This window comes from Schistocerca serialis, chromosome 12, assembly GCF_023864345.2.
Source record: "Schistocerca serialis cubense isolate TAMUIC-IGC-003099 chromosome 12, iqSchSeri2.2, whole genome shotgun sequence".
NCBI classification, from domain to species: domain Eukaryota; kingdom Metazoa; phylum Arthropoda; class Insecta; order Orthoptera; family Acrididae; genus Schistocerca; species Schistocerca serialis.
The window spans coordinates 83,398,833-83,975,548 of NC_064649.1; the positions used below are offsets into that span (position 1 = coordinate 83,398,833).

Consider the following 576,716-nt stretch of genomic DNA (forward strand, 5'->3'; position numbering starts at 1 on the left):
TCATCAAACTCATTTATCAAAATAATTAAGTAATCAAATGACATGCAGGGTTTGTTCCAAAAATTTCAAGAATAAAATTCTCCACCAAACAAAAGGGGCTAGAGTAGTGCAGTTTTTGGCAGGAACTGCGATGACGGATCTCGGCTAATGAACATGACTTGGCTCAGTTGCCTCCACACGGTGTCAGAGTGAGGATACTATTCTGTGCATAGTTCATTTTGGTGACACGCCAAGATTTGAGATGCAGTGATTAATTTAGCTGTGAAAATGACAATGAGTGCTTTGAGCATTTGTCTATGTCTCAAATGCATGAAAATGTGAAGAAAGTGCAAAATATTTTGAATGGGGATTGCCACTTGAGCCTAAGAGTGATCAAATGCTTATCAGATTTTGAGAAAAGGTGCAAGCAAAGGTGGTCCCAAAAATGGTGACTGATGAACAAAAGGAAATCCCGTGCCCAAGTGTCACCAGCTCTTGGGATGCCTTGAAAGTGACCCATATTTTTTCGACATGGTAGTGACAGGCAATAAGATATGGATTTTTGGGAACAATCTTGAATCAAAAAGACAAAGCAGTGAGTAGTAGACTAAAAACTCAACTCGCCCAAAGAAGGCTCGCACGAGCAAATTTGAGGTTAAGGCAACCTTCTGAATCCAAAGGTGTTCTTCATAGTGAATTTGTGCCTCAAAGATAAACAGTTAGTGGTCAGTTTTACACTCAAATCCTTGTACAGTTATGGGATAATGTGAAATGTGTCCGGAAAGACGCAGCGACCAACCGGATTTTGCAACACAGCACCGTCCCGGGCCACAGCGCCATCAGTGTGCAAGAGTTTCTTGCCGGGAATGATGCGGCAACACTGCCGTACAACCCTTACTTGGCATCAAATGCCTACTGTTTCTTTCTGACAATAAAGAGAAGCTCAAAGGGACACAATCTTGGGTTATCAAAGGGAGTAAAAAGAAGATTCAACATGCTACCTTAAGGAGGTTCCCAATGACGGATTCCAGGAAGCCAATGCGGACTGGGTGGAGTGATGGCAGTGATGCAGAAGGAATGTACTTTGAAATTTTTTATGGTTTTGTATGTTAAAAAGCAATAAATCACTTTAACAAAATTATTCTTGAAACTTTTGAGACAGATCCTGTATTACACATAACACACAGAAAAGCTTTCTATTTATTCTGGTACACATGGAGGATATATAATTTCCAATACAGTGAAATATATTTACACACTGTAGCATTTAAGGCACAATTAATAACTGGTTTGCTTCCTACTTAACTGATAAATAAAACTCTCAGCAACAAGAATATTGGTTTGAACACCACACTGCTTTACTAGGCATATTCCTATTGGATGTGACATGCTGTCGCCTTCCTCTGACCTGAGTTATCTCACCAGTTGTAGGAGGACCTATAGTCTTATCTGTGGTGCAACATGATATTTTTTATGTAAAAAATCATTGCAGGAGGTGAAAGAAGTGGTATGTGACAGATAAAAATTCTGGGACCAACGGGTAATCAAACTGTGGACATTTAGATTTGTAGTTTATCCACTGAACCAGCAAGCACAGATTTAATTAACAGGAGGAGGAAAGTCCTGTTAACAAGCTACATTAGAAATCATCTTGCTACAGGAGAAAAAGCTTTAACACCAGAACAAAGTGTATGTGGACATTTAGATTTGTAGTTTATCCACTGAACCAGCAAGCACAGATTTAATTAACAGGAGGAGGAAAGTCCTGTTAACAAGCTACATTAGAAATCATCTTGCTACAGGAGAAAAAACTTTAACACCAGAACAAAGTGTCCGATACCGAGTCCACTACTGTTTTTGTTGTATGTGAGTGATATCCCGCCTTTTTGTGATAAGTGAGAATTCTCTTTTCTTGTGATGCACACACACCATAATATATTCCACTAAAGATGGACCAACTAAACAAAATGTACAGGTCTTCTCAGTAAACTTATCCACTATTTTTTTTTATAAATGGACTACCATTTAATTAGAAAAAATACATGTCTCACTCAATTTTGGGGAGGTGGTAAACACACCTTTAATACAGCTATTTACTACACAGATTTCAACTACAACGCAAGCAGTATAAAACAGGCAATGAAAATATGCTGTACAGTTGGGTGTAAATTACAATAAAAATTGACTTGAAAACTGCATATTTTAGCTTTCCTCATTAAGTTCAGCAGTCTGCTGTGAAGAAGAGGTAAGCATTATTTCTACCTTGAATCACTCACAGACAGCATTACACTGTTCTGCTTCCAGCATCTCCAACACACTGGTCACAAACCCACAGTTGTGGAGTCTGAGCAGTTACCCATCCATCCTTGATTTGTTAAGCAAAGTGTTATAGCAAATCACATCATTGTATTCATTCACTCACTGTGCTCTGTAGATCCTATTGAGATGGAAAGACTTCAGTGATACAGAAAAAAAATTGGAAAACATGTTTGAAAATACGATATAGTTGTATAGATAAAAAAAAAATCTACTCATCAAGTGACTGCAGGAGAAAACACTTATAAAAAATGTGGGAAGTCTTTCCTTCTTGCCCGGTCCAGTAAATCTCTCCAGACACAGTGTTCTGGGTGACTTTTCCATAGCCCCTTCCCATTTGCTAAATCTCGCTACTAATTTTCCTTCATCCTTCTTCCTTTCCTTTCAACCCTTCAGCCAGAAGAAGGTGCCACTGGCTCTGAAAGCTAGCATATTTCCAAATCTTTTACATGTGTCTTCACCTGACACCAGTTGGTGAGCAGACTTTTGTATCTACCAATTCCATTAAATCTAGGTGTACATTAAAAAATGAAAAGCAAACCACTCAAAAAATAACACTACATTGGTTAATGCTGTTTGTGTTTATGCCAGTTCAATTTTGGCTGAATCAGAGGTGAAAAAAATCTACATCGTGTTTTACAAATAGTGGAAACATTGTCTGGTGTTACATGGAGATAGATCTGCTGTGCAAACAAATGCCTTCCTTGGGCACATGAGCAATTGTTCAAGCACCTGTGTTTCTCCACATTCATACTGATCATCTTCAGAGTAGCCCCACTTAGCAATGTTTACTTGTCATTTTGCGAATCCTATTCTTATTCTATTCAGTGCTCTCCACTTACTATGCTGCAAATGGCATGTTTGTATTTTTCAGAGTCCAACCATAAAAATACACGGTGTGTCTTGGGATGGCTTACTAGTGGTACTGTCTGTTGTATAAAGCTATTCCTTGACTTAAGATGAGTTGGAATTGTTTGGTGATTATACATTAAATGCCATGGATCGATCTACTGTATTTTCCTCTCTACTTCATTGGCTACTTAGCACATGATATTTGGTGGCGCTAAGGGTGCATGTGGGTAAATTTTGTGGACAAGTGTATGTCTCACGCATTCGGTGACAATTTCATTTAAAGCAAGATCTCCTTGTGTGAACTGGGAAGACTCCCCCCATACTGGTGCCACATATTCCCAGCTGCAAAACAAAGCCCTACTTCTGGTGATTGAAGAACTTCAGGCTGTGCTCCCCATGTTCATCCAGTGATTTTATGGACAATACTGTTTCTTTTACATATTTTTTCTTTTAGCTCTGTGTAATGGTTTTAAATGACAGTATACAATCTTGGCTGAATCCCAGATATTTTGGTTTGATGCAGTAGTGAAGTCTAAACACTCTCCATTCTATCTCCAGCTGATGTGTAGCTTCTCTATTATGCTGGTGGAATGTACGTACTTCATTTTTTTTTCTGGAGTAGTCTCCAGAGGTATCCAACTTTTCTGTCAGTTTTCTTTCAGCTTCTCCATATGTTCTGCCTTGAGCAGTAATAGCATTGTCATCTGTATACAGGGTGCGTCAAAAAATGTATACAGACTTTGAAGTGTCATAGAAAATTTATTTCCCTTTCTACAATGTTAAATTTCTGGAAATGGAAAGCTTGAAGTCCAATTGGAAAAATAAATGTACTTTGCAAATGTGATTAATGTTCAAACTGGTGGCCTTCAGCATCAATACATTTCTGAGTACGAGTCACCACTGATTCCATACATCGTACCAAAATGTCCAATGAGATTTCTGCGCACACCACCTGAATCTCATTCCAAAGTGTGTCCAGATTATGTGGTTTATGTTTGTACACCTCCTCTTTTACTGTGCCCCATAAGAAGAAATCCAGCGGCGTGAGGTCTGGAGAGAGTAACAGTACCTTCAAAGTGGAAAGGCCCAATGAGTTCCCTTGCAGACAAACCACACCACACATTTACACCAGGCAAATTCACAGCCTTTTCAACTGTAATGTGAGGATTATCTTCAGCCCAGTACACACAATTGTGCCAATAGACAGTTCTATTGGGTTTGAATTGGGCTTCATCTGACCAAATTATGCTACCCATAAATCCCAGTTTACGTCTCACCATCTCCTGAACCCATTCACAAAATTCTAACCTTCGATCTGGATTGTCGTCACTTACCTGTTGCACCAGCCTTGGAATGTACACACGAAACTTGCCTTTCTTCAGAATGCCTAGCACACTACTAGCACTTACATTACTCTCACGTGCCGCTTGAAGTGAATGCTGAAACAGTTCCAAGACTGCAGTTGTGGAATCATCACCTGTAGCTGTACGAGGTTGCCCTGTTCGACCTTTATGCACATCACACACTGTTCCATGAATTTCGAATTTGTCTCGTAGACATGTAATTGTTAACCTTGAAGGTGGTTCTGCACCATACTCACTCCTCCACTGTCTTCAAACCGCAGCTACATTCTCAAACTTCCAGTACCATTTAATTATATGCTTCCCTGCTTCAAAACTCCAACGCACGTCTTCCATGTTGCAGTTACTTCCTTGCCACTGCTGCCACCTGTTGAAGAAACACAACATTACTTTCTCACAGATATTTAACCTTGTAGAATGGGAAATAAATTGTGGAAAGTGTGTATAGATTTTTTTGACGCACCCTGTATATAAATCATTTATTTTTGGCTGGTAATTTGTGTACACATCATGCAGAAAAGGGGAAAGATCACTCCCTAGTGGTAATCCATTCTTTTGGCTTCTTCATCTGCTTTTCTTCCCTTGAAGGGTTTGACAGAAACTTCATTTCTGCAGCATGCCTATTAACATATTCTTTGTTATTTCATAGATTTTCACGAGTCTGTGGTGGTTTACTGTATCATAGGCAGCAGAAATATCAAGAAAGACAACAACAGTTGTTAATTTCCTTTTGAAACCATCTTAAATGCTTCCTGAGTTCGAGTCTCAGTCTGTCACACAGTTTTAATCTGCCAGGAAGTTTCATATCAGCGCACACTCCGCTGCAGAGTGAAAATCTCATTCTGGAAACATCCCCCAGGTTGTGGCTAAGCCCAGTCTCCACAATATCCTTTCTTTCAGGAGTGCTAGTTCTGCAAGGTTTGCAGAAGAGCTTCTGTAAAGTTTGGAAGGTAGGAGACGAGGTAATGGCAGAAGTAGAGCTGTGACGACGGGACGTGAGTCATGCTTGGGTATCTCAGATGGTAGAGCACTTGCCCGCGAAAGGCAAAGGCCCCCAGTTCGAGTCTCGGTCCAGCACACAGTTTTAATCTTCCAGGAAGTTTCATATCAGCGCACACTCCACTGCAGAGTGAAAAATCTCATTTTGGAAACATCCCCCAGGCTGTGGCTAAGCCTAGCCTCCACAATATCCTTTCTTTCAGGAGTGCTAGTTCTGCAAGGTTCGCAGGAGAGCTTCTGCAAAGTTTGGTAGGTAGGAGACGAGGTACTGGCAGAAGTGAAGCTGTGAGGACGGGGCGTGAGTCGTGCTTGGGTAGCTCAGATGGTAGAGCACTTGCCCGCGAAAGGCAATAGGTCCCAAGTTCGAGTCTCGGTCCAGCACACAGTTTTAATCCGCCAGAAAGTTTCATCTTAAATGTGTTTCGTCAGATTTAGTATTTGACTACAACATGCTTTACCATGTCTGAAGTCAGCTTGTCCAGGAGAAAGTTACGCATCAATTTTGTTTGCTATCTGTGACACAATCAGTCTTTCAATATCTTATACAGGTGACAGGTTAAGGAAATAAAATGGCTCTTTGTCAGGCTTTAGTGATGTCACTACTTGTTTTTTCCTCCACAGTATGGCAATGTGAAATGTTTCCAAATGTCTGTTCATCATCCTCACAAGCCATTCATTAGTTTTTGGACAGAACTGCATTATTTCTTCAGATCACATGTTATCAGAGTCTGCTGCTTTATTTTCTTTCAGTTCTTGCACTGCTCTCCCCAGTTCTTCAGGTGAGAATGGAGTTTCTAGAGATTCACCCTCTCCTCCTATGTTTCACTTAAGATTCAATCTAGTCACCTTCTGTCTTGTCTTTCCACTCAGTAGAAGTTGGTGAGCACTTTGGTTCAGAGTGTCGTTTGTACTCAACAGTGGACCAGTAAGAGCAATGCTAATTTTTTTTTTTCAGCTTCCACATTCTTTGACTGTTCTGTTTCATGTCTACATCAAACAGTAATTCATCTCATCTTCCCCTTCTTTCTTCAGCTGTGTTTGAAAGTAGCTCTTCTTCCAGTTCAGCTGCATCACCTGAGAAGGAACCCGCATTTTACTTGCTACGATAGTCGTTCAAGAGGTCTTGTGAGTGTGAGTCAAGACCAGATATAAATTGGATCCCACATCCCTGTGGAATGTGCCTCATTGATGTTTTCTGTACAAGATAGACAAATTCTTTGTAGTATTCTGAGTCTGCCTCTACCATTTCAAGATCCATATCTTCTCTGTAATCTTTCTATTTCACTTTCTTGAAGCTAAACCGGCATATGAAGGACACAATTTCTACTCGGAAAACTCTAGAAACTACACAAAATACAGGACAATGCAGCATCTTGGGGATACATTCCTCTACAGTTTTCGTAATACGATGAGCAATGTTCTCAGTAATAATGATATTGTCTGGATTATCCCCTCTGCTATCTGCTGCTATTAAATGATGGTCTTAGTTTAGGATTGAAAATAAGCTTCCTCTTTCTAGTTCTTCCCCATTTTCATCAGTTGTGTTCTATCCCCGTTTGACACTTTAAAAGTCAAGTCTCCTAATACAATCTCGATGTTTCGGTAGTGAAAATTATGTGATTCGTGGAATGTAGAATCAGTATTAGGTGGTTTGTACCTTAACATAATAGTACATGACTGTAGCTCAAATCATTAAAAATTTCAGGTGTCCATGATACTTGTTGACTTCATCTCCATACCTAGTCTTACAAAGATACCACGGTTTATCGTATTGTGTCATTGCTGCTCGCGTTGGTCGAGATCCAATGACTGTTGGCAGAATATGGAATCGGTGGGTTCAGGAGGGTAATACAGAACGCTGTGCTGGATCCCAACGGCCTCGTATCACTAGCAGTCGAGATGACAGGCATGTCATCCGCATGGCTGTAACGAATTGTGCAGCCTCGTCTCGATCCCTGAGTCAACAGATGGGGACGTTTGCAAGATAACAACCATCTGCACAAACAGTTCGACGACATTTGCAGCAGCATGGACTATCAGCTCGGAGACCATTGCTGCGGTCACCCTTGGCTCTGCATCATAGACAGGAGCGCCTGTGATGGTGTACTCAATGACGAACCTGGGTGCACAAATGGCAAAACATTTTTTCGGATGAATCCAGGTTCTGTTTACAGCATCATGATGGTCGCATCTGTGTTTGGCGACACTGCAGTGAACATGTATTCGTCATCACCATACTGGCGTATCACCCAGTGTGATGGTATGGGGTGCCATTGGTTACACGTCTCGGTCACCTCTTGTTTGCATTGACGGCACTTTGAACAGTGGACATTACATTTCAGATGTGTTACGACCCGTGGCTTTACCCTTCATTCGATCCCTGCGAAACCCTACATTTCAGCAGGATAATGCACAACCGCATGTTGCAGGTCCTGTACGGGCCTTTCTGGACACGGAAAATGTTTGACTTGCTGCCCTGGCCACCACATTCTCCAGATCTTTCACCAACTGAAAACATCTGGTGAATGGTGGCCGAGCAACTGGCTCGTCACAATACACCAGACACTACTCTTGATGAACTATGGTATCGTGTTGAAGCTGCATGGGTAGCTGTACCTGTACACGCCATCCAAGCTCTGTTTGACTCAATGTCCGGGCATATCAAGGCCGTTATTACAGCCAGAGATGGTTGTTCTGGGTACTGATTTCTCAGGATCTATGCACCCAAATTGCGTGAAAATGTAATCACATGTCAGTTCTAGTATAATATATTTGTCCAATGAATACCCGTTTATCATCTGCATTTCTTCTTGGTGTAGAAATTTTAATGGCCAGTAGTGTATGTGAATAACAGAACAATATCATCAACAAAACATAGGTTCTTCACACATGATTCATTAGAAGATATTTTCCTTTTTCGCAGTTTAGGGATTTGAAAAATTCCTGATGAAGTGTAATGACGCATGTAGCACTGTTGAATACATTCTTCATATACTGATACGAATTGAATTTATGCCTTGTTTCTCAAGGGTTTTAGTAAATATTTTGCTGAAACTGAGGCAAAAGAAGTTTCAGTCTATCTGAAAAGCATTAAGTCATAATAAGTAACAATATGAGGTGTCAATGGAAATCTCTCTCTCTCACACACACACACACACACACACACACACACAAACACTTATACTGCTTCTCCATAAAATATTGCCATTACTGACTCAAAATTCCTTTATTTACAGAAAATATACATGATGCAAGAATGTTTGACCAGTCTTTATCTTTGATTAACCAGTCTTCATCTTTGAGATTACAACAAAACCAGACTGTTTCCTGCCACAAAGCAGCATAACCACAGCAGATATACACATCTTAAAAGCAGAAATTATTTTTTGTTATGACTGTAAACCATATGTATATTTGTCTTACAGTTTCACTAAGGTACACCTTCGTTTTCAAAAAGGGAATTTCTCATAAGGAGAAACCAGTAATGCAAATTGTTCTCTGATAGGTCAACTGTTTCTGTGACAGCTACAAAACAAATGATGGAGTTGAAAAACTGGCAGTCTCTAACGAATGTTTTGCTTTAGCAGCACTTACAGCAGGCAATCTCACCACAGCTATGACATCATCTCATATCATGCTCGAAGTGTGTAAACAACTCCATTAATTATCTAACAATTTCAGACAATATTTCATCTCAACTACACTTGCAGTATTAATCACCTTGAAATCGCTTGCATAAAAACAGAGTTAAATGACTTGAGCTCCAGATGTGCGCAAGTGGTGTTTCTTGTCAGTCACAGTATATTGGACACACAGGAAGACAAGCTGCCGAAAGCCGAGACGAGGAGTCGGATAACACGAGCTACCAACTACAGATGCACAGTAGAACTTAATTTGAAATTATTTTTATGGTTATCCAATCTGTAGCTTTTATGTTACGAGATATTCTGATTTTTGAGATGGTGTCCATGTCTGATAGTGGAAGCTTGCTCTACTGAAATGTGTCATTTAATATGATTAGTTTTTGACCATGTGGTTTAGATAAGAAGTATGTGCAGTGGAACGAGACTCTCAGAGCCCTTGCCACAAGAAGTTCTACCGCTGATCAATGACTGATCTAAAAAAATTAGTAAAACAGGTAATAGATATGTTTATTTTTGTATTTATAACAAAAAAACGATCAGTTATAGACCTCTCCAATCCTTGTCCTTCACCCTTCTTCCTTCCCCTTCAACCCTTCTGCTTCAAGAAGGAGCCACTGGCTCCGAAAGCTTGCCAATTACAACAGTCTTTTACGTGCGTGTTCTGCCGCCGCTTGGTGAGTAGATATTTTATCTATCAGATTACATATTTTTGTATTTATATATATCAGTGAGATTCAATTGTATTTGTGTGTGTTTTGAAAGACTTGTTAATATAAATCCTCTGTGAGTGGGTCTAATTCTTGGAGGCGCATCATACCGGGTGGCAAGTTTTCTACCCAACCTGTTTCTGCTTGTTAGAACAGCACACTACAGGGACTGTACATCACAGACTTCAAGGACTCGGTGTACTCTGTCTTATTCTGTGTGGAAGTCACGATTATATCACAGTGTATCAGCGAGGGAACAATCCCAAAAGATTTTGTGTAAAGATTATTTGCAAACAGATCTTCAAAATGATAACAATTATCGCAGTAAAAGTAAAGAGAAATCCAATGTAAGAAGGCTGACATAAATTGTTTGAACTAATACACCTGTTATTATTCAGAGTGTACAATGTACTCTTTCAAAGTACATAAATTTATTGGAGTTAAATAAACTGAAACAACATTATTCGGAGTTAATGTCCAAAAAAGGTGGCATAGTCGAATTTAACTGACCAAGCTGAAAGTTTCTCTTAAACTGCTGAATTGCAACTGTGACCTCTCTTCCATCTAGCTACTGGTAAAATCAGTTGACAGGGCAATATTTATGACAGTCAGGTTTGAATATTCCACATATCGGTTAGTACATATATTCTGCAAAAGCTAAACTGCGACACCTTACGGTCCCAGTACATCGGCGATAGTGGCACCGGTAGCAGATTTGCAGTACATTCATTACAGCAAACACTTCGAGATGACAACAGTGATCTGGAACTGTCCGAGGACGACTAGGAGGAGGAGCCGGGAACCCCGCCCCGGGCGGTCCGCCACACAGCGTGATGGCGACCTAGGTGGGGTTCTGCAGCTGTGTGGGGATCGTGATAACCTGCTGCAGCACTGGTACTGACGCCAGTGCCGGAATTTGCCCTGCCAGCTGTGCCACCGCCTGCTGTTGCGGCTGCGGCTGCTGCAGCTGCAGCTGCAGCTGCTGCTGCTGTGTGTGTTGCGTCTGCTGTGTGTGCTGCATGGGGCGCTGCACCACCTGCACCAGCTGCTGCAGTTTCTGTTGTTGTTGTTGTTGCTGCTGCTGCTGCTGCTGTTGTTGCTGCTGCTGCTGTAGTAATAGTAGTTGTTGTTGTTGTTGCTGCTGCTTCTGCTGGCTCTGTTGCAACAGCGCTGCAATATTTGGTGCACCTAAAAAATATTAAATTGGAGAGAAATTGATGTAATAAATGTATACTCTTAATAGCTTTATACACATGGGCCACTGGCTTAGAGCTACTGCGATAGTCAAGGAGCCTTCAAAGAAAGTGTGAAAAATGGAAATAAATTCTTGAACCAAACAAAGCATTTAAAACAAAGAAAAAAGTTTCGTATTTAATATAAATACACACAACTGTGACTAGTCACTTTGGAAATACTTGTTTATTTCTGTAAATTACTTTTTGAGCCATTTCAGCTTCATTTTCAGATATGCAGAAGATACAAGATAAGTAATGTGTCATACACTGAAGCGCCAAAGAAACTGGTATAGGCATGTATATTCAAATACAGAGATATGTAAACAGGCAGAATACGGTGGTGTGGCCGGTAATGCCTATATAAGACAACAAGTGCCTGGCACAGTTGTTAGATTGGTTACTGCTGCTACAATGGCTCAAGATGTAAGGCAGATTGAAAGTGGTGTTATAGTCAGCATACGAGCGATGGGACACAGCGTCTCCGAAGTAGTGATGAAGTGAGAATTTTCTCAAATGATCATTTCATGAGTGTACCATGAATATGAGGAATATGGGAAAACATCAAATCTCTGACATCGCTGTGGCTGGAAAAAGATCCTGCAAGAACAAGACCAATGACGACTGAAGAGAACCGATCAATGTGACTGATGTGCAACCGTTCTGCAAACTGCTGCAGATTTCAATGTTGGGCCATCAACAAGTGTCAGCCTATGAATCATTAAACAAAACATCATCGATATGGGCTTTAAGAGCCAAAGGCCCACTCGTGTACCCTTGATGACTGCATGACACACTGCTTTACGCCTCGCCTGGGTCCGTCAACACCGACATTGGACCGTTGATAACTGTAAACATGTTGCCTGGTTGGATGAGTCTCACTTCAAATTGTATAAAGAAGATGGACATGTATGGGTACGGAGACAACCTCACGAATCCATGAAAGCTGCAAGTCAGCAGGGGACTGTTCAAACTGGTAGAGGCTATGTAATAGTGTGGGGTGTGTGCAGTTGGAGTGATATGGGACCCCTGGTATGTGTAGAAACTAGTCTGACAGGTGACACATATGTAAGCATCCCGTCTCATCACTTGCATTCATTCATGTCTATTGTGCATTCCAACGGACTTGGGCACAGTTCCAGCAGGACAATGCGACACCCCACGCATCCAGAATTGTTAGAGTGGCTCCAGAAATGCTCTTCTAAGTTTAAACACTTCCACTGGTCACCAAACTCCCCACACTTGAACATTATTGAGCATACCTGGGATGGTTTGCAGCATGCTGTTCAAAAGAGATCTCCACCCTCTCATACTCTTACGGATTTATGGACAGCCCTGCAGGGTTCATGGTGTCAATTCCCTCCAGCAATACTTCAGACATTAGTCGAGTCCATGACATGTCGTGTTGTGGCACTTCTGTGTGCTCGCGGGGCCCTACACGATATTATGCATGTGTACCAGATTCTTTGGCTCTTCAGTGTATTTTTTTGTGACACAACTATATATCACAGAGCAACTGGACCAGTAGGGAGGGTGGGAGGAAACCTTAACTTTCCAGCAGTAGATTGCTCAATTGCCTCTGTGCTCCTGGAGGGTTAAGACACCTCCTTCTGTGAACCTCTATGTAGTGGTTATGATGGAATAAACTTTAGAGCAGGGCTTGTCAACCATTTTTTCTACTGTCCACTTCTGTGTCACTGTTAGTAGTGAAACTTTTCAAACCACCCACAAATTCCACAGTAATAGTGATGTGTAAAGTCAGGAAGTAATTGTTCTTCATAAAATTTATAAGTCAGAGTTACAGGAAGTTAATGCATATAATAATAAGTACTTACCACATAACTTATGACAAAATTTTATGAAAACCTAATGAAAAAATTTTAAAACCCCTGCTCCCTACAGCCCACCACGAAAGCTGGAACGTCCAGTGGTGGCAAGTTGACTCTCACTGCTTCAGAGCAATTTTATGTGAAACAGTTTTAAGCGAAGCTCAACAAAATGAGTCTCACTTCAAATTGTATCAAGCAGATGGACATGTATGGGTATGGGAAGCCTTTGGGGACGATTGTCTTTCCAGATCACAGTTGAACAAATGGCAAGAGACGTTTAGAGAAGGTCGAGAGGAAGTCATTGACGAGGTCTGCACGGGAGGCATTTCAACATTGTGAATGGATGCTTGTGTGACTCATGTGCACCAGTTACTGAATTCAGACCGTCAAATTAGTGTTTGCTTGAAGTCAGAATAACTGGAATTGCCAAAAACAGTTGTTTGTGAGATTGTATAGGAAGACTTGGCTATTTGGAAGATTTTTGCTAAACTTGTGCTTAGAGTTTTGACCGACACGCAAAAGCAACACCGAATGTGTGAAGAACTCAAGCAACTCTGAGAAGATGATTCCAATTTCCTACACAATGTGATCACTGGGGAAGAGTCACAAGTCTTTTGGTATGATCTGGAGTCAAACAGGCAGGATGCGGAATGGCAAACAACGTTATCACCGCACCTTCAGATGAGCATGTCCCGGTTGAAGTCCACACTCATTGTTTATTTGATGCAAAGGGGGTAGGGCATGCTCAATTTTACAAGGAAGTGCTCCACAGACTGAATCATAGGGTTGTTTCATGTCTCTGAAAGGAGTTCCACACTTCTTCACATGCCAACTCACACCACCTTTGTTGTCAGGGCCTACCTGACCAGGATCAGTATGACAACAGTCCAAACCTGGCCCTGGCAGACTTCTACTGTTCCCTTGGCTGAAAAGTGAACTCAAAGGAAAGCATCTCAATTCAGTTGACAATGTGCAAGTTACTTTGATGTCTTCTCTGAAGAGCATCCCGACAGGAGTTCCAGAAAGCTTGCGACACTTGGAAATCACATTGGCAAAAAATGTATTGATGAAAAAGGGACATACTTCAAAGAATTTTAATTGAAGTTCTTGAACCTATCTGGGGAAGGAGGGTGTGGTGGTGGTGGAATAAACACATTACTTTCCAGATTAACCTTGTATGTATTTATTTTCATTGTGTGATGCTGGGTACTGGCTGTGAGAGGTGATTTACAAAATACTTTAATGTATTGCCACGAGTGAGTGTCATATAGCAAATTATGTTGGCTTCCATTTTCATTGCCTACTGGCCACAGAATTAAGCATGATCCACTGCAAACACTCGTTAACAGTGAAACTTCCTGGCAGATTAAAACTGTGTGCTGGACAGAGACTCAAACTCGGGACCTATGCCTTTCGTGGGCAAGTGCTCTACCATCTGAGCTACCCAAGCATGACTCGTGCCCCGTCCTCACAGCTTTACTTCTGCCAGTACCTCGTCTCCTACCTCGCAAACTTTACAGAAGCTCTCCTGGTTCGGGGCGCGAGTCGTGCTTGGGTAGCTCAGATGGTAGAGCACTTGCCCGCAAAAGGCAAAGGTCCCGAGTTTGATTCTCGGTCCAGCACACAGTTTTAATCTGCCAGGAAGTTTCATATCAGCGCACACTCCGCAGCAGAGTGAAAATCTCATTCTGGACTCATTAACAGTGTTCTACAAGGTCAATAAAGGACAAACTATTGTTACTGCAGCTGTCTTTCAGTCCAAAGATTGGTCTGAAGCAGCTCTTTGTGCTAGTCTATCCCTTGCAACCCTCTCCAATTCTACATAACCACTGACACCTACATCTACCTGAACTACCTTATTGTAGTCAAAGCATTTTACACTTTTTTAACATGATGCAAACCCATTGCAAACATGTTACAATCCTCAAAAGTCCAGTAGTAGCTGCAAACTAGGTTGCGAATATTGTTGCAAAAGGTATTCCAAACTCAGTGTAAATGTGGCTTCAGAATTTAATTATTTAACAAATTTCACCACCAAATAAAACTCCTACAGAGAGAACTCACCTGTTGTCGGTGCTGGCACAGTCCTCTCGCCTGCCAGCTGCTGCTGTCCCTGAGCCTGCTGCTGGTTCTGGGTGGCGGTGCGCACCGTACGGCCGAGCAGCGAGTTTCGCGCCTCGCGCAACCGCCGCCTCCAAGCCAGCCAGCGCGCCAGCTCCGGCTCGGGCTCCTTGCGGTCCGGTCCCGTCGCGGCAGCTGCCGCCTCTGCCCGCGACTCCAGCTGGCTGTAGTAGGCCTCACGCAGGATGCGGAACGCCTGCACGTTCCCGAACGGCAGTTGTGTCACGGGATCGAAGTAGCGTGCCGGTTGCCTGCAGAAGCCACAGCCTCGGTCATGAGACACTTCTACAGAGGAATGACAGTGTAAACTTAGCTGCAGAGAAAGCAGGTGGCAATTTGATATCCAATGGATGAATTCAAAAGAATTGTAATTTATCCACATGAAAGGTGGCTTATGTAACACTCATTCAATCAATTCTTCAGTACTACTTGTCAAATGAAGGCAGTATTGTTTCAGTTAGGCTGTATTTGCTTTACACATCCCCCCACCCCTTCCTTATGTACGTATACTATTCACCACCAAGAATGTTACAATATTTAAGTCAAAACAAACGGAAAAACATCATGCGCAGGAACTACCATTTTCATATGCACAGCAGCTGCTCCAGTCAAATAACTGATAACAGTGTGGAAAGCTAAAACAAGCTGGGGAACAAACAAGTAGTCTACATAAATGCACCAGTAATACAATAAGTTCTGTAAAATTCTGAAGGTACCAGTGATAAAAATACAGGGAGAAAAAGGTTATCTACAACAGGTACAGATACAACACTGCAACTGTAAGAATTAAAGGATGTGTAAATGAACAGCAGTTGAGGAGGATGTGAGATGGTGTTGTAGCTTATCCTGAATGTTATTCAGTCTGTACATTCATCTAACTGTGAAGGAAAGCAAGGAGTATCTTTGTAAGGGAGGTTCGTTGGAGGGGGGGGGGGGGGGGGGGGGAAGAAGAAGAAGAAGAAGAAGATGAGGTTTAGTGATGACATTCTGATCCTCTCAGAGATGAGAAACTGAAAGGAAGAACAGCTGAAGGGAATATATAGAGTTTTGATATGAAATGAAAGATGCATATGGCTTATCTGAGCAGAAGGGGAGTTCGCCCGCCTGAGTGCAAGTCTTTTTATTTGATGCCACTTTGGCGACTTGCATGTCGATGATGATGATGATGACGATGATGACAATAGACGCAAGCACTTCCAAGTGGAGAAAATTCCCCACCCAGCCAGAGACTGAACCCAGGACCCTATGAACAACAGTGTTTTGAAAAGAAACTGTAAGATGAACATCAACAAAACTAAAAGAAGGATAATGGAATGTAGTCAAATTAAATTGGTTGATACTGTGGGAATTTGATTAGGAAACTAGACACTTAAAGTAGTACATGACTTTTGCTATTTGGGCAGCAAAATAACTAATGATGGCCAAAGTAGATATAATATAAAATGTGGAGTGGCAATGGCAAGAAAAGCACTTCTGAAGATGAGAAACTTGTTAACATCAAATATAGATTTAAGTGTCAGGAAGTCTTTTTTTGTAAGTATTTGCATGGAGTGTAGCCATGTATGGAAGAGAACAGAAGCTTTTGAAATGGTTCACTGTTGGCAGCTGTCAGTCGACTGTGACTGAAAGTGGAGAAACCAAGTTTCGTGCTGTTATTAAACATTTTCATTTGAAGGATTCAACTGCTGCACAAATCAAAACAGAAATGGATGACGTTCACATGGATTCTTTGCCATCACTGAAGGCCGTTTACTTTTGTATTAATGAATTTAAAACTTCATGGGGCAAGCGCCGAAGACGAAGCACACTCTGGTCCTCCAACTATGGTCACCATAAAGGAAGGCATTGAAAAAAACCATTATATGGTGAAAGTCTGTCAAATAAAAATCTGTGAGATTACAAAGACTGTAGGCATCTCAACTGAATGAGTGCACAATATCATGCATTGAGAATGTGTGCAAGATGGGTTCTGCGATTGCTCACACTTGACCCAAAACGTATTAGGCACAACATTTCAACACAATGTTCGGCGATGTTTAATCACAATCAGCACAACTTTTTTGCACCGATTTGTGACTGTTGATGAAACCTGTATCCATCATTACATACCAGAATCAAAGCAACAATCAAATCAATGGACAAGGGCTGGTGAAAAAGGTAATGCCACAGTCCCCGTCTCCCAAGGAATAATCATCACAGATAGCTTGGAAAAGGGCAGAACCATAACCGGACCTTATCGTGCTTCATGTCTGGACTGCCTGAGATGTGCGTTGTCTGACAGATGGTCCAGATTAGCACACAGAAAAGTGCTCTTTCACCAGGATAATGCACCACCCCACACATCAGCAATTACAATGGCAAAAGTGCATGAATTAGGCTTTGAATTGGTGCCTCGTCCACCCTGTTCAACAAATTTCTCCCCAACTGACTTCTTCCTGTTCCCTAACTTGAAACTCTTGTCTTGCTGGGAAGAAATTATCAACAAATGTCAAACTGATAGTTGCAATATGCAGAACATATTCTGCTGATGGGATGAAAAAGCTAGACCAAGTGTACATCCCTCAAAGGAGACTATGTCGAAAAGCTGGGCGAGTTTTTTTGCAAAATTAACATTTTTTATTAAAAGACTTATCAAAGCATCCTTGTGAATGTCAGGAAGTCTTTTTTGGGGATATCTGCCCAAAGTGCAGCATTGTATGGAAATGAAATGTGGACAATAAATAGTTCAAACAAGAAAAAACAGGTTATGAAATATGATGATATAGAAGAATACTGAAGATTAGATGGTAGATCAGATTAAAACTAATTAGTAGGTACTGAATTAAATTAAGGAGGAAAGGAACTTATGGCACAACTGGACCAAATGAGGCATTTAGTTAACAGGAATTGTGCTCATCAGAGATCAAGGAACTGACAGTTTAGAAATGGAGGGGACTGCAGAGAATGGGAAGTGAAATTCCAGAGGAAGATTTGGGTTGAATCCAGCAATCAGTTTGAAATGCATGTATATTGATATAGTTATGTGGAGATGAAGGCATTTGCAGAATTTAGACTGAAGACGACGACGACGACGTCAACTATGTTCTCCAAATCTGTCTTTCTCTGCATTTCCTTTATTACAATTATCTTATATCTACATATGTCTCACTTGCTTTCCTTGTATTCTCCCATCCTTCCTTTTTCTCCTTAAAATGAAGATTCCACAACAAAACATTCTTTAATCAAATACCTTGAATTTGATGGAGCAAACCAAATTAAGTACTGACATTTCATTTTCTTTACAACCATCTTTCCAACTGACATTGCCTTTATTTGTTCATTTGTAATTTCTGCAATCACAACACCCCACAACTTCCCCTAAAACATTCAGGGAGCAATATATTATGCCACCACACTTACAGAGAGCCATATGTTTCCTAGACACATCAGCAACTGGGTGACATAAATTGATGGCTCTGGTTACAATGGATGTTGTGCCATAGTCTATGGTATGTTTCTGTGTCAAAATTCTCACCTCCTACTGTAGGACATTGTAAAGATATAATTAATTTTCAAATGTAAGCTTCTTTTATCTTGCCAGCAGAAAAATGCATTAGACCACAGCCTAACACCCGTAAATCCAATCTCAGCAAAGATATAAATATAGATATGGCCAAGAAAGCTTGCCTTGTGGGATGTAAATTGCTCATCTCTAGCCTGGAGGAATTTTAGTTCACTGTCAGCAGCATCTACTTCTATTCTGCACCCATTTCCTGCTGAAGCATACTTGTCAAGTTTCAAGAACCAGTATTTCTTAAGTGAAGAATCTATGACTTCACTATTGTCGGCTAACTACTGCTGCCACAGACACAGCAAAGACAAGATGAGGGTAATAACAGCACATACAGAGATCTTTTAAGCAGTAATTCTTCCTGGGCCCTACCTCTGAATGGAATGGGAAGAAATCCCAATTTGTGGGAAGAACCCTACACCACACACTTCACAGTGGCTTGCAGAGAATGGATATAGATGTACATCCTACTCTTCATTTGAATTGTTTATTCACTGTTAAACTGAAATGTTAGATTACTACTAAATATAACATTTTTAAATTTTAATATTAAATTGCATGAAAATGTGGGTATCCATAATAAATTAAAATTTGGTACAAAAAAGTAAAGCATTAAAACAGAAAATAAAATTCTTTTTTTATTTCTAGAGATTGCAAATAAATACATACTTACAGTTGAGGATCCACATTGCAAACAGCCCCATCAATGTGGTCCCGCAGATTCTCAATCGGGTTTAAATATGGGGAGTCTGTCGGCAAGGGGAGAACGATAAACTCATTCCGATTAGTGATGGGGAGCTCGAGAATGAGTCGTTCAAATGAACACTTCAATCCAGTGAAGTGTGAACTAACCACTCAATTTCAATGAACTGGTACTTCAAACTCTTCACAGATAGCACACTCCACACTTTTTTCTAGTTCACTCACTCTCTTCCCCTCTCCCTCTCCCATTACATCGGCGCTACATCACTCATTCTCCCTTGACTTCAAGTTCCCCCCTCTACTGCCTGTCGACGAATCGCGAGGCGTTTGTGAGAAATGATAGGTTTGCAAGGGGTTAGGGAGGTGAGGGGCGAGGGAAAGGCAGCGTCAGCTGCTTCCTGCAGTGCTGACATCATTACCCGTGACTATTTGTGCAGTTATACTTCGCGTCTACCGGTAGCCTACCATTGGCAACGCTTGCGGACAAATGAATATTACAGATACAAACGAAGAGGTTGGCTGTGTGAGCACGCACAGCCAACATGAAAATAAAAGGTTTGTTAATAACACTGAAAGAGGGATTTTACCAGAAAGCGTACCAATGACTACAGGTGACAGTTTACCTTTTGAATCTGGAGGGTTATTATTCTCAACAAAAATAAAATCTACAGGAAAACTTCTGAATAATTACTTAATGTAGAATATAGACTTTGTGACAGTGGTAAACATACTCATTCTATTTTGGATTAAATTTTAAAAGGAACATAAAATTGGACTGCATTTTGTTGGTAGCCCTAGTTTTCAGTCCATGAATGCAACAAATAATAAGACTTTTTTGGGCACTTCATGAGAAAATGTCGAGCAAGATTAAATGTAATACCTTCTTTATATGTGACAGGCTTCTCTATTTATCTTTCCTTTGTCGCCTTCGACCATGCTCTATTTAAGTTAACTCAGACGCTGTAAAACGTTGCGTGCACGTTACTGCATAGTTCAGCCATCTGTTGGTAAAATTATGAAGTATTACGAAGCTTTATTGTACGAGCGAGGCGAAGCGAGTGTAGCCGCAGCTGAGCGGCGAACTGGGCAACTTCGCCAGGCTTCTCTACTTCATGAATGAACTACTTCATTTGAACGCTTCACGGCAAAGAGTGAAATGAATGAAGTAGTTCACGGGAATGAACGAGTTCGACCCATCTCTAATTCCGATAGTCTTCCAGCCACACAGGTACACTGCAAGCTATGACACATTGCATTGTCCTGCTGGTAGACACCATAGTGCTGAGGAAAAACAAACTGCATGTAGGAATGGACATAGCCCTCAAACACAGAATCATACTTGTGTTGATTCCCTGTGCCTTCCAGAATGGCAAGGTCATTCAGGGAATGCTATGAAAAGATTCCCTAGACCATAACACAAGAAGCATAGTTGCTTTCAGATGCTCCACGCCATACATGCCAACAGCCATTTGTCTGATGGAGCATAAAACACGATTTGCCTGAAAACACACCCTACCGCCACTCAGACAGTGTCCAATTGCAGTAATGGCATGCAAATTCCAGCCTTCATCACCAATGAACAGCAGTTAGCATGGGTGCACAAACCAGGCACTTGTTGTGGAGGCCCATACACAGCAACATTCACCGAATGCAGAGTACTCTACTGCATTGGCTCCTTACTTAGCTTGCATTTATCGCGAATCTCTTGCCCAACGTTAAGTCCCGAGTGACTGGAAAAAAGCGCAGATGACGCCTGTATATAAGAAGGGTAGAAGGACGGATCCTCAAAATTACAGACCAATATCCTTAACATCGGTTTGTTGCAGGATTCTCGAACATATTCTCAGTTCGAATATAATGAATTTCCTTGAGACAGAGAAGTTGCTGTCCATGCATCAGCACGGCTTTAGAAAGCATCACTCCTGCGAAATGCAACTCACATTTCACATGATATCTTGTGAACCTTGGATGAAGGGTATCAGACGGATGCCATATTCCTTGACTTCCGGAAAGCGTTTGACTCGGTGCCCCACTGCAGACTCCTAACTAAGGTACGAGCATATGGGATTGGTTCCCAAATATGTGAGTGGCTCGAAGACTTTTAAGTAATAGAACCCAGTACATTGTCCTCGATGGTGAGTGTTCGTCGGAGGTGAGGGTATCATCTGGAGTGCCCCAGGGAAGTGTCGTAGGTCCGTTGTTGTTTTCTACCTACATAAATGATCTATATCTGAAAACAAAGATGATGTGACTTACCAAACGGAAGCACTGGCAGGTCGATAGACACACAAACAAACACAAACATACACACAAAATACTAGCTTTCGCAACCAACGGTTGCTTCATCAGGAAAGAGGGAAGGAGAGGGAAAGACGAAAGGATGTGGGTTTTAAGGGAGAGGGTAAGGAGTCATTCCAATCCCGGGAGCGGAAAGACTTACCTTAGGGGGAAAAAAGGACAGGTATACACTCGCGCACACACACACACACATATCCATCCGCACATACACAGAATACACAGACACAAGCAGACATTTGTAAAGGCCTGTACAAATGTCTATTTGTGTCTGTGTATGTGCGGATGGATATGTGTGTGTATGCGAGTGTATACCTGTCCTTTTTTCCCCCTAAGGTAAGTCTTTCGCTCCCGGGATTGGAATGACTCCTTACTCTCTCCCTTAAAACCCACATCCCTTCGTCTTTCCCTCTCCTTCCCTCTTTCCTGATGAAGCAACCGTTGGTTGCGAAAGCTAGCATTTTGTGTGTTTGTTTGTGTGTCTATCGACCTGCCAGTGCTTTCGTTTGATAAGTCACATCATCTTTGTTTTTAGATATATTTTTCCCACGTGGAATGTTTCCCTCTATTATATACATAAATGATCTTTTAGATATGATGGATAGCAATGTGCGGCTGTTTGCTGATGATGTTGTGGTGTACGGGAAGGTGTCGTCGTTGAGTGACTGTAGGAGGATACAAGATGGCTTGGACAGGATTTGTGATTGGTGTAAAGAATGGCAGCTAACTCTAAATATAGATAAATGAAAATTAATGTAGATGAATAGGACAAAGAACCTCGTAATGTTTGAATACTCCATTAGTAATGTAGTGCTGGACACAGTCACGTCGATTAAATATTTGGGCGTAACATCGCAGAGCGATATGAAGTGGGGCAAGCATGTAATAGCAGTTGTGGGGAAGGCGGATAGTCGTCTTCGGTTCATTGGTAGAATTTTGGGAAGATGTGGTTCATCTGTAAAGGAGACCGCTTATAAAACACTAATACGACCTATTCTTAAGTACTGCTCGTGCATTTGGGCCCCTATCAGCTCGGATTGAGGGAGGACATAGAAGCAATTCAGAGGTGGGCTGCTAGATTTGTTACTGGTAGGTTTGATCGTCACGCGAGTGTTACGGAAATGCTTCAGGAACTCGGGTGGGAGTCTCTGGAGGAAAGGAGGCATTATTTTCATGAATCGCTACTGAGGAAATTTAGAGAACCAGCATTTGAGGCTGACTGCAGTACAATTTTACTGCAGTCAACTTACATTTCGCGGAAAGACCATAAAGATAAGATAAGAGAGATTAGGGCTCATACAGGGGCATATAGGCAGTCATTTTTACCTCATTCTGTTTCAGAATGGAATGGGGAGAGAAGATGCTAGTTGTGGTACGAGGTACCCTCCGCCACACACCGTATGGTGGATTGCGGAGTATGCATGCAGATGTAGATGTAGAATGGTCATTGAGAAGGTACTGTGGTAGCCCTTGGTTCATCTTGGTGGTAAATTGATCAACAGTCGCTCTTCTATTTGCTTGTACACATCTCTGCAGCCATCATTCACAGCTATTATCTGCGGCCTATGGTGCATCACAGTTGCCTTGGTGTCAGTTTTGTATAGCACCATTTTGCCAAGCACGGTATACTTTAACTAGGGCGGCATGCAAACAGTTTGCAAACTTAGCAATTTTGGAAATGCTCCCAGCCTTCGCTTGAAAGCCAATGGTCATGCCTGTTTGGACGTCAGATAAATTGCTCATTTCCACATTATGACAATGACTGCATTGTTTTCTGCATCCCCTGACATCATCATCATCATCATCATTTAACACTGATTATGCCTTTCAGCGTTCAGTCTGGAGCATAGTCCCCCTTATAAAATTCCTCCGTGATCCCCTATTCAGTGATAACATTGGTGCCTCTTCTGATGTTAAGCCTATTACTTCAAAATCACTCTTAACCAAATCCAAGTACCTTCTCCTTGGTCCACTCCGACTCCTCCAACCCTCTACTGCTGAACCCATGTGTGTAACATGACCCCACCATCTAAGCCTGTTCGCCCTGACTGCTACATCTATAGAGTTCATTCCCAGTTTTTCTTTGATTTCGTCATTGTGGACACCCTCCTGCCATTGTTCCCATCTACTAATACCTGCAATCATCCTAGTTACTTTCATATCCGTAACCTCAATCATATTGATAAGGTAACCTGAATCCACCCAGCTTTCGCTCCCATACAACAAAGTTGGTCAAAAGATTGAACGGTGCACAGATAACTTGGTCTTGGTACTGACTTCCTTCTTGCAAAAGAGAGTAGATCGTAGCTGAGCGCTCACTGCATTAGATTTGCTATACCTCGCTTCCAGTTCCTTCACTATGTTGCCATCCTGTGAGAATATGCATCCTAAGTACTTGAAACCGTCCACCTGCTCTAACTTTGTTCCTCCTATTTGGCACTCAATCCGTTTATATCTCTTTCCCACTGACATTACTTTCGTTTTGGAGATGCTAATCTTCAAACCATATTCCTTACATTTCTGATCTAGCTCTGAAATATTACTTTGCAAACTTTCAATCGAATCTGCCATCACAACTAAGTCATCCGCATATGCGAGACTGCTTATTTTGTGTTCACATATCTTAATCTCACCCAGCCAGTCTACTGTTTTCAACATATGATCCATAAATAATACGAACAACAGTGGAGACAGGTTGCAGCCTTGTCTTACCCCCGAAACTACTCTGAACCAGGAACGCAATTTACTGTCAACTCTAACTGTTGTCTGACTATCTATGTAAAGACATAGACATGCTTTATAAATACTGTTGACTCTTAGTGCTGCCACCTGCAGCCTGTAATGGTTATTGCTCGTTGGCATCAAATACAGGCAATGGTCACATTAACGTGACTGGACCATGTAGAATTCAAATAGGCCTACAGCAGTGAAAACTGAACCAGTAACCTTGCAATTATGACTAGAACACTATGCGCAAAGCTCCAAGTGGTTGTATCGGAAGGTTTGTAATTTTTTTCATTTAACAACACTCATAAACCATCAATCTTCAAACGTGGTTCCTTCAAGTGCTTTTCGATGAATGCATTGCACTGTTCTAGTAAACTGATGTCCGGGCAGTGACTACAAATTGTATTAATATAAAGAAAGTCGATGACGGCCATTCTGTAACATTCATTTGTATGATATAGTTTTTATATAACCATACTTCTGTAACATTTCTTATAAATACTCAAGAATATAAGAACAGATAAAAACATATTTACAAATGGTGAACTAATTTACTGAAAGAAACTGGACACACAGTAGTTACCTGGTTATGGGACAGAGGTTCTTGTGATGAGCACGTGGCTTGTTACTGGTGAACACGCTTTGGAAGACAGGCTCGTCTGAAAAAGTGATAAACGTCCTCTCATACTTCCCCTCGACTTGGGTGAGTCTTTCTGGCACAGATTTTTTTTCTTTTCCAGACTCGTCTGCTGAGCTGTCATCTGGAGTTTCGACTATGATGTCCATTTCGTTGTCTTCTTTCTTGTCATCTTTCTTGTCTTCTTTCTTGTCATCTTTCGCTTGACTGTCGGCCTTGTCTGGATCGATCTCCTCTTTGACCTTCGTGAGAGGGATGGCCAAAGGAGATGTAGGAGGATCTTGTTTTGGTGTAGCTGGATCTTCTTTTGTTTTGACATTTTCACTGGAACTGGATGAAAAACAAATCCAAATAAATCCTTTCGGTGTGCATCTCTAACGGTCTGTGTCACTATAGATGTTAAAGACAGACAGAAAAGGTGAACACAGTCAAAATAAGTGTAATCAAAACAATGTGAAAAGAATTCAATGAATTCAAAACTATCTTCCCCCCCCCCCCCTCCCCCCAGAGTTGACAACAAACCCTGACATAAAGTCAATAAATGGACCTTGTTAATCTATCCAGTCATCCAGTGACTGTACTTCTACCCAACTGAAGAGGTAAGGCCAAGATACCGAGTTCACTCTTCCAACATTGTTTCATTCTGGAAGGATGTAAAATAAATTTTGGCTTCAATCACTGATAAAATGCAGATACTGAGATAAAAGATTGTAGAACAGAAAATCAAGTAAAATTGCTCAACAGTGGAAAGGCATCTGGACCCAACAATATATCTGGATGAGTCTATGGGTACTGTGCTGAAGAATTTGATATTGTTCTTGCAGTACGTTATTGGAAGTCACTGAAGTAACAAAGTGTTCCAAACTGATTGGAACAATACACAAATATTTCTCATTTTTAATGTGGTTGCTGGACAGATGCATATAAGTAGAAGCTTATACAAGGATGTAAATGAGTGAAGTGATTTAACAGATTTTATATAGCTATATTATTTGACAAATTGTCACAGAGCTTTGCATACACACAGAAATACCCAAAAAGTTTTTTTTTACGTAAGTGCTCCATCATATGTGGGTCCCCCCCCCCCCACCGATTCTGCAGACATTAAGTCGATAATCAAGTTATCCCCACATTCAGTGCACCATGTCCTTATCAATCTGTTCAAAAGCACAGACGATGCGAGCTCACACTTCTCACAGGATTATTGGCAGGGGAGGCATGAACATACAATCTTCACATAAACTCACAGAAAAAAATGTATGAAGCCTCACCACAACCTAGCCACTGGTTTCTGACTGTCAGTGGGAGTCAAGGCTTGTAACAAATGCACACAGTAAGGCTTCAGCTTCAGCCATTTCCTTAAGATCAAATTGCGCATACCATCGCTGAATGGAGTTGGCACTTAACGGATCTTCGTTAAACTTCGTTCTGAAGTGTTGCTGCACTGTTATAGCAGACTGATGTGAAAGTGTTTCCAACACAACAATACACTTTCTTGGCACCTGTTGCCATCTTGCCTAACTGTTCAATGCTGTGCTCTTGTTGCAGAAATCTGAAGTGTGGGTGCAACAATACAAAACTTTTCGAGTTTTTCTATATGAGTGTTGAGATTTGTGACAATATTTCCATAAATGTTGCTGCAGCTGATTTATGAAATTGCTTCAGTCATTTATAATAACTTTGTACTGGAAAGGACAATTTGTTGAACACGTATTACATTTGTGTGACGTTACAACCATTTTCATTACTGAAAATTTCCTTTGTATAAATCAAAATTAAATCCAAAATGCCGACTTGTGTAGCTCAGCTCGCCCTGTCCACCTGTGAGAGGTAGCATGCCCTAGATAATAGCATCCACAATAAGTAAAACATTCCTCAATTTTCAGAAAGTGTTTGATACTGTTCCACACGTCACCTAGAGAAAAAGGTTTAGGCTTGTGCATAACTTGGCAGTATTTTTGTTTTGCATGCTGGTATTCTGGTTGTTATGGCTTTATTTATCGATTGTTACTTTTTATTTGTAGTTCACTGTTGCTAGTTGTGTTTACATGTTGTCATTTTGTCACCTGGAAATAGTGAGTGGAGCTGTGGACACTAGCAAATGGAATGCAAAGTGGAAAAATCAGAACATTTCTGACATATTTTTTTGTTTGGGTTCAATAGAGGGGTGAAGCAGCAGAGGCAGCCAGAAACATTTGTCATGGAGAAAAATGCCATTCAACAGAGCATGGTAAGAAAGAAAATGGTTTTCTCATTTCTAGGAGGATCATTATGACATTAGTGAGTCTCCACATTCAGGAAGATTTTCAGCTTTAATGAAGCTTTCCGGAACGAAATGTTTGCTCTGCAGCGAAGTGTGCACTGATATGAAACTTCCTGGAAGATTAAAACTATGTGCCGGACTGAGAATTGAAACTCGGGACCTAGGCCTTTTGCAGGCAAGTGCTCCACTGACTGAGTGACCCAAGGATGACTCACAACCAGTCCTCACAATTTCATTTCTGCCAGTAGTAGGTGAAGGTTGTTTAAATGCACTAATCCACAACAATCCACGTCAGTGTACTCAAGAACTGGCAAACATGATGAACTGTGATCGTTACGTCATTGTAGTTGTATGCACTGGGGAAGATTCAAAAATTGGGTGTATGGGTACTGCATGTGCTAAGCCAAAATCACAAAAATCAGCAAGTGGCCATATGTGCACCTCTGCTTACTTGTTATCAATTGGCTAATGAACAACACCGACCATTCCTATCCGGTATCGTTACTGGTGACAAGAAATCGTGTCTTTATGCTAACATAAGGAAAAGAAAGGAATGGCTGAGCAGCAACTCCCCGAAGAAAGGCATGCGTGCATCCACAAAAGATAATGTTATACATCTGTAAGAGCAGCGACAGAGTGGTGTATTACAAATTGCTTCCCTGAGGTGTAACAATCACTGCTGACATTTACTGTCAACAACCGAAACATCTTGTAGACGCAATCCAACAAAAATGACCAGGAAGTCTGCGTGAAGTGATGTTATTCCACGAGCAATGCCCGCCCACGTTCTGCTAGACAGACAAAAAAACACTATACAGGAGTTGGGTTGGGAAGTCATTCCAAACCCACCTTATTCACCTGATCTTGTTCCCTCCCTCAGATTTTCACCTTTTTCACTTTCTCCTTTCTCTCCGAACATGGCTCGACAAGTTCTTTGTGTCAAAACAATGTGATTTCTAGAGTCGTGAAATTGAAAAGTTACCCCAGCATTGGGAGAGACTGTTGTTAACAGCGAAGGAGAATATGTAATGGATGTCTGAAGTCTCTCTTATGTGTATGTGTTGTGTTTATTAAACTTATGGAAAAATGCTACCCAATAGCTACAGCGAATTTATGAAATCGCTTCAATCATTTGTAATAAACTTGTACTGCAAATGTCTATTTGTTAGAGATTTACTGCACTGGTATTATGCTTGTGTGTTTGTTATGACCATTTTTGCGACAGAAAATCTCCTTTATATAAATCAAAATTGAATCTAAAAAGCAAAATATTGCGAAGTTCAGCTTGCCTTCTCCATGCCTCGATAATGGCACCCAGTGGCTCTAGACGAAGTGACAGAAATCCATAAAATTGTTAAACACCATAAATCCGTACAAGTCCAAGTGTCTCTACAAGCATTTATTTGAGGCTTCAGTCAGTTGAGCTAAGTTACGGTGCTGTAGTACCACAGGACACACGGAGTCACTTTTGTGTAATACAAGGGGTATTTGAAATCTGTTCATTTGATGTCAACAAACTGAACTATAGGGTAAAACTGTGAAGCTCAATACCGTAAAAAATTGTCTTCTATCTATCCTTTTGATGTTAATGAATCACCTTCACGTGTTATGTTGATAATACTTGTCAGCATAATGATGATTTAAAACTGAAACTAGTAAAACATAATAAAAATAATTAATATAATATTAATATAACAGCTTTGGCAGTTTTAAGATATGTTTTCTGAATCAATTAAAAACTATGGAGAACTCCCTGTTTTAAATAAACATTGGTTGGGTTTGGATCTCACCTATCAACTGTAAATACAGTTGAAGCTTTGGTGAATAATGTATAGTAGGGGTATGAAAAAAGGCCATTGACGTCTGGAACACTTACTGATTTAAGCAAAGAACTTGGCTCAGTATCACGACATAATGATCAAAAAATTAGAATACTATGACACTGCGATAATTCACTCTGTTTATTCAAATCTTATCCATGCAATAGGTCACAGTTTGTTTATGCAAATATGCAGAGTTCAACAATACTCACAATAAAAAGAAAAATATCCCAAGACTCTGTCCAATTGTCTACATTAATTACTGTTTGAATTTTCCACTGTACAAGAATGTACTAAACGCGGATGCTATGGCTCAAATAACTGCAGTAGAAAATTCACAAAGTTTAAAACGTAACAACAAATAAATGGTGCAAATGACTAATAACAGGTGTCAGGAAATAATTAGTCACAGGTGTCAGGCCAATCAGCTGTGCATTAACCAGACAAAAGCAGGAGAAATAATCTTTGGTCTCACAGTAATTAAAAACGAAAATAAGACAGTGAAATTACTTGGATTGGTCATAGATCAAAAACTGTCTTGACAAGGGCACAAAAATTATCTGTGCAGCAAATTAAGTTGTGTACATTTTTAATTGTATTTGGAATAACCCCCCCCCCCCAGGAGTTCAATGTATTTTCAGATGGCATAAAAATGCAACTAGATGTATTAGGTTTAGAAACCAGAAAGTATTGCAGAAACTACTTCAAATGTCGCAGAATTATGACAATGCCTTGCCTGTATGTGTATAACGGTTTGAAATATGTTAGAGAAAATCTGGAAAAACTCAATATCATATGTGATGAGCATAAACATAATACTAGAAACTTGTTGGATTTGCCTTCCTCAGAACTTGGTATAGTTCATAATCACTGTAAGTTCGTAACACAAAATTCTTCAATAAGTTACCATACTCCGCTTGTACAGTACCACTAAATAAATATAAGAGCATATTGCAAACTAGACTAAAATACAATGAATTCTATTCAGTTGAAGAATTGCTAGAAAATAATCATTCTAATATGAGGGTTGATTCGAAAGTAAGGTTTCCAAACAGGTAGATCCACAAGGAAAGAAATTGGTCAAAATTTGGCAACACTGTCGTGTACGGCAGATCCCCCATTCTCAGTCACGACCTTCTCCGTTTCTCTCCACTGCTCAGTGTTTGCCAAGCAGCTAACTCCATTGAAAACTGGGTAGTGTGAAATCCATGCAGTTATCTGGTTTTCACATGTGGAAGGGGTCCCACCATGCAAAATTGTGCAAAGTCTATTGCAAAAAGTTTATGACTGTTCAGTGCATCCACAAATGATGTAGGGAGTTCACTGTTGGCCACGTGGACATTCATGATGAAGACCAGAGCAGAAGACCCTCCATTTCAGACGAGACTGACACAAATATTCAGAGACTACTGCTTGAAGATCAAATGATCACCATCTGTGAACTGGCTCTTCAGGTTCCTGAGACTTCTGCTAGCTCAGCTCAGAGAATTTTGTCTGAAAAATTGTCGTATCACGTGGTGTGCATGTGGTCGGTCCCATGAATACTTAAAGAAGAAAACAGGAGGCAACATGTCAACTGTGCCCATTAATTTATTCAACACGTGGAAAAAAGAGGGCGGAATTGTTGATCTCAATCATTACGGGTGTTGAAAAGTGGATGTTTCATGTCATATCTGAAACAAAACATCAGTCATGCAAATGGTGCCACTTATTTTCACCCAAGCCAAAAAAATTTAAATAAATGCAGTCTGCTGGCAAAGAGACAGTGACTATGTTTTGAGATCATATAGAGATATTGCTGACCGACATTATGTCACATGGAATGACGATAAATTCTGACAGGTATTGCAACACATGAAGGAAACACAGACAAATGATCCAGAACCACTGCAGAGGAAAACTGAGCAATGGAATGATGCTGTTTCACAAAAATCCCATGTCTTTCATCAAACCCAAGATTTACTGAAAGGATTTGGCTCGACTGTCATTTCCCATCCCCTCCCCATACAGTCCAGATCTAGCCCCTATGATAATTAGTTATTCCTAAAATTAAAGGAACACTTGGATGGACCACACTTGCGGGCCAACAATGAAGTCAAACAAGAGACTACTGGGTTGGCGGTGGAGTACTGCGACATGGGGATACAATGATTGGAGTATGGTCTCCAAAAATGCTTGGATAGTAATGATGATTATGTAGAAAAACAGATGAATGTTTTAACAAGGCGGTGGACAAGAAAAAAAATATTTCCAGGTCAGATGAACGTAGATTTTTTTTCTCTTTAAGTGACAATATACTTTCCCTCAGTAATGTAAAACTTATCAATCCTTTGAATGGTACAACTTCCTGGCACTTGGGAAACAACACACAGCAAAAAACAATGTGTTTTGGAAAGATCTTTGATGGGCAGCAACATGAACATTGCATATTTTTGTGTTACGAAAGTATAAATATGGAGTCCACCAAATTCAGCACCGTAGCTTCTGAAACACTAAAATCGAGATGGTTCTGGACAATGTGCTTTTGTCAGCCAATCATCTCTCATGTTATGTGATCTCACCAGCCAATGACAGCAGATATTCATAACATAGGGTACATGATGTGGTCAGCCAATAGCAACATCACCGTTAAGTAGCATGAATGCACATGGTTTGAATTAATATACATACAGTACAGCTACATGAAAAGCTAAGCTTTCACTTAGCACTTTCTTTTGAAGGATAATTATACTTCTTACTATTGTTATTGCATAACTTGTAATCTATGAAAGGACTAAAAAAATATGAAAAACTAACTTGAAACTTTGTCTTTTTTAGCGTGTGTTACAGTTTAAAAATTTGTCAGTGTACTTTTAAATAACAGTATAAATCGCTTGTCTTTTGGGCCTTTTTTTTTAAGTTGCTGGTCCTCAAAGTGTTAGTTTTGAATGAGAGTCGAATGCCTCATGGTTTAAGTAATTCATCACATATTCTCACACATAAAATAATTCACCTTGCATAAAAGAAATTCACAATATTCTTCTGCAATTAAGAAATGTACACAGTTCTGATGTCATGCTCATCAAAAGCACTTTGTTGTTACGAAGTATTGCATAGTCTTGGTCCTAAAGCCTTTCATACATTTTGCTGTTGGCAGATGCACATGTATGCGCTGTGTTTCATTGCTGTAAATGGCTCATTTTCTTTGCAATTAAAGTTTTATTTCCATGTCATTTTCTAGTTTATGTTTCATTGCTGCAATATTATTCTGCAGAGCAGCGGACTAACATAAAATTCTTTGTTAGAGTATCAGTTCTTACCAGCCAAAATTATAAAATTTAACTGAAACTAAAACAATGAAAAATTCCCAGGTTTATCCCATATTTCCCAGCTGTACCAGGTCATATACATCCTGCTTAAGGTTTAAAATAATGCACATGCCCATGAAAATAAAGAATGCTTCCTATTTCTGAAAGAATAAAGGGGCTTATTTTTGAATCAATCACATCAACCACATACATTTTTTTGTCCATGATAAAGAAAATCTTTTAGTTCTTAAATAAGCGAATTATTTTCTGTTTATGTAATTGATTATTTTATATAAAACTTGACTGCACTGTAAACTCTTGTGAAGCCAACAGTATGAAAAATACTGACAGACACATAAAGATTCTGATTTTATAAAGCAATCTAGGATTAATTCTAGTGAACACATTTAACAGTAGTTGTAATTTGTTGTTAGTATTCTTTAAGGAGATACATTGCAAGGCAGTTTCTGACTGTTAATGTATAACTTGAATTTAAGAGACAGAGTTTCTGGCTTTCAGTACTGCTCATACACACATATAAAACTACACACACCTTCGTATCTTTTGGAACTAATAGTTCCTTCCTCAAGAAGGAGAGTTTGGGGAATGTTTGCAATGAAGGATAGCTCACTCACACCTACTCTCTCTGATCTCCTCATTCATCTTTGGATTCCCTCATCCCATGGTCTGAGTGAACTACCCTTCCTTTTCAATTTTTCCAAACCTAACCCTCTCTCCTTCCCAAGAAAGGAACCATTACTCCCAAAAGCTAGGGCAGAGTTGTCACTTTTGCATGTGTCTAATGGCAGTATTGAAATTTCACTTACTAAAGACAAGTATTATCTAACAATTTAGTCTCATAATTTGACAGTTACCACAACTGAATTTTCTTTTTGACATAATCTATAACTTGATTGTTTCCATGTTCCTGAAGGCTCTCCACGATGCTATTTACACTTGAGGATTTACACTATGTGTGAATTAACAAATGAATGATTCTATATGTTACGCTTCTTTTTATTTTGTTTTAAAATATTACCAGTTTTGAATTCTCCACAAATTTATGATGTCCAAATCTGAGCAAACAAGACTGTTTTCCTATGGAACTTTTTATTACAGTGTATTAATAAACAATGACATGAAAGAGCAGCACTACTTAAGAAGCGAGTGAGACAGGATTGTAGCTTATTCCCAACATTATTCAGCCCGTACACTGAGAAGACAAACTTCAACTAAAGCAAAACAAAGCTAATTGAATGTAGTCAAATTAAATAAGGTGATGCTGAGGGAATAAGATTATGAAATGAGACACTTAAAGTGGTAGACAAATACAGTGAAACCCCTAATTTACGTTTTCGTGCAGTCCAGACTTAAGATACGCAAAACTGAGGAAAATGTTACGCCCCCCCCCCCCAAAAAAAAATATATATTAGTGAAAACACATGTAAAATCGCAATCCTCTCTAATATTTTGTACAAAATCTGTCTAAGTGAAGAAAATTAAATCAATAATACAATGCTTATACAATAATTTGTGGTAAAGAATTTCACCGGTTTTATCACAATGTGTGACAGCACGTAAAAACTCATTAAAAAACTGAAATTGGTATTTGGGTACAAGGTAATCAAGCTGCTTTCCAACATGTTACAGTTACATACTATACATTCAAAACACATGTTTTTGAGAGATCATCCTTTGTGCTCACTCAGAAAAAAAGCAGAAATTGATGAATATGTTGAATTAAACCAAGAACATCACAGCAGCTAAGTGGTTAACCCATAAGCATAAATGCATCCATCTGTTTAATGGCATACTTTGTCAACATTGCTGGTGTTGTTTAATTCTTTTCTTACAAGCCACACTTCATATGTTCACAACTAATAAAGTGTTATTTTAAGCTTAATGAGAGAAACAGAGATGTGAAAAAATGTGTTTACTTCCCCAACTGACATTAAAAGATAACTAGAAGTTGGTTCAGTGAATTTCTGTACACTGTGTAAAATGTAAATTTGAAAGAAAGCTCAGGTGCTACAGTTTCGCATCATGCCATCTATCACTGCTGCCAATCTTTAATATCTACAGTGTGTGGGGTGTGTTGTGCAAAGTACATACACGAATAGTGTATGTAGTTGTTGCAACTGTATCATGTCAGATTTGAACACAAACATCTTTAAAATGTGCTTTCACAAAACCGTTGTTCTATTTCCATGTGACTCCTCTGTCATAGCACATCATCTGCATGAAAAGTATATCTTCAGCACTTCACAAAATGCTTTTACTCTTACCTGCACTCCTGTCCCTAAAGGGCCACTCCTACTGTCCACACATCCAGTAGATGAGATAATTTTACATGTGTTAGTGTGGTGTGATTGCTGTGCTAGCTACTGGGTGACTTAAAAAGTCACCAGCCAATAAGAGTTCAATAGCCAGGAAAGGGCGATGTTTTCTTGATTATGACCGAGAATATTCTTTCAGACTCAGTGTTTGAATTTAAAAGGTTGATGACTGATATTGTTGCTGAACACAGTACATTGGAAATACATGCAAAAAGACGAGACTGAGTTATAAGTGGCACAATAAAAGATGGTGGTTAGGCCCCCTTGTCAAGTATCGGCTCAGTTCAGAACACTTCATGTCGACGGTCTTGTTTTTCCATTACCGCTGCAACCTAGCAGTAGTTGTATCATAATTGCATGGTGAAGCTAAATGTTGCAAGTTGTGTTGGCAACACTTATCATTGATTATATCAGCATTCCTGTCTCTCATCTCCCCTCTTCACAACGGCCGAAAATATTCCCTTAATTCTGCCGCCTCCTGTGATGCGAACCACCCGTCTTTCGAGCCACTTGTTCGGTCACATCAAACGTCAACAGTATGAAAACAGGATGAAGTCAAGTGAAATGTCGAGTAATAACTTAAAATCGAAGTAAACCTTACTAGGAAGAAATGTAAAATTGGGGAATTTTTATCATTGATGTTATGGATTTTTCACAGAGGCTACAAATTTACGGTGCAGAACTTCGAAAAATGTAAAATTGGAGAATGTAAAATCAAAGTTCCGCTATTTGGGCAGCAAAATAACTGATGATGGGTGAAGTAGAGAAATTTGTTAGCATCGAATATTGATTGAAGTGTATCTTTTCTGAAAGTATTTGTCTGGTGTGAAACATAGATGATAAACAGTTTACACAAGAAGAAAAGAGAAGCTTGTGAAATGTGGTGCTATACAATAATGCTGAATATTACACAGGTACATCATGTAACTAATGAGGAGGTACTAAACAGAAGCAGAGAGAAGGAATTTGTGGCACAACCAGATTAGAAGAAGGGATCGACTGATGGGACCCATTCTAAGATATCATGGTATCACCAATCTAGTATTGGAGGGAAGTGTGGGGGGTAAAAATTGAAGAGGGAGACCAAGAGATGAATACAGGAAGCAGATTCAGAAGGTTGCAGGTTGCAGTAGTTATTCAAAGATGAAGAGGCTTGCACAGGGTAGGGTAGAATGGAGAGCTGGATCAAATCAGTTTTTGGACTGAAATAAAAGCTTTGTGGTTTGCCAGTGACACTGTAATTCTGTCAGAGGCAGCAAAGGACTTGGAAGAGCAGTTGAATGATGTCTTGAAAAGAGGTTATACAATGAACATCAACTTGTGGAATGTAGTCGAATTAAGTCAGGTGATGCTGAGGATATTAGATTAGTAGTAGATGAGTTTTGCTATTTGGGCAACAAAATAACTGGTAATGGCCAAGGTAGAGACAATGTAAAATGCAGGCTACCAGAAGAACAAAAAGCATTTCTCAAAATGAAGAATTTGTCAACATCCAATATCAATTTAAGACCACATCTGTAGCTGAGTGGTCAGGACCTCGGTTCAATTCCCAGTACTGCCACAGATTTTTCCTTGGTGGGAGGACTGGAATGGGGTGCACTCAGCCTCACGGTGCCAATTGAGGAGCTACTTGACTGAATAGTAGCAGCTTCACTCACTGGAAAATCTGAAAATTGGCTAGGAGAGCAGTGTCCTAAACACATACTCCTCCACAGCACTTCCACACAAAGTCACAAGACGGAGGACGGCTCGATGACGGGTAGACCACCCTTGGTCCTTCAAGTCAATTTAAGTGTCAAGATATCTTTTCTGAAGATATATTTCTGGAGTGAGGGCTTGTAAAGAAGTGAAGTGTGGAAATACGCAGTTCAGACAAGAAGAGAAACTTTTGAAATGTAGTGCTGTAGGAAAATACTAAATACGAGATGGCACAACTTGACTAAAAGAAGGGATCAGTTGATATGCACACAACACTAGGCATCAAGGGATAGTCAGTTTGGTTCAGCATCATCACCAGAGCACATAGGAATGGTGGCAGATGAACTGGCATGGGTAGCACAGCAAAATAATGCAGATACCTGCCATGGAATGCACACGTGATGAGTAGTATGGGCAGACCTGCTGACACTGGTGTTTACCTGTGGCAGTATCTGTGCAGGCCAGTGCTTATGCTGAATTCAACTACCGCAGTCACTGTCTTGCACACTGTGTCAAGTGTTGTCGCCGAGTCCTCAGTTGGCCTGTGCCTGCCGTGTGCTGAGTTATTGCCGTACACATCTCTACGAGGTTCTGGACCTTCTGCTTCCTATCGACTGACTCACACAGCGAGTTGAATTTCTTGATGGGGTTCTGTTCCCCGGCTAGTACTGAGCCACTATAGGGCTGTGAAATACCCACACTGACCCTGTACTGTAGCAGAATTGTTATGTCTTGTGCAGGTACTAAAGGAAGTAACTGTGCAGAGTAAAAATTGTATGGGGAGAACACGGCTTGAAAACAGTAATCAGGTTCAAATAGATGTAGCTTGCAGTAGTTATGCAGAGATGGAGAGGCTTGCACAGGACAGAGTAGTGTGGAGAGCTGCATCAAACCAGCTTTCTGACTGAAGACAATACTATTAATGCACAACTGTTTTTCTACCTCCAACTAGCTCCTTAAGGTGTTAGAAATTCCAACTTGTTTGATCATCTCAGTGGCAGAAGATAAGCAATTTACTACAAACAAGTTCTTGTGTTTTGCTATGTGGGAACAATGGTCTAACTTCCGTGTAGCCTCTCTGAAAAGTCACACGGAGGGAAAGAGTGCAGAAGTGTGTCACCAGGAACGGGACCCATTTCACAGGTGACCAGACCTGACTGAATATATTTAAATTTAGAGCACTAGTTTCTTTTCTTTTGTGTCTGACATATTTTAGCAGACTGTAACAACACCTCAACTGACTTAATCGATTTTGATTACATTTGTTCCAGCATAAGAACACAGTCAAAGGTTGGTAAAAGTAAACCAGTCATGCAGTGATACACCACCCAGCCTTGTGTATGAAATCCTGTTCACTACGGGCTGTACACAACACTTACTTATGATTTCTTATTTTTAGTGGTGTCTCACTTTTCTTTCTCCCCAATATTTCTTCATTTTTTCACTCTGCTGTTTCATCTGCAAAGATTCTTCTGCATTTGCTGTTTTCTTTCTCTTGAAAACCTTCAAAGTTCTTAATTTTGGATTAGCAGTTTTTTCTGTTTCTAACTCCTTCTTCAGAAACACACATTTCTTTCACCACTTTTTGTGTTCCACTAATGGTTGACGTACTGGAGTATTTGTTCCATTTAGTCCACTTTCCTGTATTCTTTTCATAGGTCCAAAGAAAATGGCACTTTTTTTCCAGATTGTGTCTGCAAGTTTTTGGATTTTCCTACAGAATTCTTTGTTGCTCCTTAATTCTAAGTATGCGACAAGAATAACATACAAAAAAGGAAAAGAAAACTGAGAAGCTGTTAGATGATTATGAGTTTACCTTTAAGAAAGGGACGCACCAGAGGCAGTTGTGACACTGCAATGATAATGCAAGCAAGACTTAAGAAAAATCAAGACATGTTCGTAGAATTTGTTGACCAAGAGCAAGCAATCATCAATGTAAAATGGTGCAAGATGTACAAAATTCCTGGCAAAAATAAAGGTGTAAGCTATAGGGAATGACAGGCAATATACAATATGTACATTAACCCGGAGTGAAAAATAAGAACTGAAGACAGAAGCGCTCAGATTAAAAATGGTGTAAGACACAGATGTTGTCTTTTGCCCCCACCATTTAATCTCCATATCAAAGAAACAATGAGAGAAATAAAAGAAAGGTTCACGGGTGGGATTAAAACATACAGTGTCAGGATATCAATGATAAGATTTGTTGATGAAATTGCCATCCTTAGTGAGAGTGGAATAGAACTACAGGACCTGTTGAACTGAATGGATCCAGAATGAACCAAATAAAAATAAAAATAATGATGAATAGCAGAAATGAGATTAGTGATGACTTAGCATGAAAACTGGAGACCATGAAGTAGATGATGAGAGGAATTGTGCTATCTTGCAAGCAAAATCCCACATCACAGATGAAGCAAGGGAGATATAAACTGACTCGCAGAGGAAAAAGAGGGTGTCCTGGTAAAAAAAAAAAAAAAAAAAAAAAAAAAAAAAAAAAAAAAAAAAAAAAAAAAATTATTAGTATCAAACATAAGCTTTAATTTGAGAAAGGAACTTCTGATGTCTTATCCCCCTTTAACTTTGTATCTGCATTCCACTGAAAATGCAAATCGTGTGTCTGTGTGCCATGTCTGGAAACAGGCTCATTCAATTCAATCATGGTTTTTGCTGTTGACAACAGTAATGCCCACCTTAACCTTCACCCTCAGGCTGGGATTCAGAACTCCTTGGTTTTTCTTCTACAGTAGTGTTAGTGGTACATTAACAGTGATACACAGCAGCAAGGATATGTTTAGTGATGAAGAGTTGGCCGATATGCATCTCACATACAGGTTCAGTGAGTGCAATTGGAAACAACACGATGACACTACGCTGAGCTATTCCTGCAGTGAGTAGCCACATTGTAGATGTTCTGATTGTTGTGTTACTCTGTGTTTTGTGTTGTCCATGTTGGAGATTTCATCTAACTTGTTTTTACACTGTTGTGAATGTAGTTTCACATAAACAAAGGTATTGTACGTGGTGGAATGGGCCCTGTCTGAAACTGAATAAAATAATATAAACAGAGGTAAGTGGGATATAAACCTGTAACAAGCCACTGGGGACAATAGATCACTTATCTGCAAATTACTCTGAACATATTCCTCAACTTCCTCCAAAATTTTGTTGGTGGAACTAGGTTACCTTGTACAACACAAAAGGAGGTGAGTTAATCTAAGATGAACAGTCTGCTAAAGAGCAAACTAAAGCAGACTGCAACTGCTACTCACAGCAATAACAACAATGTAAACAGTAATGTTAAATATTTCTTGTTTGTTAACATGGCATCTATTCCCCTTACCTATTCTGTTCATTAACAGTTTCAGGATTCTCTTGCTTCAGTTGTATCACCCTTATCAGCGGCATTGTTACAGAGTGGTAGCGAATCATCGGTCCGACAAATGCCTTCTTAACGGCACGGGCCTTCTTCTTCTCGAGTTCCAATTTCTGGTGCTTCTCTGCAAAAGATTTATCACAGAAATAAAACATCAAAAAACTCTTCAACTATTTCCACATTCTTCTCAAAATATTTATTCAGCTGACAGAAAACACATAGTTATTACACTGTATTACCGATTATACAAAATGGCCAAGATAAAAAAGGCCTCAAGTTATATTGAACGTCATATTTGAAGCTATCTGAGTGTTGTTATTTCTTAATGCTAGGGCAGCACTTGAGTGCAGTCACGTGATATCGAGCCGCAGTTTAGTGATCAGTGTTGCATCATCAAAAGTCAGTTTGAAGTTTGTTGTGAATATAGTGCTGCAGAATGGCTTTTTCAATCAAACAACGAGTGTTTCTTGTTGAAACTTCTCTTGAATGTGAATCATTTAAAATGTTGGATGAAAGATTCGTGATGAAATATACGGAGACAGCTGCTCTTCCACGAACTGTTGTGCAGAAATTGATCATTAAATTTAGAGCAACAGATCCAGTCACAAACATCAAACATAACTTCGTAACGAAAGTTTGTTATTGAACGTGTTCACGAGACAATGGTAAGAAGTCTAAGGAAATCAATTAAATGTCTATCCTCCTAACTAAACATCAAACGCACGTCATGCCAGAACATACTGAAGCTGTTATATATACAAGCAAACAAAGTAAGAGTGATGCAAGCATTAAAATCTGAGGATTACACAGAATGACAGCACTATTGCGAATTGTTACTCGCGCATGTCGCTCACGGTTATCTGGATCCAAATCAGTGCTTCAACTCTGACGAAGTGTGCTTTCACTTTAGCTGGTATGTGAACTGTCAAAACACACACCATTGGTGAAGAGACAATACCAGGGTGCCTCTGCATGATTCGAAAGTAGGAATTTCATGTGTAGTTTCACGCCATTGTATTGTAGACCTCATTTTCTTCAACAACACCGTGAACTGTCAAGCGTATGTAATGAGATTGTTGCAACCATTCACAGCACAGTTAGCTGAGGAAGAACGAGAGTATGCATTTTTACAGCAAGATGGCATTACGGTGCAGATTTCACAGTTTTCAAAATCATATGTCTATCAAGCTTTCAGAGAAGGATGTTCAGTTTCCAAAGGTTTATAGCTTCCCAGATTGCTTACTCTGTCTACCTATGATTTTTATTTGTGGGGTATCTTAAGGGGTAAATTCTATAGTAACAACCCCCCAAACAATTGAAGAGTCAAAAACAAACATTCACAATGTGATTGTGGAAATCACACCAAATGAATTGGTAAAAGTTTCCAGAAACATGTTGAGACGTGGTGAGTTGGTATTGAAGTTTATGGTGAACATTTTCAGCATCTCCTGTGAGCTATTGACCTACTGACTGTACAGTGTGTTGGTTTTCATAATAATAATAATAATAATAATAATAATAACAATAATAATAATAATTTACTACTCTGTATCTGTACATACAATAAACGAGTGAACTGTCTGTATTTTGTTTGTAAGAATGGGACCTTTGGCCACCCTGTAGTAGTACAGCCACCATCGTCATGTCATTTTACTGCCTTGACAGCATTGTATTAATAAATTATTGCATACTGTTAAAAATCACAGATGTATTACATGGTGCTGCCAATTCCAGCTGCTGTTACGGCAGATAAATGATCTGAAACTGGTTGCTATGTCAACCAAAACCAGTAATACAGTTAAATAGCTGGAGTGCCTATATTGTTGGTGACACCCCAAATCGATTTCGGCTTCCAAACCAGTATTCAGTTTTTACTGCGGAGCGTAAGCTGTTCTCCAGGCTGTCCAATACATCCGTCACCATCAACGGATACAGTATGTTATCTGCTCAGATTCGCTCAGCTCTCTTCTCAGTCTCCAAGCTCTCTAACCTGTCCACCCCTGGTCCACCGGATTCAGGACTGCCTCCACTTGGGGGGCGTCTCTGTGGTGTTCCTCTGGATCCCAGGACATGTTGGTATCTGTGGAAATGAGGCAGCTGATATAGCGGCCAAGGCTGCAGTCTCCCTTCTTCAGCCTGCTATTCGCATGATTCCCTTCGCCGATCTATGGAGTGTTTTATGTCGTCATGTTGCTCTTCTATGGCACGTACATTGGTCGACACTTCCCAATAATAAATTGCGGGACGTGAAAGCTCTTCCCTTTGCTTGGACCTCTTCCTCCCGAACTCATCGTCGGGAGGAGTCAATTTTAGCTAGACTCCGGGTAGGGCACTGTCTTTTTAGCCATTGACATGTTTTAAGTGGCGATCCTCCCCCACTCTGTCTCCACTGCTCTCAACTGTGGACGATGAGACACCTTTTACTCGAGTGCCTCTATTTTACTCCGTTACGCGCCCGTCTACAGCTGTCACCTGATATATCTTCCATTTTAGCAGATGACATGCGCTTAGACGATCGCATTCTCGAGTTTATTAGTGCCAGTGAGATGACGTCAGTCATTTGAAGCTCTTTTTGGGGTCAAACAACCCCCCTTCCATAGTGGTTTTTTAAGCTTTCCCTCTGATTTTAGTTTTCCACTTTTTTGAGTTTCGCTCCCATTACTGCTGGTTTCCAGTTTCGTTTTTTTACCTTTCCCTAAGTCATAGACCAGGCGCTAGTGACTGTAGCAGTTTTGCGCCCTAAAAAAAAAAAAGTATTTTGAGGTTGAATAAACTTTCAGGGAGGGTTGAAGACTGGGGTTCAAAATTCATGTAGATGATGAGGTGATTGAGAGAGTGAGCTTGAGGTCAGATTGGTGAAGGGAATCAGATGAGACCTTTTCAATGGAACCAATATTCAACTTCACACCCAGCATGTGGGTGACGGCTGTGCGGGGTAGCCGTGTGGTCTCAGGCGGTTTGCACGGTTCGCGCGGCTCCCCCGTCAGAGGTTTGAATCCTCCCTTGGGCGTGTGTGTGTGTGTGTGTGTGTGTGTGTGTGTGTGTGTGTGTGTTTTTGTCCTTAGGGTAAGTTAGTTTAAGTTAGATTAAATAGTGTGTAAGCCCAGGGACCGATGACCTCAGCAGTTTGGTGCCACAGGAACTTGCTACAAAAATGTGGCTGACATAATACACTCCTGGAAATGGAAAAAAGAACACATTGACACCGGTGTGTCAGACCAACCATACTTGCTCCGGACACTGCGAGAAGGCTGTACAAGCAATGATCACATGCACGGCACAGCAGACACACCAGGAACCGCGGTGTTGGCCGTCGAATGGCGCTAGCTGCGCAGCATTTGTGCACCGCCGCCGTCAGTGTCAGCCAGTTTGCCGTGGCATACGGAGCTCCATCGCAGTCTTTAACACTGGTAGCATGCCGCGACAGTGTGGACGTGAACCGTATGTGCAGTTGACGGACTTTGAGCGAGGGCATATAGTGGGCATGCGGGAGGCCGGGTGGACGTACCGCCGAATTGCTCAACACGTGGGGCGTGAGGTCTCCACAGTACATCGATGTTGTCGCCAGTGGTTGGCGGAAGGTGCACGTGCCCGTCGACCTGGGACCGGACCGCAGCGACGCACGGATGCACGCCAAGACCGTAGGATCCTACGCAGTGCCGTAGGGGACCGCACCGCCGCTTCCCAGCAAATTAGGGACACTGTTGCTCCTGGGGTATCGGCAAGGACCATTCGCAACCGTCTCCATGAAGCTGGGCTACGGTCCCGCACACCGTTAGGCCGTCTTCCGCTCACGCCCCAACATCGTGCAGCCCGCCTCCAGTGGTGTCGTGAAAGGCGTGAATGGAGGGACGAATGGAGACGTGTCGTCTTCAGCGATGAGAGTCGCTTCTGCCTTGGTGCCAATGATGGTCGTATGCGTGTTTGGCGCCGTGCAGGTGAGCGCCACAATCAGGACTGCATACGACCGAGGCACACAGGGCCAACACCCGGCATTATGGTGTGGGGAGCGATCTCCTACACTGGCCGTACACCACTTGTGATCGTCAAGGGGACACTGAATAATGCACGGTACATCCAAACCGTCATCGAACCCATCGTTCTACCATTCCTAGACCGGCAAGGGAACTTGCTGTTCCAACAGGACAATGCACGTCCGCATGTATCCCGTGCCACCCAACGTGCTCTAGAAGGTGTAAGTCAACTACCCTGGCCAGCAAGATCTCCGGATCTGTCCCCCATTGAGCATGTTTGGGACTGGATGAAGCGTCGTCTCACGCGGTCTGCACGTCCAGCACGAACGCTGGTCCAACTGAGGCGCCAGGTGGAAATGACATGGCAAGCCGTTCCACAGGACTACATCCAGCATCTCTACGATCGTCTCCATGGGAGAATAGCAGCCTGCATTGCTGCGAAAGGTGGAGATACGCTGTACTAGTGCCGACATTGTGCATGCTCTGTTGCCTGTGTCTATGTGCCTGTGGTTCTGTCAGTGTGATCATGTGATGTATCTGACCCCAGGAATGTGTCAATAAAGTTTCCCCTTCCTGGGACAATGAATTCACGGTGTTCTTATTTCAATTTCCAGGAGTTTATTATGGAACTTGTGGGAAATGAGAATGTGCAGTGGACATAATATTACATCATGCCGATTACGCTTATTTTCCAGTATCAAATGTATATTTAATAATACTATAAACTCTGTCAGATCTACAGGCTTTGTAGTTTCTGCTGTGACTGCCAGATGATAGTAATGGTAAAAATTGGTTATTTCTGAAACATATGTTATGTCTCTTGTTTTTTAGGTAATGGTTGACATTCAAGTTCTCTCTTTGTCATGTGTTTTGCATGTTTATGAGTCGATTTTCTGTTGAAAATGTGAAGTGAAAAGAAAACATTTGAAGAAAATAATTTCCAAAGTCCTTGATGAGTCTACAGATGATGAAAATGAAATATTTGGTGACAATTAAGACTACATATCATCTGAAAATAGTAGTAATTTCAGGCTATTCAGAAGATCAGTTGCTGCATATGTTTATCACATTATTTTCACAGATTGTGTTGTTACAAAGGAGTCCCCTGCAGGTAAATCCGGACACGAATCTGAGCATATGACTCCAATGAGTGTAATGTTAGACTATGTATCTCTACATCTTTCAATTTGTATCACACTGCATGCCACTATGAACACTGAATTTCACTTTGATCTTATGTTTTATGTGTTTCTTTCGATTTAAATTGGTTGTGAAAGAAATTTAAACAGAAAGTTCATGTTTCCTTATGTATATGAATAATAGAATTCCTTTTTCAATTTATTTCTGCAATAATTAGCACTGAATTGAAGTTCATCTGTGTAATCAGATTTTACACTAGCAAAACCAAAACATATAGCATTCAAATATAGCTTTGAATAAAAAATTCTTGGGTTTCCAGTCATATCAAGTGGTTAAAATCACACGAGCTTTTGGCCAAGCACTCCTTAGTCATTGTCAATGTAATTTTAATCACTCATCATTACCAGAAACCCAAGAACTTTTTATTCAATGTTACCACTGCAAGACACTGCATTCTTACAAATATAGCTTTTCCTGTTTACAATCTTAACATTTCTTGAAAAAAAAAAAGGTATTTGGTAAAGTTGTAGAAACAAAGAGGATACACAAAGATGAGCTGTACGCAGTACACCTAGCAATTAAAGGTGCCAATCTGCAGTTCTCACCCAGTGACAGGAGGTTCTCCTCCTCTGTGATCTTGGCTTCTTCCAGAAGCTCCTCCTGCGTCGGCTGGTAGAACTCCCAACTTCGAGGACCTTTACGCTTCCGCCTTCGACCCTCTTCATCGCGATCCTTCATCCTCTGTAACGTCGCTGCCGATTTTGCTAAAGTTGAACGCCGGATAGACTTCCTTTCTGAAATTGCGTATTTCAGTAATATTAGAAATCTCCTTGTGAATTGTTATAAAGAGGAAAAATATATATAAGAAATTACTCAGACACTTTCAATTTTTATGCTACAACAGTAGTACAAAACAAGTAATTTCTCAGGCATCAAGGACACAATTATAGCACAGAGCATTGTCGCCTACAGAGAGCATAGTGACATAGCTACCAGAGCGCCATCTGTGTCCACCCTTTAACATGAAATGCTCACAACCAGAAGCCTCAGTGTACTGCAAATGTGTAAAGCAAGTGAGCAACAATGAAAGGAGATGTATTCGTGTTTCCTACAGCCAACTGAGCAAGTTTGAAAGGGGTCAAACTGTGACTTCCAAGTGGTGAGATGGCCCTACTGGAGAACTGCCACACAAGTTGGATGTGATGTGCTGCATCAGTTGTGCAATTATGCTGCTATCAGTAGTCACGTGACCATTCTCACACCCACAGATAAGTTCTGAACAACCACGCAGTACAGACACATGCCAGGATTGTTGTATTGTAAGGGCAGCAGTGACACATTGTATAGCTTCTGCAGCAAAGATAAGAGAGCTTGTGAGCTCAGATGTGTCAACACGAACTGTTGCAAACTGATTATTAGCAGTGCGACTATGGGCACATACAACTCTAGCCCGTCTTTCACTCATGTCACAGCATTATGTGCATGGCTTGACTAGTGCCATCAGAGGATCACCTGGAAGATAGACTGGCTTTCAACGATGAAAAGAGATTCTGCCTATATGTAAATGATGATCACTTGTGCATACGGCACAGACCTCATGAGCGCTGTCTCGTAGAGTGCATTTATCTGACATGCAATGGTCCCACTCCAGGCCTTATGGTCTGGGGTTTGATAAGCTACAACTCTCGTTCAACTTTGATGTTTCTAGATGGGATGGCAACTAGCACTTGGTACATGCAGAATGTTGTTAGGCTTGTTCTTTTGCTGTTCTTGCAACAGGTAGGTGATGTGTTGTTCCAACACATAATACTCGCCCACACACTGCTCATGAAACTCAATGTGCTCTGAAAAACGTGCAGCAACTTCCCTTGCCAGCACAATCTCCAAACTTGTCTGCAACTGAGCATGTGTGGAACATGGTGGGACAGAAGTAACTTGTGCAACTCTTCAACCAACAACCCTGACAGAACAGGTAGAGCAGGCATGGCATAGCATTCGCCATCTGTACGATCAACTGGGTGCCACAGTTAGCGCTTCCATTGTTGACTGTGGATGATACACCATGCAGTAAAAGTACGTTTCAACATGGATCGATAATTGGTACCTCGTAGCCCCTAGTGCTGTTGATCTGTAAATGTTATAATGTACTCCATATGTGCTGTTGCAACAACGAATCTTGGGTGAACTGGAATCTTTAAAAGGCTGTACTAATCTTTATGGCAATATATAGAGAGAAAAATAGTTTACATTACTTATATTTTCAAAATGTTTCAATAAATAACTAAAGAAAAATTGCAATGAAGACCACTTCTAAAATATTTGCACAGAGATGTGTCACCACTATGTAGATTTGAAAATTATCTCAATATATCACAAAACTCATGTTTAAATTCTACTTATTGCTTCACTTGTTTAGAGAGGAAAAAAATTGAGTCACATAAATCAATCAGCCCTTTATAACACAGTGTTTACAACACAGTATAGAACAATTTCGGTGCATATTAAGATAGAAACAGAGCCATGTCTGCATCAAATAATGTTGAGATAATTCTGGGGCATAGGAAAGAATATTAGGATTTAATTTCATGACGTCATCAGTACTGAGGCATTCACACAGTTCAATACTGACTGTATTAACATAAATACAAGCATCAGGAGTATCATAAAACATTTGTGATTAGACTGAGGATGCCTGATAGGAAGGATGCAGCAAGTCATCTTGGATATCACTGACAGGTGTAGAAATCACCTCCGGTGTGCTCCAGGAAAGTGTATTGGGACCCTGTTCATGCTGTCTATTAATCACACGGTGGACAAAATTACTAGTAAATTCAGAATTTTGTGAACAATATTTTGCAAATGATGCAGTAATCTTAACGAAGAGCTACTTGAGAAAAGCTGCACTATTATCCACTCAAATTTGGATAGTATTTCAAAGTCGTGCATAGGCTGACAACTTGCTTTAAACATGCAAAAATATAAATTTGTGCACTTCACTTCGCGACGTACAGAAAAGTTGTATTCTGAGAATAAAACATTGATGATCAAAGTTGGAATTGATTATCTCATGCAAATACCTAGACGTAACAATTTGTAGGAATATGAAAAGAAACTATCACATGGGTCCAGTCGTAGGTAAAGCAAATAGACTTCAGTTCACTGGCAGGGTATTGGGGAAATGCCGTCAGTCTATGAAGTGATGCTTAAAAAACATTAAAGCAATGCATCATACAACATTGCTCAAATATGTGGTGTCATACCTAATAGGACTAACCGGGGATTATGAATGTACAAGTATACAAAGAAGTGTGGCAAAACGGTCAAAGGTTCACTGGAACCATGAGAAAGCATCATGGAAAAATCTCAACTGTCATAAACTTGAAGACAGACACCAAATATTCCATGAAAGCCTACTTGCAAGGTTTTGAGAACCAGCATTAAGAGAAGAATTTAGCATATACTGCTCCTGAAGGGTTTACAAAAATAAGGTTACAATGTACACAGAGGCATTAAATGGTAATTATTCTTGTGTTCCATACACATACTGAATGGTAAGAAACCCTTGTCTTCGTACAATGTGTAATGCCACCAACCTATCTGTGAGACTAACTACTTTCAACAGTCAACAAAATGCATGAATGAACAAGCATTTTACATCTTTTATTGTGTTGAAATATATGTTCACTATGTATCTGCACAAACTGTGTTTTCTGTTTACATGTAACAGTTGGTCACTGGGAGAATGCATGATGCCTCTGAAGACCAAACCAAACTGTAGAGTGCCTGTTTGCCAACTGCAATGTGTCGAAGGCGATCTCTCCTTAGATGAGTGCTCATGTATTATCTCGGTAATGTCTCATCACTGTTGCACCACCAGAATAACGTTTACGATTATGACTGTGTATAATTTCTTGTTCTGTTTGATGAGTTAAAAAAGCTAGTTCATGCTGGCCTGCTACCTTTGATGTGTTAAATATAAACATGAAACTTAGTAATAAAAAGTTTCATTCTGAGTCGATGCTGAAGATATGTTATGTGGAATCAAATGCTATTATCCAAGAGAACTGAAATAATTTATGCAGAGCATGAAGATTATTTTTCATGATACATTTCATTTTCACAAAGCAAAGAAGTCAAGAAGTTGTATATATAGGATAGTTTAGACAGAAAGTAATGTTTACTGATGAGTCTGAATATACTTTCAAGTGAGTGCAGAATGTTTGTTACTGTTCTTTTTTCTTTCTTTTCTTACCAGCACCATCTAATTGCCACTCAGCTTGAATAACTGAATTAACTGACATAAATTTAAACTGAAGCAACTAATTACTGTCATCATCCCTGCTGTTCTTTTAAATCTTTTCTCTCTCTATGGTGGTGATGAGAGAGCCTACAACATTATTTTTGAAATTATTCCTTTGATTAGGTGGTTTATTTATTGAGGAAAATGAGTTTGGTTGGAAAAACAGGTTATTCACAACTGACTTATTAGACTACTTTGCCAACTGAGATAAATTTATCTGGGTTATGGAAACACATGGTCACTCTAAGAACCGAATTTACAACTATATGGAAAGGATAGACTGCTAAGGGGGCACTGAGTCATGACTCAGTACCTCCTCTGTGTGGTGAGTAGCAGTCTATCCTTTCCATATTGTTACTCCATACTTGAATGTACGTTGGTTAAAATCTGAAAACAGACACGCACACACACATGTACGCACAGTGCGCACTCATTCACTCTCTCTCTCTCTCTCTCTCTCTCTCTCTCTCACACACACACACACACACACACACACACACACACACACACACATTCTATTCAATTTTTGTTTTTGATACTTCTATATGGTCTTTTGTTTCTGTTTATTTTTGGGCCAAGGTTCCGTCAATATATTATAAACACAATTTTCATGTGAACAGAATTGGCATTCTGTGAGGGTCACCATATTCTATTTTGCTGCACCATATATTGCTTAAAATTGCCTTTCAGTGTCATCTGAAATAGTATAAATAATAATTTTATTGAGAAGAAATTGTGTAATTCTGATACACAGATTGACTGATGCTGACACAATGATGTCATCAGAAGCAACTGTAATAAAAGAAGCCATGTCAGCTGACGGTAGGCAGTTTGGGAGAGTGTTGAGCGAGTTGGGCCAATTACTTGCAGAGTGACGGGAGAGGCTTGTGGTTGCTTGGTCTGACAAGTTCAAATGGCAGTGGGGTTTTTTCATGAGTAATTGTATGGTGATAATGATAGCGGCAATACTGAAGTGCAAATGATCCACGTTTTTATTTGAACTGGAAGGTAATGAAAATAAACAAACATAATGTAAATATTTTGTTTGCATGCACACCTAACGCACACATGACCATCGACTGCAGCAGCTCAGGCCAGAATACATTCTGCCGGAGTTGGTGGTAATGATTGTATGAGGTGTGCTTGCTTGTGCGTATGAACTGTGTGTATTTATCTGTTTCTCTTTTGCTGATGAAGGCTGTGGTCAACAGCTTTGTTCAAGTGTCTTTCAATTGTGCCTGTCTGCAATTTAAAATGTCTTCTTTACAGTAAGTAGCAATCTACCTTTTCCTACATTGTTGATTTTACTATATGGAGTTTTTATTGTTTGAAAGTGAATAAAGGGATATTCTACTGGCCTACGTATGTCAACCGTGCTCACTTCTGTGTACACTCATTTCACTGAGACATCTTTCTGGCTGCTACTGTGTAAAGTTATTTCCCAACCATTATGCACAAAGCAACTACTACCATACAAGCTACTAATGTTTGGCATTTCCTGACACTGAGTCATGTCTTGGACACGTGCAAGTGAACAGCACAAAAGGCACTGTACCGTAGTTCTCTAGGTTTTCTTTAAACTGCCTCCGCCGCCTCCTTGGCTTTTTTTCCTCTTTTTTCTCTTCTGTAGGTGGCTTGTCATCTTGAGGCTGCTTGTCTACTTTTCGCAAGACCACACGTGGTTCCTGGAAAATAAACATAAAGCAAAGTAAACACAATGTCTCAACAAAGTAGTTTGTATATTCCATAGTTGATTATTTCGTACATAAAGGACAGAATTATAAGGGCTGTGACTGTTGATAAATGAAAACGTGACTGTTGATAAATGAAAACAAAACAATCACTTTTTTATGTATTTTGCCACTACATGTTTCGATGATTCGCATTAGCATCTTCAGGTGGAGAATATTTTATTAAATAGCTGGTGTTGGTGAAGAGTACAAATGTCCTATCACAGTAGCAGCCAAGGGCAGTGTAGCTTATGTTGCGTCTTTTGCTAATGATAAACATTATTTATTTAGAAAAGGAATTTCTGAGGTCAAAGAACATGAATTTCTGTGTCCTCGGAGTCTTTCTGATTGTGAATTCAGTGAGGGAGATGGATGGAGTGAAGTGATATATTATGTGAATTAGTTAAGTCCAGTGGCAAGAAGAACAGGATTTTGGGTCAGGTTATAAAAGGATTATCAACACAAAATCAAATACAGGTAATCTCAGCAGTGAGTCTAATAATGAATAAGAAAGTAGAAGTATGGGTAAGCTACCATGAATAGCAAGGTGAATGCATTATTATAGTCAAGATAGAATTAAACCAACATCCACTACACTGGTACAAGTCTGTATGTTGACTAGTCCCACAGCTGACAAATAGAATGAAAGAATGTACCATGAAATAAAAGATTATTCAGGTAGTTATGGGAGATGATAACTTAACTGTGTTGGGAGACTGGAATTCAAAAGTAGGTAAATGAATAGAAGGAAAAATCATAGGAGAACATGGACTTAGGCATGAAAAGGATCTATCGGATAGAATTTTTTGTCAAGTATAATTTAATCATTGCTGATTCCTGGTTTAGGAATCATGAAAGAGACCTGGAGAAGAGGCAGCTGTTTCAGATAGAGTACATAATGGCAAAACAAAACAATCTGAACTTTCCATACACCATAAAGACAAAAAGGTTCTGAAGCCACATTTCAGACTGCAAACCATCTCCAGGAACAGATATGGATTCTGACCATACTTTATTGGTTACAAACTGAAGAGACTGCAAAAGAAGTAGGAAACAGAGGAGATGGAACTTTGATAAATTGGAAAAATCAAGGTTGTTGAGAGTTTCAAAAACAGCATTAGGCAACAATTAACTTGACATAGAAGACAGGAACAAAACTGAAGATTAATGGGTAGTTTTGAGAGATGAAGTAGTGAAGGCATCAAAGGATGACATAGGCAAAACGGCAACTCCTAGTAGAAATTCATGAATAATACAAGACATATTGTATTTAATTGAAAAAAAAAAAAAAAAAAAAAAAAACGTGCATAAAATGAAGCAGACAAAAGCGAACACGGATGTATAAAAAATGACTCTGACAGGAAGTGCAAAATAGTGAAGCAGGAATGGCTTAACAAGAAATGCAGGGCTGCAGAATCATGCTTGGCTAGGAGAAACATGAGATGCCATCTACACGAAAATTAAAGAGGCCTTTGAATAATATAGAAGCACATGTATGAATACATGAAAACAAATGGAATACTAATAATAAGCAAAGAAGGGAAATTTGAAAGGAATATATACAAAGGAAACAAAATTGAAGACAATACTGGGGAAAGACAAAAATAAGTATATGAAGATGAGATGGACCTGATAGTATGGGAAAAATTTTACACAGCATTGAAAGACCTAAGTCGAAACAAGGCTCCTGGATTAGACGACGTTTCCTCAGACTTATCGAAATCCTTGGGAAAGCCTGTCATGACAAAGACATTTTACCTGGTGTGCAAGATACATGAGACAGGCGAAACACCCTCAAACTTCAAGAAGAATGTAATATTTCTATTCCAAAGAAGACAGGAGCTGACATTGGAGAATATTACTGAACCAGGTGTGCCTGCAAAATACTGATTCAAATTATTTACAGAAGAATGGGAAAACTGGTAGAAGCTGACCTCAGGGGAGATCAATTTGCGTTTTAGAGAACTTTGGGAATACACGAGGCAATACTGACCCTACAATTTATCCTAAAAGATAGACTGAAGAACAATAAACCCACATTTATAGCATTGACACTGCTGACTGGCATACACTCTTTGAAATTCTGAAAGTAGCAAGGATCAAACAGAGAGCAAAATGCTATCTACAACTTGTACAGAAACTACACAGTAAGAGTGCTACCACAGAGATTACGCCAAAAATTCTATGTTGCCTGATGATGGTTTCAACAACATGGAAGTGAATGAAGGTTTATTTTATCAGTAGCTCTTGGTAATAACTAAAAATTACATTCTAAATAATTATAATACAAGTTTTTGACAGAATACAGGCCAGTTATTCACTTAGAGATTTTACAACTGTATATAAATAAAAGATAAAATTGTGAACAACTGTTTTGGGAAACAGTTGCTGAAATGGTACAGAACGACTCCAGACTGAGGAAGACTGGAAGTAAGAGAAATAAGATGCAAAGTATGTCTCTTATATCCGTAAGAAATATAGCAATGAAACAATGGCAAACTGAACCAAGAATAATTGGACAGCAGCATCCAAAGATAGAAAAGCCTAAGCCAAATGAGATGGGACATTTTTCTCATGTTTCAGTATTGTATGGCAGTCATTTCATTGTATGTCTGTAACAGCAAGAAAATCCATATTGCCTAGTTATAAATACAACTGCTGTTGAGGATTTTGACACCATTCCTGTAAGAAGGCCCTCAGAGCCTACAAAGAGGCACTGTTGTACACTGTACAAGGTGCAGGTTAGTGAGAGAGATCTGCTAACATCTTGCATAATCACAACATTCTATGCACAAACCTTATAAGCCTTTGTCACCAGCCTCCTCTTCTTCTTAGGCTGGTCATCTTCATTTTCAGATATAGGCTCATCATTTTCCTCAATACTGAAATCTGAGTCAACTTCATCCTCTGCTTCTTCTTCAGATCTGAAAAATCCATTACAGTTTTGATTAAAAAAATAAATTTCTCAAGCTACTTTGCATTCAAGAAGACAATGTACAGACAGTATCTTCAGGGAGATTGTATATAATTACCGGTAGAAAAATGTTTCAGTCACAGCACAAAAAGGTGAATATCATCCTCTTTAAGGACTTACACAAAAGTGGGGTACCAGCTGCCTTGATGCTCATTCCATGTCCGTCACCAAAAACTTTGGCATCCAAACATTTTTGCACTCTTTTTGCTCAGAAAATTATAAATTCTTTTACCCAGTCTCTCTTTGTAGTTAAGCCTTCATACTCAGCATCTACATCTCACTGCCATTGTCTATATACGTCTGTATCCCACTGCCTTCTTTTCTCCCATTGATTTACAGTAAATCCCACTGTCCTGTCTCCTCTCTCATTTACAATGTCTCATTTTTTTACTTCCATTCCCCTGCTGCTGTCTCCGCCATATTTCAGCAGCACAAAAATTCTGGGGGTCCAACTTACTTTTACCCTATACCCACATCTTTAAAATTTTGGTCCAAAATGCACCCTCCACTACATCTACATGTTGAAGTTCACCAGCCTGGGATAGTCCACATAGCCCTATGTATGGTTTCCATTCATCTATATATTTAATTTCCAGTGACTCCTCTCTCTTTCGCTCCCACTCCTACCTCCATCCACCCCTCTCTCTCTTTTACTGCCACTGCCTCTCAATGATCATCAATATCTCCTCTCTCTTTGGCTCCCACTTCTACTGTCTTCATCCACCTCTCTTTCTCTTTCACTGCCACTTTCTGTCTCCCACCATCATTGTCTCCTCTTTCTTTTCTCTCACTGGCACTGTCTCCTCTCTCTCCACTGGTCATTGTCTTTCTGCTATACTCTTTCAGCACAAGAAAACACAAATATGTTTCCATACCAAAATTTTTGGTGACGAAGGCGGAATGAGGGTCGAGACAGCTGGTTCTTTACCTTTCTGGCAAAGTCTTTTAAAAAGGATAATATTCGCCTTTTTTCTGCTCCAACAGATGCATTTTTCTGCTGCTTTCCTTCCTTTCCCTACTACAGCAGGGTGTGCTGCTTATATGAGATTAATTCTATGGGTCAGTAAAGTTTTATATTCTTCCTCACATTTATATACCTTGACACACGTAAACAACGAATAGCTATGGATAACAAACAATTGTTTGCTTTACATTTTTTCTGAATACTCTACTAACCGATCACAATTCATCAAAAACGCCTGCCTTATGATTTGTATCTTAACCCTTTAACATAAAACTCTGAGTTACATAATTGACAGAAACTTAAAATCCCAAGTATGCCTGGGCAACTTAAGAAGAGATTTCAAAAAAAAATTAAATCCCACTTATATCCACTGCAGCACTGATAGTTAAGTGTTTGGCTGCTAGAGAGCATCTGGTACTACATTTGTAGCCTGGTTGTCATATTTTGGTTCATGTAGTTGCCACTAGATTTGTTTTTACTGGGAATGGCTTTGAGTACACGACGACAAAATGCACGCTTTCAGACTCTCTCCTACATTGTTTAGACAATGGATTCTAAAAAAGGATTACTACAGTGATACTGACTCTGACATTGAATTTAGTAGTTCAGACAGTGAAGAAGAATGTGACATTACTTCATTTGAGACTGAAAGTGATGATTTTGTCATTTGAGTGACAAGTGCTCATCCATGGTACAAGATAAATACTTCAACTGTGCTTCAGCCAGCTGCTACATGATTTATGTTCATAGGAAACCATTGTGAAATACATGGTTAGACATCATAGCTATACAAAAACTAAAACATGATGTCTAGTTTCTGGATACTTTAGTCAACGTCCAGTGCATGAGAAACTCAGGATTTTATTAGCAATGGCTTTCAACAATTTTGGGGGGGGGGGGGGGGGGATCTGTTAAGTTAAGGGGTTAAAAAAAGTAAAAACGCCACTAAAAATATTTTATTAAGTTTACAGTATTTCCGATTCTACATGTCTTCTGGCAATTTTAAGTTCTTTTCAGTCATGTTAAGACTCATTTTACCCCACTGTAATATCACCTTGGGCATATCTGTATGAAAAAAAGCTGACTAAAAATATAGTTTGGTGATGTTAGAACAATTGTGATGACCCTAGAACTTTTGTCATGTGTTTACTATGACCGTTAAAACCACATTTACACCTCATACCAGACATTACATGCAGACGTACAGTAATTTTGAGCCTCTGGACCTTGGCAACAGATAATGATATTGAAAAAAGTTCTGATGCTCCTCAAGAATATCATCTTAAGAATATATGGTGAAAATTTTGACGAACTGCGATGAATAGAAATTACAGAAGTGGCCATTCCCCCAACTGGTAATTTTCACAACAAAAACTCATAGTTTTTTTGGGGTTTTCTCAGTGCCTGCCCATGAACAAGTGGTGCTTTTATACGCCGCCTAAGCTCCACCCTAGACCACACCTAATGCAAAAGAACCAGCTGATTTGCTCAATTTGTCTGGGCTGGAGGAAGGGTATAATGTTAAATTTTGGTCTTTTACTGTAGGACAGCTACAGAATACTTATTCTTGTAACTGGTATACAAAAGATCGCTAGGTTAAGGGCCATTCAGAACATTTGACCAGTGGTGGCTGGTTATCATGTGCTAATGTGCTACAGCACACTGTAAGCATTTCTCTAAAATCATGTAATTTCACGCTGAAGGCAAACTGTAAATTGCACTAAAATTATGCCATTTCTCTTCAAATGTGAGCCAGAAATTGCACTAAAATTAAGCAAAATGTATGCTGTTATGAATGGACAAAAACATGTTTGTAATGCTCTCTCCACAATAACTAGAAACCAGTTTAAGTGTCACTATGGTCTGCAGCACTATGGCCAACTCAGAGAAGTGATGCAGCTGTATGTTTTCTATTGTGCATGCTCTGTTGTGATGTCATCCCTTCTGGCACTATGACCGCTATGTTGCTCACAGCACCAAGTCACTCTTTTTCTTTGAAACTGTGAATAGCATAGTGTGCAAGGATAGAGTAGGAGGACTTTTTAAAGGGCTGCTGTCGTGACGCTACTGCGGACGTGTGGTGTAAAGCAAAGACTGGTAATTCGCAGACCCGGGTTCAATTCCCCCTGGCACCAACACTTCGTTCCATTTTATTTTATTCCTAGCACTGTTAAACTATAAATTATAAAATTTAAAAATAATAATTCAGTGTATATACATAAAACAAATATATTTGATTTAGTTACGATTACTACCCTTGTTCCTAAAAAGGCTATAGGCTAGATGGCGGTAAGACAATCAAATATATGAGGAAATTTAATATGAAAATGTTTTCTGTAGATGATCTGCTAAAGGGGCTCTTATCCAGTAGACCTTTGGAGGAAAAAGTGAGATTTACAGCGTTAGGTGGACGTACTTCAAAGGTAAATCTGACAACAGAGGGGCGTGATACCCGGAAGGTGTAACACTTCGAAATACTTGTGAAATATTTTGATCAGCATGTTAACTGTCCAGAACAAATCTATAAGCTCGAATACTCACTCACTCATGAAAATCTAGAAAAAGATTTATCCCCAACTATCAAAGAAATTGAAAAAGTTATTAAAACATTATAAAGCTAGTAGAGTAGACTCTACAATAACAGAACTTATGAAATGACCTCAAAAAAACTTTGGAAAACAGAAAAATTTCCAGAAGAGAGGAAGGTGGAACTACAAAGGAATTTCTTTGCAACCAATTGCATATAACAAATTTTCCAAGATTATCCTAATCAGAGTAGAAACAAAACTGGAGATTAATTTAGGTAAATCTCAAGATGGTTTCAGGAAGGGAAGATCATGTTCTGAACAATAATTAATCTGAATTCAAAAGTCAGAATTTTTCTTTGAAACTGCATGTAGCATATTGAGCAAGCATAGAGTATGGTGGATTTTTAAAGCATTGTTTTCGTAACTCCACTGTGGGCGAGTGATCTAAAGCATAGGCTAGCAATCTGCGGACTCAAGGTTCGATTCCCATAGATACCAACATCGCTTTTTTTTCATTTTATTTTATTCCTTGCAATGTTACACCATGAATTAGAAAATTTAAATAGGTCAATTTATATATGTCAAATTAACATAATCAATTTAGTTACAATTACTACCATTGTAAGTCAAAAGGTGCTAGGCCACTACATTTTGGCACAGTGATATAATTTTGCACGAGCCACCACTGCACTTGGCATCTTATCTCTGGGACCAATAGAACCTGAGATATGACCCCCTGAAAAATCACATGTTCGCACATGGCTTTTTGGAACATATTGGTACCTTGCACTGTCATGCTGGGGCCAATACAGTTACCTGCTAGATACATAAGTCATGCCGCATGAGGTGAGTGTAGGTAACTGAAGGGCAGTCTACATTATTTGAAGGACTCCCATTATTCCTGGTGGATCTGAGGAAGACATAACTGTAATTTTCTGTTGTTTGACTTAATCAATGCTTCAGACTGCACTGGCTCCCCTTTCAAATAACACGAATTTAAAGTTTATCTAATTAGAATCACACAAAAATATTTTTGTGCAACATTATATGAAAACAATGAACCAAAACAAAATTAAAGCATGCTCTAAGTATATGGAGAATCAATATGACTTACTGATAATCATCATCATTTTCATTTTCACTGAATCCACCATATGTGGTCTTGTAGAACTCATCTTCCTCTTCCTCATTCAGCAACTTTGCCATGCGGTTGCCAGCATTGTTACGCCGTTCTCTTGTAGTTGCGAGGGCCATCGTTGCTGAAAATATAAATTTCAAATCTATTCTTAGACATCTAAAAAAAACATTGTAGTTGTTTGTTTCTGGTCCTTTGTTAGCAGTTATGTGCTCAGAAATATGGTAGCAATGTCTATGATATAAACAGTTACAGAATGTAGGAAATCCATTGTGGTAAACATAGAAACTGGTGTTTATGTATTGAGGAAAAATGCAAGCAAGGGATTGAAGCATAAGTTATGGTAGTCTATGTACTTGATTTTGGATAGTTCAACACATCATTACAGATCACCACTGGGAAGAATCTCACAGTTTCTAATTTATTCACTTGAAACATGTGAGGAAGACAAACATTTCCTTTGATCTTCACCCTCACATTTACTTTCTTCAATAAGAAAATGGTGTATATGAGTTTAATTGGTGACAAACTAAATAGCAAAATTATATCGTCCATTAAGTTTCTCAGTTCAGTTTACTCCAATTAACCCTAATTCGTTCAGTTCAAAGAGACTTTTCACAGTGGAGAAACCAAGAAATTTCTGGAGCAATGATCATATTTCTTCCTACCATAATCTTTCACACAGAATTGCCTTAAAAGAATCGAGATCCCTTGTTTCCCACGTCGCTACACATGTGCATGTGTTCTCCATACATCAGACAAAAAGTAATAAGCTCCATTATGTGCCCAAGTGGACAGTGCCCAAGCAGCAAAGTGGAAAAACTATGTGAGGGGCTGAGAACACTGTACAAACTGGCACTACGCATAGCCCTGGCGACAGTTCCAAATATAGGATGGAATGTTTAGCTATATACATTTCAAATCTCTCAGTCTTTCCATTGTCAAGATGCAACATTGTGGGCATGTGTATTTTCTTGGTGGTGCTGCTTCTAAAATGGCCCACGAAAATTGTGTCATATATAGAGTTTTTATAATGAATTGGTACAGTTTTAAAAATCAGTAACAAATTGATTTATTACTTTGTATCATCCTGGCAGATTAAAACTGTGAGCTAGACCAAGACTCGAACTTGGGACCTTTGCCTTTCGCGAGCAAGTGCTCTACCATCTGAGCTACCCAAGCACGACTCATGCCACGTCCTCACAGCTTTACTTCCGCCAGTACCCCGTCTCCTACTTTCCAAACTTCACAGAAGCTCTCCTGCGAACCTTGCAAAGGTAACGAGTTCGAGTCCAGGTCTGGCCCGCAGTTTTAATCTGCCCGGAAGTTTCATATCTGCGCACACTCCGCTGCAGAGTGAAAATCTCATTCTGGAAACATCCCCCAGACTGTGGCTAAGCCATGTCTCTGCAATATCGTTTCTTCCAGGAGTGCTAGTTCTGCAAGGTTCACAGGAGAGCTTCTGTGAAGTTTGGAAAGTAGGAGACGAGGTACTGGCGGAAGTAAAGCTGTGAGGATGGGGCGCGAGTCGTGCTTGGGTAGCTCAGATGGTAGAGCACTTGTCCGCGAAAGGAAAAGGTCCCGAGTTCGAGTCTCGGTCCGGCACACAGTTTTAATCTGCCAGGAAGTTTCATATCAGCGCACACTCTGCTGCAGAGTGAAAACCTCATTCTGGATTTATTACTTTATTTGGGCATGCCTTAGAGCATAAGCAGCAGCAACTGTTCAAGTTTTTGATGCATTACCTGCTGTTTGTTTGCATACACTCTCCACAGGTGCAGAGTCTGTTTCCTAGACGGCATCACAACAGGAGAAGGCCTTCTGTGCGCTCCATTTTGAAGTTTCCAGATCTGTGGTTACAGTGCAGCTTGAGTTTTGTGCATAGTTTAGGAAAGATCCACCACACAAGAATAACAAAGGGAGGTGGTTCCGACAGTTTGTAGGAACCGGATGCCGTAGTACGAGGAAGAGTCTTGTTCAACCTTATGTGTCTGATACAAATGGAGTACACGAGGCACTTCACCAATAGCGTTGCAAGTTACTTAGTAAAGCAAGCAGTGAATCGTTTGCACCAAAGATTACGGTGCGGAAGGTGTTGTGTAAGCAGCTATGTGTTAATCTGTACAGAGCGATATTAGTGGGGGCTCTTACGCCAACAAAGTGAGAAGGCTTGACATTTGTGAAGAGCTGCAGTTAAAAATGGAAGACGTTGGTTTAGTAGAAAGACTCTTCTTCTGTGATGAAGCCACTTCCCAAATAAGTTGTGAAATGCACACGCACAGTGTCTGTAACTGAACATCAGCAGGTCTATACAAAAGTGAATGTTTCCTGTGAGATGTTGTGCAAGAAAGTCCACTGCCTATTTTTCTTCAAACAACAAATGCAGGCAGGTAAGTCATTTTGAGACATGTCTGAAACCTCATTGTTACCACAGCTGAATACCAGTTATGATGACTACCCTTGCAACATGTTTGTGCTCTGCACCATTTTCACATTAATGTATGAGAGCTTCTTGATCATGTTCTTTACCAATGCTGGATTGGACATGCTGCAACAGCAGACAACAACTTACAACCCCATGCACCATATTTAACACTTTGCAATTTCTTTCTGTGAGGGTTTGTGAAAGACTGAGTTTGTGTACAGCCAATGCCGGTAGTCCTTGAGAAAGTGTCTTATCAGATAAAGCATGTACTGCAGACCATCATGGAGGGCATGCTACACTAAGTATGGGATGAATTTGATTTCCGTGTATATGTGAGTCGTTTGACCAAGGGTGCAGATATTAAGGATTGTTATTGGACAATTGCTGCTGCTTACGCTGTAAAGCTTGCCCACATAAAGTTATAAATTCATTTGTTATTAATTATTAAAACTGCACCATACATTTATAAACACACTGTGTGTACCAGATATATTTTATTCATTTGAAAGTCACCAATAAAAAAAAATCTCCTCTTACACATCAGAACACACAGATCGTAACACTGACTCAGTGAATACAACACGAAAAACTGTTTGCACTTGGATAACATTTCCTTAATCACTATAGATGGATTTGCACTATTTAACAAGTTTAATTTTTTATAGATTTCCAGCAGAAATGAAACAAATGTGTGATAAACCTCATGTCTTCCTATCTCAGCCAAAAGTTTTCCTCGTGGCACACTCCTCCTATTCTATACAGGAGGTTCCTGCTGTGGTTGAGAATATATACAGAGGAAAGTTTGGTATTAGTTGCCTGCTTCGACTAGTGACACAGGAAACGTGACAAACATTGTAAACAACATGGCAACTACAACGTGATATCAGTGGCAATTTTTTCAGATGGGCTAAGCTACAGATCAGTCTGTCATCACAACCATGTTTTTTGCTTTCACAACAAAACTGTCACTTTCCAACTTTATCTTTACCTCGAGCAAAGCTACAGATCAGTGAGTTACCACTCCCTAGTTTTTTGCTTTCACATTTGTTGGCTTCACCACCAAGTAACTACTAAACTGTGAAAATCTGCACCAAAACATTACATCACAGCATCGGTTGACATTACATCTATGGTCAAAGCTGACCTATTGAAAATTTTTCATTGTAATGTATGATTCATTCATACATGCTCTTACTCTTTTCGTGTTATATTAACCATTCTGTTTATAAATTTTCTAATAAACATTCTGTAAACTGTGCATTGACTCATTCTATTACCAAATACCTTTAGTTCAAAAGGTCCCACAGAAAAATCAGGATATTTTTAAGTATACTGGTGCCTACATCTGCTGTACAGGTCTGTGGAACTTGGTTACTGAAGTTTTTCACAATGAATTGGTTTTTTGCTTACAAAGTCGGTCTCTAGATTAATCGTAATAAGTTTTATTTCGCATCTCGGCTACAATAACGTAACTTTATCGTACATTTGACTGCTCCTTTTTCTGGCAGTTGACATTTCCTTCCTTCAGAGATGTAACTGAAAAGGAATATGTTTGTTTGTTTTCAAAAGTCTACGGAAATCTAAAACAACAGTTAAAAAGTTGTTGTAAATGTTAAAATCAACGAAATGTGATTTGATACAGCTGACTTTTCTACCGAGTTGTGATAAACAGTGTGCTCCTTTCTACAAACATCAATTCAAAATGTAAACAAAAAGTACGCAACACAATAAACAATTATCTTTCGCAACTACAGTAGACATTCTGCAATAAAGATATCCTAATCGTCGTCAGGAGATATCATTTGTTACCAGTATAGATCAGAATGAGGCTAAATTAACATATATTTAAAGATTAAACATTAAATCGACTCAGTTCTCTGTGGCACAATTGTGTGCATACATAGTAATTACGAGAATCCATGACAGCGTGATATTTATCTGAGCGAGATTTAACATACCTTTGTTATATAAATCCGTGAATGAACGATAACAACACAACAACTTTATTTTTGAATTCTTCTCGTGCTTGCACCACACAAAAAAAACATACAAACATAAACACCTTGTCTGATGTTTGATGCAAAACTATTCCACAGATACACCACTTAAAACCAAAGACTATGTTTCGAAGTCCATATATTTTTTTACTTGCTTCTGTTTATGATGAATATATAAATTACGATGCAGACAAGGCTAACCTACATTAAATTAAATAGTGAATACAGATCAGAAACCGGGTTAGCAAAGTTTAAGGCAAATGACAATTACAAAGAAGCAATAATTATAAAACGATACCGACCGATCCAAATTTAATTTACTGCCTGTTTTGCTAATGCTTGTGACGTTAGTTCCTCTATTGCAACTGAGTCAGATAATAAATGTGAACTGGTCCTAAGGGGTGCTATCCATTTCATACATTTTGATCACATTTCTTCTACATGTGAATGGAAAAAGGTTCAGCTATTTCATATCATAAAATCAACTGCAAAATTAATAGTTTATCTAATTTTGTACTTAAAAAATGGGGACATAATAGTACACCTACTCTGTTTACTTGCAAATTGGATAATTACTAGTGGTTATTTCCCAGCATGTTTAAAAACTACACTGGTCACATCACTCAACAAAAAAGGAGATAACTCATGTCCAAGAAACTGTAGACCAATTTCTCTAATACACAGTAGCAAAGCACTGTATGTAACTCCAAAACCATAAGCATCTATCTGCCAACAACATTCTTAGTGATTCACAGTATGGATTCAGACCCGGATTATCAACTATGAAAGAGGTGGAAAATATTATTTCTTTCACTCTGTCTGTATTGGAATCCAAACTTTCTGTAAATGCTATACTTGTAGACTAAGTAAAGCTTTTGACTCTACCAGCCACAGAGTTCTATTAAAATGGTTTTAAAGCTAAACCTCTGTCTCTGATTACATCATACCCGAGTGAGAGAAGACAAATTGTACATTTTAATAAAAACAACTTAAACACACTATTGCAACACAAGGTGTCCCACAAGGTTCTTCGCTTACACCATTGCTTTTCATAATTTATACAAATGAGTTGATTGACTGATTTTCTTGTAGACTAAGTAAAGCTTTTGACTCTATCAGCCACAGAGTTCTATTAAAATGGTTTTGAAGATAAACCTCTGTCTCTGATTACATCATATCTGAGTGAGAGAAGACAAATTGTATATTTTAATAAAAACAACTCAAACACACTATTGCAAAACAAGATGTCCCACAAGGTTCTTCGCTTACACCATTGCTTTTCATAATTTATACAAATGAGTTGATTGACTGATTGATTGATTTATTCATCTGTAGAACAACATACACTGTATGGATGTCATCAAATGTTTGTACAATATTCCGTATTAAAATAAACATCTCTCTTAAGTATTTATGGTCCTATACTTAGTTCTACTTTTTTAAACAGGTTATAAATTGTTACATAGTACAATGTTCCTGAACGTGAAGTTACTATCTACAGTCATATTAAATATTCACTTACAGTGTAGTAGCTACTATCTAGTAAATATTTTTTAGATTTTGGCTAAAAGCATGTGGATCATTTGTATCTTTTACTGTACAATTTTATTCCATGGTACAATATATGATTTTGAGTTTTTGACTTGTTTATTCTATTTAGAAGTAAACACTCTCTAGATTTGGTTCCATGGTCATGTATCGTGATGTCTGAGGTGTACAGATTAATATTTTTTATTATATACATTATGTTGTGTTAGATGTATTCACACAGAACTGATAGAATTTCTAGCTTTTTGAACAATTCTTTATAGTGTGCTCTGTTAATAATATTTGTCACCATTTATACTACTCTTTTCTGTATCTTGAAAATAGTCTGTATATTCCCAGCACTTATTCCCCAAAACATTATACTGTACGCATATATCCAAAGTAGCCTACTTTGAGGCATGAAATATTGCACACTGATAAAAAGATTCACAGGGCATAACCTGCTGAGGTTAGCCTCATTGCCAAAATTCTCATGTGTTCTGCTCATTTCAATTGACAGTCTACATTCAGCCCCAAGAATTTGGCATCAGTTACACAGTCTATGAGTAGTACATTATTGTTTACTTTCAATGTAGTATCACTGTTTTTTATTTACTCAGAATTTTATACAATTTGTCTTTTTGACATTCAGAGTTACTCTATTCTGTAGTGACCTGTTGTGGACTTCTATAAAAGCATCATTGGAGTTTTCTGTTAACTGAGATGAATTTTTATCTTCAATCACTAACATGCTGTCATTAGCAAATAATATCTTTTCCCCATACCTGAAACTCTGTGAGAAATCATTTATATGTATAACGAAGAGGATTGGGTCCAATACACTTCCCTGGTGGGACCCCTGATAAGCACGCATCAGCACGTCTCCACCACATCACGAGTGGTGGGGCTGAGCTACCGGAAAATGTATTGGAAGAGCCAACAATAAAGAAGAAGACTGCTAAAAACAGCCACCTTCTTCTACCCAGCCTCGCCTTACAACCCTGACCACATCACCCCCTCTGGTCATCCTATTACACAAGCTACATATCAGTCTTATTGCCTTCTTTTGTAGTTTGAAGACATTAGGTGCCTTGGTTTGATGTCCCCACAGTATTGTGCCATAGGAAATGTGACTGTGTATTAAAGCAAAATAAACCACTTTAAGTACTGGCGCATTTCGAAAAAGACGAAGCTTTCTTAGAGCACATATTCCTTTGCTAATGTTGCTTGCCACTTTTTCTATATGGCTACCACAGGATACTTTTGAATCAATTGAGATTCCAACGAAAGTAGCAGCATTTGAACTCTTCTCAAATTCAGTGTTATTATTCCATGATACATAGAGGTCTTGTATTATTTTTTTTCGGTTGACACAAAGGTTGCTCAGGTTTTAACATGGCATTAACTTAAGTCATATTAACAGGTAGTAATACTATAGTGTAGATTATGGGATTAGTACTGTTACAAGAGTTACTGACAAATGGCTTGTAAATAACACCTGCAGACACGCCATTCTTCCAAGATTTTAGAATCTTATTGTTTTGTTGATCTAGGTATCCTGAATACTGCTACAGAAAATAAAACATACATCATTCTCCTTGTAGGCCAGAAGCTGTGAAGTTGTTGCCACTCCACTGACTAGTGTTCTGTAATTTTTCAATAATAAAATGAAAACACATTGATATGGAATGGAATATAGCAGAAATTACTCCATGATAACTGCAACAGAATGCTCATGTTTTGAAATACAATCACAAGGGAGACGACGTGTGACTAGGGCCTCCTGTCGGGTAGACCGTTCGCCGGGTGCAAATCTTTCGATTTGACGCCACTTTGGCGACTTGCACATCGATGGGGATGAAATGATGACAATTAGGATAACACAACACCCAGTCCCTGAGTCGAGAAAATCTCTGACCCAGCCGGGAATTGAATCCAGGCCCTTAGGATTGACATTCTGTCGCGCTGACCACTCAGCTACCGGGGGCGGGCAAGGGAGAAGTGAAGGAAGGAAAGTGACATAACAGAGTACAACCAAACTGGACTTTTTGTGACATGATAAAAATTGCATATCTTAAGATGTGCCACTGAAAACCAGCAGTTCACACATGCAACTGCAATGTGCCATCAGCCATGGTGACACTTTTGTTGCATGTGTGAACCCGGCTTTGCAGAGTAATTTTGCACTTATCAAAGAATTTCATAATTAGTTTTTGAACTAGGATATTATTCTGATGAAGGAGAATTGGTACAGTAGTTGGCAGTGGTCCATGACATTGAGTTACTTGTTGTATGATATCAATTTGCTGGTTTGTATACAGATCTTATTGAAAAGAAATGTGGTTGATATCCCCTACTATTATTCCATCACATTTTCAGTAAGGGCTATAGTTGTTCATAGTGTAGTCCACAGAACAGAAGCTCATAGAATACCATGCAGTAGCTATTTATTTTCTTGATTACTACAGCAAATTGACAACTGATAAACAGAGAAAAACTCAAGAACTAACTCACAAAGAATGAATGAGTAAACACAACCCTGCTGGTCTGCCAAAGAATGATTAAGTCTCTTCACTTGCTGTCCGTAACTAGTGCTTCCCACACCGACTACCTAGACAACCCCCTCCCACCCCAACTCCACCCACCTCCCTGCAGTAGAGCAAAGCTTTAAAGTAAGCACATATGCTGGTTTCTCCCACTCCCCTGACACTGTCAGAGACCACTTCTTATATACTATTTGGACTGTATGTACATTGCATTTAAATACACAAAAAGGTCTTGAATATGGTGGCTTTAATTGTGCACATACAGCATCTGTCTGTAACGTTACATGGGTGCATGTTGCAATGTCATTATGTATAAATATTTTCTGAATGCTGTGTTGTGATGCTCGGGATGAGTGTAACCTGGTTCCACAAGCATCTGCTGCATTGAAAGAAAAAAAACCAAGCAGTAGATACAGTTCTTTTCCCCATAAACTATCACAGCAGTTGGAGTCCCAGTGTCTGGCTTAACTACTGTAAGAAGTCCCAGCAAGACTGGTGGTAGAGCAGCTGACCAGCAACTATTGTGGCACATAAGCACAGCCTGTAGTGTTCTATGCCATCTTTCCAAGATTCCATTGCCTGAGGAATGGTAGCTTGTTGTATGGTGCCGCTGGATACCACATAACTTAGATAGCTCAAGAGGCAATACTGACTCAAATAGTCACCCTTGATCAGTGATGATGTGAATGGGACAACCAAAGCTTGAAATCTCTGTATTCATAAAGACCCTTGCCATCATTGCTCTTGGTACACTACTGGCCATTAAAATTGCTACGCCACAAAGATGACGTGCTACAGATGCGACATTAAACTGACAGGAAGAACATGGTGTATATGCAAATGATTAGCTTTTCAGAGCATTCACACAAGGTTGGTGCCGGTGGCAACACCTACAATGTGCTGACATGAGGAAAATTATTTCCAACCGATTTCTCATACACAAACAGCAGTTGACCGGCTTTGCCTGGTGAAACATTGTTGTGATGCCTCGTGTAAGGAGGAGAAATGTGTACCATCATGTTTCTGACTTTGATAAAGGTTGAATTGTAGCCTATCATGATTGCGGTTTATCATATCGCCACATTGCTGCCCACGTTGGTTGAGATCCAATGACTGTTAGGAGGAATCGGTGGGTTCAGGAGGGTAATACGGAATGCCATGCTGGATCCCAATGGCCTCGTATCTCTAACAGTCAAGATGACAGGCATCTTATCCGCATGGCTGTAACAGATTGTGCAGCCACGTCTTGATCCCTGAGTCAACAGATTGGGGACGTTTGCAAGACAAGAACCATCTGCACGAACAGTTTGATGACATTTGCAGCAGCATGGACTATCAGCTCGGAGATCACGGCTGCAGTTACCCTTGACACTGCATCACAGACAGGAACGCCTGCGATGGTGTACGCAACGATGAACCTGGGTGCACAAATGGGAAAATGTCATTTTTTAGGATGAATCCAGGTTCTGTTTACAGCCTCATGATGGTCACATCTGTGTTTTGGCGACATCATGATGAACACACATTGGAAGCGTGTATTCGTCATCGCCATACTGGCGTATCATCTGGTGTGATGGTATGGGATGCCATTGGTTACACATCTTAGTCACCTCTTGTTTGCACTGACCACACTTTAAACAGTGGACGTTACATTTCAGATGTGTTACGACCCATGGCTCTACCCTTCATTCGATCCCTGCAAAACCATACATTTCAGCAGGACAATGCACAACCGCATGTTGCAGGTCCTGTACTGGCCTTGCTGGATACAGAAAATGTTCAACTGCTGCCCTGGCCAGCACATTCTCCAGATCTCTCAGCAACTGAAAACATCTGGTCAATGGTGGCCGAGCAACTGGCTCATCACAATACGCCAGTCACTACTCTTGAACTGTGGTATCGTGTTGAAGCTGAATGGGCAGCTGTACCTGTACACACCATCCAAGCTCTGTTTGACTCAATGCCCAGGCATAGCAAGGCTGTTATTACGGCCAGAAGTGGTTGTTCTGAGTATTGATTTCTCAGGATCTATGCACCCAATTTGCGTGAAAATGTAAACACATGTCAGTTCTAGTATAATATATTTGTCCAATGAATACCCATTTATCATCTGCATTTCTTCTTGGCATAGCAATTTTAATGGCCAGTAGTGTATATCCCATGTAGGAGTTGCTTCTGCACAACATTTATATCTGTCCACTGCTACAAACAAATAGCAATATTCTTCTGACTGTGGGTGTGGGCCCATGAGATCTATACACATGTAAGAGAACTGACGTGTTGTCTATGGAAAACTTCCCACTGGCTGGTGCACATATTTATCAATTTTGTATCTCTGACAGGCCAAACCCAACCTCACTCACATACAGTGATCTTTCTTCATACATGGCCATTCAGATTTCTCCGTTGTCAACTTGACAGTGATGTTTGTACTGGGATGTGTAAGGTTATGGATGCAATAAAAAATTGACCACAAATGGCCTCAGCTAGGTCGTGAATACATAGCACCAAATTATGACTTTCCTGCCTAGCAGTCTTATTTCCTCAAGCTTAAGGAGTGTTGAGTTGCTTTGCTACTGAGGGAATATGGTATAGTTGTAGGTAAACAACTAGAATTATCTCATATACAGATTTATTCACACTTAGCATCTACACAGATACAAGTCCGGAGGCTAACTCCCGTTAGTGTCCGACATGCTCTCCAAAGCCCTCTCCTCAAAGATAGCACACTTATGCACAGAACAAATATCAATTTTTATGGCGCTCTACGCCACATAGCCCCCCCCCCCCCTGCGCAGTATGGAGTACGTCCCTGTGAATGGGGGGGGGGGGGGGGTGAGAAGTTAGGAAGGTAACGCACAGTTTTTCTGCATCAGGCAGAAGCGGTCGATTGGTAGGAGACCGGGGGGTGAAGCCCGGTACGTCGACGGTGAAGTCAGCAAGCGACGCCGGCGGCTGAAGACGACGTCCCGTCCTGGAGTGAAGCCGGCAGGCGGAGAATCACCTTGCCAGAAGGCCTAACAAAGGCACGCAAATTGCCACATGCAGCACTTCTGCTCAATTTAAAGTGGGGCACCACATGAGATTCTGCACTTCCTCCCTCAATATTGTCACACGCGAGTACCACACACACTGTATCGCCATCTACGACAACAGATAATGTATGTATGTCATCAGGGTGCACATGTGTTGTGAATTCTTGGATGGCACCTGTACAAGCAATGGTAGGGATGCAGGGAGGTGTGGGAAAGCCTTGGCAGGGGGAAGCATCTGCTAAGAGGGAGGTGGCAGGTGCACTAGACTGTGCAGGAGACAACCTCGGGCGATCAGCTGACAGACGAGGGAGCGTGACCAAAGGCAATGAGGAGCCAGCGTGGGTTGAACGGCGTGACAAAGAGCTGTCACACGAAGATGGTAACACAATGGTAGAATCCGAGTGGTTGGCAGTTCGACTGCGAGGGCTGTGAGGAGTGAAGCCCCGAAAAGATTGGCCACTCGAATTAGATGAACGCGGAGAAGGAGCAGTGCTCGGCAGAGAAACACGCTGCGGAAAATCAATACCCAAATGCATGGTGCAGGAAGATGGATGGCCGCTCGAAGCAGGAGTGGGAGAAATAGGGGCAGAATCAGGGAGGTTCACCTGAGGCTCAATGGAAGCTGGTTTCACTCGGTTGAGTGAGACCGTGGTTACAGAGTCTTTTATGAGGAGATCCATGTTATTCTCAGAGCATTTGACGTCCTTGTAAGGACCTGTGTAGGGCGACTGAAGCAGGGCTTTGACTGAGTTGTCTCTGAGAAACACATACTCACAAGAGTCTAGCGTGCGCGGTACGTACACGCGCGGAGGTGTATGAGCAGCCGGAGGTGGCGGCTGAATTTTGCTGCAGTGCAAGCGCGCCCGCTTGAGAAGTGAAGGGAGTTCAGAGGGCCATGGAAGTGGGGTCGGAGTGACTAATTCTCCAGGCAAAACCAGAGGTTGGCCATATACAAACTCGGCTACGGACCCCTTGAGGTCTTCCTTGAAAGTCGCACGAAGGCCAAGAAGCACGAAGGGCAGTGCCTCTGTCCATAGTGAATCATGGCAACGCCGGGCAGACTTCAGGGTGCGATGCCATCGCTCGACATGCCCATTGCTTTGGGGGTGGTATGCAAAAGTATGAATTTTGAGAATACCACACATTTTACATAAGTCAGAGATAACTGAAGACTCGAATTGTCGCCCCTGGTCAGTGGTGAGGTAAACAGGTGAGCCAAATCTAGAGATCCACGAATCTAAGAATGCTCGACTTACTGTCTCAGAGGTAATGTTCGGAATAGGCACAGCCTCAGCCCACAGAGTCATCCTGTCAATAGCTGTAAACAAGTAACGGAAACCCTTGGAGGGGGGCAAAGAGCTTACGAGGTCGACATGAACATGGCGAAACCGGCCTGGAGGTTGGGCAAAACAGCCAAGGGGTGGAGAAGTGTGCCTGGAAACTTTGTTCTGTTGACACACCATGCATGCTCTTGCCCAATACTGACAGTCACGGCGCATGTTTCTCCAGACAAACCATTCAGCTACCAGACGGGTGGAGGCTTTGACACCGGGGTGTGCTAATGTGTGTAGTTTGTCAAAGACCTGGCATTGAAGGGGCTTAGGAATGAATGACTGCAACGTACCAGTCGATTCATCACACCACACTGATATGCCAGGGAAAGTAGAGTGTACCGGTTGGAGAGAGGAGCTGTGGTCTGAAATTAACTGCACGGTATCGGGGTCTGCCGATTGCAACCGAGATAGGTCCGTTAAGTCAATTAAGGTTGTGACAGCACCAACACGTGAGAGAAAATCAGCGACCACATTGTCCGCTCCTCGGATGTGGCGAATGTCTTTTGTAAATTGCAAGATGTAATCGATGTGACGAAAGCGTCGTGGGGGCGGATCAGCCGCAGGATTTTTTATGGCAGGAACCAACGGCTTGTGATCAGTGAGCACATAGAAATCTCGTCCCTCAACACCAGTTCTGAAGTGTCTTATGGCCTCGTAAACTGCAAGTAGTTCTCTGTCGAATGCTAAGTATTTCTTCTGCGCGTTGTTTAGCTTTTTTGAGAAAAACTGCAGGGGGGTCGTAACATCGTTGTATGTCTGACTCAGTACTGTGCCGATAGCATTGTCACTAGCGTCAGTAGTGATAAACATTGTGGCATCCGCCCGTGGGTGAGCAATAGTGACAGCGGAGGCCAACAGCTGTTTGAGTTCATTAAATGCCTTGTCCATGTCTGGTGTCCATGGTACCTGGCGGGTGCCAGAAGTTTGTGGGCCAGCGAGAGCATCTGTGAGAGGAGCCTGCACCGCAGAAGCGGCTGGCAAATGTTTCCGGTAATAATTAACTGTTCCGATGAACCTGCATAATTCCCTGTAGGTCTGGGGGCATGGCATCTCGAGAACAGGCTTGATCTTGTCCTGCGGTGGTGTCAGACCGTCCGATGACACAACATAACTTAGGAATGTGACGGATGACTGGTGCAATTGAGTCTTTTTATTGTTCAGTTCAATACCAGCGGCTGCTAAAATATCTGTCACGACTTGAACATGCTCCTCACTCTGTTCTAAAGTAGAAGCAAAAACCAATATGTCGTCCATATATATGAAACAAAAGTCTAGGTGGGATAAAGTTTGATTGATGAAATGCTGCCACGTTTGGGGCGCATTTTTCAACCCAAACGGCATAAATTTGTATTTGAACAGCCTGAAGGGAGTGGTTATGGTAGTCTTTTCAATGTCCTCCGGAGCCATAGGAATCTGATGAAATGCATGCTTACAGTCCAAAACAGAGAAGTACTTTGCACCTGCGAGCGCATGATTGAAGTCTGCGATGTGTGGGACCGGATATTTATCAATGATGGTGCGGGCATTTAAACGCCTATAGTCTCCGACCATACGCCAAGTACCGTCTTTCTTTTGGTCAAACAGGATAGGACGAGCCCAGCAACCGGAAGAAGGTTCAATTATTCCCTTTTGTAACAGACCGTCCAATTGTTCTTTTGCAATTTTCATAAATTCCGGCTTGAGGCGGCGTGGACGTTGCGATATGGGCGGCCCATCGGTTAGACGTAACTGATGAACTGTGCCGTTAGTGACTACTGCAAGACGTGGCACGGCACGATAGTCAGATGTCCGTGAAGCGGAGCAGGGAGTGGTGGATGGGCCAAGCTGTGGCGCTGAGGGCACAGAAGTACAGGTGTGCCACCCGCTCGTAGGTTGCGTAAAGGCCGCACACGTGTTAACATGGGCAAGGTTGGTACACTGGTTCTTGGTAGCGGGCCGTGCCGCTATGAGCGCTGTAGGCACGAGTGGGCGTGCCCAGACAGCAGATGGCCGTAGTTCATTGCCACAAGCTTGGCAAGTTAATTTTCCATTCAGAACGCAAGGAGCATGAGCACTCGGGCATACCCTATCATTACAAAAGGGGGTGCTGACACAGTTTACAGAGTTCACAACATTGTCATTAATGTGCACGGGCACGGGAACACCAGATTGGCATGGACTGACCTTGTCTGTAGCCGACGAGTCGTCTGCTTGTAGTGCCGCAAGGCGTTATTGTGTGGAGGCCAACTCGTGGTGTATGTCGCGGAGATGCAGCAGCATTTCCATACGTTCCATCCGCAACTTCGAAGACTTGGCGCACTCCACTAGCCACTTGTCTGTCCAAGATTGCAGCTTCAAAGATAGGTTTAAACACTTCTTAGCACAGCACACATGTTTGGTGTTAGCCGAACTGTCACTCGGCGAAGCGAAAGGAATATGTTTGTTAAGGGAGGGGTAAAACACAGTATTGTGCACAAAATCTAGACAACTGATAGTGCTTAAGGAAATCAATTCCGAGAACTGGTTCTTCAATTGTTGACACTAGAAACATCCACTCCAGCTTGCACTCGGGCGAAAGTTTCACTGTATACAAAGTGGAACCCGAACACTGTAGGGTAGACAAGTTCACTGCATGAAGTACTGTTTTGTGTGGTTGCACTTTATTGGTTGCTAAGCGAACCGGCAGCAAAGAGACGTCTGTGCCAGTGTCTACCAGAAAACATACACCTGATCGTAAATCGTGAACATAGACTCGACCACACTTACTGTTATTGTCCGAAACGGAGTGCAACGTGGGATGGTGCCCGTTATTTATATCACAGGAGGTGGCACCGTAGCCTAACTGCGGTTGGAGTTTGCTCCCCGAATCTCGCGTGGAAGAAACAGTAAGGTTGGGCGGGCCTGTGCCCTTGTGGGTAGTTGCTAGGTGACGGAGTATGTGCCCCAGAGTCTTCCACAGAGGCCGATGCACTGTCGTTGCGAGGAGTTGAAGGTGCAGGCAGGGCAGCTAGTTTAAAAAACTTGTTATCAGCAGCACCATACAAGGGCGTGGCGTCAGAAAGCGTCTTAGTGTGGTCACGTCCAGAATGCAGTGCACGGAGCTCACGTTGCCTGGCGGAGTATGCTCTGTCGGCAGCACGTAAACATTCATTTACTGCCCTATCTTCATATGCAGAGATTGCAGTCTGGACAGGCAAAGGCAGCTTTTCAGTCCAGATTTCTGCGAGCGTGTCATCAGGCATAACTTGCTCATCGACGAGAAGACGGATGCACCGCCACAGTTGGGACGGAGACCTGAGACGCTCTTCGTAGATGAGCTGTCGCACATTTTCTCTCCTGGTTCTAGAGACGTGCTCCAGTATCGTTTGTTTCACCACAGCATACATCCCTACTAGGGGGGTGCTTTGACAAGATCATAAATTAAATCGACGCGGTCGTGAAGATGGTTCATGAGGCAGGTGAAGCGTGTGTCGTCGTCCAAAGCACAGATATTGAATGTTTGCTCAACCAGGTTAAACCAGAACTCCGGGTGAGCAGGTTTGAAGTCTGGTAATTTCGGCAGATTCGGCACTGCAGTCACTGCGGAGGTGCGCCTATTACTTCGGATGGAAGTAGAGCATGCAGAAGATTGCGAGTCCGGATTATTGGCGTCCCGTAATGCGGGAATCGCGAAATTCACTTGACCCTGGGGGGGGGGGGGGGGGGGGGGCGGGCGGCTGAGAAGCGACGGACGCTCGAACGGTGTGAGGATCGTAGTCAAAATGTGCATTCTCATTGACGTGGTAGCTCGGAGAGAAGCCACAAGTGCTTAAGTACGCTGGTGAATGTCCGTTATGCACTCAGTATTCACTCGACCGTGAGTGGTGGGGCTGGTTGTAGATGTCAGAGTAATTACTATCCAGCACAGAATTGTTGACCTGATTAGAAGCAACACAAGGATCCCACACACGTCCACTAAGATGCACACTCGGTGTGATATTTGCTGTTTGGCGAGCATTGAACACCTGTTGACTAGCCGGTGCAGAAGGATACACACGTGGCGTGAAGTGATTCGAGTTTGAATTTACTACTGGATTTTCCAAAGTAGCAAAACCTCGCTCGACACCACGAACTGTATTGAATTGTGTGTTCGACACAGGAGTAGAAATGTTCCGACCAACACTCTGTGGAGAACACGTGGGAAGGTCCAGGCTAACAAAGCCAGAGTCCACGACCGTTGGCGGTTGGAAGAAACTGGCGGCACTTGATGAATTCCACTGCATGTTCTGGCTGAAGGATTCCGAAGATTCTTGTGGCATGTCCACTACGACGGCAGGAGTGGTGGAGAGATGTTGCTGGAATCCGGGTGGCGGTGAATGCTGAAAGGCCATTGTCTGGAGCTGAACAAAGGCCCTCGCGATCGCGGAGAAACCCGACGGGGTAGGCGCGTAAATAACCTTCAGGCGGTAACTTGGACGTGTATTACACAAAAACGGGGTCACCAGTGAGGGAATATGGTACAGTTGTAGGTAAACAACTAGAATTCTCTCATATACAGATTTATTCACACTTAGCGTCTACACAGATACAAGTCTGGAGGCTAACTCCCGTTAGCGTCCAACATGCTCTCCAAAGCCCTCTCCTCAAAGATAGCACACTTACGCACAGAACAAATATCGATTTTTATGGCGCTCTATGCCACACTACAATTGTTGTAGACGTTTGTCTGTGGTTTGTTCAGCTGTCTGTTAGTCATAGTTTATCATGGCAAAAATTGCAACAATCCCCGAGAAGAAAAATCAGTCACTATGTTCTCTGTCATTTTGATGTGCTGATATCTGTTGCAAACTGCCCAATGAACTCCAGTTGGCCCAAGTGCTAAGGAGAACACTCCTCTTTCATTCCTTGGAAAGAAAGCGTGATTTACTTATGATTGGTATAGATTGTAAATGGTTGAGCATCCACATCTCATCAGAATTCCCATATGGCTTCATAAATGGCCAGTAACTCCCAGTCATATGCATTCCACTTAGCCTCTTCTTGCGATAGCTTTTGGGGGAAAAAAAGCCCTAAAGGCCTCCAACTGACTTCCGCATTTTAATGGGTCATCTATGACAGTAGCCAATACAGATTATGAACTGAAAGAGACAATAGTACTGCTCCTTCTAAACTAGCCCTTACCTTTTTGAAAGCCTGCTGCATGCCCAGTGTCCACTGTACAGGTTGCTTGCCGAGTGTATTGGTACCCGCTATTTCCTCTGTCAGTGATGTCTCCATCTCTGCTGTCCCCTGTAAATGGTGACTATAGAAGTTGATGATCACAAGAAATCTTCATAAATGCTGATAAACTGTCAGCCTGGGAATGTTCTGTAAAACCTCCACTTTCTCCTTGAGTGGACAGATACCAGCTGCTGATACTATGTGATGATGAACAACACTTTGCACAGGCAGAGAACATACTTTGCTTCATTCACCACAAACCCAGATTTCTTTATGCTGTAAAGTACTGCTTCAGTGCTCATTATGTAACTCATCTTTCTGTGAAAATATCAAAATATTATCCAGACATATTAAGCAGAAATCCAGGCCCCTCAACACTCCATCTACACATCTTTGCCAGTTCTGGCTGCATTTTTCAATCTGAATGGCATGTGAAGGTGTTCATAGCCCAAAAAGCATAATCACAGCCATCTTTGGAACATCCTCTTCAGCTACCAGAATCTGATTGCATGCCTTCTTACAGTTTATCACACTGAAGATTGTAGTCCCAGCTAAAATGTTCATAAAATCAGCCAATTTAGGTACAGGATAGCAGTTAGATACTGTTTGCGCATTCAGAGCCCAATAAACCCTTTGAGCCTCCATTTGATGTCTCAGGTGCAGTGGCAATGTTCACGGGCTATCCGATCTTCGTACAGTGTCAATCTGCTATGTCTTGTCAAATTCTGCTTTTGCCTCTGTGAACTGGGTGGGTCCTAGTGTTCCCAGATGTCAGCAGACCAATTGGCCTGCATTAGTCTCGAACAAGCATACTGTGGAATGCAGTACGTTCTGCCCTGTTTCAAGTTTAAGTAAATCACCAGGTAAACCAACTATTTTGCTTGTACTTCTCCTTCCTATTGGGCCCACTACCACCTCATTTCCTCCAACTATCTTGTTTTGTGCTCAGCTGTAACCACAGTCCATGGTGGTGGATGGAATTTGTACCTACAATTGGCTCGTGCACATCAGCCAGTCTGAAACTCCATTTAAAAACCTTGCTGAAAGTCCAATGTCACTTCCTGTTCACCATAAGTTAGTGGAAGTTAGGTGGAGTTCTGCATCTACCATCTTTTTCCAATTTAATGGCAATGCACTAACATCTGAGCATGAGTCGACCAGGTAACATTGATTTGCCTTTCTGTCTGTTGCTTACAAATGGCATGACATTGCAAACAGGCAGGCTTGTGAGAATGTCTGCATATGCATGGAAGGATTGTCTTGATTAACTGGGCTGATCTTGAGGTTGCTTCCTGGCCATTTTCCATCACACCCCAATTCCTGTCTGCAGACAAAATGTCCATCCCTTCATATCCATTCTGGAACTTTTGAGAAGATATGCAGCCTACTGCGCTTACTGCAGGCTGCAGGGGCTGTTTGGGAATATGCAGGCACTCAAACTGAAGCTTTTGTGTTACCTACATACTCTACCATCTCACCGCTCTGGCCTTTGCTTTGTCTCATTGGTTTGATTCCAGAGCCAATAATTGTTTTTGCATTGCAGCCAACTGGAGCTTTACACTGGAAGGTTGCTCATCAACAGACTTCCTCAGTTCCCATTGTATAACTGTGTTTCTGCTGTGCTGCAGCTGTCAGTTGCTTGTGTTATTGCTGAGACACTCGCTTGCCTCACTGCTGTGTGTATTTTGTGAGCAACTTACAGAACAGAGCAAATGTTGTCCTCAAGGTGCGTTTACACTGCGATTTGTATCGGCACATGTATGAGATACATGTATATACGACTTTGCGACATGTATCGCGACTTGTATGAGTTGACGAGTATCAACCTCATACATGTATGAGCGTGCGTTTACACTGGTTGATATGTATCACTGTGCGATAGCTTCCGACGACGATTTGGAATTTTTCACATTTTTATGTGCTGATACACTTGCTCTTTTGGAAAATGGTAGGAAGAAAAGGCGGAGGAAGCGTAGATGGTGGCACAGAGAGTTTCTCGCGAATTAACGCCATATTTTAGAAATTATGTTAGGATGAGTATGGAGGATTTCCGCGGTTTGTTATCACTTGTGGCTCTTCTTGTGTCCAAAACCAACACAAACTTTCGGGAAGCGATTCCACCAGAGGATCAGTTGGCAGTAACACTCCGTTTTTTAGCCACTGGGGATTCCTCGTAAAACGAAGATTTCATGACAAAACATTTGCATTGTCGCGCGATTGCTAATGCCGACGTCTCACACACGATTGTCGGCATCCGTTGTCAACATTATCACGCGAGGCCGCCGGAATAACAGCAAAACATTGATATACGTGCCAGATGCATGAAAAAATTATTTAATGTATGACATACTCTGATATATATAAAACTTTTACCTTCACTTCTTGGGATAAAACTTGCACAATGGCCTCGCAAACACGAACAATAATGTTGCATATGGCACTTTTTGATATTTTATGCAGATACATTAACGTCGAAACGACAGTTGGCACCTTCAAAACTCAAACAGCCGCCAAAGAGCCTGGTACTACGCATACGCTAATCGTCGAAATAAGCGGCAGTCGACAAGACGACAGGAAATGATAGTACTGCGCATGCGCGAGTTCTTCAAATGTCGCTCATACATGTCGCGTATATGGCCAAAAAGCGATATACAAAATGTATACGCGACATGTATGAGCTCGAGGGTCCGCATACAAGTTCCGTGAATTTTTGTATGAGGTGATGTATCGCGACATGTCAAATTGACATGTCGCTCATACATGTCGCGATACATGTATCCCAGTGTAAACGTACCTTCACTGACAGTGGCAGCCGTATCAGGCACACATGCTCAAGCATCTCATCTGACATTGATCGTCACCCATAGTGCTCTAGAGATGTGTCCAGGATTCAGAAGGCCTCCCGTCATACTTTTGCTACTTAGGAACTGTTCCATCTGTTATACTAAAGATTTGCCCATGCTGCGGATCATCATATCTCTGAAATGTTGACATCGATCATGTGTAGGAGGCTTCAAAATGATGTCTAATACTGTTTCTCAAGAGTCTAGGCTGTTAACTGCCACTGCAAACTTTGTATACTGGTAATCATTTGTGATGTTGTTGTGTGTAAATGCGAGCTCTTACATAGCAAATCAAAGTACAGGCACTCCCAGTAGGAAACTACAGCTCTTGTGTTTGCATTGTTTGTGTTCTTCCACCTCGTCCTGACCATCATCATAATGAAAAATCAAAGACTCACTCTGTACCATGCTTGAACTTGCTATTTTCTTTTGTGCTTTCAGCGTCACAGTTATATAGGTATCGCTCACAGTGTAGTCTAAAAACCAGATGCTCACAGGATACTGTGCAATAACTATTTATTTCACTGATTACAACAGCAAATTACCACCTGACAACCAATAAACAGAGAACTAACTTAAGAACAAACTCATAAAAAATAAATGCTTTAACACCAACCTACTGGTTAGTCAAAGAATAATTAGGTCTCTTCACTCACTGTCCATAACTGGTGCTCCACATTAGGTCATATTGAACATCTATTCAGTGAAAATGGCTAGGGAATGATCCATGATTAAATCTCTTGTGAATTGTGGAACTTTTCACATTTTATTCAACTTAATTGTATGGACCCAGAGCTTCGAGGGAATTTCTGGCTGTATTTGACCATAATATTTCCTTTTGATTTGTATTGATGTTTGAGTTCTTGCCACTGATGTCTTACTTATCTATATGATGTAGTCTTGCTGCATGGGATTAGCCGAGCGGCTTAAGGCACTGCAGTCATGGACTGTGCGGCTACTCCCTGTAGAGATTCGAGTCCTCCCATGGGCATGGGTGTGTGTGTTTGTCCTTAGGATAATTTAGGTTAAGTAGTGTGAAAGCTTAGGGACTGATGACCTTAGCTGTTCAGTCCAATAAGATTTCACACACATTTGAACATTTTTGATGTAGTCTTCAGGTCTGATGAGAAGTAAGATGTTTTTAAAAGCATCATTTTCAGCAGGGTTTTCAGTACATCATTGACCACTTCATTGTATTTAATGTCAGTATGTCTATGATATACATGAATTTTATTGTCTTTCTGAGATATGCATTTTCCTTGGAAGCTTTCCTCTCCTGATGCGGCTAAACTGGAGCTCTTTTTGTTTTTGTTTTTCATACTCTTGTAAGTGATTGCAACACCTTGAGATGAAGGTGGATCTTCTCTACGTGCTATGCACAATGTCCTGCCCATGATAGAAGTGAGTCTATTGTAATTCCTAGGCATTTAGTTTGACTCTTCACTGGGAAAAACTGATTAGTTAATCTTATGTGTGTTAGTCCCAGTGGAATCCTTCACCTGCCAAAGTTAACCATAGTCATCTTAAGGAGTGAGAGCTGAAGCCTTTAGATGCCAACAAGGATTTCAGCTGGGATGTTGCTGTACCCCTCCATTCGTTGGTTCAAGGCCAGCATTAGTATCAGAGGTAGATATACATATATCATCAGCATATTGTAATACTTTGGTTCAAATGGCTTTGAGCACTATGGGACTTAACTTCTGAGGTCATCAGTCCCCTAGAACTTAGAACTACTTAAACCTAACTAACCTAAGGACATCACACACATCCATGCCCGAGGCAGGATTCGAACTTGCAACCGTAGCGGTCACGCGGTTCCAGACTGTAGCGCCTGGAACTGCTCGGCCACTCTGGCTGGCTGTAATACTTTAAATATCTGCTTGTGACTGAACCTGCTGATTCCGCGTGTGACCGATTTGTAGTACTAAATAATTCTCGTACGAAATTGAGCAGAATCGTACTGTCTTTATGAAATGTAGTTGAAAAAAAAAAAAAAAATGTTAACTACATACATCTTTCCTTACGTCTTTCTTTCTACTAATTTTGTTTAAATAAATACGTTTTCAGTGCACATAATAACGTTAATCACTTGCTGCTGAGTGAAAGTTCTGCACCAGCCGTCTGGACGAAAGCGAACACCCTTTGGAAGTGGGTAGCAGCCATCCCTCCTCTGATGCCAAGCAGACACTGGCACAAAAAATCTTAATGATGTCCCCATGGCCGCATTCCTCTGCTTTTCTCAAGCCACAATACAGCCGTTCACTCACCCTTGCTAACGTAAAATTTGCACTGAAAAATATTACTGCAAATATTGTTAATTAACTTTCTATGTTCAACAAAACCTATGACGGGCATAACCTAATGGACTTTACACTGCAAGGTGATCATTTAACGTCAGCTTCTACCCAAAGCACAATGCGCATGAAGGGACTCGATGCACAAATTCGGTGGGGCACACAGGATTGTACAATGTCTGACCTACCTGCTATAAGATCCAGCCACACCGCAGTAGCACACCACAGCCCACTGAAAGAAAAACTATTCCTAAAATTTTATTTTTGGTCACCAGCTCTGAAGGAGGAATCTTGAAATCTTTAAATGTTTTTCTGTTTATTACTTTTAGTGGTGACAGTGCCTTTTAATGGCTGTAATATATATCCGTTGATACTTTTGAAAACTTGTTACATAAATTATGAATTAGCAAGCAAAGCAAATTTAAATTTGTAGCAACATTAATGTTATTCAGTGGTCTCTAGTTTATTTCTTTGAACAAAGTGACCACATTTAAAGATGGTGTTATAAACCAAAGCAATTTCTTAGACTGAATGTCTCCCTCTCTCCACTATGAAGCAGTTTGTAATAATAGTGACTTTACTTATTGTACCTTTTGCTCAATTATTAAACAAACAAGCAATTTAACTTTCAAACCATCATTACACAACAAACATGACCAGGAAACAAGACTGGGGCAGAAATTTTTGGAGAATAAGTTTGCGCATCTTCTATTTTTTTGTTTCAAAGTAAGTTGACTGTAACCCTTTACATGTTATGAGATCAAACAAACATATCTATAAAATTAGTGCTTGCCTTGAGCTGTGTGCTGGAAGGCTCATAGTACTGTTGGTACAACAGTTTGGCTCTTCATGTCCCCAGTGATGGACTTCCTTGTTGATAGCCACGTCACAAGCAGCAGCCATCTTTACTCATCGGAGCATCGGCCAATTTCCATTGTAAAATTATTTGGATAATTTTGCTTTCCAAATTGATAAATACTGGAGACGACTTTGGGGCATAAAAGCCGCTGCCGTCCGAATAATTGGTTGCACCTTTTTCACAACTTTAGCACCATATAAGCCTCACTATAGTGGACCTATCACAACCCGATACACATGCTGTGAAGGCTCCCATGCAATTGCCTTTCTTTCTAACGTCTTTTCCCTTGGTGATCCTCTCGCCAGAGTCACCTCCACAACTGGTCACATAAAACCCTTTGTACTTCCCCTCATCTTATTCTGTACATTTGCTTAACATTTTAACCATGAAAATTTGCCCTGAGGTGGTTACAGTCATTACAATTTTTTCATTGAATGGAAATAACATTTTCCTTATTGTTAATTAACAATTTGGTATGAAGTAATTCTTTTATGTCAAAGAGCTTTGCATACAAACATAACACTTTTACGCATTCATTTGCTGACTCCTTTTACATCTCTCTGTAACACCTAATATTGATCTTTCAACATACCAATACCCTAAAGCAAAGTTAAAAAAAATTTAAAAAATTATTTAATTTTTAACATTGGCATCACATGCTATGTAAACATTAAACAGAATATGGCTAAATTTCAATCCCAATGGAAGCCCATAGAGGCATTTCTTGAGCCCACAGTTTTATTTTTTTTATGCATAAGAAGATAGTCCTTCCAACTAAAAATTTGTTTGTACCATAAATAAAATTGTAATACAGTCCTATCTCTGTCATTCTTTGCTGCAATAAGGGAATGATAACATTACTGTATGCCCCTTCAGTACTCACAAACATGAATATAACATACTGTCTTTTCTCAAATGCACTTCATATGTCCAAAGTGAATTGTGTCAAATCATCTAACATAGAGAAGTGTTACCAATTTGATAATGTGGTAGTACATTAATTCGAGGGTGAGTCAAACGAAAACCTTAAATATTATGTATTGTGCACAAACATGAATATAACATACTGTCTTTTCTCAAATGCACTTCATATGTCCAAAGTGAATTGTGTCAAATCATCTAACATAGAGAAATGTTACCAATTTGATAATGTGGTAGTACATTAATTCGAGGGTGAGTCAAACGAAAACCTTAAATATTATGTATTGTGCAGAAGTGGTACAAAGCTGTATCACTTTTCAAAATAATCTCCCCCATGGTCAATGCAAGATCTCCAGTGCTTACAAAGTACATAAATTCCTTTAGAAAAAAACTCATGCACCGTGTGGCGTACCTCTTCATCAGAACGGAACTTATTTCCTCGCATTGCATCTTTGAGTGGTCCAAACATATGGAAATCACTTGGGGCAAGGTCTGGTATGATGGATGAGGAAGACACTCAAAATGCAGGTCTGTGATTGTTGCAACTGTTGTACAGGCAGTGTGGGGCTTTGCACTGTCATGTTGCAAAAGGACACCTGCTAACAACAATCCATGTAGCTTTGATTTGATTGCAGGTCGCAGATGATTTTTTAGGAGATCTGTGTATGATGCACTGGTGATAGTGGCCCCTTTAGGCAAGTAATGCTCCAAAATGATGCCTTTTTCATCCCAAAAGAGAGTCAGCATAACCTTCCCTGCTGATGGTTCTGTTCGAAACTTCTCTGGTTTTGGTGATGATGAATGGCGTCATTCCCTGCTTGCTCTCTTCATTTTTGGTTGATGGAAGTGAACCCAGGTTTCATCCCCAGTAACTATTCTTGCAAGGAAGCCATCACCTTCTTGTTCACAGCACCGAAGAAGTTCTTCACAAGCATCAACGCGTTGTTCTCTCCTTTCAGGAGTCAGCTGCCGTGGCACCCATCTTGCAGACACTTTGTGAAACTAGATCACATCATGCACAATGTGGTGTGCCGGCCCATGACTAATCTGTAAACATGCTGCAATGTCATTCAGTGTCACTAGGCAGTTTTCCTTCACTATGGCTTCAACTGCTGCAATGTTCTGTGGAGTTACAACTCGTTGTGCCTGACCTGGATGAGGAGCATCTTCCACTGAAGTCACCCCATTTGCGAACTTCCTACTCCATTCGTAGACTTGCTGCTGTGACAAACATGGATCACCGTACTGAACCTTCATTCGTCGATGAATTTCAATAGCTTTCACACCTTCACTACTCAAAAACCGAATAACAGAACGCTGTTCTTCGTTGGTGTAAGTCGCATTATACTGATACTTTATACTGATACTGCAATTGTATGTGAGCATCTGCACTATGCTGTAACCTACAGGCCATTCTGCGTGCTGTTTGTAGCACGCTGACCAACTTACAGGATAACGGCACAAAATTTCGATTTGTTATCACAGATTTAAGGTTTTCATTTGACTCACTCTCATAGTTTTGAGCCACTATTCGAGATGATTTTTAATTATTTGTTACACAATAATAGTGCTATAGTCTGTAGGAGTCAGCAGATGGTCTATCCTTTTTTCGTTTCAGCATTGACACAATGATCTGTATAATTCAGTCTTCAGGAAATGATTTGTATAACCATACTCAGTTGTAGATATCCAACAGCCTACTTTTGGTGGGTTCTGATAAATTCCCCAGTGTTACTTAATACATGTTGTCCACTCCTGCTGCTGTGTTCGCTTAGTGGATTAAGGTGATCAACAGTTCTTCCTTTGTAAATGGTGAGCATAGGAAATGATTTGATATTTCTCCTGCTGCACTCTAAAAGGTTCTACCACTACTGAGAGACCCACTATTCTGTCTGTAAATATGTCTGCAACCGATTAATCCATTCTTTTGAATTTGATATTTCATTGGTTCCTGTGCTGAAGACCATTACACATCTCCATATATTTTTGACATTAGTATTTTTATGTAATTTGTTGCAAAATGCTGTCTAGCTCTCTGTCTCCAGTTTCTTTAAAATGTGCTTCACTTGGGAATCTATTTTCTTATATTGTAAGTTACTTGCCAAGTTACTAGTTTGCATGATATTTTCTCAATGCATTTTTTCTTGCTGGAATTGCTGTTGAATGTTCTGCATCCCCCAAATGGTTGGAGTTTTCATTGGTATCTTGGTATTTACTTCATTGAAATTGTTTCGGAAGATGCTTTGATAAATGGTTTATAATCATCCTCTATGTTATGGCATATTCTTAGTTCTGAAATTAGGTGCTGACTCCATGTCTTGTATTCTTCTCATTGCACTTCTTTTATTCTCTATTGTCAGCTTATCTCTACTTTTATGATAATGATGCACACCTAAGGAATGAATTATAATTTGTATCAATGCTGGGATTCGAATCTGGGTTTCCTACTTACTAGGTAGATGGCACTGCAGTTACCACAGCTGCACACAGAACTCTAGCACATATCCCTCCCCAACACAAATTCCTACTCACATCTCAGACCATTGCTATTCCCTTTCTAAATTCAGAGCAGTATTACAGAGGCTCTCTGGCATTGGAACAGTATCTTAGCAATGAGTGAAACTGCATTAATTCTGCCTGTACCTCAGGCACAGATGATATGTTAATGATATACAGTTAATGTTCCTGCTTCATACTGAGTCTCACTTTTATCTCTGATAGTGGTGTAGGCTGAAACAATGAATTGAAATTTGTGCCAGCATCACAATTCAAACCCAGATCTCCTGCTTACTAGGCAGATGCGCTAACTGCTGTGTCACACTGGCACTGCAGGCCTGTATGGATAAGCTAGTATGTATCCTTAATCAAACAATGGAAAATCCAGGATGGAATGTAACAATACCATAGAAGGAAAGTTGCTACTCACCATATAGTGGAGATGCTGAGTCGCGATAGGCACAATAAAAAGATTCACACAATTAAAGCTTTCGGCCACTAAGGCCTTTGTCAGCAGTGGACACACATACACACACGCACACACACAAACTCACATAAATGCAACTTACACACACGTCTGCAGTCTCAGAGAGCAGAGACCACACTGTGAACAGCAGCACCAATGTACGATGGGAGTGGCGACTGGATGGGGGTAAGGAGGAGGCTGGGGCAGGGAGGGATAGTATGGTGGGAGTGGTGGACAGTCAAGTGTTGCAGTTTAGATGGAGGGCAGGAGAGAAGGTGTGGAGGAGGGAGGGGGTAAATAGCGGAAAGGAGAGAAATAAAAGAAATTAAAAGAATGGGTGTGGCGGTGAAATGACAGCTGTGTAGTGCTGGAATGGGAACAGGGAGGGGGCTGGATGGGTGAGAACAGTGACTAACAAAGGTTGAGGCCAGGAGGGTTATGGGAAAGTTCCCACCTGCTCGATTCAGAAAAGCTGGTTTTGGTGGGAAGGATCTATATGGCACAGGCTGTGAAGCAGTTATTACGATAAGGGATATCATGATTGGCAGCGTGTTCAGCAACATGGTGGTCCACTTGTTTCTTGGCCATAGTTTGTCGGTGGCCATTCATCTGGTTGTTTTTCATGCCTACATAGAATGCAGCACAGAGGTTGCAGCTTAGCTTGTAAATCACATGACTGGTTTCACAGGTAGCCCTGCCTTTGATGGGATAGGTGATGTTAGTGGCCAGTCTGGAGTAGGTGGTGGCAGGAGGATGTATGGGACAAGTCTTGCATCTAGGTCTATTACAGGGGTATGAGCCATGAGGTAAGGGATTGGGAGCAGCAGTTGTGTAAGGGTGGACTAGTATATTGTGTAGGTTTGGTGGATGGCAGAATACCACTTTAGGAGGGGTGGGAAGGATAGTGGGCAGGACATTTCTCATTTCAGGGCACGATGAGAGGTAATCCAAACCCTGGTGGAGAATGTAATTCAGTTGCTCCAGTCCTGGATGGTACTGAGTTATGAGGGGAATGCTCCTCTGTGGCCGGACTGTGGAACTTTAGGAGGTAGTGGGGCACCAGAAAGATATGGCACGGGAGATTTGTTTTTTACAAGGATGGGAGGATAATTACGGTCAGTGAAGGCTTCAGGGAGACCCTTGGTATATTTAGAGAGGGACTGCTCGTCACTGCAGGCTGCAGGGAAGGGACTTCTTGGTATGGAATGGGTGGCAGCTGTCGAAGCGGAGATATTGCTGGTGGTTAGTAGGTTTGATATGGACAGAGGTACTGATGTAGCCATCTCTGAGGTGAAGGTCAACATCTAGGAAGGTGGCTTGTTGGGTTGAGTAGGACCAGGTGAAGTGAATGGGGGAGAAGTTGTTGAGGTTCTAGAGGAATGTGAATAAGGTGTCCTCACCTTCAATCCACATAGCAAAGATGTCATCAGTGAATCTGAACTAGGTGAGGGGTTTAGGATTCTGGGGTTTTAGGAAGGATTCCTCTAAATGGCCCAAGAATAGGTTAGCATAGGATGGTGCCATGCAGGTGCCCATAGCTGTACCGTGGATTTGTTTGTAGGTAATGTCTTCAAAGGAGATGTAATTGTGGGTGAGGATATAGTTGGTCATGGAGACTAGGAAGGAAGTTGTTGGTTTGGAATCCATAGGGCATCTGGAAAGGTAATGTTCGACAGCAGTAAGGCCATGTGCATTAGGAATGTTAGTGTACTGGGAGGTGGCATCAATAGTGACGAGCAGGGCACTGTGTGGTAAAGGGACAGGAACTGTGGAGAGTTGGTTGAGGAAATGGTTGATATCTTTTATATAGGAGGATAGGTTCCAGATAATAGGTTGAAGGTGTTAGCCTATGAGAGCAGAGATTCTCTCAGTGGGGGCGCAGTAACCGGCCACAATTGGGTGTCCTAGGTGGTTGGGTTTATGGACTTAAGGAAGCATGTAGAAGGTGGAAGTGCGAGGAGTTGTAGGGGTAAGTAGAGAGATGGACTCTGGGGAGAGGTTCTGGGATGGGCCTAGGATTTGAGTAATGACTGGAGATCCTGTTGGATTACTGGATCACTGTGGTACGGTTTGAGGTGGAAGTACCTGACAGCTGATGGAGTCCTTCTGCCACGTAACCCTTGTGGTTCAAAACAATGGTGGTGGAAACTCTGTCAGCAGGTAGGATTATAAGGTCAGGATCAGTTTTTAGATGGTGGACTGTGGTTGTTTCTGCGGATGTAAGGTTAGTTTGCATGTTGAGGGATTTGGGGAATGATGTTGAGGCAAGGTTCGAGGTTAAGAAATGTATGTATCTTTCATTTATTTAAAGTCCCATTCACACCTCAGCCTATTGCTATTCCCCTTCTTAACTCACGTCAGTATTAATTAATTGCTTCAGCCTACATCATTATCGTGGTTAAAGGGGTGACTCAATACATCTCAGAAACATCAACAGTGTATGATTACTGTATCACCTAGGCTTGTGGTACAGGCAGAATAAATCACATTTTGCACATTGCTAAGGTGCTATTCCACTGTCAGAGAGCCTCGCAATACTGATGCAAGTTTAGAAGGGCAATAGCAATGGGCTGAAGTGTGAATAGGAATATGTATTGGAGAGGAAGATGTACTAGGGTGATGCAGCGGTTAGCACAGTTCCCTAGAAAGTGTTGTGTGTCAGGAACATGTTTAGTATGATTGAGGAAGCAACATCCTCAAATTCTCCAGGTCTCATTTAGCTGGTATTGTTCCCAACTGAGCTGTTTATTCAGAGTTAAAGCACGCAAGCAGAAATCAAACAAATGTTTAATATGTGTAGATCTGGACTTACCCAATGTCTGATGTATGAGTTGCTTGTGTAGATAAGAGGACCAATAAAATACAATAGGATCTTATACACACAGACAGGCAGAAAATATTTTATTGCTTTACAAAACCACTGCATGAAGAAGTCATGCACACAAAATACTTTTTGTAATAGTTATATATTTTGTGTAACACAGGTAATAACTTTTTAAGACAAAGTACAAATATTTTATATATTTAAACGTGATAGGTCTTATTATTTACGGATTTAAAATGGTTAATATTAGCTTATTGAAAATTTGAATCTGCTTTATGTAAGCAGTAAAGGAAAAATGTTTCAAATTCTAAAGAATGCACCAAACACCCCATCATACTGATAGAATGATAAATAGAAAGAATGTTCTGTCATCTCACAGACATGTTACATCACTTTTTCTTCATTAATTATGTACACAGCACTGACGTGGTGCATGACTTGTGAGACACTTTTAATGCTTCTGATGACAGAATGTTGCTAGCTTTGTACACCATTTTTGAAAAGATTGCAGTATTCAGATCATCATATTGGTAGTAAACTGTGCTGAGTCAGTATTCGTCTTTGTCCTCATCTGTTTCTGATGCAGCATCCTCCTGCACTTCCTGGTAATCTAGCTCCAGTGCTGCCAGGTCTTCACGGGCTTCAGAGAATTCACCTGTAAGTTGAGATAGAAGAGTAATTTATTCTGTTGCAGCAAAAGGGCTTCATCCAGTTATTGTGTTCTACAGATCCTGTTATGAAGCAGAATGTTCAGGTATGTTTAATAAATTAAATTAACAATTGAGGAGTTGACATGGGACACCATGTAATTTTAAGAACTAGGTTTTAGAGGAGAGAAAAAAAGAACCACATTTGTGGACTTGGGAAGAAAGAGTTTCTGTTGTATGAATTGGTTATGAAAATGTATGCAAGTCATGTGAAACATTCTCATTTGCAACATACACATGAATTTTGTCCAGTATCAGCAATATTCAACTTGATGATTTTAGTTGCATAACTGACTACTATAAATAGTTATAGTTATGCGGTTTAAAAAGGAGTTTGTAAGAAGTGTAACACTGAAATAACAATGCTAAAAGAACGAATTGCAAGCTTACAATTCATAGTCAGTGGTTTAAGAAGCGATATTGATTCACTCAAGAAAGAAATTCGGGATCTACAATTGAAGCCAACACCAAGTGAAGTGATGCAAGTCAAAAGTAATAAATTGTCTGAGTGGATAAAAGTGTCATATAAAGATAGCGTTCCAACTGCAAAAAGAACAACAAACTCTGCTAAAACTGTCACATTTTCTGATAAAAACAAATCTCATGTTTTGCAAGCAAGTGACTGTGATAACAACTCTCCAAATGATCGCGAACTTGTAAAAATCAGTGAACTGAAAATGAATAGTGTTTTTGCAAGAAATGTAAACAACAAACACAGATCATCACAGAAAAAGTGTAATGTACTGTTACTAACAAACAGTCATGGCAGAAACCTATCCACTATGCTCCATGAGAAAAATTTCGACATAGAAGTGACTAATGGAGTGAAACTGTAAAAATGTTGTAGACACTAACTCTCAGATGAAATTAATGCAGGAAAATGACTTTATTGTCTGTATAATGGGTTCAAATGACGTGGCAAAAAATGAAGCAGAGGTTTGCTGAAAATGCTGCAGAATTTTCTACAAGCTAACAAATGCAGAAACACAGTATTTGTCACACTGCCTCATAGGCATGATCTAATTTATACTTCATGTGTAAACAAAGAAATTCAGAAAACAAACATTAAAATAAGGAAACTGTGTTCTCAATACGCTAAGTGCGATACAGTGGATATAAGCAAGCTGCATCGAAATCTGCATGTGAAGCATGAAATGTATTTGAACTATGAAGGGAAAACATTTATTTGTGATTGTGTTAGTGAAATAATTAAAGAAAGACTTCTAAGGAATAGAACAATCTATCAGCTTCCCGTACATTCTTCCAACAACAGTGAGGGGACACAACCTGTTAGAGCAAGACAACCACCACCAAGAAGTGAGGATTTTTATTGACCACAGATGAAGACAGCACCTCCATAGTTCATCCCAGAAGTGTTTTTCAGATTAAAACGAAAGGAAGGCAGAGACAAATAAAGATAAGTGATGAATCAGATTTGCCAAGCAGAAACCCCAAGTTTATAATTGTCCATCAAAATGTGCAGTCATTGCAAAACAAAATTAATGAGTTAGAGGTTTTACTGTCAGATCAATTAAAAGAAGTATCTGTAGTGTGTTTTAGTGAACATTGGCTAACTAATGAGATGTTAGCAGTCACAAGTATACGGGGTTATGTTATGACATCTTGTTTCTGTAGAAAAATATCTACACATGGAGGAACACGTATATTTGTGAAAGACAGTATCAGCTATTACTGCCTAAAATTTCTCGAAAATTTAGGAAAAGAAGGCGATTTTGAAATATCTGCTGTAGAACTAACCTCAATAAAAACGATCATTTGATTGTACAGAAGTCCAAACTCAAACATAAAAATATTCTTTAATCAACCTGAAGGTACTCTTGACAGTATCAGGGACCTAAACAAAAGAGTTATAATATGTGGAGACTTTAACATTGACTTTAAAAAAGTTTCAAAAGATAGAGATGATCTTATGGCTATTTGTGCAACATACAACCTGCTCCCAATTATAAATTCCCCTACCAGAGTTACAAGTGTATCCAGAACTACTGTTGATATGATATTGATAAACAAGGATAGTCATGAATATGCAGCTAGAAACTTCAACGCAGGCTTCAGTGACCACTATGCACAGCTTCTTGAAATATCTTCAATGCCGAACTTAATCAGACAAACAGAAACAATAAAAATAGGAAGAACCTTCAGCCATCAATACATTGAATACTTTAGGAATTTACTAAAGAAGGAAACATGGACTGAAATGTACAGACACAAAAACACAGATGAGAAGTTCAATATATTTATTGATATATTTGCACATTATTTTAATATGTAATTTCCAGCTAAAAATCAGAAAATCAAGTGTAGTAGGCTTAAAAGAAAAAATTGCTGTTTACAACATGTATAAAAATGTCATGTGCTGAAAAACAAAGATTATATGAAATCTCCAGGTCTTCCATAGTATCCAATGAATTCCTTGCATATTTGAAGAATTATAAAATGATACTTAAAAAAGTGATCAAAGAAGCTAAAGTAATGGCAAATGACTGCTATATAAATAATGCCAATAACAAAATGAAAGCTGTGTGGAGTATAGTGAAACAGCAAACTGACAATGTTTCTCCTCAAAATTCCAATATTAAATTGAATTCTAATGGCAAAGAAATTAATGATCCTGAAGAAATAGCAAATGTGTTCAATACTTATTTTGGCAATATAAGTGAGTAATTAATTGCTGAAATCAAACCTTGCAACATAAACTGCCCAGTATCATCTGTAAATACCAACATAAATCATACTTCACTGTTTCTCTTTCCAACAACCCAGAAAGAAGTCCTGCCAGTTATCAGAAATTTAAAAGTCAATCATTCCACTGGAATAGATGGCGTCCCAGACAACCTTATCAAAAAATGTGGAGATATCATTATTGAACCATTAGCGCACCTTTATAACAGTTCCTTTCAAACCGGAATTTTCCCATCGTGCCTAAAAACAGCTAAGCTCAAACCACTATTCAAAAAAGGTAAAAAGGATGAAGTGGCTAACTACGGGCCCATTGTTCTACTATCTGTATTCTCAAAAATTATAGAAAAATTTTTTCAAAGAAGAGTAGCAGATTTTCTGGAAGAGCACAAAGTACTATCCACAGCACAACATAGTTTCAGGAAAGGCTGATCAACTGCTACAGCAATTTTTGAACTATTAAGTAAAGTCAGAGACTAGATAATTGCAAAAATGTCATTGGAATATGTCTAGATCTCTCTAAGGCTTTTGATATCACAAATCACACAAAACCATTGCCTAAGCTGGACAACATGGGGATTAGAGGAACATCTAACAACTGGATAAAGTCATACCTAAGTGGTTGAAAACAAGTGGTTGAAGTGCAACATCAAAATTTCATCAAACTCACTCAACACTTTTCGAACTATGAAGCCATTAATTATGGAGTGCTACAAGGTTCAGTTCTGGGAAATCTTCTATTTTTGTTATTGTGAATGACCTTAGTAAGCCCACAAATGTATGTGGACTTGGGCTCTCCTCCCCTCACACAGGTTTCACGATTACTGGAGGAGAATATCTAATTGCACATGGATGCACCATAAAATTGTGGTAATACATGGACCACATGCAATGTGGTGTCCAGGCATAGTGAAATGGTTCCAAAAACACAGTCACATGCGATGCTAATCAGAAAGGAAGGCCACCAACATTGACCACAGACGACAATGTTGAGGCAATCTTTTCAGGCAGCTGAAAGAACATCTGAGGGGGAAAGAGATTTTCCGATAATGAGAACACTCATACAGCTATTCTCAAATTGCTCTGTGATCAAGAAGTGAATTTGTATCATCGAGGAATTGAGTGATTGGTAGGATGTTCTTACTGTTGTTTATGGAGACTTGGCAACTCTGTTATAAAATAGAAAAATACTGTTACTCATCTGGGTCACTTTGATTTCTAGTCCAGCATTCAATAAAATTTACTTGACGTGCTGTAATAATGTGTAACTTGTTTTTCAAGTCCCCCATACTTTATTTCCCTGTTTCATTGCTCCAGAAGATAACACTGTAAGACAACAAAGGGAGGAAGTATGTAAAATAAGTCTGCACCCTGGCCATCAAGTTAATGCATTGTCATTCTCAATGGAGAGAAGTCTTCCGAAGTAAGAGTGATTTCAGGTGTGCCACAGGGGAGTGTCTTAAGACTGTTGCTATTTACAATATACATAAATGACCTTGTGGATAATACTGGAAGTTCTCTGAAGCTTTTTACAGATGATGCTGTGGTATATCGAGAGGGTGTAACATTGGAAAATTGTACTGAAATGCAGGAGGATCTGCGACGAATTGACGCATAGTGCAGGGAATGCCAATTGAATCTCAATGTAGACAAGTGTAATGTGCTGCGAGTGCACAGAAAGAAAGAGCCTTTATAATTTAGCTACAATATAGAAAGTCAGCAACTGGAAGCAGTCAATTCCATAAATTACCTGGGCGTAGGCATGAGGAGTGATTTAAAATGGAATGATCATATAAAGTTGATTGTCAGTAAAGCAGATGCCAGACTGAGATTCATTGGAAGAATCCTAAGGAAATGCAATCTGAAAACAAAGAAAGTAGGTTACAGTACACTTGTTCGCCCACTGCTTGAATATTGCTCACCAGTGTGGCATCCGTACCAGATAGTGTTGATAGAAGAGAGAGAGAAGATCCAGTGGAGAGCAGTGCGCTTCATTACAGGATCATTTAGTAATTGTGAAAGCATTATGGAGATGATAGATAAACTCCAGTGGAAGACTTTGCAGGAGAGATGCTCAGTAGCTCAGTACGGGCTTTCGTTGAAGTTTTGAGAACATACCTCCACCGAGGGGTCAAGTAGTATATTGCTCCCTCCTATGTATATCTCATGAAGAGACCATGAGGATAAAATCAGAGAGATTAGAGCCCACACAGAGGCATACCGACAATCTTTCTTTCCACGAACAATGCGAGACTGGAATAGAAGGGAGAACCGATAGAGGTACTCAAAGTACCCTCTGCCACACACCGTCAGGTGGCTACATATGGATGTAGATGTAGATGTAGATACAGTGACAGATTCTTGTATGTACCAAACATAGCAAACTGAGCTTCTTGATTAGTTTATAATTTTGTTGATTGTATATTAGTATATTATGCAACAGGAGAGCAAGGAGCTTCACACACAGTGTTTCATTTAGTGTAGTACCATTAATATCTATTTCTGGTATGATCAAGTCATTTTTTGTAAGAATGAAACTGTTTGTTGTGAATTAATAAGAAATATTCGAAAAAATGTTGTAGGCTGCTTCTCGTATGGTTGAATTTGGATGTGATTTGTAGTAGTGGCATCAATAATCATCATAGTTTCTGAATGGGCTGTCTCAGTTCATCTAGCAAAGTGACAAGAGGAAATTTATTTATTTATTTATTTATTTATTTTTTGGGTAACAGCCTTAATCATAATGACCCATGAAACACCCAAATAAAGGATACCTCCACAAACTAAAATCTGTGAGATTTTATTTCTTTTAGAGAACATGCTTGGAATACGTTCCCTTATAAGACATGTAATGTAGCAAAATGGTGTGAATTGAAAAATAAAAAAGAAAAAAACTACTTTGATTCTGACCATATCGAAGTACCCGATACTATCTCACAACATTTATGTGAAGTAGTACAAACAGATAAGCAAGCACTGTAATACTATAAATTCAATTTACTGATGTGCTTGGAATACCTAGAACATAGTTATCATCAAATATAATTAAAAATGTCATGAAATATAGCTACTATGCAAAATCAGTACAAAAAATATAAACAAATGTTATAAGTCACCATATAGTGGAGATGCTGAGTTGTAGATAGCCACAACAAACAGACTGTCAGCAAGTAAATTTTTGGCCAAAAAGGGCCTTCATCAGAAATAGACAACATACACTCCTGGAAATGGAAAAAAGAACACATTGACACCGGTGTGTCAGACCCACCATACTTGCTCCGGACACTGCGAGAGGGCTGTACAAGCAACGATCACACGCACGGCACAGCGGACACACCAGGAACCGCGGTGTTGGCCGTCAAATGGCGCTAGCTGCGCAGCATTTGTGCACTGCCGCCGTCAGTGTCAGCCAGTTTGCCGTGGCATACGGAGCTCCATCGCAGTCTTTAACACTGGTAGCATGCCGCGACAGCGTCGACGTGAACCGTATGTGCAGTTGACGGACTTTGAGCGAGGGCGTATAGTGGGCATGCGGGAGGCCGGGTGGACGTACCGCCGAATTGCTCAACACGTGGGGCGTGAGGTCTCCACAGTACATCGATGTTGTCGCCAGTGGTCGGCGGAAGGTGCACGTGCCTGTCGACCTGGGACCGGACCGCAGCGACGCACGGATGCACGCCAAGACCGTAGGATCCTACGCAGTGCCGTAGGGGACCGCACCCCTACTTCCCAGCAAATTAGGGACACTGTTGCTCCTGGGGTATCGGCGAGGACCATTCGCAACCGTCTCCATGAAGCTGGGCTACGGTCCCGCACACCGTTAGGCCGTCTTCCGCTCACGCCCCAACATTGTGCAGCCCGCCTCCAGTGGTGTCGCGACAGGCGTGAATGGAGGGACGAATGGAGACGTGTCGTCTTCAGTGATGAGAGTCGCTTCTGCCTTGGTGCCAATGATGGTCATATGCGTGTTTGGCGCCGTGCAGGTGAACGCCACAATCAGGACTGCATACGACCGAGGCACACAGGGCCAACACCCGGCATCATGGTGTGGGGAGCGATCTCCTACACTGGCCGTACACCACTGGTGATCATCGAGGGGACACTGAATAGTGCACGGTACATCCAAACCGTCATCGAACCCATCGTTCTACCATTCCTAGACCGGCAAGGGAACTTGCTGTTCCAACAGGACAATGCACGTCCGCATGTATCCCGTGCCACCCAACGTGCTCTAGAAGGTGTAAGTCAACTACCCTGGCCAGCAAGATCTCGGGATCTGTCCTCCATTGAGCATGTTTGGGACTGGATGAAGCATCGTCTCACGCGGTCTGCACGTCCAGCACGAACGCTGGTCCAACTGAGGCGCCAGGTGGAAATGGCATGGCAAGCCGTTCCACAGGACTACATCCAGCATCTCTTCGATCATCTCCATGGGAGAATAGCAGCCTGCATTGCTGCGAAAGGTGGATATACACTGTACTAGTGCCGACATTGTGCATGCTCTGTTGCCTGTGTCTATGTGCCTGTGGTTCTGTCAGTGTGATCATGTGATGTATCTGACCCCAGGAATGTGTCAATAAAGTTTCCCCTTCCTGGGACAATGAATTCACGGTGTTCTTATTCCAATTTCCAGGAGTGTATGTATAACACTCACGCAAACGCAACTCACACATACATGACTGCAGTCTCTGGCTGCCGAGACCAGACTGCAAGCAGTAGCATATGATGGGAGAAGCAACTGGGTGGTGGGAGTAGGGAGGAGGCTGAGGTGGAGAGGGGGAGGGATGGCAGGGAGGTGGCTGAGGTGGGGGGGTGGGGAGGAGAGGGACAGCACAGTAGAGGTAGAAGGGGGGGAGGTAAAATGCTGCTATACCCGGGCCGCTGAAACATGTCACTTCAAGGTCACTCCTCAAGCGCCGCAGAGTTGGTAGTATAACCAACAAACAAGTGAGGAACGGGAGGTGCCGGGGGTGAACCAATAACAGCACTGAACAAAAGCCGGTTCCTGTGGCAATGCTACCACATTGCCAGCTTCCGTGTAAACATTATATGTTAGTGAGCGAACGCCTGCTGGTTGTTTGTTAAACAATGTCTCCAAAACGATGTCGTTCACCAAGTGACAATCCATTGCATCACAGAGTGCCATTAAATAGTCAGGCTTTGGAATTACTACAGAGGATGCATGAGTTTTACGAGCAAGAAAAAGAATTTGTTTCTGTTCAAGGGCATGCGTTGATTTCTGCCGAGAAAGTTTTAGAGTGTACCTCGAAAACTCTAGGATACAGTGAAAGAACAGTTATAAGGAAAGGGGTGCTACTTCAAAATTTACAAGACAGTGAAATAAACAGTGTGGAAGAAAGCCCCTTTGGAAGAAACAGTGGGTTTTTAAGTACTCTGGGCAAGAAAAAGAAGCAGCCTCATCCTATTACAGATGTTAGATTCACCTGGTCCTACTCCAAATCCCATGCCACTTTCCTTGATGTTGACCTCCACCTGTCCAATGGCCAGCTTCACACGTCCGTCCACATCAAACCCACCAACAAGCAACAGTACCTCCATTATGACAGTTGCCACCCATTCCACATCAAACGGTCCCTTCCCTACAGCCTAGGTCTTCGTGGCAAACGAATCTGCTCCAGTCCGGAATCCCTGAACCATTACACCAACAACCTGAAAACAGCTTTTGCATCTCGCAACTACCCTCCTGAGCTGGTACAGAAGCAAATAACCAGAGCCACTTCCTCATCTCCTCAAACCCAGAACCTCCCACAGAAGAACCCCAAAAGTGCCCCACTTGAGACAGGATACTTTCCGGGACTGGATCAGACTTTGAATGTGGCTCTCCAGCAGGGATACGACTTCCTCAAATCCTGCGCTGAAATGAGATCCATCCTTCATGAAATCCTCCCCACTCCACCAAGAGTGTCTTTCCGCCGTCCACCTAACCTTCGTAACCTCTTAGTTCATCCCTATGAAATCCCCAAACCACCTTCCCTACCCTCTGGCTCCTACCCTTGTAACCGCCCCAGGTGTAAAACCTGTCCCATGCACCCTCCCACCACCACCTACTCCAGTCCTGTAACCCGGAAGGTGTACACAGTCAAAGGCAGAGCCACGTGTGAAGGCACCCACGTGATTTACCAACTGACCTGCCTACACTGTGAAGCTTTCTATGTGGGAATGACCAGCAACAAACTGTCCATTTGCATGAATGGACACAGGCAGACAGTGTTTGTTGGTAATGAGGATCACCCCGTGGCTAAACATGCCTTGGTGCACGGCCAGCACATCTTGGCACAGTGTTACACCATCCGGGTTATCTGGATACTTCCCACCAACACCAACCTGTCAGAACTCCGGAGATGGGAACTTGCCCTTCAGTATATCCTCTCTTCTTGTTATCTTTGCCTCTGTACTTCTGCCTCGACTGACATCTCTGCCCAAACTCTTTGCCTTTAAATATGTCTGCTTGTGTCTGTGTATGTGCAGATGGATATGTGTGTGTGTGCGTGAGTGTATACCTGTCCTTTTTTCCCCCTAAGGTAAGTCTTTCCGCTCCCGGGATTGGAATGACTCCTTACCCTCTCCCTTAAAACCCACATCCTCTCGTCTTTCCCTCTCCTTCCTCTTTCCTGATGAAGCAACCGTTTGTTGCGAAAGCTTGAATTTTGTGTGTATGTTTGTGTTTGTTTGTGTGTCTATCGACCTGCCAGCACTTTCGTTTGGTAAGTCACATCATCTTTGTTTTTAGGTTAAAAATAGATTTCAAATAAGTCCACAGCAATAAGACCGTGTAGTGCATAAGAAAAACTACGAATATTCAAGGAAGGACATGGCCAACTTTTTACAAAATCTGGTATTTGCACATTTCAAGGATGCTCAATACAATTTATAGAATATACATGATAGTGCCCTACTACATTATACACATTAAATTGCACATTTTTCCCTGACTGTAAGACATATTATTGCACTGTCTGTAGCTACACTTTAAAGGATGGCCAATTTCACAATTAGCTCCATGACAGACTGTTTCACATTCGGTTGCATGCCATCACATTCCATCAGTTCTATCACCTTGTTATGCCAATATGATTCTAAATGCATTCTTTAAATGTGAATACCTAGCTGAATGTCCTGTTTGATTTATAACTCCCAAGGAGCTGGCATTCAATCTTGATGGTGTGAAACTTTGTGATCCCTGTGGTGCATCATTTTTCATTTAGTGTTCACACTGCAAGTTAGTGATTTATTTTAAACATTTCTTGAATGTTGATGATGTTCATTTTGCGAAGTGTAATATATACATTGCACAGAAATTTGATCTCTGCACCTCCTAGACACTCATTTTCTGTTGCCTTCCTGATGCACATGGTGAGTCATTAGCAACTAATATTTTGTCATCATAGCTATTAACATAACACTTTAAATTGAGTCTTACTAATGATTGACATTGCGATCTTGCACTCAAGGGGTTCCTTGTGAGACCTGAGTCTGGCCTTATTGACCAGAGACAGTGGTCACATGCATGTGAGTATGTGTATTACAAGCTTTTTGAACTATTTTGAAGCAAAATATAAAAATAAAATTTGATCATCAATTTGTCACACTGTTTTGTAGCAGATTGTTACAGTGTACTGTCCCCAAACCAGAAGGAGTCGCAGCAGCTTGTAGGCATGTCATCTCCTGGTGACACACCAACTTCAGCTTCTAATATTGGCTCATTTGCCACACTAATTGTGAGACAGCTGACGTATGTTGCAAGGACTTCTCTACTTTTTCTGTGTAAGTGCACAGGGCACTTTCATCTCCCAGTGTCCCTCAGTTTTCTGACTCATGACATCTCATTTTTGATCACAGTACAAACTACGCGTGTACTGCCCGCCTCTGTAGTGCAGCAGTAGCATTACTGCCTACCACGCAAGGGGGTCCAGGTTCGATTCCCGGCAGGGGACTGCGTGTTATCACTTTCATCATCATTGACACTCAAGTCACTGAATTGGCATCAACTAAAAAGACTTGCAATATGGCGGCCAGACCCCGAAGGGGATATCCTGCCCAATAAATGTCATACAATCATTTTTTTTATGTATGTACTTCATCTTTGTATGTAGGCTCCCTACATATGAATTGACAGAAATCAGATGACTTCATATTTGTAGTGCCTTGTCACTGGTCACTGCTGACCTTAAGTATCAAACTGTGTCATAGGCAGTGTTTTTATATTAGCCACTGTTGGCTGCTGTGTTTCATTTTGACAATAAGTAATTCACAGCCATAAATATTTTTATGGGATCATCACTATTGTATGTGTCACTGTAAAAGCCAGTTCAAGTTTCGTTTTGGTAGGTGAGACATTTAAGCATCAATTAGCAGTGTGTGTCACTTCTGCTACAAATCATACAGTTGTGGCCTGTGCTGTGTGATGCAGATGCGTCTTGTGATGTAATTACCCAAACTAAAACTCCAAGAGTTAATGGATAAGCGTTAGCATAATAAAAATCATGTTTGTGATGATGTCTCTGGACAAGACTGTGTGAGACAAGGTAATACCATTTCACCATTGCTGTTCAATTCGGTCCTGCAGAAAGTAATTCAGGAAATGAAAAGAGAAGGCAAAGGGGTGAAGCTAAAAGATAGAAGACAGCTATTTGGGTATGCTGGGATATGCAGATGACATTTCAGCCATAGTGGAGTCAGAGGAAGAGGTAACAGAAACCATGGAGGACTTATTAAGGGATTCCATTAATACTGGACTGAGGATAAATATGGAGAAGACTGAAATGATAGAAGTATAAAGAGAAGTGTCCAACAATGCCCCATTACAGATTGCAATATAGAACACAGCTAGACTGGTAAATTTAAAATAGTTTGACATCTGGTCAACAAGAATGATAATCTAATACAAGAAATTAATTGACATATTGTTAATGGTACAAAAGCTAACTTCACTCTGAAGCAGATAATGTCATCAGAAACCCGTCAGCTAGAACCAAACTTAAGGCCTACAAAGCAGTGATAGTAACAGTGTTATGGTACTGGACAGAAACTTTCAGCACAAAAAAGTTGAAGAGAACCTGTTGATCTTTGAATGGAAAATCATGAGAAAGATCTTTGGACCAACCTGCAAAGGCAACACCTGGAAATGTAGAAAGCACCAGGAGCTGTACAATGTGATGAATTAAACAAACATCATGCAGAAAATAAAAGTACGTGGAATAAGCCTGACAGTGTACATTATCAGAATGTCAGAAATGTGCCAGGCTAAAGCTGTGCTGGAAGACGAAGGTATCAATGGGAGGATGAACTCCAGAAGAACCTTCAGAAGCTGGCAGCCCACAAAAACTGGATCATAATAGCACAAGCTCACCATCTATGGAGGAACATCGTAAGGTCAGCACAGGACCTTCAGCATCAATGATATGTATGTGTCTGGAAGGGAGCAGCTCTGTGAGGTTTACTACAGATTTACTTTGAATGGAAATTCATAAATTATGTACACAATGAAAAAAAAACATGATTAGTTTTGATGTTTCTAAATCAACTGCATACCTCTGATATACACTACTGGCCATTAAAATTGCTACACCATGAAGATGACGTGTTACAAACACGAAATTTAACTGACAGGAAGAAGATGCTGTGATATGCAAATGTTTAGCTTTTCAGAGCATTCACACAAGATTGGTGCCGGTGCCAACACCTACAATGTGCTGACATGAGGAAAGTTTCCAACCGATTTCTCATACACAAGAAGCAGTTGACCGGCATTGCCTGGTGAAACGTTGTGTGATGCTCGTGTGAGGAGGAGAAATGGTACCATCACATTTCCGACTTCGATAAAGGTCAGATTGTAGCCTATCACGATTGCAGTTTATCGTATCGCGACATTGCTGCTCACGTTGGTTGAGATCCAATGACTGTTAGTAGAACATGGAATCAGTGGGTTCAGGAGGGTAATATGGAACACTATGCTGGATCCCAATGGCCTCATATCACTAGCAGTTGAGATGACAGGCATCTTATTCGCATAGCCGTAAAGGATCGTGCAGCCACGTCTCGATCCCTGAGTCAACAGTTGGGGACGTTTGCAAGACAACAACCATCTGCATGAACACTTCAACGATGTTTGCAGCAGCATGGACTATCAGCTTGGAGACCATGGCAGGAGTTATCTTTGACACTGCATCGCAGACAGGAGCACCTGCGATGGTGTACTCAGCAACAAACCTGGGTCCACGAATGGCAAAACGCCATTTTTTTGGATGAATCCAGGTTCTGTTTACAGCATCATGGCTGCATCCGTGTTTGACAACATCGTGGTGAACGCACACTGGAAGCATGTATTCGTCATCGCCATACTGGCGTTATCACCCGGCATGATGGTATGGGGTACCACTGGTTACACTTCTCGGCCACCTCTTGTTCGCATTGACGGCACTTTGAACAGTGGACATTACATTTCAGATGTGTTACGACCCATGGCTCAACCCTTCATTCGATCCCTGCGAAACCCTAAATTTCAGCAAGATAATGCATGACCGCGTGTTGCATGTCCTGTATGGGCCTTTCTGGATACAGAAAATGTTCGACTGCTGCCCTGGCCAGCTTATTCTCCAGATCTCTCACCAATTGAAAACGTCTGGTCAATGGCGGCCGAGCAACTGGCTCGTCACAATACGTCAGTCACTACTCCTGATAAACTGTGGTAGCATGTTGGAGCTACACGGGCAGCTGTACCTATAAATGCCATCCAAGCTCTGTTAGACTCAATGCCCGAGTGTTGTTCTGGGTACTGATTTCTCAGGATCTATGGACCCAAATTGCATGAAAATGTAATCACACGTCAGTTCTAGTATAATATATTTGTCCAATGAATACCTGTTTATCATCTGCATTTCTTCTTGGTATAGCAATTTTAATGGCCAGTAGTGTATCTATAGAATTAATATTCAAATTGTGATGCTTTATATAAAATTTGTAAATTACATAGACATGTGAAACTTCCAAGCAGATTATAGCACACAGTTTTAATCTTTCAGGAAATTTCAAATCAGCACACACTCTGCCACAGAGTGAAAATTTCATTCTGGAAACATCCCACAGGTTGTGGTGAAGCCATGTCTCTGCAGTATCCTCTCTTCCAAAAGTGCTAGCCTCACAAGGTGTGTGAGAGAACTTTAGCGAAGTTTGGAAGATAGGGGATGAGATGTGGTAGAACTAGAGCTGTGAGGGTGGGCCATGAGTTGTGCTTGGACAGCTCAGTTAGTAGAGCACTTGGCCACGGAAAGAAAAAAAGGTCCCAGGTTTGAGACCCAGTCCAGCATACTGATTTAATCTCCCAGAAAGTTTCAAAATGGTACACACTCCATTGTAGAGCAAAAATTAATTATGGATATGTAGAGACATGTTTCTGGGTTCTCGAATGATCAAAATAATTGTATGTGAAAATAAACAGAACCACTATAAAATCTTTAATTCCAAAATTAAAAGTAATAAAAGTGCTCTTGTAAAACAGAACATAGAAGAATAGTGAAGTACTGTAAATTTTGAAAATCAGTAGGTCTATTGTAATAACATATTCAGTTAGACTGGTTTTAATTTTGAAAAGAGGATTAGAGTTTAAAGTCCCATCCCCTCATTAGAGATAGAGTACAAACTTGGAGTGTTTCAAGGCCGGGGAAGAAAACTGGTCATGTCTTTTCAAACAAACCATCCTGGCCTTCACCCGAGCAATTTAGGGAAACTGCAGAAAGCCTAAATCTGGATGGCTGGATGCAGATTTGAACAATCATCCTCCCATATATGAGTCCAGTGTGCTCCTGATTGTGCCACCTTGCTCAGTAGTTTTCATTTGGTGCCAACACCATTTTGTTGTGTAGTCAGGAAGTAGTAGTGATAGTTGGAGGTCAGACAAGTGCAACAAGATGTGCCATGTGGTCACTTATTACTCAATGATGAAGTCATTGCAGAAAATAAGAGGTATGTTACTGAAAATTTCTGAAGGAAAGCTTTTTTATTGAAAAAATTATCACCAAAGTTTTTGCTATGTGGACTAAGGACAAAGGAAATGAAGGAGAAGCAAGAAGGAATAATAAAATTTTTCAACATGTAATTAATATAACTACTAAGTGGTTGAAGCTGTGCTTCTCATTTGCATATATTTCTTATATCACATGCATAAAACTCAATGAAGTTTGAAATAATGCACTGTTTTACAATTCACAGTATTGACTATTTAGAGGATGCAGAAGTTACTGTCTGGCTGCCCGTGTACCTTCTCTCCTCATAACAGATGGCATTTACTTCCTCCATTCCCCACAGCAAAGCAGAGTTACTAAACACAGCCTTCCAAAATGCTTTCATGAAAGAAGACGAACTAAATATTCTCAAATTCGAATCAAAAACAGCTGCCAACATGAGTAACGTAGAAGTAAATATCCTCAGAGTTGTGGAGCAACTTAAATCACTTAATAAAAGCAAGTGTTCTGGTCCAGATTGTATACCAACTAGGTTCCTTTCGGAGTATGCTGATGCATTAACTCCATATTTAACAATCATATACAACCGTTCGCTCGATGAAAGATCTGTAGCAAAAGACTGGAAAGTTGCACAGGTCACTCCATTATTCAAGAATGGTAGTAGGAGTAATCCACTAAATTACAATCCCATATTGTTAATGTCGACATGCAGCAGGATTTTAGAACATATACTGTGTTCGGATATTATGAATTACCTTGAAGAAAAAGGTCTATTGACACACAGTCAACATGGGTTTAGAAAACAATGTCCCTGTGAAACACAACTAGCTCTTTATTCACATGAAGTGTTGAGTGCTGTTGACAAGGGATTTCAGATCAATTCCATATTTCTGGATTTCTGGAAGGCTTTTGACACTGTACCACACAAGCAGTTCACAGTGAAATTGCGTGCTTATGGAATATCATCTCAGTTATGTGACTGGATTTGTGATTTCCTGTCAGAGAGGTCACAGTTTGTAGTAATTGATGGAAAATCATTGAGTAAAACAGAAGTGATTTCTGGCATTCCCCAAGGTAGTGTTATACGCCCTTTGCTGTTCCTTATCTATATAAACGATTTTGGAGACAATCTGAGCTGCCGTCTTAGGTTGTTAGCAGATTATGCTGTCGTTAATCCTTTAATAAAGTCACCAGAAGATCAAAACAAATTGCAAAACGATTTAGAAAAGATATCTGAATGGTGTAAAAAATGGAAGTTGACCATAAATAATGAAATGTGTGAGGCCATCCACATGAGTGCTAAAAGAAACTTGTCAAACTTTGGTTACATGATAAATCAGTCTAATCTAAAAGCTGTAACTTCAACTAAATACCTAGGTATTACAATTACAAACAACTTAAATTGGAAGGAACACATAGAAATTGTTGTGGGGAAGGCTAACAAAAGACTGCATTTTATTGGCAGGACACTTAGAAAATGTAACAGACCTACTAAGGAGACTCTGCGCTTGTCTGTCCTCTTTTAGAATACTGCTACGTGGTCTGGGATCCTTACCAGATAGGACTGATGGAGTACATTGAAAAAGTTCAAAGAAAGGCAGCATGTTTTGTATTATCGCGAAACATGGGAGAGAGTGTCACAGAAATGATACAGGATTTGGGCTGGATATCAGTAAAAGAAAGGCATTTTTCGTTGCAATGAAATCTTCTCACGAAATTCCAATCATCAACTTTCTCCTCCAAATGCGAAAATATTTTGTTGCCACCGACCTACATATGAGGAACGATCACCACAATAAAATAAGGGAAATCATAGCTTGTATGGAAAGATATACGTGTTCATTCTTTCCTCGTGCTATATGAGATTGGAATAATAGAGAATTGTAAAGGTGGTTTGATGAACCCTCTGCCAGGCACTTGAATGTGATATGCAGAGTATCCATGTAGATGTAGTGAAAGTTCATTATTAATACAGTGCACAGCCTACTTTTCTACAATGTCTTTCTCTCATGTTAATGTATACCTTGACTCATTTCATATTCTTGAAATTTCTTCTCCTTGGTGGGATCTAAAGTACATGATGAAATAATGAATGAATGAATTAAACAAATATAGGTGCTCACCTTCTTCCATTCCTTCACCAACAAACCAGTGCATGAACGCTCTTTTTGCAAACATGAGGTCAAATTTCTGGTCAAGCCTCATCCATGCCTCTACAATAGCTGTTGTATTGCACAAACAGCACACAGCTCTCTCCACCTTAGCCAGGTCACCGCCAGGAACCACTGTTGGGGGCTGGTAGTTGATACCGACCTGTGGGCAGAGGAGAATACACAGTAGCTACCAAAAGTACACAGTACAAAACAGGGCACTGCAAATCCACATGCGTCACCTGCCTTGAACCTAGTGTGTGAGAAGAAGGAAACAGTCAGCAATTGTTAAAAAAACCAGGGATTATAGAGCACAAAACAGTATCTTCAGCATGGGGAACAACATCAGTACAGGTGTTCCTCAGGGATTGATATTGGCTCCTCTCTTGTTATATGTAAATGATCTGCCAATGCACCAATTTACACAAGATGTAGAACTTGTTCTTTTTGCTGATGATATGATTGTTATGATCAAGCCTACTGGAGTAACTTCAACACTTTAAGACATAAATAAAATTTTCTTGGAAATTAGTAACTTATTTTCTGAAAGTGGATTGTCAAAGAACCTAGAACAACACAGTTTGTCCAATACTGTATTGCACAATGCCTGGCTGCATAATTAGAAGCAAAATGTGAAGGTTAATCAATAAATGAAAGAAAATATTCTAAAATCTTTGGTGTGTACGTTACTGTGAACCTGAACTGATAGGGGAAGTGTGTGGCCTCTCAACACTGTTCCTGTTGGCAGTCTACTCCCTGCACTCTCCACTAGACAGCACTCTTCTCACCCCCATCCCCAACCACACCTTGCTATCCCTTCTTCCTCCTCACTTCCATGCTAAGTGACAGCTGTATTCCGGTCATAGCTGCTGGAGATAGTAGGTGAGGTGTGCTTGCTCATGTGAATGAATGTTTGTGTGTTTCCTTTTTTTGGTGAAGGCTTTGGCCAAAACTTAATGTGTAAGTATTTTGTTGTTGTGACTGTCTGCAACTCATTGTGTCATCTTTACTGTTAATAGCAATCTATCTCTTCCTTATATTGTTGATAATCCAACCTGGGGTTTCCATTGTTTCACTTGGTTTATAGCTAACATACAATTTTCTTATGTTTCTACATTCTTGGAACAATTTCTCATAGTAACATATTTATAGCCCTGGTTGTAACATAAATGTTTCGTTAACACTTGCCAAACACGCTGCAACACAGAGTAAATGAGACATAGTTCATAAAAGTTACCGATGCAATGAATTTTCTCCTGGAGTACAAAAGAAAACAACCAGAACAGATGAAGTTTGAACTAGTGTGGCAGGAACTACTTATAGGAAATGCAGAATCCAGTCACTTACCATAATGGTATTACAGTCTACCAAAGTAGAACTTTAACAATACCAGAGAAGGAAAGTTGCTACTCACCATATAGCAGAGATGCTGAGTCACGATAGGCACAATAAAAAGTTTCACACAATTAAAGCTTTCGGCCATTAAGGCCTTTGTCAGCAGTAGACACACATACACATAGGCACACATGCGCACACATGCACACACACACACACACACACACACACACACACACACACACACACACAAACACACACACACAAACGCAACTTGCACACACGTCTGCAGTCTCAGAGAGGTGAGACCACACTGCGAACAGCAGCACCAGTGCATGATGGGAGTGGCGACTGGGTGGGGGTAAGGAGGAGACTGTGGTGGGGAGGGGGAGGGATAGTATGGTGGGAGTGATGGACAGTCAAGTGTTGCAGTTTAGACGGAGGGCAGGAGAGAAGATGCGGAGGGGGGAGGGGGTAAGTAGCAGAAATGAGAGAAAATAAAAGACTGGGTGTGGTGGTGAAATGACGGCTGTGTAGTGCTGGAATGGGAATAGGGAGGGGATTGGATGGGTGAGGACAATGACTAATGAAGGTTGAGGCCAGAAGGGTTACGGGAACGTCTAAACTGCAACACTTGACTGTCCGCCACTCCCACCATACTATCCCTCCCCCTCCCCGCCCCAGCCTCCTCCTTACCCCCACCCAGTCACCACTCCCATCATGCACTGGTGCTGCTGTTCGCTGTGTGGTCTCAGCTCTCTGAGACTGCAGATGTGTGTGCAAGTTGCATTCAGGTGTGTGTGTGTGTGTGTGTGTGTGTGTGTGTGTGTGTGTGTGTGTGTGTGTGTCTATTGCTGACAAAGGCCTTAATGGCTGAAAGCTTTAATTGTGTGCATCTTTTTATTGTGCCTATCGCAACTCAGCATCTCTGCTAAATGGTGAGTAGCAACTTTCCTTCTCTGGTATTGTTACATTCCATCCTGGATTTTCCATTGTTTGAAAGTAGAACTTTATAGTTTTAGGCAAAATGTCACTGCGCACACATACTGAGGAGGCCCAGTCGTAAAAGGAACAGTCCAAAGAATAACCAGTGTCATGCAGAATAATCAGGACTTGTTGACCATGGAGAAGAACATGTCAGCTATGGGACTGGGCCTGAAGTCAATGTGCCCTAAATTGGCCTGCTGATGGGATCAAATTACCTGCTGGCTGGAGATTCTGTGTCACTCCCCACTTGCAGTAACCCAGCCAGACATAGGTGTAGTGATGCATACTGGTAGTATGACATTGTCCATTGATATATCTGGTGGGATTATAAGAAATAGAAATCACTACACACAGTTCACTCAGTGTTTCAACACTAACCAAAGTTCAGACCACACCCACTTGCACATGATTTTAGGTCTATGATCACTCCTCTGTTACATCTTCATATTTTACTGCTGCTTGTCTGAAACACTGGTTCTCCAGCCAGCCATGATTAGTGATACATCAGCATTATGCACTTCAGTTTTGGATGTCCATCTTTCCTGCAAAAAGCATTATGTTGTTACTAAGAGGTGAGGCTGGGACTGGTGAAGTCTTCTCAGTCAGATGTGGCACTTTTGGTGTCTGTAGAAAAATCAGTGTGGCTGTGGCCATCATTTGTGTAAGAGCTATATGATTTGCATGAAACTTGGAAAAAGTGCTACTGAAACCTATATATGATTAAAAGAAGTATATGGTGAAGGCTGTTTATCATGTACACAAATTTTTTTAATGGTTCACAATTGGGCACATATGAGACATCTTTGGACACCAACTAAAGTGTCATCCACAAAAAGCATTACGCATCCCTGTATAGACCCATAAAGTGCAACAGACATGGAACTCCATCCCACAAACTGACATCTGGTACCTGTATAACACATTGCATTCAATGTATGCATACTTGTGCTCAACATTGTGGTGATTACATCAGTTATTAATGTACTGGCATTTCTCTTTTGCAACTGTTTATCTTGTGTTTACATTAACTTGTGATCTTGCAATGTTAGCTACTTATACATATTACCTAGACAACTGCTTCCAGAAATTTCATTATTCTACATTAATTATATTTTGGTGTTGTTACTTTTATCTGTCAGTATATATCCCTCCTTCTTCCAATGTATTCCACTTGTTCCACTCCTCACTGATTTGTTGATTCTGTGGGAAAAGCTCATTTCTTATCTGAGCTCTTAATTTGCAACATTAATAAATAGACAGACAATAGCTTACCTTAAATCCAGTTGGACACCATTCTACAAACTGTATGGTCTTCTCTTTCTTAATTGCAGAGATGGCTGAATTGACATCCTTTGGCACAATGTCTCCACGGTAGAGCATACAGACAGCCATGTATTTGCCTCTCCGTGGGTCACAGTTCACCTAGTTAGAGATCATTATCAGACAACGTTTAGGAAATGTATAATAGGGCCACCCTCTATGCATGTACAAAAATGAATTTTATTTTTTCTCATATTTATTGGGAAAATTTGTGTTGGACAACTCCAGATTCGAGATTTGTGTTCAGCATACCAGAAAACGTGAAATAAACTACTAGAAACAAATACACCAGAAGTTTCCAGTGTAAATCACCATTTTGCTGGAATGCATGGATTTTGAAAACATCAGTCATGTTAAACCTAACTTCCACTTTCCTCACATGATATACTGAAAGATTTGAATCAAAGTAGCCACTTAGGTGCAGTATTTCTTGAATTCCAAAACGCATTTCACTCAGTACCACACCTACACTTATTGTCAAAAAAAATGACCAAATGGGGTATTGAGTGAAATTTGTGACTGGATTGAGGACTTTTTGGTAGGCAGGACCCAGCAAATTACCTTGGATGGAGATTCATTGTCAGATGTAGAAATAACTTTGGGTGTGCCCCAAGGAAGTGTGCTGGCCCGAGAAGTTTGGGGATTGGTAGTACGTCATGACAAGATGTGGACACGAGGTCCGAGCCACACAAGGAGATCTTGTGCAGAGCAAAAATACCAGAGTACTTCACCAGGGTCAGCTATGACTACAAGCAGCGGGCGGACATCCCATGGTTGGTTGGCAACACTCGTGTCGACCGCTCATGGCCTGACTGCCCTGTTCTACCTGACTTATGTTGACACCACTCAGTAACTTCTGTGGCACACCGTGGATCTATGGAACTGCCTACTGATAATGAGGAGTAACATTCTGTAATCCTCATTGTGATTTGTTTCATTGTCTACCTGCCCTCCTCATTATTTTCTGGTTTGTACCCAGACCCTCAGAGTTTTACTCAGTCGGCTCTTTGGTCATAAATATAGGCAGTAGTATTGAACTAAGACACTAATCGTCATTTTAAAATTTGTCCCACTATTATATTGGTTTTCTTTTCTGGTTTGTACCTGATCATTAACAGTTGTACTAAGGCTCAGGTTGCCGTTAAACAAAAGAGGGACCTTGTGGTTAGATTTAGCTGTTGACTGGTTCAATTCTTTGATTGTAATTGCATTTCTCAGTCACTAGTTATAATCTGAACAACCTGTTGTACTAAGCTGTTAATTTCTGTGTTTGAAAGGCTGAGTCATTATTGATGTATTTTAGCTAGATCTTGTGGTTCTGCCGAGTGAGTTCTCTTGTAATAAGTGTTCACAAGTAATGTTTTAAGACGTTCCTTCAGAGGGTCTTAATAACTGACAATCAGTTTAACTTTGAAAATATTAACAGCCAACTGTCACCAGAGCTTTAGTCAAAATAAAATTGTCACAAGGACGAATTGGGATCCAGTCGCACCTTGGTTGCCGATTGAAATTAAGAGGTTGGTTGCTTTGAAGTAAGTCTTATCACCATCATATTGTTTGCTGTTTTGCAATTCAGCACTTCAGATTTATTTTGCAAAGATTAAAAGCTTATTAAACTTATGGTTTAAGGTCAAAATAATTTTGCAGATTTGTTCATTTTGTTAAAGAAAATTTTATGGTTAAGTGTTTCAATTATCTGTAAAACACAGTTCATATATATATATATATATATATATATATATATATATATATATATATATATATATATATATAAAAACAAAGATGAGGTGACTTACCGAACAAAAGCGCTGGCAGGTCGATAGACACACAAACAAACACAAACATACACACAAAATTCAAGCTTTCGCAACAAACTGTTGCCTCATCAGGAAAGAGGGAAGGAGAGGGGAAGACGAAAGGAAGTGGGTTTTAAGGGAGAGGGTAAGGAGTCATTCCAATCCCGGGAGCGGAAAGACTTACCTTAGGGGGAAAAAAGGACAGGTATACACTCGTACACACGCACATATCCATCCACACACACAGACACAAGCAGACATATTTAAATATGTCTGCTTGTGTCTGTGTGTGTGGATGGATATGTGCGTGTGTATGAGTGTATACCTGTCCTTTTTTCCCCCTAAGGTAAGTCTTTCCGCTCCCGGGATTGGAATGACTCCTTACCCTCTCCCTTAAAACCCACTTCCTTTCGTCTTCCCCTCTCCTTCCCTCTTTCCTGATGAGGCAACAGTTTGTTGCGAAAGCTTGAATTTTGTGTGTATGTTTGTGTTTGTTTGTGTGTCTATCGACCTGCCAGCGCTTTTGTTCGGTAAGTCACCTCATCTTTGTTTTTATATATAAATTTTTCCCACGTGGAATGTTTCCTTCCATTATATATATATATATATATATATATATATATATATATATATATATATATATATATATATGAACTGTGTTTTACAGATAATCTGTAAAACACAGTTTTTTTATATATATATATATATATATATATATATGAACTGTGTTTTACAGATAATTGTTAAATAAACAGATTGTGTGAAAAAAAGTTGTTTGGTAGATCCTCCCTTCCATGTTTTCCTTAATTCTAGTAAGTATTAAGTATCAATTACTCTAGGAATATACAACAACCTCCTACATATCCCTCACATAGGAATCATCATAATGAGATTATAATGATTACTGTATGCACAGAGGAATTCAAACAACCATTCTTCCCACGCTCCAAACGTGAATGGAACTGAATGAAATCATAATAACTGGTAGAATGGTATATACCCTCTGCCACTCACCACATGGTGGTTTGCAGAGCACAGATGTAGGTGTAGATGTAGAAGTTGATGTAGGCAGTCAGAAACATTTGTGTCATATATGGGGATAATGTCATCGGATAGAGCATGGCAAAAAAATGGTTTTTCTCTTTCTAAAGGTGATTATTTTGACATTAGTGACTCACCACATTTAGGAAGACCTTTGGGGTTTGATGATAACCATTTCAACACATTAATCCACAATGACCTATATCCGTGTACTCAAGAACTGACGAACATGATGAAATGTGATCACTGCACTATTGTGTGACGTTTGCATGCATTGGGGAAGGTTAAAAAATCAGATGTATGGGTACTGCAAGACCTAAGTCAAAATCACAAGGCATAGTGGGCATCCATGTGCGCACCTCTACTTGCTGACCACCTGATTAGAAAGTGTGGCTTCAGATAATGGAACCAACACATGTAATGACTGTTTTTGGTGATCATGTTTCGGTGCAGTTCCTAAATGCATGTCAGACATATTAGTTCTATTTCTGCTTGACATTTTGTAAATATGTTCTCATTTATATGCTGTGACACCTGTGTTATTTAACTGAGTTTAATATCTTTTGACAGTGACTTCACTTACAGAAGTCTGATAATGTTTAACATAGCGGTACTTGAAAATGGCCAAGGGCCAAAATCATTATGATATGTAGAATAAACAAGCTCTACAGGCCAATGTCAGAACTTCCATTTAAACAGAGTTATATGACTGTGGCTCCAAGCTATGGAAAGAATATCTGTAGAAGCAATTTCGTTTGCAGATTGCACTGGGCATGCTGGATACTGTGAACAGTAATCCCTATATCTACATCTACATCTACATCTACATGGATACTCTGTAAACTACACTTAAATGCCTGCAGAGGGTTCATCGAACCAACTTCACAATAATAATCTGTTATTCTAATCTCGAACAGCATGTGGAAAAAACGAACACCTATATCCTTTCGTGCAAGCTCCGATTTCCCTTATTTTATTATGACAATCATTTCTCCCTACGTAGGTCAGCATCAGCAAAATATTTTTGCACTTGCTGAAGAAAGTTGGTGATTGAAATTTCATTAGGAGCTTCTGCCACAGTGAAAAATGCCTTTGTTTTAATGGTGTCCACCCAAATCCTGTATCATGTCAGTGGCATTCTCTCCATTATTTCACGACAGTACAAAATGTGCTGCTCTTCTTTGAACTTTCTTTATGTACTCCTTTAATTCTTTCTGGTAAGGATCGCCCACCATGCAGTAGTACTCCAAAGGAGAATAGACAAGTCTAGGGTAGGCAGTCTCTTTAGTAGATCTGTTGCATCTTCTAAGTGTACTGCCAATAAGTTACAGTCTGTGGTTCACCTTCCCCACAATATTTTCTATGTTATTACCAATTTAAGTTGTTTGTAACTGTAATTCCTAGATATTTAGTTGAATTTATGGCCTTTAGATTTGACTGATTTATTGAGTAACCAAAATTTAAGAGATTGCTTTTAGCACTCATGTGGATGACCTCACACTTTTTATTATTTAGGGTCAACTGCCAATTTTCACACCATACAGTTATCTTTTCTAAATCGTTTTGCAATTTATTTTGATCTTCTGTTGACTTTACTAGATGATAAATGGCAGTATCGTCTGCAAGCAAACTAAGATGTCTGCTCAAATTGTCTCTTAAAACATTTATATAGAGAAGGAATAGCAGGGGTCCTATAACAATACTTAAACAGACTTCTGTTTTAATCGATGACTTTTCTTTAATCACTACAAACTGTGACCTCTATGAACGGAAATCATGAATCCAGAGGCATAACTGAGGTGATAAGCATCTATTTTCTTTACACAGTAATCACTGATGATGAGTCCTTGGTTTATGGGTATGATCTAGAAACAAATTTCCAGTCATCACAATGAAAGCATCCATAATCCCTGACACCCATAAGGTAAGGCAGGTTCGCAACAAACTGAAAGTCATGCTGACCATGTTGTGTATCAATGCATGCAAAACTCTAAATTTGGGAGTGATGAATTGATATTGTGGTGAATGGCATATACTGACTGTGAGAATAGAATGTTCTGTGCTACAAACACATCTCTGTGTCTTACCAAACCAAAGATTTTATTTTAGGGACTCTTTGTGAAGAAAATGGAGAGATCGGACATATGAGAGGAGGAGAGAGATTGTATTGTTGTGATGCACCATTACAGTATACTGTAAATGTTCAAATAGTTTTCTGCACAAAATAAAATCCAATAATTAACATCAGGTATTCAAGGTGTGTATATCTCCATACCGAAATTAGTTAATTATCACGATATTATGAGATGTAGACTGCTCAGAGATGAAGTTTGGAATGATAGTGCAAACCTATATTTTACACAGGCATAATTCTTTGAGAGATTATCTCCAAATTAATAAACTTTAACTTGCTAAATTGTTGGACCTATCATCCAGATTCATGAAACAACATAGCAAATAGTTGTGCCGAACAATCTGCATAGCAATGAAAGGTTTTAGAGATTTCAGGTGGAGCAGATAATGACGAGGAATTTCTGCAAAATTGCTGCTGTGGAATACATCTCTTGCTCTCCTGTGGTATTTAAAACCAAATATTTATATTTTCCAGGTTTTCAGGAGAATAAAGATAAAAAGAAATAAGGAACTAAGCTAAATCAACTAAAACTAATAATTAAAATAAAAGCACACATAAAGACAAATTATTTATAATGATAAATAAGTAAAGCGCTGGCAGGTCGATAGACACACAAACAAACACAAACATACACACAAAATTCAAGCTTTCGCAACAAACTGTTGCCTCATCAGGAAAGAGGGAAGGAGAGGGGAAGACGAAAGGAAGTGGGTTTTAAGGGAGAGGTTAAGGAGTCATTCCAATCCCGGGAGCGGAAAGACTTACCTTAGGGGGAAAAAAGGACAGGTATACACTCGCACACACGCACATATCCATCCACATCTGCATGTGTGGATGGATATGCGCGCGTGCGCGAGCGCACACCTGTCCCTCCTTCCCCCCAAGGCAAGTCCCCCCGCCCCCGGGACTGGAACGACTCCCCCCCCTCTCCCCCAAAACCCACCTCCCCCCCCCCCCCCCCCCCCCCCCGACGAGGCAACAGTTCGCCGCGAAAGCCCAAATCCGGCACGTATGCCTGTGCTTGTCCGTGTGTCCATCGACCCGCCCGCGCCCCCGTTCGGTAAGTCACCTCATCCCTGTCCCCACATACAATTCTTCCCACGTGGAATGTTTCCCTCCACTATATATATATATATATATATATATATATGTGACTTACCGAACAAAAGCGCTGGCAGGTCGATAGACACACAAACAAACACAAACATACACACAAAACCCAAGCTTTCGCAACAAACTGCCGCCCCACCAGGAAAGAGGGAAGGAGAGGGGAAGACGAAAGGAAGTGGGCTCCAAGGGAGAGGGCAAGGAGCCACCCCAATCCCGGGAGCGGAAAGGCCCACCTTAGGGGGAAAAAAGGACAGGCACACACTCGCACACACGCACATATCCATCCACACATACAGACACAAGCAGACATATTTAAAGACAAAGAGTTTGGGCAGAGATGTCAGTCAAGGCAGAAGTGTAGAGGCAAAGAAGTTGTTGAAAGACAGGTGAGGTATGAGTGGCGGCAACTTGAAATTAGCGGAGATTGAGGCCTGGCGGATGACGAGAAGAGAGGATATACTGAAGGGCAAGTTCCCATCTCCGGAGTTCGGTCGACCTGCCAGCACTTTCATTTGGTAAGTCACATCATCTTTGTTTTTAGACATATATAATAGAAGGAAACATTCCACATGGGAAAAATTATATATAAAAACAAAGATGAGGTGACTTACCGAACAAAAGCGCTGGCAGGTCGATAGACACACAAACAAACACAAACATACACACAAAATTCAAGCTTTTGCAACAAACTGTTGCCTCATCAGGAAAGAGGGAAGGAGAGGGGAAGACGAAAGGAAGTGGGTTTTAAGGGAGAGGGTAAGGAGTCATTCCAATCCCGGGAGTGGAAAGACTTACCTTAGGGGGAAAAAAGGACAGGTATACACTCGCACACACGCACATATCCATCCACACATACAGACACAAGCAGACATACTTAAAGACCAAATATGTACACTCCTGGAAATGGAAAAAAGAACACATTGACACCGGTGTGTCAGACCCACCATACTTGCTCCGGACACTGCGAGACGGCTGTACAAGCAATGATCACACGCACGGCACAGTGGACACACCAGGAACCGCGGTGTTGGCCGTCGAATGGCGCTAGCTGCGCAGCATTTGTGCACCGCCACCGTCAGTGTCAGCCAGTTTGCCGTGGCATATGGAGCTCCATCGTAGTCTTTAACACTGGTAGCATGCCGCGACAGCGTGGATGTGAACCGTATGTGCAGTTGACGGACTTTGAGCGAGGGCGTATAGTGGGCATGCGGGAGGCCGGGTGGACGTACCGCCGAATTGCTCAACACGTGGGGCGTGAGGTCTCCACAGTATATCGATGTTGTCGCCAGTGGTCGGCGGAAGGTGCACGTGCCCGTCGACCTGGGACCGGACCACAGCGACGCACGGATGCACGCCAAGACCGTAGGATCCTACGCAGTGCCGTAGGGGACCGCACCGCCACTTCCCAGCAAATTAGGGACACTGTTGCTCCTGGGGTATCGGCGAGGACCATTCGCAACCATGTAGCTGGGCTACGGTCTCGCACACCGTTAGGCTGTCTTCCGCTGACGCCCCAACATCGTGCAGCCCGCCTCCAGTGGTGTCGCGACAGGCGTGAATGGAGGGACGAATGGAGACGTGTCGTCTTCAGCGATGAGAGTCGCTTCTGCTTGGTGCCAATGATGGTCGTATGCGTGTTTGGCGCCGTGCAGGTGAGCGCCACAATCAGGACTGCATACGACCGAGGCACACAGGGCCAACACCCGGCATCATGGTGTGGGGAGCGATCTCCTACACTGGCCGTACACCACTGGTGATCGTCGAGGGGACACTGAATAGTGCACGGTACATCCAAACCGTCGTCGAACCCATCGTTCTACCATTCCTAGACCGGCAAGGGAACTTGCTGTTCCAACAGGACAATGCACGTCCGCATGTATGCCGTGCCACCCAACGTGCTCTAGAAGGTGTACGTCAACTACCCTGGCCAGCAAGATCTCCGGATCTGTCCCCCATTGAGCATGTTTGGGACTGGATGAAGCGTCGTCTCACGCGGTCTGCACGTCCAGCACGAACACTGGTCCAACTGAGGCGCCAGGTGGAAATGGCATGGCAAGCCGTTCCACAGGACTACATCCAGCATCTCTACGATCGTCTCCATGGGAGAATAGCAGCCTGCATTGCTGCGAAAGGTGGATATACACTGTACTAGTGCCGACATTGTGCATGCTCTGTTGCCTGTGTCTATGTGCCTGTGGTTCTGTCAGTGTGATCATGTGGTGTATCTGACCCCAGGAATGTGTCAATAAAGTTTCCCCTTCCTGGGACAATGAATTCACGGTGTTCTTATTTCAATTTCCAGGAGTGTATTTAAATATGTCTGCTTGTGTCTGTATGTGTGGATGGATATGTGCGTGTGTGCGAGTGTATACCTGTCCTTTTTTCCCCCTAAGGTAAGTCTTTCCGCTCCCGGGATTGGAATGACTCCTTACCCTCTCCCTTAAAACCCACTTCCTTTCGTCTTCCCCTCTCCTTCCCTCTTTCCTGATGAGGCAACAGTTTGTTGCGAAAGCTTGAATTTTGTGTGTATGTTTGTGTTTGTTTGTTTGTGTGTCTATCGACCTGCCAGCGCTTTTGTTCGGTAAGTCACCTCATCTTTGTTTTTTTATATATATTTTTTTTTTTAAGCTGTAATTTTGTGTCTCATCAGAGAATAATTTGTACGTTCTCAGTGATAACAATACATTTATTTCTTGTAGAAAGATCTCATTTAAGGAAATATTCAAAATTTAAGATGTAGGGAAACAACATGTATTTAAAAATTCCACCCCACTTATGAATATTCGTTCTATGATTGATATATTCCACTTGAAGGTCCTGGTTCTGTTCTAAGTAAAGAATACCTTGCTTTTTTTCTATATTTTGTAATTAAGGAAATATTACTGTTCAAAAATGTTGCACAGTCATTCAAATTTTAGGATGCACACGTTTCAGAAATGTAGTGTTTCTGAATTGCAGCCCAATTTTTTGTATTGAAGAATGTATATTTTTACTGGGGAAAGATTTTAGGTAGTGAAATGTCTCTAAAATATAAAATTTTGGTATCTAGAAAATTCTTGGCAGTATTTTTTTAAGAAAATGAGAAGAAACCTGGGCAATTAAAAAAATGCTCTAGAAAACAACGAATTTTAAGAAAATATACTCAGTAGTTAAATGAAATAACATCATTGCCAGATTTGTAAAAGTAATGCTTACAATTCTTGCCTTTTATGTTGTAACTGAGTACACAACTGTTTTGTACTTTAAAAGTCTGTGAAAACCTTCCTATTTGAATCCTTACACAGGCATTGTGGACAGTGCCAAAGTCAGTCACTACTAAGCCACTAGCCACTGAACAAAAAAGGGTAAGTTGATCAAGGAAACTAAAGTCAGTAATCTTACAGTGTATATGTGGGAGGTATCCCTATCAAAGATTGCTCATGGTGGGTATATAGCAGTTTGCTTCTCTGCAGGAACAAGATAGTGTCTTAAATGTAGATTTTTATATTCAATTTGCACTTGACAAACCTACCTTAAATTAGTCTTGTGCAATATTCAGAACAAGAATATCATCCTGACTTCAGTCACACTTCTGTGCAGTGGGAGCACAAAAACAGATTAGAACAGAGTCTGTATCATCACTGCTGGAAACTGAGTATTTTTCGTGTTTTGCTGCTAGTGTCAATAAATGTCATTGAACTTAATATTGTACAATTTAATCTGAGGTTGCTCTACAAACTGTATGCATAAAATTACAGTTTAGTCATCATTTCGTTTATAGTGAGAGCCATAATCACTTTTTCTACTGACAAGTGATGTTGCATGCAAGACACAATTAGCACTCTTTGTTCAGGTTCACTATAACAAAATCTAAATATTACAAACACAAGAAGAAGGTGATGTGACAACTTTTAGGAGAGACAATTGGTACATATATTTTTATAGATGTACATAATGGAAATTTTGTGGAGTGCAAAGTACTGAATGCCAGTCCTTACTCCATTTACAATGACTTGTAGGTCTTAATAATAAATGTTTGTAATCTTATGTGTGTGTATAGATGTCTACAGTACTAGCTTAAGTAACATGAAACAAAAGTCTGAACATTCTTACAACTTTAAGACTTATTTCCAAACAGATTCATCATTGATGTTACCATTTGATGTTGGGGTTCGAAGCAGGACTTTGTAATTTCTGCTACACTCATCTTCTCATGTCCTGCTTTTTCCGCAGAAAGAACTGGAGCATATGTTGCCTGTGTTAAATTTCAAATGGTTTGTAATTACACATGAAATACAGTAAATTTTAAATTGTGATGACCATAATAATTACTATACCAAATGCTGGAAAGGTAAAACACATTTCAACGTACAGAAAATGAGTCAAAAAATTTTGTAACATAGTGTTATATTATGAATTATTTTACTATCTGATATTTCATCAGTATCAATAGCAACAAAATACACATAACTTTATTTGGGTCAGTACTTATGGACATAGAAAGTGGCTACTATATTAAGCTGCGGGGACATAGAACCAATGGCTCTACCATCCAATACAACCGCTGCCTTACCACAGCAAGAACAACTGTATCTTTGCCAGATCAGTTCTTTGTAGTACACACTCTACTTTTATTCTCGCAGTTTATACACAATGCATTTAGCATAGAGCTCTTATTACAGAGACCTGATCTGGAAAAGATACAATTGTTCTCACTGTGGCAGGGGAGCAATATCATTGAGGGGTACAGCCAGGTCTTTTATGTCCCCACAAAGTTATCAATGTAGGTCAACTTTTGGATATATCCAGAGAACAAGATCATGTGTGTTGCTTAATCAAGCAACAGACATGCCCCCAATGGGGCTACAGATGTGTACAGCAGAGAGTGTATTAGACTGTACAATAAGCAATTAAGAACATAACTGTGTTCAGAAGCACAGTTCTCAAATACCTCATGATAAACGGCTTCTACACTGTAAGTGATTATGCATGTCAAATATGAGGGCTATCCATGCAGCTGCATTAGCCACAGTGCCAGGGTAGTGCAGTGTTTAACACATCTGTCTAGTAAGCAGGTCTACCTTTCCACACAATTTTTTCTAAAACAAACACTGACTTATGCAGTTTATGTTTATTGTACTGGATCATCATTGATGATGAAGGTAAACTGGAAAAGTTATTAGAATTTTGTCAAATTAATCCTTTTAAATTTTGAAAACAATATTTTGTATTTCATATGCAGTTAGACTGCAGAGCAGTGATACAGCTAATGCCAGCCACCTCTCTTCATGTGATAGGGCTGTGGAAGAAATTACATCATCAATAAAAAGGATAAAAGAAAAGATAAATCTGATTTCTCTTAAGTGTCTATATCTACAAATTAATGAAATGACTATTGTAAGCTCAAATGAGGAGAAATAATACTGTACCAGAGGGAAATGAATCCTTGGGTAAGGAACAAGGTTGGTTTGGAACTCTGTCAGGTCCACATTAAGAGCACCATCAAACCTTAATGATGCAGTTATGCTGAAAGAAAACAAGAGACAAGAGCCTTGTATTATATCTGAATATTGCTGAGATGCCAGCATACATAATGTGTCAGTGGATCATGGTACTTATCAAATCTATGAACCATAATATTCAACCAAATGTTTCTAGAAATCAACATAACAACTAAAACTGCATGGAATCCTCATTTCTCATACTTTATATGTTTTACAGCAGAACTACAACATGCAGATTTATAGATTAAAACTGTGTGCTGTTTTGAGATCCTAACCCAGAACCTATGACTGTTCTACTGCCTGAGCTATCCAGGGACAGCTCATGATCTGCCAGTTATGTAGCAGAACTTCTGTGGTCTTAGAAAGTAGGAGAAGAGCTACTGGCAGAAGTACATCTATGATGTGAGGGCAGATCGCAAGCTGTGTGTGGATAGCTCACTCAGTAAGAGCATTGCTCATGAAAGGCCAGGTTCTGAGTTCGAGTCCTGGTCTGGCACATGGTTTCAATCTGCTAGGAAATTCCAAATCAGTGCACACACTGCTGCAGAGTAAAAGATTAATTCTGCAGATTTATAGTTTTTCATGTTTACATCTCAGTCTTTCTCCTCAAGGACATGCACGAACAGCAGTTTTGAATGGGTAATGTGTCAACCACTGTCTTCTGTTCCCCTCAATCTGTAGGGCTGGATCTAGAGAAACTTTTAAAATTTCACTGCTGAAAACTGTTATTTTATCTTTAATTAATACACTGAGGTGCCAAACAAACTGGTATAGGCATGCTTATTCAAATACCGAGATATGTAAACAGGCAGAATACGGTGCTGTGGTCAGCAATGCCTATGTAAGACAACAAGAGTCGGTCGCAGTTGTTAGATCAGTTACTGCTGCCACAATGGCAGGTTATCAAGATTTAAGTGAGTTTGAATGTGGTGTTATAGTTTGTGCATGAGTGATGGACATAGCCTCTCTGAGGTAGTAATGAAGTGGGGATTTTCCTGTATGACCATTTCATGAGTGTATCGTGAATATCAGAAATCTGGTAAAACATCAAATCACTGACACTGCTGCAGCAGGAAAAAGATCCCGCAAGAATGGGACCAATGAAAACTGAAGAGAATCGTTCAACATGACAGAAGTGCAACCCTTCCACAAACTGCTGCAGATTTCCATGCTGGACCTTCAACAAGTGTCAGCGTGCGGACCATTCAATGAAACATCATTGATATGGGCTTCTGAAGCCAAAGACCTTCTCGTGTAGGTTTGATGACTGCATGACACAAAGTTGTATGCCTTGCCTGGCCTGTCAACACAGACATTGGACTGTTGATGACTGCAAACATGTTGCCTAGTCGGATGAGTCTTGATCCAACTTGTATCGAGCAGATGAACATATACAGCCATGGAGACAACCTCGTGAATCCATGGACCCTACATGTCAGTCGGAGACTGTTCTAGCTGGAGGAGGCTCTGTAATGGTGTGGGCCGTGTGCAGAGTGAAATGGGACCCTTGATATGTCTAGATATGACTAGACAGGTGACACATACATAAGCATTGTGTCTGATCACCTGCATCCATTCATGACTATTGTGCATTCCAACAGGCTTGGACAATTCCAGCAGGACAATGTGACACCTCACACATCCAGAATTGCTACAGAGTGGTTCCAGGAATACCCTTCTGAGTTTAAACACTTCCAATGGCCAGTGAACTTCCCAGACATGAACATTATTGAGCTTATCTGGGATGCCTTGCAAAGTGCTGTTCAGAAGAGATCTCCACCCCCTCATACTCTTACGGATTTATGGACAGCCCTTCAGGATTCATGGTGTCATTTCCCTCCAGCATTACTTCAGACATTAGTTAAGTCAAGTCCATACCACATCATGTTACGGCACTTCTGCATGCTCTCGGGGCCCTATGCAATATTAGCCACTTGTACCAGTTTCCTTGGCTCTTCGGTGTAATATGGAAGTTAGTATGAAGTTTTGACTACCATCCTGAAGAAGTGAAGTAACACAGTTAATTGTTTTTGGCTGTGTAGTGTCCTGCAATCAGCAGGAAAGAACTAACAGTCAACTTGAACACACTTTATTACAATTAAAGAAATAAATGTCTTCTTGGCATACAATAAGTTTTAAATGCCGGGGGAGGAACAACTCTGTGGTAGTAAAACAGATAAGGAAACAAGACAACAAGTCAATGGAAGAGAATACTGACCAAAACTACTCTACAAAATACAACGTGCTACTAAAAGACTACGGTGAGTGAATACAAGGCTAGGGATGGCGTAAGTACTGGCCGGAGCTGTTCCTATCAATTAGTAAACACTGTCACATGTTGTCTGGTGAAGTAGTTCTGTGTTTATTTGGGAAGTCTGTTACTGTTTCTGTCTGATGATGATGTTTCTGTCTGCACTGGTTCTATGGGCCCTCTAACAATAAGGGGCCACTACAACATGTCTTCCTCTGGGAAAAAAATGCACAGTACCACGAAGGTCCATAGGCGTAGGTGCATCCTGGTTGACATCCATGAGTTCATGACCAGCAGGGGCGGGAGGCGGCAAAGCAGCATAGGCATCTGATGATGGAGATAGCGGCTGAGGCAGAGGCGGAAGCAGAGGTTCCACCACAGGGCGGTCGGCAATAGACACTGGCAGCTCCCCTGGGGCATCGTGGTCCACCAGATGGGGGTGGAGTCGGTTCAGGTGCCAGCGGGTGGTGGAACTGTCGGCCCACCAGAGAGATGCTATTTCCCAGCCACAGAGCTCGATGATGATGGCACGTGCCGAGTGCACCCATGAATGAGAGAAGGTCTGCACCTAGACGTCCAGCTGAACACAAAAGGAGTGTGTCGGTGTGCAGACGGGACGGTGAGAATCCTCAGGAACCAGGACAGGTAAGAGGGAGCAGAATAGTCGACCATGAAGTATTCTCCACTTGACTATTACCGGCATGGGGGGTGGCGCGGTATGTAGCCAAGAAAAGAAGCAAGGGCTCCTGCAGCGGGTGATAGCTCAGCAGCTTATTGAGCTGGGTCTTTAATGTCCGCACGAAACAATCTGCCCGGCAATTTGATGCAGGGTGAAATGGAGTGGTATGGAGGAAGGAAATTCCATTTGCAGTACAGAATTGCTTAAACTTGGTTGAAGTAAACTGTGAACCATTATCCATACAGAATTTTGATAGTCTCAGCAGAAGTGGTGATCATCATGCAGGGGACATAAGGTATCCCGACCCAGAGTTGATCAGTATGAGCCACTGGGAACCGTGAAATGGCCCTGTGAAATTCCACGGAGCAGCAGCATCCGGCCACGTAAAACACTGGCTCAGGGGTGTTGCCTGATGTGTTTGGCACATGGTGCAGGCTAACATGAGGGAGGCACTGTTTTTATCTATACCTCACCAACAAAGGTGTTGGTGGGCCAGCTGTTTGGTGAGGACGATGCCCCAATGTCCAGTGTGGAGAAGGTCGAGGACACAGTGGCAGAACCAATGTGGTATGACCACCTGGTGAACGTCAGAATCACTATGCGAGAGGATAACACCACTGTGGATAAAGAGACTGTGGCGATGATCGCAGAGTGCTGTACCTCGGCATTGTGGACGCTATGACAGCTGGTCGGCCAACCTGCAGCGATTTGGTGGCAGAGAGTGTGCACTGTCTGATCGTGAGCGGTGGCCCACCAGACATCATCAGCATCCAGTAGAAGCACGTCCAGAGCTACGTCCTAATCTGGGTCCACATGGCAACAAACCAAGGGGAAAGCGTAAAACTCACAATTCACCCCAGCAGGCAGCTGTGACACAAAATCGGCATTTGCGTCATTTTCAGAGGTGTGGTAGACAATATCAAAGTTGAATGTTGCCAGGAAGAGTGCCCAACACTGGAGGCAGTGTATCATCTGGGTGAACACTGCAGCACCCAGATGAAACAATGAAGTCAAAGGTTTGTGATTGGTCTGCAGCATCAAATGACGACCATACACGAAATTGTAGAACTTTGTCAGGGCAAAAACCAGTACCAAAGCTTACTTTTCAATTTGACTATATTTGGTTTGAGTGTCGGTCAATTTTCTGGATGCAAAATCCACCAGCCTTTCAATGCCGTCAATCACTTGTCAGAGGACCACACCCAGGCCATAGTCCAAGGTGTCGGCGGCGATGATGAGGGGTAGGGAAGGATCATAAACGGCCAGGCAAGGAGGGTGGGAGACCACTGACTTGAGACATGTGAAAGCCAGCTCACATGCTATGTCCCAAACCCAGTGCGCACCCTTGAGCAATAACTTGGTCAGGGGTGGCGAAATCTCACCAGCGTGGGGTATAAAACGCTGATTATAGTTGACTTGACCGAGTATGTATTGCAGTGGCTTCATGTTGGTGGAAGGAGGCAAGTTCTGAATCACCTCGACATTCCTTAGAGACATGTAGACTGCGGGCATCAATTGTGAACCCAAGATAGCTGACTTCTCGTGCAAAAATGTCACACTTTTCTTTCCGGCAATGGAGGTTAGCCTTGGAAGAAACCTGAAACTGCCGGTCCAGTTTGACCATGAGGTCCAGTGCAGACCAGCCACTGATGATGACATTGTCCAGATAATTGGCTGCCCCGGGCACCTGCCTTGTGAGGCGTTCCAGATAATGTTGGAAAATGGTGGGGGTGCTGGCAATGCCAAGCGGGAGGTGGTGGTACTGGGAAAGGCCACACAGGATATTGATGACTAGGATCTGCTGCGATTCGTTGTCCAATGGCAGCTGCAAATAAGCATCATACAAATCAATTTTGGCGAAAAGGGTTGAGCCTGCAAGATGTGTGAGTATGTCATCCATCAAAGGAACAGCATAGGCATCAATGACGGACTGAGAATTGACCATGGCCTTAAAATTGCTACAGATGGGTAGAGCAATGTTTGGCTTCTCGACTATCACAATAGGCATTGACTGTGCGCGATGGGAGAAAGGATGCCTTTATCCTGTAAGTGGCAGAGTTCCACTTGGAGCCTGTCTCGGAGAGCAAAGGGGACTGGGCAGGCCTTAAGAAAACGAGAAACAGCAGAGGGAAGAAGGTGAACAAATTTTTCCACACCTAGAAGATTAGTATCTCCAGGGGATCCAACCAAAAACTGAGCGATGAAGGAATGACCATTGTAAGAGATTTGTGTGAGAAAAACGCCGTCCATGGATATGGAGTGATTACTGAATGTGCGCAAGGCACGAGTGTACGGAGATAAAGCCAGAGAGCCCAAATGTTGGTATGTGGCACCGTCCACAATAGAGATGGATGATGGCATGTCAGTTTGGAAGACCAACGGAATATGCACGACCTCCAAGGTAATGAGAAAATGGACACCCAACTGGGGAATGACGGAGAAGACTTGGCCGTCAATGGAAGGTGAGGCTTCCAGGTCCTGAGGTGATGATTCATGACGAGCCTGTGTGAGTGTGTGCAGGAAGTGTGGCATTGATGCAATGTTTTTGTGAAGCCTGACACACCACGGTGATATGTCCCGCTCGGCTGCAAGCTGTGCATTTTGCTTGCTGATGGGGACACTCTGACCGTTGGTGTGTCTGGAAACAGTCTGGACAGGATGGATGCTGGGTGGAAGGCTTCCTGTCACAGAGTGTGCGAACAGATTGACGAGGCTCCTGCTCAGCACTAGGCAACTGGCGAGTCATGAAAACAGCTGGATTAAGATGCGGTGGTTGTAGCTGGTGAGATTGTTCAAACGCACGAATGATCAGCAGACAGGTGTCGAGTGACGGGTCTTGTAATTTCAAAATATCAGCCCGAAGACCCTTGTCTGGTGTGTGACACACCACCATATCATGAATTAATGAAGAGGCATAAGATACTTGCAGGTGACATTGGCACACCGGAATTTACAATCGTGGGAGAGACCCTGGAGCATCGTAATCCATTCCTGATAAGTCTGACCGGGAGACTTTTGACATGAAAAAGTCTGATGGGGGGAGTTGATGTGTATTTGTGCCTCAAAGTACTCAAAAAGGCAGCCCTTAATTGAGTAAATGAGAGATCTCGAGGAACTGCTCAGTGTTCAATTTTTGAATTAAACGATACACCTGTGGACCGACTGTCGCTTAAAAAAAAGAAAAAAAGCCCGACATTTTCATCATGGATCCCATGTCCCAGTAAATGTTGTTCCAACCATTCAACATAATTTGACCATGGTTTGACAGACCTATTGAAAGCCGGAAATGGTGGCGGAACCACGTGCATTGCGTTCAATTTACCTGCAATGCTGGCGAGTGAGAGTGAATTTCTGAATGCACGAGCCTTGCCTGAATCTGCTGCAGAGTTTCCACAAAGGACTTTGTGTTATATCCTAGCCAGTAATGCCACCCGAGCCCGCTGCCAAAAGGTTGGCAGCATCAAAGTCCGGACGCCGTCCGCATAAGCAGCGCCAGCGAGACAGGAAATCGTCGCAAGTCTGCGCGCGCCACCACTGGCTTCTGGCTTCTTAAGCGCTGGAGTCGCGAGCGCTAGGACAGTTCTGTATTCGCCGCTCAGTTGTATACTCGCCACCGAATTGTGTACTTGCTAGTCAGTTGTGTGTTCATTGCAACAGAGTTGTTGTTTGTCGTCAGCCGACGCTGACCTAGCCGCTCCGACTCGAACTAGACAGATTTCTGTAGACACGGAGTTCACTACTGTGTTTCTGTATCTTCGTTAATAAAGATAAGTACCGACTTTTATTTAATCAGAGTGTTTGGGTTTTCATCTTTCTGTTCACTGTTCCAGCGGACCGGTCGGCCCGCTATTAAAAGTGTGGCGGTGACTTCGTAAGCCGATTCTACAGCGAATTGTTTGACGCTACGAACGCCGCCACAAACTGGCGACGAGGATGGGATTTTGTGACACCGAACACAATAGCCAATGCTTCCTTGTCCAATTGGCGATAATTACACTGAGCTTTGTTTAGCAATTTAGATGCGAACGCAATAGGACGTTCGGTGTTACCGACTCGGTGAGACAACACAGCACCGAGGCCGAAAGAAGAGGCATCACAAGCTAACACCAGAGGCTTGTTAGGGTCGTAATGGACCAGACAACGATCATTCAATAAAGCCTCTTTAAGCTGCTGAAAGGCTGATTGGCAATCAGCTGACCACACAAACGGAACATTCTTACGGCGGAGACGATGCAACGGTGCAGCAATCTGTGATGCATTAGGTATGAACCTAATATAATATGTCAATTTGCCAAGAACTGCTTGCAATTCATGCAAATTGCGAGGGGCGGGCAAATCACGAATAGCTGCTAAATGTGACTGGGAGGGATGAATGCCTTGAGCATTAATAACATGTCCCAGATACTCCATCTCCGTAAGGAAAAATGAACATTTATCGATGTTGCAACGTAGGCCTGCCTGAGACAACACTGTAAACAAACACTCCAAATTACGGAAATGTTCAGCAGGCGTCTGACCGGACACAACAGTATCGTCTAAATAGTTGCAACACGATGGCACATTAGCCAGAAGTTGTGACAAAAAACGCTGAAAAACAGCTGGAGCTGACGCACAACCAAAAGGCAAACGCAGAAAACGGAACAACCCCAACGACGTGTTTATGACAAAATACTGTTGTGATTGCTCGTCGAGGGGGCAATTGCAAATATGCTTCACGGAGATCAATTTTGGAAAAGAAACGAGCTTCCCCTAACTTATCCATCAGCTCGTCTGGTCTAGGCAAAGGAAATGAATCAATGACAGTCTGAGGATTAACTGTCGACTTAAAATCAGCACACAAACGTAACTTGCCAGACAGTTTCTTTATAATAACTAAGGGAGAAGCCCACTGGCTCGCTGAAACGGGTTGAATAACACCGTTGTTTTGCCAACGACGAAGTTCATCTTCTACAGGTGCCCGGAGGGCGTGAGGCACTGGACGAGCACGACAAAATCGAGGCTGAGCATTATCTTTTAACGTAATATGAGCGGCAAAGTTCGCAGCACAACCTAGTTCGTCTTTAAATATGTCACTGTATCGTTTACACAAATCGGTTATGCTGTCTTGAGGAACAACAACAGAATTAATTTGCAACACATTATCTTGGATAGACAGGCCAAACAAGTCAAAACAGTCTAATCCGAAAATGTTTACACTGTCTGTAGTGCGGAGCACGGTGAATGAAACTGTTTTTGTATTGCCACGGAATGTGGCTGGCACGCTACATACACCTAACACAGGAATTTGTTCTCCACTATAAGTAGCCAAAGAATGTTTTGCCGCTGAAAGTTTAGGGCGGCCAATAGCCGCATACGTAGCACTATTTATGAGAGTCACAGACGCACCAGTGTCTAATTGAAAATTGAAGGTCTTATCCTGGATGCGTAGCTTCACAAATAGTTTATTACACTGTCTCTGGATCGGTGCAGTGGAGGCGGTGTCACAAAATTCCATCACTACCTCTATGGTAGACCATTCTATTTAGTAACAGATCACAAGCCTCTGACGTCACTGTTTCATCCGTCTAAACCAGTTCCTCAGCGGACAGCTCAGAGACTACAACGTTGGGCTCTTTTGTTATCACAATACCAGTATGAGATACTGTATCGCCCTACAGCTCAGCATGCAAACGCTGACGCGCTTTCTAGATTGCCGATTGCTGCGGATGATGTATTCGATTCCTCTGACGACTCTTGCCATCAGATTGACGCCGATGAGCATCAATCCCTCCGGGATTTTCCGATTGATTATCGTCAGGTGGCACGTGAGACAGCTACGGATCCTCATCTGAGTTTACTATTACGTTTTGTTCAACGTGGTTGGCCGTCCAAGGCAAAGGACATATCGGATCCTGTGGTTCGTCGCTATTATCAGCAACGTCATCTGTTGTCTGTTTCGCACGGAGTTTTGCTGTTACGCACCGAGAATGACCAGCTTCATGTAGTGGTTCCCCAAGTGCTCCAATCCAAGGTCCTCGACTTGTTGCATCAAGGTCATTGGGGAGTGGTCCGCACTAAGCAGCTTGGCCGCCGTCATTGTACATGGATCGGCATTGATAAGCAGATTACGCAGATGTCTACAGATTGTTCGACGTGTGCCGAACACCAAGCTGCTCCGCCTCAATGCTATTTTGAGTGGGCACGCCCTGCCAGTCCCTGGCAGCGAGTACATATTGATTTCGCTGGTCCATATTGGAATTCTCGTTGGCTCATCGTGATAGATGCATTTAGTAATTTTCCGTTTGTTGTGCCCATGCAGTCTACAACGTCTGCACAAACTATACAGGCGTTGACTTCGATTTTTTGTATTGAGGGTCTTCCAGAAGTTTTAGTGTCTGACAATGGTCCACAATTTACCTCTGTTGAATTTGAAAGTTTTTGTTCTGCCAATGGCATTCGCCATGTTCTTACTCCGCCGTTCCACCCTCAATCGAATGGTGCAGCAGAACATTTTGTACGTACATTCAAGGATCATATGGACCGCCTTCGTGCTACGCACTCTCGTCAGCAGGCCCTCATCACTTTCCTGTCGTCGTACCGGACCACGCCACGCGACGGCCCTTCGCCTGCGGCGCTTCTCCACGGCCGTCGTCATCGCACCCTACTACGGTTGTTGCACCCTCTGGATCGACCCGCCGCTTCTGAGCATCGCACGCGTTTTCAGCGCAACAACGCCGACAGCCCGTCCCGTTGATGCCTCCCACGCAGCTTCATCCGGGAGCGCCCCAGGTGGTCGCTCCGGCGCCTGCGGTCCCTCTTCAGTCACCACCGCCTTCGGAGCTGATGGACGTCGACCCCTCAGCCGGGCCGCCTTCCCAAGCGGTGGCTGTGCAGCCTGTCCTGCAGCCGCTTTCCTTGGGCACCCCCAAGGAGTCTGACACCGCAGCGCCTTGTCCGGCGCCCACTCAGCAGCCGTCGACGCAGCGTCAGGAGACGCTGCCTCTCTTCGTGGGTCCAGACGCCCCGTCGCGTCCAGTACCAGGAGCTGCGCCCGTGGTCACAGGGGTGCACCCTGACCTTGGTTTTCAGTCGGTGTTTCCCAAGGCCCCGCGCGGCCAATGCTGGGGTGCGGACCGGGGACTGCCACCGGCCACAGTATCCGCCCCGGTCTCTTCTGCTACGCCTGCGGCCAGACCCCTCCCCCACCGTCGACGCTCGCCACGTCATTATTCAACGATGGTGCGGCGATTTGGGGGGGAGGAGTGTTATATCCTAGCCAGTAATGCCACCCGAGCCCGCTGCCAAAAGGTTGGCAGCATCAAAGTCCAGATGCCGTCCGCATAAGCAGCACCAGCGAGACAGGAAATCGCCGCAAGTCTGCGCGCGCCACCGCTGGCTTCTGGCTTCTTAAGCGCTGGAGTCGCGAGCGCTAGGACAGTTCTGTATTCGCCGCTCAGTTGTATACTCGCCACCGAATTGTGTACTTGCTAGTCAGTTGTGTGTTCATCGCAGCAGTGTTGTTGTTTGTCGTCAGCCGACGCTGACCTAGCCGCTCCGACTCGAACTAGACAGATTTCTGTAGACACGGAGTTCACTACTGTGTTTCTGTATCTTCGTTAATAAAGATAAGTACCGACTTTTATTTAATCAGAGTGTTTGGGTTTTCATCTTTCTGTTCACTGTTCCAGCGGACCAGTCGGCCTGCTATTAAAAGTGTGGCGGTGACTTCATAAGCCGATTCTACAGCGAATTGTTTGACGCTACAAACGCCACCACAAAACTTTGGAAGCTCCTCAGAGAGGGACATTCCATTGGAAAATGAAAGTTGCATCTTCGTCGTCCATAACTGTAGTGTCCTGTGGCCGGCAGGAAAGAACTAACAGTCAATTTTAACACACTTTATTACAATTAAAGAAAAAAAAACACTTTCTTGGCATACAATAAGTTTTAAACTCAGAACAAACAAAAACAAAACCACAACTCTGTGGTAACCAAACGGATAAGGAAACAAAAAAATGGAAGAGAATATTGAACAAAACTATTCTACAAAATAAAATGTGCTTCTACAAGACTATGGTGAGTGAATACAAGGCTAGGGCTGGCGTAAGAACTGGCCAGAGCTGTTCCTGGCGATTGGTAAACACTGCCAGTCTGACGGTCTAGGCGTGCTTATGAAGCCAGGTTGGCCGAGTGCTACAGCGGTCATGTGAGTTCCGATTGGTGGAACACTGTCATGTGTTGTCTGCTAAAGTAGTTCCATGTTTATTTGGAAAGTCTGTTATGGTTTCTGTCTGCTGGCGATGTTTCTCTCCGCACTGCTGACATCTTGCGTGTCGGTTCTGCGGGCGCTCTAACAATAAGGGGCCGCTACGACAGTCTGCAGGTTATAACATGGCAGAACCGGATGACACTCCAACTCTAGATAAAACCAACTCTAGATTACGATACCACTATTGCATGCTCATTGTGAACAATGATTATCTTTATTTATATATCAGTTACTGTATCTACACTAATTTAATTTGCATCTCATATCTAAGTATTTTTTAATCATACAATCTGCACAATTACATAATTAGTTGATTATTAAATATTCTCACGATTGTCAACATGTCTACATTTCCAGTATTGAAGTGTAACAGATTTCTATAGCAAAAGTAACTGTCTCTCTAGAACACAAAGTATGTAATTTCTCGTGGTAGTGGTATGCAATCCTTCAGAATTTGCTAAAGGTTGTCAGAGATGCTGAAGGAGGGAAGAGCTACTCTACATCTACATCTACATCTACATGGATACTCTGCAAATCACATTTAAATGCATGGCAGAGGGTTCATTGAACCACCTTCACAATTCTTGGTTATTCCAATCTTGTATAGCGTGCAGAAAGAATGAACACCTATATCTTTCCGTACGAGCTCTGATTTCCCTTATTTTGTTGCGGTGATCGTTCCGCCCTATGTAGGTCGGTGTCAACAAAATATTTTCGCATTCGGAGGAGAAAGTTGGAGATTGAAATTTCGTGAGAAGATTCAGTCACAAACAAAAACAACTTTCTTTTAATGATTTTCATCCCAAATCCTGTAGCTTTTTTGTGACACTCTCTCCCATATTTCGCGATAATACAAAACGTGCTGCCTTTCTTTGAACTTTTTCGGTGTACTCCGTCAGTCCTATCTGGTAAGGATCCCACACCGCGCAGCAGTATTCTAAAAGAGGACGGACAAGCATAGTGTAGGCAGTCTCCTTAGTAGGTCTATTACATTTTCTAAGTGTCCTGCCAATAAAACGCAGTCTTTGGTTAGTCTTCCCCACAACATTTTCTGTGTGTTTTTTCCAATTTAAGTTGTTCGTAATTGTAATACCTAGGTATTTAGTTGAATTTGCGCCCTTAAAGATTAGATTGATTTATCGTGTAACCGAAGTTTAACGAGTTACTTTTAGCACTCATGTGGATGACCGCACACTTTTCGTTATTTAGCGTCAACTGCCACTTTTTGCAACATTCAGATATTTTTTCTATATCGTTTTGCAGTCTGTTTTGAACTTCTGATGACTTCATTAGTCAATACACGACAGCATCATCTACAAACAACTGAAGACAGCTGCTCAGATTGTCTCCCAAATCGTTTATATAGATAAGGAACAGCAAAGGGCCTATAACACTACCTTATGGAACGCCTGAAATCACTTCTGTTTTACTCGATGCATTTCAGTCAATTACTATGAACTGTGACCTCTCTGACAGGAAATCGCAAATCCAGTCACGTAACTGCGACGATATTCCATAAGCACGCAATTTTACTATGAGTCGCTTGTGTGCTACAGTGTGAAAAGCCTTCTGGAAATCCAGGAATTCAGAATCGATCTGAAATCCCCTGTCAATAACACTCAGCGCTTCATGTGAATAAAGAGCTAGTTGTGTTTCGCAGGAATGATGTTTTCTAAACCCATGTTGACTGTGTGTCAATAGACCGTTTCCTTTGAGGTAATTCATAATGTTCGAACATAATATATGTTCTAAAAGCCTGCTGCATATTGACGTTAATGATATGGACCTGTAATTTAGTGGATTACTCCTACTATCTTTCTTTAATATTGGTGTGATCTGTGCAACTTTCCAGTCTTTGGGTACGGATCTTTCGTCTAGCAAACGGTTGTATATGATTGTTGAGTATGAAGCTAATGCATCAGCATACTCTGAAAGGAACCTAATTGGTATACAATCTGGACCAGAAGACTTGCTTTTATTAAGTGATTTGAGTTGCTTCACTACTCCGAGGATATTTACTTCTATGTTACTCATGTTGGCAGCTGTTCTTGATTCGAATTCTGGAATATTTACTTCCTCTTCTTTGTGAAGGCATTTCAGAAGGCTGTGTTTAGTGACTCTGCTTTGGCAGCACTGTCTTTGATAGTATCTCCATTGTTATCACACAGAGAAGACATTGATTGTTTCTTGCTGCTAGCATACTTCACGTATGACCAGAATCTCTTTGGATTTTCTGCCAGGTTTGGAGACAAAGTTTCGTTGTGGAAACTGTTATAGGTGTCTCGCATTGAACTCCGCGTTAAATTTCGAGCTTCTGTAAAGCATCACCAATCGAGGGGATTTTGCGTCTGTTTAAATTTTGGCACAAGAGAGACTATACCTCTTAATCTGCTTAATTTGGAAGAAGGAAAGGATCACAGAAGAATGGAAGGAGTCTGTCACATGCCCTATACTAAAGAAAGGAGACCCAATGAGATGTAGCAACTATAGAGGAAACACACTACTATGTACAGCTTATAAGATCTTGAGCATGTCGTCACTAAAGTGACTAACACCACATGTTGAGAAAGTACTGGGATTCCAACAAGCAGGTTTCTAAAAAGGGAAAGTCAACTGTATACTATTTACATACAATACGGCAAGTGGGCATTCTGCAAAAATATTCACTGCCTTTTTATGGACTTCCAAAAAGCATATGATAGTGTGAATAGACAAGCAATATGGCAAGAACTCAAAAGGGTTCAAGTTCCCAGAAAACTCATAAAACTGACACAGATATGCACCCAGGAGACAACATGCATGGTGAAAGTAAATGGAAACACATCAAAGAAGTTCAAGGTGAGGACTGGAGTGTGACAAGGAGACTGCCTCTCCCATCTTGTGTTTAACCCGGTACTGGAGAGAGCCCTGAGAAAGGCCAGATCATCGGGCAGGTAGTGGGGGAAGATATTAGGGGCAAAAGACCATGGGGAAATCCCCAACTCCAATGAATTGATCAGGTCAGAGAGGATATGAGTACACTGGGGCTGTCTGAAGAAGAATACATGGACCGAGGAGGCTAATTGGTGAGACCAAAGACCGACTGTGGTTTGTGTGGCCAACACAGTAAGTGAATAAGTAAGTATTATATTTGTCGCTAACTGAAGAAATTATTTAGTTCACAACTGAAATTTCAGCTGTGGGCCATTATGAAGTGGTAATGTAAAATAATGTAAAAGATTCTGGTTTAACACATGTCGGACTTCAAAATTCTCTACGTGTCATCACCAGAACAGAGCCTCTTCACTGTATGAATACAGTAACATCAAACAAATGTGAAGCTCTGTACATCATGAAATGATGTAAACTATGTGAAGTTACAGTGATAATATTTTTAGCACAAATTGTTGTAAATCCATGTGGAAAGTGCATTAATGTATAGATTTTCAGCAATTTGTACTAAGGATGTTGTCATTGGTAACAATTCACATAATTTAGAGCATTTTATAGTGTACAGAGCTTCACAATTGTTTGATGTTCCTATATTCCTATAGTGAAAAGACTCAATTCCGACGATGATTTTAAAGTCTGACATATGCTGAATCAAAGTTTTTTTGCAGTACCACTTGATAATGGAGGTTGTGCAATAAATTAAGTATGTAATGATCTCATAACCATGTTAGCATTAATCAACTTGTTGCTTTTTGATAGTAACTTAAATGTTAGTGAAAATGTTAGTAGTTTGATGCAGTATTCTTAGTGAATTTTATAAGGATATTATCATAATAAGTATTTTACAACATTGCCATTACATATGTTGTACTCAGTTTCTGGAAATCTTTAAATTTGTAATTGTGATTCTGGCAGAAATATGTTAGCAATAATCCTATGTTATGTAAGCTATTTTATGATGCTATTTAAATGATGTGGAAGTGACCATGCATGCTTAGTCTTGTACCAGTTTAAACTGTCAATTTTGTGGATACATTGAAAACTTTGAACAGGAACTGCATCAGCTAAGTCATTTCATGGTTAGAACACCATTATAATCCAAAATTAAAGAAAGATGAATCACAAGTAGAGGTAATTAAAAATACAGTTGGTTTGAAAGCACATATACACTCATCATTAAAAGACCATTGCAATGGAAAACTATGAACACTGCAAGGAGACATTTTACAAGGCACACATCCACAGTCATGGTATATAATGAAATCCTTACACAACAACACAGCAAGATGCTACCAAGGACCAGAGTCTCCAGAATGAAGTATTGTGGTACATTGATAAAGAGGAAGTGGGTTCTGTCATATTGGTTTTACATCCATAGTAGCATCCTACAATACTTTGGCATAGGGACTTCAATGTGTACCATGACTGTGCATGTGTACTTGCAAACAATAAAAAAAATTAGCTGCATAATTTTATGTTATTGAGAGAATAATTAAAACTTTCTGACTACCCATCAGATTGCAATTAATTTTATTTGTTTAAACATTGAAGCCAAACATAAGCTTTAAATCAACATATGATAACACAAGAACCAGAGAGTTTGTTTTTTGGGTTTTCAGAAATACTTTGGGAAGAAAGTTTATTTATGTTGCAGATAACGTGGAAGACGTTGCCCAACAATCACCATGAAAGTTCGACGTAGCGGTAAGTGGGCAAGGAATAAAACGAATGCTGCAAACTGCTGCGAGCCATGGAAGAGCCTGGGCTGTGAGGGTATCGAGCTTCCTAGGTTGTTGTTGGACAACATCAAAGGAAGAGATATTCTGCTTTCTCTTTGTAAACAGATCGATCGAGTCTTGGAAGGTTGATGTAAAACGTATAGGCGGGTGAGACATTAGGTTGGACCCAATGCCTGTAATACTTCAACAGTTATTAAAAAGTCGTTAAACAGCAAAACCATCATTTATATAGATAAAAAGTAAAGATATAGGAAAGGAAGAGTTGCGGGGACAGAACAAAAAGTGATACATCACTCAGAAACGATGAAGGATGTAAACAGCGGCCGTTACATGTTGAAAACAAATCAACTGATAAAATAGTAAGTCTGTAATTAAGCATAAAGCCATGTAACACTGCACACACCTAGGGAAACTGATGTCCAGGGAAAACTTCTACTTCACAAATCCCCTCCTTCCTCTCTCTCAGCTAACATCTCTCCTACTTTATTTAATCATTGTCACTGCTTCAACCATTATTAACCATTATTTGCACTCAAAAAAAGGTGCACAGTGAAGGTATTATCCAAATGGGGCAGAAATCAGTAGATACGATGTACATGTACAGACAAACAAACAAATTATTACAATACAGAAAAATTAGTTGGTTTATTCAGGAGGAAGACCTTTATAAACTGAGCACTTGTTGATATATCTATGGCCTTTATGCGAGCAGCTTTTGGCGCTTGGTATTGATTGGTAGAGTTGTTGGATGGCCTACTAAAAGATGTTGTTGTTGTTGTTGTTGTTGTTGTTGTTGTGGCCTTCACTCCAGAGACTGGTTTGATGCAGCTCTCCATGATACTCTATCCTATGCAAGCTTCTTCATCTCCCATTACCTACTGCAACCTAAATCCTTCTGAATCTGCTTAGTGTATTCATCTCTTGGTCTCCCTCTACGATTTTTACCCTCCACACTGCCCTCCAAAACTAAATTGGTGATCCCTTGATGCCTCAGAACACGTCCTACCAACCGATCCCTTCTTCTAGTCAAGTTGTGCCACAAATTTTTCTTCTCCCCAATTCTATTCAATACCTCCTCATTAGTTATGCGATCTACCAATCTAATCTTCATCATTCTTCTGCAGCACCACATTTTGAAAGCTTCTATTCTCTTCTTGTCCAAACCGTTTATCATCCACGTTACACTTCCATACATAGCTACACTCCAAACAAATACTTTCAGAAACGACTTCCTGACACTTAAATCTATACTTGATGTTAACAAATTTCTCTTCTTCAGAAACGCTTTCCTTGCCATTGGCAGTCTACATTTTATATCCTCTTTACTTCGACCATCATCAGTTATTTTGCTCACCAAATAGCAAAACTCATTTACTACTTTAAGCATCTCATTTCCTAATCTAATACCCTCAGCATCACCTGATTTAATTCGACTACATTCCATTATCCTCGTTTTGCTTTTGTTGATGTTTATCTTATATCCTCCTTTCGAGACACTGTCCATTCCGTTCAGCTGCTCTTCCAGGTCCTTTGCTGTCTCTGACAGAATTACAACGTCATTGGCGGACCTCAAAGTTTTTATTTCTTCTCCATGGATTTTAATTCCTACACCAAATTTTTCTTTTGTTTCTTTTACTGCTTGCTCAATATACAGATTGAATAACATTGGGGATAGGCTACAACCATGTCTCACTCCCTTCCCAACCACTGCTTCCCTTTCATGCCCCTCGACTCTTATAACTGCCATCTAGTTTCTGTACAAATTGTAAATAGCCTTTTGCTCCCTGTATTTTACCCCTGCCACCTTCAGAATTTGAAAGAGAGTATTCCAGTCAACATTGTCAATAGCTTTCTCTAAGTCTACAAATGCTAGAAATGTAGGTTTGCCTTTCCTTAACCTATTTTCTAAGATAAGTCATAGGGTGAGTATTGCCTCACGTGTTCCAACATTTCTACGGAATCCAGACTGATCTTCCCTGAGGTTGGCTTCTATCAGTTTTTCCATTTGTCTGTAAAGAATTCACGTTAGTATTTTGCAGGTGTGACTTATTAAACTGATAGTTCAGTAATTTTCACATCTGCCAACACCTGCTTTCTTTGGGATTGGAATTATTATATTCTTCTTGAAGTCTGAGGGTATTTTGCCTGTCTCACTTGTCTTGCTCACCAGATGGTAGAGTTTTGTCAGGGTTGGCTCTCCCAAGGCTATCAATAGTTCTAATGGAATGTTGTCCACTCCAGGGGCCTTGTTTCGGCTTAGGTCTTCCAGTGCTCTTTCGAACTCTTCACGCAATATCAGTATCCTAAAAGATATCATGCCAAATTCTGTCAAATCACCCTGTTAGATTGTCAAAAACCAGAGTTTGTTGGAGGACTCTGCCCATAGTGCCCCAAATGTTCTTAATTGGGTGGAAATACAGTGATCTTGCTGGCCAAGATAGAGACTGACAATCACAAAGACAAGCAAGGGAAACAAAACAAGGCATAGAATGTCATGGACATACCACTTTGCTCTAAGGATGCAGCAGATGATCATCAGGGATCAGGTCAAAGTGGGACTCATTGCTGAAGACAGTTCTACTCCAGTCAATGAGATTCCAGGCCAAATATGTGCCTGGAGACACCTCAAGCAGCAAGGAGATACCAACGTGACTGTCAACCTCCATACAGTCCAAGAAATGGGAGTGATGGTCAGGGTGCCAAAACATTTCATAGAATGGCCCCTTTGGTTGTAATCCACACCATATTGACAATATTCTACACCCTGTTTTGTTGTGCTTCATGGCATGGGTTTACATTTCAGCAAGGTAATGCCCCTTGCACACAGCAATAGTTTCTACTGCTTGTCTTCACACTTGCCAAACCATACCTTGGCCAGCAAGGTTGCCAGCTCTTCCCTCAACTGAGAATATTTGGAGCATTGTGGGCATGGCTCTCCAATCAGCTCGGGAATTTGAAGTTCTAATGTGCCAATTGGACAGAATTTGTCTTGATATCCCTCAGGTGGACATCCAACAACTCTGTCAATCAATATCGAGCCTAATAACTGCTTGCAAAAGGGCTACAGATGGATCAATGCATTAAAGACTTGCTCAGTGTGGGAAGCTCATTCTCTTGTATAAATCATCCAGTTATTCTGAAACTGTAATCATATGTTTGCGTGTACATATACAAGGGGTGTTTGAAAAGTCTGTGCAAAGAGATGGTACCACTGGCACGTATCAAGGTCATGTTTAGTTAGTAGCATCATTGGAAAGAGTGCACACCAAGCTTCAGCCATATTGGTCTATTTCTTTGTGTTTGTCATTTGTGTAAATCAAGGAAGTTGAGTGATTGTCAAAAAATGGATGTAAAAGAATTTCGTATGGTGATTGAACATTGCTTTATGAAAGGCAAAACACCTCAAGAGACTAAGGAGAAGCTTGATAAACATTACGGTGACTCTGCACCTTTGATTGGAACAGTTTATAAGTGGTTTCAAAATTTTTGGAGTGGCCATATGGGCATAAGTGATGTTGAACGTTCTGGACGCCCTGTGGAGGTTATGACTCCAGAAATCCTTGATAAAATCCATGATATGGTGACGGATGACAGAAGAGTTAAGGTACATGAGATTTCTAGTGCTGTGAGCATCTCAAATGAATGGGTACATAATATTTTGCATAAACATTTGGACATGAGAAAGCTATCCACAAGATGGGTCCAGCGATTGCTCACACATGACCAAAAGCAGAATATTGTGAAGTGTTGCAGGGATTATTTGCAGCTGTTCAGGAAGAATCCGCAAAAGTTTAAGCATTGTTTGGTCGGTGTGGATGAAACATGGATATGTTACTATACTCATGAGCCAAACAACAATCTAAACAGTGGGTTACCAAGGGAGAATCTGCACCAAAAAAGGCGAAAACCATTCCTTCAGCCAGAAAGGTTATGGCGACTGCCTTTTGGGATTCACAAGGGATAATCCTCATCGACTATCTGGAAAAGGGTAAAACTGTTACAGGTGAATATTATTCATTGTTACTGGACTGTTTGAAAACCGAGCTGCAAGGAAAATGCTGGTGACTGGACCGCAAAAATGTCCTTTTCCATCATGGCAATGCGCCAGCACACACCTCAGCAGTTGTGGTCACAAAAATAATGGAAATAGGATTCCAACCCATTTCACATCCCACCTATTCTCCAGATTTGGCTCCCTTGGACTACTATTTGTTTCTCAATTTGAGGAAATGGCTGGCGGAACAAAGATTTTATTCAAAGGAGGAGGTAATTGCAGCAACTAATTGCTATTTTGCAGACTTGGACAATTCCTATTATTTGGAAGGAATCGACAAATTAGAACAGCACTGGATGAAGTGAGTAAGTCTAAAAGGAGACTATGTCAAAAAATAAAGGTTTACCCCAAACATGCAATTAGTTTTTATTTTTACACGGACTTTTCAAAGGCCCCTCGTACATCGCATCTCCCATTTTGTGGTCCATTCATACAATTCCGACTGTGATGCATTTTTTTGTCTTAGAGTGTATTTGTTATTGGGGTCAACTCAACTCTACAACAAAGTAAAAGGTACATACTTCAACAGTTCTCACTTCTTGATAGAATTAAAGACACAGAACAAAAAACAGTCCAAAGGTGCAACAATAATACCATTCCTCTGTCATTATTTCTTTGCTAATGAAAATTAGCGACAAACACAAAATTGCTCTTTCCACTTTCATTGTGGTGGTCCATTTGGGCCAAACGAGTGGCTCCAAATAGTAACTGAAACCAACAAAGAAGCTTCTTCACACCAGGGTGTGGTGTGTCTTGTGATAACCATTAATCAGCATGGTCCAGGCCTGAGGTGCTCCAGATTTCCTTTCATAAATATCCTTTCTCTTCCTACCATAGTGTTCTCCAATCTTTCCCTTCTTCATCTATTCTGTATTGTACATAATACATACCCACCCAATCCATCTCGAACCCCCACAGTTTTCCATAAATCTTCCTCTTTTCTATCGTCCTTTCTCATTGATTTTAAGGTGTCACAAAACTACATCTCTACAGCTACATCTACATCTACATCCATACTCTGCAAGCCACTTGACGGTGTGTGGTGGCAGGTACTTTGAGTACCTAAATCGGTTCTCCCATCTATTCCAGTCTCGTATTGTTTGTGGAAAGAAAGATTGACAGTATGCCTCTGTGTGGGCTCTAATCTCTCTGATTTTACCCTCATGGCCTCCTTACGAGATATACCTGGGAGGGAGCAATATACTGCTTGACTCCTCGGTGAAGGTATGTTCTCGAAACTTCAACAAAAGCCCGTACCGAGCTACTGAGCGTCTCTCCTGCAATGTCTTCCACTGGAGTTTATCTATCATCTCCGTAACACTTTTGTGATTACTAAATGATCCTGTAATGAAGCGTGCTGCTCTCCATTGGATCTTCTCTATCTCTTATATCAACCCTATCTGGTATGGATCCTACACTGCTGAGCAATATTCAAGCAGTGGGTGAACAAGTGTACTGTAACCTACTTCCCCTGTTTTCGGATTGCACTTCCTTAGGATTCTTCCAATGAATCTCAGTCTGGCATCTGCTTTACCAACAATCAACTTTATATGATCATTCCATTTAAAATCACTCCTAATGCCTACTCCCAGATAATTTATGGAATTGACTGCTTCCAGTTGCTGACCAGCTATATTGTAGCTAAATGATAAAGGATCTTTCTTTGTATGTATTCGCAGCACATTACACTTGTCTACATTGAGATTCAATTGCCATTCACTGCACCATGTGTCAATTTGTTGCAGATCCTCCTGCATTTCAGTACAATTTTCCATTGTTACAACCTCTTGATATACTACACCATCATCCGCAAAAAGCCTCAGTGAACGTCCAGTGTTATCCACAAGGTCATTTATACATATTGTGAATAGCAATGGTCCTACGACACTCCCCTGTGGCACACCTGAAATCACTCTTACTTCGGAAGACTTCCCTCCACTGAGAATTCCATGCTGTGTTCTGTCATCTAGGAACTCTTCAATCCAATCACACAATTGGTCTGATGGTCCATATGCTCTTACTTTGTTCATTAAATGACTGTGGGGAACTGTATCGAACGCCTTGCGGAAGTCAAGAAACACGGCATCTACCTGGGAACCCGTGTCTATAGCCCTCTGAGTCTCATGGACGAATAGCGGGAACTGGGTTTCATACGATCATCTTTTTCGGAAACCATGCTGATTCCTACAGAGTAGATTTGTAGTCTCCAGAAAAGTCATTAAACTCTAACATAATATGTGTTCCAAAATTCTACAACTGATAGACGTTAGAGATATAGGTCTATAGTTCTGCACAACTTTGGAACACTACGCTCTTCTAGGGACCTACGGTACACCGCTGCAAGACGGGGGGCAAGTGCCTTCGCGTACTCTGTGTAAAATTGAACTGGTATCTGATCAGGTCCAGTGGCCTTTCCTCTTTCAAGCAATTTCAATTGTTTCTCTATCCCTCTGTCATCTATTTTGATATCTACCATTTTGTCACCTGTGTGACAATCTAGAGAGGGAACTACAGTGCAGTCTTCCTCTGTGAAACAGCTTTGGAAAAAGACATTTAGTATTTCGGCCCCTAGTCTGTCATCCTCTGTTTCAGTACCATTTTGGTCTCACAGTGTCTGGACATTTTGTTTTGATCCACCTACCACTTTGACACAAGACCAAAATTCATAGAACCTTATTTCCAAAATCATTGAATGCCTCTCGCATTGCCCTCCTCACACTACATTATGCTTCGCATAATTTTTGTTTGCCTGCAAGGCTTTGGCTATGTTTATGTTTGCTGTGAAGTTCCCTTTGCTTCCGCAGCAATTTTCTAGCTCGGTTGTTGCACCACAGTAGCTCTTCTCCATCTCTTATGATCTTGCTTGGCACATACTCATCTAATGCATACTGTACGATGGTTTTGGACTTTGTCCACTGATCCTCAGCACTAGCTGTACTTGACACAAAACTTTTGTGTTGAGCCCTCAAGTACTCTGAAATCTGCTTTTGTCACTTTTGCTAAACAGAAAAATCTTCCTACCTTATTTAATACTTCTATTTATGGCTGAAATCATTGATGCAGTAACCGCTTTATGATCACTGATTCCCTGTTCTGCATTAACTGTTTCAAATAGTTTGGGTCTGTGTGTCACCAGAAGGTCTAATATGTTATCGTCATGAGTCGGTTCTCTGTTTAACTGCTCAAGGTAGTTTTCAGATAATGCACTTAAAAGAATTTCACTGGATTCTTTGTCCCTGCCACCCATTATAAACGTTTGAGTCTTCCAGTCTATATCTGGCAAATTAAAATCTCCAACCAGAACTATAATGTGGTCGGGAAATCTACTCAAAATATTTTCCAAATTTTCCTTCAGGTGCTCTGCCACAACAGCTGCTGAGCCAGGGGCTCCATGGTAATGGCACTTGGGGTACACTTCCTGGCTGCTGTACCCATGTTACTCCACAGCAGAACAGCACTGTGTGGGAAGAACTCACTCTGTGCAGAAACTGGGTAAGCCAATGTGTTGTCCACCAATATTCTAACATTTCTAGTGCTGGAACTAAAAAATATTACAGCAGAAAACTATTTATTAGTAACTGTGCTGAAAAATCACCTACTGAACAACAATTAACTTTTTATTATTTTTACTTTCTTAAAAAGTGTTACTCATTAAAATTACAATAATAAAATAGCACTAGTTGGTATTTTTGGCAGACCATCTAAGGCATTTGACTCTGTGAACCACAGTATTCTTTTATATAAATTGAAATTTTATGGGATTGATGATACAGCCAACCAATGGATAATCCTATATCCAACCAAAAGAAAGCAGAAAACTGTATTTAATAATTCAACCAATCTAGTCTGGGGAAATTATTCTGACTGACTCAGTCTTAGATCCACTGTTTTCATCAAATAAGTAAATGATCTTCCATCTAAAATACAACAAGCAGAATTAGTTTTTTTTAACAGATGACACTAGTGTTGTAATCAATCCAAGCACACATACAGAAACAGAATAAATGGTAAACAATGTTCTTAAAAGTATCTTTGACTGTTTTTCTGCAAATGGTCTCATGCTCAGTTTTAAAAAACAACAACATATTCAGTTATGAATAACTAGGCATACTACACCAATGATAAGCATGACACAGAGGGATGAAGTAATAAATATGGTCGAAACTTCAAAATTTTAGGTGACTCTATTGAAGAGGAGTTAAATTGGAAAAGCACATTTTGGAACTCCTAAACCAACTTAGTTCAGCCACATTTGCACTTAGAAATCTTAAGGAGAGGCAAGTTAGCAAGTTGACATATTTAACGTATTTTCATCCAAAAATGCCATAGGGAATAATGTTTTGGGGTAACTCATCTTTAAGAAAGTAAGTCTTTGCTGCTTAAAAACTTGCTATAAGAATAATATGTGGTGTTCACTCTTGACCATCTTGTACATATGTAAAGGAATTGTGCATTCTGACTACTGTTACATGGTATATTTGCTCCCACATAAAGTCTGTTTTAAATAATCCACTGCAGTTCAAAAGAAACTATGATGTACATAACTACAGCACTAGAAGGAAAAATGACATTCATTACTCCATATTAAGGTTGTCCTTAGCACAAAAAGGGGTGCACAATGCTGCAACAATTTTTTTTGATAACTTACCTAGTGACATAAAATGCAAAAGTAAAATTTGAAAACAAACTGAAAAAGTTTCTCCTTCATAACTTCTTTTATTCTGTAGAAGAATTTCTATTATTGTAATGTGTAAATGGTAGTGGCTAGGAATTACTAACTCACATCTGTACATTTCTTTCTCTCTCTCTCTCTCTCTCTCTTTTTTTTTTTTTTTTTTTTTTTTTTTTTTTTTTTTTTTTTAAGGAAAAATCTTATAAACATTCAGTGCATAGCCATATTTATGAATTAATTTGTAATGTGAATTTAAAATAGCTCATTACACATTATTGTCTTTATTGTGCAAAAGATTCACATAACACTAAACTAGCTAACGCCACCATCAATAATTGCAACGAAATTTTACTTACTGTGCAGAAACAGAATAGTAGGAAGAATATGTGATTAAACTTGTAGCTGATTAAGGGGTATAAAAGGTACAAAATGTAGTACACAGATGTGCCACTTCTGGTAGCGATAAACGCTCTAACCCAACTGAGCACAGACGCAAATTGAATTTGGATGACAGATGCTTTTGTGTCATTTAATGCTGCTTTGACTCCATGCTAGAGTTCATAAACTGAGATGGCTTGCATTTTGATGATGTGTGAGTTTCACAGAACCCGTGACCAAATGTGCTTTATGGGTGACGGTTCTGGAGAATCCTGGCAAATTAAAACCATATGCCAGGCTATGACTCAAATGTGGAACCTTTCCCTTTTGTGGAGAGATGCTCTCCAACAGATGACATTAACAAAGGACGAATTTAGCAGCAGGTTAAGGAAGAGGTGCAGGGCAGAGCAAAGTGCGGGGCACAGGTTGATACCTGTGGTAAGGCACATAGCAGCTTCTGTCGAGAAAGTACAGAGACTGATTTTATTACCGGTGTATAAGCACTAACTGCCCAGTAACTATGGTGGCAGTTTTTACCAATGACTGTACGCAGCAGATGTGTATTCAACCAGTCTGTTGTGAGCAGGCAGTGTTAAGTAGTGGATGTGCGGCTGTAGTGTGTCAGCACTGTTGTACCACAAATCGCAATGAAGCATTGAGCAGTGATTCAATTTCATATTTTACATTTGAGTCCATGAAAAACGCCTATGGTGATAACTTTTTAAATTGTGTATGAGTGTTTGAGTAGTTTCAACATTTTAAAGAAGGGCAAGTGTCACTCAAGGACAATGAGAGGTCAGAGCATCCCACCTAACGTTTATCCAACAGAGACATTGATAAAATTCATTATCTTTGGAAAACGCACCATTATCTCTCATGCAGAGCTATCCCTGAAGAACTGAACATCTCTAAGTCAAGTGTTTAAGACAATCGCCAAAATGTCTGAAGAAGAGAGAAGTATCTGCAAAGTTTGTCCCATGCACCTTGACTCCCAAATAAAAACAACTATGGATACTGGCTGCAACTTGATAGAAATGGAAAACACAGACTGTTGTTTCTGGGGAAAAAATCATTATGAGTGATGAGAGTTGGTGTTATCAATACTAACCCACAAAAAAGTGATAAAGTGGACAATGTCTCTGATAGTTCATCAAAATAAAAAAAAGAGGTGAATTATAAAAGTGAAAGTGAAGACAATACTCATTGCTATTTTTGATGGTCACAGCTTTATCCACAGGGAATTTATTACTGTTGGTATTACTGTGAATTCCCAGTATTATTTGGGTGTCATGGACCAGTTATGCAAGAGGATTTAGAGGGTTCTTCCACAACAGTGAATGGGGAGAGGTTTCTTCTTACTGCATGATGGTGTGCTCACTCACTTGGCTGTAGCTGTAGTGCAGTTTCTCATGAAAAAGCAAGTAGCAGTCTGTCATAATCCATATTCACCCAATTTGGCACTGAGTGTTTTTTTTAATTAATTAAAAATTCATATTAAGGGTCAATGCTTTGATGACATAACTGGCTTTCAAGGCAGTGAGATGCATGAGTTGAAGAACATCCCAAAGTATGATTATGCAGATAGTTTCACTTGGGTGTATGAACCTTCTGTGAGTTGTACTCAAATGAGGGAGTCTATGTACATTGTCTGAAGTCTTAAAACCACCATCTTAAGTTTTCTCTATTTTTTATTAATCCAGTCTCAAAACCTTTTTGGACTGACAGTGTACATCAGTTAAAGTGTACTTACAGTGTCCATTCTCCTTCTATTGCATGCTGCTTTATTGTCAGCCATACATAGTATATGGCATCCAATGATAATTGCTCAATCTTATGATCTGATTTATCGTATATCACAAACAATTAGCTGTCTTTTTCTGAATATGTCACAATTTTTGAAGTTGTGGTTAGAATGGGACCTACCAGCACATATTAAGTTCCTCCAAGCGAAACATGTAGAATTAAGGTTATAATCTTGCCAGTCACAAATATTTGACTGCTTTCTGGAATTTTACAGGATTTTTGAGGTGTTTGTTTTGTTATGTTTTGGGGCACAAAAACAACTAGGGTCACATGAGCCCACGTCAGAACTGTAGAATGTGAAGACAAAGAGAGGAGTTAAAAATGACTACATGTTATACCAATCAATGGATGAAAAACAGCTAGGAACAGGAATGTGGAGAAACATCTATAAAATACACCATAGAGAAAAGGAGGTCATGAACTAAAAATTAAATGGCCGTCACCCTATTGCTACGATGGATAAAAAGTAAAACACGGTTGACAGCCTGCGCATCATTTGCTAATAACTGCTGATCACTCAGATGGCAAAAACAAACGAGAATCAAGAATGTAAGTGGTCAAAAAAGGGCACTCCATCAGGAAATGGCAGACTATCAAAGTTTGAGCACAATAAGTGCAAAGTGACAGGAAAGCACCTCTTAACAAATGGCAATGGCTAAATAGACAGTGCCTGATATGCAGCCTAGCTAAAATGATCTCCCCACAGCGAGAGGACTGAGAGGAGGTTGTCCAGCCACTTGTAGAGGCTTAATAACACAGAGCTTGTTCCTGTGAAGGGAGCATGAGTTGTGATGCCAAAGGGCTACCACCTGCTGACTGACAGCAACACAGAAATCATTGGAGGGAATGTAAGAACTAGTGGACTGAGGTATGAGGACTGGAGCCTTGGCAGCAGCATCAGCAACCTCCTTTCCTATCAGACCGATGTGACCAGGAACCCACATAAACATCACAGTGGCTTCATCAAGAGTGAGCAAGTGATGGCTTTCCTGGACCCGTTATGCTAAGGGATGGATAGAGTACAGCACACAGAGGCTTTGAAGAGCATTGAGAGAGTCAGAGAAAATGATGCATTTGAAAAGCCTGTGTTGCCGGATGTACTGCATGGCCTGATACAGGGTGAAGAGCTCTGCTGTAAATACTGAGCAGCGTTCCAGAAGCCAATACCAAAAAATGTTGGTGCCAATGAAAGAGGCGCACCCGACACCACCATCAGTTTGAGAGCCATCAATTTACACAAAGGTGCTATCGCAAAGTTCTGTGTGAAGGTGGTGAAAATGAAGGTGATAGAGGTGGTGGTTAGGGTGGGATCTTAAATTACTGTGTGTGAAATAAAATATTAGCTAACTGCATTTATGAATCTTAAAAAATCATGGACAAACAATGAACTTGGCTATTCAAATCTGATTCATTGAGTTCACTTCCCATCATTCATCATGTGAACTGTGTCCACCCCCAAGTAGCTGAGTGGTCAGCTCAACAGATTGTCAATCCTAAGGGCCCAGGTTCGATTCCCGGCTTGGTTGGAGATTTTCTCTGCTCAGGGACTGGGTGTTATGTTGTCCTAATCATCATCATTTCATCTCCATCGAAGTGGTGTCAAATTGAAAGAGTTGCACCCGGCAAATGGTCTACCCGACGGGAGGCCCTAGTCACACGACATTTATTTACATGTGAGCTGTTACCAACAACAGCATGCAACAGAAAAGGTATGGACACCATAAGTACACTTTTACCCATATGTCAAAGAAGAGAAAGCAACTCCTGTTATTCATGGGAGAAATTGGATGCTGTCTCATAGTACATCACCAGCTTCCCAGTGACTTGTAGTCACACAGTCAGCTGAATGCTGATTGTCAATAAATTTCCCTAGATGGAAATTTCGCTAATGAACATAATTTTCAATGCACTAAAATCCACTCTAAAGTTGTGTAGCTGTTACCTTGAGACAATCTGACCTATCAGCCTGTTGATGTTGGTGTAGGTTGGCCGGTCAATGCTGAGGTTCCTCCTGCAGATCTCGTAGATGGCCTCGTTGTCCACAATGAAGGCCACTTCGCAGTGCTCCAGCGTGGGGTGTGTGTACAAGATAGCATTATACGGCTCGACGACAGCTGTTGAAACCTGTTATACTTGTAATTTAGTCAGCGTTGTTACATATATATATATAGCACAGAGCACACTCTGCTTTACTATAAAGATGTTTCAAGATTACTGAAACTTGATTGTGAGTCAAATGATAACTGTAAATTTGTAACAAAAGATAAAAAATAAATCTGTGATATCATTTAAGTTTGTAAGTGTGTTTCTAACAGTGTCTTGAATGTTCACCAAGTGACAACACTGCTCAGATGCAGATAAAGCTCTGTGCAGTGAAAGTATGCAGCTGGCAGCCTCCATTTTGTGCCTGCTTGTGTACTGACTGCTGTAGTTTAACCAAATGTATTAAGGTATGAGCTGAAATACCCCATGTATTGCCAAGGTAGTTGGATCTCTTACATTCACAGCAATCAAATTATCTATTGACATATTTTGCAGTTCCTGACCGATGTCAGTTACTTAACATTCTCATAACAGCATTCAACAGGTATCTTGATTTCTCAGAAACAGCAACAGAAACAGGTCGCTTCCATTAGGTAAGAAAAAATAGCTTTAAAAAACTTAAGTAGAAAGATTTTCTCCTATAAGGTTTCTTATTTTAATGGTATTGTAAACTGTCATTTATTACCAAGACAGAATCACGGTGCATTATGTACTAATATCATATAATTTTTGTCAAGGAATTGTTACTGAAGCAAAGTACTGTCTAAAACATAAACACCTTGTGGATAACGAGCATGCTATGAACAATATCCTCTGCACAGATGTATCAGCAAGCATGAAGCATTTACAATATCCTTATCTGATAGCTAACAGCCTACATTCCATTTCCTAAATAGAGTGTGACTAATATATAAATCATGTACAGATTACTGTCTTTAGCTCCTGAACTCTCTACAAAAGTATTCATTGTTTGGTGCACAGATTGTATATAGCATTTTTGTTTGCAATCATTTGTTCTGCTACAGAAACTGCAATGTTACATGACTTCTGGCTACATACAGGATGTCCCCAACACCTCTCTCTCCTCACAAAGTACACACAGCATGGATGACAAATGTTGTTGTGATCCACTTTGCCAACATGTGATCCCTGCTCTATCAGAGGGTGGTGCTTTGGATTCACTTTTTTTGATGCATGATGGAGCTCCACCTCATGTTGCTCATGAGGTCACTCAATTACTCTGAAATACATTCGGAGAAAACCAAATCATTGGCCAATTACCCCAAATTGCATAACCATCGGAATCATCAGATTTGATTTCTCTTAAGTGGAAATTAAAATATGTTTCTTTCAAGCTGTACACATGTAACAGAATGTGGTAGCTAATATGTTACAAAACACTGAGCATAAAAACAAGATTCTTCCAGGACTGATACCTCAGGTTCTATAACTGATGGAAAAATAGGATCAAGTGTTTAGGATAGCCCTTGGGAAAGGGACCATTTGTGTACCCAACAGAAGGATCATCATAGTGTCACTATCCTACAGTACAGCATCAAAGTACAAATGTTGCACACTTCCTCCTAGTTAGGCAAATGGAACAGATTGGTTGGTTCCTTTAGCATTTAATGTGATCTATAGTGAGCTTTAAGTGGCTTATATAGGCACCATTAGCCCATAGGTAGTTCCTTGCAAAATCTCTTAAAAATGTTTTTCCATTTTTCGTACCAAAACTGAGCCATAGATTCCAAGATGGCTAAGCACAGCAAAAGGTTGAATTTTTTACAAAATATTTCTAAGGTCTCAATCTCAAATAACCGGTTTGAGGAAGGCCGGCGTGTACCAGATTCCGTGTCAATGTGGCAAGTCGTATATTGGTCAGACGATGCGTACCGTCGAGGATCGATGCCGTGAACACCAGAGGCACACTCGTCTGATGTATCCGAGCAAGTCGGCGGTCGCTGAACATTGTTTGTCGGAAAATCACGCCATGGAATATGACCGCACGAGGATTCTGGTACAGACGTCGAGATATTGGGACAGCGTTGTTAGAGAGGCCATCGAAATTCGCACCAATGACGACCTCATAAACCGTGACTGTGGCTATAATCTTAGCAAGGCTTGGGAACCAGCGATCGGGTTAATCAAGAGTAAATCGAGCAAACGTATAGTTGTGACGACCACGGCGGACAGAGCCATCACTCCGACGTCATCTCAGACGCCGTCGCAATCTGTTCCACCGCGCGACCGTTGCGCGGGGCGTGGACGGCGGAGGGAGCGCGCCGCGGGCGAAGGGTATTTAAATCAGCCGTCGCCGCGACCGAACCCAGTTCCCTCTGAGCAGCCATAGCGTACGGATCTCCGTGCCGGCACGTTCACAGGAGCTCAGTCCGTCAATTCACCTGATGATGGCGACATGTATGATCGCCGAAATATTGTGCCCGTTGGACACTGTAGACCGGCAGCACACCCGTGGATATTTTGACTACAAAAGTGTTGTTAACAATTTTATCACAGTTAAATATTTATGACAAGCAAGACTATAAATATTACTGCTGCTCATTTCACTCACAGCACTCTCTGCTCTCTTCCTAGGTTCCTGCCTATCCAGCCTCAGAAATTTCAATATATTCAGTATAAACAGGAAAGTATTTGTAACAAGCTAGTATACAAACATCTTTGCTGGTCATTTCACTTTCAGGAGTTTCATCTCTCTCTCTCTTTTCTTTTCTTTTCTTTTCTTCTTTTTTTTTTAAAAAAAAAAAATTATGAGTTAAGTCATAAAATCAAAGAAATCTGTTCCAGAGAGCATGCTCTTGTATATAAATAATATCAAATTGAATATTGTGTAACACACTTCTGTTACATGAATACAAAAAAGAAAAAAAAAAGGCAGGTAGTGGGTCACTAACCTACTTCCTGCAATCCTGAAACACCATAATCATGTGTCTGTAACCACCAGACAATGCTGTTCATTCACATGCAACTCTCTGCATTAGTACCAGTTAGCTTAGGATCTCCTAGAGCCTTTTTACTGCTGTGGTGTTGTAAACTGACATTTAATTGTAACACATCATACCAAGACTGGTCTTTGTCATTGTTGTTGTTGTGGTCTTCAGTCCTGAGACTGGTTTGATGCAGCTCTCCATGCTACTCTATCCTGTGCAAGCTTTTTCATCTCCCAGTACCTACTGCAACCTACATCCTTCTGAATCTGCTTAGTGTATTCATCTCTTGGTCTCCCTCTACGATTTTTACCCTCCACGCTGCACTCCAATACTAAATTGGTGATCCCTTGATGCCTCAGAACATGTCCTACCAACCGATCCCTTCTTCTGGTCAAATTGTGCCACAAACTTCTCTTCTCCCCAATCCTATTCAATACTTCCTCATTAGTTATGTGATCTACCCATCTAATCTTCAGCATTCTTCTGTAGCACCACATTTCGAAAGCTTCTATTCTCTTCTTGTCCAAACTATTTATCATCCATGTTTCACTTCCATACATGGCTACACTCCATACAAATACTTTCAGAAACGACTTCCTGACACTTAAATCAATACTGGATGTTAACAAATTTCTCTTCTTCAGAAACGCTTTCCTTGCCATTGCCAGTCTACATTTTACATCCTGTCTACTTCAACCATCATCAGTTATTTTGCTCCCCAAATAGCAAACCTCCTTTACTACTTTAAGTGTCTCATTTCCTAATCTAATTCCCTCAGCATCACCCAACTTAATTCGACTACATTCCATTATCCTCGTTTTGCTTTTGTTGATGTTCGTCTTATGTCCTCCTTTCAAGACACCGTCCGTTCCGTTCAACTGCTCTTTCAAGTCCTTTGGTGTCTCTGACAGAATTATAATGTCATTAGCGAACCTCAAAGTTTTTATTTCTTATCCATAGATTTTAATACCTACTCCAAATTTTTCTTTTGTTTCCTTTACTGCTTGTTCAATATACAGATTGAATAACATTGGGGAGAGGCTACAACCCTGTCTCTCTCCCTTCCCAACCACTGCTTCCCTTTTATATCCATCGACTCTTATAACTGCCATCTGGCTTTTGTACAAATTGTAAATAGCCTTTCACTCCCTGTATGTTACCCCTGTCTTTGTCATAAACCTTCAAATATATGACATATTTTCATAACATGCAAGTTATAATACAGAAACAACAAAAATGATGAAATCCAGTATGGTGTCTACAAAAAAGCAAGCAAGGACAGTCGCGTAACCTAACCTGAATGCTGTGAAATGTATTGGTTATTTTTGTTTTGGGCTGAGCTGTCCCTAGTGGTGACACATTGCACAACTTTTACACAAGATTTGGTGCATAGTACGTCTGTATCTAAGAGACATAATAACCAATTTAGAGAGATTCACTTAAGTTGTACTAATATTTATCTAATCCATGATCAGTTTTGAGATTTTAAAATCCTATCGTCAGGTGTATGAAATTATAGTATTTGGTAATACATAACATATGGTCAGACCAGTCATTGCAAGAGTTCCAGTCATTGCTTGTTGGCAGAAACTATTTGCCACTGACTGTAGTGGATAGCATTTCTACTATGTGGCTCCCCAGTGGCAGACAGTTTCTGCCAAGATGCAATGATTGGAACTCTTGCAGTGACTGGCCTGACCATATGTTATGTGTTATCAAATACTATAATTTCATACACCTGAATATGGGGATTTTAAAAACTCAAAACTGGTTATGGTTTAAATAAATATTAGTACAAGCAATGTGGATCTCTCTAAATTAATTAGCGTTACTTTTACATCTGTCTGAGGGACATGGCATTAAATTAATTAGCGCTACTTTTACATCTGTCTGAGGGACGTGGCATTACTCTGTATTTTGTGTTGTACATTTTGGTGATTGCATATTACAGGCTGTTTCACTTTTCTGAAGTGATGATTATATTACTACTCAGCAATGAACAAAGGTCCCATATATTGAAATACTTGAATATTTTTATGCTAATGACCATAGTATGTATCATTATTTCTTGCATTTACAAATTTTGGACCCTGCCATGTAAGTAGCAGTTCCTTACCTGAATCACATGACGTTATAACTGTGACATGTGAATGATGTCTGTACTATCAAGGGAATGATGGAATAATTTCCTGAAAAGTACAAGAGTTTATAATATTTAGGAGTATAGTAGAAAGTGCTCCCACTTTCTCTCCACTACAGTACTGTTTGTCACATTTAACAAATATTTTAACCATTCTTTCACAGTTCCTGCACATATTTTAAATTAGCCATCAATCGCTGTACAATATCTTAGTGCTCCCCATTACCCTGATTCTCACAACTGCCTCATATAGGTGACGGACTTCATTTCCATTTGATCCTTTCCTTCTTTCTAATCTATTTCATCAGATAAACATTTCATCTTAAGGCTTTCTTTGACTACTCCTGTCTTTTGCACAAGTTTTTGCATTTACAGTGTCTTAGTTATTTTACTTTCACACTTCTAACTTTCTGTATTTCTGATACCTACTTTCCTCAGTTATTTTTTTCCTGTTTCTGACAATTTGATCTTATATCTTATTTTTGATATCTCACATTTTTAATTACTATCTCTCTTTTATTCTGCTGTCAGTTTTTACCTGGTCCAGCCCTGATGAATCTTCCAAGACTGAAGCCATCAGTATATTTCATCTCTATTCCATAACAGTCTAGACATCTTTTTCTTTCTTTCCCTGTTTATAATAACTTCATGACATTCTCAGCAGATTCACTGTAGTCAACATTTTATGTGTACACACCTTTAATGTTAGTTAAAGGAAAAGCTGATAAAAGTTCAGTAATATAAGCATCAATCATTGAAATAAATCTCAGTATCAGTGCATGCAGGCTTTGATATTCCTTTTCTAACTGACTACAACATCACAAATCAGTGTCACATACTTCTAAAGACAACATGGTTTATTAGTTTACATGCACAGTGGTAAAACTGTAATTTTATGATCTGTTTGAAAGTAGCATAACTATACTTATTAAGGATGGAATAACAACAACATTATGAAAAGGATAAATAGCACACCTTTTGTTGTGCCATACAGTTGCAGACTCAAAGTCTCCTCCATATGGCCAGAAGTGATCTATCCTTTTTGCGATAATGTTGTTACAATTATTCAAGTAATCTGATTAACTTATTTTTAATTTTTAAAAATTACAGCAGAAGCAGTTACATGTAATTTAGTTCTTTGTATTACCTTCTGTATTTTATGTGACAATACTTAGTCCTGTGCTGGTTACATATGAGGCTTTCTACTGGACATAAGCAGGAAGCTTCACCTTGTCAATCTGCCATGGCAAGCCCACAGATAAGGAAAATACATATACAACATACTTGATTTCTACAGATACAACCATCATAGTGTGAGTTCGACAGCTACTGTGAGACCTGTACATGCTGAAACTACATATGTCTTAAAGTGTATTAAATGCAATGAATTTCAAATGAGCTATGAAACTGGCATGAATAGGCAATTCATGCTTCATGAGGCAATATTAATGCTCTAAAATAGTGGGGTGTAAAAACTGATTTAAGTAATTAGTTATAGATTGCTACTTAATAGCTTTTGCTTTTAAAATTTTAATTTTATTTGTATAAGCTTTCTTTAAAAATAGCACAGTCATATTTATAAGAATAAGTTTTGATGCGTACATATATCACAGCAAGACATAGTGCTGCTGAAGACTAAGTAGAAGCAATAGAAATATAAGTATATTTCAGAAGTTATTGCTTTTGTATTAATGGTGACCACAAAATGTGCTGATTGTCTCAATTATTTCTGATTTTGCTGGTATTTTCCTACTGAACTTTGTGCTACAGTAAGATCATGTGAAAGATGTCTTTGACTGCATGATTTTCATTCAGTAAATTACTTTCCAAAATAAGCAGCTTTTGTAAATCAATTAAACTTGGCCATGTTTTAACCTCCTTTGAGCAAAATAACAGAAATATATTTGTTATATTGAATTATTGTTTTCAGTGAATGATTAACACAAGGGTCATTCTATAATTAGTGCCCAAATTTTTTTCAGCCATTAATGCATAGAGGAAAACATACTTTTAGGTGCTTCAACTTCATTTCTTCTACACATGTGTGAAGTTTTGGATAGTTCCAACAGATGGCAGAGACATAGTGAAAAATTAAAATGGTGTCTATGGAAGGCACCCATTACAAGCATTATGCAGTATTTGAATTCTAGTGATCATACACAAATGTTTCTGTGCAGTGTGTGGGAATGACATAGGCGATAACAGTACTGTTGGACAATGGTTTAATTGGGTTAGAGCATCAAGAAGCACAGCAATTGACTTCCACGGTTAGCCACATTTGGGACGTCCTGTCACACACACCGCATCTGACATGACGAATTGCGTGGATCCCATTATTTGTGTAGATCATTTGGCCCTCCAGTTATTACTGTGAATTGAAAGTATGTATGACAGACTCTTGCATATTCAAAGAAATGCTCAAGATGCATTCCATGAGTGGTCAGAACAGATAAGAAGATTCGAAAAAATTAAACTTTGCTGAACTGTTGTAGCAGCTTAAGGCTAATGGAAAGACTTTTCACTCACTAATTATTGTTAGTGATGAAACATGGGTGCATCTTTTTGAGTAGTAGTTATTGGAGTGGCACCACCCACAATTGCCAAAAAAAGAACAAATTCAAGACTGCAACCTCTGTTGGCAAAGTCTTGATGGCAATGTTTTGCGACAATGATGGTGTCATTCCCATGAATACTTCGCCAAAAGTCTTGATCATTAATTCTGAGGCATATGAGAGAATTGTGGACAAACTGAAGAACAGTTTCCTACATGTTCCATCTGACAGCGACCATAAGAAATTTTGCTCCAACACGATGATGCATGCATACACAAAAGTCTCAAAACTGAGAATCCATCACCAAATTTGGTAGGTAATCACTAAGTCACAGACCCTATATCCTAGACTGGTGCCCTTGGAATTCCATCTTTTTGGGTCACTTAAGGATTCTCTACAGGGGACACAGTTTGAAGATGATGAGAGTATAATTCCTGCAGTGAAAACATAGCTACTAATACAGAACAATACCTTTTCCCAACAGAGAATATGTGCTCTTACACACTGCTGGCAAAAGGCCCTAGAATGTGATGGAGAGTTGGAGACTATGTACAAAGAAATGTTGACATATTGTCACTGAATACTAACTCTTAAGAATGAGTATGTTCTGAAAATAAAATTGTGAAACATTATGTATTGAATAACCCTCATACTAACTAGACTGTGATTTTCTTGCTGTGACAGATAGTGTAGTTTTAAGTGAGCTGCCAATTTTGATGAATTCAGGTTTATGCATCTTATCTTGGACCTATTACACACATGGGCAACATGACATGGGCTTCTCATTTGTGTTAACAGAAAGCATAGGTGTGCTTGGTAATGTTGAAGACAACATCAAGTATACGGGGTGATGTGCATGAGGGCTAAAAGCCAGTATGATAAGTTAACAGTTGAAGATATACAGTATAAACTCCCACGAGTGGGCCTCTGCTACTGTATCAAGCCTTTTGACTGTTGACTTGTGTCCACAAAAGACATTCACTTAAACATATGTATACATTTGAAATAGCTTTTATAAGCCCCTTGTGATACATTAGAAGTTAGCACATTGATATTGTTTAGTTTCATTTACTATCTACTCAATAAACAGTAGGCTAAAGAAGAAATACGTTTCATTATAATAGTGTAAGTCTACTTTCCTGCTACAAATAATGATGGGGCATGGCACCAGAGTCCCACCTGGTGATGTTTACACTCCAATAGCTGATTTTTACCACCATGCCTTTCAGCTTTTTCGCATTTCTTGGAAGCTTCTGCAAAAGTTTCAGTGCCAACATTAACACGTGTTATAGCACTGTACTTATCTTTTCAAGAGTTTTTGAATGTTGCAAAAGAAGTAGATTGTGCCATTTAAAAAATCATATTTACTTCAATATCTCTGTTGTTAAAGGACTTTCAAACATTACCCATGCAACAAAATTATATGTCCTGTCTACTATAATTTGCTGGAAATCTTATATCAACATCTTGAACTGTTCACAAACAGAAAGTGGTCTTACATCTTACAAGGTTCACATTACATGCCAATGGAGCATAGCATATGTGGTACAGAATGTTATAATAATTCATGAAAGCAGTGATGAAGATTACTTACATTGTCAACTGAGGTAGACAAGTAAATCATATATCACTGACCATTGCCTCAAGTAGAATTGTGAAATGAAACATTTGACAGTTAGTAAAGTTGTGAAGGCTCTCAATTCCTGGCACCATATAATGAAAGGTGTAACAAGATAATGTTAAAAAGATCAATAAAAAGACATGGAAGATCTCTTTTTAGGAAGGCTTAGGATCTGGTCATCTTTCTATGAAGACTTCACCAGAGGGAGTAGCAAAAAAGCTGAAGCCATAAGAGCTGTTTGAATGTATTTGTGATAGAGTAACAATTTGCATCTGTGTGCCCATTTACTAGGGCAACATTTTGACATTCAACAATTGACTCTTGATATGATAGGATGTACAATATTTTTGGTTGCTGGTTAGCTTTAGATGGATCAAGAACTCTCAATAAGACAGAGCTTTAGCGTTTTTGGGTGGCTGTGAATGATTATTGTAGGTGATCCACAAATAGGTGTATCATAGATACGGACAACACCTGTGCAAGTGGAATGTTGGGCTGTGGAGGATGAAACAGAAAGATAAGAAAATGTTTCCTTCACTCTTTCCACATCTCTGAAGGTTCTCCTTCATGATGGATCCTACAGAACAAGAGGAATGAATGAATGAATGAATGAATGAATGAATGAAGTTATGGAGGAATGAGTGCAGTCTATCTTGGACTTGCATCCAGAACATGTTGATGTTATCAATAAATCCAAACCAGAACACACTTTTAGGATGTTTGAATGACTGGGAGTGATAAGTCTGGGTGATTCATAGCTTGGGATATGTGAATGACATGAAAAATAAATGTCAGCATCTGGGAAAGTGGATCATTGAGAGGAAGAGGACTGAGAGAAAAACTCTGGAGAGAAAGTTTTGATGTTTTGGAGGAATGAAGAGACACTATATTCATCTTGGGACCAGACTATAAAGATGTCATCAACAAATCTGAAGTATTGAAGATGAGGGTTTGCTGTAAATGATCCATGGACAAACAACATAAACGGGAGCAACAAAAGATGGAGATCATCACACGTGAAAAGACTGAAGAGAATGTTTTAAATAAATGAGGGCAGCATAACTTTGCCCTGCGTCTAGGATCGAAAGACATACACTCCTGGAAATGGAAAAAAGATCACATTGACACCGGTGTGTCAGACCCACCATACTTGCTCCGGACACTGCGAGAGGGCTGTACAAGCAATGATCACACGCACGGCACAGCGGACACACCAGGAACCGCGGTGTTGGCCGTCGAATGGCGCTAGCTGCGCAGCATTTGTGCACCGCCGCCGTCAGTGTCAGCCAGTTTGCCGTGGCATACGGAACTCCATCGCAGTCTTTAACACTGGTAGCATGCCGCGACAGCGTGGACGTGAACCGTATGTGCAGTTGACGCACTTTGAGCGAGGGCGTATAGTGGGCATGCGGGAGGCCGGGTGGACGTACTGCCGAATTGCTCAACATGTGGGGTGTGAGGTCTCCACAGTACATCGATGTTGTCGCCAGTGGTCGGCAGAAGGTGCACGTGCCCGTCGACCTGGGACCGGACCGCAGCGACGCACGGATGCACGCCAAGACCGTAGGATCCTACGCAGTGCCGTAGGGGACTGCACCGCCACTTCCCAGCAAATTAGGGACACTGTGTTTCTGGGGTATCGGCGAGGACCATTCGCAACCGTCTCCATGAAGCTGGGCTACGGTCCCGCACACCGTTAGGCCGTCTTCCGCTCACGCCCCAACATCATGCAGCCCGCCTCCAGTGGTGTCGCGACAGGCGTGAATGGAGGGACGAATGGAGACGTGTCGTCTTCAGCAATGAGAGTCGCTTCTGCCTTGGTGCCAATTATGGTCGTATGCGTGTTTGGCGTCGTGCAGGTGAGCGCCACAATCAGGACTGCATACGACCGAGGCACACAAGGCCAACACTCGGCATCATGGTGTGGGGAGCGATCTCCTACACTGGCTGTACGCCACTGGTGATCGTCGAGGGGACACTGAATAGTGCACGGTACATCCAAACCGTCATCGAACCCATCGTTCTACCATTCCTAGACGGGCAAGGGAACTTGCTGTTCCAACAGGACAATGCACGTCCGCATGTATCCCGTGCCACCCAACGTGCTCTAGAAGGTGTACGTCAACTACCCTGGCCAGCAAGATCTCCGGATCTGTCCCCCATTGAGCATGTTTGGGACTGGATGAAGCGTCGTCTCACGTGGTCTGCACGTCCAGCACGAACGCTGGTCCAACTGAGGCGCCAGGTGGAAATGGCATGGCAAGCCGCTCCACAGGACTACATCCAGCATCTCTACGATCGTCTCCATGGGAGAATAGCAGCCTGCATTGCTGCGAAAGGTGGATATACACTGTACTAGTGCCGACATTGTGCATGCTCTGTTGCCTGTGTCTATGTGCCTGTGGTTCTGTCAGTGTGATCATGTGATGTATCTGACCCCAGGAATGTGTCAATAAAGTTTCCCCTTCCTGGGACAATGAATTCACGGTGTTCTTATTTCAATTTCCAGGAGTGTATAATCATTATATCTGACTAGATGAGGATTTTAAAATATTTAGATAGCTAGGAATGATTACTCCTGATGATCCATGGACAAATTGGAATATTGAATGCTTTGCAAGTGGTTATGACTGTGATGGGAAAACGTACTTGGCCATATGCACAATGTGTGAGGTAATGGATTAGAAGTCAACAGGATGTTTGCTTAGGTCCTACAGGCTCACAGCTGTGAGTATTACCCCTGAATAAACTGTTCTACTGATGGAGGTGTGACGCCAGGCAAGCATGATATCTGAGAAACATTTGTACCTAAGATGTACTGAAGGACTTAAAGATGTCACGAGTTACATATACAAAATAAGAACCTAAAATATTTCTGGGAAAGATCAGCTAGTACAAACACTTCCCTGTAGCTTTTATTTCAAAACCAAATCTGAATATAAGAGTAAAAAGTTGAATTTAAGACATAAGGCTCCTGAACTCTGGCTCTGTTATTATTATCTGTACTTGCAACACTACATATACATCACTCCATTTTATTATCTACATCATTGCCTGGGGTATATCTCAGTAATACTCTTTAACTGTTGAGCTCAAATGATCTACTATACCACAACAATAATAATAATAATAATAATAATAATAAAAGGAAGTCACGCTTGATCAAGGTCCGCGTCACTTTCCACTTTTAACCAGACATAACGTTTGAGAAAGGAATACAATAATAACAATAAATTTAATAATAATAAATATAATAATAATAATAATAATAACATACAGTAGCTGAATGATGGTTCTATCTGTACATGGCTGGAAGCTCTAGGTGGTACACTTGTGAGAAAGCAAAATTACTTCTGCAAAACATATACAACAGCTAATTCACATGTGAGGCAGGAATTAAGCAGACTTTGTGCTAATTAGTCATGTGAAAGGTTGAAGCAAATGCTGTAAAAATATCAGGGGTCTAAACCAGGTTTGACCAAAAAATACATGGAACCGTTTAATTTTGTTGATGGTAAATGTTCTTTTGGTATTATTGTTCCTGATATATTTTGACATTTGTGGCTATGATGGATACCAAAAAGTTAGATGTGTTTTGCTATGTTCCAGAATTTTTGACTTTTGGAAAACACAGATAGTTTTTCTTTAAGAGCAGAATAAAGTGCAGCAACTCATTGATGATGCTGACAGCTGCTTTTGACTAATCTTTCAAGAATAAAACTAATGTTTTCATGTGATTCAACTGTTTCCAAGAGGAACTAGAAGATGAATGCACTGATTATCCCCAGCACATCAACAACTGATGAGAATGCTCAAACAGTAAGATGGTTATTTGCAATCCTTGACACATGGCAGGGCTCTCCTCATTGGTTTCACATATGAAGCATTGCATGAATAACTGCTTAAGCACCTCTGCACACATTGTAATTGGTCTGGTCTTGTCTTGTCTTTGAGGTACATAAGAGAGTCATATAGTTTTTCAATCTCTGTAAGTAGGCTTTTTCCAGTTACTTGGCATCTGTCCATAGTACAACGTATTCATGACTGCATGAAAGTTATGAGACATGCACAGAAATAACACAACAGCATCTCTCCAGTTCTGATACATAATACATACCATTGTATATTAGCAGATCATATTATTAAGGGTCAGAATGTGTAGACAGGTCATCCAATCTGTATTTGGTTCTAGACTGCAGATAGGTAAACCCACTGAACAGTTTTTTGAGGCAAGCTGCTGTCTTAACAACTTCCATGAATTACTCACTCATACTCTTCTGCTCATACTGACATTTACCACACCACAAATAGTGCCCAAGCGGTGAGCATGTAATGCGAGTTAAAACATGGGGAGAAGCTCTATCCACTGATATGCGACTATTTTCTGTATGTTTTGTTTCCATGTGGTCATCTTCCAAAACCCCGGATGTGCTTATGGATAACCCTGTCAGCATATGAGGCCTCTTTTATTTTAAACAGTGCCTAGGTCACCAGACAGAAACACTTTATCTGTGAATTCCAAACTAAGCCACTCCTGCCTCCAATATACCTGGTGGTTATAGTTATATTGCAGCTTCTCACATAGGTCCAGTGTGGCCTATAATTATTATATTGCAGCAAAATTTGGTAGATATTCTAATGTGTCACTGTAATGAGGAACCAGATTACACTTTAAAAAAAAATATTATTTCCAATTTTGCCACCAGATGCAAATCTAGCACTGTGAATGCAAGAAATATGTACAGGAATGTTTCCATATGTAATGGATTAAGAGTGGGTTGTGCACAGAAAAGGTCAACATTGATTTTATTACTAACTGCCACTTACACAATTTTTTAAATATGAGCACTAGAGACATTGACAAAATGCTGTACAGTGACAGAGTTGCACCTGCTGGCCAAAACTTGGAACTAATTTTTTTTCCACATAAGGACCCAAATTAGCGCCTTAGTATACACTACATGATAAAAAGTATCCAGACACACCCAAAAACATAAGTTTTTCATATTAGGTGCATTGTCCTGCCACCTACTGCAAGGTACTCCATATCAGTAGTCATTAGACATCATGAGAGAGCAGGATGGGGTGCTCCGTGGAACTCATGGACTTTGAACATGGTCAGGTGAGTGTGTGTCACTTGTGTTATACATCTGTATGTGAGATTTCCACACCTCTAAACATCCCTAGGTCGACAGTTTCCGATGTGACAGTGAGGTGGAAACATGAAGGGACACATACAGCACAAAAGCATACAGGCTGACCTTGTCTGTTGACTGACAGGAACTGTGTACAGGTGAAGAGGGTCATGTATGTATGTATTGAACTGGGGACTGAGAAATGATGGAGAGGCTTTGTCCCCGCCATAGCCCTCAATGGTACACAATCCCACAACAGGCTACAGCAGTCCATTCATCCCACCATCAACCCACACCAAACCTAGGGATATTGTGAGGTTTGGCCCCCAGCAGAATGTCTCATTCCAGATGACCATAACCCCAATGTTTGGGTGATAGAGTAATTGAGTAATTATGGAGTATGTACACATAGTGTTTGTGCAGCAATCGCTGATACAGTGTGACTGAGATGGAATAAGGGGAACCAGCCTGCATTCACCAAGGCAGATGGAAAACCGCCTTAAAAATTGTCCACATGCTTGCCGGCACACTGGACCTTGACACTAATCCACCAGATGGATTCACGCCGGGAACCATCATGCCTTCCCACTCGGGAAGCAGTGCGTTAGACCGCATGGCTAGCCATACAGGCTGAAGAGAGTCATAATGTGTAATAGGCAGACATCTATCCAGACCATCGCACAGGAATTCCAAACTGCATCAGGATCCACTGCAAGTACTATGACAGTTAGGCCGGAGGTGAGGAAACTTGGATTTCATGGTCGAGAGGCTGTTCATAAGCCACACACCACACTGGTAAACACCAAACAAAGCCTCACTTGGTGCAAGGCGCGTAAATATTGGACGACTGAACACTGGAAAAACGTTGTGTGGAGTGTCGAATAACAGTACACAATGTGGCGATCCGATGGCAGGGTGTGGGTATGGCGAATGCCCGATGAACATCATCTGCTTGCGTGTGTAGTGCCAACAGTAAAATTCGGATGCGGTGGTGTTATGGCGTGGTCGTGTTTTCCATGGAGGGGGCTTGCACCCCTTGTTGTTTTGCGTGGCACTATCACAGCACAGGTCCACATTGATGTTTTAACCACCTTCTTGCTTCCCATTGTTGAAGAGCAATTCGGGCATGGCGATCACATCTTTCTAGACAATCAAGCAGCTGTTCATAATGCATGGCCTGTGGTGGAGTGGTTGTTGTTGTTGTTGTTGTTGTTGTTGTTGTTGTTGTGGTCTTCAGTCCTGAGACTGGTTTGATGCAGCTCTCCATGCTACTCTATCCTGTGCGAGCTGCTTCTCTCCCAGTATGTACTGCACCCTACATCCTTCTGAATCTGCTTAGTGTATTCAACTCTTAGTCTCCCTCTACGATTTTACCCTACACACTGCCCTCCAATACCAAATTGGTGATCCCTTCATGCCTCAGAACATGCCCTACGAACTGGTCCCTTCTTCTTGTCAAGTTGTGCCACAAATTTCTCTTCTCCCCAATTCTATTCAATACCTCCTCATTAGTTATGTGATCTACCCATCTAATCTACAGCATTCTTGTGTAGCACCACATTTCAAAAGCTTCTATTCTCTTCTTGTCCAAAATATTTATCGTCCATGTTTCACTTCCATACATGGCTACACTCCAAACAAATGCTTTCAGAAACGACTTCCTGGCACTTAAATCTATACTCGATGTTAACAAATTTCTCTTCTTCAGAAACACTTTCCTTACCATTGCCAGTCTACATTTTATATCCTCTCTACTTCAACCATCATGTTATTTTGCTCCCCAAATAGCAAAACTCCTTTACTACTTTAAGTGTCTCATTTCCTAATCCAATTCCCTCAGCATCACCTGATATAACTTGACTACATTCCATTGTCCTCCTTTTGCTTTTGTTTATGCTTGCTCAATATACAGATTGAATAACATCAAGGAGAGGCTACAATTCTGTCTCACTCCCTTCCCAACCACTGCTTCCCTTTCATGCCCCTCGACTCTTATAACTGCCATCTGGTTTCTGTACAAATTGTAAATAGCCTTTCGCTCCCTGTATTTTCCCGTGCCACCTTCAGAATTTGAAAGAGTGTATTCCAGTCAACATTGTCAAAAGCTTTCTTTTGTCCTCTAGCCATCCCTGCTTAGCCATTTTGCACTTCCTGTCGATCCCACTTTTGAGACGTTTGTATTCCTTTTGGCCTGCTTCATTTACTGTGATTATACGACAATAACATCCCTGTAATGCACTGGCTTGCACAGAGTCCTGACCTGAATCCTATGGAACACCTTTGGTACCTTTCGGAATGCGGACTTGGTGCCAGGCCTCACGGACCGATATCGATAACCTCTCCTCAGTGCAGCACTCCGTGAAGAATGGTCTGCCATTCCTAAAGAAACCTTCCAGCACCTGATTGAACGAATGTCTGCAAGAGTAGAAGATGCCATCAAGTCTAAGGGTGGGCCAACACCATATTGAATTCCAGCATTACTGATGGAGGGCGCCATGAACTTGTGGTCATTTTCAGCCAGGTGTCCGGATAGTTTTGATCACATAGTGTATCTACCATGTTCAACTGCCATATGGTAATTACAGTCCACAATGGACCTCCATGAATAGCTGCACTTAAATTATAGCCACCTGATACATCTTGCGTGATGTCTGAGAAGGTAAAAATCAGAGAATTCTGCGTTCATACTGAGGGGGGTATCAGTAGACATTCTTCTGAAGCTGAAAACTGCAAATGGAATAGGAAAGGGTGAGCAAGTAAGGTCAGTTGCAGGGAAGGCGAATTGTAAACTTCGGTTTATTTGGAGAATTATTGGAAAATGTAGTTCATCGGTGAAGAAGGTCGCAAACAGAACACTTGTAAGACGTATTCTTGAGCATTGCTCAAGTGTTTGCGATCTCCATCGTACCACGTAAAAGGAAGACATCGAAGCAGTTCAGAGGCATGCTGCTTGATTTGCCGCTGACTGCAAAATAGTCCTGCTGTCACCAACATGCATCTCTCACGAGGTTTGCGAAGACAAGAGAATTCAGGGCTCCTACACATGCATAGGGACAGTCGTTTTTCCTCATTTCTATTACGAGTGGTACAAGAAGGGAATGTCTGACTATGGTACAAGGTACCCTCTGCCATACGCAGAATGGTGGGTTGTGGAGTACACCTACATCTACATCCATACTCCGCAAGCCACCTGACGTTGTGTGGCGGAGGGTACCTTGAGTACCTCTATCGGTTCTCTCTTCTACTCCAGTCTCGTATTGTTCGTGGAAAGAAGGATTGTCGGTATGCCTCTGTGTGGGCTCTAATCTCTCTGATTTTATCCTCATGGTCTCTTCGCGAGATATACGTAGGAGGGAGCAATATACTGCTTGACTCCTCGGTGAAGGTATGTTCTCGAAACTTCAACAAAAGCCCGTACCGAGCTACTGAGCGTCTCTCCTGCAGACTCTTCCACTGGAGTTTATCTATTATCTCCGTAACGCTTTCGCGATTACTAAATGATCCTGTAATGAAGTGCGCTACTCCCCGTTGGATCTTCTCTATCTCTTCTATCAATCCTATCTGGTACGGATCCCACACTGCTGAGCAGTATTCAAGCAGTGGGCAAACAAGCGTACTGTAACCTACTTCCTCTGTTTTCAGATTGCATTTCCTTAGGATTCTTCCAAAGAATCTCAGTCTGGCATCTGCTTTACCGATGATCAACTCTATATGATCATTCCATATTAAATCACTCCTAATGCGTACTCCCAGATAATTTATGGAATTAACTTCTTCCAGTTGCTGACCTGCTATATTGTAGCAAAATGATAAAGGATCTTTGTTTGTATGTATTCGCAGCACATTACACTTGTCTACATTGAGATTCAATTGCCATTCCCTGCACCAAGCGTCAATTCGCTGCAGATCCTCCTGAATTTTCCATTGTTACAACCTCTTGATATACCACAGCATCATCCGCAAAAAGCCTCAGTGAACTTCTGATGTCATCCACAAGGTCATTTATGTATATTGTGAATAGCAACGGTCCTACGACACTCCCCTGTGGCACACCTGAAATCACTCTTACTTCGGAAGACTTCTCTCCATTGAGAATGACATGCTGCGTTCTGTTATCTAGGAACTCTTCAATCCGATCACACAATTGGTCTAATACATACATACATACATACATACCGCGCGAACCACTATACGGTGCTTGGTGGAAGTTGCCCTGTACCACTACTACTCATTTCCTTTCCTGTGCCATTCAGCCCATATGCCTCCTTACGAGCCCTAATATCCCGTATCTTATCTTCATGTTCCTTACGTGAAATGTATATTTGCAGTAGTAGCATCGTTGTGCAGTCAGGTTCAAATGCTTCAAATTTTCTCTATAGTGGTCCTCGAAAAGAACGTCACCTTCCGTCCACGTATTCCCGTTTGAGTTCCCGAAACATAAACTTGTGAGTTGCATAATACTTGCGTGTTGTAGACTTACCGGTAACAAATCTAGCAGCCCGCCACTGAATTGCTTGGACGTCTTCTTTTAATCAGACCTGGTGCGCATCCCAAATACTCGGGTAGTGCTCAAGAATAGGTCGCACTAATTTCCTATATGTGGTCTCCTCTACAGGTGAACCACGCCTTACTTAAATTTTCCCAATACACCGAACTCGATCATTCCCCTTTCCTACCACAATCCTCACATGCCCGTTCTATATCATATCGGTTTGCAAAATTATGACCTGATATTTAAACAACGTGATTGGGTCTAGTAGAACACTACCAATGCTGTATCCGAACATTACAGACTTTTTTTTTCCTAGTCATCTGCATTAAGCTACATTTTCCAACATTTAGAGCAATCTGTAGCTCATCAAACCAACTAGAAATTTTGCCTATGTCATCTTGTATCCTCCTACGGTGACTCAACGTCGACTCCTTCCTGTACACCAGAGTGTCATCAGCAAACAGGTGCCAATTGCTGCTCACCTTGTCTGTGATTTATGTATACAGAGTGTTACAAAAAGGTACGGCCAAACTTTCAGGAAACATTCCTCACACACAAATAAAGAAAAGATGTTATGTGGACATGTGTCCAGAAACGCTTAATTTCCATGTTATAGCTCAGTTTAGATTCGTCAGTATGTACTGTACTTCCTCGATTCACCGCCAGTTGGCCCAATTGAAGGAAGGTAATGTTGACTTCGGTGCTTGTGTTGACATCGACTCATTGCTCTACAGTACTAGCATGAAGCACATCAGTAAGTAGCATCAACAGGTTAGTGTTCATCACGAACGTGGTTTTGCAGTCAGTGCAATGTTTACAAATGCGGAGTTGGCAGATGCCCATTTGATGTATGGAATAGCACGGGGCAATAGCCGTTGTGCGGTACGTTTCTATCGAGACAGATTTCCAGAACGAAGGTGTCCCGACATGAAGACGTTCGAAGCAATTGATCGGCGTCTGAGGGAGCACGAAACATTCCAGCCTGTGACACGCGACTGGGGAAGACCTAGAACGACGAGGACACCTGCAATGGACGAGGCAATTCTTCGTGCAGGTGACGATAACCCTAATGTCAGCGTCAGAGAAGTTGCTACTGTACAAGGTAACGTTGTCCACGTCACTGTATGGAGAGTGCTACGGGAGAACCAGTTGTTTCCGTACCGTGTACAGCGTGTGCAGGCACTATCAGCAGCTGATTGGCCTCCACGGGTACACTTCTGCGAATGGTTCATCCAACAATGTGTCAGTTCTCATTTCAGTGCAAATATTCTCTTTACGGATGAGGCTTCATTCCAACGTGATCAAATTGTAAATTTTCACAATCAAGATGTGTGGGCTGACGAGAATCCTCACGCAATTGTGCAATCACGTCTTCAACACAGATTTTCTGTGAACGTTTGGGCAGCATTGTTGGTGATGTCTCGATTGGGCCCCATGTTCTTCCACCTACACTCAATGGAGCACGTTATCATTATTTCATACGGGATACTGTACCTGTGCTGCTAGAACACGTGCCTTTACAAGTACGACACGACATGTGGTTCACGCATGATGGAGCCCCTGCACATTTCAGTCGAAGTGTTCGTACGCTTCTCAACAACAGATTCGGTGACCGATGGATTGGTAGAGGCGGACCAAATCCGTGCCCTTCACTCTCTCCTGACCTCAATCCTCTTGACTTTAATTTATGGGGGTATTTGAAAGCTCTTGTCTACGCAACCCCGGTACCAAATGAAGAGACTCTTCGTGCTCGTATTGTGGACGGCTGTGATACAATACGCCATTCTCCAGGGCTGTATCAGCGCATCAGGGATTCCATGCGATGGAGGGTGGATGCATGTATCCTCACTAACGGAGGACATTTTGAACATTTCCTGTAACAAAGTGTTTGAAGTCACGCTGGTACGTCCTGTTGCTGTGTGTTTCCATTCCATGGTTAATGTGATTTGAAGAGAAGTAATAAAATGAGCTCTAACATGGAAAGTAAGCGTTTCAGGACACATGTCCACATAACGTATTTTCTTTCTTTGTGTGTGAGGAATGTTTCCTGAAAGTTTGGCCATACCTTTTTGTAACACCCTGTATAAAAATATTAGCGCTCCTATCAGACTTTCCTGAGGCATTCCTGACGATACCCTTGTCCCTGATGAACACTCGCCATCGAGGGCAACGTACTGGATCTTATCACTTAAGAAGTCTTTGTGCCACTCACATTATCTGGGAACCTAATCCGTATGCTCGTACCTTTGTAAATAGTCTGAAGTGGGGCACTGTGGCAAATGCTTTTCGGAAATCTAGAAATATGGAATCTGCCTATTGCCCTCCATCCATAGTTCACAGCATATCATGCCTAGCACAATATTCATGTGGTTTTCTGGGTAGGCCACAGGAGACTTTTGATCTGATACAGTATCTTGCAGATGTGTAGTACTGGCTTAACGTCTATACACAGAGAGGTTTTCACATCTCGTGGTGTCACCCCAGATCACGTAAGAAACGGATTGACCGTCATTACGGCGGAACAGGCAACCGTAAAAATAGTTTTCCCGTCGATCAACAGATGTCGCAGGCGACGCTACAATGCTTAAGTGCGCCTCATTTATGACGGGGGCCGAGTTTAGGTTCGTTCTACGCATCTGACGTCACAAAACACAGTTAGCCAATGAACAGAGAAGGTGTTATATCCTAGCCAGTAATGCCACCCGAGCCCGCTGCCAAAAGGTTGGCAGCATCAAAGTCCGGACGCCGTCCGCCTAAGCAGCGCCAGCGATACAGGAAATCGCCGCAAGTCTACGCGCGCCACCGCTGGCTTCTGGCTTCTTAAGCGCTGGAGTCGCGAGCGCAAGGACAGTTCTGGATTCGCCGCTCAGTTGTATACTCGCCACCGATTTGTGTACTTGCTAGTCAGTTGTGTGTTCATCGCAGCAGAGTTGTTGTTTGTCGTCAGCCGACGCTGACCTAGCCGCTCCGAACTAGACAGATTTCTGTAGACACGGAGTTCACTATTGTGTTGCTGTATCTTCGTTAATAAAGATAAGTACCGACTTTTATTTAATCAGAGTGTTTGGGTTTTCATCTTTCTGTTCACTGTTCCAGCGGACCTGTCGGCCCGCTATTAACAGTGTGGCGGTGACTTCGTAGGCCGTTTCTACAGCGAATTGTTTGTCGCTACGAACACCGCCACAAAAGAAGGACGTTGCCAGAGTTTGACTGCAGTGCAGAGCACGGACGAGTGTCTTCAGTTTTAGAAACGTTCAGTCATAAGTAATTGAACAAAAGCAATGTCTTGATAGCAGACTTTCTTTTATAGAAAGTTTGGAAAAAGTATTCTTTATACCAATTGCTTCATATTCTATTAATTAATTAAAACAAACAAGCAATAAGCCTCCTAATTCAAGCGATAGCAAGGAAAGGTGTTTGTATCATTCTCACTAACCGCTTTTTTTTTCGCAATAAAAAACAGCAGTAATTGTTATATCCTATTGTACTTCGACGAAACGTAATTCATAATCATACCAACAGTGTTTGCCGGTTTTTGCATATTATTTTAAAGCTCTCCGGTAGATACATTAAACGACGAGCTGCGTTAGCATAATGGTTAGAGTGTCTGGCTGTTAAATGAAAGGTTTTGAGTTCAAACCTTGTTCAGAGCTTGATATCTTATAGTGGCAACTAAATTCGACCATATGGAAAGTATACGCTATCGACTTTTACCTCTGCAAACTCTTCAAAATTTCGTGCAATGGTTTACTACATCTAATGGTGCACAATAACTGCATTGAACATCGAAACAAAATTAAGTCATTTATGGGGGAAAGTATCAGTCAAGAAGATGTGTAAAAATCAATTTTTTTGGCCAAAAAGTATTTATGAAATCGAATGATAAAGTGTGTCAAAGCAGTCGAAACACCACGTGTCTGCACAGGCGAGCAATGCAATGATGACAAAATCGCGCACATCGCGGAATGCGGGGAGCACGTCTCTGTAGCAGCGAAAGGGTTCATGCGACCGTGGTGACTTTACTTCATAGACTGGGCGCTCCCCCCTAAACGTAAGTTTGCGAACTATACTATGGCGCTGCTTCTCTTGGCGTGTACAACTGGCAACGCAGCAATGTCCCGCGTCTGGGCAGGCATGCGCGAACCGCCAAGATAAAAGAATTGAACTATAATTGACCTGTCCATGTCGCGGCATTGGCAACACTGTATCTTCGGTGACGTGAATGACTCTGATTTGTGTTCGGCTAGAGTGCTGCGCGCGAAATGCATTCGTCACACAGCTGACTATAGCTCATGATCGGCTGTGGTTTTTCCCAAGTTTTCAATCGAAGAATGTAGATTAGCTCCTGTAATTCTACAAACCAAGTTTATTTCTACTGTAGGGATATCTCTCACAATTATATGCGAAATGAAATAAATGAAAAGTGACACACAAACATTTCTTGCGAGTTACTGTTTAAATGCAGACTGTATTGCAGTCGCATAGGTTATACACTCGCCTTCCATGCCGTCTATTTCCTCTTTATTATACAGCTCTTCTGATATGGATAATGGTGGTAAAAAAGATCTCCACGTGCAGGTTAACACTAGAAAGTTTTCAAAATCTTCTCAACGTCTTTGAAATATAATCAGTTAATTTACTGACAAATGTTGCACTGATCAGTGGGTTTCGCGTCCTGACATTACCGACATAATTATTTATTTTGGTTCAAATGGTTCAAACGACTCTGAGCACTATGGGACTCAACTTCTGAGGTCATCAGTCCCCTATAACATGGAACTAGTTAAACCTAACTAACCTAAGGACATCACACACATCCATGCCCGAGGCAGGATTCGAACCTGTGACCGTAGCGGTCTCGCGGTTCCAGACTGCAGGGCCTAGAACCGCACGGCCACTTCGGCCAGCTTATTTATTTTGCATAGAGTATCTATAGGGATTAGGTGAGTTATAACGATAATATATTTTTCACATTGAAACTGTAAATAAGTTTGAGAAACATATTTTGCATCCTTTCTAAGTATTTCTGTAAGCATTCTTAAGTATAGTTGCATTTTGCATATGATTAGTTGTAAACGAATATAATTTCATGTACGCACTTAACAACGATATCTTCGAAAAAAAATAAACATTGTGAAACTTTAAATATCGTGAGTAAAAAAAATTCTGTGATGGTAAACATATTAAGTTTGCGATCAGCACATCTACTATTGTCACAAGCAGTACTGTTTTGCTCAGATTTAAGACATTACTTCTTTCTAGTTAAATACGGTAGAGTGATCAAGGAAAGGCAACAAAACTTATTTGTGCAGCCTAACGGAGAATCTTTATTTGATACTTAAATACAATATGAATAAACTACTTATTTTTTTAAATTTTCAGTTTTGAGACAGTTCTACTACATTTTTAGCTCAGGATTTGTCCGTCTACTCCTCCCACAGTTGATATACTAGCAGGCCCTCGGCATGACGACTCGATCCAAAACCACCGGTATGTCAGAAACAGCTGTACTTAACAGACGCCAAATGGTGGAGAGCTGCACGCGTTCGGACGATGTTGCCACATATTTCACAGAACGGAGTGCCATCTAGTGGTTGGTGCCACAAGTAAGGGTGTGATGCTGTTGCCACCTGGTGGCCGTTCCCAGACAAGGGTTGCCTGCTAGACCAAGCGATCGGGCAATCTGTTTCTTCCGTGATCTGGGTGTCACTTAAACCCAGTCAGTACGGGCCTGACCATCTAGGATCAATGAGGAGTATTTGATTCATGGTGTATCTTGCACGTGTTGTCCAAGGTCGACTTTTGAGGGACAGGAGGTTTTTTTGGCTCCTGGTTTATATTGCACATAAACTGGGAACTTTATAATGGGTAACTTAAGGACATATAGTATGGGCCTGACCATGTACTGACACTGGGGAGTTTCTGTCTCTAGGTGTATCTTGCAGGTGCACAGTCTGGCCTCAACAGCTGAGGGACAGTGGTGCTGTTTCATCTAGAGGTGTATTCTGCAGGTGTGTAGTCTGGGTGTGATGCTTTAGAAGCACTGTGGACTTGATGTCTCACAGTGTCTCTTACACACATATAATCTGGGCCTACCGTCTAAGGACACTGGGGACTTTTTTTGACAGAATATTTGTTGCAAGTGAGTGGTGTGGACTCGACCGTACACAAGTGTGCCACCAGAGTGCAGGCAGAGTCGTACCTGCGGGGCCGGGTAGATAGAGAAGGCGAGCTTGCTGCGCTTTGGGTAGTCCACAGAGAGCCTCTCCATCAGCAGAGATCCGAACCCGGAGCCGGTGCCGCCCCCGAATGAGTGGAACACCAGGAAGCCCTGCAGCGCCGCACACTGGTCCGCCATCTTGCGGATCCGATCCAGTGTGACGTCGATGCACTCCTTACCTGCAAATGGCCGCCAATAAGTGATACAGTGATACACAATACATTCTAGTACTACTACGTGGCGAAACTACAGTGTGCAGTAGTCACAGTGCAGAGCTAGTACTAATGAATAACTTTATGTATGAGAAATAAATGTGGTTCCTAGCATGGTTTGACGCCACTTTAGCAGTTTAGGTGTCAGTTCGCTGTTTATATGATTCGAGTGGGTTCACATTTGGCCTCATCAGACTGAATGATAGCCTTTCAGACTATGGATGGTAGTTATTGCTGAAAAAATCGATTTGCGGTTATATCGATTTTTTGCTACGCCAGTTTCATCTGACTGTTAAAAATCGCTCAAAATAAATGGCTTCTGTACTGTCTGCCATCGGGTTCCCTTAAATGGCAGACAGCACCGCATAACAGCCACGCTATGAGGGAAACAAACCAACAGCCAAACAGGCGAAGACATCAGGTAAACACGCCGAAGATTCCAGTCGATTAATAGGAACCTTTCCTTGCAGAGGTCGCCGCGACATATCCGGCCACGGATTCCTATGCCGGGTTTCTATTGGCTCCAGCTCACTACATAGGCCCTGCTGGTCGAAGGCAGACCAGTCTTCGTCCGATGCTAATGGCAACCGCCATAACAGAGTCTCCGAGAAGATATCACCGAAGCCACTGTACTGCACCGCCGATCGAAGTACCAGCTGACCGAGAGGAACCACATCTCCGGCTAGATTGACGGACGTCTACATCTATTGTACAGCCAGCTATTGTATTGTAGAAGAAGTTACGTTCAATAAACTGTTGGAGAATACAACAGTTTCTGAAATAACTGATTTTCGGTTTTTTATTTCTTATAACATACGCAGAAATCGAGCAGATTGAAAAATTTTGACTCGCTCAGGTTCAAGATACATAGAATCAAAGTATTAAATAAAAATAGGCAAATAAAAGAAAACTTACTCTGTGCACCATATGCTGCTTTTCTCTAAAAGAGATAAGTACTGAATACTACAAAAATTCACCAGTAGTCTCCCACTGATACAAAGTTTTTTGAAATTCTGCTGAAAAATCATGTTGTAATGGGGAATATTTTCAAGTGCTACAAGCAGATGCGGATACAGCAAGCAGATCAGCTGCTTTCTGTTTTTATTGTATACCATGAATGAATTGTTGTTAAGTTTGTTACTGTTGACATAATTTCCTTCCTCTTTTATTGCTTCATAGAAAGGCAGACAGATCTTTAGTCTTTTAAAGCAAATGAAGCATTGTACTTCGTTACTTCATCACTTCTTACGAATATATCCAGATTAGGTTTGGTGCCATTCTGCAATATAACGGACGTCCGGTGACGATAGCAAGAAACCACTGTACAGACCAGGTGGGGGCAAGCCTTGCACACTTAGGGTGACCAGATGCAACTGTTTAAAAAGGAGGACGAACAGCTTCAAAAAGGAGGACAAAGGAAGAAAAAAAAGGACAAGTCAAACGGGTCAACTGCAAATTAGGATACCACCCATCAGCTTTGGACAAGTCACGTGACTGTCTGGAATTACCGGTAAAACCAGTAGTTAATTGTTACTGGTGGTCAGGTGGTGATTCCCAGAGCAATATTTTGTTATTTTAAATTAAAAACATTGATTGTGGTGACAGTGTGGCATCAATTCAAAAATGTTCAAATGTGTGTGAAATCTTATGGGACTTAACTGCTAAGGTTATCAGTCCCTAAGCTTACACACTACTTAACCTAAATTATCCTAAGGACAAACACACACACCCATGCCCGAGGGAGGCCTCGAACCTCCGCTTGGACCAGTCGCACAGTCCATGACTGCAGCGCCTCAGACCGCTCGGCTAATCCCGTGTGGTGTGGCATCAGTTGCTTTTATATTTATGCGTAGTTTTAAGATTTAACAAAGACGGCTGCCTAAACGCCACTCCTGATTGGCTGACGGATGGCATCCTCATCTGCAATATTCCCCATCAAACATACGTTCAATTTTAATAAATGAGTTTATTATTTATAGACGTAATACACATACATTCCTTAACAATTATTGATACTTCTCGGAGGAAACAATTTTTTGCAGAAGTTTAGGGTTACTTAACAGGTAATGGTAATATGACACACATGAAAATTCTTTTAAATTAAATTGGACCATCAACATACCTTTCAATGATTCAAGGTTTAATCTATTCTTCTCATCAGTCCACTGTTTGGTAATCAGAGAAAATATTCTCGATCCTGGTGCCACCTACTAACATCAACTTCATGCGTATTTATCACGAAGGCTGTGCCAATAGTTAAAGTATCTAAGAAAAGAGCAATAGAACGGGACGAATTGTAAATTTAACTGTATTACGCTCAACTTTGCGAAAAAGCCGGACACTGTAAAAATCCGCCCGGATCCCGGACAAAGAACTAAAAAGGAGGACATGCCTGGATTAATCCGGACGTCTGGTCACCCTATGCACACTGCAGGTACACAGACGTACCTTAGGTCACGACACACAGCAAAAGGCACATTACTGTCTCAACAATGCAGTTATAATTCTTACGCCACGTGTTTGTGTGGTGTGCGTACTGTAAGACCTTCGGTACACACACCATCAGATTATTTGACTTGTCGCTCTAACGAAGTAGGCGAGTGTCAGCAATATGTCTCGTGGTCTTATCGTGGCGTGTTTATCTTCTGCCGTTAGGTCAGATGATAGAAATGCCACTTGCACACTTAGAGTAGCAGATTGACGGTGACCAACTTTAAACAGAACTTGATTAATTTTCAGACACATTTATTAAAATAGTAACAAGCATAAACCTTACGTAACTTGATTCTGGATGCTATTTACAATTGACAATCTGAAGTTCCTTTGGTACGTTAATCTTATTCTCACATATCTTTGATACTTGACAAAGTTTCTATACATTTATCTTAATGGCTGTGTACAGGAATATGGTAATCTTATTAGGTGCAGACTGAAACTTGACTATAGACTGGTACAGACTAATGTAGACTGGTACAGACAGGTGCAGATAAATGCAGACTGACTATCCAGAGGTCTGTACACTCACTATAATACCTCGCGCGTTCATGTATCACTGCGCGAGTGTGATCTGTGAGGCAAAATGGTTCTATGTTAGCAGCAATCTCATTGGCTGCGTTACATATTAATACGCGGATCGGCGGAAGCAGAATTTGGTCCGTCTCTAAGGCAGCGCCATCTCGTAGTGCGGAGACGGACGAGTGCTGTGCCTGCACTGTTGTGCTTAGCGGGGAGCGTTCTAGTGGGAAAGTTGCGTACGCGCTGACTACGCGGAACTATGTACACAACAGTTTGTTCCGCATTGCTATCAGCATTGTTAGAAATGTAACACTGACCGCTTTTCCCCGTTTTCTATTAAAAAAACGCGATATGTCAAACCAATGCAAACGTTAAGAATAAAGATTACTCGTTTTTTGCAGAGAAAAGGTTTATTTAATAACGAAAAGTTTTAGCACTGCTGCTAAGGCTATTTTGATATTTCGGTATTTTATTCGGTTATTAGTAACAAACAAAAACACTTGTTATAATCGAGACTAAACAAAAATACCGGTTATTCAAAACCAAAATACTGGTATCCGTTTTTGCCAGGTGGGGTTTTTCCATCCCTTTTCCAGACCCTCTCGCCTCACAACTAGGGTTGCCATTTCTAGCTGTCACTGTTCTGGGGTAACCACAACCGCTGGAACGTAGGTGAAGAACGCAAGAGAAGAGAAGACGGTGAAACTACGTAGGCTAACGGTGCACTGACCAGGACCATGCCGGCCGATGTGGCCGAGCGGTTCTAGTCGCTACATTTCGGAACCGCGCGACCGCTACGGTCGCAGGTTCGAATCCTGCATCGGGCATGGCTGTGTGTGATGTCTTTAGGTTAGTTAGCTTTAAGTAGTTCTAAGTTCTAGGGGACTGATGACCACAGATTTTAAGTCCCATAGTGCTCAGAACCATTGATCAGGACCGCACCACGAGGGGAGCGGCCTCTACAACAGCTCCCGCCAGACCCCGCCGCTTAGTATCGGCTCAGTATTGGCAGAGGTATTACGACAGTATATGGACAGGCTAGCAGAGAACGCTACGATAGCAGTTATTAGTGATCCACAAACTGTATGTCAAACTTGCATGAACATTGTATACAAGGTGTTACAAAAAGGTACGGCCAAGCTTTCATGAAACATTCCTCACACACAAATAAAGAAAAGATGTTATGTGGACATGTGTCCGGAAACGCTTAATTTCCATGTTAGAGCTCATTTTAGTTTCGTCAGTATGTACTGTACTTCCTCGATTCACCGCCAGTTGGCCCAATTGAAGGAAGGTAATGTTGACTTCGGTGCTTGTGTTGACATGCGACTCATTGCTCTACAGTACTAGCATCAAGCACATCAGTACGTAGCATCAACAGGTTAGTGTTCATCACGAACGTGGTTTTGCAGTCAGTGCAATGTTTACAAATGCGGAGTTGGTAGATGCCCATTTGATGTATGGTTAGCACGGGGCAATAGCCGTGGCGCGGTACGTTTGTATCGAGACAGATTTCTGGAACAAAGGTGTCCCGACAGGAAGATATTCGAAGCAATTGATCGGCGTCTTACGGAGCACGGAGCATTCCAGCCTATGACTCGCAACTGGGGAAGACCTAGAATGACGAGGACACCTGAAATGGACGAGGCAATTCTTCGTGCAGTTGACGATAACCCTAATGTCAGCGTCAGAGAAGTTGCTGCTGTACAAGGTAACGTCGACCACGTCCATGGCCTCCACGCTCTGCTGACCTCAACCCTCTTGACTTTCATTTATGGGGGCATTTGAAAGCTCTTTTCTACACAACCCCGGTACCAAATGTAGAGACTCTTCGTGCTCGTATTGAGGACCCCTGTGATACAATACGCCATTCTCCAGGGCTGCATCACCGCATCAGGGATTCCATGCGATGGAGGGTGGATGCATGTATCCTCGCTAACGGAGGACATCTTTAACAGTTTCTTGTCGTTTTTCTACATCTACATCCATACTCCGTAACCCACCTGACGGTGTGTAGCGGAGGGTACCTTGAGTACCTGTACTGGTTCTCCCTTCTATTCCAGTCTTGTATTGTTCATGGAAAGAAGGATTGTCGGTATGCCTCTGTGTGGGCTCTAATCTCTCTAATTTTATCCTCATGGTCTCTTCGCGAGATATACGTAGCACTCCGTCTTGAGGCCCAAGTGGCCCATCGGGATCATCCGACCGCCGTGTCATCCTCAGTTGAGGATGTGGATAGGAGGGGCATGTGGTCAGCACACCGCTCTCCCGGTCGTTATGATGGTTTTCTTTGACCGGAGCCGCTTCTATTCGGTCGAGTAGCTCCTCATTTGGCATTACGAGGCTGAGTGCACCCCGAAAAATGGCAACAGGGCATGGCGGCTGGATGGTCACCCATCCAAGTGCCGGCCACGCCCAACAGCGCTTAACCGGTGATCTCACGGGAACCGGTGTATCCACTGCAGCAAGGCCATTGCCTGAGATATACGTAGGTATGTTCTCGAAACCTCAACAAAAGCCCGTACCGAGCATCTCTCCTGCAGAGTCTTCCACTGGAATTTATCATCTCGGTAACGCTTTCGCGATTACCAAATGATCCTGTAACGAAGTGCGCTGTTCTCCGTTGGATCTTCTATATCTCCTCTATCAATCCGATCTGGCACGGATCCAAAACTGCTGAGCAGTATTCAAGCAGTGGGCGAACAAGCGTATTGTAACCTACTTCCTTTGTTTTCGGATTGCATTTCCTTAGGATTCTTCCAATGAATCTCAGTCTGGCATCTGCTTTACCGACGATCAACTTTATATGATCATTCCATTTTAAATCACTCCTAATGGGTATTCCCAAATAATTTATGGAATTAGCTGCTTCCAGTTGCTGACCTGCTTTATTGTAGCTAAATGATAAGGGATCTTTCTTTTTATGCATTCGCAGCACATTACACTTGTCTACATTGAGATTCAATTGCCATTCCCTGCACCATGCGTCAATTCGCTGCAGATCCTTCTGCATTTCAGTACAATTTTCCATTGTTACAACCTCTAAATATACCACACCATCATCCGCAAAAAGCGTCAGTGAACTTTCGATGTCATCCACAAGGTCATTTATGTATATTGTGAATAGCTACGGTCCTAAGACACTCCCCTGCGGCACACCTGAAATCACCCTTACTTCGGAAGACTTCTCTCCATTGAGAATAACATGCTGCGTTCTGTTATCTAGGAACTCTTCAATCCAATCACACAATTGGTCTGATAGTCCACACGCTCTTACTTTGTTCATTAAATGACTGTTTTCAGGCGGGCGTTGCAGAAAATTACTTTGATTTTATCATTATTTAGATTTCTTGCCTTGTCTGTTTGTTACATTTGTGTCTTCAAAAATGTCCACCCCACCTGTCCCCGCCACAGCTAATGCAGATGTTTCAGTTCCAGAAACAACAAATCTCTACTTTCCTCACCACGGTGCAGCAGCTACTTGCCAACACTGTGCGCCCAGCGGAACAAGCGCAAGAATGGCTCGAGTGGTTGTCACACTCTGAAGCCCGCGACATCGCCCACAATGTATAGGTACTGTGAAACTTCCCTATCTACTGAAGTGCAGTGTTGAGGCTCCTACAAAAACTGTTCCTTAACGCCACTCCCAAACAGAACGAGGGAAAAATGACTGCCTATATGCCTCTGTACGAGCCCTATTCTCTCTTATCTTATCATTGTGGTCTTTCCGCGAAATGTAAGTTGGCGGCAGTAAAATTGTACTGCAGTCAGCCTCAAATGCTGATTCTCTAAATTTCCTCAGAAGCGATTCACGAAAAGAACGCCTCCTTTCCTCTAGAGGCTCCCACCCGTGTTCGTGAAGCATTTCCGTAACTCTCGCGTGATGATCAAACCTACCAGTAACAAATCTAGCAGCCCGCCTCTGAATTGCTTCTATGTCCTCCCTCAATCCGACCTGATAGGGATCCCAAACGCTCGAGCAGTACTCAAGAATAGGTCGTATTAGTGTTTTATAAGCGGTCTCCTTTACAGATGAACCACATCTTCCCAAAATTCTACCAAGGAACCGAAGACGACTATCCGCCTTCCCCACAACTGCCATTACATGCTTGTCCCACTTCATATCGCTCTGCAATCTTACGTCCAAATATTTAATCGATGTGATTGTGTCAAGCGCTACACTACTAATGGAGTATTCAAACATTACGGGATTCTTTTTCCTATTCATCTGCATTAATTTACATTTATCTATATTTAGAGTTAGCTGCCATTCTTTACACCAATGACAAATCCTGTCCAAGTCATCTTGTATCCTCCTACAGTCACTCAACGATGACACCTTCCCGTACACCACAGTATCATCAGCATACAGCCGCACAATGCTATCCACCCTATCCAAAAGATCATTTACGTGGATAGAAAACAACAGCGGACCTACCACACTTCCCTGGGGCACTCCAGATGATACCCTCACCTCCGACGAACACTCACCATCGAGGACAACATACTGGGTTCTATTACTTAAGAAGTCTTCGATCCACCTGCGCTTTTTTCCAGTCGCTCGGGACTTTACGTTGGGCAAGAGATTCGCGATAAAGTAAGGAGCCGATGCTGTAGAGTACTCTCTGTAAAACCGAATTGGAATCCCATCAGGACCTGGCGATTTATTTATTTTCATCCCATTCAGCTGCTTCACAACCCCAGGGATCTACATCTACACCTACATGATTACTCTGAAATTCACATTTAAGTGCTTGGCAGAGGGTTCATCGAACCAAAATCATACTGTCTCTCTATCATTCCACTCCCGAACAGCGCGCGGGAAAAACGAACACCTAAACCTTTCTGTTCGGGCTCTGATTTCTCCTATTTTATTTTGATGATCATTTCTACCTATGTAGGTTGGGCTCAACAAAATATTTTCGCATTCGGAAGAGAAAGTTGGTGACTGAAGTTTCGTAAATAGATCACGCCGCGACGAAAAACGTCTTTGCTTTAATACCTTCCATCCCAACTCGCGTATCATATCTGCCACATTCTCTCCCCTATTACGTGATAATACAAAACCAGCTGCCCTTTTTTGCACCCTTTCGATGTCCTCCGTCAATCCCACCTGGTAAGGATCCCATACCGCGCAGCAATATTCTAACAGAGGACGAACGAGTGTAGTGTAAGCTGTCTCTTTAGTGGACTTGTCGCATCTTCTAAGTGTCCTGCCAATGAAACGCAACCTTTGGCTCGCCTTCCCCACAATATTATCTATGTGGTCTTTCCAACTGAAGTTGTTCGTAATTTTAACATCCAGGTGCTTAGTTGAATTGACAGCCTTGAGAATTGTACTATTTATCGAGTAATCGAATTCCAACGGATTTCTTTTGGAACTCATGTGGATCACCTCACACTTTTCGTTTTTTAGCGTCAACTGCCACCTGCCACACCATACAGGAATCTTTTCTAAATCGCTTTGCAACTGATACTGGTCGTCGGATGACCTTACTAGACGTAAATTACAGCATAATCTGCGAACAACCTAAGAGAACTGCTCAGATTGTCACCCAGGTCATTTATATAGATCAGGAACAGCAGAGGTCCCAGGACGCTTCCCTGGGGAACATCTGATATCACTTCAGTTTTACTCGATGATTTGCCGTCTATTACTACGAACTGCGACCTTCCTGACAAGAAATCACGAATCCAGTCGCACAACTGAGACGGTACCCCATAGGCCCGCAGCTTGATTAGAAATTGCTTGTGAGGAACAGTGTCAAAAGCTTTCCAGAAATCTAGAAATACGGAATCAACTTGAGATCCCCTGTCGATAGCAGCCATTACTTCGTGCGAATAAAGAAGTAGCTGCGTTGCACAAGAACGATGTTTTCTGAAACCATGCTGATTATGTATCAATAGATCGTTCCCTTCGAGGTGATTCATTATGTTTGAATACAGTATATGCTCCAAAACCCTACTGCAAACCGACGTCAATGGTATAGATCTGTAGTTTGATGGACTACTCCTACTACCCTTCTTAAACACTGGTGCAACCTGCGCAATTTTCCAATCTGTAGGTACAAATCTACCGGTGAGCGAGCAGTTGTATGCGATTGCTAAGTAGGGAGCTATTGTATCAGCGTAATCTGAAAGGAACCTAATCGGTATACAATCTGGACCTGAAGACCTGCCCGTATCAAGCGATTTGCGTTGCTTCGCCACACCTAAGGTATCTACGAGGTGCATTCAAGTTCTAAGGCCTCCGATTTTTTTTCTCCGGACTGGAAAGAGATAGAAACATACGCATTGTTTTAAAATGGGGCCGCGTTCATTATCAATACGTCCCAGAGATGGCAGCACCGCACGGCAGATGGAATTTCACCGCCAGCGACGAGAGTGAGAACTGTTTTAAATACTTAAAATGGAGACGTTTTCCTTACTTGAACAGCGTGCAGTCATTCGTTTTCTGAATTTGCGTCGTGTGAAACCAGTTGAAATTCATCGACAGTTGAAGGAGACATGTGGTGATGGAGTTATGGATGTGTCAAAAGTGCGTTCGTGGGTGCGACAGTTTAATGAAGGCAAAACATCGTGTGACAACAAACCGAAACAACCTCGGGCTCGCACAAGCCGGTCTGACGACAGGATCGAGAAAGTGGAGAGAATTGTTTTGGGGGATCGCCGAATGACTGTTGAACAGATCGCCTCCAGAGTTGGCATTTCTGTGGGTTCTGTGCACACAATCCTGCATGACGACCTGAAAATGCGAAAAGTGTCATCCAGGTGGGTGCCACGAATGCTGATGGATGACCACATAGCTGCCCGTGTGGCATGTTGCCAAGCAATGCTGATGCGCAACGACAGCATGAATGGGACTTTCTTTTCGTCGGTTGTGACAATGGATGAGACGTGGATGCCATTTTTCAATCCAGAAACAAAGCGCCAGTCAGCTCAATGGAAGCACACAGATTCACTGCCACCAAAAATATTTCGGGTAACCGCCAGTGCTGAAAAAACGATGGTGTCCATGTTCTGGGACAGCGAGGGCGTAATCCTTACCCATTGCGTTCCAAAGGGCACTACGGTAACAGGTGCATCCTACGAAAATGTTTTGAAGAAGAAATTCCTTCCTGCATTGCAACGAAAACGTCCGGGAAGGGCTGCGCGTGTTATGTTTCACCGAGACAACGCACCCGCACATCGAGCTAACGTTACGCAACAGTTTCTTCGTGATAACAACTTTGAAGCGATTCTTCATGCTCCTCCCTACTCACCTGACCTGGCTCCTAGTGACTTTTGGCTTTTTCCAACAATGAAAGACACTCTCCGTGGCCACACATTCACCAGCCATGCTGCTATTGCCTCAGCGATTTTCCAGTGGTGAAAACAGACTCCTAAAGAAGCCTTCGCCGCTGCCATGGAATCAAGGCGTCAGCGTTGTGAAAAATGTGTACGTCTGCAGGGCGATTACGTCGAGAAGTAACGCCAGTTTCATCGATTTCGGGTGAGTAGTTAATTAGAAAAAAAATCGGAGGCCTTAGAACTTTAATGCACCTCGTACTTCTAAGAAACTCATGCTAGCAGCTGTTCGTGTTTCAAATGTCTATCACTATGTCCTCCATACGGGAATCTGTACGAGACTCAAACGGCGGTATGTTTGTACGATCCTCCTTCGTGAAGGTTTTCTCAAACGCTGAATTTAAAATTTCAGCTTTCATTGCAGATAGCTTGCAGCGCCGCCATCAAAATCAACTTAGCCTCTGTCAGGTACATCATGATATTTCAGTCTCTCTTGCCCCAAATTCACGGATTCAGAGGAGAGCGCGGCTACAGCAGCCGCCAGAGAGTGTCCTCACGACACTGCTGGAGACGGAGCCTTCGCTTCCTCCGCCTCCTCTCGTCCTACCGATGGAGCTGGACCCGCTCACACTGCAGCAGTCACCGCCTTCTTCATTTGGTTCATGGCAGGAGGTGGACGCGTGCCTTTCTGGTCGTTTTTCGGGGGACGTTTCCGCCAGAGTGTAGGCCGGATGGCTGGGTACGACCGGAAGTTTGACGTCCCCTGCAGCCACAGCTTTTGGCCCGGCGATCCGCCCACACTCCTGCCTCCCCCCGTCGTCGCACTTCCTACACGACGACGGTCCGTCGCTTTGAGGCGGATGAATGTTTTGGCGTAACCACAAGCGCCGGAACAAAGATGAAGAACGCGATACAAGAGAAGGCGGTGAAACGACGTCGCCCAGTGGTGCGCTGATTTGGACCACACCATGACAGGATCGGCCTCTACAAGAGGAGAATATAGGCGCCGCTTCTGCTAGCCTCGAGCGCTCATTATCGGCTCAGTATTCGGACAGTATATGGAGAAAAGCAAAACGAGGATAATGGCATGTAGTCGAATTAAGTCGGGTGATGCTGAGGGAATTAGATTAGGAAATGAGACACTTAAAAGTAGTAAAAGAGTTTTCCTATTTAGGGAGTAAAATAACTGATGATGGTCGAAGTAAAGAGGATATAAAATATAGACTGGCAATGGCAAGGAAAGCTTTTCTGAAGAAATTTGTTAACATCGAGTATATATTTAAGTGTCAGGAAGTCGTTTCTGAAAGTATTTGTATGGAGTGTAGCCATGAATGTAAGTGAAACGTGGACGATAAATAGTTTAGACAATAAGAGCTGTTCGAAATGTGGTGATACACATGCTGAAGATTAGATGGGTAGATCACGTAACTAATGAGGAGGTACTGAATAGAATTGGAGAGAAGAGGAGTTTGTGGCACAACTTGACTAGGAGAAGAGACCGGTTGGTAGGACATGTTTCGAGGCATCAAGGAATCACAAATTTAGCATTGGAGGGCAGCGTGGAGGGTAAAAATCATAGAGGGAGGCCAAGAGATGAATACACTAAGCAGATTCAGAAGGATGTAGGTTGCAGTTAGTACTGGGAGATGAAGAAGCTTGCACAGGATAGAGAAGCATGGATAGCTGCATCAAACCAATCTCAGGACTGAAGACCACAGCAACAACCTATGGACAGGCCTAGCAGAGAACGCTACGATAGCAGTTATTAGTGATCCACAAACTGTGAGTCAAACTTGCATGAAAATTGTAGGCTGGCCGGAGTGGCCGAGCGGTTCTAGGCGCTACAGTCTGGAACCGCGCGACCGCTACGGTCGCAGGTTCGAATCCTGCCTCGGGCATGGATGTGTGTGATGTCCTTAGGTTGGTTGGGTTTAAGTAGTTCTAAGTTCTAGGGGACTGATGACCTGAGATGTTAAGTCCCATAGTGCTCAGAGCCATTTGAACCATTTTTTTGAAAATTGTATGTAACAAAGGATTCGGATTTATGTTGTATACCGCCCATCGCTTGCGACACGATTGTATATTCCAAGTTAACAATTGTCAGTTTTCTTATTTGTAGTAAAAACTTGTTGTGTCGCATTACGAGAACGCAGCATCCTTTAGGCAATCCTATACGAGACGAGTGGGCAAGACCCCACAGACATCTCGTTGGAACATACAGAGATGGGTGTATAGAAGTGAAGTAAAAAATTTGTTTACTACAAGTAACTTTTAATTTAGAACACAATTACATGAAGCTTGTCGTGGCAGAAGTAGTTGGTACAGTATATTTTGCAGAGGATTTTGCCTTTTTCGGTAAGTCTTTTTCCCTTTTACGTATTTTCACTGAAAAGTCAAAGAAATTGGTACACCTGTGTAATATTGTGTTGCGAGCACGGAGAAGTGCCGTTGCACGACGTGGCAGGGACCGACTAATGCCTGAAGAAGTGCTGGAGGGAATTGACACCATGAATCCTGCAGGGCTGTCCATAAATCCGGAAGAGTTCGAGGGGGTGGAGATATCTTCAAAACAGCATGTTGCAAGGCATCCCAGATATGATCAATAATGTTCATATCCGCCGAGTTTGGTGGCCAGCGGAGCTGTTTAATCTCTGAAGAGTGTTTTTGGAGGCACTTTGTAGCAATTCTGGACAAGTTGGGTGTCGCATTAGCCTTGTGGAATTACCCAAGTCCGTCGGAATGCACAGTCACGGAGTAAAGTCAAACAATGGTACGCCAGTCGGGGAACGAGAGGGCAGAGATGGCTGTGACAAGATGCCATCCAATTGCACGCTGACCGACCTCTCTCCAGGATGACAACGCGTCAGCAGCGGCCTCTATGAGAAGAGGACACAAGTGCAACGCCCGACTGGCCGCAGCCCAATTCTACAGCAGCATCAAGCTTAGGAACTTGTATAGCAGCGACTTACAAATCGTTTATACTGAAGAAGCATTATTATTTTATCTCTCGCACTTTGCTTGCGACACGTGATTGTAATATTCAAAGGTAGGTACTGTGTTGTGTACATAGTTTTGCATAGTCAACGCGTACACAACTGTCCCACTAGAGCATGCCCCGCTAAGCACAACAACGCAGGCGCAGCACTCGTCCGTGTCCGCACTACAAGATGGCGCTGCCATAGAGACGGACCAAATTCTGCTTCCTCCGATCCGCGTATTAATATGTGACGCAGCCGATGTGATTGCTGCTAACGTAGAACCTTTTTCTCCTCGCAGATCACAATCGCGCAGTGATACCTGAACACGCGAGGTATTATAACGAGTGTACAGACCTCCGATTAGTCAGTCTGCATTTGTCTGCACCAGTCAGAACAAGTCTGCATTTGTCTGCACCAGTCTGTACCAGTCTACATTTGTCTGTACCAGTCTGTACCAGTCTACATTTGTCTGTGCCAGTCTACCGTCAAGATCCAGTCTGCTCCTAATAAGATTACCATATTCCTGTACAATGCCATGAAGATAAATGTATGGACACTTTTGTCAAGTATCAGAAATATATGTGAGAATAAGATTAACGTACCCATACCAAAGGAACTTCAGATTGTCAATTGTAAATAGCATCCAGAACCAAGTCAAGTAATTTGTATGCTTGTTATTATTTTAATAAATGTGTGTGAAAATTAATCAAGTTCTGTTTAAAGTTGGTCACCGTCAATCTGCTACTCTAAGCGTGCAAGTGGCATTTCTATCGTCTGACCTAACGGCAGAAGATAAACACGCCACGATAAGACCACGAGACATATTGGTGACACTCGCCTACTTCTTAGAGCGAAAAGTCAAATAATCTGATGTTGTGTGTACTGAAGGTCTTACAGTACGCACACCACATATTGTCAATTACTTTTCGTAATAAATAAATTCATTCTTACGATTTGTTTGAATGTTGTCCAGCGATCCGAGAAAGCAGGTTTTCTAGACACTCCAAATCCGACAGCTAGACTGGATTCGACATGCACAAGGGACATTAATGGATGTAGGGATTCAGACAGGATGCTTACGTAAGTGTCGCCTGTCACAGTTGTATCAGGGGTCCTGATATCACTCCCACTGCACTCGCCCCACACCGTTACAGAGTCTCCACCAGGTTAAACAGTCCCCTGCTGACATGCAGGATCCATGGATTCATGGTGTTGTCTCCATACCTGTTCATGTCCATCCGCTCGATACAATCTGAAACGAGACTTGCCCGACCAGGCAACATGTTTCCAGTCATCAATAGCCCAATGTCGGCGTTGACGGGCCCAGGAGAGGCATAAAGCTTTGTGTCGTGCAGTCATCAAGGGTACACGAGTGGGCCCTCGGCTACGAAAGCCCATATGTTTCGTTCAATGGTTTGCACGCTGACTCTTGTTGATCCCCCAGCATTGAAATCTGCAGCAACTTTCGGAAGGGTTGCACTTCCGTCACGCTGAACGATTCTTTTCAGTCGTCATAGGTGCCGTTCTTGTGGGATCTTTTTCTGGGCGCAGCGGTGTCGGAGATTTGATGTTTTACCGGATTCGTGGTAGTCACGGTACACTCGTGAAATGGTTCTACTGGAAAATCCCGACTTCATTGCTACCTCGGAGATGCTGTGTCCCATCGCTCGTGCGCTGACTGTAACACCAAACTCTCTTAAATCTTGATAACCTGCTGTTGTTGTAGCAGCCGTAACTGCCTGTTGACATATCTTTGTACTTGAATATGCAGGCCTATACCAGTATGTTTGACGCTTCAGTATATGAAACTCCATGCAAGTCAGCTTGTAATTAAACTGGGACAGTCCCTGTCAGCAGTCGATTTCTTTCGTTCTTCCACTAGGCCGACATCAGCGAAAATACTCTTTCCACACTGGCGTTATTTATGGGAATACAAAACAAATACTCGCATAATTTTAGCACTTGGCATTTGCTTTCAGGATTTTCTGTTTCTGTAAGGAAGCAAATCCACATTTCTTCCGTGGAATGTTTAGACTTCCATTCTTCCGAGTCATGCTTAGTTTCTAAAAATCTCTACAGATGCATATATTCCTAAAACAATTGTCGTCTGTAATATTCACATCACTTTTAGTCAGGTATATAGTAGTGTTTTCAATCATCACCCAATCTGGGGTTTGAGATAGCGTCATCCAATCAAATACTTGACATTTATTAAAAGAAATAGCCCGTACTACGGCATAGATTAGAGAAGAACGCTGAAGATAAGGTGGGTAGATCACGTAACTAATGAGGAGGTATTGAATAGGATTGGGGAGAAGAGAAGTTTGTGGCACAACTTGACTAGAAGAAGGGATCGGTTGGTAGGACATGTTTTGAGGCATCAAGGGATCACAAATTTAGCATTGGAAGGCAGCGTGGAGGGTAAAAATCGTAGAGGGAGACCAAGAGATGAATACACTAAGCAGATTCAGAAGGATGTAGGTTGCAGTAGGTACTGGGAGATGAAGAAGCTTGCACAGGATAGAGTAGCATGGAGAGCTGCATCAAACCAGTCTCAGGACTGAAGACCACAACAACAACAAACGGCATAGATAGACATTGATCAATACTTGAGCCGAGCTCGTAGCAGTTTTTTGTAACATCGGGACAGAATTATGATAGATCTTATTGGCACGTCGGAACGAGAAGGTCCATAAAATAAGACAAGCCTTCCAGTTAGGAACTGTGTACTTATCATGAGGAAGCGTAACTGACAGCGCGCAAATACCTGGATTTTATTCATCCATTATTTGAGAATAAGAGCATTTAGCGACTTCCAACAAACTTCACATGTAATTTCAAATCTTTAAGAAACTACTACTAGCTGCTCGATTTCTTCCCCTCCCTCCATACACAAACTGATGAAAAGAAATCGTTTATCGCTTACTGCATTTATGCCGTTCATCAGTAAAACATCAGCATCGGATATGACGTTTTTATTCATTAATTATTTACTATCAGCTCTATTCCAACGCCGTTTGTAGGTAGCATCCACATACGTTGTACCTGCAAAATTACGTCATTGAGAGGCTAGGGAATACTTGTTTTTGGTTAAAATCGATCCCAGATTGCTCAGACTAAAGTTAAGCGTCAAAGAAACATATGGGGATGCATATTCAAATATAGAGATATGTAAACAGACAGGACACGGCACTGCAGTCAGTGACGCCTATACAGGGTGAAAAGTATTTAAACCGACAAACTCTGGGAGGTTGTAGGGGACATCAAAACAAATATTTTTCCCTAATGTCATTTTTTCCTACGAGGATTATTTAAACCGGTGGAGGCCGTATTACGCTCTTCAGTTGTTAGAGGGCGTATTACGATCTTCAGTTGTTAGAGGCCGTATTACGCTCTTCAGTTGTAGGCAACTGCTGTCCACCAGTGTAGTAGTGCATTGTCTCTGTTTACTAATGGAGCGATACACCTGGAGTGAGTACACTGATACGGTTGGTGCGTACTACGTAGCGCACCACAACGGACTAGCTGCACAGCGGGTTTATCAACAACAATATCCTAATCGCCGTATCCCGCATCATACGACCTTTGCTGCTGTGTACCAACGTCTGCATGAGACCGGGTCACTTAGAAGATTACCTGGACAGGGACGCCGTCGCACGGTAAGAACGCTGCAATTTGAGGAAGCTGTCTTGCAGCATGTGGAGCAGGATTCTTCAATCAGCACTCGTGCAATTGCACGTTAACATGGGGACGAATCAGACGAATGTAACAACAGTCCTTCGAGAGCAATTGTTACGTCCATTTCACTTACAGCGTGTCCACAACCTGGAACCAGTTGATTATCCACCCAGAGCACAGTTTTCGCAGTGGTACCTGGAACAGTGTCAGCTGCATCCTACATACACATCGTCTGTGTTGTTTACCGATGAAGCAACGTTCGGGCGTGATGGAGTCTTCAACAAGCACAATTCGCATGTTTGGAGTGAGGATAACCCAATTGCCACAGTTACTAGCGCTCATCAAGTGCGGTTCTTCGTTAATATATAGGTCGGTGTTGTTGGGGACTGTTTAATTGGGCCGTATCTGCTACCTAGGCCATTAAATGGCAGGCACTATTACAATTTTCTCGCCAGACCATTGCCAGAATTGCTGGAAGACGTCCCGCTCCCTACAAGACAACGCATGTGGTTCCAACATGACGGGGCACCGGCACATTTCAGTCGTCGTGTCCGTCGATTCCTGGACCGACGGTTCCCAGAAACGTGGATTGGCAGAGGTGGTCCTGTACCATGACCTGTTCGATCCCCAGATATGTCCCCTCTGGACTTTTTTTGTGTGGGGAGAGATGTGCAACCTTGTTTACGCAACTCCTGTTGCATCAGAAGAGGATCTGGTTGCCCGGATAGTAACAGCAGCAGGAACAATTCAGGATACTCCTGGGATTTTTGCCCGTGTCAGACAGAACATGATGCGTCGGTGTAACCTTTGTTCACGTGTCAATGGAGGCATTTTTGAAAATCTACTGTAATTGAAATTGGGTTGTGTTAATGTGTTGTCTCTTGGTCATAAAAAATGGAAAAGTGTTTGTTGGTTTAATTAATTTACCACCAGAGAAACCTTCCTCTACCGGTTTAAATACACCTCATAGGAAAAAAATGACATTAGGGAAAAATATTTGTTTTGATGTCCCCTAAAACCTCCCAGAGTATGTCGGATTAAATACTTTTCACCCTGTATAAAATAAGTGTCTGGCGCAGTTGTTAGATCGGTTACTGCTGTTACAATGGCAGGTTATCAAGATTTAAGTGAGTTTGAACGTGGTGTTATAGTCGGCGCACGACCGATGGGACACAGCATCTACGAGGCATCGATGAAGTGGGGATTTTCCCGTTTGACCATTTTACGAGTGAACCGTGAATATCAGGAATCCGGCAAAACATCAAATCTCCAACATCGCTGCAGCCAGAAAAAGATCCAGCAAGAACGGGACCAATGACGAGCGTAGGGAATCGTTGAACATGACAGAAGTGCAACCCTTCCGCATATTACTATATATTTCAATGCTGAGGGATCAACAAGTGTCAGCGTGCGAATCATTGAACGAAACATCATCGATATGGGCTTTCGGAGCCGAAGGCCCGCTCGTGTAGCCTTGATGACCACACGACACAAGGCTTTATGCCTATCCTAGGCCCATCAGCACCGACATTGGGCTGTTGATGACTCGAAACATGTTGCCTGGTCTCGTTTCAAATTGTATCGAGTGGATGTACAGGTATGGAGACAACCTCATGAATCCATGGACCCTGCATGTCAGGAGGGAACTGTTCAAGCTGGTGAGGCTCTGTAATGGTGTGGGGCTTGTGCAGTTGGAGTGATGTGGGACCCCTGATGCGTCTAGATACGACTCCGACAGGTGACACATGCGTAAGCATCCTGTCTGATCGCTATCCTTTCAAGATGCGACACCCCACACATCCAGAATTGCTACAGAGTGGCTCCAGGAATACTGAGTTAAACACTTCCATTGCCACACCCGAGACATGAAAATTATTGAGCATATCTGGGATGCCTTGCAACGAGTATTTCAGAAGAGACCTCCACCCCCTCGTGCTCTTATGGATATATGCACTGCTCTGCAGGGTTCATGGTGTCAATTTCCTCTGGCACTACTGCAGACATTAGTTGAGTCCATGCCACATCGTGTTCCAGCGCTTCTGCGTGCTCACTGAGGCCCTGCAGGATATTAGGCAGGTGTGCCAGTTTCTTCGGCTCTTCAGTGTATATTCATCCAGTGTTTGATACTGAGAGCACTTAGGGACTTACAACAAACTTTAAGCGTAATTTCAAACCTTCTCCAAGCCTTTTCTCGCTTACATGCTTGTACAGAGTTTTTCTAGCTTTCGTGCCTAACGTCAAATACACTCCTGGAAATGGAAAAAAGAACACATTGACACCGGTGTGTCAGACCCACCATACTTGCTCCGGACACTGCGAGAGGGCTGTACAAGCAATGATCACACGCACGGCACAGAGAACACACCAGGAACCGCGGTGTTGGTCGTCGAATGGCGCTAGCTGCGCAGCATTTGTGCACCGCCGCCGTCAGTGTCAGCCAGTTTGCCGTGGCATACGGAGCTCCATCGCAGTCTTTAACACTGGTACCATGCCGCGACAGCGTGGACCTGAAGCGTATGTGCAGTTGACGGACTTTGAGCGAGGGTGTATAGTGGGCATGCGGGAGGCCGGGTGGACGTACCGCCGAATTGCTCAACACGTGGGGCGTGAGGTCTCCACAGTACATCGATGTTGTCGCCAGTGGTCGGCGGAAGGTGCACGTGCCCGTCGACCTGGGACCGGACCGCAGTGACGCACGGATGTACGACAAGACCGTAGGATCCTACGCAGTGCCGTAGGGGACCGCACCGCCACTTCCCAGCAAATTAGGGACACTGTTGCTCCTGGGGTATCGGCGAGGACCATTCGCAACCGTCTCCATGAAGCTGGGCTATGGTCCCGCACACCGTTAGGCCGTCTTCCGCTCACGCCCCAACATCGTGCAGCCCGCCTCCAGTGGTGTCACGACAGGCGTGAATGGAGGGACGAATGGAGACGTGTCATCTTCAGCGATGAGAGTCGCTTCTGCCTTGGTGCCAATGATGGTCGTATGCGTGTTTGGCGCCGTGCAGGTGAGCGCCACAGTCAGGACTGCATACGACCGAGGCACACAGGGCCAACACCCGGCATCATGGTGTGGGGAGCGATCTCCTACACTGGCCGTACACCACTGGTGATCGTCGAGGGGACACTGAATAGTGCACGGTACATCCAAACCGTCATCGAACCTATCGTTCTACCATTCCTAGACCGGCAAGGGAACTTGCTGTTCCAACAGGACAATGCACGTCCGCATGTATCCCGTGCCACCCAACGTGCTCTAGAAGGTGTAAGTCAACCACCCTGGCCAGCAAGATGTCCGGATCTGTCCCCCATTGAGCATGTTTGGGACTGGATGAAGCGTCGTCTCACGCGGTCTGCACGTCCAGCACGAACGCTGGTCCAACTGAGGCGCCAGGTGGAATTGGCATGGCAAGCCGTTCCACAGGACTACATCCAGCATCTCTACGATCGTCTCCATGGGAGAATAGCAGCCTGCATTGCTGCGAAAGGTGGATATACACTGTACTAGTGCCGACATTGTGCATGCTCTGTTGCCTGTGTCTATGTGCCTGTGGTTCTGTCAGTGTGATCATGTGATGTATCTGATACCAGGAATGTGTCAATAAAGTTTCCCCTTCCTGGGACAATGAATTCACGGTGTTCTGATTTCAATTGCCAGGAGTGTATAATTCCACATTAACTGTTTTTTTTAAAGAAAAAACCCAAATAAATCGCCCTTGTAAGATTGGTTGTTAAGTACAAACATTTATAAATTACTTAGGCAGTAGAGTGCATAGCGTAAAAGTGGTTCGAATTTCGCTAATAGCATTTTTTTCCACTTTTATTTAAGTTCCATTTAGACAGACTGTCCCACGTGAAAGGGGCTCAACAAACACATATTTGCTTAAATTACACTTGAAGGCTTTGCGCAAAAATCAGGAAATGAGATATACGTGTCATACCTCATTCTTGGGGAAATAGAGGTGAATCTGAATCACAAAAGTTTCTGGAAGTGTCCGCCTTCGATTTGTAAACACAGTTGAATATGACACTGCAGCTTCTCGAGTGTTCCTCTGCCTGAATCACTGGTGTCGCTGTCTGGATTTCATGGCTGATGTTCTCTAGTAAATCTTCCAAGTTGTATGATTTGTTCCTATAGACCTTGCCTTTCAGGCCAACCCAGAGGAAAAAGTGAGGTGGTGTTAAATCAGGTGACCCTAGGTGCCACAGTCCTTTTGTAATCACTCTGCTGCGAATAAATGATTCGACCTCAGCCATGGTTACTCGAGACGTGCGGCATGTTGTGCCAACCTGCAGGTACCAGCAGAAGATTAAGTTCTTCATCATCTAGGTAGTTCACAAATTCCTGAAACATCTCGAAGTGAACAATACTTGTCACAGTAGCCTCCAAATGTTCTCCATCTTGTTCATTAGCTTTTGTATGCAGCGTTTAGAAGGTATATTTGGTCACCAAACCGTTCAACAAACGCACTCTGACATGTCATAACGGAATCAGTAATCCAACATTGTTTCACAACAAACTAGCGATACATTGTCATTCTACACTGAACTCCATCTGCAGCGGTGCACGAAAGCACACTGTAGCGTCAAACGATGTTGGAGGTACAGTGTTGCTACATCCAATGTCACAAATTACACAGTGCAATTTCTTTGGAGTTTCTGCACGTTTGTAGAGCCTCTTTAGAGTGGGACACCCTTTATTAAAAAATGGAAATGATGAGCCAATAAGGTTATAAATTGGGCAAATAATTTCGATACGTACATTTATGGACGAGCTATGGTTCATTCGTTTTGAGAGCTCTGTATTTTCTGGAGTATTACATGTACAAATATGACCGATACATGAACAGATTTGAAAAATCACCGAGTTTGAATCGTAAAAAAAGAGGTGGAATAACATTGCCTTGGGCGGAGCTTGTGTAGTACGCATTTCTGCCGCTAGGTGCATATAGCACAACTCATTGTCTGTTCAGTGTCGCCTGTGTTGTCGATGTGGCTTGTTCTGTTCATCATGAGTGTTGACTTTATGAGTGCAGAGCCTTGACAAAATGGCGACATGGCAAGACAACCGTTTTTCTTTTGCATCCAAACTGATATCTAGCGACAAAGCAACCTTCCATATTATCTGGGAAGGTTAATGGCCACAAAGTGAGAGTGTAGGCCACTGAACATTCTCATCAAATTGTGATGCATGTACGAGATTTCGAGATTTGCTGAAGGTTAATTTTTTTTCTGTCCAGTGTCACAGACGAAGCTATGGGGACCATTTTTCTTCTGTGAGAAGACTGTCACATGCCTCTAACATTGATACCAGACTCTAGAGGGTAAAAAAAAGAGACGGAATAACGTTGCTTTGGGCGGAGCTCGTCTAGTACGCATTTCTGCCGCTAGGTGCGTGTAGCACAACTCATTTTTCAGTGCCACCTATTTTGTCAATGTGGCTTGTTCTGTTCATCAGGAGTGATCCTTTTTGTTACCACTGTTTCGCTATTGTTTCGTTTTTTATGCTTGCAAGTTTAAGTCAACAACGTGGAGCTGTGAAATTTTGTTTTCTACTTGGTAAAAATGCTGCTGAAACTGTTTTAATGTTGAAAAAAGCTTACCGAGATGACGCTATGGGGAAAGCTCAAGTGTGGTTTGCTCGAGTTAAAAATGGCGACACGTCGATTGATGACAAACTTCGTTCTGAATGTCCATCAGCTGCGGAACCGACGAAAATATTGAAGAGATTCGAGAGCTTGTGCCTGCAGACCGTCGACAGACAATTGACCAACTGGCAGAGATTAGTGGGTTATGTTGGAGTTCGGTTCAGCGAATTTTAACGGCAGATTTGGCCATACAGGAGACTGGTTCTTCCACTATGACAATGAACCTGCACACACAGCCATCTCAGACAGATTCTGGCTAAAAATGGCCTGGTTCTGCTGCACCTTACTCGCCCGACCTTGCTTCATGCGACTCTCTTATTTCCACACATGAAAAGGGGCATGAAAGTACACCGATTTGACAACACTGAAGAAGTCAAGAAAAAAACGAGGGAGGACCTGTCAGTCATCTCTAAAGATGACTACAAAAATGTTTTGAACGGTGGAAGAGTTGGTGGGACAAATGTAGCATTTCTAATGGAGAGTATTTTGAAGGGGATAAGGTTGTTTTGTAAACAATTTGAGAATGTAAAGCTTTTAAAAATTATTCCGGTGTTTTTGGGTACCCCTCATATGTGGCAGTTGCAGCTGTTTCCACAACTAACTGCCGATATCAAGAATTTTATCTTGCAACAAGATGGAGGCACCCCATCATTGAAGGGTCGACGTTCAGCATTACCTAAACGACGTACTTCTGCATCGCTGGATTGGTGGTAAGATGATATTGCTCTGTTCCTTTGACCCCGTACCCCTCCCTCCCTCTAGCAGGTCGTCTGACCTCACACCTTGCGACTTCTTCCTATGGAGGTGCATTAAGAACGGAGTTTACATACCCTCACTGCAAGAACACTGGAACAGCTCAGAAAATGCATCAATACTGCTGCAATGCCCTTTCACAATACATTGTTACGAGTGGTGTCTTGTAAGTATACATCCTGGGCGTTCCCAAATTTTTATCTTCAGCTAAATATGACAGAGGCAACGGCCTTGCCGCAGTGGATATACTGGTTCCCGTGATATCACCGAAGTTAAGCATTGTCGGGCGTGGCCAGCGCTTGGATGGGTGACCATCCAGCCGCCATGCGCTGTTGCCATTTTTCGGGGTGCACTCAGCCTCGTGATGCCAATTGAGGAGATACTCGACCGAATAGTAGCGGCTCCGGTCAAAGAAAACCATCATAACGACCAGGAGAGCAGTGTGCTGACCACATGCCCCTCCTATCCGCATCCTCACCTGAGGATGACACGGCGGTCGGATGGTCCCGATGGGCCACTTGCGGCCTGAAGACGGAGTGCTTTTAAATATGACAGCGTGAAATTAATAGCATCTGCTGTATAATAGTTAGGCTTATCAACAAATTTATACAACTTCAGCCACTGTCAATAATAATAATAATAATAATAATAAACCCCGTGGAGGCCCAGGAAAAGAATAGGCCTCTGGTATGTTCTGCCAGTCGTAAAAGGCGACGAAAAGAACAAACCACTAATAGAACTAACCCCCTTTTAGTGTGATTAGTTGGTTCAGGACAGAACTAATGAAGCCTTGGACAAGCGCTGTCATGGTCGGGGATGACGCTTGAGCCTTATGCCGGTCCACAATGGTAATGACACTGCTAGCCACACAGCAAATGATTTAAATCCAAATAGAGGTGTTTTGCAGGATATGCTTCCTGCAACCACTCTAGAAGGAAAACAAAGACAGAGGATGAGATGGTCAGATGAAGTTAACCAACACCTCATGTTCTCTTATTACAATGCAACAAACTTAGGAACCAACACAACTGGATACAGATCACAAGTATACACAACATTTATTACCAGATACCCAGAATTAAAATTTTTAACAGAACAACGACTAGTTGATCAGATCCGTGTAATAATAAAAAATAACAGGATACCCCCGTCAGAATTAGAAAACATCAAACAACAAGTACAACAAATGCTGGAACAAAATAATGTGCAATCAGAAGAAGAAGAAAATACAGTAATGGACTCAAACAGCCCAGAGCAAACAAACAAAGAACAACACGCATCAATTAAACAATCAGAGGAAAACGAAATCTTAAGACATCCACCAGAACAAGCACAAATAGAACACGAAGTGACACACATGTTAGATATAGAAAAACAATTTCAGCTGACATATATAGAATACAACGACACAAATACAGACATTAGACCATTCTTGCATAGACCCCCAAATAACCCACAAGTCGAAACAACAATAACAACTATCAACACAATCATAGACAACAAAATAAATGAAAATACAACTATGAAAGAGTTACAACTACTGGTTTATGTAGGAGCACTCACTACACTAAATTTACACACTAGGCAATCAGAACCAACCAACAGACAGAAGAAACCCACAAAATCAGCATGGCAACACAGGCTACAGATCAGAATAGAAAAACTGAGAAAAGACATCTGACAGCTAACACAATTTATGAGAAATGAAATATCACACAAAAAACTAAAAAGGTTAGGTAAAATCTCACAACAAGAAGCAATAGAGCAATTAGATGAAAAGAAGCAGAAATTACAACCATTGGCCAAACGACTTAGAAGATACAAAAAAAGGTGAAAATAGAAGGAAACAAAACCAAAAATTCAACACAAACCAAAAGAAATTTTACCGGACAATAGATAACACACACATTAAAATAGACAATCCACCAAACATAACAGACATGGAACACTTTTGGAGCAACATATGGTCAAACCCGGTACAACATAACAGACATGCACGGTGGATACAAGCAGAAACAGACTCATACAAGATGATACCACAAATGCCTGAAGTGATAATTTTGCAACATGAAGTCACCTGAGCAATTAATTCTATGCACAATTGGAAAGCCCCTGGAAGAGATAAAATAGCAAATTTCTGGCTAAAGAAGTTCACCTCAACACATTTACATCTAACTAAATTATTTAACAATTACATTGCAGACCCATACACAGTCCCTGATACACTTACACAAGGAATAACTTATCTGAAACCTAAAGATCAAGCAGACACAGCAAACCCAGCAAAATATCGCCCCATAACATGCCTACCAACAATTTACAAAATATTAACTTCAGTCATTACACAGAAATTAATAACACATACAACACAGAACAAAATTATAAATGAAGAACAAAAAGACTGCTGCAAAGGAGGACGAGGATGTAAAGAGCAACTGATAATAGATACAGAAGTGGCATATCAAGCTAAAACTAAACAAAGGTCGCTGCACTACGCATACATTGATTACCAAAAAGCTTTTGATAGTGTACCCCACTCATGGTTACTACAGATATTGGAAATATACAAAGTAGATTCTAAATTAATACAGTTCCTAAACATAGTAATGAAAATTTGGAAAACCACACTTAATATCCAAACAAATTCAGACATCACATCACAGCCAATACAGATTAAGCGTGGAATATACAAAGGAGACTCATTAAGTCCTTTCTGGTTCTGTCTTGTTCTGAACCCACTATCCAACATGCTAAATAATACAAATTATGGATATAATATTACTGGAACATACCCACACAAAATCACACATTTGCTATGCATGGATGATCTAAAACTACTGGAAGCAACAAATCAACAACTCAACCAATTACTAAAGATAACAGAAGTATTCAGCTATGATATAAATATGACTTCTGGAACAGACAAATGTAAGAAAGATAGCATAATCAAGGGCAAACACACTAAACAAGAAGATTACATATTGGATAACCACAGCGACTGCATAGAAGCGATGGAAAAAACAGATGCCTATAAATATCTAGGATACAGACAAAAAATAGGAATAGATAATACAAATATTAAAGAAGAACTAAAAGAAAAATAATGACTAAGACTAACAAAAATACTGAAAACAGAATTGACAGCAATAAAGAAGACAAAAGCTATAAATACTTATGCTATACCAATATTGACCTACTCATTTCGAGTAGTGAAATGGAGTAACACAGACCTTGAAGCACTCAATACACTTACACGATCACAATGCCACAAACATAGAATACATCACATACATTCAGCAACCGAAATATTCACATTAAGGAGAAAGGAAGGAGGAAGGGGATTTATCGACATAAAAAACCTACACTATGGAAAGGTAGACAATTTAAAAAAATTCTTTATAGAACGAGCAAAAACTAGAAAAATACGCAAAGCAATCACTCATATAAATACATCGGCTACACCATTGCAATTTCATAAACACTTCTACAACCCTTTAGATCACATAACATCAACAGATACGATGAAAGTAAATTGGAAAAAGAAAACGCTACATGGTAAGCACCCGTATCATGTAACACAGCCACACATCGATCAAGACGCATCCAACACATGGCTAAGAAAAGGCAATATATACAGTGAGACGGAAATTCATGATTGCAATACAGGATCAAACAATAAACACCAGATATTACAGCAAGCATATTATTAAAGATCCCAATACCACAACAGATAAATGCAGACTTTGCAAACAACAAATAGAAACAGCAGACCACATCACAAGCGGGTGTACAATACTAGCAAATACAGAATACCCCAGAAGACATGACAATGTAGCAAAAATAATAAATCAACAGCTTGCCATACAATATAAACTAATAAAACAACACGTTCCCACATACAAGTATGCACCACAAAATGTACTGTAGAATGATGAATACAAATTATACTGGAGCAGAATCGTTATAACAGATAAAACAACACCACATAACAAGCCTGACATCATATTCACTAATAAAAGGAAGAAATTAACACAACTAATAGAAATATCCATACCCAATACAACAAATATACAAAAGAAAACAGGAAAAAAATTGAAAAATACATCCAACTGGCTGAGGAAGTCAAGGACATATGGCATCAGGATAAAGTTGACATTATATCAATTATACTATCAACTATAGGAGTCATACCACACAGTATCCACCAGTTCATCAACGCAATACAGCTACATCCAAACGTATATATACAACTACAGAAATATGTAATTATTGATACATGTTCAATTACCCAAAAATTCCTAAATGCAATGTAACATATACCGTACAGTTAAAAGGAAGTCATGCTTGATCAAGGTCCACGTCACTTTCCAATTTTAACCAGACATAACGTCTGAGAAAGGAAAGAAATAATAATAATAATATTCATAACTTGTCTGAAAAAAAAAGAATTGTTTTTGTGTAATTTTATTGTTTTGTTCTTAATCAAGTACAGTTTTTGGCGATAACGAATTATGTTTAAGCTTTCAGTACTCTCCATTTCGCATTTTTATGTAAGTGGGAGTTTCTGTGCTTTTTTACTTACTATCCACCAACAAGGGCACTTGACAAGAACAGCCATAAGGGCCAAAAGGACACCGTTTGCAATCGCACATTTAAGTGAATATGAAACAAACCAGTGAGACAGCTTTTCTCGAACGTTCATATACACGTACAGTGTGGGCCTACAGTACACACGAACCTGACCCACCACAAGATCAACAGAAGCATGAATAAATGCTACAGTTCCACAATCGACTGTGGTGTGCTTTGTGGTTCTCAGCGCCTCAAATGGATTACTGTAGAATAAAATCGAAAACCTGATATACTGTAGCTCATTCAGAACCCAACGAAATAGGTTTCTCTATCAGTATAACTATAACATACAGGGTGTAAATTTTAAGTTGACAATCCAAAATAACTCAAAAAATAAGCTTCACACGAAAAAATGTGTAGAATCCAAAGCTGATTATTTTCGAGGGGTACATCTGCTGGTGCTAAAATTAGCCTTCCACCCCAGCCCCCTGGGGGTGATGCCGGAGGTAACTTTAAGATTGCAAATGGGAACTCCCATTTGTTATTGCAGAAGCATATTCTACACAAAAAACTACGTACATTTTGTCTTAAACATTTGTTTTGATTCTTGGTAGTTGGCGCTGTAATTCAAGAAAATCCACATTCTCATTTTTGCGTGGAAAATGGTTTGGGATGAATAAAAAATACTTATTTACTTCGTAAACTTTGATTCGCTAAAACTAAAACTCCCTCTCTCCCCACAGGGCGGGGTCTGAGATAGAGGAATTAGAGTTTTTCAAATGTTGACCCAAATATTAATTTTTTTCCGCAGATTCGGATAAGTTTGGTCAACATTTGTGGCCTGGGCCCGCCAACTCCGACATTGGACTATGGATGACTGGGAACACGTTGCCTTGATCGGAGGAGTCTCGTTTCACATAGTATCGGGCGGACTGTTCAAGCTGGTGGAGGACCTGTAATAGTATGGGGCGTGTGCATTTGGAGTGATATGGGACCCCTGTTGCGTCTAGACATGACTCTGACAGGTGACACATACTTACGCACCCTGTCTGATGCTCTGAATCCATTCATGTCTCTTGTGCATTCCCACGGACTTGGACAACCCTGCACGACAATGCGACGCCACACACGTCCAGAATTGCTACATAGTGCTACTCTTATGAGTTTAAAAACTTACGCTGGCGACCAAACTCCCCAAACATGAAAATTATTGAGCATGTCCGGGGTGCCTTACAACGTGCAGAAGAGATTTCCAGCCCCTCGTACTTTTACGGATTTATGGACAGCACTGCAGGATTCATGGTGTCAGTTTCCTCCAATACTACTTCAGACGTTAACCGAGTCCACGCCACGTCGTGTTGCGGGACTTCTGCATGCTCGTGCAGACCTAACACGATTTGGGCAGGTGTGCCAATTTCTTTGCCTCTTCAGTACATAAGCATGCCTCAGGGGCCAGTTTTTGTTTTCTGCGCCATGAATTTTGGAATATTTTGTTGATGACTGTGTGTACGAAGCATCGGTTAAGGAGTTTCATTTCTGGAAGCAGTTCCCATACTTAAAAACAGGAACGCATCCACAAAGCCCAGTGTCTCTCTCTCTAGCTAACTTTTTTCTTGTGGAATGTCTTATATTTACATCTACATCCATACTCCGCAAGCCACCAGACGGTGTGTGGCGGAGGGTTCCTTGAGTACCACTATTGGTTCTCCCTTCTATTCCAGTCTCGTATTGCTCGTGAAAAGACGGACTGTCGGTATACATCTGTGTGGGCTCTAATCTCTCTGATTTTATCCTCATGGTCTCTTCGCGAGACATACGTACGAGGGAGTAATATACTGATTGACTCCTCGGTGAAGATATGTTCTCGAAACTTCAAACAAAAGCCCGTACCGAGCTACTGAGCGTATGTATCATCTCCTAACGCTTTCGCGATTACTAAATGATCCTGTAACGAAGCGCGCTGCTCTCCGTTGGATCTTCTCTATCTCTTCTATCAACTCTATCTGGTACGGATCCCACACTGCTGAGCAGTATTCAAGCAGTGGGCAAACAAGCGTACTGTAACCTACTTCCTCTGTTTTCAGATTGCATTTCCTTAGGATTCTTCCAATGAACCTCAGTCTGGCATCTGCTTTACCGACGATTAATTTTATATGGTCATTCCATTTTAAATCACTCCTAATGCCTACTCCCAGATAATTTATGGAATTAATTGCTTCCAGTTGCTGACCTGCTATATTGTAGCTAAATGATAAAGGATCTTTCTTTCTATGTATTCGCAGCACATTACACTTGTCTACATTGAGATTCAATTGCCATTCCCTGCACCATGCCTCAATTCGCTGCACAGATTCTCCAGCATTTCAGTACAATTTTCCATTGTTAAAACCTCTCGATATACCACAGCATCATCCGCAAAAAGCCTCAGTGAACTTCTGATGTCGTCCACAAGGTCATTTATGTATACTGTGAATAGCAACGGTCCTACGACACTCCCCAGCGGCACACCTGAAATCACTCTTACTTCGGAAGACTTCTCTCCATAATGACATGCTGCGTTCTGTTATCTAGGATCCCTGCGATCCAATCACACAATTCGTCTGACAGTCCATATGCTCTTACTTTGTTCATTAAACGACTGTGGGGAACTGTATCAAACGCCTAGCGGAAGTCAAGAAACACGGCATCTACCTGGGAACCCGTGTCTATTGCCATCTAAGTCTCGTGGAACCCGTGCTGATTCCTACAGAGGAGATTTCTAGTCTTCAGAAAAGTCATTGCACTCTAACATAATACGTGTTCCAAAATTCTAGAACTGATCGACGTTAGAGATATAGGTCTATAGTTCTGCACGTCTGTTCGACGTCCCTTCTTGAAAACAGGGATGACCTGTGCCCTTTTCCAATCTTTTGGAAAGCTACGCTCTTCTAGAGACCTACGGTACACCGCTGTAAGAAGGGGGGCAAGTTTCTTCGCGTAGAAGCAAGATACCCTTAGTCTTCTCGAGTAGCTCAGATTCGTCAGTTTCGCGGCCACATTGTGGTCCGTGTGAACAATTCTAGCCCGAAAATGTATTGCTACAAACAATTCCGAGCAACAGTGGCCGTTAAGGTTGCTGACATGCGGATGAAATTTGTATGGCTGGCATGTTACTGGCAACATTTCTCTGCTCTACTGTCGGCAATAGGCAATTTCTATTGCCTCTGCAAACGTACCTCGAGAACAATGCGAGCAGACTGTAGTAGTTAATCAGCTGTTGTAAGAAAAAGCTGAAAATAGAAAGAGAAACGAAGATCAATTAGAATCGTTGTGTACACCTCGCTGCGTGCCAATCTCTCCGCGTTTCTCAGCTGCTTTATAACTTTAGACTCAAAGGGAGTCGCGTTTCCAGAAGACTGCAGGCGGTGCGTCGTGCGACAGGAAAAGAGGGCCGCGAGGAAAACTTGTCTGTTGGCTCAGCACTTGACTTCCTCGTGGCCGAGGAGAATACTTTTAGCACTTTAGTTACGCTTCTGGGATCGAAAAATAGAAATCCATCTAGTGACCGTTATCATCACTCACGGGAGTCGTTCGATACGCAATGCCATACAACTTCCTTCTCAGAGCATGTTTATTTGATGGCAGTGTCAATCAACATTTATTTGACATTTACTATTTTCCTACTTACCCGCTAGTCCTCATAACATTCCCAGGCCTTACGCCACTGTTGCGCAAGAGCATGTACTCCCTTCAAACAACTTACGTGAATGCAGCTGGGTGACGTCTTTTACAACGACCGATATTAAATTTGTACATTCAGAATGAGTGTTGTGCACCTGTCGAAATATCGGCGGTTGTTGATAGCTCCACGCGGCTGCATTCCCACAATTTGTTTCAACATCTTATCCAATGGGAGAAACTCAAGCTTCACATGTGATCCCTGTCGGTAACAGGTCTCGCTCTGCGCTCGCAGCCGTATTTTCACTACATGAATTAGGCTCTCATCATCTTTAGAGTGTGTCACGGGAAGAGAATCCTTAAGTGGCCATAACAGTTGGAACTCCGAGGCCAGGTCAGAGCTGCAGGATGGATGAGGCACTCCTGTCCAACACAATTTGGCGGCGTGTTTCCAGATTCTGAGACTTCTGTGTGGGCGTGGATTGTTGTACTGGATCAAAATTTATTTCGGATTCTTCTCAGACCGAAAACATCGGAAACTGTTCTTGTATTTATTAAGAGTCGTCCCTTTTTTTTGGGCTGGCACTGAGCACTATGGGACTTAACATCTATGGTCATCAGTCCCCTAGAACTTAGAACTACTTAAACCTAACTAACCTAAGGACAGCACACAACACCCAGCCATCACGAGGCAGAGAAAATCCCTGATCCCGCCGGGAATCGAACCCGGGAACCCGGGCGTGGGAAGCGGGAACGCTACCGCACGACCACGAGATGCGGGCTTTTTTTTTTTTTTTTCATCTCAGAGTAGCACTTGCAACCTACGCGCTCAATTATTTGCTTGACGTATTCCAATCTCTGTCTTCCTCGACAGTTTTTGCCCTCTATAACTCCAGTAGTACCATGGAAGTAATTCCCTAGTCTTAAGGGGAGCCGGAGGTGGTCAAATCCAAAAAATTACGATTTTTTTTTGCTACCGAAAATTAATTGGAACATTCCTCTTTAATGTAAACTTTAAATTATTGTTCTACTCGCCATAGAAGTGGAGTTATTACCATTTTCCCCCACACCTGCAGAGGAAATGGGCGGCCGCTGAATGCATCTAACACCCTCTCGTGACTTCCTGGCGAACTGCTTGGAATTTTCTCGGCCTGTTACGCATACAGCGCCTTATGTTACGCATACAGCGAGTGTGCAAGGGTTGGTTACATTGTTTTCTGTGACAAATACTACCCGTATTTCCTTACAGCTTACTCCTATTTTCCTCAGAATTTCGAACATCTTGCTCCATTTAATATTGTCGTACACTTTTGTTCTGGTTACGATGCCACGTTTTAGTAACCGTGTATATAAGAAGAGGAAGAACGTAGGGAAAAGAAAATTAACACGAATACCAAGTTGCGATACCACAATGAATAAGAGCGCGGAACATCGTCTCTTTCCTGTTTACCGTTCGAATTAGTTCAGTGCTGCGCCTGTTGTTGATAGTATTATACTTCTTGTGTAAAGCGGGTAATATGCAGTATGTACAAGAATCAGGAGGGAACAATAAAACCAATTTTTCATGACTTAGCACAGCCAGAATTGTTACACAAATGTCTACACGGAAAGACGCAGAATGCTAATGAGAGCGTAAACAACTGGATTTGGAAAGTGATTCCTAAAAGGGTGTTTGTAAGCATAAAAACACTGCACTTTGGCATTTATGATGCAATAGCAACCTACAACCAAGGGAACAGTGTGAAGTGTGAAGTTCTGAAGGCATTAGGATTTACAGCTGGGGTGAACACTGTACGAGCACTAAGAAATATTGACAGAGAAAGGATAAGAGGAACAGAAAGAAGAGAAAGGCATATGAAGTATGATGGAACAACAGGCCCGAAAAGAAGACAGAAAAGGAAGCTTTTGGAGGATGAAGAAGAAGACCCTGATAATCCATCCTGTAGTGGAGGAATGTATTGAGAAACTTTGATAGCCATTTCCCGTAAATTAGAATTTTTCGAATATAAGAAACATTTTCTCAAAATCCACTCAAGCTAGAGAGATAAAATTTTTATACAGCACTCCTAGTGGTCAAACTTACATTGTAACACAGCCATTTGGCAATATGTTCAGTAGTTTCATTACAGTTTAATAATAAAGCAATTACTTGTAAAAAAATTTGGGTCATTAATAAAAAAATAATTAGAAGGAAACTAGAAAAGATATTCCAAGATCCCTCTGTTATAACTGCAATACTAAACCACTCCATATCTAAAAAAAAAAAATTCAAATTTTTCTGTTTGGCAGTTTATTCATAAATGTTCCTCAAACGTAGTGATTTTAGCATGGGAAGCATAGGCACCTCTTGCTCCCCTTAACATATGTCCTATCATCCTGTCCCTTCTCCTTGTCAGTGTTTTCCACATATTACTTTCCTCTCCGATTCTGCATAGAGCCTCTCATCCCTTACTTTGTCAATCCATTTAATTTTCAACATTCGTCTGTAGTAACACCAGGTGTCAAATGCTTCGATTCTCTTCTGATCCGAGTTTCCCCATAGTCCCTGTTTCACTACCATACAATGCTGTGCTCCAGACGCACATTCTCAGAACTTACTTCCACAAATGAAGGCCTATATTTGATACTAGTAGACTTCTCTTGGCCAGGAATGCCCTTTTTGCCAGTGCTAGTCTGCTCCGTCCGTCACTGGTTATTTTACTGCCTAGGTAGCAGAATTCCTTTACTTCATCTACTTCGTGACCATCAACCCTGATGTTAAGTTTCTCACTGTTCTCATTTCTGCTACTTCTCACTACCTTCGTCTTTCTTTGATTTACTCTCAGTCCGTACTGTGTACCCATTAGACTGTTCATTCCGTTCAGCAGATCATGTAATTCTTCTTCACTTTCACTCAGGATAGCAATGTCATCAGCGAATCGTATCATTGATATTCTTTTACCTTGGATTTTAATCCCACTCCTGAATTTCTTTTTATTTGCATCATTGCTCCTTCAATGTACAGCTTGAACAGTAGGGGGGAAAGCCTACCTCCCTGTCTTACAAACTGTTTACTCCGAGCGCATCGTTCTTGGTCGTCCACCCTTATTATTCTCTTGCTCTTGCACATATTGTATATTACCTGTCTCTCCCTACAGATTATCCCTATTTTTCTCAGAATTTAGGACATCTTGCACCATTTTACATTGAAGAACGCTTTTTCCAATTCGACAGATCATATGAACGTATCTTGATTTTTCTTAAGCCTTGCTTCCATTATCAGCCGCAACGTCGGAATTGCCTCTCTGGTGCTTTTACCTTTTCTAAAGCCAAACTTATCGTCATCTAGGACAAGCTGAATTTTCTTTTATATTCTTCTGTAAATTATTCTAGTCACCAACTTGGATGTATGAGCCGTTAGGCTGACTGTGCGATAATTCTCACATTTCTCAGCTTTTGCAGTCTTCGGAATTGTGTGGATAATATTTTTCCGAATGTCAGATGATATGTCGACAGACTCATACTTTGTACGCACCAACGTGAATAGTCGTCTCAATAGTCGTCCTGTTGCCACTCCCCCAATGATTTTAGAAATTCTGATGGAATGTTATCTATCCCTTCTGCTTTGTTTGGTCCTAAGTCCTCCAAAGTTCTCTTAAATTCTGATTGTAACTAATACTTGATCTAAATCGACTCCTGCGTCTTTTTCTATCACATCAGAGAAATCTTCCCCCTCATAGAGGCCTCCAATGTACTCTTTTTCACCTTCCGCAGTCTCCTCTGCATTTAACAGTGAAATTCCAGTTACACTCATAATGTTACCATCCTTACCTTTAATATAACCGAAGGTTGTTTTACTTTCCCGTAAGCTGAGTCAGTCCTTCAGAAAATCATTTCTTTTTCGATTTCTTTACATTTTTCATGCAGAAATTTTGTCTTATCTTCCCCGCACTTCCTATTTATTTCATTCCTCAGCGACTTGTATTTCTGTATTCCTGAATTTCCCTGAAAATTTTTGCGCGTCCTCCTTTCATCGATAAACTGAAGTATTTCTTCTGTTACCCATATACCTCTGAATTAATGCTCGATACTTTTGGCAATACATCGACGAGAACGACAACGTCTCTATCACAGAACACTGTCGTCATTTATTTGCGACCAGAGTGAGCCGCCTGCAATTGTTTTTTGGTGATTTCGGGTTGTGCCGCTACTCCAGTGACTGTTTCTGGCTCAACGTGTGCAGCCACGTCACGTGACCTGTAACGATCCGTGACACAAAGGCCTCGTCATTGTCGTCAAACTGCTGCAACTGTTCAGATGAAGTGTCTTTTCTTTCACTCTCGTGGTCTCTTGTGAGCATTCGTGGAACCCGTCTAGAACAAAATTTTTAATATCCAAGACTCTCAATCTCTGCACGCGCACTTCGAACGCTCATCGATAGCTGTAGACAAAGTTGTCGAGTTAATGCGCTGGTGCGCACGAATAATGCTGTAGAGTTTTCACCACGTCGGGAACTGTTGCCATGATTGAGCGTTCCGAACATGACCTATATCTCTAACGTCGATCACTTGTAGAATTCTGGAACACGTATTATGTTCGAGTATAATGACTTTTCTGGAGACTAGAAATCTACTGTGTAGGAATCACCATGGGTTTCGAAAAGATCGTGTGAAACCCAGCTCCGCTATTCGTCCACGAGACTCAGAGCGCCATGGACACGGGTTCCCAGGTAGATGCCGTGTTTCTTGACTTCCGCAAGGCGTTCTATACAGTTCCCCACAGTCGTTTAATGAACAAAGTAAGAGCTTATGGACTATCAGACCAATTGTGTGATTGGAATGAAGAGTTGCTAGATAACAGAACGCAGCATGTCATTCTCAATGGAGAGAAGTCTTCCGAAGTAAGAGTGATTTCAGGTGTGCCGCAGGGGAGTGTCGCAGTATATATAAATGACCTTGTGGATAACAACGGAAGTCTACTGAGGCTTTATGCGGATGATGCTGTAGTATATCGAGAGGTTGTAACAGTGGAAAATTGTACAGAAATGCAGGAGGATCTGCAACGAATTGACGCATGGTGCAGGGAATGGCAATTGAATCCCAATGTAGACAAGTGTAATGTGCTGCGAATACATAGAAAGAAAGATCCTTTATCATTTAGCTAGAATATAGCAGGTCAGCAACTGGAAGCAGTTAATCCCATAAATTATCTGGGAGTAGGCATTAGGAGTGATTGAAAATGGAATGACCATATAAAATTACTCGTCGGTAAAGCAGATGCCAGACAGATTCATTGGAAGAATCCTAAGGAGATAGAGTCCGAAAACAAAGGAAGTAGGTTACAGTACACTTGTTCGCCCAGTGCTTGAATATTGCTCACCGGTGTGGGATCCGTACCATATAGGGTTGATAGAAGAGATAGAGAAGCTCCAACAGAGAGCAGCGCGCTTCATTTTTGATCATTTAGTAATCGCGAAAGCGTAAAGCAGATGATAGATAAACTCCAGAGGAAGACTCTGCAAGAGAGATGCTCAGCAGATCGTTACGGGCTTTTGTTGAAATTTCAAGACAGGCAAAACTGTTAAAACCTCAAAGAAACTCAGTTGATTTGCAAATATCACATATCCCATTTGGAAAGACATTCTTTTTCAAGGTGCAAGATGGTGTGCGACCGATGAAGTACGATTTAACTGTACACATGGCATGCAGTTAGTATTAAAAGTATATAGAATTTTATTTCTAATAAATTCTGTAAATGAAGAACTAATAATTTGTTCCAAATAGTTTTAATGTATTATACAACACTTTATAGTACTCGAAATATTTTCAAATTCTGCAGAAAATGCAACCTCATGTGCCGCAACAATGAAAACTGTAGAAAACGACAGAGAGTGGTTATGGTGGCCTATAGTGCACATTCCTTCGCGTGATTCTACTATCAGTCACTAGACTGAAGTAGCGACCGGAAAACATCCTGTCTTCCTAGGTATACCGTACCAGGTCCAACACTTTCCTACGCCATGATAGAGTGACGTTATTTTCTGAAGAAGGTACGTACTAAACTATGAACGGTGATCCCCAATGCTACTTTATCACTTAACAGGAAAATGACGAAGCTACTGAAGAATTATGACCGACCAGATAATGTGATAAAGGATCTCCGAAAACATTCTTTTCTGGAGACGGTTGATTACCAAAAGCCAAAAGTCGAATGAAGCGTTCGGAGGAATCGATACTTGAGTTCGGTCTTTAAGTATATATATATATATATATATATATATATATATATATATATATATATATATATATATATAAAAAAGCAAACACCCCTGGTTGAGATTTACATTCTTTCACAATACCGTTTCTTTAAAAGCTGGCTGTCAACAAACTGCTTCGCCAATTTCTCAAGTGCCATTGTTCTAAGAGTAACAGATGACAAATTACAACATAACTGTATTGTCAGATCTTTCTTGTTACCGGCCCCACACATGAGCGACTGATCGCATGGAAATTCAAGGCAGCGATTCGTGCTTGCAGTATGGCTGCCCTAGTCGTTAGAGCGATGAGTCCAGTATGGCTGTGACTCGTTTTTCTAGTAACCTCGTTATTAAGCGTGGATATGCAGTTTGTTTCGTTTCGCTTTGCCCATGCTGAGTAAGAACATTTCGTTAGAATTTACACTTACCCAGGGACCACGAACCACTCTGAGAAGTAACATGGACGACGGAGTTGCATTTTATATTAAGTGATACAAAATACACCTTCAGGTTTTGCAGTGATAGCATTTTGAAGTCATCAAAGACAGTGCTGCCAAAGCAGAGTTACTAAATACAGCATTATGAAATACCTTCACAAAAGAAGACGAAGTAAATAATACAGAATTCGAATCAAGAACAGCTGCCAACATGAATAACGTAGAAGTAAATATCCTCGGAGTAATGAAGCAACTTAAATCAATAAAAGCAAGTTTTCTGGTCCAGACTGTATACCAATTAGGTTCCTTTAGGAGTATGCTTATGCATTAGCTCCATACTTAACAATCATACACAACCGTTCGCTCGACGAAAGATCCGTACCCAAAGACTGGAAAGTTGCACAGGTCACACCAATATTCAAGAAAGGTACTAAGAGGAATCCACTAAATTCCAGGTCCATATCGTTAACTTGATATAGCAGGATTTTAGAACATTATGAATTACCTCGAAGAAATCGGTCTATTGACACACAGTCAACATGGGTTTAGAAAACTTCTTTCCTGTGAAATACAACTAGCTCTTTCTTCACATGAAGTGTTGAGTGCTATTGACAAGGGATTTCAGATCAATTTCGTATTTTTGGATTTCCGGAAGGCTTTTGACACTGTACCACATAAACGGCTTGAAGTGAAATTGCGTGCTTATCGAATATCGTCTCGGTTATATGACTGGATTTGTGATTTCCTGTCAGAGAGGTTATAGTTCGTAGTAATTGATGGAAAGTCATCGAGTAAAACAGAAGTGATTTCTGGCGTTCCCCAAGGTAGTGTTACAGGCCCTTTGCTTTCGTTATCTATATACACGATTTAGGAGACAATCTGGGCAGCCCTCTTAGATTGCTTACAGATGACGCTGTCGTTTATCGACTAATAACGTTATCAGGACATCAAAACAAACTGCAAAACGATTTAGAAAAGATATCTGAATGATGCGAAAAGTGGTAGTTGACCCTAAATAACGAAAAGTGTGAGGTCATCCACATGAGTGCGAAATGGAACTGTTTGAATTCGGTTACACGATAAATCAATCTAATTTAAAAGCCTCAAATTCAACTAAATACCTAGGTGTTACAATTACGAACAACTTAAATTGGAAGGAACACCTAGAAAATGTTGTGGGGAAGGCTAACCAAAGACTGCGTTTTATTGGGAGGACACTTAGAAAATGTAACAGATCTACTAAGGAGACTGCCTACATTACGACTGTCCATCCTCTTTTAGAATACTGCTGCGCGGTATGGGATTCTTACCAGATAGGGCTGACGGAGTACATCGAAAAAGTTCAAAGAAAGGCAGCACATTTTGTTTCATAGCGAAATATGGGAGTGAGTGTTGCAGAAATGATACAGGATTTGGGCTGGAAATGATTAAAAGAAAGGCGTTTCTCGTTGCGACGGAATCTTCTCACGAAATTCCAATCACCAACTTTCTCCTCCGAATGCGAAAATATTTTGTTGACACCGACCTACGTAGGCAGGAACTATCACCACGATAAAATAAGGGAAATCAGAGCTCGTACGGTAAGATATACGTCTTCGTTCTTTCCTCGCGCTCTGCGAGATTGGAATAATAGAGAATTGTGAAGGTGCTTCGATGAACCCTCTGCTAGGCACTTAAATGTGATTTGCAGAGAATCCATGGAGATATAGTTGTAGATGAAGATATCCTATAGAACCAGAATTGATGTGAAGTGCATAATAACAGACGCGATACGACAGGTTCTACCACGTAATTCTGAGTTATTTACGAAATTGTCACGCACATTATTAAAGTTTTCAAATTCTAAACAGAATGCGATACGTACGCTTATGTTAAGTGGGCATTTTAATTGGAAAGTCCAAAGAAAATCTATTATACAGCTATGCTCAAGTCTCTTGTCATTTTGTATAGTCTCACTATTCCTCATACAATTTATAGCCGAGCGGTTCAAATGGCTGTAAGCACTATGTGACTTAACTTCTGCGGTCATCAGTCCCCTAGAACTTTGAACTACTATAACCTAACTAACCTAAGGACATCACACACATCCATGCCCGAGGCAGGATTCGAATCTGCGACCGTAGCAGCAGCGCGGTTCCGGACTGAAGCGCCTGGAACCGCTCGGTCACAGAGGCCGGCTATTTATCGCCGAAGTTACGTTAATCAGTAGTGTTGATATTGACGGCTTCTCTATAGACATATTGAGATTGCAAAAAAAAAAAAAAAGTGGAAATACTTGCAGTTAAACTACAAGGTTAATGAATAAAAGAAACAAATTGGGGCTAATGAACGAGAAACGAATTGTACTAGCACACTGGAAAGATGTCCACAACCACTTGGTGTCAGTGAAAAGTGTAATGTATTTTGTAAAGTAATGTACATTTCCCAAAAAAAGAGTTTCAAAATTAGTTTAATGAATTATAATTTTCCTTTGTTTTAAATTTATTTTCTGCACCTACTCGTGGGTCTACGGAAGTCAACTGCAGCTGCTGCTAAACATAGCAGTTCATTTTCCATAGCAGAACTTCTCCACACCCCGACGTACGTACAGTGATTGAAATTGCGTGTCAGATGACTCCTCTGTGGGACTTCGAGGCTAACGAGTGACTCCAAGCGATAACGCATGGGATGGATCGCTTCGATCAGTCGCTTGTGTATGTGTTGCCTTTTAGAAAAAGCTTACAGACAGAGTTTAGAAGGTAAAGCTTGGAAGTGAGTCTCATAACCAGATTCAGAAATGAACAAATGAGTCAAAACTTATTTTTTAAAACGAAGTATCTTGGCCGTGCAATCTTATACACTACTGGCCATTAAAATTACTACACGAAGAAGAGATGCAGATGATAAACGGGTATTCATGAACAAATATATTATACTAGAACTGGTTCAAAAATGGCTCTGAGCACTATGGGACTTAACTTCTGAGGTCATCAGTCCCCTAGAACTTAGAACTAATTAAACCTAACTAACCTAAGGACATCACACACATCCATGCCCGAGGCAGCCGGCCGAAGTGGCCGTGCGGTTAAAGGCGCTGCAGTCTGGAACCGCAAGACCGCTACGGTCGCAGGTTCGAATCCTGCCTCGGGCATGGATGTTTGTGATGTCCTTAGGTTAGTTAGGTTTAACTAGTTCTAAGTTCTAGGGGACTAATGACCTCAGCAGTTGAGTCCCATAGTGCTCAGAGCCATTTGAACCATGCCCGAGGCAGGATTCGAACCTGCGACCGTAGCTATAGCGCGGCTCAGTCTGTAGCGCCTAGAACCGCTCGGCCACTCCGGCCGGCACTAGAATTGGTGTTTGGATGGCGTGTACAGGTACAGCTGCCCGTGCAGCTTCAACACGATACCACAGTTCATCAAGAGTAGTGACTGGCGTATTGTGATGACCCAGTTGCTCGGCCACCATTGACCACACGTTTTCAATTGGTGAGAGAGATGGAGAATGTGCTGGCCAGGGCAGCCGTCGAACATTTTCTGTATCAAGAAAGGTCCGTACAGGACCTGCAACATGCGGTCGTACATTATCCTGCTGAAACGTAGGGTTTCGCAGGGATCGAATGAAGGATAGAGCCATGGGTCGTAACACATCTGAAATGTAACGTCCACTGTTCAAAGTTGTAACATCCCCACAAAATTTATAATTAAAATAAATTTATTATGGATAGCGATTCTAATTTTTGTGTGACCTCAGAACAAAATTGGTTCCCATTTATAATCTCCGTGCACAAATGCATTCACATTTAATGTACCCACAAAATTCTTTTCTCATTTAATGTAAGCTCGAAACAGAAAAATTCCTAAACCTCATAATAAAAAATAAATTCAGTAACCTGGTAAAATTTGGACGACAGCAGTGCTGCGTCGTGGCCCTGTAAGTTCATTCTGAATAAAAAGCAAAAATTCTTACCTCAATAAAAAAAAAACGGCGAATATATCTGCTCTTAGCTAAAAACTTTTTCGGCACAGCTCCGTGCAATGCTGGCTTATACATTTGTGATTTGTGAAAGGAAGCAACTGATTTTTTTGAAATGAATGCTTTTTTTTAAAAAAAATTGCTTTATATTACCAAAATTATTATTAGGACATTTTTAAAACATTTGGATGACAGTTCAGATACATTACTAGATATGCGCGAGGCTGCTTCTTTACCTTATACAATAATGCTCCATCTCCAGATTCCCGATCAGAGCACACTGCAGACAAGCGCAGACAACCTCAGACAAGCGACTAGCAACAACTAACTGCTACAGTTACACAGTTCGTACTGCAGTCAACACTGCTCTCTGGTCAGCGATTCTATATCGCAGGCAGCGCATACCTCTTACAAAGTGCGGTCAATGCGAACAAGAGGTGACCGAGACGTGTAACCAATGGCACCCCATACCATCACGCCGGATGATACGCCAGTATGGCGATGACGAACACACGCTCCCAATGTGCGTTCACCGCGATGTCGCCAAACACGGATGCGACCATCATGATGTTGTAAACAGAACCTGGATTTATCCGAAAAAATGACGTTTTGCCATTCGTCCACCCAGGTTCGTCGCGCGAGTACACCATCGCAGGAGCTCCTGTCTGTGATGCACCGTCAAGGGTGACGGCAGCCGTGGTCTCCGAGCTCATAGTCCGTGCTGCTGCAAACGTCGTCGAATTGTTCGTGCAGATGGTGGTTGTCCTGCAAACGTCCCCGTCTGTTGACTCAGGGTTCGAGACGTGGCTGCACGATCCGTTACAGCCATGCGAATAAGATGCCTGTCATTTCGACTGCTAGTGATACGAGGCCGTTGGGATCGAGCACGGCGTTCCGTATTACCCTCCTGAACCCACCGATTCCATATTCTGCTTACAGTCATTGGATCTCGACCAACGCGAGCAGCAATGTCGCGATACGATAAACCGAAATCGCGATAGTCTACAATCCGACCTTTACCAAAGTCGGAAACGTGATGGTACGCATTTCTCCTCCTTACACGCCGGTCAACTGCTGTTTGTGTACGAGAAATCGGTAGGAAACTTTCCTTATATCAGCACGTTGTAGGTGTCACCACTGGCGCCAACCTTGTGTGAATGCTCTGAAAAGCTAATCATTTGCATATCACAGCATCTTCTTCCTGTCGGTTAAATTTCGCGTCTGTGGCACGTTTTTTTCTCTCGTGCAGCAATTTTTATGGCCAGTAGTGTATTTATCATCAACAAAAACACTTTCGGTTGAAATTGTGAGCCGAGCATGTGACTCATCGAATTTAAATTTGCGGAATGAACTAGAAATCAGGTGAAAATTTTCTTAGTTGGCCTGTCTGACAGGACACACGCTGCACCGGCAAGACGGTCTGTTTACTTCAGTTGTTCTGCGAGTATTCTTGACGAGAGAAAGGAGGAGCTGTTTACGCGGAAGACAATGTCTCATTTAAATGCATTAAAATACGCGAGTCCCGCCTCAAAGAACGTCTGCGTTTCTAAGTTCTAGAATGAACGCGAACTAAGCTCTTAATTACATTTGTAGTGTAGATTCCCCAGCGCGAAATTTACGGACTTTTGACGAAACGCCGGCCGAAGTGGCCGTGCGGTTAAAGGCACTGCAGTCTGGAACCGCAAGACCGCTACGGTCGCAGGTTCGAATCCTGCCTCGGGCATGGATGTTTGTGATGTCCTTAGGTTAGTTAGTTTTAAGTAGTACTAAGTTCTAGGGGACTAATGACCTCAGCAGTTGAGTCCCATAGTGCTCAGAACCATTTTTTTTTTGACGAAACGCTGTAGAAAGAGAAGCTGAATTTATGCAAGGGGGTTCAATGTAATATAGTTTTGTGAGTGAGGGTCCTAGTTTCTGAGTGCTTCTGGAGGGGAAGCGCTACCTATTATCTCGAACCACCTCTCAACTCGAGAGCAACAAAAGAAAACTGCAACTGGAACGTCACCAGCACGGCAGACACTTCTCCTTCTCGTCAGAGTAGCTATTTAATGTTTTTTCGGTACTTACGTGCACATCTGATAAGCTGGAAGGAGCGGTTTAGTACGAATTTTGAAATTTTTCTGTTGTTGTTGTGGTCTTCAGTCCTGAGACTGGTTTGATGCTACTCTATCCTGTACAAGCTGCTTCATCTCCCGGTACGTACTGCAGCCTACATCCTTCTGAATCTGCTTAGTGTATTCATCTCTTGGTCTCCCTCTACGATTTTTATCCTCCACGCTGTCCTCCAGTACCAGATTGGTGATCCCTTGAGGCCTCAAAACATGTCCTACCAACCGATCCCTTCTTCTAGTCAAGGTGTGCCACAAATATCTCTTCTCCCTAATTCTGTTCAATACATCCTCATTAGTTATGTGATCTAGCCATCCAATCTTCAGCATTCTTCTGTAGCACCACATTTCGAAAGCTTCAATTCTCTTCTTCTCCTAACTATTTATCGTCCATGTTCCACTTCCATACATGGCTACACTCCATACAAATACTCTCAGAAACGACTTCCTGTCACTTAAATCTATACTCGATGTTAACAAATTTCTCTTCTTCAGAAACGCTTTCCTTGCCATTGCCAGTCTACATTTTATATCCTCTCTACTTTGACCATCATCAGTTATTTTGCTCCCCAAATAGCAAAACTCCTTTACTAGTTTAAGCGTCTCATTGAGTTATCTAATTCCCTCAGCATCACCCGAGTTAACTCGACTACATTCCATTATTCCCGTTTTGCTTTTGTTGTTGTTCATCTTATAGCCTCCTTTCAAGACACTGTCCATTCCGTTCAATCGCTCTTCCAAGTCCTTTGCTGCCTCTGACAGAATTACAATGTCATCGACGAACCTCAAACTTTTTATTTCTTCTCCATGGATTTTAATACCTACTCCGAATTTTTCTTTTGTTTCCTTTACTGCTTTCTCAATACACAGATTGAATAACATCGGGGAGAGGCTACAACGCTGACTCACTCCTTTCCCAACCACTGCTTCCCTTTCATGTCCCTTGAGTCTTATAACTGCCATCTGCTTTCAGTAGAAATAGAAATTTTTCTAGTAAACTGGCTTTCTAGAAAACTTTCGCGCTTGCTGTCGGTTGTCGTTAACTGCACTCAACAGCATGAGCTCTGTTCAAAAAATTCTGTAACTTTATCTACAAAATTTTTCTACGCTTACGTTTTACATATTGTGCATGGTCTCCTTCGAAATGCTGTCCTCCAAAATTGACACACCCCTCCCAACGGCGTTTCCACTTCCGGAAGCAGTCTTGCTGGATTGTGCGAAGTAGCGTCTGCGAATTTTCCTTTTATCTCGTCTATCGCTGTAAATCTTCGTCTGTTGACCAGGGTTTTCAACTTTGGAAATAATAATAAAAAAAAAATCCCGCAAGGGTCTCTTCTGGAGAGTGCTTACGATGAGGCAGCACAATGATTTCATTTGTCTGTCCAATAGTCACGCACCAACACGAATGAATGTACGGGTGTGTTATCGTGATGCAAGAGCCATGAATTGTCTCGCCACTTTCCAGACCGTTTCCTCTTCACATTTTCTCGCATTCCTCGCATAACGTCCCGATAGTACCATCGGTTAACAGTTTGTGCGATAATAATTGCAGAAGCTGGAAACTGCGAAATACAAGGACTATCCACAAAGTACATTACGTTTTGGAATTAAAAATAAAGTATTGGAATTTTTTTTATTATATACAGATGAAAGCCACACTTAAATACTACTTTTCTACATAGTTGCCATTTAAATTAAGGCACTTATCGTAGCGACGGGCGAGCTTGGAAATTCCTTCGTCGTAAAATTCGGCCGCCTGCGCCTTCAACCAAGTGGTTACCTCTTCCTGAAGCAGTGCGTCGTCATCAAAACGCTGCATAGCCAACCACTTCTTCATTGCTGGGAATAAGTGGAAGTCGCTCGGTGCCAGGTCGGGACTGTACGGCGGATGAGGAAACAACTCCCACCTAAAAGATTCGAGAACTTCACGAGTGGCATTTGCCGTGTGGGCCCGGGCGTTGTCGTGAATCAGCAAGATCTTTGAGCCCAACTTTCCCCTGCGCTTGTTTTGTATTGCTCTTCTGAGGTTGTGCAGAGTTTGGCAATACCTTTGAGAGTTTATTGTAGTGCCTCTTTCTAGGAAATCCACAAAAATCACACCTTTCCTGTCCCAAAAGACAGTCGCCACGTGGTTGAAGGCGCAGGCGGCCGAATTTTACGACGAAGGATTTTCCAAGCTCGTCCATCGCTACGATAAGTGCCTTAATTTAAATGGAAACTATGTTGAAAAGTAGTATTTAAGTGTGGCTTTCATCTGTATATAATAAAAAAAATTCCAATACTTTATTTTATTTAATTCCAAAACGTAATGTACTTTGTGGATAGCCCTCGTACCTTGCTAGCGTTGTTTTTACACAAGTGAGAGGGTGTGCACCGTCTAAGAGCGCTGGAACGAATCCTGTACTCTAACCAAGTAAGTCTTCTACCGTCGAACATTTTATCTCCAACGCATGTTCAGTGAAGCTTGATAATTTTCCAACTATTGTTAAAGAATATTACAGAGATTTCAGTGGTTTCTCAACACCTCTAACACTAATCCACGTCACTCGTAGCGGTTTGACATGTCAGCAGTACCCTTGAGTATTTCCCAGTAAAGGTGTTACTTCGCAGTCGGGTCCATTTGGGACCTCACTAGACGTAGTGTTTCTGCTACGCTCCTCTTGGGAAGTCTAATCTAACTTTGCGATAAACGTTGCGCATGTTGTCCAAAATTTTCCTGTTCTCGACCAACTCTCACAGCACACTATGATGTTGGGCGAGGGAGATTGGGAGAGGGGGGGGGGGGGGGGGGGAAGAGGGAAGAGGTGACAGCAGTGAGTTATGCGACACCTCTGCGAATACTCGGCCAGCTAACAACCAATACTGTTTCTTGAGACTCTCACTCTTCGCATTTCTTATCTGCTGTGCTCCAGTAATTATTTTATCCGGTGCTGGTTTATCTTCTTGAGGTTTTGGAATTGTCTCCAACCTAAAAGGAACAACCATGTACATTCCATATTCAGGTTGTTTGTTTTAACGTAAGACACCTAAATATCTCGAAAACTACGCATCGCACGAAAAAAATGGTCTAGGTGGTAAGTTAATATTAGTAAAGGGGAAATCTGTCCGTGCTGCAACTGGCCACCTCCCGGCCTACCTCGTGCGTGGGCGGAGTCAACTTTGTATTTTCAAATGGGACCCCCCAACCCCCACCCCCCGGTTTTATTGCATATTCGGCTTCTACGCCAAAAATTAGGATACGGTTTATGCAGACCACTGTTTTCAATTCGGCAAATATCAAGTGTGACTGTTTTGGCATTAGCCGAGCGGTCTGAGGCGCTGCAGTCGTGGACTGTGCGGCTGGTCCCGGCGGATGTTCGAGTCCTTCCTCGGGCATGGATGTGTGTGTTTGTCCTTAGGATAATTTAGGTTAAGTAGTGTGTAAGCTTATGGACTGATGACCTAAGCAGTTAAGTCCCATAAGATTTCACACACATTTGAACATTTATGACTGTTTTGGCAATTAAGAAGGGACACATTTCAATCTACATTTCGGTTACGATATAAATGTAAACCTTTGTCTTCAAATGGTTCAAATGGCTCTAAGCACTATGGGACTTAACATCTGAGGCCATCAGACCCCTAGACTTAGAACTGTTTAAACCTAACTAACCTAAGGACATCACACACATCCATGCCCGAGGCAGGATTCTAACCTGTGACCGTAAAAGCAGCGCGGTTCCTGACTGAAGCGCCTACAACCGCTCGGCCACAGCAGCCGGCAAACCTTTGTGTTCTAAGGTTGATATTTACGTTCGAAATTTAGTTTAGTGTGGCGAATTTGATTATACAGTAGAATAATGTTAGGTATTTTAATGTCTGGTTAGAAACTACGTTTAGCGTGATACGGTAGCAACGACGTGGATGTAATAGTTATGTGTTTCCACCAGTATGCTTGATGTCGGTGAGTCTCTTGCCTCTGACCATAATTGTAATTCACAATGCTTCTTTAAACCGTATATACATGCATTTTACTCACGAACGAATAAATGTATCGAAATGGAAGACCGTCAGCTTGAGCATTTGCTGTTAATTACAGTTATGATGAGAAGCAAGGGGACTCACCAATATCAAACATCCCAATACGAACAGAAAACTATTACATCCACGTGGTTGTTCCCGGACCACGCTAAACGTAGTTTCTAACCAAACCTTGAAACGGCTAACTATATTGTACTGCACAATCAAATTTGCAACACTAAGGATTACACTTACATGAAATGTAAATGAAATGTAGAACCAATTGCACCTGTTATTTAAGGTAAAAACAGGCACACTTGATATTTGTCGATCACAGGGCCATCTATTACGAATGGAAAATACTCGTTTGAATAAACCGTAATAAATTTTTGCTTAGAATCCCGATATGCAATAAAAATGGGTGATATTCTTTTGAAAATAGAAAGTTGACTTCACCCGTGCAGGTGGGGTGGTCAGGAGGTCGGCAGTTGTAGCACAGACAAATGTCCTCTTTAATAATATTATTACAAAGAAATTTCTTTTTCATGCGATTCGTCGTTTTTGAGATATTTAGTTGTCCCAAGTTAAAGGTTCAAAAATGGTTCAAATGGCTCTGAGCACTATGGGACTCAACTGCTGTGGTCATAAGTCCCCTAGAACTTAGAACTACTTAAACCTAACTAACCTAAGGACAGCACACAACACCCAGCCATCACGAGGCAGAGAAAATCCCTAACCCCGCCGGGAATCGAACCCGGGAACCCGGGCGTGGGAAGCGAGAACGCTACCGCACCCAAGTTAAAGGAACACCTACCGGTGTGACATGTATCAGACAGAAACTGCCTGTTGGTATTCGTCTCGGGATCATCGGAAGGCGTCTGTTTAACGATTTATGTGACAATTCGCCAGCGTGAGAGTCTGGCTTTGTCAAAGATTCACTCTCCATTGCTGACGGCAATGGGGAGAGGAGACGGGTGAATATTTGACAATGCCAGCCACTCGTGCTCGCGAAACGTCACACAAATAGTTAAACAGCGCTTGCCGAAGATCCTGAGACGAACAGCAACAGGCAACAAGTCACCAAGTGGCCCCGAAAGCCTCGACAATTTTGTATGAGACAGGAAATCTGAAATTTCCAGGCATTCACAAAATAAAATAAAAGACGGAATCATTAGACACTACTCCTATAATTAATCAGGATTTTTGAACTCATAGATGTACTCCGCTGAGCATTAGATTCGCAACACTACGAAGACAGTGTAGAATCTAGGGGCTTCCAGTTATCAAGCTATTTCAGATGGTTTTCAGTTCCCTTCTCTGGTATTTCTTTGTCTCCCGCATTCGCATTATTGCGTATGTAACCTCCCAACAGTTTATTTCCGTAACTTCGGAATAAAAATCTGACGAACCTCCCAATGAAAATGTGACTCACATACATAACCTTTCAATAATTAACTGACTGTGAATCTAAACTGGAAAATCTAGACGTCATGGCCCTGAAAAGTCATTCTGAATAAATTGAAGATTCTTACCTCAATTATGTCACCGGATAACGCGTATATATCTGCTCCTATAAGAAATTTTTATGGCACAGCCCAGATGCAATGCTGGCCACTAGATTTTGTTATGTATAAAAAAAACTGATTTTTCTTTATGATAATTGGCATGACTATGGATGGGAGAAATCAGTAAAAACTTTAAATTCAGATGAATGACTGTCAAAATTTATCTTTATAAGAAAGATTATTATTGAAAAATATTTACACGTGACTTTGATATAACAATGGTACAAAATGAGTTGTTACAAATTACATAAGCGCGCGGCAATAAATAATAATAATTTTTGTTTTTACCTTATACTACACATCGCTCAGGCACCACCATCGTTCTACAGGACCGGCCTTCCTAATTCCATACAGGACACAAGTGCTCTCTGTGAGCTACACAACTAGGCAACTGCTCTCTACGAGCGACCTGACCCAACCTGAACTTTGAGGTTCGCCGATGACATTGTAATTCTGTCAGAGACAGCAAAGGACTTGGAAGAGCAGCTGACTGGAATGAACAGTGTCTTGAAAGGAGGATATAAGATGAACATCAACACAAGCAAAACAAGGATAATGGATTGTAGTCGAATTAAATCGGGTGATGCTGCGGGGATTAGATTAGGAAATGGGACGCTTAAAGTAGCAAATGAGTTTTGCTATTTGGGGAGCAAAATAAATGATGACGGCTGAAGTAGAGAGGATATAAAATGTAGACTGGCAATGGCAAGGAAAGCGTTTCTGAAGAAGAGAAATTTTTAAACATCGAATATAGATTTAAGTGTCAGAAAATCGTTTCTGAAAGTATTTGTATGGAGTGTAACCATGTATGGAAGTGAAACGTGGACGATAAAAATTTAGACAAGAAGAGAATAGAAGCTTTCGGAATGTGATGCGACAAACAAATGCTGAAGATTAGATTGGTAGATCGCATAAGTAATGAGGAGGTATTGAATAGAATTGGGGAGAAGAGGTATTTGTGGCACAACTTGACCAGAAGAAGGGATCGGTTGGTAGGACATGTTCTGAGGCATCAAGGGATCACCAATTTAGTATTGGAGGGTAAAAATCGTAGAGGGAGACCAAGGAATGAATACACTAAGCAGATTCAGAGGGATGTAGGTTGCAGTAGGTACTGGGAGATGAAGAAGCTTGCACAGGATAGAGTAGCATGGAGAGCTGCATCAAACCAGTCTCTGGACTGAAGACCACAACAACAACAACATGCTGATAATGAGACGTCACTTTTACTTTAATAACCTCGTGTAAATGAATGGCAGTAGATACCTATAGTGTAGTAGCCTCTAGCGTAGTTATTGGCGGCGTCTTCTTTCCCCGTGATCAGCTGCTCAGGGTGGAAGAGGTTCCTGTACGTTCCAGTCCGCACCTCGTCTGCAACACAAAGCACACAGTTCGTGTAATTCCGTGCTGATCCTGAAAATGGACAAATTTGATAGTAAGTTCACTACTGGTTCTCAAGTGTCTCGTAATGCATTATGTACAATCAATAGCCGGCCGGGGTGGCCGAGCGGTTCTAGGCGCTACAGTCTGGAACCGGCGACCGCTACGGTCACAGGTTCGAATCCTGCCTCGCGCATGGATGTGTGTGGTGTCCTTAGGTTAGTTAGGTTTACGTAGTTCTAAGTTCTAGGGGACTGATGACCTTAGAAGTTAAGTCCCATAGAGCCATTTGAAACATTTTTTTATTACAATCAATAAGCAACTGCATGTATGTGTAATAGGTACTTGCTTCTGTAAGTAGGCTGTTTAGGTTTTTTTAATTGGTAACGCCACCTCTGTATGAAAATCACTGGCTGTGCTGTGTGAAGTCTGTGGCTGCTTTGCATTGTTGTAATACTCGCCATTGTAGTGTTAGGCAGCTGGATGTGAACAGCGCGTAGCGTTGCGCAGTTGGAGGTGAGCCGCCAGCAGTGGTGGATGTGGGGAGAGAGATGGCGGAGTTTTGAAATTTGTCATGAACTGCTATATTTATATATGATGATATCAAGGTAAATACATTGTTTGTTCTCTATTAATATCTTTCATTTGCTAACTATCCCTATCAGTAGTTAGTGCAGTTTGAATCTTTTATTTAGCTGGCAGTAGTGGCGCTCGCTGTATTGCAGTAGCTTGAGCAGCGAAGATTTTTGTGAGGTAAGTGATTTGTGAAAGGTATAGTTTAATGTTACTCAGGGCCATTCTTTTGTAGGGAATTTTGAAAGTCAGATTGCGTTGCGCTAAAAACATTGTGTGTCAGTTTAAGCACAGTCTTGTATAAATTGTTCAAAGGGGAAGTTTGATGCAGCTCTCCATATGTGCTTAAACTGACACACAATGTTTTTAGCGCAACGCAATCTGACTTTCAAAATTCCCTACAAAAGAATGGCCCTGACTAACATTAAACTATACCTTTCACAAATCACTTACCTCACAAAAATCTTCGCTGCTCAAGCTACTGCAATACAGCGAGCGCCACTACTGCCAGCTAAATAAAAGATTCAAACTATGGAAGGCACTAACTACTGATAGGGATAGTTAGCAAATGAAAGATATTAATAGAGAACAAACAATGTATTTACCTTGATATCATCATATATAAATATAGCAGTTCATGACAAATTACAAAACTCCGCCATCTCTCTCCCCACATCCACCACTGCTGGCGGCTCACCTCCAACTGCGCAACGCTACGCGCTGTTCACATCCAGCTGCCTAACACTACAATGGCGAGTATTACAACAATGCAAAGCAGCCACAGACTTCACACAGCACAGCCAGTGATTTTCATACAGAGGTGGCGTTACCAATAAAAAAACCTAAACAGCCTACTTACACTTCAAGTAAGTCTAGGTTGTATATTAGGCTCACTGCTCCAGATTCTGGAAGTATGAACGACACCTGATCCTCCTCCTGATAAACACTCGACTGGACCAGTAACGCACTTCAGCTGCGATTTGTTTTCTTCCACTTTGTGTTGTTGCTTGCCAGGGTTACGCTTTACTAGCTTATGAGACTGTGACTTCTTCAGATACATGGAGTAACAGGTAACTATACTACTATGTATTATACACTGATGCTCATTAATTAAGGATAATGCTGATACACCATGCGATGCATCTGACCTGCGGCCGTCACACGGTGGCGCTGGCAGCAGTACACATACGCGGAGGTGTGTTGGTGCATGTCAGAGTACGGTGCAGCGAGTAAGTGTGCAGACGTTTTCAGACGTGCTAATGGTGACTGTGTGTTGAAAATGGCTCAAAGAACACACATTGATGACGTTATGAGGACTAGAATACTAGGGCGATTGGAGGCTGGTCAAACACAGCAGGCCGTAGCACGGGCCCTCCGTGTGCCACAAAGTGTGATCTCAAGATTATGGCAACGATTCCAGCAGACAGGAAACGTGTACACGCACTACAGTATGTCACGGCCAAGTGTACAGCAGCACAATAAGACCAATATCTCACCATCAGTGCCCGCAGACGGTCACGGAGTATTGCAGGTGGCCTCACTCGGGACCTTACTGCAGCCACTGCAACTGTTGTCTCCAGACACAGTCTACAGACGACTGAACAGACATGGTTTATTCGCCCGGAGACCTGCAAGGTGCATTCCACTAACCCCTCGTCACAGGAGAGCCCGTAAAGCTTGAGGTCAAGAACACAGTACATGATCATTGGAACAGTGGTCCCATGTTATGTTCACGGACGAGTCTGGCGTGAACCAGGAACCAGATACCAACCCCTTAATGTCCAAGAATGGGACCTGTATGGAGGTCATGATTTGATGCTGTGGGGTGGGATTATGATCGGTGCACATACACCCCTGTATGTCTTTGACAGAGGAACTGTAACAGGTCAGGGGTATCGGGACGTCATTTTGCACCAGTATGTCCGCCTATTCAAGGGTGCAGTGGGTCCCACCTTCCTCCTGATGGATGATAACGCACGGCCCCACCGAGCTGCCATCATGGAGGAGTACTTTGAAACAGAAGATATCAGGAGTGGCCTGCCTGTTCTCCAGACCTGAACCCCATCGAGCACGTCTGCGGTACTCTCGGTTGACGTATCGCTGCACGTCTTCAGACTTCTAGGACACTTCAGGAGCTCCGACAAGCACTGGTGCAAGAATGGGAGGCTATACCCCAGCAGCTGCTCGACCACCTGATTCAGAGTATGCCAACCCGTTGTGCGGCCTGTGTACTTGTGCATGGTGATCATATCCCATACTGATGCCGGGGTATATGCGCAGGAAACAGTGGCGTTCTGTAGCACATGTGTTTCGGGACGATTTTCTCAACATATCACCGTGGACTTACAGATCTGTTTCGTGTGTGTTCCCTATGTGCCTATGCTATTAGCGCCAGTTTTGTGTTGTGCCACGTTGTGTGGCACCACATTCTGCAATTATCCTTAATTTATGAGCATGAGTGTGTATGTATGGAAATTTTGTTTACTCGTCTTTAAAACTGTATAATGACATTACATGACTTTTTCAGATATCTGGACTAACTGGTAACTACTCTGTATTATATATGCCTGGAAACTTAAAACTGTTTAATTACATTACATGACTTTTTTAGATATCTCAAATAACTGGGACTTGAACTATCGTGTATTCTATGTCTCTGGAAATTCTGTTTGTTCGTCTCTAAAACTGTATAATTACATTTGAAGAATTTTTAGTGGTTTGTAGGTAGCCAATAGCTGAACAAATAGAAGTAGGAGGTTTGCAATAATACCCATGTGGGCCATGTTTAATATATTTATTGCTAGAATAAGAGCGACTCGTTTTCTGTACCCAGAATCACGCCGCACTGTTCCTCTGCTATAATGAAGTCTGGTTTACGTAGAAGTCTGCACCTGTGAATACCCTTCTGACGGAGAAAAAGGAATCGATGAAAGCGCTATTCGTTAAAAGCAAAGGGACGCGCCAATGGCAAAACAAAACTTCCGAACGTAAAGAAACAAACTGCTTGGAAGACCAACCAAGTGCCCCCAGTAAAAGAAAATATCCTTAGGAACGGTGGCACTGGAAAATCCGTCTTGATGTATAGGGAATATGTTCAAGAAGAATATGTAGGCTCATGATCTGAGGATGCCGGAATCTTTTATGATCTATAGCGTAACATTTGAAAATTACACCACCAATTTAACTGGAATTTTCATACTTCATTTTAAATTTGTCTGGCTTTCTAACATTGTTCTATTTGTAAATGTCAACAGAAATTTTTTAATTTATTTTATGGTCTACATTCGAGCACGTTGGTCAATATTATGAACTAGGTTCTTCTGTTTTTTGTTGACCCAATACTTTTTCATTCTTTCTGATCGTGCCCTTCTCTCCTCATCCAAAATCACCCTTCCCATTCTCTGTTTGTAGGTTTTTATAGGTAGTGTGATATGTTTGTCCTGGAGTATCTTGAGTGCGTCTGTCTTGTCTTCGAAATCCTCCATCGTAATCTGTAATTTGATCATGTCCTGCTTTATCTCTGCGATACGTCTAATGGCACTCTTACTATTGCATAACTTCTTAATTATTCTCCTGCTACTTCTGTGTTCTGTTGTCCTCTTCAAATGTCGTAGGAAAGAGATCTGTTTCTTTTTCATTGTACATGTCACTGGCTCTAATTCTTTGTAAATTGTTTCATTTGAAGCTATTCTCAAAACTCCGTCTCCGTGGTATTTTTTATTTATACATGTTCTGAGTATCCTTCTTTCTATTTTGAGCAATCTGTCTATTGTTAGAGTGTTGGTTGTTTTTGATATAGTTTCGCTAGCATATTTTATTTGCGGCTGTGTGACTATTTTATAGTGTTTCAGCTTTGTGGCTATTGAGAGAGATATTTTTTTGTTATATGTGTTCTTCGTAACATGATGTGTTTTAATCAATTTGTTTATTTTACTCTACCATGATTTCTCATTCAGGTTGTATGTTTTATTTCTCCCAAGTATGTAAACATTTCAACAATTTTTGTGTCGTATTCTCGAATTCTAATTTTGTTTGCAGTAGTGGTTCCGTTAGCATTATTTCTCTTTTTCCAAAAAGGTCAATACTGTGGGCTATTTCCTGTAGTAATGGTATTTGTTGTTTGGCTTCTTGAATGTTGATAGTTTTTAGTCATAAATACTACGACTTTTTTTAGTAAAATGTCATCTGCAGTTGGAGCACTTTGTTACAACAATATAACAACATTTAATCTGATGACACCTTTTGTTTTCTACTTCTATAATAATTTTGTACAATGGGCCTTTTAAGTACACCCACAGGGCTTTATTTAGGACAGATGGTTTTAATAAGGTATTTACTATCAAAAACAGTCTTGATCACAAATTATTTATTACAGTGACCGGTTTCGACCACAAGTGTGGTCATCTTCAGACCAATGAGTAAGAACCTCCTTCTGGTGGTAAGTCACTACTGTGAGAAACAGTATATTGGCCAAACCACCCGTAACTTTCTAACGCGTTTTAAGGAACATACTGCTGGTACTGCACATACCAAATCAATATTTTGTCAACATCTAGATGGATACGATAATTCTGAGGGTTGAATTTCTAAAAATTTGAAAATATTACATACTGTGCCAAAAGGACTACTGCTAAATACTTTAGAAGAAATTGAAATTTGTTCACTTTACAAAAGTAAACTGTTATCTGTTTTAAATGAGCAACTTGTATTCAAAGACAAACATTTCTTTGAGCTTTTTGACGAACCGCTTTAGAATGTTCACTCTTCTGCCCCTCGTTTTTTAAAATTGTTAAGACCCTTATGAAATATTTTATTTTTTATTTGTAATTTTATTTTGCCAAATATTTTATGGTTCAAATGGCTCTGAGCACTATGGGACTTAACATCTGAGGTCATGAGTCCCCTAGAACTTAGAACTACTCGAACCTAATCAACCTAAGGACATCACACACATCCGTACCCGAGGCAGGATTCGAATCTGCGACCGTAGCGGTCCCGTGGTTCCAGACTGAAGCGCCTAGAACCGCTCGGCACTGAGGCCGGTTATTATTTTATGACTGACTATCTGTTTCAAAATTTTTTTTTGTTTTGTTTTTGCAGCAGGCTTCTTTCTAACAAAGTTGTTGTGAGTTGTGATTTACCACCAGAAGGAGGTTCTTAATCATTGGTTTGAAGATGACCACAGTTGTGGTCGAAAGTGGTCAACAAATGAATAATTTGTGATCAAGATTGTTTTTGATAGTAAATATTTGTAACAACATCGATCACTGTTCACTGCCATAATATATTCAAAAGTTTTAATAAGGCCCACTTGATGCCTAACGTTTGATTATACTGTAAGGAAAACCAAAATTTGAAGAGAAAGAGCTTCTCAAGTCTGGCACTTACGCAAGCAATTAGTCAGCTTCGGACTGACTGATAGAGTTGTTGGAGGTCCTCTTTAGGGATACGTAAGTCCAGGATGGTTCGCCATGAAGGGCAACTGAGCGTAGAATATCGTCGACATACCACTGTGCTATCAGGGTGCTGCGGATGACGAGCAAAGGGGATGTGTTATGAAATGAAATGACACCCCAGCATTACGAAGACAGCGTAGAATCTGCAGGCAGCTGGCCTTGCGGCTATCGAGCTATTTGAGATTCGTTTCAGTTCCCTGCTCTGTTATTTAAATGTCTCCCACACTCACATTCTTACGTAATATTGCATATAGCACTCCTGGTTGTCGGGCCATATGGTATACCACCGCTGTCAGGGTCATCTCCAGACGCGTCTTCCGCCTGGAATCTCACTGACTGGAGTAGAACTGTCTTCAGTGACGAGTCGGGCTTCGAACTGAGCCCCAGTGACCAGCGATGATGTGTCTGGAGACGACCTGGAGGGCTGTGGTATACCAACCTGGCCATCGGCCGCCATATGGTCAGACAACCAGAATGAGGCGTGGGTGGCTCGTGCTCCCACCATCATGTCCTTTATGTTGTGGCGTAACAAGCTTGCTACGCCACACTGGGAAGGGAGCCGAAAGAAAGGCACGCGTACACACACGCCGACTGGCGTCAATTCTGGAACAGGATACGTTATGATTGCTATAAAGAAAATACGTAGCTTTGGAATATACTTAACTTTTAATCACTCCTTGTGATACATCTCTCTTGACTATACAAATAAGACTCGTAAGGTACATGCACTGTTACAATTGGCGCCTTGCTAGGTCGTAGCCATGGACTTAGCAGAAGGCTATTCTAACTGTCTCTCGGCAAATGAGAGGAAAGGCTTCGTCCGTATTGTCGCTAGCAATGTCGTTCGTACAACTGGGCGAGTGCTATATCGTATCTCGAGACCTGCCTTGTGGTGGCGCTCGGTCTGCGATCACACAGTGGCGACACGCGGGTCCGACATGTACTAAAAGGACCGCGGCCGATTTAAGCTACCACCTAGCAAGTGTGGTGTCTGGCGGTGACACCACAGTTTACACCCCGTTTTTGACGTACTTCCACCTCACTACGTTAACTTAAATCACTACTGACACTGAGTTGCTGCTTTGCCTGACCGTGAGTGGCGCTAGCAGCGCGTATCGATATATCCCCCTCGTACCATCTTTGCTCGACTACTATTACACTACTGGCCATTAAAATTGCTACACCAAGAAGAAATGCAGATGATAAACGGGTATTCATTGCACTAATATATCATACTAGAACTGACATGTGATTACATTTTCACGCAATTTGGGTGCATAGATCCTGAGAAATCAGTACCCAGAACGACAACCTCTGGCCGTAATAACGGCCTTGATACGACTGGGCATTGACTCAGACAGAGCTTGGATGGCGTGTACAGATACAGCTGCCTATGCAGCTTCAACACGATACCACAGTTCATGAAGAGTAGTGACTGGCGTATTGTGACGAGCCAGTTGCTCGGCCACCATTGACCAGACGTTTTCAGTTGGTGAGGGATCTGGAGAATGTGGTGGCCAGGGCAACAGTCGAACATTTTCTGTATCCAGAAACGCCCCCGTACAGGACATGAAACATGTTGTCGTGCATTATCCTGCTGAAATGTAGGGTCTCGCAGGGATCGAATGAAGGGTAGAGCCACGGGTCGCAACACATCTGAAATGTAACGTCCACTGTTCAGAGTGCCGTCAATGCGAACAAGAGGTGACCGAGACATGTAACCAATGGCACCCCATACCAGTGATACGCCAGTATGGCGATGACGAATACACGCTTCCAATGTGCGTTCATCGCGAAGTCGTCAAACACGGATGCGACCATCATGATGCTGTAAACAGAACCTGGAAACATCCGAAAAAATGACATTTTGCCATTCGTGCAGCCAGGTTCGTCGTCGAGTACACCATCGCAGGCGCTCCTGTCTGTGATGCAACGTCAAGGGTAACCGCATCAATGGTCTCCGAGCTGATAGTCCATGCTGCTGCAAACGTCGTCGAACTGTTCGTGCAGATGGTTGTTGTCTTGCAAACGTCCCCATCTGTTGACTCGGTGATCGAGACGTGACTGCACTATCCGTTACAGCCGTGCGGATAAGATACCTGTCATCTCGACTGCTAGTGATACGAGGCCGTTGGGATACAGCATGGCGTTCCGTATTACCCTCCTGAACCCACCGATTCCACTTTCTGCTAAGGGTCATTGGATATCTACCAACGCGAGCAGCAATGTCGCGATACGATAAACCGCAATCGCGATAGGCTACAATCCGACCTTTATCAAAGTCGGAAACGTGTGGTACGCATTTCTCCTCCTTACACGAGGCGTCACAACAACTTTTCACCAGGCAACGCCGGTCAACTGCTGTTTGTGTATGAGAAATCGGTTGGAAGCTTTCCTCATATAAGTACGTTGTAGGTGTCGCCACCGGCGCCAACATTGTGTGAATGCTCTCAGAAGCTAATCATTTGCATATCACAGCATCTTCTTCCTGTCGGTTAAATTTCTCGTCAGTAGCACGTCATCTTCGTGGTGTAGCAATTTTAATGGCCAGTAGTTTACTTCCCGGTCGTTGTCTGTCGTAAGCCAGTTCGGGTCGCGAGCTCGGGTCTGCCTGTCAGTTGGAAAGCGTCTGGAGCGCAGTCCGGACCTGCCAGTCGGGGAGTTGCAATGCGGCACTGGTGCAGTCGGGTTGGAGCAGCAGTGAGGTCTCCGTCGACATGGCTCGCCCGACCATTGCCGCCACGCATCACTTGAGCCGGGCCACTGTCTTGGTGCATCGTCGGTCGCTGGTCCTACCGGACGACGCTTTTTGGCTCGCCGATCGTTCATGAGTCGGCTGTGTGTGTGTGCATCGACTTCCGATTTATCTTCGTGTGTGCTTAGTTACTGTTGGGTATCGTTCAGGTCTTCGTGGAAGTGTTTGTCAGGTTGTGTGTGTAGTTGGCGTTATTTCCACTGACGACTATTTTGGATGTTGTCGGCATTCTGAGGGTAGTCGGTCGGTTGGAGCGGACCAGACAGGATATCCCCATGCGGTGAAGTCGGCTGGGTCCGCTGGTGGTCCCTGGGCAGTGTCGGAGCGTGTGTGGAGCTGTCCGATCGCTACGAGGTTCGTGGCTCACCGACCCAGGACGTCAAAGTTGAGTGGTGTGTTAAGTACCCAAGCCACGTCCGTTCATGTCGTGTCGTTCGTTTTGCTGGTTCGCCGTTGGGGAGCTTTCCCTGTGAGCAACGCCGACTGTTTGTAGTGGTGAAATCGAGCTGCCGTCCGGTGGAATTAACTATATTGGTTCACTACCATTCAAGCGCACCAGCGGAATTTTCCGCCTTGTAGCCGTTAGTGTTCCGGTTACCTGCCCTGGCCACTGACGTAATTTCAGGCAGCATCCTTTCCTCATCTGTTGTCGCTGTCCAACAAGGTGTGTAGTTTTGACAGCTTAATACATATTTCATTGTGGAAAATCACGTCCGTAACAGTTTTTCTCTTTGAGTTTTCATGTACCGATTGGTGGCTAGCAAATCGTTTGGTCGGTCGATATGTGACTGTCTCTTGGTTGGGTTACCGACGGATCAAGTGTAGTTGGGCCCACCACCTGTCTCACCTAAGTGAACGTTAATGTTTTGAGGGCAGGCCCAACCCCCCACCCCCACCCCCGCCCCCGCCCCTCTGTAGGCGCCTGAGTGCCATTGTCTACACTGTCCTTTTCATGGGTATTTAAGGGTCTGTTGGCAATGCATTATAGCCAATGCTTAAAAGAAAAAACAACTTTTATTGTGTTTTATGTAAATCAAGGGCCTAAGCCCATATAAGTAAGTTTGAATTCTAGCAAGTGGATATTTTGCTGAAAGTTAATGTTGTTGTGCTATCTTTTCACTTAGCGCGCTGTCAGCCACTTAAAACTTAAACCTTTAAGGTATTTTGAATTTTTGGGAAATCAACTATGGGCCTTTAGCCACTTGAAACCTTATTCTTAAAATTTCGCCTTAGGCGAAAACATTGCGCCCTTCTGCCTTAAAAGATTATGGTAATACACTCCTGGAAATGGAAAAAAGAACACATTGACACCGGTGTGTCAGACCCACCATACTTGCTCCAGACACTGCGAGAGGGCTGTACAAGCAATGATCACACGCACGGCACAGCGGACACACCAGGAACCGCGGTGTTGGCTGTCGAATGGCGCTAGCTGCGCAGCATTTGTGCACCGCCGCCGTCAGTGTCAGCCAGTTTGCCGTGGCATACGGAGCTCCATCGCAGTCTTTAACAATGGTAGCATGCCGCTACAGCGTGGACGTGAACCGTATGTGCAGTTGACGGACTTTGAGCGAGGGCGTATAGTGGGCATGCGGGAGGCCGGGTGGACGTACCGCCGAATTGCTCAACACGTGGGGCGTGAGGTCTCCACAGTACATCGATGTTGTCGCCAGTGGTCGGCGGAAGGTGCACGTGCCCGTCGACCTGGGACCGGACCGCAGCGACGCACGGATGCACGCCAAGACCGTAGGATCCTACGCAGTGCCGTAGGGGACCGCACCGCCACTTCCCAGCAAATTAGGGACACTGTTGCTCCTGGGGTATCGGCGAGGACCATTCGCAACCGTCTCCATGAAGCTGGGCTACGGTCCCGCTCACCGTTAGGCCGTCTTCCGCTCACGCCCCAACATCGTGCAGCCCGCCTCGTGCTGTCGCGACAGGCGTGAATGGAGGGACGAATGGAGACGTGTCGTTTTCAGCGATGAGAGTCGCTTCTGCCTTGGTGCCAATGATGGTCGTATGCGTGTTTGGCGCCGTGCAGGTGAGCGCCACAATCAGGACTGCATACGACCGAGGCACACAGGGCCAACACCCGGCATCATGGTGTGGGGAGCGATCTCCTACACTGGCCGTACACCACTGGTGATCGTCGAGGGGACACTGAATAGTGCACGGTACATCCAAACCGTCATCGAACCCATCGTTCTACCATTCCTAGACGGGCAAGGGAACTTGCTGTTCCAACAGGACAATGCACGTCCGCATGTATCCCGTGCCACCCAACGTGCTCTAGAAGGTGTAAGTCAACTACCCTGGCCAGCAAGATCTCCGGATCTGTCCCCCATTGAGCATGTTTGGGACTGGATGAAGCGTCGTCTCACGCGGTCTGCACGTCCAGCACGAACGCTGGTCCAACTGAGGCGCCAGGTGGAAATGGCATGGCAAGCCGTTCCACAGGACTACATCCAGCATCTCTACGATCGTCTCCATGGGAGAATAGCAGCCTGCATTGCTGCGAAAGGTGGATATACACTGTACTAGTGCCGACATTGTGCATGCTCTGTTGCCTGTGTCTATGTGCCTGTGGTTCTGTCAGTGTGATCATGTGATGTATCTGACCCCAGGAATGTGTCAATAAAGTTTCCCCTTCCTGGGACAATGAATTCACGGTGTTCTTATTTCAATTTCCAGGAGTGTATATTTTAAAATTTTGAAATTTAATTGTGGCCTTGAGCCGTTGGTATTGCACCTTGTTTATGTTTGTTCTATCCGCTATTGCTTTGAGGCTTTCAGCGTAGCTGTGATATATATATATCTCACGAAATAAGCGTCAAACGAAAAAACTACAAACAACGAAACTTGTCTAGCTTGAAGGGGGAAACCAGATGGTGCTATGGTTCGCCCGCTAGATGGCGCTGCCATAGGTCAAACGGATATCAACTGCGTTTTTTTTAAAATAGGAACCCCCATTTTTTATTACATATTCGTGTAGTACGCAAAGAAATATGAATGTTATAGTTGGATGACTTTTTCGGCTTTGTGGTAGATGGCGCTGTAATAGTCACAAACGTATAAGTACGTGGTATCACGCAACATTCCGCCAGTGCGGACGGTATTTGCTTCGTGATACATTACCCGTGATAAAATGGACCGTTTACCAATTGCGGAAAAGGTCAATGTCGTGCTGATGTATGGCTGTTGTGATGAAAATGCCCAACGAGCGTGTGCTATGTATGCTCCTCGGTATCCTGGACGACATCACCCAAGTGTCTGATAGTTACGTTGTTTAAGGAAACAGGAAGTGTTCAGGCACATGGGAAACATCAACCTCGACGTGCAACAAATGATGATGTCCAAGTAGGTGTTTTAGCTGCTGTCACGGCTAATCCGCACATCAGTAGCAGACAAATTGCGCGAGAATCGGGAATCTCAAAAAAGTTGGTGTTGAGAATGCTACATCAACATCGATTGCACCCGTACCATATTTATATGCACCAGGAATTGCATGGCGACGACTTTGAACGTCGTGTACAGTTCTGCCACTGGGCACAAGAGAAATTACAGGAAGATGACAGATTTTTTGCACGCTTTTTATTGAGCGATGAAGCGTCATTCACCAACAGCGGTAACGTAAACCGGCATAATGTGCACTAATGGGCAACGGAAAATCCACGATGGCTGCAACAAGTGGAACATCAGTGACCTTGGCGGGTTAATGTATGGTGCGGCATTATGGGAGGAAGGATAATTGGCCCCCATTTTATCGATGGCAATCTAAATGGTGCAATGCATGCTGATTTCTTACGTAATGTTCTACCGATGTTACTACAAGATGTTTCACTGCATGACAGAATGGCGATGTACTTCCAACATGATGGATGTCCGGCACATAGCTCGCGTGCGGTTGAAGCGGTATTGAATAGTATATTTCATGACTGGTGGATTGGTCGTCGAAGCACCATACCGTGGCCCGCACGTTCACCGGATCTGACGTGCCCGGATTTCTTTCTGTGGGGAAAGTTGAAGGATATTTGCTATCGTGATCCCACGACAACGGTTGATAACATGCGTCAGCGCATTATCAATGCATGTGCGAACATTATGGAAGGCGAACTACTCGGTGTTGAGAGGAATGTCGATACACATATTGCCAAATGCATTTAGGTTGACGGACTTCATTTTGAGCATTTATTGCATTAATGTGGTATTTACAGGTAATCACGCTGTAATAGCATGCGTTCTCAGAAATGGTAAGTTCACAAAGGTACATGTATCACATGGAACAACCGAAATAAAATGTTCAGACGTACCGACGTTCTCTATTTTAATTTAAAAAGCCTACCTGTTACCAACTGTTCGTCTAAAGTTGTGAGCCATATGTTTGTGACTGTTACAGCGCCATCTATCACAAATCGGAAAAACTAGTCCGTCTGAAAAATTCATATTTCTTTACGTACTACACGAATATGTAATAAAAAATGGGGGTTCCTATTTTTAAAAAAACGCAGTTGATATCCGTTTGACCTATGGCAGCGCCATCTAGCGGGCCGACCATAGCGCCATCTGGTTTCCCCCTTCAAGCTAGACAAGTTTCGTTGTTTGTAGTTTTTTCGTTTGACGCTTATTTCGTGAGATAATTGGCCCGGTCGCGATCAATAGACCACCCTACCGCTCAAAAAGTACTCTTGTGTGTTAAACATAAGTGATCACGAGGAAATAACTGAAATATGAAACATATAGTTATGAATAAATGCACTGTAACTAGTATACACTTCGATCTTTCGATGGCATTAAAACCAAATGCCAATACATGCCAGCAATTAGAAAAATTTCCAGTCATTCAAATCGGGTCAAAGTCAAGCCACATTATTAATTGAACTGTGAGGAGACCACACTCCATGCTCATAATTAAAAGGTAAGTAATTATAATTTTTCCATCAGACGTACACTGTTAACGAGTGACATCTATCTGTATGTTGGCAACACATACATTAGTACAAGAAAAATATTGGCAATGCCACGACACGTATGTAGTGGAACTGAAGGTAATGTAATGCAAATCTTTCTTTTGAAGTGATTTTCTTATTGGTTTAGGGTTTTATATAGCTGCTGGCTCGCTCCTTTTAGTTGAAGCCGAGTCAGAACACTTCATGGGATCTACCACCCGACGTAATAACCGACGTATTTAGTTTTTTTTTTTTTTTTTTTTTTTTGCCAAACTGGTCGCTGTAGTTGATTCTTTAGAATGCAGATCCTGCTAATCAGTGCCTCTGAAATACCTTGTTTAGCCGAGAAAAGGCTTCATTTCTTAACCTTCTGCAGCTATTATTGGAGCAAAAGAAGACAACTTCTACTCGTAACAGTAAACAGCACGTCAACTACTTCCCTTTTACAAACATATATTTATTTGAAAGCGTGTACAGATCGTTAGAGTGACTCGTGAACCAGAGTAGAACACAGCTTTTCATACGTCATACGCCTCAAAGTTCAAAATGATATCCAAGGTATATTACATTTGTCACAAAACCATCTAGTGTTTCGTTTTCATTCTTGGAGAGTGTGGTTGCTGCTCGACGGTCAAGCCACACCCAAGCCGCGATGCCAAAACGTAGAAGTCACCGCCCACAACAGGTGGAGCTCCTTTACCTGTCGCCAAACCTTGCCGTCTGAAGTAGTGCTGGAGGGAACTGATACCAAGAATCCCCTAGGGATAATAAATCCGTAAGACTTGTGAACAGGGTTCTGTTTACAGCAGTATGATTGTCGCATCCGTGTTTGGCGACATCGCGGTGAGCGCACATTGGAAGCGTGTATTCGTCATCGCCATACTGGCGTATCACCCGGCGTGATGGTATGGGGTGCCATTGGTTACACGTCTCGGTCACCTCTTGTTCCTATTGACGGCACTTTGAACAGTGGACGTTACATTTCAGATGTGTCACGACCCGTGGCTCCACCCTTCGTTCAATCCCTGCAAAACTCTACATTTCAGCAGGATAATGCATGACCGCATGTTGCAGGTCCTGTACGGGCCTTTCTGGATACAGAAAGTGTTCGACTGCTGCCCTGGCCAGCACATTCTCCAGATGTCTCACCAATTGAAAACGTGTTGTCAATGGTGGCAGAGCAACTGGCTCGTCACAATACACCAGTCACTACTGCTGATAAGCTGTGGTATCGTGTTGAAGCTGCATGGGCAGCTGTACCTGTACACGCCATCCAAGCTCTGTTTGACTCAATGCCCAGGTGCATCAAGGCCGTTATTACGGCCAGAGGTGGTTGTTCTGGGTACTGATTCCTCATGATCTATGCACCCAAATTGTGTGAAAATGAAATCGCATGTCAGTTCTAGTATAATATAATTGTCCAATGAATGCCCGTTTATCACCAGCATTTCTTCTTGGTGTAGCAATTTTAATGGCCAGTAGTGTAACACTTCCCTTTTAGGACTCATGCGGATCACCTCACACTTCTCATTATTTAGTGCGTCGCAGTCCGGCATCAACTGTTTTTAAATTTCTTCGTTGCCTCGCGAACCGGTATCCATTTACTGGATCGCCAACTGACGGCAGAGGAACATACGTTGGCCTGGTGATAGTGGACTATAATATCGTGCTTGTAGCTCATGTCTCTTACTTACGACGACAGGAGTACGCATTTGCTCTTCGAGCACTATTATAATCTTTTATGATCGCTTCAGGGGCATTTCCATATTGCCGAAGTCATAAGCTGCACGCCTGTTTCGAGTGCACACACCTGTTGCTGCGTTCTACGCGACGCGACGTGAAAAGCAATTGCAGTTTTACGTTACACGACGCTCTTGCTAGAGTGCTTTCCAGCCATATATTTTTATACCGGCTGGGAGGGCGTGTCTGACATATTATGTTACAGGGAATGGGGGAGGCGAATTGGTGTTTTATAGTGGAGCCTGAAAATGACTGCTTCGTTGTGAGATCTAAAATGTCGCGTAATAGAGCGGAATCGCAACTGGCCACCAAAAATTAAAAAAAAAAGAAGAAATGTAATTGAAATCTGATGAGGGTGGGAGTCGTGTTGAAACATATATATGAAAAGAGAATTACGGTTTTCTGACTACAATGTAATTCTGTTAAAGAGAGCAAAGGTCCTGGAAGATCATTCGAAGCGGATGGACAGTTTGCACGATATGCAGACAGATGGCACACACGGCTTCGCTTCCTTAAGGGGACCACACGCTGCCTATCTAACCCACGTTAATTTAGGCAAGTATTTGACCCATTTCTGAAAAAAACTATTTGATGTAGGACCTTAATATTTTTACTGTATATTATACACTCCTGGAAATGGAAAAAAGAACACATTGACACCGGTGTGTCAGACCCACCATACTTGCTCCGGACACTGCGAGAGGGCTGTACAAGCAATGATCACACGCACGGCACAGCGGACACACCAGGAACCGCGGTGTTGGCCGTCGAATGGCGCTAGCTGCGCAGCATTTGTGCACCGCCGCCGTCAGTGTCAGCCAGTTTGCCGTGGCATACGGAGCTCCATCGCAGTCTTTGACACTGGTAGCATGCCGCGACAGCGTGGACGTGAACCGTATGTGCAGTTGACGGACTTTGAGCGAGGGCGTATAGTGGGCATGCGGGAGGCCGGGTGGACGTACCGCCGAATTGCTCAACACGTGGGGCGTGAGGTCTCCACAGTACATCGATGTTGTCGCCAGTGGTCGGCGGAAGGTGCACGTGCCCGTCGACCTGGGACCGGACCGCAGCGACGCACGGATGCACGCTAAGACCGTAGGATCCTACGCAGTGCCGTAGGGGACCGCACCGCCACTTCCCAGCAAATTAGGGACACTGTTGTTCCTGGGGTATCGGCGAGGACCATTCGCAACCGTCTCCATGAAGCTGGGCTACGGTCCCGCACACCGTTAGGCCGTCTTCCGCTCACGCCCCAATATCGTGCAGCCCTCCTCCAGTGGTGTCGCGACAGGCGTGAATGGAGGGACGAATGGAGATGTGTCGTCTTCAGCGATGAGAGTCGCTTCTGCCTTGGTGCCAATGATGGTCGTATGCGTGTTTGGCGCCGTGCAGGTGAGCACCACAATCAGGACTGCATACGACCGAGGCACACAGGGCCAACACCCGGCATCATGGTGTGGGGAGCGATCTCCTACACTGGCCGTACACCACTGGTGATCGTCGAGGGGACACTGAATAGTGCACGGTACATCCAAACCGTCATCGAACCCATCGTTCTACCATTCCTAGACCGGCAAGGGAACTTGCTGTTCCAACAGGACAATGCACGTCCGCATGTATCCCGTGCCACCCAACGTGCTCTAGAAGGTGTAAGTCAACTACCCTGGCCAGCAAGATCTCCGGATCTGTCCCCCATTGAGCATGTTTGGGACTGGATGAAGCGTCGTCTCACGCGGTCTGCACGTCCAGCACGAACGCTGGTCCAACTGAGGCGCCAGGTGGAAATGGCATGGCAAGCCGTTCCACAGGACTACATCCCATGGAGACGATCGTAGAGATGCTGGAGCAATTCGGCGGTACGTCCACCCGGCCTCCCGCATGCCCGCTATATGCCCTCGCTCAAAGTCCGTCAACTGCACATACGGTTCACGTCCACGCTGTCGCGGCATGCTACCAGTGTTAAAGACTGCGATGGAGCTCCGTATGGCACGGCAAACTGGCTGACACTGACGGCGGCGGTGCACAAATGCTGCGCAGCTAGCGCCATTCGACGGCCAACACCGCGGTTCCTGGTGTGTCCGCTGTGCCGTGCGTGTGATCATTGCTTGTACAGCCCTCTCGCAGTGTCCGGAACAAGTATGGTGGGTCTGACACACCGGTGTCAATGTGTTCTTTTTTCCATTTCCAGGAGTGTATTTCTACATAGTATCAACAGATGAACATGCGACTCGTCATCTGTGCCATATTAGCTGGTATTAATATCTACAGGCTCAGTGTGACAACAAGCCACACGTTCGCAAGGGTTGACTTCCAAATTGTATCACCTTGCGTGGCAAGTTGACTTTCATGGATTCCTCTCAAACGTTTGTCGAATTCTATACACCACGTCATCAGAAGTGCGAGGTCGGCCTGGACCTTTACACAAGCATCCTTTCTCTTCAAATTGGCGATACCAACGAAAAATGCTTTTAGATGCACGCGGATCAGTGCCAAAACGCAGACGGAAAGCACTCTGGACCGAAATGGCTGACTCATTCTTTGCAAAAAGCAGCGCACTAAACGCCTTCTGTTGAGCGGAAGCCATCTTACTTTGCTGCAAGCTGAGACGACGCGTTGAGTGATACCTAACGGAGATATTCTGAAACTCTAGGCCACGCCCATTCAAACATTTTCTTTCCGACAATCCCATGTTTCTTAATTATTACCGTTCAATATCAGGTCATTCTTTTTGAAACACCATACACATTACGCAAGTAGTAAGTTATCTACGTACAATCTTTAGCTGAAGTTACTACAGTCCCAAACACTAGTTGCTTAGTAATTAAGAAGCAATGGAACATGGCTGAAGTTATTTCATTGACAGACAGTAATGCTATGCAACAAGCAAACGAGGGATGAAGCATGGTTAAATTTTTATGCTGCCATATGGTTACTGTCTGTCTACCAACTAAACAAGGAATAGTGTGCAATTGAAAAGAAAATGGCTCTGAGCACTATGGGAATTAACATCTGTGGCCATCAGTCCCCTAGAACTTAGAACTACTTAAACCTAACTAACCTAAGGACATCACACACATCCATGCCCGAGGCAGTATTCGAACCTGCGACCGTAGCAGTCGCGCGGTTACGGACTGAAGCACCTAGAACCGCTCGGCCACACCGGCCGGCATGTGTAGTTGAAGCAACTACATTAATACACCCTCATTAGATGTTCAGCAAATAAATTAGAAAATGAGCATAGGCCTACTTAAAGCTATTTCATAGCTAGATATTTGCCAGCTATTCAATAAGTAAAAAGGCGGTGGAACACTGTTGAAGTTATACGAGGGTAATCCCAAAAGTAAGGTCGCCTATCTTTTTTGTAAGTACACAGACCTGTTTATATCTACAATGGTTTACATCAGTTTACAGCTTGAACATTTAGCTATTTTTCGACATAATCACCATTTCTGTCGCTGCATTTTTGTAGACGCTGTGGCAGTTTTTGTATGCCCATGTCATACCAGCTCGCAGCCATGCTGTTCAGAAAGATATGAACCTGTCCTTTCACCTCGTCGTCGGAGCTGAATCGCTTTCATGCCAACTGTTCTTTTAAGCTAGGGAACAGGTGATAGTCACTGGGCGCCAAGTCAGGACTATAGGGTGGGTGAGTGATTATGTTCCACTGAAACTGTTGCAGGAGAGCAACGGTTTGCCGAGCTATGTGTGGGCGAGCGTTGTCATGGAGAATGTGTACGCCCTTGCTCAACATTCCTCTTCTCCTGTTCTGAATGGCCCGTTTGAGTCTTTTCAGAGTCTCATAATACCTGTCAGCGTTAATTGTGGTCCAAGTGGGCATAAAGTCGACCAACAATTCCCCATTCCGATCCCAAAAAACGGTTGTCATGACTTTACCGGCAGACTGTGTTTGTTTGAATTTTCGCGGCTTTGGCGAAGAAGGATGCCACCACTGGCGTGATTGTTGCTTGGTCTCAGGTGCAAATGAGGTTTCGTCACACGTGACAACTGAGTCCAGAAAGTTGTCCTGTTCGGCTGCAAGGCGGTGAAGAAATGCGCGGGAAGCATCAACTTGTTGCCGCATGTGGTCCTCAGTCAGCATGCGTGGCACTCATGTTGCGCACACCTTTCGGTAGTCCAATATTTCCGTAAAAATTCTGTGAGCGGTGCTTCGGGAAACCTCAGGAACCAACGTGCAGAGATCATCCAGGGTGATCCGCCGATCTTCACGCATGTTTTACTCAACCTTCAACTGTCTCAGAAATTGACTGTCTCCCGCTCCTTTGTTCGTCGTGAATTTCAGTCCAACCAGATGCAAACTCTCTACACCACTTACGAACATTTTTGACATCCATGCACGACTCACTATACACTTCCGTCGATTGGCGACGGATTTCAATCGGCGCAGCGCCCTTTGCGTTCAAAAGCCGAATAACTGCGCGCAATTCGCACTTGGCGGTAACATCCAACGGGAGCTCCATTCTCAACTGCTGCCAAGTCAAGCCTGAGCGCCTCAGCGCGGCGTGCGCATGTTTACACACAGCGCGTAAAGCACTCTTCATAACTGTGTGACCAAGCGACACACAAACAGAGTTCTGTACTTATAAAAAAATAGGAGACCTTACTTTTGGGATTACCCTCGTATCATTCCCAGACCATTCATCTAGCAAACGAGGGGTGAAACGTAGTTGGCGTTTCTACGGTGGTGTGCTGAAAAGTAATGCCTCCGAATTTGTTACTCTGTTTTCAATAACGGTTGAGATACTATGCGTCATTCTTACAATTCACCCTATTTCCTCACTTCGCTGACACAAGCTGCAAACCCTTGCCACTAGACCTCTCCGAATTGCAGTATGCAACACGGCGGTGCACAGGGTAAATATGCTAGTGCGTGAGACATCCTCAGAAAACTGAAAGCACTAATTCGAAGAATTCTACATCTACATCTACATCTATACTCCGCGAGCCACCTTACGGTGTGTGGCGGAGGGTACTTATTGTACCACTATCTGATCCCCCCTTCCCTGTTCCATTCACGAATTGTGCGTGGGAAGAACGACTGCTTGTAAGTCTCCGTATTTGCTCTAATTTCTCGGATCTTTTCGTTGTGATCATTACGCGAGATATATGTGGGCGGTAGTAATATGTTGCCCATCTCTTCCCGGAATGTGCTCTCTCGTAATTTCGATAATAAACCTCTCCGTATTGCGTAACGCCTTTCTTGAAGTGTCCGCCACTGGAGCTTGTTCAGCATCTCCGTAACGCTCTCGCGCTGACTAAATGTCCCCATGACGAATCGCGCTGCTTTTCGCTGGATCATGTCTATCTCTTCTATTAATCCAACCTGGTAAGGGTCCCATACTGATGAGCAATACTCAAGAATCGGACGAACAAGCGTTTTGTAAGCTACTTCTTTCGTCGATGAGTCACATTTTCTTAGAATTCTTCCTATGAATCTCAACCTGGCGCCTGCTTTTCCCACTATTTGTTTTATGTGATCATTCCACTTCAGATCGCTCCGGATAGTAACTCCTAAGTATTTTACGGTCGTTACCGCTTCCAATGATTTACCACCTATGGCATAATCATACTGGAATGGATTTCTGCCCCTATGTATGCGCATTATATTACATTTATCTACGTTTAGGGAAAGCTGCCAGCTGTCGCACCATGCATTAATCCTCTGCAGGTCCTCCTGGAGTACGTACGAGTCTTCTGATGTTGCTACTTTCTTGTAGACAACCGTGTCATCTGCAAATAGCCTCACTGAGCTACCGATGTTGTCAACTAAGTCATTTATGTATATTGTAAACAATAAAGGTCCTATCACGCTTCCCTGTGGTACTCCCGAAATTACCTCTACATCTGCAGATTTTGAACCGTTAAGAATGACATGTTGTGTTCTTTCTTCTAGGAAATCCTGAATCCAATCACAAACCTGGTCCGATATTCCGTAAGCTCGTATTTTTTTCACTAAACGTAAGTGCGGAACCGTATCAAATGCCTTCCTGAAGTCCAGGAATACGGCATCAATCTGCTCGCCAGTGTCTACGGCACTGTGAATTTCTTGGGCAAATAGGGCGAGCTGAGTTTCACATGATCTCTGTTTGCGGAATCCATGTTGGTTATGATGAAGGAGATTTGTATTATCTAAGAACGTCATAATACGAGAACACAAAACATGTTCCATTATTCTACAACAGATTGACGTAAGCGAAATAGGCCTATAATTATTCGCATCTGATTTATGACCCTTCTTGAAAATGGGAACGACCTGCGCTTTCTTCCAGTCGCTAGGTACTTTACGTTCTTCCAGCGATCTACGATAAATTGCTGATAGAAAGGGGGCAAGTTCTTTAGCATAATCACTGTAGAATCTTAAGGGTATCTCGTCTGGTCCGGATGCTTTTCCGCTACTAAGTGATAGCAGTTGTTTTTCAATTCCGATATCGTTTATTTCAATATTTTCCATTTTGGCGTCCGTGCGACGGCTGAAGTCAGGGACCGTGTTACGATTTTCCGCAGTGAAACAGTTTCGGAACACTGAATTCAGTATTTCTGCCTTTCTTCGGTCGTCCTCTGTTTCGGTTCCATTGTGGTCAACGAGTGACTGAATAGGGGATTTAGATCCGCTTACCGATTTTACATATGACCAAAACTTTTTAGGGTTCTTGTTTAGATTGTTTGCCAATGTTTTATGTTCGAATTCGTTGAATGCTTCTCTCATTGCTCTCTTTACGCTCTTTTTCGCTTCGTTCAGCTTTTCCTTATCAGCTATGATTCGACTACTCTTAAACCTATGATGAAGCTTTCTTTGTTTCCGTAGTACCTTTCGTACATGATTGTTATACCACGGTGGATCTTTCCCCTCGCTTTGGACCTTAGTCGGTACGAACTTATCTAAGGCGTACTGGACGATGTTTCTGAATTTTTTCCATGTTTGTTCCACATCCTCTTCCTCAGAAATGAACGTTTGATGGTGGTCACTCAGATATTCTGCGATTTGTGCCCTATCACTCTTGTTAAGCAAATATATTTTCCTTCCTTTCTTGGCATTTCTTATTACACTTGTAGTCATTGATGCAACCACTGACTTATGATCACTGATACCCTCTTCTACATTCACGGAGTCGAAAAGTTCCGGTCTATTTGTTGCTATGAGGTCTAAAACGTTAGCTTCACGAGTTGGTTCTCTAACTATCTGCTCGAAGTAATTCTCGGACAAGGCAGTCAGGATAATGTTACAAGAGTCTCTGTCCCTGGCTCCAGTTCTGATTGTGTGACTATCCCATTCTATACCTGGTAGATTGAAGTCTCCCCCTATTACAATAGTATGATCACGAAACTTCTTCACGACGTTCTGCAGGTTCTCTCTGAGGCGCTCAACTACTACGGTTGCTGATGCAGGTGGTCTATAGAAGCATCCGACTATCATATCTGACCCACCTTTGATACTTAACTTAACCCAGATTATTTCACATTCGCATTCGCTAATAACTTCACTGGATATTATTGAATTCTTTACTGCTATAAATACTCCTCCACCATTGGCGTTTATCCTATCCTTGCGGTATATATTCCATTCTGTGTCTAGGATTTCGTTACTGTTCACTTCCGGTTTTAACCAACTTTCCGTTCCTAATACTATATGCGCACTATTTCCTTCAATAAGAGATACTAATTCAGGAACCTTGCCCTGGATACTCCTGCAGTTTACCAATATTACGTTAACTTTTCCTGTTTTTGGTCTCTGAGGACGGACATTCTTTATCAACGATGATAATGTCCTCTCTGGTAAGCCGTCAGGTATTTTATCGTTTCGCCCAAGGGGGGGTCCCTCTAACCTAAAAAACCCCCGTGTGCACGCCACACGTACTCTGCTACCCTAGTAGCTGCTTCCGGTGTGTAGTGCATATGGAACAAACTCTTTTTCAGAACGATGATGTCAGACCATACACGAGGGCTGCGACAATCCGACGTCTTGGATTCCTTGTCATCGATCATCCTGCGTAGAAATGGTCCAAATGGCTCTGAGCACTATAGGACTTAACTGCTGTGGTCATCAGTCCCCTAGAACTTAGAACTACTTAAACCTAACTAACCTAAGGACATCACACACATCCATGCCCGAGGCAGGATTCGAACCTGCGACCGTAGCAGTCGCGCGGTTCCGGACTGAAGCGCCTAGAACCGCTCGGCCACTCCGGCCGGCTCCTGCGTACAGTCCCGACTTGGCCCCATTTGATTTTCACCTGTTCGCAAAACTTAAAGAACAACTTCGATGTCTTCAGTTTGATAGTGATGAAGCGGTGCAATCAGAAATGTGGTTGTGGCTCTATCAATACAAGTCAAAACGTTCTGCATCTACATTTACGTCTACATCTGTACTCTGCAAACCATCGTGAGGTGCAAGGCAGAGGGTACGTCCCATTGTACCAGTTATTAGGATTCCTTCCCGTTCCATTCACGTATGGAGTACGGGAACAATGACTGCATGAATATCTGTGTGTTCGCAGCAATTATTCTAATCTAATCCTCACGATCCTTATGTGAGCGATACGTAGGGGACTGCAGTATGTTCCTAGAGACATCGTTTAGAAGCTCTCTTGAAGAGGCTTCCACTTCAGTTCCTTGAGTATATCTGTGCCACTATCTCACGGATTAAACAAACCTATGGCCATTCATGCTGGTCTTCTCTCTATACGTTCAGCATCCTGTTAGTCCTATTTGGAACGAGTCTCACACACTTCAGCAATATTCTAGAACTGGTAGCACGAGTGTTTGTAAACAGTCTCCTTCTTTACTCTAATTGCATTTCCCCCACTTCTACCAATAAACCGAAGTCTACCACCTGCTTTACCCACGACTGAACCTATGTGAACATTCCATTCCATTTCATATTTCTACAAAGTTTACGAGGGGCGTCTAAAAATTCCGTGCAAAGTTCGAGAGATGGCACCACCGGCGCGTATAGAGGTCATGTTTAGTTAATACCATCTTTGGAAACAACGCACCTCAAGTTTCTGCCATATTGGTCTGTTTATTTGTGTTTGGCATTCGTGTAAATCAAGGGAGTCGCATGATTGTTAAAAAATGGACGAAAAAGGATTTCGTGTGGTGATTAAACATTACTTTATGAAAGGCAAAACGCCTCAGGAGACTAAAGAGAAGCTTGATAAACATTACGGTGACTCTTCACCTTCGATTAGAACAGTTTATAAGTGGTTTCAAAATTTTCGGAGTGGCCATATAGGCACAAGTGATGCTGAACGTTCTGGACGCCCTGTGGAGGTTACGACTCCAGAAATCATTGATAAAATCCACGATATGGTGACGGATGACAGAAGAGTTAAGGTGCGTGAGATTGCTAGTGCTATGGGCATCACGAATGAACGGGTACATAATATTTTGGATAAACATTCGGACATGAGAAAGCTACCTGCAAGATGGGTTCCGCGATTGCTCACGCTTGACCGAAAACAGAGTAGTATGAAGTGTTGCAAGGATGGTTTGCAGCTGTTCAGGAAGGATCCGCAGGACTTTAAGCATCGTTTCGTTACTGTGGATGAAACATGGATACATTACTATACTCCTGAGACCAAACAACAATCTAAACAATGGGTTATCAACGGAGAATCTGCACCAAAAAAGGCGAAGACCATTCATTCGGCCAAAAAGGTTATGTCGACTGGCTTCTGGGATTCACAAGGGATAATCCTCATCGACTATCGAGAAAAGGGTAAAAATATTACAGGTGCATATTATTCATCGTTACTGGACCGTTTGTAAACCGAGCTGCAAGAAAAACGCCGGCGATTGGACCGCAAAAAAGTCCTTTTCAATCACAACAATGCACCAGCACACACCTCAGCAGTTGTGGTCGCAAAATTAATGGAAATGGGATTCCAACTAGTTTCACATCCCCGTCTTGGCTCCCTCGGATTACTATTTGTTCCCCAATTTGAAGATATGACTGGCGGGACAAAGATTTAATTAAAACAAAGAGGTGATTGCAGCAACTAATAGCTATTTTGCAGACTTGGACAATTCCTATTATACGGAAGTGATCAACAAATTAGAACAGCATTGGACGAAGTGTATAAGTCTAAAAGGGGACTACGTCGACAAATAAAAAAGGTTTACCACAAATACGTAAGTAGTTTTTATTTTTGCACGGAATTTTCAAACGCCCCTCGTAGACCCAGGTATTTGTATGAGTTGACCGATTCCAACAGTGACTGTTTGATATTGCAGTCACAGGATGTCACTTTTTTCGTTTTGTGAAGTGCACAGTTTTGCATTTATGAACATTCAAAACAAGTTGCCAGTCTTTGTACCACTTTGAAATCTTATTAAGATCTGGCTGAATACTTACGTAGCTTCTTTCAGATAGTACTTCATTCCAGATAACTGCATCATCCGAAAAAGCCAGATTATATCATTAATATTGTCTGCAAGGTCGTTAGTATACAACATGAACAGCAAAGGTCCCAACACACTTCCCTGGGGCACACCCAAAGTAAACTTCTACATTTGACGATTACTCTCCAACCAAGTTAACACGCTGCGTCCTCCCTATCAAAAAGTCCTCAATCAAGTCACATATTTCACTTCGTACCCCACGTAAGGTGGCTATAATTTCGCACCTTACAAGCACTCATCTACATACTTTGCCGTGATTTAAAAACAGAATTAGGTATCATTTGATAGGTTACAAATGTATATATGAATATTTAAAGAAGATTGGCAGTGTCACATACACCTTGTAAACAGTTGTTAACGCTTGCTGCATGAAAGGTGATGCATTGTCTTTAGCATCAAAATGGCGTATTGAATGATTGCCTATACTAGCAGAGGTTGGAAAGCCAGTGTAAATGAAACAGCAGGTGTAACTCATGCCCTGGGTGGAAAAGCCCGTACAGGTGTGTTGGTCCTGTTTAACGCAAGAAGTATCCTAAGACGGACGGTTGGGGCACATGAACACTGAAGCACAATACAGCGGCGGCCGGTCAGTGTTGTAGTGGGGCCAGAAGGATAACTGGATAATACTTCAGAAACTCTGAAAATCTTGGATGCCACAGAGAGGAACGAGGAAGCGTTGCCTCTGAAATCACGCAGGCTGGGTTATTTCGCAGGATTTTTACTCGGAGAAGCGTACCATTGTATGAATTCCTAATTAATGGGTATAGGTATTTCCTCGCAAACTCTCAGCACTGGACGACAAAAGTCTAAAATGTGGTTGGTCGGCGTTCGGAAAACTCTGTAGAGAGGAGGAATATTACGTGGTTTCGAGAATATGATTCGCCTTCTGTAGTTATGAGGGAGGGGCGCCGAGATTTCCTTGGAAGTCAGCGGTGGAGAGAAGGAGGTCTTCCGTTTTGAGTGCCCGTGTCTGACAGTCGCTCGGTATCAGCTTTGTTGCTACAGACAGACTTTCTGTCTTTGCTCTCAGGAGATTTTATAGTTAGAACGGTTTGGCACTGTACTGTTGCGAACTTATACGATTCTGGACTTCGGGTAGGGAGTCATCGTTGAGTACGTAGCGCTCAGTGGTTGACAGCACTACTGAGACACTATCTGAATTCCGTCCTTGTGGCTGGGAGTTCGCGTTTTTCGTCTGTAGAACACAGAGAGGAGAAGGCAGTATTGCATTATAGTAGTCAGAGGACCGTCTTCTGCCGTCCTCGTGTTTGAATGAGTTTTTTTTAAATATTTTCTGGCTGAAGTTCTTCCGTCATCGCAGACCTGTATGAGAACCATTACTCTGACACACCGGATGCAGTACATACGGTGATATTGCTAATCGCTTCGGCTTATTAGGGCTACAAGGCTAAACAGATGTGATCACGTTAGTTTTATTTCCACTGAGGTTGCACACCACTGTAGATCATCTTTGGAAGTAGTGTCTTCTAGTGTTTGGCACGTAGATGATGTCAGTCATCTCGCATTGTTTATAATTGATCTCGTAGCCATAACAAGGGACAGATTTGGCCAATTGATCAATAATATCAGTTAAGAAATTCATTTGTATCTCTATATGTCCATTGGACATTGATACATAAATATTTGTAATATATAAAGGAGTTTTACTCTACAATAAATGTATAAGCAGAAACAACATTTACCATTTACTAGTTACTAGTTACTAGTTCCCTTAATTATTCATTTATGTTTACATTGAAATTTGTATGTTAAAGAGCAAGAAGGAGGAAATAATACCACCATTAAGAGATCCTAAAATCTGCCTCAGGGGGTAGTCAGACAGGTAAAAATCTTCATTTTAGCGTTCAGTATTTTCCGTTGCGCACATTCATTTTTACACTCGCGTGGAGTAGCATCTTGGACCCATACAACCGTACTTTTGACGAAAAGCGTACGTGTGGTACTGAGTCAAATGCTTTTCGGAAATCAAGAAATACTGCATATACCTGATTGTGTTGATCCGAAGCTTTCAGTGCGTCATGAGAGATAGGTGCGAGTTGGGTTTCACATGATCGATGTTTTCGAAATCCATTCTGGTTGGCATGGGGATCATTCTGTTCAAGATATCTCGGTTAGTTTGACTTACAATGATGGTATGAACAAACTGGGGAGAAATTTATTCGTCGCCAGGGTAACTATGTGGAGAAATAAATATGTAGACATGAAGAAAAAAGATGTACGAGGGTTGGCAGCACTGGTATGCGCGGCAGGTACTGGCTTTTTCCGTAGCCTCTTCTCTACAGCTCCAGTTGGTGGGAAGCATTAGCAGTGAACGGTTGTGTTGTTACAGTGTAAAGTTGGGAACCCTGCGCAGACGGTCGGTCAATGCGATTTAAGCAACGTGCAGTCATTGAATTCTTGACAGCAGAAGGTGTCAACCCAAAGGAGATTCATCAGAGAATGAAAGCAGTCTATGGTGATTGTGGTGATGTGAGTACTGTGCGTCGTTGGGCGAGCAAGTTTAAAGATGTTGAGGCAGGAACATCTGACCTGCGTGACAAAGTGTTGGACGGGGTGTGGCAGTAAGCACCGAGTTTCACAAGCAAAATGTTGACAGATTGATTAGGGACGATCGTCGTATCACTCAGAGAGAAACTGCACGCACAAACGGCATTTCACAAGAACGTGTGGGTCACATTATTGCTTTGATTGGCTATCGGAAGATCTGTTAATGATTGGTACCCCAGATGCTGACTCCTGAAATGAAAGCGCACAGACTTGAAATTTGCCAGGAACTCCTCTCGCATTACGAGAATGAAGACGCACAGTACTCACATAAACACAATTACCATAAACTGCTTTAATTCTCTGATGAATTTTCTTCGGGGTGACACCTTCTGCTGTCAAGAATTCAATGACTGTACGTTGCTTAAATCGCATTGCCTGACCGTCTGCGCAGGGTTCCATACTTTACACTACAACAACACAACCGTTCAATGCTAAGGCTTCGCTCCAACTGGAGCTGTAGAGAAGAGGCTACGGAACAAGCCAGTACCTGCCGCATACCAATGATGCCAACTGTTGAATAGTTAAGAAGGTGGGGGGGGGGGGGGGGGCATTACTTTTCAGTCAACCCTCGTAAAATATTCAGAAAGTCTGTTTTATTTAAAAACCCTTTTATATTACCTTATGCTTATGGGTATTCTGCGGTAAACAAGTGTTGGAGCATAGTTACATTCCTACAGTTCCATATGTTTAGAAGTTGTCTAGCAAGTTATAAAGAGAGAGAGAATAGCTGAAGTTATTATGTTCCAATACATTTGCCGGCTGTCAAGTAATTAACAAGAGAGGGACTGAAGTTGCTATACTCCCACTTGTTTACAGGTTGTCTAGCAAGTAAACAAGGGATGGCGCACAGCTGAATTTATTGCGTTCCCAGACACTTGATAGCTGTTCAGTAAAGAACAAGAGAGGGACTGGAGGATGAAGTTGCTACCCTTCCACACATTTAGAGCCATCTAGCAAGTAAACAAGGGATGGAGCACAGCTGAATTTATTGCATTCTCAGACACTTGCTAGCTGTTCAGTAATGAACAAGAGAGGGACTGACGATGAAGTTGCTACCCTTACACACGTTTAGAGGCCATCTAGCAAGTAAACAAGGGATGGAGCACAGCTGAACTTATTGCGTTCCCAGACACTTGCTAACTGTTCAGCAATGAACAAGAGAGGGACTGAAGATGAAGTTGCTACCCTTACACACGTTTAGAGGCCATCTAGCAAGTAAACAAGGGATGGAGCACAGCTGAAGTCGTTGCACTCGCACACACTTGCCTGCTGTTTAGTAAGTAAACCTGAGAGGCACTGTAGTTAAGATTACTACACTCCCATGCATTTAGAGGCTGTCTAGCAATTACAAAGGGAAGGACTGCAGCTGAATTTAATGCATCTCAGACCACTGCCTGCTGTTCAGTAAGTAAACAAAAGTGACTGTAATTAAATTTGTTACACTCCCATACCTTCAGAACCTGTCTAGCAAATAAACAGGGATGGTGTAGAAATGAAGTTATTGCATTCCCAGACACTTGGCGGCTGTTCAGTAAATAAACAAGAGAGGAGCCGTTGTTCAGTAAATAAACAAGAGAGGGGCTGTACTGATTTCATTCCAAATAAACAAGAGAGGGACTGTACTGATTTCATTCCAAGACGCTTAGCGGCTTTTCAGTAAATAAACTAAGGATGGAGTTATCACGTTCTCACACGGTCAGAAGCTGTTCAGCAAGCGACCGAGAAGTGAAGATGTGCTTCTCTCCGGGGGACACCACCTTAAAGTAGCACTGCCCGTGAGGGTGTGGAAGCTTGTGTGTTTTCTTGAAGCTGAGGGCTATGTTGCCTGTGGGAAACTATGCTCAGTAAGGTCTTGGCTGATGGACCAGACTAAGTGTGTCCCACAACAACCTGTCATACCACATCCATTCCTTGTCCTTCCCAGCTCCTCAATACCCAACCCAAAGTCTGATGCAATTCATGCCAAGAGGTGGGTGGCACATGGGAAGATGTGTCGCGAATGGAGCCTCAGGGATAATGCGACCTCCCTGAGTAATTACCCTTGCACTGCATGGGGTTTCCGCAATGTGGTCTGATTAGATCCCCAACTCTCATGGGACCAAAATGGACACGAAAGAAAGTAGCAATAGTGAGGGGCAAGTTGAGACCTCAGACACCCAAACACTGGGGCTGAACAGGGGGACAGAGCAAGAAGTGGGAGTAGATTAAGATCAAAGACTTGACTGTGGCTCAGAGGAGGAAACTTCTTAGAGAACAAAAGCTAAAGGAAGAAAAAGAGTGGCTTCCTACACAAAAGTGGAGGGAACTAAAAGGAGCTGCAGACCTTTGTCCCAGGGCGAAGGGGGTGTTCAAACAACTTCTACATCGAGGGCAGACAGTAGGAGAACAAGGGAGGAATCTAAGACTCTCACTTCTCAGGATAAGTGTGTCCAGAAAAAGCCGAGGCAAGAAATAAGGAAACAGACTTATAGCACTGCAGTCTCGGTTTTGAGGATGTCGGTTATCCAGCAAGACTATCCACTGGTCAAGATCACCTCACAGCAGGAGGAGCTCATGCAGATGGATCTCTTTGAGAACACTGTGGGGGGGGGGGGGGGGGGGAACGCTGGTCCAGGATCCATATTCAGGAGTACAGTGGACTGGCTGAAGGAAAAGGTGCCCCTAATATAGCCGTGGGAGAATGCGAAGCTGCTGGTAAAGACAGTGGCTGAGCTTTTCAAGACCGCAAAGATAATAATCTGGGTGCCAAAACTCCTTAAGGATACATCTCCAGAGACTCTGATTGGAGTGTGGAGAGTGTCGCTTACCGACGACGCTGGGCTCGAGGTCGACGAAGACGGCCCTGGGCACATGCTTGCCGGTGCTGGTCTCGCTGAAGAACGTGTTGAAGCTGTCCTCGCCGTAGCCGAGCGTCTTGTCGGACGGCATCTGGCCGTCCGGGTGGATGCCGTGCTCCAGGCAGTACAGCTCCCAGCACGCGTTGCCCATCTGGACGCCCGCCTGCCCGATGTGGATTGAGATGCACTCCCTCTGGAAACACGAAAAGGGGAGAAGGGAGCTGAGCCAACGTCAACAGGTAATTGTGTGCAGCCATACGGGAAAGGTCTGTCACCACCACAGCGCAATACTGTCCACATAGTCCGTTGCTGTCGATGAATACAGTATGCATGTACAGATCGATGTAGGTGGCAGTAGTTATTTGGAGATGAAGAGGTTTGCACAGGATAGAGTAGCATGGAGAGCTGCATCAGACCAGTCTCTGACATAACATATTGTTGTGTACATAGTTCCGCGTAATCAGCGCGTACACACCTTTCCCACTAGAGCGCGCCCCGCTAAGCACAACAGCGCAGGCGCAGCGCTCGTCCGTCCGTCTCCGCTCTACGAGATGGCGCTGCCATAGAGACGGACCAAAATCTGCTTCCGCCGATCCGCGTATTAATATGTAACACAGCCAATGAGATTGCTGCTAACGTAGAACCTTTTCTCCTCGCAGATCACAATTGTGCAGTGATACCTGAACGCACGAGGTATTATAACGAGTGTACAGACCTATGATTAGTCAGTCTGCATTAGTATGCACCAGTCTATAGTCAAGTTTCAGTCTGCGCCTAGTAAGATTATCATATTCCTGTACATAGCCATGAAGATAAATGTATAGACACTTTGTCAAGTATCAGAGATATGTGAGAATAAGATTAATGTACCCAGACCAAAGGAACTTCAGATTGTCAATTGTAAATAGCATCCAGAACCAAGTTAAGTTATTTTTATGCTTGTTATTATTTTAATAAATGTGTGTGAAAATTAATCAAGTTCTGTTTAATGTTGGTCACCGTCAATCTGCTACTCTAAGCGTGCAAGTGGCATTTCTATCGCCTGACCTAACGGCAGAAGATAAACACGTCACAATAAGACCACGAGACATATTGCCAACACTCGCCTGCTTCTCTAGAGCGACAAATCAAATAATCTGCTGGTGTGTGTACCGAAGGTCTTAACAGTACGCAAACCACACATATACAGTGGTGTACAAAACTTAAGGAAGAACGTAACGCTCGCATGATTTGTGTCATCGCCATGAAACTTGGACCACACATAGAAAGAACTGCTACAATATGGAACAGAAGGTAACTGGAAGAAATTAACAACTAACCGAAGAGAAACGCCAATTTTATTTCGGAGACAATAATTATACTTAAGTCAACGCGATATATGGTACTCCTCTGGAGATTATGAAGGCAGGACATGTTTCTTAATAGTGTGTATGAGAGAAAGTACGGGTGTTCAAAAGGTCTCTCCGTAGTGCCGTATGATTGTTAGCCGCGCGTACCGTATGCCGCAGTGAATATACCTAAATGACTCAGTGAAAAACAAGTTATTAATTTGTTGAATATTCATTTTTACTTATAAATTTGAACATTAAATGTTGAAATGGTCCCCCCTGTTGTTGAACACACAATTCAATTCGTCTAATCATATACAGGGTATTACAAAAAGGTACGGCCAAACTTTCAGGAAAAATTCCTCACACACAAAGAAAGGAAATATGTTATGTGGTCATGTGTCCGGAAACGCTTACTTTCCATGTTAGAGCTCATTTTATTACATCTCTTCAAATCACATTAATCATGGAATCGAAACACACAGCAACAGAACATACCAGCGTGACTTCAAACACTTTGTTACAGGAAATGTTAAAATGTCCTCCGTCAGCGAGGATACATGCATCCACCCTCCGTCGCATGGAATCCCTGATGCGCTGATGCAGCCCTGGAGAATGGCGTATTGTATCACAGCCGTCCACAATACGAGCACGAAGAGTCTCTACATTTGGTACCGGGGTTGCGTAGACAAGAGCTTTCAAATGCCACCATAAATTAAAGTCAAAAGGGTTGAGGTCGGGAGAGCGTGGAGGCCATGGAATTGGTCCGCCTCTACCAATCTATTGGTCACCGAATCTGTTGTTGAGAAGTGTACGAATACTTCGACTGAAATGTGCAGGAGCTCCATCGTGCATGAACCACATGTTGTGTCGTACTTGTAAAGGCACACGTTCTAGCAGCACAGGTAGAGTATCCCGTATGAAATCATAATAACGTGCTCCATTGAGCGTAGGTGGAAGAACATGGGGCCCAATCAAGACATCACCAACAATGCCTGCCCAAATGTTCACAGAAAATCTGTGTTGATGACATGATTGCACAATTGCGTGCGGATTCTCGTCAGCCCACACATGTTGATTGTGAAAATTTACAATTTGATCAGGTTGGAATGAAGCCTCATCCGTAAAGAGAACATTTGCACTGAAATGAGGATTGACACATTGTTGGATGAACCATTCGCAGAAGTGTACCCGTGGAGGCCAATCAGCTGCTGATAGTGCCTGCACACACTGTACATGGTACGGAAACAACCGGTTCTCCCGTAGCACTCTCCATACAGTGACGTGGTCAACGTTACCTTGTACAGCAGCAACTTCTCTGACGCTGACATTAGGGTTATCGTCAACTGCACGAAGAATTGCCTCGTCCACTGCAGGTGTCCTCGTCGTTCTAGGTCTTCCCCAGTCGCGAGTCATAGGTTGGAATGTTCCGTGCTCCGTAAGACGCCGATCAATTGCTTCGAATGTCTTCCTGTCGAGACACCATCGCTCTGGAAATCTGTCTCGATACAAACGTACCGCGCCACGGCTATTGCCCCGTGCTAATCCATCAAATCGGCATCTGCCAACTCCGCATTTGTAAACATTGCACTGACTGCAAAACCATGTTCGTGATGAACACTGACCTGTTGATGCTACGTACTGATGTGCTTGATGCTAGTACTGTAGAGCAATGAGTCGCATGTCAACACAAGCACCGAAGTCAACATTACCTTCCTTCAATTGGGCCAACTGGCGGTGAATCGAGGAAGTACAGTATATACTGACGAAACTAAAATGAGCTCTAACATGGAAATTAAGCGTTTCCGGACACATGTCCACATAACATCTTTTCTTTATTTGTGTGTGAGGAATGTTTCCTGAAAGTTTGGCCGTATCTTTTTGTAACACCCTGTATGTATTTACTAAGATGGTATCTGTTCTTTCGGACATGTCCGAAAGAACAGATACCATCTTAGTAAATATAGATATAGTTAAGGCTCACCGGTCACTTGTCCATCTTCTTTTTCTGTGGGAATGCACAAACAGTGCCCGAACTCTTACGGGAATCGGCAACGCGCCGCGAGTAATGAGTATAAAGGGCGGGGGCACTACGAATGTAGTGCGGGACAATAAGTTGAGAATGTGGGTTTCGCGGGAGGCGCAGTCGCGCTATCCTCTGTGTCCTCGGGGGCTCAGATGGATTGAGCGTCTGCCATGTAAGCAGGAGATCCCGGGTTCGAGTCCCGGTCGGGGCACACATTTTCATCTGTCCCCGTTGACGTGTGTCAATGCCTGTAAACAGCTAAGGGTGTTAATTTCATTGTAATTTCGCGTAATCATGTTTCCAAACACAAGCTGTAACATTTCTTCTGTAACAGAAGCAGAGAAAGTCGATATTGGAGTTTTCAATTCATCGATGGATTTTGGACGGTTTTTATAAACTGTTGCTTTCTCTGCACCCCTGAAGAAAAGTGAGGTGGTGCTAGGTCAGGCGATAGTGGAGGCCAAAGTCCATGTGAAATTACGCGATCACCAAAAACATCAGCAAGCAGTGACATTGAAACGCGAGCTGTATGTGCGATTGCACGATCTTGTTGAAAATAACCATTCAGTATTTCACTTAACACAAGTTCTCCTATGAATGGACACAGAATATCACTGCAGTATCGTTGTGCGTTTATTGTTTCGTTGGAAAACACAGGCAGGCGAACAATCATACAGCACGCACGGCTAACAATCATACGGCACTGCGTAGAGACTTTTTGAACCCCCGTAAAAGCTCTACTGTGAAAATGTGCTGTTGCGTTATCTTTCTCGCACTCAGTTTTAACTACCGTAGCAGTGCATTTAAACCATAACACGAATTGTTTTTTTTTTTTTTTTTTTTTTTTTTTTCACAATCCTCGCCAAGGGACTACAAGTCCCACCGCCACACCTTCACCTGCCCATGTTAGGCAAAATTTTTCTGCCTGACTCATGTAGTACTATCACCGTCAGAGGGTGGTACGGGACTACAAGTCCCACCGCCACACCTCCAAAGTGAATTGCAGTGACGCAGTCACTGCCCTGTGGAAATTTACTGCCTCACCAACACAGTTAGACCGCAATAGACCGGTGATGCTGTATTGCAACTTATCACCCCGGACTACAAGTCCATTAAAAAAAAAAAAAAAAAAAAGAATTGTTTTTCATTGTCTTGAAAGGGGGATGTAAGATGAGCATCAACAAAAGCAAAATAAGAATAATGGTATTGCTGTGGGAGTTAGATTAAGAGACGACATAGATGAGTTTTGCTATACGGGCAGTAAAATGAAGACAAAGTAGAGGAGATATAAAGTGGATACTGAAAAGGGCAAGAAAAGCATTTCGGAAGAAGAGAAATTGAATAATACAGAATGTAGATTTAAGTGTTGTGAAGTCTCTTCTGGAAGTATTTGTCTGGAGTGTAGCCATGTATCGAAGTGCAAGAGGTAAAGAAGAGAACAGAAGGTTTTGAAATGAAGAATGTTGAAGATTAGATGGGTAGATTAGTAATGAGGAGGTACTGAAGCGAACTGCGGAGACAAGAAATTTGTGGCACAACTTGACAAAAAGAAGAGATCAAAGACTCATTCTGAGACCTTAAGGGACCAACAATTTGGTATTGAAAGGAAGTGTAACTTGTGTGTGGGTGTGTGTGGGGGGAGGGGGCATGGGTGTGTGGGTGTGTGGGAGTGTGGAGAGGGCGGGGGACTGAAAATCCCAGAGGGAGACCAAGAGATGAATATAGCAAGCGGATTCAGAAGAAAGGTAGCAGTAGTTATTGGGAACTGAAGAGTCTCACACACAATAGAATAGCATGGAGAGTAGCATCAAACCAGTCTTGATACTGAAGACCACAAAAATGTATAATAAAATTGTCTTTATAACTATGGAGAGTAGCATCAAACCAGTCTTGATACTGAAGACCACAACAATATATATTAAAATTATCTTTATAACTATACACAAGAAAAATTTATGTACATACACACGCGCATATATATATATTCACACTTGGTAGTATGAACCAAAACAGGAAAATACACTACTGGCCATTAAAATTGCTACACCACGAAGATGACGTGCTACAGACGCGAAATTTAATCGACAGGAACAAGATGCTGTGATATGCGAATGATTAGCCCTTCAGAGCATTCACACAAGGTTTGCGCCGGTGGCGACACCTAAAAAGCGCTGACATGAGGAATGTTTCCAACCGATTTCTCATACACAAACAGCAGTTGACCGGTGATGCCTCGTGTAAGGAGAAGAAATGCGTACCATCACGTTTCTGACTTTGATAAAGGTCGGATTGTAGCCTATCGCGATTGCGGTTTATCGTATCGCGACATTGCTGCTCACGTTGGTAGATATCCAATGACTCTTAGCAGAAAATGGAATCGGTGGGTTCAGGAGGGTAATAAGGAACGCCGTGCTGGATCCCAACGGCCTCGTATCACTAGCAGTCGATATGACAGGCATCGTGCAGCCACGTCTCGATCCCTGAGTCAACAGATGGGGACGTTTGCAAAACAACCATCTGCACGAACAGTTCGACGACGTTTGCAGCAGCATGGACTATCAGCTCGGAAGCCGTGGATGCGGTTACCCTTGACGCTGCATCAGAGACAGGAGCGCCTGCGATGGTGTACTCAACGACGAACCTGGGTGCACGAATGGCAAGACGTCATTTTTTCGGATGAATCCAGATTCTGTTTACAGCACCTTGATGGTGGCATCCGTGTTTGGCGACATCGCGGTGAACGTACATTGGAAGCGTGTATTCGTCATCGCCATACTGGCGTATCACCTGGCGCCATGGTATGGGGTGCCATTGGTTACACGTCTCGGTCACCTCTCGTTCGCATTGACGGCACTCTGAACAGTGGACGTTACATTTCAGATGTGTTACGACCCGTGGCTTTACCCTTCATTCGATCCCTGCAAAACCCTACATTTCAGGAGGATAATGCACGACCGCATGTTGCAGGTCGTGTACGGGCCTTTCCGGATACAGAAAATGTTCGACTGCTGCCCTGGCCAGCACATTCTCCAGATCTCTCACGAATTGGAAACGTCTGGTCAATGGTCGCCGAGCAACTGGCTCGTCAAAATACGCCAGTCACTACTGTTGATGAACTGAGGAATCGTGTTGAAGCTGCATGGGCAGCTGTGCCTGTACACGCCATCCAAGCTCTGTTTGACTCAGTGCCCAGGCGTATGAAGGCCGTCATTACAGCCTGAGGTGATTGTTCTGGGCACTGATTTCTCAGGATCCATGCACCGAAATTGCGTGAAAATGTAATCAGATGTCAGTTCTAGTATGATATATATGAAATATAATATATAGTATAATATATATGAAACAGGATGCTGATTTGTTTTCTTCCACACTTTCGGTTTGTACAGAAAACAGGAAACTAGTATTTATGGGTTATCGGCTTCTGCTGTGGAATCTGAATCGTCCGAAACTTTGTAATCCTACCCGTATGCAGATTAAAACTAGGCGAAGTACTGACATTGAAACCACTATCCTCACACAACCGAACAGCCGGAGAGGTCTCACTTATATCCGTCTATTTTAAGCAGATTCAACTCTCAAAGTTCCGTTTGCAATAAGCAAGGCTCAGGATCAGAGAGAGCGGTAAGAGATACGGAAAGGAGGAATTGGACATACCGGGTGTAGAAGTATAAAACAGGAATTTGGTTGCAATAATTAAGTCTGTTGTTTGAAACTGATAAACGATATCTAGAATGAAATATTCACTCTACAGCGGAGTGTGCGCTGATATGAAACTTCCTGGCAGATTAAAACTGTGTGCCGGACCAAGACTCGAACTCGGGACTTTCCAAAGTGATTTGGTGTTGCAGTGGATGTCGATGGTATGCCTGGATTCACCCATGATTTCATTCTAGAAACATCCCCCAGGCTGTGGCTAAGCCATGTGTCCACAATATCCTTTCTTCCAAGAGTGCTAGTTCTGCAAGGTTCGCAGGAGAGATTCTGTAAAGTTTGGAAGGTAGGAGACGAGGTACTGGCAGAAATAAAGCCGTGAGGACGGGGCGTGAGTCGTGCTTGGGTAGTTCAGTTGGTAGAGCACTTTCCCGCGAAAGGGTAAGGTCCCGAGTTCGAGTCTCGGTCCGGCACATAGTTTTAATCTGCCATGAAGTTGGATAAACGATATTTTATTCAAAATAATCTCCATTGCTGTTTATACATTTCTACCATCTCTCCTGCAGGCTATGAATGCGCGCCAAAAAAACAGTTTTTCTCTTGAAGCGAACCAGTCAGCAAACCATTTTCATACGAGCTGAAGGGTTGTTCAGAGAGAGAGTGTCCCAGTGACGCAAACAGATGGTAATCGGATGGAGCCACGTCTGGAGAATAAGACACTTGCCCTAGTATTCCCCATGTGAAAGCCTCGACCGTTTCCCTGACCCGTTTTGCTGTGTGTGATCGGGTGTTATCATGGAGCAATACGATTTTGTGTTGCCTTTTTTCATATTCCGGTATTTTTACACAGAATGCTCTATTTAAACCGATCATCTGCTGTTGGTAGCGACCAGTGTTAACGGTTTCACCAGGTGTTAGCACCTCAATAGGTGACACCCTTCTGATCCCACCAGACAAAGAGCATTGTCTTCTTTCCAAAACGATTTGGTCTTGCAGTGGATGCCGATGGTTTGCCTGGATTCACTCACGATTTACGACGCTTAGGATTCTCAAAATACATGCATTTCTCATCACCTGTCACTATTCGGTGGAGAAACGACCTATTTTTTGTATCTGGCAGGCAGCATTAAACAAGTGGTCTTTCGATTTGCTTGCGGTATTTCATTCAGTTCACGCGGAACCCATTTTCCCACTGTCTGCACATTTCTCATAGCTTCCAACCGAACAGAAACGGCTTTCTGCGTCACATTGAATTATTCCGCAAGTTCCTGTTGAGTTTGAGTATCATCTTCATCCAACCTGGCAAAATATCTGACACGTACACAGCAACATAATCTCACCCCTCCCACCCGCCTCCCCCTCCACCTTCCCCCTCCTCCCCAGCGCGCACACACACACACACACACACACACACACACACACACACACACACACACATTAGAACCTTTGACTATAGAGTGCGAAATACACTCCTGGAAATTGAAATAAGAACACCGTGAATTCATTGCCCCAGGAAGGGGAAACTTTATTGACACATTCCTAGGGTCAGATACATCACATGATCACACTGACAGAACCACAGGCACATAGACACAGGCAACAGAGCGTGCACAATGTCGGCACTAGTACAGTGTATATCCACCTTTCGCAGCAATGCAGGCTGCTATTCTCCCATGGAGACGATCGTAGAGATGCTGGATGTAGTCCTGTGGAACGGCTTGCCATGCCATTTCCACCTGGCGCCTCAGTTGGACCAGCGTTCGTGCTGGACGTGCAGACCGCGTGAGACGACGCTTCATCCAGTCCCAAACATGCTCAATGGGGGACAGATCCGGAGATCTTGCTGGCCAGGGTAGTTGACTTACACCTTCTAGAGCACGTTGGGTGGCACGGGATACATGCGGACGTGCATTGTCCTGTTGGAACAGCAAGTTCTCTTGCCGGTCTAGGAATGGTAGAACGGTGGGTTCGATGACGGTTTGGATGTACCGTGCACTATTCAGTGTCCCCTCGACGATCACCAGTGGTGTACGGCCAGTGTAGGAGATCGCTCCCCACACCATGATGCCGGGTGTTGGCCCTGTGTGCCTCGGTCGTATGCAGTCCTGATTGTGGCGCTCACCTGCACGGCGCCAAACACGCATACGACCATCATTGGGACCAAGACAGAAGCGACTCTCATCGCTGAAGACGACACGTCTCCATTCGTCCCTCCATTCACGCTTGTCGCGACACCACTGGAGGCGGGCTGCACGATGTTGGGGCGTGATCGGAAGACGGCCTAACGGTGTGCGGGACCGTAGCCCAGCTTCATGGAAACTGTTGCGAATGGTCCTCGCCGATACCCCAGGAGCAACAGTGTCCCTAATTTGCTGGGAAGTGGCGGTGCGGTCCCCTACGGCACTGCGTAGGATCCTACGGTCTTGGCGTGCATCCGTGCGTCGCTGCGGTCCGGTCCCAGGTCGACGGGCACGTGCACCTTCCGCCGACCACTGGCGACAACATCGATGTACTGTGGAGACCTCACGCCCCACGTGTTGAGCAATTCGGCGGTACGTCCACCCGGCCTCCCGCATGCCCACTATACGGCCTCGCTCAAAGTCCGTCAACTGCACATACGGTTCACGTCCACGCTGTCGCGGCATGCTACCAGTGTTAAAGACTGCGATGGAGCTCCGTATGCCACGGCAAACTGGCTGACACTGACGGCGGCGCTGCACAATTGCTGCGCAGCTAGCGCCATTCGACGGCCAACACCGCGGTTCCTGGTGTGTCCGCTGTGCCGTGCGTGTGATCATTGCTTGTACAGCCCTCTCGCAGTGTCCGGAGCAAGTATGGTGGGTCTGACACACCGGTGTCAATGTGTTCTTTTTTCCATTTCCAGGAGTGTATATCCCACAGTTGGTAGCACTTCATGACATAAACAAGTTAATGTGGTGGAAGACAACACTGTGTGCAGTTCGTGTCCTGTGCTGAAAATGGCTTTCAGTGCCATGGGCAAAACAATAGTTGCACCAGCGATGAAGCAAGAGCGTATCTAGAACAATGTGTACACTCACAATAAGTAGTAAAACATACGCTGAAGCACCAAAGGAACTGGTATAGGCATGCGTATTCAAATACAGAGGTATTTAAACAGGCAGAATACAGCGCTACATAAGACAAGTGTCTTCGCGCAGTTGTTAGATCGGTTACTGCTGCTACAATGGCAGGTTATCAAGATTTACGAGCCGGCCGCTGTAACCGAGCGGTTCTACGCCCTTCAGTCCGGAACCACGTTGCTGCTACCGCCGCAGGTTCGAATCCTGCCTCGGGCATGGATGTGTGTGATGTCCTTAGGTTAGTTAGGTTTAAGTAGTTCTAAGTCTAGGGGACCATTGACCTCAGATGTTAAGAGCATTTGAACGTGAGTTTGAACGTGGTGTTATAGTCGGCCTCAAGCGATGGGGCACAGCATCTCCAAGCTAGCGATGAAATTGGGATTATCCCATACGACCATTTCACTATATCAGGAGTCCGGTAAAACATCAAATCTCTGACATCGCTGCGGCCGGAAAAAAATTCTGCGGAACGGGATCAAAGACGACTGAAGAGAATCCTTCAACGTGATAAAAGTGCACGCCTTCCGAAAATTGGTGTAGATTTCACTGCTGGGCCAACAACAAGTGCCAGCCTGCGAACCATTCAACGAAACAATATCGATATGGGCTTTCGGAGCCGAAGGCCCACTCGTGTACCCTTGATGACTGCACGACGCAAAGCTTTACGCCTCGCCTGGGCCCGTCAACACCGATATTGGACTGTTGATGACTGGAAACATATTGCCTGGTCGGACGAGTCTCGTTTCAAATTCCATCGAGCGGATGGACGCGTACAGGTATGGACACAATATCATGAATCAATGGATCCTGTATTTCACCTGGGGATCGTTAAAGCCGGTGGAGGCTCTGTAATGGTGTGGAGCATGTGTAGTTGGAGTGATATGGGAGCCCTGATACGTCTAGTTACGACTGCGACAGGTGACACGTACGTAGGCATCATTGTGTCCATTGCGCATTCCGACGGACTTGGGGAATACCAGTTGGTCAATGCGACATCTCACACGTCCAAAATAGCTACTGAGGGGCTCCAGGAAGACTCTTCTGAGTTTAAACACTTCCCCTGGCCTCCAAACTCCCCAGACGTGAACATTATTGAGTATATCTGGGATGCCGTGTAACATGCTGTTCAGAAGAGATTTTCACCCCCTCATACTCTTACCGATTTATGGACAGTCCTGCAGGATTAATAGTGGCAGTTCCGTACAGAACTACTTCAGAGAGTAGTGGAGTTCATGCCACGTCGTGTTGCGGTACTTCTGCGTGCTCGCGGGGGCGCAACACGATTTTAGGAGGCGTACCAGTTTCTTTGGCGCTTCAGTATACACTACTGGCCATTAAAATTGCTATACCAAGAACAAATGCAGATGATAAACAGGTATTCATTGGACAAATATATACGTGGTGTAAAAAAGATCTGAAGATGCTCATTACAGACTGAAACCGGCCATCGTCTAAAGAATTCATTTGTGATCAGAGACTGGAATAAAAAAGCATTTTAAATATATTATACTAGAACTGACATGTGATTACATTTTCACGCAATTTGGGTGCTTACATCCTGAGAAATCAGTACCCAGAACAACCACCTCTGGCCGTAATAACAGCCTTGATACGCCTGGGCATTGAGTCAAACAGAGCTTGGATGGTGTGTACAGGTACAGCTGCCCATGCAGCTTCAGCATGATACCAGAGTTCATCAAGAGTAGTGACTGGCGTATTGTGACGAGGCAGTTGCTCGACCACCATTGACCAGACGTTTTCAGTTGGTGAGAGATCTGGAGAATGTGCTCGCCAGGCCAGCAGTCGAACATTTTCTGTATGCAGAAAGGCCTGCACAGGACCTGCAACATGCGGTCGTACATTATCCTTCTGAAACGTAGGGTTTCGCAGGGATCGAATGAAGGGTAGAGCCACGGGTCGTAACACATGTGGAATGTAACGTCCACTGTTCAAAGCGTCGTCAATGCGAACAAGAGGTGACGTGTAACCAATGGCACCCCATACCATCACATCGGGTGATACGCCAGTATGGCGATGACGAATACACGCTTCCAATGTGCGTTCACCGCGAGTCGCCAAACACGGATTCGACCATCATGATGCTGTAAACAGAACCGGGATTCATCCAAAAAATGTCGTTTTGCCATTCCTGCGCCCAGGTTCGTCGTTGAGTAGACCATCGCAGGCGCTCCTGTCTCTGATGCAGCGTCAAGGGTAACCGCAGCCATGGTCTCCGAGCTGATAGTCCATGCTGTTCGTGCAGATGGTTGATGTCTTGCAAACGTCCCGATCTGTTGACTCAGGGATCGAGACATGGCTGCACGATCCGTTACAGCCATGCGGATAAGATGCCTGTCATCTCGACTGCTAGTGATACGAGGCCGTTGAGATCCAGCACGGCGTTCCGTATTACCCTCCTGAACCCACCGATTCCATTTTCTGCTAAGAGTCATTGGATCTCTACCAACGCGAGCAGCAATGTCGCGATACGATAAACCGCAGTCGCGATAGGCTACAATCCGACCTTCATCAAACTCGGAAACGTGATGGTACGCATTTCTGCTCCTTACACGAGGCATCACAACAATGTTTCACCAGGCAACGCCGGTCAACTGCTGTTTGTGTATGACAAATCAGTCGGAAACTTTCCTCATGTCAGCACGTTGTACGTGTCGCCACCGGCGCCAACATTGTGTGAATGCTCTGAAAAGCTAATCATTTGCATATCACAGCATCTTCTTCCTGTCGGATAAATTTCGCGTCTGTAGCACGTCATCTTCGTGGTGTAGCAATTTTAATGTGTATATTGAGCACAGACTGCCTAGGTCATAGCTATTTGCAACATACATGTACAATAGCAAAATGTGTAAGCTTGAAGTGAAAATGTACTCGTATTTCAGGCCACTGATGATGCCGCAAGATATTGAAATGAAACGCATTTGATAAAAGGAATACTGCCTTTATTCAGTTGCAAACAAACGGTTCTAACCGAAATATCACTAATAGTATGTTAACAGCAAGTGAGGATTAGCAGAACAACAATATTAATAAAGTGAGTTGTTTTTACGGCTGTGGCCCTCTTTGGACTGGTCTTCCATTGTCTGGAGACGACGACTGGCCGGTCGAAACTCTTCAAGGCACTGCGAAATAGTCTTGTGACTACGTCGTAAAGAAATAGAACGTAATCAGTCAATCACCTAATTTCCAAGACAGCATGTAATTTTTTTTCCAAATTCTCTTTGCACTTGCAACTACCGTTCTAGTTGTGACCTCCTTTAGTTTTAGATTATGTCTTGAAAGTATTGATTGCACATGATTTTCCTTTCCACCCGAATGAGTTTGCCTCTCTTAAAACTGATCACAGTGTACCTTAAATCATAAACACGATTTCCATGTACAGTTTGGAAGACACGTTGATCACGTTTCGTTTACACATTTTATTACTATTGTGAACTTTTAAAGCAGGTTGAAACGTAACAGCCTAATTGAAACCCATTTAAACACGTAAATTGAAACATAATCTATGGCATAGCGGTATATGGAAATATGTACTTGTGGTAAAGTTACGAAGAAAATAATTATGGAATCTTAATTACTCTGATGTGTAGAAGCTCTGTAAATGAAGGAAATATTTTCCATGAAGTAAACCTCTAGTGATTAATAAAAAGTTAAATGCATTATTGTAATTACATATTCGAGAAGTTGTTCTCGAATAAAATAACAGAATGTACTACTACCGTAGTGTACTAGCTGTTCTGGAGTAAACATACGTTTATACATGTATTTTCAGTTTTTATATGTCAATTTTAATTGTTAATTAATCAAAAAATGATTCTAAACAATGTCGAGGATTGTTCGGGATTGTTAAGAAAGTATAAACAGTGACAGCCATGTTGACAAAGGGGTCTGTACTTTGAGTGTATCTGCACAGAAAGCATGAAGCTTGTTCACCATGATTTATTTCATTATTGTTAAGTTTGTTACAACTTATTTCAGATTTGTCAAGATGCTTTTATTTACTTTGAGACTGTAATAAATATTCGGCTGAAACATTGTACTGGATTAATTATTTAAATAACTTTATAATTGAAAGGAAATCAGCCCTCGGTCACTACTGGCAGTACTTTTATGTCTTTCCGTACTTATACTCTATCATACATTTTAGTCATAATTCTGTGACCATGTTATAGAATATAGACCATTCTTTGTTTTAAATTCTGGGAAGACACTCCTAGCAGTGTCGAAACCAGGTTAATTTGTTAAAAACAGTGACCCAGGGCTGATTTTCTTTCAATTGTAACTATTCACGGACTCTGAACGTGCAGCCATGTACAAGATTTTCAAATAACTTTATAGTTATTTTTTTACAGTCGCTGTATTCCAAGACTTCTGCTGCGACAGATTGCCAGCAACGATGAGTAAATTAACGCATAGTAACGTTGTAAGGTATGCCTCGTCATACTTTTAAGCGCATGTTTTCCACAAATATCTCAGTAATACATTCCATGAAGGCCTGTTCTATTATTTTAATATGTAGAAAATCCATCAGTTGTGTCTTTTTCCCATATTTTGCTGGAGATGTGAAGATGATCATCGCTGACCGAAACGCCCTCACAATTTTGTGTTCATGGATGGAAACAAAATAAATATATGGTACACTTTCTGGTCCACTGTTCTGTTCGCAACTATGTCGCAGCTTGTGAAAGTTTTATACGCTTTGATGAGAAGTGGGGTCATTGTCCGCTGCCCACCGCCGTTGAGAGAAGTCGCCTGGTTTCTGGCTTGCATATATGAAACTGTTTGTCACGCACCATATCAGTTTACTGTTTTACACAGGGCTGTGTTGTTGGCGTTTGCTTTATTTTTGGGGGTGGTTGCCCTGAGCGGCTCGCTGTAGTCCACAATTTACACGCCATAGCAGCTTTGCAACATCCAACAGTGATTGCCTGTACGAGCTGCACTCTAGTATGCTCAGCGGGGTAGCAAGCTTTTTCACGTTACTGGTGACATAAATGCGTCTGAGCACACAGGTACGAATAAAACACGCCTTCAGGCCCGCGTAAAGAATTATTATTTCATTCGTGGAGGTATGTTCCGTCTATGCATGTAAATGAAAGGCAGCTATGTTTATTGCCATAAGCGTTTCGCTTCTTTTATTTGTGAAGAATCGTCAGTGGCCTTTAATATACGTCTCTTTTTATACAATATAATAAATGTGTTATGTAGTACTTACAATATGTTTGTAGCCTATCCCCGATGTTATTCAGTCTGTATATTGAGCAAGCAGGAAAGGAAACAAAAGAAAAATTCGGAGTAGGAATTAAAATCCATAGAGAAGAAATAAAAAATTTGAGGTTCGCCGATGACATTGTAATTCTGTCAGAGACAGCAAAGGACTTGGAAGAGCAGTTGAACGGAAAGGACAGTGTCTTCAAAGGAGGATATAAGATGAACATTAACAAAAGCAAAACGAGGATAATGGAATGTAGTCGAATAAAGTCGGGTGATGCTGAGGGAATTAGATTAGGAAATGAGACACTTAAAGTAGTAAAGGAGTTTTGCTATTTGGGGAGCAAAATAACTGATGAAGGTCGAAGTAGAGAGGATATAAAATGTAGACTGGCAATGGCAAGGAAAGCATTTCTGAAGAAGAGAAATTTGTTAACATCGAGTATACAGTTGTCAGGAAGTCGTTTCTGAAAGTATTTGTATGGAGTGTAACCATGTATGGAAGTGAAACGTGGACGATAAATAGTTTAGACAAGAAGTGGATAGAAGCTTTCGAAATGTGGTGGTACAGAAGAATGTTGAAGAGTAGATGGGTAGATCACATAACTAACGAGGAGTATTGAATAGAATTGGAGAGAAGAGAAAATTGTGGCACAACTTGACTAGAAGAAGGGATAGGTTGGTAGGGCATATTCTGAGCCTTCAACGGATCACCAAATTAGTATTGGAGGGCAGCGGGGATGGTAAAAATCGTAGAGGAAGACCAAGAGATGAATACACTAAGTAGATTCAGAAGGATGTAGGTTGCAGTAGATACTGGGAGATGAAGAAGCTTGCACAGGATAGAGTACCATGGAGAGCTGCATCAAACCAATCTCAGGACTGAAGACCACAACAACAACACAATATGTTACAGTATGCTTCCCAAATAGAAGAAAGGAAGCGCGTATGGGAATAAACAAAACTGCATTTCACTGAGTTGCATAGACGGAGTATATGGAAGGCATATCAAAACCTATTAACTCATTTCCATACGCTGATCAGTCATGTTTTGAAGTCAGTTTTCACTCGCTTCTCCGTCTGTTACGAAAAAGTTCTTAAATTGCTCTAACTTTTTTTTTATATCAATTTAAAAACGACAGACGCTGTGGAGATTTACAAATGCATTTTGGCTGATCTTTACATGCAAGAATATTCAGTTAAAACACACACACACACACACACACACACACACACATACACACACACACACACACACACACACACACACACACACACACACACACACACACACACACACACGCAACTTTTGTATTTGTTGTTTGGTCCTGGAGATGCGTGCGACGTTCACGAAATTGACCACAAATGTCAATTTTCATCTAATTTTTTTATTTATTATTAGAAATCATGGACAATAACTTCCTAAAGTTTCAATGATGAAATCGCACGCTAAGTGCCTGAAAAATAGTTAAATTTTTCACGCGACTTTCCTGCGACGCCCATTTTTTCGAGCAACACTTCAATATTTACAGTATCAGACGGATAACAATCCCTACATTCACAAGATTTCCAGATTGTGACCTGTAAGTTGTCAAGCCCACTTACAGGTTTCTGGCCCGATCCTTAATTCTAAACGTGTTCATGGCAAAACCCATAATCCAGAAGAGTCTCTGAAGGCACCCGTTTGGAAATGGTGCCATAAAACCGCATTTTCATCTCCTATAGTTGTCAGAATTGCAACTGGTTTAATGATGGGAACGTAGGGAGGATGAAGGTATTAGAGAGAATGGGCTTTAAGATAGGAAATTTTACTCAAGACATCCTGAGAAAAATAGATTTACAGATCATATCTGCAGCTGAAAAGTCAGTTGATGTCCTGGTAAAGAAAGAACGGGGAAAACAAGAAGCCAGAAGAGGTGCCTTGAAGGGGTAGAGGACCCTGAATACAAATCTGGGGCGTCCTGAACGAGTGCCATAAGAGAAAAACTTTAGGTTGAACTTCAAATTGCATTTCCTGAAATTTATGTTTTTTTTAAGTTTATGTCCCTTTTTCTCAGAATCTGTGAAAAGTAGAATTATGAAATGTTGTACACTAATTTCTGTAAACCCAACAAACGTTGTCTCGAGAGTAAATTTTGAAATTCTGAGTGTAAACTGAGAATTTTGCGTGAATTTTGTGTTATACTTACTGAATTACAATTAAAAATCATTAAAATTCTCCTGTTTGGTATATTCAGAAAGAGAGAGAATAGATTGAATACAGACAAATGTTATAGAAATATTTTTAGCAGTTTCTGATAAAAACATACAAATATTATTTTTTGAAAATAAAATTTTTAAATTCCATAAATAGTTTAAAAATATATAATCCAAGGAACTTAACAGTAAAGGCGTTAATTTCATGTAAGTCATGGTACAAAATTTAATTTCCGATTCTTCAAAATTGTGCATCTGGTGCATCTTTTAAATAACGTGTGTTTTCCATGTACGTTTCCCCATAACCATTGCACCATCTATCCATACTCAATAGGCCAATGCAACCAGTATAGAGTACTGTTCAAGTGTTTGGAGGCATTACCAGGTAGGTAAAACATCAGACATCGAATAAATTCAGATAAACACAGGTCGGTATAGATAATGGTGGCTGTATAAGCCGACATTCATTTCCGGCGATGTGATACAGCCATATTATCCGTCATAAGCTGCACATTTAAGGAGATGGGACCTGGATAAACTGATAGAACCAGAGGTTGTACAGAGTTTCAGGGAGAGCATAAGGAAACAATTGACAGGAATAGGGGAAAGAAATACAGTAGAAGAAGAATGGGTAGCTTTGAGAGATGAACTACTGAAGGTAGCAGAAGATCAAGTAGGTAAAAAGACGAGGATTAGTAGATATCCTTGGGTAACAGAAGAAATATGGAATTTAAATGATGAAAGGAGAAAATATAAAAATGCAGTAAATGAAGCAGGCAAAAAGGAATACAAACATCTCAAAAATGAGATCGACAGGAAGTGCAAAATGGCTAAGCAGGGATGGCTAGAGGACAAATGTATGGATGTAGAGGCTTATCTCACTAGGGGTAAGATAGATACTGCCTACAGGAAAATTAAAGAGACCTTTGGAGAAAAGAAGAACCACTTGTATGAATATCAAGACCCCATATGGAAACCCAGTTCTAAGCAAAGAAGGGAAAGCAGAAAGGTGGAAGGAGTATATAGAGGGTCTATACAAGGGTGATGTACTTCAGGACAATATTATGGAAATGGAAGAGTATGTAGATGAAGATGAAATGGGAGATACAATACTTCGTGAAGAGTTTGACAGAGCACTGAAAGACCTGAGTCGAAACAAGGCCCCAGGAGTAGACAACATTCCATTAGAACTATTGACGGCCTTGGGAGAACCAGTCCTGACAAAACTCTACCACGTGGTGATCAAGAAGTATGCGACAGGCGAAATGCCATCAGACTTCAAGAAGAATATAATAATTCCAATCTCAAAGAAAGCAGGTGCTGACAGATGTGAAAATTACCGAACTATCAGTTTAAAAAGTCACGCATGCAAAATACTAACGCGAATTCTTTACAGACGAATGGAAAAACTGATAGAAGCCGACCTCGGGGAGGATCAGTTTGGATTCCGTAGAAATGTTGGAACACGTGAGGCAATACTGACCCTATGGCTTGTCTTTGAAGCTAGAATAAGGAAAGGCAAACCTACGTTTCTAGCATTTGTAGACTTAGAGAAAGCTTTTGACAATGTTGATTGGAATACTCTCTTTCAAATTCTAAAGGTGGCAGGGGTAAAATACAGGGAGCGAAGGGCTATTTACGACTTGTACAGAAACCAAATGGCAGTTATAAGAGTCGAAGGACATGAAAGGGAAGCAGTGGTTGGGAAGGGAGTGAGACAGGATTGTAGCCTCTCACAAATGTTATTCAATCTGTATAATGAGCAAGCAGTGAAGGAAACAAAAGAAAAATTCGGAGTAGGTATTCAAATCCATGGAGAAGAAATAAAAACTTTGAGGTTCGCCGATGATATTGTAATTCTGTCAGAGACAGCAAAGGGCTTAGAAGAGCAGATGAACGGAATGGATAGTGTCGTGAAAGGAGGATATAAGATGAACATCGACAAAAGCAAAACGAAGATAATGGAATGTAGTCGAATTAAGTCGGGTGATGCTGAGGGAATTAGATTAGGACATGAGACACTTACAGTAGTAAAGGAGTTTTGCTATTTGGGGAGCAAAATAACTGTTGATGGTCGAAGTAGAGAGGATATAAAATGTAGACTGGCAATGGCAAGAGAAGTGTTTCTGAAGAAGAGAAATTTGTTAACATCGAGTTGGGTGGTTGGTTGTTTCGGGGAAGGAGACCAGACGGCGAGGTCATCGGTCTCATCGGATTAGGGAAGGACGGGGAAGGAAGTCGGCCGTGCCCTTTGAAAGGAACCATCCCGGCATTTGCCTGGAGCGATTTAGGGAAATCACGGAAAACCTAAATCAGGATGGCCGGACGCGGGATTGAACCGTCGTCCTCCAGAATGCGAGTAACATCGAGTATAGATTTAGACGTCAGGAAGTCGTTTCTGAAAGTATTTGTATGGATTGTAGCCATGTATGGAAGTCAAACGTGGACGATAACTAGTTTGGACAAGAAGAGAATAGAAGCTTTCGAATGTGGTGCTACAGAAGAATGTTGAATATTAGATGGATAGATAACATAACTAATGAGGAAGTATTGAATAGAATTGGGGAGAAGAGAAGTTTGTGGCACAACTTGACTAGAAGAAGGGATCGGTTGGTAGGACATGTTCTGAGGCATCAAGGGATCACCAATTTAGTATTGGAGGGCAGCGTGGAGTGTAAAAATCGTAGAGGGAGACCAAGAGACGAATACACTAAGCAAATTCAGAAGGATGTAGGTTGCAGTAGGTACTGGGAGATGAAGAAGCTTGCACAGGATAGAGTAGCATGGAGAGCTGCATCAAACCAGTCTCAGGACTGAAGACCACCACAACAACAACAACAAGCTGCACATACACACATTTTCTGTATTTGATCACTTTTTAAGAGAATAAGCAGGCTGCAAACACGTATTTATTGTCTGTGACGACTAACATCTTCCCAATACCTTCTCCGTTTCCAAAGAGGATATCTGCAAAGTGTGAATATGTGAGTCTGTGTGTCTAAATATGCTGGCCTGGGAATGAGAGCCCTTTCTTGTGTCTGGGCTGTGTAGTACCGACATCGATAGCTTTCTCCAGAGGGGTTTAGCCAAAGGGCTTATTTTTTTAGTCTATGTATTACACTGGTTACTTTCCAGTAACATTGGCAATGGGAGCCACCTCCCCCCCCCCCCCCCCCCTCTGCCTTAACATAAGAAACTAATCGTCGCAGTAATCTTTTCCAGCGGCTGACTAGTTTCACTCTTTGCGAATCAGAATTGTTCCAGCCCATTTTCCACCGAGCTTTAGGATATGTACATCACCGAACACCTCAAAAAAAAAAAAAAAAAAAGGTCTGATCGCAGTCAGCCACCTCCAATCACCTTTTAGAAGGAACAGTGGGGATCCTGATGTCACCCTGGAGAGTACGACAGAGAATATCCAGGAATGCTTTTTGGTTTGACGAGCTTGATTTTTTAAGTTCACTCTAGTTCATAAATAACAGAACACCTTGAACGACTGGAGGTAGGACGTTCACATTCACAAGACATGTACACTACACCAAGAAGAAATGCAGATGATAAGCGGGTATTCATTGGACAAATATACTATACTAGAACTGATATGTGATTACATTTTCACGCAATATGGGTGCATAGATCCTGACAAATCAGTACCCAGAACAACCACCTCTGCCCGTAATAACGGACTTGATAAACCTGGGCATTGAGTCAAACAAGCTTGGATGGCGTGTACAGGTACAGCTGCCCATGCAGCTTCAACACGATACCACAGTTCATCAAGAGTAGTAACTGGAGTATTGTGACGAGCCAATTGCTCGGCCACCATTGACCAGACGTTTTCAATTGGTGAGAGATCTGGAGAGTGTGCAGGCCAGGGCAGCAGTCGCACATTTTCTGTGTCCAGAAAGGCCCGTACAGGACCTGCAACACACAGTCGTGCATTATCCTGCTGAAATGTAGGGTTTCGCAGGGATCGAATGAAGGGTAGAGCCACGGGTCGTAACACAACTGAAATGTACCGTCCACTGTTGAAAGTGCCGTCAATGCGAACAAGAGGTGACCGATACGTGTAACCAATAGCCCCTCTTCCATCACGCCGGGTGATACGCCAGTACTGCGATGACGAATACACGCTTCCAATGTGCGTTCACCGCGATGTCGCCAAACACGGATGCGACCTTCGTGATGCTGTAAACAGAATCTGGATTCATCCAAAAAAATGACGTTTTGCCATTCGTGCACCCAGGTTCGTCGTTGAGTACACCATCGCAGGCGCTCCTGTCTGTGATGCAGGGTCAAGGGTAGTTGCAACCGTAGTCTCCGAGCTGATAGTCCGTGCTGCTGCAAACGTCGTCGAACTGTTCGTGTAGTTGGTTGTTGTCTTGCAAACGTCCCCATCTGTTGACTCAGGGATCGAGACGTGGCTGCACGATCCTTTACAGCCATACGGATAAGATGCCTGTTATCTCGACTGCTGGTGATACGAGGCCGTTGGGACCCAGCACGGCGTTCCGTGTTACCCTCCTGAACCCACCGATTCCATATTGTGCTTACAGTCATCGGATCTCGACCAACGCGAGTAGCAATGTCGCGATAGGCTGCAATCCGACCCTTATCAAAGTCAGAAACGTGATGGTACGCATTTCTCCTCCTTACACGAGGCATCACAACAACGTTTCACGAGGCAACGCCGGTCAACTGTATGACAAGTCGGTTGGAAACTTTCCTCATGTCAGCACATTGTACGGTTCGCTAACCTTGTCTGAATGCTCTGAGAAGCTAATCAGTTGCATATCACAGCATCTTCTTCCTGTCGGTTATATTTCGCGTCTGTAGCACGTCATCTTCGTGGGGTACCTATTTTAATGGTGTAATAACCTGCCATTGTAGCAGCAGTAACCGATCTGAACAACTGCGCCAGACACTTGTTGTCCCATATAGGCGTTACCGCCAGCAGCGCCATATTCTGCCTGTTTATATATCTCTGTATACGAATACGCATGCCTGTACCAGTTTCTTTGGCACTTCAGTGTAGTAGGATTCCGTTTGCACCGACTGATGTACTGAGCCCTGAAACTGTCACAATCGGACAAGGTCCACAATTTTACTCATCAGTGGTTGAGTCAGAATCGCGCTACGCTGGGCGATGGGTGGGTGGGTGAGGAAAAACCGCCGCCTGCGGTCGTGGGGGACGGCCATCGATTGGCGGCGCGCGGCTGACCAGCCGGGAGCAGAGCAGGTCGAAACGCCGTGCATCATTTATCAGCCGGCCTGCCCGCAAATGGGCTCCTGGAACGCGCTCACGCCATTACCGCAACGACATGCGAATAACGATCCTCGGGCCATGCATACTCCCGTTTAGACACACACACACACACATACACACACTCACACACAGACACACACACACACACACACACACACACACACACAGCCCCGGCGTCGTTTGTTTTTCCCGTTTCGGAGCGGAATACTTCGGCGTCGTGATGCTCAGGCGGAATGTCTCCCAGCCCCGTCGCCAACTCAAACGCTACGCGAAACTCTACACGCGCTCATCAGATATTCGCTGGTAACCACTAAAAGTACAATTACAGGAATGATAGCAGATAAGGAAATTAACAAATTTGTGGCTGACTTTGGGGTGTAATACCGAGTTTGCGACTGAGTAGAACTGATGTCATTCCATGCTGCTACAGCTCGATGCCAGAGGTCGTCAACAGTAGTGGTTGGGTTGGTTGGTTGGGTTGTTTGGCGGAAGAGAGCAAACAGTGACGTCATCGGTCTCATCGGATTAGGGAAGGACGGGGAAGGAAGTCGGCCGTGCCCTTTCAAAGGAACCATCCCGGCATTTGCCTGCAGCGATTTAGGGAAATCACGGAAAACCTAAATCAGGATGGCCGGACACGGCATTGAACCGTCGTCCTCCCGAATGCGAGTCCAGTGTGTTAACCACTTGGTTGGTTGGTTGGTTTTGGGGTTTGCTGGGGCTAGACATCAAGGTCATCAGTCCCCTGTTCCAAACAGACATTCTTGTAAAAGGCCGATACAGTAAAAGCATAATCTCTGCACCCAGAGGAAGGGAATACCAAGGGGTACAGACCTAAAATGAACACCGCAGTAACGCAAAATGGAGGACACTTAAAAGGAGCATAGCAAATAGTTGACTAGAGTAAAACAGACTACAGTGGTTGATGGATCAGGTAAAAGGTCAACCACCCAACTACAAACGAAGAACGTCCTGCAGGAAAACACAACTTGGTACCATAAAAGACACTATTGTGATATCCACGTCACAATTAAAAGTCGCTGGAGTGGGTGTAGCCTGAGAAATCATGCGAGAGCGCCCACACTAGAGTGAATGAGAAAACCCAGCTGCACGGATAAAACGTAAAACTGAGTCAGCTATATAGGCATCGTCACGTAGAATTAAAGGAAGTGCAGCTGGTAAATTAAAGGACTGCCGCAAGGGGGCTAAAAGGGGGCAGTCCATCAGAAGATGGACCACTGTCAGCCCTGCATCACAGCGACACTTGGGCGGGTTCTCACGACGAAGGAGATAGTTCTTCTCTGCCGTCTCCGAATAGGACATATGCGGTTGACCCACAGCTGAGTCCCTACGCGTGCTCCTCAAGGATGACCTCCATACGGCAGTGGACGACTTTACCATGTGGAGCTTATTTGGCGTGTTCAAGACAGACCATTCAGAGCTCCAGACATCGCGGACCTTGCGATGTAGGGCTGACCGGAGGTCTCTTTCCACGAGACCAAGCTCAAGGGTGGCGAAGTGGTGGCCTACTTCGCCAACCGATCGACACGTTCGTTTCCTGGAATGCCGATGTGGCCCGGGGTCCACACAAACGTCGCTGAACGACCACACTCGGCGAGAGCAAAAACAGCATCTTGAATACCGCGCACCAAAGTGTCCCGAGAAAAACACTGGTCGAGTGCTTGCAATCTACTCAGGGAGTCACTGCATATGACAAATGACTCCCCAGGGCAGAAGGAAAGGTGAGCAAGTGCACGATAAAGAGCAACCAGCTCCACAGTGAAAACACTGCTCCCACAAGGCAGGGAATGCTGCTCAACGTAGTCGCTGTGGATGAAAGCAAACCCAGTGCGTCCATCGACCACAGAACCATCGATGTAGACTACATCTGCATCGCGAAACGAGGCAAGAAGAGCCAAGAATTGTTGACGAAGACTTGCTGGTGGAACGGAGAACTTGGAGTCGCAGGACAAATCCAACCAAGTTGTGGCTGGGGAGTGTTGGGGTGCCAGTCTCTCTGCAGCCCAGGACCAGAAGTCTTCAGCGGGTAAGAGCTGCGTAAAGTGTGCTGACCGGGGCAACACCGAGGTAGATCAAGACAGCAAGTGCAGTTTACACTGATCAGCAGAACGTTATGGGCACCAACCTACCATCGATATAAACTCGAGCAGATAGCAGCGTCACCTGGCCAGGAATGACTGCTAGTCAGAGACATGCTTGTAACATCAGAGAGCGTGCTGTCATGAAAAATGTCTTGCTTATTTATAGACGCAATCACATTCTTATGATACAGCCATTACCGGTTTCGGCCATACAATCACCATCTTCAGATTCCAAAGTCTACATACATGCGTTGTCAAAGATGGGCATTTACGGCCGAACCTGCGTCTATAAATAAACAAAAAATTTTACAAAATAATCAATCACTCACTCCATTGACAAAATGTCGTTTTTTCCAAAAGCGTGTTCTCTGCTTATACACGGTGGTCCATTGATCGTGACCGGGCCAAATATCTCACGAAATAAGCGTCAAACGAAAAATCTACAAAGAACGAAACTTGTCTAGATTGAAGGGGGGAACCAGATGGCGCTATGGTTGGCCCGCTAGATGGCGCTGCCATAGGTCAAACGGATATCAACTGCTTTTTTTTTTAAAAAAAATTGGATCCCCCATTTTTTATTACATATTCGTGTACTACGTAAAGAAATATGAATATTTTAGTTGGAACACTATTTTCGCTTTGTGATAGATGGCGCTGTAATCGTCACAAACACATGGCTCACAATTGTAGACGAACAGGTTTTTAAAATTAAAATAGAAACGTCGGTACGTTTGAACATTTTATTTCGGTTGTTCCAATTTGATACATGTACCTTTGTGAACGCAAGCTGTTACAGCGTGATTACCTGTAAATACCACATTAATGCAATAAATGCTCAAAATGATGTGCGTCAACCTCAACGCACTTGGCAATACGTGTAACGACATTCCCCTCAACAGCGAGTAGTTCACCTTCCATCATGTTCGCACATGAATTGACAATGCGCTGACACACGTTGTCAGGCGTTGTCGGTGGATCACGATAGCAAATATCCTTCAACTTTCCCCACAGAAAGAAACCCGGGAACGTCAGATCCGGTGAACGTGATTCGACGACCAATCCACCTGTCATGATATATGCTATTCAATACCGCTTAAATCGCACGCGAGCTATGTGCCGGACATCCGTCACGTTGGAAGTACATCGCCATTCTGTCATGCAGTGAAACATCTTGTAGTAACATCGGTAGAACGTTACGCAGGAAATCAGCATACATTGCACGATTTAGACTGCCGTCGATAAAATGGGGGCCAATTATCCTTCGTCCCATAATGCCGCACCATACATTAACCCGCTAAGGTCGCTGATGTTCCACTTGTCGCAGCCATCGTAGTTTTTTCGTTGCTCAATAGTGCATATTATGCCGGTTTACGTTACCGCTGTTGGTGAATGACGCTTCGTCGCTAAATAGAACGCGTGCGGAAAATCTGTCATCGTCCCGTAATTTCTTTTGGGCCAGTGTACACGACGTTCAAAGTCGTCGCCATGCAATTCCTGGTGTAATCGATGTTGATGTAGCATTCTCAACACCGACGTTTTTGAGATTCCCGATTCTCGCGCAATTTGTCTGCTACTGATGTGCGGATTAGCGGCGACATCAGCTAAAACACCTACTTGGGCATCATCATTTATTGCAGTTGATGTTTCACATGTGGCTGAACACTTCCTGTTTCCTGAAACAACTTAACTATCAGATGAACGGTCCGGACACTTGGATGATGTCGTCCAGGATACCGAGCAGCATACATAGCACACGCCCTTTGGGCGTTTTGATCACAATAGGCATACATCATCACAATATCGACCTTTTCCGCAATTGTTAAACGGTCCATTTTGACACGGGTAATGTATCCGCACTGGAGGAATGTTACGTGATACCACGTACATTTGTGACTATTACAGTGCCATCTATCTCAAAGCGAAAAAAGTGGTCCAACTAAAACATTCATATTTCTTTACGTACTACACGAATATGTAATAAAATTGGGGGTTCATATTGAAAAAAAAAACGCAGTTGATATCCTTTTGACCTATTGCAGCGCCATCCAGCGGGCCAACCATAGCGCCATCTGGTTTCGCCCTTCAAGCTAGACGAGTATCGTTCTGTGTAGTTTTTTTGGTTTGATGCTTATTTTGTGAGATATTTGGCCCGATCACTATCAATGGACCACCCTGTAGAATGGGGAAAGCGCGCAATGTATCTGAGTTTGACCGAGGGAGATTGTAAAGGCCCGGAGGCTCGACATGGGCATTATATAAACTGCGCGACTTGTCGGGTGTGCGAGGAGTGCTGTGAGGGTCTTCAGCACATGGCGAAACCAAGGTGAAACCACTCGCAGGTATCGTTGGGTTGTGCGGCCAACCCTCAGATACAAATTTAAACAGACGCTAAATCCCCAAGACTGGAGATCTTTTACAGAAGCTCGAAATTTAGCGCCGACTTCAATGCGAGATGCTTATAACAGTTTGCACGACGAAAGTTTGTCTCAAAACCTGGCAGAAAATCGAAAGAGATTCTGGTTGTATGTGAAGTATGTTAGCGGCAAGAAACAATCAACGCCTTCTCTGCGCGATAGCAATGGAGATACTATCGAAGATAGTGCTGCCAAAGCAGAGTTACTAAACAAAGCCTTCCGTAATGCCTTCACAAAAGAAGGCGAAGCAAATATTTCAGAATTCGAATGGAGAACAGCTGCCAACATGAGTAACGTGGAAGTAAATATCGTCAGAGTAGTGAAGCAACTTAAATCACTCAGTAAAAGCAAGTCTTCTGGTCCTGACTGTATACAAATTAGGTTCCTTTCGGAGTATGTTGATGCATTATCTCCATACTTGACAATCATATACAACCGTTAGCTCGACGAAAGATCCGAACCCAAAGACTTGGAAGTTGCAGAGGTCACACCAATATTCAAGAAAGTTAGTAGAAGTAATCCACTTAATTACAGGCCCTTATCAACGTCGATATGCAGCAGGATTTTGGAACATATATTGTGTTCGAACATTATGACTTACCTCGAAGCAAACCGTCTATTGACACTCAGTCAACACGGATTTGGAAAACATCGTTCTTCTGATACACAACTAGCTCTCTATTCCCATGAAGTGTTGAGTGCTACTGACAAGAGATTTCAGATCGATTCCGTATTTCTGGATTTCCGGAAAGCTTTTGAAAAATGTTCAAATGTGTGTGAATCTTATGGGACTAAACTGCTAAGGTCATCAGTTCCTAAGCTTACACACTACTTAACCTAAATTGTCCTAAGGACAAACACACACACCCATGCCCGAGGAAGGACTCGAACCTCCGCCGGGACCAGCCGCCCAGTCCATGACTGCAGCGCCTTAGGCCGCTCGGCTAATCCCGCGCGGCCGTGGCTTTTGACACTGTACCACACAAGCGGCTTATAGTGAAATTGCGTGCTTATGGAATATCGTCTCAGTTATGTGACTGGATTTGTTAGTTCCTGTTGAGGGGTCACAGATCGTAGTAATTGACGGTAACTCATCGAGTAAAACAGAAGTGAATTCTGGCGTTCCCCAAGGTAGTGTTACAGGACCTTTGCTGTTCCTTATATATATAAACGAATTTGGAGACAATCTGAACAGCCGTTTGTAGATGACGCTGTCGTTTATTGACTTATAAAGTCACCAGAAGATCAAACCAAACTGCAAAACGATTTAGAAAAGATATTTGAGTGGTGCGAAAAGTGGTAGTTGACCCTAAATAACGAAAAGTGTGAGGTCATGCACATAAGTGCTAAAAGGAATCCGTTAAAGTTCGGTTACACGATAAATCAGTCAAACATAAAGGTCCTAAATTCAACTAAATAACTAGGAATTACAATTACGAACCAATTAAATTGGAAGGAACTCACAGAAAATGTTGTGGGGAAGGCTATCCAAACACTGTGTTTTATTGGCAGGACACTTAGAAATCTGACCGATCTACTAAAGGGACTGCCTAGACTACGCTTGTCCGTCCCCTTTTAGAATACTGCTGCGCGGTGTGGGATCCTTACCAAATAGGACTGACGGAGTACACCGAAAAAGTTCAAAGAAGGTCAGCACGTTTTGTACTATCCTGAAACGGGGGAGAGAGTGTGATTGAAATGATACAGGATTTGGGCTGCACATCATTAAAAGAAAGGTGTTTTTCGTTGCACGGAATCTTCTCACGAAATTCTAATCATCAACTTTCTCCGCCGAATGCGAAAATATTTTGTTCACATCGACCTACATAGGGAGAAACGATCAACACGATAAAATAAGGGAAATCAGAGCTAGTAGGTGCGCTATACGAGATTGGAATAAAAGAGAATAGTGAGGGTGGTTCGATTTACCCTCTGCCAGGCAGTTAAATATGATTTGCAGAGTATCCATGTAGATGTAGGCCGGTAAAACAGGACAGGCGGCGAACTGTGGCGGAACGAATATTAGACTTTATTGCTGAGCAGCGCACAAATGTGTCTGAACTCACACTGCACCGAATACTGCTCACGGCGGACCTCCACAGCCAACGACATACGGACGAGCCAATGTTAACACCATGACATTGGGAACTACTAATGAAATGGGCGAGTGACAACTGGCTCTGATCACTATGGGACTTAACATCTGTGGTCATCAGTCCCCTAGAACTTAGAACTACTTAAACCTAACTAACCTAAGGACATCACACACATCCATGCCCGAGGCAGGATTCGAACCTGCGACCGTAGCAGTCGCGCGGTTCCGGACTGAGCGCCTAGAACCGCTAGACCACCGCGGCCGGCAGTGACCACTGGCACTGAATATTGGGGCAGTGGGGGAGCGTTGCCTGGTCTGATGAATCCCGATACCTTCTCCATCATGCCGATGGGAGGAAGCGAATCCGTCGTCTTCCAAGAAAACAGCACCTTGATACCTCTACTGCCGGACGTAGACAAGCTGGCGACAGCTCCATTATGCTCTGGGGAACATTCAAGTGGCCATCCATGGGTCCAGTGGAGCTCGTGCAAGTGGCCATCCATGGGTCCAGTGGAGCTCGTGCAAGGCTCCATGACGGCCAAGGGGTATTGTACACTGCTCGCACACCACATATACCCCTTCATGACGATCGTGTTTCTTCACGGCAGTGTCATTTTTCACCATGACAATGCACCGTGTCACAAGGCCATGAGTGTGATAGAGTGGTTCGAGGAACACGGTGGCGAGTTCCAATGGATGTGCTGGCCCCCAAATCGTCAGATCTGAACCGGAGCGAACACGTCTGGGATGTGATTGAATGTGGAGTCTGGACTCATGTCCCCTCCCAATCGGGTGACTTACGTGTGCAGATGTGGTGCCAACGAACTGATCTGGGATGTAACACGTTCTACAAAGATCAAATGATTGAAAATACTGTATTAATCGCCGTTGCTAATGGCGCTGCTGTGTTCTGTTTCTGTAATTTAGTACATAAAGTAAAAACTTAGCACTGAAATGATAGGATAATACAATAGCACATGTTACTGTCAGGACGTAAGTTGCATTTTGAAGTGTCGTTGCATTTTTAGTTGGTTAAATATGGATTTCTGTGGCACTGACCACACGCTTCTCTTTAACTGTAAAGATGCTAGTTTACAGAAGGCATAATAATAATAATAATTATTATTAATATTAATACGGTAGTATTTTGAAGCATTACATTTATCTGATTTTTATTAAAGAAACAAGCAAAAGACCTAAGAGGATTGGCGACAAGTTTTATTCTCCTAATATAGCCCCAAAATACTAGTGTTTTCTTCACGAGGAATGCCGCAATGAACTCGCTCTTTTGTGTAGTTTTATGATTTTACACCAAATTTGTATTTGTTCATGAGACCCAGAAAATATTAGATACAGGCTCCCAGGTAGATGCTATTTTTCTTGACTTCCGGAGGGCGTTCGATACAGTTCCGCACTGCCGCCTGATAAACAAAGTAAGAGCCTACGGAATATCAGACCAGCTGTGTGGCTGGATTGAAGAATTTTTAGCAAAGAGAACACATCATGTTGTTATCAATGGAGAGACGTCTACAGACGTCAAAGTAACATCTGGCGTGCCACAGGGGAGTGTTATGAGACCATTGCTTTTCACAATATATACAAATGACCTAGTAGATAGTGTCGGAAGTTCCATGCGGCTTTTCGCGGATGATGCTGTAGCATACAGAGAAGTAGCAGCATTAGAAAATTGTAGCGAAATGCAGGAAGATCTGCAGCGGATAGGCACTTGGTGCAGGGAGTGGCAACTGTTCCTTAACATAGACAAATGTAATGTATTGCGAATACATAGAAAGAAGGATCCTTTATTGTATGATTATATGATAGCGGAACAAACACTGGTAGCAGTTACTTCTGTAAAATATCTGGGAGTATGCGTGCGGAACGATTTGAAGTGGAATGATCATATAAAATTAGTTGTTGGTAAGGCGGGTACCAGGTTGAGATTCATTGGGAGAGTGCTTAGAAAATGTAGTCCATCAACAAAGGCGGTGGCTTACAAAACACTCGTTCGACCTATACTTGAGTATTGCTCATCAGTGTGGGATCCGTACCAGATCGGTTTGACGGAGGAGATAGAGAAGATCCAAAGAAGAGCGGCGCGTTTCGTCACAGGGTTATTTGGTAACCGTGATATCGTTACGGAGATGTTTAATAAACTCAAGTGGCAGACTCTGCAAGAGAGGCGCTCTGCATCGCGGTGTAGATTGCTCGCCAGGTTTCGAGAGGGTGAGTTTCTGGATGAGGTATCGAATATATTGCTTCCCCTTACTTATACCTCCCGAGGAGATCACGAATTTAAAATTAGAGAGATTAGAGCGCGCACGGAGGCTTTCAGACAGTCGTTCTGCCCGCGAACCATACGCGACTGGAACAGGAAAGGGAGGTAATGACAGTGGCACGTAAAGTGCCCTCCGCCACACACCGTTGGGTGGCTTGCGGAGTCTAAATGTAAATGTAGATGTAGACAAATTAAGTGAACGGGGGGTCGAGTTATTTATCGTTGTTGTTGTTGTTGTTGTTGTTGTCTTCAGTCCTGAGACTGGTTTGATGCAGCTCTCCATGCTACTCTATCCTGACCAAGCTTCTTCATCTCCCAGTACTTACTGCAACCTACATCCTTCTGAATCTGCTTAGTGTATTCATACCTTTGTCTCCCTCTACGATTTTTACCTTCCACGCTGCCCTCAAATGCTAAATTTGTGATCCCTTGATGTCTCAGAACATGTCCTACCAACCGGTCCCTTCTTCAGGTCAAGTTGTGCCACAAACTCCTCTTCTCCCCAGTTCTATTCAATACCTCCTCATTAGTTATGTGATCTACCCATCTAATCTTCAGCATTCTTCTGTAGCACCACATTTCGAAAGCTTCTATCCACTTCTTGTCTAAACTATTTATCGTCCACGTTTCACTTCCATACATGGTTACACTCCATACAAATACTTTCAGAAACGACTTCCTGACATTTAAATCTATACTCGATGTTAACAAATTTCTCTTCTTCAGAAACACTTTCCTTGCCATTGCCAGTGTACATTTTATATCCTCTCTACTTCGACCATCATCCGTTATTTTGGTCCCCAAGTAGCAAAACTCCTTTACTACTGTAAGTGCCTCATTTCCTAATCTAATTCCCTCGGCATCACCCGACTTAATTCGACTACATTCCTTTACCCTCGTTTTGCTTTTGTTGATGTTCATCTTATATCCTCCTTTCAAGACACTGTCCATTCCGTTCAGCTGCTGTTCCAGGTCCTTTGCTGTCTCTGACGTCGCCGAACCTCAAAGTTTTTATTTCTTCTCCATGAACTTTAATACCTACTCCCAATTTTTCTTTTGTTTCCTTTACTGCTTGCTCAATATACAGATTGAATAATATCGGGGAGAGGCTACAACCCTGTCTCACTCCCCTCGCAACCGTTGCTTCCCTTTCATGCCCCTCGACTCTTGTAACTGCCATCTGGTTTCTGTACAAATTGTAAATAGCCTTTCGCTCCCCGTATTTTACCCCTGCCACCTTTATAATTTGGAAGAGAGTAATCCAGTCATCATTGTCAAAATATTTCTCTAAGTCTACAAATGCTGGAAACGTAGGTTTGACTTTCCTTAATCTATTTTCTAAGATAAGTCGTAGGGTCAGTATTGCCTCACATGTTCCAACATTCTACGGAATCCAAACTGATCTTCCCCGAGGTCGGCTTCTACTAGTTTTTCCATTCCTCTGTAAAGAATTCGCGTTCGTATTTTGCACCTGTAACTTATCAAACTGATAGTTTGGTAATTTTCACATCTGTCAACACCTGCTTTCTTTGGGATTGGAATTATTATATTCTTCTTGAAGTCTGAGGGTATTTCGCCTGCTTCATACATCTTGCTTACCAGATGGTAGAGTTTTGTCAGAACTGGTTCTCCCAAGGCCGTCAGTAGTTCCAATGGAATGTTGTCTACTCCCAGGGCCTTATTTCGACTCGGGTCTTTCAGTGCTCTGCCAAACTCTTCACGCAATAGCGTATCTCCAATTCATCTTCATCTACATTCTCTTCCATTTCCATAATATTGTCCTCAAGTACATCGCCCTTGTATAGACCCCTCTATATACTCCTTCCACCTTTCTGCTTTCCCTTCTTTGCTTAGAACTGGGTTTCCATCTGAGCTCTTGATATTCATACAAGTGGTTCTCTTTTCTCCAAATGTGTCTTTATTTTTCCTGTAGGCGGTATCTATGTTACCCCTAGTGAGATAATCCTCTACATCCTTTTTTATTAGGTTCATTAATACATTGGTGGGCAATACGCAACGAGAAAAGTAACTTTCGCGTGATGTTTCAGTGCCAAATGACATAACTCTATGAAATTTGGATCATATATACACTGAAGAGCCAAAGGAACTTTTACATCTGTTTAATATCGTGTAGGGCACCGGCGAGAACGCAGAAGTGCCGCAACACGACGTGGAATGGACTCGACTAATGTCTGAAGTAGTGCTCCAGGGAACTGAGACCATGAATGCTGCAGGGCTGTGGAAGGGTTGCGCTTCTGTCACGTTGAACGATTCTTTTCAGTCGCCTTGGTCCCGCTCTTCCTGGATCTCTTTCCGGCCGCAGCGATGCTGGCGATTTGATGTTGTAGTGGATTCCTGATGTTCAAGGTACACTCGTGAAATGGTCGTACGGGATAATCCCCACTTCATTGCTATCTCAGAGATGTTGTTTCCCCATGTTCAAACTCATTTAAATCTTGATCACCTGCCATTGTAGCAGCAGTAACCGATCTAACAACTGCGCCAGGCACTTGTTGTCTTATACAGGCGTTGCCGACCGCATCGCCGTATTCTGCCTGTTTACGTACACTCCTGGAAATTGAAATAAGAACACCGTGAATTCATTGTCCCAGGAAGGGGAAACTTTATTGACACATTCCTGGGGTCAGATACATCACATGATCACACTGACAGAACCACAGGCACATAGACACAGGCAACAGAGCATGCACAATGTCGGCACTAGTACAGTCTATATCCACCTTTCGCAGCAATGCAGGCTGCTATTCTCCCATGGAGACGATCGTAGAGATGCTGGATGTAGTCCTGTGGAACGGCTTGCCATGCCATTTCCAGCTGGCGCCTCAGTTGGACCAGCGTTCGTGCTGGACGTGCAGACCGCGTGAGACGACGCTTCATCCAGTCCCAAACATGCTCAATGGGGGACAGATCCGGAGATCTTGCTGGCCAGGGTAGTTGACTTACACCTTCCAGAGCACGTTGGGTGGCACGGGATACATGCGGACGTGCATTGTCCTGTTGGAACAGCAAGTTCCCTTGCCGGTCTAGGAATGGTAGAACGATGGGTTCGATGACGGTTTGGATGTACCGTGCACTATTCAGTGTCCCCTCGACGATCACCAGTGGTGTACGGCCAGTGTAGGAGATCGCTCCCCACACCATGATGCTGGGTGTTGGCCCTGTGTGCCTCGGTCGTATGCAGTCCTGATTGTGGCGCTCACCTGCACGGCGCCAAACACGCATACGACCATCATTGGCACCAAGGCAGAAGCGACTCTCATCGCTGAAGACGACACGTCTCCATTCGTCCCTCCATTCACGCCTGTCGCGACACCACTGGAGGCGGGCTGCACGATGTTGGGGCGTGAGCGGAAGACGGCCTAACGGTGTGCGGGACCGTAGCCCAGCTTCATGGAGACGGTTGCAAATGGTCCTCGCCGATACCCCAGGAGCAACAGTGTCCTTAATTTGCTGGGAAGTGGCGGTGCGGTCCCCTACGGCACTGCGTAGGATCCTACGGTCTTGGCGTGCATCCGTGCGTCGCTGCGGTCCGGTCCCAGGTCGACGGGCACGTGCACCTTCCGCCGACCACTGGCGACAACATCGATGTACTGTGGAGACCTCACGCCCCACGTGTTGAGCAATTCGGCGGTACGTCCACCCGGCCTCCCGCATGCCCACTATACGCCCTCGCTCAAAATCCGTCAACTGCACATACGGTTCACGTCCACGCTGTCGCGGCATGCTACCAGTGTTAAAGACTGCGATGGAGCTCCGTATGCCACGGCAAACTGGCTGACACTGACGGCGGCGGTGCACAAATGCTGCGCAGCTAGCGCCATTCGACGGCCAACACCGCGGTTCCTGGTGTGTCCGCTGTGCCGTGCGTGTGATCATTGCTTGTACAGCCCTCTCGCAGTGTCCCGAGCAAGTATGGTGGGTCTGACACACCGGTGTCAATGTGTTCTTTTTTCCATTTCCAGGAGTGTATTTGAATAAGTAAGCCTATATCAGTTTCCTCACGCTTGAGTGTATCGGACGATGTCATCACATTACGAACGACGTGTTGAGTTTTATCTACTAGAAAAGAATGCAGATGTGTTTAACGATCTTTTTTTAAGATCGATTTCGAAGCTCTGATGGCATTTTCATCAAACACATGCTGTGGCAATCGAGCTGCCTGCAGCCGCAAACTACACTATGTGACCAAAAGTATCCGGACACCGCCAAAAATATTCGTTTTTCATATTGGGTGCCACCTACTCCCAGGTACCCCAGATCAGCAACCTCAGTAGTCAGACATCGTGAAAGAGCAGAATGGGGTGCTCCGCAAACTCACGGACTTCGAACGTGGTCAGTTGATTGGGTGTCACTTGTGTCGTACGTCTGTAAGCGAGATTTCCACACTCCTAAGCATCCCTACATTCACTTTTTCAGATATGATAGTGAAGCGCAAACGTGAAGCGACACGTACAGCACGAAAGCGTACAGGCTGACCTTCTCTGTTGACTGACAGAGACCGCCGACAGTTCAAGAGGGTCGTAATGTGTAATAGAGATCTATCCAGACCATCCCACAGGAATTCCCAACTGCATCAGGATCCACTGCAAGTACTGTGACAGTTAGGCCAGAGGTGAGACCACGGTCGAGCGGTTGCTCATAAGCCACACATCACGCCGGTAAATGCAAAGGATGCCTCGCTTGGTGTAAGGAGCGTAAACATTCGACGATCGATCAGTGGAAAGACGTTGTGTGGAATGACGAATCACGGTACACAATGTGGCGTTCCGATGGCAGGGTGTGGGTATGGCGAATGACCGGTGAACGTCATCTGCCAGCGTATGTGGTGCTAACCGTAAAATTCGGATGCGGTGGTGTCACGGTGTGGGCGTGTTTTTCATGGAGGGGGCTTGCACCCCTTGCTGTTTTGCGTGGCACTATCACAGCATAGGCCTACATTGATGTTTTAAGCCCTTTCTTGCTTCCCACTGTCGAAGAACAACACGATCGAGCACCTGTTGATAACGCACGGCCCTTGGCGGAGTGGTTACTCGACAATAACATCCCTGTAATGGACTGGCCTGCACAGAATCCTGACCTTAATGCTGTAGAACACCTTTGGGATGTTTTGGAACGCCGACTTCGTGCCAGGCCTCACCGACCGACATCGATACCTCTCCTCAGTGCAGCACTCCGTGAAGAACTGGCTGCCATTCCCCAAGAAACCTTCCAGCACCTGACTGAACGTATGCATGCGAGAGTGGAAGCTGTCATCAGGGCTAAGGGTGGGCCAACAGCATACTGAATTCCAGCATTAGCGATGGAGGGCACCACGAACTTGTAAGTCATTTTCAGCCAGGTGTCCGGATACTTTTGATCACATAGTGTACGTGTTTGAATGATCATAGAACGCCGTCATGTACAGTTCCGTCTTAACTGACAACATCAATTAAGAATGGAATTTTCACTCTGCAGCGGAGTTTGCGCTGATATGAAACTTCCTGGCAGATTAAAACTATGTAACGGACCGAGACTAGAACTCGGATCCTTTGCCTTTTGCGGTCTAGTGCTCTACCGATTGAGCTATCCAAGCACGACTCACGACCATTCCTCTCAGCTTCAGTTCTGCCCGTGTATGACAGAGGTCCGGAGGTCAAGTCTCGGTCCGGCATACGGTTTTAATCTGCAGGGAAGTTTGATATCAATCAAAATGTCAAGTCGAGCATTGATTAACAGAAACGATAATATTCAAAGTATACACTTGTACAGAATTTCAGTATGTCCTAAAAAAAAGTCAAGTCGGATATTGTCAGTTCAGTTGGAACTGACAATGACCAAGCTGCACTGTACATTTTCGTTGATGTTGTCAGTTTACTTGGAGCTACACATGTACAAGCATATGCTTCGTACATTACTATCTGTATTAATGTTCGACTTGACTTTTTCGTACAAACTGAAATTCTCTCGCCTTAGTACCACAGTAAGCCGCTAGCTGGACCAAAAAAAAATATAGTAAAGCCCAGTGGAAAAGTTGATACAGAGTGCGCCGATTTGCTTTGTGTTGCACTAGCGGCATCCGTTCAGTTTGTGCCAGCACAGTATCTACACCTACATCTGTGTTCCGAAGGACACCCCTCCTATTCCGGTGACTAATGTTGATCGTGTAGGCTCGAATCTCCATGATTTAACCTTTATGACCTTCACGCGAGATACGATGGGGGACCCAAAAGAAACCGGACTCCAAGGGCGCTGCCACTCTTAGACGTAGTGCAGGGTTCTCACGCTAGATGGTGTTAGTAGAGACCTTCATGAAACAGCTGTGCAGACGGCGTCAGTGTAGAGCTGAACGTGCAAGTGTGGTATTGTGTTTCTCCGACTGTTGGCGGGTCACCTCTGCGACGTCGTTATGGCAACTTTAAAAGAACGAAGAGTGTGTGTGTGATGTGGTGTCACCGCCAGACACCACACTTGCTAGGTGGTAGCCTTTAAATCGGCCGCGGTCCGTTAGTATACGTCGGACCCGCGTGTCGCCACTGTCAGTGATTGCAGACCGAGCGCCGCCACACGGCAGGTCTAGGGAGTCTTCCTAGCACTCGCCCCAGTTGTACAGCCGACTTTGCTAGCAATGGTTCACTGACAAATTACGCTCTCATTTGCCGAGACGATAGTTAGCATAGCCTTCAGCTACGTCATTTACTACGACCTAGCAAGGCGCCATTATCAATTGCTATTTATCTTGTGATGCATGTACCGTCAGACCGATGTTCACCAATTATGGATTAAAGTTAAGTATTCCCGCAGCTACGTACGTTCTTTGCTACTATAACTTCCTTTACCTGTTCCAGACCTCACGCCAGCCTGCGTGAGCTTAATCGCGTGCCTTTCGGCTTCACCTCATAGTGATTTGGCTGTCTTGCCAAGTCACAACATGTGAAATTTTGTTTCCTTTCCGGAGACACACCAAATGCTTCAGGAAGCTTTCCAGGAGGACGCTATGAGCCGCACACAGGCTTTCGAGTGGTTTGGGCGCTTTAAACGTGGTGAGATGTGTGTTGGGGCCAAGCTCGTTCTGGACGCCCTTCAACATCGCGAAATGAGGAGAACATTGAAAAGGTCCGCCAGAAGATCAACGAGGATCGACGCCAAATGATCGGCCAAATTTCAGCAGAGACAGGAATTAGTTGGAGCTCGTACCAGCGGATTTTGAGTGAGGATTTGCACATGAGAAGTGTTGCTGCTAAATTTGTTCCGCACCTTCTCACACAGGAGCAAAAAACCATCTGCATGAATGTGTGTCAGGACTTGAAAACAGAGATTGCACGTGATTCAAACTTCTTGAACAAAGTCATTACAGGGGATAAGAGTTGGTGTTATGGGTATGACCCAGAAACCAAGCAAGCGTCAAGCCAGTGGAGGACTCCCAACTCTCCCAGACCAAAAAAAGCAAGGCAAGTGAGGTCAAATGTGAAGACGATGATCATTGTCTTTTTTGATGTTCGTGGAACTGTGCATCGGAAATTCGTACCCCCTGGCCAGACTGTGAACCAGCACGTTTACTTGGATGTTTTAAGGCGTCTGCGAGAGGATGTGAGGGGGAAACGCCCGGAACTTTGGCGATCAGGTGACTGGCTTCTGCATCACGACAACGCTCCAGCACACACGGCCTTACGAGTGACCCATAATTTGGCATCTCAGAGGTGGTCTGTCGTTCCCCACGCTCCGCATTCGCCGGACCTAGCCCCGTGCGACTCTTTCCTATTTCCACGAATGAAAAAAACGCTAAAAGGGGAGCGTTATGACGATGTGGAGGCGGTAAAAACGCTTTGCAAGGGGCACTGGACAATATCAAACTTGAAGAGTTTGAAACATGATTTCAACTGTGGGAAAAGAGACTTGACAAGTGCATCGCATGTAATGAAGAGTATTTTGAAAGTGACTGATGTAATTTTGTAAAAAGGTTCATCAATAAATTTTTTATGACAAAAATCAGGTTTCTTTTGGATCCCCCCTCGTATACGTAGCAGGAGGCATTGTATTGGTTGGCTTCTGTAGAAAAGTACGTTCTTAGAACACACCAGGACACTAAACGCCTCTCTTATAGCTTCTGTCACTGTAGTAGTCCAAGCATTTCGGTGACGCTTTCGCGCTTACTGAATGAACCTGCAACAAATCACGCTGCTCTTCTTTGGATATTTTCTGTCTTCTGTATCAACCTATCTGGTACGGATCGCAGACTGACGAGCAATATTCAAACGTCGGTTGGACTAGGGTTTTGTAAGCAAGTTTTTTTGTGAACGAACGAAGCTTCCTGGAGAAAACTGTCTATTGACACACAGTCAACATGGATTTAGAAAAAATCGTTCTTGTGAATTACAACTAGCTCTTTACTCGGATTAAGTGTTGAGTGCTATTGACAAGGGATTCCAGGTTAATTCCCTATTTCTGGATTTCCGGAAGGCTTTTGACACTGTACCACACAAGCGGCTCGTAGTGAAATTGTGTGTTTATGGAATATCGTCTCAGTTATGTGACTGCATTCGTGATTTCCTGTCAGAGGGGTCACAGTTCGTAGTAATAGACGGAAAGTCATCGAGTAAAGCCGAAGTAATTTCTGTCGTTCCCCTAGGTAATGTTATAGGCCCTTTGCTGTTACTTATCTATATAAACAATTTGGGAGACAATTTGGTTATTTGCAGATGACGGTGCCGTTTGTCGACTAGTAAAGTCATCAGAAGATCAAAACAACTTCCAAACCAATTTAGAAAAGATATCTGTATGGTGCGAAAATTGGCAATTGACCCTAAATAACGAAAACCGAGAGATCCACACGAGTGCTAAAAGGAAGCCTTTAATATTCGGTTGCACGATAAATCAGTCAAATCTAAAGGCCTTAAATTCAATTAAATAATTAGGAATTGCAATTACGAACAACTTAAATTGGAAGGAACGCACAGAAAATGTTATGAGGAAGGCTAACTAAATACTGAGTTTTATTGGCGGGACACTTAGAAAATGTAACAGACCTACTATGGAGACTGCCTACACTACGCTTGTCTGTCCCCTTCTAGAATACTGCTGCGTGGTGTGGGATCCTTACCAGATAGGAAAGACGGAGTACATCGATAAAGTTCAAAGAAGGGCAGCGCTTTTTGTACAGGAGAGAGAGTGTCACTGAAATGACACAGGACTTGGGATGGACATCATTAAAAGAAAGGCGTTTTTCGTTGCAGCGGCATCTTCTCACGAAATTCCAATCACCCACCTTCTCCTCCGAATGCGAAAATATTTTGTTGACACCGACCTACATAGGGAGAAACGATCACCATGGTAAGATAAGGAAAATGAGATCTCTTACAGAAAGGTATAGATTTTCGTTCTTTCCATTGGAACGAAAGAGAATTGTGAAGGTGGTTCGATGAACGCTGTGCCAGCCAGTTAAATGAGATTTGCATAGTATCCGTGTAGATGTAGACGTACGAGGGTTGAATGAAAAGTAATGCCTCCACCCCCGTTAATTGAGTTTGGATGGGGATATTTTAATATATCAAACGCAGAAATAATCCTTAGAATGCGATCTTTAATTACCAATACTCACTTTTCCACATAATCACCAGCTAAGTGGATACATTTCTGCTAACGATGAACAAGTTTTCTGAAGCCGTCACGGAAAATGTCGACACTTTGCTTCCACAACCACAGTCTCACAGTTCTCTAAACGTTTTCATCCAAAGCATAATGATGTCCCCGCAGATCGTCTTTCATTATCGGGAACAGATGGAAATCAGACGGTGATAGATCTGGACTGTATGGAGGATGCTGTACGGTGGTGAGATTCAGTCTCTGAAGGTCTGCTGTGGTGGCACGTGAAGTGTATGGTTTGGCATTGTCATGGTGCAGGATAGCATTTCCCTTTTCCTTTCGGGCCATTGTTAGCCGTCGTTTCAGAGTTTTCAGCGTTGTGATGTAACGCTCTGAATTTATTGTTGCTCCACGATCAAGGAAATCAACACGAATAACACCACTTGCGTCCCAGAACACTATGGCCATGGTTTTTCCAGTTGACGGATGCGTCTTGAATTTCTTTTTGTGGGGTGAGTCTTTGTGTCGATGTTCCATAGACTGACGTTTCGTCTCCTGTCACAATTGAATGGGGAAAGGCGTCACCTACATTCTCGTAACGCGAGAGGAGTTCCTGGCAAATTTCAAGTCTGTGTGCTTTCATTTCAGGAGTCAGCATCCGGGGTACAGATCTTCCGATAGCCAAGCAAAGCAATAATGTGACCTATACGTTCTTGTGAAATGCCGATTATGCTTGCAGTTTCTCTCTGAGTGATACGACGATCGTCCTGAATCAATCTGTTAACATATTGCTTGTGAAACTCGGTGGTTGCTGTCACAGGCCGTCCAACTGTTTGTTTGTCACGCAGGTCAGATGTTCCCGCCTCAACACCTTTAAACTTACTCGCTCAACGACGCACAGTAGTTTAATCACATCAACACAATCACCATAAACTGCTTTCATTCTCTGATGAATCTCCTTTGGGGTGACACATTCTGCTGACAAGAATTCAATGACTGCACGTTGCTTAAATCGCATTGACCGACCGTCTGCGCAGGGTTCCATACTTCATACTGTAACAACACAACCGTTCAATGCTAAGGCTTCCCGCCAACTGGAGCTGTAGAATAATCCACGTTTCGGGAGAAACACGAAATGAAAGGTTGGAAATGTTGTCCTCAATTAATATATTCTGAAACTTAGGTGAACAAATATCACTGCCAAGCCCGTGCTAGTCTTATCACAGTCACTCATAATCCCTTTCACTCACGTTAGCTACGGAAAAAGCCAGTACCTGCCGTGTACCAATGTTGCCAACTGTTGAAGAGTTACGAAGGTGGAGGCATTGCTTTTCAGTCAACCCTCGTAGAAGATTCCTCCAGTAAATTTTAGTCTGATATCTGCTTTAACTGTGATTAGCTTTATGTGGACGACGCACGGTAAACTGCTCCATACGCATACTTCCAGATGTATTATGGAAGTTGCGGCGGTGCGGTTCTTTCCGTCCCTTTATGACGGACCTGCACCTACCTGTGAACATTGTCTCAGCAGATCATCAGTAGAAAAGCCGAGTGAAACCTACTGTACTTCGACGTGAACCAGGCTGCAATTAAAGTCACTAATCCACGTTTCGGGAGAAACACGAAATGAAAGGTTGGAAATGTTGTCCTCAATTAATATATTCTGAAACTTAGGTGAACAAATATCACTGCCAAGCCCGTGCTAGTCTTATCACAGTCACTCATAATCCCTTTCACTCACGTTAGCAAGTTTATGGTGTTGGATTTCCAGAAAACGTAATAGCTACAAAAATACGGATTGTTTTTGGTTGAGAATGCTCGACAAATATTAAGTTTGTCGGTACCAAATGCAGTCACAGTTTTTAGCCACCGACCTGCTCAATGCGCCACGCGGAATATATGTCTTTTCTCGTCACAGAATCCACATAAAAATTCCGAAATTTCTTCACACACATCGGAGCAATTATGCCGTCACTTTCCAACACTTCTGATGTATGACACACTGCTAGGTCCGGCAACTTATCAGTTTCATCGGAACTACTACTGCACACGTCCAATCTCTTTCATGGCTAGGCTTCGATTCCTCCTCTAGAATACTCCAAGTCTTCTCTACCAGCAGAGAAAAGCGCGCGAAGAATATTGCTTTACCATTAGTCAGTTTACTCAACAGCCAATAGCAAAACAACATTCTCCCGCGTCAGTCCGCGCTTTTCATTAATAACCAATCGCAAAATAGTAAACCTAACGACTGCACTTTTTCCCGACGTAATTATCTAATATGTTGAAGTTTCGCTTATGCATAAAATTACTTACTATTGTTATTTATACCTGAATTAACTTTCCCTTTACCATAAACTTACTTTACAAATCTATTCTACAAAAATCCCCTTTGTCCATATCCATACTTCTTCGAAATGTTCCCACACTAAATTCTGCTACATAACTCGTTAAACAATTATTATCAAATTAACATTAAACCACAATCACGCATCATTCATACTGCTAAAACACATTTAAAACATTATACATACACAAAAAGACATAATAACACTTTATGAAAATACTAGGTTTATGAAAAACATTCTATTACTTTAGTGCACTCTAGTGGGCACAATCAAAACTAAATCAGTCCCCTATCACCGGCCGGAGTGGCCGAGCGGTTCTAGGCGCTTCAGTCTGGAACCGCGCTGCGGCTACGGTCGCGAGTTCGAATCCTGCCTCGGGCATGGATGTGTGTGATGTCCTTAGGTTAGATAGGTTTAAGTAGTTCTAAGTTCTAGGGGACTGATGACCTCAGTCCCATAATGCTGAAAGCCATCTTGAGTCCCCTATCCAATATTGTTCTCTATGGCTGATGCATAAACTACGTGCGCGTCCAGTCTCTGTCACTATCCAGCTCTGAGACGCATCACCCACTTAACCGCTTCCAAGGCAGGATCGGTATACGGCGCTACGCCTCAAAGTAACTGCTTCCAATGATTGTTCGGCAATCGTGTGATCGTACAATAACTGATCTTCCTTCCAGTTTATGCAGAATACGTTACACGTGTTAACGCTGAGGCTCAATTCCTAATACTGGCACAAAGCGTAGATTCTCTGCAGGTCTTCTCGCATTTCGCAACAACTTTCTAGTGATGCAGCCCCATGCTGCTTCCAACGTCACCCACTAGCTCATTTACAAACTAGGCAAATATTTATACGTGGTAGTATGGACCAAAACAAGAAAATATGTCAAGTAACCATAAGCTTTGGGAAAAACGGAAGCGTTTGACGTGTGGTGCTACAGAAGAATGTTGAAAATTAGGTGGACAGATATAGTAAGGAAAGAGGAGGCTCTCCGCAGGATCGTAGAGGAAGGGAATATATTGAAAATACTGCCAAGAAGAAGGAACAGGTTGATAGGATTCCGTTAACACATCGGGGAATTACTTCTCTGGAGCTGTAGAGGGTAGAAGCTGTAGGGGAAGACAAAGATTGCGGCATACCCAGCAAATAACTGAGGACGTAGGTTGCAAGTGCTACTGTGAGATGAAAAGGTTGGCACAGGTGGGAAGTTCCTGGCGGGGAAACACGGTGAAACAGACCAGTGGCGTATTTCACAAATGCGCCGCTATAGAGCAGCGAGGAAGCTCTTGTGAACAAACTTGGTGCAAAAGCATTGCTGTCGTTTACTTTTTAGTTCTGAAGAAAAATCACATTCTCTGTCGTGGCAAGCCGAAACATTTTATCGTGTGATTACGTACACTGAAGAGTCAAGGAAACTGGTACACATGCCTACGCTCAATAATGTTAATGCATGGGAAGTTTGGTGGCCAGTGGAAGTGTTTAAACTCAGAAGAGTGTTCCTGGAGCCACTCTGTAAAAATTCCGGACGTGTGGGGTGTCGTATTGTGCCGATGGAATTGCCAAAATACGTTGGAATGCGCAATGGACATGAATGGATACCCGGCCGGTGTGGCCGTGCGGTTAAAGGCGCTTCAGTCTGGAACCGCGTGACCGCTACTGTCGCAGGTTCGAATCTTGCCTCGGGCATGGAGGTGTGTGATGTCCTTAGGTTAGTTAGGTTTAATTAGTTCTAAGTTCTAGGCGACTGATGACCTCAGAAGTTAAGTCGCATAGTGCTCCGAGCCATTTGAGCCATGAATGGATACAGGTGATCAAACAGGATGCTTACGTGCATGTGAGCTGTCAGAGTCGTATCTAGACGTATCAGGGGTCCCATATCACTCCAGCTCCACACGCTGCTCATCATTACAGAACCTCCACCAGCTTGAACAGTCCCCTACTGACATGCAGGGTCCATGGATTCACGAGGTTGTCTCCATACCCGTACACGTCCATCCGCTCGATACAATTTGAAACGAGACTCGTCCGATCAGGCAACTTGCTGCCAGTCAACAACAGTCCAATGTAGGTGATGACGTGCCCAGGCAAGACGTACAGCTTTGTGTCGTGCAGTCATCAAGGGTATACGAGTGCTCCTTCGGCTCCGGAAGCCCATATCGATCATGCTTCGCTGAATGGTTCGTACACTGACACTTGTTGATGGCCCAGCACTGAAATCTGCAGCAATTTGCGGGAGGGTTCCACTTGTATCAGTCGTCGTAGGTCCCATTCTTCCAGATTCCTTTTTCCGGCCGCAGTAATGTCAGAGATGTGATGTTTTACAGGATTCCTAATATTCACTGTATATTCACGAAATGGTCCTATGGGAAAATCCCCATTTCATCCCTACCTCGGAGATGCTGTGGCCCATCGCTCGAGGTGGCCGAGCGGTTCTAGGCGCTAGAGTCTGGAACCTTGCGACCGCTACGGTCGCAGGTTTGAATCCTGCCTCGGGCATGGATGTGTGTGATGTCCTTAGGTTAGTTAGATTTAAGTAGTTCTAAGTTCTAGGGGACTGATGACCTCAGTAGTTGAGTCCCATACTGCTCAGAGCCATTTGAACCGTTTTTGAACCCGTCGCTCGTGCGCCGACTATAACGCCACGTTCAAATCCAGTTAAATCGTGATAACGTGCCATTGTAGTAGCAATAACCGATCTAACAACTGCGCCAGACACTTGTTGTCTTATACAGGCGTTGCCGATCGTAGTGCTGTATTTTGCCTATTTACATATCGATGTATTTGAATACGCTTGCTTGTACCAGTTTCTTTGACGCTTCAGTGTATATTGTCCTATAACATTCCCTTGGGGTACGCGAGAAATTGCTTCTGAAAAGATGCTCCTTTGAGAATGACATACTGAGTTCTGTTTGTTAGAAGCGCTTGAGTCGAATCACGCCGCTGATCGGATATTCCGTGCGCTCATATTTTGTTCATTAGGCGGCTGTGCGGAACGGTATCGAACGGTTTCGTGAAGTCCAGGAGCACGGCATCATCCTGGTCGCAGGTAATCCACGGCTTTGTACGACTCTTGGTCGAACAGAGCAAGTCGGGTTTCAGTCAGTCCTTGTTTTCCAAACCCATGATGGTTTCTACAGAGGAGTTTTTCGGTACCCAGGCGTGTCAAAATATGCGAACATAAAACGTGTTCCAAAATTCTGCACTTGGTCGAAGTCGGGGATAAAGGGCCATAGTTTTGTATGTTCTAGTGCCCTCCATGAAAACGAGAATGACCATCATTTTGCTACTTAGTGGAGGTATCTTCTGTCTATACAACTAATTGAAGGCAGTTTGTTTATTGCCATACGCCTTTCGCTTCTTTTATTTGTGAAGCATCTTCAGTGGCCTGTAATACATGTTTCTTTTTTATGCATACAATAAACATTATGTGGTAGTTACAAAATATTGCTATGATACATTTTGTCATGTTTTGCCCTTGTTTTTTAGGATTAGAATAAACTTTAGTAGCAGAAATTTTGTGATGTGCAATTATCGTTCGGTGTTACGATTTCCAACGCTGTTAACTCATGTGGGTGGTCCAGGAGATGTATTCGTTAGTTTCCACGCTACAGCTGGCAGATTTCCGTCGTTCTTTCACACACATTTGATTCAACACATCGCATATATCACTTGCACTTTCCATTTTGTGATCAACGTATGTGTGTTTCCGGTGGAAAAGTAGGTACTCAGTGACCAAATCCATACAGGGAATAACTCTCTGATCATACTAGTCGCCGCGCGGGATTAGCCGAGCGGTCATGGACTGTGCGGCTGGTCCCGGCGGAGGTTCGAGTCCTCCCTCGGGCATGGGTGTGTGTGTTTGTCCTTAGGATAATTTAGGTTACGTAGTGTGTAAGCTTAAGGACTGATGACCTTAGCAGTTAAGTCCCATAACCCTTCACACATACACATACTAGACACGAAAACAATAACAAACAGAAAGCGGAAATGAACAGAAATCGGAAATGTAACAAGGATAAATAATTAATGGGTCTCCCCCCATATATATATATATATATATATATATATATATATATATATATATATATATATATATATATATATATATATATATTAAATAAAGAGAATTCCACTCGCAAGAAAGAACGACACACACACACACACACAGACACAAAACCAATATAAAATATGAAACCACACACACAACACGAACAAAAGGCGACGGATAATAAACACACAACGACAGTTAGCAATACTACACCGAAAACATACATATGTTGGTCACAAAATGGAAAGTGCAAGTGATATATGCGCTTTGTTGATTCAACTGTGCGTGAAAGAACGCCAGAAATCGGCCAGCTGGGACATGGAAACTAGCGAATACATCTCCAGGACCACAGGCGTGAGATAACAGAACTGGAAATAGTAAGTAATACCGAACGATAATTTAACATCACGAAATTTCTGCTACAAAAGTTGATTCTAACCTAAAAAACAAGAGCAAAACACGACAAAACGTAACAGAGCAACATACTGTAACTACCACATAATATACACTCCTGGAAATGGAAAAAAGAACACATTGACACCGGTGTGTCAGACCCACCATACTTGCTCCGGACACTGCGAGAGGGCTGTACAAGCAATGATCACACGCACGGCACAGCGGACACACCAGGAACCGCGGTGTTGGCCGTCGAATGGCGCTAGCTGCGCAGCATTTGTGCACCGCCGCCGTCAGTGTCAGCCAGTTTGCCGTGGCATACGGAGCTCCATCGCAGTCTTTAACACTGGTAGCATGCCGCGACAGCGTGGACGTGAACCGTATGTGCAGTTGACGGACTTTGAGCGAGGGTGTATAGTGGGCATGCGGGAGGCCGGGTGGACGTACCGCCGAATTGCTCAACACGTGGGGCATGAGGTCTCCACAGTACATCGATGTTGTCGCCAGTGGTCGGCGGAAGGTGCACATGCCCGTCGACCTGGGACCGGACCGCAGCAACGCACGGATGCACGCCAAGACCGTAGGATCCTACGCAGTGCCGTAGGGGACCGCACCGCCACTTCCCAGCAAATTAGGGACACTGTTGCTCCTGGGGTATCGGCGAGGACCATTCGCAACCGTCTCCATGAAGCTGGGCTACGGTCCCGCACACCGTTAGGCCGTCTTCCGCTCACGCCCCAACATCGTGCAGCCCGCCTCCTGTGGTGTCGCGACAGGCGTGAATGGAGGGACGAATGGAGACGTGTCGTCTTCAGCGATGAGAGTCGCTTCTGCCTTGGTGCCAATGATGGTCGTATGCGTGTTTGGCGCCGTGCAGGTGAGCGCCACAATCAGGACTGCATACGACCGAGGCACACAGGGCCAACACCCAGCATCATGGTGTGGGGAGCGATCTCCTACACTGGCCGTACACCACTGGTGATCGTCGAGGGGACACTGAATAGTGCACGGTACATCCAAACCGTCATCGAACCCATCGTTCTACCATTCCTAGACCGGCAAGGGAACTTGCTGTTCCAACAGGACAATGCACGTCCGCATGTATCCCGTGCCACCCAACGTGCTCTAGAAGGTGTACGTCAACTACCCTGGCCAGCAAGATCTCCGGATCTGTCCCCCATTGAGCATGTTTGGGACTGGATGAAGCGTCGTCTCACGCGGTCTGCACGTCCAGCACGAACGCTGGTCCAACTGAGGCGCCAGGTGGAAATGGCATGGCAAGCCGTTCCACAGGACTACATCCAGCATCTCTACGATCGTCTCCATGGGAGAATAGCAGCCTGCATTGCTGCGAAAGGTGGATATACACTGTACTAGTGCCGGCATTGTGCATGCTCTGTTGCCTGTGTCTATGTGCCTGTGGTTCTGTCAGTGTGATCATGTGATGTATCTGACCCCAGGAATGTGTCAATAAAGTTTCCCCTTCCTGGGACAATGAATTCACGGTGTTCTTATTTCAATTTCCAGGAGTGTAGTTGGCGCACGAGAGATGGGATACAGCCTCTCCGAGATAGGGATGAGGTGGGAATTTTCCCATACGATCATTTCAGGAGTGTACCGTGAATATCAGGAATCCGGTAAAACATCAACTCACTGCGGCCGGAAAAAGATCCAGCAAGATCAGGACAAAAGACGACTGAAGAGAATTATTCAACGTACGGAAGTGCAACCCTTCGGCAAAATGTTGCAGATTTCAATGCTGGGCCATCAAGTGTCAGCGTGCGAACTATTTAACGAAACATAATCGCTATGGGCTTTCGGAGCTAAAGGCCCACTCGTGTACCCTTGATGACTGCACGACACAAAGCTTTATGCCTCGCCTGGGCACGTCGACACCGACATTTGATTGTTGATGACCGGAAACATATTGCCTTGTCGGATGAGTTTCGTTTCAAATTGTATCGAGCGGATAGACGTGTACGGGTATGGAGACAACCTCATGAATTCATAGACCCTGCATGTCAGCAAGGCTCTGTAATGGTGTGTGGAGCGTACAGTTGGAGTGATATGGGATACGTCTAGATACGTCTAGATAGGACTCTGACAGGTGACACGTGCGTAAGCATCCTGTCTGATCACTTGAATTCATTCACGTCGATTGTGCATTCCATTGGACTTGGACAATTCCAGCAGGACAATGCAACACCCCACGCTTCCAGAAAATGGTTCAAATGGCTATGGGACTTAACATCTGAGGTCATCAATCCCCTAGAACATAGAACTACTTAAACCTAACTAACCTAAGGACATCACACACATCCATGCCCGAGGTAGGATTCGAACCTGCGACCGTAGCGGTCGGGCGGTTCCAGACTGAAGCGCCTAGAACCGCTCGGCCACATCGGCCGGCCACGCGTCCATAATTGCTACAGAGTGCCCACAGGAAAATTCTTCTTCCGCTGGTCACCAAACTACCCAGGCATGAATATTATTGAGCATATGTCAGATGCCTTGTAACGTGCTGTTCTGAAGAGATCTCTAACCCGTCATACTCTTACTGATTTATGGACAGCCCTGCAGGACTGATGGCATCAGTTCTCTGCAGCACTACTTCAGACATTAGTCGAGTCCATGCGACATCGTGTTGCGGCACTTCTGCATGCTTGCGGGGGCTCAACACGATATTAGGCAGGTGTACCAGTTTCTTTAGCTGTTCAGTATATCAGCCTGTTAAGTAATGTTCTCTCTATCGGCTCTCATTGTTTGATTCACGTTTTCGATTTTGGTTTCCATTTCAGAAATTAGTCCAATACTACTATCATTTGTTGGAAGTCAGGATTCCTCTTATTCGCAGTTACATACTAAGTTTCGTTGTCAATAGCTTCGACCAGCTGTCAGCTGTTCCCCCCCCCCCCCCCCCGTCCCTCACCTCCCCCTCCCCTTTCTGCCCAAATGGTTCAAATGGCTCTGAGCACTATGGGACTTAACATCTATGGTCATCAGTCCCCTAGAACTTAGAACTACTTAAACCTAACTAACCTAAGGACAGCACACAACACCCAGCCATCACGAGGCAGAGAAAATCCCTGACCCCGCCGGGAATCGAACCCGGGAAACCGGGCGTGGGACTCTCTGCCCAGGTTGAACTTTTATTACCCAACATTTAAAAAACATTTCCGAAGTAACCGAAATGTCTCAGTCGAAACAGATTCAAGTAACTACACTGGCGTGCAAAACTTAAGGACGATGAAACTTTCCGCATGATGTGTCTATGCCGAGTAACGTAACTAAATGATACATGGACCACACATAGAAAGAACTGCAGTATCGAACAGAAGGCAACTGAAAGAAATAGGCAATAGCTCTCCCCAACGCATCCTACACTTGCACAGGGAACGGGCACGCGAGTTCATTCGCCGAATATCCTCTAGTTCCATCTCCTCCAATTTCGCTTTACGATGTGGCCGCGCACTGTCATCCATCAAATTAAAATCAGGACTGAATGCAACCCTGGAAGGAAACATTGGGATTGGGAAGGAGAAAAAAAAAAAAAGGTTCAAATTGTAAGGGGTCCGTAGGCCCTTACTATAAGTTTTGCGACAGCACAGGTCGACAGGACAAACAATCGATAGTGTGTGTTGGGTTGCGAGAGCGAGAGCGAGTGTTGAGGCAGTAGTGTGGTACGCGCTGTGGGCCGAGCCGGATGGAGGTCTGTTGCTGGAATGCAAGACCGTACCGACAAAGGGAGTGGCCATCGCCGTGGTTTAACCCCTTTGTGTTAGAAATATACGGGAAAGTGAAAAAGTATAGTTACTAGTGTGAATCAGTGATATTTTTTTGTGCCGATATTTGTAATTACGCGTCTACCGCACCGGCATCATTTGGATTGCAGTGTTGGATTGCAGTGTTGGATTGTAGTGGTGAATTACAATGATTGAAATTGCGTGTGACGATAATGAATAACGAAAGGGCCTGTGCTGAGATTAGCCGTTATTAATTCTGTACGACGAAGGCAGTGGCTGTCTCCTTACTTTGTGTTTTTGTGATGAATATAGGTCATTGATTAATGAAGCTGTGTTGTCGTTCTTCTTGGCACCAGACATTTCTTTATTACAGCATTTGAGAAGGACAAAATGGAATGTAACATCTCCGTAGCAGTCCAATCCGATTGCCAGCCCCATTAGGTACACGGTCACATTAATTATTATCTATTTGGGCTGCTATCAGATCCCGATCGAGCGGGATAAGTCAGTAGATTAAACCGGAGTGTTACAAAATGCCTCTGAGCACTATGGGACTTAACATCTGAGGTCATCAGTCCCCTATAACTTAGAACTACTTAAACCTAACTAACCTAAGGATATCACACACAGTCATGCCCCAGGCAGGATTCGAACCTGCGACCGTAGCGGTCGCGCGGTTCCAGACTGAACCGCCTAGAACCGCCCGGACACAGCGGCTGGCGGGGAAGGAGTACAGAGTCACAATAACTTTCACCAGTGAGATGCCGTATTAAAAAATTTCGAATTCAGTACCCTCTCACAACTTTATTCTTCCCCACACCAAAACTCCTGCTTCACCAAAACGATCGTGTCCGACAATGCTGGAAGTTCCCTCATATGACCGTAGGCGGAAACAGGTAGTGTGCCGAAGTACACTGCGGAACGTGATTCTTTCGGTGGTACACGAGTTATGGTATGGGAAGCCATGTTATTGTGTCAGCGTACTGACCTGCAAATTTTTGAACACAAGACATACACCGATCAACGCTACTGTGACAGAGCGCCTTTTCAGGGCTGCGTGACCGGATCGAAAAACGTAGGTGCGGGAACGAGAGGATATTCCGCGAATGGACAAGCCTGCCAATTGCCCTCAAGCACGAATAGGATGCGTCGGACAGACATATTGTAGCAAGTCCACATGCAGCAACGATCATCCAATAATGGAATAAGGGAACGCCCTACAACAGCTTCCTTCCAGCCTTACGGTCAGCGGGGGAGCACACTGAAGACGATGCCTTGCTATCCGTTGTGGTCACACACCCTATTAAGAACCACCTCCCGCCAATTGGAATGTCCAGGGGACCATCGTAAATGTCGATAAGTTCAGCGCAGCAATTGTCCTTGAATAAAAATGTACTTTCTTCTCATTGCGTACTACACGTTTCAGTTACCTTCTGTACTATACAACAGCAGTTCTTTGTGTGTATCGTGCAAGTTTCATGGAGCTCTGATGCTTGGCAGCGACACAATATCCTACGCATACTTTCCTCCTCAAGTCTTGCGTACTTTCACTTGAAAGACGTCGGGCCTGGTGCTCAAGTGGTAGTCGTGAAGTGCGTGTCTGGGAAGCGCAGTGTTTCAGCCAGTCGTTAAGCCAGCCTTCAACTCTCAATGATGTGAGGAATTGGTAGAAATGACGTTCATGCCCACTTCCCTGCTAGAATGAGTCGCGGTGGGTGGTGATTCACCGAGCAGCGTGAGCCCGATCTACGCTGTCACACCATCCACTACGGTGGCCTATTAACCCGGTTGCTATGCTGCGGTGCATACGCGAATGGAACAGCAAGAAGCCCTAATAACTCGTTTGATGGAACGTACCCTCTGCCATGGGCGTGGCTGTGGTTTGCAGAGAAGTAGATGTAAACTCGCATTCGGGAGGACGACGATTCGAATCCCCGTCTGCACATCCAGATTTAACTTTTCCGCAAAATGCAAGATGGTGCTCTTAAAAAAGACTCATTTACGAGGGTTGTTCAATAAAGAATGAGCATAATTTTTTTGACAACATACCTTTACTCATGAAACGCCTGATGGAGAGGTCTACTGCCTGTCAAATCTATGGAACAGTTCTGAAGCGAATGCCACGAAGTAGTTCCTTCATCTTCGGAATCAAATCAAAGTCACAAAAACTTAAGTCGGGGGAGTATGGTGGATTGTACAATACTTCCCAGTCCCATCGACTAAACAGAGCAGCCACAGCTTGTTCTGTATGCGCCCACTCATTATAGTGCAAAATGATGGGTGGGTTGCGCAGCTTCTTTGGCAAAGATGGTTGCAGGCGATGCTCCAAAAACGAACAGTAATCCTGTGCATTGACGGTCTGACGTGGAGTAACGTAATGCGTTAGGGTTACAAAATCACAGACGTACACGAGAATCACCATACATTTAGACCGCTCCATTCGCACCTTCAACAGAACAGGCTCTGCTAGAGGTATACTACGCCTTCCACATCGCTGGCAACGGGCTCTACACAACGTTGGTGACTACTTTGAAGGACAGTAACAGGTGCACGCATGTAACTCTTTTGTATCGGTTGTGAATAAGCAGTTGCCACTATTTAAGTTCCAACCCTCGTAATAAAAAGTCTTAAGTCATCCACATGAGCATTAAAAGGAATCGGCTAAATTTCACTTACAGGAGAAACACACAAACCTGAAGGCTGTAAATTCAAGTAAATAGTTAGGAATTACAAATACGAACTCCATAAACTGGAACGCTTACGTAGATAGTGTTGTGTGGAAAGCAAACCAAAAACTGCGCTTTGTTGGCAGAACACTGAGAAAATGCAACATGTCTACTAAACAGACTGCTTAAAGTACTCTTTTCTGCGCTCTTCTGCAGTACTGCAGTGCGGTGTGGGCTCTGCATAACATAGGAGTGACGGAGGACATCGAAAAAGTTCAGAGAAGGGCAGTTCGTTTTATACTATCGCGAAGCAGGATGGAGAGTGCCACGAATATGACACACGATTTGGGGTGGCGTTCAATGAAACAAGGGCGTTTCTCATTGCAGCAGGCTCTTTTCGTGAAATTTCGATCACTAATTTCCTCCTCCAGTTGCGAAAATATTTTGTCGGCACCTATCTACATGGAGAAGATGATCAGCATGATAAAATAAGAGAAATCAATGTTCGCACTGTAAGATTTAGGTCCTAATTTTTCCCGCGCGCCGTTCTAACTGTACGAGGCATTGCTCAGGATACACACAGATATCAAAAAAAGTTTTGCATCACCACGGTTCCCAGAACTCCAAAAGACAGACGTTGACTGTGGGTATTGTATCACAGATACAGTCCCTTTGGCTGTTCAGAGATGTCACTTAACCCGTCCAAAGATGTAAACAATCATCTATGAGCAGCGCCTATTAGACGGAGATGGTCCGACAACCGATCAGTTTCGTCATGCCACCAGGAACGAGGTACACAGCTTGTGTTGTCTGCAGTTCTACCATGCCTAGACGGCCGATATCGCGGTTCGATCGCGTCCGCATTGTTACTTTGTGCCAGGAAGGGCTTTCAACAACGCAAGTGTCCAGGCGTCTCGGAGTGAACGAAAGCTTTGTTGTTCGGACATGGAGGAGATACAGAGAGACAGGAACTGTCAATGACATGCCTCGCTTAGGCCGCCCAAGGGCTACTACTGCAGTGGATGTCCGCTGCCTATGGATTAAGGCTCAGAGGGACCCTGACAGTAACGCCACCGCGTGGAATAATGTTTTCGCAATAGGCTGCATGATGCGCAACTTTACTCCCGACGTCCATGGCGAGGTCCATCTTTGCAACCACGACACCATGCAGCGCGGTACAAATGTGCCCAACAATATGCCGAATGGACCGCTCAGGATTGGCATCACGTTCTCTTACCGATGAGCGTCGCATATGCCTTCAACAGTCGTTGGAGGCGTGTTTGGAGGCAACCAGGTCAGGCTGAACGCCTTACACACACTGTCCAGCGAGTGCAGCAAGGTAGAGGTTGCCTGCTGTTTTGTAGTGGCATTATATGGGAACGACGTACGCCGCTGGTGGTCATGGAAGGCGCCGTAACGGCTGTACGATACGAGGATGCCATCCTCCGACCGAGAGTGCAGCCATATCGGCAACATATTGGCGAGGAATTCGTCTTCATGGACGACAATTTGCGCCCCCACCGTGCACATCTTGTGAATGACTTCCTTCAGGATAACGACATCATCCGACTAGAGTGGCCACCATGTTCTCTAGACATAAACGCTGTCGAACATGCCTGGGATAGATTGAAAAGGGCTGTTTATTGACGACGTCACCCACCAACCACTCAGAGGAATGTACGCCGAATCGCCGTTGAGGAGTGGGACAATCTGGACCAATAGTGCCTTGACCCCGTGGTCTAGGGGTAGCATCTTTGATTCATAATCAAAACGTCTTCGATCCCGGGTTCGATCCCCGCCAATGCCTAAATTTTGATAAATAATCAGCATTGGCGGCCGAAGACTCCCGGCATAAGAAATCGGCCTCATTCTGCCAACGGCCTCGTCAAAGAGGGCGGAGGAGCGGATAGAGGTTGAGGGCTAACTCTCTTGTCCTAGGGGTGGGAAATTGCCCCTAAAGGCGGAAGAATCTGCAATGATCAACGACATGAGGATGCAGAAGGCAATGGAAACCACTGCATTAAAGACACGTAACGTGTATCCACAGGACATGTGGCCTGTAATTGAAGAAGTGTCATGATGATCACTCCATTGCCAAAAGATTCCGGAATAGTCCCCCATTCGGATCTCCGGGAGGAGACTGCCAACGGGGAGGTTACCATGAGAAAAAGATTGAATAATCAACGAAAGGATAACGTTCTACGAGTCGGGGCGTGGAATGTCGGAAGCTTGAACGTGATAGGGAAACTAGAAAATCTGAAAAGAGAAATGCAAAGACTCAATCTAGATATAGTAGGGGTCAGTGAAGTGAGGTGGGAGGAAGACAAGGATTTCTGAGTATCGGGTAATATCAACAGCAGCAGAAAATGGTATAACGGGTGTAGGATTCGTTATGAATAGGAAGGTAGGGCAGAAGGTGTGTTACTGTGAACAGTTCAGTGACCGGGTTGTTCTAATCAGAATCGACAGCAGGCCAACACCGACAACGATAGTTCAGGTATACATGCCGACTGCGCAAGCTGAAGATGAACAGATTGAGAAAGTGTATGAGGATATTGAAAGGGTAATGCAGTATGTAAAGGGGGACGAAAATCTAATAGTCATGGGCGACTGGAATGCAGTTGTAGGGGAAGGAGTAGAAGAAAAGGTTACAGGAGAGTATGGGCTTGGGACAAGGAATGAAAGAGGAGAAAGACTAATTGAGTTCTGTAACAGGTTTCAGCTAGTAATAGCGAATACCCTGTTCAAGAATCACAAGAGGAGGAGGTATACTTGGAAAATGCCGGGAGATACGGGAAGATTTCAATTAGATTACATCATAGTCAGACAGAGATTCCGAAATCAGATACTGGATTGTAAGGCGTACCCAGGAGCAGATATAGACTCAGATCACAATATAGTAGTGATGAAGAGTAGGTTGAAGTTCAAGACATTAGTCAGGAAGAATCAATACGCAAAGAAGTGGGATACGGAAGTACTAAGGAATGACGAGATACGTTTGAAGTTCTCTAACGCTATAGATACAGCAATAAGGAATAGCGCAGTAGGCAGTACAGTTGAAGAGGAATGGACATGTCTAAAACGGGCCATCACAGAAGTTGGGAAGGAAAACATAGGTACAAAGAAGGTAGCTGCGAAGAAACCATGGGTAACAGAAGAAATACTTCAGTTGATTGATGAAAGGAGGAAGTACAAACATGTTCCGGGAAAGTCAGGAATACAGAAATACAAGTCGCTGAGGAATGAAATAAATAGGAAGTGCAGGGAAGCTACGACGAAATGGCTGCAGGAAAAATGTGAAGACATCGATAAAGATATGATTGTCGGAAGGACAGACTCAGCATACAGGAAAGTCAAAACAACCTTTGGTGACATTAAAAGCAACGGTGGTAACATTAAGAGTGCAACGGGAATTCCACTGTTAAATGCAGAGGAGAGAGCAGATAGGTGGAAAGAATACATTGAAAGCCTCTATGATGGTGAAGATTTGTCTGATGTGATATAAGAAGAAACAGGAGTCGATTTAGAAGAGATAGGGGATCCAGTATTAGAATCGGAATTTAAAAGAGCTCCGGAGGACTTACGGTCAAATAAGGCAGAAGGGATAGATAACATTCCATCAGAATTTCTAAAATCGTTGGGGGAAGTGGCAACAAAACGACTATTCACGTTGGTGTGTAGAATATATGAGTCTGGCGACATACCATCTGACTTTCGGAAAAGCATCATCCACACAATTCCGAAGACGGCAAGAGCTGACAAGTGCGAGAATTATCGCACAATCAGCTTAACAGCTCATGCATCGAAGCTGCGTACAAGAATAATATACAGAAGAATGGAAAAGAAAATTGAGAATGCGCTAGGTGACGATCAGTTTGGCTTTAGGAAAAGTAAAGGGACGAGAGAGGCAATTCTGACGTTACGACTAATAACGGAAGCAAGGCTAAAGAAAAATCAAGACACTTTCATAGGATTTGTCGACCTGGAAAAAGCGTTCGACAATATAAAATGGTGCAAGCTGTTCGAGATTCTGAAAAAAGTAGGGGTAAGTTATAGGGAGAGACGGGTCATATGCAATATGTACAACAACCAAGAGGGAATAATAAGAGTGGACGATCAAGAACGAAGTGCTCGTATTAAGAACGGTGTAAGATAAGGCTGTAGCCTTTCGCCCCTACTCTTCAATCTGTACATCGAGGAAGCAATGATGGAAATAAAAGAAAGGTTCAAGAGTGGAATTAAAATACAAGGTGAAAGGATATCAATGATACGATTAGCTGATGACATTGCTATCCTGAGTGAAAGTGAAGAAGAATTAAATGATCTGCTGAACGGGATGAACAGTCTAATGAGTACACAGTATGGTTTGAGAGTAAATCGGAGAAAGACGAAGGTAATGAGAAGTAGTAGAAATGAGAACAGCGAGAAACTTAACATCAGGATTGATGGTCACGAAGTCAATGAAGTTAAGGAATTCTGCTACCTAGGCAGTAAAATAACCAATGACGGAAAGAGCAAGGAGGACATCAAAAGCAGACTCGCTATGGTAAAAAAGGCATTTCTGGCCAAGAGAAGTCTACTAATATCAAATACCGACCTTAATTTGAGGAAGAAATTTCTGAGGATGTACGTCTGGGGTACAGCATTGTATGGTAGTGAAACATGGACTGTGGGAAAACCGGAACAGAAGAGAATCGAAGCATTTGAGATGTGGTGCTATAGACGAATGTTGAAAATTAGGTGGACTGATAAGGTAAGGAATGAGGAGGTTCTACGCAGAATCGGAGAGGAAAGGAATATGTGGAAAACACTGATAAGGAGAAGGGACAGGATGATAGGACATCTGCTAAGACATGAGGGAATGACTTCCATGGTACTAGAGGGAGCTGTAGAGGGCAAAAACTGTAGAGGAAGACAGAGATTGGAATACGTGAAGCAAATAATTGAGGACGTAGGTTGCAAGTGCTACTCTGAGATGAAGAGGTTAGCACAGGAAAGGAATTCGTGGCGGGCCGCATCAAACCAGTCAGTAGACTGATGACCAAAAAAAAAAAAAAAAAAAAAAGTTCTAGGGGACTGATGACCTCAGATGTTAAGTCCCATAGTGCTGTGGCTAAGCTTCTGTAAAGTTTGGAAGGTAGGAGACGAGATACTGGCAGACGTAAAGCTGTGAGGACCGGGCGTGAGTCGTGCTTCGGTAGCTCAGATGGTAGAGCACTTGCCCGCGAAAGGCAAAGGTCCCGAGTTCGAGTCTCGGTCGGGCACACAGTTTTAATCTGCCAGGAAGTTTCAACAATGGATGAACTCAGACGTCGCATAACAGCAACTGTGGAAGCTGTAACTGAAGACATGCTGCATTGTGGGAACAATTTGAATATCGCATTTCGAGGGAAGTATACTGAACACCTACGAAAAGGTATGAAAACAGAAACTGAGTTTCTCGTTCAACAAAAAACAGAATTCATTGTATATATTTATTAGTTTCAGAAACACAGACGTGCCAAATAGGACGATTCTTTTTGATATCTCCTGTATTTCACATTAACTACGTAAAACCGTCATGTTTGAAGATGTAAACTCCTAAATATATCCTTTTTTTACGTTTCGGATTATTCACCGATACGCTAGCGAAAAAAAAAAATCAAAACCGGAACTGGATAGTACAGCTTGAGTAGTTTGTGTTTCATTTTAAGCGAATGCTTGTTTCTCACTCATCTCAATCTTCTTGCTGTCATATCTCCTGAACCGTGTGTCACAGAATAGTATAATTTTGCGCGTGCATTAGGTGGTCTACGTTGATAACGTCTGCAAAATGTGTTGCGAATAGAGTCGGTAGTAAAGAAGTAATGCAGCAAAACATCGTGACTGATGCTGGAATTTGACAGCATGAACAACGAAGTTATAGTAAGCGATAAATTTTTTCATTCGTATTATTTTGTGCTGGTGTCAGCTAGAAAAAGTTTCGCAAAAGTTTGGAATCGTGTGTTTTGTATGTTGGCAGTCGTTAACTGCTCTCGTTGTGAGATACTGGATCAATATAGTATTGGTTCTATAGTGTCCCTTTCCATATATTTGACATGAACATTATAAATAACGACAAAAGAACTATACATGCGTAATGTTGTGTGAACTTTAATGCCTAATTGTGATACGGACAAAGTGACGAAATAACTTTAAAGACAGTTTATCGATTCTGATAATAGAAAAAAGACATTCTCCGTGATATAAGATCATATGTGTAAACTAAAGAATTGAACACTATAATCTTTGTTATATTATAAAAGGACTGGAAGACAAAGAACTTAGTCGTCTTCTGAAGTTTTCTTGTGTCTTAGCTACTGTTTGAGTGCAGAAGGTACGATTGTCTTGCGATAGCTTTTGTCTTACTCTCGTTTAAATACTAGAACATAATTGATGTGTAAAAGAGTTACGAAAATATAATAAGCAAATTTGGAGTCCATAGTAATCATTTAAGGAACCCACGCCACATTTGTTATAACGCAAGAGTTTTTGTAGCATTTTTTGCAGTTGCTGCGGAGCTAGCTGCGATCATCTTTGACTGAGAAAGTTGGCCACCATTACGCGGCGCATTTAAACTTTTTATTTCCACAGGAAATAAGACGAAGCCGGAGCAGAGTAAATTATTTAAAAATACTATCAAAATTAATTAGCATCAAATCAGAAGATTTATTTTATCAAAAAGTGACTATTTTCAGTGATACAGTTCACTATAGGTCAGGTGCCTCTTTGCATAAATTTTATTACGCTAACGCATCTGATATTATTTGTAGGGAGCCTGGCTCTCATTTTCAATGAGAATTTAAGGTTTAATTTGGGTACTTGCAAATATAATATTGCTTAGTTGTAATTGTTTCTTACGAGGTTTTATGAAAGATAGTTTTACGAAATTTAACTTCACGAACTTAATAGAATGCTCGTATAACTTATAGCGGAAAGAGACATTACAGTTCTTTGCGCGCCATGAGGTATTCTGCCTGAAGATATGTACACAGTTTCTAACTGTAATACTTGTGTTGTTGCGTTAAACTTGTAACGTAAAATTGTACCTCCGAATGAATAGATAACAGAATTTAATTTTCTTCAGTTCGATCAATAATTATATAAAACAATGAAAAGCAAATTTTTCTCTCTCTTGCAAGCTGTTAGATATGTAACCGCCAACAGGGATTCCCTGTGCACCGTTTTAGTAATTTGCTTGTGTACATTGCTGCGAAAGCCAGTTTCCCTAAAACTGGATTCTGATGTCTACCTCACGCACGCAGAACCGATTTCAAGACAATATCGTACAGCCGTAAGGAACTTGCCTTTCCCGTGTGTTACGGTACGTCCCTGGCTGCTGGTAAGAAGAGGAGTCAAGACGTGGGCTAAACGCGCGGCAGACTTACCATGGCTGCGGTCTGTTGTCGCTCTCTGCTGTCGGCACACAAACTGCCAGCAGTCCGCCGTGACTGGCGTACCCTACCCTGCCATGCGACTGCCCGTCGATGACCCGTCTGTTGTCCGACCTGTTGCCCCTGGAGACTGTACACGCGGCGACACAAACGCACCGATGGTCGGCAGGAGGGTACAGTTATCGCGCCAATCACCCATGCGCAATCGGGAAAAACATGCAAAGAGCTATGTCGGGCAATGACACACAAATTGTACACCAAAACCCAAATTTTGTCGCATAGAGTATATATATATATATATATATATACTCCTGGAAATTGAAATAAGAACACCGTGAATTCATTGTCCCAGGAAGGGGAAACTTTATTGACACATTCCTGGGGTCAGATACATCACATGATCACACTGACAGAACCACAGGCACATAGACACAGGCAACAGAGCATGCACAATGTCGGCACTAGTACAGTGTATATCCACCTTTCGCAGCAATGCAGGCTGCTATTCTCCCATGGCGACGATCGTAGAGGTGCTGGATGTAGTCCTGTGGAACGGCTTGCCATGCCATTTCCACCTGGCGCCTCAGTTGGACCAGCGTTCGTGCTGGACGTGCAGACCGCGTGAGACGACGCTTCATCCAGTCCCAAACATGCTCAATGGGGGACAGATTCGGAGATCTTGCTGGCCAGGGTAGTTGACTTACACCTTCTAGAGCACGTTGGGTGGCACGGGATACATGCGGACGTGCATTGTCCTGTTGGAACAGCAAGTTCCCTTGCCGGTCTAGGAATGGTAGAACGATGGGTTCGATGACGGTTTGGATGTACCGTGCACTATTCAGTGTCCCCTCGACGATCACCAGTGGTGTACGGTCAGTGTAGGAGATCGCTCCCCACACCATGATGCCGGGTGTTGGCCCTGTGTGCCTCGGTCGTATGCAGTCCTGATTGTGGCGCTCACCTGCACGGCGCCAAACACGCATACGACCATCATTGGCACCAAGGCAGAAGCGACTCTCATCGCTGAAGACGACACGTCTCCATTCGTCCCTCCATTCACGCCTGTCGCGACACCACTGGAGGCGGGCTGCACGATGTTGGGGCGTGAGCGGAAGACGGCCTAACGGTGTGCGGGACCGTAGCCCAGCTTCATGGAGACGGTTGCGAATGGTCCTCGCCGATACCCCAGGAGCAACAGTGTCCCTAATTTGCTGGGAAGTGGCGGTGCGGTCCCCTACGGCACTGCGTAGGATCCTACGGTCTTGGCGTGCATCCGTGCGTCGCTGCGGTCCGGTCCCAGGTCGACGGGCACGTGCACCTTCCGCCGACCACCGGCGACAACATCGATGTACTGTGGAGACCTCACGCCCCACGTGTTGAGCAATTCGGCGGTACGTCCACCCGGCCTCCCGCATGCCCACTATACGCCCTCGCTCAAAGTCCGTCAACTGCACATACGGTTCACGTCCACACTGTCGCGCATGCTACCAGTGTTAAAGACTGCGATGGAGCTCCGTATGCCACAGCAAACTGGCTGACACTGACGGCGGCGGTGCACAAATGCTGCGCAGCTAGCGCCATTCGACGGCCAACACCGCGGTTCCTGGTGTGTCCGCTGTGCCGTGCGTGTGATCATTGCTTGTATAGCCCTCTCGCAGTGTCCGGAGCAAGTATGGTGGGTCTGACACACCGGTGTCAATGTGTTCATTTCCAGGAGTGTATAATGCTGAGGTGGGAAGGTAAGGGAATTAGAATTAATGGAAGAAGGCTTACCAACTTGAGATTTGCTGATGATATTGCCTTACTGGCCAAAGACTTCGCAGAGTTCCAAAACTTAGTTACAGATCTTGCATCGGAATGTCAGCTGGTTAGCTTGAACATGAACCTTTCCAAAACAAAAGTAATATCCAACAAATGGGTCCCAGCTGGAGATGTGAAAGTCAAGGACAGTCTACTAGAAGAGGTCAGTGAATATGTCTACCTTGGCCAGATTATAAATATGAAGGGAGACATAAGACCAGAAATCTATCGACGCATCAAGCTTGGCTGGCAAGCATTTGGGAAGAATTCAAAAGTATTCAGATCAAAAATGCCAGTAAATCTGAAGAAAGCAGTATTTGATCAATGCATTCTTCCTGTGATGACGTACGGATGCGAGACATGGACACTGAACTCATTCACAAAAGGGAAACTTAGGACAGCACAGAGAGCCATGGAGAGATCAATGCTGGGCTGTACAAGAAAGGACAGGAAAAGGGCAGATGACATCCGGTCTGTGACGAAGGTTAATGACATCTTAGAGAGAGTAGGTTCCTTGAAATGGCAGTGGGCTGTCCACGTCGCAAGAAGAAAAGACAACAGATGGACGAAGTTAGTACTGGAGTGGAGTCCGAGAGAGCACTGGAGGCCTAGAGGAAGACCACCAGACAGATGGCACAAAGACATCAAGAAGATCGCTGGTAACACCTGGCAGAGAACTGCCCAACACTGTTCCACTTGGAGAAGACTTCTGAAAGCCTACCTGAATCCACGACTCGAAGAGGCCACATCATCTAATGATTGAATTGGCTGATGATGATGATGATGATATATATATATATATATATATATATATATATATATATATATATATATATATATATATATATCCGAATCCCACTCCAGCTACCGCCGGGTCTAGGTGCTGACGAGTCCCCTCCATCTGGCTCGGTCCTCCCACCACTTTTCTTCCTCCACTTGCTGCCAGGTCACACCTCTCCTTTCTACAGATATTCTCACTCCCATTTTCCACCGTGTTCTTGGGCGCCCTCTCGGCCTTTTCCCATCCATCTTTAGTTCTTCCATAATTTTGGGGAGTCTCTGCCCATGCATCCTCTTAAAATGCCCATACCATCTTAATCTCTCTCTTTCAATTTCTTCAAATGGTTCAAATGGCTCTGAGCACTACGGGACTTAACATCTATGGTCATCAGTCCCCTAGAACTTAGAACTACTTAAACCTAACTAACCTAAGGACATCACACACATCCATGCCCGAGGCAGGATTCGAACCTGCGACCGTAGCAGTCGCGCGGTTCCGGACTGAGTCAATTTCTTCTCTCATACTTTCTTGTTTAAGGTCTTTTCTAATCTCTACATTCCTTACTCTGTCCATTCTTGTTTTTCCCTTAACTGCTCTGAGAAATTTCATTTCCCCTGCTTTCCGTCTGCTCCAGACCATTTCTGTCATTGTCCATGTTTCTCCACCATAGGTGACAATCAGGACGTAATAATTCTTATACATAAGGAGTTTTGCTCTTTCTGAAACATATATATATATATATATATATATATATATATATATATATATATATATATATATATATATATATTTACTGTGGTCCATTGATAGTGACTGGGCCAAATACCTCACGAAATAAGCATCAAACGAAAAACTACAAAGAACGAAACTTTTCTAGCTTCAAGCGGGAGACCAGATGGCGTTATGGTTGGCCCGCTAGATGGCGCTGCCATAGGTCAAACGCATATCAACAGCGTTTTTTAAAATAGGAATCCCCATTTTTATTACATATTCGTGTAGTACGTAAACAAATATGAATGTTTTAGTTGGACAACTTTTTCCGCTTTGCGATAGATGGTGCTGTAATAGTCACAAACGTATAAGTACGTGGTAAAACGTAACATTCCGCCAGTGCGGACGGTATTTGCTTCGTGATACATTACCCGTGTTAAAATGGACCGTTTATCAATTGCGGAAAAGGTCGATATCATGTTGATATATGGCTATTGTGATCAAAATGCCCAACGGACGTGTGCTATGTACGCTGCTCGGTATTCTGGACGACATCATCCAAGTGTCCGGACCGTTCGCCGGATAGTTACGTTATTTAAGGGAACAGGAAGTGTTCAGCCACATGCGAAACGTCAGCCACGACCTGCAACAAATGATGATGCGCAAGTAGATGTTTTAGCTGCTGTCGCGGCTAATCCGCACATCAGTAGCAGACAAATTGCAAGAGAATCGGGAATCTCAAAAGCGTCGGTGTTGAGAATGCTACATCAACATCGATTGTACCCGTACCATATTTCTATGCACCAGGAATTGCATGGCGACGACTTTGGACGTCGTGTACAGTTCTACCACTGGGCACAAGAGAAATTACGGGGCGATGACAGATTTTTTGCGCGTGTTCTATTTAGCGACGAAGCGTCATTCACCAAGAGCGGTAACGTAAACCTGAGTAATATGCACTATTGGCAACGGAAAAACCACGATGGCTGCGACAAGTGGAACATCAGCGACCGTAGCGGCTTAATGTATGATGCGGCATTATGGTATGAAGGATAACTGGCCCCCATTTTATCGATGGCAATCTAAATCTCTCAATGTATGCTGATTTCCTACGTAATGTTACTACAAGATATTTCACTGCATGACAGAATAGCGATGTACTTCCAACATGATGGATGTCCGCCACATAGCTGGCGTGCGATTGAAGCGGTATTGAGTAGCATATTTCATGACAGGTGGATTGGTCGTCGAAGCACCATACCGTGGCCCGCACGTTCACAGGATCTGACGTCCCCGGATTTCTTTCTGTGGGCACAGTTGAAGGATATTTGCTATGGTGATCCACCGACAACGCCTGACAACATGCGTCAGCGCATTGTCAATGCATGTGCGAACATTACGGAAGGCGAACTACTCGCTGTTGAGAGGAATGTCGTTACACGTATTGCCAAATGCATTGAGGTTGACGCAGATCATTTTGAGCATTTATTGCATTAATGTGGTATTTACAGGTAATCACTCTGTAACAACATGCGTTCTCAGAAATGTATACAAACAACGGCTGCCCTGCAAGTGCCACAATTCGATTTCCCAGAAACTTCGAGTAGAACTCGACCATTTCTGAAAAAGAAAAGAACGACGGGCAATGTTTTCCAGGTACTTTCCAGGTGCTTTATGTGCCTTTTACCGCGGATATCCTCAGACGATACGGTGTGATAGTGATTAGCACTGCACCTTGTTGAGTTTGCACCCCCTGTTCTAAAGCGAATATTACTTTTATTTTTGAGGCTAGGAAGAATTCCGCTCGCAGCTGGCAAAATTGTTGCCAATTAGAACGCGACCGTTTTCGCAGCTTTAAGCATCGTCATCAGGTGAACAATGCTAAAAGGTCGCACCAATCGGTCCTAGTCAAATATTACACTTCTGGCCATTAAAATTGCTACATCAAGAAGAAATGCAGATGATAAACGGGTATTCATTGGACAAATATATTATACTAGAACTGACATGTGATTACATTTTCACGCAATTTGGGTCCATAGATCCTGAGAAATCAGTAACCAGAACAAACCACCTCTGGCCGTAATAAAGGCCTTGATACGCCTGGGCACTGAGTCAAACAGAGCTTGGATGGCTTGTACAGGTACAGCTGCCCGTGCAGCTTCAACACGATTCAACAGTTCATCAAGAGTAGTGACTGATGTATAGCGTCGAGCAAGTTGCTCGGCCAGCACTGACCAGACGTTTCCAATTGGTGAAAGATCTGGAGAATGTGCTGGCCAGGGCAGCAGTCGAACATTTTCTGTATCCAGAAAGGCCCGTACAGGACCTGCAACATGCGATCGTGCATCATCTTGCTGAAATGTAGGGTTTCGCAGTGATCGAATGAAGGGTAGAGGCACGGGTCGTAACACATCTGAAATGTAACGTCCACTGTTCAAAGTGCCGTCAGTGCGGACAAGAAGTGACCGAGACGTGTAACCAACGACACCCCATACCATCACTCCGGGTGATACGCCAGTATGCCGATGACGAATACGCGCCTCCAATGTGCGTTCACCGCGATATTCTAAACACGGATGCGACCATCATGATGCTGTAAACGGAACCTAGATTTAACCGAAAAAATGACGTTTTGCCATTCGTGCACCCAGGTTCGTCGTCGAGTACACCATCGCAGGCGCTCCTGTCTGTGATGCAGAGTCAAGGGTAACCGCAGCCACGGTCTCCGAGCTGATAGTCCATGCTGCTGCAAACGTCGTCGAACTGTTCGTGCAGATGGTTGTTGTCTTGCAAACGTCCCCATCTGTTGACTCAGGGATCGACACGTAGCTGCGCGATCCGTTACAGCCATGCGGTTAAGATGCCTGTCATCTCGACTGCTAGTGATACGAGGCCGTTGGGACCCAGCACGGCGTTCCGTATTACCCTCCTGAACCCACCGATTCCATATTCTGCTAACAGTCGTTGGATATCGACCAACGCGAGCAGCAATATCGCGATACGATAAACCGCAATCGCGATAGGCTGCAATCCGACCTTTATCAAAGTCGGAAACGTGATAGTACGCATTTCTCCTCCTTACACGAGGCATCACAACAACGTTTCACCAGGCAACGCCGGTCAACTGCTGTCTGTGTATGAGAAATCGGTTGGAAACTTTCCTCATGTCAGCACGTTGTAGGTGTCGCCACTGGCGCCAACCTTGTGTGAATGCTCTGAAAAGCTAATCATTTGTATATCACAGCATCTTTTTCCTGTCGGTTAAATTTCGCGTCTGTAGCACGTCATCTTCGTGGTGCAGCAATTTTAATGGCCAGTAGTGTATATAGAGTAGAACTGTAGTCCTATTACACTTCCCAGCGTCACTTTTGTGCATACCCTTATCTCTGATCAACATTCGCCGTCGAGGACGACATACTGGGCTATATTCCGATGTGGAAAGTCTGTCGCTAGTCAGCCGTGCACTCGCTGTAAGTGAAAAGGGTTGAAACAATTGTGGTGTAGAATGTTCCACACGGTCATCTGGCTTACCCTGTACTGGCAGACCAATGGCCTGATAATGACACGGCGGTGCCTTCCACAGTTTTATCACATTTTCCTCCAAGTCTGGTGTCCGAACATTTCGGGTACGTCCTTCATGATTTCCTGCTTCCTGAAACGACCGTCTCAGGCAAACGGCAAACACTGTTGCAAACATGGAATGCTGTGGTTGTTGTCAGCGGGGATAAGTCTCCTGATGCAGCTTTGTTGCTCGTCGCCCGTTGCCCTTTGCCTTTCCGTAAGAAAGCACCATGTCGGCATGCTCTCGATTCCAGTAGGGAACCACTGTGAACAACGCTATGTCACATCCACTACAAGGTGAGTCAGCAAGAGAAGTGAATCGGACACAACACTACCAATTACTACAGCAGGAGAGAGCGCTTGGGCATGGCGTATGAGGAACAGTACCCACCTTGTAGGAGGAAACCATGCATACTGTATCTGTGGCTGCATGGTAGAGCGCGTACTAGACCGCAGTCTTTGTAAGAATGTATGACTGAATAATCTCTAGCGTGACAACGATGCGTTTCCTGACATAAGTTTGTGGTAACGTGGGAATAGCCGGTGAGGCTTGCATCGTTTACTCCATGCAAGTGCATTTACTTCTTTACTCTTTGACTAATACTTCAGTGAGTTTTTTTTCCGAGTCGTAGAAATGAATTACTTTGTGTAAAGCTGTATGTGGGTTTAATTTGTTGTCTACATTATTGGTGACCCCGAGAAAAATAAGATGGTTCAAAACGGTTCAATTGGCTCTAAGCACTATGGGACTTATCATCTGAGGTCATCAGTCCACTAGAACTTAGAACTACTTAAACCTAACTAACCTGTAGAGTAAATACACTCCTGGAAATTGAAATAAGAACACCGTGAATTCATTGTCCCAGGAAGGGGAAACTTTATTGACACATTCCTGGGGTCAGATACATCACATGATCACACTGACAGAACCACAGGCACATAGACACAGGCAACAGAGCATGCACAATGTCGGCACTAGTACAGTGTATATCCACCTTTCGCAGCAATGCAGGCTGCTATTCTCCCATGGAGACGATCGTAGAGATGCTGGATGTAGTCCTGTGGAACGGCTTGCCATGCCATTTCCACCTGGCGCCTCAGTTGGACCAGCGTTCGTGCTGGACGTGCAGACCGCGTGAGACGACGCTTCATCCAGTCCCAAACATGCTCAATGGGGGACAGATCCGGAGATCTTGCTGGCCAGGGTAGTTGACTTACACCTTCTAGAGCACGTTGGGTGGCACGGGATACATGCGGACGTGCATTGTCCTGTTGGAACAGCAAGTTCCCTTGCCGGTCTAGGAATGGTAGAACGATGGGTTCGATGACGGTTTGGATGTACCGTGCACTATTCAGTGTCCCCTCGACGATCACCAGTGGTGTACGGCCAGTGTAGGAGATCGCTCCCCACACCATGATGCCGGGTGTTGGCCCTGTGTGCCTCAGTCGTATGCAGTCCTGATTGTGGCGCTCACCTGAACGGCGCCAAACACGCATACGACCATCATTGGCACCAAGGCAGAAACGACTCTCATCGCTGAAGACGACACGTCTCCATTCGTCCCTCCATTCACGCCTGTCGCGACACCACTGGAGGCGGGCTGCACGATGTCGGGGCGTGAGCGGAAGACGGCCTAACGGTGTGCGGGACCTTAGCCCAGCTTCATGGAGACGGTTGCGAATGGTCCTCGCCGATACCCCAGGAGCAACAGTGTCCCTAATTTGCTGGGAAGTGGCGGTGCGGTCCCCTACGGCACTGCGTAGGATCCTACGGTCTTGGCGGGCATCCGTGCGTCGCTGCGGTCCGGTCCCAGGTCGACGGGCACGTGCACCTTCCGCCGACCACTGGCGACAACATCGATGTACTGTGGAGACCTCACGCCCCACGTGTTGAGCAATTCGGCGGTACGTCCACCCGGCCTCCCGCATGCCCACTATACGCCCTCGCTCAAAGTCCGTCAACTGCACATACGGTTCACGTCCACGCTGTCGCGGCATGCTACCAGTGTTAAAGACTGCGATGGAGCTCCGTATGCCACGGCAAACTGGCTGACACTGACGGCGGCGGTGCACAAATGCTGCGCAGCTAGCGCCATTCGACGGCCAACACCGCGGTTCCTGGTGTGTCCACTGTGCCGTGTGTGTGCTCATTGGTTGTACAGCCCTCTAGCAGTGTCCGGAGCAAGTATGGTGGGTCTGACACACCGGTGTCAATGTGTTCTTTTTTCCATTTCCAGGAGTGTACATTGCCGGCCTGGCCACGTGTTCTCGGGACGTCGTGTGTTTGTCCGTATAGCGCCCTGTATATTTAGAATGTCACTGCATCCCTAGTACAGACTATTTCTTGTCGTACGTGTCGTGGATTATTTATATATGTTGCGCGGACATTTTAACAAAAAAATGGCTCTGAGCACTATGGGACTCAACATCTCAGGTCATAAGTCCCCTAGATCTTAGAACTACTTAAACCTAACTAACCTAAGAACATCACACACACCCATGCCCGAGGCAGGATTCGAACCTGCGACCGTAGCAGTCCCGCGGTTCCGGACTGCAGCGCCAGAACCGCTAGACCACCGCGGCCGGCGCACATTTTAACAGTATCCATTTGATACCGGGAATAAACCAACTGCGTAACTTTTAAGGGCAAGTGATATTGCATTCTGCTTCTTTGTGATAGGTGTCACAGTTCAGACAGACTCGATTTTTGGTAGTTTTCGGTATGATACGGCACTTTATAGTATTACATAGCCTGACGTACATTTTTGCAGAGATAGTCTTGCAAAACGACTTGACAATACGCTACTACTTTTGCAAGTGTCCGAAAAACACCGAATTTGCCACACATTATTGATTATATCCCTGCTAATTCGTCCTTTTTTTCTGCTATTTCTGCTTATTTATTTTCTCGTTTTTGCGACCTAAAACACAATTTTTCTTACTTGTGTCACTTTGAAGTAATGATTTAACACATTTTACGTACTTGCTCCCAGTTTATTAAATAAATAGTAGACTGAGTAATGTATATACATAATCGACAAGTCAGTGATAATTGCATGGAGAATAGTATTTGCTAAAACAACTAACCATTCCCTTTCCTGTTCCACTAGCATATTTACGAGAGGAAACGATTGCTTGTAAGCTTTTGTACGAGCCGTAATATCTATTATATAGTCATAACATCGTTGATAAATAGGTCTACAGAATCAAGCCTTGATTATAATGCGTCTCGAAGTTTTTAACGTATACAGTGTCTCTTACTAATATGATGCCGGCCGCGGTGGTCTCGCGGTTCTAGGCGCGCGACTGCTACGGTCGCAGGTTCGAATCCTGCCTCGGGCATGGATGTGTGTGATGTCCTTAGGTTAGTTAGGTTTAAGTAGTTCTAAGTTCTAGGCGATTGATGACCACAGAAGTTGAGTCCCATAGTGCTCAGAGCCATTTGAACAATTTTTTACTAATATGATAACTATAATTAGAGCTACATGGTATGTACCCATGAAAAGTTACTATCCCTCCTGTCACATATTTTTCTTTGCATCCGTAGCAACAACAGTAATTCACCATCACTATCAACAAACGGTGAAACACAACAAAAACTTGATATTTCAAACTTGAAACGCTGCGGAAAGCACACACGCACAGCGAAGTCCCGAAAACACGTGACAATCCTGGTTTAATGTTGACAACATGCGCAGAACGCAATACTCACTCCAGAGATATTTACTCAATGAACTAACCTAAGGACATCACACACATCCATGCCCGAGGCAGGATTAGAACCTGCGACCGTAGCAGCAGCGCCGTTCCGGACTGAAGCGCCTAGAACCGCTTGGGCACAGAGACCAGCAAACATAAGAAAAAACTCTTGCAACTTTATATTGTGTGGCAGTTTCGCCAAAGATGGAAGAATCTGAGCTTTTGGAGCTTGCAACGCCAAAGAATGATAGCAAAACGGAAACCATGAATTTGCAAACACCGCTAGTAGCAGCGACACGACGAGCACACTCACGTGCCGAAGGCTTTTCACGCACGAACGTGCCATTATCAACTGCGCCATGGTTGCAGTTAAGAGCGCTTCCATTCACGCCTTCGCATTCAGACGTATGGTTTGCGATGATAGAGAATATCTTAGAGCAACAACGCATATCCGAAGACCGCGAAAAATTAACTCTCGTAATTAGCAAACTGGATCAGAGGACAACAGCGATTGTCTCTGATATAATCACACACTACCGCCCATTAAAATTGTTACACCACGAAGATGACATGCTACAGACGCGGAATTTAACCGACAGGAAGAAGATGCTGTGATATACAAATGATTAGCTTTTCAGAGCATTCACACAAGGTTGGCGCCTGTGGCGACACCTACAGCGTGCTGACACGAGGGAAGTTTCGAACCGATTTCTCATACACAAACAGCAGTTGACCGGCGTTGCCTGGTGAAACGTTGCTGTGATGCTTCCTGTAAGGAGGATAAATGCGTACCATCACATTTCCGACTTTGATAAAGGTTGGATTGTACCCTATCGCGATTGCGGTTTATCGTATCGCGACATTGCTGCTCGCGTTGGTCGAGATCCAATGACTGTTAGCAGAATACGGAATCGGTAGGTTTAGGAGGGTAATACGGAACGCCGTGCTGGATCCCAACGGCCTCGTATCACTAGCAGTCGAGATGACAGGAATCTTATCCGCATGTCTGGATCCCTGAGTCAACAGATGGGGACGTTTACAACACAACATCCATCTGTACGAACAGTTCGACGACGTTTGCAGTAGCATGGACTATCAGCTCGGAGACCATGGCTGCGGTTACCCTTGACGCTGCATCACAGACAGGAGCGCCTGCGATGGTGTACTCAACGACGAACCTGGGTGCACGAATGGCAAAACGTCATTTTTTCGGATGAATATATGTTCTGTTTACAGCATCATGATGGTCGCATCCGTGTTTGTTGACATCGCGGTGAAGGTACGTTGGAAGCGTGTATTCGTCATCGCCAATATGGCGTATCACCCGGCGTGATGGTATGAGGTGCCATTGGTTACACGTCTCGGTCACCTCTTATTGGCATTGATGGCACTTTGAACAGTGGACGTTACTTTTCAGATGTGTTGCGACCCGTGGCTCTACCGTCCATTCGGTCCCTGCGAAACCCTACATTTCAGCAGGATAATGCACGACCGCATGTTGCAGCTCCTGTACGGGCATTTCTGGATACAGAAAACGTTCGACTGCTGCCCTGGCCAGCACATTCTCCAGATCTCTCACCAACTGAAAACATCTGGTCAATGGTGACCGAGCAATTGGATCGGCACAATACTACTCTTGATGAACTGTGGTATCGTGTTGCAGCTGCATGGGCATCTGTACCGGTACACGCCATCCAAGCTCTGTTTGACTCAGTGCCCAGGCGTATCAAGGCCTTTATTACGGCCAGAGGTGGTTTGTTCTGGGTACTGATTTCTGAGGATCTATGCGCCCAAATTGCGTGAAAATATAATCACATGTCAGTTCTAGTGTAATATATTTGTCCAACGAATACCCGTTTATCATCCGCATTTCTTCTTGGTGTAGCAATTTTAATGGCCAGTAGAGTATTTAAAACGTCGCAGCATTGATCCCCATTCACAATTTTGAAATATCTATCTATCTATCTTCAAGAGAGTAGTTTGCAAACCATTCTCTTCTTAATGTGTCCTGCTTCGAATAATTATTGCTGTTAATGTTAATAATTATTACTGTTAATTTTAATAATTGTCTTAATGAAAAAGCGTCATCACCAATTAAAACAGCATCTTATAACATGCCGAGTGTTCTCGACTGTAATGCACGCAATGATATGTAATTTCAGTTCTGGAACACTGCTTCGTGCATTACAGTATCTTTATTCCTTATCGCATAATGAACTTTATTTAGAAGGAACGTGACATTCTAAGATAACTGAAAGAAATTCGTGGTTCTTCCGTTATAAATTATTTCATCAAGGATGCTGAGCAACGGAGCTGAGTGTGTTCTTCATCCAGGCACGAATCGAAACACGCTTCTTATTTTTTTGTTATGCAGCGATTCGAATCAACTAGATTTAACTCCATCACAACTCGTGCGACGTGCAGCTGCCAAAACTTTCATTTCAGACACGACTCAGAGACCCTCAAAACGACGAAACTGAAGTGTATACTTGTGGCGCCGTGTCTACAGTCAAACATAAAATCACTTGCGTGCAACTCATTCCACCCAACGAGTGGCGAACCCCATCGTCGTCGTGTAAACTGGCCTTTAGATTTGCTTCTTTACTCTTTAACTGTTAGTTCAGAGTTTTTGTTTTCCGAGTTGTAGAAATAAAGTACTGGGTGATCAAAAAGTCAGTATAAATTTGAAAACTGAATAAATCACGGAATAATGCAGATAGAGAGGTAGAAATTCACACACATGCTTGGAATGACATGGGGTTTTATTAGAACCAAAAAATACAAAAGTTAAAAAAAATGTCCGACAGATGGCGCTTCATCTGATCAGAATAGCAATAATTAGCATAATAAAGTAAGACAAAGCAAAGATGATGTACTTTACAGGAAATGCTCAATATGTCCACCATCATTCCTCAACAATAGCTTAGTCGAGGAATAATGTTGTGAACAGCACTGTAAAGCATGTCCGGAGTTATGGTGAGGCGTTGGCGTCGGATTTTGCCTTTCAGCATGCCTAGAGATGTCGGTCTATCAAGATACACTTGCGACTTCAGGTAACCCCAAAGCCAATAATCGCACGGACTGAGGTCTGGGGACCTGGGTGGCCAAGCATGACGAAAGTGGCGGCTGAGCACACGATCATCACCAAACGATGCGCGCAAGAGATCTTTCACGTGTCTAGCAATATGGGGTGGAGCGGCATCCTGCATAAACATCGTACGTTCCAGCAGGTGTTTATCAGCCAAGCTGGGGATGATGCGATTCTGTAACATATCGGCGTATCTATAACCTCTCGCATTTTGTGGTGCAGCACAACTTTCGGATATTTTGTGAACTTTGTTTTTTTTTTTTTTTTTTTTTTTTTGTTCTAATAAAACCCCATGTCATTCCAAGCATGTGTGTCAATTTTTACCTCTCTATCTACATTATTCAGTGGTTTATTAAGATTTCAAATTTATATTGACTTTTTGATATTTGTGTAAAGCTGTATGTGCGTTGAATTTGTTGCCTACAAGTTCACTAGACTTTTTTTGTTCCCCGTCCTCTGACCGATCAATCCATAGAGTTTGTATACGGGGGAAAAACATCACTCTGTATAATTTTTGTGTAAAATTACATGCAAGGAGAAAGACTAAATAGTGTTTCTTATTTTAAAAAATCTCCGAAGCGATGTAGACGACGCTGAGACAAGTAATGTAATATAAGACATAAGGGGACCCAAATTTCGGGGAATACCCACAAAGTGGATGATAAATGTTGAATATGTGACGTCACCAGATGAAGTACTTCACCGTATGTGTGGTGGTTGAGCCTATCCGTCTGTCGTAACTCATCATCCCAACGCAAGCCAAGAATACACGTCTGTGTGGCTCTGTGCCTCCGTGCGCAACTTATGTGCCTCGAGCTCAGGACTGGATTCTTGCGTCTCTCAGGCAGTACCTTTTTGAATTGCGTTAGACAGCTGTGGGTATACACCTATGTACTAATTTATTAATTTATCAGTTCGCGCCTTCCGCTGGTTTTTCTGCAAACTACAGCATAACAAAAGCCCAGCGTGCTGCGTCACAATTAAATGGGTGGTGATTCTCCAGCAGAAGGAGGTCCTTACTCATTGGTCTGAAGATGACCACAGTGGTGGTCGAAACCGGTCACCGTAATAAATAAATTGTGATCAAGACTGTTTTTGATAGTAAATATTTGTAACACTTTGATCACTGTTCAGTCCCACTATGTATTCAAAAGTAAATAAATGGGTATAAGCTTCCAAATTGCATCGTTACCAGAATAGGACTAATATTTTCCTTACGTTTGCAAACAAAAAAGAGGGCCCAAAGGAAATATAACACAAAAGAAGAACAGTTTTGTTTGATTATAGTGGGGACAATAATTCTCTAACATCCACGTTTGCAACAGATCACATTTACAAAAGGTTTTCGAAATTTGCACTGTTTGCTTCAATACAAGTACTGTATCGCTTAATCATCTCTGCATGCACACCCTCGAAAATGTCCTCCATACTTTGGGTATGATGTCACGTGTTCAAGATTTGTCATGCACTTTCGGGGTATTTCCCGACATTTGCGACCCTAGGCGTCGTATTAAATTATCTGTCCCGTCGTCATCTACGACGCTGTCCCTCAGTCGTAGTTATAAAATTGACTGCGCGAAAGGAAATGAAGCTAAAAATTTTCGCTGCGCAGCATACAATTTTCTTTCCCGCAGTCGATTTTAACAGGAATGTTGTATATTATTGTTTCAGAAACGGACTACAAGTCCAAAATAAAAAAAAAAAAAAAAAATTAATGGCAGTGACTAGGGATGAGCTAAACTGCCACTTTCCGATATCAGTGATTTCTGTGAATGCTACTTTTCAGTATCTGTTATTCTTAACTGTGATTTGTCGCAGTTAAGGAACCTAGGTCGTGTATCCCTCCGCCACTGCTATTTCTGCGATTTCTGCTACTTCCGCGATTTCTGCGACTTCTGTGATTTCTGCGACTTCTGCAATTTCTGCGATTTCTGTGACTCCTGCGATTTCTGCGACTTACCACCGTATGAAAAAGTTACATCTGTCCACACAGAAAATTGCATCTCAACAAACCTGTCATTGGTAAGTATGTTTTACGTTTGTTCTTCCGTTGGCTTTAATTTTGTATTGAAGAAACAACTGTGAAAATGTTAATAGTGTAATTAATATGTAAGTAGTCATACAGTAGCGTAATAGTTCGTGTTTATAAAATGAATTCTAACATATTGTTATGTTCTCAGGTACGCGAACTACATTTTAGTCACTCAGTAAAGTGATAACTCAAAATATCATTGTCAACAGATCTGAAGAAATTGCCACTGCGTCTTTAGACCGTTTTCGTCAGACGAGAGGTTAGTTTCTAAGTGTTTTGATGGACTTAATTACTTCAGTGAGATCGTTCTTGCAAATGTGAAATATACCCAATTGAGTGGCTTTCATTAGAGCAAATTTTAGCAATCTTCTCTGTCAATTATATTACTTGTAATTAGTGACAGCAAAAATTGTTTAATAATCCTTATGATTTTGCAGACACAGTTCTGACTCTGATTACTGGTTGCTGTACGTATCTATCCACATCAAGGCTGTTGAGAGAGACTCGTGAAGATTCAAGACAGCTCTTAGAAGATTTTGCAGTTTAAAAGTGACATAATTGTGAAATAAGTATGCAGATGAGTGATTAAACTGTGTTTTATTGAAGTTGTTGTGCGATTTTAAAGGAATAATAAATGTTAAATACAGTGAGTGAATAATGAAAATCTCATTTTCCACATGTTTAAGCCGTCCTATACCCGTAATTTTCCGCCACTTATTTATTGGTAAACACTAGTTGGAGAGTGACATGCCCCCCCCCCCCTTCTCCACGATCTTGGTGTGTGGTGTGACACTGAACTGTAACATATCGCAAAGTCTACAATATGCATTTTGAGGCTGTTGATATGAAAGTGGGAAGTACAGATCTTCCACTTAAATCAGGAATAGCTTAAGTGCATTACTTGAAAGTAACACAGGAAAAGCTTACTTATGTAGGTGGTAGTAGTGTCGGCAAAAAGTTCTTGTGTGTGAAGTTGCCATGTGGAACACCAGGTGTAAAACTTTTATCCTGAGTCTTGAACTGTGTCGGAACAAAAGTGAGGCATTCATATGACCCAATAATACTGTTTTCATTTCACTACACTTATACAGATGTCTGAGTTCCTCTGTGTTAACATTGCAAAGTCCTGTAGGCATGTGGAGTATTAAGCAACACTGTCATATTGGAAGCAGAATCAAACACATTTGTTGCGTTACTCGATATTTTCGGGAGAAAAAGGCAATGTTGCTTCTTATTAATATAATACTTCCAGAGTCAGAGCTGCGTTTGACCAACCATAACTGATGCTGAATGTGCATGTCGTCATATAATGTGAAGGGCTTATTTCAATAGTGATACAAGTCCATTACCTCCACTTTTCTGTCTATAATGCTTCTGAAATTAATGATCAAACAAACATAAATAAAGGTTCATCTCTAGCAAGAAGCCATATGCTTGAATATTTCTGGTATCTCAACTGCAGATTTTTCAGCGCTCATTTAACTTTACGACTCTGTATCTCAAAATGAACAAAAATGGACTTGTACAACTATTGAAATAAGCCGTTCATATGCACACACAGCACATCGATCTCGTGAGGCACAAGGCTCTCATAACGAAGTACGTACGTCGGTCAACAGATGACACTAGGAAAAGTATGTTAACTGCGCTTTTTAGTTGCTACTTGCGACTCTTAGTTGCGATTTGTCACAGAAATCGCAGTTTGACTCGGTAGCGAATAGCGTAGTATGAACTTTGCTCAACAGATGGCAGTGCTAACTGCGCTTTTTAGTTGCTACTTGCGACTCTTAGTTGCGACTTGTCACGGAAATCGCAGTTGGACTCCATAGTGTATCGCAGAGATGGGCGTAGTACGAACTTTGACCCACAGATGGCACTGTTAACCGCGCTTTCTAGTTGCTACTTGCGACTCTTAGTTGCGACTTGTCACGGAAATCGCAGAAAGCAGTGTTAAATTCGACCAATAGATGGCTCAAGTCTTTGAATGTGAAATACTACTTGCGACTGCTAACTGTGACTGAAATCGCAGTTAGATTCAGTAAAGTTGCTACTGTGATATCTGTGACTTCTCAGTGACTGTGATTTCTAACAGATACGCGATTTTCTGCCCACCACTAGCAATTACTCAAAACCGAACAATTTGTTTGTGACGTTGTTTCATTCTAACGTATTTATGTATACAATGCATGATGCTAATTATGTATCGGTGCCCACCCGAATGTCTGTAAGTGTGTGGAATAAAAGTTTGAAGTACATGAGTCAACAATTTTTTGAGACTTTTGCTAAGTACAGTTCGTTATTATATAATTTTAAGTGTGTCGAATGAAAGAAGTACATGAGGCAATAATTTATTGAGATTTTTGCTGAGTACATTTCGTTATTATATAATTTTGTATATATTAAAATATACGCCTACGTCCATCCAAATGCTTTTTGCAGTTTGTTTACCAGAGTGTCGCGAAAAATTTGAAATCCACAAAAAAATTATCGAAATTTTTTATACAACGTTTCCCCTTTCTATGTTGTATAAATATTTATACATCACATATATTAGAAACGTAAGTAGCCTATGTCCGTTTGAACCTTCATCAGAGTATCGTGTAAAAACCTGATTGAAATCGGTCAAGAAACTTCTTGACATTTACGCAAACATCGATTCCTATTTACGTGTAATATATATATATATATATATATATATATATATATATATATATATATATATATATATCAAATACCATACATATTAAAAATATGTATGTCTACGTTCGACCGAACGTTTATTAGAGCATCGTGTCAAAATTTGAAGAAAATTTTCGAAATTTTTGGTGACAACGTTATTGAAGTACATATGAAGGAACGCACGCTACAGACCGCCAGAAGCAGTTACCTCCATGGTTTATAGTTTTTGTTGTTGTGAGACGCGAAGTTGTGTTTTGTGCAGCATTTATAAAAATACCGAGTTTTAAAGCACATTAAAGAGCTGTGAATATTAGCTACACAACTTTGTAGTGATTAAATTTCTATGTACTTTCAAAAGTAGTTACATGACATGGACGATTAAGCAGAACTTCAGCGGTAGCCCAACACCTTGTACCAGCAGATCCATTACCATGGAATATGTGATACTGACAAACCAATTGAGTTTCTTTAATGTCAACGTTTCACCTGTCTTGAAAATGTAAATTTTTGTTAGTTTCCAATGGTTGCTAATTCAAAACATACTTAACTTGTAACAGGTTTTTGGTTGTAATTATTCTTAATTTGATTTCACTTACTGATAATTGTTGTCTAGCAGAGTAACTAAGTAAGAGAGAGACTAACACGCTGGAGATCATACGCAACGCCCATTCTTCCTTTACATGACACACCTGTCAGTTGATATTACAGGGGAAAGTTTGACTTACATAAGCGGAGATAAAATCTTCCACCAAGAAACTCTTGAATAGTTTCAGATCGCTCGACATGATCGCTACAGAAACTTACAACTGAGGTACACTTGCACAAGTCTTCCTATTGCTAGTGCATATTGTTAGTACGCATACTCAAGCACGCATCCGTTAGTATGCTTGTACAAGCTTGCATAGCATAAATTCCATCAAGCAACTTGTACAGTCCTTGTGGTTGCGCAAATTTATCCTTCAGTCGCTCAAGCATACTAGCGCAAAACACTTGAATGTGTGTGTTTATCGTAGGTCATCGATGAACTTGGTGAAAATAACGGAATACTGCTACATAGCACTTCAAACAATTAAGTATTTTTAAGGATAAAAAATGGAATAATTTTCTTACTACCCATATTCACCAGATTTTTTTAAAATCAATTTTTAGTAGCTTGTTGCAGCAAACAGTACAGTCCTTACAACTGTTTAGGTTAGTGACTACAATTAAATTTTAAAGACACAAATTCAGTATTTGATATGTCAGAGTTTTATATCTCCTTCTCTCGGCTACTGAACCGCCGCAAATTCCGCTTATTGTCTGTGCCATACACCGCTTCTAATCAGTCGAATTCGCCTGACCTATCATCCAATGACTAGCTTTTTCTTCCCTTACTTCAAACAAAAGACGCATAGACAGCAACTTTAATCACATCAACAAACTCCTGAATTCTACGGAAACCATGTTTAAGAGCCACCAACATCAGAGTGGCAGAATGATTCCTGAACGGAAGCAAAAATATGTAAAATTTAGAGGTCAATATTCTGAGAAACGCTCAAATGATTTTATTTGGATCCCTAATACGATTTGTACAACGAAGTTTTTTTCTTGCATTGTTTTTGTAATAACCTAAAAGACAGCACTCGAAAATAAAAAAAGGATATAGTACTTTTTGTGAATGCAAAAAAATTGTGTTTATATACGTCTACAAATGTGTAAGGACAATAATGTGAAAGTGTATGATATAATCGGCATTGTGTTAAATGTTAAATATTTAAAAAAATTAAAATATCAGATTTGTTATGCGTCTGTTTCAATGTGAATCTCTGGCGCTCCTTGACTGTTACTTCATCTGTGTCATATCTAATCAACAGTTACGTTTCTCGTCAAAATTTTTAGTGGTAATTCTTCCTGTCATTTCGTCGCATAGAAATTGATAACCATGCCTGGGTAAGTTTCGGTGCTTCGTAGTTACTACTCAGAATATCATTTCACGCAATGTTTGAACAAAAAGACTTCCGTAGGAAAGTTTCTCCATCGTTTGAATAGCGAACAGATTCCATTCTGGCAGTGCGATACCGAAAGGTCACCAAGCATGAAAGGAAGATGCGGATATTGCGATTTGTATCTCGTATGCAGAGTGAGAGCAAAACGAATATTGTAAAAAAAAAAAAAAAATCTTAGATGCAGTGGAAAACACGATACGAAGTACTTGAATTAATCGAAGCTAGTATCGTAAAATACACATTGGCTACATAGCTTCCTTACAGAGTGCGATATAGATATATTTATGTATCGGGAGTAATACGAAACGATTACTGCAAAAAGAAATATAACGAGATATATCGGCTAAATCTATAAGTGTGATCGGAAGCAAAGTTGGCAACTTTTGCTCGCAGCTGTGCTAGCGCCTCTTGCGGATTATGTAGGAGCTATCTGGTCTGTTCACGTTATGTTCTTGTCTCACTGGGAGCTGGTATTCGAAAATGAGAAGTTATTCAACATAAAACTAATTATTTTTAATTTGTTGGAATTTCTTTTACATTTTATGGTTATACTGGGTATTAGTCAACTAGGATGGAATCTGGTAAATTGAACTGGCAAAGCCAACGAATGTGAATATCAGAAACCTGACTTATGTTCAGCGTAGTCCGAGGATCACGTTCACCATTGCAGTCTCCTACTTGTGTCTTAACTTCCGAAATTGTTGCAGTTTACGAGGCTTTGCTTAATTTGCTACGTAACAGCACAAATTATAATCTAATTTCATTTACGAAGAGTAATAAATTACAGATGATTAACTTGATTAGCTGTTGACATCTGTCTCACGATTCACCCAATCCACTTGCCATGTTTCAACACGCGAACTGATTCTATCTGCAGCAAGTGATAGAAGAACCACGGGAATATACATATATATATATTATTTGGCCCAGTCACTATCAATGGACCATCCTATATATATATATATATATATATATATATATATATATATATATATATATATATATATATAGGATGGTCCATTGACTGGGCCAAATATCTCACGAAATAAGCGTCAAACGAAAAAAACTACAAAGAACGAAACTTGTCTAGCTTGAAGGGGGAAACCAGATGGCGCTATAGTTGTCCCGCTAGATGGCGTGCCATTGGTCAAAAGGATATCAACTGCGTTTTTTTTTAACATGGGAACCCCCACTTTTTATAGCATATTCGTGTAGTACGTAAGAAATATGAATGTTTTATTTGGACCACTTTTTTCGCTTTGTGATAGATGGCGCTGTAATAGTCACAAACATATGGCTCACAATTTTAGACGAACAGTTGGTAACAGGTAGGTTTTTTAAAATTCAAATACAGAATGTAGGTACGAATGAACATTTTATTTCGGTTGTTCCAATATGATACATGTACCTTTGTGAACTTATCATTTCTGAGAACGCATGCTGTTACAGCGTGATTGGCTGTAAATACCACATTAATGCAATAAATGCTCAAAATGATGTCCGTCAACCTCAATGCATTTGGCAATACGTGTAACGACATTCCTCTTAACAGCGAGTAGTTCGCCTTCCGTAATGTTCGCACATGCATTGACAGTGCGCTGACGCATGTTGTCAGGCGTTGTCGGTGGATCACGATAGCAAATATCCTTCAAATTTCCCTACAGAAAGAAATCCGGGGACGTCAGATCGGGTGAACGTGCGGACCATGGTATGGTGCTTCGACGACCAATCCACCTGTAATGAAATATGCTATTCAATACCGCTTCAATCGCACGCAAGCTATGTGCCGGACATCCATCATGTTGGAAGTACATCGCTATTCTGTCATGCAGTGAAATATCTTGTAGTAACATTACGTAGGAAATCAGCATACATTGCACGATTTAGATTGCCATCGATAAAATGGGGGCCAATTATCCTTCCTCCCATAATGCCGCATCATACATTAAGCCGCCAAGGTTGCTGATGTTCCACTTGTCGCAGCCATCGTGGATTTCCCGTTGCCGAATAGTGCATATTATGCCGGTTCACGTTACCGCTCTTGGTGAATGACGCTTCGTCGCTAAATAGAACGTGTGCAAAAAATCTGTCATCGCCCCGTAATTTCTCTTGTACCCAGTGTCAGAACTGTACACAAAATTCAAAGTCGTCGCCATGCAATTCCTGGTGCATAGAAATATGGTACGGGTGCAATCGATGTTGGAGTAGCATTCTCAACACCGACGCTTTTGAGATTCCCGATTTTCGCGCAATTTGTCTGCTACTGATGTGCGGATTAGCCGCTACAGCAGCTAAAACACCTACTTGAGCATCATCATTTGTTGCAGGTCTTGGTTGACGTTTCACATGTGGCTGAACACTTCCTGTTTCCTTAAATAACGTAAATATCCGGCGAACGGTCCTGACTCTTGGATGATGTCGTCCAGGATACCGAGCAGCATACATAGCACACGCCCGTTGGGCATTTTGATCACAATAGCCATACATCAACACGATATCGACGTTTTCCGCAATTGGTAAACGGTCCATTTTAACAAGGGTAATGCATCACGAAGCAAATACCGTCCGCACTGGCGTAATGTTACGTGATACCACGTACTTATACGTTTGTCATTATTACAGCGCCATCTATCACAAAGCGAAAAAAGTGGTCCAACTAAAATATTCATATTTCTTTACGTACTACAGGAATATGTAACAAAAAATGGGGGTTCCTGTTTAAAAAAAATGCAGTTGATATCCGTTTGACCTATGGCAACGCTATCTAGCGGGCCAACCACAGCGCCATCTGGTTTCCCCCTTCAAGTTAGACAAGTTTCGTTCTTTGTAGTTTTTTCGTTTGACGCTTATTTCGAGATATTTGGCCAGGTCCCGATCAATGGACCACCGTGTACATATATATTTCATTGCGCCACCACGTATTTTCCTACAACTAAGGTCACACAATCCAGTCATTGTTTGTTATTTACTCAATCAACATCTGTCCTTGTCAACTTCTATACAGTATATGGCTTATTTGTCTTAAAATATACCTATCAGCATATAGTAGGCTAATTGTATGATTTATCATTGTGGATGTACTTTTTGTCGACATTGTGCAATCCTAAATATGTGTGTACTGCTTGTATATCTGCATGTCTTGTATTCGTCGCTAGGTCTCGGTAGAATTTTAACGCAAAAGGAAATGTCATGAAATTTATCAGAAAGAGAACGAATCGAGTTTTGTAGGTAGAACGAAAATCGTGACACTGAGTACATACTACATGGAAAACATATTTTTCGTAACATTGTTTTTCATATCAATTCAACGAAGGAATGTAACATTTTCAACCCCACCACCTCAGATTTCTTTCGAATTAGTTGCAATCAATTATCCAGTTAAGAGATGAAAAATTGCTGGTTTACAGACGTATATCACAATTGTGAGGAAAGCTACAGGTCTGCAAAGTTCGGAAATTGCGTAACATTTACATGCATCTGTCTCAACATAAATGAATTCTGGCCCTAATCTAGATACATCAACGAAATTTATTTCATTTAATGAGTAGAGCTTTACTTTGACATGCAGCATGGCGGGATTCTAATCATTTTCACATTCAGTTGCCTTTTGACCTTTAATATCTCACACCAGCTTCAATTTTTTTTAAAGAAATTGTATGGTAATTTCCAAGAATGATTACCTATCGAAGTGGCGGGGTCCAAACGATACATATCGAACGTGCGATCGTAAATCGATCATGCGACTCTGGTGGCGGACGTTGTTAGTATGTTTACGTCTGTCGCTACAGCAACGACAAAAGAAGAGCGTTACAAAAATACTTTTAATTGCGAAGGAGACGACTTACCTTACTCGTCGTCGGTGATGGAATCATTACGGTGGTCTGGATGGATAATTTGGAGGAGTCGAACCATGTATTCTTCCTGATACTTGTTCATTTTCGCACTGTCCACAATGAAATTGTAAACGGTATTTCAGCATCGAAAATGTTCTTACGAAGTTTTACTCACTTCGCAGCGCCACATTCTACACAGTCCCTTCTTTCCTCATCCAGTGGTACTCCATATTTGTGACAAAAAGTCGAACAATTTTCTACGCTGGATAAACATGGAATTAGATTTTTCCATGTGAGAGAATCCGCCGAAGAAACGTGAAGAATACCAGACATCCCGCTCACTAACCACATAAATCGTCTGGGATTCCCTAGAAACTCACAAATAATTCGCGGCGATATGTAATTTACAGCAACTAAGGGAACGACGGGAAACAGATAAAAATGACGATCATAAATAACTGATTACAAGGCCCGCCACCAGAGTCGCATGATTGGACACCGCAAGTTCGATAGACAATCATTTTTGGAAATTACCTACAGCATATGGCATGTTCGTCTTGGAATACCTCTCAGCATACAGTAGTCAAATTGTTTGATTTATCGTTGTGGACATTGCAGAATCATAGATATGTATGTATTGCTTGTATATCTTGTAACGGAACATATTAAAGGCTTTACTTTAATGAAGTATGTGATACCCTCCAAATTCAACCAGTTTAACGAGTATTTATGATTATAGAAGAGTTATTGTGTATGTTAACAATGATTGCACAACATGTCTCCATAAACAGTCAACCCATTAAATTATACTGAATAACTGATCCACACAAAAGTTAATATCACTTGATCACTGATACAGCAAATGTCATCATGTAAAAACACTAAGTTTATCTTAAATAATTAATATGAAGTACGAAAAATAGTGGCCAACTTAGGTATTTTGGATCTCCTTAAATAAAAATCACCCAGTGAAACCTATTTGTTCACTAGGAGCGTTTTCACTCAGTATTCACGTAATCAATCCTATTTTAGACGAAAACCAATGTAATTCTTAATAATTCATGTTACTTACTTATTTATGGAAATTAGAGAAGTCAATTGACAAACTTCTAAAAAATGGCCTTTTTGTAACAGAGAATTATTCTGTCAAGTCAACAAATCTGTCTGTCATTTTCATAACATGTTAAATTATGTCACTCGATGCAAATTAATAACTTATCTGCACAAATTATGATAACAGATGTACATGTAACTTATAAACTATATCTCTTTTTAGTAGTTCTTTGACAAGGTTATAAATACGAGCAGCAAGAAGGGTCGGGAGGCAGATGAAATGTCACTTTGGTAAAGTGTGTTTCTGTGTTATTGTTTGAGGTGGATAAACAATGCAAAGAACATGTAAAGGAAGTACTACTTTGTGTTGTGTCATGGTCTTTGGTGGACAGTGGAATTAAGATGGCCACCAGAGAAATAAATATTTTATGTTTACATATTTGTTGGTTTCGCTCGTTCTTTATCAACAAAAGCACATAAAAAACACGGGACCTCATATTTTTAACCCTAGACAACCAGATTTAGAGCCAGAATCAACATCGAGACACAGCAGCGATCCAGCAAGCAGCATTGATTACTACAATGCATTTTAATGGCGCCAACCTAACATCAAGTGCTAACAAGCTCCGTAAATGGGAGTGAAATAGTGCGATTATAGCAATTAGCAATATCTACGACTAGGCGACCATTACAATCTGCAAGTCTTTTATTCATCACTGGGCCTCGGTAAAATTTTAACGCAAAAGGAAATATATTTACTAAGACGTGTCCGAAAGAACAGATACCATTTTAGTAAATACACTCCTGGAAATTGAAATAAGAACACCGTGAATTCATTGTCCCAGGAAGGGGAAACTTTATTGACACATTCCTGGGGTCAGATACATCACATGATCACACTGACAGAACCACAGGCACGTAGACACAGGCAACAGAGCATGCACAATGTCGGCACTAGTACAGTGTATATCCACCTTCCGCAGCAATGCAGGCTGCTATTCTCCCATGGAGACGATCGTAGAGATGCTGGATGTAGTCCTGTGGAACGGCTTGCCATGCCATTTCCACCTGGCGCCTCAGTTGGACCAGCGTTCGTGCTGGACGTGCAGACCGCGTGAGACGACGCTTCATCCAGTCCCAAACATGCTCAATGGGGGACAGATCCGGAGATCTTGCTGGCCAGGGTAGTTGACGTAAACCTTCTAGAGCACGTTGGGTGGCACGGGATACATGCGGACGTGCATTGTCCTGTTGGAACAGCAAGTTCCCTTGCCGGTCTAGGAATGGTAGAACGATGGGTTCGATGACGGTTTGGATGTACCGTGCACTATTCAGTGTCCCCTCGACGATCACCAGTGGTGTACGGCCAGTGTAGGAGATCGCTCCCCACACCATGATGCCGGGTGTTGGCCCTGTGTGCCTCAGTCGTATGCAGTCCTGATTGTGGCGCTCACCTGCACGGCGCCAAACACGCATACGACCATCATTGGCACCAAGGCAGAAGCGACTCTCATCGCTGAAGACGACACGTCTCCATTCGTCCCTCCATTCACGCCTGTCGCGACACCACTGGAGGCGGGCTGCACGATGTTGGGGCGTGAGCGGAAGACGGCCTAACGGTGTGCGGGACCGTAGCCCAGCTTCATGGAGACGGTTGCGAATGGTCCTCGCCGATACCCCAGGAGCAACAGTGTTCCTAATTTGCTGGGAAGTGGCGGTGCGGTCCCCTACGGCACTGCGTAGGATCCTACGGTCTTGGTGTGCATCCGTGCGTCGCTGCGGTCCGGTTCCAGGTCGACGGGCACGTGCACCTTCCGCCGACCACTGGCGACAACGTCGATGTACTGTGAAGACCTCACGCCCCACGTGTTGAGCAATTCGGCGGTACGTCCACCCGACCTCCCGCATGCCCACTATACGCCCTCGCTCAAGGTCCGTCAACTGCACATACGGTTCACGTCCACGCTGTCGCGGCATGCTACCAGTGTTAAAGACTTCGATGGAGCTCCGTATGCCACGGCAAACTGGCTGACACTGACGGCGGCGGTGCACAAATGCTGCGCAGCTAGCGCCATTCGACGGCCAACACCGCGGTTCCTGGTGTGTCCGCTGTGCCGTGCGTGTGATCATTGCTTGTACAGTCCTCTCGCAATTTCCGGAGCAAGTATGGTGGGTCTGACACACCGGTGTCAATGTGTTCTTTTTTCCATTTCCAGGAGTGTATATGTAGTTAAGGCTCACCGGCCACTTGACCATCTCCTTCTTCTGTGCGAATGCACAAACAGTGCCCGAACTCTTAGGGGAATCGGCAACGCGCCGAGAGTAATGAGTATAATGGGCGGGGGCACTACGAATGTAGTGCGGGACAATACGTTGAGAATGTGGGTTTCGCGGGAGGCGTGCCAGAGATAAATCCCTGCAGTCGCGCTATCCTCTGTGTCCTCGGTGGCTCAGATGGATAGCGCGTCTGCCATGTACAGTATGTAGCAGATCCCGGGTTCGAGTCTCGGTCAGGGCACACATTTTCATCTGTCCCCGTTGACGTATGTCAACGCCTGTAAGTAGCTAAGAGTGTTCATTTCATTGTAATTGCAAAAGGAAATGTCATTAAATTTATCAGAAAGAGAACGAATCGAGTGACACTGAGAACATACTAAACGGAAAACATATTTTTCTTAACGGTGACTTCCACCTCAGTTCAAAGAAGGAATGTAACATTTTCAACCCCACCATCTCAGATTTCTTTGCAGTCAGTTATCCAGATTAGAGAAGAAAATCTGTCGATTTACATATGTATACCACAATTGTGAAGAAAGCTACAGTTCTGGAAAGTTTGTAATTTACATGCATCTGTCTCAACATAATGAGTTCTGGCTCTAATAGAGATACATCAATGAAATTTATATCATTTAATGATTAGAGTTTTACTTTGACATGCAGCATGGCGGAATTCTAATCAAGTTCACATTCAATTGCCTTTTGACCCTTAATGTCTCAAAGCAGTTTCAATTTTTTTTTTAAATTTGTGTATTACTCCAATATGTTAAGGTAGAACGCGAGGTACTACCATAAGTACGGCTGTGTCGAGGGGTCTTGAGTCGGGTAGCTCAGATGGTAGAGCACTTGCCCGCGAAAGGCAAAGGTCCCGAATTCGAGTCCCGGTCCGGCACACAGTTTTAATCTGTCAGGAAGTTTCAAATTAGCGCACCTCCGCTGCAGAGTGAAAATCGCTTTCTGGACTCCGATACGGTAAATGCCAAGAAGGATACTGTGGGGTCCTGCCCACACGTCGCTGATAGGGTGCCTAAAGGATGCTGCGTTCTCGGAACGCTATACAACTATTCAAGCAAATCACATTAATAGTTTTGATTACAATAAAGAAGATAGACAATATTTAACTTTTACAATGGTGTCGCAAGCGACTGGTGACATGCAAACAGCTAAAATCCTTTGTTGTATACAAGGTCCATGTAAGCACTTGGTATGGATCACACGTTACTGCTATCGTAGTGGTCTCCTAGCCCTGCGCGAATAGTGTCCTGCTGAGGCTGGAAGAAGCGGTAGCTTATCTCTTCGGCTAGAGGGCGCTCCTGTCGTTATGTCGTCCTGTCAGCGAGCTATTGGCTGACATCGTCTCACCGCCTTCTTAACTCCCGGGGGTTGTCGATACGCCAGAACACATACCAGAGACATCACGCTCAAAAATTTATTTTGTCAGCATCAGTACATTATAAAAATGAAGAGGGTAGCACATACATATAAAACAGAAATTATTAAGAAACGCACTTCGTAGGTAACGTTGTTCCAAAACGTATGGTTTATATTGTTGTTATGGTCTTCAGTCCAGAGACTGGTTTGATGCAGCTCTCTATGATATTCTATCCTGTGCAAGCTTCTTCATCTCCCAGTACCTACTGCAACTTACATCCTTCTGAATCTGCTTACTGTATTCTTCTCTTGGTCTCCCTCTACGATTTTTACCTTCCACGCTGCTCTCCAATACTAAATAGGTAATCCCTTGCTGCCTCAGAATATGTCCTACCAACCGATCCCTTCTTCTAGTCAAGTTGTGCCACAAATTACTCTTCTCCTCAGTTCTATTCAATACCTCCTCATTAGTTATGTGATGTAACCATCTAATCTTCAGAACTCTTCTGTAGCACAACATTTCGAAAGCTTCTATTCTCTTCTTCTCTCAACTATTTATCGTCCATGTTTCACTTCCCTACATGGCTACACTCCATACAAATACTTTCAGAAACGACTTCCTGACACTTAAATCGATACGCGATGTTAAAAAATTCCTCTTCTTCAGAAACGCTTTCCTTGCCATTGCCAGTCTACATTTTATATCCTCTCTACTTCGATCATCGTCAGTTATTTTGCTCCCCAAATAGCAAAACTCCTTTACTACTTTAAGTGTCTCATTTCCTAATCTAATTCCCTCAGCATCACCCTACTTAATTCGACTACATTCCATTATTCTCGTTTTACTTTTGTTGATGTTCATCTTATATCCTCCTTTCAAGACACTATCCATTCCATTCAACTGCTCTTCCAAGTCCTTTGCTCTCTCTGAGAGAATTACAATGTCATCGGAGAACCTCAAACTTTTTATTTCTTCTCCATGGATTTTAATTCCCACTACGAATTTTTCTTTCGTTTCCTTTACTGCTTGCTCAACATACAGATTGAATAATATCGGGGATAGGCTACAACCCTGTCTCACTCCCTTCCCAACCACAGCTTCCCTTTCATGCTCCTCTACTCTTATAACTGGCATCTGGTTTCTGTACAAATTGTAAATAGCCTTTCGCTCCCTGTATTTGAACCCTGACACCTTCAGAATTTGAAAGAGAGTATTCAAGTCAACATTGTCAAAAGCTTTCTCTAAGTCTACAAATGCCAGAAACGTAGGTTTGCCTTTACTTAATCTATTTTCTAAGGTAAGTCGTAGGGTCAGTATTGCCTCACGTGTTCCAACATTTCTACGGAATCCAAACTGACCTTCCCCGAGGTCGGCTTCTACCAATTTTTCCATTCGTCTGAAAAGAATTCGTGTTAGTATTTTGCCGCCGTGGTTTATTAAACTGATAGTTCGATAATTTTCACATCTGTGAACACCTGCTTTCTATGGGATTGGAATTATATTATTCGTCTTGAAGTCTGGGGGTATTTCGCTTGTCTCGTACATCTTGCTCACCAGATGGTAGAGTTTTGTCAGGGATGGCTCTCCCAAGGCTATCAGTAGTTCTAATGGAATGTTTTCTACTCCTGGGACCTTGTTTCGACTCAGGTCTTTCAGTGCTCTGTCAAACTCTTCACGCAATATCGTATCTCCCATTTCATCTTCATCTACATCGTCTTCCATTTCCAAAATATTGTTCTGAAGTACATCGCCCCTGTATAGACCCTCTATATACAGAAATTATTTAGAAAGGCAGTGGAAAAATCTCGTCTCACAAGTCTCAATTTAAGTTGTTATGTTCACCAGATGTGATGCAGGGAGACTACGTCCTTGCAGTTGGTGGTACTGTATCCAGTCGAGTGAGAATGTCATCTTCTGATAACTCACATGTATCGTTTGGCAGAAAACACAAGTGATGGAGATGATCTATGTGGATGCTAGAAGCTAGCCCACGTTTCATCTGTTTCTTCATAAGTTTGCAAACGAAACCCACCAACGTCTGATGATTAAAATTCCTCTGGGTATTGTACCGCGTCATTGGACAAAATACTTTAATTATAAACTTAAAACCATCGTTCCGACCTTATTACATCGGCCTTCCTCCGATCAAGACCGGTTTTGGCGAAGGAAAGGTGGCTCTCTTATTGCAGACGATCGCTGTCAATATATTTTTGAAATTTTATTGGCCCTAGGAAGTAATAGGATAGTCATGACAGAAGACTGAGGGTAAGAAAGAAGAAGCTATTGGTGGCTGTCACACATACGAGGTGTAATCAAAAAATGACGGGAATTTTTTAAATTCGCGGACTTTATACATCGGATTGATGATTGATTTACCTTGTTGGTACACATGTTCCTGATGTATGTTTACATTTTCAGCTGTTTTGAATATTTATTTAATTGTTGGCCGTTGAATAGGTTCTACGTTTTCTAAAGTTCTCAGCAAACTTTTATTTTAGAAAATGAGGAATCAAAGAATTTGCATCAAATTTTGCTTGGAAAATGGAATGAAATGAAGCGCCGCATTGACTGTGGTCTTTGGCGATTCTGCTATGAGTAAGACAAGAGTTTACAAGCTGTACAAACGTTTCAAAGAAGGTCGAGAAGGCGCTGAAGACGCCTGTTCTGGACGTCCTAGCTCTTCAATTAGGAGAGTGTGGGAGAAGGAAATAAAATTTTCAGGAAAATCTCCGAATCACCATCAGAGAGGTTGCTGATGGTGTCGGCATATCCATTTGCTCATGCCTATCAATTGTTTCGGATTTTTGAGCACGAAACGTGTAGCGGCGAAGTTCCTGCCTTATGGACGTACGGTCAATAAGGAATACTACCTGCAAGTTAAGGCCGTTTGCGTGCAGCAGTTCGAGGGCAACGGCCAGAGCTGTGGCAAAACCACTCGTGGAAATTGGATCACGGTAATGCTACCTCTCACACCTCAATGCTTGTTTGTGATTTTTTTTGGGAAAAAACGGAACTGCTACGTTGCCTCAGCTACCGTGTTCGCCGGAAATGCCCCTACGACCTCTTTCTATTCCTGACGGTGAAGAGTACCATTAAAAGACGTTGCTTTGCCATGATTGATGGGATAAACTACAGAATCGATGAAGATGAGTTCCTGAAGTGTTTCCAAGATCGGAAAAAAATTTGGAAATTTGTGGTAAGGTCTTATGGGACCAAACTGTTGAGGTCATTGGCCCCTAAGCTTACACACTACTTAATCTAACTTAACTTACGCTAAGCACTCCGTCTTCAAGCCACAAGTAGCCCATCGAGACCATCCGACCGCCGTGTCATCCTCAGCTGAGGATGTGGATGGAGATGGGAGGGGCGTGTGGTTAGCACACGGCTCTCCCGGTCGTTATAATGGTTTTCTGTGATCGGAGCCGCTACTATTCGGTCGAGTAGCTCCTCAATTTGCATCACGAGGCTGAATGCACCCCGAAAATGGCAACAGCACGTAGCGGCTCGGATGGTCACCCATCCAAGTGCCGGCCGCGCCCGACAGCGCTTAACTTTGGTGATCTGACGGGAACCGGTGTATCCACTGCGGCGAAGCCGTTGCCGAACTTACGCTAAGGGCAACACAAACGTCCATGCCCGAGGGAGCACTCGAACCTCCGACGGGGGCAGCCGCGCGAACCGTGACAAGGCGCCTTATACCGCACGGCTACCCCGCGCGGCCAAGATTGGAAAAAGAGCTGGGACAAGTATATCGTATCTGAGGGAGATTGATTTAAAGAGGACATAGTTGATGTTGAATAAACAAAGATTCTTCAAGAAAAACAAAAATTCCAGTTATTTTTGATCACAGCTCGTACAGGCAACAAATCCATGTCTGTCTGTTAGCAGCATTTCATTCACCAAAGCAATCACTCTTGTCTGCTTACTAAAGAAGCAGCTGCTTACGGGTACCTCGATTAGTTCTTGCGTACTAGAAAAGTTGCTTCACCTTGGAAATGTCTTAATAATGATAGGAAGCCGATATATAAGTGAAGGAACATGAAGGAATATCGTCTTTAGACCAATGAAACAATTGTCGTGGCGTCAAAATATGGTTATCATGAGGTCATTTGAGGCTGGAGAGCCCCTGCAACATTATCACAGAGTTCTTTGCCACGTCCTGTGGCAAATATGACGTTCAAATTCTTTCTGAATGTAGGGCAGTGTCACGAAATTCTCTTTATTTTTATATTGGCCAACACATATAGCTGGGAAGTCATAAACGTGCTTTGGATTTGGAAAGTACATATTAAGATATTCGTGAAATCCTGCTGGAAAGATTGCACACACACACCGTATCATGCTTGATGGCCGCCAAATATTTCACATACGACACATTTTTTATTTCATAAGTATTTGCGTCTCTATAGTAAGCCACAAATGTAACCTGTGGATTATTCCAGCGAAAGCTCTGTACTTCATCCTGAATTGTGAAGAGTAGTTCTCTGAGAAATCACAAACAACAATATATTCATTTACTTTGAGTTTTTCTATAGTCATTATAAAGAACTGTGACTGCTGCTGGGTTATAAATGAGTGTTTTAGGTCCTGTTGTAAACTTCCAGCGTGAGATTTTCACTCTGCAGAGGAGTTTGCGCTGATGTGAAACTTGCTGGCAGATCAAAACTGTGTGCCGGCCGAGACTCGAACTCGGGACCTTTGCCTTTCGCGGGCAAGTACTCTACTATCTAAGCTACCCAAGCACGACTCATGCCCTGTCCTCACAGCTTTACTTCTGCCAGTACCTCGTCTCCTACCTTCCAAACTTTACAGAAGCTCTCCTGCGAACCTTGCAGAACTAGCACTGTAGTTATGCTGTGAGGTCGGGGCGTGAGTCGTGCTTGGGTAGCTCAGATGGTAGAGCACTTGCCCGCGAAAGACAAAGGTCCCGAGTTCGAGTCTCGGTCGGGCACACAGTTTTAATCTGCCAGGAAGTTTCATATCAGCGCACACTCCGTTGCAGACTGAAAATCTCATTCTGGAAACATCCCCCAGGCTGTGGCTAAGCAATGTCTCCGCAGTATCCTTACTTTCAGGAGTGCTAGTTCTGCAAAGATCACAGGAGAACTTCTGTAAAGTTTGGAAGGTAGGAGACGAGGTACTGGCAGAATTAAAGCTGTGAGGAGGGAGTGGGAGTCGTACTTGGGTAGCTCAGATAGTAGAGCACTTGCTCGCGAAGGGCAAAGGTCCCGAGTTCGAGTCTCGGTGCGGCAAACAGTTTTGATCTGCTAGGAACTTTCTGTTGTAAACTTGATGCAAACATCTCAATGAAATCATCTGTTGATTTTGTCACAGCGAGTAGAACCGGAATTATAGTCATTTATGTTGAAACAGACGCCTATAAACTTCATGTAATTTTCTTAGTTCTCAGACCTATAGCATTTTTCATAATTGTAGATCTGTTTGGTATATGTGTTTGTATATCTATAATTCATATCTATATGGTAGTTCTCTATCTCTTTTCTGGATCACTGTATGCAACGAATTTGAAAGAAATCTGAGTGGGTCGGTTTGAGTGCTGCGTTGAACTGACAAATGACCCGTTAAACAGTCGAAGCTAGTATCACAAATACTTTTTAGCTGTACAAGCTGTTTAAATTGGCGCATCTTCCTACTGTGGATAGTATTGATGAAAACCAGAAGAAAAGTACCTGTAATGATACGTCTGAAAATGAGTACCTGTTGAGAAATATGCCGGTGATGATCCGTAGTCTGCAGCCTGCATTTGTGTGCTGATGAGGCAGGATTCACAAGAGATGTCACAGTGAATTACGACAATACGCACCTGAGGGCAGATGTAAATCCTCGAGCAGTCTACATCTACATCTACATTTATACTCCGCAAGCCACCCAACGGTGTGTGGCGGAGGGCACTTTACGTGCCACTGTCATTACCTCCCTTTCCTGTTCCAGTCGCGTATGGTTCGCGGGAAGAACGACTGTTTGAAAGCCTCCGTGCGCGCTCTAAACTCTCTAATTTTACATTCGTGATCTCCTCGGGAGGTATAAGTAGGGGGAAGCAATATATTCGATACCTCATCCAGAAACGCACCCTCTCGAAACCTGGCGAGCAAGCTACACCGCGATGCAGAGCGCCTCTCTTGCAGAGTCTGCCACTTGAGTTTATTAAACATCTCCGTAACGCTATCACGGTTACCAAATAACCCTGTGACGAAACGCGCCGCTCTTCTTTGGATCTTCTCTATCTCCTCCGTCAACCCGATCTGGTACGGATCCCACACTGATGAGCAATACTCGAGTATAGGTCGAACGAGTGTTTTGTAAGCCACCTCCTTTGTTGATGGACTACATTTTCTAAGCACTCTCCCAATGAATCTCAACCTGGTACCCGCGTTACCAACAATTAATTTTATATGATCATTCCACTTCAAATCGTTCCCCACGCATACTCCCAGATATTTTACAGAAGTAACTGCTACCAGTGTTTGTTCCGCTATCATATAATCATACAATAAAGGATCCTTCTTTCTATGTATTCGCAATACATTACATTTGTCTATGTTAAGGGTCAGTTGCCACTCCCTGCACCAAGTGCCTATCCGCTGCAGATCTTCCTGCATTTCGCTACAATTTTCTAATGTTGCAACTTCTCTGTGTACTACAGCATCATCCGCGAAAAGCCGCATGGAACTTCCGACACTATCTACTAGGTCATTTATATATATTGTGAAAAGCAATGGTGGTGAAGCTTCAGTATCAATGTATGGGCTGGAACTGAAGGGATCAGTAGATGGATTTGCTAACCTTCAATTTGGTTCAAATGGTTCAAATGGCTCTGAGCACTATGGGACTTAACATCTGCGGTCATCAGTCCCCTATAACTTAGAACTACTTAAACCTAACTAACCTAAGGACATCACACACATCCATGCCCGAGGCAGGATTCGAACCTGCGACCGTAGCAGTCGCGCGGCTCCGGACTGAGCGCCTAGAACCGCGAGACCACCGCGGCCGGCTTCAATTTGGTGAGAATATCATCATATTATCTGTGGTGGTTTTAGTTGTACTGCATGCTAGCTGCATGTATTTCCATTTAAACTGCTAGAAAGCATTTGACAGCTATATACATTGATTTGTCTTACCATGTTTATGTTCTTGTCTTTGGATGAAAAAAGTGCCATGCCACAGTGTCAATGTGACAATGACATGTAAATCTTGTCATCGAGTAAATAGGTGGAGGTTTGGCGAGTATATTAACGACAAAAGTGATCCATTTTTGATGACAATGATGCATATGATTGCGCACCAGGAATTCATCAGATGTTGAAAATACCTTAAGTCTGGCACTACAACGCTAACTCAAAAGTCTTAAGACTTAGCATTTGTTAAAATTTTGAGGAATTTTTTGATCTTAGCAGTATGTATATTAATGAAAGTCTGTAAGATAACTAACAGTCACTGGTTTGTTTTACCTTATAACGGAGCTAACCTAAAATAAACTTATATGACGATTAGTGTTTTGTTGGCTCTGGAGTTAAACATTGTAGGCTGGCGCTATTTTCATCCCGCTTTATTTGTCTACAAACGTTTCTGTATGTTTCTTTTTAGGAAGGAGCGCAAGCTACAAAATAGGAAGCAGTTAGCAATGTCAACGAAAGTCAAACAAGTGAATACACACTTTGTTAAATGTTACATTAGAAAGATAAGTTAGAGAGGCAATTGTTCCCGCTCTAGAGATATCAAGAAAATATGAAGGACCATATCCTGTCAACAACAAAAAATAATTGTTGCTAGAAGGTAGAGAGGCAATTGTTCCCGCTCTAGAACTATCAAGAAGATATGAAGGACCATATCCTGTCAACAACAAAAAATAATTGTTGCTAGGTACATACTTTTATAAATCATTACTATTTTTAAAGTCTTCACGTGAATAATGAGGTAAACGAAAATCCAAAATTGCTTGATTAGTGTTGTGACTACAATTAACAATAAGTTACATACATTCTTCCCCTGTGTCTTACACCTATTGAATTGCCGATTACTTATGGGAGAAGTTTTGATTTTCTAATTTTCTCTTTTCTAATTTTAGAGAAAACGAACACGAAAGTTTGGAAACACCTGATGTATTAATTCAGTGATTACAGAAAATCTGACAGTTACCTTCTGAATATTACCGTAACAGATTTTTTCGACATTGTGCTTAGCGTTTCTAGTATACTAGCCTCTGACGCAAGATATTAAGTCAAACATTTGCTCTCAAAACTTTTCCAGATATTTTTTGATGAAGATAGTGCTAACCCACAATAGTAGAGACAGTGTTACAAGCAAACAATTTTGTAGGACTTATTAACAATGTTTTTACCCGTATGGCGTGCTGTTTAGTGAGCTTCTGCCTGCCGGATACCATCCTGCTCTAAGTCGAGTGCTATGTGGTCTTCCTGCTCCCTCTTTCAGCCCCTCTTGCCAGGACCAATTCAAGAACATTTTTCCGCACATGATTTGATGCCCCCACCTCTCCCTCTCTCATCCTTACTTGCCTTTTCTTTAGATTTTTCCTTATTTTATTCGTGCCAGAAAAAAAAATCCCCCTCTACAACTAAACAGTATGATTTATCCTTTTGATGTGGTGGATCGTTGGTTCCATTAGTGGTGACAGCCCCAATTTAGCCCGACACGGCCGTTTGTAAATGTAAACGTCGTGTGACTAGGGCCTCCCGTCGGGTAGACCGTTCGCCTGGCCCAAGTCTTTCTATTTGACGCCACTTCGACGAGCGCGTCGATGTGGATGAAATAATGATGATTAGGATAACACAACGCCCAGTCCCTGAGCGGAGAAGATCTCCGACCCAGCCGGGAATCGAACCCGGGCCTTTAGGACTAACATTCTGTCGCGCTTAGCACTCAGCTACCGGGGGCGGACACCGCCGTTTGTGAATGGTGCCAATTGGAAGGAAGTGTTTGCACCAAGCCACATGGATTCGTTATTTATTTATCCGTAAACATTATAATAAATATTTTGTCATATCTAATGGTGTATCACATTTAAGAAAGGAAACTGACAAGTATGAATGTGGAAGACACCATAAGGAAAAACGATCCAGTAAATATAGGTCTGCAAACGGGCGATTTGAGGTATAATTGCGAATCTGTGGCTACGTGCTGTCACTGACTTCTGTATCAAAATTAATATTGTCCTAGTTAGTAAAAATATGTTTTGAATGTAAATGTAAACGTTTAGATTAAGTCCCCACCTAACCGTAAATTTTACCCATGGTCCATCTCACTTTGTGCAGCATTAGGGGATGTACGAAGCCTGTTCAAAAAATTCTGAAACTTTGTCCACAAAATTTTTCTGCTCTTGCCGTTTAGTTATTGTGCATGGTCTCCTTCCAGATACTCTCCTCCACAGTTGGTACATGGCTCCCAACGCCGTTTCCACTTCCGGACGCAGTCTTGCTACGCCTCTTGCCGGATCGCGCGATAGGGCGCCTGTGAATTTTCTTTTATCTCGTCTACCGTTGCAAATCTTCGTCCTTGCAACAAGGTTTTAGACTTCGTAATTTAAAGAGAAAAAGAGTCCGCAGGTCTGGAGAGTATGTGTAACAGTCAGGCACCAACAGGGATGAATGTACGGCTGCGTTATCGCGTTGCAAGAGCCATGAATTGTCTCACCACATTTCAGGCCGTTCTTTTCTCACATTTTCTGGCAGGCGTCGCAGCACGTTCCGATAGTACCATTGATTAACAGTGTGTCCATGCGGCACGAATTCATGATGAACTAATACAGCAAAGTCAAAGAAATCTATCAGCAAGGCTTTGATATTTGACCTGACCTGGCGAGTTTTTTTTTTGTGTTGGGCAACCTTTCCCGACCGATTGCTGAGATTGAACCTTGGTCGATCAACATCATAACCGTAGACCCACGTCTCATCAACAATTACGATCGTCTTAAGGAACATTTCGTTCTCATATGTGGGATCCAAAAGCTTTTCACATACTGCGTGAGGAAGGTCTTCCTGCCGCGCGGGATTAGCCAAGCGGTCTTAGGCGCTACAGTCACGGACTGTGCAGCTGGTCTCGGCGGAGGTTGGAGTCCTCCCTCGGACATGGGTGTCTGTGTGTTTGTCCTTAGGATACTTTAGATTAAGTAGTGTGCAAGCTTAGGGTCTGATGACCTTAGTAGTTAAGTCTCATAAGATTTCACAAACATTTGAACATTTTTTGAAGGTCTTTCGAGTATTTACTCATGAGCCGTGGGACGAACTTGGAGGCAACACGATGCATTGCGAGATGCTGTATCAGAATTTCATGACACGATCCAACTTAAACGTTGCTTTCTTCTGCAATCTCTCGCCGGCCGCGGTGGCCATGCGGTTCTAGACGCATCAGTCCGGAACCGCGCCACCGCTACGGTCGCAGGTTCGAATCCTGCCTCGGGCATGGATGTGTGTGATGTACTTAGGTTAGTTAGGTTTAGGTAGTTCTAAGTCTAGGGGACTGATGACCTCAGATGTTAAGTCCCATAGTGCTCAGAGCCATTTGAACCATTTTGCAATCTCTCGGACAGTCAGTCTTCGATTGATTCCCACAGTTTCGTCGAAGTTCCTGACACGAGCGTCGCCGGTAGACGTCGAAGGCCGTCCTGAACGAGGGTTCAAAAATGGCTCTGAGCACTATGGGACTTAACATCTGAGGTCATCAGTTCACTAGAACTTAGAACTACTTAAACCTAACTAACCTAAGGACATCACACACATCCATGCCCGAGGCAGGATTCGAACCTGCGACCGTAGCAGTCGCGCGGTTCCGGACTGATGCACCTAGAACCGCATGGCCACCACGGCCGGCCTGAACGAGGGTCATCCTTAACTTCCGGTCAGCCATTTTTAAACCGTGTGAACCATTCGTAACACAGAATACAGCTTAAGTACTCATCACCGTAGGCTGCATCATTTGGTGTGTCTCTGTAAAGGTATTCCTGAATTTTACGCAAAATTTAATGCACACGAGCTGCTCCTTTACTTCTGACATCTGGAAATTCGCAAACTGTGCAAAAACGTCCAACTCAATACAGCGCTGAACAATAACTAACAGCCATACAATAATGCATCAATGACACTTCCAACAGTTACGCATTAAACACGGGCATGTGCAGGGATACTAAACTCATTTCGCTCCAACACACCATTGGCGCGAAATTACGAATGTTTCGGAAGTTTTCGAACAGACTTCGTAGTACATGATGGACTGATTCGATCATTTGGCACCCTTCTCCCTTGAGCAAGCAGTAAAGGAAACAAAAGATAAATTCGGAGTAGGAATTAAAATCCATGGAGAAGAAATAAAAACTATGAGGTTCGCCGATGACATTGTAATTCTGTCAGAGACAGAAAGGACCTGGAAGAGCAGCTGAACGGAATGGACAGTGTCTTGAAAGGAGGATATAAGATGAACATCAACAAAAGCAAAACGAGTATAATGGAATGTAGTCGAATTAAGTCGGGTGATGCTGAGGGAATTAGATTAGCAAATGAGACACTTAAAGTAGTACATGAGTTTTGCTATTTGCGGAGCAAAATAACTGATGATGGTCGAAGTAGAGAGGATATAAAATGTAGACTGGCAATGGCAAGGAAAGCGTTTCTGAAGAAGAGAAATTTGTTAACATCGAGTATAGATTTAAGTGTCAGGAAGTCGTTTCTGGAAGTATTTGTATGGAGTGTAGCCATGTATGGAAGTGAAACATGGACGATAAACAGTTTGGACAAGAAGAGAATAGAAGCTTTCGAAATGTCGTGCTTCAGAAGAATGCTGAAGATTAGATGGGTAGATCACATAACTAATGAGGAGGTATTGAATAGGATTGGGGAGAAGAGAAGTTTGTGGCACAACTTGACTAGAAGAAGGGATCGGTTGGTAGGACATGTTTTGAGGCATCAAGGGATCACAAATTTAGCATTGGAGGGCAGCGTGGAGGGTAAAAATCGCAGAGGGAGACCAAGAGATGAATAGACTAAGCAGATTCAGAAGGATGTAGGTTGCAGTAGGTGCTGGGGGATGGAGAAGCTTGCACAGGATAGAGTAGAATGGAGAGCTGGAGTGAAGACCACAACAACTACTCCCTTTTTTCACTAGTACACTTTCACCTCTGTCAGCTTTCACACTTCGGGCCCGGCTTGTGTTGTTGCTCGCGCCTAAAGCCGGCCCCGCCTGCTGCAGGTGCTGCACCCTGCCGTGCTGCTCGCCGTGCTTCGGACTGCCCACGCAGATCCCGTACTACGTGCAGTGCTGTGTGCCTCTCTGCCCCCCACCGTGCCTGCCCTGCTGCCCGCCGTGCTGCCCCAAGCCCTGCTACGCCAGGCCCTGCTGAACAGGTGAGTGCCCACTGCGAATGGCGCTGCTCGAAATTTGTGCCAGCTCAGTTTCCATTCACTAGCTCTGTTTTCCACAGCCCAGCTGAGCCGTCTCTGGCTACGCAGGTAATTTGAAAACTGATGCAGAATGAAGCATCATCTATCGGAGAAACTAGCTCCGGTATGTTTTTATTCCATTGTATTAGTCCTGTTCCATGTAGATGAAGATGAAATGGGAGATACGATACTGCGTGAAGAGTTTGACAGAGCACTGAAAGACCTGAGTCGAAACAAGGCCCCCGGAGTAGACAATATTCCATTGGAACTACTGACGGCCGTGGGAGAGCCAGTCCTGACAAAACTCTACCATCTGGTGATCAAGATGTATGAAACAGGCGAAATACCCTCAGACTTCAAGAAGAATATAATAATTCCAATCCCGAAGAAAGCAGGTGTTGACAGATGTGAAAATTACCGAACTATCAGCTTAATAAGTCACAGCTGCAAAATACTAACACGAATTCTTTACAGACGAATGGAAAAACTAGTAGAAGCCAACCTCGGGGAAGATCAGTGTGGATTCCGTAGAAACACTGGAACACGTGAGGCAATACTGACCTTACGACTTATCTTAGAAGAAAGATTAAGGAAAGGCAAACCTACGTTTCTAGCATTTGTAGACTTAGAGAAAGCTTTTGACAATGTTGACTGGAATACTCTCTTTCAAATTCTAAAGGTGGCAGGGGTAAAATACAGGGAGCGAAAGGCTATTTACAATTTGTACAGAAACCAGATGGCAGTTATAAGAGTCGAGGGACATGAAAGGGAAGCAGTGGTTGGGAAGGGAGTAAGACAGGGTTGTAGCCTGTCCCCGATGTTGTTCAATCTGTATATTGAGCAAGCAGTAAAGGAAACAAAAGAAAAATTCGGAGTAGGTATTAAAATTCATGGAGAAGAAATAAAAACTTTGAGGTTCGCCGATGACATTGTAATTCTGTCAGAGACAGCAAAGGACTTGGAAGAGCAGTTGAATGGAATGGACAGTGTCTTGAAAGGAGGATATAAGATGAACATCAACAAAAGCAAAACAAGGATAATGGAATGTAGTCGAATTAAGTCGGGTGATGCTGAGGGAATTAGATTAGGAAATGAGGCACTTAAAGTAGTAAAGGAGTTTTGCTATTTGGGGAGCAAAATAACTGATGATGGTAGAAGTAGAGAGGATATAAAATGTAGGCTGGCAATGGGAAGGAAAGCGTTTCTGAAGAAGAGAAATTTGTTAACATCCAGTATTGATTTAAGTGTCAGGAAGTCATTTCTGAAAGTATTCGTATGGAGTGTAGCCATGTATGGAAGTGAAACATGGACGATAAATAGTTTGGACAAGAAGAGAATAGAAGCTTTCGAAATGTGGTGCTACAGAAGAATGCTGAAGATTAGATGGGTAGATCACATAACTAATGAGGAAGTATTGAATAGGATTGGGGAGAAGAGAAGTTTGTGGCACAACTTGACCAGAAGAAGGGATCGGTTGGTAGGACATGTTCTGAGGCATCAAGGGATCACCAATTTCGTATTGGAGGGCAGCGTGGAGGGTAAAAATCGTAGAGGGAGACCAAGAGATGAATACACTAAGCAGATTCAGAAGGATGTAGGTTGCAGTAGGTACTGGGAGATGAAAAAGCTTGCACAGGATAGAGTAGCATGGAGAGCTGCATCAAACCAGTCTCAGGACTGAAGACCACAACAACAACAACAACAACAGTCCTGTTCCTTCCTCCTCTCTGTTCATCTCCTCTCTTTCACTTTTCTGTCCAACTCCTCCTTTACTCCTTTCTCTGTCCACTTCTGCACCCCCATCCCCATCTTGTCTGTCCATGGCTACTCCCTTTTTCTCTCTCTTCATCTGCTCATCCCAACTCTCTCAGTCCACGTGCTCTTTCCTCTCCATCAACTCCTACTCCTTGATCTCATCTTTCCTCCTCTGAATCCATCTCCTCCTATATCCTCTACCTCCTCCTCAACCACTCTGTCTCCTCATTTCGCCTCCCACTCTCTTTCCTTTCTTTGTCTATTTTCCCTCCCCTTCACTGCCCATCTCCTCCTCCCCCACAGCTATGACCACGCCCTAACACCTCTCTCTCTTTCCATCTCTTCCTACCCCTTTCTCTCTTCACTTTATAACCCTCATCCCATTAGGTAGTTGCTGGTTCATACAAGTTTTGCAGACAGTATTCACACCTGTCACTAAATATACACTACTGGCCATTAAAATTGCTTCAACACCAAAATGACACCTTTCTCTCTTTATAACCCTCATCCCATTAGGTAGTTGCTGGTTCATACAAATTTTGCAGACAGTATTCACAGCCGGCCGCGGTGGTCTCGCGGTTCTAGGCGCGCAGTCCGGAGCCGTGCGACTGCTACGGTCGCAGGTTCGAATCCTGCCTCGGGCATGGATGTGTGTGATGTCCTTAGGTTAGTTAGGTTTAAGTAGTTCTAAGTTCTAGGGGACTGATAACCACAGCAGTTGAGTCCCATAGTGCTCAGAGCCGTTTGAACCATCTTTGAGCAGTATTCACACATGTCACAAAATATACCCTACTGGCCATTAAAATTGCTTCAACACCAAGATGACGTGCTACAGACGCGAAATTCAACTGACAGTAAGAAGACGCTGTGATAGGCAAATGATTAACTTTTCAGAGCATTCACACAAGGGTGGCGCCGGTGGCGACACCTTAATCGTGCTGACACGTGGAAAGTTTCCAACCGATTTCTCATACACAAACAGCAGTTGACCGGCGTTGCCTGGTGAAACGTTGTCGTAACGCCTCGTGTAAGGAGGCGAAATGCGTACCGTCACGTTTCCGACTTTGGTAAAGGTAGGATTGTAGTCTATCGCGATTGCGGTTTATCGTATCGCGACGCTGCTGCCCGCGTTGGTCGAGATCAAATGACTGTTAGCAGAATATGGAATCGGTGCGTTCAGGAGGGTAATACGGATCACCGTGCTGGATTCCAACGGCCTCGTATCACTAGCAATCGAGATGAAATGCATCTTATCCGCATGGCTGTAACGGATCGTGCAGCCACATTCGATCCCCGAGTCAACAGATGGGGACGTTTGCAAGACAACAACATCTGCACGAACAGTTCGACGACGTTTGCAGCAGCATGGACTATCAGCTAGGAGACCATGGCTGCGGTTACCCTTGACGCTGCATCCCAGACAGGAGCGCCTGCGATGGTGTACTCGACGACGAACCTGGGTGCACGAATGGCAAAACGTCATATTTTCGGATGAATCCAGGTTCTGTTTACAGCATCGTGATGGTCGCATCCGTGTTTGGCGACATCGCGGTGAACGTACATTGGAAGCGTGTATTCGTCATCACCATACGGGCGTATCACACGGCCTGATGGTATGGGGTGTCATTGGTTACACGTCTCGGTCACGTCTTGTTCGCATTGACGGCACTTTGAACAGTGGACGTTACATTTCAGATGTGTTACGACCCGTGGCTCTACCCTTCTTTTGATCCCTGCGATACCCTACATTTCAGGAGAATAACGAACAACCGCATGTAGCAGGTCCTGTACGGACCTTTCTGGATACAGAAAATGTTCGACCGCTGCCCTGGCCAACGCATTCTCCAGATCTGTCACCAACTGAAAACGTCTGGTCAATGGTGGCCGAGCAACTGGCTCGTCACAATACGCCAGTCACTACTCTTGATGAACTGTGGTATCGTGTTGAAGCTGCATGGGCAGCTGTACCTGTACACGCCATCCAAGCTTTGTTTGACTCAATGCCCAGGCGTATCAAGGCCGTTACTACGGCGAGAAGTGGTTGTTGTGGGTATTGATTTCTCAATATCTATGCACCCAAATTGCGTGAAAATGTAATCACATGTCAGTTCTAGTATAATATATTTGTCCAATAAATACCCGTTTATCATCTGCATTTCTTCTTGGTGTTACAATTTTAATGGCCCGTAATGGTCTTGCAAGAATATTTCACTGTACGACACACAGTTCAGGATACTTGACGTCAACCAGTGATAAGAGGAGCTATGACGATGGGATCACAGATATACTTCAAACTTAGTACACCTTTAATAGGCCAATAAATCAACGTATTGTGTAAGTAATACGATGCACTACTCTGGCAGTTCAGAGAAAATCGGAAGGAAAGTCTTACGCATCTATTGTGTAACTGATATACCTGTGCGTAGAGGCCGGACGTTAAGGGGTTCATGGTGGTCAAGTGGTTAACATTTGAGCTATGTAAGACGAACGCGTATGAGGCGATGGTTCGACTCCCGCTCAAACCTTCATGTTTGTAGTACAAGTGTAAATTCTGGTTTATTCAAAAAATTTCCACCTGCACTGCGCCGATTGAAATCCATCGCCAATTGACGGAAGTGTGTGGTGAGTCGTGCATGGATGTCAAAAATGTTCGTAAGTGGTGTAGAGAGTTTGCAGCTGGTTGGACCGAAATTCACGACGAACAGCATGGCGGCGAGCTGGTATGCCATGGGCATACAAAAACTGCCACAGCGTCTGCAAAAATGCATCGACAGAAATGGTGATCATGTCGAAAAATATCTAATGTTGAAGCTGTAGACTGATGTAAACCATTGTAGAAATAAACAGGTCTATGTACTTGAAAAAAAATTAGGAGACCCTTCTTCTGGGGTTACCCTCCTACCATTTTCTTGTTTTGGTTGTATCTCCTCGCAAAATATCATCAGCAAACACCTTCCTGGAGAACAGATTTGTTTCACAGCAGCGAAGATTAATAATAATTGGTCATAGCCCTCAAGGCACGCATTTTACAGTCCTTCGTTACTACACTTTTCTCCTTCGAATAATCGCTCCTGTCAAATCCCTGAATATCGGCTATTCTCCCTGGGACGCCCTGTATATGACAGAAACAATTTGTCGGACGACTGAAACGCCCTGCTATCGTAGTTAAAACGGTCCGCGAGAAAGAAAACGAAGCCACACATTTTTATAGCACAGCACGCGATTTTCTTAGTCGCAATCCGTTTTAACAAAGAACCTGTATCCAAATCTACATCTGTACTCTGAAAAACATCCCGAGATACATCGCAGAGGATACATCCGATTCTACCAGCTACTACGGTTCCTTCCTGTTCCATTCACATGATCAGCGAGGAAAGAATGATTGTTTGAATGCCTCTGTGCACGCGGTAATTAATTTTATCCTCACGATCCCTATGTGAGCGATACGTAGGGGGGTTGCAGTATATTCCTAGAGTCATCATTTAAAGCCAGTTCTTAAAACTTTGTCAGTAGACTTGTTCATGAGAGTTTCTGTCTATCTTCATGAGTCTTCCAGTTCAGTCCCTTCAGTATCTCTGTGACACTCTCCCACGGATTAAACAAACCTCTGACCATTCGTACTGTCCTTCTCTGTATATGTTCAATATCCCCTGATAGTCCTATCTGGTATGAGTTCCACACACTTGAGCAACATTCTAGATTCGGTCACACGAGTAACTTCTCAGCAATCTCTTTTGTAGACTGATTGTAGTTCCCCAGTATTCTACCAATAAACCGAAGGCTACCACCAGCATAACCCGCAACTGAACCAATGTGGTCATTGCATTTCATATCCCTACAAAGTGTTACACTCAGTTATTCGTGTCAGTTGGCCGATTCCAACAGTGACTCATTGATATTATACACTACTGGCCATTAAAATTGTTACACCAAGAAGAAATGCAGATGATAAATGGGTATTCATTGGACAAATATATTATACTAGAACTGACATCTACATCTACATTTATACTCCGCAAGCCACCCAACGGTGTGTGGCGGAGGGCACTTTACGTGCCACTGTCAATACCTTCCTTTTCTGTTCCAGTCGCGTATGGTTCGCGGGAAGAACGACTGTTTGAAAGCCTCCGTGCGCGCTCGAATCTCTTTAATTTTACATTCGTGATCTTCTCGGGAGGTATAAGTAGGGGGAAGCAATATATTCGATACCTCATCCAGAAACGAACCCTCTCGAAACCTGGCGAGCAAGCTACACCGCGATGCAGAGCGTCTCTCTTGCAGAGTCTGCCACTCGAGTTTGCTAAACATCTCCGTAACGCTATCACGGTTATCAAATAACCCTGTGACGAAACGCGCCGCTCTTCTTTGGATCTTCTCTATCTCCTACGTCAACCCGATCTGGTACGGATCCCACACTGTTGAGCAATACTCAAGTATAGGTCGAACGAGTGTTTTGTAAGCCACCTCCTTTGTTGATGGACTACATTTTCTAAGGACTCTCCCAATGAATTTCAACCTGGTACCCGCGTTACCAACAATTAATTTTATATGATCATTCCACTTCAAATCGTTCCGCACGCATACTCCCAGACATTTTACAGAAGTAACTGCTACCAGTGTTTGTTCCGCTATCATATAATCATACAATAAAGGATCCTTCTTTCTATGTATTCGCAATACATTACATTTGTCTATGTTAAGGGTCAGTTGCCACTCCCTGCACCAAGTGCCTATCCGCTGCAGATCTTCCTGCATTTCGCTACAATTTTCTAATGCTGCAACTTCTCTGTATACTACAGCATCATCCGCGAAAAGCCGCATGGAACTTCCGACATTATCTACTAGGTCATTTATATATATTGTGAAAAGCAATGGTCCCGTAACACTCCCCTGTGGCACGCCAGAGGTTACTTTAACGTCTGTAGACGTCTCTCCATTGATAACAACATGCTGTGTTCTGTTTGCTAAAAACTCTTCAATCCACAGCTGGTCTGATATTCCATAGGATCTTACTTTGTTTATCAGGCGACAGTGCGGAACTGTATCGAACGCCTTCCGGAAGTCAAGGAAAATAGCATCTACCTGGGAGCCTGTATCTAATATTTTCTGGGTCTCGTGAACAAATAAAGCGAGTTGGGTCTCACACGATCGCTGTTTCCGGAATCCATGTTGATTCCTACAGAGTAGATTTTGGGTTTCCATAAATGTCATGATACGCGAGCAAAAAACATGTTCTAAAATTCTACAACAGATCGATGTCAGAGATGTTGGTCTATAGTTTTGCGCATCTGCTCGACGATGCTACATTACGCGGTATAGGTACTCAATACGGGGCCTCTTGAAACACCAAACACATCGTCTCCCTTGGCTACGGAAGCAGCCACCATACGAACACCAACAATCTGCCCACGTTCTAATTCACTTAGCTCTAAGTTGATGTACTCACAACTATTCAGAACATTACGAATGGCAGTGCACGTGTTTATCAGAATTACGATGCAGTGTTCCCAAGGACATGCATGCATGTTCGAAGGCGTTGCGGCAACTGCAGCAGTTGTGAAATATTGGAAATGAATATCCCGTTGCGAATTTATTTACTTACTCATCAAGTTCCGTAGGACCAAATTGAGGAGCAAATCTCCAAGGTCATGGAACGTGTCAGTACATGAAATTACAACATAAACGTAATAACAAATAAAAATAAATGTTCATGAGCCTTAAAAAAGTCAGTACATTAGTTTAAGCAAACGCTATCAGCGATACAATAAAAATCAGCTTAATTTTTCAAAGAACTCCTCGACAGAATAGAAGGTGTGACGCGTGAGGAAACTCTTCAGTTTCGATTTGAAAGCGCTTGGATTACTGCTAAGATTTTAGAATTTGAGTGGCAGCTTATTGAAAATAGGTGCAGCAGTATACTGCACACCTTTTTGCACAAGAGTTAAGGAAGTGCGATCCAAATGCAGGTTTGATTCCTGCCGAGTATTAACCGAGTGAAAGCTGCTTATTCTTGGGAATAAACTATTATTTGTAGCAAGAAACGACAATAAGGAATATACGTATTGAGAGGCCAATGTCAAAATACCTAGACTAGAGAACAAGGGTCGACAAGAGGTTCTGAGCCAAAAATATCCTTTTAGAATGGGAAAAGTTACCCTAGAATAAAATACCATACAACATACACGAATGAAAATAATTGCAGACAAATTATCGTGTCGAACGATCACTCACTTCAGATACCGTTGGAATAGTAGAAATGTCAGCACTATATCTTTGAACAAGATCCTGAATATGGGCTTTCCACGACGGCTTACTATCTATCCGAACACCTAGAAATTTGAACTGTTCAGTTTTACAAATCATATGCCCACTCTATGAAATTAAAACGTGAGGTTTTGTTGGATTGTGTGTTAGAAACTGTAAAAACCGAGTCTTACTGTGACTTAGCGTTAGCTTATTTTCTACAAGCCATGGACTGAGGTCATGTACTACACTATTTGAAACCGAACCGATGTTGCACACAATATCCTTTACTACCAAGCTAGTGTCATCTGCAAACAGAAATATTTTAGAGTTACCCGTAATACTAGAGGGCATATCATTTATAAAGGGTGTTACAAAAAGGTACAGCCAAACTTTCAGGAAACATTCCTCACACACAAATAAAGAAAAGATGTTATGTGGACATGTGTCCGGAAACGCTTAATTTCCATGTTAGAGCTCATTTTAGTTTCGTCAGTATGTACTATACTTCATCGATTCACCGCCATGATTTCATACGGGATACTCTATCTCTGCTGCTAGAACATGTGCCTTTACAAGTACGACACAACATGTGGTTCATGCACGATGGAGGTCCTGCACATTTCAGTCGAAGTGTTTGTACGCTTCTCAACAACAGATTCGGTGACCGATGGATTGGTAGAGGCGGACCAATTCCATGGCCTCCACGCTCTCCTGATCTCAACCCTCTTGACTTTCATTTATGGGGGCATTTGAAAGCTCTTGTCTACGCAACCCCAGTACCAAATGTAGAGACTCTTCGTGCTCATATTGTGGACGGCTGTGTTACAATACGCCATTCTCCAGGGTTGCATCAGCGCATCAGGGATTCCATGCGACGGAGGGTGGATGCATGTATCCTCGCTAACGGACGACATTTTGAACATTTCCTGTAACACAGTGTTTGAAGTCACGCTGGTACGTTCTGTTGCTGTGTGTTTCCATTCCATGATTAATGTGATTTGAAGAGAAGTAATAAAATGAGCTCTAACATGGAAAGTAAGCGTTTCCGGACACATATCCACATAACATATTTTCTTTCTTTGTGTGTGAGGAATGTTTCCTGAAAGTTTGGCCGTACCTTTTTGTAACACCCCGTATAAATAATGAACAGGAGTGGCTCCAACACTGACCCCTGGGGCACCTCCCACTTGACAATACCCCACTCAGACCCCACATCACAGCCGTTATCAACATTGTGAATAATGACCTGCCTGTTGCTAAAGTAAGAGGTGAACCAATTGTGAGCTACTCCCTGTATTCCGTAATGGTCCAACTTCTGGAGCAATATTTTGTGTTATTATGAATATCCATCGGCTCTTTAATGGAATGACGACAATGGACGTTTGTGCGGAACTGGGACTCGAACCCGCATTTCTCGGCACGAACGAGGACCAGACCCAAATTTCCATGTGTCGTCAACAGTGTGAGTAGAAACTGTACTCTATGTACATTCTTGTACAGGGCTGTCATTTGACTTGAAAGTCGGTTGCCCAATGTCGGCGGATAAATACGATATTGCAGTGCCTGTGTCGTTTGGAATTATGACGCATGCATGCATATAGACACGTGGCTGAAGGCACGTGGATGTTTGGGACTATGGAACATGCTCGGATGACCTAATGGTAAGGCGACCGCTCGCCATAACCCGAAATCCGGGTTCGAGTCCGGTCCGGCACAAATTTTCAGTGCCGTCGTTCCATTATACAGCTGATGGTTGTCCATATCCGCATCTGCGAATACATTTCATGTAACACAGGCCACTATTCTGCCCACGGCTGGCACTTGCAAATTACTGATAAGGGACACTTCCCATTGCATACTCCTCAGATATAGTGGTACGTGCCCAGTGGATAACCCGTCGAAAACTGAACACAGATCAAGCATGAAAAAAAGGAAAAGGTCCACTGAACTGTGAGAACTACGACCCCACGGATAAGTGCTCACGGTGATGAACTGCTAAGCAAATGGCCCGTGTTCTAAACTCGCTTGAGCCTTTTTTAAAAATTTTTAGCCGTGTTGAAATGGACCAATTGCGGAAAAGCTTGATGTCGTGCTGATGTATGGCTATTGTGATCAAAATGCCCAACGGGCGTGTGCTATGTATGCTGCTCGGTATCCTGGACGACATCATCCAAGTGTCCGGACCGTTCGCCGGATAGTTACGTTATTTAAGGAACTGAAATATTTGTCTCTTTCTGCACTTTTGGCAGTCACACTACAGGGTGGTCCACTGATAGTGACCGCGCCAAATATCTCACGAAATAAGCATCAAACGAAAAAACTACGAAGAACGAAACTCGTCCAGCTAGAAGGGGGAAACCTGATGGCACTATGGTTGGCCCGCTAGATGGCGCTGCCATAGGTCAAACGGATATCAACTGCATTTTTTAAAAATAGGAACCCCCATTTTTATGACATATTCGTGAAATACGTAAAGAAATATGAATGTTTTAGTTGGACCACTTTTTTCTCTTTGTGATAGATGGCGCTGTAATAGACACAAGCGTATAAGTACGTGGTATCACGTAACATTCCGCCAGTGCGGACGGTATATGCTTCGTGATACGTTACCCATGTTGAAATGGACCAATTGCGGAAAAGGTTGATGTCCTGCTGATGTATGGCTATTGTGATCAAAATGCCCAACGGGCGTGTGCTATGTATGCTGCTCGGTATCCTGGACGACATCATCCAAGTGTCCGGACCGTTCGCCGGATAGTTACGTTATTTAAGGAAACAGCAAGTGTTCAGTCACATGTGAAACGTCAGCCACGACCTGCAACAAATGATAATGCCCACGTAGGTGTTTTAGCCGATGTCGCGGCTAATCCGCACATCAGTAGCAGACAAATTGCGCGAGAATCGGGAACCTCAAAAACGTCGGTGTTGAGAATGCTACATCAACATCGATTTCACCGGTACCATATTAATATGCACTAGGAATTGCATGGCTACGACTTTGAACGTCGTGTACAGTTCTGCCACTGGGCACAAGGAAAATTACGGGACGATGACAGATGTTTTGCACGCGTTCTATTTAGCAACGAAGCGTTATTCACCAACAGCGGTAACGTAAACCGGCATAATATGCACTAATGGGCAATGGAAAATGCACGATGGCTGCGACAAGTGGAACATCAGCGACCTTGGCGGGTTAATGTATGGTACAGCATTATGGGAGGAAGGATAATTGGCCCCCATTTTATCGATGGCAATCTGAATGGTGCAATGTATGCTGATTTCCTACGTAATGTTCTACCGATGTTACTACAATTTGTTTCACTGCATGACAGAATGGCGATGTACTTCCAACATGATGGACGTCCGGTACATAGCTCGTGTGCGGTTGAAGCGGTATCGAATAGCATATTTCATGACAGGTGGATTGGTCGTAGAAGCACCATATCATGGCCAGCACGTTCACCGGATCTGACGTCCCCGGATTTCCTTCTGTGGGGAAAGTTGAAGGATATTTGCTATCGTGATCCACCGACAACGCCTGACAACATGCGTCAGCGCATTGTCAATGCATGTGCGAACATTACGGAAGGCGAAATACTGGCTGTTGAGAGGAATGTCATTACACGTATTGCGAAATGCATAGAGGTTGACGGACATCTTTTTGAGCATTTATTGCATTAATGTGGTATTTAGAGGTAATCACGCTGTAACAGCATGAGTTCTCAGAATGATAAGTTGACAAAGATACATGTATCACATTGGAACAACCGAAATAAAATGTACAAACGTGCCTACGTTCTGTATTTTAATTTAAAAAACCTACCTGTTACCAACTGTTCGTCTGAAATTGTGAGGCATATGTTTGTGACTATTACAGCGCCATCTATCACAAAGCGAAAAAAGTGGTCCAACTAAAACATCCATATTTCTTTACGTACTACACGAATATGTAATAAAAAATGGGGACTCCTATTTACAAAAAACGCAGTTCATATCCGTTTGACCTATAGCAGCGCCATCTAACGGGTTAACCATAGCGCCATCTGGTTTCCCCCTTCAAGCTAGACAAGTCTCGTCGTTTGTAGGTTTTTCGTTTGACGCTTATTTCGTGAGATGTTTGGTCCGGTCACGATCAATGGACCATCGTGTATACATTGGATCTTGAATATGAGTCACCTGGTAAGAATACGTTACCGTCGCAAGTAAATCTGATGAATAGTGAGAGCAGGCAAGATACCACATAAATACCTCACAGAAATGAAAACCCAAATAGACGGGTGTGATCTGTTTTACAATGAAGTAATTCAAGAGACAAAACGTCCAAAACTGAATGGAACTTCAAAAACGTTAAAAACGTATGTTTTGCCGGCCGGAGTGGCCGAGCGGTTCTAGGCGCTACAGTCTGGAACCGAGCGACCGCTACGGTCGCAGGTTCGAATCCTGCCTCGGGCATGGATGTGTGTGATGTCCTTAGGTTAGTTCAAATGGTTCAAATGGCTCTGAGCACTATGGGACTCAACTGCTGTGGTCATTAGTCCCCTAGAACTTAGAACTAGTTAAACCTAACTAACCTAAGGACATCACAAACATCCATGCCCGAGGCAGGATTCGAACCTGCGACCGTAGCGGTCTTGCGGTTCCAGACTGCAGCGCCTTTAACCGCACGGCCACTTCGGCCGGCCTTAGGTTAGTTAGGTTTAATTAGTTCTAAGTTCTAGGCGACTGATGACCTCAGAAGTTAAGTCGCATAGTGCTCAGAGCCATTTGAACCATTTTGAAAAACGTATGTTTTGACAAAACACAGAGAAACTGAGTGATTGTGAAACTGTTGCGTTCATTTGTTACAGCTTCTATGACAAATGTTTTCATCATTTCCTTGGGAGTGATCACATTCACAAACTTACGAACACCTAAAGGGCGAGGAGGTTCATCTCACTGACTCACCAGGCGTACAAGTTAGGTGCGTCGATAAGAGATCCCTACTGTATGACACACGCACTGTCACTAATGGCCTGTAGGACACACAAGACGTGTTTTCCGGTGGAAGATTCGGTTGACTTGTCGCCTTGTCACTGAACGTTTGGGGTTCCCATTCGAAAGCCACTTCCTTTTGGCTTATTGAGGAGTTGCGCAGAATCATGTGCCATTACAGGTCCCTTCCTTATATCTTGCTGTTGCAAACGGACGTCGGCGAGAGGACCTTCCAATGTGTGGTGCTTGCGGCGTCCAGGTCACTGTGCGCCACGTTTTATTGGATTGTGTTTTATTTTCTGACCAGTGGGTCGCGCCTGACTTGCCACCAGACCTGCCGTCTCTTTTAGGTAACACTCGGACGAATGTGGTTAAAGTTTTAAAGTTCTGTGCCCTGTCAAATGTTTTTACAAAGATTTTAGGGAGAGGATTTTAATTTTCTCACTGTGTGACAAGCTCGCCCATATTTTATGTAAGTGGCCAGCCAATAACAATTTCCTGCGACATTCTTGTTGCTATGTTTCCCCTTTCCTTAGGTTTTACTTTCTTATGTAGCATTTTCTTTCTTTTCCTGCTTTCCTTGAGTGTGTGCTTTAGTTTTCTTAGGTCTGTCCACATTCGTTCCTTTTAATGTGTGTCAGGGCGCTGATGACCTCGATGTTGGGCGCCCATAATCCCCAACACACGACCACCACAAACAGACATCACCACAACACAGAAAGAAATCTGAATGCACGGGTCGCCCGTTTTGTGGTCCATCGTGACCACTTCACCACGTCGCTGTGGATGTACGATGCTGCTCTACGTTGCACTTCTTGTGATTGAACCGTTCTCTGTTCCTCTTTTGCTTTTTTTTTTTTTTTTGACAGTTAAGTACACCTTCTACCTGTTTTCATGCTTAATCTGTATTCAGTTTTTGATGGGCTGTCAATGGGGGACTCTTACCACTAAATCTGAGGGGGTGTGATAGGGTGTTACCCTTGTGAGGTCATTGGACAAGTGCCGTTCGTAATGAAGTAGAAGAGCGCAACCTGAAAACTTGGGTAAGATTTGAATTTATGCTCAAGCATGCTCTTTTCGCGACGTTTCCATATTTTTGTCCAGCCCCTTTACGTGGGAAGAATGAAAAATATTCATTATTTTGATTTTGCAGCTCCTTGTGTTGGCCGTGTTAGCAGTTAAAATTGTTGGATTGAGGTCCTCCAGTTATGCAAAACACCGTTTTTCTCAGTACCCAAACATGTTTCGGCACCACTGTGCCATCATCAGTGGGTTTTCGTTTTTATTTAGTCTGCAATGTGAACATTTTTGTTAAATGATTATAAAATTATGTGCATCTTTAGTTCAAACAACAGATCGTTTCTTTTTGTAAATACCTTTACATTTGGTGTGCATGCAGGTAAAGCTATTTTAAAAAAGAAACGATGTGTTGTTTGAACTGAAGATGCACAATTTTATGATCATTTAACAAAAATGTTCACATTGCAGAATAAATAAAAACGAAAACCCACTGCTGATGGCACAGTGGTGCGGAAACTTGTTTGAGTACTGAGAAAAAACGGTGTTTTGCGTAACTGTCGGACCTCACATCCAAGAAAAATACTACATAACTTTATTTTTTTATGTGGTAATTGGAAGTTCATGGGTGCCCAGTTCGCAATGACTCTCTGGAAGGTTTCCGCATTTCTGGACGCCAGGGTGCCCAGTTCCCATAATCTTGATCATCGACTCCTTCCTTACAGGACGTCAGTTCTTCGTAAGGAACGTAGGCAAATCCATCCAGACACGACAAATTGCGGTAGGAGTTCCGCAAGGTTCGGTTTTAGGTTCAGTCCTTTACACCATTTATACGAATGCCATCCATAGACAGGTTGGCGGAGGGATTGATCTCTATGCGGATGACACCACCATATACAAAAGCAGCCTCCTCCTCATACACCGCCACCTCCAACAACATACCGATAAGAGAACGCTGTCGTGCAACCGCTGGATAATACAGATCAATCCTACCACGTGCCGGGCTATCTATTTCAAAAATGGTTCAAATGGGTCTGAGCACTATGGGACTTAACAATTGTGGTCATCAGTCCCCTAGAACTTAGAACTACTTAAACCTGACTAACCTAAGGACATCACACACATCCATGTCCGAAGCAGGATTCGAACCTGCGACCGTAGCAGTCGCGCGGTTCCGGACTGAGCGCCTGAACCGCTAGACCACCGCGGCCGGCGCTATCTATTTCACCTATAAAATTAAGATTCCTGATCGCTAACTCAACATTCAAAGGTTCAAATGGTTCTATGCACCATTGGACTTTACATTTGAGGTCATCGGTTCCGTAGACTTAGAACTACTTAAACCTAACTAATCTAAGGCCAACACACACATCCATGCCTAAGGCAGGATTCGAACCTGCGACCGTAGCAGCAGCGCGGTTCCAGACTGAAGCGCCTAGAACCGCTCGGTCACAGTGGCCGGCCAATTCAACATTGATCACAAAGAGTTAACTTGGAGAAATTAAGTTATTTACCTGGACCTCGAAATAGATCGGTCCCTAACATTGAACAGGAACCTCACTACCGCAGCAAACAAGGGCTGCGCCCTCTTCTGCTGGTTATATCCCCTGCTGAAAGGCGACGGAATAACCATCCAAACTCCTCCCCTGCCTTTGCAAAAACAGACATAATGCCTGATGGGAAAGCAGCAATCAGTGATTGTTTAATGTTACTTATAATCCGTCTTGATTGCAAAATTTTTTATTCATATGACCGGTTTCGGCTCATCCAGAACCATCTTCAGATCTGATATTTCAGTTACAGGAGTAACCCGTCCAAATACAGCAACTTTCACATGCTGCGTCACATAAGTGTGAAAGTTGCTGGATTTGGACGGGTTACTCCTGTAACTGAAATATCAGATCTGAAGATGGTTCTTGATGAACTGAAACCGGTCATATGAATAAAAAATTTTGCAATCAAGACGGATTATAAGTAACATTATCCTCCCCTGGCGCTAGCTCATACTTCGTCATCCTGTATGGCTCGGAGGTGTGGCGTATAGTGCCAGACACAGTACCTTCCCGACTGCAACGGTTCCAGAACAAAGTTTTCCGTGTCATCTCAGGGGCTGGCAGATACGTCCCCAACACACACACATAAGAGACTTCCTAGGCCAACCCACTATTTACACACTTATTGAAGACAAATCTACAAAATTTTACGAAACAACACAAACTTCGCTCCACCTTCTCATTCAAAAGTCAGGAAACGATCCATCAGAAGTTTCTCACAAACGCCTAAATTAACACTTATACACCTCCTAGAAAATAGATTAAGAAAAGGCAAACCTACGTTTCTAGCATTTGTAGACTTTGAGAAAGCTTTTGACAATGTTGAATGGAATACTCTTTTTCAAATTCTGAAGGTGGCAAGGGTAAAATACAGGCTATTTACAATTTGTACAGAAACCAGATGGCAGTTATAAGAGTAGAGGGGCATGAAAGGCAAGCAGTGGTTGGGAAGGGAGTGAGACAGGGTTGTAGCCTCTCCCCGATGTTATTCAATCTATATATCGAGCAAGCAATAATAAAGGAAAGAAACGAAAAATTGGGAGTAGGTATTAAAATCCATGGAGAAGAAATAAAAACTTTGAGGTTCGCCGATGACATTATAATTCTGTCAGAGACACCAAAGGACCTGGAAGAGTAGTTGAACAGAATGGACGGTGTCTTGAAAGGAGGATATAAGATGAACATCAACAAAAGCAAAACGAGGATAATGGAACGTAGTCGAATTAAATAGGGTGATGCTGAGGTTATTAGATTAGGAAATGACGCTTAAAGTAGTAACTGAGTTTTGCTATTTGGGAAGCAAAATAACTGATGATGGTCGAAGTAGCGAGGATATAAATTGTAGACTGGTAATGGCAAGGAAAGTGTTTCTGAAGATGGGAAATCTGTTAACATCGAGTATAGATTTAAGTGTCAGGAAGTCGTTTCTGAAAGTATTTGTATGGAGTGTAGCCATGTATGGAAGTGAAACGAGGACGATAAGTAGTTTGGACAAGAAGAGAATAGAAGAGAATAGGTGCTACAGAAGAGTGCTGAAGATTAGATGGGTAGATAACATAACTAATGAGGAGGTATTGAATTGAATTGGGGAGAAGAGGAGTTTGTGGCACAACTTGACTAGAAGAAGGGATCGGTTGGTAGGACATATTCTGAGGCATCAAGGGATCACGAATTTAGTATTGGAGGGCAGCGTAGAGAGTAAAAATCGTAGAGGGAGACCAAGAGATGAATACACTAAATAGATTCAGAAGGATGTAGGTTGCAGTAGGTATTGGGAGATGAAGAAGCTTGCACAGGATAGAGTAGCATGGAGAGCTGCATCAAACCAGTCTCAGGACTGAAGACCACAACAATAACAACGACAACAACAACAACAACCTGTTCAGGGACCAATACACATACATACAACACCAAACACAAAGTCACACACAGAATACAGGGTGGTCCATTGATAGTGACCGGGCCAAATATCTCGCGAAATAAGAATCAAACGAAAAAACCACAAAGAACGAAACTCGTCTAGCTTGAAGGGGAAAGCCACGCTATGGTTGGCCCACTAGATGGCGCTGCCATAGGTCAAACGGATATCAACTGCGTTTTTTTTTTAACAGGAACCCCCATTTTATTATATACTCGTGTGGTTCTTAAAAAATATGAATGTTTTAGTTGGACCACTTTTTTCTCTTTGTGATAGAAGGCCCTGTAATAGCCACAAACGTATAAGTACGTGGTATCACGTAACATTCCACCAGTGCGGACGGTATTTGCTTCGTGATACATTACCCGTGTTAAATGGACCGTTTACCAATAGCGGAAAAAGTCGATATCGAGTTGACGTATATTGTGATCAAAATGACCAACGGGCTTGTGCTATGTATGCTGCTCGGTATCCTGGATGACATCATCCAAGTTTCCGGACCGTTCGCCGGATAGTAACGTTATTTAAGGGAACAGCAAGTGTTCATCCACATGTGAAACGTCAACCACGAACTACAACAAATGATGATACCCAAGTAGGTGTTTTAGCCGTTGTCGCGGCTAATCCGCACATCAGTAGCAGACAAATTGCGCGAGAATCGGGAATATCAAAAACGTTGGTGTTGAGAATGCTAGATCAACATCGATTGCACCCGTACCGGTGTTGAGAATGTTAGATCAACATCGATTGCACCCGTACCATATTTCTATGCACCATGAATTGCATGGCAACGACTTTGAACGTCGTGTACAGTTCTACCACTGTGCGCAATAGAAATTACGGGACGATGACAGATTTTTTGCACGCGTTCTATTTAGCGACGAAGCGTTATTCACCAACAGCAGTAACGTAAATCTTCATAACATGCACTATTAGGTAACGGAAAGTCCACGATGGCTGCGACAAGTGGAACATCAGCGACCTTGGCGGGCTAATGTATGGTGCGACATTATGGGAGGAAGAATAATTGGCCCCAATTTTGTAGATGGTAATCTAAAAGGTGCAATATATACTGATTGGCGATGTACTTCCAACATCATTGATGTCCGGCACATAGCTCGCGTGCGGTTGAAGCGGTATTGAACAGCATATTTCATAACAGGTGAATTGGTGGTCGAAGCACGATACCATGGCCCGCACGTTCAACGGATCTGACGTCCCCGGATTTCTTTCTGAGGGGAAAGTTGAAGGTTATTTGGGTTGGTTCAAATGGCTCTAAGCACTATGGGACTTAACATCTGAGGTCATCAGTCCCCTAGACTTAGAACTACTTAAACCTAACTAACCTAAAGACCTCTCACACATCCATGCCCGAGGTAAGATTCGAACCTTCGACCGTAGCAGCAGCGCGGTTCCAGACGGAAGCGCCTAGAACCACTCGACCACAGCGGGCGGCTGAAGGATATTTGCTATCGTGATCCACCGACAACGCCTGACAACGTGCGTCAGCGCATTGTCCTTGCATGTGCGAACATTACGGAAGGCGAACTACTCGCTGTTGAGAGGAATGTCGTTACACGTATTGCCAAATGCATTGAGGTAGACGAACATCATTTTGAGCATTTATTGTGTTAATGTGGTATTTACAGGTAGGTAATCTCGCTGTAACAGCATGCGTCTCAGAAATGGTAAGTTCACAAAGGTACATGTATCACGTTGGAACAACCGAAATAAAATGTACAAACGTGCCTACGTTCTGTATTTTAATTTAAAAAACCTACCTGTTACCTACTGTTCGTCTGAAATTGTGAGCCATATGTTTGTGACTATTACAGCGCCATCAATCACAAAGCGAAAAAAGTGGTCCAACTAAAACATTCATATTTCTTTACGTACTACACGAATATGTAATAAAAAATGGGGACTCCTATTTACAAAAAACGCAGTTGATATCCATTTGACCTATAGCAGCGCCATCTAACGGGTTAACCATAGCGCCATCTGGTTTCCCCCTTCAAGCTAGACAAGTCTCGTCCTTTGTAGTTTTTTCGTTTGACGCTTATTTCGTGAGATGTTTGGTCCGGTCACGATCAATGGACCATCGTGTATACATTGGATCTTGAATATGAGTCACCTGGTAAGAATACGTTACCGTCGCAAGTAAATCTGATGAATAGTGAGAGCAGGCAAGATACCACATAAATACCTCACAGAAATGAAAACCCAAATAGACGGGTGTGATCTGTTTTACAATGATGTAATTCAAGAGACAAAACGTCCAAAACTGAACGGAACTTCAAAAACGTTAAAAACGTATGTTTTGCCGGCTGGAGTGGCCGAGCGGTTCTAGGCGCTACAGTCTGGAACCGAGCGACCGCTACGGTCGCCGGTTCGAATCCTGCCTCGGGCATGGATGTGTGTGATATCCTTAGGTTAGTTAGGTTTAATTAGTTCTAAGTTCTAGGCGACTGATGACCTCAGAAGTTAAGTCGCATAGTGCTCAGAGCCATTTGAACCATTTTGAAGAACGTATGTTTTGACAAAAGACAGAGAAACTGAGTGATTGTGAAACTGTTGCGTTCATTTGTTGCAGATTCTATGACAAATGTTTTCATCATTTCCTTGGGAGTGATCACATTCACAAACTTACGAACACCTAAATCGGGCGAGGAGTTTCATCTCACTGACTCACCAGGCGTACAAGTTAGGTGCGTCGATAAGAGATCCCTACTGTATGACACACGCACTGTCACTAATGGCCTGTAGGACACACAAGACGTGTTTTCCGGTGGAAGATTCGGTTGACTTGTCGCCTTGTCACTGAACGTTTGGGGTTCCCATTCGAAAGCCACTTCCTTTTGGCTTATTGAGGAGTTGCGCAGAATCATGAGTCATTACAGGTCCCTTCCTTATATCTTGCTGTTGCAAACGGACGTCGGCGAGAGGACCCTCCAATGCGTGGTGCTTGCGGCGTCCAGGTCACTGTGCGCCACGTTTTATTGGATTGCGTTTTATTTTGTGACCAGTGGGTCGCGCCTGACTTGCCACCAGACCTGCCGTCTCTTTTAGGTAACACTCGGACGAATGTGGTTAAAGTTTTAAAGTTCTGTGCCCTGTCAAATGTTTTTACAAAGATTTTAGGGAGAGGATTTTAATTTTCTCACTGTGTGACAAGCTCGCCCATATTTTATGTAAGTGGCCAGCCAATAACAATTTCCTGCGACATTCTTGTTGCTATGTTTCCCCTTTCCTTAGGTTTTACTTTCTTATGTAGCATTTTCTTTCATTTCCTGCTTTCTTTGAGTGTGTGCTTTAGTTTTCTTAGTTCTGTCCACATTCGTTCCTTTTAATGTGTGTCAGGGCGCTGATGACCTCGATGTTGAGCGCCCATAAGCCCCAACACACCACCACCACAAACAGACGTCACCACAACACAGAAAGAAATCTGAATGCACGGGTCGCCCGTTTTGTGGTCCATCGTGACCACTTCACCACGTCGCTGTGGATGTATGATGCTGCTCTACGTTGCACTTCTTGTGGTTGAACCGTTCTCTGTTCCTCTTTTGCTTTTTTTTTTTTTGACAGTTTAGTACACCTTCTACCTGTTTTCATGCTTAATCTGTATTCAGTTTTTGATGGGCTGTCAATGGGGGACTCTTACCACTAAATCTGAAATCTGAGGGGGTGTGATAGGGAGTTACCCCTGTGAGGTCATTGGACAAGTGCCGTTCGTAATGAAATAGAAGAGCGCAACCTGAAAACTTGGGTAAGATTTGTATTTATGCTCAAGCATGCTCTTTTCGCGACGTTTCCATATTTTTGTCCAGCCTCTGTACGTGGGAAGAATGAAAAATATTCATTATTTTGATTTTGCAGCTCCTTGTGTTGGCCGTGTTAGCAGTTAAAATTGTTGGATTGAGATCCTCCAGTTATGCAAAACACCGTTTTTCTCAGTACCCAAACATGTTTCGGCACCACTGTGCCATCATCAGTGGGTTTTTGTTTTTATTTATTCTGCAATGTGAACATTTTTGTTAAATGATTATAAAATTATGTGCATCTTTAGTTCAAACAATAGATCGTTTCTTTTTGTAAATACCTTTACATTTGGTGTGCATGCAGGTAAAGCTATTTTTAAAAAGAAACGATGTGTTGTTTGAACTGAATATGCACAATTTTATGATCATTTAACAAAAATGTTCACATTGGAGAATAAATAAAAACGAAAACCCACTGATGATGGCACAGTGCTGCTTGTTTGAGTACTGAGAAAAAATGGTGTTTTGCGTAACTGTCGGACCTCACATCCAAGAAAAATACTACATAACTTTATTTTTTTATGTGGTAATTGGAAGTTCATGGGTGCCCAGTCCGCAATGACTCTCTGGAAGGTTTCCGCATTTCTGGACGCCATGGTGCCCAGTTCCCATAATCTTGATCATCGACCCCTTCCTTACATGACGTCAGTTCTTCGTAAGGAACGTAGGCAAATCCATCCAGACACGACAAATTGCGGTAGGAGTTCCGCAAGGTTCGGTTATAGGTTCAGTCCTTTACACCATTTATACGAATGACATCCATAGACAGATTGGCGGAGGGATTGATCGCTATGCGGATGACACCGCCATATACAGAAGCAGCCTCCTCCTTATACACTGCCACCTCCAACAACATACCGATAAGAGAACGCTGTGATGCAACCGCTGGATAATACAGATCAATCCTACCACGTGCCGGGCTATCTATTTCAAAAATGGTTCAAATGGCTCTGAGCACTATGGGACATAACATCTGTGGTCATCAGTCCCCTAGAACTTAGAACTACTTAAACCTGACTAACCTAAGGACATCACACACGTCCATGTCCGAGGCAGGATTCGAACCTACGACCGTAGCAGTCGCGCGGTTCCGGACTGAGCGCCTAGAACCGCTAGACCACCGCGGCCGGCGCTATCTATTTCACCTATAAAATTAAGATTCCTGATCGCTAACTCAACATTCAAAGGTTCAAATGGTTCTATGCACTATTGGACTTAACATTTGAGGTCATCAGTTCCGTAGACTTAGAACTACTTAAACCTAACTAATCTAAGGACAACACACACATCCATGCCTAAGGCAGGATTCGAACCTGCGACCGTAGCAGCAGCGCGGTTCCAGACTGAAGCGCCTAGAACCGCTCGGTCACAGCGGCCGGCCAATTCAACATTGATCACAAAGAGTTAACTTGGAGAAATTAAGTTATTTACCTGGACCTCGAAATAGATCGGTCCCTAACATTGAACAGGAACCTCACTACCGCAGGAAACAAGGGCTGCGCCCTCTTCTGCTGGTTATATCCCCTGCTGAAAGGCGACGGAATAACCATCCAAACTCCTCCCCTGCCTTTGCAAAAACAGAAATATTGTCTGATTGGACAGCAGCAATCAGTGATTGTTTAATGTTACTTATAATCCGTCTTGATTGCAAAATTTTTTATTCATATGACCGGTTTCGGCTCATCCAGAACCATCTTCAGATCTGATATTTCAGTTACAGGAGTAACCCGTCCAAATACAGCAACTTTCACATGCTGCGTCACATAAGTGTGAAAGTTGCTGGATTTGGACGGGTTACTCCTGTAACTGAAATATCAGATCTGAAGATGGTTCTTGATGAACTGAAACCGGTCATATGAATAAAAAATTTTGCCATCAAGACGGATTATAAGTAACATTATCCTCCCCTGGCGCTAGCTCATACTTCGTCATCCTGTATGGCTCGGAGGTGTGGCGTATAGTGCCAGACACAGTACCTTCCCGATTGCAACGGTTCCAGAACAAAGTTTTCCGTGTCATCTCAGGGGCTACCAGATACGTCCCCAACACACACACATAAGAGAATTCCTAGGCCAACCCACTATTTACACACTTATTGAAGACAAATCTACAAAATTTTACGAAACAACACAAACTTTGCTCCACCTTCTCATTCAAAAGTCAGGAAACGATCCATCAGAAGTTTCTCACAAACGCCTAAATTAACACTTATACACCTCCTATAAAATAGATTAAGAAAAGGCAAACATACGTTTCTAGCATTTGTAGACTTTGAGAAAGCTTTTGACAATGTTGAATGGAATACTCTTTTTCAAATTCTGAAGGTGGGAAGGGTAAAATACAGGTTATTTACAATTTGTACAGAAACCAGATGGCAGTTATAAGAGTAGAGGGGCATGAAAGGCAAGCAGTGGTTGGGAAGGGAGTGAGACAGGGTTGTAGCCTCTCCCCGATGTTATTCAATCTATATATTGAGCAAGCAATAATAAAGGAAGGAAACGAAAAATTGGGAGTAGGTATTAAAATCCATGGAGAAGAAATAAAAACTTTGAGGTTCGCCGATGACATTATAATTCTGTCAGAGACACCAAAGGACCTGGAAGAGTAGTTGAACGGAATGGACGGTGTCTTGAAAGGAGGATATAAGATGAACATCAACAAAAGCAAAACGAGGATAATGGAATGTAGTCGAATTAAATAGGGTGATGCTGAGGTTATTAGATTTTGGAAATGACGCTTAAAGTAGTAACTGAGTTTTGCTATTTGGGAAGCAAAATAACTGATGATGGTCGAAGTAGAGAGGATATAAATTGTAGACCGGTAATGGCAAGGAAAGTGTTTCTGAAGAAGGGAAATCTGTTAACATCGAGTATAGATTTAAGTGTCAGGAAGTCGTTTCTGAAAGTATTTGTATGGAGTGTAGCCATGTATGGAAGTGAAACGAGGACAATAAGTAGTTTGGACAAGAAGAAAATAGAAGCTTTCGAAATGTGGTGCTACAGAAGAGTGCTGAAGATTAGATGGGTAGATAACATAACTAATGAGGAGGTATTGAATGGAACTGGGGAGAAGAGAAGTTTGTGGCACAACTTGACTAGAAGAAGGGATCGGTTGGTAGGACATATTCTGAGGCATCAAGGGAACACGAATTTAGTATTGGAGGGCAGCGTAGAGAGTAAAAATCGTAGAGGGAGACCAAAAGATGAATACACTAAATAGATTCAGAAGGATGTAGGTTGCAGTCGGTATTGGGAGATGAAGAAGCTTGCACAGGATAGAGTAGCATGGAGAGCTGCATCAAACCAGTCTCAGGACTGAAGACCACAACAATAACAACAACAACAACAACCTGTTCAGGGACCAATACACATACATACAACACCAAACACAAAGTCACACACAGAATACAGGGTGGTCCATTGATAGTGACCGGGCCAAATATCTCGCGAAATAAGAATCAAACGAAAAAACCACAAAGAACGAAACTCGTCTAGCTTGCAGGGGAAAGCCACGCTATGGTTGGCCCACTAGATGGCGCTGCCATAGGTCAAACGGATATCAACTGCGGTTTTTTTTTAACAGGAACCCCCATTTTATTATATACTCGTGTGGTTCTTAAAAAATATGAATGTTTTAGTTGGACCACTTTTTTCGCTTTGTGATAGAAGGCGCTGTAATAGCCACAAACGTATAAGTACGTGGTATCACGTAACATTCCACCAGTGCGGACGGTATTTTCTTCGTGATACATTACCGGTGTTAAAATGGACCGTTTGCCAATAGCGGAAAAAGTCGATATCGTGTTGATGTATATTGTGATCAAAATGACCAACGGGCTTGTGCTATGTATGCTGCTCTGTATCCTGGATGACATCATCCAAGTTACCGGACCGTTCGCCGGATAGTTACGTTATTTAAGGAAACAGCAAGTGTTCAGCCACATGTGAAACGTCAACCACGAACTGCAACAAATGATGATACCCAAGTAGGTGTTTTAGCCGCTGTCGCGGCTAATCTGCGCATCAATAGCAGACAAATTGCGCGAGAATCGGGGATATCAAAAACGTCGGTGTTGAGAATGCTAGATCAACATCGATTGCACCCGTACCATATTTCTATGCACCATGAATTGCATGTCAACGACTTTGAACGTCGTGTACAGTTCTACCACTGTGCACAAGAGAAATTACGGGACGATGACAGATTTTTTGCACGCGTTCTATTTAGCGACGAAGCGTTATTCACCAACAGCAGTAACGTAAACCTTCATAATATGCACTATTGGGTAACGGAAAGTCCACGATGGCTGCGCCAAGTGGAACATCAGCGACCTTGGCGGGCTAATGTATGGTGCGACATTATGGGAGGAAGAATAATTGGCCCCAATTTTGTAGATGGCAATCTAAAAGGTGCAATATATACTGATTGGCGATGTACTTCCAACATCATTGATGTCCGGCACATAGCTCGCGTGCGGTTGAAGCGGTATTGAACAGCATATTTCATAACGGGTGGATTGGTGGTCGAAGCACGATACCATGGCCCGCACGTTCAACGGATCTGACGTCCCCGGATTTCTTTCTGAGGGGAAAGTTGAAGGTTATTTGGCTTGGTTCAAATGGCTCTAAGCACTATGGGACTTAACATCTGAGGTCATCAATCCCCTAGACTTAGAACTACTTAAACCTAACTAACCTAAGGACCTCACACACATCCATGCCCGAGGTAAGATTCGAACCTGCGACCGTAGCAGTAGCGCGGTTCCAGACCGAAGCGCCTAGAACCACTCGGTCACAACGGGCGGCTGAAGGATATTTGCTATCGTGATCCACCGAGAACGCCTGACAACCTGCGTCAGCGCATTGTCCTTGCATGTGCGAACATTACGGAAGGCGAACTACTCGCTGTTGAGAGGAATGTCGTTACACGTATTGCCAAATGCACTGAGGTAGACGAACATCATTTTGAGCATTTATTGTGTTAATGTGGTATTTACAGATAGGTAATCACGCTGTAACAGCATGCGTTCTCAGAAATAATAAGTTCACAAAGGTACATGTATCACGTTGGAACAACCGAAATAAAATGTTCAAACGTACCTACGTTCTGTATTTTAATTTAAAAAACCTACCTGTTACCAACTGTTCGTCTAAAATTGTGAGCCATATGTTTGTGACTATTACAGCGTCATCTACCACAAAGCGAAAAACGTGGTCCAACTAAAACATTCATATTTCTTTACGTACTACACGTATATGTAATGAAAAACGGGCGTTCCTATTTACAGAAACGCAGTTGATATCCGTCTGACCTATGGCAGCGCCATCTAGCGGGCCAACCATAGCCCCATCTGGTTTCCCCCTTCAAGGTAGACAAGTTTCATTTTTTGTAGTGTTTTCATTTGACGCTTATTTCGTGAGATATTAGACCCGGTCACGATCTATGGACCACACTGTATACGCACACATCTCCTATTCCTCATATGCAAACCGCAACGCATTCTGAAATCAGATGGGATAGCCCAGTGGTACACCATACGCAACAAAAATAACCATAGCCTCGACGGACGCTGCTGCAGCAGGGTTGTGTGATGTCGGCAAGACTCTGTCCACCCCTGGTTGGCGCGTGACCCCTGGCAGAGCGTCCCGAGTTGTCGCTGGCGGAGATAAGGCAGCGGCTCGGGGTGGGGTGTGGCGTCCACGTAAGGCCGATTAGTCGTCGCTGGTTAAGAGCAGAGTCCGACATGGACGGGCTACGAGCGCTGCTGGGGTCTATGCTGCGCTGCTGTGGCAGGGATCGCGCCCGCTACGCACCCATCGACAGCCAACAGGTGCGTCCGCTGTGCCGCTTCGCTCGCCGTGGTGAGGCTGTAAGGCCCGTTCTACACGGGACGTGAGTGCTTGCAAGATTCTAAAGCTACATCTAAATCCATACTCCGCAAGCCACCTGACGGTGTGTGGCGGAGGGTACCTTGAGTACCTCTATCGGTTCTCTCTTTTATTCCAGTCTCGTAATGTTCGTGGAAAGAAAGATTGTCGGTGTGCCTCTGTGTGGGCTCTAATCTCTCTGATTTTATCCTCATGGTATCTTCGCGAGATATACGTAGGACAGAGCAACATACCGCTTGACTCCTAGGTGAAGGCATGTTCTCGAAACTTCAACAAAAGCCCGTACCGAGCTACTGAGCGTCTCTCCTGCAGAGTCTTCCACTGGAGTTTATCTATCATCTCCGTAACGCTTTCGCGATTACCAAATGATCCTGTAACGAAGCGCGCCGCTCTCCGTTGGATCTTCTCTACCTCTTCTATCAACCCTATCTGGTACGGATCCCACACCGGTGAGCAGTGGGTGAACAACCTACTTCCTTTGTTTTCAGTCTGCATCTCCTTAGGATTCTCCTAATAAATCTGAGTCTGGCACCTGCTTTACCGACGATTAATTTTATATGGTCATTCCATTTTCAATCACTCCTAATGCCTACTCCCAGATACTTTATGGAATTGGTTCAAAATGGTTCAAATGGCTCTGAGCACTATGGGACTTAACATCTATGGTCATCAGTCCCCTAGAACTTAGAACTACTTACACCTAACTAACCTAAGGACATCTCACAACACCCAGTCATCCTTTATGGAATTAACTGCTTCCAGTTTCTGACCTTCTATATTCTAGCTAAATAATAAAGGATCCATCTTTCTATGTATTCGCAGCACATTACACTTGTCTACATTGAGATTCAATTGCCATTCCCTGCACCATGCGTCAATTCGTTGCAGATCCTCCTGCAATCCAGTACAATTTTCCATTGTTACAACCTCCTGATATACCACAGCATCATCCGCAAAAAGGCTCAGTGAACTTTCGATGTTATCCACAAGGTCATTTATATACAGGGTGAGTCACCTAACGTTACCGCTGGATATATTTCGTAATCAACATCAAATACTGACGAACCGATTCCACAGACCGAACGTGAGGAGAGGGGCTAGTGTAACTGTTTAATACAAACCATACAAAAATGCACGGAAGTATGTTTTTTAAAACAAACCTACGTTTTTTTAAATGGAACCACGTTAGTTTTGTTAGCACATCTGAACATATAAACAAATACGTAATCAGTGCTGTTTGTTGCATTGTAAAATGTTAATTACATCCGGTGATATTGTAACCTAAAGTTGACGCTTGAAACCTCCGACGTTCAGTTTCGTGTTGTAACAAACAAGGGCCACGGTCGGCGACCAGCTGCAACATACATCGCGTTTCTACAGAATGATCTGCCAACGTTGCTCGAGAATGTCCCACTGGAAACGCGTCGACGTATGTGGTATCAACATAATGGTGCACCTGCACATTCCGCAATTAACACTAGGCTGACCCTTGACAGGATGTTCGACGGGCGTTTCATAGGACGTGGAGGACGCATAAATTGGCCAGCCCGTTCTCCTGATCTTACACCTCTGGACTTCTTTCTGTGGGGCACTTTAAAGGAGAATGTGTACCGTGATGTGCCTACAACCTCAGAGGATATGAAACAACGTATTGTGGCAGCCTGCGGCGACATTACACCAGATGTACTGCGGCGTGTACGACATTCATTACGCCAGAGATTGCAATTGTGTGCAGCAAATGATGGCCACCACATTGAACATCTATTGGCCTGACATGTCGGGACACACACTATTCCACTACGTAATTGAAAACGGAAACCACATGTGTACGTGTACCTCACCCCTCATGGTAATGTAGATGTGCGTCAGTGAAAAAGACCAATAAAAAGGTGATAGCACGTGGACGTAATGTGCTGTTCCAGTCTCTTCTGTTCCTAAGGTCCATCACCGTTCCCTTTGGATCCCTACGTAATTCGGTGCTCTCCGATACACACGATCGAACAGCGGAGGAGTGTTACTCAAGCGTCAACTTTAGGTTACAATATCTCCGGATGTAATTAACATTTTACAATGCAACAAACGGCACTGATTACGTATTTGTTTATATGTTCAGATGGGATAACACTAACGGGGTTCCATTTAAAAAAAACGTAAGTTTGTGTTAAAAAACATACTTCCGTGCATTTTTTTATGGTTTGTATTAACCAATTACACTAGCCCCTCTCCTCACGTTCGGTCTGTGGAATCGATTAGTCAGTATTTGATGTGGTTTACGAAATATATCCAGCGGTAATGTTAGGTGACTCACCCTGTATATTGTGAATAGCAATGGTCCTACGGCATTCCCCTGCGGCACACCTGAAATCACTCTTACTTCGGAAGACTTCTCTCCATTGAGAATGACATGCTGCGTTCCGTTATCTAGGAACTCTTCAATCCAATCACACAATTGGTCTGATAGTCCATATGCTCTTACTTTGTTCATTAAACGACTGTGGGGAACTGTATCGAACGGCTTGCGGAAGTCAAGAAACATGGCATCTACCTGGGAACCCGTGTCTATGGCCCTCTGAGTCTCGTGGACGAATAGCGCGAGCTGGGTTTCACACGATCGTCTTTTTCGAAACCCATGCTGATTCCTACAGAGTAGATTTCTAGTCTCCAGAAAAGTCATTATTCTCTAACATAATACGTGTTCCAAAATTCTACAACTGATCGATGTTAGAGATATAGGTCTATAGTTCTACACATCTGTTCCACATCCCTTCTTAAAAAGGGGGATGACCTGTGCCCTTTTTCAATCTTTTGGAAAGCTACGCTCTTCTAGAGACCAACGGTACACCGCTGCAAGAAGGGGGACAAGTTCCTTCGCGTACTCTGTGTAAAATCTAACTGGTATCCGATCAGGTCCAGCGACCTTTCCTCTTCTGAGCAATTTTAATTGTTTTTATATCCCTCTGTCATCTGTTTCGATATATACCGTTTTGTCATCTGTGCGACCATCTACAGAAGGAACTACAGTGCAGTCTTCCCCTGTGAAACAGCTTTGGAAAAAGACATTTAGTATTTCGGACTTTAGTCGGTCATTCTCTGTTTCAGTACCATTTTGGTCACAGAGTGTCTGGACATTTTGTTTTGATCCACCTACCGCTTTGACATAAGACCAAAATTTCTTAGGATTTTCTGCCAAATCAGTACATAGAACCTTACTTTCGAATTCGTTGAACGCCTCTCGCATAGCCGTCCTCACACTACATTTCAATTCGTGTAATTTTTGTTTGTCTGCTGAGCTTTGGCTATGTTTATGTTTGATGTGAAGTTCCATTTGCTTCCGCAGCTGTTTTCTAACTCGGTTGTTGTACCACGGTGGCTCTTTTCCATCTCTTACGATCTAACTTGGCACATACTCGTCTAATGCATATTGTATGGTTTTGAACTTTGTCCACCGATCATCAACACTGTCTGTAATTGGATTAACCATGGCGCACCAATTCCGCCGGCCTCTGCCGTGTAGACGGGACCACATGCTCAAGATTTACTCGTACGATCACTGGTAGATGGATTAGGATTGACCCTATTCTCACCCGTATGAAAGTGCTTCGCGCATGCACACATAAGTGTGTGGGGAGCGGAACTGACAAAGAGCGCGAAGTTTCATAAATAGTTAACTGGTGGAATGTCTGTTATAAGGATTCACTGGAATTTAAACAGTAAGGCGCATGTATGAGGAAGTGAATGTTAATCAGTCATCCGGATCAATCTGGATCTGTTCTTAAAAGAATTGTTCTTGTTCACTCATACATGAGCCATAATGTGTCTTCTCACGAACGGAAAATCGTGAGTTAATATAGTAAGTTACACTGGCAACAGAAAAGCAACATTTCTAGTGGTTTGGCCATCATTTCCAGCTTTTATAGTGAGGTCGTGTACACATGTAGGTGATTTAGTTCACATAAACTGCACGAAAACAACTAAATATAGCATCACAATGTCTTGTGTTAAATATCGTACTCACTACAAAGGAACATATAATACTTGATAGTCACGAAAAGTGAATTTCAGCCGTCGTTTCACTTGCTGGAATTTGACAACAAAAACAGTAGACACGTAGAGCAGACGACTAGACACTCATATCCCTTGTAAACGTTTTTTTGTTGTTGGACCGTCTGTCGCTTGGAGCGCTTCAGTAGATGACTTTCTTTTTCGTGTCACACGTCCCTTGTAAAATGGGCTTAAGAGTCGCGATTACGTTCTGTACCGCTCGTGTTGCGTGGACATGAGACGTAAAATGAGGTACAAAACATTCTTTAATCGTTATTTTCTTAACTAAACGTGATTACTGTAAAATGTTGATTCACACTTGTTGGAAAGTAACGGGATGGGACGGAACGAAAGGTAAATGAATAAATAAAAAAACAAACAACCGAAAATGGCGGCATTGAGGCATACAGTCAATAGAACGGCTTATGACGGAATGCGGCATCAGTGTCAATCTCTGTATATAAAAGGCAATGCCGCGTGGGATTAGCCGAGCGGTCTAAGGCGCTGCAGTCATGGACTGCGTGGTTGATCCCGGCGGAGGTTCGAGTCCTCCCTCGGGCATGGGTGTGTGTGATCGTCATTAGGATAATTTAGGTTAATTAGTGTGTAAGCTTAGGGACTGATGACCTTAGCAGTTGAGTCCCATAAGATTTCACACACATTTGAACATTTGAACATATAAAAGACAATGTCCTGATTGGCTGACATCGTCGCCCAACTCAAACTGCTAAGGATAGAAACTTGAAAAAGATGTGGATCTTATACTGAAGGCGTCGTTTAAGAAGGCATTTTTCGGAATTCCAGTCTTCAGAGGTTGAAATAGAGGATAAAAGGTTTTTTGAAAAATGTCGATACTAAGACAATTTTAAAGTTATAGCTACGAAAACTAGGGGGTGAAATAGTGCGCGAAAGTTTTTTTCTCGAAAATATATCATTATGAAACAGTGCTAAATTATTTTTAAAGCTTTATCTATGAACACTGGTATTTGACTTCTCGGTAAGAAATCTTTAAAAAAATACGTGTTTCACAGGTTTTGGAATGTCGGCCCCTATGGTGGTGAAATGGGGGATGAAAGTTGATACGATTTCACTGTGCAAGTATTTTTGAAGCTAAATTTTTGAAAATTTGCATTTGGCTTCTGTGTCAGAAGTAAAACGTGCGCATGTGATTGTTTTTAGAAATTCATCCCCTAAGGGAGGAGGAATAGGGTCAGTCTGATTCACTGACTCCCCACAAACCGCTTAGCAGAGTAACTTGAAGCTTGGAGAGGGTGTGGATCTTACTTATACTGAAAGCATCATTTAAGAAGGGATTGCCAAAAATCCCACTCCTAAGGAGGTGAAATAGGGGGAGGAAAATTTTTGAAGGAATGTCGGTATTAAGAGATTTTTGAAGCTAGAACTACGAAAACTGGTATTTGGTTTCTCAGTCAGAAAATAAACACTGCGTGTTTCAGCATCTTGTGAAATTCAACTACTAATGGGATAAAATAGTGGGTGAAACTTTTTTTGAAAATAAATAATGGCTAAAGAACTACTAAAGCATTGTAAGGCTACATCTGTGACAGTTGATATTTGGCTTCTAGGTTAGAAATTAAAAAAAAAAAATCATGTTTCATTGCTTATGGAAATTCAACGCCTAAGGGAGTACAGTAGGGGATGAAAATTCTTAAGAAAATATTTGGTTGCAATAAAAAATGTTAAAGCTAACTTTATGAATATTGGTATGTCACTAGATATAAAGAAGTATTTGTAAGGGGATGAAAGTTGCTTCTGAAATATCTCCACAAGAACGCAAAAGGCATGATTAACAAAAGCTTTGATCTCCAGCTACCAGAATCGATATCTGGTTAGAAATACTTGGAAAGACCATGCTTATAAGGCCATAATTAGCGTGGAAAGCTTAGAAGATGTTGCAATTTGCGAACAACATAAAAATTCGGTTTAAAAAAAATCTTTCTTGGCCGTACAGTCTACACGAGCCAAGCGGGCGCTAACCTAGTATATGCATATAATGTTCGTATTTCAAATGGAAGTCCCTCATTTTTATTGTATACTCGGATTCTACGCCAAACAATGCGTAGGGCTACGGGTTACTCAAACCATTGTTTCCCATTCGTGGTAGACGATGCTGTAATCAATAAATTTCAAGTTTGCATGGTTTTATAATTGAGAACCGACGCATTTGATTCTACACTTCATTTACGATATAAACGTAAACGTTTGTGATCTAATGGTTGATGTTGTTGTTGTGGTCTTCAGTCCAGAGACTGGTTTGCTGCAGCTCTCCATGCTACTCTATCCTGTGCAAGCTTCTTCATCACCCAGTACCTACTGCAACCTACATCCTTGACAATCTGTTTAGTGTATTCATCTCTTGGTCTCCCTCTACGATTTTTACCCTCCACACTGCCCTCCAATACTAAATTGGAGATCGCTTGATGCCTCAGAAAATGCCCTGCCAACCGATCCTTTCTACTAGTCAAGTTGTGCCACAAATTTCTCTTCTCTCCAATTTATTCAATACCTCCTCATTAGTTATGTGATCTACTCATCTAATCTTCAGCATTCTTCTGTAGTACCACATTTCGAAAGCTTCTATTCTCTTCTTGTCTAAACTATTTATAGTCCACGTTTCACTTCCATACATGGCTACACTCCAAAGAAATACTTTCAGAAAAGACTTCCTGACACAAATCTATACTCGATGTTAATTAATTTTTCGGCTTCAGAAATACTTTCCTTGCCATTGCCAGTCTACATTTTATATCCTCTCTACTTCGACCATCATCAGTTATTTTGCTCTCCAAATAGCAAAACTCATTTCCTACTTTAAGCGTTTCATTTCCTAATCTAATTCCTGCAGCATCACCCGATTTAACGATATGGTTGATACTGATGTTCAAACGTTGCCTGAGTGTTACAAAAGAGATTGCACAGTACAAATAATATGGCTAGACATTGAAATCTGTGACAAGTAAGCTATTTGTTCGGTGACGTAGTTTTCTGTTGTCTGCCGGGTTGATTGTGGTGAGTCCCCGAACCATTGATATGCTTGATTCCGATTGCCGTCCTCGAGCCCCGCCATCGGGGAGACTGATTTCGATGTGTGTTGCCCTCTAATCACCGTAACTCTCGCGGTGGTACATACGCTTCTCCAGGCTTAATACAAACCACAATCGTCCATGAAGTGGTAGTGACAGACGCACCTGCCATGGATACTCACCGAAAGTCAACCACCCCGACGGTGAGAGACAAAGTACGCACCGATATCATGCATCCCGATGGGAACAGAAAACTACACAACTGGCCATTAAAAATGCTACACCAAAATGGAGCTGATAAACGGGTGTTCATTGGACAAATATATTATACTAGAACTGACGTTTCACGCAATTTGGGTGCATAGATCCTGAGAAATCAGTACCCAGAACAACCACCTCTGGCCGTAATAACGGCCTTGATACGCCTGGGCATTGAGTCAAACAGAGCGTGGATGGCGTGTACAGGTACAGCTGCCCAGGTAGCTTCAACACGATACCACAGTTCATCAAGATTAGTGACTGGCGTATTGTGACGAGCCAGTTGCTCGGCCACCATTGACCACACGTTTTCAATTGGTGAGAGATCTGGAGAATTTGCTGGCCAGGGCAGCAGCCGAACATTGTATCCAGAAAGGCCCGTACAGGACCTGCAACATGCAGTCGTGCATTACCCTGCTGACATCTAGGGTTTCGCAGGGATCGAATGAAGGGTAGAGCCACGGGTCGTAACACATCTGAAGTGTAACGCCCACTGTTAAAAGTGCCATCAATGCGAACAAGAGGTGACCGAGACGTGTAACCAATGGCACCCCATACCATCACGACGGGTGATACGCCAGTATGGCGATGACGAATACACGCTTCCAATGTGTTCACCACGATGTCGCCAAACACAGATGCGACCATCACGATGCTATAAATAGAACCTGCATTCATTCTAAAAAATGACGTTTTGCCATTCGTGCACCCAGGTCCGTCATTGAGTACACCATCGCAGGCGCTCCTGTCTCTGATGCAGCGTCAAGGGTAACCGCAGCCATGGTCTCCGAGCTGATAGACCATGCTGCTCCAAACGTCTTCGAACTGTTCGTGCAGATGGTTGATGTCTTGCAAACGTCCCGATCTGTTGACTCAGGGATCGAGACATGGCTGCACGATCCGTTACAGCTATACGGATAAGATGCCTTTCATCTCGACTGCTAGTGATACGAGGCCGTTGGGATCCAACACGGCGTTCCGTATTACACTCCTCAACCCACCGATTCCATATTGTGCTAACAGTCATTGGATCTCGACCAACGCGAACAGCAATGTCGCGATACGATAAACCGCAATCGCGATAGGCTACAATGCGACCTTTATCAAAGTCGGAAACTTGATGGTACTCATTTCTCCTCCTTCCACGAGGCATCACAACAACGTTTCACCCGGCAACGCCAGTCAACTGCTGTTTGTGTATGAGAAATCGGTTGGTAACTTTGCTCATGTCAGCACGTTTAAGGTGTCGCTACCGGTGCCAACATTGTGTGAATGTTCTGAAAAGCTAATCATTTGCATATCACAGCATCTTCATCCTGTCGGTTAAATTTCGCGTCTGTAAATGAAATGTAGAATCAAGTAATCCGGTTCTTGAAACTTTCTGGATACGTCGGTTCTTAATTGCTAAAAAAAGGCACTCTTGATACATTCCGTAATGAGCCATCTACCACGAATGGAAAACAATGGTTTGAGTAAACCGTACGAACGTTGGAGCTTCCTGGCAGATTAAAACTGTGTGCCGGACCGAGACTCGAACTCGGGACCTTTGCCTTTCGCGGGCACGTGGTAGAGCATTTGCCCGCGAAAGGCAAAGGTCCCGAATTCGAGTCTCGGTCCGGCACACAGTTTTAAGCTGCCAGGAAGTTTCAAATCAGCGCACACTCCGCTGCAGAGTGAAAATCTCATTTCGTACGATTTTTTTTTCATAGAATCCGAATACTGAATAAAAATTGGGATTCCCATTTGAAAATAAAAAGTTGACCCGCCACGCACGACGTTAGGAGGTGGCCAGTTGTAGCACAGACAGATGTTTCCGTTACTAATACTAACTTTACACCTGGAGCACTTTTTTGCGTGCGACGCGTCGCTTTAGTGATATTTCATTGTGTCAAGTTAAAACGAACTCCCTGTATACAGGGTGTTACAAAAAGGTACGGCCAAACTTTCAGGAAACATTCCTCACACACAAAGAAAGGAGATGTGTTATGTGGACATGTGTCCGGAAAAGCTTACTTTCCATATTAGAGCTCATTTTATTACTTCTCTTCAAATGACATTAATCATGGGATGAAAACACACAGCGTGACTTCAAACACTTTGTTACAGGAAATGTTAAAAATGTCCTCCGTTAGCGAGGATACATGCATCCACCCTCCGTCGCATGGAATCCCTGATACGCTGATGCAGCCCTGGAGAATGGCGTATTGTATCACAGCCGTCCACAATACGAGCACGAAGAGTCTCTACATTTGGTACCGGGGTTGCGTAGAAAAGAGCTTTCAAATGGCCCCATAAATGAAAGTCAAGAGGGTTGGGGTCAGGAGAGCGTGGAGGCCACGGAATTGGTCCGCTCTACCGATCCTTCAGTCACCGAATCTGTTGTTGAGAAGGGCACGAACACTTCGACTGAAACGTGCAGGAGCTCCATCGTGCATGAACCACATGTTGTGTCTTACTTGTAAAGGCACACTTTCTAGCAGCACAGGTAGAGTATCCCGTATGAATTCATGATAACGTGCTCCATTGAGCGTAGGTGGAAGAACATATTGACGAAACTAAAATGAGCTCTAACATGGAAATTAAGCGTTTCCGGACACATGTCCACGTAACATCTTTTCTTTATTTGTGTGTGAGGAATGTTTCCAGAAAGTTTGGCCGTACCTTTTTGTAACACCCTGTATACAAGGCTATTCGTTCATTTTGCCCGGATCGCTATCAGGCTACATGCCCATCTCCATTTTCGTGTGTTTTATTATTTTGCGTTCATAGAATTTCTGTGGATGTTTTTGGAAATTTTACTTTAACGTTTTAGCTGGTTTTCAGCAGGTCCTTGTTTCACCATACATCAGGCGGCGTGCTTTGCAACACCAGTGATGTAAACCACACTGACTCATATACAATACAAAGAGCACGTCCTGAAAACCAGCTAAACGCATTAAAGTGATATGAAAGTTTCCAGAAATAACTGCAACCGGTCTCTTTCGTGATGCCTCGCTTTTTGTTGGCGATGACCGATACCGAACCCATAGCGATTCACTAGCAGATGGTTCACTTTTAATGAATGTTTGGAGTATGGTGATGTGTTGTTGTGTAGGAAAAAGGAAACAAGTAAATACTGAATGTGCCGTGAATCTGTAGCACTAAACAAACTTTTCCCCAGGTGGCAACTCCCACGTGCTTTACAGAATGTAAATGAAAATTTAACCTTACTGGAAATCATACATTGTTTTCAGAATTAAGTGTGCACCAGGAATAAACCAGCGGATATCAATAACTGTAAGTAATGCCTTTCAGTCGATTTCATGACATAAATAATTCTCGGCACTTTCAGTGATAAGTTGTTAGTGATTAAAAGTGTATCGTCTGATGACAAATCGTTGGCCACCTGAAACTGTTGTTGTTGTTGTTGTTGTTGTGGTCTTCAGTCCTGAGAATGGTTTGATGCAGCTCTCCACGCTACTCTATCCTGTGCAAGCTTCTTCATCTCCCAGTACCTACTGCAACCTACATCCTTCTGAATCTGCTTAGTGTATTCATCTCTTGGTCTCCCTCTATGATTTTTACCCTCCACGCTGCCCTCCAGTACTAAATTGGTGATCCCTTGATGCCTCAGAACATGTCCTACCAACCGATCCCTTCTTCTAGTCACGTTGTGCCACAAACTCCTCTTCTCCCCAATTCTGTTCAATATCTCCTCATTAGTTATGTGATCTACCCATCTAATCTTCAGCATTCTTCTGTAGCACCACATTTCGAAAGCTTCTATTCTCTTCTTGTCCAAACTGTTTATCGTCCATGTTTCACTTCCATACATGGCTACACTCCATACAAATACTTTCAGAAACGACTTCCTGGAACTTAAATCTATACTCGATGTTAACAAATTTCTCTTCTTCAGAAACGCTTTCCTTGCCATTGCCAGTCTACATTTTATATCCTCTCTACTTCGACCATCATCAGTTATTTTGCTCTCCAAATAGCAAAACTCATTTACTACTTTAAGTGTCTCATTTCCTAATCTAATTCCCTCAGCATCACCCAACTTAATTCGACTACATTCCATTATCCTCGTTTTGCTTTTGTTGATGTTCATCTTATACCCTCCTTTCAAGACACTGTCCATTCCGTTCACCTGCTCTTCCAAGTCCTTTGCTGTCTCTGACAGAATTACAATGTCATCGGCGAACCTCAAAGTTTTTATTTCTTCTCCATGGATTTTAATACCTACTCCGAACTTTTCCTTTGTTTCCTTTACTGCTTGCTCAATATACAGATTGAATAACATCGGGGATAGGCTACAATCCTGTCACACTCCCTTCCCAACCACTGCCTCCCTTTCATGTCCCCCGACTCTAATAACTGCCATCTGCTTTCTGTACAAATTGTAAACAGCCTTTCGCTCCCTGTATTTTACCCCTGCCACACTGTTAGTGTGAAGTAAAAAGTGAAGCATCACAAAAGGCGACTGGCTGCAATATTTCTAGAAATCTTTATTCATCACAGTTGATTGGAACGATCACATAGATAATTTTGGGGGTAGACCAAACCAAAGACTACGATTCATTGGCAGAACACTTATGAGGTGCAACAGGTCTACTAAAGAGACTGCCTACACCACGCTTGTCCGCACTATTCTGGAGTATTGCTGTGCGGTGTGGGATCCGCAATAGGTGGGACTGACGGATGACATCGAAAAAGTACAAAGAAGGGCAGCTGGTTTTATATGATCGCGAAGTAGGGGAGATAGTGTCAAAGACATGATACGTGAATTGGAGTGGCAATCGTTAAAACCTAGGCGTTTTTCGTTGCGGTGGGATCTTTTCATGAAATTTCACTCACCAGTTTTCTCCTCCCATAGCGAAAACATTCTGTTGGCACCCACCTACATAGGGAGAAATGATCATCACGATAAAATAAGAGAATTCAGGGCTCGCACATAAAAATTTAAGTGTTCGTTTTTCCCGCGTGCCGTTCGCGAGTTGAACGGTAGAGAGACAGTTTGAAGGTGGTTCATTGAACCCTCTGCCAGGCACTTTATTGTGAATATCAGAGTAATCATGTAGATGTAGATGTAGAAGTGGTCATCATCTACAATGGAAAAAGTTTTCTGTGGAAGCACAAAAATACAGTTATTTCTCCAGTTATTTACTATGCAGAAAAAAAGACAGTAGGTAGGGTAAAAAGACTATAAGTATATGTTTAGAATTATTGTGTGATGTGTTTACAATGCGCCGCTGAGCAATGTTAACGACACATATTCACGAGCCGGCCGGTGTGGACGAACGGTTATAGGCGCTTCAGTCTGGAGCCGCGCGACCGCTACGGTCGCAGGTTCGAATCCTGCCTCGGGCATGGATGTGTGTGATGTCCTTAGGTTAGTTAGGTTTAAGTAGTTCTAAGGTCTAGGGGACTGATGACCTCAGATATTAAGTCCCGTAGTGTTCAGAGCCATTTGAACCATATTCACGAAAAGTTTCGCTCTCAATAGCAACAGCGAGTCGGATTAGCTGTTCAGTATGCGCAACAGCTTTTATCATTTGATTGCTTGGTAGCAATTCATAATGAATGGTTCCAACTAACAAACGTAACTTTTTATTGCTTGCGCCATTTTTAGCACTGGGTGGTGTTGCTTACGATGGGCCGAGCGTTGCTTTCTCTTTCGCATACAGGCACAATTTCTCGTCAACGGTAACAATGTTCCCAAGAAATGGTTTGTACCTACGACAGGCCAAAATATAACGGGATAGCAAAGGTGAACAGATGCTTATTTGCCCATTTTTGTCGGGGTCGGTTAACACATATGATACTGGTGCACCCAGTTTTCGCACAGTATCCAATGAACGCAAATCGAGTACAATAGTTTTGTGATCGCATTCATCAAGGAGGTCTTGCATAACGCGGCTCATCTTCCAAGATGCATTTTTCTTTTCGAACTTTTCGAAAACGAGAAAACCGTTGCCGTCCTCTCAACAAATGCTTTCTTCCAGTACACACCAACAATTCTTCTCGTTGCTTCAGTAGCACTAGATTCACGATTAATCTGTAAGAGTAAAAATTGTAGAAATTTTTCTCTCTTTGACACGCCATACCGACTAGCCTTCAAAACAGCCAAAATGAACTCCTGTTAGCAACAATGTAACTCCAAACTTAAGAAAAGCAGCTGATAGCGAAATAAACAAATGGTTCAAATGGTTCTGAGCACTATGGGACTTAACATCTGAGGTCATCAGTCCCCTAGAACTTAGTACTACTTAAACCTAACTAACCTAAGGACATCACACATATCCATGCCCGAGGCAGGATTCGAACCTGTGACCGTAGCGGTCGCACGGTCCCAGACTGAAGCTCGGCCACACTGGCCGGCGCGAAATAAACATTTCCTCGCTTAATGTCAAATAGCTGACAAATTAATTTATTTGTAAAGTAACCCAAGGCGTCCGAAGACGTTTTGTACATAAAGAGTTCGATGTTGTAAAGCAGTGCCGTGCATCTTGTACCGTGATGCGGCATGGAACACCATCTAGGGTGCCGTGGATTTGTTTCGTAGTTAGTGACCAAGAGGTCAGGTGTAGGGAAATTTTATTTCTGGTCCCAACCTGTATGGTCTCTGAGCAGTTTCACATTAGATGGAGGACAGCCTGTTTAAGCTGAACTCTCACGTCTTACATTTATTTTTAGCTCCTATAGTCAGCTGAGCAGCCGTTTTAGCTTGTATGCAGATGATGCTGTTTATCGTCTAGTAAAGTCATCAAAGGATCAAAAGTAGTTGCAAGACCATTTATAAAAGATATCTGTATTGTGTGAAACTTGGCAATTGAAGCTACATAATGAAAAGTGTGAGGGGATCCATATCAGTGCTAAGAGGAATCCGTTAAAACTTTGGTTGCACGATAAGTGTCAAATCTAATGGCCGTAAATTCAACTAAATACCTAGGAATTGCAATTACGTACAATTTACATTGGAAAATCCTAAGAAATTTTGGCCTTATGTCAAAGCGGTAGGTGGATCAAAACAAAATGTCTAGACACTCTGTGACCAAAATGATACTGAAACAGACGATGACAGATTAAAGGCCGAAATACTAAACGTCTTTTTCCAAAGCTGTTTCACAGAGGAAGTCTGGACTGTAGTTCCTTCTCTAGATTGTCGCACAGATGACAAAATGGTAGATATCGAAATAGATGACAGAGGGATAGAAAAACAATTAAAATCGCTCAAAAGAGGAAAGGCCGCTGGACCTGATGGGATACCAGTTCCATTTTACACAGAGTACGTGAAGGAACTTGCCCCTTCTTGCAGTGGTGTATCGTAGGTCTCTATAAGAGCGTAGCGTTCCAAAAGGTTTGAAAAGGGCACAGGTCATCCCCGTTTTCAAGAAGGGACGTCGAACAGATGTAGAGAACAATAGAACTATATTTCTAACGTGATCAGTTGTAGAATTTTGGAACACGTATTATTTTAGAGAATAATGACTTTTCTGTCGACTAGAAACCTACTCTGTAGGAATCAGCATGGGTTTCGAAAAAGACGATCGTGTGAAACCCAGCTCGCGCTATTCGTCCACGAGACTCAGAGGGCCATAGACACGGGTTCCCAGGTAGACGCCGTGTTTCTTGACTTCCGCAAGGCGTTTGATACAGTTCCCCACGTTCGTATAATGAACAAAGTAAGAGCATATGGACTATTAGACCAATTGTGTGATTGGATTGAAAAGTTCCTAGATAACAGAACGAAGCATGTCATTCTCAGTGGAGAGAAGTCTTCCGAAGTAAGAGTGATTTCAGGTGTGCTGCAGGGGAGTGTCGTAGGATCGTTACTATTCACAATATACATAAATGACCTTGTGGATAGCATCGGAAGTTTACTGAGGCTTTTTGCGGTTGATGCAGTAGAAAATAGAGAGGTTGTAACAATGGAAAATTGTACTGAAATGCTGGAGGATCTGCAACGAATTGACACATGGTGCAGGGAATGGCAATTGAATCTCAATGTAGACAAGTGTAATGTGCTGCGAATACATAGAAAGAAAGATCCCTTATCATTTATCTACAATATAGCAGGTCAGCAACTGGAAGCTGTTAATTCCATAAATTATTTGGGAGTAAGCATTAGCAGTGATTTAAAATGGAATGCCCATATAAAATTAATCGTCGGTAAAGCAGATGCCAGACTGAGATTCATTGGAAGAATCTTAAGGAAATGCAATCCGAAAACAATGAAAGTGGGTTACAGCACACTTGTTCGCCCACTGCTTGAATACTGCTCAGCAGTGTGGGATCCGTACCAGATAGGGTTGATAGAAGAGACAGAGAAGATCCAACGGAGAGCAGCGCGCTTCGTTACAGGATCATTTAGTAATTGCGAAAGCGATACGAAAATGATTGATAAATTCCAATGGAAGACTCTGCAAGAGAGACGCTCAGTAGCGCTGTACAGGCTTTTGTTGAAGTTTCGAGAACATACCTTCACCGAGGGGTCAAGCAGTATATTGCTTCCTCCTACGTATATCTCGTGAAGAGAGCATGAGGATAAAATCAGAGAGATTAGAGCCCACACAGAGGCATACCGACAATCTTTCTCTCCACGAACAATACGAGACTGGAATAGAGGGGAAAACCGAAAGAGGTACTCAAGGTTCCCTCCGCCTCACACCGTCAGGTGGCTTGCGGAGTGTGGATGTAGATGGAAATGTAGACGGAACACACAGAAAATGATGTGGGGAAGGCAGACCAAAGACTGTGTTTTATTGGCAGAACACTTAAAAAATGTAACAGATCTACTAAAAAGACTGCCTACACTAAGATTGTCCGTCCTGTTTTCGAGTACTGCAGCGCGCTCTGGAATCCTTACTGGATAGGATTAATGGAGTACAGCGAGAAAGTTCACAGAAAAACAGCAATTTTTGTGTTATTGCGAAATAAGGGGGAGAAAGTGTCACGGACATGATACAAGATTTGGGATGGGCACCACAAAAATTTTTTTCGTTGCGGCGGAATGTTTTCACTAAATTTCAATCACCGACCTTCTCCTCCGCATGCTAAAATAATTTGTTGACGCCGACGTAATCACGGAGAGACAATCGTCATAATAAAATAAGGGGAATCACAGCTCTACGGAATGATATAGGTGTTTGTTTCTTCCGCGCGCTGTTCGAGACTGGAATAATAGAGAAGGTATTTCGATATGACCTCTGTTCGGCGCGTAAGTGTTATTTGCAGAGCATCCATGTAGATGTAGATGTTGCGTTTTCAACCAGTTTTTGCTACATTGCGACTTAGCCAATAAAATATGGAAATTTTTTAAAAATTTGTCTAGTGGAAATGAAAAAGCGAGAACGTTCTGAGGGCAACAAAGTTGTAATGAAGATAAGAAACGAAAGTATAGAAAATACGACGATAGATGCTTAGTACAGAGCGTCCACAGTGTGCCTTGTCTTCAAAACTACTTTCTGTTGAATTTATGCTACCGAGCAAATTAAAGCGTCATTTAGAAAGTGTTCATGACTCGGTCTACATCTACATCTACATCTACATTGATACTCCGCAAGCCACCCAACGGTGTGTGGCGGAGGGCACTTTACGTGCCACTGTCATTACCTCCCTTTCCTGTTCCAGTCGCGTATGGTTCGCGGGAAGAACGACTGTCTGAAAGCCTCCGTACGCGCTCTAATCTCTCTAATTTTACATTCGTGATCTCCTCGGGAGGTATAAGTAGGGGGAAGCAATATATTCGATACCTCATCCAGAAACGCACCCTCTCGAAACCTGGCGAGCAAGCTACACCGCGATGCAGAGCGCCTCTCTTGCAGAGTCTGCCACTTGAGTTTATTAAACATCTCCGTAACGCTATCACGGTTACCAAATAACCCTGTGACGAAACGCGCCGCTCTTCTTTGTATCTTCTCTATCTCCTCTGTCAACCCGATCTGGTACGGATCCCACACTGATGAGCAATACTCAAGTATAGGTCGAACGAGTGTTTTGTAAGCCACCTCCTTTGTTGATGGACTACATTTTCTAAGCACTCTCCCAATGAATCTCAACCTGGTACCCGCCTTACAAACAATTAATTTTATATGATCATTCCACTTCAAATCGTTCCGCACGCATACTCCCAGATATTTTACAGAAGTAACTGCTACCAGTGTTTGTTCCGCTATCATATAATCATACAATAAAGGATCCTTCTTTCTATGTATTCGCAATACATTACATTTGTCTACGTTAAGGGTCAGTTGCCACTCCCTGTACCAAGTGCCTATCCGCTGCAGATCTTCCTGCATTTCGCTACAATTTTCTAATGCTGCAACTTCTCTGTATACTACAGCATCATCCGAGAAAAGCCGCATGGAACTTCCGACACTATCTACTAGGTCATTTATATATATTGTGAAAAGCAATGGTCCCTGTGGCACGCCAGAGGTTACTTTAACGTCTGTAGACGTCTCTCCATTGATAACAACATGCTGTGTTCTGTTTGCTAAAAACTCTTCAATCCAGCCACACAACTGGTCTGATATTCCGTAGGCTCTTACTTTGTTTATCAGGCGACAGTGCGGAACTGTATCGAACGCCTTCCGGATGTCAAGAAAAATAGCATCTACCTGGGAGCCTGTATCTAATATTTTCTGGGTCTCGTGAACAAATAAAGCGAGTTGGGTCTCACACGATCGCTGTTTCCGGAATGCATGTTGATTCCTACATAGTAGATTCTGGGTTTCCAGAAATGACATGATACGCGAGCAAAAAACATGTTCTAAAATTCTACAAGAGATCGACGTCAGAGATATAGGTCTATAGTTTAGCGCATCTGCTCGACGACCCTTCTTGAAGACTGGGACTATCTGTGGTCTTTTCCAATCATTTGGAACCCTCCGTTCCTCTAGAGACTTGCGGTACACGGCTGTTAGAGGGGGGGCAAGTTCTTTCGCGTACTCTGTGTAGAATCGAATTGGTATCCCGTCAGGTCCAGTGGACTTTCCTCTATTGAGTGATTCCAAGACCAAGGAGTGATTCAGACCAAGGAACATTTTTCTAGAAAACTGAGTCAAATGGAAGAACAAAAATAATCATTATCTAAGCAAGCGAATATTTCTAATAAAGCATTTCTAGCGTCCTCTAATTTAGCTTACCAATTAGCAAGATGTGAGAAAGCCCATACGATTGCAGGAGAACTAATACTGTTGATATGGTGTCCATTATCCATGTATAGTCCTTGGCAAAACAGCTTTCGCCCATTCCCTTGTCTGGCACTACAATTAGTCGTCGAATGCAAGATTTGAGAGAGGATCTTCATGAATAAATCATAGAAGAATTAGAGGGAGGGATTTTGGTTTCAAACCTGAAGAGGCCTTGATAGCAATAGGGATGCTCATTTGATTTGCTGTGTCCGATTCGTTGACGAAAAATGTGACGATACGATGGAAGACTTTTATTGTTAGGAAATAAGTGCAAGTAGGACAGGCGAAGATTTGTTCAAAATAGGGGACAACTAAATGATAGAAAATCAAATTAACTGGTCTCACTGTGTTGGTGTGTGTACTAAAATGTTAATGTCGTGTGACTAGGGCCTCCCGTGGGGTAGACCGTTAGCCGGGTGCAAGTCTTTCGATTTGCCGCCACTTGGGCGACTTACGCGTCGATGGGGATGAAATGGTGATGTTTAGGACAACACAACACCCAGTCCCTGACATGAGGAAATCTCCGCCCCAGCCGGGAATCGAATCCGGGCCCTTAGGATTGACATTCTATCGCGCTGACCACCTTTTTTTTGCATTTTGTTCGTTGTTGATCGTTGTGTTTGGTCGTTGCGGGCGTCACATGACATCCGTTCAAGTTCGTTGTTGATCCTCTTAACTCAGTTTTTTTTGCTACAGAGGCTAACCAACTCTGGCCGATCACGCTGAGCTACCGTGCCGGCGTCCACTCAGCTACCGGGGGGTGGGGGGTGTACTGACGGTGCGCGATCCATGTAGTGTGTTACACTGGTCTACAAGCAATTATCCACGGGAAAAGCTCCCGATACCCGATATTATGTGGACCCATTGGATTATCCACAGAGGAGCTATTGCTTCGCAACATTTGAGTGTTGATCTGAATCAAGTACTGCTGTTATAAATGTGGTGAAAGTTGTTAAAACTGTCCTCAGAAAGCTAGATATTTTAGACAAATGTGTCACGATATGGGGGACTGAACATACATCCCTCTTACACTGAAGAGCCGAAGAAACTGGTATAGGCATGCGTATTCAAATACAGAGATATATAAACAGGGAGAATACGGCGCTGCGGTCAGCAACGCCTATATAAGACAAGTGTCTGGCGCAGTAGTCAGATTCGTTACTGCTGCTACAATCGTAGGTTATCAAGTTTTAAGTGAGTTTGAACATGGTGTTATAGGCGGCGCACGAACGATGGCATCTGTCTGATCACCTCCATCCATTCATGTCCATTGTGCATTCCGATAGACTTGGGCAATTCCAGCAGGACAATGCCACACCTCACTTGTCCAGAACTGCTACAGAGTGGCTCCAGGAACAGTCTTCCGAAACTTCCTGGCAGATTAAACCTGCGTGCCGGACCGAGACTCGAATTCTGGACCTTTGCCTTTCGCCCGGCAAGTGCTCTACCGTCTGATCTACCCAAGCACGACTCACGACCCGTCCTCACAGCTTTTGCCAGTACCTCGTCTCCTACCTTGCAAACTTCACAGAAGCTCTTCTGCGAACCTTGCAGAACTAACACTTCTGGAAGAAAGGATATTGTGGAGACATGGCTTAGTCACAGCCTGGGGGATGCTTCCAGAATGAGATTTGCTCTCTGCAGCGCTGATATGAAACTTCCAGGCAGATTAAAACTGTGTGCCGGACCGAGACTCGAACTCGGGACCTTTGCCTTTCGCGGGTAAGTACTCTGCAGTCTGAGGACGGGTCGTGAGTCGTGCTTGGGTAGATGAGACGGTAGAGCACTTGCCCGCTAAAGGAAAAGGACCCGAATTCGAGTCTCGGTCCGGCACACAGTTTTAATCTGCCAGGAAGTTTCATATCAGCGCACGCTGCAGAATGAAAATCTCATTCTGGGAACACTCTTCTGAGTTTAAACACTTCCACCGACCACCAAACTCTCCAGACATGAACATTATTGAGCATATCTGGGACGTCTTGCAACGTGCTGTTCAGTAGAGATCTCCACCCTCTCGTACGTGCATGCCACTTCCGCGTGCTCGCGGCGGCCCTACACGATATTCGTCAGGTGTACCAGTTTCTTTGGCTCTTTAGTATGTTTTATAGCAGCAGTCGTTCGCTTTCCACAAGAAATGAACTATCGTGCATTTTTGAACTTAGCTTAGAAGTCTGTTCTTATGTGGAAGAAAATCATATCAGTGCTGTGTGCTTTCTAGACACTGACATTCTATTAAAGGTCGCATACTTATGTGATTCATTTGAGAAATTAAAGTAACTGAGTTAGTCTCAAAGAACGTGAAGCTCACTTCATTCAGCTTACTGACAAAGTTTCAGTCTTCAAAAACAAGCTGCGCCTTTGGAAGAGAAAAACGAACGATACAGGAGAAACGGACTACTTTCCATATTTGCAGAATGTTATAAACGACAATGAGATAGGCTGGGATGCTGTCGTGCGCCTACACCGCACACGTAAATCACCAGCCCGTACTTTACGGGAATGGCGTAACCTGTGGGTACACGTTTGGCGTCACAAATCTTCTAAAACCTACCAACGGCTTGTCGAATCCGTGCCAGTATCACTGAAATATTGCTTTCCACAGGTGGATCAGCACTCTTTTAAACACGTGATCATCATGGTTCATCAGGGTGTGTTAGCGCAAGCAGTGCTTACAAATTAGGTTGGTGTATAAGTCCGTAGCGTTTCTGTTTTCATGTTGGGAGTCCGGTTGCTATGGGTTCATATATCGGGTGTAGAAAAATTTCCGTTACCAGTCACAATAAAAGGTTATTTACTTGTCAGCGGACAGGTTTCGGGATTGCGCCCGTCCTGGGGTGTTCATACATTCATGTACATGTTTATATTGCTGGACCTCAATAAAGATGAAGCATCATTGAACCGTAATTTTTAACTTTCAAAATTTGTTCTTAAAGAGTTTACTTTGTTGTTGTTGTTGTTGTTGTGGTCTTCAGTCCTGAGACTGGTTTGATGCAGCTCTCCATGCTACTCTATCCTGTGCAAGCTTCTTCATCTCCCAGTACCTATTGCAACCTACATCCTTCTGAATCTGCTTAGTGTATTCATCTCTTGGTCTCCCCCTATGATTTTTACCCTCCACGCTGCCCTCAAATACTAAATTGGTGATCCCTTGATGCCTCAGAACATGTCCTACCAACCGATCCCTTCTTCTGGTCAAGTTGTGCCACAAACTTCTCTTCTCCCCAATCCTATTCAATACTTCCTCATTAGTTATGTGATCTACCCATCTAATCTTCAGCATTCTTCTGTAGCACCACATTTCAAAAGCTTCTATTCTCTTCTTATCCAAACTATTTACCGTCCATGTTTCACTTCCATACATGGCTACACTCCATACAAATACTTTCAGAAATAACTTCCTGACACTTAAATCTATACTCGATGTTAACAAATTTCTCTTCTTCAGAAACGCTTTCCTTGCCATTGCCAGTCTACATTTTATATCCTCTCTACTTCGTCCATCATCAGTTATTTTGCTCCCCAAATAGCAAAACTCCTTTACTACTTTAAGTGTCTCATTTCCTAATCTAATACCCTCAGCATCACCCGACTTAACTCGACTACATTCCATTATCCTCGTTTTGCTTTTGTTGATGTTCATCTTATATCCTCCCTTCAAGACACTATCCATTCCGTTCAACTGCTCTTCCAAGTCCTTTGCTGTCTCTGACAGAATTACAATGTCATCGCCGAACCTCAAAGTTTTTATTTCTTCTCCGTGGATTTTAATACCTACTCCAAATTTTTCTTTTGTTTCCTTTACTGCTTGCTCAATATAGAGATTGAATAACATCGGGGAGAGGCTACAACCCTGTCTTACTCCCTTCCCAACCACTGCTTCCCTTTCATGTCCCTCAACTCTTATAACTGCCATCTGGTTTCTGTACAAGTTGTAAATAGCTTTTCGCTCCCTGTATTTTACCCCTGCCACCTTTAGAATTTGAAAGAGAGTATTCCAGTCAACATTGTCAAAAGCTCTCTCTAAGTCTACAAATGCTAGAAACGTAGGTTTGCCTTTCCTTAATCTTTCTTCTAAGATAAGTCGTAAGGTCAGTATTGCCTCACGTGTTCCAGTATTTCTACGGAATCCAAACTCATCTTCCCCGAGGTCAGCTTCTACTAGTTTTTCCATTCGTCTGTAAAGAATTCGTGTTAGTACTTTGCAGCTGTGGCTTATTAAACTGATTGTTCGGTAATTTTCACATCTGTCAACACCTGCTTTCTTTGGGATTGGAATTATTATATTCTTCTTGAAGTCTGAGGGTATTTCGCCTGTTTCATACATCTTGCTCACCAGATGGTAGAGTTTTGTCAGGACTGGCTCTCCCAAGGCCGTCAGTAGTTCCAATGGAATGTTGTCTACTCCGGGGGCCTTGTTTCGACTCAGGTCCTTCAGTGCTCTGTCAAACTCTTCACGCAGTATCGTATCTCCCATTTCATCTTCATCTACATCCTCTTCCATTTCCATAATATTGTCCTCAAGTGCATCGCCCTTGTATAGACCCTCTATATACTTCTTCCACCTTTCTGCTTTCCCTTCTTTGCTTAGAACTGGGTTTCCATCTGAGCTCTTGATGTTCATACATGTGGTTCTCTTATCTCCAAAGGTCTCTTTAATTTTCCTATAGGCAGTATCTATCTTACCCCTAGTGAGAGAAGCCTCTACATCCTTACACTTGTCCTCTAGCCATCCCTGCTTAGCCATTTTGCACTTCCTGTCGATCTCATTTTTGAGACGTTTGTATTCCTTTTTGCCTGCTTCATTTACTGCATTTTTATATTTTCTCCTTTCATCAATTAAATTCAATATTTCTTGTGTTACCCAAGGATTTCTACTAGCCCTCTTCTTTTTACCTACTTGATCGTCTGCTGCCTTCACTACTTCATCCCTCAGAGCTACCCATTCTTCTTCTACTGTATTTCTTTCCCCCATTCCTTTCAATTGTTCCCTTATGCTCTCCCTGAAACTCTGTACAACCTCCGGTTCTTTCAGTTTATCCAGGTCCCATCTCCTTAAATTGCCACCTTTTTGCAGTTTCTTCAGTTTTAATCTACAGGTCATAACCAATAGATTGTGGTCAGAGTCCACATCTGCCCCTGGAAATGTCTTACTATTTAAAACCTGGTTCCTAAATCTCTGTCTTACCATTATATAATCTATCTGATACCTTTTAGTATCTCCAGGGTTATTCCATGTATACAACCTTCTATCATGATTCTTAAACCAAGTGTTAGCTATGATTAAGTTGTGCTCTGTGCAGAATTCTATCAGGCGGCTTCCTCTTTCATTTCTTAGCCCCAATCCATATTCACCTACTACGTTTCCTTCTCTCCCTTTTCCTACACTCGAATTCCAGTCACCCATGACTATTAAATTTTCGTCTCCCTTCACTATCTGAATAATTTCTTTTATTCCATCATACATTTCTTCAATTTTTTCGTCATCTGCAGAGCTAGTTGGCATATAAACTTGTACTACTGTAGTAGGTGTGGGCTTCGTATCTATCTTGGCCACAATAATGCGTTCACTATGCTGTTTGTAGTAGCTTACCCGAATTCCTATTTTCCTATTCATTATTAAACCTACTCCTGCATTACCCCTATTTGACTTTGTGTTTATAACCCTGTAGTCACCTGACCAGAAGTCTTGTTCCTCCTGCCACCGAACTTCACTAATTCCCACAATGTCTAACTTTAACCTATCCATTTCCCTTTTTAAATTTTCTAACCTACCTGCCCGATTAAGAGATCTGACATTCCACGCTCCGATCCGTAGAACGCCAGTTTTCTTTCTCCTGATAACGACATCCTCTTGAGTAGTCCCCGCCCGGAGATCCGAATGGGGGACTATTTTACCTCCGGAATATTTTACCCAAGAGGACGCCATCATCATTTAATCATACAGTAAAGCTGCATGCCCTCGGGAAAAATTACGGCCGTAGTTTCCCCTTGCTTTCAGCCGTTCGCAGTACCAGCACAGCAAGGCCGTTTTGGTTATTGTTACAAGGCCAGATCAGTCAATCATCCAGACTGTTGCCCTTGCAACTACTGAAAAGGCTGCTGCCCCTCTTCAGGAACCACACGTTTGTCTGGCCTCTCAACAGATACCCCTCCGTTGTGGTTGTACCTACGGTACGGCTATCTGTATCGCTGAGGCACGCAAGCCTCCCCACCAACGGCAAGGTCCATGGTTCATGGGGGGGGGAGTTTACTTTATTTACTAGCAATTCATCAAGAACATTAACACACTATGTGAGCGTGGAAGTAGTTGCCAAGGAGTAACTGATGGAAACAAATTAAATTTCAACCAATGGAAATTTTATTCATAAAAGCCTTTACAAAAACAGATTTAAAAATTATAAGCAGAAAAGCACACTCGAAATATCAAGTCACAATTCAACAAATGTCAATTTTATTCCTAAAAGCCCTTTCAAAACAGATTTAAAATTATAAGCAGAGACGTACCCTCGAAATATCAAATTACAATTATTAAGAGGCAGAATATATATATATATATATATTTTTTTTACAGTAGGAGCCTTCGGGCTGAGAACCTTGCCGCTCCCTTTCAACACGGCCGTAGTCAAGACAGCTCAAAACAACCTCTGAAAGACTACACACAAGATTACTCTAAACTAAAAATTCACATTAACTATACATCCCGTAAGAAGGATGGAAATGGTGCAAACACTCACACTCAAAAAACATTTGCCACCAGAAGTGTAATTTATTTTTAAAATGACTCTTGCGGTGGAAGGGTGAAAACTTTGTAAAATGACCATTTAAATAAAACCCATGAAATTCAGACTTACATAAAATGTACAACATGCTCTATATTGCACATATACCGCCTCGCAAGATGATAGGCAAAAACATGTTTCATGAATTCGCCCTTTACCTTAATTCTATAAATTCGTTAACACCGAATCCGACAAACATGACAGAGGCAGCTATTAACGTACAGCAGACCGACAGACAAACAGACACTAACTGCCTAACAAACGAGCAAGCTGGGGACGAGAGACTGACCAAGAAAACAAGTAGAGTTTAACAAATGGCAAATGGCTCTGAGCACTATGGGACTTAACATCTGAGGTCATCAGTCCCCTAGAACTTAGAACTACTTAAACCTAACTAACCTAAGGACATCACACACATCCATGCCCGAGGCAGGATTCGAACCTGCGACCGTAGCAGTCGCGCGGTTCCAGACTGAGCGCCTAGAACCGCTAGACCACCGCGGCCGGTAAGTAGAGTTTAGCATGTAACTGAAACAACATATCACGGATCACTTCTAAAAACTGCGATGTCTGGCGAAGACCTGCGCAGCACCCCCAAAACGCTCTCCCGAACCGTCCGCTGCCAGCCACTTCAACGGACGCAGGAAGGCGCGCCGATCTCCCGTCTCACGGCGTCGCAGCTCGCACCGGCCAGAATGATTTCGTGGATTGACTCCTGTTGTTCTCGTGTCGGCCGCGAAGCCACTACCCCTCGCTATACGGTGCGCCCCACTGGACTCACGTGGCGACCTCACATGCGCCGACGCTCAAGACGGACAAGTCATCTCGTCCCAGTGCGCGACCGACCAACCGAGGGATCCAACCGCCAATACCCGTTGCTGAACAAACTCCAGCAGACTGGCGGCATAACACATACTAGCACTCCGGACGACAGACAGACACTGACTGCCCCACACTGACCCGGCTGAAAAACTGACCAGACTCCCCTTTAGCGAGCTCATAGCGCCCCTTAAATGCACGTGAACAGGCAACCTTTCCCCTTTTCCACCAGAGGGAGATACCAAAGCTGCGATTGCCACCGCCTGAAACAGATGGCGACTGCTTCACACAACGCGCTGCGGCGCGCTCTTCAAAACAGCAATTTTTACCACGGCTCAATCATTATTATAGCTACGCTGTGGTGACACTTTTTCCACTTAGTTGCACACTTATTATCACGTCCCTATTTCAGTTTTATGAAGTTCAGCTGTATATTTCACTATTACGAGGTGCAGTCGTGAAATACGCTGTGTTTACATACAAACGTGTGTATGTAAACATGTATTTCACGAATGCACATCGTAGTAGTGCAACCAGCTAAACTTTATAAAACTGAAATATGGGCGTGAAAATAAGTGTGCAAGTAAGTGGAAAAAGTGTCACCACAGCGTAACTAAGATAATGATGCTTCATCTTTATTGATCTCCAGCAATATAAACATGTACATGAATGTATAAACACCCGAGGAAGGGCGCAATCCCGAAACCGCTCCTGTGACAAATAAATAACCTTTTATTGTGACTGGTAGCGGAAATTTATACAGCCTGTAAAGGAACAGTCAAGGAGTTCAACAGCATCCACTATGGATAAAAAAATGGTTCAAATGGCTCTGAGCACTATGGGACTTCTGTGCTCATCAGTCCCCTAGAACTTAGAACTACATAAACCTAACTAACCTAAGGACATCACACACATCCATGCCCGAGGCAGGATTCGAAGCTGCGACCGTGGCGGTCGTGCCCTTCCAGAGTGTAGCGCCTAGAACCGCTCGGCCACTCTGGCCGACCACTATGGATAAAATTCGTCTACTTATCGATTGCAATTTTTCATTTGTAGTTGCTATTCGAGTTTACATACTCTAGTTTTGTCCTCTGGAATGGTGAGTGGAGCTGTGGACGCTAGAAAATGGAGTGCTAAGTGGAGAAATTGGAACATTTATAACATTCTTTTGTCTGAGTCGCCAGCCGAGGTGGCCGAGCGGTTCTAGGCGCTACCGTCTGGAACCGCGAGACCGCTACGGTCGCAGGTTCGAATCCTGCCTCGGGCATGGATGAGTGTGATGTCTTTAGGTTAGTTAGGTTTAAGTAGTTCTAAGTTCTAGGGGACTGATGACCTCAGAAGTTAAGTCCGATAGTGCTCAGAGCCATTTGAACCTTTTTTTGTTTGTTTGAGTTCAGTAGATGGGTAACAGCGCGGAGGCAGCCAGAAACAATAGCGCGATGCATAGGGGTAATGCCATAGGACAGAGCGGGGTAAGAAAATAGTTTTCTCGCTACACGAAGGGATGTTTTGACATTAATGACTCTCCACATTAGGGAAGACCTGGGGCGTTTGCTGAGGATCGTTTAAACGCTTTAACCCACAATGATCCACGTCATTGTACTCAAAAACTGGCAATGTCTTGAACCGTGATCATTTGCACATAATGGGGAACGTTCAAAAGTCGGGTATATGGGTACAACATCCTTTAACACAAAATCACATGGATCAGCGATTGGCCATACGTACATTTCTGTAACGTTACCGGTGAAGAGTCATGGTGTCTTTATGCTACTATAAAAATAGAAAGGCCTGGTTGAGCCCAAACAAAGTAACAACTCCCCGCACAAAGATTCAAAATGGTTCAAATGGCTCTGAGCACTATGGGGCTTAACATCTGAGGTCATCAGTCCCCTAGAGCTACTTAAACCTAAGTAACCTAAGGACATCTCACACATCCATGGCCGAGGCAGGATTCGAACCTGCGACCGTTGTGGTCGCGCGGTTCCAGACTGAATCGCCTAGAACCCCTCAGCCACAATGGCCGGCGTCCCCGTACAAACACCTGGGCGCATCCACATAAGGCAATGTCATTCTTCTGGCTTAACAGCGGCGGTGTTGCATACCACGAATTGCTTCGCCGAGGTGTAACCATCAGTGGTGACATTACTGTCAACAACCTGAGGCGTCCCGCAGACACAATCCAAGATCAACGACCAAGAAGACTTATTGAAGTGATTCTACTCCACGATAACGTCAGCCTGCATTGTCCTAGGCGGACGAATTACACTGAAAAGGAGTTGGATTGGGAAGACATTCTGCACCCGTTTTATTCATCTGATCTAGCGCCACCAGACTTTCATCTTTTCAACGTTTAAGAAATTTCCTTTTCGAATGAAAATTCACTCAGAACATGGCTAGACGAGATCGCCACCAAACTACGTCACTTCTGCAGTCGATGAATGGAAATGTCGCTCACGAGTTGGCGGACTGTTGTAAATAGTGATCAGAATGTGCTATTGTTGACGGAGGTCTCTGTTACGTGTATCTTTTGTTTATTAAAATTGTGGAAAAACGTTCCAAACTTATGCCCCAACCCATTAGTCATATTGCCCAAATTGTAAGCTGCTACGTTGCCTTTCGTTCGTCCCGTATTCGTTAACAAAGAGCAAAAACAATTAAATTTAAGAGGTGGAAGCAAACATCTGCATAATGTGGCCAATGGCTATTAGACTATTACAGTGAGGGTACACCGGAAATGTCCACGTATCGCCCTTACCAAGTGTTCGTGGTGTTCCATTCATTTCGGCTGTGTTTTAATCACATACACTACTGGCCTTTAAAATTGCTACACCAAGAAGAAATGCAGATGATAAACGGGTATTCATTGGACAATATATTATACTGGAACTAATATGTGATTATATTTTCAGGCAATTTGGGTGCATAGATCCTGAGAAATCAGTACCCAGAACAACCACGTCTGGTCGTAATAACGGCCTTAATACGTCTGGGCATTGAGTCAAACAGAGCTTGGATGGCGTGTGCAGGTACAGCTGCCCATGCAGCTTCAACACGATACCACAGTTCATCAAGAGTAGTGACTGGCGTATTGTGACGAGCCAGTTCCTTGGCCACCATTGACCAGACGTTTTCAGTTGGTGAGAGATCTGGAGAATGTGCTGGCCTTGGCAGCAGTCGAACATTTTCTTCATCCAGAAAGGCCCGTACAGGACCTGCAACATGCGGTCGTGCATCATCCTGCTGAAACGTAGGGTTTTTCAGGGATCCAATGAAGGGTAGACCCTCGGGTCGTAACACATCTGAAATGTAACGTCCACTGTTCAAAGTGCCGTCAATGCGAACAACCGACCGAGGCGTGTAACCAATGGCACCCCTTACCATCAGGCCGGGTGATACGCCAGTATGGCGATGACGAATACACGCTTCGAATGTGATATCACCGCGATGTCGCCAAACACGGATGCAACCATCATGATGCTGTAAACAGAACCTGGATTCATCCGAAAAAATGACGTTTTGCCATTCGTGCACCCAGGTTCGTCGTTGAGTACACCATCGCAGGCGCTCCTGTCTGTGATGCAGCGTCAAGGGTAAATGCAGCCATAATCTCCGAACTGATAGACCCTGCTGCTGCAAACGTCGTCGAACTGTTGGTGCAGATGGTTGTTGTCTTGCAAACGTCGCCATCTGTTGACTCAGGGATCGAGAGGTGAGTGCACGATCCTTTACAGCCATGCGGATAAGATGCCTGTCAATTCGACTGCTAGTGAGTGATACGAAGGCCGTTGGGATCTAGCACGGCATTCTGTATTACCCTCCTGAACCCACCGATTCCATATTCTGCTAACAGTCATTGTATCTCGACCAACGCGAGCAGCAGTGTCGCGATACGATAAACCGCAATCGCGATAGGCTGCAATCCGACCTTTATCAAAGTCGGAAACGTGATGGTACGCATTTCTGCTCCTTACACGAGGCATCACAACAACGTTTCACCAGGCAACGCCGTTCAACTGCTGTTTGTGTATGAGAAATTGGTTGGAAACTTCCCTCATGTCAGCACGTTGTAGGTGTCGCCACCGGCGCTAACCTTGTGAGAATGCTCTGAAAAGCTAATCATTTGCATATCACAGCATCTTCTTCCTGTCGGGTAAATTTCGCGTCTGTAGCACGTCGTCTTCGTGGTGCAGGAATTTTAATGGCCAGTAGTGTATGTTAACGTATTATATTAAACTAAATATTTAGTTTTTCCCGAGATAATTCCTCATTTAAGATTCTAATCATCCGGTGATATTGTCTGCGATACGTCAGCGACTGGTGCTTCTCTCTGCAGTCTTTAGCTTCGGTAATCGTCAAACATTGATCGTACACAAATGCAGAGCATTACGGGTGAATAGCATTGACGCGTGATGGAGCAGACACCTCTCTGTAATTTAAAAACGTTGTTATTGGGTTTTAGCCGCTTCCAGCTGGGATACTTCCGTTGTTAGCTACATCAAGCTGGAACGATCAATCATCCGGGTAGGACAGTTTCGTATAATAACCCGCATTTCCGCGTAGAATAGCAATCAATTTGATGTGTAAAATAGATAAATGCAGGGCTATAAATTTTACAGTTTCTCCGAAATTGATTACTAGATTTCCGATATTGAAACGTCGATGCAATGATTTCGTCTTTTTACCATCTACAACACTAGCAGCAGAAATACGTGCAGCTCCACTTGAAAAAAAAAAAAACTAAAGCAACGTTCATCGTGACGACTCTACGTTAAATACATCTTTAACGAGGTACTGTACGTCGTTTAGTGAAGGTGTTTCTGTTATTAATCTGAGTGAAGCGTAACTAAGATATCTAATTTGCGATCTAAGATATTAGCCGTTAACTGCTTGGGTGAAAGTGTTGTGGAACTTCAAGCGGATCGCATCAGTTTGCAGAACACTTAGTTCTATAAGCCCTAGATGTATCTCAACAAACGCTCTTCGTTTTAATGTTTAGTTCCCCTTGAGAGTAATAATATAAGATGGTTATGGAATATTACTATATTGCACGGTTATGCTACATTTTTGCAATTTTTAGTAATTTTGGGGACAAAATTGACGTGATAAAATCGTTCAAATGGCTCTGAGCACTATGGGACTTAACGTCTGAAGTCATCAGTCCCCTAGAACTTAGAAATACTTAAACCTAACTAACCTAAGGACATCACACATCTCCATCCCCAAGGCAGGATTCGAACCTGCGACCGTAGCGTTCGCGCGATTCCAGACTGAAGCGCCTAGAACCGCTCGATCACACCGCCCGGCTACTGTATCTTATACCGTCTGAATTTTCTTACTGTATTAATTCATGACTTGGTCTCCCTCTACAATTTCTACTCTGCGCACTTCACTCCATTACCAACTTGACAATTTCGTGCTGCCTCAGGAAGCGTCGTATCAACCAAACCCTTCTCTTACTCAAGTTGTGCCACAAATTACCTTTTTTTTTCGAAACAGGACTCTGCACTCCTCGTCAGTTATTCGATCTACTCATGTAATCTTCAGTTTTTTTTTAACCCTAAGTCTCGAAAGTTTATATTCTCTTCTTCTCTGATTTGCTTGCCGACCACCTTACATTCCACACAAACACTTCGAGAAAAGAATTCGTAACACATTTACATTCGATCTTAACAAATCGGATATCTCAGCCTCTCGCACCACGATACGTGCGACACAAATTCCTGAAGACGAAAACTGAATTTAAGGAACCGTTTTCGGGTGTCCTCCTCACGTGTTAGGCCTAAACCAAGTTTGCTAGCCTGATCAAATATCTGTTTTCCGAGTATACGCTGTTTCACCCGAATGGTGATGGTGTCTGTAAATAAACTTGCCGATTTCAGCTGGACGATGAAGTAAGGTTATCAGTACTTTCGTAGCAGACTGTACAGTCACATTAATATGACCAGTTTTAAAAGCCTGGATACCGCCTTTTTCAGCGGGGGACGTGCATGAAGAGAGACAGTAGGTTTCTGGAAGGTACTCACTTGGATATGGAGCCATGGCATCTCCATTGTCGAGGCCAGTAGCGGTAAGTTCTTCGGTTGAGGATCCAATGGTGCGAACAGCCCGATCGATGTGGTCTCACAGATGGAAATGGAAATGAGCGTATGGCATCATTGGCCGGATGGCCCCTATTCGGGGAAGTTCAGCCGCCAAGTGCAAGTCTTATTTCATTCGACGCCACATTGGGTGACTTGAGCGCCGGTGGTGAGGATGAAATTATGATGACGACAACACAGCACCTACATCTACATCCATACCCCCCGAAGCCACCTGACGGTGTGTGGCGGAGGGTACTTTCAGTACCTCTAGCGGTTCTCCCTTCTGTTCCAGTCTCGTATTGTTCGTGGAAAGAAAGATTGTCGGTATGCCTCTGTGTGGGCTCTAATCTCTCTGATTTTATCCTCATGGTCTCTTCGCGAGATATACGTAGGAGGGAGCAATATACTGCTTGACTCCTCGGTGAAGGTATGTTCTCGAAACTTCAACAAAAGCCCGCACCGAGCTACTGAGCGTCTCTCCTGCAGAGTCTTCCACTGGAGTTTATCTATCATCTCCGTAACGCTTTCGCGATTACTAAATGATCCTGTAATCAAGCGCGCTGCTCTCCGTTGGATCTTCTCTCTCTCTTGTAGGCAGGAGGTCTCGTGGTCGTGTGCTGCCTTTTGTGCACTTGCTCCACTGAAAAGAGGGCTGTAGGGTGATTTAGAATACGGAACTCGGCTGGGATCACAGGGTACACTGGATGCAATCATAAATCATTGCATGAGGATATGTACACTGGAAGCACACCTGGCACATCCGTTTTATAAACAGTGCTATATACAAAGTCTGCTAACTGCCTTCTTAGTAGTGCAACTTCTCATAGCTCCCTGAGTTTAAGTCCCAATATACACTACTGACCATCAAAATTGCTACGCCAAGAAGAATGCAGATGATTCATTGGACAAATATATTATACTAGAACTGACATGTGATTACATTTTCACGCAATTTGGGTGCATAGATCATGAGAAATCAGTACCCAGAACAACCACCTCTAGCCGTAGTAACGGCCTTGATACCCCTGGGCATTGAGTCAAACAGAGCTTGGACGGCTTGTACAGCTGCAGCTGCCCATGCAGCTTCAGCACGATACCACATTTCATCAAGAGTAGGGACTGGCGTATTGTGACGAGCCAGTTGCTCGGCCACCATTGACCAGACGTTTTCAGTTGGTGAGAGATCTTCAGAATGTGCTGGCCATTTCTGTATCCAGTAAGGCCCGCACAGGACCTGCAACATGCGGTTGTGCATTATCCTGCTGAAATGTAGAATTTCGCAGGGATCGAATGAAGGGTAGAGTCACGGGTCGTAACACATCGGAAATGTAGCGTCCACTGTTCAACGTGCCGTCAATGCGAACAAGAAGTGACCGAGACGTGTAACCAATGGCACCCCATACCATCACGCCGGGTGATACGCCAGTATGGCGGTGACGAATACACGATTCCAATGTGCGACCACCGCGATGTCGCCAAACACCGATGCGAACATCATGATGCTGTAAACAGAACCTGGATTCATCCGAAAAAATGACGTTTTGCCATTTGTGCACCCAGGTTCGTCGTTGAGTACACCACTGCTGGCGCTCATGTCTGTGATGCAGCGTCAAGGGTAACCGCAGCCATGGTCTCCGAGCTGATAATCCGTGCTGCTGCAAATGTCGTCGAACTGTTCGTGCAGATGGTTGTTGTCTTGCATGCGTCCCCGTCTGTTGACGCATGGATCGAGATGTGGCTGCACGATCCGTTACAGCCATGCGGATAAGATGACTGTCATCTCGACTGCTAGTGATACGAGGCCGTTGGGATCCAGCACGGCGTTCCGTATTACCCTCCTGAACCCACCGATTCCACATTCTGCTAACAGTCATTGGATATCGACCAATGCGAGCATCAATGTCGCAATACGATAAACCGCAATCGTGATAGGCTACAATCCGACCTTTATCAAAGGTGTGTGAATGCTCTGAAAAGCTAATCATTTGCATATCACAGAATCTTCTTCCTGTCGGTTACATTTTGCGTCTGTAGCACGTCATCTTCGTGGTGTAGCAATTTTAATGGCCAGTAATGTAAACACTTCTATATACAAAGTGTATTAACTGCCGTCTTAGTTGTGTAACTTCTCATAGCTCCCTATGAACCAATATAGCAGAGGCGGGCACACCAGACTAAGTTTTGACTACACGGAAGTGAGTCTAAGTCCCTTTGTGGTCATGCAGCACTGCACTACAATCTCACAGCATCAAAACTGCAGCTAAACCATATCTGACCGACTGACCAGCTGCTCCATCACCGCCATTACACCATTTTTATAGGCGGTAGGGCACCCAGCACCACTTGTTCTAGAAGTTTCCAGTAGTCTCGAGCATTGCGTGTGTGTCACGCGGCAGCATGTGATGCCTACGTGACGAACAGGCCGTACTCCGCTATGTTCGCTGTGTTCAAGGGTTGCGGTTTGTAACGGCTCTCGAACCTCGTGATGCGTCGTAGTCCGCTCTTGTTAGCAGAGTAAACATTACACATAAGCTACGTCCGGTCACGTCCGCCTCTCTGGTAGCACTGAAAGAACTGAGTCGTAACAAGGTCCCGGGAGTAGAGAACTTCCATTAGAACTACTGACGGCCTTGGGAGAACCAGTCCTGACAAAACTCTACCATCTGGTGAGCTACATGTATGAGACAGGTGAAATACCTTCAGACTTCAAGAAGAATATAATAATTCCAATCCCAAAGGAAGCAGGTGCTGACAGATTTTAAAATTACCGAACTATCAGTTTAACAAGCCACAGCTACAAAATACTAACGCGAATTCTTTACAGACGAATGGAAAAACTGGTAGAAGCCGACCTCGGGAAGATCAATTTGGATTCCGTAGAAATGTTGGAACACGTGAGGCAATACTGACCTTACGACTAATCTTAGAAGAAGGATTAAGGAAAGGCAAACCTACGTTTCTAGCATTTGTAGATTTAGAGAAAGCTTTTGACAATGTTGACTGGAATACTCTCTTTCAAATTATTAAGGTGGTAGGGGTAAAATACATGGAGCTAAAGGCTATTTACAATTTGTACCGAAACCAGATGGCAGTTATAAGAGTCGAGGGACATCAAAGGGAAGCAGTGGTTGGGAAGGGAGTGAGACAGGGTTGTAGCCTCTCCCCGATGTTATTCAATCTGTATATTGAGCAAGCAGTAAAGGAAACAAAAGAAAAATTCGGAGTAGGTATTAAAATCCATCGAGAAGAAATAAAAACTTTGAGGTTCGCCGATGACATTGTAAATCTGTCAGAGACAGCAAACGACTGGGAAGAGCAGTTGAACGCAATGGACAGTGTCTTGAAAGGAGGATATAAGATGAACATCAACAAAAGCAAAACGAGGATAATGGAATGTAGCCGAAATAAGTCGGGTGATGCTGAGGGAATTAGATTAGCAAATGAGACACTTAAAGTAGTAAATGAGTTTTGCCATTTGGGGAGCAAAATAACTGATGATGATCGAAGTAGAGAGGATATAAAATGTTGACTGGCAATGGCAAGGAAAGCGTTTCTGAAGAAGAGAAATTTGTTAACATCGAGTATAGATTTAAGTGTCAGGAATTTGTTTCTGAAAGTATTTGTGTGGAGTGTAGCCATGTATGGAAGTGATAGACGATACATAGTTTGGACAAGAAGGGAATAAAAGCTTTCGAAATGTGGTGCTACAGAAGAATGCTGAAGATTAGACGGGTAGATCACATAACTAATGCGGAGGTACTGAACAGAATTAGGGAGAAGAGGAGTTTGTGGCACAACTTGACAAGAAGAAGGGACCGGTTAGTAGGACATGTTCTGAGGCATCAAGGGATCACAAATTTAGCATTGGAGGGGAATGTTGAGGTTAAAAATTGTAGAGGGAGAGCAAGAGAAGAATACACTAAGCAGATTCAGAAGGATGTAGGTTGCAGTAAGTACTGGGAGACGAAGAAGCTTGCACAGGATAGAGTAGCATGGAGAGCTGCATCAAACCAGTCTCAGGACTGAAGACAACAACAACAACAACAACAACAACAACATCTTGCTTGATTTTTAACCCTGTTTTCTATCATTCGCGACTTCGTGTAGGACCTCCTTTTTCTCGGCATTATGCAGCACCTAGACATGGCATGAAATCAACAAATCGTTAAAAGTTGCCTATAGAAATATTGAGCCATGCTACTATAAGAGACATGGGCTTAAATAGCTTGCTGAGATCACGTGAATAGACGGCAACACCCCCAGCGGCGATCAACGGCATTTAATACAGTTTATTATATTTAATTACTAGTCACCTTGGTTTAACATAAATTTAAGTGACAGTAAATAACAGAAAACGGAATGTAATATACTTTTACGAATTTTTCGAGTTGACTACGGAACACTTAGTATTTTATAATTAACACTATAATTGCAACACTTTTTAAATGGAATGGTTCCGTTTTCTGTTATTTACTGTCACTGAAGTTTATGTTAAACCAAGGTGACTAGTAATTACATATAATAAACTGTATTAAATGCCGTTGATCGCCGCTAGGGGTGTTGCCGTCTATTCACGTGATCTCAGCACGCTATTTAAGCCCATACGAAGGGTTAGTCTCGCATAGTTTCCTGCCGTTATGTAGACAGGAGTGACACCACCAGCAGTCGACCAATGAGTAAGATATTTTAAATTTACGTAATTTTCGCTGTTGTATAATGGAGTCTTTCTGATGGATATCTATAATGTCACAGTGTAAACGCCCAGAAGATGACCCCTACGTCGGGTTGAAACCGGTTGGCGGTATAATAATAATAAATGCGATTAAGACTTTTTTGATTAATTGATTAATCAAACTAATCGCTGCTTCATCTCCACAACCATGTTCTCCAAAAAAGCGAACAATTGGGTCCGCTGACATGGCGCATTGTCATCCATAAAATGTCATCTTTGTTTGATAACGTGATGTCAATGAACGGCTGAAAATGGACTCCAGGCAACCGAAAATAACGATTTGCAGTCAATGATCGGTTGAATTTTACCAGAGGACCCAGTCCATTCCATGTAAACACAGTCCACACCACTATGAAGCCACCACCAGCTTGCACAGTGAACTGTTGACAACCTGGGTCCATTGCTTCATGTTCAGCGCCATACTTGAACCCTACTGTCGGCGCTTACCGACGGAAATTGGGGTTCATCTGACCAGATCACGGTTTTCCAGTCGTTTACGATCCAGCTGATATGGCCAGGAGAGGCTCTGCAGGTGATGTCATTCCGTTAGAAAAGGCACTCGCATTGGACGTCTCCTGCATTAACGCCAAATTTCGGCGCACTGTCCTAACAGATAACTTCGTCGTACGTGCCACATTGATTTCTGCGGTTGTTTCACGCAGTTTACTTTCTTGTTAGCACTGACAACTCTACTCAAACGCTATTGCTCTCGATCGGTAAGTGAAGACCATCAGCCACTGCATTGTCTGCGGTGAATGGTAATGTCTAATATTTGGTATTTTCGGCACAGTACTGATACTGTGGATTTCGAAATATTGAATTCCCTAACGGTTTCGAGAATGGAATGTCCCATGCGTCTAGCTCCAACTCTCAATGCACATTCAAAATCTGTTACATCCCGTCGTGCGGATGTAACCACGTTGGAAACCTTTTCACATGAATCACCTGAGTACAAATGGCAGCTCCGCTAATGCACTGCCCTTGTATACCTTGTGTACACGATAATGCCGCCGTCTCTATACGTGCATATCGCTATGAAATTGTTCAAATGGCTCTGAGCACTATGGGACTTAACATCTGAGGTCATCAGTCCCCTAGAACTTAGAACTACTTAAACCTAACTAACCTAAGGACATCACACACATCCATGCCCGAGGCAGGATTCGAACCTGTGACCGTAACGGTCACGCGGCTCCAGACTGAAGCGCCTAGAGCCGCTCGGCCACACCAGCCGGCTATCGATACCAAAAAAATGGCTCTGAGCACTATGCGACTTAACTTCTGAGGTCATCAGTCCCCTAGAACTTAGAACTACTTAAACCTAACTAACATAAGGACATCACACACAGCCATGCCCGAGGCAGGATTCGAACCTGCGACCGTAGAGGTCACGCGGCTCCAGACTGAAGCGCCTAGAACCGCACGGCCACACCGGCCGGCTATCGATACCAGTCGATGGTTGGTTCAAATGGCTCTGAGCACTATGGGACTCAACTTCTGTGGTCATCAGTCCCCTAGAACTTAGAACTACTTAAACCTAACTAACCTAAGGACGTCACACACATCCATGCCCGAGGCAGGATTCGAACCTGCGACCGTAGCAGTCCTACGGTTCTGGACTGCGCGCGTAGAACCACTAGACCACCGCGGCCGGCCCAGTCGATGGTCATAATGTTCTGGGTAATCAGTGTTTGTTGAAGTCCTAGTCGTTCCCTAAACACTCTGCCAATTTGAATCACGGTATTTTCGTGTTGTCAACTTGTCGCCTGTAAATATTTGGCCCTAATGCGTCGAGGGCGAGAGCGAACACACAAGCCCGTTGGACCCGGCGTGACTGAGACTCATCTGATAGCACCGGGCTGTGCTAGCGAGCCACAGGGTGGAGGAACTTACCGCCAATAGCACGCTGCGCTTGACAGGCAGAGCGTCGGCAGGTAGATTCAGAGACAATCAGAGCTGGAAAACTACCGTAGGCTACCGTAGACTACAATAAGTAATCGTAGACTACGGTAGATTTTGTAGCAGCTTTTGTTAGTTGAGGTCGTACACGCGTGACTTGAGCATTAGGTTGTTGCATACCTATGGGCGTTACCTTATAACAATCGGTTTCATTACTTGTGCGGTCAGCGTCTTACTAGATTTCCCTACAAACCGGAAGCGGTGACGGCCTAAAAACAGTGAGGGTACTTTTGTTCTTCATAGTTATTTCCGGCCGGCCGATGTGGCCGAGCGGTTCTAGGGGTTTCAGTCCGGAACCGCGCTGCTGCTACGGTTGCAGGTTCGAATCCTGCCTCGGGCATGGATGTGTGTGTTGTCCTCACGTTAGTTAGGTTTAAATAGTTCTAAGTCTAGGGGACCGATGGCCTCAGATTTTAAGTCCCATACTGCTTAGAGCCATTTGAACCATTTTGAAGCTATCTTCTTGTCTGTTACTTAAGAATAAACAGTATGTATAGCGAAACTGAATTTGTCAATGTTGAATTCAGGTTTCATTCGAAAATTCTTAATTTTTATCATGAAGCAGGGGGATGTTAAAAATAAAAAAAATAAAAATACAGATTTATCATATAGCGCTAGAAAACGCACTTTCGTCAACAAAAAGTTAAAATAAAAAATGCCGCACAACAAAAATATATCACACATCACGTCAATACTTGGTTGAACTTGAATGAAACATGTTTCTGTTATTCATTAACGACTTTCGTATTTATCAGTAATAATAGCAGACTTTTGCCTTTCATCGCAATGAAGAACCTTTCATCAAGTACAAAATAACAAAATAATTACACATATTTTGTACGTTTGTGCGCGTAAACTGTACGTTCATCAAATGTAATAGCATTGGTTACATAAAAGCGCTGAAGTTAAGCGATCAACGCATTCTTATTACTTATAAAAATTAATTTACATTCTGAAGTGTTATTAAATACACAACGGACTGACATGGAATGAATGTGCAAAAAATAGATAAAAAATAAAAAAGTTGTTGACTCGTATTTTTTCTCTTAATCATTCATTTGTATTTCTTTCCTACCAATGCTACCAGTACTACCGCTAATCCTACCATTTACTATGTCACTTATGTAGTTTACCAAAACTATGAAACTGTAGTTTTGGTAGAGTACAGCTGTAGAAACAACCCGCTGACGTGCAACTGTTGAACAGTGATTAGCTTCATCACGTAAAATCGGTTCTTGTGTAGGAGAATGAAAGCTTTAGATTATTTGGAAGGCAGGGAAGAAGAAAGATTGGTGTTGAACGTCCAGTTGACGACGCAGTCAGTGGAGACGGAAGACAAGCTAGGATTTGGGAAAGAAGTCGATTGAGCCGTTTCAAAGGATCTGTTCTAGCATTTTTCCTGGAGCGAACTAGGGAAACAAGGGAAAGTATAAATATGGGTCACTTCCACCCGCGTACGAGTCTCTAAACAAGCAGCAACTGTATTAACATTTAAAACTAGCTAGCTGCTCACGGCTACACGTCGCTGTGGCTCAATCTTGTTAAATGGGAAATAAATAAAAGAGAAACCACACGCTTCTAATATGTATTGGAGATGGATATACATCTAATCTCCTTCTCTCCCCTGTCTCTGTCCATCTCCTTTTAGCTTTGCTATGTCCATTTCCTCCCACCCCTATGTCCATCTCCTATTCGCGTCGTTGTCTCTTACCTTGAGCCTTATTTATTATTACTGAAAATTCAGATGCTATTGTAGTTCTAATCATAAGTCTATAATCCAGAAATACAACTTAACTGTTTGCTAACAGTATTTCACTATAAATAAACGTATATGTGTCTATACGTTTATTACTGTACCCTGTAAAAATTTCTCTTTTATATGTATTGGTAAAAAAATAAGTGTATAAAAACATGTGCGTGTCCGAATGCAACGTTGTGTCAAAATTTCAAAGAATCGGTGAAGAGCTCTCGGAGATCTAAGATTTCGAACAAAAGAAGATGAGGTATTTTCTACCAACGTGTTCTGAAGTGGACTGACAAGGCAGCCAGTCCACAGTGACGGGTAGCCGATAGAAAGGCACGCGTACACACTCACGCCGACGGGCGTCAATTCTGGAACAGGATAACTATTGAATGGTAGCAAGAAAAGTACGTAGCTGCTTTATACTTAACTTTATTATTTGATGACTACAGCATTCTTCTTGAGACATTTATACTATAACTCTCAAAGTAGGTAAGGCTAATGGCGCCTTGCTAGGTCGTAGCCATGGACTTAGCAGAAGGCTATTCTAACTGGCTCTCGGCAAATGAGAGGAAGGCTTCGTCCGTATGGTCGCTAGCAATCTCCTCGTACAACTGGGGTGAGTGCTATATCGTCTCTCGAGACCTGCCTTGTGGTGGCGCTAGGTCTGCGATCACACAGTGGCGACACGCGGGTCCGACATGTACTAAATGGACCGCGGCCGATTTAAGCTACCACCTAGCAAGTGTGGTGTCTGGCGGTGACACCACATGTTCCATTTATTATATACCAGGTGATCAAAAAGTCAGAATAAATTTGAAAACTGAATAAATCACGGAATAATGTAGATAGAGAGGTACAAATTGATACACATGCATGGAATGACATGGGGTTTTATTAGCACCAAAAAAATACAAACGTTCAAAAAATGTCCGACAGGTGGCGCTTCATCTGATCAGAATAGCAATCATTAGCATAAAAAGTAAGACAAAGCAAAATGATGTTCTTAATAGGAAATGCTCAATATGTCCACCATCATTCCTCAACAATAGCTGTAGTTGGGAAATAATGTTGTGAACAGCACTGTAAAGCATGTCCGGAGTAATGGTGAGGCATTGGCGTCGGATGTTGTCTTTCAGCATCCCTAGACATGTCGGTCGATCACGATACACTTGCGTCTTCTGGTAACCCCAAAGCCAATAATCGCACGGACTGAGGTCTGGGGACCTGGGGGGCCGAGCATGACGAAAGTGGCGGCTGAGCACACGATCATCACCAAACGACGCGCGCAAGAGATCTTTCACGCGTCTAGCAATATAGAATGGAGCGCCATCCTGCATAAATATCGTACGTTCCAGCAGGTGTTTATCAGCCAGGCTGGGGATGATGCGATTCTGTAACATATCGGCGTACCTCTCAGCCGTCACGGTAGCAGTGTTGCTGTCCAGCGCCATCTGTTGGACATTTTGTAAACTTTGTTTTTTTTTTTGTTCTAATAAAACCCTATGTCATTCCAAGCATGTGTGTCAGTTGTTTACCTCTCTATCTACATTATTCCGTGGTTTATTAAGTTTTCAAATTTATAATGACTTTTTGATCACCCTGTATATATACATATGTGTTTCTGTATAGCGCCTCTATAGCATGAATACGGAAACATATATTCGAATGCAACGTGGTGTCAAACTTTCAAAGCAGTCGGTGGAGAAATTTAGGAGATGTACGATTTTGAAGAGAGGAACATTTACATATTTATTTATATGGATAGTTCACATTTACTATTCAGTCTCTGTTGCAAATTTTTTAATCAAATGACATTTTCACACTTGCAGGTCTAAAACAAATTAAAACTAAATGTGTGCCGCCTAACATTTTACATAAATGTAGAATTTACCTGAGGGGTTGCGTCAACAGCCCGTCTCGTCTGTTCAGAATCTCGTATCAGAGTGCCACGTTCGGCAACTGCGGACAATGTTTTAAATTAGTATCCGTTGGAGGTAGGAGAGAGAGGAAGGTAAAAGGGTAAAAGAAGGGGAGGGGGGGGGGGAGAAAATAGAGTGAGAGTGATTCAGGAGGAGAGGACAGGGACCAAGGAGGAATGGTGGTGGGGATGCCATGGGTTGAACAAGTGAGGGCATTGCTAAAATTATATTAAGTTTAATTACTTCAAAGTTCTTATTCAAGAGGAGGGAGGGGTAGTGGCAGCGTTGTTAAGGGTTTAACAAGAGGGGGTCTTATACTAAAATTACAAAACTGAATTATGTAAAAAAATCTTCTGTGAAAATACTGAAAGTGTAGGCCATTGGATGTGTATAACTATAAAATGGAAATAAAATAATAGATTATAAAAGTGGAATTAAAGTAGCTAAAACTGAAATAGTGTCTTAAAATATTAAAATTGTCGAACTTTGAAAGTATAAAACCATAGTGTCTTGCTTTGAAAATATAAAAGTAAAACTGTATGAAAACTCTTGTTAAAATATTAACAGTAGCATCCCAGAACAATGGATGTCTAAATAGTACGAGACATAAAGATCTTTACTTATTATTATATATTAGACGGTAGATAATTAGTTGAAGACTATCCAGAATGACCGAAACATATCATGTTACTAAAAAAATATGCGATTGAGACTGGAAAATAAATGAGAATTAGTTCGGAAATCTAGATGTTATAAGATACGCCACTGATTTTCTAGTTTACTATCTGTGGGCGGCAGGAAAACAAATTAATTGTGGAGCAGAAGTTAGAATAAGTAGTTTGGTGTGCTGAGTGGAGACAGGATCTGGCGAGACATTCTTAAACGGGATTAATATCGTTCGCAAAATATAATACAGTGTTTTATATATCATTTTTGTTCATTCTCTTTTCAAGATAAGTTTCAAGATTTGCACAATAGTGTGTCAATATGCAGTGTTTAATATTTTATATCTACCGAAGCTATAATAATTAATGTAGCTTAATGGCAACTATACACTATTGACATTCGTTTCTATTTAATGGTAGAACCGAATCTCTCTCCCAAAAATGGATACGTATCATCTACTTCTATAGAAAGGAAAATGTAAGAAGGCAGCCACAGATATACATCTCACCCTCATCTGTGGCTTGACGTTGTCCCATCGAAGTTACTCATTGAATTACTACGCCGTCCAGTTATATTAATGTTACCATTGCTTATGTACGACGTCAGCGTGCTGTAACCATTATGTAATTATGTAAATTGAACGGGGAGGTGGGAGAAAGGAAAGGAAAATAATTAATATCAGCTACTCCTAGGGTGACCAGATGCAATTGTTTAAAAAGGAGGACAAACAGCTAAAAAAAGGAGGACAAAGGAAGAAAAAAAGAGGACACATCTAACAGGTCAACTGCAGTTTAGGATACCACCCGTCAGGTTTGGACAAGTCACGTGACTGCGGGAATTACGGGTAAAACCAGTAGTTAATTGTTACTGGTGGTCAGGTGGTGATTCCCAGAGCAATATTTTTTTGTATTTTAAATTAAAAACATTGAGTGTGGTGACAGTGTGGCATCAATTCAAAAATGTTCAAATGTGTGTGACATCTTATGGGACTTAACTGCTAAGGTCATCAGTCCCTACGCTTACTCACTACTTAACCGAAATTATCCTAAGGACAAACACAGACACCCATGCTTGAGGGAGGACTCGAACCTCCGCTGGGACCAGCCGCACAGTCCATGACTGCAGCGCCTGAGACCGCTCGGCTAATCCTGTGCGGCGTGGCATCAATTGTTTTTATATTTACGCGTAGTTTTAAGATTTAACCAAGACGGCTGCCTAAACGCCACTCCTGATTGGCTGCTTTCATGTGACTTGTCCAAAGCTGACGGGTGGTATCCTCATCTGCAGTACTTCCCATCAAACATACGTTCAATTTTAATAAATGAGTTTATTATTTATAGACATAACATACATACATTCCTTAATAATTATTGAGACTTCTACAAATAAACTGAATGACTATGAAACAATGAAATAAAACCATGACAGTTAATCTGTCGAGTTATTTCTTACCTTTATTGGCCACTGAGACGTTACAACTCCCATATCTTACATTCCGCTTCAAATTCATTTCTCCCTTTCTTGAAAGCTGGATATTTGCATGAAAGGACATCAGAAAATGTACACTTTCGTTTAGGCTTAGCCAAATATTTTACGTAACTCACTCGGTTAAAAATTACTCTTACAATTCACGCTTGCACTACAGGAAGCCAAGCCAATACCAAGCGAAGATACGAAACGAAAATTTTAAATAATCGATATCTGCATCCGATTATAGGTCGACCAACGATAACATCGCCGATCCTCGTGCCACCTACTAACACCACCTTCGTGCGTGTTTATCACGGAGGCTGTGCCAATAGTTAAAGTATCTAAGAAAAGAGCAATAGAACGGGACGAATTGTAAATTTAACTGTATTACGCTCAACTTTGCGAAAAAGTCGGACACTGCAAAAATCCGCCCGGAGCCTGGACAAAGAGCTAAAATGGAGGACATGTCCGGATTAATCCGGACGTCTGGTGATCCTAGCTGCACCGGAACTTTCTGTAGCATCAGTGGCGATGAATGAAAATGTGTGTCTGACTGGGACTTGAAATCGCGATCTCCTGCCTACTGGACTGTTACATTAACTGCTGTGCCACCTGGAAAATCTTTATCGCAAATGCGCAGACTATCTCAGCACGCTTTCTGACCGACCAACATTACCACCTACTGCCACGTATCTGCAGCCCCCCGCCGTGTTCTCCATGCTCGCTAATTTTTAGATTCCCGCTGGAGGTAGAAGTAAATGTGCATCCACACTGAAGCTTGAAGATTCATTGACCCTCGAGGAGAGTCAGGTATATGAACGTGTGGTGTCAGTCCTTTGGCACATGTGTGTAAGAACGAACACCAAGCATTCATATGAATCATTCGCCTCAATGGGCAACGAATCAATGTTCAGTGCAGTTGCACATTTACATTTGACGTCCAAAAGTACAGACACCACCCATTCACAACTGATTTTCCTCAAGGGGTAATCAATCCACAACCTTCTGTGCGGATACATATATAAAGTCTTTTTTTTTTTTTTAAAAATTACCGCTACCAGTCACAAACTTTGTCAACAATTGTGTTACTTATTTATTTAGCGACATGTTTCGAGGTGAACCTCATCTTCAGGCCAAACGTCATTACAAAAACAACTTTAAAATAAGGCTATACTGATGTTCATAGTCTTTTCGTAAATGCTGTGGTCATCCTGTGGAAGAAGACAAAACTTACAAGGGAACCTCCCCATCGCACCCCCCTCAGATTTAGTTATCAGTTGGCACAGTGGATAGGCCTTGAAAAACTGAACACAGATCGATCGAGAAAACAGGAAGAAGTTGTGTGGAACTATGAAAAAATAAGCAAAATATACAAACTGAGTAGTCCATGCGGAAGATAGGCAACATCAAAGATAGTGTGCGCATAGGAGCGCCGTGGTCCCGTGGTTAGCGTGACCAGCTGCGGAAATAGTAGTCTTTGGTTCAAATCTTCCCTCGAGTGAAAAGTTTAACTTTTTATTTTCAGTTTATGTGACAAACTCTTATGTTTTCATCAATTTTTTGGGAGTGATTATCACATCCACAAGGAAACCTAAATCGGGCAAGGTAGAAGAATCTTTTTACCCATTCGCCAAGCGTACTAGTTAGGTGGTTCGACAACATATTCCTGTCATGTGACGCACATGCTGTCACCAGTGTGGTATAGAATATATCAGACGTGCTTTCCTGTGGAGGAATCGGTTGACCTATGACCTTGCGATCAAATGTTTTCGGTTCCCATTGGAGAGGCACGTCGTTTCGTCAACTAATCGCACGGTTTTGCGGTGCGGTCGCAAAACACAGACACCAAACTTATTACAGTGAACAGAGACGTCAATGAACGAACGGACAGATCATAACTTTGCGAAAATAAAGAAAGTAAAATTTTCAGTCGAGGGAAGATTTGAACTAAAGACCTTTCGTTCCGCAGCTGCTCACGCTTACCACGGGACCACGGCGTTACTGACGTTGCACGTTCCTTAATATTGCCTATCTTGTGCATGGACTACTCAGTTTGTATATTTTGTTTACTTTTTCATAGTTCCACACAACTTATTCCTGTTTTCTCGATTGATCTGTGTTCAGTTTTTCAAGGCCTATCCACTGTGCCAACTTATAACTAAATCAGAGGGAGTGCGATGGGGATGTTCCCTTGTTAGTAAGGGGCGATGTCAGTTTGGAAGCTGGACTGATGTTTGCACGAAAATGTTCTGTAACGGTCACTCACTTTGTTCTTCTGGCGTGGCAGCCTCGTTGTGATGTGTTGCGGTGTATCCATTTCCGTGGCTCACTTGGTCACTGTTCACAAATTGTCACTAATATAGCAGTAACTTGGAAACACGATCACAAACAGTTCTGTAGTGCAGTCGACAAGATGGCGGTCGAAATACAGCTGGTTGCGATTTTACTATCGATTTGTAAATCTATGTGGTGCCAGATGTTTACATGTCGTCTGCATGTATTGTTATCGTATTAGAGATGTAGGTTGACGAAATACAAGTTGACCACCTGTTACAATGTTACTGAACACATCATGATATAAACTATTTATTTTACTTATTTGTAAGCTATTGCTGGGGCTGGAGTCAAACGACTGTCATATTATGTATCTTTTGTTCTGGAAGTACTGTAGTGAAATTGGAAAAGAAATGTAAGTTTTTGAAGTCTGCCATTTCATTCAGGATCTCGTTATTCCTCATGTGGCCATGGGTGAATATTTCCATTTCTTCCAAGATGTCCATTTTGCAGCTCTTTTCTAAGTTATGTAGTACTTTGAGATCGTTGTCTATTGTAACACTGCATCCTATTTCATTTATATTTTTCGCTATAGCTGATTTATTCGGTTTGCCAAGTCTGAAACAGTCCATGTGTTCTTTAAAGCGGGTTTGAAAATTTTTCCCGTTTGGCCAATATAATATTTGTTACAATGACTGCATGTAATTTTATAAATTCCATCTTTTTTAAGTTCCTCTGTGGTATGTGAGATGTCATGTATCAGTTTCCTTTTTAAGTAGTTGTTGGAAGAGGTGATCCTGATGTCGGTTTTTTTGAATAGCTTGGCTATTTTCTCTGATACGACACCTAAATATGGTAACATTATAATGAGTTGAAAAATATTGCAACAGGTGCTCAATTTGCAATGTATTTCGTCAACTTACATCTGTAATACGATAACAAGACGTGCAGAAGACAGGTAAACATCTGACACCATATAGATCAACAAATCGATAGTAAAATCGCAACCAGCTGTATTTCGACCGCCATCTTGTCCACTGCACTACAGGACTGTTTGTGATCGTGTTTCCAAGTTACTGCTATGTTAGTGACAATTTGTGAACAATCACCAGGAGAGGCACGGAAATAGAGGCAACCCAGCCATCACTACGGGACTGCCACACCAGAAAAAGAAAAACGTGAGTGACCGTTACAAAACATATTCGTGCAAACATGAGTCCTGCTTCCAAAGTGACCGCACCTCTTACTAGTTTTCTCTTCTTCCGCAGGATGACTACAGTATTTACGAAAAGACTATGAACTTCAGTATAGACTTATTTTAAAATTGTTTTTGTAATGCTATTTAGCCTGAAGATGAGGTTTACATCGAAACGTGTCGATAAATAAATAATACAATAGTTGATAAAGTTTGTGACTGGTAGCGGTAATTTTAAAAAAAACCTTTACATATTTCTTGAGACAGTCAGGGTCGAAAAATAGTCAAATGGCTTCAAATTCCTGGATACATATTTTTGTTGGACATCCAGCGGGAAGACTTCTGTTACACTGTCCAACACATTAATGTGATCACTTCTCGAGAATCCTGATTGGCCATCTTTTGTGACGAAGACGGTTGTGAGATATGCAGGAAGAAAGTCAGTGAGGTTCTGGAAAGTACGACAGGGACGTGGAACCATGCCAACTCAAGTACAATGGCTAGCTGCATTAGATTTCTTGGTTGAGGATCCATGGTAGGAACAGCCTGATCGAGATGATCCTACACAAAGTCGATTGGGTTTAAATCCAGGGAGTTTACCGTACTCCCCAGTCCACCAAACTCCCTGGTGTGCTACAATCCACGCTCGTACATTACGAGCTGGGTGACACTCTGCATTACCTTATAGCAAATCTCATCACGCTGCGGAAAAATAAACTGCATGCCCAACCCAAACCGCTAAGTATATGAACTTGAAATTTGGTGGTTGTGTTGATCTTATACTGTACGCATCGTTTAAGAAGCGATTTTTAGAAATTCTGAGCCTATGAGGATGAAATAGCGGATGAAAGATTTTTGAATAAATGTCGCCATTAAGACAATTTTGAAGATAGAACTATGAAAATTAGTATTTGGTTTCTCGATCAGATATAAAAAGATACAGGTTTCAGCACTTTTGGAAATTTAATCCCTATGGGGATGAAATAGTGGATGAAAGCTTTTTCTGAAAATAAATTATTATTAAAAAACGACTAAAGCATTTTAATCCTACATCTATGAAAATTGATATTTCGCTCCTCGGTCAGAAATTAAAAATACGTGTTTGAGTGGTTTTTGAGCATTGAACACCTAAGGTAGGGAGATATTGGATGAATATTTTAATGAAAATATTACGTCAGCTAAATCTATTAAAATTGGTGTTTGGCTTGCACAGAAATATGTGGTGGGGAGTTAAAGTTTCTATGGAAATTTCACAAAAGAACTCAAAAGGCAGGATTACCAAAGACATATGACTCGTGCACTACCAGAATGGAGTTTTGTTCAGAAGTACATTCGGAAATGAACATGCAAGATCGTAATTAGAGGGAAAACTTTAGAAGATTTTTCAATTTATGAACAACATAAGAATTGTATTAAAGAAAAAAAAATCTCGTGCAGACCATAAAGGTTCAAATGGCTCTGAGCACTATGGGACTCAACTGCTGAGGTCATTAGTCCCCTAGAACTTAGAACTAGTTAAACCTAACTAACCTAAGGACACCACAAACATCCATGCCCGAGGCAGGATTCGAGCCTGCGACCGTAGCGGTCTTGCGGTTACAGACTGCATCGCCTTTAACCGCACGGCCACTTCGGCCGGCAACAGACCATAGCCTATGTAAGTGAGGCATGGGCGCTAAGCTAGTTCTCCATTAGTCTTTGGTTGCTAGTGTTTATACTTGGAATTTATAAAGCATTAAAGGTACAGTCACAGTATTATAGAATTTAATTAAGGTTCCTTTCCTATTTTTGTTCTGGAGCGTTATCTTAAATGTACCTAACGAAATAAAGCATTTACCCAATAAATTTTTAGCAAATGAAGGTCAGCCGATACCCACAATGTGCAAAAATATTTTTCGCCTGGTGCTAATTGATCAGAACCACTTTTTTATTTAATGGAAGTATATTCTGGAATATTAAGTGTTAATAGAACTAAGAGACGTCACTGTTCAGGAGTGAGTTTGTTCGATTTTGTGAATATGTCAGGATAAGACAATGAACTGCAAGATTGATTGCCGTCTGTGTTACTGGCTGTTTCCCTCACAGTTCAGCTCACTGTGTATTATGTACAGAACAGCATGGCTTTTATAGCATGTGGATAAGGGAACAGATCTGCGTTTTAATAAACCCAGCGGAAGGGGAGCAATCTTTGTGTTATTATTGTTATAAATATTATTATTATTTGTGTATGCACCCTATTGGATCACACAACGATCTTGGATTCATTTTCCTGCTCTTCCATATGCCTGTCATTCTCTCTCTGTGGGCTATTTCTCTTTCTTCAATCCACATGGTTTTATGCCAGTTTTACATTTACTTTATGCCACTTTCATTGTGTACAGCAGCGGCTAGTTGCACACCGAGCACCATCTCCTCTACTGCAGTGCGCTAATGCTCTATGTTCCCTGTTGCAGCTGCCTGGCAGCACCCCCAGCGTGGCGATGCTGTCTGACCTGCAGGACTCTGACCCATACGGCTCCAATGGCGAGCTCTGGGGCTCGGCGAGGCTCACCTTCATGCCGTCGGAAAGCCCCTCCCCCAGGCCGTCGCCTCCCCTCTGGAGGAAGACCTGCGGGGTGGCCTAACGCCTAGCCGGACTCCAGTGCCTGCGTGCAGCTGGCGCTGATCTCCTGTATGTACACAGAGTCAGTAGTGATGATCTCCTGTGTGCACACGGCGATCAGTGGTGCTGATCTCCTGTATGTACATGATATTCATTGGTGCTCATCTCCTGTATGTACACGATAGTCAGTGGCGCTGATCTACTGTATGTACTCGGCAATCAGTGGGGCTGATCTCCTGTATGTACGTTACCGTCTACTCGTCATTCTGGGTCATGGGGGTGCTCAACTCTCACTTCTGGGTTGTGAATTTTGGAAAAACATTTATGTTTCAGTAATGGTGTTATTTGCAAGAAAATTAAGGACTGGTGCAGCTGTGTTTTATTCTGGTAAAGAATTGGAAGTGTAAATTGTAATAAAAGTTTTCTGTATACATCAGTTTCACAGTATTTAATGTGTTATTTTTAACCAAACATTTAAAATTACAATGTACCAAATATAGCTCATTACAACTGAAAGGTAACACTTTTCTAATGTACAATGAAACCGAGGTTCTTAGAAATATGTTCGATGGCTTAACCGGAAAATACCATACTTCTTACACTTTTAGCAATGACTTGTTAGTGGAAAAAATATTCTAATATCACATTAAACTATAGGTCCTTCAATAATAGTCTATGTAAGACGGTACAAAAGTTGGAGGAAACCAAGGGTATTTCACATCCAGCTGGATTATTCCTAGTACAGCACTGTTGCGTTAAAATCGATCTCCAGATTACTGTACTGTACTGCATTTTCTATACTGTACAATATAGCGCGAAGCACTGTTCCAACGGACATGCACGTGTGTCCAAAGAAACATTACTTCGGACTATACAGGTCGATTCACTAAGATATGCAATTATTTTAATATGTTATTCCACAAGTAAAACTAAAGAAGAAAGGTCATATTAACATAGGGCTGCAAATGGTTAGTTACGGAGTTACGGCTAATTAAAGATTTTGCCTGAAATTTAGTAACTTCGCAAATATGAAGCCATCGCAAAACTGTATGAGGTTAAAGCAAAGCACGATTTCCATTTATTTTGTTATTGGTCTGGTGAATCTAATAAAACATGTCCCAGACGTGTATCTGCAGTAGTTTTCCATACAAGTAAATTTGTTTACTTTCCATTCAGAATGTTTATGTCATTGTTGGCAAACCTTAGTGAGCTGTTTCAGTCGTTTCCTAACCTTGAAACGAGTTAGTTTTCTATATTGTTCGGCGAAAGAACATAATAACAACAGTAAATTTAAGTGAAACCACATAGTAACTGTTTAGTTTGTAGATTATTTATGAAATAGGGATGCCTTTCAAATTTACGACAGACGAATCTACCGATATGGTGTTTATTTACGACAAATGTAATGGTGATACTACGGTTGCAGTTAACGAATATCGCGTACGTTATCCAGGTCTGAGGATTCCGAATGCACGAACCATTAGCGGAGTATTTCGAATGTTACGGGAGACAGATTCTCTACCCTGCATACATAATCAGTACGAGTGCTCTATATGTGAAGACGATGATGAGGATATTATGGATGCTGTTCAACGTAGCCCGGGTACCAGTACACTACGTATCTCTCAACGATTAGGCATTTCACAATCTAAGGTATGGTGTACAATGAAGTACAGTAATCTGGCTCTGAGGACTATGCAACTTAACTGCTGAGGTCATCAGTCGCCTAGAACTTAGAACTACTTAAACCTAACTAACCTAAGGACATCACACACATCCATGCCTGAGGCAGGATTCGAACCTGCGACCGTAGCGGTCGCTCGGTTCCAGACTGTAGCGCGCAGAACCGCACGGCCACTTCGGCCGGCCAGTAATCTGGAACCTCACCATAAACAAATAGTGCATCATTTATATCAGGGAGATCCTGCGTTTCGCTTGGAGTTGTGCAACTGGTTAAATACTAATCTGCAGTTACGCAAATGCATTTTATTTACTAATGAGATGGTATAAACAATTTACATAACGTGCACGTATGGTCTGAAGGAAATCCATATGCAACAGTGCAATACAATTTCCAGCATCGACTTAGCATAAATGTGTGGTGTGGTATAATCAACACACACTTTATTGGGCCATTCATTTTCCCATGACGAGGCGTACTTACAATTCCTTCAAGAAGAAACGTCCCGCTTGCTCGAAGATGTTTCACTTGCTACTCGATTGCAAATGTATCTGCAACATGACGGCGCGCTTACACATTTCACCAACGCCGTTAATCCACATTTAAATGTTCTCTAGAAATGGATTCGTCGTGGTGCAACACGTCTGTGGCCAACCCGTTCGCCCGATTTGACGCCAATGGATTTTTGGGTATGGGGATGGATGAAAGACGTAGTTTATGAGGACAAAGTCAATATACGTGAGGCCTTACTGGCTCGCATTAAGAATGCAATAGACGAAATTAAGAACAACCCTGTCAAACTGAAACGAGCAACAAAATCTGTTCATATACGTGCAGTTAAGTGCATTGAACTCGGTGGATACATTTTTGAACATTTATTGTGGATGTATTGTGAAATTGTATATTGTAATATTATTGGGCTTTCCGTCGTATGAAAGCTATAAGTGCCTTTGGAAAGGCATTCACCAAGCTACGTATTAAATGATCAACTTATAAGATGAGATCTATTTTTCGAAAGACATTTGGTTTATATAATTTACGTAACTAGCGCATCTAGCGCAAACGATAATACATCAACTGCGCAGTCAGAGTAACATTTTAACAGAAGCTGAACTGAGCGTTCCGTTTCGATCTAAATAGAAAATATGACGGTACAAACTTTTGTAGGTCTTCAGATTTTATCGCACTTCTTCTTGTAATGTGAAAGGGTAAAAAAGGTCGATTGCGGGCCATAAAAATGAGCGGTCTTGCCAGCGTGCAGACAACAGTTATTAATTGGTAAAATTCAGGTAATTGTGTTCGATACTGTAAATCGGCAAGTTATTGTTATAAAAGTGTTAAACAGTGAAAGAATTGCATCGAAAGAAAGAGAAAGATAATGAGTGTAATTTGTGATATAGACGTGAACCAAGATGCGATCGCAGGACAAGCTGAAATGTTATCGCACGTACATAGTCTGAAAATCACTTATGTAAGTTATACTGTTTATAAATAAGCTCTAATTGCTTGTGAGAATTATTTGAATATATTTAGTGTTTACCAGAATTCTTATTCTAGTTTTTTTCCTTTTTTTTACCTCCATGTCATATTATTTTTATAAATGTCGAACAGCCTTTACTACAGCAGAGAATACTGCGGCATCCTGGTCGTAGACAGAAGGCCGTACCTTGTTTTCTATACAACACATAGCCACTCCATTTATTAATGATTTCATCTGCAAATGCAATTTTTATTGTTCATTATTAAAGATCCCTTAGATAATTATAAAACTCATACTTACGTAGAGGAATAAGGGTTGTTGTTTTCCAAATAATAGAAGCCTTTGCGTAATCAGAAACTAGCCTCCTTCTGATAACGATCAGGAGCCGACCAGAAGACGGACGTCTTCGAGCGCTTTCGTGTTTCCCGTGGCAAAGCTGTGCCAAACTGGGAACACGACATTCTGGCATGAAATACAACACCTATATATGTATTAGATTAAAAGTGAAAAAATTGAAATATATCAATATTAATTTATTTTTTACCATACTAGAATATACACTGTGCAACTACCTTAACACTGAGCTTTGTTTTTCAGGTTTAACATGAATTCACGTGTGCTATGGTATTAATAAAAGCAGATTATCTGACACATTCATACAGTTTCAGTTAGCGTTGTTACCATCATTTTTCCAAAATACAATTATCTACAACTTCTGTTTGTGCAGTTGTCTGCAATTCAAAAAACAAATTGGGCTAAGTAGTTAATAAATTAAACATTTTACGAAATCACGTCTTTGCTTCTCTCGCTGTTCTGGAAAACTACTGCAGATACACGTCTGGGACACGTTCTATTAGATTCAACAGGTCAATAACAACAAAATAAATGGAAATCGTGCGTTACTTTAACCTCGTACAGTTTTGCGGTGGCTTCATATTAGCGACGTTGCTAAATTTCAGTTAAAATATTTTACTAGACGTAACTAAACATTTGCGGACCTATGTTTATAGGAACCTTTTTCTTTAGTCTTACTTGTGGAATAACACACAAAAATATTTGCCTACCTTCGTGAATATCACCCTGTACGGTACAACACAGCCACTTCACAACAGTACAGTACTTCACGCAGTGTGAAAAACAGTGTGTCAAGCTGTACGGGAGTCATGGTAGCATAGTAGGAGCACTATGGAGTGGACAAATCGAGATCTGGGCTTCTCCTGGAAGCGTGCCGAGACAGCTGAAGTAGTTGAGGCAACCGAACGTGCCGAGCGTGGAAATCCAGGTTCGAGTTCAGGTCTGGGACAGATTTTCATTTGTTCTGAAATATTCTACAGCTGATGTGGAGCCATAATCGGAATTTGCGAATATTTTCTTAACCTTCAGATTGATGACAGTTGAATGTGGCATAATCTTCCTTTATATACAAACAATACATGGCTTATCTGCTACTTACCTTGAGCAGTTTCGGCTAAAATGCGTGTTCGAGATTGTAGTACACATTAATTGAAATTTATGGCATGCCACTTCATGGTGTTGCTATTTTAATGCCTAGCAGTGTACTTTGTAGTGTAAGTGGAAATGAAATTTTTCGCTAATGCAAGTGATGAGCTTTTCGTGGCGAAATGAAGGCAACTAGCGTTACTTGTTCGTTAACCCCGTCAGAGAACTTTTTATCCTAAACCTAGCAACTGTGTTATTTGTTTTCTGCTGAGTTATAAACTGTCGTATATATCATCCATCTTCATCATTTCATCTTCATCTCCATCATCATAATTATCAGCTAATTCGATCATCTGATGATATTTTTTCTGCAACCGTTTTCTCGGAAACAGTCTAGCATTGTGTGTAACACCATAATGCTAAAACACACTAGATCGGAACGATTAATAGACACCGAGAAATGTAAGACGTAACAGTAGTAGAGACTGAGAGTAGCAGACTAATGTAATTTATTCTTCATTTACCTTTTATTCGAATTTGAATGCGTTGTATAAATAACAGGTCGTTGAAAGCAGACCAGGACGAGACGACAGAGACGTGGACTCAAGTAAGCCACCACACGTGGAGCAATTCTTGGAAGTGAGAGCCGGGAGGAACGCAGGTCAATGGCTCTCATGCCACTCGACAGTCTTTTGTTGTGCTGCAATTGGGTGACCAAAGCACTACAGGTAAACACAGACAAAAGCCCCTATGCCGCATGGCCTCCAACCGCGATCAACTTTTCAGCCCAGAAGTGAAATCAGAAGCAACATTGATTTTAGCGAAGTCCAAGAAGGCACTGTTGTGCGCAAAAGGTAGAAAGCTGAAATTTTCTGGAAAGCGCCGGGTGCTACATCTACATCTACATTTATACTCCGCAAGCCACCCAACGGTGTGTGGCGGAGGGCACTTTATGTGCGACTGTCATTACCTCCCTTTCCTGTTCCAGTCGCGTATAGTTCGCGGGAAGGACGACAGCCGGAAAGCCCCCGTGCGCGCTCGAATCTCTCTAATTTTACATTCGTGAGCTCCTCGGGAGGTATAAGTAGGGGGAAGCAATATATTCGATACCTCATCCAGAAACGCACCCTCTCGAAACCTGGCCAGCAAGCTACACCGCGATGCAGAGCGCCTCTCTTGCAGAGTCTGCCACTTGAGTTTGCTAAACATATCGTAACGCTATCACGCTTACCAAATAACCCTGTGACGAAACGCGCCGCTCTTCTTTGGATCTTTTCTGTCTCCTCTGTCAACTCGACCTGGTACGGATCCCACACTGATGAGCAATACTCAAGTATAGGTCGAACGAGTGTTTTGTAAGCCACCTCCTTCGTTGATGGACTACATTTTCTAAGGACTCTCCCAATGAATCTCAACCTGGCACCCGCCTTACCAACAATTAATTTTATATGATCATTCCACTTCAAATCGTTCCGCACTTATACTCCCAGATATTTTACAGAAGTAGCTGCTACCAATGTTTGTGGATGTTGAGGGGTCAGTTGTCACTTCCTGCATCAAGTGCCTATCCGCTGCAGATCTTCCTGAATTTCGCTGCAATTTTCTAATGCTGCAACTTCTCTGTATACTACAGCATCATCCGCGAAAAGCCGCATGCTATAGATACTGCGTGCTATAGATACTGTCTCGAAAATGGAGTGGGAACCCAGAGTTTTGGGAGGCTTCTGAAGGCGTGTGGCCCCACTGGATGTTCACTTCACAAAAACCACACGTTCACACAACATAAGAAGTGCCAGGGTTGGCTAATGTAAATAAACTAATGGTTAAACTGCGTCGGCGAGGACCCACCTCACTGTCCTCAGAGATGGAAAGAGAGTGAGATGCCTTTTTACAGTGCTAAATGGTTCTGCCTGCGTTACTGGTTAACCGCTTAAAAAGTAGCCCAACGAAGGAGAGCAGCGTTTTCCGAGGAACATTTTTGCTGGTTGGCGCTCAGAAAATTCGTAGCCCAGCCAATCCAAATATGTTATGTGGTCTTCACGCCAAAGACCGGTTTGACGCAGCTCTCCATGCTACTCTACCCTGTGCATATCTCTTCATCTCTGAGTAATTACTGTAAACTGTATCCTTTTGATTCTGCTTACTGTATTCATCTCTCAGTCTCCCTCCACGATTATTGCGCTCCACGTTTCCCTCCAGTACTAAGTTGCTGATCACTTAATGTCTTAGAATGAGTCCTACCAAGTGATCCCTTCTTATAATCTGGATGTACCACAAATTACCTTCCTCCTCAATTCTGTTCGGTACTTCTTCATTAGTTACGTGATCTAGCCACCTAATCTCCGCCGGCCGCGGGGGCCGAGCGGTTCTAGGCACTACAGTCTGGAACCGCGTGATCGCTACGGTCGCAGGTTCGAATCCTGCCTCGGGCATGGATTTGCGTTATGTCCTTAGGTTAGTTAGCTTTAAGTAGTTCTACGTTCTAGGGGACTGATGCCCTCAGATGTTAAGTCCCATAGTGCTCAGAGCCGAAGCTAATCTTCAGTATTCTTCTGTAGCACAATATTTCAAATTCTTCTACTCTATTCTTATGTAAACTATTTATCGTCCACATTTAATTTCCATACTGGGCTACACTCCATGCAAATACTTGTATTAGATGTCAACAAATTTCTCTTCTTCAGAAACGCTTTTCCTGCCATTCCCAGTCTACATTTCATATCCTCTCTACTCCGGCTATCAACAGTTACCTTGCTACCCAAGTAGCAAAATTCATCTACTAATTTAAGCGTCTTGTTCCCTAATATGATTCCCTCGGCATCGCCCAACTTAATTCGACTGCATTCCATTATTCTTGTTTTGCGTTTGTTGAAGTTCATCTTATACCTTCTATAAGACAATTTACATTCCGTTCAATTGTTCTTCCCAATTCTTTGCTGCCTTTGACAGAATTACGATGCTATCAGCAAACGTTAAAGTTCTTATTTCTTCTGCGTAGACTTTAATTCTTATACCGAGATTTTATTTGGTTTTATTTACTGCCTGCTCAATGTATAGATTGGATAAAATCTGTGACAGACTGCAATCCTCAGTCCCTTTTCAACCACTGCTTCTCTTTCATGCCCGTCGTCCCGTCACTACCATCTGTTATCTGTAAAAGTTGTAAACTGCCTTTCTCTCCTTGTATTTTATCCTTGCTACATTCAGAATTTCGAAGAGAATGTTTCAGTCAATACTCGAAAGCTTTCTCTACGCTATAATCATAGGCTTTCCTTCACTTAACCTGTATCATAAAAGAAGTCGTGAAGTGAGAACTGCCTCGTGTTTTTCTGAATTTCTTCGAAATCCGATCTGACCTTCCCCGAGGTCGGCTTTTACCAGTTTTTCCATTCTTCCGTAAAGAATTCGTGATAGTATTTACAGCCATGACATATTAAGCAATCGGTACGAAATTACTTCTTTGGAGAGAGCCTTCAACACTACTTCATTGTAGAGAGACATCATCGTTTCATCCTCTTCGTTGAGAGCCGCCGACAGTCAACTTCACCTCTTCCACGTTTCGACGCCGCGAATGCAAATGTATCGAGCGAGATTTCGGTATGATCTGCATTTAGAAATTAGCGAGGGATCTGGTATGTCACCAACAATTGTTTCTGTAGCCACTTCAGACTTCTATTAAAATTACTGTGGTCAGATCTGACGGCGACTGCGAGATGATGCATATAAATTTTATACAATTTCATAAATTCAAGGTTCACTTTGAATCAGATGACCAGCTTGCTTTCAACTCCAACCACGTTGTTGTTGTTGTGGTCTTCAGTCCTGAGACTGGTTTGATGCAGCTCTCCATGCTACTCTATCCTGTGCAAGCTTCTTCATCTCCCAGTACCTACTGCAACCTACATCCTTCTGAATCTGCTTAGTGTATTCATCTCTTGGTCTCCCTCTACGATTTTTACCCTCCACGGTGCCCTCCAATGCTAAATTTGTGATCCCTTGATGCCTCAAAACATGTCCTACCAACCGATCCCTTCTTCTAGTCAAGTTGTGCCACAAACATCTCTTCTCCCCAATCCTATTCAATACCTCCTCATTAGTTACGTGATCTATCCACCTTATCTTCAGCATTCTTCTGTAGCACCACATTTCGAAAGCTTCTATTCCCTTCTTGTCCAAAATAGTTATCGTCCATGTTTCACTTCCATACATGGCTACACTCCATACAAATACTTTCAGAAACGACTTCCTGACACTTAAATCTATACTCGGTGTTAACAAATTTCTCTTCTTGAGAAATGCTTTCCTTGCCATTGCCAGTCTATATTTTATATCCTCTCTACTTCGACCATCATCAGTTATTTTACTCCCTAAATAGCAAAACTCCTTTACTGCTTTAAGTGCCTCATTTCCTAATCTAATTCACTCAGCATCACCCGACTTAGACTACATTCCATTATCCTCGTTTTGCTTTTGTTGATGTTCATCTTATATCCTCCTTTCAAGACACTGTCCATTCCGTTCAACTGCTCTTCCAAGTCCCTTTTCGTCTCTGACAGAATTACAATGTCATCGGCGAACCTCAAAGTTTTTACTTCTTGTCCATGAATTTTAATACCTACTCCGAATTTTTCTTTTGTTTCCTTTACTGCTTGCTCAATATACAGATTGAATAACATCGGGGAGAGGCTACAACCCTGTCTCACTCCTTTCCCCACCACTGCTTCCCTTTCATGCCCCTCGACTCTTATAACTGCCATCTGGTTTCTGTACAAATTGTAAATAGCCTTTAGTTCCCTGTATTTTAACCCTGCCACCTTAAGAATTTGAAAGAGAGTATTCCAGTCAACATTGTCAAAAGCTTTCTCTAAGTCTACAAATGCTAGAAACGTGGGTTTGCCTTTCCTTAAACTTTCTTCTAAGATAAGTCGTAAGGTCGGTATTGCCTCACGTGTTCCAACATTTCTACGGAATCCAAACTGATCTTCCCCGAGGTAGGCTTCTACCAGTTTTTCCATTCGTCTGTAAAGAATTCACATTAGTATTTTGCAGCTGTGACTTATTAAACTGATAATTCGGTAATTTTCACATCTATCAACACCTGCTTTCTTTGGGATTGGAATTATTATATTCTTCTTGAAGTCTGAGGGTATTTCGCCTGTCTCATACATCGTGCTCATCAGATGGTAGAGTTTTGTCAGGACTGGCTCCCCCAGGGCCGTCAGTAGTTCTAATGGAATGTTGTCCACTCCTGGGGCCTTGTTTCGTCTCAGGTCTTTCAGTGCTCTGTGAAACTCTTCACGCAGTATCGTATCTGCCATTTCGTCATCATCTACATCCTCTTCCATTTCCATAATATTGTCCTCAAGTACATCGACCTTGTATAAACCCTCTATATACTCCTTCCACCTTTCTGCCTTCCCTTCTTTGCTTAGAACTGGGTTGCCATCTGAGATCTTGATATTCATACAAGTGGTTCTCTTCTCTCCAAAGGTCTCTTTAATTTTCCTGTAGGCAGTATCTATCTTACCCCTAGTGAGACAAGCCTCTACATCCTTACATTTGTCCTCTAGCCATCCCTGCTTAGCCATTTTGCACTTCCTGTCGATGTCATTTTTGAGACGTTTGTATTCCTTTTTGCCTGCTTCATTTACTGCATTTTTATATTTTCTCCTTTCGTCAATTAAATTCAATATTTCTTCTGTTGCCCAAGGATTTCTATTAGCCCTCGTCTTTTTACCTACTTGATCGTCTGCTGCCTTCACTACTTCATCCCTCAGAGCTACCCATTCTTCTTCTACTGTATTTCTTTCCCCCATTCCTGTCAATTGTTCCCTTATGCTCTCCCTGAAACTCTCTACATCTGCCCCAGGAAATGTCTTACAATTTAAAACCTGGTTCCTAAATCTCTGTCTTACCATTATATAATCTATCTGATACCTTTTAGTATCTCCAGGATTCTTCCAGGCATACAACCTTCTTTTATGATTCTTGAACCAAGTGTTAGCTATGATTAAGTTATGCTCTGTGCAAAATTCAACAAGGCGGCTTCCTCTTTCATTCCTTCCCCCCAATCCATATTCACCTACTATGTTTCCTTCTCTCCCTTTTCCTACTGACGAATTCCAGTCACCCATGACTATTAAATTTTCGTCTCGCTTCACTACCTGAATAATTTCTTTTATCTCGTCATACATTTCATCTATTTCTTCATCATCTGCAGAGCTAGTTGGCATATAAACTTGTACTACAGGTGCAACGAATTCCCTTTAGTGCCATCTGCATTTTCTACTAATATCATGACACAGTGCAACTTCGCGACTGTAATTGTTTATTTACGCATTTACCAGAATCGTACCCCAGACCCCTTTTGTCAGGTATATCAAGGTTTTATTGTAATAATATTGTCATTGCTTATCAAATGTTTTCTTTAACGGAATAAACCGAATTATTTATGATTCTTGTTTCATTTAATAGTCAATTTATTCCTAATTCATTGTTTTGGACGATGTTTAATTGGCGTATGTAAGACCCAATTACCACATCTCCAACTTAGGATCAAGAACCGTAAGATTAGATTAGATTAGTACTTGCTCCATAGATCATGAATACGACACTTCGTAATGATGTGGAACGTGTCAGGTTAATAAAAGGTGTCTATACAAGATATTACACTACACAAAATATTACATGACACTTAATTTTTTTTGTGGGGGTTGGGGAAATTACCCACTCACTATATGCAAAAATTCATCTAATGAGTAGAAGGAGTTGCCATTAAGAAATTCTTTTAATTTCCTTTTAAATGCTATATGGCTATCTGTCAGACTTTTGATGCTATTAGGTAAGTGACCAAAGACTTTTTTGGCAGTATAATTTACCCCCTTCTGAGCCAAAGTTAGATTTAACCTTGAGTAGTGAAGATCATCCTTTCTCCTAGTGTTGTAGCCATGTACACTGCTATTACTTTTGAATTTGTTCGGATTATTAATAACAAATTTCATAAGTGAATATATATATTGTGATGTTACAGTGAAGATCTCTAGCTCTTTAAATAAGTGTCTGCAGGATGATCTTGGATGAGCTCCAGCAATTATTCTGATTACACGCTTTTGTGCAATGAACACTCTTTTACTCAATGATGAGTTACCCAGAATATGATGCCATACGAAAGCAGAGAATGAAAATAAGCGTGGTAAGCTAATTTACTCAGATTCATATCGCCAAAATTTGCAATGACCCTAATAGCATAAGTAGTTGAACTCAAACGTTTCAGCAGATCTCAGTGTGTTTTTTCCAGTTCAACCCCTCATCAATGCATACACCTAGGAATTTTGAATATTCTACCTTAGCTACCGATTTCTGATTGAAGTCTATATTTATTAATGGTGTCATTCCGTTTACTGTGTGGAACTGTATATACTGTGTTTTGTCAAAGTTTAATGAGAGCCCATTTGCAGAGAACCACTTAATGATTTTCTGAAAAACATCGTTTACAATTTCACCAGTTAATTCTTGTCTGTTGGGTGTGATAGCTATACTTGCATCACCGGCAAAAAGTACCAGCTTTGCATCTTCGTGAATATAGAATGGCTTGTCATTAATATATATTTAGAACGGCAGAGGACCCAAGATCGAACCTTGCGGCACCCCATTCTTAATTGTTCCCCAGTTTGAGAAATCACCAGTTTTTTTGCATATTATGTGAACTGCTTATTTCAACTTTCTGCACTGTTCCAGTTAGGTATGATTTAAACCATCTGAGCACCGTCCCATTCATACTACATTACTTGAGCTTAATTAATGCTGCCTGTTTGTGTCGCCGTGCAACATAGCCTTTCAGGAGGTTCTTACACGAGGCATCACAACAACGTTTCACCAGGCAACGCTGGTCAACTGCTGTTTGTGTTGGTGAAATCGGTTGGAAACTTTCCTCATTGTCAGCACGTTGTAGGTGTCACCAACGGCGCCAACCTTGTGCGAATGCTCTGAAAAGCTAATCATTTGCATATCACAGCATCTTCTTCCCGCCGGTTAGATTTCGCGTTATAGCACGTGATCTTCGTGGTGTAGCAATTTTAATGGCCAGTAGTGTACTTGCATAATTGATATAGGTGGGCCAATGCGTTAATGACTTGCTCGATTTGTGAAGCTCTTTCTCCTGTATAAAGGATTTAATTTTTCCGAAATTGTACTCATTTATTTAGGTGTACGTGTACATCACATTTACCGATTTCCGCCGTATTCGGATAAGGCCTCCATGGTGTGTCGTTCCTTTATTTTTCCCCTTAGAGTGTACACGCAGAATTTGATATTCTTTCTAATTCATATCTACGTATCACTACGCATTAAACAGTTACAGCCATTTGCAGTCGCAAAATTCTTTTTGACTTGCGCTGTGCATGTAATCTGGTCAGTGAAATTCCGTCGTCTCGTGCAGTGGATGATGGGAGAACCGGACAGAAGCGGCCAGTAGAGGCTTGTATCTCTGGCGTTGTAGTGTCACGTCACAGACCACACGGCGCTCAGACAGTATCGTCTTTATTAGCGATAAAAGGCCCGTCTGCCTTTTACTGCCCCGCCTGAGCCCCGGTTTGATTTCAAACAGACGTAATCTGGTGCTGCCGTTACCCAACTGTGTAACAGCTCACGGTGCTGTGAACTCAGTCACGGCGTCGTCTCCAGCGCTGCAGACATCCGTAGCCGAGTTCTCATCGCGCTCTGCAACGCAGCCGTCAAAATACTATTGCGCACAATCTGACTGCAAATCATCGGAGCTCTTCATAGCAGTCCACGACACTGGACGTAAATCCCAGACGTTACCACCTCCGCAGATGAGAAACTTTGGCGTTTGACGTCGAGCCCGCTTGAATGGAAGTTCGATGCAGAGATTCCGTTGATGTGAATGAAGCTTATTACGGACGGAGCACGATCTGGGAGTTAGGGATGGCAAAAACCGAGAAGTGAAAACCGGTGTCTTATTTCCGAATAATCATTATTTGTTTGGCCTCGCTTAAAACAGGTCTTTTTACATTTTACTAATAGCCGGGTTGTGCGATTTGTCATTTCTTCACAGCACTGTTGCTAAGAGTTTTGTTCTACATTTACATGGATACTCATCAAATTACATTTAAGTGCCTGGCAGAGGGTTCATTGAACCACCTTCGCAATTCTCTATTATTCCAATCTCGTATAGTTCGCGGAAAGAATGAACACCTATATCTTTCCGTACGAGCTCTGATTTCCCTTATGTTATCGTGGTGATCGTTTCTCCCTACGTAAGACGGCGACAACAAAATATTTTCGCATTCGGAGGAGAAAGTTAGTGATTGGAATTTTGTGAGAAGATTCCGTCGCAGCGAAAAACGCCTTTCTTTTAATGATTCCCATCCCAAATCCTGTATCATTTCTGTGACACTCTCTCCCATACTTCGCGATAATACAAAACGTGCTGCCTTTCTTTGAACTTTTTCGATGTATTCAGTCAGTCCTATCTGTTAAGGATCCCACACCACGCAGCAGTAATCTGAAAGAGGGCGGACAAGCGTAGTGTAGACAGTCTCCTTAGATGTCTGCTGCATTTTCTAAGTGTCCTGCCAATAAAACGCATTCTTTGGTTAGCCTTCCCCGCAACATTTTCTTTGTGTTCCTTCCAATTTAAGTTGTTCGTATTTGTAATACCCAGGTATTTAGTTGAATTTACGGCTTTTAGAGTAGTCTGATTTATCGTGTAACCGAAGTTTAACGAGGTCCTTTTAGCACTCATGTGGATGACCCCACACTTTTCGTTATTTAAGGTCAACTGCCACTTTTTGCACCATTCATATATCTTATCTAAATCGTTTTGCAGTTTTTTTGATCTTATGATGACTTTATTAGTCGATAAACAACAGCGTCATCTGCAAACAACCGAAGACGGCTGCTCATATTGTCTCCCAAATCGTTTATATAGATAAGGATCATACAATAAACGTTTTTTATAACGAGTGATTTTTATTCGGAAAATTTACATTGCTTTGCAACCACCTATCCTAATACCTTTAGGGTATGACCACATTCCAGTGCTCCTACCCTGTTTCTACACTACAGTATTTAAGTTTGGAGAAAGCGTAGAAGGAGTAGCTGAATGAATTTGTACTTAGCTTTTTGGTGTTGTTGAACTTTTGGGCGATGTCTCAAAGGCTGTTTGACTTTCTTTTTAAATAAAAAGTCTTGGCCATGATGTGATTTTCTACCAGATGATTTACTTCCAAATTCTGATTACAGTTTCACTACTGGTTACAATATTCACGCGTACTGATGATGACATCTTTTAGAGCGACCCTCAAAACACGTTCTACTATCCCTGAGAACCAAGTGCGTCGTCTGCTTCGAGATGTGAAAAATTTCGTAAAACCTCCAGGTTCAGGCCGAAGCTGCTATTCTTCATTTTGCTTGCAAGTTTTTGACACAGGTTAATACTATTACAAAATCTAGAAAAATGTGGAAGTTACAGGTTGATAATAATGCTTAGAGTCACTACTGTTAATTATTTACGAGAATAAGATGCTTATATTCTATTGACAACTGTATACTTAATTTGACTTCGTCACGTTTCCCACTCTGATTGGCAAACAGGTGTTTTGCAGTTTTGTGTCTTTCTACAAATGCGTTACGTCAGTTCTTTGTTCCATACCAGGATTTGCAAATAAAATAATAATGTCGTGTGGCTAGGGCCTCCCGTCGGGCAGACCGTTCGCCGGGTAAGGGTCTTTCGATTTGCCGCCACTTCGGCGACTTGCGTGTCGATGGGGATGAAATGATGATGATTAGGACAACACAACACCCAGTCCCAGATCGGAGAAACTCTCCGACCCAGCCGGGAATCGAACCCGGGCCCTTTGGATTGACAGTCTGTCACGCTGACCACTCAGCTACCGGGGGCGGACGATTTGCAAATAATGAAGGTAATTTTAGTGCGAACAGTTTTTTGGGTAAATGACGCTTTTTAATTCAAAATTACGACACAATTTTCATGTTTCAGATTTAGCTGTTTGCTATTTCGAATAGAACAGCATTTCAGTGTCTCTGTCACCTAAATTTTCTGATGAAACATGAAGTTCCAAAAGATGATTTAATAAATAATTTAACAATATAGCACAATTTGTAGATTTCGTCTTTTGGTTCGTTATTGAAATTAACATGGCTATTTCTGTTATGTCAGTGCTCAGATGTCTGTTTACATGTAATATGCATTTTGTCTGTTCCAAAAAATTATATTTTCTTGATAAATGTGAGGTTGCAAATTTGGTTGTAAGTCTACTTTGAAGATAATTTTCGATAAACTGTAAAATCTATCCTCTATTTCTTGTCTATAGAATTTACAGGGTGTCTAAAAATGTTATCTGTTGAAATATTGTCTGAACAGTTTGAACATACCGTAAAGATGAATGAGAACGTTTTACTGAATCTACCGATACCGTCTCCATAATCTTCGCTCCTGAAATTTAAAAATATCATAGAATTTTTTCTTTTCACATTTTGCAACAGAATGCACAAGCATGAGACAAATGCAGAAGAAATATTTGTTTAACGATTCACTAATATGTAAATGGAAGTCCACTTATTGTGAAAACGTAGTAGCATTTGCTTCGTATTTTCTCTTCCCTTTACAGTAAAATATTAATTTTACTTGAGCCAGTCAACTGCGCATGCTAATGTACACAGAAAATCTGTTTCTTAATAGTATCATTTTCTCAATATATGATTTTCAGAACAGGTTTTTGTTGTAGCTCTAAAATAGTTTCGTAAATGCGAGGAAATATGAATCACGGAATAATTTTTTGGCGAGTAGTAATTTGCTACTGGCAGTTTTTTTTTTTTTAGTATCAGCTTCAAAACAATCATTTGCCAAATTACAAGAATAAATTCCACATTTTATGCACGTGAGTCTTGTCTTGGAATTGCAGCTATAATTTGAAACGTTCTCAGGAAACACTGTCTTACTTGAGAAACTGGTTGCAAAAGATATCTTCTTGGCCATTTATTCAGATTTCCTACATCATCTACATTTTCACTGTTACAGAAATTCACTGTACAAGACTGTCCTCTCCCCCTACCAACTACCGTGAAATATCTGTAATTATTTATAACATTTCACCATCTATTTTGTAGTCAACCATTAACAGTCATTTTTATTTAGCTATTTGAGTGACTGGACACCATTTATGGCACATAACCCACAAACGGCAATCACATGGCCTATAAAATGATTAAAAATCTATGCCGGCCATTTTTATGTGTGAATGTAACATCTCTAATATGACAAAAATCTGTCACAAAGATCATCCGATGTTTTCATTATAGAGTTTCACTATCGTTGGTTATCGAATATGTAACTTCTTTTTCTTGTAGCTGCATTATGACTCGAGTTCCAAGTACGAGGATGCTCAAAAAGTGTGTTATTTCATAATAAAGAACTGAATTTATGGAAATGTCAACTAATTTACACCATCTATTATAGTTAACGAACTTCACATAAAGGATTCTTAGTCTGATATTTAGGCATAATAATTATTTACAATGTTATTCAATCAATATATTCAGTAAGCAGTAAAGAAAACAAAAGAAAAAATTCTAGTAGGAATTAAAGTGCGGGGATAAGAAATAAAACCTTTGAGGTTTGCCGATAACATTGTCATTTTATGAGACAGGAAAGGACGAGAAACAGCAGTTGAAGCGAATGGACAGTGTCTTCAAAGGAGCATGTAAGGTATACACCAACAAAAGCAAAACGAGGATAATGGAATGTAGTCGAATTAAATCAGGTGATGCTGGGGGAATTAGATTAGGAAATGAGACACTTAAAGTAGTAGATGAGTTTTTCTGTTTAAGAAGCACAATAAGTGATGATGGTCGAAGTAGGGAGAATATAAAATGTAGACTGACAATGGCAAGAAAACCGTTCCTGAAGAAGAGAAATTTGTTAACATCGAGTATAGAATTAAGTGGCAGGAAGTCTTTTCTGTAAGTATTTGTGTGGACTGTAGCCATGAATGGAAGTGAAATATGGACGATAGTTTAGACAAGAAGAGAACAGAAGCTTCTGAGATGTGGTGCTACAGAAGAATGGTGAAGATTAGACGGATAGATCACGTAACTAATGAGGAGGTACTGAATATAATTGGGGAGAAGAGAAATTTTTGCTCAACCTGACTAGAAGAATGGATCGGTTGGTAGGACACATTCTGAGACATCAAGGGATCACCGATTTAGTACTGGAGGGAAGTGTGGGGGATAAAAATCGTAGAGGGAGACCAAGAGACGAATACAGCAAGCAGATTCAGAAGAATGTAGGTTTCAACAGTTACTCGGGGATGAAGAGGCTTTCACAGGATAGAGTAGCATGAAGAACTGCATCAAACCAGTCTTTGGATTGAAGTTCACAACAACAACAACTATTAGTCTTTGGGAGTTGTAGAAGCACTCATTCTCAGTTTACGACCAACTGTAAACTCACACACGAAGATGCTGTGTTCTAGAGCTAAAACTAAGAACCAGAAAATCCACACTTGTGAACTCTCATTCTACAAGGGGAAAAATCCGCGTATTTGTGGAGGAAGAAAATGAACGAAGGTCCATGTCTGTGGACTGAGAGAACGAAGAGGTCGTTATAGAATAGGGGAAAAGTTTTATGTCAGTTTGTCGTTGCAGCAGTGCTAAAATTTTTTGTCATGAAATACAGGTTTTTTAATAACAAGTAAAATTTATCGGTAAAATTTCCATTCGTTTGAACTGTTGGGTTATTGTACAGTACGTTAAAAGCGATCACACCTATTTCAGTAACAACGCTAAACACTTGACATGAGTAGAGCATTGGTGAGACGGTAATGGGCCTATTGTCCTTAACCACCGAGTAGCAGTGATCCTCTGATGTTTTGCGAGCAGAGTAGATGGCGAATGCCAGGCTTTTGTAGCTCAAAAACATTTATCGGTAGTATGATATTCTGTGGCTTCCGAATGAAAGGTATCGTATTTCAATGACATTGTTTCTAATGACACGAGTCGACTCATAGAACAAAACACTACAGAACAAGCCTACATAACTGTTATCGGTAAATGTTCTATTTTTCCTACCACATAAACGGTTAAATTGTTCATGTCAATGTTTTGAAAGAGCATTATTAGTTTTGTCACAAAAAAGCGATCGTACACTACTGGCCATTAAAATTGCTACACCAAGAAGAAACGCAGATGATGAGCGGGTATTTATTGGACAAATTACTAGAACTGACATGTGATTGCATTTTCACGCAAATGGGTGCATAGATTCTGAGAAATCAGTACCCAGAACAACCACCTCTGGCCGTAATAACGGCCTTGATACGCATCGGCATTGAGTCAAACAGAGCTTGGATGGCGTGTACAGGTACAGCTGACCATGCAGCATCAACACGATACCACAGTTCATCAAGAGTAGTGACTGGCGTATTGTGACGAGCCAGTTGCTCGGCCACGATTGACCAGAAGTTTTCAGTTGGTGAGAGATCTGGAGAGGGTGCTGGCCAGGGCAGCAGTCAAACATTTTCTGTATCCAGAAAGGACCGTACAGCACCTGCAACATGCGGTCGTGCATTATCCTGCTGAAATGTAGGGTTTCGCTGGGATCGAATGAGGGGTAGAGCCACGGGTCGTAACACATCTGAAATGTAACGTCCACAGTTCGATGTGCCTTCAGTGCGAACAAGAGGTAACTGAGACGTGTAACTAATGGCACCCCATACCATCACGCCGGGTGATACGCCAGTATGGCGATGGCGAATACACGCTTCCAAATTGCGTTCACCGCGATGTCGCCAAACACGGATGCGACCATCCTGATGCTGTAAGCAGAACCTAGATTCATCCGAAAAAATGACGTTTTGCCATTCTTGCGTCCAGGTTCGTCATTGAGTACACCATCGAAGGCGCTCCTGTCTGTGATGCAGCGTCAAGGGTAACCGCAGCCGTGATCTCCTAGCTGATAGTCCGTGCTGCTGCAAACGTCGTCTAACTGTACGTGCAGATGGTTGTTGTCTTGCAAACGTCCCCATCTGTTGACTCAGGGATCGAGACATGGCTGCACGATCCGTTACAGCCATGAGGATAAGATGCCTGTCATCTCGACTGCTAGTGATACGAGGCCGTTGGGATCCAGTACGGCGTTCCGTATTACCCTCCTGAACCCACCGATTCCATATTCTGCTAACAGTCTTTGGATCTCGACCAACGCGAGCAGCAATGTCGCGATACGATAAACCCAATCGCGATAGGCTACAATCCGACCTTTATCAAAGTCGGAAACGTGATGGTACGTATTTCTGCTCCTTACACGAGGCATCACAACAACGTTTCACCAGGCAACACTGGTCAACTGCTGTTTGTGTATGTGAAATCGGTTGGAAACTTTCCTAATGTCAGCACGTTGTAGGTGTCGCCACCCGCGCCAACCTTGTCTGAATGCTCTGAAAAGCTAATCATTTGCATATCACAGCAGCTTCTTCCTGTCGGTTAAATCTCGCGTCTGTAGCACGTCATCTTCGTGGTGCAGCAATTTTAATGGCCAGTAGTGTATTTGTCCACAACATGGTTTTCCGTTCGCAATAAATGAAGAAAAACAAACACGCTACCAATGTGACGCAACAGCTTATTATTTGTCTGGCATTTATATGAAATAATAAAAGAGAAAACTTCACAATTCGTTCATATTTTACAAAAAAAAAAAAAAAAAAAAAAAAAGGAAGCAGCTGATCTGCTGTCTTTGTCTACATAATATAGTTTCGTCTATTTGCAGGCCTTGGAAACGTACATTACAAGACAAAAAAAAAAAAATGAGTTCTCCACCTTAGTTTTCATATTGTAGCATTGACTATTCAAATGTCCAAATGTGTGTGAAATCTTATGGGACTTTACTGCTAAAGTCATCAGTCCCTAAGCTTACACACTGCTTAACCTAAATTATCCTAAGGACAAACACACACACACAAGCCCGAGGGAGGACTACAACCTCTGCCGGGACCAGCCGGACGGTCCACGACTGTAGCGCCCTAGACCGCTCGGCTAATCCCGTGCGGCCATTGACTATTCGTGATGCCGAACTACTTGTTTGATCCTCGACTAAAACACATTTTTGAGCAGAGTTTCAAAAAATTAGAATCAGTAGGAGAAAAATATACCCTCTAAGTTTTCTTGTATTTACCTATCTTGTTCGATATTTTAATTCTACGCATCTTGAAATGTATAAATCCAAAGTCTGAAACAGTCTTAGAATTTTTCAATATTCGTTCGATGTCTGTGTTTATTAATGGAAATAACAGCAATGAAGAACCGGAAAGCGGTTATTTCGGAAACTGGTTATTTGAATCGGTTTTGAGAGACATGTTAATCTTTATATGATAAAACCGATATAATTGCAGATAGGTTATTTAAGCGATAACCGTCATTCCTACTGGGACTTAGGGCGGCAAAAAAACGACTGCATTAAACCGAATAGGTATTTTAGTTCCATATAACAGGTTTTCTTCGGCATTTATTTGGTCTCGATTATATCATGTGTTTTTTTATTTTGTACTAATAACCGTGTCAAAAAACGAAATACTAGTTAGCCATAGCAGAAAGGCAAAAATTTTTGGTTTTTATGTAAACGTTTTTTTACAAAAACGAGTAATTTTTAATAGTAAAATTCCCGTTGCTTTTAAATATTGTGTTACTCTAGAAAATGGGAAAAACCATCAAACCTACTTTAACAACAATACCGAAAGAAACGAGTAACAAGAGTTGGGTACAGCATTGCTGACAAAAAAATGGTTCAAATGGCTCTGGGCACTTAACCTCTGAGGTAATCAGTCCCCTAGAACTTAGAACTACTTAAACCTAACTAACCTAAGGACATCACACACATCCATGCCCGAGGCAGGATTCGAACCTGCGACCGTAACGGTCGCGCAGTTCCAGACTGTAACGCCTAGAACCACTCGGCCACCCCGGCCGGCTTTGCTGAGACAATAATGAACCTGTTACCACGTGGAGTAGCCTATTAGATGATTCGCGTGTACGTGCAATATGCAGGACTTGCCCTCACCAAATCTGTACGGCAGTTTCTCTTCTTTACCGGACATCCATTGTATTGCGGAACGGCACCAAACCTTGTCTGGAACTATTTTACAAAGTGCCGTTTCAGTGCAGTACAATGCCCCATTTGCTTTAAAAGATAAGAACGGGAGGAGCCACAACAAAACTCCGACATCATGTAAAGAGAAAACTATAAAATTTAACACTTCATTCATAATTCACAATAATAATAGGAAGTAGTTGATTTGTTGACTGTATCTACATACACTGAAGAGCCAAACTGCTACGCTTAATATCGTGTAGGGCCCACGGAAGCACGCAGAAGTGCCGCAAACGACATGGCATGGACTCCACTAATGTCTGAAGTAGTGCTGGAGGGAATTGACACCATGAATCCTGCAGGGCAATCCATAAATCCGTAACAGTACGGGGGGCTGAAGATCTCTTCTGAACGGCACTTTGCAAGGCAGCCCCAATACGATCAATAATGTTTATGTCCGGGGAGTTTCGCGCCCAGCGGAAATCTTTAAACTCAAAAGAGTGTTCCGGGAGCCACTCTGTAGTAATTCAGGACGTGTGGGGTGTCGCATTGTCCTGCTGGAATTGTCCAAGTCTGTCGGAATGCACAATGGGCATGAATGAATGCAGGTGATCAGACAGGATGCTTACGTACGTGTCACCAGTCAGAGTCGTATCTGGAGGTATCAGCGGTTCCACATCACTCCAACTGCACACGCCCCATACCATTACAGAGCCTCCACCAGCTTGAACAGTCCTCTGCTGACGTGCAGGGTCCATGGATTCATGAAGTTGTCTCCATACTCGTACAGGTCAATCCACTCGACACAATTTGGAACAAGACTCCCCCGGCCAGGCAACATGTTTCCAGTCATGAACAGTCCAATGTCGGCGTTGTCGGGCCGAGGCGACGCGTAAATCTTTTGTCGTGCAGACATCAAGGGTACACGAGTGGGCCTTGGGCTCCGAAAGCACATATGGATGTTGTTTCGTTGAATGGTTCCCACGCTGATACCCGTTGATGGCCCAGCATTGAAATCTGCATCAATTTGCGGAAGGATTGCACTTCTGCAACGTTGAACGATCTCTTCAGTCGTCCTTGGTCCCGTTCTTGCAGGATCTTTTTCCGGCTGCAGTGGTGTCGGAGATTTGATGTTTTACAGGATTCCTGATATTCACGGTACAGTCGCGAAATGGTCGTACGGGAAAATCCCGACTTCATTGCTACCTCGGAGATGCTGGGACACATCGCTGGTGCGCCGACTATACCACCACGTTCAAACTCACTTAAATCTTGATAACCTGTCATTGTAGCAGCAGTAATCGGTCTAACAACTGCGCCAGACACTTATTGTCTTATATAGGCGTTGCCGACCGCAGCTCCGTGTTCTGCCTGTTTACATATCTATGTATCTGAATACGCGTGCCTATACCAGTTTCTTTGGCTCTTCAGTGTAATACGCCTTTATCTGCTTGTAGCTTTTGAAATCGGAATAATTAATATGAAAAATAGTCCTGACTATTCGTAATGCCTGGGTAGCGGCACGATCATCGATTACAATATCATTTTTGGGCAGAGGTTTATAATATTAGAATCAGCAGGAGAATACTTGATATTTTTTTGGAGTATTGAACCACTTATCACTTTTCGAGAAAAGCTGACGGTGCTTCACTTTTGACCACTGCATTCTGCTCAGTACAGTGCGGCGACACACACAAAATAAATTTTCGTGTTGAGACTGTGGTACAGTTAAAAGTTGTTGAATGACTGAAAAGAAACTAACCTTTTTTTCAAGAACTATGCTGTGCCGGAATGAAATTTTCACTCTGCAACGGAGTGTGCGCTGGTACGAAACTTGGCAGATTAAATCTGTCTACTGGTCCGAGACAAGAACTCTGAACTCTTTTTGCCTTTCGCGAGCTGTTGCTCTATCGACTGAGCTACCGAAGCACGATTCACGATCCGTCCTCATAGCTTTGCTTTCGCCAGTACCTCGTCTCCTACGTTCCAAATTTTACAGAAGTTCTCCTGCGAAAATGGCGAGCCCAGCACTCCTGCAAGAAGGATACTGCAGTGACTTAGCCACAGCCTAGGGGATGATTCCAGAATGAGATTTTCACTCTGCAGCGGAATGTGCGCTGATATGAAACTTCCTGGCAGATTAAAACTGTGTGCCCGACCGAGACTCGAACCCGGGACCTTTGCCTTTCGCGGGCAAGTGCTCCACCAACTGAGCTACCCAAGCACGACTCACGCCCCGTCCTCACAGCTTTACTTCTGCCAGTACCTCGTCTCCTACCTTCCAAACTTGACAGAAGCTCTCCTGCGAACCTTGCAGAACTAGCACTCCTGAAAGAAAGGATATCGCGGAGACATGGCTTAGCCACAGCCTGGGGGATGTTTCCAGAATGAGATTTTCACTCTGCAGCGGAATGTGCGCTGATATGGAAATTTGAGTGAGATTAAAACTGTGTGCTGGACGGAGATTCGAACTTGAGACGGCCCAAGCTCGACTCTCGGTCCGGAACATAGTTTCAATCTCGCAGGAAGTTCCAACTATATTTTGAAGAATGAAACTCATTGCCTTTAGCTATTACAATCATTCTTGCAAAATTACCCGTTATAAAAAAAAATGAGAGTCTCCTGTGAAATGATTTATTGAAATGGTAAAGGAGTGGTGAATCTATACTTATGAGTGCAGGCCAGATGAACTCATAACTTTTATTTATCACATCTGGACACTAATTAACCCACGCGAATGGAGAAAAATGCTACTAAAACTTTGCTTTTTAGAACACATCATTAATTATATGCAGGCGAGCAGTGCAGCAACAACGTTACCTAGAAATCTTCACTTCTCAAATTATTCTTTACGAAATTCTATTTCCAAAATTCCACATTCTCCGTATCTTTATCTCTGTGCTCTACAAGCTGTTCCTACACCGCTCAGTTGTATGTTCAGCACACGATTCACCAACTACTGTACAGGGTTATTACAAATGATTGAAGCGATTTCACAGCTCTACAATAACTTCATCATTTGAGATATTTTCACAATGCTTTGCACACACATACAAAAACTCAAAGTTTTTTTAGGCATTCACAAATGTTCGATAGGTGCCCCTTTAGTGATTCGGCAGACATCAAGCCGATAATCAAATTCCTCCCACACTCGGCGCAGCATGTCCCAATCAATGAGTTCGAAAGCATCGTTGATGCGAACTCGCAGTTCTGGCACGTTTCTTGGTAGAGGAGGTTTAAACACTGAATCTTTCACATAACCCCACAGAAAGAAATCGCATGGGGTTAAGTCGGGAGAGCGTGGAGGCCATGACATGAATTGCTGATCATGATCTTCACAACGACCGATCCATCGGTTTTCCAATCTCCTGTTTAAGAAATGCCGAACATCATGATGGATGTGCGGTGGCGCACCATCCTGTTGAAAGATGAAGTCGGCGCTGTCGGTCTCCTGTTGTGGCATGAGCCAATTTTCCAGGATGACCAGATACACGTGTCCTGTAACGTCTTTTTCGCAGAAGAAAAAGGGGCCGTAAACTTTAAACCGTGAGATTGCACAAAACACGTTAACTTTTGGTGAATTGCGAATTTGCTGCACAAATGCGTGAGGATTCTCTACCGCCCAGATTCGCACATTGTGTCTGTTCACTTCACCATTAAGAAAAAATGTTGCTTCATCACTGAAAACAAGTTTCGCACTGAACGCATCCTCTTCCATGAGCTGTTGCAACCGCGCCGAAAATTCAAAGCGTTTGACTGTGTCATCGGGTGTCAGGGCTTGTAGCAATTGTAAACGGTAAGGCTTCTGCTTTAGCCTTTTCCGTAAGATTTTCCAAACCGTCGGTTGTGGTACGTTTAGCTCCCTGCTTGCTTTATTCGTCGACTTCCGCGGGCTACGCGTGAAACTTGCCCGCACGCGTTCAACCGTTTCTTCGCTCACTGCAGGCCGACCCGTTGATTTCCCCTTACAGAGGCATCCAGAAGCTTTAAACTGCGCATACCATCGCCGAATGGAGTTAGCAGTTGGTGGATCTTTGTTGAACATCGTCCTGAAGTGTCGTTGCAATGTTATGACTGACTGATGTGAGTGCATTTCAAGCACGACATACGCTTTCTCGGCTCCTGTCGCCATTTTGTGTCACTTCGCTCTCGAGCGCCCTGGCAGCCGAAACCTGATGTGCGGCTTCAGCCGAACAAAACTTTATGAGTTTTTCTACGTATCTGTAGTGTGTCGTGACCATATGTCAATGAATGGAGCTACAGTGAATTTATGAAATCGCTTCAATCATTTGTAATAGCCCTGTACATTCTCTCTGAATGCTAACAGCAACGACAATACAACTAGCAAAAATTGCATTGCTTGCATTCAGAATGTCTGTGGCGTAACATACCGACTGCTGGAAACCTCTGTTTGAAAACTACCGAGTATACAGATGTGGAGCATGACGCATCGAACGAAAATACAGCTTGCAAAAATTTTTTTGAATACGAAAAATAAGCTGAAGCCTTACTTGCTCTCATAAAATAGAATAAAAATGCACTAGACTGTGGGTGCTCATCTCACATTAAAATCGTCGACTTCTGTCAGTAGCCGTACCATTTCAAACTGCGTCCTGCTGACCCGTTGTGGTTTCCAACAACGCCAAATTGGCGAGGTTGCAGAGGTCGTCTGGTATTTGTGTACCGACATGTCCATGACATTACGGCTTGAACGCAACTGTTGTTGTTGTGGTCTTCAGTCCAGAGACTGGTTTGCTGCAGCTCTCCATGCTACTCTATCCTGTGTAAGTTACTTCACCTCCCAGTACCTACTGCAGCCTACATCCTTCTGAATCTGTTTAGTTTACTTATCTCTTGGTCTTCCTCTACGATTTTTACCCTCCACGCTGCCCTCCAATGCTAAATTTGTGATCCCTTGATGCCTCAGAACATGTCCTACCAACCGAATCCTTCTCCTAGTGTGCCACAAATTTCTCTTCTCCTCAATTCTATTCAATACCTCCTCATTAGTTATGTGATCTAACCATCTAATCTTCAGCATTCTTCTGTAGCACCACATTTCGAAAGCTTCTATTCTCTTCTTGTCTAAACCACTTATCGTCCACGTTTCACTTCCATACATGGCTACACTCCATGCAAATACTTCCAGAAACGACTTAGTGACACTTAAATCTATACTCGATGTTAACAAATTTCTGTTCTTCAGAAACGCTTTCCATGTCATTGCCAGTCTACATTTTATATCCTCTCTACTTCGACCATCATGAGTTATTTTGCTCCTCAAGTAGCAAAACCCATTTACTACTTTAAGAGTCTCATTTCCTTATCTAATTCCCTCAGCATCACCCGATTTAATTTGACTACATTCCATTATCCTCGTTTTGCTTTTGTTGATGTTCATCTTATATCCTCCTTTCAAGACACTGTCCATTCCGTTCAGCTGCTCTTCCAGGTCCTCTGCTGTCTCTGACAGAATTACAATGTCATCGGCAAACCTCAAAGTTTTTATTTCTTTTCCATGGATTTTAATTCCTACTCCAAATTTTTCTTTTGTTTCCTTTACTACTTGCTCAATATACAGAGTGATAGGCTGCAACCTTGTCTCACTTCCTTCTCAACCACTGCTTCCCTTTCATGCCTCTCGACTCTTATAACTGCTATCTGGTTTCTGTACAAATTGTAAATAGCCTTTCGCTCCCTGTATTTTACCCCTGCCGCCTTTAGAATTTGAAAGAGAGTATTCCAGCCAACATTGTCAAAAGCTTTCTCTAATTCTACAAATACTAGAAACGTAGGTTTGCCTTTCCTTAATCTATTTTCTAAGGTAAGTCGTAGGGTCAGTATTGCCTCACGTTTTCCACCATTTCTACGGAATCCAAACTGATCTTCCCCGAGGTCGGCTTCTACCAATTTTTCCATTCTTCTGTAAGGAACTCGCGTCAGTATTTTTCAGCCGTGGCTTATTAAACTGACAGTTCGGTAATTTTCACATCCGTCAACACCTGCTTTCTTTGGGATTGGTATTATTATATTCTTCTTGAAGTCTGAGGGTATCTCGCCTGTCTCATACATCTTGCTCACCAGATGGTAGAGTTTTGTCAGGGCTGGGTCTCCCAAGGCTATCAGTAGTTATAATGGAATGTTGTCTACTCCCGGGGCCTTGTTTAAGCTTAGATCTTTCAGTGCTCTGTCAAACTCTTCACGTAATATCATATCTCCCATTTCATCTTCATCTACATTCTCTTCCATTTCCGTAATATTGTCCCCAAATACATCACCCTTATATAGACCCTCTATATACTCCTTCCACCTTTCTGCTTTCTCTTCTTTGCTTAGAATTGGGTTTCCATCTAAGCTCTTGATAATCATTCATGTGGTTCCCTTTACTCCAAAAGTCTCTTTAATTTTCCCGAAGGCAGTATCTATTTTACCCTAGTGAGATAAGCCTCTGCATCCTCACATTTGTCCTCTAGCCATTCTTGCTTAGCCATTTTGCACTTCCTGTCGATCTCATGAACGCAGCTATAGGCTCAAATATAATGCTGTTCTGTAGCTCGCCTACATTTTCTGCATTTCCTAAGTCCACATTCGTCAGCTTCTAGGTACTTCGTGGAAGATATATTGTGATTTTGTCTCCTTTAGAATGGCGTATTGCAGTAATGCGTCGCGGCATGAACGATTACCCTGCACAAATATTGAACCACGCTGCCTCTACAGCCGTTCGTAACTGCGAAGGTGTTGCCGTTGCAGGATTCCTTGAATGAACTGACATTTCGAGCATACCCCATAAACGTTCAATGGGATTCATGTCGTTCTATCTTGGTAACCAAATCATTCCCTCCAGTAGTTCAAACCAAAGGCGTACAATTGTGGCCTGGCGACATTACGCATTTTCATACATAAAAAAAGGCACATGTGTCGGTCGTCTGCTACAAATCCCTTTAACGTAACTTTCGCCACACTATCCTAATTGGTACGTCGTAAGTCCCACATGGAGTGTAGCCATGTATGGAAGTGAAAAATGGACGATAAATAGTTTGGACAAGAAGAGAATAGAAACTTTCGAAATGTTGTGCTACAGAAGAATGCTGAAGATTAGATGGGTAGATCGCATAACTAATGAGGAAGTATTGAATAGGATTGGGGAGAAGAGAAGTTTGTGGCACAACTTGACCAGAAGAAGGGATCGGTTGGTAGGACATGTTCTGAGGCATCAAGAGATCACCAATTTAGTATTAGAGGGCAGCGTGGAGGGTAAAAATCGTTGAGGGAGACCAAGAGATGAATACACTAAGCAGATTCAGAAGGATGTAGGTTGCAGGAGGTACTGGGAGATGAAGTAGCTTGCACAGGATAGAGTAGCATGGAGAGCTGTATCAAACCAGTCTGAGGACTGAAGACCACAACAACAACAACAAAGTCCCTCACTGATTTCTGCCGTTATTTCGCGCAGTGTGGCTTGTCTTTTAGTACTGACAATTCTACGCAAACGCCGCTGCTCTCGGTCGTTAAGTGAAGACCTTCAGTCACTGTGTTGTGTATTTTCGACACACTCTTGTCACAGTGGATATCGTAATGTAGAACTGCCTAACGATTTCCGAAATGGTAATCATTAGGAAAGCTACAGTTACCATTACCTTCTACATCTACATCTATATCCGTACTCCGCAAGCAACCTCTCGGTGAGTGGCGTAGGGTACTTGAGTACCTCTATCGGTTCTCCCTTCTAATCCAGTCTCGTATTGTTCGTGGAAAGAAAGATTGTCGGTATGCCTGTGTGGGCTCTAATCTCTCTGATATTATCCTCATGGTCTCTTCGCGAGATATACGTAGGAGGGAGCAATATACTACTTGACTCCTCGGTGAAGGTATGTTCTCGAAACTTCAACAAAAGCCCGTACCGAGCTACTGAGCGTCTCTCTTGCAGAGTCTTCCACTGTAGTTTATCTATCATCTCCATAAGGCTTTCGCAAGTACTAAATAATCCTATAACAAACCGTTGGATCTTCTCTCTCTCTTCTATCTCGTACAGATCCCACACCGGTGAGCAGTATTCAAGCAGTGGGCGAACAAGTGTACTGTAACCTACTTCCTTTGTTTTCGGGCTGCATTTCCTTAGGATTCTTCCAATGAATCTCAATCTGGCGTCTGCTTTAGCGACGATTAATTTTACACGGTCATTATATTTTAAATCACTCCTCATGCCTACTCCCAGATAATTTATGCAATTAACTGCTTCCAGTTGCTGACCTGCTATATTGTAGCTAAATGATAAAGGCTCTTTTTTTCTTTGTATTTGCAGCACATTGCACTTGTCTACATTGAGATTCAATTGCCATTCCCTGCACCATGCGTCAATTCGTTGCAGATCCTCCTGCATTTCAGTATAATTTTCCATTGTTACAACCTCTCGATATACTACAGCATCATTGGCAAAAAGCTTCAGTGAACTTCCGACGTTATCCACAAGGTCATTTATATACATTGTGAATGGCAACGGTGCTACGACTCTCCCCTGCGGCACACCTGAAATCACTCTTACTTCGGAAGACTTCTCTCCACTGAGAATGACATGCTGCGTTTTGCTATCTAGGAACTCTTCAATCCAACGACACAATTGGTCTGATAGTCCATATGCTCTTACTTTATTCATTAAACGATTGTGGGGAACTGTATCAAACGTCTTGAGGAAGTCAAGAAACACGGCATCTACCTGGGAACCCGTGTCTTTGGCTCTCTGAGTCTCGTGAATGAATAGCGCGCAGCCATAATCACGTTGGACATCCTTTATATCTTGTGTACGCCATACTACTGCCATCTAGATATTTGCATATCACTATCCCATGTCTCTTATCACCTCAGTGTGAAAGCTGCTTCTGTCTGATCGAAAACGTTCTTTATGTCTGGGCAATAAGCCTGAATTTTATAAACTCTTGGTCTTGAGATCTTTTTTGTTTGTAATTGTTCTGAGCTTGTGCTTTCCACCGCAGTGCTTGTACCTATGCCGCACGGTGAAAAGAGGCGGAGGGCGCAAAATAGCATCTGGCGGCTTCTCCGTGGCCTTCGACGCCTATACGCAGGAGTGGGCAGCCCCTTATTCCCTTCGGATAGACCACCCGCTTCTCTCCAGTGCAGGAAAGGTAGCCTACTTGGCAGGGGGCAGACCCCTGCTGCGCCGGGCAAACGTCGTTAAAATAACAGCATTTCGAGAGGTCGCTTAAAGACGTTTCGTTCCGCTTTGCAGACAATTTCCGCAACGTTGAAAGGCAAACAAATATCTCTCGGGAGACGTGAAAGCCGCACAAAAAGGTGGGCCGCCTGGAGGAGGAGAATTCTTTCTTTCCTTTGAGCCAACAATGCGGCCGTGGTTCTCCCCAGGGAGTCAGGGGCCACGGCCCGGTACTTAGCGACGCCTGGGCTGTGGCTATGGCCGACTCCCCCCCACCAACTTTTCTCCTCCCGCTCTCCACTCAGGTTGCGGCTGAGTTCCGTGGCTTTTGGAATGCCTTTTGTACGGTGCCGTTCCGTAACTTATTAAAAAAAAATAGATACTGCAGTATACCTTTCCTTAAGCTTCTTTCTGCGAGCCATTTATGGCGTGGTTCTTTTTACACGGCGTTGTTCCTAAGTACCTCTGGGTTTTCAGAAGAAGGTTGCGCGAAAACTACAAGCCAAACAGAAAAATGACACGTATCAGCGGACAGAGAAACTCTCCAAGTTCTTAACTCTCATTCCGTAGGTGCAGCATTTTCGACGTGGGGAACGTCAATACATGCGTGCAAGTGAATGTCATTGCTGCTACTTTCTGGGAGAGCGCTAAGAGAGCAGTCCGTTTTGGAAATATGTTGAATTGCTTGCCTATCTGTAGGAGTAAACTAAACTGATACTGCAATATGGAGCTCATCATTTGTCTACACATCTGCTACTGGTGCAGTTTGTAGCTGCGTCACCGAGCGTATGACGCATCAAATCTGGGGGAGATTCTCTATCCACCGATACATGTCAGTTTTAGAGTTCTCTATCTCATTAGGTAAAAAAATGACACGTATCAGTGGACAGAGAAACTCTCCAAGTTCTTAACTCTCATTCTATAGGGGCAGCATTTTTGACGTGGCGAAAGTCAATACTACTTTCTGGGAGGGCGCTACGACAGCAGTTCGTTTTTGAAATATGTTGAATTGCTTGCCTATCTGTAGGAGTAAACAAACTGATGCTACAATATGGAGCGCATCATTTGTCTACATATCTGCTACTGGTGCACTTTGTAACTGCATCACCGCGCGTATGACGCATCAAAACTGGGAGAGATTCTCTATCCACTGATACGTGTCAATTTTACAGTTCTGTATCTTAGTAGGTAAAAAGGGAACCCTTACACGTTCGCTTTTTTGTCCATCTGTCAGTCTGTCTGACCGTTAAGAAACCGTTTTATCAGCAACTTTTACACTTATCACGTTGAAAATTATGCCATACACTGTAACACGCCCCAGGGTACAAATGGGTGGGGTTACCTTTAACTGTTTGTCGTTTCGACCGTTCGCCCTATCCCACACCACGTACCTGATAATCCCGCGGCGGTCGTATTGTTCTGCTCCACACTGCTGCTGGCTTGCCTGAAATTATCTATCGAAATATGCAAGCGGGTTTAGGGGAGCCACACGACATTAAAACACAACACTGTTCGACGTCTGGTATGAACAACTACATTCTGAGACCATAAAAGAAAATCGCAGGTTGCACTGTTTACATTCTAATTCATAAGTGTTTATCCCAATTAATGGATGATTAACAGCCCACAATATCACTCAGACGAGCGTACACGTAACCGACACGACACGGGTGATTGTTGATGGAGCGGAAGCCGAATAATCGAACGAAAATATCTTACGCTCGCCACACTTACACAGATTTCTTTTAGTACCAGCCGTCCTTGACACTAGTAATGATATAACACTGCCCGTAAAGTTAATTTTTCAGTTCGCACTTGTACGACCGTGCGCGTAACCGTCGCGGCGCGGCTGATTGTTGATAATGCGGAAACGGGATGATCGAACGCACGTCCTCATTCTTGCTACAAGACACCGGCACTTGTTTGCACTCTTTTATGGTAACTAACTTTTGCTGATTCACAACAGTTCATTCTGGGAGACCGAACACGGCGCGGATGATTGATACTGTACTGTACGATACGCAACGAGAGGGTACACAAGTAAGTTATCGGCGGCACTGCTCATATTTAAATTACTTCTTGACGCACTTTCCTCTGAATCAATTGCATATTTTTTCACTTTACTGTAATAGCACTTACACTTCAACTTCCACACTAACAATGCCTCTCACATGCAGAACTACCCACAACACAACATACCAGTTCAGTGTCCCGCACTCGAGTCTGCAGACGCGGCTGCCCGGAAAGATACTCCACAACTAAGCCAGCGATATGACAATACGCTTACAACACTAATGTCTACAAATCGTTGATGGCGTAAAACATTGACGCTTCTATGCCAATAGAATCAAAAGATACGTCCATTTATGTGAAGTACTTTGACAATCGCAAACTCATTCATCAAAACCTGTAGGGGACTTCCAATCGACCTAGAATCATGAATTTGGCAACAACCAAGGTTTCAGGGTAAAAGTAAGGAAAAAAACTTATACTTATTAATTTGTTATTACTTAACACGAACACAATATTTATTGGCCATTTGCTATGTGTATATCTGTCCATCTGTTATGACCGATATTTATCAGGAATTACAATAGCAAATGAGAAATTATACAAAAAATTTAAACATAAAATTGAAACACTCTCGAAAGTCTGGGAATTGTCAGGACCGATATCTCGCCGGTGCCGGTATCGATAACAGCAGAAGTCTTCGAGATTCTCGATTTCTGGGGCGTATGAACTGGCTAAGTATGTATGGAACCCTCAGAGTGCGAGCCCTACTTGCACTTGTCCAATTTTTCCATATGTCTTCTAATGTCTAGGATAGAAAATCGGATGCACATAATTACTGGCCAGTTTCACTGACATCGATTTGTTGTATAATCATGGAACATATTTTGTGTTCAGACATGATGACATTTATAGACTCTGAGAAGCTCATCTGCAGAAACCAGCACGGTTTTAGGAAACAGCGGTCATGCGAGACACAGCTGGCCCTCTTTGTGCATGATATACAACAGGCTCTAGATACCGGCTCCCAGGTTGATGCCATATTTCTCGACTTTCGAAAGGCGTTCGACTCAGTTCCGCACTGTCGCTTGCTACAAAAAGTGGGCTCGTACGGTCTCTCCGATGACATATGCGGCTGGAGAGAAAGTTTTTTAACAGACAGGGAGCAGTATGTCTTCCTGAACGGGATGACTTCAATAGAAACAAGAGTAACTTGAGGTGTGAACCAGGGCAGCGTAATAGGTCCTCTGCTTTTTACGATTTACATAAATGATCTGGTTGATGGTATGGACAGCGGCCTTAGGCTGTTTGCCGATGACACGAAAGTTGTGAAAAAATCAATCAGGATTTGCAGAAAATAAATACGTGGTGTAATGACTGGCAGTTATCTGTCAATATAAGTGTAACCTACTGCGTATAACAAGACGAAAATCCGCATTAATGTATGAGTACAAAATAGATGATCAGTCTTTGGAAGCGGTAACATCAATCAAGTATCAGGGTGTGACTATTCGAAATGATCTCAAATGGAATTATCAGGTTACACAAGCAACGGGTAAGGCGAACTATAGATCGCGGTTTATTGGTAGAAACCTGAAGCGATGCAGCCCTTCAGTTAGTTCGTCCAGTCTTAGAGTATTGTTCGCCGCGCGGGATTAGCCGAGCGGTCTCGGGCGGTGCAGTCATGGACTGTGCGTCTGGTCCTGGCGAAGGTTCGAGTCCTCCCTCGAGCATGGGTGTCTGTGTTTGTCCTTAGGATAATTTAGGTTAAGTAGTGTGTAAGCTTAGGGACTGATGACCTTAGCAGTTAAGTCCCATAAGATTTCACACACTTTTGAACATTTCGTTTTTTAAGTATTGTTCGTCTGTAGGGGATCCTTACCAGTTGGGTCTGATTCAAGAGATTGAGAAGGTCCAAAGAGGAGCGGCAAGATTCGTGGCTGATACATTTAGACATCGCGAGAGCGTTACAAATCTCACAGAAAGTTTGAAGTGGGACACACTTGCAGATAGACGACGCGCTAAACGGAAGGGGCTGCTCACTAAATTCCGAAATCCGATCTTCGCCGAGGATGTAGAGCATATATTATTACCACCAATTTTCAAATCGCGTAATGATCATCATTCAAAGATAAGGGAAATAAGAGCTCGTACTGAGGCGTTCAGCCGGCCGAAGTGGCCGAGCGGTTCTAGGCGCTACAGTCTGGAACCGCGCGACGGCTATGGTCGCAGGTTCGAATCCTGCCTCGGGCATGGCTGTGTGTGATGTCCTTAGGTTAGTTAGGTTTAAGTAGTTCTAAGTTCTAGGGGACTGATGACCTCAGCAGTTGAGTGCCATAGTGCTCAGAGCCTTTTTTTTGAGGCGTTCAAGTCAGTCGTTTTTCCCTCGCTCGATCCACGAGTGAAACAGAGTGGTGGTGGGGGGTGGGGGGGAAGGGGAAATATGACTTTGGCGCGAATTGTGCCCTTCGCCACACACCGCTTGTTGGCTAGCGGAGTATATGTGTAGATGTAGAATGTCATGAAAACCCCGAAGTATGAGGGTTGCCCAGAAAGTATTGCACCGCGTTTTTTTCTTCAACAATTCGTTATTGACCATAATGAAAATTACACACACGAAAGAATGGTGTTTTATACACACAAGCTATTTTTCAGAAAAAAGGACTATGCCCTGTCGGTACGAATCCTTGTCGTGGTGATGGAGCGAGTGCTTCACTGTGTGAATCACCTCCTCAAAGTCCTCAAAATGTCTTCCACGAATGACATCCATTAATGGCCCAAACAAGTGGAAGTCCGAGGGGCTAGGTCAGGGATGTCACGTGTGACAGCTGTGGATGTTCTCCCCGACCGCTGCAAATTGTGGAGCCCTGCCGAACCGCCTTCTGATGACCTCACCCTCCGTGCCCAGCGACTAACTGTAATTCTGTCGCCGGCCAGGGTGACCGAGCGGTTCTAGGCGCTATAGTCTGGAACCGCGCGACCGCTACGGTCGCAGGTTCGAATCCTGCCTCGGGCATGGATGTGTGTGATGTCCTTAGGTTAGTTAGCTTTAAGTAGTTCCAAGTTCTAGGGGACTGATGACCTCAGATGTTAAGTCCCAAAGTGCTCAGAGCCATTTGAACCATTTTTGTAATTATGTCGACAGCAGATGCTCTGTAGACTTTACACAAGCGTTTGTGAATATTCCCCCACAGTTTCTTTCTCTGTTGTGAGAAATTCAATGACGGCACGCTGCTTGTAACGTACATCACCTACAGACGCCATTTTGAAATTGTCGTGTAGCTACGCTATCAATCGGAAGTGACGGAAACTTGACGCACTCACTCAGGAGGATTCAAATAATACGTACGTAACGTTTCACATTCGTAGCATTATTTTCGTCTGAGAAAAAGAATTCGGTACTTTGGTTTCTGGGCAACCCTCGTATCTCTGCATGACAATTTATGGATACGAATTACAGCAAAATTCCAACTGGGCAATTTAATGGTATAGCGCCTCTCCACGTTTTGCACTAATGAGAGGCCAGCACTCTGCTACTCCAACGTTAATGCTTCTGCGAGCATCCCATTGCTCTGCAACGCAGCAGAACTCCTGATCTTTCGCCCAGCCTAACTAAATAATACCTGGCGCCGTTGTCACCGACGTAGCAGATACCCAGTCATGTGTCCATAACATAAAATTATTCCAAATGATGTCTCTGTGTATGTCCGTCATCTCTGCAGTGACAAAAAGCTTAGCTCAATACCAGAAAATAGCCAGACTACATTCTGTGGCGCCTGTTTATGAACCACTTAGTATTTTAAGTGAGAGTTTCCATTTCTTTACCTGTCTGTAAAGAAAATGGATGTATTTTACAGTGATATGATTTGTGTATAGTTCCATGTTCGTCTGTGTGTAGCGACACAGTACGGAACGAGCGCGAATCGTTCATTGCTGCCTTTGTTCTGACTGAGATCGCATCTGGAAGCACTTCAATACTAATGAATTTAAGTTTCTTGTCTAACTGAAGAGAGTCATTCAATTTTCTTTACGTATTGAACCGTGAATTTACTTTCAAAACCTTTTCTTAAGAATTTACTTTATTTACTAGCGATTCATCAAGAACATTAACACATTTAATCACACTGTGTGAATGTGGAAGCAGTTGCCAACGGATAACCGATGAAAACAAAATTTATTTCAACAAATGGAAATTTTTTTCCTAAAAGCCTTTTTTTAAACAAATTTAAAATTATAGTCTAAATATCAAGTTACAATTTATTCAGAGGCAGAAAGAACAAAATTTTTTTGACTGTATGAGCTTTCGGGCTGAGAACCTTGACGCTCCGTTTTGACACGGCCGTAGACACGACCGCTCACAACAACCTCTGAAAGACTACACTGGTGCAAATCTGCAACGCACCAGATTACTTTAAACTAAAAATTGTAACAACTCACACAAGCACATAAACTATGCACCCAGTAGGAGGGATGGAAATGGTACAAAACACTAACATTAAATGATTAACCTGCCACCGAAGGTGCAACTTGATTTAAAAAAAAAACCTCGTACGGTGGAAGGGTGGCAACTTTACATACTAAAATGACCATTTAAATAAAAACCCATGAGATGCAGTCTTAGATAAAATATACAATGTTGGTCAAACATGCTCTTCATTACACTTATATAACGTCTCTCAAGATGATAGGCAGAAAAAAAACATACACTCCTGGAAATGGAAAAAAGAACACATTGACACCGGTGTGTCAGACCCACCATACTTGCTCCGGACACTGCGAGAGGGCTGTACAAGCAATGATCACACGCACGGCACAGCGGACACACCAGGAACCGCGGTGTTGGCCGTCGAATGGCGCTAGCTGCGCAGCATTTGTGCACCGCCACCGTCAGTGTCAGTCAGTTTGCCGTGGCATACGGAGCTCCATCGCAGTCTTTAACACTGGTAGCATGCCGCGACAGCGTGGACGTGAACCGTATGTGCAGTTGACGGACTTTGAGCGAGGGCGTATAGTGGGCATGCGGGAGGCCGGGTGGACGCACCGCCGAATTGCTCAACCCGTGGGGCGTGAGGTCTCCACAGTACATCGATGTTGTCGCCAGTGGTCGGCGGAAGGTGCACGTGCCCGTCGACCTGGGACCGGACCGCAGCGACGCACGGATGCACGCCAAGACCGTAGGATCCTACGCAGTGCCGTAGGGGACCGCACCGCCACTTCCCAGCAAATTAGGGACACTGTTGCTCCTGGGGTATCGGCGAGGACCATTCGCAACCGTCTCCATGAAGCTGGGCTACGGTCCTGCACACCGTTAGGCCGTCTTCCGCTCACGCCCCAACATCGTGCAGCCCGCCTCCAGTGGTGTCGCGACAGGCGTGAATGGAGGGACGAATGGAGACGTGTCGTCTTCAGCGATGAGAGTCGCTTCTGCCTTGGTGCCAATGATGGTCGTATGCGTGTTTGGCGCCGTGCAGGTGAGCGCCACAATCAGGACTGCATACGACCGAGGCACACAGGGCCACCACCCGGCATCATGGTGTGGGGAGCGATGTCCTACACTGGCCGTACACCACTGGTGATTGTCGAGGGGACACTGAATAGTGCACGGTACATCCAAACCGTCATCGAACCCATCGTTCTACCATTCCTAGACCGGCAAGGGAACTTGCTGTTCCAACAGGACAATGCACGTCCGCATGTATCCCGTGTCACCAAACGTGCTCTAGAAGGTGTAAGTCAACTACCCTGGCCAGCAAGATCTCCGGATCTGTCCCCCATTGAGCATGTTTGGGACTGGATGAAGCGTCGTCTCACGCGGTCTGCACGTCCAGCACGAACGCTGGTCCAACTGAGGCGCCAGGTGGAAATGGCATGGCAAGCCGTTCCACAGGACTACATCCAGCATCTCTACGATCGTCTCCATGGGAGAATAGCAGCCTGCATTGCTGCGAAAGGTGGATATACACTGTACTAGTGCCGACATTGTGCATGCTCTGTTGCCTGTGTCTATGTGCCTGTGGTTCTGTCAGTGTGACCATGTGATGTCTCTGACCCCAGGAATGTGTCAATAAAGTTTCCCCTTCCTGGGACAATGAATTCACGGTGTTCTTATTTCAATTTCCAGGAGTGTATTTCAGGAATTCGGCCGTTACACTTCAAGCAATAAATTCGTTAACACCGAATCCGACAAACATGACAGAGGCAGCTATTAACGTACGGCAGACCGACCGACAGACAGACAGACAGACACTAACTGCCGAACAAATGCGGACGAGAGACAGACCAGCAACTGGTGATGAGTGACTGACCGAGAAAACAAGTAGAATTTAACAAGTAAATCAAACAACATATCAACAATCACTTAACTTCTAATAAACTGCGATGTCTGACGAAGACCTGGCGCAGCACCCCCAAAACGCTCTCCCGAACCGTCCGCTGCCAGCCGCTTCAACGGAAGCAGGAAGGCGCGCCGATCTCCCGTCTCACGGCGTCGCAGCTCGCGCCGGCCAGACTGATGTCGTGGGTTGACTCCTGTTGCTCTAGTGTCGGCCACGAAGTCACTACCCCTCGCTATACGGCGCTGCCCACTGGACTCACGTGGCGACCTCACATGCGCCGACGCTCCAGGCGGACAAGTCATCTCGAGTCTCAGTGCGCGACCGACCAACCGATCGATCCAACGACAATGACCATTGCCTGAACAAACTAGAGCAGTCTGGCGACCTAACACATACTAGCACTCCGGACGACAGACAGACACTGACTACCCCACACTGACTCGGCTGACCAACTGCCGAGCTCAAAGCGCCCCTTAAATGCACGTGAACAGACAACCTTTCCCCTTTCCCACCAGAGGGAGACACCAAAGCTGCGATTGCCACAGCGGCGCCACCGTCAGAAACGGAGGGCGACTGCTTCACACAACGCGCTGCGGCGCGCTCTTCAAAACTGCAATTTTTACCACGGCTCACGTATTTTTCCACCTTTGTATTATCCTGAAGAATTAAAGATGGCCACTGTGATTGTACTAGTGGAAGCTAGTGTGCATTTGTGTAATACAGTTAACTCATTTTAATTTTTAATAGCAATTTCTTGTATCTGCCGTTTATGAGAACCTTACTTTGAAGTTTGATGCTTTGATTAGGCCACACGGTGTAGACTAATTTTCAGTAAATATGTTATTGAAACGTATCCACACAAGCCGAAGCTACTGAGTAAGTTTGGCTTGGCCATAAGACCGGTTCTTTTTGACCAAGAGCTAAATCGAAACATGAACGAAATAGAATTTCCTGCATGCAGTCCTTGCTAACAATTCAGTTCGAGCATCGACTAACTGTTCCGTCGGTTATTGGTTGAATACTTTGTACATTACGTACGAAAAACACTAAAAACTCGTGTAATATTCTACACTATTTACTATTTGTTACACGAACCGGTTTTCGGCTGTTATGCCACAATCAGGAACAAAGATAAGTATGTGGTGAAGTGAAATTTTGTTGGGTCTGTGGTGTCACCGCCAGACACCACACTTGCTAGGTGGTAGCCTTTAAATCGGCCGCGGTCCATTAGTATACGTCGGACCCGCGTGTCGCCACTGTCAGTGATTGCAGACCGAGCGCCGCCACACGACAGGTCTAGAGAGACTTCCTAGCACTAGCCCCAGTTGTACAGCCGACGTTGCTAGTAATGGTTCACTGACAAATTACGCTCTCATTTGCCGAGACGATAGTTAGCTTAGCCTTCAGCTACGTCATTTGCTACGACCTAGCAAGGCGCCGTATTCAATTGATATTTATCTTGTGAAGCATGTACAGTCAAGAGAGATGTTCTCCAATTGCGGATTAAAGTTAAGTATTCTACCGGTTACCTCCTGTTTTGCTAGTCTTATTTCTCTGACCTGTTCCAGACTTCACGCCAGTCTGCGTGAGCTTAAACGCGTGCCTTTCGGCTACCGGTCATAGTGGATTGGCTGTCTGGCCAGTCCACTACAGGGTCAAAGATTTTAAACTAGTGCATGTACAGAGTATCATTTCCAGAGATGAAAATGTTAATTTTAACAGGAATAAAACAAATGATGTTTCAGTGTAAATGCTAAATACGATCATTTAACGAAGATAATATATGTGGCACATTAACTAATGAACTATAGACAAATTACAAAAGTTGTGTGTAGAAGGACATAACTGAACAAGTAGCTTTGGTACACATTCCAAACATGTGGCTGAACAAAATGACCTTGCCTTTAATAGAGCATAAATTACAAACACACAAAATGTAGTAGCGATGTTAATCAGTTGTGATTATACAAGATAATTTTTTAACGGAACGCGAGAAATTATAGTAACTGAAATAAAGGAAATGGGTAGCATTTGCAGTAAGGGAACTGTGTCGGGTGATTCAGTACCGCCGGCCGGTGTGGCCGTGCGGTTCTGGCGCTTCAGTCTGGAACCGCGTGACCGCTACGGTCACAGGTTCGAATCCTGCCTCGGGCATTGATGTGTGTGATGTCCTTAGGTTAGTTCGGTTTAAGTAGTTCTAAATTCTAGGGGACTGATGACCACAGATGTTAAGTCCCATAGTGCTCAGAACCATTTGAACCATTTTTGATTCAGTACCAAGCTTGGGTTGATGGACATGTGTTATTTCATATGAGTAATTTCAAGACAGCTCATCTTTTTTACCCTTTTTAACGTGATGTAATACTGCACGTTTTACCTCTTAACTATGGCCTTTGTAACCTCCCCACAAAAATGAAAGGATAATGCTCAAATGTAAATGGACATTGAGCTAAGTGTAACTTCCCAGAGAAATTTTGAACACAATAATTGAATGTTAACTAGAATACAACTTAATGTAACCTCCCAGCAAATAAATTTAATGACAATGACAATTAAATAAAAATTAGCAATCTGACCCAGGTATAAGCTGCCCACAAAAATGTGAAAGTCAATTCAGTGATAATAAAATCTCTGTGACAATGAAAACAAAAATAGACCTGTTCACTATTTAAACTGTAATTCTTACCTTAGCAAAGGTGCATCTGCTCTTATTTTTCGCCATAGCATTGCAAAAATTTTGAAATTAAGGGAAACTTTTCTTTAAGGAATAGCAAGGGAAATATTTCTTTCATTAAAGGATTCTTTGTTGAAAAATTGCTTTGAAAACAAAATTATTATTGGCGCGAGTCTTGGACAAATTAGTTACAGTTAATTTACATCATTAGCTGAGCGCAATGCTGCTTCATTACCTTATTTAAAAAATAATATACCTCGTCCTGAATCTTGACCAGAGTGCCATGTCGACGCCCGCCGACTCCTCACTCGCAACTGAACTCTCTCGCAACTCGATCGCAACTGAACTCTCGCGCTACTACCACAGAGCTACGTCATCTCGCAACTGCACTGAACTCTCGCGCGGTCAAGCGCAGACTAGGAACGACAAATAGCTCTCTGGTCAGAGACTCTGCAATGCCTCGCCATCGCCGCCATACAACATACGTGTTTCATAACCCTCCACTGGGGGGGCAAAAATTTGGCAGCGATGGTGAGTCATTTGGACCTGCCATGCGCGGCAAAATTTTTTTTTTTAATTAATCAACTTTTACAATTTAAAGGATATTCAGAACATGAATTAAACGTGATGCTCATGCACCGAGTACAAAACATTAGACAATGACAAAAAATGTATACAATGAGTACAGAGCGTATCAGCAAATCAGAAAAATGTATATACAATATAAAACACAAGAGTGCACATATACTGTACTTCATAACAAATCGAAAAATGTCTTTAGCATTTTCACAACAAATAAACATAATGGCAAAAAATCATGTCGACAAGTGACATAAGTGTACTTGCATTGGAGTTCATCAAATCGAAAAAAATGTATAGGCCATAAACATAAATGATGTTAGCAAAAAATGATTTTCACTATGTGACAGGAATTAGGATAGGAAAGGGAAGGATTGCATCATGATTGTAGCACTTTAGATTGCACATTGCTGCTCTGAAAGTCCATATCTTTCCACAGAAGTACAACACAAAGTGACACAATTTGAAGTTCTTTTTCCATTAGTATTTATGAGCGTAGCCAAGACACTGAAATGTCGTAGTAATCTTCCATGTTATCACTTTGGCAGTACATCAGGTACACCAAACAGTGGGACCATAATAACGTCTCCATCGCTCACGGTGGTGGACAGCATGTCGTGTCAACACCACGTTGTTACAAGGCACACCAACGTAGAATTAGTGCAAAAACCAAATATAGTGCTCTATGATCAGGAGGATGTACAGGACAAATGGATATTGCAGTAATTCAGGGTAGTGAGGTCAGAAGGTGAAGGACATTACGTCACATACTAGTCTTCATTAGGAATTACATTAGTAGTTTGCGGCATTCATAGCCTAGTTATTGAACATTTCTGTACTCTGTATTTAGTATTACAGAATAATGTTCATAAAATTAAATTATTGGCATCATGGGTAATCGTATTACAATAAACAGTGGCAGTCTTTGGCCAGTTACAAAGCATATTTAGTATGACGGAATAATGTTCATCAGAACTCTTCATTGAAAAGGAGAGTCAATTATTGGCGTAGCATAATACATTGAGTTATACAAATTATTGGCACTCAGTGACCAGTTACCAAAACATGAAAAGTCGTCATTGAAAACAAGAGCTAATTCATTTAGTTACATTAATTATCGGCACTCAGTGGCCAGTTACTAAAACATGAAAAGTCATCATTGAAAACAAGAGCTAATTCATTTAGTTACATTAATTATCGGCACTCAGTGGCCAGTTACTAAAACATGAAAAGTCATCATTGAAAACAGGAGCTAATTAATCTCATAATTAATAACATAATTCATTTAGTGACATTAATTATTGGCACTCATTGGCCAGTTACAGAACATGAAAGGTCATAATTCATTTAGTTATATTAATTATTGGCACTCAATGGCCAGTTACTAAAACATGAAAAGTCATCATTGAGAACAGGAGCTAATTAATCTCATAATTAATAACATAATTCATTTAGTGACATTAATTATTGGCACTCAGTGGCCAGCAAGTATTGAATAGTATAAAACATTGTTCATCATTCAGTATTATTCAGATCATTAAGAAGTCATTACTAAAAATCAGTTAATTACAATCATAGCATTAATAATCATGGGCATTATAAGTAGTCTCATTACAATAAACAGTGGCAGTTATTAGCCATTTACAAAGCATTATTATATATATATATATATATATATATATATATATATATATTGTATCATTAAGAAGTCATTACTGAAGTGATATACTATTCAGAGCTGATCAGTATTATTCAGAATTCTCTTAAACTAATAACATTATTTGGGACTGGTAATACATTTTTTTGTTAGCAATGCATTGCGTTAGGTAATTACAGCGGAAAGCAAGAGAGAAGAATTTGCTTCTGGGTTCTTGGTATAAAAGAAAATGTGTAACGTCATCCGTCATAAGTCAGTTGTGGCAAGATTATGAAACAAGTAGAGTATATGTAAACACATTCATAGGTTTAATGAACAACTGCTTATAGCACATTAATCTCCTAAATAATTTCTCCTGCAAAATATATATTAAAAAAAATGGATTATTAAGCTGAAAAGAGAAATGCATCTTATGCTGAAAAGTAGTGAACTTCGAATTAACAGGTAGTGAAATGTGTATAAAAATGTGTTCCATAGCTGTCCTTTCCAAAACCTTGTCATCATAACATACGATATAAAACTTACTGTCAAAACAAACTGTAACAAATACTTAAATAACTACATAGCATAAATACATAAACTTCAACATCATCCTCATCTGTAAAGAAAAACTTCATTATCCATATTATCATAACTTCATTATTATCATCACCTGTAAAGAAAAACCTCATTATTCATAGTATCATACTCTTCATCATTATTCATCAGCATTCATTATCATCTGCAAAAAAAAAATAATACTCATTATACAACTATTCCTTATCTCTAGCATATTTCATCACTAAAAATAAGATGTGTAGTTTTGTCTGACAGCTTGCATCAATCGCCTTGTATTCTGAAAGAAAAAATTAGTTAAGACTGCTATTCTACGATGAGTATAGTATATTCTTGTTAATCCTGATCCATTTACTCTTCCTCATAAAGTTATTGCATCTTCTTTCGTTTATTCCGTAGGCGAAATTCCCATTTCTGTTTAATTTATTTCCTTTACACGTTATTTCTTTCCGAAAATGATGAACAAAGATTAATGTCTTGCATTTAAATCATATACCCACTAAATAATGACTGGTTAATGGTGACACAATTAAGCATACAGCATAACATGACAGAAAACGTAATATGTCAAAAGCATAGACAGTGTTCAAAGGCAAAAAATGTACAATCACAACGCAGCAGCAAAAAAAAAGAAAAATGTAAATAGTCACGATGTTGAGATATCATAGGGCAAAAATGTGTCAAAGTCAACTGGTGTGTTATACCTTAACTATTTCACAGTGCATACAAACAAAACTGGAAAACAATCATACACACAAAAAAATGGAAAATGTGCACGGTCTGTTGTGTAACGACAAGAAGAGCGACCTGCTAACCTTACCTTGCCGGGCACTTGCCAAGAAAAAATACGATAATCATCAATCATTAGTCATGTGAATATAATTGCATAAATGATCATAAAAATTAGTAAATAGCATTACAGTGTGATAAATCGTAAAGTATGTTCACTCAATAAACGGTTTTATGTTGGATAAGTGGTGGTTTCCTTTCGATTTTCTGGTTCTCAGAGTTTCGACGTGTACTACATTGGGGTGAGGAATACTGCGAAACCGATATGGACCTGCGTATAGAAGTTCAAATTTACTGCACTTACCTTTTAATTTGCTGGATAAATAGTGTGTTCGTACTAATATCTTCTATCCAATGTGAAAGTCTCGGCGTGTACAAACCTGTTTTTGCAGTCTTCTCCGGCGCTCTGCGGCACGTTTGATGTTGTTCAGCGCAATGTCAATTATTTCGTGGTGTCTTAGTCGACGACAGGTAGGGAAGTTTACTAATTCTTTAATTTTGTTTGGTGGTTCAACGTTTTTCAGTATAACAGACGGAGATAGCACAGTGGATTCATTTGGAATGGAATTAATTACATCTTGGAATGAGAATATGTATGTATCCCAATTAATGTGTCTTTTGTGGCAGTATATTCTACACAGTTTACCAATTTCTTTCATTAATCGTTCACAGGGGTTCGAAGAAGCATGGTACTTGGATATATAAATCGGAGAAATGTTTCTAGCTCGTAACATGCGTGTCCATATAGCAGAACGAAATTGTGATCCATTATCAGAAATTACTTTTAACACATGCCCTACATGAAATAGAAAATGTTTTACAAATGCTTTCGAAACAGTTTTAGCAGTAGCTTTACGTAACGGAGTGAAAGTAACAAATTTTGAAGTGAGTTCAACAGCGACAAAGAAGTAGCAAAAACCTCTATTAGTTCTGGGAATCGGACCAAAAATGTCTACTGTGCCCATATGTCTTAATTTAACAGGTATAATGGTATATAATGGAGGAATATGTGAAGTTGTGTCTGACTTAGCTTTCTGGCAAATTTTACAAGACGCTAAAACTCGTCGTATACGTTTTTCCTTGTTGGCAAAATAACAATTCTGTCTCAGTATAAGAAAACATTTTCTGGCTCCATAATGTGCATAACTTAAATGAGTATACCATATTAATTTGTTAACCAGTTCGTCAGGAATGCATAATAACCAATTGTTGCTGTCTGGATGAGAGCGGCGAAACAGAATGTCATTGCGTACAGTGTAATGGTGTCTAATCGTAACCTTATTCTTATCTTGCCAAAGGTGTTTAATTTCTTTCCACACATTGTCTTTACTTTGCTCTTTTGCTATGTCCTGTAATGACGACGAAATAAAATTTTCAAATGCAACTTGTTGAATGTACATGGCACTGAAATTTCCTTTGCAGAAGTTGGTTGCTACGTCTTGCTGATTGTTGCTGAGAGAACGCGATAGTGCGTCTGCTATAACATTTTGTGTGCCGGGAATGTGAACTATTGTAAAATTAAATTCCTGTAAATATAGCTTCCATCTGCTCAACCTGTCGTGAGTGAATTTAGCCGAAAGTAAAAATTGTATAGCTCTGTGATCTGTGTAAACGGTGGTATGTCTGCCATAAAGAAAGTGCCGAAATCTCGTGAAAGCCCATACAACACATAACGTTTCCAATTCTGTAACAGAATAATTTCGTTCAGCAGGTGACAGAATGCGGCTTGCAAATGCGATGTTTTTAATTACTGTAGAGCCATCTTCTTCAATTTCCTGAAAAATGTGTACGCCTAAAGCGGTGTTAGAGCTGTCGGTGGCAATGGAAAAATTTCTGGTAAGATCTGGGTGCGATAAAAGTGGAGCATTCAACAAAGCATGTTTCAGGTTCACAAATTCAGAATGTGCTTGCTTATCCCATGACCAAATAGTGTCTTTACCTGTTAATTGGCATAATCTAGGTGTGTCTAAAGCAGAGTGATGAATAAATTTGCGAAAAAAGTTAATTAAGCCCAAAAAACTGCGTAGTTGCTTTTTTGTCGTAGGAACAGTAATATCACGTAGAGCTTGAAGTTTTTCCGGGTCAGGCGCAATGCCTTCTGCTGAAATTATGTGTCCAAGAAATTTTATAGATGTTTTACCAAAATGCGATTTACTGAGATTAACTGAGAGTCCTTGTGCATGAAAAGTTTGCAACAGTCGTTCTAAAATCACATTGTGTTCAGACCAGTTAGCTTCTGCGATAAGAATGTCGTCTACGTACGTCGTGATTCTGTCCTTAAGTTCTGTCGGAAGTATTGTGTTCAAACCGCGAATAAAAGCTGCAGAAGAAATAGTTAAGCCGAATGGTAATTTGCAAAACTGATAACAGTCACCAAAACAGAGAAAAGCTGTGTACTTTCTGCAATTCGGATGAAGTTGAATTTGCCAAAATCCCGATTTCAAATCTAATGTAGAATAAATAGCAGTACCATGAAATTTCCGTAAAAGTTCCTCTAAAGTCTGTGGTCGATCTGTTTCATTAATAATAATGTCATTAATGTGACGCGAATCAAGTACGAGGCGAAGTGAGCCATCTTTTTTCGTAACAATATGTAGCGGGTTTATGTACGGACTAACTGCTGGTTCTATAATTCCTTGGTCAAGCATATCCTGCAATTCTTTTTTAACCTGCTCTCTATGAATATACGGAATGGGATAATGCTTTACTTTAAATGTGTCGTGCTGTTTGGCTTGAAATTCATACATAAAGCCGGACATAGTACCAGGAACATTGTCAAAAACTGGAGCTTGTTCTAAAAGAATTTTGTGTAATTGCGTTCGTTCGTCGTCTGTATTTGCACTGCTCTGTTTAACTTTATCAGTAATCATCTGCATTACGTCGTAGTCAGCTTCGTCTGGAGTATTATAGTTATGTACGTACGTATCCGTGAACAATGTGGAATTACAGTCTATGTTACGTGTTGCGGAAATGACCTCTGTGCGGTTAATTGTTTGTTCTTCCGCAGATAATGAGTGCTGAAATTCTAAAGCCAATTGCACATTTTCATCCTTTAACATTAAATAAGAATTCTGAAAATCAATAACTGCGTCGTGTTGTACCAGAAAATTCGTTCCTAAAATAACGTCTGTTGTCAATAAAGGAACAATCCAAAAATTTGAATGAAAAGTATGACCTGCAATACAAAATGATAAATGCGTCTGTAATTTAACGTCTACTCCTTTGTTCGATACTGCTCCTTTCACTTTCGTTTTGCCTAGTGGTAATGTAGGATAAGTATTCTCTTTGTTACACTCTTTAAAAGTTTCTTCATTTATTACTGACATAGGTGATCCGGAATCTATTACTGCTGAAAATTTCGATGAACCAGTTTTAATTTCGATAACAGGATGTGAAATGGTCTTCTGAACAACTGGTCTTTCCTGTAAAAGAGTGTCTCGTATGTCGTCAAAAGTAATAGCATTTTCGTGAACAACATTTTGCGTGTCAAAAGTAGTGCTTTTGTTATTGGAAGATGCGACCTGTACAGTATCTAGTCAGATTCTATCTGACGTGTTATTATTATCAGGAGGATGCTGTGGCATTTCTACTATTTGAACAGTTCTATTACTTCTCTCCAGACGTGTTACGCTCTGGATGATACCTACTGTCCGGTTCATTCATGAGAATATGTTCTTGTGGATAATTTTGCTGTTGGTATGATCGACTGTTGTTAGATGTACGCTGAAAATTGTCCTCATTATTTTTACGTCTGTCGTAATAGTCATTCCTATACGGTGCATTGCGATAGGAATTGAAATACTGTGTTTTCTGTACGTAGTTGTTCCTTTGCTGCCGTGCGTTACTATTTGTTGTACCAGGGACTATACGTTCACGCGGCCAAACATTAAAGTTAGGTTGACCTTGTGCATTGCATTGTTGTTTAGGTATGCTAACCGGCTGGTTTTGTTGCTGTTGTTATGAAAAACCTCTGTTGTTGCTAAAATGTGGTTCCTGTTGCTGAAAATTTTGACGATATTGATAATCAAAATTTTGTCTGCTATTAAAGTTCTGGTGATTGTCATTCCTAAAGCGTCTGTTACCTTTCCTATTAAAATTACGTGTCTGATCATAATTGCTGTACGTCTGTTGGCCTTGGTTGTTATATGAAAAACTTTTGTTTACGAAAGAATAATCTGATTGTTGCACTTCTAAGAGCTGTAACAGATCTCTGAATGCCGAAATGTTTTCTTTTTGTTGACCCGTTAGAAGTGACACTCTTAATGACCTTGGTAGTTTAGAAATGCATAATTGTATCAGTGCAGATTCACTGTATGGTTCACTTAGGTACTGGTTTTGTTGGACCATGTGCTCAAAAAATTGCGTGACACTAGGAAAATTTGAGTTCTCATAATATGGTAAACTAACTAATTGATCTTTAATTCCGCGCTGTGTCGTCTTCGACCAGTACGCTGACAGAAAAGCATTCTGAAATTCCTCTACTGAATAACATTGTCTCGCGATCGGCCTCATACGAGTTGCCGGTTCGCCTTCCAAAAAGCTGCAAATAAATTCCAGTTTGTGCGTTACGGGCCAAGTCGGTGGGAAAGCAAAGCTAAATTGTTGAATCCAATCTAGCGGATGAATCTGTGTTCTGTCATTCTTAAACACTTTAAATTTTCTTACTAACAGAAAATGTTTGTAATCGAAATTATCGTCTCTGTGTGATGGAACAGGTTCAGGATTGTAAGAGAATCTGTTGAACTGTGATTGTTCGGAATCTAAGTCCCGTACTCTCTGTAGATTACCCAAATTATACGCGCTGCGCGAGTCTGACAAATGTTCGCAAAGTGGCGTCTGCTGTGATGTGTTATTAACTGAAATACTTTTCATCTCTGTTACTTCTTGCTGTAAACTTGACAATTTTCTACGCAAGGTGTTATTAGATGAATCGATCTCATTAATTGTCTGCTGTAAATTTTGAAATTCAGGTGTTTGGTTAAATGAAACCGGTGCAGTATCGTCTGATTTACTGTCATTAGTATTTTCGATAACATCAATACGACTGGCCAATTCATCACATTTTTCAGTCAGTATTTTAACCTGATCATCGGTTTTAGAATCAGACGCATTAATCTGTTTTTGCAACTTACGTGTAGTTTCGTTCAGTTTTTTAACGTCAGCTTTGACGACATCGGAATCCTGTGTTAGTTCTAATTGTTCGAGTCTGTCGGTCACTGTTTGAAAATCTGTTGTGTATGTGTCTGTTTTCGATTTAAGGTCAGAAATCTCATCACGTAATTCAGTGTTCAACTGTTCGATGGTATTAATTTTGTCCGATACTGTAGCAATATTGTTGTCTACATATGTTTTTGCCTTCGCAAACATTTTACGTTTGTCTTCCTGTCTCTGTGCAGTGATTGTTTCCATTACCTGACGTTTTACTTTATTTTTATCCTGAATAAATTTACGGAAACGCTTATCACTGTTTTGTATGTGAACACTAAGACGTTCGTTAATTTGAGAGTTCTGTTGCTCGAATTTCGCGTCTATCTTTTCATCCATTAGTGAAAGTTCTGCTGTCATTGTTTTAAACTCGTCGCGTAATTGTGTAGCTTTTTCAGAGCATTGTTTAGCGACTGTACTAATTTCCGCTCTAAGTGTTTCTGTTGCGGCTGTTTGCATTTCCCTTAATTCTTGCGCAACAGACCTAATTTCTTCGCTATTTTTCTTTGAACAAGCCTCAATTTCCTCGCGTAACTGTTCCTTAGTGTCATGACACTGCGCGGCAACGGCTCTAATTTGTTCACTAAGCTGTCTGGAATTGTCGTCTAATTTTTCATTAAGCTGTCTGGAATCGTTGTCTAATTTTTCATTAAGCTGTCTGGAATTGTTGTCTAATTTTTCATTAAACTGTTTGTTCTGCTCACTAAGTTGTTTGAGATCTTCACTCTGTTGTTTGGAATTTACACTAAATTCGTTCTTAAACTGTAGCATTACTGTCATAAATTGCTCCAAACCAAAAGTAGCTGCTGCATTCCCAGTGCTCTGTGATGGAGTACATGCAATTGTCACGTTCTGTGTGACCATTTGGTCATTCTGTAATTTGCAAAAAGATTTGTCAGTCGCACGTACACTGTCAGTCACTATTTCAGAATTAAATAAATCCGTCGTACTTTGTGTATCCTGTTCATTTTCATTAGACAAATTTGTGTGTTCATCACGTAAATTTATTAAACCGGTTGTGTTAGGTTGGGCAGCGCTCATTACAATAGAGCGTCCCACGTCATCGATTGTCGTCAAATCAACAGAGGACATAACCGAGTTCGTTTGTTCATCATTAAGACAAAAGTCATCATTAGTGGTTGGAACGCATTGATTGTCAGTGAACGCAGGATTGTCATTACACTGCGTGTCACAATTACTATCGGTCACGTTGTTGAAGTCGTTTATTTCGTTCATAATACCTCTCGATACACTATTCACAGTCTTTCGCGGCATTTTCACAATAGCCACAATTGTTCACAAAAGAAATAAGCACAGATGCAAAAAGCAACAAACACAAATACAACAGAGCAAAGAATTGCCGATGATCTGAGGAAAGAAAGTCACAAAATTAGTAAAAGCGTTGCGCCAAGTCCTAATTATATTTAAGCCAATAAGAGAAGATATCTGACTGTTTTTCAAAAGATTCTCAACGAAATACGATCCTGGACTGGGTGTCGCCGAGTGTAACCTCCCCACAAAAATGAAAGGATAATGCTCAAATGTAAATGGACATTGAGCTAAGTGTAACCTCCCAGAGAAATTTTGAACACAATAATTGAATGTTAACTAGAATACAACTTAATGTAACCTCCCAGCAAATAAATTTAATGACAATGACAATTAAATAAAAATTAGCAATCTGACCCAGGTATAAGCTGCCCACAAAAATGTGAAAGTCAATTCAGTGATAATAAAATCTCTGTGACAATGAAAACACAAATAGACCGAAATGTCGATCTTAGGCCCTGTTCACTAATTAAACTGTAATTCTTACCTTAGCAAAGGTGCATCTGCTCTTATTTTTCGCCATAGCTTGGAGGAAATTCATTGCAAAAATTTTGAAATTAAGGGAAACTTTTCTGTAAGGAATAGCAAGGGAAATATTTCTTTCATTGAAGGATTCTTTGTTGAAAAATTGCTTTGAAAACAAAATTATTATTGGGGCGAGTCTTGGACAAATTAGTTACAGTTAATTTACATCATTAGCTGAGCGCAATGCTGCTTCATTACCTTATTTAAAAAATAATATACCTCGTCCTGAATCTTGACCAGAGTGCCATGTCGACGCCCGCCGACTCCTCACTCGCAACTGAACTCTCTCGCAACTCGATCGCAACTGAACTCTCGCGCTACTACCACAGAGCTACGTCATCTCGCAACTGCACTGAACTCTCGCGCGGTCAAGCGCAGACTAGGAACGACAAATAGCTCTCTGGTCAGAGACTCTGCAATGCCTCGCCATCGCCGCCATACAACATACGTGTTTCATCTTCTTTAAGCAGGTGGTCTGCAAAAGTAGAGTCTCCTCAGTTTCAACTTTTTTGGTGTTGCTTCAAGCGGGTATATATTGCCCTGCCTGACTGACCTAGAACGTATTTTCCACAGTTACAAATAATTTTATATACTCTGCTCTCTTCCAAAGCTGGAGAGCTGTCTTTCCGATTAGGCAAAAAGCATCGAACAGTGTTTTTCAGATAAAATGAATAGGAAGGCAGGGCAGAGAGTGTGTTACTGTGAATAGGCCAGTGATAGGGTTGTTATAATAAGAATTGGCAGCAAACCAAGACCAACAACGATAGTTCAGGTATACATGCCGACGTCGCAAGCTGAAGATGAACAGATAGAGAAAGTGTATGAGGATATTGAAAGGGTAATGCAGTATGTAAAGGGGGACGAAAATAAAATAGGCATGGGCGACTGGGATGCAGTTGTAGGGGAAGGAGTAGAAGAAAAGGTTACAGGAGAATATGGGCCTGGGGCAAGGAATGAGAGAGGAGAATAATTGAGTTCTGCAGCAAGTTTCAGGTAGTAATAGCGAATACTCTGTTCAAGAATCATAAGAGGAAGAGGTATACTTGGTAACGGCCAGGTGATACGGGAAGATTTCAATTAGATTACATCATGGTCAGACAGAGATTCCGAAATCAGATACTGGATTGTAAGGCGTACCCAGGAGCAGACATTGACTCAGAAGTGATGAAGAGTAGGCTGAATCTTAAGACGTTAGTCAGGAAGAATCAATACGCAAAGAAATGGGATACGGAATTATCCTACTAAGGAATGACGAGATACGATTGAAGTTCTCTAACGCTGTAGGTACAGCAATAAGGAATAGCTCACTAGGAAGTACAGTTGAAGAGGAATGGACATCTCTAAAAGGGCCATCACAGAAGTTGGGAAGGAAAACATAGGTACAAAGAAGGTAACTGCGAAGAAACCATGCGTAACACAAGAAACACTTCAATTGATCGATGAAAGGAAGAAGTACAAAAATATTCCGGGAAACACAGGAATAGAGAAATACAAGTCACTGAGGAATGAAATAAATAGGAAGTGCAGGGAAGGTGAGACGTAACGGCTGCAGGAAAAATGTGAAGACATCGAAAAAGATATGATTGTCGGAAGGACAGACTCAGCATACAGGAAAGTCAAAAGAACCTTCGGTGACATTAAAAGCAAGGATTGTAACATTAAGAGTGCAACGGGAATTCCACTGTTAAATGCAGAGGAGAGAGCGGATAGGTGAAAAGAATACACTGAAAACCTCTACGAGGGGGAAGATTTGTGTGATGTGATAGAAGAAGAAACAGAAATCGACTTAAAAGTGATAGAGTATCCAGTGTAAGAATCAGAATTTAAAACAGCTTTGGAGGACTTAAGGTCAAATGAGGCAGAAGGAATAGATAACATTCCATCAGTAGTCCTAGAGCGGGCTCCGTCAGCGTACTATTTATTGGCTGACGCCGTCTCACATTCCTCTCTGCTGTATCGTGCCTGGCCGAAGTGCCGGCGGTTGACGTTACGCCGGAACAGATATCGTGACAGAAAAAGTCTAGCCGAGTTTCACTGTCTACTTTCCAGTACGAATTATTAACAAAGTTCAAACTCCTACGGCCTCGTACCCGGTCGCTTGTCATTCATTACGCTTGTGTTTACGCAAGATGAGGTGGAAGGCACATTTGAAAAACAGCATCATCCTCCACCCCTTTCCCATACAGATATCAGACGGAAAGAAAGGGACGGCTGCTGGGTGCATATACGTGACTCTATGTGGTTCAGCTTCTTGCTTATTACGTCACCTCGTATTCTTACAATACGCTCTCATTAAAAGTGATTTGGATTTCGTCCTTACACGTGGTCGAATTTCATCGCGAGAATCTCTCAGGAGTTCATCAGCGTCTGTGGGGCTTAAGTCAATGTGTCGCTCGTTATCTGCTCCTTTTGACGAATCTATGGATTTTTTTAAGTACGTCTCCAAAGACAAAGGTCCTCTACCTATTCTTAATTTCTATGACAGCCTCTTCTCGTATCGATCTCAGCTAGTGCTGCATCTTTAGAATTCTCTCCTTCAGTTGCTCTCGCGTCCGTTCCAGCGTCTGCACGAGTGTCGTCATAGCATCGATGGGAATCTCAAGAGAGCTACACTAGCGGAAAATAAATGCAGAGCCCTCAGGGACAACGTCATTTTATTGACGAACGAGGTGGGAGGTACTCCATCATTATAGGAGTATGTGATAACAAGCCCGCCCGGTTAGCCGTGCGGTCTAACGCACGGCTTTCCGGAGTGGGAAGGAGCGCCTGTTCCCCGGCACGAATCCTCCCGGCGGACTTGTTGAACCATCCCCTTAGAGAAATTAATGAATTACTGTGCTAATAAACGTCTCACGTTATTTGATTTTCAAACAGCTGAGCAGAGCTTAACGTACCCAGATATTTCTCTCTTTACTTATTCTGATCAACACTAAACTGACACACAATATTTTTAGCGCAACGCAATCTGACTTTCATATTCCCTACAGAAGAATGGCCCAGACTAACAGTAACCTATACCTTTCATGAATCACCTACCTCACAAAAATCTTCGTTACTCGAAATACTGCAATACAGCGAGCGCCAATACTGCCAGCTAAATAAAAGATTCAAACTACTGAAGGCACTAACTACTGATAGGCATAGTTAACAAATGAAAGATTTTAATACAGAACAAACAATGTATTTACCTTAACAATGTTCAAAAGTTATAATATATATATATATATATATATATATATATATATATATATATATATATACAGGGTGAGTCACCTAACGTTACCGCTGGATATATTTCGTAAACCACATCAAATACTGACGAATCGATTCCACAGACCGAACGTGAGGAGAGGGGCTAGTGTAATTGTTTAATACAAACCATACAAAAATGCACGGAAGTATGTTTTTTAACACAAACCTACGTTTTTTTAAATGGAACCCCGTTAGTTTTGTTAGCACATCTGAACATATAAACAAATACGTAATCAGTGCCGTTTGTTGCATTGTAAAATGTTAATTACATCCGGAGATATTGTAACCTAAAGTTGACGCTTGAGGACCACTCCTCCACTGTTCGATCGTGTGTATCGGAGAGCACTGCAACATACATCGCGTTTCTACAGAATGATCTGCCAACGTTGCTCGAAAATGTCCCACTGGAAACGCGTCGACGTGTGTGGTATCAGCATGATGGTGCACCTGCACATTCCGCAATCGACACTAGGCTGACCCTTGACAGGATGTTCGACGGGCGTTTCATAGGACGTGGAGGACGCATAAATTGGCCAGCCCGTTCTCCTGATCTTACACCTCTGGACGGCTTTCTGTGGGGTACGTTAAAGGAGAATGTGTACCGTGATGTACCTACAACCCCAGTGGATATGAAACAACGTATTGTGGCAGCCTGCGGCGACATTACACCAGATGTACTGCGGCGTGTACGACATTCATTACGCCAGAGATTGCAATTGTGTGCAGCAAATGATGGAAACCACATTGAACATCTATTGGCCTGACATGTCGGGACCCACTCTATTCCACTCCGTAATTGAAAACGGAAACCACGTGTGTACGTGTACCTCACCCCTCATGGTAATGTACATGTGCGTCAGTGAAAAAGACCAATGTGGACGTAATGTGCTGTTCCAGTCTCTTCTGTACCTAAGGTCCATCACCGTTCCCTTTGGATCCCTACGTAATTCGGTGCTCTCCGATACACACGATCGAACAGCGGAGGAGTTGTACTCAAGTGTCAACATTAGGTTACAATATCTCCGGATGTAATTAACATTTTACAGTGCAACAAACGGCACTGATTACGTATTTGTTTATATGTTCAGATGTGCTAACAAAACTGACGGGGTTCCATTTAAAAAAACGTAGGTTTGTGTTAAAAAACATACTTCCGTGCATTTTTGTATGGTTTGTATCAATTACACTAGCCCCTCTCCTCACGTTCGGTCTGTGGAATCGGTTCGTCAGTATTTCTTTCTGATGGACGCACGTCCAGATCATTCGCTCTCAAAATTCTGCCATCCCTCTCCGCACATCCACCACTGCTCTGGCGGCTCACCTCCAACTGCGCAACGCTACGCGCTGTTCACATCCAACTGCCCAACACTACAATAGCAAATATTCCAACAATGCAAACCAGCCACAGACTGCACACATGAGTGATTTTCATACAGAGCGCTACGTGACGTTACCAACATAAAAACCTAAACAGCCTACTTACATTATGTCGAGGTCCGGTGAGCCGGCCAGCCTGTGGATGGTTTATCGGTGGTTTTCCAACTGCCTCGGCAAATGCGGGCTGGTTCGCCTTATTCCGCCTCTGCTACACTATGTCGGCAATTGCTGTGCAAACGTCTCCACGTACGCGTACACCACCATTACTCTACCACGCAAACATAGGGGTTACACTCGTCTGGTGTGAGACGTTCCCTGGTGTGTGTGTGTAGGGGGGGGGGGGGGAGGGGGGGGTCCACAGGGGTCAGAACCGCACAGTAACCCTGAAAGAGTAGTCCGGTGTGGGGCGGCGGAGGGGTGAAGTGGACTGCGGTAGTCGTCGTGGGGTTGTGGACCACTGCGGCTGCGGCGGGGACGGAGCCTCTCCGTCGTTTCTAGGTCCACAGTTAACACACAATACAATACAATGAGATAAGAAATTCAGATCAAATGAAACACACGTGTCACAGTATACGGTGCTAAACAGTCATATCAATACAATGTGCATCCCTCTTTGTGACCAACGCAGGCAAACGATTATAAATGCGCCGAACGGAATATAGCAATAGACTGCCTCAGCAGCAACTCGAGTATCTTGCAGATACTGGAGAAACTTTCTGCTTCACCGTGTCCTATACGTGTTCAATTAGCTAGAGATCTGATGATACTACTGCCCAGGGCAGTTGTTCAACACCACTGATGACACAGCTAATGCAACATGTGTCCCCTAATTTCGTTCCTGGATGACATTATGTTGGCCATCGCTGTTCGCACACTGCCTCGAACCTCCCGTGCGTCCATACTACGCGGACGTCCAGAACCTGGTCTGTAGGTATGGCGATGTATATTGTCCCTTCCTTTCTGCGGTTATTAATGATTATTTTTATTATTAGAAACGCAAGAATAGGATTATATATATATATATATTGATTTGTAGGTGGCCAAAGATAAATATTAAATTATGTTTCAAATGAGCGCCTGGCTCCCTACAAATTATTTCAAATGCTTTCGGCGAAATGTAATACAGGCTATGTTCACTGAGCTAGAATAAATCGTATCTTTGAAAGTATGCATTTTTGACGAAATAAAATTAGTGAAGCTTTGCACTTTAGTTAATTGAATAACTTGAAATGATTCTTTCGGCTGCAGCTGCGGTGATATGTTACACAAAAAAGAAAATTTAAATACGCCGCGTAATGGCGGCCAATTGTTGCCAGTCAAAGATCACCTCTGCTCGCTTCGCAGAGACTGAAAAAATGCTAAATAACTTCTTGCAATTATTAATTCAGAAAGAAATGTTTGCATGGGTTCTTTAAGTAACACAATGCACTCACTTTTTGTAAATATATTTCCACTAAGCACAGAATAGACACTTGAATTATTCGCTACGTAAAAGAAGAAATAGAACAAAAGCTACCGCTTTACAATAGCAAGCGTGCCTTGCATACAGCAGAAGAAATGATCTGACTCGAAGTGATTTTAAATATCTTTTTTCTCTAATATATAATGACGAAAATAATAATGTTAGTTTCGAGAACGTTATGCACTACGAGCTCATGTAACATAAATAATGTCTTTTTATTACATTGCATATGGTATACTCTTTCTTTGAAGCTAATTTAATAAATTTTCATAATTAATTTGTCGTTTATGTCCATATAATATTATTCAGAGTCCTTTTATTATTTACTTCAAATATATCGGCTTGAATATTTCAAAAGGGGCTCTTTAGATGTCTCACTGACCACTGCCGATGCAACGACCAACACCGATACACTGTGCATAATATGTGTAGCAACTCAGAGATACGCCCATCCAGCTTCTCGCAGGCCCACAGTGGGACCCTGTTCAAGTAGTTGAGGCTGTTTAATAGGACTACGTATTCGTTCAAATGGTTCAAATGGCTCTGAGCACTATGGGATTTAACATCTATGGTCATCAGTCCCCTAGAATTTAGAACTACATAAACCTAACTAACCTAAGGACAGCACACAACACCCAGCCATCACGAGGCAGAGAAAATCCCTGACCCCGCCGGGAATCGAGCCCGGGAAACCGGGCGTGGGAGGCGAGAACGCTACCGCACGACCACGAGATGCGGACATGACTACGTATTCGTCTGCGATGCATGGCCGATCCCCAGAACAAATGTTGCAAACAGTATTCACCGCTAAACTCAGCACAGTTACTGCCCGCAGAGTGAAAAAGCAGCGTTCACAGACAGACCTCCTGACCATCATCTGATCGACGATGACCGTGGTAAGTACACTGGAGCGCCAAAGAAACTGGTATAGGCATGCGTATTCAAATTAAAAAAAAAAAGGTTCAAATTGCTCTGAGCACTATGGGACTTAACATCTGAAGTCATCAGTCCTCTAGAACTTAGAACTACTTAAACTTCAATAACGTAAGGACATCACACACATCCATGCCCGAGGCAGGATCCAGACTAAAGCGCCTAGAACGCTCGGCCACAGCGGCCGGCTATTCAAATACAGAGACATGTAAACAAGCAGGATACGGTGATGCGGTCGGCAACGTCTATAATTATAAGACAACAGGTGTCTGGCGCAGTTGTTAGATCGGTTACTGGTCTACAATGGCGGTTATCAAGATTTAAGTGAGTTTGAATATGGTTTTGCAGTCGGTGCAGGAGCGATGGGACGCAGCATCTCCGAGGTAGCGATGATGGGGGGATTTTCCCGTACGACCATTTCCCGAGTGTAGCGTGAACATCAGGAATCCAGTAAAGCATCAACTCTCCGACGTCGATGCGGTCGGAAAAGACCCTGCAAGAACGGGACTAACACGACTGAAGAGAATCGTTCAACGTGACAGACGTGCAACCCTTCCGCAAATTGATGCAGATTTCAATGGTGGGCCATCAACAAGTGTCAGCGTGGGAACAATTCAACGAAACATAATGGATATGGGAATTCGAAGGCCCACTCGTGTACCCTTGATGACTGCACGACACAAAGCTTTACGCCTCGCCTAGGCCCGTGAACACCGACACTGGACTGTTGATGACTAGAAACACGTTTCCTGGTCGGGCGAGTCTCGTTCCAAATTGTATCGAGTGGATGGACCTTTACGGGTATGGAGACAACTTCATGGATCCATGGACCCAGCATGTCAGCAGGGGACTGTTCAAGTCGGTGGAGGCTCTGTAATGGTGTGGGGGGTGTGCAGTTGGAGAGATATGGAGCCCCTGATACATCTAGATACGACTCTGACACGTGACACGTAAGTAAGCATTCTGTCTGATCACTGTGCATTCCAACGGACTTGGGCAATTCCAGCAGGACAGTGCGACATTCCACAAGGCCGGAATTGCTACAGAGTGGCTGCAGGAACACGTCCGCTGTCCACCAAACTTCACAGACATGAACATTATTGAGCCTATCTGCGATGCCTTGCAACGTACTATTCAGGAGAGATCTCCACTCCTCGTATTATGGACGGCTCTGCAGGATTCATGATGTCAGTACCCTTCAGCACTACTTCGGACATTAGTCGAGTCCATGCCACGTCGTGTTGCGGCACTTCTGCGTGCTCGCGGGGGCGGGGGAGCGGGGGGGGGGGGAGGGGGGGTAACTACACGATATTAGGCAGGCACACCAGTTTCTTTGGCTGTTCAGTGTAAATCACTATCCCTACAACGCCTCAGTAGCTACAAACAATTATACCCTGTTGCCAATGAACACAGTCTGTTTCTTTCCGGCAGTGTAATTTCTCTTCTGAAGCCTAAAGTGCGTTTCTTGCGCTTTTCATCTTTGACGTTGTACAGTTCTCTGTCTAGCGCATTTGTCAATCACTAGTTTTAACCTTTCCTACAAAGAAACTTCGATTACAGCATATACTAAACACTACGTATTAAATATAATGTTTTCATTTTATATGTAGCTTATGAAAGTTAGAAGTCACAGGAAATCATTACTCAACACTAAATGGGAGCTCTCTCGCATACAGAACGATATTAATCTTTAATTTCCACAAACAACAATTAGTCATAATCCACGTCTAAGACAGGAACCATCAAGTTAAAATTTTATTTGATCCTACTTTTTTAATTTAAATGTTCTTCCAATATGTCCGCCGACCATCATATTTCAAAATGGTTCAAATGGCTCTAAGCACTATGGGACTTAACATCTGAGGTCATCAGTCCCCTAGACTTAGAACTACTTATACCTAACTAACCTAAGAACATCACACACATTCATGCCCGAGGCAGGATTCGAACCTGCGACCGTAGCACCAGCACGGTTTCGGACTGAAGCGCCTAGAACCGCTCGGCCACCGCGGCCGGCATCATCAGATTTGTTTTCCGTCGGTTCCCCATCATATCTTCTATTTATCTATTGCTAATAAAAACAAGTTTTCTGTTTGAATATTTCTGACTTTGTCGGTGAGTTTTGCAACTACTGGATTGTGATGCATACGTAATACTAATTGCCATTCAAACTGTGTTCTGTATCGAGATTTGAACCTGAGACCTCTGCCTATTGCGGGCATGTACTGTACCAGTTAGGCATCTAATCGCAAGCCACGACCCGCCGTCACAGTCTCACTTCTGCCAGTACCTCATCTTCTAGCTTCTAAGCTTCCCGGTCCGGCACACATTTTGAATCCGCCAGCAAGTCTGTAATCAGCGCACTCCCCGCTACAGGGTGAAAAATTCATTCTGCAAACTAATTACTTTTGTTGGTAATTGCAGGGTTCCATGATGGGAACAGCCGAAATGTTTAATGAATTGAAATGATAAATAAAAAGTCATTAAGCGCTCTGGCTGCATCATACGTAAAAAATGTACCTGGTGCCATCGCACGTGAAAGTGGTTTCATTAGCTGGCTGTATCAACGCAATTAATGGACGATTAGCAATTACCCGCCGACGAAAATCCGACCATCGAAGGTCGTGTCCTGCGTAAAAATATCGCCTAGGTCAGTGAGAAGAAGGATAAAAAGCCATGTTCGCTCCAAGTTCGCCTTACTATTGTGTAACACACATGCACTTTTCACTCCTCACGCAGCTAAGACGCCGGCCGCGGTGGCCGAGCGGTTCTAGGCCCTTCAGTCCGGAACCATGCTGCTGCTACGGTCGCAGGTTCGAATCCTGCCCCGGGCATGGATGTGTGTGATGTCCTTAGGTTAGTTAGGTTTAAGTAGTTCTAAGTTCTATGGGACTGATGACCTCAGATGTTAAGTCCCACAGTGCTCAGAGCCATTTGAACCATTCTGAGCAGCTAAGACTATGATCTACTGCCTGGAGTACAGCTTTTATTTTACCCACGTTTTGTGCTACCGCTCGCAACTCACCAAACAGAAAAATCATGTACTGGAAACTACGAATTTGGAGAAGTTCGTTCGAAAGAGGGAAGTGTTTCAGCATGAAGATCTGGAGCGAGCGCTACCGAAGTGATACTCCAATATTTCCTTCTCTGTGTGAATCGATGGTTAGAATTTAATTCTCATGCCAGCTAGTCCTCAGTACTTCAAATACAGAAAAAAAAACATTTTGCAGGTGAAGACTGGTGTGAGTAGAAGTTAACTGCTGCGTGTGTCTAACGTTACTCGAACTGTTAAGGTGGAGATTGCACAGTGGGGGGCATACATGTGCAACTTATTGTAATGCTTTGAATTTCGAGAAAAGTAAAGTTAAAAATTATTTTGATGAGGCGGACAGTAGAATCACAAGACACATCGCAAAGGCGTCTGGCTGTAGTACACAGTTCAGTCACATTAAAATGACCCACGCCTACGTTGGACGTTAACGTGCAGTAACTACACGCAGGCGGCAGAGGGCAGCACTAGCAGTGGAGGGAATATAAAGTGTGTCGGGGGACACGGAAAACAGTGCAGAAGCCCCCAGAATGAGATTTTCACTCTGCAGCGGAGTGTGCGCTGATATGAACCTTCCTGGCACAGTAAAACTGTCTGCCAGTACCTCGTCTCCTACCTTCCAAACTTTACAGAAGCTCTCCTGCGATACTTGGAGAACTATCACTTCTGGAAGAAAGCCATGTCTCCGCAATATCCTTTCTTCGAGGTGTAGCTGAGATGGTAGAGGTTGCCCGCGAACGCAAGTTCCAGAGTTCGAGTCTCGGTCCGGCACACAGTTTTAATCTGGCAGGAAATTTTATATCAGCGCACACTCCGCTGCAGAGTGAAAATCTCATTCTCTTTACTGTTTTTTTCTCGCATATGTTAACGTTGCGTACCCAACGTTAACGTCATATGAGGGTGGAAATGAGGAGGGCTGAAAAAGTGTAAGTACACTTTGCTGTTTCGGATCAAGTTCAAATTTCTTTGAGTAGTTTTGAACGGTCCCTAGTGGTTCCAACCTGTACACGAGAGCCAAAATTTCGATTACTTTCAACGAGGATGGAGCTCCACGATATTCTCAGAGGAGTGTGGAAACGTCCGAGGATGTCAACATATCAAAGAGTGTCAAGAATATCTCCCTGTCGTCCTCGGATTGCGAATTATCGTTCTCAATCGCGAAATGTGTGGGAATCAACGCTCATGGTAAAGGAATGGTTTCATTGGCACATTTTATGTTACCACTGAGGCCTTTTCGAGCCAGTTCTGAGAAGCGGAGTGTCTGAAATGTTTTCCTCGGCCATCTATGAGAAAACCGCGTGATTTGAGCTCTGGCTGTAGCGGTTGTGAGCTCATCACAGAAACATCATCAGTAAGGGTGAAATGTCGGTCAGAAGGATTGTGACGACCTTCCCATCTCGTCACACGCGGGCGGCGGGGCTCGGCAGAGATGTGGTGAAATTTGCTGCCAGTGTGACACTATAGCTGACACGAACTTCTGACGTGTAGCCTTTAATTAATGAGTCAGTAGAATAAGTAATTGCACTGTATTGTATTAATTCTGAATTGAGGCAAAATTACGCAACTTAGAGTTGGCCATGTGTTAATTTCACGAACAAAGGTATATATTTACCTACTAAAATATACTTTAAACAACGTCAATGACTAGCTGGACTTTTATATTTATGGATGCAGCGAATATTATCAAGAGGTTTGTTACTGTTTATGTTTATGGGCAGGCAACTTCATTGTATACTAAGATAAACAGATACTGCAAAGATATAATAACTTCCAAAGAAAATAAATTGCTCCTAACCTTTCCTATCCTATCGGACACTGAGTCCAAAGACTAAAAAAATGTCAACTGTTTGTAACAGGAATTTCTTTGACCAAGAAAATTTGACACTTAGCAAACTGTCATTCAATGAAGATGGTGTGCTCAGCAATGAAACAAAGCAGTAGGTTCTGCCAGAAATATCATCTCTTAGACAATGTGTCTAATAGTGTATTTTAATATGACAGGATTCCATCTTAGGCAATTCATAACACTTATGAGTAAGCATTACAAATATGGACCGTTATACAGTTATATGACTTGTTATGTATTTCACTGTTATTGTCTAACCTGCTTTGAGAAAATAATGGCACTTTGAAACCGAAATCATGATTGTGCAAGTGTAAATGTGTAAATGTAACAACATTTTAATGGCGGTACTGAGTTTAAAGGAAGAAGAAAAAAAAAAAGAAGGGTCTGAGAATGGCGTCGCAGGGCGCCACGCTTTCTCAGAACTACAGAGGAAGGTTGTAGACACCTTCGGGCCAAATTTCAAACTTATGCATCACAATGAAAGGCAGTTACTGGGTTTCAAAAAAGTGATTCTGTTGCGCAATGTATAATGAGGCAGTGCGTGAAGAAGCTGCAGAGATGTTCAGTCAAATGTTGATAAGATTTTAGACAGGTGCAATGATTTAAAATCTTTAGAAATGTACGATTGCCCCTTACGAAAACAAAACAAATTTAATATCTTATGACTATAATGAGTCTCATTTGGGATCTGACAACTCATAAATACACCTGGTTTGAACACTTCATAGGAATATGAGCTGCAATGATCATGTAGGCTCAAGTCGTGGTGCAGCAGGTGTGAGACGCCGGTTTTTATAGGTACAATACTGGGGAATGTAATAGCTCTATACAAGAAACTGCTTACAAAGCATGCGTGTGACCCATCCTAGAGTATTAGTGAAGTGTAGCACTAACAGGGGATACTGAACGTATACAGAGATGGGGAGCGTTAATGGCCACACTTTTATTTGACATGTGGCGGAGTGTAGCAAGTATGCTCAAGAAAGTGAACTGACTGCCAATTCAAGATGAATGTGTACATATGTTCAAGAACTAACTTTAAACAATTAGTCTTGGAATATAGTACAGTCCTGTACGTATTACTTACTCTGGGATCATGAAGAAAACTTTAGACTTATTACGTTATCAAGAACAACAATACTACCATATCAGACGTTAGGAATCGGTATCTCTTCTAACCATTTGTGATAGTTATTCGTGTCATCGAGGTAACCTTGGGATATAGAATTCGAATCACAAGCTAACTCTGCTCCATCGATGCAAACCATCGCTCTTCGAGCGTGGACAACGGCATCTCTTTGACCTGCACTGCTGTTAGTCGTTACACGTGCTACTTCCATTTGCCCGCATTTTCCATGGTACTTCAGTTTCTTCCGTAAATACCACTGGTTTATTTGGCCCCTTTGTATTATATCTCATTACTGTCAAGTATCCGGCACGCTTTTCAACATCGTCGGAACGTTCTGTTAGAGTCGTCCTCTTATTTTTACAGCTTTTGAAAGGAAATCTCACCTCTTTCAAAATTTTCCGACATGTTTCACTTCCCCTTGAAAATTTGTCTCAGCTTTTGAAAATATAATCACTTTTCTCATCGTTGGGGTTTCCTTCTTTCCGCTCCTAATCCCCAGAAGATTGTTATAATAAATGCTTTGTTGAAGTCTGCTACAGAAACTACATCTTCTTGTACATCCATACTCCGCAAGCCACCTGACGGTGTGTGGCAGAGGGTACCTTGAGTATATCAGTTCTCCCTTCTACTCCAGTCTCGTATTGTTCGTGGAAAGAAAGATTGTCGGTATGCCTCTGTGTGGGCTCTAATCTCTCTGATTTTATCCTCATGGTCTCTTCGCGAGATATACTTAGGAGGGAGCAATATACTGCTTGACTCCTCGTTGAAGGTACGTTCTCGAAACTTCAACAAAAGCCCGTATCGAGCTACTGAGAGTCTCTCTTGCAGAGGCTTCCACTGGACTTTATCTATCATCTCCGTAACGCTTTCGCGATTACTAAATGATCCTGTAACGAAACGCGCTGCTCTCCGTTGGATCTTCTCCATCTCTTCTATCAACCCTATCTGATACGGATCACACACCGGTGAGCGGTATTCAAGCAGTGGGCGAACAAGTGTACTGTAACCTACTTACTTTGCTTTCGGACTGCATTTCCTTAGGATTCTTCCAGCGAATCTCAGTCTGGCATCTGCTTTACCGACGATTAATTTTATATGGTCATTCCATTTTAACTCACTCCTCATGCCTACTTCCAGATAATTTATGGAATTAACTGCTTCCAGTTGCTGACCTGCTATATTGTAGCTAAATGATAAAGACTATTTTTTTTCTATGTATTTGCAGCACATTACACTTGGCTACATTGAGATTCAATTGCCATTCCCTGCACCACGCGTCAATTCGCTGCAGATCCTCCTGCATTTCAGTACAATTTTCCATTGTTACAACCTCTCGATATACCACAGCATCAGCCGCAAAAAGCCTCAATGAACTTCCGATGTTATCCACAAGGTCATCTATATATATTGTGAATAGCAACGGTCCTACGACACTCCCCTGCGGGCACACCTGAAATCACTCTTACTTCAGAAGACTTCTCTCCATTGAGAATGACCTGCTGCGTTCTCTTATCTAGGAACTCTTCAATGCAGTTCTAGAAGGCAATTGATTTCTAAAAGTTTTAAGTATATATCCAGTTTCTTCCTCTTTCTTAATGTCTTTCAAAATCTGCCAGGGCTATCGGAAAGTAAGGTCCGATCGATCGCAAAATGGAAAAACCACAGTGAAAATCAAAACTGATTTAATAAAACTTTCCCGGCCTTCCAGCCGCGCCAAGTGGTTTAAAATCCTCAAGCTTTCGGCCCAGCACTCCTCGGCCATTGTCAAGTGGTGACTGTCTTCTGGTTGCTGCTGCCGTCCTTATATAGCCGCGCTGCCTTCTGTGACGTCACTAGAACCCGCTCCGGCACCATACATGGTAATGTCATCGAGATAACCTTGGGATTTAGAATTCGAATCATAAATTAATTCTGCTTCATCCATGCAATCCATTGCTTCTTCAACGTGGACAACGGTAACTCTTTCTCCCAAAGTACTGTTAGGCGTTACACTCGGATCTTCATGATGACAGCTTATTTCATGGTATAATGCGAATGCACTTTCTTCCGTAAATGCCGCTGGTTTATTTGGCCCCTTTTGATTATTTATGATTGCTCCGTGCGCTTTATAACAATGTCGGAACGTTCTGTTAGAGTGATTCTCTTATTTTTACATTTTTTTGAAATAAAATCCCATCTCTTTCAAAATTTCCTGAAGTGTTACCCCTTCCCCCCTGAATTGCCCAGAATGATCTTCAAACCAATCGCGAACAACTGTGGACCGGTGACATAGCGCAAAGTCATCCATAAGAAGTCATTGCTTGGGAACGTAAAATCCACGAATTGCTGCAATTGGCGTCGAAGTAGCCGAACATAGCCATTTACGGTCAATGTCCGGTTTTCAGCTGGACCAGCCCATTCCATGTAAACAAAGCCAGTACCATTACTGAACCACTACCAGCTTGCGCAGTACCTTGCTGACAACTTGGCTCCGTGGCCTCGTGGAGTATGCAGCACAATCGAACCCCAGCATCACCTCTTGCCAGAGCACGATTTTCGAGTCGTCTAGGGTCCAATCGTTATGGGCACGAATTTAGATGAGACACTGCAGCCGTTTTCGCGCTCTTCGCAAAAGCACTCGCTTCGGTCCTCTGGTGCCATAGCCCATTAATGCCAAGTGTCGATGCACTGTCCTAACGATACGTTCGTCGTGCATCCTACATTAATTTTTGTGGCTATGTCACCCAGTATTGCTTGTCTGTTAGCACTAACAACTGTGTTCCAACGCTGCTGCACTCCGTCGTTAGGAGAGAGCCGTCGGCCAGTGCGATGTCCGCGCTTAGAGCTAATGCCTGAGATTTTGTATTCTCGGCACGCTCTTGACACTGTGAGTCTCGGAGTACTGAATTCCTTAATGAATTCGGGAGTGTCCCATGGGTCTAGCTCCAACCACTATTTCACGTTCAAAGCCTGGTAATTCCCGTCGTGCGCCTATAATCACGCCGGGAACTTTTTCACACGAATCACCTGGGTACAAATGACAGATCCGTCAATGCACTGCCCTTTTATATTTTGCGTATGCGATACCACCGCCATCTGTATATGTGCAATTTACATCTCATGTGCAACACAGCTAGCTCTTTATTCCCATGAAGTAATGAGTGGTGTCGACAAGGGATCTCAGATCGATTCCATATTCCTACATTTCCAAAAGGCTTCTGATACCGTTCCTCATAAGCGACTATCAATCAAATTGCGTGCATATGGAGTATCGTCTCAGTTGTGTGACTGGATTCGTGATTTCCTCTCGGAGAGATCACAGTTCGTAGTGATAGACGGTAAATCATCGAGTAGAACAGAAGTGATATCTGGTGTTCCGCAAGGCAGTGTCATAGGCCGTCTACTGTTCCTGATTTAAATAAATCATCTAGGTGATAATCTGAGCAGCCCCCTTAGATTGTTTGTAGATGACGCTGTACTTTACCCTCTAGTAAAAACATCAGACGATCAATTTCGATTACCAAATGATCTAGAGAGAATTTCTGTACGGTGCGAAAAGTGGCAATTGGCACGAAACCATAGTGTACAACGCTGTATCACATCCACTACAACATGAGTCAGTAAGAGAAGTGGTTCGGACACAACATTAGTAATTACTATGGCAGGAGAGGGCGCTATGGTATGATGTATGGGGAACAGTACCACCCTCTTGGACGAAACCATGCATACTGTGACTGCATGGTACAGAGCGGACTAGACCGCAGTCACTGTAACAAAATATGATTGAATAAATGGTCTCTAGCATGGAAAGGATGCATTTCCGGATATAAGTTCATTAGTTCTTTTTTATTCCGTATCCTCTAATCGATCAATCCCTATAGTTTGTGCGCAGTGGAAAAAATTACCCTGTATGTCAAGACAACAGCAATTCAGATGATAGAGGGCAGAACTCGGTAAAATGACAGTCGGCTATGAACGGTTTCAAATGGTTCAAATGGCTCTGAGCACTATGGGACTTAACTGCTGAGGCCATCAGTCCCCTAGAACTTAGAACTACTTAAACCTAACTAACCTAAGGACATAACACACATCCATGCCCAAAGCAGGATTCGAACCTGCGACCGTAGCGGTCGCGCGGTTCCAGACTGTAGCGCCTAGAACCGCTAGGCCACTTCAGCCGCCGAACGGTTTCAGTATGTGCTTACGTTAATTTAGGCAACGGCCTTGCGCAGTGGATACACCGGTTCCCGTGAGATCCCCGAAGTTAAGCGCTGTCGGGCGTGGCCGGCACTTGGATGGGTGACCATCTGGGCCGCCATGCGCTGTTGCCATTTTCGGGGTGCACTCAGCCTCGTGATGCCAATTGAGGAGCTACTCGACCAAATGGCATCGGTTCCGGTCAAAGAAAACCATCATAACGACCGGGAGAGTGGTGTGCTGACCACATACCCCTCCTACCCGCATCCTCAGCTGAGGATGACACGGGAGTCGGATGGTCCCGATGGCCCACTTGTGGCCTGAAGACGGAGTGCTGCTGCTGTTACGTAAATTTACTGTAGACTGGAAACAGATACTATCAGTGACAGTGGATGTTCGTACATGAAACACGACTGTAACAGTTCCACGCGGAAAGCAGTTGACATTTGATGAAAAAGCAAAAATTGGAGCGTATAGGGAAATTGGTTACTGTAATCGTCAAATCGCCAAGAATTGTTCAAGTACAGTGATTAATAATTTCGATAGATTGGCCACACTATACGGACAAAACGGAAAATAGGGGCAAAGTAGAAAATCATCTGAAGCCTAGCGAGGGTTACCTTTGCGCAGAGCAAGGGCCGGAGACCGTTATTCTTCTAAAGTTTGTTGCTGATTTACAGTTGGGAATAACTGCCAGACATGTACGACAAGTTTCTTCAAATGACAGACATTTTGCATTCAAGAAACGACTGCTGAAATTTGCTCTAATACCGAAACATAAACAGGGTAAAAACGTGTGTCATCGACCGAAGAATGGGATGAAGTGATCTGTGATAAGAACGAATTCGGATAGGTGGAATGGATTTCAGTATTACTGTCATGATGTGAGAACACATCAGCAGGTAAGAATTAGCAGCATGGCTGATGGTGGAATTTTTGTGATTTTGGTAGCCTTCGGCGCCAAAGGTATTGCTTCGTTGAACACTAGAAGGAACTCTAAAATGTACAATGAGATGCTAGAGACAGATTTTATTAGAATGTATGAGGACCTAGGGGACGAAAGTCTAAGGTTTCAGCAAGATAATGCATCTCTGTATATTTCTGTTGCAACCAAAACGTAGTTTGAAGATAAAGATATGTGTTGCCCTGGACTGCACGTTTGTCTGATTTTAAACCCGTGGAAAACATTCGCTTAATACTTGCATCGCGTGTTTATCCCAATGTAAAACAATTTGAGGCCGTATATGAGCGGGAAAGAGCGATACAAGAAGACCACGTGACGTCTTTCTGCAAAAACAACAAACAATAACAAAATCACAGTAGGATTTTGGAGTATATACTGTACTCGAACATTATGAATCACCTTGAAGAAAATGACTTATTCATACATAACCAACACGGATTCAGAAAATACCGTTCTTGTGCAGCACAGCTAGCTCTTTATTCCTATGAAGTAATTAGTGCTGTCGACAAGGGATCTCAGATCGATTCCATATTCCTACATTTCCAAAAGGCTTCTGATACCATTCCTCATAAGTGACTATCAATCAAATTGCGTGCATATGGAGTATTGTCTCAGTTTTGTGACTGGATTCGTGATTTCCTCTCAGAGAGGTCACAGTTTGTAGTGATAGACGGTAAATCATCGAGTAGAACAGAAGTGATATCTGGCGTTCCGCAAGGTAGTGTCATAGGCCCTCTGCTGTTCTTGATTTACAAAAATGATCTAGGTGATAATCTGAGCAGCCCCCTTAGACTGTTTGCAGATCACGCCCCAATATACCGTCTAGTGAAAACATCAGACGATCAATTCCAATTACAAAATGATCTAGAGAGAATTTCTGTATGGTACGAAAAGTGGCAATTGGCACTAAACAAATAAAAGTGCGATGTCATCCAAATGGGTTCTAAAAGAAATCGGATAAATTTTGGGTATAGGATAAATCGCACAAATCTAAGGGCTGTCAATTCGACTAAATACCTAGGAATTACAATTACGAGCAACTTAAATTGGAAAGACCACATATTGTGGGGAATGCGAAACAAAGACTGCACTTTATTGGCAGAACACTTAGAAGACGCGACAAACCCACTTAAGAGACAGCCTAGATTACACTTGTCCGTCCTCTGCTGGAATATTGCTGCGCGGTGTGGGATCCTTACCAGGTAGGATTGACGGAGGACATCGAAAAAGTGCAAAGAAGGGCAGCTCGTTACGTGTTACCGCGCAATAGAGGAGAGAGTGTCACTGATATGATAAGCGAGTTGGAGTGGCAATCACTGAAACAATAACGGTTTTCTCTGCGGCGAGATCTATTTACGAAATTTCAATCACCAGCTTTCTCTTCCGATTGCGAAAATATTTTGTTGATACCGACCTACGTAGGGAGAAATGATTATCATAATGAAATAAGAGAAATCAGAGCTCTAACAGAAAGATTTACGCGTTCCTTTCTCCCAAGCGCCATTCAAGAATGGAATGGTAGAGAAGTCGTATGAAAATGGTTCGAAGAACCCTCTGCCAGGCACTTAAGTGTGAATTACAGAGTAACCATGTAGATGTAAATGTAGATCAATGACTAAGAGAATTTTTGACGTAATTAGAAATAAAGGAGTTTGGACGAGGTACTAACAGTGCAATAACACAACAGGACAGCGGGTGCCTTTGTTTCCATTCAGTAAACCCAGACGTCTTATTTTGTTACATCTGTTAAGAAAGAAAGTACGCAATTCCGTCATGATTATTTATGTCTTATACAGGGTGAAAAAATGTAACAGTACATAGAGAATTCTCCACTTAACAATTTGAGCTAGGGAACCTGGTGTCGGAGACGCCAGCTTAATGAGATACGGAAGTAAACTTGTCTACCGCTTTGTCTAGCATCATTGTTTTCCAAGTTATTTACAACTAACATGCGTACAAGTTTACACGTACTGTGCTGTTTATTTACATGCACAGTCTTCATTTCCTGCAAGGAAGCAAGCAGTAAGAGCCTGATTACTAGGAAGTCATGAGGCAGGTTTTGTTTGCTTTATTTGTCCGTAAGGTAGCTCTATTGTATCGTATTTACGTTGTCCAAATGACAAAATGTGTCATGAATCAACGTCAGAGCCATTCATTACTGAGTACTATTCAGAGATGTACAGCACCATACGATAGTGGAAGGGTCCAGTAGCCACCTTTCATTAGTCCGGTAGCCCATTTTCACTAGCATTTCTCTTTCTTTTCCTTGTTTCTCTTTTTTCCTAACTGATTGAATGAATGTGGTAGTGTGTCGAGTTGCTAGACGGTGGCGTAGTCTGCTGCAGAAAGTCTGCGATAGTCATACAGATTCAGCAGCAGTTGTACAGAATTGCCAACTCTCGTAGTGGTCAAGTAGGCAAAAGAGGTTTGCGCTACGTGTGAGAAATCCACCTGCGTTAGGTTGGTGGTGGAAATGGCATCTTTGGGTTTTCCGGGCCACTCTGAGCGTGGAAGAGGCTGGAGAAGAAAAAGGGAGGCAGTCTGCCGCCGGTACGGGAAGCGTCCACAGCTGGGCTCCAGTCAGAGAAGGGTGAGTTAGACTGAGCGCGTGGCGCGTTGTTACTTGGCGAGAGGAGAGCTGTTAGCTTTTGGTCTCGCTTTTCAACTCTGAAAGATTGCTTTATAGCAGACTTGGCTCCGCCGGAGGAGCTCCACACAAAGGTGTCGATAAGAAGTGAGCACTCGCTCCTGTATGAATGTCTGTTTGCCTTCAGCTGTGCCTGTATAAGCTTTTATTTTTCTAGATATTAATGGCTTTGCCTTCTCGTAAATTTTCCTTGCTTTGTGTGTCTTTCGTCCGTGGGGAGCCAACCACGTGGTAGAACATTATAGTTGTTGGGCTACCGGCATCACTAACTGTCCGATCGTATGTTTGTTTTAGATAATGTTAACATGACTGTGTTATGTGATATTGTTGCAATTTGGCACTATACCTAGAAATTGTGTCTCCACAAACCACGTGTTATCAGGAATCGTGTACATGCCTCACATCCTTATCTTAGGAATAAATGATTTTATCTACAATTTTCTCTTGTGTTCCGAGATAACGTTTTTGCACCTAAGCCACTCACCTCGTAGCTTTCCCGTTAGCACATCCAATGCGTTTCCTTACTCACAGGTCCAGTGATTGATTTCCCCTTTTATTTTAAAACAAATGCTTTAGATTAAGTCTTATTTTCAGGTGTGTTGCTGGGAGCTGATCTTATGCACAGTGTTCATGCACTTTCTATTTTATTTTTAATGTTTGATTCTCGTGAAGAGAGCACGGGCAATACTATTAATTACATCGCATCCCCTATGAAAGACATCACAACGTATGCATTTTTATGAGTTTTTGGTCTGTGATCAAATTAATTTATTTTCCGAATCCGTCAAACCTTTGATTAGTTGTATAGTTAGAGTCGGTGACGACCCTAATCGTAACAACCCGTAGAAACAGGTTAGTTACAATGGAGCTGTCGCAGTACAGTATTCCTGGTCGCTGGATTGGACGGAGAGGTCGTTTTCCATGGCCTGCGAGGCCACCTCAGCTGAATCCCCATTGTTACTTCCTTCGGCCATATCTAAAGTTACTTGTGTATGAGACCCCAGTGGATACGGAGATGGAATTAGTTGCCAGAATTGTAACTGCCTGTGATGTGATTTGAAACACACCAGGGATATTTGTCGGGGTGCATCAGAATCTTGCTTCCCAATGTCATGTTTGCATTGAGGTTGAGGACCATCAGTTTCAGAACATTTTGTAGGATACACTACAAATGGCACACTGATTGCGTCTCTGGTGGTATTTGCAGTTAACTAATATAAATAAAAGAGTACACAGTAATGTGGTTTTGTTCCTTTTATCTCCTCAAGGTGGCTTCTCCGACCCCAGGTTCCCTGCCTCAAATTGTTCAATGGAGCGTCCTCTATGTCCTGTTAAATTTTTGCACGTTCTTACGGAAACACCCCGTATGTATCTGCTACTTCAATAGTAAATTTCATACACGTATGTTTCAGACGTTGCACTTTTACTTTCGTGGAACCCTGCCTTCATAGTCATTTCCACTATTGTATGATGTATTTGTAAGTTCAGCACGTTTCCCAAGTGCACTACTGGCCATTAAAATTGCTACACCAAGAAGAAATGCAGATGATGAACGCGTATTCATTGGACAAATATATTATACTAGAACTGACATGTGATTACATTTTCACGCAATTTGGGTGCATAGATCCTGAGAAATCAGTACCCAGAACAACCACCTCTGGCCGTAATAACGGACTTCATACGCCTGTGCATTGAGACGAAGAGAGCTTGGATGGCGTGTACAGGTACAGCTGCCCATGCAGCTTCAACACGATACCACAGTTCATCAAGAGTAGTGACTGTCGTATTGTGAAGAGCCAGTTTTCAGTTGGTGAGAGATCTGGAGAATGTACTGGTCAGGGCAGCAGTCGAACATTTTCTGTATCCAGAAAGGCCCGTACGTGACCTGCAACATGCATTATCCTGTTGAAATGTAGGGTTTCGCAGGGATCGAGTGAAGGGTAGAGCCACGGGTCGTAACACATCTGAAATGTAACGTTCACTGTTCGAAGTGCCGTCAGTGCGAACAAGAGGTGACCGAGACGTGTAACCAATGGCACACCATAGCATCAAGCCGGGTGATACGCCAGTATGGCGATGATGAATACACGATTCCAATGTGCGTTCACCACGAAGTCGCCAAATACGGATGCGACCATCATGATGCTGTAAACTTAACCTGGATTCATCCCAAAAAATGACGTTTTGCCATTCGTGCACCCCGGTTCGTCGTTGAGTACACCATCGCAAGCGCTCCTGTCTATGATGCAGCGTCAAGTGTAACCGCAGCCACGGTCTCCGAGCTCATAGTCCATGCTGCCGCAAACGCCGTCGAACTGTTCGTGAAGATGGTTGTTGTCTCGCAAACGTCTCCATCTGTTGACTCAGGGATCGAGACGTGGCTGCACGATACGTTACAGCCATGCGGATAAGATGCCTGTCATCTCGACTGCTAGTGATACGAGGCCGTTGGGCTCCAGCACGGCGTGGGATCTCGACCAACGCGAGCAGCAATGTCGCGATACGATAAACCGCAATCGCGATAGGCTACAATCCGACCTTTATCAAAGTCGGAAACGTGATGGTACGCATTTCTCCTCCTTACACAAGGCATCACAACAACGTTCAACCAGGCAACGCCTGTCAACTGCTGTTTGTGTTTGAGAAATCGATTGGAAACTTTCCTCGTGTCAACACGTTGTATGTGTCGCCTCCGGCACCAGCCTTGTGTGAATGCTCTGAAAAGCTAATGATTTGCATATCACAGCATCTTCTTGCTGTCGGTTAAATTCCGCGTCTGTAGCACGTCATCTTCTTGGTGTAGCAATTTTAATGGCCAGTAGTGTAGTATAGTAGCGTTGTGACTGACAAAGGCGACAATTCCCTTTACTGATCTTTGTTCACAGTGTAACACCATGTCACCTGCAAATGTGGTCTTTCTATTAATTAAAATTCTTAGCTTGCTGTCATTTTCAGTATCGCAATTTGACGAAAGTTAACGTTTGTGTGAGGGAGTGTGTGAGATGTGGACTTTGCTACCGTGTAAGATTGCTTCCACTGTGTGTTTGTGTGTGTGTGTGTGTGTGTTTTGGTCAGAGTTTCGCGGAAGTTCGCCAGCGGGGTCTCGCCTCGGATAGGCAAACAGCCCCTAGAGGGCAGGTCCAGAGTGGAGCAGTGCTGCAATGTTTGTGCGCACAGTCCTGAGCGCCCGGCGCTCAATATTGCACGAGGTGAGTTAAGATCCCGGCGACAGGGCCGCCCCGGGGCCAGTTAGCGCCAACGAGAGGCGAGCTGAACTGGGCGCCGAGTCGTGGCTGGGGCTAGCCTGACTTCAGGGGAGACGGCCACAGGCTAGGAGCAGACACGTTATCGGCCGGCCGGTCCAGTCCCAGTGGTGTTATGGGAGCGGCTGGTGGAGGGGAGACACACGTACCTGAAGTGGGGGGGCCGAGAGGGGATGAGATGCCAGACTACAAACAAAGGGCACATTTCGCAAAAACTATCAGCTGGAATGGGAAAAACCGTCTGGTTTGAACCAATAGTTTACTTGTCAATAACCGGTATTTTTCAGTATTTGTTTGTTCTCAGCTGTAACAGGTGCTTTTTAATTTTACTAAAAATTGAGTAAAAAAAAAAAGAAATATCATTTAGTCATAGCAGCAGAGCTAAAATATTGATGTTTTTAAACAAACCTTTTTCTTTAAAAGAGGTGTAATTTATATTCGTAAAAGTTGCGTTGGTTTCAAATATTGCTTCATTTTAGAAAATGGGAAAACTGATCGGTGCTGTATTAATTACAATGCTGAGAGAAACGAACAACAAGCCGGCCAGAGTGGCTGAGCGGTTCTAGGCGCTTCAGTCTGGAACCGCGCGACCGCTACGATCGCAGGTTCGAATCTTGCCTCGGGCATGGATGTGTGTGATGTCCTTAGGTTAGTTAGGTTTAAGTAGTTCTAAGTTCTACGGGACTGACGACCTCAGGTGTTAAGTCCCATAGTGCTCAGAGCCATTTGAACAAACAACACACACATGGCAGAAGTATCTACAACATTTCGCGGCCCTGTCAGCAACTGCATAAATATTAATTTTAATAATGAACAGCCTCAGTTGCACCGTTTACCTAGAATTTACCTAGGTTTCAGTTGGGATAACCCAACCTTCTTCAGAATAAAAGCAACTACCGTTTGTCTATAGCGGACATCGTCAAGCCAAAACTACAAATCCACAAATTATCGTCAGACTGTAAAAACCTATCTGGCACTGCCTCGGCCCCACTTCGCGACCGCGATGCGGCAGCCACGAGTGCTGTACTGGAACGATGTCCACTATGGACAAACAGTAGATACTGTTATTCTGAAGAAGGTTGGGTTATCCCGACTGAAACCTAGGTAAATTCTAGTTAAACAGTGCAACTGAGGCTGTTCATTATTAAAATTAAAATTAACATGGCATAAGAAATATGAACGGGAAAAACTGACCAGTTAAAACCGATATGGAAATTTTAGTTCTGAATAACCAGTATTTTTCGGATTTTGTTTGGCCTCGGTTTATAACGTATATCTTTTTAGTAATAACCTAACAAGAAAACCGAAATATCATTTATCTGTAGCAGCAGATCAAAATTTTTTTCGGTTTTAAATTAACAATTTTTTTAGTAAAAAAGAGGAGTAATTTTTATTTGTACAATTTCCATTCAATTGAAATAGTGCATAAAATGAGAAGAGCGATCAGTGCAATATTAACAACAATGGCGACATAAATGAGCGACAATCACATGGCACAACAGTTAGAGATGTGATGATGTTTGGTTTGTGGGGGCGCTCAACTGCGCTGTCGTCAGTGCCTATGCAAAGTACCAATTGTTACACAGTCCAAGTTTTACACAATCCAATCCAGCCTCTGTTACAAATGATGATGATGATGATGATGATGAAATTATGAGCACAACACAAACACTGTCCCGGGACAGAGAATATCCCCAACCTGGCCAGGAATGGAACCCTGGACCCCGTGATCCAGAGGCAGCAACGATAGCCACAATTTTTTTTTTTTGGTCATCAGTCTACTGACTGGTTTAATGCGGCCCGCCACGAATTCCTTTCCTGTGCTAACCTCTTCATCTCAGAGTAGCACTTGCAACCTATGTCCTCAATTATTTGCTTGACGTATTCCAATCTCTGTCATCCTCTACAGTATTTGCCCTCTACAGCTCCCTCTAGTACCATGGAACTCATTCCCTCATGTCTCAGCAGATGTCCTATCATCCTGTCCCTTCTACTTATCAGTGTTTTCTACATATTCTTTTCCTCTCCGATTCTGCGTAGAACCTCCTCATTCCTTACCTTATCAGTCCACCTAATTTTCAACATTCGTCTATAGCACCACATCTCAAATGCTTCGATTCTCTTCTGTTCCGCTTTTCCCACAGTCCATGTTTCACTACCATACAATGCTGTACTCCAGACGTACATCCTCAGAAATTTCTTCCTCAAATTAAGGCCGGTATTTGATATTAGTAGACTTCTCTTGGCCAGAAATACCTTCTTTGCCATAGCGAGTCTGCTTTTGATGTCATCCTTGCTCCGTCCGTCATTGGTTATTTTACTGCCTAGGTAGCAGAATTCCTTAACTTCATTGACTTCGTGACCATCAATCCTGATGTTAAGCTTCTCGCTGTTCTCATTTCTACTACATCTCATTACCTTCGTCTTTCTCCGATTTACTCTCAAACCATACTGTGTACTCATTAGACTGTTCATTCCGTTCAGCAGATCATTTAATTGTTCTTCACTTTCACTCAGGATAGCAATGTCATCAGCAAATCGTATCATTGATATCCTTTCACCTTGTATTTTAATTCCACTCCTGAACCTTTCTTTTATTTCCATCATTGCTTCCTCGATGTACAGATTGAAGAGTAGGGGCGAAAGGCTACAGCCTTGTCTTACACCCTTCTTAATACGAGCACTTCGTTCTTGATCGTCCACTCTTGTTATTCCCTCTTGGTTGTTGTACATATTGTATATGACCCGTCTCTCCCTATAGCTTACCCCCACTTTTTTCAGAATCTCGAACAGCTTGCACCATTTTATATTGACGAACGCTTTTTCCAGGTCTACAAATCCTATGAAAGTGTCTTGATTTTTCTTTAGCCTTGCTTCCATTATTAGCCGTAACGTCAGAATTGCCTCTCTCGTCCCTTTACTTTTCCTAAAGCCAAACTGATCGTCACCTAGCGCATTCTCAATTTTCTTTTCCATTCATCTGTATATTATTCTTGTAAGCAGCTTCGATGCATGAGCTGTTAAGTTGATTGTGCGATAATTCTCGCACTTGTCAGCTCTTGCCGTCTTCGGAATTGTGTGGATGATGCTTTTCCGAAAGTCAGATGGTATGTCGCCAGACTCATATATTCTACACACCAACGTGAATAGTCGTTTTGTTGCCACTTCCCCCAAAGATTTTAGAAATTCTGATGGAATGTTATCTATCCCTTCTGCCTTATTTGACCGTAAGTCCTCCAAAGCTCTTTTAAATTCCGATTCTAATACTGGATCCCCTATCTCTGATAAATCGACTCCTGTTTCTTCTTCTATCACATCAGACAAATCTTCAGCCTCATAGAGGCTTTCAATGTATTCTTTCCACCTATCTGCTCTCTCCTCTGCGTTTAACAGTGGAATTCCCGTTGGACTCTTAATGTTACCACCGTTGCTTTTAATGTCACCAAAGGTTGTTTTGACTTTCCTGTATGCTGAGTCTGTCTTTCCGACAATCATATCTTTTTCGATGTCTTCACATTTTTCCTGCAGCCATTTCGTCTTAGCTTCCCTGCACTTCCTATTTATTTCATTCCTCAGCGACTTGTATTTCTGTATTCCAGAGTTTCCCGGAACATGTTTGTACTTCCTCCTTTCATCAATCAACTGAAGTATTTCTTCTGTTACCCATGGTTTCTTCGCAGCTACCTTCTTCGTACCTATGTTTTCCTTCCCAACTTCTGTGATGGCCCTTTTTAGAGATGTCCATTCCTCTTCAACTGTACTGTCTACTGCGCTATTCCTTATTGCTGTATCTATAGCGTTAGAGAACTTCAAACGTATCTCGTCATTCCTTAGTACTTCCGTATCCCACTTCTTTGCGTATTGATTCTTCCTGACTAATGTCTTGAACTTCAGCCTACTCTTCATCACTACTATATTGTGATCTGAGTCTATATCTGCTCCTGGGTACGCCTTTTTACAGTCCAGTATCTGATTTCGGAATCTCTGTCTGACCATCATGTAATCTAACTGAAATCTTCCCATATCTCCCGGCCTTTTCCAAGTATACCTCCTCCTCTTGTGATTCTTGAACAGGGTATTCGCTATTACTAGCTGAAACTTGTTACAGAACTCAATTAGTCTTTCTCCTCTTTCATTCCTTGTCCCAAGCCCATATTCTCCTATAACCTTTTCTTCTACTCCTTTCCCTACAACTGCATTCCAGTCGCCCATGACTATTAGATTTTCGTCCCCCTTTACATACTGCATTACCCTTTCAATATCCTCATACACTGTTCATCTTCAGCTTGCGACGTCGGCATGTATACCTGAACTATCGTTGTCGGTGTTGGTCTGCTGTCGATTCTAATTAGAACAACCCGGTCACTGAACTGTTCACAGTAACACACCCTCTGCCCTACCTTCCTATTCATAACGAATCCTACACCCGTTATACCATTTTCTGCTGCTGTTGATATTACCCGATACCCATCTGACCAGAAATCCTTGTCTTCCTTCCACTTCACTTCACTGACCCCTACTATATCTAGATTGAGCCTTTGCATTTCCCTTTTCAGATTTTCTAGTTTCCCTACCAGGTTCAAGCTTCTGACATTCCACGCCCCGACTCGTAGAACGTTATCCTTTCGTTGATTATTCAATCTTTTTCTCATGGTAACCTCCCCCTTGGCAGTCACCTTCCGGAGATCCGAATGGGGTACTATTCCGGAATCTTTTGCCAGTGGAGAGATCATCATGACACTTCTTCAATTACTGGCCGCATGTCCTGTGGATACACGTTACGTGTCTTTAATGCAGTGGTTTCCATTGCCTTCTGCATCCTCATGTCGTTGATCATTGCTGATTCTTCCGCCTTTAGGGGCAATTTCCCACCCCTAGGACAAGAGAGTGCCCTGAACCTCTATCCGCTCCTCCGCCCTCTTTGACAAGGCCGTTGGCAGAATGAGGCTGACTTCTTATGCCGGAAGTCTTCGGCCGCCAATGCTGATTATTTATCAAAATTTAGACAGTGGCGGGGATCCAACCCGGGACCGAAGACGTTTTGATTATGAATCAAAGACGCTACCCCAAGACCACGGGATGCATAAAACACACTAATTAAAACCACTGCCGGTATTTTAATTTTGATAACAGGTATTTTTCGTTTTTTGGTCTTGGTTTGTAACAGGTGTTTTTTATTATTACTAATGGCTGACTAAAAAAAACCGAAATATCATGTAGACACAGCAGCGGAGCTAATTTTTTTCCGTTTTTAAATTAAAATTTTTCTTGAAAAGAGTAGTAATTTATTTTCATAAAATTTGCTTTGGTTTGAAATATTGCATTATTTTAGAAAATGACAAAACCGTTCTGTGCTGAATTAATTACAATGGCGACAGAAACAAACAACAAACACATTGCATAATAATTTGGGATGGGACAAAACTGACCAGTTAAAACCGATATGGAAATTTTAGTCCTGCATAACTGGTATTTTTCGGTTTTTGTTTGGTCTCAGTTCATAATAGGTATCTTATTTGTTACTACCAACCGAATAAAAAAACCGAAACATCATTTGTCTATGGCAATAGTGTTAAAATTTTTTCGTTTTTAAATAAACCTTTTTTTTAAAAAAAAGAAGAGTAATTTTTATTTGTAAAATTTTCATGCTATCGAAATATTGCGTTATTATATAAAATGGAAAAAGCGATCGGTGCTATATTAACAACAGTGGCGACATATATGAGCAACAACAAAATGCCATAAGAATTAGGGGTGCGAAAAAGCGACCAGTTAAAAACGTTACCGGTATTTTAGTTCTGTTTAACCGGTATTTTTCGGTTTTTGTTGGGTCTCGGTTTGTAGCATGTGCTTTTTTTATTTTTAGTAACATTCGAGTAAAGGACCGCAATATCATTTAACATCATTTAGCCATAGCAGCAGCGTTAAAATTTTCCTTTTTAAATAAACCTTTTGTGAAAAGAGGAGTAATTTTTGTCATAGAGTTTGCATTTATTTGATATATTGCGCTATTATAGAAAATGGGAAGAGCCATCGGTGCTATTTTAATAACAATTCCGACAGAAACGAGCAACAACCTCATGGCATAAGAATTGGTGCAGCATTACTGAGACAGTACTGCCCCTGTTTCCGTGTCCCATGGAGTAAGATACGAATGTACATTCAGTGTCGAAGACTTGCCACTACCCCGTCTGTACGGTAGTTTCTCGCTGTTATCGCCGGACGTCTGTTGTACTGCAGAATGACACCAACGTTAGTCTAGAAATATTTCTACAAAGTGATGCAGCAATGAAGTACAATATTTCATTCGCTTTAAGACATCAAAGATTTCTATGCCATTTAAATAAAATAATAAAAAGGAAAAAAATTCTGATAGCGGTAATAAATTAAAAACATAAGAACAGTTTATTCATCGTATAGAGGGAAGTGACAAAAGTCATGGGATACCACCTAATTTCGTGTCGGACCTCCTTCTGCCCTGGGTAGTGAGCAACTCGACATGACATTGAAAAGTCCTCTACAGAAATACTGGGCCATGCTGCGTCTATAGCTGCCCACAATTGCGAAAGTGTTGCCGATGGAGGATTTTGTGCACGAACAGACCTTCCGCTTACATCCCACAAACATTCTATGGGATCCATGTCGGGCGATCTCGGCGGCGAGGTCATTCGCTCGAACTGTCCAGAATGTTCTTCAAACTACACTACTGGCCATTAAAATTGCTACACCACGAAGATGACGTGCTACAGACGCGAAATTTAACCGACAGGAAGAAGATGCTCTGATATGGAAATTATTAGCTTTTCAGAGCACTCACACAAGGTTGGCGCCGGTGGCGACACCTACAACGTGCAACGTACTGACATGACGAAAGTTTCCAACCGATTTCTCATACACAAACAGCAGTTGACCGGTGTTGCCAGGTGAAACGTTGTTGTGATGCCTCGTGTAAGGAGTAGAAATGCGTACCATCACGTTTCCGACTTTGATAAAGGTCGGATTGTAGCCTATCGCAATTGCGGTTTATCGTATCGCGACATTGCTGCCCGCGATGGTCGAGATCCAATGATTGTTAGCACAATATGAAATCGGTGGATTCAGGAGGGTAACACGGAACGCCTTGCTGGATGCCAACGGCCTCGTATCACTAGCAGTCGAGATGACAGGCATGTTATCGGCATGGCTGTAACGGATCGAGCAGCCACGTCTCGATCCCTGAGTCAACAGATGGAGACGTTTGCAAGACAACACCCACCTGCACGAACAGATCGACGACGTTTGCAGCAGCATGGACTATCAGCTCGGAGACCGTGGCTGCGGTTACCCTTGAGGCTGCATCTCAGACAGGAGCGCCTGCGATGGTGTACTCAACGACAAACGTGGGTGCACGTATGGCCAACCGTCATTTTTTCGGATGAATCCAGGTTCTTTTTACAGCATCCGTGTTTGGCGACATGACAGTGAACGCACATTGGAAGCCTGTATTCGTCATCGCCACACTGGTGTATCTCCCGGCGTGATGGTATGGAGTGCTATTGGTTACACGTCTCGGTAACCTCTTGCTCGCATTGACGGCACTTTGAACAGTGGCCGTTACATTTTAGATGTGTTACGACTCGTGGCTCTACCCTTCATTCGATCCCTGCGACACCCTACATTTCAGCAGGATAATGCACGACCGCATGATGCAGGTCCTGTACGGACTTTCCTGGATACAGAAAATGTTCGACTGCTGTCCTGGCAGGCACATTCTCCAGATCTCTCAGCAATTGAAAACGTCTGGTCAATGGTGGCCGAGCAACTGTCTCGTCACAATACGCCAGTCACTACTCTCGATGAACTGTGATATCGTGTTGAAGCTGCATGGGCACCTGTACCTGTACACGACATCCAAGCACTGACTCAATACCCAGGCGTATCAAGGCCGTTATTACGGCCAGAGGTGGTTGTTCTGGGTACTGATTTCTCAGGTTCTATGCACCAAAATTGGGTGAAAAAGTAATCACATATCAGTTCTAGTACGATATATTTGTCCAATGAATACCTGTTTATCATCTGCATTTCTTCTTTGTGTGGAAATTTTAATGGCCAGTAGTGTAATCGCGAACAATTGTGGCCCGGTGCCATGGCGCGTTGTTACCCATAAAATTTCCGTTGTTTGGGAACATGGAGTCAATGGATGGCTGCAAATGGTCTCCATCAGCTGTTACTAACTGACATGGGGACTCATGTGACTGGGCGACGGTTTTCTAGTCGACTACGTTCTCATACGGTCACGAGTCCAGGAGATGTGTTGTAGGCGATCTCATGCTGCTAAAAAACGCACTTCCATCGGTCGTCTGCTGACACAGCCCATTAACGCCCAGTGTAGCAGCACTGTGCTAAAGCATACGTTCGTCGTGCGGCCCTTATTGATTTCTGCGGGTATTTCACGCGGTGTTGCTTGTCTGTTAGCACTGACAACTCTACGCAAACGTCGCTGCTCTCGGTCGTTAAGTGAAGGCCGGAGGCCACTGCCTTGTCCGTTGAGAGAGGTCATGTCTGACATGTGGTTTTCTCGACACACTCTTAACACTGTGGATCTCGGAATACTGACTTCGCTAACGGCTTCCGAAATGAAATGCCCCATGCGTCTGGCTCCAACTACTATTCCGCATTCAAAGTCTGTCAATTCCCGTCCTGCGGACATTGTCCCGTCAGACACCGTTTCACTTGAAGCACATGAGTTCAAATGACTCCTAATCCAACGTACTCTCCTATACGCGATACTACCGCCCTTTGCAAATTTTCATATCGCTATCCTGTAATTTTCGTAATCTGTGTGCAATACAATTAGAAAGCAGCATATCTGCTATTACATAACATACCTTTATCTGAAAATTAATCAGAATTGCAGTTCTTGAACTTCAGTTTTCCCCTTTAATACTTAATATTCGCAACGCCCAAATAGTGATACGATCCCCGATTGCAACACTGTTTTAGAGTAGAATTTTAAAAGTTAGAATCAATAGAATACTCGTGATTTTTCGTTATATTTAACCACATATCACTTTTCGAGAAAAGCAGCGAACGGTGGACACACAAAGCTTTCTTTAATTTGCCTATTTAACAATTTTATTCTATGTATCTTGGATCTGAGGGAGTCCAAATTTTCGGGCTTCACACTATTTCTCTATTCAGAATGAGATTTTCACTCTGCAGCGGAGTGTGCGCTGATAGTTCTGCAGGTTCGCAGGAGAGCTTCTGTAAAGTTTGGAAGGTAGGAGACGAGGTACTGGCAGAAGTAAAGCTTTGAGTACCGCGCGTGAGTAGTGCTTCGGTAGCTCAGATGGTAGAGCACTTGCCCGCGAAAGGCAAAGGTCCCGAGTTCGAGTCTCGGTCGGGCACACAGTTTTAATCTGCCAGGAAGTTTTATTTCTATATTTATTATAGGAAACAGTAGGAATAAAAATCGAAAAATCGGTTATTTTAGAACCGGTTATTTTGAACGGCTTTAACAGTTCAGTTAAACTAGTAGGGAAAGAAACCAATATAACTGAAACCGATTGTTTCACCAATAACCGCCATCCCTACAGTATGGTGGAAAATCTCACTGATCTAAGTGACAAAAACATTTCACTTCAGGATTGTTAAAGACTATGTAGCAGAAAAAATACAAACAAATTCTTTATTTTCTTTTTAAATGTCAAGGTCAATGAGAACAACAATCTACACCTGCGTAACTGCTCTGCAATTCACACTTACACCTTTGGCTCGGGGTTCGTAGCGTCATCGTTCAGACTATTTCGCGACCATTCCAGTCTCGAGTGCCACGTGGAGAAAAATGACACGTACTTCTTTCCGCGCGAGCTCTGATCTCTATTATTGTATAAATATGTTCGTTTCTCCCTCTGTAGCTGGGGGTAAACAAAATACACTGACTGAGATAAAAATTGAAACAACCACAAGACATAGTCGGTTGTCGATGTAACGTCGTATACATCATTGGTTAGAAGGTTAATGGCTATACTTGCAATTCTCTGCCGGCCCGAGTGGCCGAGAGGTTCTAGGCGCTACAGTCTGGAACCGCACGACCGCTACGGTCGCTGGTTCGAATCCTGCTTCGGGCATGGATGTGTGTGATGTCCTTCGGTTGGTTAGGTTTAAGTAGTTCTAAGTTCTAGGGGACTGATGACCTCAGAAGTTAAGTCCCACAGTGCTCAGAGCCACTTTTTTTTTTTCCAATTCCCTGTGACAGGTAGAGCGGCCGCCAGAGAACATTAATATTGTTTTTGTTTAGTGTTATTACCAGGCCACGTAAGGTACATAAGGATCACGAACAGCGTCAGACGACGAGTGATCACGCTGACAGAGTTATCGGCACGTGTCAGAGTCATGTTGCTTGTGATCACGTACTCCGATTTTGATCAAGTTTGTTTGAAAGGATGTGCGAAGAAGGTTGACGGGTGTATCAGAATGCTTGGTAACCACATGCAAAACGGCCTATAGTAACTACTTCCGTGTTCAAATGGTTCAAATGGCTCTGAGCACTATGGGACTCAACTGCGGTGGTCATTAGTCCCCTAGAACTTAGAACTACTTAAACCTAACTAACCTAAGGACATCACACACACCCATGCCCGAGGCAGGATTCGAACCTGCGACCGTAGCAGCAGCGCGGCTCCGGACTGGAGCGCCTAGAACCGCACGGCCACCGCGGCCGGCTACTTCCGTGTAACAGACAGATAGAAATCAGAGGGCAAACTGACTCGTATCTCAATAGATATTTGTTTCCGGATAACCATTATAGGTGCTATTCTTCTAGTTGTGACCAGTAACGCTTGAAAATATGTGCCACTTTAAATAAAACACCGTAGCAGCTACAGCATACTGCAGCACACCAGAGAGACACGTCTATGCCTATATGTGCAGCAATAATTGTTTGCTGTATGGCAGTCATATGTATAACACGTTATACGTCCTGGCACGTGATGCCGTAAGAAAAGTATACACAGAAGTCGTGGAATGCCTCCTGATATTATATACAGGACATAAAATCCCGTCTGAGGCCTGCGAACATGTTTATGTTAATAATTGGCGACCAACACTGTACAATTGTTATAAAGTCATGAGATATTCAATTGACTCTTTTATTAGAATGTTATGCGTTTCGGAATGACACCTTTCTTCAGACATCACAAACTTCAGGTCCTTCCGAACCAACCAGGCGTACAGCCTTGTCAACTCAAAGAAAGTGTTCAGTAGCATATGACTATAACTGCGTCACAAGCGGTCTTGAAGCAGAGCGTAACATGTTCTCATAGAACAGCCAACTGAACATTTCATGACGTTATTGCGATTGTTCAGCATTGGTTGCCAATTATTATCCTGATATCGTGTCGAACAGCTTTCCGTCCGGCGTAGTGCAGCAACTTGACATGGCATGGACTCAACGAGTCGGAACTTCTCTGCACAAATACTGGGCCACACTGCCTCTAAAGCCGTCCATAATTGCGAAAGTTTGCCAGTGTTGGATTTTGTGCAAGAACTGACATCCCGATTATGTCATCTACATCTACATCTACGTGATTAATCTGCTATTCACAATAAGGTGTCTGGCAGAGGGTTCAATGAACCACCTTCAAGTTGTCTCTCTACCATTCCACTCGCGAACGGCACGCGGGGAAAACGAGCACTTAAATTTTTCTGTGCCAGCCCTGATTTCTTTTATTTTATCGTGATGATCATTTCCCCCTATGTAGGTGAGTGCGAACAGAATGTTTTCGCAATCGCCCGCCGGAGTGGCCGAGCGGTTCTAGGCGCTACAGTCTGGAACCGAGCGACCGCTACGGTCGCATGTTCGAATCCTGCGTCGGGCATGGGTGTGTGTGATGTCCTTAGGTTTAATTAGTTCTAAGTTCTAGGCGACTGATGACCTCAGAAGTTAAGTCGCATAGTATTCAGAGCCATTTGAACCATTTTTCGCAATCGGAGGAGAAAACTGGTGATTGAAATTTCATGAGAAGATCCCGTCGCAACGAAAAACGCCTTTGTTTTAATGATTGCCACTCCAATTCACGTATCATTTCTGTTACAGTATCTTCCCTATTTCGCGTTCATACAAAATCAGCTGCCCTTCTTTGTACCTTTTCGATGTCACCCGTCAGTCCCACCTGATGTGGATCCCACACCGCACATCAATACTTCAGAATACGGCGGACAAGCGTGGTGTAAGCAGTCTCTTTAGTAGACCTGTTGCACCTTCTAAGTGTTCTGCCAATGAATCGCAGTCTTTGGACTGCGCTGCCCACAATATTATCTATGTGATCGTTTCAATTTAGGTTATTTGTAATTGTAATCCCTAAGTATTTAGTTGAATTTGCAGCCTGCAGATTTGTGTGCCTTATAGTGTAATCGAAATTTAGCTGATTTCTTTTAGTACTCATGTGAATAACTTTACAATTTTCCTTATTCAGGGTCAATTGCCACTTATCGCACCGTACATACAGGGTGTTACAAAAAGGTACGGCCAAACTTTCAGGAAGCATTCCTCACACACAAAGAAAGAAAATATGTCATGTGCACATGTGTCCCGAAACGCTTACTTTCCACGTTAGAGCTCATTTTATTACTTCTCTTCGAATCACATTAATCATGGAATGGAAACACACAGCAGCAGAACGTACCAGCGTGACTTCAAACGCTTTGTTACGGAAATGTTCAAAATGTCCTCCGTTAGCGAGGATACATGCATCCACCCTCCGTCGCATGGAATCCCTGATGAGCTGATGCAGCCCTGGAGAATGGCGTATTGTATCACAGCCGTCCACAATACGAGCACGAAGAGTCTCTACATTTGGTACCGGGGTTGCGTAGACAAGAGCTTTCAAATGCCCCCATAAATGAAAGTCAAGACGGTTCAGGTCAGGAGAACGTGGAGGCCATGGAATTGGTCAGCCTCTACCAATCCATCGGTAACCGAATCTGTCGTTGAGAAGCGTACGAACACTTCGACTGAAATGTGCAGGAGCTCCATCGTGCATGTACCACATGTTGTATCGTACTTGTAAAGGCACATGTTCTAGCAGCACAGGTAGAGTATCCCGTATGAAATCATGATAACGTGCTCCATTGAGCGTAGGTGGAAGAACATGGGGCCCAATGAAGACATCACCAACAATGCCTGCACAAACGTTCACAGAAAATCTGTGTTCATGACGTTATTGCACATTTGCGTGCGGATTCTCGTCAGCCCACACATGTTGATTGTGAAAATTTACAATTTGATCACGTTGGAATGAAGCCTCATCCGTGAAGAGAACATTTGCACTGAAATGAGGATTGACACATTGTTGGATGAACCATTCGCAGAAGTGTACCCGTGGAGGCCAATCAGCTGCTGATAGTGCCTGTACACACTGTACATGGTACGGAAACAACTGGTTCTCCCGTAGCACTCTCCATACAGTGACGTGGTCAACGTTACCTTGTACAGCAGCAACTTCTGTGACGCTGACATTAAGGTTATCGTCAACTGCACGAAGAATTGCCTCGTCCATTGCAGGTATCCTCGTCGTTCTAGGTCTTCCCTAGTCGCGAGGCATAGGCTGGAATGCTCCGTGCTCCCTGAGACGCCGATCAATTGCTTCGAACGTCTTCCTGTCGGGACACCTTCGTTTTGGAAATCTGTCTCGATGCAAACGTACCGCTCCACGGCTATTGCCCCGTGCTAATCCATACATCAAATGGGCATCTGCCAACTCGCATTTGTAAACATTACACTGACTGCAAAACCATGGTCGTTATGAACACTAACGTGTTGATGCTACGTACTGATGTGCTTGATGTTAGTACTGTAGAGTAATGAGTCGCATGTCAAGCACCGAAGTCAACATTACCTTCCTTCAATTGGGCCAACTGTTGGTGAATCGAGGAAGTACAGTACATACTGACGAAACTAAAATGAGCTCTAACATGGAATTTAAGCGTTTCCGGACACATGTCCACATAACATCTTTTCTTTATTTGTGTGTGAGGAAAGTTTCCTGAAAGTTTGGCCGTACCTTTTTGTAACACCCCGTATATCTTATCAAAATCATTTTGCAAGTCGTTTTGATCATCTGATGACTTTACAAGATGGTAAATGACAGCATCATCTGCAAACAATCTACGACGGCTACTCAGATTGTCTCCTATGTCGTTAATATAGACCAGGAACAATAGAGGGCCTGTAACACTTCCTTGGGGAACGCCGGATATTATTTCTGTTTTCCTCGATGACTTTCCGTCTGTTACTACGAAACGTGACCTTTCTGACAGGAAATCACGAATCCAGTCGCACAACTGAGGCCATACTCCGTAGGCACGCAGTTTGGTTAGAAGACGCTTCTGAGGAACGGTGTCGAAAGTCTTCTGGAAATCTAAAATATATTGAATCAATCTCACATCCGCTGTCGATAGCACATATTACTTCATGAGTATAAAGAACTAGTTGTGTTTCGCAAGAACGATATTTTCTGAAGCCGTGCTTTTCTTCCAGTTACTTCATAATGTTCGAATACATTATATGTTCCTAAACCCTACTGCAAATCGACGTTAGTGATACAGGCCTGTAATTCAGCGGATTACTCCTACTTCCCTTTTTGGATATTAGTGTGCCTTGAGCAATTTTTCAGTCTTTAGGTACGGATCTTTCTGTGAGCGAATGGTTGTATGTAATTGCTAAATATGGAGCTATTTTATCAGGATACTCTGAGAGGAACCTGACTGGTATGCAGTCTGGACCGGAGGCCTTGCTGTTTCGTTACTCCGAGGATATCTACTTCTATGTTTCTCATCTTGGCAGTTGTTGTTGACTGGAATTCAGGAATATTTACTTCGTCTTATTTGGTGAAGGAGTTTCAGAAAACCGTGTTTAATAACACTGTCCTGTAAATGTTCGATATGATTCATACCGGGCGATCTCTGAGGCCAAACTATTCGCTCGAGTTGTCCAGAGTGATCTTCAAACCAGTCACGAACAATTGTGGCCCCATGACGTGTCGCATTGTCATCCATAAAAATTCCATCGTTATTTGGGAGCAACACATCCATGAATGGCTGCAAATGTTCTCCAAGTATCGAACATCCAGTGGACCAGCCCATTCCATGTAAACACAGCCAGCCGGCCGGTGTGGCCGAGCGGTTCTAGGTGCTAAAGTCCAGAACCGTGCTGCTGCTACGGTCGCAGGTTCGAATCCTGCCTCGGGCATGGATGCGTGTGATGTCCTTAGGTTAGTTAGGTTTAAGTAGTTCTAAGTCTAGGGGACTGATGACCTCAGATGTTAAGTCCCATAGTGATCAGAGCCCTTTGAACCATTTTTTAAATACAGCCCACACCCTTATAGTCACCACGAGCTCGAACACTGCCTTGTCGACAAGTTCAGTCTGTGGCTCTGTGCCATAACCAAACTCTATCATCAGCTCTCACCAACTGAAATCGGGACTCATCTGACCAGGCCACAGTTATTCATTCGGCTAGGGTCCAATCAATGTCCTGACGAGCCCAGGAGAGGTACTGTAGGTAATGCCGTGCTGTTAGCAAACGCTCTCGCCTTGGTGGTCTGCTGCCGTAGTCCATTAATGCCAAGTTTCGCTGCACTGTCCCAACGGATACATTCGTCGTACGTCCCACACTGATTTCTGTGGTTATTTCACGCATCGTTGCTTGTTTGTTAGCAGTGACAACTCTACGTAAACGCCGCCGCTGCTCTCAGTCGGCTCAAAAATCAAATGGCTCTGAGCACTATGGAACTTAACATCTGAGGTCATCAGTCCCCTAGAACTTAGAACTACTTACACCTAAATAACCTAAGTACATCACACACATCCATGCCCGAGGCAGGATTCAAACCTGAGAGTGTAGCAGTCATGCGGTTCCAGAGCTCTTAGTTGTTAAGTGAGGGCTGTCGGCCATTACAGTGTCCATGATGAGAGGTACGGCCTGAAACTCGGTATTCTCAGCACACTCTTCACTCAGTGAATCTGGAAATATTGGATTTCCTATGGAATGTTCCATGCGTCTAGTCCAACTACCATTCCACATTCAAAGTCTATTAATTACTATTGTGCGGCCATAATCATGTTGGAAAGCTTTCCACACGAAACACTTGAGTACTAACGACAGCGCCACTTTTTTTTTCTTTATTGTGATTTCATTCCCCTTCCCCATATGGGCAGGGGAGGGCTGTCAGCGGCACAATCCGCCGCTCTTCAGCCGAGTGACATGACAACTAAAACAAGAACAAAATGTTACGTATAAGGCGAAAAAAAAGGGGGACATAAAACAGAGTAAGGGGAGATAATGGAGGAAAAAATGCACTGCCATGGAGATGTTCATGGGGGGACAATTAAAAAAAGTCGACATTAAGTTAAAAAACACAGTTGACGAATCTTAAAACACAAAGAAGACATTGAAGGCACATGCACAGGTTAAATGTTGGTCACAGTATTAAAAACACTCACTTGGAGCACATACAATGAAGAATAAAACTGTCAGGTGGGACCTGCCTAGGGAGAGGCCAGAGAGGATGGAAAAGGAGGGGAGAGCAAGGGGCAGCAGGGGAGGCCTTCGGATGAAGAGAGGAGGGGCTTCAGTGGATACACCAAGAGGCAGGAGACACGTGGGGCAGGAGATGAGGAGGGAAGGCAAGGCAGGACAGACACTGAAAGGAGGAACAAGAGAGGGAGGGGGAGTAGGAGGGGGAGTAGGAGGGGGAAGCCGCTCAGGAGAAGGGAGGGGGAGGGGAGGGAGCCCTGAGGAGAAGGCAGGAGGAAGATGGGGTAAACAGCGCCAACAATGCACTGTCCTTTTATACCTCATGTACACGACACTACCACCATCTGTATATGCGCATATCGCTTTCCTGTGACATTTGTCACCTCAGTGTTTAAGCGGAGGAGAGATGAGTGACGAATCATTCCAGTGACGTTACGGGCCGCGGACAAATGGCACCCTGTTATGGTCCTGTCCCTGGCAACAATCAGATCGGAAACGGCGGAGATGGTCGGCTATTCGCATACTGTCGTTCGACAATGTGCAGAAAGTGGCTGAAGGACTGCGAGAAGCGGTATTGATGTGTTCAATTTATCCTTTTTGTATGCAAAATTTAGGCAAACCGTAGTAGGTGTTACATAAATAATGATTGTATTTGTTACACTCTGCCATCCAGAAAACAGCTTTTCCTTTTTAGTCTAATGTCATAATTATAGTATACACTAAATATGATTACAAATAATTATTTACGAGGGTGAGTCAAATGAAAACTTTAAATATCCTTTAAAATATTTATTGTGCATAAGTGGTACAAAGCTAAATCACTTTTCAACAGTATCACCCCCACGCTCAATGCAAGTCCTCTAGCGCTTACAAAGTGCATAAATTACTTTAGAAAACAATTCTTTTGGTAGTCTGCGCAACCACTCATGCACCGCGTGGCTTACCTCTTCATCTGAGCGGAACTTCTTTCTTCCCATTGCGTCTTTGTGTGGTCCAAACGTATGGAAATCACTTGGGGCAAGATCTAGTGAGTATGGTGGATGAGGAAGACACTCAAAATGCAGATCTGTGATTGTTGCAGCTGTTTGTACGGGCACTGTGGGGCCTTGTATTGTCATGTTGCAAAAGGGCACCTGCTGACAGCAATCCACGTCGCTCTGATTAGATTGCAGGCCGCATTTGATTTTTTAGGAGATCTTTGTATGATGCACTGGTGACAGAGGCCCCTCTAGGCATGTAATGCTCCAAAATGACGCCTTTTTCGTCCCAAAAGAGAGTCAGCATAACCTTCCCTGCTGATGGTTCTGTTCGAAACTTGTCTGGTTTTGGTGATGATGAATGGAGCCATTCCTTGCGCGCTCTCTTTGTTTCAAGTTGGTGGAACTGGTCCCAGGTTTCGTCCCCAGTAACAATTCTTGCAAGGAAGCCATCACCTTCTCGTTCAAAGCGCCGAATAAGTTCTTCACAAGCATCATCTCTCATTTCAGGAGTCAGCTGTCGTGGCACCCATCTTGCAGACATTTTGTGAAACTGGAGCTCATCACGCACAACGTGGTGTGCTGCCCCATGACTAATCTATAAACATGCTGAAAGATCATTCATTGCCACTCGGCGGTTTTCCTTCACTATGGCTTCAACTTCCTACTCCATTCGTAAACTTGCTGCTGTGATAAACATGCATCACCGTACTGAACCTTCATTCGTCGATGAATTTCAATAGGTTTCACACCTTCACTACGCAAAAACCAAATGACAGAATGCAGTTGTTCCCTGGTGCAAGTCGCAAGTGGAGCGGTCTTCTTTATACTGATACTGCGAAGCTGTGTGTGCATCTGCATTATGCTGCCACCTACAGGGCATTCTCGACACCCCCGGGATAACAAGGCCGTCCAGCAGTGTTAGTGACGTCACACTAAGCGGCCCACAGCCGACGCAGCAGTCCACGGACACCTGCGTACAGACGCGCCTGATGCTAACGACCTTCTGTCCGTCATACAGAAAGGAGCGAACTATAATTCGAACCAAAGACCAAATTATATATATTCTTGTAAACACCATAAAGGTTCATAACGAAATACCGATTACATATACGGGCAGGAATAGGTTCTAGAACTCCTGTGAAAAGTGTTTGTCTTCAGTACCAGAATGAACATCAAATTGTCAGGTTTTCTAAATAGAAAAGCACTTTGTTAGTAACAGACAGCAATAATGAGACTTGCAGTTGGTGATTTCTACGTGGAAAAGGAAATAAGCTATAGAGAGATTGAAAATGGTAAGTAAAGAGAGCCTCAGCCTTTTGCTCACATTCTTACACGTGATGCAGTTGGTTGTTTTTCATTTCCTTACCTTTCGTAACATTTTTAATATTGTTTCAAGAAGTGTATCTTCAATAGCAGAGTGAACTTCAAATTGTCAGGCTTTTCTTAAAGGAAAGAGCAGTCCCTTGGCATCACAGTGCAAGACAGAATCTTGTGTTCAGTGATGTCTATGTTAAAAGGAGAATATTTGATATCTATCTTTCGTTTCCATTCTTTATTACTGGGGATACACTTGTAAAAATTCTTGAAAAGAGCTATCACCATGAACATATGAGTAAATTCACAATAGTCATGTCTTTTATGAGATAAAGGGAACTCTTGTTACCTTAAAAAACGAAAGTTGTGAGGGTTTTGCTATGTACGACAGCGTTTAAGATAATTTACTTTCAGTGTAATAGCTTGAAAATGTTAAGTCCTGCTGTCAGTTGGCATTTGACACCACCTGTATGCGAATTTTAAAGCTAAATAGTGTTCTGACAATTATAAAATAGTGGCAAAGTTCCTCAATCAATTAAACTTATTCCTGCCCGTATATGTAATCGGTATTTCGTTATGAACCTTTCTGCTGTTTACAAGAATATATATAATTTGGTCTTTATATATATATATATATAATTTGGTCTTTGGTTCGAACCTCTTTTCTGTATGACGGACAGAAGATGGTTAGAGCATCAGGCGCGTCTGTACGGAGGTGTCCGTGGACTGCTGCGTCGGCTGTGGGCCGCTTAGTGTGACGTCACTAACACTGATGGGCGGCCTTGTTATCCCGGGGGTGTCGGCATTCTGCACGCTGTTTGTAGCACGCTTACCAACTTACAGGATAATGGCGCGAAATTTCGATTTGTTATTACAAATTTGAGGTTTTCATTTGATTCATCCTCGTAACTTTACAAAATTAGATTCTATAAACTCAGATTATTGTAACGATTATACGAAAGAAACTAAAATTATTGTTGTTTCTCATGTCATAAAAATCGTATTCCATATGAGCAGACAGAGCCTCTCTCTCTAAGTTTCGATTTGTCATATTCCGCAGTGGCAGCGTTGCACTGTGGTACAATCGTGTCAAATAGCCCGGTTTCCGCAGGCTGACCCCGTATAAGTTCGCGCCTGCAGATCGGGAACCCAATTAACACATTTACAAAGCGTGCTGGGCTACTTTGTGGCCCTGGCGCTCTAGACGCTTGTTGATTGCCATCGTTACATTAATTGGGTTTCCTTTGGCTACGAGGGGTATTCGGAAAGTACCGATGGGTCAGGAAATGGAAACCACTGTGAAAATCCGATAAAGCTTTGAGCAGATGTGTTGGGCAGTGTCGCTAGTATGCCTGTCGATTGCGTCATTTCAGCTCTGAGCGCGCATTGAACACGCAAAAACGCCGAGGAAATTGTGTCTCCCGCCAAATACGAGGGCCTGGTGAGAGATTTCGCGTGACGTCATGCAGCCCACATGGGAGGGGCGTTTGAAAAGTCCGTGCAAAAACAAAAATTACTTACGTGTTTGGGGTAAACCTTTTTTATTATTCGACATAGTCTCCTCTTAGACTTATACACCGTCCAACGCTGATCTAATTTGTTGATCCCTTCCGAATAATAGGAATTGTCCAAGTCTGCAAAATAGCTCCTAGTTGCTGCAATCACCTCCTCGTTTGGATAAAATCTTTGTCCGGCCAGCCATTTCTTCAAATTAGCGAACAAATAGACGAGAAAGCCAAGTCTGGAGAATAGGGGGGATGTGAAACGAGTAGGAATTCTGTTCCTAACTTTGCGACCACAACTACTGAGGTGTGTGCTGCTGCATTGTCGTGATGGAAATGGACTTTTTTGAGGTGCAATCGCCGGCGTTTTTCTTGCAGATCGGTTTTCAAGCGGTGCAATAACGATGAATAATATGCAGCTGTAATAGTTTTACCCTTTTCCAGATAGTCGATGAGGATTATCCCTTGTGAAACCCAAAAGACAGTCGCCGTAACCTTTCTGGCCGAAGGAATGGTCGTCGCCTTCTTGGTGCAGATTCTCCCTCGGTAACCCATTGTCTAGATTGTTGTTTGGTCTCAGGATTATAGTAATGTATCCATGTTTCATCCTCAATGACGAAACGACGCTTAAACTTCTGCAGGTTCTTGCTGAACAGCTGCAAACCATCCTTGCAACACTTCACACGATTCCGTTTTTGGTGAAGCGTGAGCAATCGTGTAACCCATCTTGCGGATAGCTTTCTCATGTGCAAATGTTTATGCAGAATATTATGTACCCGTTCTTTCGAGATGCCCACAGCACTAGCAATCTCACGCACCTTGACTCTTCTGTCATCCATCACCATATCATGGATTTTATCGATGATTTCTGGAGTCGTAACCTCCACAGGGCGTCCAGAACGTTCAGCATCACTTGTGCCCATATGGCCACTCCGAAAATTTTGAAACCACTTATAAACTGTTCTAATCGAAGGTGAAGAGTCACCGTAATGTTTATCAAGCTTTTCTTTAGTTTCCTGAGGCGTTATGCCTTTCATAAAGTAATGTTTAATCGCTGCAGAAAATTCTTCTTCGTCCATTTTTTGCCAATCACTCGACTTCCTTGATTCACACGAATGCCAAACCCAGAGAAATAGACCAATAAGGTTGAAACTTAATGTGTGTTCTTTCCAAAGGGGCTACTAACTAAACATTACCTCGATACGCGCCGATGGTGCCATCTCTCGGACTTTGCACGGACTCTTCAGTCGCCCCTCGTAACATACGGTTCCTTCCTTTTGACAACCTCTTGACAATTATCGACCGCATTCTGCAGGGACGATGTACTAGGGATAGGCAAAAGAAAGTGAACTGTGGTAGTAATGGGATGGTTGTGTTTTACGGTCAACAACACAGGAAAGGCACGTGTCGTGCTGTACTTGGTTCATATGGCTCTGAGCACTATGGGACATCTGAGGTCATCAGTCCCCTAGACTTAGAACTACTTAAACCTAACTAACCTAAGGACATCACACACATCCATGCCCGAGGCAGGATTCGAACCTGCGACCGTAGCAGCAGCACGGTTCCGGAGTGAAGCGCCTAGAACCGCTCGGCCACAGCGGCCGGCTCGCGCTGTACTGTACGCGTTCAGTACGCACTAGGCATCAGTGCAGGTTGTTTACGAGTAGTGCACACTTCGTATTTGCACTCTAGAGGCCGAGGTCGACGTGCAATGAAAGACCTAACAGAATTCCAAAAAGGGCAGATTGTGGGAGCCCGACTAGCTGGATCATCAGTAACCAGGACAGCCAACTTAGTATACGTTTCAAGAGCAACTGTTTCAACAGTCATGACACCCTACACAAAACATCATCGTGTAAACGTAATAGAGGGCGCAAATCAAAATTAAATGACAGAAATCGTCGTACGCTAACACGAATTTTGTCAAAAAAACACAAAACTACAGCGGCTAAAGTGACTGCAAAGCTCAGAAGCCATCTTCGAGGCCCCGTATCTATCTATACTGTCCGCCGAGAACGCCATAGAGTGAATATTCGTGGACGAGCTGCTACACCGAAACCATCAGTGACGACAACAATGCAAAGACATCTACATCTACATATATACTCCGCTATCCACCAAGCGGTATGTGGCGGAGGGCATAATTCACGCCAAAGTCGTATTTCCCCACCTCTGTTCCACTCGCGGATCGCGCGAGGGTAAAACGACTGTTTGAACGCCTCAGTAGCACCTCTAATTTCCCTTATCTTTGAATCGTGATCATTGCGCGATTTGAAAGTTGGTGGTAATAATATATACTTTACATCCTCGGTGAAGATCGGATTTCGGAATTTAGTGAGCAGCCCCTTCTGTTTAGAGCGTCATCTGCAAGTGTGTCCCACTTCAAACTTTCTAAGAGATTTGTTACGCTCTCGTGATGGCTAAATGCACCAGTCACGAGTCTTTCCGCTCTTCTTTTGACCTCCTCAATCTCTTGAATCAGACCCAACTGGTAAGGGTCCCATACAGACGAACAATACTCCAAGACAGGATAAACTAACGTATTGTAAGCTATTTCCTTTGTTGAAGGACTGCATCGCTTCAGGATTCTACCAATAAATCGCAATCTAGAGTTCACCATGCCCGTTACTTGTCTAATCTGATCATTCCATTTGAGATCATTTCGAATAGTCACACCCAGATACTTAACTGGGGATTTATTGTATACTCGTACATAATAGGGGATTTTCGCCTTGTTATACGCAGTAGGTTACACCTACTGATACTAAAAGATAACTGCCAGTCATTACACCACGCATTTATTTTCTGCAAATTCCCATTGATTTGTTCACAACTTTCGCGTGATACTACTTTCCTTTAGACTACAGCATCATCGGCAAACATTCTAATGTCGCTGTCAATACCATAAACCAGATCGTTTATTTAAATCGTAAAAAGCAGATGACCTATTACGCTGCCCTGGGGCACATCTGAAGTTACGCTTGTTTCTGTTGAAGTCACCCCGTTCAGGGCGACATACTGTCCCCTGTCTGTTAGAAAACTTTCTGTCAAACGGCATATGTCATCGGATAGACCGTAAGCGCGCACTTTTTGAAGCAAACGACCGTGCGGAGCTGAGTCGAACGCCTTTCGAAAGTCGAGAAATATGGCATCAACCTGGGAGCCGGTATCTAGAGCCTGTTGTATATCATGCACAAAGAGGTCCGGCTGTGTCTCGCATGACCGCTGTTTCCTAAAACCGCGGTGGTTTCTGCAGATGAGCTTCTCAGAGTCTAGAAAGGTCATTATGCCTGAGCATAAAATATGTTCCATGATTCTACAACAAATCTATGTCAGTGAAATTGGCCTGTAATTATATGCATCCGACTTTCTACCCGTTTTATACACTACAATCCATTAAAATTGCAACACCACGAAGATTACGTGCTACAGACGCGAACTTTAACCCACAGGAAGAGGATGCTGTGATACGCAAACGATTAGCTTTTCAGAGCAATCACACAAGGTTGGCGCCGGTGGCGACACCCACAACATGCTGACATCGGGTAAGTTTCCAACCGATTAGCCCATACACAAACAGCAGTTGACCGGCGTTGCCTGGTGAAACGTTGTTGTTATGCCTCGCGTAAGGAGGAGAAATGCGTACCATCACGTTTCCGACTTTGATAAAGGTCGGATTGTAGCCTATCGCGATTGCGGTTTATCGGATCGCGACATTGCTGCTCGCGTTGGTCGATATCCAATGACTGTTAGGAGAATATGGAATCGGTGGGTTCAGGAGGGTAATACAGAACGCCGTGCTGGATCCCAACGGCTTCGTATCACTAGCAGTCGGGATGACAGGCATCTTACCTGCATGGCTCTAACGGATCGTTGCGTTTGGCGACATCGCGGTGAACGCACATTGGAAGCGTGTATTCGTCATCGCCATACTGGCGTATCACCCGGCGTAATGGTATGGGATGCCATTGATTACACGTCTCGGTCACCTCTTGTTCGCATTGTTGGCTTTTGAAGAGTGGACGTTACATTTCAGATGTGTTACGACCCGTGTCTCTAGCCTTTATTCGATCCCTGCGAAACCCTACATTTCAACAGGATAATGCACGACCGCATGTTGCAGGTCCTGTACGGGCCTTTCTGGATGCAGAAAATGTTCGACTGCTGCCCTGGCCAGCACATTCTCCAGATCTCTTACCAATTAAGAACGTCTGGTCAATGGTGGCCGAGCAACTGGCTAGTCACAATACTCCAGTCACTACTCTTGATGAACTGTGGTATCGTGTTGAAACTGCATGGGCAAATGTACTTGTACACGCCATCCAAGCTCTGTTTGACTCAATGCCCATGCGTATCAAGGCCGTTATTATGGCCAGAGGTGGTTTTTCTGGGTGCTGATTTCTCAGTGTCTATGCACCCAAATTGCGCGAAAATGTAATCACATGTCAGTTCTAGTATAATATATTTGTCCAATGAATACCTGTTTATCATCTGCATGTCTTCTTGGTGTGGCTCTGAGCACTATGGGACTCAACTGCTGAGGTCATTAGTCCCCTAGAACTTAGAACTAGTTAGACCTAACTAACCTAAGAACATGACAAACATCCATGCCCGAGGCAGGATTCGAACCTGCGACCGTAGCGGTCTTGCGGTTCCAGACTGCAGCGCCTTTAACCGCACGGCCACTTCGGCCGGCTCTTCTTGGTGTAGCAATTTTAATGGCCAGTAGTGTAGATTGCTATGACCTGGGCCTTCTTCATGTCCCGTGGGACTATCCGCCGTTCCAATGATCTGTGATTGAATACGGATAAGAATGGTGGTATAATTGTAGCATAGTCAACGTATAATCTTACGGGGATACCGTCTGGGCGAGATGCCTTCCTGGCGTATAAGGATCTTAACTGTTTTACAATCCCAGATATACTAAACACTAAGTCAGCCATCGTTTCGTTTGCAAAACATCGTATCAGGGCATAATTCCTGGACGGCTAATCAGTAGAAACAGGTCATGTGGTCCGACGAGTCAACGTTTTCGTTAATTCCAACATCGGGCCGCGTTTGCGTCTGGAGAACGCCAAAAGAAGCCTACAATCCTGATTGCTTGTTCAACTGTTAAACATGAAGGTGGAAGTGTGATGGTGTGGGTAGCCATATTAAGTTATTCTGCTGGTTCCATCCTTACACTCAAAGGTCATGTTACAGTCAACGATTATGTGAATGTTTGTGATCAGTTGCACCCAATGATTCGAATGTTGTTCAAAAGATTCAAATGGCTCTGAGTACTATGGGACTTAACATCTGAGGTCATCAGTCCCCTAGAACTTGAACTACTTGGACCTAACTAACCAAAGGACATGACACACATCCATGCCCGAGGCAGGATTCGAACCTGCGACCGTAGCGGTAGCGCGGTTCCAGACTGAAGCGCCTAGTACCGCTCGGCCACATCGGACGGCTCAAATGTTGTTCCCCAACAATGATGCCATATTGCAGGACAATACTGCACCAATTCACACAGCCAGGACTATACGATCGTGGTATGAAGAGCACGAAACTGAACTGCGGCGTCTTCCCCGGCCAGCACAAAGCCCGGACTTTATCGAACCTATTGTTGGGCGGCGTGTGGAAATTTCTATTGTTGCCGTTCTCAACACAGGCTCTCTAACTACAATGTTGGCAACCAGATAGTGATTAGCAAAAACGTGATGCCTGTAATTAAAGTTCACTGTGACCACTCTGATGGAGAAATAATGTTATTGATCATTGAAGTTCATTACGCTGAGGGTTTATGATGATGTCTGGGATTCATAGAAAATGCATTTTACTATAACAATTATGGCTATATTCTGAAAACGATAAAGTGTAAAGTTCCATACATAAGTTTACCCAAGCAATGCTACTATCAGCTCTTGTACTATCAGAGCTGTTCAGCGTCTATTGCGCAGATCCTTTTACCTCTAGATAACAAAACTGTTCAATAATCGTCTATTGCGCAGATCCTATTATCTCTAGATAACAAAACTGTTCAATAATCGTTATGTTCAAAGTGAATGCTCGCCAAAATTTGATGTTATACTCAGCAAACGCCACACTTGTAATGGTAGAAGGTCTGTCCTGTGGCGACACGTGAAAATACAACATACGCAGACTGAGAATAAATCACTGAGGTCTTTCCGCAAGTAACACTTTACCTCAATGCGAACTCATTGTTACGTGCACACCGAGTTATGTAATACGGCATCCAAGGCTGTTCCTTGCAACTGCACAGACGCCACACGGCTTCCGACATGGAGTGGGCGCTGATACGGATCTAGAAGAGAACTGGGGCCTGCTTCTAGGTCGCAGCGCTCTTATTTATACAGGGTGAAAAGTTGTTAAACCGACAAACTCTTGGAAGTTGTAGGGGACAGCAAAACAAATATTTTTCCCTAATGTCATTTTTTCCTATGAGGAGTATTTAAACCGGTAGAGCCGGCCGGAGTGGCCGTGCGGTTCTAGGCGCTACAGTCTGGAACCGAGCGACCGCTACGGTCGCAGGTTCGAATCCTGCCTCGGGCATAGATGTGTGTGATGTCCTTAGGTTAGTTAGGTTTGATTAGTTCTAAGTTCTAGGCGACTGATGACCTCAGAACTTAAGTCGCATAGTGCTCACAAGGGAACCTCCCCATCGCACCCCCCTCAGATTTAGTTATAAGTTGGCACAGTGGATAGGCCTTGAAAAACTGAACACAGATCAATCGAGAAAACAGGAAGAAGTTGCGTGGAACCGTGAAAAAAATTAGTAAAATATACAAACTGAGTAGTCCATATGCAAGATATACAACATCAAGGAGACTGCGAGCTTAGCAGCGCCGTGGTCCTGTGGTTGGCGTGAGTAGCTGCTGAACGAGAGGTCCTTGGTTCAAGTCTTCCCTCGACTGAAAATTTTACTTTCTTTATTTTCGCAAAGTTATGATCTGTCCGTTCATTCATTGACGTTTCTGTTCACTGCAATAAGTTTAGTGTCTGTGTTTTGCGACCGCAACGCAAAACCGTGCGATTAGTAGACGAAAGGACGTGCCTCTCCAATGGGAACTGAAAACATTTGATCCCAAGGTCATAGGTCAACCGATTCCTCCAAGGAAAAACACATCTGATATATTCTATACGACACTGGTGACGGCATGTGTGTCACATGACAGGAATATGTTGTCGACCCACCTAACTTGTACACTTAGCGAATGTCTAAAAAGATTCTTCTACCTTGCCCGATTTAGGTTTTCTTGTAGATGTGATAATCACTCCCAAAATAGTGATGAAAACATAAGAGTTTGTCACATAAACTGAAAATAAAAAATTAAACTTTTCACTCGAAGAAAGACTTGAACCTAGGACCTCTCGTTCCGTAGCTGCTCTCGCTAACCACGGGACCACGGCGCACCTCGGCTCCCAGTTTCCTTGATGTTGCCTATGTTAGCATGGACTACTAAGTTTGTATATTTTACTAATTTTTTTCATAGTTTCACTCAACTTCTTCCTGTTTTCTCGATTGATATGTGTTCAGTTTTTCAAGCTCTGTCCACTGTGCCAAATTATAACTATTTCTGAGGGGGGTGCGATGGGGAGGTTCCCTTGTCAGAGCCATTTGAACCATTTTTTAAACCGGTAGAGGAAGATTTCTCTGGCGGCAAATTAATTAAACCAACAAACACTTTTCCATTTTTTTATGACCAAGAGACAACGCATTAACACAACACAATTTCAGTTACAGTAGATTTTCAAAAAAGCCTCCATTTACACGTAAATAAAGGTTACACCGTCGGATCATGTTCCGTCTGACACGGGCAAAAACCCCAGGAGTATCATGAATTGTTCCTGCTGCTGCTACTATCCGGGCAACCAGATCCTCTTCTGATGCAACAGGAGTTGCGTAAACAAGGTTGCGCATCTCTCCCTACACAAAAAAGTCCAGAGGGGACATATCTGGGGATCGAACAGGCCATGGTACAGGACCACCTCTGCCAACCAACGTTTCTGGTAACCGTCAGTCAAGGAATCGACGCACACGAAATGTGCCGGCGCCCCGTCATGTTGCAACCACATGCGTTGTCTTGTAGGGAGCGGGACGTCTTCCAGCAATTCTGGCAATGCTCAGGCGAGAAAATTGTAATAGTGCGTGCCATTTAATGGCCTAGGTAGCAGATACGGCCCAATTAAACAGTCCCCAACAACACCGACCCACTCATTATCGAAGAACCGCACTTGATGAGCGCTAGTAACTGTGGCATGTGGGTTATCTCCACTCCAAACATGCGAATTGTGCACGTTGAAGACTCTATCACGCCCGAACGTTGCTTCATCGGTAAACAACACAGAGGATGGAAATGTAGGATGCATTTCACACTCTTCCAGTTACCAGTGCGAAAACTGTGCTCTGGGTCGCTAATCAACTGGTTCCATGTTGTGGACACGCTGTAAGTGAAATAGACGTAACAACTGCTCTCTAAGGACTGTTCTTACATTCGTCTGATTCGTCCCCATGTGCAATTTCACGAGTGCTGATTGAAGGATCCCGCTCCACATGCTGCAAGACAGCTTCCTCAAATTGCAGCGTTCTTACCGTGCGACGGCGTCCCAGTCCAGGTAATCTGCTAAATGACCCGGTCTCACGCAGACGTTGGTACACAGCAGCAAAGGTCGTATAATGCGGGATACGCCGATTAGGATATTGTTGTTGATAAACCCGCTGTGCAGTTCGTCCGTTGTGGTGCGCTACGTAGTACGCACCAACCATATCAGTGTACTCACTCCAGGTGTATCGCTCCATTAGTAAACAGAGACAATGCACTACTACACTGGTGGACAGCAGTTGCCTACAACTGAAGAGTGTAATACGGCCTCCACCGGTTTAAATAATCCTCATAGGAAAAAATGACAGGGAAAAATATTTGTTTTGCTGTCCCCTACAACCTCCCATAGTTTGTCGGTTTAAGTACTTTTCACCCTGTAGAAGAGAACTGGGGCCTGACTCTAGCTCGCAGCGCTCTTGTTTACACTCCTGGAAATGGAAAAAAGAACACATTGACACCGGTGTGTCAGACCCACCATACTTGCTCCGGACACTGCGAGAGGGCTGTACAAGCAATGATCACACGCACGGCACAGCGGACACACCAGGAACCGCGGTGTTGGCCGTCGAATGGCGCTAGCTGCGCAGCATTTGTGCACCGCCGCCGTCAGTGTCAGCCAGTTTGCCGTGGCATACGGAGCTCCATCGCAGTCTTTAACACTGGTAGCATGCCGCGACAGCGTGGACGTGAACCGTATGTGCAGTTGACGGACTTTGAGCGAGGGCGTATAGTGGGCATGCGGGAGGCCGGGTGGACGTACCGCCGAATTGCTCAACACGTGGGGCGTGAGGTCTCCACAGTACATCGATGTTGTCGCCAGTGGTCGGCGGAAGGTGCACGTGCCCGTCGACCTGGGACCGGAACGCAGCGACGCACGGATGCACGCCAAGACCGTAGGATCCTACGCAGTGCCGTAGGGGACCGCACCGCCACTTCCCAGCAAATTAGGGACACTGTTGCTCCTGGGGTATCGGCGAGGACCATTCGCAACCGTCTCCATGAAGCTGGGCTACGGTGCCGCACACCGTTAGGCCGTCTTCCGCTCACGCCCCAACATCGTGCAGCCCGCCTCCAGTGGTGTCGCGACAGGCGTGAATGGAGGGACGAATGGAGACGTGTCGTCTTCAGCGATGAGAGTCGCTTCTGCCTTGGTGCCAATGATGGTCGTATGCGTGTTTGGCGCCGTGCAGGTGAGCGCCACAATCAGGACTGCATACGACCGAGGCACACAGGGCCAACACCCGGCAACATGGTGTGGGGAGCGATCTCCTACACTGGCCGTACACCACTGGTGATCGTCGATGGGACACTGAACAGTGCACGGTACATCCAAACCGTCATCGCACCCATCGTTCTACCATTCCGAGACCGGCAAGGGAACTTGCTGTTCCAACAGGACAATGGACGTCCGCATGTATCCCGTGCCACCCAACGTGCTCTAGAAGGTGTAAGTCAACTACCCTGGCCAGCAAGATCTCCGGATCTGTCCCCCATTGAGCATGTTTGGGACTGGATGAAGCGTCGTCTCACGCGGTCTGCACGTCCAGCACGAACGCTGGTCCAACTGAGGCGCCAGATGGAAATGGCATGGCAAGCCGTTCCACAGGACTACATCCAGCATCTCTACAATCGTCTCCATGGGAGAATAGCAGCCTGCATTGCTGCTAAAGGTGGATATACACTGTACTAGTGCCGACATTGTGCATGCTCTGTTGCCTGTGTCTATGTGCCTGTGGTTCTGTCAGTGTGATCATGTGATGTATCTGACCCCAGGAATGTGTCAATAAAGTTTCCCCTTCCTGGGACAATGAATTCACGGTGTTCTTATTTCAATTTCCAGGAGTGTATATGTTTCATCTCCTCTTTCTCAACAACAACTTTCCGCACACACTGCTGAGGTATGACTGTGTTATAACAAACTGTCCTTCCAAAACTCTCCATATAAAGTAAATCAAACATGTAAAATTACAGCCAGCCGGAGTGACCGCGCGGTTCTAGGCGCTACAGTCTGGAGCAGAGCTACAGCTCCGGTCGCAGGTTCGAATCCTGCCTCGGGCATGGAGGTGTGTGATGTCCTTAAGTTAGTTAGTTTTAATTAGTTCTTAGTTCTAAGCGACTGATGACCTCAGAAGTTAAGTCGCATAGTGCTCAGAGCCATTTGAACCACTTTCCATGTTCCAAAGCAACAACTGAAATTTTTTGGACGACAATGCTCCATGTCACCGAGCCACAGTTGCTAGCGATTGGTTTGAAAAACATTCTGGACAATCCGAGCGCATCACTTGCCCAGCCAGGTCGCCCGACATGAATCTCATCGAACATTTTTTGGACATAATCGAGACATCAGTTCGTGCACAAAATCCTGTACTGCCAACACTTTCGCAGTTATGGACAGATATAGAGGTATTATGGCTCAATAATTCTGCTGAGAGCTTCGAACGTCTTGAGTCCATGCCACGTCCAGTTGCTCTCCGGGCAAAAGGGGGTCCGACACGATTTTGGGAAGCCTCATGGCTTTTGCAACCTCAGTGTATAATACGAGGCGTGTTTTTTCAAGTAAGTACCGTTTTTTGTAAAAATACATATAATTGCTGTTTGGCTTTTACCATGGCGACCCAGTCAGACTGAATGGGGAACTATTGATTATTGTAATAATAGTCGCCCGTCTCCCTCATGACTTTATGTCACATTTATACACTTATGCGCCAAAGAAACTGGTGTAAGCGTGAATATTCAAATGTAGAGATATGAAACAAGCAGGCAGTCGGCTACGGCTATATAAGACAACAAGAGTCTAGCGAGTTGTTACATCACGTAGTGCTGATCTAGGTTATCAAGATTTAATTGAGTTTCAATGTGGTGTCATAGTGGGCGCACAAGCGATGGGACATAGCATTTCTAAGGTAGCGATGAAGTGGGTACTTTGCTCTATGACCATTCCATGAGTGTACCGTGAATATCAGGAATCCGGTAAAAAATCAGACATCGCTGCAGCCGAAAAAGATCGTGCAAGAAAGGGACCAACGACGACTGAAGAGAATCGTTCAACGTGACAGAAGTGCAAATTTTAATCAAACTGCTCCAGATTTCACTTCTGGGCCATCAAGAAGTCTCAGCGTGCGAACCGTTCAACGAAACATCGTCGATACGGGCTTTCGGAGCCGAAGGGCCACTCGTGTACCCTTGATGACTGCACGACACGAAGCTTTACACCTCGCCTGGCTTCGTCAACACCGACATTGGACTGTCGATGACTGGAAACATGTTGTCTGGTCGGACGAGTCTCGTTTCATAATTGTATCGAGCGGATGGACGTGTACGGGTATGGAGACCTCATGAATTCATGGACCCTGCATGTCAGCGGGGGCCTGTTTAAGCTAGTGGGAGCTGCATAATGATGTGGTGCGTGTGCAGCCGGAGTGATATGGGATCCCTGATACGTCTAGATACGATTCCGACAGGTGACACGTACGTAAGAATCCTGTCTGATAATTGTGCATTCCGACAGACTTGCACAATTCCAGCAGGACAATGCGACACTCCACACGTCCAGAATTGTTCTAGCAACACTCTTCTGAGTTTAAACATCTCCGCTGGCCACCAAATTCTCCAAACATGCACATTATTGAGCATATCTGGGAGCATATCTGCTATTCAGAAGAGATCTGCACCCACTCGCACTCTTACGTATTTATGGACAGCCCTGCAGAACTTATGGCATCAGATTCCTCCAGCAACGTCGTGTTGCGGCACTTCTGCACACTCGCGGGAGCCCTACACAATATTAGGCAGGTGTACCAGTTCGTTTGGCTGTTCAGTGTACATGAAATCGGCATTGATATTGTCAATATATCGGTCCCAGGGATTTCGATATATTCGAGAATCTTTTAATTTCAATAAAATGAACACCAGTTCCAAAGAAAGAAGTTACTGTTAGGTGTGAAAATTACCGATTTAATAAGTCATGATTCCAAAATACTAACACTAATTCCTTGCAGAAGAATGGAAAATCTGGGAGAAGCTGGCTTCGGGGAAGATCAGTTTGGATTCCGGAGGAAAGTAGGAACACTCGACGCAATACAGAGCCCAGACTTAACACAGAAGATAGATTAAGGAAAACTTTTGACAATGTAGACTGGAGCACATTCTTTGAAGAAAGCGGGGATAAAATAGAGGAGCGAAAGGCTGTTTACGACCTGTGCTGAAACCAGACGGCGGTAATAAAAGTCGAGTGGACGAAAGGGAAGCAGTGGTAGAGAAGGGATTAGGAAACAAAAGAAAAATTTGAAGTAGGAATTCATATCCAGGGAGTAAAAATAAAAACTTTGAGGTTTGCCATGACGCAATTCTGTCAGAGAAGGCAAAGGACTTGGAAGAGCAGTTGAACGTGCGAGGTGCCGGGGCTAGCAGTGTATTTAACACTAAAATCTTCTAGAATCTTCAGATGGAAATGATGCTATTAGCCCCCCCCCCCCTCCTTCCTTATCCACCTCCGACTTTTGCTGTTGCACATGGATTAAGAAGAAACGCGAATGACTGTAATCGACTTTGCAAGTGGAGTAGCAAAGAGTTTGGCACCTGCAATAATTTAATTTGATAGAAATTAATTTGATATAGGAAAGTTTCATTAACGCAGTGAGAAATGAGAGTGTTGCTCTACCGTTCTACAGAATGCAAGTTCTGTACAAAATAACAATTTGATTTATTATGACTAAACTCAAAACAATAAGCAAAACAGATGAGACATTTACAATACGTCAAATTGGATACTCAAATGCTGTGAAGGTGAAGTTGTCCATAAACTAGATTGTGGCATTTATGACCAAGTGGTATGTGGAGCCAATTCCTTGCAACTCAAATCTTAAGAGAAACACCCTGCCAACCCAACATTAATTGGCTCTGAGCACTATGGGACTTAACATCTGTGGTCATCAGTCCCCTAGAACTTAGAACTAGTTAAACCTAACTAACCTAAGGATATCACACACATCCATGCCCGAGGCAGGATTCAAACCTGCGACCGCAGCGGTCGCGCGGTTCCAGACTGAAGCGCCTAGAACCGCTTCTTAACTGCAAGGACACGATCTGGCGTACCGGAGGCGATGGCTGGTTGCTTCGACGTCCCGTCGTGGTGATAACAATGTGGCGAGTATAACCTGAAACAAATTATCCTGGTCTGGTCGTTACAGACTAAAGACTTCCTAACAATATAAATGTGCCTCTGACGAAGAAGGCTCGCCTCACAATCATGGACAGTACAGTGATTGATTTTAACAAGCGAAGTCACACAGTAACTCCGATACAGTCAACTTTAACCAAAACTGTTCAAGACGGACAACATAGGCCGCTTGTACGAAGAACGCTCAGTTGCTAACTGTACTCGGAAAGTTACGTTGAAGTCGAAACTTCAGCAACTCCGTCAAACAGTTAGAATTAAATGAAAGTATATTAGACAGCCAACAGAAGGCAGGCTGTCCAGAGCAGCGAGAGCTCAGTCTTGTAACCTATTCCGACTGAAAGGTGAGACTCCACTCAACCAAGAGTACCCGTATAAGCCGAACACAGAACATTACCGCCCCCATCACAGTGGCCGTGTTTAAACGTGCCAGTCAGCAACTCGAAAACCGGTGGAAAATTCCATTCTATTACTGAAGCACTACTATTCCACCAATGGAGACACTTGGCGCCAATTTCTGCGCCGATTTTGCTACGTCTCGGAGTTATCTCCTGATCGAGCCAATCACAGTTATGATTTTGCAGAAAACGCGGGATTTTGCCAGCCAAGACTGCCTGGGAACACAAGTCATTCCCATGCCTGGCTGGTAGACCGTCAAAAAGTGTTTTCACTAATTTTTCTGTGAAGTAACAGAATCTCTAACCCCAGGCTCTCCTTCAGGCCCCTGTGGGCGTGTAGCCCCCACTCTTATGACAATGTCGACAGCATCCACTCGACTCCCTCACACCCGTTGGCTTAACCCTTTCAAGATCAGCAGAACCCGCCTGTCACCAGACCACACGGGTGACGAGAGACGCTGCGTGGGAAGTCCACATGTGAAGGAATAGCAACTTTTTACTGAATGCAATTAGAGAGGAAAATATTTATATCTTCTGAGTTCTCAATACCAGCCTTGTAATGACCATACTCGGCTATAATTCCACAAATCGAATTATTCAGAGTAAGATATAAATTTGAGGGGGGGTATATCACTGTGTGCATCATAAAGTCATGCCACCTCTCAAACGGATTGGACAGTATCTTGAAAGGAGGGTATAAGATGAACATCAAAAAAAGCTAAACAAAAATAATGGGATGTAGTCGAATTAAATCACATGATGCTGAGGGAATTAAATTAGGAAACCAGACACTTAAAGTAGTAGATGAGTTTTGCCATTTGGGCAAAAAAATAACTGATGATGGCCGATGTAGAAGGGTATAAAATGTAGACTGACAATGGCAAGGAAAGCCTTTCTGTAAAAGGGACATTTGTTAACATCGAGTGTAGATTTAAGTGTTAGGATGTCTTTTCTGCCGGTATTTGTCTAGGTGTAGGCATGTATGGAAGTGATACAAGGACGATAAACTGTTTGGACAAAAAGAGAATAGAAGTTTTCGTAACGTAATGCTACAGAAGGATGTTGAAGATTACATGCATAGATCTCGTAATTAACGAGGAGGTACTCAATAGAATTGGGGAGTCATTAAATTTGTGGCAAACTTGACTAGAATAAGGGATCAGTTGATGGGTCACATTCTGAGACATCAAGGGATCACCTGTTCAGTAATGGAGGGAAGTGCGGGGTGTAAAAGTCCTATAGGGAGACCAAAAGATGAATACAGTAAGCAGATTCAGAAGAATGTAGGTTGCAGTAGGTACTCGGAGATGAAGAAACTTGCACAGGATAGAGTAGCATGGAGAGCTGCATCAAACCAGTCTCTGGACTGAAGACTACAACAACAACAACAACAACAACATACATGAAACAACGTTACCTTTCAGACAGACACGAATCTATTATCCATTGTGACTAATTTGTGGAAAATTCATAAAGAGAACATGGCGATATTGTGTATAATGTATCCCTGTAAGTTTCGAGTATTGTACTAGTACAACTCGTCAGATTTTAAAAATGCGTCATTACTAGTTCAACGTAATTTTTAGAAAGGATGTGCTAAATTTTGTAATAGGTTCATTGTGTTAAGTTATTAATTAAATAGTATGTGTATTACTGCACATCAACAGAAAGTGTTAGAGAAAGTGGAGCACAGAAGAATAGCATTTCTCTTTGACAATGTATCTAAATGGGAATCATGTATTAACTGAATGTGCATTAACAAGCAAGCTGAAAATAAAAATGAAAATACAGCTGGTACATAAAAAATTTTGGGTGCAGAAAAAATGTTTCGCAACGAAGTTAAAAATGAAATGGGAGATCACATCTTTACATTTCAAGAGTTGATGTTCGGTTTATGCAGGTCGGACGAAAGAAATCTTGCTTTCGACATTGCAATATTGCAGCAAGAAACAGATTGCCGCGTAATTTCAGTGCAGAACAGGACGTGGCAGACACATCTGGGTTAAAGGTATCCGTTCAAGGAATTTCACTTATTCCGAGGGCAACGATGGAAGCTCGAAGCGAAACTTTCAAGGGATGGCCGGCCTAGGAGTCTGTGAGTTGACGAATAGCCTGTGCAAAAATACCCTAAAGAAAGGCGAAGAAATCTAGAACTATAGCTTCACCTGTGAAAAGGAAATGTTTTGGAAACTCTGCGGGAAAGCCCACAGAAACTCTCTCACAAAAGAAAGAAATCATATAGTAAGTTGTACGAATAAGATGAAACGGGGGGAAAAATTTGGTAGGCGCTCGTTCACTGAGCGTTCCATACAAATTTAAATCAAAGATATTGATGAATTTTGCCGGTTATCCACCTTGATACTGGCAAGATATCTGTCCCAGCGATTCCAAGACGTTTGAGAATGTTTCAATTTCAAGTTCGAAGTCGGATAACAAATGACAAAAAAAATTTTTTTTTCACGAAATACACTCCTGGAAATGGAAAAAAGAACACATTGACACCGGTGTGTCAGACCCACCATACTTCCTCCGGACACTGCGAGAGGGCTGTACAAGCAATGATCACACGCACGGCACAGCGGACACACCAGGAACCGCTGTGTTGGCCGTCGAATGGCGCTAGCTGCGCAGCATTTGTGCACCGCCGCCGTCAGTGTCAGCCAGTTTGCCGTGGCATACGGAGCTCCATCGCAGTCTTTAACACTGGTAGCATGCCGCGACAGCGTGGACGTGAACCGTATGTGCAGTTGACGGACTTTGAGCGAGGGCGTATAGTGGGCATGCGGGAGGCCGGGTGGACTTACCGCCGAATTGCTCAACACGTGGGGCGTGAGGTCTCCACAGTACATCGATGTTGTCGCCAGTGGTCGGCGGAAGGTGCACGTGCCCGTCGACCTGGGACCGGACCGCAGCGACGCACGGATGCACGCCAAGACCGTAGGATCCTACGCAGTGCCGTAGGGGACCGCACCGCCACTTCCCAGCAAATTAGGGACACTGTTGCTCCTGGGGTATCGGCGAGGACCATTCGCAACCGTCTCCATGAAGCTGGGCTACGGTCCCGCACACCGTTAGGCCGTCTTCCGCTCACGCCCAAACATCGTGCAGCCCGCCTCCAGTGGTGTCGCGACAGGCGTGAATGGAGGGACGAATGGAGACGTGTCGTCTTCAGCGATGAGAGTCGCTTCTGCCTTGGTGCCAATGATGGTCGTATGCGTGTTTGGCGCCGTGCAGGTGAGCGCCACAATCAGGACTGCATACGACCGAGGCACACAGGGCCAACACCCGGCATCATGGTGTGAGGAGCGATCTCCTACACTGGCCGTACACCACTGGTGATCGTCGAGGGGACACTGAATAGTGCAAGGTACATCCAAACCGTCATCGAACCCATCGTTCTACCATTCCTAGACCGGCAAGGGAACTTGCTGTTCCAACAGGACAATGCACGTCCGCATGTATCCCGTGCCACCCAACGTGCTCTAGAAGGTGTACGTCAACTACCCCGGCCAGCAAGATCTCCGGATCTGTCCCCCATTGAGCATGTTTGGGACTGGATGAAGCGTCGTCTCACGCGGTCTGCACGTCCAGCACGAACGCTGGTCCAACTGAGGCGCCAGGTGGAAATGGCATGGCAAGCCGTTCCACAGGACTACATCCAGCATATCTACGATCGTCTCCATGGGAGAATAGCAGCCTGCATTGCTGCGAAAGGTGGATATACACTGTACTAGTGCCGACATTGTGCATGCTCTGTTGCCTGTGTCTATGTGCCTGTGGTTCTGTCAGTGTGATCATGTGATGTATCTGACCCCAAGAATGTGTCAATAAAGTTTCCCCTCCCTGGGACAATGAATTCACGGTGTTCTTATTTCAATTTCCAGGAGTGTATGATTACAAATCTCCAATTTCCGATGGATCCCTTTACTTCTTCGCTAATTTTAATCATTCTAGGTCAACGGTGGGTAATCTATAGTTTTTGATGACTGACCAAATGGCCATATCCATTGAGTGAGTTGACTTAGAAGCCTACATTTGTTACATCACCTCGGTATGTGACATGAATTTCAAGTTGATACGTCTATCCGTTCCTGAGAGAAAAAGAAGACTCAACAGACAGACGGAGAAATAGACAGGCAGATAAAAAATGACGAAAAAATATTTTTCGTGTCATATTGTTATAAATTAACAATTTTGAGATTTTTTTCTTCACTTTTGCTATGAAACCCTGCTTTTTGTCAAAGATTCTAGGTCAACCAGAAGAGAGTGATTTTTTGAGTACCATAATGTGCGACAAAAATGGCCGTATTTTATGCCTGAATTAACTTAGAAGCTTAAAAATTTTACACCACAAGGCGACCACATTCATTAATATGTGACAAATTTCGAAAAGATACGTCTTCTCGTTCTTGAGAAAAAAAGGCTTCTTAACTACCGAACAAACAGACAGACATATGGACAACAAAGCTATTCTACACTGAAGCGCCAAAGAGACTGGTGTAGGTATGCGTATTCAACTACAGAGATATGTAAACAGGCAGAATAGGGCGAAGCAGTCGGCAAGACAGCAAGTGTCTGGTGCAGTTGTTTGGTGGGTTGCTGCTGCTACAATGACAGGTTATCGAGATTTTCGTGGATTTGAACGTGGTGTTATAGTCAGCGCACGGGAAATGGGACGCAGCATCTACGAGGCAGCGATTAATTGGGGATTTTGCATCACGACGATTTTACGAGTCTACCGTGACTATCAGGAATCCGGTAAAATACAAATCTCCGACATACTGCGTCCGGAAAAATATCCTGCAGAAACGGGATCAACGACGACTGAAGAGAATTGTTCAACGTGACAGAAGTGCAACCCTACCGCAAATTGCTGCAGATTTCAATGGTGGGCCTTCAACAAGTGTCAGAGTGCTAACCGTTCAACGAAACAACATCGATATGGGCTTTCGGAGCCGAAGGGCCACTTGTGTACCCTTGATGACTGCACGAAACAAAGCTTTACGCCTCGCCTGGGCCCGTCAACACCAACATTGGGCTGTTGGTGACTGGAAACATGTTGCCTGGTCGGCCGAGCCTCGCTCCAAATTGTATCGAGTGGATGGACGTGTACGGGTATGGAGACAACCTCATGAATCCGTGGACCCTTTATGTCAGCAGGGGACTGTTGAAGCTGATGGAGGCTCTGTAATGGTGTGCGGCGTATGCAGTTGGAGTGATGTGGGACCCTTGATATAGCTAGACATGACTGACAGCTGACACGTACGTATGCATCCTGTCTGATCACCTGCATCCATTTAAGTCCATTTTTCATTCCAACGGACTTGAGCAATTCCAACAGGACAATGCGATAACCCTCACGCCCAGAATTGCTACAGAGTGGCTCCAGGAACACTCTACTGAGTTTAAACGATTCCGCAGGCCACCAAACTCCCCAGACATAAACATTATTGAGTACATCTCGAATGCCTTGCAACTATCTGTTCAGAAGAGATCTCCATCCCACGTACTCTTACGGACTTACGGACAGCCGTGCAGGATCCACTACTTCAGATATTAGTAGAGTGCGTGCCACGTCATGTTGCAGCACTTCTGCGTGCTTGAGGGGGCCCTACACGATATTAGGCAGGTGTACCAGTTTCTTCGGCTCTTCAGTGTATAAGGGTTCCGTTTTCACAGACTGACGCACGGAACAGTAAAAACGATCAAACGCAAAATTCGGATTCATGGAAAGTGTGCTGGATAGAGAAAGAAGCGAAGAAGTTGTATTTCAATACCTGCAAATAGTGATCTGGGAACAGAGTTTTGGAACATTTCCTTAAATTATGAGTAGTAAATATCTTCAAGCTTAGAGACGTACTCAAAGATGGTACAGTTGATGCCCTCTTTGATAAATGTTAGGAAACTAGATTCCTAGCTTGTAGAGGTAGGAGTGTAAATGTGGAAGCGTGTGGGTGATGTGGAAACGTCTAGTATCTGGCCTGCAGAGTGCTGTACTGTAGTGGGGCAGCCAGAAATTGTTGCAATAGCTCCTATTTGTCACGGTAGAGGGGTAGAAGTCAGTTGAGCAACAGATGCCGTGACAGTGATGCAATTTACGTTCGCGCATTTTCTAAACCTTTTCGAGGTAAGTTGTGCTATTATATTTATCTGTATACTTTGTAGTTATCTTTCTTTACGTCTGATAGCTTATAAAGGGAGGTGCATAGAAGGTTTTAGCAGTCCTTTGTCAACCTTAAATGGATACGTTGCTTAATGTAATCTACCGAAATGTAAAATGGCCATTGTGTAGGTAATGTGGAAGCATACATAGGATAGCATTGTGGAAACGTTTCCACAATACCAACATCAAATACACTACTTCTAATAGGTTTTGCGTCTGTTTCTAGATGCCACGAAAGCTAACTGATCGGAAACCAAGAGCTATTGTTAAGAAGTGGGATGCTGAAAACAGGATTAGGCTATAATAGCCTCAAGGGAAAGCAGGTGGCGTTAAGAAGAGCAGTAAAAGCTTTCAGTATACCTCAGACGACATTTCAAAGGTTTGTGCATAGTGATATGTCACCTGAAGAATGTGTTTCTTTGAGACTTGGACGTAAGCTTGTAGTACCTGATGCTATTGAGAAACAGTTGGTGCAGTATCTCATTGAAATGGATAAAACAGAAGGTCAACATCGTTGTCAAATACCTCATCAAATACGCGTGTGTCTCCACAAGATATCATGCCAGTCCCTCCTCTAAAGAGGACGGCTTCCAACAGAGGTCGAAAGCCAGGTTCATCAGCAGTTTTGACATCTTCGCCTTATAAAACACGCCTTGAAGACTCCTTACTGAAGGGTGAACAGAAGCTTCCTAAGGCACCCGCCAAAAGCAAGAAAAAACGTGAAGCTCCTCCTAGAAAACCGTGCAAAAAACGGCTTATCTGAGGATTCAGATGAAGAGTCCAATGCACCAACTGTCTCTTCAGGCGCGTAACATTTGGATCTCGCAGTTGGGGAAGAAAAACCTACTGAAGAAGATGCAATTTGTATTTTTTGTGAAGGCGCATTTTCCAAAGACTTTCGGGGAGAATGGCGGATTAAGTGTGTAGCGTGTGAGGAGTGGAGTCACTCTTTGTGTGCCGGAAATGAAGGAGATAATTACATACGCGATTTTTGCAAGTGAACTTCGCTTATGAAGCATTTTTCTAATACGGTTGCGTTTAAAAATATTATTGTATAATTTAAATTTGATGTAAAATAAAATAGTTTCTAACATGTTCAATACTATTTGTTTGAAGTTGTCAGTTTCCCACAATTTTAAGGCGTTTCCACATTACCCGCACTTCTTGAAAAATTAGTGAGTTGTTGTGCAAGCAGAAAATGTTTTTTTAATTTTTAACATATTTAGTTTTTGTGCTTCATAATATTACATTCATTGCTGAAACATTATGAATTAGCTTTGGCTAATTTTTGAAGCTGAAAGAGAAGTAAACATTTCTTTTATACAGCAAAAACAAACTGGGTTTCCACATTTTCACGCCTACCTCTACCACTTGCAGATGTTTGGAAAATTAGATTTAGTGTGTTTACATTTTTCAGAATTAAATTATTTAAATTAGTTGCCAAGAATAACATCTTACAGCTGAGGATGTCGTTGTTTGAATAAATCTATATCTCACTGTTTCGGCTATAATACATAATATGTCGAAAGTGGTATAATGTAGGGAACATTCCTGTAGTTATTAATAACTGACATTGCAACAAAATTATTAGTTTGGGTAACTTGCAATTTCAGCGAAACTGTATGTAAATTGCCTTATGGAGAACAGAGAGACCTGGAGTGTTAGGTGCTGGAACAAAATCCAGCACTGGAACGGCGGTCACCTTTTGACACGAGACAGGCAGCAGGCCTGGGGCTGTGTTGCGGTCTGGCCGCGCCCTCTGTGGAGGGCTGTGGCTCCAGTTCCAGCTCCAGGTGGGCGGGGCAGACAGGCTGGCCTAATGAGTGGCGCCGGCCGGCTGATTGGCCGCAGGATTGCTTTCTGGGCACAAAAGGCCGGACACAAAGGCGCACCACCCCGGCTGCGGCTCTGTTTACACGGGGCGCCCAGCTGTCCCTCCGGCGGGCACTTTTGCCTTTGCCTGTAGTAGGTGGCAATCGAGAGCTCAGTATGTAAAAAGTCGGAGTGGTCGACCTACTTATAGAAAGGAGAACGTGACTTTGTATGTACTGGGGGTGGGCAAAAATACGGAAACACCGTACCACAACACATTACCATGCCCAGTACGGTATAGGAAACCCATCTGCATTCGAAAAACTTCCACTCGTCTCGGAACGGCTGTATACTGTCCCTGTATAGTTTCAGAGGGAATCTTATAGCGCGGCTGCTACGGTCGCAGGTTCGAATCCTGCCTCGGGCATGGATGTGTGTGATGTCCTTAGGTTAGTTAAGTTTAAGTAGTTCGAAATCTAGGGGACTGATGACCTCAGATGTTAGGTCCCATAGTGCCTAGAGCCATTTGAATCTTATAGCGTTCTTCTGCAAAATAGCGGCAGGTCTGTTAACGATAATGGAGGAAAGTGTAGAAAGCAAGTAAGTCGGGAGGTCCTGATGCAATCACAATTCGGGTTTTCAAAGAGTACTCTACAGCACTGACACCTTACTTAACTAGCGTTTATCGCGAGTCTCTCGCCCTACTCTGGGTTCCAAGCGACTGGATGAAAGTGTAGATAACTCATGTATGTAAAAATGGCAAAAGAACGGACCCTCAAAATTACAGACCTTTATCCTGGAATGAGTATATAGAGGGTCTATACAAGGGCGATGTACTTGAGGACAATATTATGGAAATGGAAGAGGATGTAGATGAAGATGAAATGGGAGATACGATACTGCGTGAAGAGTTTGACAGAGCACTGAAAGACCTGAGTCGAAACAAGGCCCCAGGAGTAGACAACATTCTATTAGAACTACTGATGGCCTTGGGAGAGCCAGTCCTGACAAAACTCTGCCATCTGGTGAGCAATACTTCAAGAAGAATATAATAATTCCAATCCCAAAGAAAGCAGGTGTTGACAGATGTGAAAATTACCGAACTATCAGTTTAATAAGTCACAGCTGCAAAATACTAACGTGAATTCTTTACAGGCGAATGGAAAAACTGGTAGAAGCCGACCTCGGGGAAGATCAGATTGGATTCCGTAGAAATATTGGAACACGTGAGGCAATACTGACCTTACGACTTATCTTACAAGAAAGTTTAAGGAAAGAAATACTCGGAGTAGGTATTAAAATCCATGGAAAAAAAAACTTTGATTTTCGCAGATGACATTGTAATTCTATGAGAGACAGCAAAGGACTTGGAAGAGCAGTTGAACGGAATGGACAGTGTCTTGAAAGGAGGATATAAGATGAACATCAACAAAAGCAAAACGAGGATAATGGAATGTAGTCGAATTAAGTCGGGTGAAGCTGAGGGAATTAAATTAGAAAATGAGACACTTACAGTAGTAAAGGAGTTTTGCTATTTGGGGAGCAAAATAAATGATGATGCTCGAAGTAGAGAAGATATAAAATGTAGACTGGCAATGGGAAGGAAAGCGTTTCTGAACAAGAGAAATTAGTTAACATCGAGTATAGATTTAAGTGTCAGGAAGTCATTTCTGAAAGTATTTGTATGGAGTGTAGCCATGTATGGAAGTGAAACATGGACGATAAATAGTTTGGACAAGAAGAGAATAGAAGCTTTCGAAATGTGGTGCTACAGAAGAATGCTGAAGATTAGATGGATAGATCACATAACTAATGATGAAGTATTGAATAGAATTGTGGAGAAGAGGAGTATGTGGCACAACTTGACAAAAAGAAGGGACCGGTTAGTAGGACATGTTTTGAGGCATTAAGGGATCACAAATTTAGCATTGAAGGGCAGCGTGGAGGGTAAAAATCGTAGAGGGAGACGAAGAGATGAATAACCAAGCAGATTCAGAAGGATGTAGGCTGCAATAGGTACTGGGAGATGAAGAAGCTTGCACAGGATAGGGTAGCATGGAGAGCTGCATCAAACCAGTCTCAGGACTGAAGACCACAACAACAACAACAATCCTTAACATCGGTTAGCTGCAGAAACTTTGAACATATTCGCAGTTGAAATATAATAAATTTTCTTGAGGCGAAACATTCTGGCCGGCCGCTGTGGCCGAGCGGTTCTATGCGCTTCAGTCCGGAACTGCGTTGCTGCTACGGTCGCAGGTTCGAATTCTGCCTCGGCCATGGATGTGTGTGGTGTCCTTAGGTTAGTTAGGTTTAAGTAGTTGTAAGTCTAGGAGACTGATGACCTCAGATGTTAAGTCCCATAGTGCTCAGAGCGATTTGAATTTGAAACATTCTGTTGGCAGATCAGCACGATTTTAGAACGCATCGCTCGTGCAAAACTCAGTTTGCCCTCCTGACATGATATACTGCGAACTGTGGATGAAAGCTGAATTTCATATTCCTAGATTAGGTAAAGCGTTTGACACAGTGCGACACTCCCGACTCCTAACGAAAATACAAGCATATTGAATAGGTTCACAGATATGCAACTGGCTTAAAGACTTCTTAAATAACAGAATCCACTCGACAGTGAGCGTTCATCACAGATAAAGATATCGGCAGGAGCGTCCCAGAGAAGTGTGATACGACTGCTACTGTTCTCTCTCTTTATTTCTCTCTCTCTCCCTCTCTCCCCTTATACTTTTCTCTATTTATGAATTTGGCCAGCTAAGGACCGCATACAACTTAAGACTTATGGTGTTTCTTTTTCTTCCTTTCTTCCCAGTACTTATTCATTTTCTCTCCAACTGCTAGTCTCTGCTCTTCTGTCCACACTCTCTTGGGTCGAGGTCTTGGCTCATTTTGTTCATAGTTTGTGTTTTCTATCAGTAGCCTCAAGTGATTCCTGTCACAGATTATTTCTTCTGTAACACATATTTTCTTGGCATCTTTCTTTACTGCTTCTACCCATCCTACAGTTTTTATCAACTTACTAACGTAATTAAAAATTTTTTTTGTAATCCATGTTTCTTCAATTCTTTTTAAATGTCCGTAAAATTTTAGGACGTACAATTTTTCTTAGTTGAGTAGCTCCTCAATTGGCATCACAAGGCTGAGTGGACCCCAAAAAATGGCAACAGCGCATGGCGGCCTGGATGGTCACCCATCCAAGTGCCAACGACGCCCGACAGCGCTTAACTCCGGCGATCTACGGGAACCGGTGTATCCACTGCTGCAAGGCCGTAAATTTAAGACCTAGCAAGGTATTAATTTAACATTCACTCCAAGTGTAGCCGAACATGGCGAACCACGTGAGTCAACTGAAAACGATGCCCAGGCGCCGAACAAAGACCGGGAAAACCGGGGGTGAGTAGGCGGGACTTGTTCCGGGTGAAATCCTAGCGCTAACGATTCCTCATGGATGCCCAAGTGAATGGTGCCCAGAGCTTAATGAAGCCGCTGCCAGCTCCGCAGTACAGGTGTCAAGGAGCTGTTCCCCTGGACATCGACAGATTCGCATCCTCCCACGGCATCATGAAGAGGGTATCGAGATTCATCAGAGCATGCAACGCTATGCCACTGCACTGGCGTACGGAGCTGGTGGTCATTTGCCCATTTCAGTCGTAGTCGCTGATGTCGTGGTGACAACATTGGCACATGCACGGGTCATCGGCAGCGGAGGCCCATCGTTAGGAGTGTTCGCTGCACTGTGTGTTCAGAGACGTTTGTACTCCGCCCAGCAATAAAGTCTGATGTTAGTTGCGCCACAGTTCGCCACCTGTCCTGTTTTACGAGTCCACCCAGCCTACCATGTGCCCGACATCTGTAATGAGGGGTGGCCACCCAACCCCACGGCGTCTGGGCGTGGTTTGGCCACGTGTTGAAGACACTCACCACAGCACTCCTTGAACAGCCAATAAATCGTGCAGTATCCAAAACGCTCGTGCTGAGCCTCCAGATCATCACAATCTGCCCTCAGTCATACTCTGATAGATCGCGCACCTACACACTGACAGCACTCTCACTGATACCACACTACCGGCCATTAAAATTGCTAGACCACGAACATGACGTGCTACAGAAATTTAACCAACAGGAAGAACATGCTATGATATGGAAATGATTAGCTTTTCAGAGCATTCACACAAGGTTGGCGCCGGTGGCGACACCTACAACGTGCTGACATGAGGAAAGGTTCCAACCGATTTCTCATACACGAACAGCAGCTGACCGGCGTTGCCTGGTGGAACGTTGTTGTGATGCCTCGTGTAAGGAGCAGAAATGCGTACCATCACGTTTCCGACTTTGATAAAGGTCGGATCGTAGCCTCTCGCCATTGCGGTTTATCGTATCGCGACATTGCTGCTCGCGTTGGTCGAGATCCAATGACTGTTAGCACAATATGGATCGGTGGGTTCAGGAGGGTAATACGGAACGCCGTGCTGGATCCCAACGGCCATGTATCACTATCAATCGAGATGACAGGCATCTTATCTGCATGGCTGTAACGGATCGTGCAGCCACGTCACGATCCCTGAGTCAACAGATCGGGGCGTTTGCAAGACAACAACCATCTGCAGGAACAGTTCGACGACGTTTGCAGCAGCATGGACTATCGGATCGGAGACCAAGGCTGCGGTTACCCTTGACGCTGAATCACAGAAAGAAGCGCCTGCGATGGTGTACTCAACGACGAACCTGGGTGCACGAATGGCAAAACGTCATTTTTTTCCGATCAATCCAGGTTCTGTTTACAGCATCATGATGGTCGCATCCGTGTTTGGCGACATCGCGGTGAACGCATGTTGGAAGCGTGTATTTGTCATCGCCGTACTGGCGTATCACCCGGCGTGATGGTATGGGGTGCCATTGGTTACACGTCTCGGTCACCTCTTGTTCGCATTGACCCCATTTTGGACTGTGGACGTTACATTTCAGATGTGTTACGACCCGTGGCTCTACCCTTCATTCGATCCCTGTGAAACCCTACATTTCAGTTTGATAATGCACGACCGCATGTTGCAGGTCCTGTACGGGCCTTTCTGGATACGGAAAATGTTCGACTGCTGCTCTCGCCAGCACATTCTCCAGATCTCTCAGCAACTGAAAACGTCTGGTCAGTGGTTAGCAAGCAACTGACTCGTCACAATACGCCAGTCACTACTCTTGATGAACTGTGGTATCGTTTTGAAACTGCATGGGCAGCTGTACCTGTACACGCCATCCGAGCTCTGTTGGACTCAATGCCCAGGCGTATCAAGGCCGTTATTAAGGCCAGAGGTGGTTGTTCTGGGTACTGATTTCCCGGGATCTACGCACCCAAATTGCGTGAAAATGTAATCACATGTCGGTTCTAGTATAATTTATTTGTTCAATGAATTCCCGTTTATCATCTGCATTACTTCTTGGTGTAGCAATTTTAATGCCTCGGTGTACATCCACTGAGCGTGTGTCTGACTAGCAGGCAATTTTCGCCAGGCGACGCTGCTATCGCCTGGACGGGTTTATATCGATAGCAGATCGATGGTCATAATGTTTTGGCTGAACAGTGTATAACTAGCGAACTAGACAGTGCTACGCAATTCCTAAATGTGTTGGGAATTGGGTTCACGTCCTCATCTTTTTTTCCCCCTCCTCTATCTCCTCTTCCCCCCCCCCCCTCTCTTTGTCTATCAGCTCCTCCTCTCTCTCTCTCTGTTCATCTCCTACTCGTCCCACTCCCTGTCCATTTCCCCCTTCCCCTTCTCGTGGATCATTTTCTCACTCCTTCTATCTCCTCATCTCCACCCCCACCAGTTTCTCTCTGAAACTGAATAAGCCTTGAGCCTTGTTACTGTCACTCTCCACCAAAACCTTGATTGTGACAGCTTAAAGTTTCACTTGGGTAAATTGGGTGGAGTCATTGGTATATGGAGTGTGAGAGAGATGTTTCCAGCTGCTGACTGTGTGAGGATTGTAGCTTCAGTGACAGTGTAAATGAAATGAGCATACGGCATCGTTGGCCGGGGGGCCCCTATTCGGGGAAGTTCGGCCCCCAAGTGCAAGTCTTATTTCAGTCGACGCCACATTGGGCGACTTGCACGCTGGTGATGAGGATGAAATGATGATCAGGACAACACAGCACCCAGTCCCGGAGCGGAGAAAAATCTCTAACCCGGCCGGGAATCGAACCCGGGCCCGCTTGCATGGGAGGTGACCACAGTACCACACATCTAATCAGGCGGACTTCAGGGACAGTATTTCGCATGGAAAGGATTACAAAACTCCGGATAGTTCAGATACTGTAATAGCATACCAATCATAGGCTGATAACTGTAAATACAGCTTTACTTTTTCCAGTTGAAACCGACTGGCAGGAAGAAAATAATACAACAAATTGTAGTGTACACAATTTTTGTTGCATTCTTCGTAAGGAGAAAGAATAAAAATGGAAGAAAGAGTTTGTCTTCTGATTTAAATACGCCGCTATCACAGTTAAAAGTGACTGTGAGATAGGAGACGAAACCATCCGTTTTCACAGCACAGTATACCACAGTATTTTCTTTCTCGTAGTCGGTTTTAACAGAAACCTGCATATTGTTGTTAAAAAACTTTATCTAGCTAATGTCCGTCTGAATGTTTACTAGAGTATGGTGTACAAGTTTCAAGCATGTCGGTCAAGAACATTTCGAGATTTTTGCTAACAACGTTAAATAACGTCATAAAATGTATTCCAATCCATTGTGGCTCGGCCCTACAGCAAACTTCTATTATGATTAATATTAATCCTATGCTGTAGAAAGCTCTTTATTGGCTTAAAAACGACGTGTTCTACCCGGGAAGCTCATAATCAGGTTATCTGAATGTACAGTTAAAAACAGACATAATAAATGAACGGGCGTTGTCCTGTCCTGAGCTACTGTACTCAGCAGATAAAAAGTAAATTTGTAAGACGTAAAAGCTTGGGAAGGACGTAAAATGTTATAATTTCTGCTAACGACTTCCGTCAAGTACTCCAGTAAACGAACTTGAAAAACGCCGTAATAGATCGTATAAAAACTACGAAGAATAAACCTAAGATTAATACTTAATAATTGTAATTGTCGGTTTACCTCGTGCAGTGTGAGGCATCGGTCATAAAATTGCAGAGTCAGATCACGTTCGTTAACGGTAAACATGACTCAGGAACAAATTTCTGATGGTCGATCCGCGCTCACACAGTGTATAAACAGTACTGACAGAATTAGAAGCGACTGGTGGCGCTAGTAAAGATGACTGTCGGTAGGTGGCACCAGTGCATTGTAGTAGAGAGAAAGAAATTTTCATAAGCGAACTACGAACACGGTGAATAGGAAATAAAATGTAAAAAATAGTATCAAAGTATGCTGTCCAAGACGAGAGGAATGGGGGTTCAAGTATGCCAACGTATTACAATAAAATAGAAAAGATTTAGAAACAGCCGGTCGAAGTGGCCGTGCGGTTAAAGGCGCTGCAGTCTGGAACCGCAAGACCGCTACGGTCGCAGGTTCGAATCCTGCCTCGGGCATGGATGTTTGTGATGTCCTTAGGTTAGTTAGGTTTAACTAGTTCTAAGTTCTAGGGGACTAATGACCTCAGCAGTTGAGTCCCATAGTGCTCAGAGCCATTTGAACCATTTAGAAACAGGAAGAAGAAATGGGGCATAGGTGCTTAATACAATAAACAGGGTACGAAAAGTGAGCAACAATAAGGAGATGAAGTAAAAGCTATTATAAAATGCAACGTTCAAATCTAAGGTACATAAACGGGTGCACCTGTTAGAAAAAATTTAAAATTTTTTTTTTGTGAAGAATGAGTAAAGCTAGAAGAGTACCAGTAACTGTCAAGAGAATTTGGCACAACACACAAGCAGTTTATAATCCTAAAACTGCTACGTACTTATGCTGTCATTAACAGGAACCTCCAGTACAAAATAAGACTAAACTGAAAACTTCAAATATTAAATAAAATATAACTAAATTACAAAACTAGAATTTTTAATATACAGGATGTTACAAAAACGTACGGCCAAACTTTCAGGAAATATTCCTCAGACACAAATAAAGAAAAGCTGTTATGTTGACATGTGTCCGGAAACGCTTAATTTACATGTCAGAGCTCATTTTAGTTTCGTCAGTATGTACTGACTCGATTCGCCACCAGTTGGCCCAATTGAAGGAAGGTAATGTTGACTTCGGTGCTTGTGTTGACATGCGACTCATTGCTCTACAGTACTAGCGTCAAGCACATCAGTACGTAGCATCAACAGGTTAGTGTTCATCACGAACGTGGTTTTGCTGTCAGTGCAATGTTTCCAAATGCGGAGTTGGCAGATGCCCATTTGATGTATGGATTAGCACGGGGCAATAGCACTGAACATTCCAGCCTATGACTCGCGACTGGGGAAGACCTAGAACGACGAGGACACCTGCAACGGACGAGGCAATTCTTCGTGCAGTTGACGATAACCCTACTGTCAGCGTCAGAGAAGTTGCTGCTGTACAAGGTAACGTTGACCACGTCACTGTATGGAGAGTGCTACGGGAGAACCGGTTGTTTCCGTACCATGTACAGCATGTGCAGGCACTATCAGCAGCTGATTGGCCTCCACAGGTACACTTCTGCGAATATTTCATCCAACAATGTGTCAATCCTCATTTCAGTGCAAATATTCTCTTTACGGATGATGCCTCATTCTAACGTGATGAAATTGTAAATTTTCACAATCAACAAGTGTGGGCTGACGAGAATCCGCACGCAATTGTGCAATCACGTCATCAACACAGATTTTCTGTGAACGTTTGGGCAGGCATTGTTGGTGATGTCTTGATTGGGCCCCATGTTCTTCCACCTACGCTCAATGGAGCACGCTATCATGATTTCATACGGGATACTCTACCTGTGCTGCTAGAACATGTGCTTTACAAGTACGACACAAGTTGTGGTTAATGCACGATGGAGCTCCTCCACATTTCAGTCGAAGTGTTCGTACGCTTCTCAACAACAGATTCGGTGACCGATGGATTGGTAGAGGCGGACCAATTCCATGGCCTCCACGCTCTCCTGACCTCAACCCTCTTGACTTTCATTTATGGGGGCATGTGAAAGCTCTTGTCTACGCAACCCCGGTACCATATGTAGAGACTCTTCGTGCTAGTATTGTGGACGGCTGTGATACAATACGCCATTCTCCAGGGCTGCATCAGCGCATGAGGGATTCCATGCGACGGAGGGTGGATGCACGTATCCTCGCTAACGGAGGACATTTTGAACATTTCCAATAACAAAGTGTTTGAAGTCACACTGGTACGTTCTGTTGCTGTGTGTTTCCATCCCATGATTAATGTGATTTGAAGAGAAGTAATAAAATGAGCTCTAACATGGAAAGTAAGCGTTTCCGGTCACATGACCACATAACATCTTTTCTTTATTTGTGTGTGAGGAATGGTTCCTGAAAGTTTGGCCGTACCTTGTTGTAACATCCTGTATATTAAAAATTCTAGTTTTGTAATTTAGTTATATTTTATTTAATATTTGAGGTTTTCAGTTTAGTCTTATTTTGTACTGGAGGTTCCTGTTAATGACAGTATAAGTACGTAGCAATTTTAGGATTATAAACTGCTTGTGTGTTGTGCCAAATTCTCTTGACAGTTACTGGTACTCCTTCAGCTTTACTCATTCTTCACAAAAAAAATTTAAATTTTTTCTAACAGGTGCACCCGTTTACGTACCTTAGATTTGAACGTTTCATTTGATAATAGTTTTTACTTCATCTTTTTTATTTAATACAATATATTTTTTATTTTTTATTTAATTTTTAATTTTCTTATTTAATATATATATATATATATATATATATATATATATATATATATATATATATATATATATTAATATAACAGAACCCTTCAACAAGTCTTAGAAATTAAAAGCAGTACCTTCACAATAAAACGTGCGCAGAGGAACACACTCCCTCTTATGGTGAGTGGAGGTGTCCAGTGTTCACTTGCTCCTTTGGGTTATCCAAGGTGAAATGTAAGTAAATCTAGGTAAACATTGCAACTGAGGCTGTTGGTTATTAAAATTAATATTTATACAGTTGCTGACAGGGCCGCGGAATGTTGAAGATATACCAGGTGATCAAAAAGTCAGTATAAATTTGAAAACTGAATAAATCATGGAGTAATGTAGATAGACAGGTACAAATTGACACACATGCTTGGAATGACATGGGGCTTTATTAGAACCAAACAAATACAAAAGTTCAAAAAATGTCCGACAGATGGCGCTTTATCTGATCAGAATACAAATAATTAGCATAATAAAGTAAGATAAAGCAAAGATGATGTTCTGTACAGGAAATGCTCAATATTTCCACCATCATTCCTTAACAATAGCTGTAGTCGATGAATAATGTTGTGAACAGCACTGTAAAGCACGTCCGAAGTTATGGTGAGGCATTGGCGTCGGATGTTGTCTTTCAGCATCCCTAGGTCGATCATGATACACTTCCAACTTCAGGTAACCCCAAAGCCAATAACCGCACGGACTGAGGTCTGGGGACCTGGGAGGCCAAGCATGACGAAAGTGGCGGCTGAGCACACGATCATCACCATATGACGCGCGGAAGAGATCTGTCACGGGTCTAGCAATATGGGATGGAGCGCCATCCTGCATAAACATCGTTCGTTCCGGAAGGTGTTTATCAGCCAGGGATGATGCGATTGTGTAACATATCGGCGTACGTCTCACCCATCACGGTAGCAGTTACAAAACCAGAATCACGCATTTCCTCGAAGAAAAAAGGCCGGATAACGGTAGATGTGGTAAATCCAACCCATACCGTGACTTTCTCGTCGTGCAATGGAGTTCCCACGACAGTTCTAGGATTTTCGGTAACCCAAATTCTGCAGTTGTGGGCGTTGACAGACCCTCGGAGCGTGAAATGAGCTTCGTCGGTCCAAAACACATTACTCAACCAATCGTCATCTTCCGCCATCTTTTGAAACGCCCACACCGCAAATGCCCTCCGCTTCACTAAATCGTCAGATAACAGTTTACGATGCCGATGCATCGCAGGGTACGCCTAACTGCCTACCAAACAGTAGTGTATAGAATGCCGGTGCGACGTGCGCTGACTTCCCCGTGCATAGACGAACCCGCTACAGTCTCCACTTCGTCCTGAACTGTCTCAGCAGCATTACGCCTTGTGCTCGGTCGGCCACCACGGGGTCTATTGTCTAAACAACCCGTGGCTTCGAACTTCTAAATCATCCTCGCCACAACTGCATTTGTCAACGGACCTTTACCCGTTCGAATCCCCTTCCTATGGCGATAGGATCGCAACGCTGAACTAGCACATTCCCCATTCTCATAATACAGCTTCACTAAAAGCGCCTTTTCAGGTAACGTCAACATGCTGCGACTGCTGGCGCATCTGATTCTCTCTCTCATTATAGCTCCTTTAATACACGACTGTCACGCGCAGTTACTGACGTTTTGCTGTCCAGCGCCATCTGTCGGACATTTTGTGAACTTAGTTTTTTTTTTGGTTCTAATAAAACCCCATGTCATTCCAAGCATGTGTGCGTACTGTAAGACCTTCGGTACACACACCATCAGATTATTTGACTTGTCGCTCTAACGAAGTAGGCAAGTGTCAGCAATATGTCTCGTGGTCTTATCGTGGCGTGTTTATCTTCTGCCGTTAGGTCAGGCGATAGAAATGCCACTTGCACGCTTAGAGAAGCAGTTCGACGGTGACCAACTTTAAACAGATCTTGATTAATTTTCACACACATTTATTAAAATAATAAAAAACATAAAATTACTTAACTTGATACTGGATGCTATTTACAATTGACAATCTGAAATTCCTTTGCTCTTGGTACGTTAATCTTATTCTCACATATCTCTGATACTTGACAAAGTGTCTGTACATTTATCTTCATGGCTATGTACCGGAAGATGGTAATCTTATTAGGCGCAGATTGAAACTTGACTGTAGACTGGTACAGACAAATGAAGACTGGTACAGACTAATGCAGACTGGTACAGACTGGTGCAGACTAATGAGGACTGTCTAATCGGAGGTCTGTACACTTGTTACAATACCTCACGCGTTCAGGTATCACTGCGCGAGTAAGGTTCTACGTTAGCATCAATCTCATTGGCTGCGTTACATATTAATATGCGGATCGGCGGAAGCAGAATTTGGTCCGTCTCTAAGGCAGCGCCATCTCGTAGTGCGGAGATGGACGAGCGCTGCGCCTGCACTGTTGTGCTTAGCGGGGCGCGCTCTAGTGGGAAAGTTGTGTACGTGCTGACTACGCGGAACTATGTACACAACAAATTTATACTGACTTTTTGATCACCCGATAGATCATTTTACTTTCAGGGTAGCAGAGTTGCTTCACTGTGTCCACTGAGTAGCCGCCAGTCGATGTATATAAAATTTGGTGTGCTCGTGTTACTTGTGTGTGTGTAGGGAGACGGGCGCCCCCTTTGAAGTTCTCCCCCCCCCGCCACCCCCCCCTCCCTGCTCCACTCTGCCCTGCGGCTGGTCTCGTGCTCGTGTCGGCTGCCTGGCCTGGCACCTGGAGCGCCTGTCGTTGTCGCCGCCGGCAGCTGCGGCCGCAATATTCCGAAGTTTCCAGCTGCCAGCGCCGCTGGAGAGAGGCAGCCCCTTTATTGCTTTCAGGCGCTGCCGGTGTCAGGATGGGGGGCAGGGGGCGGATGGAGGGTGAGAGTCGGGGCGAGTTCCAGCAGCATCTCACAAGAAGAGAAAAAGCCGAGGAGGTGCTTCTATCTCATTGGCAGATCACGGGAGGAAGGCAATTCTCCTTCTGTGGCGTGGCTAAGTTATGCAGCTGCAGGTTTAGGGGCACCGTGACCGGGGACCGATCACCACCACCACGATACCTATAGAGGTATCATGACTCAATAATTCTGCAGAGAACTTCGAACGTCTTGAGTCCATGCCACGTCGAGTTGCACTCAGGGTAAAAGGGGGTCTGACACGATTTTGTGAAGCCCCATGACTTTTGCAACCTCTGTGTATCATAGTACATGTTGTGCAGCATGCAGATGGCAAATTAGATCTGTGTGAAGAGGGTTTGGGGAGGGTGGGGGGGGGGAGGGGTAGAGAGAGAGTGACATGTGCTAACACGTGGAGCAGGTGATGGTGATGATGGTGGTGATGGTGGAGGTGGTGTTGAAAGTCTTGAGGGCGTTCTTTTCGCCACGTGGACTGCAATGTACGAGAGTGGTTTGAAAAGTTCTCGGAACGGAAAAAAAAGTACTTACATCACTGAAACTTTTTTATTTTTCAACGTAGTCTTTCTTGTAGATTAATGCACTTATTCCAACGATGTTCCAGTGCCTTCATCCCATCTCGAAAATGAGTTTCCCGGAAAATAGTTGTCAACTCCAGCCATCAATTCTTCGTTTGAAGTGAATCATCACCCACCAAGAAAAATTTTTAGTTTTGGGTGGAGATGGAAGTCTGACGGAGCCATATCAGGTGAATAAGGCGGGTGTAGCAACAATTCATACTTAGTTCGTGTAATTTTGACATGGCGACAGCACATGTGTCCACGCGCGTGTCAATAGTTGCGGTACCCATCTTGCAGATAATTTTTTCATTTCGCTTGAAACGAAGAAATGATAGCTGGAGTTGACAACTATTTTCCGGGAAACTAATTTTCGAGATGGGATGAAGGCACGAACATCGTTGAAGTAAGTGCATTAATCTACACCCTCCCCAAACCCTCTTCACACAGATATATTTTGCCATTTGCACCCTGCCCAACGTGTACTGTAATACACCGAGGTTGCAAAAGTCATGGGGCTTCCCAAAATCGTGTCGAACCCCCTTTTGCTTGGAGTGCAACTCGACGTGGCATGGACTCAAGACGTTCGAATTTCTCAGCAGAATTATTGGGCCATGATACATCTATAGCTGTCCATAACTGCGAAACTGTTGGCAATAGATGAACTGATCTCTCGATTATGTCCAAAAAATGTTCGATGAGACTCATGTTGGGCGATGTGGGTGGCCAAATCATGCGCTCGGATTGTCCAGAATGTTTTTCAAACCAATCGCTAGCAACTGCGGCTCGCTGACATGGCACATTGTCATCAAAAAAAAAAAATAATCCAATTGTTTATTTGGAACATGTAGTCCATGAATGGCTGTAAATGGTCTGCGACCAGCCGAAAATAACCATTTTCTGTCAATGGTAGGTTCAGATGGACCAGAGGACCCAGTCGATTCCATGAAATCTCTGTTCACACCATTATGGAGCCTCAGTTTTCTCAGTACCTTGTTGACAAATAGAGTCCATGGCTTTGTGGGGTCCACGCCATAACCTAACTCTGCCACCAGCTCTCATCAACTGAAATCGGAACTCGTCTGATCAGGCCGCAATCATCCCATAACCTACAGTCCAACGGATATGGTCATGAGCTCAGCAGAGGCACTACTGGCGATGTTGTGCTAGCTCCAAGTAGCGAACATCCACAGGACCAGTCCATTCCATGTAAGTACAGCCCACACCATTATAGAGCCACAACGAGCTTGGACAGTGTCTTATTGGCAAGTTGGATCCATGGCTCTGTGGAGTCTGTGCCATAACCAACTGAAATCGGAATTCATCTGACCAGCTTATTCAGTCAGCTAGGGTGTAATCCATGTGGTCACGAGCCCAGGAGAGGTGCTGTAGGCGATGCTGTGCTGTTCGCAATGGCAATCGCATTCATGGTCTCTACCATAGCCTATTAACGCCACATTCTGCTGCAAGTTCCTAACAAATACACTCATCGTATATGCCACGTTCACTTCTGTGGTTATTTCGATCGCAGGTTCGAATCCTGCCTCGGGCATGGATGTGTGTGATGTCCTTAAGTTAGTTAGGTTTAAGTAGATCTAGGCGACTGATGACCTCAGAAGTTAAGTCGCATAGTGCTGAGAGCTATTTTTTGTGGTTATTTCACACAGTGTTGCTTGTGTGTTAGCACTGACAGCTCTACCCAAATCCCGCTGCTTTCGGTCGTTAAGTGAAGGTCACCTCCTTGTGGGTGGTGAGAGCTAATGCCTGAAATTTAGTATTCTCAGCACACTCTTGACACTCTGAGGTGCCAAATATTGAATTCGCTAACGATTTCCGAAATGAAATGTCCCATGGGTCTAGCTTCAACTATCATTCCGCCCCCAAACTCTACACTACTGGCCATTGAACCTGCTATACCAAGAAGAAATGCAGATGATAGACGAGTATTCATTGGACAAATATATTATACTAGAACTGACATGTGATTACATTTTCACGCAATTTGGGTGCATACATTCTGAGAAATCAGTACCCAGAACAACCACCTCTGGCCGTAATAACTGCCTTGATACGCCTGGGCATTGAGTCAAACAGAGCTTCGATGGCGTGTACAGGTACAGCTGCACATGCAGCTCCAACACGATACCACAGTTCATCGAGAGTAGTGACTGGCGTATTGTGAAGAGCCAGTTGCTCGGCCACCACTGACCTGACGTTTTCAGTTGGTGAGAGATCTGAAGAATGTGCTGGCCAGGGCAGCAATCGAACATTTTCTGTATCCAGAAAGGCACGTACTGGATCTGGAATGTAACGTCCACTGTTCAAAGTCCGTAAATGCGAACAACAGGTGCTCGAGACGTGTAACCAATGGCACCCCATACCATCACGCCAGGTGATACGCCAGTATGGCAATGACGAATACACGATTCCAATGTGCGTTCACCGCGATGTCACCTAACACGAATGCGACCATCATGATGCTGTAAACAGAACCTGGATTCACCCGAAAAAATGACGTTTTGCCATTCGTACACCCAGGTTCGTCGTTGAGTACACCATCGCAGGCGCTCCTGTCTATGATGCAGCGTCAAGGGTAACCGCAGCCATCGTCTCCGAGTTGATAGTCCATGCTGCTGCAAACGTCGTCGAACTGTTCCTGCAGATGGTTGTTGTCTTGCTAACGTCCCCATTTGTTGACTCAGGGATCGAGACGTGGCTGCACGATCCGTTGCAGCCATGCAGATAAGATGCCTGTCTTCTCGACTGCTAGTGGTACGAGGCCGTTGGCATTCAGCACGGCGTTCCGTGTTACCCTCCTGAACCCACCGATTCCATATTCAGCTAACAGTCATTGGATCTCGACCAACGAGAGCAGCAATGTCGCGATACGACAAATCGCAATCGCGATAGGCTACAATCCGACCTTTATCAAAGTCGGAAACGTGATGGTACGCATTTCTCCTCCTTACACGAGGCATCACAACAATGTTTCACCAGACAACGCCGGTCGACTGCTGTTTGTGTATGAGAAATCGGTTGGAAACTTTCCTCATATCAGCACGTTGTAGGAGTCGCCACCGGCGCTAACCTTGTGTGAATGCTCCGAAAAGCTAATCATTTGCATATCACAGCGTCTTCTTCCCGTCGGTTAAATTTCGCGTTGTAGCACGTCATCTTCGTGGTGTAGCAATTTTAATGTCCAGTAGTGTAGAAGTGAGAGAGAGCAAGATTGAGCCAGTAACTGTGAGGACGGAACGGACTGTAGCTGTGACACAGGAGACAGTAATAGGGAGACCCAAAGAGATAATGACAATGAGTTGGGCTGAATGAGTGAGTGAGAATGGGGAAATGGGACTGGTCGGGTATGAGCGGCATACCGCGTTATGCTAGTGGATGTGAGCGACTTACAGTTAGTGGAGATTGTGGGCGTGAGAAATGAGTTACATGTCAAAAAGAGGGAGATATATCCGCATCACAAAATATTTGTAAAAATTTTTAAAGGTTCTGAGAAAGGTTGGATGAGGCAGCCGGTACTTGACTTTTCGGTCAGAATCTTTTAAACAGGGGCTCATTCGCTGTTTTTGTGCTGTGATGGGAGCATTTTTCCGGTAGTCTGTATTATTTGTTAAAATTTTAAAATTCTCGATCTCAATAAAAAATGAAATTACATCTTGCTGGTTCTATAAATGATATTTTCAGCAAGACGATTTCGTTTTATGTGGGTTTTACATAAATAACCGCTTTACTTGTAATATCTTGTTAAAGTTCTAGCAAAGTATGTTCTTCATTGTTTTCTTCAGCACATTTTTGTAATTAACCATTTTATTTAAATATTTTTAAATATTTTATTCGTTTTGTATCCTCTTTTGTAATATCCTTGCTTGTACAATATCATATATTCTGTTTGAAACACTTACATCTATATTACGTTAATGCATGACTGCTTTAATTATGTATTTCATATGTCGAACGTTATTACTTAACACCTTCTTTGTGTAACCTTTAATTCTAAACGGAGTGGAAGGGCTGACCCAATAAAGTGAACATTTCAATTCCATTGTGTTTATTAACTACCAAAAACATTCTCACATAAAAACTGACAGCCTGCCGAAGTGGCCGAGTGGTTCTAGGCGCTACAGTCTGGAGCCGCGCGGCCGCTACGGTCGCAGGTTCGAATCCTGCCTCGGGCATGGATGTGTGTGTTGTCCTTAGGTTAGTTAGGTTTAAGTAGTTCTAAGTTCTAGGGGACTGATGACCTGAGCAGTTAAGTCCCATAGTCCTCAGAGCCATTTGAACCATTTAAAAAAAAAAAAAAAAAAAAAAAAAAAAAGGAACAAAACTGACAGACGCCACTCTGACAAGATTATCTACGAAACACTCATTACATAAAATCATAAGCAAGTTAATAAATCATTAGCCTACGATCTCCCATAAACATTCAGAAACGCCACTAAGGCTGAATTTAACCATAACCTTAACAAA

At 42.9% G+C, this 576,716-nt stretch overlaps 2 protein-coding genes, 1 long non-coding RNA gene and 1 pseudogene across 3 annotated transcripts; 1 reads left to right on the forward strand and 3 right to left on the reverse strand.

The window, feature by feature from the left end:
- Positions 1-8,714: 8,714 nt before the first annotated feature.
- On the reverse strand, positions 8,715-62,981 carry LOC126428251 (putative mediator of RNA polymerase II transcription subunit 12). The gene is made up of 9 exons (XM_050090165.1): positions 62,860-62,981; positions 58,456-58,600; positions 53,673-53,799; positions 50,701-50,830; positions 45,451-45,639; positions 39,699-39,855; positions 24,898-25,281; positions 14,984-15,291; positions 8,715-11,046 (listed from the first exon to the last, which is right to left on the reverse strand). The coding sequence occupies exons 2-9, from the start codon at positions 58,593-58,595 to the stop codon at positions 10,700-10,702; spliced, it is 1,782 nt and encodes a 593-aa protein (XP_049946122.1). The 5' UTR covers positions 58,596-58,600; positions 62,860-62,981; the 3' UTR covers positions 8,715-10,699.
- Positions 62,982-89,439: 26,458 nt separating this feature from the next.
- On the reverse strand, positions 89,440-320,589 carry LOC126428082 (tubulin alpha-3 chain-like). The gene is made up of 10 exons (XM_050089970.1): positions 320,517-320,589; positions 258,617-258,839; positions 227,239-227,343; positions 175,854-176,050; positions 150,663-150,844; positions 121,891-121,987; positions 120,618-120,716; positions 110,354-110,503; positions 106,733-106,922; positions 89,440-89,876 (listed from the first exon to the last, which is right to left on the reverse strand). The coding sequence occupies exons 1-10, from the start codon at positions 320,517-320,519 to the stop codon at positions 89,770-89,772; spliced, it is 1,353 nt and encodes a 450-aa protein (XP_049945927.1). The 5' UTR covers positions 320,520-320,589; the 3' UTR covers positions 89,440-89,769.
- Positions 320,590-336,089: 15,500 nt separating this feature from the next.
- Positions 336,090-336,767, forward strand: LOC126428128 (uncharacterized). Its single transcript, XR_007576781.1, has 3 exons — positions 336,090-336,187; positions 336,346-336,456; positions 336,635-336,767. It is a non-coding gene; the product is annotated as an uncharacterized LOC126428128 (long non-coding RNA).
- Positions 336,768-352,880: 16,113 nt separating this feature from the next.
- LOC126428500 (5S ribosomal RNA) lies at positions 352,881-352,998 on the reverse strand (annotated as a pseudogene).
- Positions 352,999-576,716: the final 223,718 nt, after the last annotated feature.

Coding starts and splice junctions, on each gene's coding strand:
- LOC126428082 (XM_050089970.1), bottom strand. Junction 150,845..175,853: donor CTATCTACCCGGCCCCGCAG/GTACGACTCTGC, acceptor CAAGTATAACAG/GTTTCAACAGCTGTCGTCGA. Junction 110,504..120,617: donor TCGAACCCCAACATCAAATG/GTAACATCAATG, acceptor ATCTCTAACTAG/GTGAACTGTGACCCACGGAG.
- LOC126428251 (XM_050090165.1), bottom strand. CDS start 58,595: ATGGCCCTCGCAACTACAAGAGAACGGCGTAACAATGCTGGCAACCGC. Junction 53,800..58,455: donor GAAAATGATGATGATTATCA/GTAAGTCATATT, acceptor TGGATTTTTCAG/ATCTGAAGAAGAAGCAGAGG. Junction 25,282..39,698: donor ACTGTTAATGAACAGAATAG/GTAAGGGGAATA, acceptor TTTTTCATCCAG/TTCCAGTGAAAATGTCAAAA.